The sequence below is a fragment of the Rhodnius prolixus genome, unplaced genomic scaffold, assembly GCF_049639745.1.
Source record: "Rhodnius prolixus isolate KJV_2025 unplaced genomic scaffold, Rpr scaffold_1, whole genome shotgun sequence".
NCBI classification, from domain to species: Eukaryota; Metazoa; Arthropoda; class Insecta; order Hemiptera; family Reduviidae; genus Rhodnius; species Rhodnius prolixus.
Window position 1 is genome coordinate 66,876,455 of NW_027411581.1, and position 513,814 is coordinate 67,390,268.

The following is a 513,814-nucleotide window of genomic DNA, read 5'->3' on the forward strand; positions in this document are numbered from 1 at the left end:
AAGATTTTTGGATTGCGGTCGTGTTAGACAGGTTGATGTGCAACCTCTACGTGTGTGTCTCTCTTGCCGACCACAATATTATCTAAATCTAGATATAGTTGATAACTTGCAGGAATATACATGCCGACCGCTACCTATTCTGCTTATTCACGTAATGATAGCGATAAATGGTATTGATTCTCTGGCAATATAGTACACAGGTTTGTTGTTCGTGAATGAGCCTACCGTCTGTCGAAACCAAGGTTATTCGGCCACCAGGAGTTAATCCTGGAAATATAATACTTTATTCACTTCCTATTTTCCTTTTTTGTAAAAAGATAATTGAGTATGGATGCCTAGTCTACAAGATGTCTTAAAAGAAAGTTAATCGTCGGCTGCCAAAAATATGGTTTTCTTATTTGGAACTAAGTATTTTAAGTTTTTGTTTGAATTCAGAGCAATTAAGTGAAGAACTGGCGTTTGTGAATTTATTATTAAGCAACTAGGTAGTTCTCTACAATATTGAGACCAATGTGCAACGTTTATATAAACATTACCACCTAAAGAATGAAAAACACTTCAGAAAATAAGTTAGCCATTAAAAGTGGTGGAAATGGTTTTCACCAGCTGTTTTCAGAGGTTGGTAAGCTCGGTAGTGGGAGGGGCCCAACAATGATGCAACACGAAGTGGGTAACGAACAGGCAATAGGTAAGCCAGCAAGCACAGATTAATGGATGCTTTGATCTGGGCACCCTCTATGGTGCACTCTGCAACATCTGTCCTGGATTTTCCAGTCTGTTAAACAAACATCCATCAAGCATCGCTTTGCACTGGTGATTAATGATCAGCAACTTGTTTCCATTAATCCATCATTGCTGAAACCAGTGAAGCGCTCGGGGTTGGGAGGCTGGTCAGAATTGATAAAATATATAGATGAAAATAAGGGCGCAGAGTAGTGAAAAAAAAGAAAAATATGAAAAGAAAATGCGCTGGGGGAAAAACAAGGGAAAAATAGTTAGCGCGGAAGTTTTGATTAGAAATATCAGTTTGGTTAAAGATGGAGTAGCGCGAACTAGGCTTGCCAACTCAATTTCTGATTAATCTGGTAAAGTAGAACCCCCAGGGAGGAGGAAGGGTGGAGTCTCGGCGGGGAGGTTTCCATTCTGCCAACTACAAATACTAGATCATTCATCAGCTGGCTGGCCCCTGACAATCGATATCTTGCAATCAGCAGCCTCCATCGTGATTCCAATTTTTTCCTCCCTTCATTTCTAACAAATAGAACACACTCTACAGTGCCCAGATTCTAACCGTCCAGTATACTATTTGTGCGTTCGTTCAATGTTTGCCTTTTAAGTCAACACAATCTGTTTTTAAAATTTAAAAACTGAAGCCCCACACTAGACTTAAAAGAAACAGAACTGAACAGACGCTATCGACTACTTACAAGACTCTTAGACGACAGATAAAAATTCTCTCTGGACAACAAAAGACTGATTTATACTTGAAACCCATCTGGGTATATGGAATAGAGCTGTGGGGTTCAACCAAACGCTCCAATCTCCAAAGGATTCAATCGCTACAATCTAAAATACTCCGAACTATTGTAAACGCTCCATTTTATGTCTCCAACCTGAAGTATGCACACTGACCTTTAACATTCCTTTATTGTCACACAAGTCGCTGAATACACGATACAGAAAACTTCCACTTCAACCTGCAATCTCATATAAATTCTCTAGCTCAAAATCTTTCTTCTAGAACTCTTCTCGACAACCCGGACAAGACGCCTTAAAAGACAGTGTGGCCACCGTGATCTCCTCTCCAGTGAAGAGAGTGACTAACAGTCTAATGTCAAAACATTAGACTCCAAACATTAACTCCAAAGAGTGTTACCACTGGGTAACTTCTTCACTCGTTACCTTATCATTTGTTACTCGGTTATCACTGTTACTTATAGCGCTAACGCGCTGATTGTAGCATAAATAAACGCAAAAAAAAAAAAAAATGAAGAATTCAGTTCACTACAGAAACTACAAAGCTTAAGCTGTAGTTGCGTCACTAATTGTGACCGTTAAAATACCGTTAAAAATTGTGACGACAAAGATTCGCTAGGATTCCACTCAAATAAAAACTGCCGGAGAACGAGTTTCAAGCTAAAAGTGTTCAAATAAAATCCCGTGGAAAAACGTTTTAAAATATGATTTTAAAGTTGGTTAGCCACGATTCTCTTAAACCAGCAGGCGGACAAAGCTATAATTAGAATCATATCACTGACTAAATTGGTTTAAAAAGCAAAAAAAAAAACAAAAACGGAAATGGAACAAGTAGTATTCATTCAAGCAGTTCTATTCTTTTAATATTTTAATTTTGCTTCCGTTTGCGTTTGCCTTTTGTTTTCACTTACACAACCTGAGCAGCTCCGCCCTCTGGTGTTCATTTTGCTAAGAAGATGCTTGGCGCCGACAGATCCCCTTCCCTGGGGCAAGAGAATAGTGGAATAAGTCTCTCTCTTCGCGGCAGAGTTGGGCAAAAATTTAATCAATTAAAAAACAATTGAATTAAACCGAAATTTAATTTTAATCATGATTAAAATTAAAAAATTTAATCGCCCAAAATTAGTTGATTAAAATTAAATTCACTTTTAATTTAATCGGAATTTAATCAATTAAAATTTTTAATCATAACTAAAAATTAAGATTAAAATTAAAATTAAATAATCATAATTTTAATTGATTGAATTAAATTCCAGATTTAGTTTTAATCACTTTGGACGATTAAATTTTTTAATTTAATCAAAATTTGAGAGATTAAATTTTTAAAACCAAACATTGCCAATGGTTAAACCAGAATCGGACCAATGCATCTTTTTTCCGCCTAGCTGGTGCCTCTTCTCTATCAATATTATCACCTTTCCCAAACATGGCACCTTCATTCAACCAGTCTGGTGTCTCATCTATACCATGTTGGTGACACTCAAGACTTACTTAGGACCACCTTACACTCACATTTAACCATGTTTACCACTCACTAGACTTTATACCTTCTAAAATTATAGATCTGTGCACAAAATAAATGTAGTTTGTAATTGAGAAAAACAAAGTGTATAAGAGAAACAAAATTCCATACCAATTCGTGGTTCACAGTGGGAGATATAGAACGGCCATAATTTTACAGAATTTCATGACCCAAAAAATTTTCAACCCTTTATATCTTCTACATTTATAGATTTGTGCACAAAATAACTATAGTTTATAATTGAGTAAAACAAAGTGTACAAGAGAACCGAATTCCATACCAATTCGTGGTCCACAGTGGGAGATATAGAACGGCCATAATTTTACAGAATTTCATGACCCAAAACATTTTCAACCCTTTATATCTTCTACATTTATAGATCTGTGCACAAAATAACTATAGTTTTTAATTGAGAAAAACAAAGTGTATAAGAGAAACAAATTCCATACCAATACGTGGTTCACAGTGGGAGATATAGAACGGCCATAATTTTACAGAATTTCATGACCCAAAAAATTTTCAACCCTTTATATCTTCTACATTTATAGATCTGTGCACAAAATAACTATAGTTTTTAATTCAGCAAAACAAAGTGTATAACAGAAAAAAATTCCATACCAATTCGTGTTTCACAGTGGGAGATATAGAACGGCCATAATTTTACAGAATTTCATGACCCAAATAATTTTCAACCCTTTATATCTTCTACATTTATAGATCTGTGCACAAAATAACTATAGTTTTTAATTGAGAAAAACAAAGTGTATAAGAGAAAAAAATTCCATACCAATTCGTGTTTCACAGTGGGAGATATAGAACGGCCATAATTTTACAGAATTTCATGACCCAAAAAATTTTCAACCCTTTATATCTTCTACATTTATAGATCTGTGCACAAAATAACTATAGTTTTTAATTGAGAAAAACAAAGTGTATAAGAGAAAAAAATTCCATACCAATTCGTGTTTCACAGTTGGACATATAGAACGGCCATAATTTTACAGAATTTCATGACCCAAATAATTTTCAACCCTTTATATCTTCTACATTTATAGATCTGTGCACAAAATAACTATAGTTTTTAATTGAGAAAAACAAAGTGTATAAGAGAAAAAAATTCCATACCAATTCGTGTTTCACAGTAGGAGATATAGAACGGCCATAATTTTACAGAATTTCATGACCCAAAAAATTTTCAACCCTTTATATCTTCTACATTTATAGATCTGTGCACAAAATAACTATAGTTTTTAATTGAGAAAAACAAAGTGTATAAGAGAAAAAAATTCCATACCAATACGTGGTTCACAGTGGGAGATATAGAACGGCCATAATTTTACAGAATTTCATGACCCAAATAATTTTCAACCCTTTATATCTTCTACATTTATAGATCTGTGCACAAAATAACTATAGTTTTTAATTCAGCAAAACAAAGTGTATAAGAGAAAAAAATTCCATACCAATTCGTGTTTCACAGTGGGAGATATAGAACGGCCATAATATTACAGAATTTCATGACCCAAAAAATTTTCAACCCTTTATATCTTCTACATTTATAGATCTGTGCACAAAATAACTATAGTTTTTAATTCAGCAAAACAAAGTGTATAAGAGAAAAAAATTCCATACCAATTCGTGTTTCACAGTGGGAGATATAGAACGGCCATAATTTTACAGAATTTCATGACCCAAAAAATTTTCAACCCTTTATATCTTCTACATTTATAGATCTGTGCACAAAATAACTATAGTTTTTAATTGAGAAAAACAAAGTGTATAAGAGAAAAAAATTCCATACCAATTCGTGTTTCACAGTGGGAGATATAGAACGGCCATAATTTTACAGAATTTCATGACCCAAATAATTTTCAACCCTTTATATCTTCTACATTTATAGATCTTTGCACAAAATAACTATAGTTTATAAGTGAGAAATACAAAGTGTACAAGAGAACAAAATTCCATACCAATTCGTTGTTCACAGTGGAAGATATAGAACGGCCATAATTTTACAGAATTTCATGACCCAAAAAATTTTCAACCCTTTATATCTTCTACATTTATAGATCTGTGCACAAAATAACTATAGTTTATAAGTGAGAAAAACAAAGTGTACAAGAGAACAAAATTCCATACCAATTCGTTGTTCACAGTGGGAGATATAGAATGGCCATAATTATAAAAAATTTCATGACCCAAAAAATTTTCAACCCTTTATATCTTCTACATTTATAGATCTGTGCACAAAATAACTATAGTTTTTAATTGAGAAAAACAAAGTGTACAAGAGAACAAAATTCCATACCAATACGTGGTTCGCAGAGGGAGATATAGAACTGCCATAATTTTACAGAATTTCATGACCCAAAAAATTTTCAACCCTTTATATATTCTACATTTATAGATCTGTGCACAAAATAACTATAGTTTATAAGTCAGAAAAACAAAGTGTACAAGAGAACAAAATTCCATACCAATTCGTTGTTCACAGTGGGGGATATAGAACGGTAATAATTTTACAGAATTTCATGACCCAAAAAATTTTCAACCCTTTATATCTTCTACATTTATAGATCTTTGCACAAAATAACTATAGTTTATAAGTGAGAAAAACAAAGTGTACAAGAGAACAAAATTCCATACCAATTCGTTGTTCACAGTGGGAGATATAGAACGGTAATAAGTTTACAGAATTTCATGACCCAAAACATTTTCAACCCTTTATATCTTCTACATTTATAGATCTGTGCACTAAATAACTATAGTTTTTAATTGAGAAAAACAAAGTGTATAAGAGATAAAAATTCCGTACCAATACCTGGTTCACAGTGGCAGATATAGAACAGCCATAATATTACAGAATTTCATGACCCAAAAAATTTTCAACCCTTTATATCTTCTACATTTATAGATCTGTGCACAAAATAACTATAGTTTTTAATTCAGCAAAACAAACTGTATAAGAGAACAAAATTCCATACCAATTCGTGGTTCACAGTGGGAGATATAGAACGGTAATAATTTTACAGAATTTCATGACCCAAAAAATTTTCAACCCTTTATATCTTCTACATTTATAGATCTGTGCACAAAATAACTATAGTTTTTAATTGAGAAAAACAAAGTGTATAAGAGATGAAAATTCCAAACCAATACGTGGTTCACAGTGGGAGATATAGAACGGCCATAATTTTACAGAATTTCATGACCCAAAAAATTTTCAACCCTTTATATCTTCTACATTTATAGATCTTTGCACAAAATAACTATAGTTTATAAGTGAGAAAAACAAAGTTTACAAGAAAACAAAATTCCATACCAATTCGTTGTTCACAGTGGGAGATATAGAACGGTAATAATTTTACAGAATTTCATGACCCAAAAAATTTTCAACCCTTTATATCTTCTACATTTATAGATCTATGCACAAAATAACTATAGTTTTTAATTGAGAAAAACAAAGTGTATAAGAGATGAAAATTCCATACCAATACGTGGTTCACAGTGGGAGATATAGAACGGCCATAATTTTACAGAATTTCATGACCCAAAAAATTTTCAACCATTTATATCTTCTACATTTATAGATCTGTGCACAAAATAACTATAGTTTTTAATTGAGAAAAACAAAGAGTACAAGAGAACAAAATTCCATACCAATACGTGGTTCTTAGTGAGAGATATAGAACGGCCATAATTTTACAGAATTTCATGACCCAAAAAATTTTCAACCCTTTATATCTTCTACATTTATAGATCTTTGCACAAAATAACTATAGTTTTTAATTGAGAAAAACAAAGTGTATAAGAGATGAAAATTCCATACCAATACGTGGTTCACAGTGGGAGATATAGAACGGCCATAATTTTACAGAATTTCATGACCCAAAAAATTTTCAACCATTTATATCTTCTACATTTATAGATCTGTGCACAATATAACTATAGTTTTTAATTGAGAAAAACAAAGAGTACAAGAGAAAAAAATTCCATACTAATACGTAGTTCACAGTGGGAGATATAGAACGGCCATAAGTTTACAGAATTTCATGACCCAAAAAATTTTCAACCCTTTATATCTTCTACATTTATAGATCTGTGCACAAAATAACTATAGTTTTTAATTCAGCAAAACATACTGTATAAGAGAACAAAATTCCATACCAATTCGTGGTTCACAGTGGGACATATAGAACGGCCATAATTTTACAGATATTCATGACCCAAAAAATTTTCAACCCTTTATATCTTTTACATTTATAGATCTTTGCACAAAATAACTATAGTTTATAAGTGAGAAAAACAAAGTTTACAAGAGAACAAAATTCCATACCAATTCGTTGTTCACAGTGGGAGATATAGAACGGTAATAATTTTACAGAATTTCATGACCCAAAAAATTTTCAACCCTGTATATCTTCTACATTTATAGATCTGTGCACAAAATAACTATAGTTTATAATTGAGAAAAACAAAGTGTACAAGAGATGAAAATTCCATACCAATTCGTGTTTCACAGTGGGAGATATAGAACAGCCATAATATTACAGAATTTCATGACCCAAATAATTTTCAACCCTTTATATCTTCTACATTTATAGATCTGTGCACAAAATAACTATAGTTTATAATTGAGAAAAACAAAGTGTATAAGAGATAAAAATTCCGTACCAATACGTGGTTCACAGTGGGAGATGTAGAACAGCCATAATATTACAGAATTTCATGACCCAAAAAATTTTCAACCCTTTATATCTTATACATTTATAGATCTGTGCACAAAATAACTATAGTTTATAATTGAGAAAAACAAAGTGTACAAGAGAACAAAATTCAATACCAATTCGTGGTTCACAGTGGGAGATATAGAACGGTAATAATTTTACAGAATTTCATGACCCAAAAAATTATCAACCCTGTATATCTTCTACATTTATAGATCTGTGCACAAAATAACTATAGTTTATAATTGAGAAAAACAAAGTGTACAAGAGAACAAAATTCCATACCAATTCGTGGTTCACAGTGGGAGATATAGAACGGCCATAATTTTACAGAATTTCATGACCCAAATAATTTTCAACCCTTTATATCTTCTACATTTATAGATCTGTGCACAAAATAACTATAGTTTTTAATTGAGAAAAACAAAGTGTATAAGAGATGAAAATTCCAAACCAATACGTGGTTCACAGTGGGAGATATAGAACGGCCATAATTTTACAGAATTTTATGACCCAAAAAATTTTCAACCCTTTATATCTTCTACATTTATAGATCTTTGCACAAAATAACTATAGTTTATAAGTGAGAAAAACAAAGTGTACAAGAGAACAAAATTCCATACCAATTCGTTGTTCACAGTGGGAGATATAGAACGGTCATAATTTTACAGAATTTCATGACCCAAATAATTTTCAACCCTTTATATCTTCTACATTTATAGATCTGTGCACAAAATAAGTATAGTTTTTAATTCAGCAAAACAAACTGTATAAGAGAACAAAATTCCATACCAATTCGTGGTTCACTGTGGGAGATATAGAACGGTAATAATTTTACAGAATTTCATGACCCAAAAAATTTTCAACCCTTTATATCTTCTACATTTATAGATCTTTGCACAAAATAACTATAGTTTATAAGTGAGAAAAACAAAATTTACAAGAGAACAAAATTCCATACCAATTCGTTGTTCACAGTGGGAGATATAGAACGGCCATAATTTTACAGAATTTCATGACCCAAAAAATTTTCAACCCTTTATATCTTCTACATTTATAGATCTATGCACAAAAAAACTATAGTTTTTAATTGAGAAAAACAAAGTGTATAAGAGATGAAAATTCCATACCAATACGTGGTTCACAGTGGGAGATATAGAACGGCCATAATTTTACAGAATTTCATGACCCAAATAATTTTCAACCCTTTAAATCTTCTACATTTATAGATCTGTGCACAAAATAACTATAGTTTTTAATTGAGAAATACAAAGTTCACAGTGGGAGATATAGAACGGTAATAATTTTACAGAATTTCATGACCCAAAAAATTATCAACCCTGTATATCTTCTACATTTATAGATCTGTGCACAAAATAACTATAGTTTATAATTGAGAAAAACAAAGTGTACAAGAGAACAAAATTCCATACCAATTCGTGGTTCACAGTGGGAGATATAGAACGGCCATAATTTTACAGAATTTCATGACCCAAATAATTTTCAACCCTTTATATCTTCTACATTTATAGATCTGTGCACAAAATAACTATAGTTTTTAATTGAGAAAAACAAAGTGTATAAGAGATGAAAATTCCAAACCAATACGTGGTTCACAGTGGGAGATATAGAACGGCCATAATTTTACAGAATTTCATGACCCAAAAAATTTTCAACCCTTTATATCTTCTACATTTATAGATCTTTGCACAAAATAACTATAGTTTATAAGTGAGAAAAACAAAGTGTACAAGAGAACAAAATTCCATACCAATTCGTTGTTCACAGTGGGAGATATAGAACGGTCATAATTTTACAGAATTTCATGACCCAAATAATTTTCAACCCTTTATATCTTCTACATTTATAGATCTGTGCACAAAATAAGTATAGTTTTTAATTCAGCAAAACAAACTGTATAAAATTCCATACCAATTCGTGTTTCACAGTGGGAGATATAGAACGGCCATAATTTCACAGAATTTCATGACCCAAAAAATTTTCAACCCTTTATGTCTTCTACATTTATAGATCTTTGCACAAAATAACTATAGTTTATAAGTGAGAAAAACAAAGTGTATAAGAGATGAAAATTCCATACCAATACGTGGTTCACAGTGGGAGATATAGAACGGCCATAATTTCACAGAATTTCATGACCCAAATAATTTTCAACCCTTTATGTCTTCTACATTTATAGATCTTTGCACAAAATAACTATAGTTTATAAGTGAGAAAAACAAAGTTTACAAGAGAACAAAATTCCATACAAATTCGTTGTTCACAGTGGGAGATATAGAACGGTAATAATTTTACAGAATTTCATGACCCAAAAAATTTTCAACCCTTTATATCTTCTACATTTATAGATCTGTGCACAAAATAACTATAGTTTTTAATTGAGAAAAACAAAGTGTATAACAGATGAAAATTCCATACCAATTCGTGGTTCACAGTGGGACATATAGAACGGCCATATTTTTACAGAATTTCATGACCCAAAAAATTTTCAACCCTGTATATCTTCTACATTTATAGATCTGTGCACAAAATAACTATAGTTTATAATTGAGAAAAACAAAGTGTACAAGAGAACAAAATTCCATACCAATTCGTGGTTCACAGTGGGACATATAGAACGGCCATATTTTTACAGAATTTCATGACCCAAAAAATTTTCAACCCTTTATATCTTCTACATTTATAGTTCTTTGCACAAAATAACTGTAGCTTGTAATTGAGAAAAACAAAGTGTAATTTCAAATGTAACTCTTTTTTTTTGCACTATATTGTATTTTATATGCCAGAAACAAACCGCCTTGAAGATTAGTAGTTTTTCACCGAAAGTTACTTAACTTAATATGTTATTTGTATCAAAAAAGTTGTTGACTCTTGTTACTACCATAAAACTTTTTATAAAGCAAGGAATTTCTTTGTAAATGCATCAAAGAAATCAGTACAACTTAGTTCACAGTTATTTAAAGTGCAATAAATCTTCTTACTTCAAACAAGTGCAAATGTGCTTAGCAGATTGAAAATTTACTCTACAACGTATAAATAATAAAAGTTTACTTATAGAATGCACTGGCATGCCACATATTTGTTAATTTCCTATTTTTATCCAAATAACTGGGACAAAATGATATGCTGGCTGGGATGCTGAGACTGTTCCTTCAAAACGGGACGTATGAAAGCATACTTGTTGAGCATTATTTGTGAAACTCTGCTGTAAAAATGTGAAGTAAAAACAACCAAATTCATTCTAGCAGACTTTTTTTTACTCCATCAATAATAAGCAATTTTCTGTTCACAGTATTAACACTCAAATCAGCTAGCTGAATCAGGTTACAATACCAAATTTAAGTTAATGATAAAATAACGAAGCTGCAACCAATTCACAAGACCACACTGAATTATGGGTAATGTCAGAAAAAAAATCATAACCTTTACGTATTATAACTTTCTTCAGTGTTGTTTACATCAGAAATTCCCCGTTTTTCATTATCCCTAAGGCAAAGACGAAATTTCAATTTGGTTTTTTAATTTTTAAATTATTCATTGATTTCCGATAACCATCATATTTACAATATAACATAAACATTAATATTTAATCCAGAAGAAAGAAAGATTTTCTTCAAATTTTTTGCCGAGCTTTCGATCTGGGGACCAGTATATGTTCATGGCTGTGGTACATATTTTATATAGTAAAGTTGTAATGTAAATTGATTTGATGTAAAAATTAGTTTAAAAAAAAATTATTTACCTTATGTATTGTCAATTACAATATTGTTCGTATCTGTTTTGAAATTTAACTTTATTTTCCGTCTTTTGATAAATCATTAAATCTAGTAAATCGTTTCTAGTACTTTCCTTTTTTTTGGACCAAGTCTCTAAGCCGAAAGTTTGGCAAAAATATAAAAATCAGTTACCAAAAGCAATGAACAATACTCTATATTAATTGCTAAGAAATTAAACTTACGTATGACTACGAGATTCTGGAACGGCGACCTGGTATTGAGGACAAAAGGGTGATCAAACGGCAAACTGTAGCTGTAGTAGTGCAATCAATGAATGTGTAGATGCACAAAATAGTCTATACATGAAAGAGAAACCCGATTTTAACGTTCACAAGCAAGTGGTGTAACGGGCAAAACCGCGGTCGTGAGCGTGATCGTTGTGAGCGCTTAGTGGAACGCACCCTGTGGCTACTGTAGTTTGAGTAAACGCATGATTCTGACCAACAATTACATGTTTGCAGTGTTGTCGATTACAAAAAAAAAAACTATAGTATTGCAGTTCCATCAAAGAAACAGAACTGGATTGAGTTTTGCTTCAACCAGGGCTGCCACAACAGATTCCCCGAACAAATAGTATGTACAACGTACAAGCCATGTTTAGCTAATTAATAGCTAAATGTTTAAAACACTTAAAGTTTGATAGTCACATATTCACCCCAGCCTCTAAAAAATGTTTTGTGATCGATCATTGTCCCCCTCCCAAAAGTTTAAAAATACAAATTCTCTAAATTAGGAATTAGTAGGTTAAATAATCAGCTGTTTTGTGTAATAGATTTACTTTTAATCTTGCTTTTTAATTATGTTTAGTTTTTCTTAATACAATAAGTGTTGTTTGTGGCCATTCTTAGAACAAGATTAACAATAAAGTTACCGAAGTTTATCACTGAATTAATTAACCATATAAACTAATATTTTTGTCTGGGGCGTTTGTGTTATTATAATACCTTGTAACTGTAGATAGTACGTAGTTAGCGGTTGCTATAATTATACTTAGTAGATTTATTATATGTGTTTATATAAAGTTTTGTTTGTATATATTGTGCTTAGTTTTTGGGCTTTATAGTACTTAATACTGGAAGCCCCGTTTGCTCTTTATCCACTTATATACACGGACAATCATTCTTAGAATAGAAGAGCTTTGCCACGTATATTTTATAGAATACAATTTGTATTCACATACACACACATTGTGAACTCGCGTATTTGCCTCTTGTTTTCTTCAATCGTATTAAATAATACACTTCATAATCCTCAACAGCTGTGTTACTGTATAATACTTGCAAGTTTGGGGCGACACTGTCTGCATAATAGTTTATTAAAACAAAAGACTTTAGTAGTAGTTAGTTTCTCAGGAATATAACCTCTACACATGTATTAAATCTTTTCAACTGTAAGTATTTCTCATTCAATTTTTTTTTTCAACACAGTGTTGACATTTTCATTTTTAAAAATGTGTGCCGTGCACTTGACACATGATAAGTTGACTCTATTACAAAGCAAATTTTTTGTTGTTGACGAATCTAACAAAAAATTCAACTAAAAAAGAAAGTCTAAAACTTTGAATATACACTACAGCGTCAGCAAATAATAATACAAAATCTATTTCTTGTACATAGAAATCTATTCGTAAAATTATAGAGTACCGTATCCCTTTTTTGGGAAGTAAATTTTTCGTGAAAATCCCAAATTTCAGGAAAATCTATCCAGTAAATGGCAATTCTGGTCTGGGCACTTTTTTTTACACAGATGGAAATTGAATCCTAAATTTGATACTTACGATGTTTTCGAAATTTTTGTACTAGTGGCAAGACATTACATGAATTGTTCAGAAATGACAAGTGGGAATCTAACCACACCAACACTCGATTAATCGATTTATAATCTTTTAATCGATTTTTTAATCTTTTAATCGATTTTTCTAGGAAAACATTTTCAAACACAATTTATAAATCTAATTATAGAATTAGCTTGCAATTTTTAAGGGAAATCAAAAGAGCCAATCTTAGAAAAAAAAATTATTAATTGAAAAAAGATCTTTCAAATTATTACTTTCCAATTATATTTTTTGTCCCTCTCTGGTGAAGTAGATGAGTTATCGAGAGGCTTCGAACAGCTGCATTAGTGATTAGAGAGGGGGCCGCGTAAAGAGAAAAAAGTATATAATGGTTCCCAGGTGAACCAATAGTTTTTAGCAATAATGGAAACCTAGGTTGTACCTGATTGGTTTAAAGAAGTGTGTGACGTAAAAACTAGAATTAGCCAATGGGTGTCGGTAAACCCAGCTGGTTTTATGACTTTTATTTTATATTATTTTTTATGGTTTAATTATTGTTCATGCACTTAGGTCCTGAAAAAACATGTCTAATCCACGTTCTTCTCCTTTAGATTCATTCTCAGGTATTTAATCTGGAAGATGGGCAATGCCCTCGTAACTTTGTAGATAAAAATAATTGAGACTAACATACAAAAAGAAAATCATAAATATACTTGATTCGATTAACAATTTGTTAACAGCTGATTTAAATATCTCAAGGTTAAGAGTACAGGTTAAGTATGTAGTGTTATTTTTCTAATATAAAATTTAATTTTTATAACAAAATTATTATTAAACTGAGTGACTTAGCAAAGTTTATGGGGAAAACTAAGTTTCATGAAGCTACTTGATTATAAACAAGTCTAAATTAATGAGCAGTTCTATAAAATAAGAAATTATTTCTATTTCTTCACAGCATTAAGAAACTTTTTATCATCTCCTTGCTTTAGAACGGTGCCGTCTTTGAATTCTTCAACACCAGACTTATTTATAATGAAGTTTTCCAAAATTTCTCATTACAAGTCAAATGCTTTGAAAGATGTTTGAAGGACTTAGTGAGTTTTCTGAGAATCAATGAAGTGTGTGTACATTGGAAGCGCCCAAATACTTCAAAGCCCCCCTCCCAACACTGGGGCTTGACATACTTTAATCTATATTAAGTTTATTTAATGTCGCAAGTCTGTCAGTCTGTCTGTCTGTCTGCAAGTACAAGGAGATAAAGTAGCATCTGACGGCAACCATATTTTTGGTCCAACTTCTTCCATTTAATTGAACATTCAACTTTTTCCATTTCTCTTTTGGTGTACTTCATTTTCTACTTGATTGAGCTTCTCGTTAAGGAGGCGCGATCTCACCAATCAGCTGTTTATTACATTAGAATTTATTTTTATCTCTGATTTTATCCGATTTCTAATTCTCATTGCACTCATGTTGGTTTTAAACTTTTATTTGAGAATTTTATCTAAAATAGTTCGAGCGAACGCCAGTAGAAGTGAGCGGTTATTGTTCACTTCAAAGTAACATTTCAACTCAGCTGTACGGTTCTTGTAAATTATAAAACGGAACAAGATGTGTTGCTCCAATTTTGTGATTTAAAAATCGGAAGTAGCTGTTTAGTGAATTATTTTCAATATTTTTTAAATTAGCTTCCTGAGATTAAATTTTTCAAAATTGTTGGTTTCTGGGAAAATGATTTTTAAGGGCACCCAGGGATGCTGAGGCTACAACATCTTGAAGAAAGGATAAAAGCGAAAGTGAGCATCATCAGATTGTTTGTTGTTTTCCACCACAATATGTTTTGGCCATAGATACTCCATCCTACTGGAGAGACGTTAAAATAATAAAGTTGGGTAAATATAACACGGAGTATTTCAGTCAACAGGTGTGTCCGTCTGTCTGTGAGTTTCAAGGTTCGTAAGATCGTATTAGCAGATCGATAGCACTACTCAGCTCAACACAGCAGCCCTCTCATCACCCCCGCGCACACCTTGCAAAACATACACAGTTCCAATATTTTATTGAATTTACACAAATTTTCAGACACACACAAACATGTAACAGACTGATACGCTGAGCAACGGAAACGGAAGTCGTCTCGTATATCTACTTTACCCGGTTTTTCAGAACAAAATATGATATATATAACACATCGTATATTCTGTGTAATTCGCAGTGACGTACCAAGGAGCAAGTTGTTCTTATTGGTTGAACCTCAGCGTACAATGCATCCAACATTATATTTATCCAACGAAATACTCGTACAATAAAAATTTAAAAGGTTATTTAGACCAAACACATTATTAGGTAATTTTGGTTTTCGATCGTTATTAGATGACGATTTTTGGGAATATTGAGGTGCAATCATTAAATTCACTAACAAATTTCTTTCTTCATACCAACGTTTCAGTAAATTTGATACCTTCTGTCAATACTTATGATGATGTAGCTTAACATTAAACTCCACAAATTTTTTCAATACCCTGAAGAAGGTAATAAATATTTACCGAAACATTGGTGTGGAAGAAGGAAATTTGTTTGTGAATTAAATTGGCCACACCTCAATATTATCAGGTAAGTTCCGGTACTAAGAAGTGATTTACATTTGTCATGGAGCATAAAAATATGCGTCCTAAATCGTAATTCTTTAATCTAAAAAGTTGAATTTAGATCAGATTAGATTTCATTAGGGTTATCTAGTCAACTTTTTTTTTTTGTAATTTATTTAGTAACTAGCTGTACCCGTTCACACGTTGCTGTGTTTGAACAAAAAGGCAGTTTTGATACCTCAAACATAGTTTATTAATGACCAAATGTATACAATACATCGAAATGAAAATTAACAATAAAATTAGCCCTACTTCAGAGTACAGTAGTGTCCTTGCAAGGTATCATTTCTACATAATGTGAAAAATTTAGTTAATGTTGTTGGCGATGGTGATATTGCTCTTGCACGTACATTTTCTGATGTAAAATACACACGCTGTCCATTTTCAAGATGTACAGCTAAATGAACAACCGTTGAATATCGTTCATGAATGGAAAATGATATACAGGTAATACGCCATACAGCCTCATTGCTACTTATGAAGCGTCCCAGTTGATATTGAGTGACTTCATCGTTAGATGCAGTTGTATTTTCCACTCCAAACACTGCCATATCGCTTCCTTTGTTCACATATTTGCAAATATATTTTATAGCTTTCACTGAATTGCAGTATACAGCATTTATGTGTGCGTTATACGTTTTTAGTAGTAATGGAGAATATGGTACTACCCAACGATTATCAACGTCAATAGTATTGTTGAGTACTTTTAGTTTAATGGATTTTCCACCATCTTCGGTATAATTTATTCTCGTATTAATAATTGCAAAAAACTGTTTTTCATGGTTTTCATGGTTACACTTTCAACAAATATTACTAATTAAATGTTATTTTGATATTTTTGGGATATTTGTTCGGGAGCACCTAGAACCCCAACTCTGATTTAAAAAAAAAATTGCAAAAACCTTCCCAGGGATATACCTAATAATTTCCCAAATTTTCACGGCGATTGGATGTATGGTTTTTGAATCTATCGAGTACAAACAAACAGACACACATTCATTTATAAAACTGTCCGGTAGGACAGTTGTATAATTAAAACTGTCCGGTAGGACAGTTGTATAAGGGTTGATCGTCAAAAACTGCACGAAAAAGCGTAACGTTGAAAAACACCCAACTTTGACAATTTTTTTCTTTTTTTCTACAAAAGATAAAATTCCCAAATTTTCTTTAAAATATAGGGCAAACACTCCTTTATAGCTGTAATTTTTTTGCAACAACCCAGATCTAATAGGTATCGAGAAAAAAGTTGCCAAAAATGAGCAAAAACGGCTTTTTCAAAAAATGTTCTTGTTCTTGTTCTTCTTCTTGTTGTTACCTTTTTTGTAAACAACGTAGCGCCTAAACGCTGGAACCGATTTTCATGAATGAGGTGTCATTCGATTGGGAATTTTATGTAGATGTGCCTTTTGGGGGTCTCGACGCTGTACATCGAATGGGGGAGGAGTTAGCCTCCTTAATGTAAGGCCCCCTCCAAAATTATTATTACTAATTACTCTGTAAATCTTGGCCCGATTTTGATAAAATTTGGTAGGATGTTAGGGTTAGGGCTCCCCTACGTAACATTAAAGCGGCGATCAGCTCTTACACTTGTTAAGGGGCAGTGTAGCAATCGTTTCAAATTATCGACACGTGAACCGATTTTCATGAATGAAGTGTCATTCGAATCGAAATTTTGTACAGATTTGCACTTTAAAAGTCTTGACGCCGTGCCTCATGAGGAGGGGAGTTTGCCCCACCCAAATAAGGCCCTTTCTAAAACCATATTATTACCAATATTTCTATAACGCTTAGTCCGATTTTGCTCCGAAAATTCAGCTCGAATAAGTGGTTAAAGCTCCTCTACGTTGCTGATGCTCTTGCACCTACTGAGAGGAAGTACTGCAATCGTTTAAATTATCAATGAGTGAACCGATTGAAATCAATGAATTGTCGTTCGATTAAAAAATCTTTGCCTCTTTGCCTAGAAGTACTGCAATCGCAGTTTATTTTTCTTACTCCTCTTAAAAGGAAGTACTGAAATCGCAGTTTAATTTTGCTATTTACGTACAAATACCTTCCTATGTTATTCAAAACGCTTTTTCAAAAAAAGTTGTTATTGAGGATGGTTTGGGGGACCGCAACTATAATCATTCTTTAAAAAGATCTCTCCAGAGGTAGTTACGGTTCCGACTTAACACCTTATCAGATTATAATGATAGAATTGTTTATTCCAAATTTTAAAAAAATCTGTAAAGAAGATATGTAACTTTGTAAAATAGACAAAAAGGAAAATCTATCCAAAAGGTACAAAAATCTCTTTAACAAAAACTTACAGTTTAAAATGTTAAGTATAAGGGTTGATTAAACGCCAAAAGGTACACAAATCAGCAAGCACCCAACATTTCATTAATTCTTCATTAATATTTATGTAATTTTACTGTATTAATTTTCATTAATATTTTTTAGAATTTATTAGATGTCACAGACCCTTATGCTGGCCACTTCATTTATAATATTTTTTTGTTATAATTATGATAAATCACACATACGTACATGCATGTTAAAGTAGAAAAAGACAAAGTTAGAGTAGGCTACTGTCTTGAATTCGTCTTACCGAAATATTCGTGAGCACAAATATCACACAGTTAATAACAAGTAGATTATTCAACAACAATTATTCATTTCTCAATTGTAATTTAAATTAGTCTCCCTAATTTTACTTATTAAAACTGTCCGGTAGGACAGTTGTATAAGGGTTTAGTAAAATACTGGAATAATTAGCTGTCCTAAAAATATGCATATCTTATTTACTTTATATTACATATTAAATTTTTTGATAAAAAAAAGTTTTGAATTTTTTAGCCGCATAATTTTTTTTTATAACGTTTTTCTTTTCAACCAGTAATTAATAGTTTGATTATTATAAATAACTAGATATTACAGTCAATCTACAGTGCTACTTGAACATATATTTTGTAGACGAAAATGGCCAGCATAAGGGTCTGTGACATCTAATAAATTCTAAAAAATATTAATGAAAATTAATACAGTAAAATTACATAAATATTAATGAAGAATTAATGAAATGTTGGGTGCTTGCTGATTTGTGTACCTTTTGGCGTTTAATCAACCCTTATACTTAACATTTTAAACTGTAAGTTTTTGTTAAAGAGATATATATATAGATTTACAATCTGCATACAGTTGTATAAAATGAGTAAATATGAAGACTATGATGAACTGGTGCGGGAGGAGAGCAGGAGGAGAGAAACTACCCAGCGGTAGCACTCTCTAGAGGAGAGAGGAGAATGTGAGGAGGAGAATACGAGAAGGAGAGAGGAGAGATTTAGTTCTTCAGACCTCAAGGAAGTCGCGGGGTCACTGCCGATTCAGTCGGGGAGGAGTATTAGGGATGTCAGAGAAAGCGAGAGACAGTACAAGAGGATTAGAGCTAGTCGAGAGAGTAGTATGGAATTTTTGCTATTTAGTCTTGGCGAGTTGTTCTATGAAGGGAATGTTGAGGTCGTGGTGAAGAGTAAGGTTAGTCACCGTAGAAAGGAGCGTCCAGCTACCTGAGTCGGAAAAGTTTTGACTGAAATGTCCAGTACAGTCCGATTGTTTTGTAGGTTTGGCTGAACCTCACAGCTCTAGTCCTGTAAGTCCACATAGGTTTGAGGATAGTACTCGTATATTAAGCGTTTCAGTTCAATTGGTAATTTAGAGCATTGTCCAAGAAGTCTGTAGAGCTGTTTTTTTGCACGTTTTGTCTCCAGTCAACTAGTGCAATTGCGGCTCAAAGGGTTTGTTGTGGCTTCCCAGCAGAGTTGTTTTGAATAGACTTGAAGTTCTGACAAAAGAACTCCAGGGATGTGCTTGAGGACAGGACGTTCTCAATCAATCGCATCCTTTTCCACACCATATCTCTTTCATTCCGCTAAACCTACGTAATCATTGACAGGACGTGCGATGGATTTTCTTAGCCTACAGCAGGTTACATCCGTCGCGTCCAATGCTGGTATTTTAATCCAGATATCAAGTTAGAGCTTCTCGCGTCTTTCAGCTGGGTCGTTTCGTACAATTGCGCATGGACCAACAAAAATGGACCTTAAAAATGATCGACAATTCCACACTATCGCGCGCCAAAAAAAAAACCTACCTCCAGTAACAGTGACACCCCACAATTAGACTCTGATCGCGGCCCAATGGTAAGATACTCCAAGTAAAAGTGACAATCTGAAGTGTTCTACGACTAGAATATAAACACCGTACAATACACAAACATATTTTGTGTCAGCTGCTAGATAACACTGAAAGGTTATTGTACAGGTTTTGTTGGTATATACCAGCGGTGGCGCTGGCGGGTAGAATGGGCGCGCTTCTCCCCCTACACTACACACTCACACACACACCGCACCACTCATGGTCTGAATGTGGCGGGTGTTAATCAATAAAGGAGGGAAATTTTATAGATAACGTAACAAAACAGCCGCCTTGTGGAACAGCTGAAATGTTCCAACCTGTTAACCTGCCCCGCCACATTCCCCCTTCACTGTGGAACTATGGGTAGCCAGTGTCAACTCAATCCTAAACTACTTCAACCAACAGTTTCTCTTCATATTTCTCTAGCCAAGATAATCTCTTTCTTAAAACTTTTTACTGCCTTCAAGTTCCATTTTATTTGTTTTTAGTCCCTTTGTAGCGAATTTTTATTATTTGTCTTTCTCGATTATTTATTGGGACTAGATAGATCGATCTGTCTAAGTCTTCATCTTCTTTTTTCTCTTCACCATTTTTCAAGTACTTTACACGTTCCAAACCAGACATTGCATCATGACTTGATACAAGCAACTTCGGTCTTAACGTTTTTCTTAAATTTTTAATGATCATTCCAACTGTCGGTTTTTTGCAACAATACATTTATTGTCAGCAGGAGGATGCTACAATTGAAGTAGATGATCAAAAAAGTTATATTTCTGCGACATAAATATCTAATCAATTTATTTCCTAACATCTCTTCCATTTTATCCATCGTAGCACTCATGTGACAAATTTCTGACTTACACGCATCATCAGAGGTAGATTAAATTTGATTATATAGAGATTTTGACGTCATTTATGTTTCTGTGACGCACTACTTGCTGACTGAGTGCTCCAATGTGTGTGACAGATGTTTTAAAGTAAAAACCGTTAGAGCCTTTAATGAAAAAAAAACTTTTTTTCTGCAACCATTTAGGAATGTTCTCATTACTCAATTAAAATCAACTGTGTAATGCCCAACTTCCCACACTAGTGGGGAGAAATTCCCATTAGTGTCACTTTCCTCACTAGTGAGTGGTAAAACTTTATTGTGCTTCCTTGATATAAGAAGTTTTGTTATTAACATAAATATTTTCTGTAAAACTTTAATAAGCTTATTTAACGTAACTAAATAATTAAATAACGAATATTAAAAAAAAAAAACAAAAAATTGAAAGGAATATAGAAATAAAAATAATATTTTAATAAATAATTACGATATTTTTAATTATAACAGTTACAAAGGTTATAGTGTTACCTTATAGAAATTTAAAATGGATTCTAGTGACTCCTGTGATCTCCTCGCTTCGCTCGCTCGTGCGTGCAAACCCTGCCTCGCGTGAGGAAAAGTACTACTTTCCACACTTGTTAAATAAATAACTATTACAGTAGTTATTTTGATTGTGACGTTGCAGTCAGCTGATTGGACCAAATCTGTGTATTTCTTGTTCTTCAGATCTTTATTCTCAAACACACGCAAAGAGGGGGTTGAGGGAGAGGGTCCTTTTTTCTCTTTCCGGTTTCGATGTACGTCACAACGAATATTGCCGATGAGAACCGATGACCTCACTTCCCTTATGTCAGCAGACAACCCCCCCCCCCCCAGAAAAAAAATTGATACTTTTAAACAGAGTATTAACCATTAGATTATGTTAAGGAAAATTTTTTTGATTGCTCACAGCAGATTTTTGTGTGTAGTTGATATGGTCGTGTGCTTGCTTAGTTGTTTTGAGTCTGATCAAAATAATGTTTGCTTGGTTTTTTATGCTCCATTTTGTATCTTAATTGAATTAACTGTAACGATTGTGGTGGTGATGATGAGGAGGAGGAGTTGATAATGAGCGCCGAGCGGTTGGCTGCCACACAGCGCAACTAGGGGTGGGTCGCGGCAACAGGTCGTCCATAAATAGCGGGTCCGGACAGAGAGAATAATTCAATAATGGCGTCCGTATGTGCAGCAGGCTGGCCAACCTGTGACCGCTTATATTGTGTTCAGTTGTATCACACTGCTTAGGAGACCGCCATCAGTGGCAGGGATAGTTTTGTCTCGTAATTACTCACATTTAGCCCTAGTCAACTCACGATGTTCACTTACCACACCTAATAGGGGGAAGTTACATCGATCGTGTTGAATTTTCAAAAAATTGAGTTTTCCACCAGAAGTACACACGTTTTTTCAGGTCCCTTGAGTTCGGAAAAGTGGTTTTTAAGGGTTTGTGCGATCTTGAAGTTGTACTAAGTGCATAATGTACAACTATAACTTTATTTAAACACTTCATCAAGAAAAGTTAAATTAAAGGGGCACATCTAGGCGTAGGAGTTGGCTACACTGCTTTAAGATTAAGATTAAGATTCTAATAGGGCGGCCTTTAAGGCCTACGCCACTGCGACTCCTTTGGATCTATTGTGGTTCCCCGCACTCTAGAAGCTTACCCCACCAGACCTCGTCCGTTTAATCAGACTCTTAATTCTGGAGAGTGACACTTGGTGTAAAGCTCACCATGCTTTGGGTTTTTCCTCCACGAGAAGTAACATCCTTAGCCCCAGACAAGCCCCTCACACTGACACAACATGTGCAGCGCCCGTTTCTTCCTCCTCTTCCTGACAGAACCTACAAAAGGCTGTCTCATCTGCCAGGCCCATGCGATGCATGTGTTTTCTGCAGCCTACAGTGGCCCAGTTAATAGGCCCTACAATTATCCTTATAGCCCCACGCGGCCTTGACCCGATTAAATCTGCAGTCAGCTTTGAGCGAATAGCCCTTAATGAACTCCTTCGCCTATACTGCTTTAAACTTCTAAGAGTTCCATTTTTCTGTAATTAACAGTCCTGTATCTTGTGCAAAGCTTAAATGTGTTGCAAAAATCGAATTCCTCAACTAGAAATACCTCTTTCCTCAAAAGTCGTGTGAGTGTGAGTGGCCAGTTCGTGTGTTCGTTTAAGAGGAAGCTCTGTGAAATTTGGCTCCAATATGGCCGTCCCTAACCTGGGAGTACTGTGTATGAGCTAGCAGCATATTTTAGTTTTTGTAACATGTAGCATCGATTTGGATCGATACAGGTCCTGCCATACTCTCTCAAAGTAGTAAATAACAATGTTAAATAAAAAAAAAATAACGGAAGAGAGAGAAAATAAGAGAAAAAAAGCAAATATTTTTGGAAGGTGGTTTTATAAGGCAGAGACAGACAGATGGATGGTTCGTTAAAAGGAGTGCTTTGTAGTGGCAGCACTGGTTGAATGGGGTGCCCCCTTACTCAAGTTTTTTTTTTTTTCTGGCCCAATTGAAAGGTTGGTCTGAGATTCTTGTGCAGGACCAAAGTACAAAAGAACAAAGTACAAAGGGTGATACGGGCGGCCATCTCGTACACACAACATACTGCGTCTAAAATAGCAGAATTTACCTTGTTTTTTTTTTTAAATTTAAATAGCCACTCCTACTTACCGACATGTTCTTTCACAACCAATTAGCCTTGCTTATGCTAGGCCTGCACAACATTCTCAAGAAAAAAGCTCACTGTGGCTGTGTCATGGACACGGTCGTGTGTTGTACGTGAATACGTTTACGTAAAGGGTTATATTTTTAATATAAAATATTTTTATCTATGAATTTAGGATGAAATCAAGGAAACAAATAATTACTGTGTTACAATATAACTTTATTAATTATAGGTCGGCGATACGAAAAGTACGACACAAATGGCATACAAGATACATCGAGATTTCTGGTAAACGTTAAATCAATATAGGTATTACCTAACGTTGTTGGAGAAGTTTCAATATTAGACAAATTGAACTCGCTGAGCATGAAGTCGGGCAATGAGCGGTTTTGTGAGACATCAACATTAAAGTCTCCAACTATCATAATTAGTGTAGTAAGATCAGGCTCGAAATCGGGTATAATTTTAGAGAGGTTTTTGGAATATTTTAACAACGATCATGAGTTTAATTTCTGTTAACGCTGTGCCCGGATGGATATATACACACACCCGAGTACGAATTTGTAGATGCCATTGGCCTTTTTCATTTACTAGACAGACATCACCAGCTTTTGCGTCTTTCATTTCCAAATAAATTTCCGAAATGTCAATGTTAAACTCTATTACAATCAGTGAAGCTATTGATGTTGCGATATATGGCGACTCCACCGGCTTTGCGACTTTTACCATTCGATTGTTCCTTGAGAAGCCCTTTCCAACCGTATACGATCTCAGTATTTGGTTTTGGCTTTTCGATTATTTTTGATAATATTTTTTTATTCTAATACCTTTATTTTATTCACTGTCACTATTTTACACTAATGTTTTATATACAATCGAAAGATTGTGACGACAGCTGACGATTAAAACTTAAACGAACATCGTAGCTTCTCCGAGTCAAAAGTTATACTAATTGCAAATCTAGATACGCAGCAAAATGATCTCAAAATGGCGGCGCTTCCCCCTCCACCGCGCGCGATACGTCACAGTCCTCGCTTATCGTAATGAATTCTTTGATCCTTTAGCTATCCAGTGGTCTAATTTAATTTTGGATGTAGACGATAGATTCGAAACTATAATGCCAAACTGTTTCCCCCGATTTTGTTATCATTAGGTTTTTTGGATTGCCACCATATGATCCAAATTTAAAGACGTATTCACGTCAAAAAAAAAAACCCTTCGAATTCAGTCTAAATCTTTTTCGTATTCCGCAGAAATGAAAACATGTATTTTCCGGAGGAAATAAAATTTGACTCAATTGCAAATACTTTTCTTTTTTTTTTCTTAAGAAAAGTTAAGTATAAGTAACAAGGGAAAGTATAAGGAACAAGAAAAATCTTGCAGAAGACCTGAGTAGAGATGGTGAGAAGTAATCCGATTGGACGTCGTCGGTGGCAGTATTCTATTGGTGGAGGAGAACAATAACCTATAAACAAATCGGTAACTGGTTTGGTCAAGCATTAACCCCAGCCTATCATCAATACGAACAACTTATTACGGAGAAGTTCCCCAAATAAAAATGATGTACACAATTGTTCCACTTGCAAAAACAAGACGAAAAATATCCAATAGTTTGAACGTTGTTTTACGTTTTACTGAGTGTAATCTGCTTATCTACACAATATAGCAGGCAGTGGTATATCGTCAGCTAGACAGCTCAGTAGCGCACTCGAGCGGAATCTGACAGAAATATTATTATAATAACATTGCTTTTCGTTCGGGCAAAAGTTTGTGTTTGGCTTTGGTGGAGGGGGGACTGCCGGGTAGATTTCATCCCCTTGAAACCTTACTTACTTACACGTAGACACGAACAATGTTGTCAGAGAACAAAATTTGTTTTTTTTTTTCTTATTTTATTTTATTTTTATTTGTCAGAAACAAATGGAGAACAAAAGGGGCAGTTTGTACAGACAGTTGTTTTTAATTATTTACAATTTCCCTTTTGTTCATGCGCCCATTTTGTGCATTTGTCAGCGTTTAGTTTATCTTCTTTCTTTTTTGTTTTTTTTGTTCTCACCGTCGAAACTTAATCATTTTATTGTACTAAATAATTAAATACAAAAATTCTTTTTTTTGATAGAAACAGTACAATTAGTCGATGAGAGAGGCAAGTTGTTTTTACTCTTAGTTTAATTATTAAAAAACCAGTCAGGTGTAAATCGTTCTCCAATTGTCTTCAGTAACTATTATTTCAATTAATCGATTAAAAAATTGGATTTTTTTTTGGGGGACTGAAAAGTGGATTCTGTAGGATAATTGGAAAGGTTTTGGGACAGGAGTTGGATAAAGCCCTCCTAAATAACACTACCAAGTCCATAAATCCTTAAAAATCGTGGTTATATGTATGGAGGGGTCGATATAGATGGCATTTTTTTTTTCAGCAATCTTCCTTGTACACAGATCTGGTGCGCTACCTTGGGCTCTTTATAGACAAAAGACTCACTGGGAACCCACAATACTAGACTTAAAAGACAAGCAATGACGCAAAACGTGCGAAACTGCTTTACAGACTTCTTGGACGACGCTCTCCAAATTGCCCATTGAACTCAAACGATTACTATACAGTACTATCCTCAAATTTATGTGGACTTACGGACTAGAGCTGTGGGGTTCAGCCAAACCTACAAACATACGGACAGTACAGAGACAGTTCATTCAAAACTCCTGTGACAGATAGCTGGCGCACTTTTCTATGTGACTCTTCACAACGACCTCAACATTCCCTTTATAGACCAACAAACCAAGACTAAAAATATCTAAAATTCCATACTACTTTCTCGACTAGCTCTAATTCTCTTGTACCGTCTCTCGCTTCCTCTGACATCCCTAACAATCCTACTCGCCGACTGAATCGCCAGTGGCCCCGTTGTGACTTCCTTACAGTCTGAAGAACTAAACGTCATTACTCTCCTATCTCCTCCTTAAATTCTCCTCTTCACATTCCCCTATCTCATATAGAGAGTGTTACCAATGGGTAGCTTCCCTCCTCCTGCTCTTCCCGCTCCAGTTCATCTTATTTACATCCTATTTACTTATTTTTTTTTTTTTTTTAATGATTTAAGGCGCGTCAACATCTAAGGTTATTGGCCCGGAGCTTTTTTCAGTGCACTGCCGGCCTCCGGGCAGTGTTCTCTCGTTACAGACAACACTGTTCATTACTGGACAGTGTTGTCTGTAAGAAGCTCCTAGGAAAAGGAAATCTAAGGGTCAGCAGCTGGATTCGAACCCGGGACCTCCGCGTGGGTATCCAATACGCTAACCGGCATAGCTAATCCCTTCCCTGTGATAGCTTCTCCCTTCTTTTGGCCACTCGAGCTGGGTCGACACGCTGTACCTTTGGGCTTCCATATCACAGCACCTTGCTGAGCAAGGTGAATGCCTTCTTGTTTCACAAATGATCGTCCAAAATTGGAATGATTTGAAGATCAAGGTTTCGCCATTCCCAACAAGGTTAGTTGGCTTTTTAAGCAACTGGATGAAATTCTTAATTGGTCTAAATCTAAAATGACATTTGTGGAATGTGGAAAATCCACTTTTTACCGTGATCGGGCTTAATCCAATTTGTTTCAGTGTTTTGGCAGAGATGCTTATTTCGAATAAATTTGAATTTTGACATCCGTCAAATGTTTCCTTCGTCTTATAGATTGGAACATGGGAAGTTTCTCTGGTCTTCAGGATGCGAAAAGAAGCATGGAATGGGCAGGAAAGAACCTTTCCAAAACTACTAGATCCTTCTTCGGTGGATTCGAAACTGAGGGGAGGGAGCAGAATATCCAGGTATTTAGCTGGAACTGCTGGGATTTCCCATTTTCTTACTTTTTGTTTAGGGAGTCTGGTTCTCTTAGAGCGTATTTCCAGCTTCGCCTTCTGTCTCGCCACTGTTCTCTCCTTCTTCCTGTAGCACATTACAGGAGACTTCACAGTTACTCTTCAATCAATGGAGTGAAGTAATCGTTCTGCAGTAATTTTACTGTAATTACCAAGCAAGTCTGTGAAGCTAAACACACGAATTGCACCGGCTTGAGTTCAGATTTAATAGGTTAGGCTAAAACTGTTCTTGTAACAAGAGAACCTAAAAAGAAGAAGTTTTCTGTAGCTCCAAAGAGTATTGCTTAATAAAAATTAAGTTTAGCGTCCCTTTAAGTTTACCATACCTTTAACTTGGGACATCAAACTAAATTAAATTAAAAGGACGATAGAAAGGCAGGTAAAGTGAGCAAAGTATTGCGCAGGCGCCGCTATAAACATACAATTAGTAAGCTACAACTTTTAATGAGGTTGTATGTTCCGCGCGAACGAGCGCGCGCACGTTCGTCCAACAAGTTGATGTCAATTTTACACCAAAATGAGTCTCAGATAGCATACTAAGAATATATTTTGAGACGACATTTTTAATTATTAGAAATAATATGAAACATTCACTCCACCACAAGAACTGGTAACATCTAGTTTACTTTCTTCTTAATGAAGTGTACGTGCTGATTTTCAATTTTGAGTTTTTTCACCGGAAGTTAATGTTAATGGAAAAATGCGATCCAATTAAAAAAAAAAATCACTCTTCCGGCAGCAATGCTAATATTAACAGAACTTTAAAGCGAGTTTACAAAATTCCGAAACAGGCATGCTTTCAATCTTCCTAAGCTTAGCGTATTCTTCCACCACTGCTTCAGTAGCCGTTAAACAACTCTGAACTCTCTGCTGACGTATCTAGTCACCATATTAGACAAATAAGTTTGTGCAGACATTAGCACCAGAACTCACCAAACCGTATGATGAGCACAACTCCCGACAGTCTTATATAGTTTGTATTGGCAATCCGTCCGGGGAGTTTATAGAGTAGCTACAATCTACCTATCATTCCGCCATCCAAAAGTAAATAAATACAATCTAGAATGATGGAATCATTAATCTTACATTATTTCCGATGGCCATCTTATCTTTCAAATATCTTCTTTTAACGTTTACTTTCAGATTTTTCTTTCTTTATAACTTGCTCGTAAGTGGTAGAATTGTATCATTCAGAACATTTTACCGGAAGTATCCAATTTTTGAGCCCTCTAAATACGAGGGTACATTTTCAAGCCCATAAATCCTTATAAAATCGTGGTCATATGAACTGGGGGTCGGTAAAGTTGGGGCCATCCCCCTTACAAAATTTTTGAAAACCGTTACAAATAAAAATTAAAATATCAATGCAGAGAGGTATTGTCTAAAAATATCAAGAAATGTATCTAGAAATGAAGTTCAGACAATGTGCCTACTTGTTTCACAGATCATCTTCCAAAACTGGGACGATTTTTTTCTCGGAACAATTGTTCCAGTGGGTGTCATAAGCTCGGAAACCTTATTTTTATTGTTGTTTGACACAGAAAAGATAGCACTAAAAATCGCCCGATTGTAAGAGCCACTTTATGAATCGATATTTCCATTTTTAAAAAAAATTATCGAATATGGCTGGAATGATTACAAAAAAAAAAGAAAAGCAGAGACATAGCAGGATGCTGGAGTCTTCACGACGGACTTTTAAAGAGGAGCCTTTTTATTTGCAATCTCTATGAGAGGTTAATTATGTGACGGAGGGGCTAACTGCCCGAAAGAGACCAGCAGGGTAGTGTGTACCGTCGGTTCTGGACTACTGGTACCCTGATCCATCGAGATGGTCCAGGATGCCATGAATGATATGTTAGAAGTGGATGAAAGGGAAGAGAGTCCTTTTTGTTTGCGGTGCCCACGTTTACCAAAACTTGGGTTCAGATCTTTAAAACAATGTCACTAATTTAGTTAATATGAGCTAATTATTCTAAAATTTGCAACTAATTTGCTAAAAACCAAGAATAACAACATCAACTTTAGGTCTAGTTTAATACGACGGCGCCAATATTGGACTAGCTTGTCTCCTAAGCTGTTGTTAATATCCTAGCCAATATCCTGCACTCTCTTTGATGAACTTCTTAATGAAAACCATAGCTTATATATATTGAGGGAAGCCCAAGGGAACTCTCTCAGTCGATTTGCTACTTCTGTCGGGTGCAGGTATCTCGGGAAATCGCTGCTACACTTTTTAAACAGGTATTTTTCGACATTTTTAATGACCTACATCTAAATTTCCAGAGCATTTTTCCATAATGCCCCCCAGTCAGATGGCCAAAAATATTTCTTTTCTTTGATTGGTTCGTATTGTGTCTTCCAGGAAGTATCATTGACTGAATTTATAAGCCCTTTTTATTGTAGTTATATACTAGTACTATAACTCCGGAAGGTACAGGAGAGGGAATTTTGGCATTACCCTTATTTAAGTGGATCAAATGGATTGGGGAAGTTCAAACCCTTCAAGGATAATTCCTCAACCCAATCTTCTCAGGCGTATTCCTGAACAAATTTTTCATTCATTTATTTAGTATTTAAGGCATGTTAAAATGTTCCGGCGGGGCCACCTGTCCTCCTGTCCTCTTCAACAGCAATCCTCTTCCTTGTACACAGATCTGGTGCGCTACCTTGGGCTCTTTATAGACAAAAGACTCACGTGGAAAACCCACAACACTAGACTTAAAAGACAAGCAATGACGCAAAACGTGCGAAACTGTTTTACAAACTTGTTGGACGACGCTCTAAATTGCCCATTGAACTCAAACGCTTAATATACAGTACTATCCTCAAACCTATGTGGACTTACAGGACTAGAGCTGTCTGGGGTTCAGCCAAACCTACAAACATACGGACAGTACAGGACATTTCAGTCAAAACTACTACCGACAGATAGCTGACGCTCTATTCTACGGTGACTAAAACCTCACTCTTCACCACGACCTCAACATTACCTTCATAGACCAACTTTCGCCAAGACTAAACATCAAAAATTCCATACTGCTCTCTCTACTTGCTCAAATACTCTTGTACAGTCTCTCGCCTCTTCTGACATCCTTAAAAAATCCTATTCGCCGACTGAATCGCCAGTGGCCCCGCGACTTCCTTACAGCCTGAAGAACTAAACGTCATTACTCTCCTATCTCTCCTACTCACATTCTCCTCTCTCCTATAGAGAGTGCTACCGCTGGGTAGCTTCTCTCCTCCTGCTCTTCCCGCTCCAGTCCATCTTAGTTACCTCTTATTTACTCATTGTATATATTTACATTAAATGAGTGTGAGAAAACGTGCACTTCCGGTACTAGTACTTCCTCTTAGGAGGGGAGCTAACTGCGAGAAAATAAAAAAAAATATTTTCAAATGAGTTTAGTTTTAAAAGAGGATCTTGGGAAATCTAGATTTAAAATGGAAGTTAATACGCTGGAGCTCCCACACCTCAGCCCTCAGAGTAATGATGCGTGCCGCCTCCGCGTGGCACGCTACGAACTCCCGAGGGCAACTCTCTAAAAGTTGGGCTGTTGAAGCGGCGGTGGTTGGTGCAGGCCAACTAAAGACGGCCGGGGGTTTTCCATTTTGTTAATACGCCTCTAACAGGGTCAGGTATGATTAGCTAATGTAGACTCGGCGAAAAGCGCGATGAAGTTGTGTGTGTGTGTGTGTGTGGAGGTGGGGCCCATAGTTTAGGGCGGCCGGCTCCTGGAGCTTAATTTCAATTTAACAGCTTCGGGTTTTTGCGCACAGTAAGTGTGTTAAGTTCTAATTGGAAGCAAACTCGGTAACCCGTTCAGTCGGCCCGTATGCACACCTTTTACCCTATGACTGTTTTTGCTTGCATCATTAGGGGGCTATTACTCTCACACTCGGCAACTTACATTCCCCAGATATCGATTAAATAAAATTGAAAATTTGGCCAGTCGATCTACAGTTAAAAAAAAAGTAAAGTAACATAAATTGCCTATTTTTCCAGGCGGGCTTTAGGTCCAACTACCAATTAGGTGTCGTGGACGGAGGCAACTAGCAAACATACTTTACTATAAATTTCTAATATTAACCATTAAATAAAATCCAAGTCCTAGACCGGGAATCGAACCCACTAAACCAACAATACATCTTAGCATTGCGGGTCTAGCCTAAAACCGCCAAACATACTTTACTATAAATTTCTAATATTAACCATTAAATAAAATCCAAGGCCTAGACCGGGAATCGAACCCACTAAACCAACAATACATCTTAGCTTTGCGGGTCTAGTCTATAACCGCCTAACATACTTTACTATAAATTTCTCATATTAACCATTAAATAAAAATCCAAGGCCCTAGACCGGGGGAATCGAACCCACTAAACCAACAATACATTTTAGCTTTGTTGGTCTAGTATCTTAACCGCTCAGCTACCGTGGCGCCTCAATCTACAGTTTCTTTTAAACCTTTTTTCTGAAGAAATATTTCCGGTTCTTACATTTTCATAGTACACGCAAAAAGAAATATTACAATCGTGACTAAATCGTGAAATGGAATCCCCTGTTTTTGAAGCACGAAAAGGTGGAAGACTTCTTTCTTTGGTCGAAAAATGTTGGGCTTAACGTTGAGTCTCATGTTTGGCAGACTAGAACCCGGATCAATTTGTAGAGACTACTTTTTTTTTTCTGAACTCGTGTGGGCCTTATATCGTGTGAAACTCTGTGAAATCGATACTCTGCACTATCGCAATAATTCTTGTCACGAAGTAGAGGAAGTGATCATTTTTTTAAAAAAAAATCCTTTAATTCCAGCGGGTACTTCCGCTTGAAGGATTTATGATAGCTTTAAACAGGAAGTTAGTGAACATTAATTTTATCCAAATCAATGCACAGTCGGCCATTTGTTTTGTGACAAACATCCGTGCTTATAAAATCACTTCCTGTGGCAGAGTACGTACTCCTGCGGCAGTGTGGGCTTACTGAGAGCTGAGGTGAACAGCAACAGTTGGCCGACCTGACTCTCTCCCATTCCATCCGTAAACCATAATATTGCAATCACCACCATTACCACCCACCGGAAATCGGATAAATTTCCGCTTTGGGAAATGTTTCGATAGTTTGGAACAGGACTTCCGGCTGTTCTGTGTTCAGCAGCTGGTTGGGGAACTCCATTTGGTTTTCACCCTGTAATCAATTTCGTTAGCCATTGGAGGTTTTTCTTTGTTTTGTTCACCTTCTCTTCCGTTTTACAGAACTGATTTATGTTTTGATGGTAATTTTGAGTGATTACAGCGTAGCATTAGATATACCATGCAACGGATTGTTGACCAAGTTGACATTTCCTTGAAGACGACTCCTATCTTTATTAACTGGACACCCTGCAGTTTCCCTAATCATTGAGCTTCTATTTGTCGCAGGCAAAGGTTGAATCTCTAGGTAAGCCTAGGCAAACCTTTTAGACAAAGCCAGCTAATAGCTATATATCTTTGTACAGCTAAAGACCATAAGCCAACGGTTTTGATTTGCAGAGTCTTTATCTTTTTGAGCAGCCAGGTGACCTTTCCGGCGACGTCAGCCCCAATGTTAGTGCGAGTGCTTGGAAATCCAAAAAATATGGTCATTCTCGTTTGGGGAGACCCCGAACTTGCGGGCTTAGCAGCAATGAAGAGTGTTCTTAAGATAGGTCAGAGAGGGAGTCACATTTGAACAGAATTTACATTTTCTGTTACAGAGTACGCCCAGAATCTGTATTATTGGACCTTTTTATTTTGTTTTCTACAACTTTCAAGTCTTCTTAACAGATCTATATCAATAAACAGTTGGTACTTTACATACATATCTATATTTTTTTTAATTTAAAAATTTTGTGTCAAATGTTAATATCTGCCCCACTGGTGGGGGTAGCTTTGATCACAATATAAAATAGAAAGAAATGATATTACTTTACTCTGAATCTACCTTCTATCAGTTATTTCTCTCTCACATTATTTTCTCTTTTAAACCACTGAAATCTAGTACAAAAATCAAGAATGACTCAGTTCGGGGATGTTGTACCCGAAGTGGTGATGGGTTTAGAAAGTTTGAACAAAATATTCGGTTTGTTGCGCTTCTTAATGTAGTAGGTTCGAACCACTTTCCCCCTTCTCTGCGATTAAACCCCCAAAATAAAGTCACAAACTTGCAGTAGTCGGTAGGGCGGCACATTTTAACTGGTGATGTTGAAAAGAAAATATAATATCCAACACTTTTTTTTGCAAGCAAATAGACTTTTTATAAATACTAGGGTTTAAAAATACGAATTCCAAATGTTAATATGGTGACTAACAATGCTTACACCTTGTCCACTACAATCTTCACCATACACTTCCAAAGCTGCAACAAACAATTTTACTTCCACCTTACAAAATATAACTTTCCTCAGTTCTAGACTTTACAAAACAATGAAAACGAAGGGGAAACTCGTGTCAATTATACAACAGGTCTACCACCAAAATATGGAGAAAATTACCAATCATAAATTGACATGAAATTAAAACTGTTCAAAGATGCCCGCCCCCTCTCCACTACTTTCTTTAAATTTTCTGTCCTTTTCCCACAAATTGTACCAATGATGCGGCTACCTAGGAAATCTTTGAATGATTTGCAAAGGGATCATGGAAAAGGCGGAACTGCAAGGCTAAATCAATAGATGGAGACAAAAGAAACGGTTTCCTGTTATATGAACTTAATTAGCATTTATTTTCCTGGTAAAATGTGTTTTTTTTTATAGAAATAGCAGTTTAAAACGAACCAATTTTAGGGTATGAGCATTCGCAGCAGGAGATCAAAGAAAACAATAGGAGATTCTTGGTCCAGAGAAGTGGAGGCAGGGAAACTTTAATTAGTTGAGCAGACCAGCCAGCTCAATTAGCCGGGTTGGCCGTAGTTATTTTGATGTCACCGACCACCTCCCTTCCCGGAAAGGAGGTCGCATATGCCAATAATTATTTCCAGCTAGCGGGAACGCCGCTGGATAACGAACTCTGGATCCAGGGATCAAAACAAGTTGGCTTAATGCTGCCCCAAGCGGAAACTGATTAGGACACGTGTTCTTTCAAAGCTACACCCTTTAAAGAGGAGTGGCAGGTGATCGAGTCAAATAGAACCTAGATGTAAAACATTTTCAAATTATTTTGGGGTTATAGTTTTGTTTGTACATTAACATTTTTCCCACATGAGAGGAGTTGATGAACAAGGGATCTTGTCTGTAACGAGAGAACACTGTCTGGAAGCAGGCATTACCCAGAAATATACTTCAGGTGCCAATGACTTCATAAGTTGTCACGCCTTTTACAATCTTCGAACAAAATTTTAGAAAATTTGGCGCTTAAAGCTATACAGGGCGAACCAGTAAGTATTGTCCATAGTCCTGCTGTGTGTAGTCTAAAGTGGAGTTCAATGACGTATTAGACAACTTCATATTTTCCACTGTTCTTGAGTGACGTCACTTTTAATTTTTTTTTTTCTAAAATCATTACTTTTTTTTGTCCAATAAAAATGTTATTACTCAGAAAGTTTTAGTCCGAATTCGATTCTGATGACACGGTTAGAAAGACAAGATAAATTTTCTAAAAATTGATACCATTTTGAAGCATATATTATTCTCCAAACAGCCTCAATCTTCCTCCTGGATGCTGGAAAAAATAAAAGTAATCGAAATTTTTAAGAAAACTCATTATGTGATCATTATCTCCGACCGAGGTGCTGGCACTTTTTATAAAAGTTTCCTTGTCTAATGTGGGCTTTCATGATTACTGGAAAAAAGTAATGATTTTAGAAAAAAAAAAAAAAATTAAAAGTGACGTCACTCACTCAAGAACAGTGGAAATTATGAAGTTGGCCAATACGTCATTGAACTCCACTTTAGGTGTACTACACACAGTAGGTCTATAGAAATTACTTACTGGTTCACCCTGTATACTGTGTCCTGATTTATGCGACCGTCCACAGTTGTTTGCTATCTCTGATCAGAAGTCCAAGTTTGCAGAGTCAAAAAAAAAAAAAAAATTCCCAGGTGTAGTAAAATGTAAACAAGAATATCCAATTATTATTCATAAGCTTCTAGTTTTATTTAAATTATTGTTTTTCTTTAAAACTCTGGATTTTGAGAGAAAATACAATTAATTATGTAAACTCGGTTCAAAGTTCAGCCCCCTCACCGCCAATTTTATGAACCTTGAGCGGGGGCAACACTGCGTTATAAATTTCACGCTAAATGTACAGTTTTCTACATCAATTTTAATTCTTTAATTTTTTTTTTTTTTGTTACTTTCCTTAGAATTAAGTCAGCATTGTAAGAAAATAAGGACACGATAAGCCCGCTTTGAACCCACTCTTCTCCAGTTTAAAATATTGCCAGAGGCGACGGGAAATTAGTTCTTCATAAAAGAGTGGAGGGGGGCGACATTCATTAATTAGGCCATATTTATCGTTGTTCTTCCGCCAGGGATATAATGCCCAGGCTAATCTTAATAAACTGCACGTTGTAAGAAAACACTTCCGTCCCCCCTAGTAAAACGCCATATTTTTTTCTGGTGTAAAAAATAAAATAAAAAGAGTTGTACGAATATTTATTGTACTAATGTACGATAATTTCTTTTCCTTCAAAATGTACAGGTTATTTTTGCCCACACAATACAACCATCATTATTGTTTTCTAAAAAATCGTTTCAATATTTTAGAAAATAAGTAGGCTATTCAAAAATTGGATAACATTGAACTTTGATAGTTTAAAAATTAAGAAATAAAATTGCTAAGACAAAATTGCATTTTACCGTATTTTCATTTACATATCCTAGCTGAGAACTAGGTTCGTATCTTTATTTGTAAGTTTTAAGTTAGTTATGTGTTATAGTTTTCTGCAATTGATTTAATTTAAATTGATTTTAGAAGAAAAATAGTAATTACTGAAGTATAAGAGAAAGTACGAATTCCGTGACGAGCGAATAGAGGATAAACACAGAGTACAAGGTAAATAAAGAGATAAGAGATTATTCCTTTTTTTTTAATTGGCTCGCCAAATGCAGAGTTTGTATTGGTTGAGAGGCTGTCCCATTCAACACCAATCATCCATTAGCTCTGCCGGCCCGACTCACCACTCTGCTTTTAAATACTCCGGATTATCTGCTTGTCTCAGGGAAAATGTTAATTTGTTTTCTTTAATTAGAAAGCAATTGCTACCGATTGATTGGAGCCGGTGTTGTCACGTACAAAGGCGACAATTTTCTGCAAGGTTTACCATTCCAAACTAAATTAGTTTCTGCGATTTTCTTCCTTTTTTCCTGATTTTTGAGTTGTGCTCACATAAGAACAATATATATATATTTTTTTTTTAGGGCACGTCAACATCTGAGCACTGCTGGCTATCTTACAGTGTTCCCTTGTTAAAAACAACACTGCCCTTCACCGGTCTCAGGTGAACTGTGGGAGAGAAAAATCTAAGGGGTCAAGCAGCAGGATTCGAACCCAGGATCTCTGAGTTGGAATCCCCAGTATACGCTTAACAATGAGCTGAACCCTTCCTTGTCTATTATTGTACAAAAAATTTAGTGAAGGAAGCTGGCTGTCTTAAGTTGTTACACCTGTACTATTTTCCCGTCTCCGGAAAACATTTCCGGACATTGTTCTGTATGAACTTCCGACCCTTATTGAGGCAGCAGGTCAACACATTGTCCCGTTTCTGCTTTAAAAAAGTCCTAATCTTAGATTGTCTTGCTTTCACATTGGAGTGTGTTTTATCTGCCGTACTAAAACTTATGGATCTTCGATGGTTTCCCTAAAGATTAGAGAAGAGCTCCTACATTTTTAATTTCTGGCCCTAATCCGGATGATGAAATATATTTTCTTTGCAATTATAATTGACGTGATGACTGCTATCACTTTTGAAATTTGTTTTCCAGAAGTGAAATAATCGATTACTTGATCGGACAAGAGAGGCTTTCGAACAGTAATACTCAGAACATTGGCTTTAAATGAAGGTTTTAATTAGCCCAGTGTTCCCGGGTCCCGGGTTCGAATCCAGCTGCTAGCCCTTAAATTGTTTTCTTTCCAGGAGATTCTTAAAGCTCACTGTTTGGAGATGGTCGATAAAACGAGGGAACACTGACAAAGATCAATAGTAAATAGCTCCGGGCCCAAGACCTCAGTTGTTGACGTGCCTCAAAAAAAAATTATTTTCTTTAAGTTCTCCCCCCCCCGCACCACATTTAGATTTATTTTATTTTGGCAAAACTGCAATTAACCCGAGCGAAACCACGCTTTAAATACCTACTTATCACTTTGTATTTTAATTTTTGTCTTGGTAATAATTTTTTAATATAAAGTATTATTAATTATTAATGGTGTTAGGAACATGTTCAATTTTTTAATCGATAGTGACTGAAAATGATAATTGAAATATTTTCAATTTCTGCTTTTTTGCACTAATTCAATTAGTGTGTTTAATTGGTAGGTTTTGATTTTAACATTAATTGGAGAAATAAAATAATTTAATATGATTTTATTGTTAAATTCATTTTTATTTTCTAAAAAAAAACTATAAATTTGCATTATCTTTTAAATATTATACGTATTGTAATCTAGTCAACTCTGTACACTAACCTACTTGCAGTTAACCTTCATAACTTGGTCTAACCTTTAATATTACCATACAGTATTTCAACTAGGTAGTTTCTAAAATCTTTCTAAATTAAATCAATTGCAGAAAACTATTAGGTAACTTACTTAAAAACTTGTAATGTGATCGAAGCAATTAATCAACAACAATATTACGTATCACTGCATGGGGAAAAAATAGTAAGTACAATTTGTTTCTTAATATGTATCTGTACTGCAACAATAAAAGCTCAATTTAAACTAAATTCAGCAACGTCTCTAACATTCACTGGGTAACCTCTTCGTCAAAGTTACAGAGTTTATCTTCTGAATTTATGAAACGATTTCAGAAAAAGCAAAAAAAAAACGTTAATGTTATTTACTTGAAATAAGTGTTTTTACTTCCGAAAATCACACAATGAATAACTACTCGTATTTTTATTCAGCGTGGATGAACCCAGGTTCGAAAGAAAACGGTGAGATAATATGTGGTTAAAGTAGAATCTACGTCGTGCTATAATTTACCCTAGTGCTTAGCCATCTTTTAACTCTCCGCAGTCATATCTGAAGTACATAAGGGCCTTACAATCTTGCCCTGTAAATTGAACACGGTCATTTTCCATTTAGAATCATTGTTATATCTAACATACGTAGTTTAGCGGTATGAAAAACTAAAAAAAAATACTATTCTTCATGGAGAATTAAATTGAACCATGAAAGAATTAACGTCATATGTTTTAGAAAAATAGATAGAAGAAAACGTTTATGTAAATCTATGTGTGCTTAATGAATACTCGGAAGTTCAAAGAAAAGCCTTGGAGCAATTTCCAAGGAAGTGAACAATCCAAATAGGTAAATTCCAGTTGAGGAATTTACTTCTAACTCTATTTCACTACCATATTGTAACCACCCTTAACTGAACACCATTAACATTGTGCATTCTTGTAAATTGAAAATTAGAACAAGAACATGTGAAGACCTTATTCTCATCCGGGTAGGTAAAAACAAAGACCCTTTTTTATCAGACTCCGTGAACTTTAGGACCCTCATTGCGGGTGGAACTCAACGTTAGAAATTTGGATTACACTTTCTCTAAATCTAGACGTAGCAGAAAATGGGAAAGGCCATAGTGAGGTCACTAATGATCCTGGAGGAAACTGTTAGAACAGGAAATCCTATCCGTGAGTGAAGATAAGCACCTTATCGACTATGTCAACACAGTGCACACCATGTTTACATAACCTTCCTCTAACATTTGCCCCACCGCCCCTCCAGTCCAACTGGTAGTGTTTGTTTTTATTATGTCTGCAAGTCAATATTTTCAATCAGCTGATCGATCGTCTGTAGTTACTTTGAATCGATATTTGTGCAACTTGGGCGGATGATTATTTTTACTACGAGTGCCTTTGAGAACAGTCGGAAATATTGAATTTCCTGTGATGTTTGGCATTTTTATAAGCACACTCACATACACCATTGTCTTAAATTCAGTTATTACTTCCTCTTTTATTGTAGTGGTGCAGATTTTCTAGTTTTTCACCGGAAATATAAAAAAAAAATTCAAAATAGTAATTTTTCTTCTGTTTTTCAGATTTACGTAGTAAAAACGGCATCTAAGGTTTTTCCACAAATTTGAATTTGCCTTCCACTAAGCGATCACAACGACCACTCTCACGACCGCGGTTTTGCCCGTTCCACTTGCTTGCGAGTGTTACAATCGAAAACCCAAGTGGAATGGACTACGGGGCGTTTCAACCGTTCATGTAAACATTACAAATGGCGGCCTCGAAAATAAGTCAGAAGCTTGAAGAGGTTATTTTTTTAGTTTTAAACCTGTTTATAAGCAGTTATAATAAACTATATTAATTATTGGTAAAGTTGACTTATATTAAAAGTATATATATAATTCAATTTTTTATATTACATTTTCGTGGAGTATTTATAAAATTTACGTTTAAATAATTAAAATATCTTTTGTGGCAACAGTTGGATATTTATTAATAATGCTTTAGGAAGTTCTTCATCTAGTTCCGATGAAGAGTGGAATGCAATTTTACAAAATCGCAGTAATGAAAAGCGAAAACTTAGGCCACGTATTAACTATCAAAGTGTAATTGATCGTTATTCAATGATTTAGCATGTAAAGGGGTAAGTAATTTTTCATTTTATTATTTTTTTGTCGACTTTCGAGAAACACTTTCAATTATTTACATGAGATAATTTTTTCGGTCGCCATATTTTGTTTTTTATAAATTGCGCCAAATTTCTGAACGCCCACTTTGACCCAGCTCTTAAGGTGGTGGGGCGTTGTGGTCGCCGTGTGAGCGAAAATAATGACGTTTTCGCCACGACCACAACGACCGCGGTCGTCCGTGTGGAACGGCTGAAGGTATATTTTGATCGTTGTGAGCGCTTAGTAGAACGCACCCTAAGAGTGTAGGTGACGTAAAACTGCTAATGGAAATTTATCTCTATGTAAATTCCATTAAGAAAAAAACTTTTTCTGGAAAAAGGAGGCATTTTCCTGTAATGTTCGATCGTATTTCTTAAGTATGCTGTTAAGAGCGGATAAGTAGAGAGATCAGGTAACCATGTTTCAGTTATCTGCGATTCTTCGTTTTTTGAGATATATGTTTTTTATTTCTCACAAACTAACAATCGTTAGAAACTTCTTTGGTCGAGTTCAGCCTGAACTCAAAACCAGTATATCCGGTGATAACGTAATCGGATATCTGCATGAGAATCAAGACGTAATTTTTAGAAGCTCAGCTCATGCCTAAACATATTTGTTTTTTGGAAGTTTAGTTATAAATGTTATAAACTATTACTTTCGGTTATTCTTTTTTTCTGTTCCAATGTAGATAGTTGCTGTAGTTTGCCCAGCCAAACCCAAGTTGTATACACGGTGGAAGGAAGATTTATCATTCATGATTTAGCGGAAGTGAATTGGTTCAATTAGAGGCGCCGAGTGCTACCTTTACTACTAGTTCTCTCGTTTTCACTCAGTGAGGATGTAGCACCACAGTCACCGGCCGGAAGTAATGCACTCGCTAAAAGCTACACGGCACTTCACGACTGTAGTGTCTCCAGCATTGCTCTAATCTCCCACCCGCCCCAGCTTCCACAAGGCACAGATTTCTTTTTTTTGCTGCATTTCTTTTCAGTTTCCTTTATAAAATATTCATCTACAGCTCAAATGCATTAAAGAAGTTCCAAGACATGGATACAGACGACGGGTATACAGTCTATCCAGCTGGAAAAAAGGAAGGTAAATGCTAGAAAAATAATAAAATATTTACGCCCACACTTCCGTCTGGAAATAAAATGGTGTAAAAGACTTCCGAGACAGTTTTCTTATATTAATTTCGCGAGGGGTTTTTGTTTTTCTCCAACTTTGGGCTAAATATTGAAGGACTTCAGGGTTTACTGGCTTCGCTGTACTTAACAATGCTTACTTAAGAGGGAAGCTGACTTTCATTGCTTTGTAGTCTGGAGTTGGCAGTTCATGGTAGTTCGCGTCTGTTACAGCTTCCAAGGTAAGCATTTTAAGCGGATATGTTGAAGATTTAGGGGTTAAGAAGCAAAGGAAACTGCAAGTATCTCCCAAAATATCCTGTAATCGCCATCGGATCCCACTGCATCGCTTCCATTCTAACCAGAATTCCAGAATCACAGTCCTAATCTGTAGCAGATAACATTCGACATCTTGGACTCGCATGGAATCACAGACTCAAACATTTTCTCAACCAGAGGATATGGAATGCTTTAGAAACTGTTTGAAACAAGACCGAAACTGATTCTGATCTAGAAAAGACATCCCACCATCTTCAACACATGCTGTACTTGACAAACAGACATGGATCCACTAAATAAAGATTTATTTGACTGTTACAGATGAGATGAGCTTTTTTTCTTCGCTGCAGCAGATGGTAAGCAGCGGGGTGGCGAACTTGAATCTGTCGCCCAAGCGGCTCTCACTGTCCAAGGAGAGCGGAACGCCGGCCAGCGCCGATCCTGGCAACAAGACGACGGCGTCGGCCAACAACAGTGACGGCCGATCGGCGTCAGTGCCTGGCTTCCCGCGGGTCGTACCTCCGCCGGGCACGCCTTGTCGTCGGAAAACCATCGACCAAGGGCCGCGCAGGACTGGAAGTTTCCGCGGCCCGCCTAGTCCACAGCCAAGGCAACCGTTAGTATTTTGTAGAAGGCGACTATCCTGGCCGGAAGTTGACCAGCAGGCAACATCCGGGTATGTACTTTCAACTTATATAAATTTTGTTTTCCTCTATACCCTCACTAATTCCTATTAAGATTCAGTTTACAAAATTGAGATTTCACCGGAGAAAAACATGTTTTGTGATCCCATCGCCGAAGACTGAAACTTGGTGGTTCCGCTTTGAGGCTATAGAAAAAGCGGATGTTCAGGTTTTGGCCCAAATCTGGCATTCGGTAGTGCGTCTTTTCAATGTTTTAAGATTTTCCTCGAAATGATTCCAACGATCTTTCATTAATGTTCGTATACTAATTATCCACCAATCGTAAACTCCTGTTACTTCAATTCAATACGTTTTTCCAGGAAGATATTTTTTGTTTTAAGGAGTCTTTTCCACAAGCATCCTCTAAATTGCAATTTCAAGCCTGGATACAGTTCCGCAGAAATATTAAAAGCATTGCAGAAAATTTGAAGAAACTCGCATAACCGGAACAGCCATTTTGCTGGTTTCTGGTTTTTTACTATCCGAAATTACTATTTCCGATGTTTATTTAATTAGAAGTTTATTTTACTTAAAACTTGTGGAAACAATCATCAGCTTTTTGTGGTAGGCGAGATCATAGAAGCTGTGCTTTGAGGAAATGCTTAAAGACAAACTATTGATGGCACTTTCTCTGTTTCGGCTCCTGTTTGTCCAAAGACAGTAACTAACACTAATTATCAAATTAGAACAATCCATTTTTTCTGTTTTCATGTAAATACATAATTCCAGACTGACGTACACACTAACCAATTCATGTGTACCTTAGATTAGATTAGATTAGGGTGGCCCTCAAGGCCTAGGCCACTGCGACCCCTTTGGATCTATTGTGGCTCCCCTCACTCTAAAGCTCACCCTCCAGACCTGTCCTTTTAATCAGACTCTTGATACTGGAGAGCGAATTCTCTGTGGGTAAAGCTCTGACAGGCCTTGGTTTTTTTTTTTCCTCCCCGAGAAGTAACATCCTTAGCCATACGAGCCCCTCGCCCTGACACAATGAATACGTTAAGGGAACATAAAAACTATATTTCCGGCGAATATTCTCTATTCCAGAAATTAGACGCGATTGCGATACCTTTCAAGTGAATGAAATAAGAAGGCTTTGCTAGTGCTATAAATAGTGGGGATAGATAGCCCAGTTCTTCGTTGATATTGGAGTAAATATTGCGTACAACGTCATTGTGTGAACTATAAGCAAGGAGAGGTGCGGATGGGACAGGAAGTGGAAGGACAATGGAGCGTGTCCTGGTGGAGGACCCTTTGTCACACGACCTGTAATCACCTGGAGTAACTGACTGCAAAGTACAGAGAGTGAGAGAGGTTCACTGGCTGCAGGCTATCTAACCCTGTACCCGCGCACTGTGCTGATCTCTGGCGATTATTACCCACAAGACAATTAGTTACCACGTGATGAGCTGCCATTTTGCTCCATCTTCGGCTGGTCGGAAGACCCCTCCCCTCCTACAAAGGAGACCAAAGAGAGAGACATTCAGGCGATTAATACATGGCCCTCGCCTAGGCTGGCCAATATCCACTTTACGTGCTGAACTGGTCCTCCTTCCCCTCCTCCTCCTCCTCACACCAGCTCCAGCTCCAGACACCGCAATCTTCTCAGCTTCCAACCGTCAGCACACTCTGCCAGCTAACTACAACTAAATTTTCCCTCTCTGGTGACTGTTTTCTCCATAACAATGGATATTATATTCTCTCTCCCCTGCTTTGCTGAGGGTTCACATTGCGATGGTCCAGATTTTCCAAAATTGGGTCGGAATTTGGTTTTCCGATCGGCTATACATGTTTTCAGGCCTGCGTAAAAAAAGAAAAATGCATCTTACCTAGTCTTTGACTGAATCATCATCATTGAAATATCCCCAAGACTCAGTTCACTTTTCGGAAGATTTCTTTCGAAATGACCTTCAGGCTTAAAGTGGACTTAAAACTTGGTAACTCTCTGGAACGGAAGCAGTATTGCCCAGGCGTCTTCTTGGACGTACCCCAAACATTTGACCGGGTTTTGTGGAAAATCGGGAAAGCCACTCTTCCACTTTTAGCTCATTCTAAAATTTTGCCTCTGTAAAACGTGATTAATAACTGGCAGATGGTGATGTGGTAGCAAAGTCTTATAGAGTTGTAGAATATGCAACTATTGAATTCTTGGATCTATGATAGCGAAAGAGCTAATAGATTAAAAGATTGAAGTAAAATATTAACGACTAGCCCTAAACTAAACTATGTGTGGGCAACAGCTAGAGGAGATGTTGTTAGTCCCTCAGATAATGTCCAAAGAAGGAAGCCAGGTCAGCTGTTCCTGTTCTGGCTTCCTGGACTTTGCACTTCCGCATCGTTGCGCCACTGTTTCTAAACTATCAAAATTATGGCGAATTCTCATCAAATTCCTGCCTCTTTTCGTCTCTCTTATCGTTCTTCCCAAGTCAGACTGGGTTTTTTTTCCTACCTTATCCTATTTTAATTGTAGTTGTAGGGGGCTAAGAAGCAGTCTTGCTTGTTTACTTCCGGAACTGCACTAAAGTAAACCTACATTGTAGCTATATGGCTAAGGATGTTACTTCTCGGGAGGAAAAAACCAAGGCCCGGTGAGCTTTACCCTGGAGTTGCTCTCCAGAATTAAGGATCTGATTAAAGGGTGCGTGCTCGAGGGCTAGCTCTAAAGTTGGGGAGCCACAATGGATCCTAAGGGGTCGCAGTTGCGTAGGCCTAGAATCTTAATCTTATCTTACATTTTAGCTAAGTAATGATTTATTCATCCAAGTCTCTTACTTTTATCTAACTTCCAGAGAATGTAACCTTTGATTGTTTCCAGCTCCGGACCTAGTCGCTGGAATGTCTTCATTTCTTTCTTCACGCTCCGGCAGAGTCTACCACGGTAACTCGATTAACTCCATCTCGATAATTCAAGACATTATCTGGTAAATTTCGAATAAAAATTATAACCTACCTCGCAATTAGTTCTTCGACCCCTTTTTTCCGCACCAAAAATAGGTGGATTAAAGATGGAATCGTGGGTGACTAGGTGAAGTTAGAGACAGGAGGCAGGTCGCAGGCGCCACAACGACCGTTTTAATAATGGAAGGCCAAGTCATTGTTCTATCATAAGATGAGAAGACGGCTTATCTCTATAAGAACTGCCCTCTTCAGCGCCAGCTCAGACATTAAATCTGTTGCTATTAGTCGCTGTGGGATAAACAGGGCAATTACTTAGATATTAAAGCCCAGATCGTGGGGAAGGAATTTAAGTACATAATTGCATTTCTTGGGGGGGGGGGGGCGCTCCAGTTAATTGCTTCCACTTCTTCGTGTGGTCTTTAAATTTCATTTTACGGAGTCCTTCTTTTCTCTAGTGCTTCATCCTTTGTGACCAATATCCCCCGTGTGGGGCCTGCGGTTCTCTGTCTTCTTGCACTGATTTCTTAGACATCCTGGACAGTGTCTTCCAGTGGATGTTCACAGGATCGATTTTTTGCGTGACGATAGAATGGAATTTTGGAAAATTCAGAGTTCACATTTAAATTTGGGCCCTTTTCATAAACGAACAAAATTTCCAAATATGGTTGCGTCTTTTCTATTAATCCAATACTGAAATTGATAATTTATGAAAATTAGGCAGAATTTAGGGTATTCTGAGATGAAGATGATTGGCCATCAGAAAAAATAAAAATTGGAGATCAACGCAAATGTTCTACTGATTAAAATATATTGGTTTCGTGAACGGAAATTATTCAATTAAGGATTTAAAATTTGGCGAGGAATCGGTCAAATAAAAACAGCTCAACTCGTCTTTTTGCCAAAGTTTCAACAAATATATATTGTCTTCTTCAGGGCCTGGATATTACAAATACAAAAATATAAACAATTTAGAGATTCAGTGACATAGGAAATCAGTAAAAATCAGAAATAAAAAAAAAAAATAAATAATAATAAATAAAATAAAAATAAAGAATTTATAGTATTTTACTTTATTTTATTTTTATATTACTGTTTTTTTGACGTGAATACGTCTTTAAATTTGCTATCATATGGAGGCAATCCAAAAAACCTAATGATAACAAAATCGGGGGATACAGTTTGGCATTATAGTTTCGAAATCTATCGTCTACATCCAAAATTAAGTTAGACTTAAGGATCAAAGAATTCATTACGATAAGCGAGGACTTTGACGCATCGCGCGCGGTGGAGGGGGAAGCGCCGCCATTTTGAGATCATTTTACTGCGTATCTAGATTTGCAATTAGTATAACTTTTGACTCGGAGAAGCCACGATGTTCGTTTAAGTTTTAATCGTCAGCTGTCGTCACAATCTTTCGATTGTATATAAAACATTAGTGTAAAATAGTGACAGTGAATAAAATAAAGGTATTAGAATAAAAAAATATTATCAAAAATATATAATGTCGGCCTTTACGCGTCGAAAAGCCATAACTAAATACAGAGATCGTATACGGTTGGAAAGGGCTTCTCAAGAACAATCGAATGGTAATAATAAAACACCATATGACTAAGTCAAGCTGTGCCGTCGGGAATGTAAAAGAATGAATGCGGCCGAGCGGATCAACGACGGTGTCAGTACATCTGTGCAGCTGGGCGCGGTTGAAATTATACAAGTGGATGATGAAATCGCTTCTACATCGACAACGGACTGTATAGGCATAGATTGTGTTCGATCGTTGATTATGAAGACACATTGGGCAGCAGCTAGTGCACGTTTCACTACGACGTTTTTTCAACAATCCATTCGGACTGTGTGATGTGTGTGATCGTCTATGGTTTCTGCGCTCATTGAAGCCAACAATAGAAAAACACATAGATTGTTTTCTTGATTTCATCCTAAATACATAAATACAAATATTTTATATAAAAAATATAACCCGTTACGTAAACGTATACACGAACAATACACGGCCGTGTCCATAACACAGCCACACGTTAATTTTTTTTTTTTTTTTTTTTTTTTACTGATTTTCTAAATTGTTTGTATTTTTGTATTTGTAATATCCAGTCCCTGAAGAAGACAATATATATTTGTCGAAACGATGTCAAAAAGAAGAGTTGAGCTGTTTTTATTTGGACCGATTCCTCGCCAAATTTTGAATCCTTTATTAGTTCAGATTCTATTTACATAATCTAGTCATATCTAGTTGTTGCTGGCACAATTGCACCTGCAGCTACAAAATTGCATTAAAGTTGTTTAAAAAAAAAAAAAAAAAAAAATCTAAGAAAGTTTACCGCTTTTTATTCTGCCTAAGAAAGTCAATGGCTATGACGCAATAGCGCATTTCATGTCTGGAATAGTAATAGTTTTTAAAATTGTCTTCCCCGAAGTTTACCGACTGTATACGAATGGAATCGTTAATGCAAGAACAAAAAATTCGTTATTTTTATCTATAGTATACGAGGGTCGTTTGAAAAGTCCGTGCAAAAATAAAAACTACTTAATTTTTTGGGGTAAACCTTTTTCATTTTTCAACATAGTCTCCTTTTAGGCTTATACACTTCGTCCAACGCTGCTCTAGTTTGTTGATCCCTTCCGAATAATAGGATTTGTCCAAGTCTGAAAAATAGCCATTCGTTTCTGCAATCACCTCCTCGTTTGAATAAAATCTTTTTCCCGCCAGCCATTTCTTCATATTGGGGAACAAATAGTAGTCCGAGGGAGCCAAGTCTGGAGAATAGGGGGGATGTGAAACGAGTTGGAACCCTATTTCCATTAATTTTGCGACCACAACTGCTGAGGTGTGAGCTGGTGCGTTGTCGTGATGGAAAAGAACTTTTTTGTGGGCCAATCGTGGGCGTTTTTCTTGCAGCTCGGTTTTCAAACGGTCCAATAACGATGAATAATATGCACCTGTAATAGTTTTACCCTTTTCCAGATAGTCGATGAGGATTATTCCTTGCGAATCCCAAAAGACAGTCGCCATAATCCTTCTGGCCGAAGGAACGGTCTTCGCCTTTTTTGGCGCAGATTCCCCCTTGGTAACCCATTCTTTAGATTGTTCTTTGGTCTCAGGAGTGTAGTGATGATCCATGTTTCATCCACAGTGACGAAACGACGCTTAAAGTCCTGCGGATTCTTCTGGAACAGCTGCAAACCGTCCTTACACGATTTCGTTTTTGGTCAAGCGTGAGCAATCGCGGCACCCATCTTGCGGATAGCTTTGTCATGTCCAAATGTTGATGCAAAATATTATGTACCCGTTCATTCGAGATGCCCACAGCACTAGCAATCTCACGCACCTTCACTCTTCTGTCATCCATCACCATGTCATGGATTTTATCAATGATTTCTGGAGTAGTAACCTCAACAGGGCGTCCAAAACGTTTAGCGTCACTTGTGCCCATATGGCCACTCCGAAAATTTTGAAACCACTTATAAACTGTTCTAATCGAAGGTGCAGAGTCACCATAATGTTTATCAAGCTTCTCTTTAGTCTCCTGAGGCGTTTTGCCTTTCATAAAGTAGTGTTTAATCAACACACGGAATTCTTTTTCGTCCATTTTTTGAAAATCACTCGACTTCCTCGATTCAAACGAATGCCAAACACAAAGAAATAGACCGATCTGGCTGAAACTTGGTGTGTGTTCTTCCAAGAGATGCTACTAACTAAACATAACCTCGATACGCGCCAGTGGTGCTATCTCTCTGACTTTGCACGGACTTTTCAAACGACCCTCGTATATATATAAAAAAAAAATTACAATGGTCATGACGTAATAAAAAACAAACATGGCGAAGAACAAATAAGAGGCCACGCGTATTGCTGGTACATTGTCAACAGTAATTAAGAGAGCGCGCTGTGGGTGTCCAATTTAAAGCCCCAATGTTTGGGGGGTAAATTCCTCTTACCCCCAGTGTGGTTCCCCCCCCCCCCGAGCGTAATTATTTTTTTACAATACATTAAAACCTTGTGATCCATTCCCTGAATAATGAATCGCTAGAGTATATGTGCGGAGGCTCACTCACGCATGCGCATTGAAGTGGTTCGCATTTTTTTATTTATTTTATTCCATTTTTTTGTTTTCTTTTTAATTATTTTTCCCTCACATTTTACTTGCAAATTCTTTCTTTGTAAAGATGGGTTTAACTTCCGTTTTAACCAGTTAAGCGTGGAATTTAGTTTTTTAAAAAAGAAAAACCCACTGTGTGCGGAATTAAAATCAGTATCAATGACGTGTACGATATATGACGTCGAACGCCAGGACACAAAACAACCAAAAGTTTACGTCATAATAGTCACTGCAAGCGACTTTTTCTGCAATCTCTCTGGGGGTCTTGAGATTACAGACAGAGCATTCTGTGCTCATTCAAAAAATCTTGCACCGTCTTCGCGTATGCATTGCTGTAGTTAAGTAGGGACGGAAGAGCTTTTTTTTACAAGGAAGAAAAAGAGCTTTTTGAATTCTGTGCAAAATGAAATCATGCTTGTACTGAGGTCTGAATCTCTATCTAAAAGGTAAAAAACGGGTATAGCACAAGGGTTGGGTGCTTGTATTTGTGTGCCTAAATCCTCAATGTCTAATGCGGAGACCAAAACATGTACCAACCACTTATCATTTGGCTGACTCCCACCGCAGTTCTATTGGGTAAGATAAAGGAAACATCCCACCAAAATGATATTCTTATTGTACTTTATTAAAATTTCGAGTTTTTTTCTATAGTTAATGGCAATTTTATATTTTTCACAACGAATATACACGTCGAACGCGCCGTAATAGAGATTTGCTTTGACGTGTATGCACGCTTAACTTGTTAAAGGAAAATGTAAAGCATCATTATCTGTTATTCAATTTGGAGGAAATCTGTTTTTGAGCGGAAATGCCATTTTACGCAAGGAATTATGTTTGTTTTTTTTTTTTTTTTACTTTTACGCAACTTTTACTAACAATTTTTAGAGGCGCCACGGTAGTCGAGCGGGTTAAGAGGCGAGACCCGCAATGCTAAGATGTATTGTTGGTTTAGTGGGTTCGATTCCCGGTCTTTAGACCTTGGATTTTTATTTAATGGTTAATAAAAAGAAATTTACAGTAAAGTATGTTTGCTATTTGCCTCCGTCCACGACACCTAATTTAGGTAGTTGGAGACGTTAAGCCCCGCCTGAAAAAGTAGGCGTTTACTTTACTTTACTTTTAACAATTTCTAAGTTTTAATAAACTTTCATTACAGTAAGAGACAGTCATGTGAGTGGTCGTTCAAGATTTTTTAATTTTTCTTACCCCTAACAAGAAGAAGTACAGCTATCGTGTAGATTCTTTTTCTCGCTTTGTTTTAAAAGAAAAACAAAAAAATATACATCTTTAAGTGTTTTTCCAAAACGATGAAAATTCCAAGTGGTGGAAAAAATGTACACGATTGCAAATACTCTTCTTTTGCAAGCGGAAGTGGAAGTAATTACGTAGATACGATTACATTGGCTGGTTCCACGTAGTGAGTGCAAGTGGAAATCAGTTAAGAAAAAGGGCCGGGGAAAATCAAATGGAAACATTAATAAAAATCAGAGAGAAATAAATTGAAACCGGCACGGATGTTTAAAAAAAAAAAAGAAAAAAAAAACAACATTTAGCAAAGAAATATGATTGAATTACAAGTGTGTTAACACAGTGTTGCTGTTACCAGTTTTGATCGTGCACAATTTCGTTAGCAGTGTTTACCATCCGAGTAGTTTGTGTATAGGATAACAGAGTTCGTGTTTCATGGCGAATAGGCTCCTCCCTCTCTGTCACACATACACACACGCACACCAATAGAGAAGACCGACTTTGCTACTCCCAATAGAATCTACACATACACGGAACAGGCCCGCACACTGCTACCAACCAAATTAATTCTCTTGTCAGTATTACCAACAACTGTTCTTTGATTAATGATTATTTATTCTGCACTTCGCTACCATCTTAGCTACACGGTTGTTTAAAAAGAAAAAAGTCTGTTTACTTTACAATGGAAAATGATTTTGAAGGAGTGTCGATTTTACTCGGAAAAATTGTTTATAAATTTCCTAGCAACAAAAAATCAATATCTCTTACTAATATAATTTACAAACTTTTAACCTATATTCTTTATATTTGAACTCAGAACTTTAAAAAATATTTCTTTCTTATAAATATTACACAAAATTAAAAAAGTTAAAGAATAAAATGATAACTTTAGCTAACAAATTCAACTACCTATTAGATTACATCATTTTAATGATTTCAAAACATGGTCCATTTGCACAAATCAGCTGGTACTGTGTAGTTATAAAGTATTACGAGGGGGTACCCAAAAATAACCGGAATTGCGTTGCCGCGCATGGAGCTTATGTAGTACGCATTTCTGCCGCTAGACGTGTATAGCGCAATTCCTTGCCAGTTCAGTCCTGCCTGTGTTGTCTGCCTGGCTTGTTCTGTTCATCTGCAGTGATTGTTTTTACCAGCGCTGTTTTGTTCTTTTTTTCGTTTTTTATGATGGCAAGTTTAAGTGAACAACGTGCAGCTCTGAAATTTTGTTTTCTACTCGGCAAAAATGCTGCTGAAAGTGTTTTAATGTTGAAAACAGCTTACAAAGATGACGCTATGGGAAAAACTCAAGTATACGAGTGGTTTACTCGGTTTAAAAATGGCGACATGTCGATTGATGACAAACCTCGTTCTGGACGTCCATCAACTGCCCGAATCGACGAAAATGTTGAAAAAATTCGAGAGCTGGTGTTCACAGACCGTCGACAGACAATTGATCAACTGTCAGAGAGTAGTGGGTTATCTTGGAGCTCGGTTCAGCGAATTTTAACGTAAGATTTGGGGATGAAAAGGGTTGCTGCCAAGTTTCTTCCTCGAGTTCTGACTGACAATCAAAAAGAACATCGAGTTGAAACATGTCGTGCTTTGAAACAACAGCTTGAAACTGATCCAGACTTTCTGTCAAAGGTCATTACTGGTGATGAGTCATGGTGCTATGGTTATGACCCAGAAACAAAGCAACAGTCGAGCCAATGGAAGACGTCATCTTCACCCTGACCAAAAAAATGTCGTCAAGTCAAGTCAAACATCAAAACAATGCTGATTTGCTTTTTTGATGCCAAAGGCGTAGTCCATTCAGAGTTTGTCCCGCCAGGTCAGACCGTCAATCAAACCTTGTATTTGGAAGTTTTGAAAAGATTGCGCAATAGTGTTCGCCAAAAAAGACCCGATTTGTGGCAAACAGGAGACTGGTTCTTCCACCACGACAATGCACCTGCACACACAGCCATCTCTGTTACACAGTTTTTGGCTAAAAATGGCATGGTTCCGCTGCCCCAAGCACCTTACTCGCCTGACCTGGCTCCGTGCGACTTTTTCTTATTTCCACGCATGAAAAAGGGCATGAAAGGTCACCGATTTGACAACATTGAAGAGGTCAAGAAAAAAACGAAGAAGGAGCTGTCAGCCATTTCTAAAGATGACTACAAAAAATGTTTCGAACAGTGGAAGCACCGGTGGGACAAATGTATTAGTTGTAATGGAGAGTATTTTGAAGGGGGTAAGGTTGTTCTGTAAAAAATTTGTAAATAAATAGCTTTTAAAAAATAATTCCGGTTTTTTTTGGGTACCCCCTCGTATAGTAATCAAGTTAGTTATTTATATTTAATACAATTAAAAATAATAATAATTAAAATTCGATTTATTATACGAGTACATACATTGTCAATTAAATAAGTAATTACCAAGCTCCATTCAATTTGAATGCTCGTGAAATTATCCAATTAGATATTATTCTTTTAATCGATAATTGTGTGTAGACTATCCAATCGTATTTGCGCCCTCATGTTGGAAACAAAACAGCTGTTTAAACTATTCAAAAATTAACAAAAAAAAAAAACAGCAATCGGATTTTTAGCGTTAATTATTACTCTCGAAAATCGATTTACGGAAAACTGGGACTGTTGATCAATCGATACTCTACAAATTTGAGTTATATTTATACATTTAAATTCATAATAATATTACGTAGGTTATAAAGTACGGACATTTCATTGAAATTGCTCTATAATGGCAGAGATGAGCCAAAAATTTAATTCCAATTGAATTAAAACGAAATTCAATTTTGTAGAAATCACTGATAAATGAGGAATAAAACACATTCTCTCTTTATCCGCATTCATAACCAAGTCGATTCAAAAAGATAAATAAGATGGTTACATTAAAGTAGTATTCGCCTACTTTTATAAGTGACAAGTCAATCCAAGGTTGGTTTAATGTAAGATAAAGTGAGATTAACTGTATGCATTAGACCAGTGATGGGCAAAGTACGGCCCGCGGGCCAACTCCGGCCCGCGAAAGTATTTAATCCGGCCCGCCGAGGGTCCATCGACATGGATAGTATATGGCCCGCTATAATTACGTTTTGACGGTCGAGAAGTATAAAGTAGATTCTACTTAGTAGAATAATAGATGCATAACCTATAGGTGAAGCTAAATTAGCCGCGTAGTTACACAAGTGTGTAATGCTGTAATGTTTTTATAATATTATGATTAAAAGCTTTAACACAAAATGCATTTTTCCTATAATTCTGGCCCTCCTCTAGAATTTCTTAAACTTTGTGGCCCCCCCATTAAAAAAGTTTGCCCACCACTGCATTAGGCTATAAAACAATTACTCACAAATTAACTTAGTAGTGAAGCCTTACGTGAGATCTTTCTAATCCAGGAATGTCCTACAAAAAGCGAGGTTCCATCAGAATGGAATAGCAAAGGTGAAGAAGAAGTAGCTCTAATTACTTACGTCACTAACCTGGAGATGTGGAGTAGATAGATTGACAAAATAATAGACTAATACATAAATAGGTTACAAGTAATTCGGTGAAAAATAAGTTAAATATGAGTGTAGAATGGTCCTACAAAAGTCTCGTGAGTAGTCATCATGGTTAAACGTGAATGTAAGATAGTTCTACATAAGTCTAGTGAGTCGTCAGCATGGTTAAACGTGAATGTAAGATAGTTCTATATAAGTCTAGTGAGTCGTCAACATGGTTAAATGTGAATGTAAGATAGTGCTATATAAGTCTAGTGAGTCGTCAGCATGGTTAAACGTGAATGTAAGATAGTTCTATATAAGTCTAGTGAGTCGTCAACATGGTTAAACGTTAATGTAAGATAGTTCTACATAAGTCTAGTGAGTCGTCAGCATGGTTAAACGTGAATGTAAGATAGTTCTATATAAGTCTAGTGAGTCGTCAGCATGGTTAAACGTGAATGTAAGATAGTTCTATATAAGTCTAGTGAGTCGTCAGCATGGTTAAACGTGAAAGTAAGATAGTTCTACATAAGTCTAGTGAGTCGTCAACATGGTTAAACGTGAATGTAAGATAGTTCTACATAAGTCTAGTGAGTCGTCAGCATGGTTAAACGTGAATGTAAGATAGTTCTACATAAGTCTAGTGAGTCGTCAGCATGGTTAAACGTGAATGTAAGATAGTTCTACATAAGTCTAGTGAGTCGTCAACATGGTTAAATGTGAATGTAAGATAGTTATATATAAGTCTAGAGAGTCGTCAGCATGGTTAAATGTGAATGTGGAGATTGTTCTATATAAGTATAGTGAGTCGCCATGATGGTTAAATATGAATGTAGAAACTGCATTTATGTTTACAGAAATTGCCACTAGAGTTCTCCACCAGATGGAGTATAAAGTAAGCTTACAGCCTACAGTAATGGCGGCTTACAAGTCTACAATGTGCCTATTTCTCTTTCATCTATTTCACCATTAAAAAATACAAATTATGAAGTTTTTTGATTGTGTTAGCGATAATTGCGTAAAACATGAGGTATTATTCCAAAAGAAATATTATTTATCGTATTTTTAAAGAATTTTTTTTTTCTTTCTTAATTCGAAAGTTTATCAAATACCTATGGGAGAAATGTTGGAAAAAAAATTTTAAATTCATTATTTCATAGAAATTATTACATTTGAAATATTGGCCAATCACAATGCAGTACGGTTGCAGACAGTGGGCGGGTCATGCCCACCTCTAATGTAACCACGCCCCGTCCAATGAAAACAGTTATGGGCTGTTCAAAACGTATTAACAATGGTGCTTCCAATACCTTTCACTTATTTTTTCTAAATCTTTTATTATTTTCTCATATTTTAACAATATTTTTAGAAATAATATTAATCTTACCTAAAATATTGAGAAAAAAATGCCAACAAATTATTTTTTAGAAAAATCATTCTCAATTTTCAAGAATTTTTTTTATTAAGTTAAGATCTTCGACAGTTTCACTTTACTTTCTCATGAAAAGAGTCTCTTGTGAATATTCACATGACTTTTCAAAATTACAATCCGTAAATTACTAATTACATTAGATCAGCTTCAAATGAATCCGTTTAGCAAATTCATAGTAAATTACAGGAAGAGTCTTTCTTTAAAATTGCATTTCCGGTGTGTTAATTTTCTTTCTTCTTTGAAGTTTGGTTAGGAATTTAATAAGTAAATACTTAAAGGTAGGAAAATCTTAAAATACCTAAAATAGAAGTTTAGAAAACCTTATTTAACCCCACTTAAAATAGAGAGTATAAGATGGTCCTATGTATAGATCTGGTGAGTCACCAACACCAGAAAAATGTGAGTCTAAGGTTGGATCTAACTTGCTTTCGAGAATCGTAATGCTTGTGAAGTCCAAGTCTGGAAAAAAAAAGAAAAAAAAAATCATCGAAACGTCTTTGTTTGGAGATACCCTGAAAAGTCGCCTCGCCAAAACCTGGTTTAAACCATTAGTTGAGAAGTTATTTACCTAGCTTGTGATTAACAATTATTAAATTTGAAATTCAGGTCGACTAATTCATTGTCATATGATTAAAAGTACGAGTAATTTTAAATTAAAAAAATAATCGATTAATCGATTAATTTTAATCAATTAAATTTATGATTAAATTGTACTTTTAATCAGTGCCCATCTCTGTTCAGAAGGAAGTCTACGTCTTTTTTCCCACTTATGTAAACCCTCTGATCGGATATATACGTTGAAATCGAAAAACAGTAGATTATATATCGATATGTAAATAATTAAATGAATTGATTTGAATGTCGTCATTCGGATTAAGTAAACAGATACAGCTCAATTAATTAAATAAATAAGGGGTAGCAGAGAAATAAAACTTCTATTTATTCAAGATTAAAATAAATAATAGAAAATAGAAAGAAAAGCGTCTCACATCGCCGCGCTCATTGGCTGCCGTTGATTATAATTTACTTTTTATTTAAATTAAATCAATTTTCTGATTGGCCAACCTCGGTATTGGTAACATCCAAATGTACTTATTGTACAAGTTAAGGTTATGTTGTAAGGCGGTAAAATATAGGTTATTTATGGTGGTTTAGGTTAGAGGCTACAAGTGTGTATGTTTAGCAGGTGTGTATATAGTGTAAGCACGATACAAACAGAACCCCGGACCTCATGTTATGCGCATGCGCACACATTATATTATCAGCAACACACAAACGGGCGCTCGCTCTCCCACTGCCTTCCTTATCGCATGCTTCTCACACTGTTACCAACTCACATTTGTTAACTAAAAAAAAAAAAAAAAAAAAAAAAAAAAAAACAGGTTTAACATACTCTTATTGAATTGCCTCTTTAAGGAAAAAAAAAAAATCTTCGATTACACTGAAATGGAACTACTGACAAATGCCCTCTTCTCTTTTACTAGAATTTATTTTTAAGACATATTTTTATACGTAAAAGTTGTAAATGTATAAGTACGTAGTGAGTACCTGATAATGTTTGGAGGATTTTTCCAAGAAATACCTGAATACCTAAAGTTTCAGTTTCCGGCGATTTCCCGTTTTTTGAGACATTGAGACTCAGGATACCCTAAAAGAATTATTTCCGGTGAAAACTACAATTCGAATGTTTGTCACTTCCTCTAACTTAGATGGAAGGAGGAAGTCAAAGATAAACTAAGATATCGCATACCTTAAAAAATAGTTTTCTCTTTCAAACTTTTATAGGCAATCCACAAAAGAGTAAAAAAAATTAAATATTCATTGTAGGATGTCCTTTTCTTTGTCTTGTGTTTGTGGCACATACAGGGTGCAGGAGACGGACGGTTCTTTTTTTGAAAGTTACACGGCCGTCTCTTGGAAGTTGGAAAATAGAAGGCTGATGCGCATGCAAGAAGTTGGCGGCGAGGAAAGTCCACCTCCAAGTCTACAGACTGCTGGCGTACGACCGCCTCCACGGCTTGTTCTTCATCCTAAAGAGGTTAGCAAAACTTTTCTTTTTGCTGCTGAAGCAAGTAACTTGGAATCGTATAATTGTTTTCAATACCAATTAAAAATATTTAAAACTTTCTGGATGAAATGTTTTGTTTGTGCAGATGGAACAGCTGTACGTGGAAGTGTTGTACACAATCACGAACAAAGTGGGCGCGTCCAACAACCCATACTATCAGGAAGACCTGTTCGCGTACGCACAACGGGCGTTCGGCGTCAGCCAGGAACAGCATCGACGGTGTTTGGCCATCGCCACTGAAGAGAAGGTCAGCTAAATACAATCTTAGTCTTTCCATCATTTTTCTAGCTAAACTTGCTAGTTCTGGGAGAAAGGGGTTGGGCTAAGCTTCTCTGTTTAGGTTAGATTTCTGTGTAATGTACGGTTCCGCAAACTGTCATGTGGTTTAGAACCAAGAGAATGGTAAAACAGTAAGTGAAGATACACCAGATGTCTGCTTTCTCTAAAGTCTAAGCTGGGGGGGGGGGGGAAAGAACTCGCAGACATTTGTTACAGTTTAGTGACTTCATTGTAGAAATTGATTTTAAATTGTAAGCCCCTTGAATAAATACTTACAGCGAAAGTAGCAAGGACTGTGGTGTAGATAAGTTGGCCTAAGCACGCTAAATACTAATTAGTTGTGCTTATCTGGCAGCCTTATCTCGCTAGAGCTAACAGCCACCGGGCCAGCCCTTTTTAGAAATGTTCACAGCTAAATCAGGCAAGCACTTAATTCTTCCTTTTGATGTGACTGATATTTTGCTTTCCAGTGCAAGTCTCCAGCCATCCAGATACTGGCCAAAAGGCCACTTAAAATCTGATGGTGACTCAGAAAGAGATATAAGTCCACCAAGAATGTCGCTGAAAAGAAAAAAACCAATTCGGCAATGCCAGGCGCTAGCCTTAAATCTGGCTTACTTTATAAACCTGAGGGTGTCCGGGACTTGGAAGCAAATCTCTAGGATCTCGTTTTGGGAAAAAATGTTATTTGTGACGCAAAGAACAAAAATAATAATAATTGAAGATTTTAAAAAAATGTAGTGTAATGTAATGGTTGTGGGTGAATCTGGATAAATTTGTTTTATCATCAAATAAAAGCAATCATCACACGTTTTGGGAGGTACTCTGACTGCGAAAAATGTTATTTTTGACGCTAATTCGAATCCCGCGTATGCAGTCATTCTTATTACTTGAAAAATCATAATACTTTTTTTTAATAAAATGTAATCATACGCGGGATTCGAACTGGGGATCTCCCACTTACAAAGCCACGCTCTTGACCACTAGAGCAACATCCGCCCCTCCCTAGCAAGATATTCTCACCAAAAACATTTTTTGCAGTCAGAGTACCTCCCAAAACGTGTATTTCTGGTGGAAAATTAATATTGAAAACCGTTCACGAATAGATCAAATTGTAACTTTGATCATAAATATCTCGATTAATATAGGGGTATCAAAACGGGGTTAACGTCATTTTTCTCAGTTTCTTATTTAGTTTCCATAATCATTGTCAAAAACCAGTGGGTCCTTATGGAACCCCAATCGGGTTTTTAGCCGTATCTCCGCCAAAAATGAAGTTGATGTGGAAAATTTGAAAACTAGACCAAAAAAAAAAACATATAGTTTACGTCGTGGGTTTTTTCGAAATTCCGCTTTCCTAAAAAGTTATTAGCGATTGGTGCATTTGGATCACCCTGTATATTATTTACTACATATTCTGTTTTTTGATTAGCCATTTTAATTTTGCCTACGTCACAACTTTATTCCGCCATTAAAAATTCTAACTGATCTAAAATATCAAAGATAACGTGACATCATAAAAAACTACTAGTACATACATCCAACACAGAAGCGCGTTCGTTATATGACGCAATAGTTCCCCCACCCTATTTTGATAGTAACCAATTTTTTATGTTCCTGTTTGGTTTTATTATTTTTAAGTTTTAATTAATGGTTTAATAAAAACTTTACCATTCTAACTATGGGATGGCTTTTTAAAATAGAAGTTATTTCATTAAATAGGTATAAAAAAAATAATTATTTTTATAAAGTCTTTTGTTTTCAACATTTTTTAAAAAGGATTACTTCTTTAGAAGTTATTTTACTGGAAGAGTAACCGGAAGTGAAAAACCAATTCAGTACAGTTGATTTCCGGTCATGGAATCTTCTTCCATAATTTATTAGATACTATGAAAAGTCCCTCATTATTACTAAATAATTTTAATTTTAAATTTGGCTAAAATGTTTTCCATCAGTTGAAAAGAAAACTGTGAAAATTTGACGATGCATGTTCGACGACTTCGCTGACGTAATATACGAGGGTCGTTTGAAAAGTGCGTGCAAAAATAAAAACTACTTAATTTTTTGGGGTAAACCTTTTTTATTTTTCAACATAGTCTCCTTTTAGGCTTATACACTTCGTCCAACGCTGCTCTAGTTTGTTCATCCCTTCCGAATAATAGGATTTGTCCAAGTCTGAAAAATAGCCATTCGTTTCTGCAATCACCTCCTCGTTTGAATAAAATCTTTTTCCCGCCAGCCATTTCTTCATATTGGGGAACAAATAGTAGTCCGAGGGAGCCAAGTCTGGAGAATAGGGGGGATGTGAAACGAGTTGGAACCCTATTTCCATTAATTTTGCGACCACAACTGCTGAGGTGTGAGCTGGTGCGTTGTCGGGATTGAAAAGGACTTTTTTTGTGGGCCAATCGTGGGCGTTTTTCTTGCAGCTCAGTTTTCAAACGGTCCAATAACGATGAATAATATGCACCTGTAATAGTTTTACCCTTTTCCAGATAGTCGATGAGGATTATTCCTTGCGAATCCCAAAAGACAGTCGCCATAATCTTTCCGGCCGAAGGAACGTTCTTCGCCTTTTTTTGGCGCAGATTCCCCCTTGGTAACCCATTGTTTAGATTGTTCTTTGGTCTCAGGAGTGTAGTGATGTATCCATGTTTCATCCACAGTGACGAAACGACGCTTAAAGCCCTGCGGATTCTTCTGGAAAAGCTGCAAACCATCCTTGCAACACTTCACACGATTTCGTTTTTGGTCAAGCGTGAGCAATCGCGGCACCCATCTTGCGGATAGCTTTGTCATGTCCAAATGTTGATGCAAAATATTATGTACCCGTTCATTCGAGATGCCCACCTGCACTAGCAATCACACGCACCTTCACTCTTCTGTCATCCATCACCATATCATGGATTTTATCAATGATTTCTGGAGTAGTAACCTCAACAGGGCGTCCAGAACGTTCAGCGTCACTTGTGCCCATATGGCCACTCCGAAAATTTTGAAACCACTTATAAACTGTTCTAATCGAAGGTGCAGAGTCACCATAATGTTTATCAAGCTTCTCTTTAGTCTCCTGAGGCGTTTTGCCTTTCATAAAGTAGTGTTTAATCAACACACGAAATTCTTTTTCGTCCATTTTTTGAAAATCACCCGACTTCCTCGATTCAAACGAATGCCAAACACAAAGAAATAGACCGATCTGGCTGAAACTTGGTGTGTGTTCTTCTAAGAGATGTGCTACTAACTAAATATAACCTCGATACGCGCCAGTAGTGCTATCTCTCTGACTTTGCACGCACTTTTCAAACGACCCTCGTAATTAATATTGACTTCTCTGTATAGAGTACCATTTCAACGAAATGGTTCGGTCCTGTCTCTTGTTTACTATAAAATAAAAACAGTTAAAATCTTCTGCAGTGAAAATAGCAGAAAATTGCATGACCGGAAATCAACTAAGGATACTTCCGGTTTCTCTTCCTGGAAAATAGCTTTTGTTTTTTTTTTTCTCCCAGAAAATTAGTTTTAGGGGCATTTTGAAGAGATGTAAGGATAGAGTCCCTCTCTATGTGTTACTTGACCATGTTTACGTAAGAATAAAATTTGTTTTAAACCAGTTAAGGGTGGAATTTAGTTTAAAAAAAACCACTGTGTGCGGAATTAAAATCAGGACAATGACGTGTACGATATATGACGTCGAACGCAGGGCACAAAACTACCAAAAGTTTATAACGTCAGTAATAGTCACAGCAAGCAACATTTTCTGCAATCTCTCTGAGGGCTTGAGATTACAGAGCATTCTGTGCTCATAAAAAAAAAATCTCGCACCGCTTCACGTATGCATTGCTCCTAGTTAACTAGGGGCGCCGCAAGAGCTTTTTGAATTCTGTGCAAAATGAAATCATGCTCGTTCTGTGAGGTCTGAACCTCTAACTAAAAGGTAAAAACGGGCATTTCCCAAGGGTTGGAGAGCTTCTATTCGTGTGCGTAATTCCCCCAATCTCTAATGCGGAGACCAAACATGTGTACCAACCACGTATCATTTGGCTGACTCCCACCGCAGTTCTATTGGGTAAGATAAAGGAAACATCCCACCAAAATGATATTCTTATTGTATTTTATTAAAATTTCGAGTTTTTTTATAGTTAATGGCAATTTTATATTTTGACGTGAATACGTCTTTAAATTTGCTATCATATGAAGGCAATCCAAAAAAACCTAATGATAACAAAAATCGGGGGATATTGTTTGGCATTACAGTTTCGAATCTATCTTCTACATCCAAAATTAAATTAGACCACTGGATAGCTAAAGGATCAAAGAATTCATTACGATAAGCGAGCACTGTGATGCATCGCGTGCGGTGGAGGGGAAAGCGCCGCCATTTTGAGATCATTTTGCTGCGTATCGAGATTTGCAATTAGTACAACTTTTGACTCGGAGAAGCTACGATGTTCTTTTAAGTTTTAATCGTCAGCTGTCGTCACAATCTATCGATTGTACATAAAACATTAGTGTAAAATAGTGACAGTGAATATAATAAGGTGTTAGAATAGAAAAATATTATCAAAAATATAATGTCGGCCTACACGCGTCGAAAAGCCAAAACCAAATACAGGAGATCGTATACGGTTGGAAAGGGCTTCTCAAGAACAATGGAATGGTAATAAAACACCATATGACCGAGTCCAGCTGTGCCGTCGGGAACATAAAAGAATGAATGCGGCCGAGCGGATCAACGACGGTGTCAGTACATCTGTGCAGCTGGGGCGGTTGAAATTATGCAAGTGGATGATGAAATCGCTTCTACAACGACAACGGACTGTATAGGCATAGATTGTGTTCGATCGTCGATTTGTTTCCTTGATTTCATCCTAAATACAAAAATATTTTATAAAAATTACGTAAACGTATTCACGTACAACACACGGCCACACGTTAATTTTTTCACAACGAGTATACTCGTCGAACGCAGAGATTTGGTTTGACTTGTACGAGTATACACGTCCAAACACGCTTAACTGATTAAAATTCGTAGGGTTATATAAAAAAAGGTTTACAAAATGAGAAAAATCTTCTGAAAAGATGGTATTTTTTGTTATTGCCAACAATTAACCTTATTAGCATAACTGTCACCTCTAGTTTAGGAGAGTTCCCTGGGCACAAGTAATGGGGATGGTAGAAGTAAATGGACCAGTTTTATAGAGATGGAAGTGGGACGACCACATTGTGATGCTGGGGGGGCCGCTAGTATTTAAGGCTGGGCCGGCAAGATTATGGGGATTTGCCGTCAGGTTCTTCTTCTAAAAGTGAGAGGTTTCGGCGTGGATCAGCTGTTCCTGCGCTCTGTCTAGCTACAGGCTGCCATCATGGCGGCTCTTCCTCTTTCGCAGATCTCTTTAATTTTCCATCGCCATTCGTCATCAATATTGCAGCCAGTCCTCCCCACCCATCACTGCTCACTCTGCTCTTCGGCATAAATTATTGACAGATCACTTTTTCTTCTTTCTTCTTTTTATTGGCCTTCGGGCATTTTATAAAACGAACGTTTGAAACGTGATTATTTCTAAATCTCTGGTATTTGCCGACAGATGGAACCCAGGTTCTAATTCCCAGTCTCATTGCATTACTTCTTGGAGACGGCTGTCTTTGGAACATTTTACCACAGATTACTTTACAATGAACTAGGAAAGACGTGCCACAGAAAGGCTAAACAAGTAATATTCATCCAGGCATCTTCTTTTAAACAATTGCAAGGATCCCCATTTTTTTTTGGTGGTGGAAGGAAAACATTTCTAAATCTTCTAAAATGAAAATGTACTAAACAAAAAGGTGAGGAATCATATAGAGAGCGTCCCACTAAGCGCTCACAACCATCAAAATATACCTTCAGCCGCGTTCCACATGGACGACCGCGGCCGTAATGGTCTTGGCGAAAACGTCACTAATGACGTCATTATTTTCGCTCACGCGAAGCTCACAACGCCCCACCACCTTAAGAGCTGAGTCTCTTGTGGGCGTTCAGAAATTTGGCACAATTTTTAAAAGCAAAGATGGCGACCGAAAAAATTATCTCATGTAAATGAAAGTATTATTTCATGTAAATAATAGAATGTGTTTCTCGAAAGTCTACAAAAAATAAATAAATAAATAATTACTTATCCCTTTACATGCTAAATCACTGAATAACGACCAATTACACTTTGATAGTTAATAATACGTGGCCTAAGTTTTCGCTTTTCACCATTGCGATTTTGTAAAATTGCATTCCACTCTTCATCGGAACTAGATGAAGAACTTTCTAAAGCATTATTACGTTGCATTAATAAATATCCTACTGTTGCCACAAAAGACATTTTAATTTTATTTAAACGTAAATTTTATAAATATTCCACTAAAATGCAATATAAAAATTGAATTATTTACAATAGGTATTTTTAATATAAGTCAACTTTACTCACAATTAATAAAGTTTATTATGACTGCATAGAATAGAATAGAATAGAATAGAATATATTTTATTTTGCCTGTACATATGTTTTACATACAATAGACTCGTCATAATAATCACAATAAACTAGTTATAATGAACTTTGAAATGATCCGTCAAACAATGTCTTTGTACAATTTACTTCAGTTCACTCAACTTTGAAGTGAGTAACAGTCCATCTACTTGACAAGAAGTCCTCTATTTTATAAAACATATTATTCAATAAGAAGTCTTTAATAATTTTCTGAAATTCCTTTTTCTCTGTATTTCTTATTGATTGTGGAATTTTGTTGAACATCCTGGCTGCCATCATGCCCGGCGCCTTGTCAGACCTACACAATCTCCGTCTAGGCAAATGTAAGTCATTTTTGCTTCTTAAATTGTAGGAATGTTCATCACTTCTTAAAACATTTTTCTCGTTGTTCTTTATATGCATTATATTGGCATAAATAAATAACGACGGTAATGTTAATATTCTATTCTCCTTAAATAGTGGTTTGCAGCTGTCCATTTTTCTACTATAAAACATCATCCGTAAGGCCTTTTTCTGCATTTTAAAAATGATTTATGAATATAAACGGGGTTAAAATTAAAAAACAACCTCTTCAAGCTTCTGACTTATTTTTGAGGTCGCCATTTGTAATGTTTACATGAACGGTTAAAACACCCCGTAGTCCCCATTCCACTTGGGTTTTTGATTGTAACAGTCGCAAGCAAGTGGAACGGGCAAAACCGCGGTTGTGAGCATGATCGTTGTGAACGCTTAGTGGAACGCACCCATAGTGGAGAGCTAAATTCTCCGCTTAAGGCTGGAAACATAGTGTAGCGGCGTTTCCATTCCTTATCCAACACAAATTGGTTTTGATGTAGAAGATCCTTTAGGTCCCACAGGAGGTTTATTTAAAAAAACTACACCAATAAATGCAGCAATATCCATTTTAACCTTGAAAATTGAGCGCGATGAGCGCAAAGAAATCGAACGCGTTACAACGCGTTGCTCTACTCTCTCTCTTGGTAGCGTTGGTCTATCTTCGCTTTGCTCCCCACTATACGCGGTCCCACACGGTTGGTTACCTTGTGTTTGTTTTTGCCGCTTTGCTCTTAGTTATCATCCCCGCTTTGCTCGCCGCTCCACTATGTTTCCAGCCTAAGGCCTAAAGCGAAAGGAAGATAGAGCAACGCTACCAAAAAAGAGAGTAGAGCAACGCTACCAAAAAAGAGAGTAGAGCAACGCTACCAAGAGAGGGAGTAGAGCAACGCTACCAAAAAAGAGAGTAGAGCAACGCTACCAAGGGAGGGAGTAGAGCAACGTGTTATGACATGTTTGATTTCTTCGCTCTCAATTTTCAAAGGTTAAAATGAATATTGCTGCAGTTATTGGTGTAGTTTTTTTAAATAAACCTCCTGTGGGACCAAAAGGATCTTCTACATCAAAACCGATTTGTGTTGGATGAGGAATGGGACAGGATAACATTGAAATTCGTCCTTTTCTTGATTAACATGCCTTCAACACTGGCTAGTATGTAATCAAATGTTGAAATAGACATTCGAAAATACGCATGAAACTTGCTAGGATGCTCTCGAAGTTGTTGGTACTAGTGATGGAATTCAAGTCTAGTCCTGATTATATCATGAACACTGCAGCCTCCTTCTTCTAAGCTGCAGTAAATACCAAAATTTTCATGGAAGATTTTTGTATAGAAGTAATTCCTCCATCATGTCTCGTCAAAAGGAGAAACGCGACTAAACTCGGTCACTATGTGCATGCGACTCTTTGCTCGTTGCTCGTCGCTATTTTTAAGGATACCGCTTAAATGCGTTCTCCTGGCAATTCCAGGGGAAATGTTTCAATTTATTGTATAAAGAAAATTGTTACAGGAAAATCTTGAAATCAAATTTTCTTGAAGTGGCACTTTTGGCCATCTTATTTCCTTTCCAGTTCCCGATATTGCCTGACCCATCCGATGTAAAGCGGAAACTGTATTTAAAACTTTTATCACAAACTAACGTTCGAAGTGATTAACAGGAAAGGCAATAAATCTAAATCAAAATGGTGATGATAGAGCCCCAGCCAGGTTGGGGCTATGACTATGACTTGGTGGTCTAGAGGTGGAGAAAGAGCCGGAAGTAGATGACGGCGAAGGTGGTGCTCAAGCAGCCAGGCAGTTCTCATTAGATTTGCTGCCGTCGTACCAGGAGAGCGGCTACTAAACATTCTGGTCACGGAGTTCTTCTTCTTTTAGAGCGAAGGGGGCGGGACGCGTCGTTCGCGTCCAACTCATCATTCTTGTCGCGGGGCGGCGGAAATAGCACAGTGCTGCCTTACCAAACTAACTTCTGCCCCTGCTGTATAGAGGAGGATCAAGGCTGCCAACATGTCCCAGATAATAAAGCCTAGCTCTAAAGTTCTACACACAGCTATATTTCTAGTAAATTAACCAATTTTACCCAAACTGGGACTCACTTAACACACTGAAAGGTCAATTGAGGGGTCATTTAAAAACTACACATTGTGCATTCTATTATTGTAACTGCCCGGAAATGGATGCGATTGGCCAAAAAGCTGTTTTGCCTTTTTATTTATTACGCTTCTCATTTTCATAAAATTGCCAATGGCAGCCAAAGGGCGGGAAAGTTAATAGTAGTGGGAGGAATTGTAATTACCAGTTTCCGGTTGAGATTTATGACCGGGTATTTACTACTTTTCTTTTTTTTACTGCAGCCGAATAGATCTATTGTGCTTCCCGCTGATACCCAAGGATGGAACAATCCAGCCAGTAAAGTTCCGGAAAGGGAGTGGAGAGATGGCGACTACTAACCACTACCCGGTCTTTCTTGGTGAGTTATTACTCACCTCTTCGCTCCAGTTGATCCTCACCAAGGTATCCAGAAGAGAACTTTCCAAGAGTATTCTACATACAGCGCATTTCCCCCTCTGTAACTACCTGGCTCTCTCTTCAGGGAAGTCCTTCTTTTGTGGCGTATTTTAACCAAGGGCCAGTACAGGCACAGCCACAGTAGTACCAATAGCCAGTCTTCCTTAACCTGTTAAGTGTGTTTGACGTCGTGTATGACACGTCAAACCAAATCTCTATTACGGTGCGTTCGACGTGTATACACGTTGTGAAAAATATAAAATTGCCATTAACTATAAAAACTCGAAATTTTAATAAAATACAATAAGAATATTATTTGGTGGGATGTTTCCTTTATCTTACCCCCAATAGAACTGCGGCGGGAGTCAGCCAAATGATAAGTGATTGGTACCCATGTTTGGTCTCCGCATTAGAGATTGGGGGAATTACGCACAAATAGAAGCTCTCAACCCTTGTGCAATGCCCGTTTTTACCTTTTAGATAGAGGTTCAGGACCTCAGTACGAGCATGATTTCATTTTGCACAGAATTCAAAAAGCTCTTGCGTCCTTGTTAACTAAGAGCAATGCATACGTGAAGCTGTGTACAATTTTGTAGAAACACTGACGAACTAAATACCAACTGCTCACATGTCTATGCAAGTGAGAGTGTTAGTGGTGATGATCTGGAGTTTGCTTCACCAGAGTCTGGTAAAAGTGACAACAGGTCGCCTGCCTTTTTACATTGACCATTTGTCTGTTCTGTTCACAGCCTCCCATTGTGGTGTTGAACGTGATCGTGCTGGAGGCTGAAGGACTGGAAGCCAAGGACGCTAATGGTGAGTGTCAAACAGTTTTTTCTTTGGAGCGGGGGGATGGGGTTTGGGGTCTCACTTAGCGAAGTAACCCAGGAGAACTTAGTACACGCTTCTTAAGTAGTTAATCTTTACTCGCCGACAGTTATTAGATCTGTACGTACATTCTGACTAGTTCTTGGTCGAGTCAAACACATGGCAACATTTCGCTAAATGTATTCTTACCTGACAGTAGGTTCCGAGCTGAAATCACCTCCCGGAAGTGCTGATATACTAAATTGAATTTTTCATTTTTGGGAGTTTTTCCCCCTCTCAAAACCGATTCTTTCGAATTTTACATCAAACTTGATCTGCTACTTGTTTACTTTATCTATAACTTATAAAGTTATATAACTTATCTATAACTTTAAGATATAACTATAACTTTATCTACGAGTATAACTTTTATTTCTTAACAATTTTCCCCCGGAAAAAATCGATAAAGCTGGAGAGGGAAATGGGAGTAGGTTTTCTTCTGAAGAACCAATGCAAGGTTTTGAGTTTTCCTAAAGGCCATGGGTAAATATGCTGCTGAAAATTTGAGTCCGACGAAAATTCTACCACCGGAAGTACCCCATTTCTGTGCGTATTTTTGGCTTTTCCCTAAAGATACCGCCAGAGATTTCCTTTAAACTTTTTATTATCATCGGAATCGTGTTGAGCTACAACTTTTTACTTGAGAAATTTTGCTAATATCATTGGGTTAAAGCAGAGGTCGCCAAAGTGGTCTATATAGACCCTCCGAGGGGTGTATTTAACAAAAGTAGGGGGTCAATCTGAACCAGGGGGTCGAAGGAAAAGCAACTTCGAACCCAATATAGCGGAACCTTGCAAAGGAACACCAGGCAAACCCATCCCATTAATTAAGAAGCAATACTGTAGTTACTTTACTTATTATTTAATAAATATTAAGGTATTTAAATTTCAACATTAAGATATTTTTCATAAAACTATTTGTTACACTAACAAACTTTACTATAAATTTCTCATATTAACCATTAAATAAAATCTAAGGCTTAAGACCGGGGGAATCGAACCCACTAAACCAACAATACATCTTAGCTTTGCGGGTCTAGCCTATAACCGCCTAACATACTTTACTATAAAGTTCTCATATTAACCATTAAATAAAATACAAGGCCTAGACCGGGGAATCGAACCCACTAAACCAACAACCAACATTATAATGGGACTGCTTTCATTTTGGCTTTTAAAAGAAAATTCATTTCTTTAAGTTTGTTCCAGTAAAATTTATTTAAATTTTAAATTAATAAATTTGTCGTTAATCAATTAAATAGAATATAACGGAAAAGAGTACTTTTTAACAACAATTGAATCAAACAGGAAACATTTGATAAGAACCAATGGCAAAACTCGAGACAGAATAATAATAATAATAATAATAAGGGAAGGGCCCACGCGGAGGTCCCGGGTTCGAATCCAGCAGCTGACCCTTAGATTTTCTCTTCCTAGGAGCTTCTTACAGCTCACTGTCCGGTGATGGACAGTGTTGTCTGTAACGAGAGAACACTGTCCGGAGGCCGGCAGTGCACTGGAAAAAGCTCCGGGCGCTAATGACCTCAGCTGTTGATGCGCCAAAAAAAAAAAAAAAAAAAAAAAAAAAAAAAAAAAAAAAAAAATAAGGGAAGGGATTAGCTATGCGGTTAGCGTACTTGATTCCCACGCGGAGGTCCCGGGTTTGAATCCAGCTGCTGACCCTTAGATTTTCTCTTCCTAGGAGAAGCTTCTTACAGCTCACTGTCCGGTGATGGACAGTGTTTTGTCTGTAACGAGAGAACACTGTCCGGAGGCCGGCAGTGCACTGAAAAAAAAGCTCCGGGTGCCAATTACCTGAGATGTTGAAAATTCGTCAAAATTAATGTTTTTCTATACTTTAATGCATTTACGTCAAAAAATAAACAAATTCTGCCAATTCCAGCCATTCAAATATGACAAGAAACAATTAAAATCTAAAGTTTCCGCTGCCTTTCTAAACCCTCGCAGAATAGGACATTTCAGCAATGAGAAATGATAGACGTCTTCCACAACATCAAGATTGCATAATGAGCAATTGTGCACACGTTCGGATCTACGAGTTACAGAGCAATTCAATCCCAATAATTCCCCCCTCCACACTTTCATCAAAATGGACATAAAATACCGCTTATTACTGACGAGACAGAATCATTGAACCCAGTTCTATAGAATAATCGGTTCTGATTGTGGACGAATTCAACGGAAAATACGATCTTCAAACAATTTTACTGCCGACCCATTACGTAGTAGATACGTAAGGACTCACGCGTACTTTTTATGAAATGTTTTAATCTAAAATATACTTTCTCCCTTCACAGTGGACAGGAATAGACAGGAATAGAACCCGATCCTATCGCTCATTTCCCCCCAGAGAAAACATTGATCGTCACTTTTTTCTGGAGCAAGAAGTTAGTGAGGGATTTCCTTTTTAAAGAAGAACCGGAAAACTCCTCTAACCAACTACCTTCCCTTAAGTTTATAAAATCACTTCCGATCCACCACTGCTGACTAAATATATTTCTTTGAGTAAAAAAAATAAATAAATAGAGGAAATGGCAACAGTCTGAGCATACTCAAATCACAACCTGCTTAACTTCCTACTGTTTACTTTTCCTTTCCGTTTTAGAAGTTTACGCTTTGAATTTACACCTGACAAATATTCTATCAATATCTTCGTTCAGATTAAATTACTTTCTTGTACTGTAAGAGTTTTATAAAATCCTTAAATGTTACATTAGTAATAAGGTGTCCCTGAAGACAGACATATTTCAATTTGTAATTGCCCGGGAAAAGGTAAAAAACTGGGTTTAGGAACGATGACGTTACGGATGTACGTGGAAAACAATTAGAGCGAACTCACGCGCGTACATACTCCATTCCCCCTTTCCGGTATTGACGTCATGGAAGTTTCTTAAAACTATAAACTTATACGTAAAACTCTTGCGGAAAGTACAACATTTATCCAGTGAAGTCTTATTTTCGCTCAACTGATATTTAATCCCCTACAGCAGCGTTTCCCAACCTACGGTCCGCGAGTTGCTGGTTGCCGGAACGCCATAAAATAATCCTATAATGGCAAACATTAAAAAATTAAATCATAAAAATACCAGAGAAACGTTTTTTTTTTCGATAATACATAAACATACGAGGGAAGGGATTAGCTATGCTATACTGGACTCCCACGCGGAGGTCCCACAGGTTCGAATCCAGCTGCTGACCCTTAGATTTTCTCTTCCTAGGAGCTTCTTACAGCTCACCATGTCCGGTGATGGACAGTGTTGTCTGTAACGAGAGAACACTGTCCGGAGGCCGGCAGTGCACTGGAAAAAGCTCCGCCAATAACCTTAGCTGTTGACGCGCCTTAAATCATAAAAAAAAATAAAATACATAAATATTATTTTAATTAATAATATTATACAGTAAAGTTGTTACAATGTACAGTAATAAGGTTAGTCTGTCTTAAGATATACGAGAAAATATAATTGCACATTTATCAAGGATTAAAATTGTCTTTCATGGAGTATTTTCCCAAAACCCGAAATCACAAATGATAATTCATATTTCATACCCCTTCCATAAAGAAAATTTAGGAAAAGCTACATCATTATCCAATAAAAGATAAAGAAAATTTAATAGAATTATCATGTGACAGAACTTGAATTATAACTATGTAAAGATCTGCTTAAAGAGGCTGGATTGTAATGAGTAAGCTCTATCCAAGTAACATTAAATTTAATTGGTACTTACAGGTAGTTGAATGCTTAAAAGAAATTAATTTAGGAGATTTGGGCACAAATATAATAATCGTAAAGAAGAACTTTGTAAATTAATTAATAATTTTGAAGAGAAAAATATATAAGCAATTTTTAATTATTTAAAACAAGTTTTAAAACTAAGATCTTACACTTTACAAAGTTTATAATGTGAACATGAACTTAGAACTCCTTTGTAACAGATAAATTGTATCTCTATACAAATAAAGATAATAATAGCGCAAAATAACACACTCGGAATAACAAATTTCACGAAATACAATCATTTTTACGAAGTGGTACAATTTAGCATGATGTACTAACCAAGTGGTCTAAGCGAGCCAAAAAAAAGGTTGGGAAACGCTGCCCTACACTTACGTATATACGTAAGACTGTTGTTTTGTCTCTGGGGTATAGTAGTGGAAACCCAAGTTTCATCTGTAGTCACAAACCGGCGTAAAAAAAATCTTGTTGGTTGCGCTGAAAAACGGGCCAGACTTTGTTCGGACATTTCCAATCTGGTGCGTTTTATGGTCCAATGTCAAGAGCCGCGGCAACCATCTTGAGGATAATTTTTTTTCATTCCCAATTCTTTGGTTAAAATGTTATATATCCGTTCAGATGACATCCCTACAGCTTCAGCAATCTCTCGCACTTTCAGTCGGACGATCCTCCATGACCTTTTTTTGCACTTTTGCGAAAAAAAATTGTGGGGTAGTAGCACTTTTTGGCCATCCACTACATCGGATCATCATCTAGGCTCTTCCGACCAAATTTAAACTCGCTGGTCCACTTGGCAACAGTTGAATATGAAGGAGCAGAGTCCCTACAGTGTGTTCTGAAGGTCGGCATGAATTTCCGTTGCTTTCATACCTTTCTTTACGAAGTACTTAATCACTGCTCGAATCTCAGTTTTTTTTTTTCCATTGTCACAAATCACTACGCGGGAACTGTCAACAAAGAGTCGTCACTACCATTCTCCTGCAGCAAGAGCACTGACGCGCCACGTGTTCACTCACAAAGGATGTGTGATTATTGCGCGGGAACCTCGTTGCTCTAGCACTGACATCTAGCGGTGATTCCAAGAACTTTTCAAACCACCCTCGTAAAGGATATTATAGGGTAAGAATAAATTAGATGTTTTGAGCATAGATTACCTGGCTAGAGTTAGTCCGGGTCAGTTTGATTAATAATTAATTTTAAATAGCAGGTGTATTTTGGAGTAGGTTGCCATAGTGACAGTCTCACCTGAGATTTATCAAGTGCTAAACTGTGGGTTTTTTGTTTTCATTGTTTTGAGTTTTACTAATTCAAATAATTTTGGAATGGGATGCCTTCCGCTGGTAATATGGCAGCTCATATTCGTCATCACCAATGGGGTGATTGCGCTGTCCGGCATTGTGCTTATCGCGTTTGGCACTTACTTGTTGAACTTCATTGGCATCAGAGTTACCAAACTATTGCAGTTGAACTTAAATATAGTGTTGCTGGCGTTGGGCATCTACATCCTGGCAATTGCAATACTTGGATTTGTGGGCTTCTTTAAAAAAAGTGCGCTACTGTTGATGATTTTTGGTGGATTGGTGATAATGAACTGTATAGCCACTTTCGCTATCGCTTTTACGGCCATCTCCATGAACTTGCATCCTGCAGATTATGCTGATCAGTTAGGCAGTCTGTATGATAACAAGGATGCTGACTCGTTGCGTGCTATAGATGAACTCCAAACGAATATAAGATGTTGCGGCCCGAATGGGCCGACAGAAATGAAGGAATTCACTTCGTCCTGCTGTGAAGCCGAAGTGAAGAAATGCGACCAGTCGAATGCGTACCAGGCTGCCTGCATAGAGCGTGTACAAGTGATCATCAGGTACTTTCTCATGGGCGCAACATGGGGTTCACTGATAACATGTGGTGTAAGCATTCTGTGCTTAATAAGCGCCTTTTGCATACGGGCAGACGTAAGTCGGCAGGAAATGCAAGAAAGAAGGCAGTAAGATGGTGAAGACGATGACCACGAAGAATCGCTAGTTTGTGTACATCAGTCAATTAGTACTTACTTTTGGATATCATATTCCTCTCAAAAGAGGGGAAAGCAAAATTATATTAAAAAATTAATTTGAATATTATAAAAAAAGATAATTGTTACTTCATTAATAAACAGTATTAAATAAACAAATATTGGAGTGTTTAACAAATTTTTGTGCGTATGCAATTATTAATGCGAACAAAGGTATCACAATTATAGGATCTGCTTTTGGAATCATGTTTAAACCAGTTAAGCGCGTTTGGACGTGTATTGACAGGTCAAACCAAATCTCCGTATTACGGTGCGTTCGACGTGTATACTCGTTGTGAGAAATATAAAATTTGCCATTAACTATAAAAACTCGAAATTTTAATAAAAATACAATAAGAATATCATTTTGGTGGGATAATTCCTTTATCTTACCCAATAGAACTGCAGTTGGAGTCAGCCAATTTGGTCTCCGCATTAGACATTGGGGATTTAGGCACACAAATAGAAGCTCCCAACCCTTGTGCTATACCCGTTTTTTACCTTTTAGATAGAGGTTCAGGACCTCAGTTCGAGCATGATTTCATTTTGCACAGAATTCAAAAAGCTCTTTTTCTTCCTTGTAAAAGCTCTTGTGCGTCCCTAGTTAACTATATAGGCAATGCATACGTGAAGCGGTGCAAGATTTTTGAATGAGCACAGAATGCTCTGGTAATCTCAAGCCCCCCCAGAGAGATTGCAGAAAAAGTCGCTTGCAGTGACTATTATGACGTTTTAGTGACTTTTGGTTGTTTTGCCCTGCGTTCTACGTCATATACACGTCACTGTCTGATTTTAATTCCGCACTCTATGGGAGGGTTTTTTAAAACTAAATTCTGCGCTTAACTGGTTAAGAATTGGTTTAAATTTAATAGACAAATGTCAAAAGTATACATTACTCTGTGTCATCAAGATAAAATTAATTTAGTAAAGAAGAAAAAAAAAACAAATCATCAGTTTGTATCTTCTAAAAACGTCATCAGTATTTTTTTAAGTACCTAATGCTTCAGTGAAAAAGAAAGAAAAAAACCATCAGTTTGTATCTTCTAAAAACGTCATCAGTATTTTTTTAAGTACCTAATGCTTCAGTGAAAAAGAAAGAAAAAAACCATCAGTTTGTATCTTCTAAAAACGTCATCAGTATTTTTTTAAGTACCTAATGCTTCAGTGAAAAAGAAAGAAAAAAACCATCAGTTTGTATCTTCTAAAAACGTCATCAGTATTTTTTTAAGTACCTAATGCTTCAGTAAAAAAGAAAGAAAAAACCATCAGTTTGTATCTTCTAAAAACGTCATCAGTTTTTTTTTAAGTACCTAATGCTTCAGTGAAAAAGAAAGAAAAAACCATCAGTTTGTATCTTCTAAAAACGTCATCAGTATTTTTTTAAGTACCTAATGCTTCAGTGAAAAAGAAAGAAAAAACCATCAGTTTGTATCTTCTAAAAACGTCATCAGTATTTTTTTAAGTACCTAATGCTTCAGTGAAAAAGAAAGAAAAAACCATCAGTTTGTATCTTCTAAAAACGTCATCAGTATTTTTTTAAGTACCTAATGCTTCAGTGAAAAAGAAAGAAAAAAGTCATCAGTTTGTATCTTCTAAAAACGTCATCAGTATTTTTTTAAGTACCTAATGCTTCAGTGAAAAAGAAAGAAAAAAGTCATCAGTTTGTATCTTCTAAAAACGTCATCAGTATTTTTTTAAGTACCTAATGCTTCAGTGAAAAAGAAAGAAAAAAGTCATCAGTTTGTATCTTCTAAAAACGTCATCAGTATTTTTAGGTACCTAAACCTTAGATAAAAAAAACAACACCAAATCATTAGTGCATTCCAAAAAACGAAGTCCCTTAAGTACACTTTCTTAAAATAAAAAATATTACCTATAATGTCCTAAAAAGTTGGGCCACCTCTATTCTCAAAGTTATCTTTTAGACACTAATAACAAACTACCAACTACATACATATATGGTGCTTCTACAATTCGAACTTTGTAAAAAAATACTTCAATAAATGAGAAACCTTAAAGAAATTAAGTTCAATTGTTCATTAACACTGGTCCAGTCCAAAAAAGTATACACATTTCTGTTGCCAACAAGGGTGAGGTTACTTTCAGCAAGGTTATATAGGTCGATATTGTTTGTGTTTAACAATACATACTTTGTTTAGCTGTTGTTTATTCTATTCTTTTGTTGACTTTAAAATTATTAATACAAAACATTAAATACAAGAACTTTTTATTATTTTAACAATATATAGGTATATTTTAATGGCACGAGTGTAAACAATAAAACTTTGTATGCACATAAAATAATTCTCTCGTAAATGGCCGTAATCTAATTAATCCTTGGAAAAAATGTTGGAAAAATATAAATTGTTGGGCCACCATGAGTTTAAGGAAAGCACTTTGTGAGGAAATCTCTTAAGTGAAGTGGTCACTTCCGGTGGAGGAATATTGCTCGCTAGGTTGTTGTCAACTTCCTCTGGTAGGAGCCAATCTAAATTTAAAGTTTTGGAAATAATTAAAAAAACAAAAAATAAAAGAAATGTTCGTGCGCAAACTATATTTTTTTTTTTTTTGGTATTCAAGGCACGTCACCAGAGGTTATTGGCGCCAGGAACGTTTTTTTTTTCCAGGGCACTGCCGGCTCCGAAAAGTGTCCTTTTTGTTACAGACAACACTGTCCATCACCGGGCAGTGAGCTGAGAGTAGCTCCTAGCAAGAAGAAAATCTAAAAGCCAACAGCTGGATTCGAACCTGTGATCACCGCGTTGGAATCCAGTGAATTCGGTAACCAATCCAGCTAATTCCCTTCCCTAAGTGGAATAGTCAACCTATTGACCTGCAAAGCTAAGATGTATTGTTGGTTTACTCTTTAGTGGGTTTGATTCCCAGTCTTAGGCCTTGGGTTTTATTTAATGGTTAGTATGTGAAATTTATAGTAAAGTATGTTAGGCGGTTAGAGACTAGACCCGCAAAGCTAATATGTATTGTTGGTTTAATGGGTTCGATTCCCAGTCTCTAGGCCTTGGATTTTATTTAATGGTTAATAAAAGAATTTATAGTAAAGTATGTTAGGCGGTTAAGAGACTAGACCCGCAATGCTAAGATGCATTGTTGGTTTAGTGGGTTCAATTCCCCCGGTCTCTAGGCCTTGGATTTTATTTAATGGTTAATATGAGAAATAGTAAAGTATGTTAGGCGGTTAAGAGACTAGACCCGCAATGCTAAGATGCATTGTTGGTTTAGTGGGTTCAATTCCCCCGGTCTCTAGGCCTTGGATTTTTATTTAATGGTTAATATGACAAATAGTAAAGTATGTTAGGCGGTTAAGAGACTAGACCCGCAATGCTAAGATGTATTGTTGGTTTAGTGGGTTCGATTCCCCCGGTCTCTAGGTCATGGATTTTATTTAATGGTTAATATGAGAAATAGTAAAGTATGTTAGGCGGTTAAGAGACTAGACCCGCAATGCTAAGATGCATTGTTGGTTTAGTGGGTTCAATTCCCCCGGTCTCTAGGCCTTGGATTTTTATTTAATGGTTAATATGAGAAATAGTAAAGTATGTTAGGCGGTTAAGAGACTAGACCCGCAATGCTAAGATGTATTGTTGGTTTAGTGGGTTCGATTCCCCCGGTCTCTAGGTCATGGATTTTATTTAATGGTTAATATGAGAAATAGTAAAGTATGTTAGGCGGTTAAGAGACTAGACCCGCAATGCTAAGATGTATTGTTGGTTTAGTGGGTTCGATTCCCCCGGTCTCTAGGTCATGGATTTTATTTAATGGTTAATATGAGAAATAGTAAAGTATGTTAGGCGGTTAAGAGACTAGACCCGCAATACTAAGATGTATTGTTGGTTTAGTGGGTTCAATTCCCCCGGTCTAGGCCTAAGAATGTTTGCTAGTCGCCTCCGTCCACGACACCTATTGGGTAGTTGGACGTAGAGCCCGCCTGAAAAAAATAGGCAATTACTTTACTTCACTTTTTTTACTAGTCAACCTATTGGAAAGCTATTCATTTTGATAGAACGACCGGTTGATTAACACAGCTCTTTAATCAGCAAGTGTTACGCTGAAAGTAGGTCAAGCTACAGGTTGGCTACTCACCAGATACAGGTTAGCCTAACTGTAAGAGCCTAAAAAAGAGAGAGAGAGAGAGAAAGTAAAACGGAAAACAGCAATTCTGTGGTGGTGTCGGCCATGTTTTCGATGCTGGTCTGCCGAGAGGTCTTAATCCAACAAAGGGCAACCTCCTTCCAGAAAGTGGATATATAAAGTTTAGTTGGGACGAACTCCAGTGTGTATCTAATTTCCGAAGTTGTGGCATTGCTGGTCCCAGGAGATACTCGGACATTAACTTAAACTTCTGACCGTCCCAACTTTAACAATTACTTCTTCCCGAAGTTCCTCACCCACAACGAACACAATTGTAAATTGTTTATTTTCTAAATAGAAACTTTTTTTTTACTAAAATGAATGAGGTGGTGGTAACTCTATCTTCAACGTTATTATTCAGGAAGTGCTCGTCCGTCTGAATATAAGGTGAGAACGCCAACCGTTTTGACCAACCCGACTGGGATACCCTGAGGTTATGGACGCTCTTGATAGGGGGCTCTAATGGTTCTCGAATCCTGAATCAACCACAATCCGTCTGAACCCTCATATGACCTCCTCTTACTTCTATTCTCCAGGATCTAACTCTTTTTTTTCAATTTCAATTTCTACATTTTTTTCGAAATGTTTTAATTTTCAGACATATTGAACTCTTCCTAATATCATCTAGTTTGCACATAAAAGGGAGCCTGCCCTTCCAGGAGCAAGATTTAGTGGGATGGATTAAGAGGAGGGGAAGATTGAGATGGCTAGGGCATTTAGTGAGGAAGGAAAATTCCCAGAGTTCCCGGGAAAATAATGAATGGGTACCCAGGGTGGAGGTGAGAAAAAAGAGGAAGACCGAGGATTAGGTGGCTGTGGATGATGTAGAGGAAGACATTAGAAGTCTAGGAGTAAGGACATGGAGGAGGATTGCTTTGGTGATAGAGGAGACCCAAGGTCCTTTGAGGACCGTACAGCCAGAGGGGAGAGAAAGGGAGCCTGCTTCCATCACTTCCTCTTCCTAGTAAACGTCCTTCCCGTCACGGGCAATAACTGATAGCATGAAGAAACGATGTCTAGGCCATTCATTGTAAGCTGGACGCGGTAGAAATTCTAACTCCAGATTTGAGTTTATCCTTTCTATCCGATTCCAGCCTGTTTAGGCTCGCATTGCTGCTAAGAGGGGAGGGGACTCTTCCCAATTGTGACATGATAGTTCGCCCATCAGGAAATGTGTACTCAAATAGGGTAAAATAAAGCAAGACCTAGGTTACTACTAGTTTCTATAAAATCGTGACGTCACTACTCCTCCACAACATACCGCCATTTCCAGAGAAAATCTTTTAAAACCAAGACTTGGGTACAAAGTATGTCCTAAGTTTACGTGAAACATTTTCAGGATTATCTTGGAAATATAGAAATATCAGGAAAAGATTGTTTTTCCGTGGATATTTGTCCATTGTAGTATTTTGGCAACGCAATTGAGAAGTATGTCATGTGAGGTCATGATGACGTAATGTGTGGCGTCATCACTTCCGGCACAAAAATTCGTCCCAGAATCGGCGAAATCATACTACTACTACTACTATTCCTAGATATCTTGCAATGATGATATCAAACCGGAACTGCAAGCGTACAATATTCTGGAACAGCACTTAGAGGCACGGGATAATGTTCCAAAATTAAATTATTGTAACGATTTTCGAGGAAAAAAATCGCATAAGACTGAAGAAAATACTATTTTGTAAACATCAATTTCCGGTAAAAAAAATTTTCTTCACATTTGGAAAACAGGATGTTAATATTAGCACCACGACGTGGATCTTTAGAGAGAACTCTAAGCAACCACCTATCTTCATATAAGGTTATAGATTTACACATTTACAATCAGAATGTCAAGTCTAAAGAAAATTCGTTGGCGCCATTTCCGGGGGTGGGGGAATCATAAAAAGAAAACTGGGGAAATCGCCTCAGTGGCTAATTATGTGGAAATCTCGGATCAGAATTGGGAAATCTGTTACGGTTTGGTTGCGAAACAATGTACCAAATTTAAAAGAAAACCTACAGAGTTGGTAAAAATTCACTTTTTCGGACTAAGATGATTGCTGTTCATTATTTCCAACTTAAGAAATAGGAGTCCCCAACTCAGTCCATGAACAGACAAGACAGAAGATACACCAACCCTTTAATGATGTAAAACAGTATATTGTAAACTAGCCCTGAAGATGACCTACACCCTAGGTCGAAAGCTCGGCAGAATAAATGTATCACGACTGAAATGGCGATTATTTTTTTCATCCTATTGAGACTAAGATGATGTTAACGCGGACATTTCCTATGATATAAACTTTTCCTATGATCCACCAATGATGAGAGAAATGGAAATGAGGTCAAGCATATTGATGGTACTCCAATTTAGAAATGCCTTTTTGATGGAGAAAACAGCAAACCATGGCTAGCAGTAAATGGATAATTTACCCATGTGGTAAGTGTTTGCCACGTGTGGCAAATGGGAGGTGGGGATAAGGTAATAAAATGGCGCCCATTAGTGGTAAATGTGGAGCTCCTAGTGTTCTCTCTTTCTCTCTCATATAGTGGCCAGGCTATTGAGTTGCCCAACATGGCCGACTGGTCGCAGGAGCTCTCTCGCTCAATCCTGGTACTCCTTTTTACACCGAGATTATCTGCCAAACTCAACATCCGTACTCTTTATGGTCAATTTCATCTGAATCCCAGGGATCTCTCTCTCTCTCTGACAAATCCACTATGTCAGCGACATTCTACAGTCGAATCTCTTCGTAGGATCGCAAGGCAATGCTGGAGGTGAACGCTCCCTCTTTACTTCAGTTCTCCCGTATTATACTTCGAATTTTGGAAACGTACATGTTTTGCCAGCAAAATTCCCATTAGAGGGAATCGTACTCCTGCACTTTTCTGTCCTGGAACAATGAATTTGTGTGTGTATGAGTAAACGAAATATTGGGGAAAACGTAAACATCTCCGGAAACTGGAATGGTTTCCGATTGGGGGACCCGAGAGTTGGTAACTTGGCTAAGAGAATCTCGATACTGGATGTGATGTACCGCTTTTCTTAATGGATTTTTTTCCATTTCCTTGGAACTGGATACAATTGTGTTGGCCACATTTTCCTGTTAGAAATTCTATTAAATAGCCCTTCTGATTGTGAGGGAACAGTTTGGTTTGCCTCGAATGGACCATTTTAGAAATTCACACAGTTTCCGTTTGATATAATATTCTCTGATCTCTCTAGTAGTGATGATAATGTTCCAATTACTCAATCTGTTAAATATTAATAACTAACAAACAATAGAGACTTCAATCAGAATCTATTTCCATTTTCAATTATTTAAACATTTACAGTTTGTTTAATTTCTCAAAAAGTAGAATATACAAGTATTTAAGAATATTTACACTTTTCGTAACTAACATCTTAATTTTAGATAAAAAGAAAAATTAAATACGTATAAGACAAAAATAATATACTGCTAGTATTTAATATTGTAAAATTAACACTAAGTGAATGTCCGCGGCCGCTTGGTCTAGGGGTATGATTCCTGCTTTGGGTGCAGGAGGTCCCGGGTTCAAATCCCGGAGCGGCCCGTAATTTTTTTTCTTTTTTTTAATCGTTTATTTTAAATTTTTATTTTACTGTATTAAAAAGTTTCAATTACTTTATTATTTTATTCATAATGATTTTGGGGAAAAACGTTTTAGTCGACTTTTATCGATGTATTCAGTCATTTCAGAGAACAAACTGTATTTTAAAATGAATTAAAAGAGCCATCTTTGTGAAAATCTATCGGCTATTCACGTAAAATTGAATTTTCATGAAATACTTAAAATTTTTAGCAAAAAGTAGTTACAATAGGATGAAAAAGTTATTGCCAATTTCAGTCATTATAAACTTTATTATGCCGCGAGCTTTCGACCTAGGGACTAGTGGTCAGGGGTCAACAACCCGCGGCTCTTTTATCCAAATTTTGTGGCTCTTCAGCCTGCCCAAAATACATTGTATATTTCAATTTTATTGAAACAAATGAAAATTTCATTTATTAAAGGTATTTTTTCAAAAATAATTTTAAATTGAGATTTAGTTTGAAATTGAATAGAATTATATTAAAACAAAATACGTAATTATAAAAGACTGCCGCCATTTTCATTCAAATAAAGGTTTTAGTTATTATTTATTTGTTTATTTACTTTGAAATATGTGTAAATAAATATATAAAATTGTCGATCAACCCTTTTACCAAACAGTTTTAAAACATTGAATATTATAAAATAATAATTTGTGAGTACAAATGATCTACAGAGTTTGTTTACACACTACCATCCTTGCGGCTCTTGGTAAGATTTATTAAAATTATTTAAGGAGAAAATGGCTCTCTACTTAAAATAGGCTGGCTGACCCCTGGCCTAGGTCATCTTCAGGGCTGAGGAATATGAATAAATATGTTTACAGTGTGTTAACAATTATATTATCAATTAATTATACGAGGTGTGTTCAAAAAGTAACGGGAATTTTCGTTTTTTGAAAAAAATATTTATTTATTCATCTACATTAATATTGTCGCCTTCAAAGTAGTCCCCTTCGCATACAATACACTTGTGCCAGCGCTTTTTCCAATCCTCGAAACACTTCTGAAACTCGATCTTTGTGATAGCTTTCAGCTCTTTCAGCGATTCGCTTTTAATGTCATCTATGCTTGTAAAACGACGGCCTTTTAATGTTCTCTTTATGTTTGGAAATAGAAAAAAGTCACATGGAGCCATGTCTGGCGAATATGGAGGCTGGGGCATCGTTAAAGTTTTGTTTTTGGCCAAAAATTCACGAACAAGCAATGAAGTGTGAGCAGGTGCATTATCGTGGTGCAAAATCCATGAATTGTTTTGCCACAAATCCGGGCGTTTTTTTCGGATTGCTTCACGCAAACGGCGTTGAACTTGTAGGTAGTACTCCTTATTGATTGTTTGACCTTGTGGCAAGAATTCATGATGCACTATGCCATTAAAATCGAAGAACACAGTGAGCATAACCTTCACATTCGACCGCACTTGTCGAGCCTTTTTCGGTCTTGGCGATCCAGAATGCCTCCACTGGGACGATTGAGCCTTAGTTTCGACATCATATCCGTAAACCCATGTTTCGTCTCCTGTTATAACACGTTTCAGTAGATCCGCATCGTTGTCGACTTCATTGAGTGACTCTTGAGCAACTTCCATTCTCCGCTGTTTTTGTTCGAAATTCAACAATTTTGGAACAAATTTTGCTGCCACACGTTTCATACCCAAAACATCCGAAAAAATTTCATGGCATGAGCCAATTGATATGGCAACATCATCAGCGACTTCTCTGATTGTGATTCGGCGATCGTTCATAACCATTTCTTTCACTTTTTTCACGTTTTCATCGGTTGTTGATGTGCTTGGACGTCCAGGTCGTTCGTCATCTTCAACGTTTTCGCGGCCATCTTGGAAACGCTTATACCACTCGTAAATCCTTGTTTTACTCATAGCAGACTCACCATATGCCTTTATTAACATTACACACACTTTATTACACTTTATTTCATTTTTTACGCAAAATTTAATACAAATTCTTTGATCCATTTTTTTTAACATACAAAAATCGCCAAGCTCGAAAAACACGTCTAACCTTAACGGCTGCCACTTAAGTAAACAATGAATATTACTGAAAATTTTATCGTACTTCAGGGGCATGTGTACCAACATAATTAAAAAAAAAAAAATTACAATCAGACTCTCCAAACCCGCGAAATTTAAAAATTCCCGTTACTTTTTGAACACACCTCGTATTACAATGAATAATGTATAATGTAACGAAAATTTACACAAATATTTACCTAATTTACAATGTACTGTTTCACGAGTACATCATTACAAGGTGGGTGCGTCTTCTGTATTGTCTGTTCATGGACTGAAATGTGATCGGTCTGTGTGTGTGATTGTGTTTGTTTGTAAGGAAATCAGTGTTGCCAATTGTTGACATAATAAAGTTTATAATGAAACTGAAAGTGGCATTAATTTTTATACTGTTTTACATTACGTATTAGAAGGTTGGTGCGTCTTCTATCTTCTCTGTTCATGGACTGAATATGAACGGTCTGTGCGTAATATGTGTTTGGTTGTGTGGAAGTCAGTGTTGCCAATTGCAACACTGACATAATAAATTTTTTAATGAAACTGAAAGTGGCATTAATTTTTTCATCCTATTGAAACTATGATTCAGTCACCATAAAATAAAGAACAGTAAATAAAAAGTAGTTTAGTTTATTATAAATGTTCTCTTGAATATTTTTCTACTATTTCCGGCAAAAATCCGCTACCAAATTTCATTCGTAGTATTTCCGGTCGGCCGGTTTTTTTAAATTTTGAAGTTGTGGTTATAAATTTAAACTTTATAGATGCATTTATTATTATTATTATTATTATTTTAATAATTTAAGGCGCGTCAACATCTAAGGTTATTGGCGTCCGGATCTTTTTCCAGTGCATGGCCGGCCTGCGGACAGTGTTCACAGACAACACTGTCGCATCATCGGACATGGTGAGCTGGTAAGAAGCTCCTAGGAAGAGAAAATCTAAGGGGATCAGCAGCTGGTTATTTTGTAAATATAAGATTCAGATAATTAGCGAGGACCATTACTTCCTGCTGGGCAACCGGAAGAATGATTAAAAAAAAAATTGAAGAAGGAAAGGAATGGTTGTGAGAAATCTCTGTGCAACCCCTCGCCATTGGATGGTTAAAGTTAGGACCAGTTGATAGTAGCCTAACTCTTTGTCCTGAAAGTTTTAAATAGGGAATCTCTGGAAGATAAAATAATACCAACTTTTTCCTTTCTTTTTTTTTTTTTCTGGTTGGCTTCATTTTCTCATGAACTGTTTTGGGCAGAAGATAATGCTACTGGACAGGCTCCAGGATCAAGCAAGGAGTGGGGGTAGAACAAAAAGAAAATCGCTGGCCAATCGTAATGCCTCTCAGCTAACGGCGTCTTTCTTTTTCTCATTGTTTAAGAAATAAGGCTTAACGCCCAGACAGCTGGCCGGCGGGGTGCGGGACGGAAGTACCATTTTCTGCCTGTCGCAACTTGTTTGCGCCGCGAGATTTAGTCGCCATGACAGAGAGTGCTTCTTCCTCTACCCACCCATTCTGCAAATCTTTTAAAAAATCTTCATCAACATCAACCAAGTTTCAAACCTGATTACCTGTAATACCCTCAGAGCTAGGAATATTTATTATCTAAAGTGAACAGATACTTCGTACTTTCGATTTTACGTAAAGATGCCATTTTTGTTCTTAAAAAAAAAAAAAAAGATCTCCAGATTCAGAACTCCTTCATTTTCTACTAACTGATGTTTTTGCTTGCTCTTAGTACATTAACAGGATGTATTGCGATCGTGTCAAATTTCTACCGGAAGTTTTTTGGTTTTCATGTCCCCTGAGACCACAAACAGTGTTTTATTTATTGATTTTATTTTGTTTTTCAAAGTTCAAATTTGGTACCTATATTCAGGTGGCACTACTGGACTTTGCAAAAATCATTCAAACCGGAAGTGCCCTGTTTCTGATTCGATTTTCTACTTTTTTTCTCAGGTTTTCCTCGTGAAAAGCTCCATTTAATTTTTTTGTTTTTCAAAGTTCAAATTACTAATGGACTTAAATCATTCAAGACGGAAGTGAAAGTGAGCGTTTCTGATTCGATTTTCTATTTTTTCCCCCCGGAACTTGGCACGCTTGCTGCTCATCCATCGTTCGACAACTTTTATCAGAAAACTTTTTCCCCGTGGGAATTTTAATAAGGGCACTTCTAGGCCGGAAGTGCTTGGACTTTCTTAGATATCGTTGTATTTAAGGACTTAATTATCTATTTAGAATTTGTAAAGATTTTAAATTTCAAAATTTACCCCCCCCCCCCCAAAAAAATTGGCAGACCGGAAATGCTAATAGTTTTTAGCGGTTTCATCGCTAATGCTGAGCATGTAGACGTACTAATTGTTAGCTTTAAGGAAGTCTCGCGAGTCTGCAGATAGGTCACAAAGTGGGGAACTAGATTTTCAAAAGTTCAGCAAAAGTTGGTGAAGGCTTCGCGATACTTATTGGTTATTTTCTCTGTTTGAACGAAAACAATGGGGCTGGTGTACCCGCCGCCACCGCCCCAAAGCCATAGGATTGCTTTGTACGGTGGTGACATGGGGCGGGTCAGGCTGAGCGAGCGAGAGAGGAGAGGAGAAGTCGCCCGTGGCAACCGTCAACTTTAGTTTGAAATCAATCAGAGCGGCGGAAGTGGAGACAGGTTGGTTGGCATCATTTTGTGTGCCGCGGTGCGTCTCTTTGCCCCTCCAAGATTAACTGATCTTCTCTATACTTTGAAGTACCACGGGCTCTTCAGGCAAAGTTGGACCCGCTTATCAAAGTTCTCAGGAGGGATAATCCACTCTTAACTAGGTACAGAGCGCTATTCCGGAAATGGTTACTACTAACTAATTAACGATCCAGAGTCAAATTAGTGCAGCATCCCCTCCACCCCACTTCTGAACTAGATATTTCCATAAAAGAAAATCTATCGGAAATTGCTAGCTCGACGTGTCGCAACGGTTCTTTAAAAAATAATAATAATAGCGCATTTTCGAAAGACGGAAACCGCTATGCAAAGCACGCTTGTCGATAACCCGCAATAAAGCACCAACCGCAATCGGGCAGATTTTTTCCCTTTTCAGGTTTCACCGGAAGTCTCCATTTCAAGGCCCCGCCCCTAAATAATATAATAATTACTTTTAACATATTGATCTGCGCGTGAATGTATATATCGGTTTTAAAGAAAAAGAAGGGAAAAATCTAAACCGTATTTTGATCGATTTTAGGGGGGGGGAGTGTTGTTCGATAGTAGAACATCTCTATCGATTTTTTCCTCCGAAATTTTTTTCGGGAACATACGTATAGCTATTTACTTTTTTATTTAAAAAGGAGAATTCCCTTCAACTGCTTGCTTAGGGTGCGTCCCACTAAGCGCTCACAACGATCAAAATATACCTTCAGCCGTTCCACATGGACGACCGCGGTCATAGTGGTCGTGGCGAAAACGTCACTAATGACGTCATTATTTTCGCTCAAACGGCGACCACAACGCCCCACCACCTCAAGAGCTGGGTCGAAGTCGGGAGTTCAGAAATTTGACGCAATTTATAAAAAACAAAATATGGCGACCGAAAAAATTATCTCATGTAAATGAAAGTATTATCTCATGCCAAATAATAGAATGTATTTCTCGAAAGTCTACAAAAAATAAATAAATAATTACTTATCCCTTTACATACTAAATCTCTAAATAACGACCAATTACACTTTGATAGTTAATAATACGTGGCCCAAGTTTTCGCTTTTCACCATTGCGATTTTGTAAAATTGCATTCCACTCTTCCGTCGGAACTAGATGAAGAACTTTCTAAAGCATTATTAATAAATATCCAACTGTTGCCACAAAAGACATTTTAATTTTATTTAAACGTAAATTTTATAAATACTCCACGAAAATGTAATATAAAAATTGAATTTATATACGAGTATGTATACATTTTTAATATCAGTCAACTTTACTATTAATTAATAAAGTTTATTATAACTGCATATAAACGGGGTTAAAATTAAAAAAAACAATCTCTTCAAGCTTCTGTCTTATTTTCGAGGTCGCCATTTGTAATGTTTACATGAACGGTTAAAACGCCCACAGTCCATTCCACTTGGGTTTTCGATTGTAACACTCGCAAGCAAGTGGAACGGGCAAAACCGCGGTCGTGAGCGTGATCGTTGTGAGCGCTTAGGGGGAATCGCTGAAGCTTGTGGAAACAAGCGATCAGCGCGGCTAGATTTAATCACATATTCTAGGAATCTAATTATCATCCCTTGCAACTTCCTGCTGGAGCAGAAGAAAGACGAAACCTCTTGGAGAGTCTCCTAGAGAACGGGGTGTCCAGCCGCAGAACTCTCAACCATTGTCCAGCTATTATTTATTATATTGGATAGGCTACAAAAAATATAGATGTTACGCTTAATATAATTCTGTATTCTGCTGATGCAACTGGTGTGTCTCTTTAATTCATACACAATCGATATATTGATCGTGGCCGATGATGTTGTACACGAGTGTGTATTTGTAAGATCTAATTTACTTCAGATCTTTTTGACTTAAAAACAAAAAAAAATGACTCAGCAATTTCATTTGCTAAACAGGAAATTGTTCTTCTCCAGTTAGCCAAAGAAAATATGTTTACAGTAGCAAGGCTTCTTTAGGGTTAATTGAATTCAATAAGATTTTCTTTTGTTAGTTTTGTTGTTGCAAAATGGCGGCAGGTTGTGTGTTTTTTTTTTTCTTCTGCCGCTTCTTGTTCTTCTTCTTTAGCTTAAAATAGACTCGTGTTTGTTAACAAGGAAATACTGGCAGACAATTTCCTTCCTATGGCTGTGGAATTCCACTCTAATGATCGATACTCTTGATGTACAAAAAAAAATAGTAAATAAATAATAATAATAGTAAAGAGGGGACACCCGAATCACTTGCATTATTCTCATTAAATTGTTCGTAAATGAAAAAAAATAAACCTTATAATAACCTCAAAAGTTTGTTGAATATCAGTTGCCATGGTAACGAAAAGTTTGTTAAATATCAGTTGCCATGGTAACGAAAAGTTTGTTAAATAGCAGTTGCCATGGTAACAAAAAGTTTGTTAAATATCAGTTGCCATGGTAACGAAAAGCTTGTTAAATATCAGTTGCCATGGTAACGAAAAACAAAATATACTTTGCTATTCACTTATATTTTTACAGTTGAAGTGTTTAGTCGATTAGTGTTAACAACTATACATTAACAACTGATAATACAATATTGTAACAGTAGTTACTTTCACAATACCCTATTCTAAATAGGAAATTTAATAAGTTTCATTACGTTTGGTTCGAAGTTTTGCGTATACTTAACTAATATTGATAAAATAATTGTGCATAACCTTTCAATGATATCTAAACCTGTGTACACAACTTCTGTTTTAGAATATCGTCTTGTTTGTTACTCCTCTTATGACGTAAGTTATTATTAATATTATTGTTTATTTTGCTGGTGAAATTGTTGGGTGGTTTTGTCTTTGTGTTTAGAATTGCCAAAAAAAAAATCCATTCATTTTATTTCAAATATTCGTGATAAGGGAAGTTTAGGGGTTGTTAACAATTTCCTGTACATAGTGTTTTACCCGGAAGTTCATGTGAGGTCAGCTGAACTCGCAGTGAATGGTCCGTACATATGTATGTCTTTTTCTTACGAGTATAATGGAATATCTTACAAACTAAAAGTCGCGGTCAACTCAAACTGGTTTTGTTGCTAGTTTTGGCTTCAATCCGTTCCATTGACATTCGTATTATTCAATCTGCGATCTTTCTCCCAAATAATAAGGTACGTCAGACGGATACGACCCATTTCTCCATTATACTCCCTCCGTAGTTTTGGGGTTTTTTGACATCTTTGGAGGAAGTAAAAATTCTTCTACATGTGTTCTATTTATTGATACTATTATTGTCATTCTTTCACCAACGCGGAACATATGTACTTTGCGAAGAGCCTCTGCAGTTGGGTATTGCAAGCGTGTACTAGTTCTCTTTCTAGATCTAAGGTACTTAAATTACTAATCAAGTTTATGAAGCATCCTTCAAATTTTCTCAAATCTGAACAGATTTTGTATAAAGATATTATTTGTGTAGTAAATAATGTTTCACACATGTCGTACATGCTGCCTCTAGGTTTGAATCAGTGATTCTATAAGTTCAGGTTTTGTAAGCTAATCAAACATAAAGCGGCTGATGCTTTAAGTTTTGAATGTATGGCCGAAGCGTTCATATCAAGCAGCTGAAGTGAGACATGAAGCTTGAGTTCAACTAACATTGCAAAATGAATTGATTTCATGCCAGCAAAGTTGTAGATAACAATAAGAATTGCCGAGGGCAGGCTTTCCTCTTTGCGTCATTGCGATACGATATTCTCTTGTCTCAGTTTCAGCCAAAACGATCTTACATCACAACCTAGGGCAAACAGGGAAGCCGGTTTCCTCTTCAGGAGCGATGTTGTTGGGGGATGAAAAACGAAGCGTATCTCCCCCCCTGTATGTCATGGAAGGACAGCCATTCCAATCAAAGTAATACGGATTTCCTCTAGTCTCAGCGTATGTTTCAAAGATCTCTCTTTAGTCTAAGAACCTCACAGACACTCTGGGGACCAAATTTAGTAGGTATGCAAGCGTGCAAGAATAGAAACCTAACTCTAAATACCAATCCCTGTTAGCTGTTCGTGACTTCACCGACGTCAGGAACTAAAAGAAATAGGTTGTGCATTTTGAGAGTATAGCAGCTACTTGCTGGAATAAGTACTTGAATGAATGTAAAGAGGAGTGCAAATTGATCATGCCGAGCGTATTGACTGAAGCGAGCCCAGTTTGTGCTGCTCAATGATTTAAGAAGAGTAACAACTCCCAGCGTATATTGAGGAACTGATCTTGCCTTCAGGACGGGAATGAATCAAGTGCAGAGCGTTCCATCTCTAACTATCCTTGATTATTGATTTAAGCCAATGTAAACCTTAATACGAGTAGATTGATGATATCGTTGATAGTATTACGCGTGGTACAGAGCACTGATGATAGGCAAGTTTAGACAGGCCACAATTATTAATCGCTTAAACCCAGCGGCCATGTTTTCTATATCAACACAAAACACCACACCACAATCTCATAACCTTATTGCTAGATAGGTTACATCTATTTATCCCGCCTAATAGTGTTACTAATAATGGGATAATAATTGATTGTGAAGGCATCCCTCTGCTGGGTAATAATGGTTACATTCAATTAACCCATCTTCTCTCTGTTCGTGGACAGACTAACTCTTGATTTTGGACTCTTGATAAAGTTATCCTTCGACTTACAAAGGATTTTAGTTCTACAAAGTAGCCTTCAAAACTAGTGCTCATTCTGCGTGTAACCTCTACCAAGCATTTACAACTCATTCTTACATTATATATGCACAGATCTATATCCAATCTCCACCCATTTAACTTACTCTTGACTGTAACCGAAGGTATTAAACCAATCGTGCCCAGGTTTTGGCCCCAAAAAAAAAATGCTAATGTAAAAATAAATATGACGTCAATTATTTGAGGGAAAAAAAAATAAGAAATACATATTACCAAGGTTACCAATAATGTTTGTCAAAAGTAAAGTAGAAAAATAAAAAAACAAACAGATCTTTAATTTTATTGCAGGCCTAAGAGAGGGCGTGGCGTAACATACATGGGGTAGGCGTGGTTCAATAAACAGTTCTCGCTTCTGATTGGCTGTTCAACCCGCCTACTTTTTACACTTCCATTCTTCAATTGAGATTGGCCAATACTTTATTAGTAATTATTTCAATGAAAAATAAAAGTTTAATTTTTTTTACTAATTTTCCCTCCGTAGGTATTTGATGAAGAATCAAATTATGCAATAAAACATTATCTCAATAAAAACTTGGAAAATAAAAGATTTTTCTTGCTTAATATCTTCTTTTCTGTACTAATAATGTAAGGGTAATCAGAAAATTGGAAAATAATGGTTATTTTCTTGGGAAGTAGGTAAAAGGAAATTGTGGCTCATGTTTCATGTTCACCCACTGTTCCTCGCCATTGTTTATTTGCAAAGGGCTGTTACTTAATTATTTTTAAAGATTAATAGTTTGATACCTCCTATTACTACAGTCTATGTGATAAGATAAATGGTGAGCTAGTCTTTACTGAAAAATATTTTCCAGATGAAAATGGTCACCATAAGGGTCTCTGACATCTAATAAATTGTAAACAATAACAATGAAAGTTTCGAGACCCTCCAAAAGGATCTAATATACAACATGTACAGAGCTATATACAGATAAATAATCTAATCTCCATATACTTACTTACAATGTACTTAAGCAAATAAGCCTATTTTTTCAGACGGGCTTTTACGTCCAACTATCCAATTAGGTGCCGTGGACGGAGGCGACTAGCAAACATACTTTACTATAAATTTCTTTTATTAACCATTAAATAAAATCCAAGGCTCTAGACTTTAGGAATCGAACCCACTAAAGACTAAACCAACAATACATATTTGCATTGCGGGTCTAGCCTATAATAACCGCCGAATATACTTTACTGTAAATTTCTCATATTAACCATTAAATAAAATCCAAGGCTCTAGACTTTAGGAATCGAACCCACTAAAAACTAAACCAACAATACATATTTGCATTGCGGGTCTCGTCTATAACCGCCTGACATACTTTACTATAAATTTCTCATATTAACCATTAAATAAAATCCAAGGCTCTAGACTTTAGGAATCGAACCCACTAAAGACTAAACCAACAATACATATTTGCATTGCGGGTCTAGCCTATAATAACCGCCGAATATACTTTACTGTAAATTTCTCATATTAACCATTAAATAAAATCCAAGGCCTAGACATCAGGAATCGAACCCACTAAACCAGGATGAGCAACACGCGGCACGCCAAGCATTTCTAAAATTGAATTTATTTTATCGACTTTCTCCCATCAATATATTGTTATAAAATTAATTATAATAAAATGGTAGTACATACTAAACCGAAATATTTTTTTATGGCGAGTTACTTGTCGAGGACGTTTTTAAACATGCAATACGAACGCGCCGCGTCTGCGCGATTTTTTTGTGACGAGATACATACTTGTCGGTGACTTGTTCAAACATGCAATACGGACGCGATGCGTTTCGTACGAAGTTTCGTAAATTATTAATAAGAGTTAATCTATGTGCGGCCCGCCAAAAAAAATTTAAATTTAAATTGGCCCATTGATTAAAAAGGTTGCTCACCCCTGCACTAATCCAACAATACATCTTAGCATTGCGGGTCTAGCCTAAAACCGCCTTACATACTTTACCTTAAAAATTTCTCACATTAACCATTAAATAAAATCCAAGGCCTAGACATCAGGAATCGAACCCACTAAACCAACAATACATCTTAGCATTGCAGGTCTAGCCTATAATAACCGCCTACCATACTTTACTATAAATTTCTTTTATTAACCAAAAAAACCTAGGCCTCTAGACCAGGGCATCGAACCCACTAAACCAACTATACATCTGAGCGTTGCCGGTCTAGTCTCTTAACCGCTCGGCTATCGTGGCGCCTTACTCATACCAATGTTTCTATTCACATTATGTTGTTTAAGTATTAACGGTAGCACGACAACATTATTAAGAAATACTTGGAAGGTTGCTTCATATTTATTTAAAATATTGTATATAGTATATATTATTTTATGTATTGTCTTCTATGTATATATTGTGCAGAATAATGAAAGACTGTGATTTTTTATAACATGGAATATTGCGAACTGTAGTGTGCGAAATGTAAATGATGAGAGATTTGGTGCGGGTGGTAGGATTCAGTGATCCATATTGCCTGCTCGGCGTAGTGCCCGGCTCTATGCGAGCCCGACTCAGGCGCACCTCCAGTACGGACACTTCTCAAGAAGAAGTCAGCACGCTCAAATCACCGGTCACGCTTATTGCTACCACAATTGGTCGGTATTCAATCTCTCTGTCTGTCTGTCTGTCTGTTTGTTTCTCATTCTCTCTCTAACTCTCATTTTGTCTCAGTCTCAAGTTTGTCTGTCTGTCTTCCTGACTCTCTAATTTCTCTGCCTGTAATTATTTATCAAAACATCTGTTCAAAATTATTGCTAATTTTAATAAATTCGATTTGAAACCTCCCTCATTGTGCTTCTTCTCTTTTATTTTGTAATTAACCTCCTGACCTTTTAACCTTTATTCAGCAGCCATTCTATCCAGAAACCACTGCTGTTGTTAACATCCTATTCCTTTTGTTTTTCTCTCTTTCTCTTTCTAACAATTCTCTCAAGAGGCTTTTCGGTAGCAATGGAAAATCAAGTGTGAAAGAAAAAACACTTTTAATTTTCGCCAATTAAAATTATTAATAATATCATAATGTTCGTCTTCAAATGGAATCATAGTTATTGATTCACGATATTTGCTCTGCTCTAGAACAGTTTTACTTAAAAACTTATTTCCATTCGTCTGGTTACAAGGGACAACTAAGTGTTGGGAAAAACTACTCCTAATATTTGCATTTAAGGAAGTTCTCGAGTCCCTAAGATTATGGATACTTCAACAATTTTTTGTGAAACATGTTCTTTGCAAGATCGGAAAACTCTCTTTGATGTTCTTCTCCTGGTTTCGCCAATGTCTTTAGAAGTAAACCGTGCCTGAAAAGCAATTGGCATAATTGAAAATCTGCTTGGCTCTGCAATTCTGGCATATTGATGTTTATGGCACCCCTGACCGGTTTCGGATTTCCATCCATCAGCAGAGTATAAAACTGATTAAACTGCCGCTGATTATGGATGAAAGTATGGTGGGCAATAAATTTGTGTACTACGTCGGCTAAAATCAAAGAAATAGGCACTACTTTGCTGACTTAGTGGATTCAACTCATGAATCCATCTCAACTGATGATCTGAAATATATCATCAAGATCTCCAATCTCGATTGAACCTGTCAAAACTTGCCCAAAGACTCTTCTGGTCGCAAACACTCCAACAACCCCCTAGGAAGAGATAATAGACTAAACTCTCATTGCTCTTACCATTGATTCTTCTTTTATGCTCAACTATTCTATTGATTCCTTGATGATCTATTTACTTCTTCTTTTTTTTCCCATGAGCAGGATTGGCTAAGAAAGGCCTATTAAAATGGAGTCCTCCCAGCTGTTTGTCGAACGAGAAATCATTTACCCACAGTAACAACTCCGTTAAAGGTGAAAGATCTCGCTGTTTTATAAAACAAAAAACTAAATACGTCATTAAGGGTGGACTTTCCGCCCCCTCAAATACCTGTACAACTATCAGGTCATTTTCTTTTTTTAGTTTTCTTTTGTTTTATTTGTTGCACATTTAGTGGCTGAACACTTCTTACAAGAAGTTGTTGATTCAATCCTTAAGGACGGAAAAGTAGTTTGTTAATGTTGCGACTACTTTTATATTCTTCTTATTATTATTTTATTTACTTTTATTACGTATTTTAGCAGCCATCCTTGGACGTCGAAATCATCTCGGGAACTCGTCCATCGAGAAAATTGGAATTTACATGACCCTAACCCGCTCACTTCAATAAACCGGTTACTACGGATTTAGACCACAAAAAAAAGAGGTCTCTTGAAAAAGAAGTCTGCTCTAACAGATTTCCTGCTGCCGAATTGCCTCTAGAGCGGCCGACTGTACAGTTGGCTGAACCTCCTCTACTAAGTCTTCTATTCCTCTACTAATCCCTAGACCTTTTCAAACTTTGACTATCTCTTCATCATCTTTTAAGTGCGGATGTGTTCAGGAACAGAACATGGAGTTCGCTTATATTAATACCTTCCAGTTATCTACTTTAAAAAAAAGCGCAATTCTAACTTTGTTTCCATCAGGTAGAGTCGCACTTTATTCAATTTGAATTTTCCCTACATCTCCAGAAAAATGCTTAACGAAAGCTATGGATTAGCTCTGGACTAAGGACCTCTGGCTTAAGAGCTACATGGCCTGATAAAACTTACTACGGATCTTGACTTATTGGATCTTGACCCAATCCTCAAAGTGCCGCAGAACTCGCTTTGTCCAAATCCAACTCACCAGCTCCTATCAGGCTAAATTGCTTCAGCCTGAAACATAGTTGTGCAGATGAATTCCTCTTTCCTTCTTTCCTACGGGGCATTGCAACATTTAAGTTCTATAATGTTTCCCTTATTGGTACTTGGGAGTTCCTACAGCTAACCTCTCCACTATCAGACAAGTCCCTGGGGGTATTCCTACCTAGCCACCAGCTCGTCCTCTTTTGTCTTTTGTCAAGAGCACCCACGAGCTTCACTCCCTTCTTGTTGGCGGCGATGCTATTAAGTCTTCTATCCCTGATTTGGAGCCCCCACCACGGCTTGCTAAAAACCTTGAGAGTAGCCAGATTATCAAAAACGATTCTCACTTTTTCCCTGTCACTGCTCCTACAGCGGTAACCTGGAAGATCTTGACCCACAGTAGAACTCCCAAATTTGTCCAAATCCAACTCACCAGCTCCTATAATAAGGCAAGTTTGCTTCAGCCTGAAACATGGTTGAGCAGATGAACTCCTCTTTCCGTCTATCCCTGGGGGCATTGCAACAGTTAAGTTCTATAATGCTTCCCTTATTGGTACTTGGGAGTTCCTACAAGCAAACCTCTCCACTGTCACAGGATTTCCCAGGAAATCCCAGGATTTCGGGAAGGACGTGATAGTTTCCATGGTAACAGAAAACATCCTTTAATAATCGCATCTCAGTAAGTTAGGAGGTGCAATGATCCCGTGCTTTTCGGCAAGAAGAGACTTGCAAAATGCTTCCAACAGATCCCAATTCGTGAGAGAATTACTCATTTGAAAATTACGCCATCAGATTACAGTTGCTTGAGTGCTACCAATTATATTAGACTTTGTGGTTTAAGCGGACATCTCAGCATAATGGAACGTACACCAGTTCCCCCCCCTTTCTTTTGTATTGTTGGGCGCAAAATGGCGGTGAATACGGCCATTCAGCTTACATTGTTTGGGGCTGTAAGGGCCCTTTCGTAACAATCTATAGTATCTTTACCTTGATTACGTAATAAGATTCTTGGTTAAAGCGACGTCTATCTGTGTTCCCTAAAACTATACTTCTTTTATGTGTACTTTATATTAAAAGAAATTAACCTATACTGTGGCTATAAACATCTTTAACTGATTGAAACCTACCCAATACTAACCTTTATATTTATTGAATTCATGCGTGCATGATGGTTCCATTCCAATTTATGATTAAAAAAAAACAAAAACAAACAAAAAAAAGCAAAAACAAACAAAAACAAACAAAAACAAACAAAAACAAAACAAAAAAATCATACGAATTGCATTGTGCCCCTGATCTTGGAAGTGTGCGTGTTTTTTTTTTTTTTTTGAGTGTTCGTGTTTGCCTACTTTATATATACGTATATGAGACCATCTGTTTATGTATTTTTGGCAGTGATGCCAACTGGTTCCCTGTTGCACCAAATATACCGAAACTCTGATGTAGATGTTGTGCCAGGCATGGATCCTACCACCCCCACCACCTTCAATAAATCAGCTGTTTCTATTTAACTTTTTTATTATCGTTATTACTAACTGTTTATATTTATTGTGAATTTGTTTTTTTTTTTAAATACTTTTAAATTAAAATAAATATAAATTTTTTATGTGAAATTTTATTATGATGTGCAGAGTTTGATTTTACAATTTCTATTTTTTATTGTTTTTTGTTTTATAACTATATTTATATTAACATTATTTTGTATTACTTTTATATTTCTTATTTCTATTGAATCTTTCAAAAGGCATTCATTTTGCAAGAGCATGAGAATGAGTGGTGCACATTTTTCAAGAAAGATATTTATGTATCGATCTCATTGAATTGTGTTGTTTGAGATCGATTTCAAATTGTAAATTTTACATTACTTTCAGAGATTTTGTATTAATTGGATCGATTTTTTTTTTTTTAAATTGTCAAAATATGATGATTGTTTTTAATCAGATCCGAGGCCTCTTAGTAAAGTAAAGTAATCGCCTATTTTTTTTCAGGCGGGGCTTAACGTCCAACTACCTAAATTAGGTGTCGTGGACGGAGGCGACTAGCAAACATACTTTACTCTAAATTTCTCATATTAACCATTAAATAAAATACAAGACCTAAGACCGGGGAATCGAACACAGTACCACAATACCTCTTAGCTTCGCAGGTCTCGGATCCGGGGCTCTTAAGACTTTTTAACGCTCCGGATTTATCTCAAGTTAGCGGCTTCAATACCTCACATGACTTCCTGTAGTTTCATGCTGCTTACTCAAACAATCTCTACCAATTTCAAACATTTTGAACGAAAATTAGGTTTGTAAAAACTGTTCATTATACTGAAATGTTACTCCTTGCTAAAAAAAAAAAAAAACCGGTCACAGCGTCATCATGAATCACAATAAAAGGATGCTCTGTTGCAGTTGCTGTAATTCCACTGCCGGAAATACCAAATCACTACCGGATTTGTCCCCCCTTTTTTTTTTTTTTTTTAAAGAAGTTTTCGAAAGTAGCGTCTTCGGTTGTTAAAAAAATGTTTTAAACTTGAGTTTTAAGTCCCGCTGTGATAATCCTATCTTTAGGATACTTAACTCAGTTTCCTGGAATGACGTACTTCTGAGTTTGAGATGTAATTTTTTTTTGTAATTTCCGTTTCCCCAGGAAAATAGAGGTTGCTGCCTCATAATGTACACAGTCTAATCCAAAAGATCGTAATTAGGCTAACCTACTCGATTTATTTTTCATTCAAAACTCGATTTGCCCTGTGCCAGGAACCCCACTTTATATCTACTACAGAAATTTGATTCGATAGCAATACTTCCGCTTCAATTTGTGTACAGAAAAGTTAAAAAAAAAAAAAGGAGAAGCTAATGGCTGTTTGTTTTTCCGGACGAGGAAATCTGGGAATAGCAAAATAAGCACTGGATAAATTTGTCCATTTTATAAAGCCTTGGAAAATCTAATTTCCCAACAGATATCAACAACATTTACTGGGTGGTGGAAGGAGAGAGCCGTTTCACTTAATTTCCTTTACAAATTTCATTGATCTGACAGGGGTGGGGACAGTGGAGGCTGTAGCTTCCGTTTCATATAACACATATATATGTATTGTACATAGTGGAGAGCAAGGATATCTGGTAGGTACAAGCAGGACCGCTCCTTTTACAGGATAAAGGGGTGGCCGAGTGCGTAGAGGAGAGGATGTGAACTTCAAAATGGTTATTTCAAAGTTAGAAAGCGATATGCGACTCTGGTGTGAGGAGATCTGTGGAATTATCCCCAGTCCTTCGGCAGCAGAACGTGTGTGAATTGGGGTACGATTTCCTCTCCCTCGTACAGACTTGTGGATGTGTTCCTCCAGCCAAGAGATTGGGCATCAGTGGTGGTAATATCTATGCAAATAATCCTGAACTATACACTAAACACTATCTCACACGCGAGATTTGTCCCGTCTCTCTCCCGGAGATTTGCCTGTTTTCACTGGCAATCCCTGAGACTTCTCGAAACTAAGGGACCTTTATAATCGGATTGCTTTTTAAGAAGGATTTCTGTCTATTTTATTATCTAGTTATCTATCGCTCGGTAAATCGGTAGTACTCGACAAAATTAAAAGCGGAAGAAATACGTCTAAATCTTTCTCTGCCGGATGTCGTATAATTTCATTACATAATGACGTTGTGAAAAGAGAAAAGCTGAGTCAGTTTAGAAGCCAGATAGCAGCTCCTAAATCTGCCGCAAAAAAAAAAAAATTCAGAGTGTCTGGATCTTCCATGATTCCAGGTAAATTAACTGGAGTATACGTCACTCACACGACTTCCTCATCTCGGTTCGAGCTGATATATTTTCTTTAAACTCGGAGTGTTTAAGGTACGAGGTGTAGCTATTAAATAACGCGACTGATGCTGCTACAGAATAACTATGCATGCGCCAAATCCTAACGACCTCCAACTGTGCAGCGTAAAGCCTTCTCTTTCGATTGCCGGCGTCTCACATGTTTGTAGAGAAATCTGTGTCTGACCGGGAATCGTCGTTTGTGTAAGAGTTGTTAGTTTCGTTTTGCCGAAAACATGATACTACACATGTAGTAGAGCAACGAATTGTCGTGAAATTTCACATCAAAACTTGGGTAAAACCGCTACTGAAACTTATCTTTTATTAAAAGAAGTTTATGGCGATGAATGTTTATCACAGTGCGCAAGTTTTTTGAGTGGTTCAAGCGTTTCCAAGATGGCCGAGAAGACGTCGGAGATCGGGTCGCCCTTTCACGTCCAAAACGGATTAAAATATTGATTATAATTAAGCAACAATACTACAGTGAGGAACTTGCTTAACTCCGTGAAAGAGGTAAGGAAAAAACGATTCGATCTGTAGAAGAACAAGTCACGGAGTTCTCCATCAAGACAACGCGCCGGCTGAGACACTGCATTGTCTGTCAAGACGTTTCTAGCCAAGTACAACACCCCAGTTTTAGGCCATCCGCCTTATTCGCCTGACCTGGCCGCCCCATGTGACTTTTATCTGTTCCCCCAAAGTCAAATCTGCATTAAAAGGAACACGATTTTTCGGTCCGTAGAAGTTGTGAAAGAAAAAGCGGCACGCGTCATGCAGAGGAGCTCACAGAAAAAGACTTCCAGCACTGTTTCGAACAATGGTAAATTCGCATAGAGCGTTGTAGGGATAGGGGAGGGGGTGTACATTGAAGGTGATAATAACTAAATATGTATAAATTTAAAATGAAATGTTTTACAGCAATAGTCTCGTTATTTAATAGCCACACCTCGTACTGTTTAGTTCAAATACTATTGGGTGCAGCTGTGGGCAGAGACTCGAAACATTCTAATGCTCAGTACATGCAGCCCCTCACCTTAACTCAGTGATCACCCACTCGAGCGAAGCTGTGAATAATCGTAAGATACCTTTATCCTATAATTTGGTTTACCTGGAAACCTAAACAAAGCTATCATTCCAGGGCGACCGGTCGACACACGCTAAATCTGGGTATTAAATAAACTAATTAATTTAAAATAAATACTCGCCCAGGACTTCTTTAAATGGAAGTCAAACAGATCGGAATTAATTAGTTTAGCTGAGATAACATGATAATAAGTTTAGAGCCGGCGGAGCCCACACTGTTAGGAAACTAACCTGCTACTCTGTACACTTCGTCTTAATTCCGCTGGTGAGTGGGAAAAGTACTTCGATCGTGTTCAACTTCCGAATGGAATATTGATCGAAAATATCCTCTAAGCACAATTTAAGCAATTGAACTTTCTAAAGACTTGGAATTTTTACTTAAAAAAACAAAACATAATCGCATTTCCGGTTGACTGATATTCATTTAACCACTCAGAATTTTGGTATTAGATATTTCATACTTGTACATCTTTATTTATTCAAAAATTTATCAGTAATACAAATGGAGATATTGCAGTTCAAAATTTATATTTCTCTGCTACACTAATAATCATGGTAAACTTGTAAATATTATTGTCTATTTTTTTTAGTACAAAATGCTTGATATTCGATTAAGATAATTATTTCAATTGCATCTTTTGATTGATTGATTTGAAATTGACTAAGGCTGCTCCGCAAACGGGAGCAGCAACCGCCAAATAGACCAGAATGGAGGGCTAAGGAGATGTCAGCCAGTGTTGTTATTCTATCTTGTTTCACTAAACACTAACTGGAAGAAACACTTGAGAATAAAAGAAAAATCTATGAATCAGCAACTGGATTTGAACCCAGGACCTCCCGCTTGAGAGTCTAGTACGCTAATAACTGAGCTATTCCGTTCCCCTGTATTTAGCGTTTATTATTATGATTCATACAACTACAGTACACTTACCAGTACACTTTTTCACTCTAGACACTTTATTTTAGATCGCTAGGCCAAAAGTTGCCTCAATTGTCGAGAGGGATTTTCTGAGGAAAGATGGATGATTGCGATGATATGCGAAAAGAGAGTGGAATTTGCGATTATGACGTGTTCGATTAGGTGATTAATGAAGTGAATCTGTAGAACGGAATGGATTATCATGTTGGTTTTATATAAAAAATATCGGAGGTGGTGGACGTTGGAATGCTTGGATGAACCCCAATAACTTGGAGTCCGTAAGTCCAAATTGGTTTCATGAGTAGGCTGGTAGAGCTTTCTCCAGCATTCGGTTGGGTGGGTAATCACTTAGTTATGCCTTCTATATATGTAGGTCTGTGTAGAGTCCCAAACACTTCATTGCATATCGCGAGGTAGTAATGCCCCGTTCAATAGAACTGGAGAACAGATGATGGCACAGTCTCAAAGACTTTTCCAGTAAGAAAAAGATCGTGTGTCAGTTTTTTGCTTCAGACACCCCTTCCCGGTTTTTTTTTTTTTTCAATTTTAAGGCGCGCCTACAGTGTTTTACGTTATAACAACACTATCCAATGCTAACTGTAAGAAACACTAGTGAATAAAAAAATCTTAGAATCAGCAACTTAATTTGAACCCGCGACCATCTGCATGAGAGTCAAGTACGCTAATAACTGAGCAATTCCATTCCCTTGTATTTAGCGTTTATTTATGATTCATATATTACTAAAAATAAATTCTGTAGCGATCAATAAGAATGTACGCTTTGAAATTCGGAGTTTCTGCCACAGCTGTGATTGGCTGGATGGGATTAACTATCCCAGAAATTTAAGTTCATTCAATTTTGGTAAACATTTATGTCGAAACTTTTCATTTTAGTTAGCCAAATGTAACTTTATGTGGTTAGACAGCGGAACTAGTGTGTGGTGGCGCCCAGGCAAAGGAAGTTCTGGGGGAATCCAGTAGTTGTTCCCTACCCTTTCCAGGGTCTATGATCTGGATCGTTTATCTGGCCGCGGAGGAATGTAAATAAAGTTAGAAGGCTAGCTGGTATTTATCGATTCAGAGGAAGGCAGAGTGGAGGAAGAAGAGGGAAGGGGTTGGTTGGTTCACTCACAATTTCATTACATGCCGGGGTGTACAAGTGTGAGTGTTGAGGATGCCTTCAGAACTGGGATCTTCAGACCGCTGAAAGGGGGCTAGTGAATTTAACCCACTTCTCCCAGCTATAATCTCAGTTTAACACTCTATAAATCTAATGTTCAACCGCTCACTTTCTTCTACTTCCTTTCAGAATACTATTTCCGCCTTTTTTTTCTTGACCTTCAAAACGGCAAATTTTACCAACGTTTCAGATTCACCGTATCGCATTTTATCCTCTGTGAAGACGCAAGTTAAGTTACCGTAAGCCGGAAAAGTTGTATCTCGCATAAATCCATAACTTCATGGACAGTCTACCATAATTTAGCGAACAAAAGTTTCTGGATCGGGGAAAAGCAGAAAGACCTTGGTCTTACCAACATTCTGAAGCCGTTATTAGCGATATGGCGCTTTTCTACACCATCTTGTCAAACCTAACCAAATGGCGGTTATCCTCAACATCTTCAGCCAGATTAATCTTTTGTAATAACTTTGACCTCCACTTCCGTATTGGTGTCAGTATCGAAAAATGTTGATAACAATATTGATAAGTAGGGTCACCTTACTTAGGGCCTTGGCTAGATAGATTGTGTAGATAGTGTTAGAAGGGTAGATTTCTTGTTACCTAACATCTCTCTGTTGATCTTCGTTTTGTAAAACCGTAGATCACACAGAAGTGTGTGCTCCTGACAAAACAAGCCTACTCAAGAAAGGAATCTTGCTAGGTAGAGTTCAAAGTCTTAGGAGTTTGTATGCATATTCGCACTTAAGGAGCCATTTAGATTAGATTGTTTTAGACGGGCGGTTCCATCAAAAAAGGGGAAGGAACGCAGGCAATCCAAAATGTTCATTGTTCCCCGTCCACCTCTCATCTCGTGAGAGATACTGGGGTGTGAGGTCCAATAAATCCGGCTAAAGTTTGCCGGATAGCAGTACAATAAACTAATAAAGTAGTAACAGAACACTAGGGAGCATGGCGACTCAATCGCCCCCAGTGCACTGGAATAAACCTAGAAAGTTCTGGTAAAGTTTACCAGATGCTACAATCTCCGGTAGGGAGACATTTGACCTTCCGAAGATGAAAAATCTAGTCTTAGGGCCTTTTAGTAGGACTTGACGATCTCCATATAGACATTCTAATCCAGCCTAGAGCCGGTGGGGTGGTGAAGCTTGAGGGGATAGCGCTTCTCCTCCTGAGCGTAGAAATACCCTTACCCAATCCCTTCCAGACACCAAAAAAAAAAGGAGTGCAATGTTTTTGCCTGGAAGAACCTCCACAAACTGTTCCTGGTCAGAAGGACTTGATGCACATATTTCCTCAGAACACAAAGGCCCATCTGGAGAATTCTACAGTCATCTCTTATAGCCCCGCCCAGTTTGCTGGACTTACTCATGCTGGAACTTCCTCCCTATGATGCGTTAATACGGGAATTAGCTGCCTTGAAAAAGCTGGCATCCCTCTTCACCAGTTTAGACCAAAATGCAGCCTCATTCCTCGGGACACATCTTCTTTTCTTTCCAACCTCAAATTTCTTCCACCTTTGTCTTCGCGCCTAAAATTCTTTTTAGTCTTAGAAATTCAGGAAACCAAAGATTTGTTTTCGAATATATTTCCATGCACAAAACTTCTGTAAAACAGATTAATTAATTGTTTTTAATCATTGTAAATAATAACAAAAACAAAAATTTTAAAAACAACCTAAATTTTGGAATGATTTTTTTTCCAGGTTTTAGCGATCCCTATTGCATGCTGGGCATCCAACCGGGAGCGATGGCCTCGCCTCCACCACCGTCGCCGTGTCCAACTCCTCGGGCGACCGCCTCGAGAGCACTGTCCGAAGGTGGTCTAGATACTGGTGAGCCTAAAGGTGAACACGGACACCATGATAAACTTAGGAAACATCACAGGTTTGTGATCTACTTCCATTGTTTTCCCTATTATTCTACCTGTTTCCGGTGAGCAGGATAAATTTAGGTAATGGTGTGACCACGTGATGATCAGGTTATTAAGGTTATTAAAGTCTGGTATTATCCTCTCGATACAAGTTACAATGGTGTCGCGAGGTACCATTTTAAATTAATTAAATAAACCCATATAATTATTAACATTGTTTACCTTGTTAGTTGTAAGTAGAATAGAATATATACAATTCATAGTAGAATATAATATATTATATAGTAGAATATAATATAAAATGAACTTTGTATGAGGTCTTTCGAGTGGTTAATCTGCCACTGCTATGGGAAATTAATTTTTAAATCTGAGCTATCATTTCCGGTGAGAATATCCGCTCTAACTAGCAGCGCTACCTATCAGTATTTCATAAAAGTTTTATGTATAAAATTGCTTGTAAAATGGAGTCATAGAAATGCTTTGTTTAAAAAAAAAATCTGAGTAATTTGAAAGTTGAATTCTTTGTAGACGTTTTGGAGATACATGGAGAAGATGTGTTTGATGATAGGTGAAGAATGCTGTACTGATCGTGACCGGGGGGGTAGGGACTAGGGATATGGCCAACAAAAGGGGGTTCGCTGAGCCGATGTGTAGCCCCGAGGTAGGAATGTGCGGTTGCAAGGGACGCGCGCGTGCCGTCTATACAAACCTGGAATTTAATAATGTTGTTCTGGGGGGCTAGAGCTAGCTGACTCTCTTCCTGCGTGGGGGGGGGATGCCGTCGCCCCAGAATATATGTTTCCCCCCAGCCCTTTAAATATGAACAGGCTTGTTGGCACAAATATCACAACATTGATGCTCTCTCCACTGCGTTGCTTTCAACCCTTGGGCCTTGTGTATTCAATTTGGTGGTTGGTTGGTGGCTGTTGGCGAAGAAGTCGCTTTAGACGCCCCCATATTTGCCAACACATTAGCTATTCCCCCTCTCCCGCCGAGTCTCATGACGCAAATCAGCCATGTAGTTTTATTGCTTTTCTCGTTCCCCTCGTATGAGGGAGTATTGCAATCGTAATAGATTCATGTTCTCACCAAGTATTTAGAAGATCCTTAGAATACGCAAGAGTACGTCTTGTGTCTGTCCAGTCAGGAAGTGTGTTTCCGGTGTAACTCAAAAGCGAGGGCCGTTGTCACTAGGCTTATGAAAGGACAAGCTCCTATTACCGTTAGGCATGGAGGAGCGTATCAAGAGTTATACGAGGAGCTAGAGGCCGATCCTATTCTGGGTCTGTTTTCGGATTTTATGATTCCCAAATATAACTTCAACAAGCCTTTCAAAGTCTGTATTTGAGACCGGGAGGCTTGGAGACGTGGAACCCCCAGTTGTAGGAGACTCGATGTGGTACACGGATGGCTCCCCAAGATGGAGGAGGGCGTAGGAGCGGTAGTGTACGGGGCGAAGCCGAAATGTAGCTTTTCGGTTAGCCTAGGAAAATTAGGCTACAGTTTTTCAGGCTGAGCTAGCTGCAATTAGGTCCTGTGCTACCGAGATTAAGGGGCGAGGAATTATTAATTCTAAGGTCGTAATTTTCTCGGATAGGCTGCTCTACGAGCTATTAGTTCCTACCAGTTCCAACTCAAGGCTGGTTTGAGACTGTCTGGGTGCCCTGAAGGAAATTAGTGACCAAAATAAGGTCTTTCTGGTTTTGGGTACCTGGTCATTCAGGATATATGAGAAACGAAGTGGCAGATTTATTGGCCCGGGAAGGCTCTGCGGGACACTTCGTTGGCCCGGAGCCCTGTTTTGAAGTTTCGAAGTGTGTTAAGACTGCGGCCATAATTTTGTGACAGAGACAGGCGAAGAAGTTCGCCGAGGCTGACTGCAGAATTAATCCGTCAAGGCCGCGTGGGGCTATAAGGATAATTGTAGGCTTATTAACTGGCCACTGCAGGCTCAGAAAACACATGCATCGCATGGGCCTGGCAGATGACAGCCTTTGTAGGTTCTGCCAGGAAGAAGAGGAAACTGCACTGCACGTGTTGTGTCAGTGTGAGGGGCTTGTATGGCTAAGGATGTTACTTCTCGGGGAGGAAAAAACCAAGGCCTGTGAGCTTTACCCAGAAGTCACTCTCCAGAATTAAGAGTCTGATTAAACGGACGGGTCTGGTGGGTGAGCTCTAAAGTTGGGGAGCCACAATAGATCCAAGGGGCCGCCCTAATTTAATTTATTCTATTCTAATTCAAAAGCGGAAAATCATTTCTCTTCCCTCTTTTTTTGATGAACAAGTTTATCAATGAAATAAATTTAATTGAAAACAAACAATGCATGAATGTAAACAAATCATGCAATGAGTAATGCTTAAAAATTACTCCTGTTCTGTTCTGAAGGTAATTTAATTACGTAATTACTGGATTACGGGTGTTTTCTGTACGGTCAGGCCTGCAAGTATGTTATGCGACCCCTTCACGTACTACAAAATAAATGTATCAGATTGTGTCTCGGATTCTTGAACAGCACACCTGTGGACGTAATGTACGCAGAGGCTGGCGAATTACCGCTCGCTTATAGAATAGAAGTACTGTCCGATCGATATGTCTTAAAAAAATTAGCCACGAACCGGATAATTTATAATAAAATAAGCCAATTAAATACCGAAGTCCTCACTCACAAATATTGGACAAAAAAGAAAGGCCCCATTTACACAGAAAGTTTTATTAGAATCTCTACCTTTAGAGATAAGGTATATTCTAATAATAAGTTAGATGTGTACAACTTAAAATACGAACATTTATTGAGCGAATTAAGTGTTAACACTTCCTTCGACTTGATAAAGGTACCGGAAAAGATGAGAACCGCGGCCTTCGAAGATTACATTTCTTCCCATTATCCGGGCTCATATCGTTTATTTACAGATGGGTCCAAAATCAATAATAAAGTCGGAAGTGCTGTGTATGATCCGGTTCGGAACTATTTTACGATAATTAAATTAGAAGATGAGGCGTCCATCTATACAGCGAAGCTAATTGCTATTTTAACGGCTTTAAAATATATTTATTCGTTGTCGGAGAAAAAATATACCATTATTAGTGACAGCCAGAGTGCGTTGTGTAAATTATCACATATACACAACCAGTCTGCAGGAATGAATCACATTATCGCAGAGATTGTAGAAACTATTGCCATCTTTAAAGAGAAGGGAGTCTGCATTAATTTTTTGTGGGTAAGAGGTCATTGTGGTATAAAAGAGAATGAAATTGTTGATACACTTGCAAAGGAAGCCACCAATAGTGGGGAAATGGCTAATTATAAATTACCACACACCGATATCAAGGGTATAATTGCAAAAGCAGCACTACAAAAATGGCAGACAGATTACAATAATGGTGATAAAGGTAGATTCTATAAAACTATGGCAGATCAGTTACCGAGACAACCATGGTTTAAGGGAACTGTCACTAATAAATGGGTTGTTACGACAATAAGCAGGCTGAGAGCGAACCACGCGGTGTGCGGATCGTATCTACACAGGATCAACAGAAGGTCCTCTCCTCTTTGCGTAGATTGCAATGAGGAGGAAGATTTCAAACATGTAATAATGATATGTCCACGTTATGTGGTAGAAAGGAAACGAATGTTTGACGATATATACAGGTATTTAGATGCACCATTTCGCTACGAAGATATTATATTCTCCACCAACATTTATGTGCTTAAGTCGATAGCAGAGCTAGCAATGAAATATGAATGTATTTAGAAGCTATAGCCGAATCAGAATGAATGGAACAAAATGCTTAGAGAAGGATTACGTGATTTTAATTTTGGTTAAGCGAGAAGGATGGCAGGAGCACAGAGTGCTGCTCCATCCATTAGCAGTAGTTTATGTAAATAGCGGTATATAGTAGAGGGATGAATGTGTGAAGCGAATGTATTTGTAGGTAAGAATGGAGAGTGAGTGATATTCTAGTGATAAGCACCTAGACGATGCTGGCTGTATGGCGGAAGCCAATGCCAAAAAAAAAAAACAAAAAAAAAATTACGTAATCTGGAGTAAAGGAAATTCCTGTAAGCATGCTTTGCCTGTGGGTTTGGCAAGATCTAGGACACGTCTCATTCACTGATATCCTACAACTACGTCTGGTGTCATTAGCAGCCTACCGAAAGTGCCTAATGTCACTTCCCAGTAGGGTGAGCGGAAAAGATATAGGGTACGAGAGTTATGTTTGTGATGGAAGTAAAGAAATCTTCAAGGATATGAGGTCATCTCTTACGTCTGAGGCGGTGGACATCCCCCACCGCTAATACCACAGATATGACTCTAAGTGCTGTGTTGGCGGACAGACAGATTGGCAGTTACTGGTTTGGAAGGTTTGGAACTTATCTCTTAATTTGAACCGTATAGAGGAAGTGGAGGTTATGTTGTTGCAGGTTACGTAACTTCTCAAATAACAGCTACTTTGACGTCAGAGAGGCGAATTTGTTGCCTATCGGCTTACCTTCCGCACAGTTTCTTTTATTGAAAGAGAAAAAATATATATATAAATTTTTAAGGACATCCGCTTTCCTCTTTGTTGGAAGCGTAATTCTCAAGCACGGGCAGCTTTATTAATTCAGTCCTCTCTGACCTAAGAAGTCATCCTGTCCCAGTGATGGGCATCCTGTCGGTTCATGTTTTTTTAAAAATTAGGAAACCATAGGGAACCGGTTATTAAAAATGCATGAATTACTCTGATTTTAGTTTTGAATCATGCGTCATGCCTTGCAGTGTTGCAACTGTAATTAGGGAGCCGTATAAAATTGCAACCGCGCCGTAATCTGCGCGGCAATAGTGTAGACTGCAGAGGTCTTGCAGTTAGTGCGAAAGTTCAACGGATAAAAAAAAAAATGAAATATCCCTAAGTATATTTTGTAAATATAATAGAATACATAAATAATCTTTATGTAAAACTGTAATATATTATGTATCATGTTAACCGAGCAATATTAATGCCTGTATGTCTAAGATAAATAAATAAAAAAAATAAATAAAATTTTGTAAAAATTTTAGGGATATTTCTTTTTTTTGAAGTTTCGCCGTAGTTGGTAGTATTGACTCTATACTACAGCGCACGTTGGCACGTACATGTACAGGTTAGTTTTGTTTTCGACTTATTATTTATCCAGCGCTATTTATTTATTTTTGTTTTCCTTTATTTTAAGAAGATGTAGTAGGTAAGTGATTTTTTGTGTTTTCACTCTTAAAAAAACTAGAGAATACGTTCCTAAATATAGAATAGAATAGATTTTATTTTGCCTGTACATACACTGGGCCAAAAAAGTCTGTGAACACTAACCTAAATTTTATTACTTTTATTATTATCTTATTAGAAACTTCTTTTATTTTCAAATGAAATATACTATTCGATAGACAGAAACCAGAGTTTTTCATTTTATATTCAATCTTTTATTTTTGTTCAGCAGGAATATCACAATTAAATGTTTAACAAAACAACACCCCAAACGAATGCAAAAAAAGTCTGTGAACAGCTGTATAAATATGTAAAAACATTAAGATAACAAACAGAAAAACGATTGAATAAAGTTTCAAAGTTCTCTATTGTATTGTAGAAACCACTACAGTCAGTTTTGTGAATAAATAATCTAATTAGTACATATTTAACCACTAATATGGAAGTTCCCAGACCAATTCGAGAACTTATTGTGACGTTGCGAAATGAAAGAAAAAGTATTCGAGAAATAGGGAAGATAGTTCAAAAAAACCCTTCAACGGTGCATAATATAATTAAAAAGTACGGAAATGTGATTAGTAGGCCACGCAGTGGACGGCCACCAAAACTTAATTCCTTTCATAAACGGCAAATTCTGAAGTCTGTTCGGGAAGAACCCAGGACAAGCGCTCAAAAAATCAGTCAAGAATTATCAAGTGGTTATGTGTAAGCGTAACACCACAGACAATTAGAAATAAATTACATGAATACGATTATTGCGGTCGAGTCCCGAGGAAAAAACCTTTAATCAATAAAATAAATAGTAACCGCCGATTGGATTTCGCGAAAGAATATGTTTCTAAGCTTTCTAGTTTCTGGGAAACCGTAATCTTTTCAGATGAGTCGAAATTCAATGTATGTGGGTCTGATTGACGACAAAAAGTGTGGCGAAAAAGAAATGAAGCTATGAAAATGAAAAATATGAAGCCTACTTTTAAGCATGGGGGAGGCAACATTCTGGTGTGGGGTGCATGAGTGCTAAAGGAGTGGGCAAGTTAGATCTAATTAATGGTATGATGGACCAATATGTGTATGTGGATATATTAAGACGCAATTTAAAAGAAAATTCAAAAAAATTAGGGTTGGAGGGAACGTTTGTCTTCCAACAAGACAATGACCCGAAACATACCGCACTAAAAACTCGGGAATGGCTTTTAAATAATACACTCTGGCGCCTAAACACCCCTCCACAATTGCCAGACCTTAACCCAATAGAACATTTGTGGGATGAAATCAGCCGCGAAATAAATAAACGAGGAATAAGAAACCGTGAACAACTAAAAAACGCTATTTTAGAAGAGTGGGATAAAATTCCAACATTGACGACCACAAAATTATTAGGATCGATGAAAGCTCGTTTGTTGGAAGTGATTAGGAACATAGGAGGTCCTACAAGTTTTTAAAATTTATAATTCACGTACAATGTGTAACAATGATTTATTTCTGCGAAGTGTTCACAGACTTTTTTTGCATTCGTTTGGGGTGTTGTTTTGTTAAACATTTAATTGTGATATTCCTGCTGAACAAAAATAAAAGATTGAATATAAAATGAAAAACTCTGGTTTCTCTCTATCGAGTATATTTCATTTGAAAATAAAAGAAGTTTCTAATAAGATAATAATAAAAGTAATAAAATTTAGGTTAGTGTTCACAGACTTTTTTGGCCCAGTGTATGTTTTACATATTTTATATCACTTGACTTTATGGGGAAACCGTTTTCTAAAAATTTAGAATATCATCACTGCATCTTCTACACTTCTTTAACTAAAGTTATTCACTGTAACTCAAAAACGTAACTTAAGTTTTTCGTCAATATAGTTTCTACCGGAAGTAATACGTAACTGAACTTTTTGATTTTATTTTTAGATTTGCTCAAAAAAATAACAGTCCCAGTGATTTTCATTTAACTTGGCGTTCCTCACGCTCAATTAAACATATAAAAGTCTATTTATTTCTCCCCAAAATAACATTTACCGAAGAAAATCCAACCAAGGTTACTATCAAGTACCCAAAAATTCAGTGTGGGTATGTAGCTTCCATCTTTCTAAAGTGCGGTTATAGTGTTTTCAGGTTATTGTTTCAAAAATTGCATTCATCTAAACAGCTGTTTGCAAGAGAATGAACGTTCTAAGAATAAATAGAGGAATATCGTTTACTTCAAGTTATTGCTGTCGTTCCAGATATTAGATTCGTTTGGTGCGATTTCATGAAGAACATGTCGTGTGAATAGGTTTTGAAGTAGTACTGGCTATCTATGTAGTAAATGATAATTAGTGCACGTAATGGACCCTAAGTCCTCCATTTCCACCTCAGTACACGAGTTAAAACAAGTTTATCGTAAAAGTGAGGCCAGTTGAATGACCTGCACTTGTGAGTCACACAACAAAAGGCCGAGATGTTTTTGCAAGGATGCTAGTGAATGGACCATGTTCTCTAGGGAAAGTTTAAGTGGTTTTATGTGCATTGTTTCCCCCCGAGAAGCTGGAGCCTGGAGTGGGCTCTGTCAGCATATCCAGCCCCCCTACGGCGTCCTCATAGCAACACTTGCTGGTGGACTTACCAACTTCTTAACCCGGAGGGTGCCACTTCTTAACTCACCAGGGGAGGTTGTCATCATATTCCCCTCTAACGACGTTATTGACTCAGCTCTATGTTTTTTCCATTATTTCTACTACTTCTTTTTCGAATATTATACCAAGCCAAAATACTGCTGACTGTGGCCTTTCTTGACAGGGTCTTATAGAATTTCTGGAGATACAACAAATACTTTAATCAGACCCGTCTTTCTATTATAAAAACACCACCAGAAAAACTGTTATTTAAAAAAGTCTTACGAGTTTGTAGCTGATTTTTGTTTCTTTAATTACATTTAGAAGACTTCATCGTTAATTATAATTATTGTCCAGCAATAATGGTCTCATTTATCGCATTAACCAAAAGCCTGGTCATTATCCATATCTACCGAGTTAAGTGTATGAATGTCAAAGTGACGACATGTCAATCTTTCTTCGGTCCCTGATGAAACGGAAGGGCCTCTCCTATCGTCTTGGAGAATGAATGCAAAGAGGATCTTACTTTCTTACAGCTGTAAGTAACTGCTTACCTCTTTTCCCTTACAACTCCCACGACTTGTATTAAAAACGATTCTTCCTGATTTAGGGAAATTCAAAAAACAATCATTTCCGGGTGACTTTTTGGGAAGAGAGGAAATTGAAACTATACCAAAACATCTGGCTGCAAATGTTACTCGGTCTAGAACATTATTGTGAAACTGGACATTTTAGATGGAAGCTAAGACAAAGAGGACCCTGGCCCAATAGATAATGGCAGCTCCCTTCGCTACTCGGAGGTGGTGTACTCCATCACTGTCAATGTCGTTGTTCGATTGTCTTGCTACGACCATTAGTTTTTTGGCTGTCCACTGGAAATCGTAACCATCAACAACCAATCTTATTCTACTATGTCTTTACTTCTCTTACTCCTAATCATATGATCGTAATCGTAAAAGTTTTTGAGGTCCCAGAAGTTCGAAAAAATAGTTTTCCCCGAATTTGTGTGAAAAAAAAAACAAACAAAACATGAAAATCACGGGAATATTCAAATTGTTATTTATTTGAGGAGGACAAGAGATGTAATTTCTGAATTCATTCCTTTTTTTAATATAGTTTCCGTCTGAGCTTCAAGCGGAAGGAACGGCGCGACCACAGGGACAGCATCAGCTCGGCGGTTCCGGCCAAGTTCATCCGAGCTACGTCTGTCCGTCCGCAGACTCTCAATCCTCGCTGGAACGAGAAGTTTAGATTGTAAGTTTTATTTTATTTATTTATTTTATTGCCCTAATATGTAGTCAATAATACTAATCACTCAATGTAAAATCAGATTTGTGAAAAACAGGTTCTTTTAAAATATTTTCCGTTACCATAATACCGGAATTGGCCACAGTACCTAATAGTATTTTCGATATTTACTAAAAAAAATAAAAGAGATGGGAATTTAAACATTTCCTTACTGCTCCAAAGAATCTGTTGCAATTGTACAGGTTATCTTTGTTTTTGCCAGAAATACCGTGAGATTGATAAAATGGTTTTCAAAAATTATTACATTTTTCATTCTGTTTAAAAGTAAATTTGTATCAAATAACTAAACGAAAGATCGTTAAAATTATTTTAATATTTGTTTTAGATTACACTTTAAAACACAAATAATTTGTACTGATTTATACGAATCAGCTAACAGGAATCGATTAGTGAATCGATTTTTTAGAACATTGAGTTTATATCGATAATGGTCGCTTACGATTATCATTAATTTGGAATATTATTTTGTTTCACGACAAGTGGTGTAGTATAATTTTTAATTTAAATATTTACTCAGAAAATTCGGGCACTTCCAGACGAAGGTTATGTTCGGGTATCTCTTTAAAATACCATTTCAGTGTACTTATATTGTATTTACTGAACAGGTAAATTATGTAAATTGAGGATGTCGTGCGAGTAGTTACTCCATATTTTTTTTTTTACTTTCTTTAAAGTAGTGTTACAATTGTGCCTTTAAATATTCCCTCTATTTGTATTTTATTTTCCCTAATTTGTAAACAATAATTTTGTAACCTACCTTGTTTCAGCGACATAGACGACGTATCTGCAGATATTCTTCACTTAGACATTTGGTAAGTTGTAATATTACAGTATTCATGTATTATTTTCTTGCAAGATACACTTCTTTCATTATTTATCAGATAAGAATATATTAATAGTATATACGAAATGTTTTACGTCTTGTTTTTAATGCTTGCTTCATCTTGCATTGGCCCAACGCTATTATAGCCATCTAATTAGCAGAATTTCCTGTCTAGTATTGCCTTCTGACCCTTTTCCTTTCCTTTCCTTTGAACTACCACAAAGAACCTTCGCAGTGCCAAAAGAGGAATTTAATTATTGACACAAAGACTGGGCGATTCATAATAATGGATTATACTTTGAAAAATAAACTATAAAGTTTATTTTTGAATTCTATTCATGTGGAACAGCAACAGACGCAATTAAATTAGATAACGAGTAGCAATAGAGAAAAACTTAAGATATTTGAAGTGGGTTTGAAAATGGTCATCGATTTCTCTTTAATATTAGTGTGAGTACCATCGATGTTTTATTTTTCTACGATGAACTGAACAAGTGCATTGACCTAAAAGAGGACTATACAGAAAAATAAACACATTTATTGAACTGTTAATCCTTCAAAGCCATAATTTGAGTGACCACTACTTCTCCAGAACCGTGTGAAGAATGTAAATGGTCTGACTTTAGGAACAGAAGCTTTCCATGGTTATGGGGCCGTTGAGAATAGGAGAGGACGACTTGATGACGAGTGGTGTGCGGCCACAAGACAAGAGCTCTGTCAGCAAACAGTCTTATCAAAGCCTAGTACTTCCGGTACAAACCTCTCTGTCTTACTTATCTCGCCACCACTTCCTCTTTTTGCCAGTGTTGGTGTCCAGATTACCTTCCTTATGCAGCCGCTATCACCTACTGGCAGTGATTTACAAGATTTGTGTGTGAGAGTCAGAGATTGCAATGGGCACTGCAGTAAGAAAAATTAAAAAAAAAAAAAAATTCAATCCATGATTCCAGGGACCACGATGATGAGTCGTCTGTGTTCGACGCAGTGTCCAAACTGAACGAAGTGAGAGGTGTCAAAGGACTCGGCAGGTTCTTTAAGCAGATTGCCCAGAGTGCTCGCAGCGGCTCCCAAGATGACTTCCTGGGATGTGTCAACATTCCACTGCAGGTATCTTGTTATTTCCTCCTTTTTGCAACACTTAATAACCATGTACATGTTACGGTCTAAGCAGGAAGTAGAAATTACGCCTGAAATAAAATGAAATCCTTTATTTAACTGACTTTCAACCACAAAATATTCAAAATGTCTCAACACTAGCCTTAAATTCTGCTCGGTCAGTCAGCCATCGTATCTCACAGAATATAAGGAAATTGTCAGCCTTCCAAAACTGAAATCTTTTTTAGGATGTCAATGCTAAGCTATCGACCTAAGGATTTAAGTCATGTTCAGGACTGAGGAACATGCACTCGTATTACAGAACTAGATTGCAATTTACATTTATTTTAGTGATTATAAAAATCGTTATTTATTTATTTTTTTAATGATTTAAGGCGCATCAACATCTGAGGTTATTGGCGCCCGGAGCTTTTTTCATTGCATTTTCGGCCTCCACAGTTTTTCTCTCGCTTATCCACAAAAGAAAAATAGTTACCCACAATTATTTACTGTTTGTACTTATGAACAGAAATATGTTCAATGTTATGCGTGTTCGCCTTATAGTTGATGACTGTCAAGATACTGGAGAGTTCGGGTTTTAAAATGTTCTTGTTGGTGCCACAAGACAGACAAATGGCAACACTGATCTTTCTTTCTGATATCTTCCGCTTGTTATAGTTGATTTTTTCCCCCCGCTATATTCCATTTAGATATCTTGCTTGATCAGGACCAGATCTGCAGTTTTAGCATTGTCAACCCTGGAATAACTACCTGGATTCCTACTGCCTTCATTAACGAATTATCACTTTGCGATAATTATTTCTGTTCGCAAAACAGATTGGTACGCGTTAAAGGAAGTTGAAATTTAATTATTTTATAAGTTTGTACAGGAAGTGGGCATCAGAAGTCACGCGCAGCAAACAATTATAAAGTCAACTAACTTTTTAGTAAAAATTCTTTGATTGAAGAAAATTTAATTACTTGAATCGCGATAAGAGAAAGAGCCTTGTTAATGGTTTCAACCCAAATTGAAAAAAAATAATAATAATAATGTATCTAGACCGCAATACTGATTTCCTCTACGTAGACTACGAGAAAATAAAAAGTAATTTGTTTGGAGAGGTTACACCACAAGTTATAAGCTGTATTATTGGCCTTCTGGGCAGGTTACCAGGGCAACCGCTCTTGTGATCACACAAACTTTGTTAATATTGGGCCATGTTTAAGGAGACAGTTAGCTTTACCACTAACTTGAGATTGGTTTGCCAACCTTTGGGCTAGTTATTATTGGCACTAATGAGCTTACTCGTATTATTGGTCCGAATAATAATAATAATAATTATGACAATTTTCTGCCCATGTTGAATAGGAAATCCCATCGACAGGACTGGATTGTTGGTACAAACTGGAGGCCAGGACACAGAGATCCAATATTCAGGGACGAATTCGACTGAAATTGTGGTTATCGACCAGAGAGGATAGAGGGACCTCCGAAGAAGATAACTGGGAGGATATGCGCCAACAAGTGCGACTCACCACTGTATTCGCTAATTATGAAATGTCCAGAATACAGGCGGTGGGTATATACGAGTGTATTATATTCTTAGCATTTCTTATTGTTCATTATTTTTGGTGACTGAATCATAGTTTCAATAGGATGAAAAAAATAACTGCCAGTTTCAGTCATTATAAACTTTATTATGCCGGAGCTTTCGACCTAGGGACTAGGTCACATCTTCAGGACTAATTTACAATATACTGTTTTACATCATTGGAGGGTTGGTGTGTCTTCTGTCTTGTCAGTCCATGAACAGTCTACATTATACATCCATGGTGGCCAGAGTCGATGTATATGACCTTTTGAGAAAGCACATGTATGAAACTTCCCTAAACACTACCATACAAAGTAAATGAGCATTTCCTGGCAGAAAGAAACTCGTCAATCTTGAGCTGGAACTTAACTGAGGACGCTTTCAGGCTCCGGCTATGATCACTGAAATCGTCAAAATTAATCGACATATTTCAGACTCCTGAGGCTAAACAAACAGAACTGGTGGTGGTGCCGTTATAGACCCTCTTAGTCGCGTAAACTTTCTGGACTGATTCTCGTAGAATCGCGAGGTAATTAAGGATAGCATTCCTGTTTGTACAGAGCAACGTCTGGAGTGGCGACCTGTGCCAGGCAGCTTTGACCATTCTACATCAGCACGCTATCCAAGGCGACCTCAGCGAACTGCAGGTCTCCGCCGTCAGGTGGATCGCCTATTCAGCACTGCCCGGCGTGGACCCGCTGATCCTGGCCAGACACCTGTCCAATCTGGAGCACACCTGGCCGCATGAGACGCTCACCAGACAAGAGGTAAGTCTGTTCTTATATCCATTACGTAGATCATGTAAAAAAAAAAAGAAAAAAAGACAGCTGTTACTGCGGCTTTAGAGTGGAGTGATTTTGCTGATTGCCAAGCAGTAACAGTCCCTGTAACCTCGGCCAGACTCTGTGTCAGTCATAGATCAGTAGCTCAGCTGCAAGACACATAAGAATCATTCTCCAATGGATTCCGAGACTCCGTAATATTTACGAGCAAGCGGGGACCCTAATGCCAGCAATTCCGGATTCTATTATCATGCAGCCACTCAGACGGTTCTTGTCAACCATCAGTATTTGTCTGTCACAATACAATAAAATAAACAAATTGTAATTTTATAAAAATTTAAATAAAGACACTTTATTATTTATTATTATTATTATTAGGCGTCACGATAGCCGAGCGGTTAAGAGGCTATACCCGTAAAGCTAAGATGTATTGTTGGTTTAGTCCAGCGTTTCTCAACCTTTTTTTTGGCTCGCGTACCACACTTGGTAGTACATCATGCTAAATTCTACCACTTCGTAAAAATGATTGTATTTCGTGAAATTTCTTATTCCGAGTGTTATTTTATTATTATTATCATCTTTACTTGTATAGAGATACAATTTATCTGTTACAAAGGAGTTCCAAGTTCATGTTCACTTTATAAACTTAGTAAAGTGTAAGATCTTAGTTTTAAAACTTTTTTTAAATAATTAAAAATTGCGCACATATTTTTCTCTTCAAAATTATTAATTAATTTACAAAGTTCTTCCTTAGGATTATTATATTTGTGCCCAAAATCTTCTAAATTAATTTCTTTTAAGCATAGAAAAATTAGGCAATTACTTTACTTTATTATTATTATTTTTTTATTTATTTTTTATGATTTAAGGCGCGTCAACAGCTGAGGTTATTAGCGCCCGGAGCTTTTTCCAGTGCACTGCCGGCCTCCGGACAGTGTTCTCTCGTTACAGACAACACTGTCCATCACCGGACAGTGAGCTGTAAGAAGCTCCTAGGAAGAGAAAATCTAAGGGTCAGCTGCTGGATTCGAACCCGGGACCTCCGCGTGGGAGTCCAGTATGCTAACCTCATAGCTAATCCCTTCCCTTATTTTTTTTTTTTTTTTTTTTTTTTTTTTTTTTTTGGCGCATCAACAGCTGAGGTTATTGGCGCCCGGAGCTTTTTCCAGTGCACTGCCGGCCTCCGGACAGTGTTCTCTCGTTACAGACAACACTGTCCATCACCGGACAGTGAGCTGTAAGAAGCTCCTAGGAAGAGAAAATCTAAGGGTCAGCTGCTGGATTCGAACCCGGGACCTCCGCGTGGGAGTCCAGTATGCTAACCTCATAGCTAATCCCTTCCCTTATTTTTTTTTTTTTTTTTTTTTTTTTTTTTTTTTTGGCGCATCAACAGCTGAGGTTATTAGCGCCCGGAGCTTTTTCCAGTGCACTGCCGGCCTCCGGACAGTGTTCTCTCGTTACAGACAACACTGTCCATCACCGGACCAGTGAGCTGTAAGAAGCTCCTAGGAAGAGAAAATCTAAGGGTCAGCTGCTGGATTCGAACCCGGGACCTCCGCGTGGGAGTCCAGTATGCTAACCTCATAGCTAATCCCTTCCCTCCCTTCCCTTATTATTATTATTGTTATTGTTATTATTATTATTATCATGCAAACAGCTACGAGCATTTATATTCTAAAAACACATGCTGACCATTTTCTAAAAACTACTTCTTTTTTTTTGTACACTGAGGACTTCAAAGCAGATATTTCCGGAGATTTTACGAAACTGAAAATTTAACACGCTTTCAGTAAATTTCTCCCGAGAGAGAAATTTTTATAAAAAAAGAAGATAAAAAGTCGTGTTAGTTAGTCACATCAGATTTTTTAAAACAAATTTTAATAAAGAATTCATAACATGGAATTTATTTCTATTGAGGGTGTTAAATGAAAAAGGTAACAGAAAGGGATTTTAGCTTGTTTAATTAGTGTCAAAGGTATGTAGAGGGTGGCCCTTATTCGTCGCTCTGGGTCTTGTCGAGTACGGGGAATGTGAGGTATGAGGTTGTCATGGCAACCAGTCCCTAGCGCGTGGGGGGGGCCCCAGAAAAAAGTGTGTAATAACAGGTGGAATGCAGCTAAGAAGAAGTACTAAAATACTCCTCGACGAATTCTTTAAGGGCAATTTAGTGTCATAATCGTCGTTTATTTCCTGTTTGTTAAGCAATTACGGAGCGGTCAATTAGGGCACTTAAACAAGTTCTCTTGTGCACATTCACAAGATATCTCTTAGTGGTAACTTCGTGGTTCTAACTCACAATTCAAAGAAATGAGAATTCTAATTAAACTAATCTAAACTTGATCTCCGAAAAATTGTACGTTCTTTCAATTGGGCTTATGGCAAACTGATAATTTGTATTACTTCCGTCTTTGTTTACAGGAAGGTTACTTGGCCGAATCCTTCAATAACTTCCTGGAATTCGCCCTACAGCTAATTAAGAAGCATCGTATCCTGTTTCCACATCATCACCGATCTTCCATGAACAAGCTGGAGAATCTGTTGAGGTCAGTTTTACTTGATATACTTTATTTTATTTTTTTATTTATTTCGTAGTTGTAAATAAAAAAGTTTTGTATTGAGCTATAAATTTGACTCCTTTTTTTTTTCTTGAATCATTCTAGGTGCCTTGGACTGCTGGCCAACATGAAGGCCTATTGGAAATGTTGTCCGTTCAACAAGGAGATTCGTGGCGAAATCATTACCTGTCTGAAGAAAGGCACACTAGAGTGGTAAAAATACGTTGATCAGATGTAGAAGATAGGTTTGTAGGTTTTTAGAATTGGAACTCAGCAATAGTTCAGTGATTCGACGTGCACCATCCGGTGTAGTGTGGACACTGTGCGAATTAAGCTCGAAACACTTCTATAATAAAGCTTTAAGCCGACTCGTGGCTATTTTACGGTTGCCACTAGCAACTGACATTTATCGCAAGTACTCGCTCATAATGGTAACTTGATCTCTTGTTACCTAACATCTCTCTGTTGATCTCCGTTTTGTAAAAACGGTAGATCACACAGAAGTGTGTGCTCCTGACAAAACAAGCCTACTCAAGACAGGAATCTTCCTAGGTAGAGTTCTCAAAGTCTTAAGAGTTTGTATGCATATTCGCACTTAAGGAGCCATTTAGATTAGATTGTTTTAGACGGGCGGCTCCACCAAAAAAAGGGGAAGGAACGCCGCAGGCAATACAAAATGTCCATTGTTCCCCGCCTCACCCCTAATCTCATAAGAGGTGCAGGGGGCTTTAAAACAACAAATCCGGCTAAAAGTTGCCAGATGCCGATACAATAAACTGATAAAGTAGCAACAGGACACTAGGGAGCATGGCGACTCAATCAGTCACAGTGCACTGGAATAATCCTAGAAAGTTATGGTTAAGATTATCAGATGCCACAATCTCCGGTAGGGAGATCTTAAAATCTAGTCTTAGGGCCTTTTAGTAGGACTTGGCGATCTCCACACAGACACTCTAATCCAGCCTAGAGCCCCGTGGGTGGTGAAGCTTGAGGGGATAGCGCTTCTCCTCCTGAGCGTAGAAGTAACCACCCTTACTCAATCCCTTCCAGACACCAGGAGTGTAATGTTTTTTTTTTCTATTACCTGGAAGAACCTCCACAAACTGTTCCTGGTCTGGCCCACTTGATGCACATATTTCCTGATTACACAAAGGCCCATCTGCAGTAATAGCCGCCCAGTTTGCTGGACTTACTCATGCTGGAACTTCCTCCCCATGTTGCGTTAATACTGGAATTAGCTGCCTGAAAAAGCTGGGGCATCCCACCAATGGATGCCCAAATAGAAAAAAAAAACCATTCCCTGGTTAAGCGTTTCTTCCACCCAACACACTTAACCCTCTATCGCAGAATACAATAAGTGATAGAACTGTACATCACCCAGAAATAGCACTTACAAAGAAAATCTAAGCCATAAATGCCATTAATTTATCAAATTTTCCTGTTAAAAACTGACATTGGTGACCTTGGTTTTTTTCCAGGTATGAAGAAGTGCACCGGAGTATTTCCGCGGCTAGAGGAGATCCTGACTCCAGAATTCAATCTTTAGTCAAACTAATCACCGCACTCATCGTTGATCTACAAAAAGGCATAGACCATTACAATCCCATGTTTGAAAGGTATTTTTTGTAGAAAATGTCGTCCATCAGCTCAGTGAGATTCCAATTATTTTCTTGTAAATTAAAAATGAGAATATCGTGTTTTGAGTTTGAGCGTATTTAAAGTAATAATTAATCAATAATGTTGCAAAGAAGTTGAATTATTTGGCTGAGCCATTCTTATTGCTCAGTTCGTTGTACTTTCTAGAGGTAGCAACGAACACGCCCGGAGTCTCCTGAGTCTTTCTCTCTCTGAACAAGGTTCATTCCCGTACGTCTTAGAGTACGTAAATCCAGTAATCCGTTTCACTTGCATTCTGTTTCAGCACAAATGGTGTACCCTACTTCTGCGCAACTTACAAACAATTAGAGAAACTGGTAAGCTTGAAACATTCTAATTTTCTTTTGGTTTTCCCCCAATTTTCTTGAGCTATAATAGTCTTATTTCTTAAAAAAAAAAAAAATGGCGGATGTTCCTAATTATTTGTTTAACCCTATTTACTTACTTTTCATTTTGTTTATTGTATTTAAGGAAGTTAAAATTTATTTTAATTGAGAATTTTTGTTGAATAGTGTCAGCTGTGCATTTGGTGCGGGTAGCCGCTTGCTGTTAAATTACCCTGAAATAATAAAATAACCTGTTTTGAATCCTTGTTTCAAATCCTGATTAGTTCTCTCTTTCAGTTAAACATTCAATATTCATCAATACACCAGAAGTGTAGTTTTAAAAAAAGGCTTTTTCTGTAATTTACTATGAATTTGCCAAACAGGTTCATTTGAAGCTGATCTAATGGCGTATTTAAGCTTAAATGTCAATTTGGCTTGTAATAGTTTGTAATTAATGGGTTCAGAGGGAATCTATCGCATCCTATAAACATTATTATTAAATTGATCTCTTTTTCTCGTTCTTATTATGCAATTATAAGTTACTATAAAATTCAATTATATTCGTAAATTATGGTAAGAAAAAGTCATGAGAGTGTTCATACGAGATTCTTTTCATGAGAAAGTAAAGTGAAACTGTCGAATATTGGCGAAAACTATTCGAAAACGATCTTAACTTAATAAAAAAATTTCTTGAAAATTGAGAATAATTTTTCTAAAAAATAATTTGTTAGCATTTTTTCTCAATATTCACGTAAGATTAATATTATTTCAAAAAATATTGTTAAAATATAAGGAAATAATAAAAGATTTAAAAAAAATAAATGAAAGGTATTGGAAGCACCATTGTTAATACGCTTATGACCAGCCCATGACTGGTTTCATTAGACAGGGCGTGGTTATACTAGAGGTGGGCATGACCCGCCCACAGTCTCCAACCATACTACACAGCGATTGGCCAATACTTTAAACCTAATAATTTCAATGAAATAATTAATTTAAAAATTTTTTTCCAACATTTCTCCCATAGGTATTTGATAAACTTTCGAATTATGCAAGAAAAAAAAAATTCTTTAAAATACGATAAATAATAATTATTTTTGAATAATATCTCATGTTTTACGCAATTATCGTTAACAGAAACAAAAAAACTTGACAATTTGTATTGTTTAATCGTGAAATAGATGAAAGAGAAATGGGCATATTTGAAGACTTGTAAGCCGCCATTACATTAGCTGTAAGCTAGTTTATACTCCACCCGGTGGAGAACTCTAGTGGCCATTTCTGTAAACATAAATGCAGTTTTTACATTCACATTTAACCATGTTGACGACGCACTAGACTTATGCAGCACTATCTTACATTCACATTTAACCATGTTAACGACTCACTAGACTTATATAGCACTATCTTACATTCACATTTAACCATCATGAGGACTCACTAGACTTATATAGAACTATCTTACATTCACTTAACCATGTTGACGACTCACTAGACTTATATAGCACTATCTTACATTCACATTTAACCATCATGAGGACTCACTAGACTTATATAGCACTATCTTACATTCACATTTAACCATCATGAGGACTCACTAGACTTATATAGAACTACCTTACATTCACTTAACCATGTTGACGACTCACTATACTTATGTAGCACTATCTTACATTCACATTTAACCATCATGGCGACTCACTAGACTTATATAGCACTATCTTACATTCACATTTAACCATGCTGACGACTCACTAGACTTATATAGCACTATCTTACATTCACATTTAACCATCATGAGGACTCACTAGACTTATATAGAACTATCTTACATTCACTTAACCATGTTGACGACTCACTAGACTTATATAGCACTATCTTACATTCACATTTAACCATGTTAACGACTCACTAGACTTATATAGCACTATCTTACATTCACATTTAACCATCATGAGGACTCACTAGACTTATATAGAACTATCTTACATTCACTTAACCATGTTGACGACTCACTAGACTTATATAGCACTATCTTACATTCACATTTAACCATCATGAGGACTCACTAGACTTATATAGCACTATCTTACATTCACATTTAACCATCATGAGGACTCACTAGACTTATATAGAACTACCTTACATTCACTTAACCATGTTGACGACTCACTATACTTATGTAGCACTATCTTACATTCACATTTAACCATCATGGCGACTCACTAGACTTATATAGCACTATCTTACATTCACATTTAACCATGCTGACGACTCACTAGACTTATATAGCACTATCTTACATTCACATTTAACCATCATGAGGACTCACTAGACTTATATAGAACTACCTTACATTCACTTAACCATGTTGACGACTCACTATACTTATGCAGCACTATCTTACATTCACATTTAACCATGTTAACGACTCACTAGACTTATATAGCACTATCTTACATTCACATTTAACCATCATGAGGACTCACTAGACTTATATAGAACTATCTTACATTCACTTAACCATGTTGACGACTCACTAGACTTATATAGCACTATCTTACATTCACATTTAACCATCATGAGGACTCACTAGACTTATATAGCACTATCTTTTCGAATTCAATTTTATAACAATTTTAATGAAAGAAAATGAATGAGTGAATTTACCTACCAAATGCCAGCTGACTAAGTTGAATCTCTTTAATAATTCAAAAAGTTATATTTTCTTGATAACCTACCTTTGTGGTTTCCACTTATAGAAAAAAATATAACCTTACTATTCTGTCATCTTATTTTATCTATTCCCTGCTGTTCTTTTCTATTTCAAATCCTAGTAAAAATTCTCTTCCTTTTTTTATGTGAAATGTTACTTATCTATAGTTTTAAACTAGCCCTTGTCTAGTTTTGGTAGTCCGTCCTCCCAGACCTTCTCTTTTTCAACCTTTCTTCTTTATCTTGCCCTCTCAAGTTGGCCAAGGAGTTGACCAGAAATGTGGACCTAATCGAGGTACTCAAATTGAAAAGCAAACCATTTGTCTGGAATATTTGGCACGAATATTGTTTTTCACAATTTTTCCTTTTAATTTTTTACTTGTTTTGTTATAATATTGTTTTTTTTTTTTTATTTTATTTGAAAATGAATTATGCGCTTTCAATAATTAATTTAAAAGAAAAACATTAATAATAATTTGAATAAATTAGGAAACAACGTCGCGTCCATAAACCTTGGCAAGTGTCTCTGGCTCTGAAGAAATAAATCTATCTGAAAATAATTTTTAAAAAAAGATAAAACTTATTAAAATGTTGCAATTACAATACTTATATAGTATAATTGATGCTTCCCAAGCCTGAGCGTACACCCCATAGAGAAATCGACGCGGCGTTTTTCTTTTACTTAGCTATATTAGAGAGAGCGGAAATGGGCAGAATCAACTTTAATAATTTAGACGTTGTATACTTGCGAGTGCAGTATAATAAGCGTGAATGGAAGGTGGCATCCCTGTATCACAACAATATTGCTGTCCTTCATGTTTTGATATGGAAATGTCCATTTACTTTTTATGAGGCGCCACGGTAGCCGAGCGGTTAAGAGTCGCTCAAATTTTATTTTGACTAAAGTAGTAACACTAAAATGACGGCCGAAGTCAGATTAGCGTTCCTTCAGCTGGACACATAGTTGTATGACGTATGCATTGTTGGTTTAGTGGGTTCGATTGCCGGTCTTTAGACCATGGATTTTATTTTATAATTAATGGAAGAATTTTACAGTAAAGTACTGTTTACTATTCGCCTCCGTCCACGACACCTAATTCAGGTAGTTGGACGTAAAGCCCACCTCAAAAAAATAGGCAATTACTTTTTTTTTATGATAATGCACTTGTTAAAGCGTTTACAAAAAAAAAATGTCGAATGCATCTTCCAGTCGTGTCTTAACTTTTACCGAACTGCAACGCTTGCAACAACGCCTAAGTTATTATTTCAGCGCTTCATAGATGCAGCTTTTTTGCAGCATGTTGTTTCATTTATTATAATTATATTATAGTTATTATTATTATTATTATTATAACTAGTGAGTTACAATAAAATTAATTTTGGGTGTGAGAGTGTGTTAATATTTTTGTTTTTGTTTTTTTAACCTGTTTATTTTTATTTTATTTTTTAAATGAAAAGCTCAAAAAGTGACTTCACTATTTTCCTAAAGCTCATTACATTTTTCCAAACTTTCAATAAATACCTGTTATACTTTTGCTGTTCATATTTTGTGGATTTTTATCTGTTTTCTTAATAAAATTCTTTTTTTTTTGTCTGCTTTGTTTTTTACCTTTATCACCGTTTCATCGTTATACAGTTCGTAATATATTTACATAAATTTGCACTTAAATGTGTATTTTCACATCTCTAAATTATTTATATGTTGTGGTTTGGTTTTTTATGTTCGTATTATTTTTTTTTTAAAAAAAAAAAAGTGACACAGGTCGCAATTTATGCGAGACAGTCCAAAATTTTCTACAATCCAGAATCTATAAATCTCTCACAATTTCTGCACTATACGGAGATGCGGCTTCCGAATAGGGTTATTATTTTTTTGTATTAAAAATTACTTTAACATCACTTATATTGCTGGGTATACTCCGAGATCCGTTCTAAAACACATTATTAAATGTTGAAAATCATTATTTAATAATTTACTGTACATAAATTAGCACAGGTTAACTGTTAACTAACAGGTAAATGATTAAATTTTATTTTGACTAAAGTAGTAACACTAAAATGACGGCCGAAGTCAGATTAGCGTTCCTTCAGCTGGACACATAGTTGTAGTCCGTGATTGTAGCTAGTATGACGTATGTTATTGGTTCTAAATAAAAATAATAATTTCATACCTAAAAATTAAACAGTAAAATTGTGAAAAAATTTGTGCGTATTGTAAATAATACTTATGGAAAATTATATCATCTTTATTTTGGCACAATTTAAAAATGTTAGAAGTGAAACAAAACGTAACAAATATTGTTTATGACAAAACTTGATCTCATTTTATATAGAGCAATATTATAAAAGAACACTTTTTTTAATTTTTTGCAGTAAATACTTCCGTATCAAGGCTGGTACTTTTTTTTCAGTAAAAATTTATTTTAAGAAAATGGATAGTTCGAGGGTAGAGAGAAGATCGAATAGAGTAAAGCGAGAGTAGAGGTATTTTAAAAAGATCGATTAGGTTAGAGGTATTTTTAAAAAATCGATTAGGGGATTAGATTAGTAGAGATACTTTTGGTTTTCCTAAGTGCCATTGGATACACTTAAAATTGGTGGAAATTAAATATGATGTTGCAGCAATTTAAAGTTTAAAGAAAGTCGCTTAACCAAAAAAGTAATTTACTTGAATGACTTTTTAAAATATTCATGGTCTTAAACTTCGAAAAGATTTACCACTTTAATTTCAAAATTCGTATTATTCGATACTGGCTTCTAAGATATTAGGACCTGGGCTCTAGTGAATCTTTATTGAAACCAACCAAAATTTGATAAAAAATCCAAGTTCTTAATTGGATGATTGCTACATGATGAACTGAGTTGATCTCGCGCCCGTACCAGTAATTTCCTGCTAGGGGTGAGTACAAAATGAACGTAAACAGATAAGGTTATGTTTTGAAGAAGAAAGGCCCAACTGTTTTTCTGTTTTATTTTTTTAAATCTCCATTCTTCATATGAATTCACCACTAAAATTTACATGACAGAAGAATTTTAAAACTTTATATTACTACAAAATCTTTTATTGATTTTTGTTTTCTTTTAAATATTTTTAAGGAATGTGTGCTTTTTCTGTGTGGAACCGAGTAGAGATGTGTCCTTGTTTTTTGTTTACATTTGTACTAGGGTTTGAGAAGTGGGCTTTATTATTTTAGTTTTATTTTTTTTTAGTTGGTTTTTACTTTGTGGCCGGCTGGCGAATGGTGTAGATACTAGCGAGTGTACAGGATAGATACGTATTTGACGGTCACTAGATGATGCTGTGTTGAGGAGGGCCGGACTTGTAGCAAGAGAATGTGATGGACCCTTGTTAGCATTGTTATAGCATCAGAGCTTGCTTTTACTGCTAATCTATATTAAACTGATTGAGTCTTGTCCAGGTATCCAACGACTTAGGTCCAGAGATACACACCCTATGCCAGCAGATGACCACTCCAGAACTTGGCGAAGAATCTCCGACACTCCCACCAGGGGCGGAAATGGCTACTTCTATATTTGAATTATATCTCTCTATTCAGGAATTCGCAAGGTATTATTATTTATAAGAAATAAAGAACCAGTACTGTAAATTCTGTATGAGAGTTTAATAATAATAAAAGCGTAATCAAACTATAAATTTCCAGTTTCCGGGAACACCTTCCGGATCAGAAGAGTTTAGCCGTACATCTGTATTACCAATGGTTTGAGCCGGCCGTAGACAAATGGTTAGATCTGGCCAAATTTAAGGTAAAGTTATTATCACTACTATTTAATGTTTTTTTAACTCTTTTTTTCGTTTTATGATTGTGGTTAATTAATTTTGATTTTTCTGTTTTTGTTTTTAAAAAAAGGCCATGAATCGTATAAAGAAAGCTGGCGAGTTGAACCGTTTCTGTTCAGGTGACTACATAGTCAAACATAGCACCTCGGCCGTGGACACCTCGGCTTGTTTCTATCAGATGAAAGAGTTTTGGAAACAGCTGTCTTGGCCCGATTTAGTCGGCTCTTATAACCTTCTTTATAAACTGATCGAGGTAAAAAGAAAATTGCTTTTGTAAGATGCATTGTTTTTTTAGGTAGCCTGTTTTATGAATTTTGGAGTCATCCCCAAGGAGGTGTATTGGCCTAAACATCTACTATATTATTTCCTGGTTTCTCTTCGTTTCTTTTTCAATTACCAACAGGAAGTTTTCTTCGAGAAGATTCTTATTTTGAATTTTCGCAGAAAATATCTCTTTGAGATCAGAAAAAGTAAACTTTATTTTAATAAATGATGTGCAAGTCCATTTTTGGTGAGCCGTAGAACAATTACAGTGGAGAACTTGCTCGTCCTGCTTGCATCCCAAGTCTCCTTCGTACCATCACTTATTCTGATTGATGGCTCATTTTTGGCTTATGTACTTAGGAAGAAGGAGGTTGTATTGAATTCTTTACCCTTAAAGAACTTCTTTCGTAGTTCCCAAAGAGGATACAGATTTTTTGTTCACTTTATTAGTACATTCACAACTGCAACAAACGTTGCATCAAGTAAATTTGATGAAACTGGTTAAGTTCTCATGAATGTCATGTAAGAGCAATCACCTATTGGTGGAACTCTTTCTCAGTGGATATTACACTCACATCAGTAGGTCCCTAGGCCACTTCCTCAAGTGACGAGGAGGACTCGAAGGTGAGGAGAGGAGAGTTGTACAAGAGGATTAGGATGGAGAGCTAGGAGGCTGTGAAATTTGCGGTAGCGAGACTTTCTTAGGTCAGTAGACAAAAGGGATGTGAAGGTCAGTGTGTATGGTAAGGTTAGAAATGGAGCATTCAGGATTTTAGACTGTAGTGTCTGCAGGCGTTTGGAGTTAGAGGGTTTGGTTGAGCCTCCACACTTCTGCTCCGTACGTCCATATCGGTCTTAACAGTGTCTTGTAAATTGCTGACAAACTGATTTGTGATTCAAGCCGAGTTTGGATCTGCGGTCAAGTAGTCTAGTAAGTAGCTTGTAGCGTCTGTTCACGTCTTGTCGTTTCAGTCGAGTATCTGGGTTCCACGTGAGTCTCTTGTCCAATGTACAGTCCTAAGTATCGTACTACGTCAGCTGGAGGAATCGTTTCACCGTTCAGTTGAACTGGTGGACTCGCAGATTTTCGTAATGTAGATACAAAAATAAATTGAAAATAAGAATTGATAATGGATTATATGTTGACGAATAAACTTAAGCTTTATTTCCTGATACTCATTTTAGAACAGGCCAGAACATAAAGACGTGTTGCAAATCAAGTTTGTAAACATCAGACGTACGTGATTTAAGTTCTTAAAACAAACACTTAATGCTACCCATTGCTCGGTGTTGGCTTGCTCAAGAAGCCAGCGTCAAGAATCTTCTTCCTGTATCTATCTATTGATTTCGTTGCTTTAAACAGTATTTTTTTTTAGGTAGACAGTAATTAATTTAGAAAAATTAACCAAATGAGAGACATGTAACACCTTATTTGTGGGCATTGCAGAGTGTCAGCAGCGGTGCCATATACTACAGTCAGGTTACACAGCAGAAGCTACAGGACACTGGATATTACGAGGATACTACAGCGTACAAGACTACAGATGAGGTAGGCACGAAATACTTTCATTAATTTAAGAGCGTTTCATATAGTTTGTCAATCCTGCAACAGATGGTGGCCATAAGAGGCAAAGTATTAGAGAGTTCAAAGACCACGGAAGTATTCAGCTTAATTTTATTTTTATAAAGCGCGACAGCAACTTCAGATATTTGGCCAGGAGCTTTTTTCTTTGCAGTGTTCTCTCGTTTACGGACAGCACTGCGCATCACCGGACACAGCTGAATTCGAACTCTGTATGCTACCTACAAGCTAATTCCTTCCCACTTTTATGTATTGATTTTTTTTTATTTGTAAATAACATATACGTATTTAGAAGCAATATTTAACCGCACCAAATTTCATAGATTTCTGAACATTAACTAGCGAGTTATTACGACAGTAAAATAAAAATTGAGTATAATCTCAGAGAGTGAAATTCTCAGCAGTATATCTCTACGAATATTGAACCTTGTAAAAATTCTAAAAACGGAATCTTTTCCATTGTTATATTTCTAATATTGATATTTCTCTCAATGCTAAAGTTTAGAAACATTCTTAAATTGTGCTAAATTTCCAAAAGAATAAGTCAGTTTGAGTGTGATGTGTGGTGCCTTTACAGTTATCTCCAGATCTTAATTGTAGAATTAGATTTCAGCAAATTTTCTTAGAATTTTGAAAGCTAAGATGAAGATTTTGTGAAACAAAATTTCAAGTATAATGACGTTGAAATTCTTAAATCTCCATAGACTGAATTTCTTCCATTATTGGAATATTTCTTGATATTTCTCTCAATTGTTTTTGCTTGAAAAAGTTATTTAATTGAAAATCTAGTAGAAAGAAGTTGATCATGATTCGTATAGGAAATATGTATCTCAAAAAAAAAAAAAAACGAAACTTGTCAAAAAATGCGAGACACGTTTCCGAAACCTCGACCTCATCTTGAACCGGAAGAGGAGAGATCTTAGAGATATATTTGCTCATTAAAAAAGTGAAATTCATTCCGATTTAGAATAGGATCGAGGATCAAAATCAAAGGACAGATTTCCAAGGTTTTCTTTGCTTCTAAGAATACTCCTGGAAGCGTGATGTTAAACAAGGTTTAACTTGTTCTGAATTTTGGAAAAGAGTAATTGGAAGTAATCGTGCCCGTTGGCAGTGCTTGATGTTGGAAGCCAAGATGATGTATGGAACCGAAGAAGATCTAGAACACGTTGCAGAATCGTAAGGAATGGAAACAAGAAGAATTAAGTTATTTTTATGGAAATTTATTTAAAAAATTTACTAAAAAAAAGATATGGTAGTTCTATGTACAGACTAGAGCCAATCGAAATTACCATGCGTGCTTAGCAACGCCCAAGTGGGCAGCACCCACGGTTCCCCAAGCAGGAGCAACTCCTACAGTTCTAGCGGCAACACCGACAGCTGGAACTCCTACGGCAGCTGGAGCAACAACTCCATGTACAGCTCTAGCACCCCATGCACCCCAAGCGGGGGCAGCGGCAACAGCAGCTGGTGCAACTCCTACAGTCCTGGCGGCAACACCGACAGCTGCTGGAGCGGCAGCCACTCCATGGACAGCTCCAACTCCCCATGCACCCAAGGCGGGGGCAGCGGCGACTCCTACAGTCCTGGTGGCAACACCGACAGCTGCTGGAGCGGCAGCCACTCCATGAACAGCTCTAGCTCCCCATGCACCCCAGGCGGGGGCAGCGGCGACTCCTACAGTTCTGGCAGCAACACCTACAGCCGCTGGGACGGCAGCTACGGCAGCTGGAGCGGCAGCAACTCCTACAGCTCTAGCACCCCATGCTCCTCCCCAAGCAGGGGCAGCAGCAACTCCTACAGTTCTGGCGGCAACTCCGACAGCTGCTGGGACGGCAGCTACGGCAGCTGGAGCAGCAAAAACTGGGGCAGCAGCAGCTACTGGAGCAACTCCTACAGTTCTTGAGGCGACTTGGATTGCTGGGGGAACAGTTGGAGCGACGGCAGCATAACCGACGGCAGCTGGAGCAGCAGCTACACCTACAGTTCTTGCGGCTACGCTGACAGCGGGAACAGCGGCAGCTACTGGAGCAACACCTACAGTCCTTGAAGCGATTTGGATTGCTGGGGGTACAGTTGGGGCGGCGGCTACTACTGGGGCGGCATAACCAACAGTTCTAGCGGCGACTCCTACGGCTGCTGGAACGGCAGCTACTGCGGGAGTAGCGATGCCGACAGTCCTTGAAGCGACAGCAAGAGCTGGGGCTCCGGCCAAGGCAGCACTTCTGGCGGCATAGCCGAGACCGACGGCAGCAGGAGCGGCAACTCCTACAGCGGCGGGTGCAGCGACGCCAACAGTTCTTGAAGCGACAGCAAGAGCTGGGGCTCCGGCCCAGGCAGCAGTTCTGGCGGCATAGCCCAGACCGACGGCAGCAGGAGCGGCAACTCCTACAGCGGCGGGTGCAGCGACGCCAACAGTTCTAGAAGCGACAGCGAGAGCTGGGGCTCCGGCCAAGGCGGCAGTTCTGGCGGCATAGCCCAGTCCGACGGCAGCAGGAGCGGCAACTCCTACAGCGGCTACAGCTGGAGCTGCGACACCAACAGTCCTGGAGGCGACAGCAAGTGCTGGTGCACCGGCAGCCAAAGCAGTTCCCCAGTTAGCGCCATAGGCATGAGCTCCCCAGGTGTTTACGGCATGGTGGCCAACACTGGCGCGGGCTGCTGCAAGGCATGATACTAACACCACCTGCGAACAAAGAACCAAGCCACCCATTTTTAGCTTAATTCTAGTCCATTCTGTAAGGTTCTCTTCGCGAGCAACGTGTATGCTACAGGGAAATTTTTTCAATCATCGCTTATCGATCCGGTTTCATGGGAGCACTAGTTTCCGTTCGCTGTTTTGAGCGAAGCTTCCGCTTTAGAAAAAAAAAACCTCTTATGACTTCCTCTTCCCAAAAAGTGATCAATTTTTTACGTTACTTTAAATTAAATAATACTTGAGAAGACGTTGTAGATCCCTCAGGAACCCGCTAAAATCATTCCTTAAGAAAAAGTTCTGAACCAAGGATTGAGATCTAATATGTTCTAATGATATCCCTTAGACGACACCCACATTTGAAAAAAATCACGTGCACTCTGTCGTATTTTTACTGTGGAACTAACTCTTTCATCTTGGAAGTACGGTGAGTCATTTCATGCTACTAAGTATTATTTAGGGTTAAAACTGTAAAACATACTGGAAGTGGCACTTTAGAGATTAGCTTGACTTCATCCCTCTCTATGAACTTCGCTTCTAATGATGTTTAATAAAGAAAAAAGTTGCATATAATGAAAGTAATCTAATCTATGGTTAAATTCAAACCATGCAGCTTTTAGGTTAGAAATCCGCTCAAACGATTAAGCATCATATTAATGTATTTAATTTCTACTATATAATTAAACAGATGATAGGAGCATAAAATATAATACACCTGCACTTGAGGATAGCCTAGACACCCCTCTTAACCTTCCAGAATTCACCTTAACCTAATTGTTTGTTATAAGCGATTAGAATAATAGTTACAGATGTTAATTGTGTTTAACATGTGTTAAATGATTAGAGAAAGTGATCGTATCCGTTTCTTTATTCTTCTAAGAATAAGGTTTCAGATGTCTGAAAGATGTCGATGATCGTGAAAGAATTTTTAAAAAATCACTATTAGACACTTTTAATCGTGATTCCCCTCACTAAATCCATTACACGCCAAAGTAGTTTAAAAAAAAATTGGTAATATCTGAAACCCATAAAAAGTTTATTGCTAGAGCGATAAATGTTTTTGTTTTTCTAATCTGTTCTAACTAACTCACCAATCTGAACATTGCTGCTGGACAGTAGGTCTGTGTTATCCAGTGATATGGTCTGGTCTGTGTTCTGACAGAGCTGTGGTGCCCAGTATATATATGTATGTGTATATCGGCCGTCCAGGGCGTGGCACAAGGCCAGCCTTCACAAAGTTATCCTATATAGGAAATGGTTTTTTTTTTTGTTGCCATTATGTCTGTCTGTATGTGTGTGTATGTACTTAAAGAACTAGGTAACTGTTCTCCCATGATATTTTCTGCTAATCCGAAGAGTTTGAAGAAGCGCTAGCTTCTAAAATTTGTATAGAATAAGTTTACTTGTCGTAACAATAAAGTTCTGTGGTTGCCCAGATTTTCGATTATTAAAACTTTATCGATTTTTTTTTTCCATAGACATCAAATCTTTTAGCCAATAGCATCATTCTCGCGGGTAACATCAGGTTGTTTACACAACGTAGTTCTCCTACTGCAATCAACTAAACCTCTTATTCATACTTAAATACACAATCTATTTACCTATTAAATGAGTCAGACTTCTCTTTAATTTTGCTAACAATTTGAATGTAGGCCCCTCTTGATCTTGAGGCCCTAGGCTGAAGCCTAGTTAGCCTATAGGAAAATCCAGCCCTGACACTTTCCATTCCATCTAAGCACATAGCTCGCAATGGATTCAACCAGAGCCTTGTTACACCGCCATTTTTTGTAGGAAAATAATATATATTTTCATACCGTAAAAAGGAATTCAATGTTTCGAACTGAAGGTTTACAGTTTTTTCAATTTTTAATGTTCACAATGTATGGAGGATCGGCTAAACGTTCCAATCTTCTTTACGCATTCAGACTTCACAATCAAAAAATACTTAACGCTCCATTCTATACGTATTTCTAACCTCACCATTGATAATGACCTCAGAATCCCTTTCATTAAAAGGCCTTACTAAAATTTCATTCCTCTTATCTAACCCTCTCTCTTTACAACATCTATCTTTCTTTCACATTACCAGGTAATCCTCCAAGGACATTGAAGATGGCCCCCGCGATCTACTCTCATCGTAAGAGCAGTATACGTAGTGCATCTATTCACGTTAAAGGAGTGTCACCACTAGGTTGCCTTCTCGTATTATATCACATTTGCTTGTTGCAACAACCTTTGCAGTCGCAAATTTCAATGAAAAATTATTTTTAAAAAACAAAAAACATCACTTTTAAGTGTAAAAATTTCTAGTTTCAATGAAAACATAAACTTTAGTAAGAAAAAGTTATGTGGGGTTTTTATATCAGATGATTTTTTTTTTTGTTTAAACGGAAATAAAGTGGTTAGTTCCTTTACTTTGCATAAATTAGGCTTATCGCAGTGACGTATGTTGGGAAGTTGTCACGCCATCGCACTGATTGTAATAAAAAAATAAATGAGAAGGCAAAATAAATGTTTGGAAATATTTGTACTCACTGGACAATTTCAGCTGCATCATTGAGGACTCACTTTTTCTTAAAATGCTGAAGTGATGTGGCTAAACTTGAGCTTCAAAGTTAGATCAGCCAATAGTAGAGATAAATCTTACAGCATCTAGCAAAAAATGGTAAGTGTATTGTCTTCATCAAAGTGACGAAAGAGGTTATAAAAAAAACTCACTTCATATTCAGACCCATAGAGGTAGGTTGCAGGTTATCCAAAAAAAAACCTGAAATTGTGAATTTAATGGACTGATTTTTTCGTACTTTTTAGATATTTTTTTTTTAATTCTTACTAAAAACATATTTTAAAACTTTTCTATAACGTTCCATTTCTGTTTCATTTACATTTATATAATCTGCTCTGTTAAAAAGAAATGATTATATATAATCAAATTCCAAATTTAAAGAAAATCGATAATCGATGTACCACTTTACTACATAGATTTTCAGTTTTTATCGATTTTTTTTTTCGTATATGGTTATCCAATTGTAACTTTTAAACTTTTTACTCACACGGCATAGATTGTTCAGTAAACTTTATTTAAGCAGAGTTTATAGAGTGGATTAAGGTTAAGCATGCCACACAAATAAGTTTTTTTGTTGAATCTAAATTTCCGATACTGTAGAACATCAAAAAAATGTTGAATATCAAAAGTTCGATTACACACAACGGTTTAAGTTTTTTTTTTTTGTAATTTTATAAGATCAAAAGATTTTCACTTTTTCTGGCCCAGAACTTAAGATTATCACTTTTCTTTTTGAAGCGCTTTCTTGGGAATATTGAGTTTAATGAGCAGTGATAGCTAGCCTTTTTTCATCAGTTTTATTTCATCTGTAGTGAACGCAAATATGTAGATTAATGGCAACAATCACAAGTGCCAAGTTGGTAATTATTTACGTAAATTTATGGTTAAATAAAGTTTGAAAATGTGTTTTAACATGAATGTCACGAAAATCATTGCAAAAAAAAATCTTTATAAGAAAATTAAAATTTCTTTTCACAAATAACTAGAGAAATTAGAAATGTTAACCACCAAAGTAGTTCTTTTTTTTAAAGGTCAAATTAGCAAAGACCTCAGGAGATAGATTTCACTAAAAATTCCATTCGCCCAGGTCAAGGTGTCAAGTTCAGTGCAACGCCGAATTGTATTCACAAATAATTTTGGTCTCTATTTTCTGATACGGACAATAATTAGTGACCATAACCTTCATATAATTATGTGACCCCGGTTTCTGGAGAATCTAAAAGAGGATAACAGCTTGCAACCTACCACTGGTTAATACTCTTTGAACTTGTAACAGTTATTGTATTTACTTTTTTTAACACCAGTTTAGCTGTACGTATGTATTTACTAGCAATTTGCGTCTTTTTTTAGATATCTTCTTTTTAAATTTTACTTTTAAATGCCTTCATTAAATTCTATTAAAGTAATTATGTATTTAATTAACAATTATTAAATATTATTTTAAATGAACTAGACAAATCAGTGTTGCTGTTTCAAATTTGCGTGCTCTCTCGTATTAAGTGCAACTATCTTTACAAAAAAAAAAAAATCCCTCGATAAGAAAAAGATGAAAAAATGGTTTGAACCCCCCTACCCCGACTTTTCCAAACAAATTATACATACTTTTGAGGGAAGACTACTCATAACTCGAAAGAATTTTCCTAGCAAAATGTCACACCTTGACTATTTAAAAAAAAAAAAAAAAAACTTTTGTGACTCAGACAATGACGACATTAAACTGCAACCTACCACTGGTTATACGACTTAATTGTATTACTTTTCATTTAGTAATAAAAATAAACAAAAACACTTTTCGTGTTTACTGCTCGTTGTGAGGAGTACAAGTCATTAAAGATAACCAGTACTCAGAAATAACCTTTCTTTAATCAAATAAATTCCTACTGTTTATTATAAGAACACAAATAGAACAGAGAATTACGTTAGATAATAATAATTATTCTAAAAGCGTAACTATTGCATCACAAATACTTAAAAAAAAAATAATAAAAAATTCTCAACTTTATTTGAGAAAGTCAACTTGATCAAGGTCGCACTGTCTGTTTCCTCTATATTTAAGTATTATAAACAAAATAAATTAATAAGAATTAATATTATTCTAATAGAATCTGTGGAAATTAATAGTGTGTTTGGAGCGCTTTGACAGTTTGCGGTATGTTTGCTGTGTTAGCTTTACAAACATCAAGTTGTAGGTACGTAAATGCCAAGGTTAACGAAATTCTAAACTAAATTCTAAAACGTTTGGCTACCCTTTAAGGTTATAAATATGCACAATTTTGTAACTAAAATTTTCTCATTTTTTTTTACGAAATGCAACAAAATATATGTTCATTAAACTTAGGTAAAGGTACTCACAAGACTTTTTTTTTTCTCTTTACTACCGTTTTCGAGGTTGTAATTAGACGTTTATTTACAACAGCTGATACATAATTAATTTTTTACGAAGTCAGCTGTCTATATCTATGTGCAGTACAATGGAGGTTATGTTCGTAAAAAACTTTTTTTTTTCCTTCAAATGCCCAAATCGTTGAACATCTGTTATAGATCACCCTGTATAAAGTGTATAAACATTGAGATGGCACTTTAAAACGGAAATACATCCATAGTTTTCCCAAAAGTGTATTTTAAAGAATTTTCTTGTGAAAATGATTCAAAGAAAACTTTTAGATATATGAGAAGAGGGAAATTGTTAGTTTTTTTGAAAAACTTTTTCCCTTTTTTTCTCTTGGGGGATTTCAAAATATAGTACTTCCGGTGAAAACTCGATTTAGATATCGATAAAGAAAACTCGATAAAAATTATTATTTCGAATGTTGAAGATAAAAAAAAATGGGAACGGCCAAGAATGGTACAGATTGGTACTGCTAACAAAAGTTTTGCAAAAGATAAAAATAAATATAAAATTACGGATGTAGGTAGAGAAGTAAAAGACCGTTAGAAGCATGACCAGTTGAGGGCGACCTTCCAAACTGCTAACTCAGTGACTGTAGTAGATCTCTCTGCTAACTGTATCAATGTGTTTGTGGTGTACAGCCTGCTCTTTACATTGTCCTTGTTTATTTACAAGCTGATCAGTGAGTTATTAATTTAACTGACTCATCATGTGTGGTAGCACTGACACAATAACAATAGCCTGGGCAACCTTCCAAGTTGGTCAATTTAATCTATATCCGGTTGTTAAATTTAGCATACGCTGTCTTAATAATTTTTTTTTTACTTTTACGAATTGTAAAAGGAAGTAGTGGCCAAATTTTCGAATTAGTTACGTCTGTTTGACTGATTGTCTAAATATGGGGTTTTAGGCCCTCTATCATGATAAAAAGTCTTGTTTGACCACGCACTGGACCTTCTTTAACGCCAGTAGTAAAAATAACAAGTTGTCTCTGCTGGATTAGTGTGTTTTTATTCCTCCACAGAGGGTTGGTCTAGTGGTCAAGAGCGTGGCTTTGTGTGCAGGAGATCGCCAGTTCGAATCCCGCGTATGACTAGTTTTTATTTGTTAGAAAAAAAAATTGTTTATAGTGAATTATGAGCTTCCGCCCCCGTCCATGACACCTAATTGGTAGTTGGGACGTAAAGCCCCGCCTACAAAAAATAGGCAGTTACTTTACTTTTACTTTATTCCTGCACAGTATGAAGAGAAAGTATTCTCTATTCGTGTTGATTTTCGATTTGGGAGATTTCCCCGAAAATATACTTTTAAAACCTCCCCTTAGTGTGAAAAAAGTGATTTTCACTAATTGTACTAAGTGTGTTTGTATGGTATTCAGGGTAACTTAAAAAAAACAGAATAGTGCAGAACGTTCAACGTTTTTGAAGTTCGTTTTTTTAAGTGGCAAAAGATGAAGACACAATAAGTTTAAAAATCGATCATATTATTAAATCGATTATATTATTTTTGGGGGAGGGGATTTTTAGTTAACCTAACCTAACAGACAGGTGTCTATGTTTAAATATTCCCTCTTATTCTCATACAGAAAACCTCTTTCAATGAATTCTACATCGGCCATATCATTTAGAACTTAAACTTGTTTTGCAGCTTCACTGGTTCAGTTTTAATCAGGCTTGACGTTTTTTTTATGTGCAGTTACCTAAATTAATCTGTAAATCCATTTTGTGCAGACATAAACCAGCTGTTCGTTAAATGCTCTATATTCTTCATACATCTGACATCGAAATGCTTTTTTTTTAAGGGAAATCAGATTAATTGGGCTGACGGGAAGGTTTTTACCCGTTGACCCGTTTATTTCAATTTTGTTTTTACTGTCGGCGGATCCAGTGGCTGGCGTTGGAGGTGGAGTTGTTTGTGAGTTGTCACGCTAAGTGGCTTCTGGTTGTCGCTTCGTTGCACTTACAATCGAGCCCCCATGGAGTTCACCCAGATCAAATCTTTTAATTGATACTAAGCCTACTCTCACCGAACCATAATGAAATAAAAATGGGACCATTCTGAACGCATTCTGATTCAGAAGGCCTTAGAAAGGGATATTTCCGGTAAAAAGAACTCTAGATATCTGTTCAATCGCATTAGGGGAGTGTTTCGGGTAAATCTGGGACATCTGGTCATCAAATTAATGAAGATAGTGAAGATCTTAGGACGCTTGAAGAAGTCTGGCTCAAAGGAAACAGCCAATAAAGTATAGGCGTAATCAGGAAGTGAGAGAAAAAATGATTCACGCCTGCTCTAATATAGTTTGGCGGAGAGTGTGGTAACGGCACTAGTCCTGGCGAGTTGGAGGGAAGAGTAGACGGCCTTGCCCAGAGCGCCACACACACACACACTGACCCTGAGGTGCAAAAAGAAGTTGAACTTGTGAAGGCCATAGTGTCGGACAGCCAGTCTCTCTCTCCGTGTTCACTTTTACAGCCCACTACTGTGGGAAATAGATGCGAGTAGTAGAGAAACTGGCGAGAAATCTGCAACTGCCTTCAAAATTTCTGCAATTCTCACAATTAGCCTCGACTTTCTCGACTTCCTCTTCTTTTCTCGAACGTCTATCTCGCCAATTCTCCACAAACTCCCAACATTTAGGACACTTCCTCTTGTTTACTTCATGTTGCAGTTCTTATGAGAAAGTAGTGACTGATCAGGAGCAGATTTTCAGCTTTCAGCGGAAATATCTTTTTCATTTCATTGTAGCCAACATGAACAATACTAAATTAAACAACATTTTAGATACAAATACCAATCATTTTTGCTTCGGTCTCACATTAAATGTTAATTACTGTTCATTATTTTTGGTGACTGAATCATAGTTTCAATAGGATCAAAAAAATTAATGCCAGTTTCAGTCATTATAAACTTTATTATGCCGGAGCTTTCGACCTAGTCCCTAGGTCGTCTAGGTCACTAGGTCACCTAGCTTTCGACCTAGTCCCTAGTACCTAGGTCGAAAGCTTGGCTTAATAAAGTTTATAATGACTGAAACAGGCATTAATTTTTCATCCTATTAAATGTTAATAAAAATTATGATGTAGAAACATCTATTTTAGATGTTTTTAAAATAAAAAGCTTTATTGGATAATTCGATAGTTCATGAAGTACAAATGTGGGTAAAAAATTATAAATCGGAAATAAAGTTTACATGATGGCGGATAAAATCTTTGACGATGTTATCTAGCATTGCAGATTTTCAAGATTTACTTGGATTGTGTAGATGTGCGTGGCGATGAACGATCTAGAGTACGTGCGCCGGACAATCAGCCTGATTCCGGACGAGGTGCAGATCGAGACTGTGCTGGAGGCGGTGGAGGCGGCCGCCGGTGAGACTGCAGACCGAGAGCAGTGGCGACGAGCCATTACGGCGCTCATGGATCAGGCGGTCAACCAGCTGGAGGCAGACATAATGATGGTCATCACTAGGATCGGCGTCAAGGTACCTTTCGTCCTGCCTAGAGGCTTCTCTTCTGCTTGGAAACTTGGGGGGCGTCACAAAAATTGCGGAAAGTCTTTTAGCTTTAAGATCCTACCAATAATTAGCAAAGCCTTGACGACTTTATCAGCCCTTATGCCTTAATAGGCTCAAAAACATCTTCAAAGGCACTCCTACTGTGAGTGGGTCAAACTCCTGAAGACAGGAGAATAGATATCGTCTTTTACAATATGTCAAATTACAATTGCCCATGGTGCGGTTGAGACCTAGGACACTTCCAGTCCAAAGGTAATAATGCGCAAAAACAACTGGAGACCATGAAAAAGGTTTTCCGACTAGAACTGCAAGGGGTCTGCATTATATTCTCCTCTCTTCACCGAGTGGGGTCGATTCAATCACCCAAGACCAGTGGAAATCGTATCGCTTCTTAAACCAATGGATTTTGTTAAGAGAGAAGGTTTTCCCTATTAGTACAACCACATAACGAAGACAAAACTCCGATAGTTTATTGAGTAACGATAAAGATTAGTTTGAATTTCGTAAAAATGCTAAGTTTAAGTAAAATATCGTTCACTTACCCAAAATTATCTTCGTTTTCCTTTTGCAGATGTGTTCCCAGTTGAAGAAGTCCATGTTCCACCTGGCTTGGTCGCCAGACTCTTTGCCAACTTGTGATGCAATAGCGCCACTCTTGGAATATCTGGACACGCATCTGTTGGCTTTAAACGCCGCTCTATTGCCAAAGAATTTTGAACGGGTTTTGTCAGCCGTTTGGGACGTCTGTTTATTACAGCTGGGACATCAAATGGACGGAAGTGTTGGTGACCGGATGCCTGGCTTTTATGATCGATTGTACGATGCGCTAGACTTATTGGTCGATTTTTTCCACGCTGAAGGCAAAGGATTAACACTTGAAGCGCTCAAATCGGGTGTGTTTTTTTGAATTATTATGTTTTTGGACGATGGTATGCACACGGGGAAATGAGAAGACTGTAATTTTTTGTTTGTTTGCAGAGAATTACCGGGCTGTAGAGCAGAGACTGCAATATCACAAGACGGAAACAGAACAGCTGATCACCATCTACTACACGGAGCGGCTCTTCAGGCAGTTGGCGGTGGAAAGCACCGAGTACGGGGTGCTTTCGGTCCGGGCATACTTCCACCACGACTCTCTGTGCGTGGAGGTGCTCAACGCCAGGGATGTCATCCCCTTGGACCCTAATGGTCAGTCTGGAGTAAACACTCTTACTCTAACTGCTCCAGGATGTAACTTAGAAATCTTCTTCCGGCTCCATACTTTTGAGAAATATTAAATTCTTGTCAAAATACGAGGTGTGGCTATTAAATAACTAGATTGGTGCTGCTACAGAAGAACTATGCATGCGCCAAACCTAACGACTGCGTAAAGCCTTCTCTTTCGATTCTCAGCGTGTTTGTAGAGAAATCTGTCTGACCGGAACCGTCGTTTGTGTAAGAGGTGTTAGTTTCGTTTTGCCCGAAAACATGATACTACACATGTAGTAAAGCAACGAATTGTCGTGAAATTTCACATCAAAACTTGGTAAAACCGCTACTGAAACTTGATCTTTTATTAAAAAAGAAGTTTATGTACGTGATGAATATTAATCACGTGCGCAAGTTTTCTGAGTGGTTCAAGCGTTTCCAAGATGGTCGGAGATGATGACCGCCCGTGTCGCGCCCTTCCACGTCCAAAACGGATGAAAATATCGATTATAATTGATCAACATTACTACCTCGTGAGATGCTTGCTCAATTCCGTGAAAGAGTAAGGAAAAAATAACCTGATTTGTGGAAGAACAAGTCAACAAGTACTCTATCGTATTAAGCTAGTAAACATTACACTGAAACCTAACCTTACAAGGAAGCCTTTTTGATTTACGGTTCACCCATATATCCAGAATTTATTTTACAAAATTCTGCTGGAAGAATATTTTTTAAATAAATGTTAACACATGTTTTAATATGACAATTACTTTATTTTTTCCTGTTTTTACAGGTTTCAGCGATCCATTTGTAATAGTGGAACTTCTGCCCAAGACAGTGTTCCCTCTTTGTACGGAACAAGAGACCAAAGTTCAAAAAAGAACACTTAACCCTTTGTTCGACGAGTGTTTTGAATTGTTAGTAGATATTATTCAGTAATATTATGTATTTATTCGATATATAACTTTATAGTCGTAATAGTTTCGGGGGAAGTTTAAGCACTTCAAATCAAGGGGCAAAGCGGAAACGTTGGCTCTCCCAAAACTTGACGAAACGAGGTTTTGTATCACATTTTGTTGAAAAATAATTGGAAGAACACTTTTGTTCGGCCCAAATTGGTTAATTTGATTGCACTTGATGGCGTCAACCCAAGATTCTCATACTAAAACCAGGAGAATTAGATAAAATTATATTTTATGTTAAATAACAGTCAGCTGGGTAGCTTCTACAAAAATTTCTAAGAATACAGCTGATGTTGAAATAGATTCTTGGTGAAAGAGTAAACATTTTGAAAATTGCTGGGTAATGAATTGGTTTTATTTTTTTACCTGTCGAACCACACAAGTATATTTCGGATCTTCATTCATCTTTAAGGGGTGATTCATCATTTTCAGTCAGCATCACTGACTTTCACTATGTTTCTGTTCACTCACTCAACTACTGAAGTAGATAGAAACATGATGTAAGTAAAATTCTCTTCACTAAACTGATGAATATCAACATTTAATGGAGGGGTAAACTTCGAAACCGTTCTGCCGATTTTTCTACCGCAAGTTGCTCCTTACCTTCTCCATTTATTGGAGAAGTCTGTCTTTACTAATCCTTTATAAAGAAAATAATTTATTGATTGCTGTGTTAGCTCTGTGACTCTGGACCAGTGCAAATCCGAGGCGGCCATGATCTGCTTCACTGTGATGGACCACGATGTATTGACGGCCAATGATTTTGCTGGGGAAGCGTTCCTATCACTTTCTTCCATACCCGGAATTAGCAGCCAGTCAAGTGCGGAAAACTTCCACGGACTGAAGCACGTAGAGCTGCCGTTGATGCATCAGAAAGAAAAAAGTAATTGTTTCTATTTGTTTTTCTATTCCTTCTTCATCAAGTAAGCCTTGAACTCCTACCCAAGGATTAGTATTCTACCGCGTGTAATAAATGTTATAGACCCACGTAAATCCACGGCCATCTTAAATTCATTTTGCTGATAATATTTTTGCCAGAATCCGTTTCCATGGCAACCAGTTTTCAGTTTTTTCGCTTTTTTCTCAAAAAAAAAACCTTAATTTGCCAACACCAAATTCTCATATTTAACATGTTCACCATACAAAATAATTTTCACTTTTTATTTTTCTAGATCACCCAATCTTGAAAACACTAGAAACCAGAACCTGGGATAAACTTGCACAGGATTTTGTCAAGAAACAGAAATTACGCATCGCAACGTCATAGTGGCAGAGACGAGCGCAACGTAAGAGCAGACGACGGATTGGTCGACTGTTGCGTGCTTGTTGCGCGGGCACCATCTAGTACCAAAAGAGAATGAAGTTCTGCAGTTCGGCGATTTTATTGATGAAGTATTCAGGAAAAAAGGAGAGGTGACCCCCATGGATGATGCCTGAACCAATTTGATAACTTCGGATCAAAACTTCCGCTATCTTTTGCTTTAAGAAAAGAGAGGCTGAAAATCTGTTTTTGTTTTCTAGTTTCTTCGGTTCAATTTTAGGGCTGCCCGAATTGTGGCCAACTGTACTCATGGATTTATGCTCATTGAATGGAATTGCTTGCATAATGTTTGTTCTACAATGGATTTTGAACTGACCAGTTCATTCTGAAGTCAAGGATTTGCTGCTTTGAATTTTGGCAATTTGATTACGAAATACCAATTAACAAATTGTTTTAGATTTAAGTAAAATACTCCGAGTGGCCATCTCCAGAATCAGTTTTCTTTTTTATCATCACTGTCATTATAAATAACATTTTCCTCCTCGATTCCAGAAGGAAAATACACAAATCAGGCAAACATCAATTGTTAACCAAAAACTCTACGGGTCGCATTTTCTTGTTCCAGTCCAAGTTAAATTAATTACAAACCGGTTGAAGTCTACTTTACGCGGCCCACTTTTTTTTTTTGGTAAAAAGAAAATTTCTGTAAAGTTAATTATAATTTTCAATAATTTATAATTTTAATTATAATTTGCCTTTATTAAATTTTACCTCTCAGGTACCGATGTTTCGATGAATTCTAATGATATCGATATAAAGATTCTCGAAAGCATTTTTTTGTTGACCAAATTAGAAAAACCTAAAAGCTAAACGATACCACAATTTATCGATCGTTTCCACATTTACCGTTTTGAAAAGTTAATTATAATTTTCAAAACGGTAAATGTGGGAAAAGATCGATAAATTGTGGTATCGTTTAGCTTTTAGGTTTTTCTAATTTGGTCAACAAAAAAAATGCTTTCGAATCTTTATATCGATATCATTAGAATTCATCGAAACATCGATACCTGAGAGGTAAAATTTAATAAAGGCAATTGATTTAAACTTCTCTGGTATATCTTTGAAAATAATAATAATAAATCGTGGCCAGAGATTGCATGAAAATGGTGCAATCTTGTTACACACATTCTAAATTGTGCATACCTGGATTTTTGAGCGTACCTGCAATTAATTCTTTCTTATTTGACCATTGCTCTTTAGACAGCATGAAGAAGATCGCTGTAACCATTTGGAACCAGATGTTAATATGCCTATTTCGGGAGGAAAAAAAGAGACAACGAATTTAGTTAAGACTACTGAGAGAAGAGCGCGCTCTCTGAACGCGGAAGTGTACTCACAATTTGACAATATTCTAATCTTGCTGGCAGTGGAAAGAAAGCTGATTCTCAGTTTCCTTGCAAAGCTAGCTCAGAATAAATACCTGTATTATTGTTCTTTAGCAGATTTATTTATTAATGTTATTATTTCAAGAACTTACGACTATCATTTGGGGAAAAATCGTGTTGACTTTTAAAAAAAAAAGGTATTTCCTGTACGAACAATAATAAAAAAAAGGAAGTCTATGAGACATCGCAAAACTTAATAGTGATAACTATTTCTAAGTACATCGACTCCAGCACCTTTCACAGACAGTTTCCAGCTACTGGAAGATCCAGGCTCCGCGCAACATTTCTTCAGCTTGTATCTCAATTTTTTTCTTTTTGTTGTTTTTCTTGTAAAATCAAGAGTAATTGAGAGTTAAGACGGAATCAGCCAGGCGGACATCCCACCCTAAATGGTAATTTTACATTGCTTATGTACAGTATTAAGGAGCACCTCACCAAATAATAGCAAAGATTAAAAGTGATATGAGTGAAGGCACGTAGCAGAAAGAATCACCAAGAAAAAAGGTAGAATTCCATTATTTTTTTTTTTTTTAAAAAAAGCAGGTTTCATTTTATTATTCCCACAAATATTTGTTACTGTTCATTTAACCTTAATATTTCCTCGTTAATAAGCACAAAATTTAATACGAACGATAACAAAATAATGAAGTCACGCTGAGATGATCCAAACTAAACTAACCGCGTAACATCCGCGGCTTGTGATAGTGCGATAACCAAAGGCTTTGCTCATAACAAAAATCTTAACCTAAACATAAGTATAGTGCAGTGATGTCGAACTTTTTGAACTCGGTGTGTATCAAAATTTTGAAAAATCGAAACATAATTTTCGTGGCGTGTCATCACACATCACAAAAGTAAAGAATAAAAAAACTAGAAATATTTATAATTTTTTTAAGTTAATTATTTGTTTAATGCCATTTAAAATACAAAAACCAAAATTATGAAATCAATGATTTACATTTAGAAACTTACATTAATATTATTTTTAATAACCAACTCTGGCCGTTATGAGAGACAAATATTTGAATTATGAAATTTTTTATCTTTAAAGATGCGTGTCACCAAAAATGAGCTCGCGTGTCATAGGTTCGCCATCACTGCATACTATCAACTATGAGCAATCACTGCTTCTATACATAAGCCTCTACATTTCTACGCTGTATAATTAAACACTAGAGGAATAGTGTGAAGGTTATTTAAGCCGATGTCGTAAGAAATGTGGAAGATTGAAATGCTTAGGCTCTAACAATAATAAAATAAACTGAACAAATCACCAAAAATACTGAATTCAAAGGGAAAGTAATAACTTTGATTTTGCTTGTCGTTGCATGCACATTTATTGTATCCCTGATCGGTTTTAAGCTCTCATACGTCATCAAAGGTAGAATCAGTTTGGTGTAAAGATTTTGACATCACTTACATATATTTCCGTCTCGTGCTACACACCAGCTGATTCAATTAAAATAATAATTTCAATCTCAGTACGAATGCTTCACACGTGATAAATACACATTCCTTGAACGCCATTTTCTTTGAAAAAAAAGTATACCTACCTCTGGTTTCTAATCATTCGCATTTGTTTTCCAATGTATTGTGCTCGAAGATGGTTTCCTTAGTTTCATTTTTACCTCAAACTTATAAATTAATTTTACATATAGGTTGTGTAAACCAGTTAGTCAACTTCATTAATATGTCAATGTTATGGAAAAAGCTTTTAATGGTGTTTCACAAAAAAAACTTAGCAACCCTGAAAAAAATAAATATAAAGGGACTTTCTAAAATTACAAAATCCCTTTGTATTGTACAAGTAACAGGGGGCCGCGAGGTGCGCCATAATATTCTTGTCTTAACTTAAATTACTAGATTTTTTTTTTTAAATTAAATTTGATGAAAGTGCACTATTCATACTTAAAAAACTTGAAATTGTTGTGGCCTGTATGTATACTCGAACGAAGTCCTTCAATTATCGCACTTCCTTACAACTTTCCTATGCCAAATATGTGATATATATACATTTTACAAGGCATGTTTTAAAAAATGCACTTTTCAAAGTTTATATAAATGTTTTTATACATAATCTTTATAAATATATATATATAAATACATAGTTATAAAAAAATATATATATATATATAATGTGGCATATAAATATTTAATATATATAAAAAAAGTTTTTATTGGTTTGTATATACTGTGTATAATTGAGGTTTGTATTTTCAAATTGAGGGCGTAAATAATAAATTTGAATTATATTTACTACTTTTAAGATATAATAATATTGAATGAAAAAAAAAATACTCAAAAAAGAAAACGATATTTGTAATCGATGTTTTCTGTTAACAATAATTGTAAATATAAGGAACAGAAGGGGGGGACCGGCAAATTTGAGAGGTTGCTGTCCTTCGATTCCTTGCTGGTCCAATTATTTTTTTTTTGAGTTGGGTTACTTGAACATCTTTTTCTTTTTCTAAATAACTTCAAGAAAACTTTTAATAAGAAAAATAAGAGTTTAAGATTCACTTCAAGATAAAACTATTTTTCTAATTAATATTAAACTGTACAGAGTATATTGTGTCGAGCTTAATGTTTTTAAAACAAATAAGAAAAAAAATGTAAAATCAATAATTATATACATAAATAACAAAAAAAAGAGAAGAATATTGAATGTTCAGTGTTTCATGGATGACTTGTTTTATGTGAATTTACTTCATAAAAAAAAATTACGTATATATTTCTAAACCTAACCTTCGATATTGATAATATTAACTGTTGCTATAACCTCCTTAGTAATGTCGAACTTTTAACTAAAATAGTTAACTTTAATGAATCCATTCGAGGCATTAATTTATTTACAGAATTACTCCAATACAGTTTAAAATTGATCAAGATCACATTTACAACCGAAAGCTAGTCGGTCAAGTGAAACAGATTAAAAATTAAAGGTATTTATTTCTAAAAGTACACACATTAGAAAGAGGACAAAAATGTAAAATATGAGTTGAGTGTGTCAAGTGCAATAGTTTGTCGAATCCTTACGCTGTAGGACGAAGTTTCTAAGTAATTAAATTATCACCAATTTTTAAAAAAGAAGGTGAGTCACAAAGATTATTTAATTTTTTCACCATTTCTGATTCCCACAAGGAAGGGTAGATTTTTAATTTGTAGTGTTCACCTGAGGGCGCTGGTTTTCCAGTCCACTGATTATGAAAATTTCGTTTTATAATAAATTGGTATTAAATGTGTTTGCGAAAAACATTTTCTCATAATTTAGGAGCCATCGTACGACCCGGCAAACCATAAAGCTTTACACAAAATTAGTTAATCGTAAGTACCAGCTTATTGAATCGATTTTTTAAGTTGAGGTTTCATTATTACTTGGATGTAAAGCACCGCAAAAAAGTTTTTAAGCTGTACTTTCCGTTTTCTGCAGTATTGTACTGTATTGATGAGATCGTTTTAAAGTGCCCTTGAATGAATTTCCCTGAGTATATGCTTCAGATAAAAAGTTATCGATCTATTATGCAATGAATATGTTAAAGAAAATCGATGGAGATATTTTTTTGTGAAAGTTTTTAGAAATCGATTGTGTTTATAAGCTTAGTAATGTTGAGACCTATTATAGTTCTAAATCAGATGTCAGATTTGAACCATTTCCTTTTTTTTAAGACACGCTAAACGCAAACATTAGCAGGCAGTCCGATATAGAGTACGAAAATTACATTTTAGTACTTAGGGAATCCTAAAACGAGGTTTCAGGTAAAACATAAAATCCTAAATTTATCAGAAAACAGTACATCTTTCTAAGATAAAGTAAAAATGCAGTTTTTAGTGAAAAAAAAAAACTATGGGAAACTCACTTTCTCTCTTTGAATGTATTTAGTGCCAAGCATATTGGGAATATAGTTTCCTGCCACAATACGTGCAGAATCAGATCTTGTCCTAAATGCCGAGGTCATGATCAACTCCTTCAAATCATAGGGTGGGGCCCCATGATTTCTTTTACTTTTTACACAAGTTCTGATCATTTGTTCAGTAAAAAAAGAAAAAATTTAAAAAAAATCTCGTTTTGTTTAAAACTAAATTGTTACATGTCCTGTTACGTAGCCGAATTATGTTTGCTTCTAACCAGGTAGTCTGACCAAGTAGGAGTAAAAACTGTTAGGAATAGAATGCGTTTGAAGTTTTTTACCGAATGATTGCACAAATTCAAACCCTGAAAAGCCTAGCTTATCTAGCATGACCGCAGCTTCAGTTTGCTGCAAAACTATGTGTGCTCAAATTGAACAAAATTTAACTAACTACAACTTGTTTTTTTAACAGAGACTGTAAGTTAAGTCTCTTAATCCAACTATAGTTGAAGGTTTTTCTCTGAAGTTCAAAATGCTGTCCAGTCCCCGATTCTGCTGTCGGTATTTTTTGCAGCGTCCTGGCCAGTTTTGCCTGGAGGCGTTGATTGGCCTTATGCCCTCTGTGGTCCTGTAAAAACTGTAGAAAAATTCTTGCATTCATGTCCAAAGCTGGCTTAGTTTGCCTAGGCATTTTTTATTATAAGCTCATTTTTTTTGTCAACAATTTCGCCGAAACTACTTGACAATATTTGGACAGTGTAACTGTGATTCAGATTTTCTTTTCAGTTTCACACTGGACTCCTAATTCTGCTTCATTTCTATTTACTGGATAGGATAGCTAAGAAAAAAAAAAAAAAAACTTGCTTTTTGTTTCATAGACAAGAAAAATTAATAATTATTCAACTAACAACGCTTTGTTTGTGATATATCCGCCATATTGAATGTCCTCGGCCTTTAACATTACTGTAAAATTTAAGGTTTTCCCAACAATGTCTGTTGAAATTTCATTTTACTTACCACAGATTTTCTCCCATTTTATAACATTCAGCTACCCAGCTGATTTTTCACGAACATAAACATTACCTAAGGAAAATTGTAAACTTAATAATATTTCTAAATAAATATATTTTCTAAATGTATTTATTATAATAATATACAAAATTTATAATGTATTATTAATTATAAACAAAGTATTATTATAATGTTGGATGGTTGACTGGTAACCCAACTCACCAGATACAATTGTGAATTCATAAAACTTTATTATTAAAATATAAGGTGATAACAAGTGTTTCAATTGGGCAACCTAAAATGTCGAGTTTTATATTATTAAAATATAAGGTGATAACAAGCGTTTCAATTGGGCAACCTAAAATGTCGAGTTTTAGTTTACTTGATATAGCCAAATATCAGAAATGTTTCGGCCATCTTTTATTTTAGGTTTTCTCAACATCTTACGGTTTATCAATGATTACAAATTGGTTAATGTGCAAACAAGACCACTATAACAATAAATAAATAAATGATTACAAAATCATTCTAGTTGGATTTTCGGTTACTGAATTATTCATAGATTTTGTAACTTCAAGTTAAAACCTTATATTTCAAGATTTTTTACGCAATTCTGGCTAATAAATTTTTATTTAAGGGAGTATTGCTTGCTCTAAACCAATAGAACGCCAAAACCTTATCTTGAAACCAAAACCATACCTTATAACCATAACTTACCTTATAACCAAAACGTTATCTTATAACCAATCCCTTACTTTATAACCAAACCTTACCTTATAACCATAACCTTACCTAATAACCAAAACAAGAAAGTTTCTTTTATGATTACAAGTTGCTCAGCTGAATCGATATGATCGATTTGTATGTTTTGTGCTTCGGGTAAGCTGATTGTGGCACTCGTGTCAAGAATAGCAAATATGCCTAAATCAAAATAAACTACATATATAACATATTTTATATAACTACCAATCAATAAATATTGATTATAGTTTTATTTTTTTGAAAAAAAAAGTTATATAAATAATGAATGCTTTATGAAAACCAAAATAAGAAAAATAATTCTATATTGTATTTGCAAAAAAAAAATAAATAAATAAATAACAGTTTGGGGAGGAGTGCCATCGGGTATTTTTAAGTCAATTCTTAGTGCGAATTACAGAACAGAATCTATAAAATTAATATACTGTTTGTACATGTTACTACATATGTTATAACCGTGTAAGATATTTTATCTTGAGTGTGCAACTATGCGATATATATTATTAATTTCGAGTGATACTTCTTTGTTTTTATTTATTTTTAAACAATAAAAATGTTGCATTTATGAAATGTTAAAAATGAGGTTATAATTTTGTTGACTGGTTATTTGTTTACAGTCAACATGAATGCTTCGATATCTAACTCTAACTCTCTTTCAGATCGTTGTGATTTTATTTCACTCTATCGATGGTTGTATTTTGATATTTTTATTATTGTTTTTCATTATGAAGTTTTTTCTATTAATTGTAAAAAAAAAAAAAACATTCTTTTATTATTTTCTGTTTTGTTTACGAATTCCAACTCCTATTTCTCCTTTACTGCTCTATAAAAGTTTAAAACTTTTTAAAAAAATTCAAACTTCTGAAATTAAATTCACACCGGATAAGTCACTTTCAATTAAAGTAAAAGCTCTATGTTTACAAGATTTATATACAAAATTACAGATAATTGTAGGAACCATTTACGAGAATATATGAAAAAGTGACAATCAGCTGACTTGACACTTCTGGATGACGTAAACTAAGAAATAAGCTGTTCAAATTTGGATTAATTCTGTGGCATTGAACTTATGGTAAATGAACTAGAATTTTGTTAAAAATGAAAGACCCGTTCACCTCGCCCAGTGAACAGTAAGATTAAGATTCATTATTCGATTATTTTAGTACTAATTGATTATTTAATCGATTATTTCAGTTATTATACATTCCTTAATTCTAATGAAATTAAAAATATCAGTATCACTTATTAACTAGTTAAGCGTGTTTTGACGTCAAACCAAATCTCTATTACGGTGCGTTCGACGTGTATACTCGTTGTGAAAAATATAAAATTGCCATTAACTACAAAAAAAACTCGAAATTTTAATAAAATACAATAAGAATATCATTTTGGTGGGATATTTCCATTATCTTACCCAATAGAACTGCGGTGGGAGTCAGCCAAATGATAAGTGGTCTCCGCATTAGAGAATGGGGAATTAGGCACACAAATAGAAGCTCTCAACCCTTGTGCAATGCCCGTTTTTACCTTAGATAGAGATTCAGACCTCAGTACAAGCATGATTTCATTTTGCAACAGAATTCAAAAGCTCTTGGCGTCCCTAGTTAAAACTAGTAGAGCAATGCATACGTGAAGACGGTGCAAGATTTTTGAATGAGCACAGATTGCTTTGTCTGTAATCTCAAGCCCCCCAGAGAGATTGCAGTGACTATTGATGACGTTGTAAACTTTAGGGTTGTTTTGTCCTGCGTTCAACGTGTATACACGTCATTGTCTGATTTTAATTCCGCACGCTGTAGGTTTTTTTTTTAAAAAAACTAAATTCCACCGCTTAACTGGTTAAATATCAATGCCACTTGATTTGTTAACAATTAAAACGTTATTTTATTTAATTTTTCAAATGGTAATTGCAGTCATTTTTATATGCCAGACTGCTATTAGCAGAATGCAATGGCAGGGTAGGTGGGGCTTTTAAATATTTTAATGCAGGAAATACAATAAATACAACAATTTAGAGAGTAGTATGTATTTTTTCATTTTAAATTACAAATAAATATTTACACTTATCGAATAACATTTAAATAAATAAAGCAAGTAGAGAAACTTAAAAATATATAATTTAATTTTTACATTATTTCAAAAAATAAAAATAACAAATTCTCATTTGAAAAATGCAAATAATGCATTTTACACTTAATCTCCAAATCCAAGCGAAGGATCTGAAGTTATTTTTTTTAGACCACTGGGAGAGCAGAGGTGCTGCCATCTATATCTAAAACTGGTTAGTGACCTGTCTGATCCAGGGTAGATAGTGCTGCACTCGGACGTAGACGCCAGGTACTCCGTACTGGCCACAGCCAACGCCCCACGATACGACACCAACTATCTGCCAGATGCCATTCTTCTCGCACACCATCGGACCGCCACCATCACCCTGCGGGAGGGGGGGGGGGAATAAAATGGTGATGAGTGTTCATTTTTAGCTGCAGATCATTGTGAATAAAGATATGTTTTACAATTAAGGGTAAGCTAGTCTGGAAAGTTTACCTAATGCTTTCACTTTGCTAGGAGAAAATCTACAACAACAAGAAGAAACCTTAAATCCATTTAAAACTCAAAAGCAGTTGGAAAAACAACAATCTAAATAGGTTCAAGCTGCTTTCTAGGACATGTCCAATACCAAAACGTGAAGCCAGAACTCCCTCACTCAATCAGACTTAAGATCTAAGGATGTTTTTTACTCGAAGCTCTATAAAAAGGACCTCATCTCGTACAGATATTTCGCGGGGTACTAAAACATTCATCTGACAGACTACTACTCGAGTCCTTCTCGAAACATGATTTCGGCTTTCACAGTGTTGTACTAAAAGTTGTGATTTCTTTAATTTTAGTTTCATATAACATCTGCAATTTTGATTTATCTTCCATTTAATTTGACAGTTTTAAGAGGTTACTACTTCAGTTTTGTGCTGGTAGTCTATAAAAGATGACAGTAACAGTGTAACTTTTTTAACTAAGTTAAATCTGATTTTTTTTTGTTTTTCAAACTGCAAAAAAAAATGAATTCATTAACCAATCTCTGATGATGGATACAAATGTGAAACCGGCCAGGGATTAAAAATCAAAAAAAGTTTGAAACTCTATTCATGAACATTGGATATTTAAGGAGGGTAATCTATAACGTCATGCTAATTTCACATGCCATTTTAATCAGCCTATATACTGAAGGCCCATTAACATGGTATAAATACCAAGTTAGAAGCAAAAAACCTTGAGGATTTTTGTAGTAAGAGAAAGTCGTGTGAGTATTCATTCAGATTTTTTGGCAATACAACACAGTTTTTCCTTTTAAGCCAACGGATGTGACGTAAGAGAACTATATGATATGACGTAATGGAGAGAGTTAACATGTAGGAGTTGTGTAGGTTCTGATTTTCATTTCTTTTCAAAAATAAGTAGAAATTAATAATACGTCAACAAATATTTACGAATAAAACCCAAGCAATAACTTTACCTTGCAAGCATCTTTGCCTTCCTCTCCGCCAGCGCAGATGAATCCAGGATGTAATTTGAACTCATAGCCAAGTCTGGTCTGCTGGAGTTGAGATTGACACTGATGATGCGATAATACGGGCACATCCACTTCCTGTGTGTAGACAAAACCCATGAATTTAATGCCATTTTGTAAGTTAAGTCTTAATTATTTTAATAAATAACACATGGCCGATTTTTTTTTTGCTTCACAAGTTTTTTTGAACCTTATAATTTTTTATAAATGGAGTGAATGCAAATAAGTCATATTTTGCTATCCTCTTTCTATTCACAAATAAAATAATGTAATAAACAATATACAAACTATGAAAGCAAGATTCGTATTGAATCTTTAAACTGTATAGTTTCATTAACTTTACATAACCTAACCTCACAGCCACTTAGATTTAGCAAGTTGATATGGGCTAAACTTTTATACAAAAGAATTATTGTTTGCACATTTTAAATAAGTTTTTTAAATTAAAAGAATTTCAAATAAATGTTGAAATTCGTTGTTTTTGATCAATAATTTTTAAAACATGGAAACAGTGATATTACATCAAGCAAGTAACGTATTATAACTTATCTAAGTAGTGAACATCGCGAAACGAATCACTAATTCTCTCTAAAAGTTAATACAATTAAAAAAAGGTATTTCTCAATGATAAAAATTATGCTGTGGCAACTATACACACAATAAAAGTAAAAATTACATAATTTCTGGGCTAAGTGTAAATGATATTCTTACGATTCGCAATCGAGTTCAACCTTGACATTAGCTAATCGATTTTTTTTATTTATTTTGTCGATTATATCATTTCATCAAAAAAACCTTTAATTTGATCAAGCATAACCAGAGTTGGGCAAAAATTTAAAATTAAAAAACAATTGAATTAAACCGAAATTTAATTTTAATCATGATTGAAATTAAAAAATTTAATCGCCCAAAATTAGTTGATTAAAATTAAATTCACTTTTAATTTAATCGGAATTTAATCAATTAAATTTTTTAATCATAACTAAAAATTAAGATTAAAATTAAATAATCAGAATTTTAATTGATTGCATTAAATTCAAAATTTAGTTTTAATCACTTTGGACGATTAAATTTTTTAATTTAATCAAAATTTGAGAGATTAAATTTTTAAAACCAAACATTGCCAATGGTTAAACCAGAATCGGACCAATGCATCTTTATTCCGCTTAGCTGGTGCCTCTTCTCTATCAATATTATCACCTTTTCCAAACATGGCACCTTCATTCTACCAGTCTCGTGTCTCATATATACCATGTTTACCACTCACTAGACTTACATAGGACCACCTTACACTCTCATTTAACCATGTTTACCACTTACTAGACTTAGATAGGACCACCTTACACTCACATTTACCCACGTTTACCACTCACTAGACTTATATAGGACCACCTTACACTCTCATTTAACCATGTTTACCACTTACTAGTCTTAGATAGGACCACCTTACACTCACATTTAACTATGTTTACCACTCATTAGACATAGATAGGACCACCTTACACTCACATTTCACCATGTTTACCACTCACTAGACTTTATATCTTCTAAAATTATACATCTGTGCACAAAATAACTATAGTTTTTAATTGAGAAAAACAAAGTGTATAAAAGAAAAAAATTCCATATCAATACGTGGTACACAGTGGGAGATATAGAACGGCCATAATTTTACAGAATTTCATGACCCAAAAAATTTTCAACCCTTTATATCTTCTACATTTATAGATCTGTGCACAAAATAACTATAGTTTTTAATTGAGAAAAACAAAGTGTATAAGAGAACAAAATTCCATATCAATACGTGGTACACAGTGGGAGATATAGAACGGCCATAATTTTACAGAATTTCATGACCCAAAAAATTTTCAACCCTTTATATCTGCTACATTTATAGATCTGTGCACAAAATAACTATAGTTTTTAATTGAGAAAAACAAAGTGTATAAGAGAACAAAATTCCATATCAATACGTGGTACACAGTGGGAGATATAGAACGGCCATAATTTTACAGAATTTCATGACCCAAAAAATTTTCAACCCTTTATATCTTCTACATTTATAGATCTGTGCACAAAATAACTGTAGTTTTTAATTGAGAAAAACAAAGTGTACAAGAGAAAAAATTCCATATCAATACGTGGTTCACAGTGGGAGATATAGAACGGCCACAATTTTACAGAATTTCATGACCCAAAAAATTTTCAACCCTTTATATCTGCTACATTTATAGATCTGTGCACAAAATAACTATAGTTTTTAATTGAGAAAAACAAAGTGTATAAGAGAACAAAATTCCATATCAATACGTGGTACACAGTGGGAGATATAGAACGGCCATAATTTTACAGAATTTCATGACCCAAAAAATTTTCAACCCTTTATATCTTCTACATTTATAGATCTGTGCACAAAATAACTGTAGTTTTTAATTGAGAAAAACAAAGTGTACAAGAGAAAAAATTCCATATCAATACGTGGTACACAGTGGGAGATATAGAACGGCCATAATTTTACAGAATTTCATGACCCAAAAAATTTTCAACCCTTTATATCTGCTACATTTATAGATCTGTGCACAAAATAACTATAGTTTTTAATTGAGAAAAACAAAGTGTATAAGAGAACAAAATTCCATATCAATACGTGGTACACAGTGGGAGATATAGAACGGCCATAATTTTACAGAATTTCATGACCCAAAAAATTTTCAACCCTTTATATCTTCTACATTTATAGATCTGTGCACAAAATAACTGTAGTTTTTAATTGAGAAAAACAAAGTGTACAAGAGAAAAAATTCCATATCAATACGTGGTTCACAGTGGGAGATATAGAACGGCCACAATTTTACAGAATTTCATGACCCAAAAAAATTTCTACCCTTTATATCTTCTAAACCTATAGATCTGTGCACAAAATAACTATAGTTTATAATTAAGAAAAACAAAGTGTATAAGTGAAAAAAATTCGATACCAATACGTGGTTCACAGTGGGAGATATAGAACGGCCATAATTTTACAGAATTTCATGACCCAAAAAATTTTCAACCCTTTATATCTTCTACTTTTTTAGATCTGTGCACAAAATAACTATAGTTTATAATTGAGAAAAACAAAGTGTACAAGAGAACAAAATTCCATATCAATACGTGGTACACAGTGGGAGATATAGAACGGCCATAATTTTACAGAATTTCATGACCCAAAAAATTTTCAACTCTTTATATCTGCTACATTTATAGATCTGTGCACAAAATAACTATAGTTTTTAATTGAGAAAAACAAAGTGTATAAGAGAAAAAAATTCCATACCAATACGTGGTTCACAGTGGGAGATATAGAACGGCCATAATTTTACAGAATTTCATGACCCAAAAAATTTTCAACTCTTTATATCTGCTACATTTATAGATCTGTGCACAAAATAACTATAGTTTTTAATTGAGAAAAACAAAGTGTATAAGAGAAAAAAATTCCATACCAATTCGTGTTTCACTGTGGGAGATATAGAACGGCCATAATTTTACAGAATTTCATGACCCAAAAAATTTTCAACTCTTTATATCTGCTACATTTATAGATCTGTGCACAAAATAACTATAGTTTTTAATTGAGAAAAACAAAGTGTATAAGAGAAAAAAATTCCATACCAATACGTGGTTCACAGTGGGAGATATAGAACGGCCATAATTTTACAGAATTTCATGACCCAAAAAATTTTCAACCCTTTATATCTTCTACCTTTTTAGATCTGTGCACAAAATAACTATAGTTTATAATTGAGAAAAACAAAGTGTACAAGAGAACAAAATTCCATATCAATACGTGGTACACAGTGGGAGATATAGAACGACCATAATTTTACAGAATTTCATGACCCAAAAAATTTTCAACCCTTTATATCTGCTACATTTATAGATCTGTGCACAAAATAACTATAGTTTTTAATTGAGAAAAACCAAGTGTATAAGAGAAAAAAATTCCATACCAATACGTGGTTCACAGTGGGAGATATAGAACGGTGATAATTTTACAGAATTTCATGACCCAAAAAATTTTCAACCCTTTATATCTGCTACATTTATAGATCTGTGCACAAAATAACTATAGTTTTTAATTGAGAAAAACAAAGTGTATAAGAGAAAAAAATTCCATACCAATACGTGGTTCACAGTGGGAGATATAGAACGGTCATAATTTTACAGAATTTCATGACCCAAAAAAGTTTCAACTCTTTATATCTGCTACATTTATAGATCTGTGCACAAAATAACTATAGTTTTTAATTGAGAAAAACAAAGTGTATAAGAGAAAAAAATTCCGTACCAATACGTGGTTCACCGTGGGAGATATAGAACGGTCATAATTTTACAGAATTTCATGACCCAAAAAATTTTCAACCCTTTATATCTGCTACATTTATAGATCTGTGCACAAAATAACTATAGTTTTTAATTGAGAAAAACAAAGTGTATAAGAGAAAAAAATTCCGTACCAATACGTGGTTCACAGTGGGAGATATAGAACGGTCATAATTTTACAGAATTTCATGACCCAAAAAATTTTCAACCCTTTATATCTGCTACATTTATAGATATGTGCACAAAATAACTATAGTTTTTAATTGAGAAAAACAAAGTGTATAAGAGAAAAAAATCCCATACCAATACGTGGTTTACAGTGGGAGATATAGAACGGCCATAATTTTACAGAATTTCATGACCCAAAAAATTTTCAACCCTTTATATCTTCTAAATTTATAGATCTGTGCACAAAATAACTATAGCTTGTAATTGAGAAAATCAAAGTGTACAAGAGAACAAAATTCCATATCAATACGTGGTTCACTGTGGGAGATATAGAACGGCCATAATTTTACAGAATTTCATGGCCCAAAAAATTTTCAATCCTTTATATCTGCTACATTTATAGATCTGTGCACAAAATAACTATAGTTTTTAATTGAGAAAAACAAAGTGTATAAGAGAAAAAAATTCCATACCAATACGTGGTTCACAGTGGGAGATATAGAACGGCCATAATTTTACAGAATTTCATGACCCAAAAAATTTTCAACCCTTTATATCTGCTACATTTATAGATCTGTGCACAAAATAACTATAGTTTTTAATTGAGAAAAACAAAGTGTATAAGAGAACAAAATTCCATATCAATACGTGGTACACAGTGGGAGATATAGAACGGCCATAATTTTACAGAATTTCATGACCCAAAAAATTTTCAACCCTTTATATCTTCTACATTTATAGATCTGTGCACAAAATAACTGTAGTTTTTAATTGAGAAAAACAAAGTGTACAAGAGAAAAAATTCCATATCAATACGTGGTTCACAGTGGGAGATATAGAACGGCCACAATTTTACAGAATTTCATGACCCAAAAAAATTTCTACCCTTTATATCTTCTAAACCTATAGATCTGTGCACAAAATAACTATAGTTTATAATTAAGAAAAACAAAGTGTATAAGTGAAAAAAATTCGATACCAATACGTGGTTCACAGTGGGAGATATAGAACGGCCATAATTTTACAGAATTTCATGACCCAAAAAATTTTCAACCCTTTATATCTTCTACTTTTTTAGATCTGTGCACAAAATAACTATAGTTTATAATTGAGAAAAACAAAGTGTACAAGAGAACAAAATTCCATATCAATACGTGGTACACAGTGGGAGATATAGAACGGCCATAATTTTACAGAATTTCATGACCCAAAAAATTTTCAACTCTTTATATCTGCTACATTTATAGATCTGTGCACAAAATAACTATAGTTTTTAATTGAGAAAAACAAAGTGTATAAGAGAAAAAAATTCCATACCAATACGTGGTTCACAGTGGGAGATATAGAACGGCCATAATTTTACAGAATTTCATGACCCAAAAAATTTTCAACTCTTTATATCTGCTACATTTATAGATCTGTGCACAAAATAACTATAGTTTTTAATTGAGAAAAACAAAGTGTATAAGAGAAAAAAATTCCATACCAATTCGTGTTTCACTGTGGGAGATATAGAACGGCCATAATTTTACAGAATTTCATGACCCAAAAAATTTTCAACTCTTTATATCTGCTACATTTATAGATCTGTGCACAAAATAACTATAGTTTTTAATTGAGAAAAACAAAGTGTATAAGAGAAAAAAATTCCATACCAATACGTGGTTCACAGTGGGAGATATAGAACGGCCATAATTTTACAGAATTTCATGACCCAAAAAATTTTCAACCCTTTATATCTTCTACCTTTTTAGATCTGTGCACAAAATAACTATAGTTTATAATTGAGAAAAACAAAGTGTACAAGAGAACAAAATTCCATATCAATACGTGGTACACAGTGGGAGATATAGAACGACCATAATTTTACAGAATTTCATGACCCAAAAAATTTTCAACCCTTTATATCTGCTACATTTATAGATCTGTGCACAAAATAACTATAGTTTTTAATTGAGAAAAACCAAGTGTATAAGAGAAAAAAATTCCATACCAATACGTGGTTCACAGTGGGAGATATAGAACGGTGATAATTTTACAGAATTTCATGACCCAAAAAATTTTCAACCCTTTATATCTGCTACATTTATAGATCTGTGCACAAAATAACTATAGTTTTTAATTGAGAAAAACAAAGTGTATAAGAGAAAAAAATTCCATACCAATACGTGGTTCACAGTGGGAGATATAGAACGGTCATAATTTTACAGAATTTCATGACCCAAAAAAGTTTCAACTCTTTATATCTGCTACATTTATAGATCTGTGCACAAAATAACTATAGTTTTTAATTGAGAAAAACAAAGTGTATAAGAGAAAAAAATTCCGTACCAATACGTGGTTCACCGTGGGAGATATAGAACGGTCATAATTTTACAGAATTTCATGACCCAAAAAATTTTCAACCCTTTATATCTGCTACATTTATAGATCTGTGCACAAAATAACTATAGTTTTTAATTGAGAAAAACAAAGTGTATAAGAGAAAAAAATTCCGTACCAATACGTGGTTCACAGTGGGAGATATAGAACGGTCATAATTTTACAGAATTTCATGACCCAAAAAATTTTCAACCCTTTATATCTGCTACATTTATAGATATGTGCACAAAATAACTATAGTTTTTAATTGAGAAAAACAAAGTGTATAAGAGAAAAAAATCCCATACCAATACGTGGTTTACAGTGGGAGATATAGAACGGCCATAATTTTACAGAATTTCATGACCCAAAAAATTTTCAACCCTTTATATCTTCTAAATTTATAGATCTGTGCACAAAATAACTATAGCTTGTAATTGAGAAAATCAAAGTGTACAAGAGAACAAAATTCCATATCAATACGTGGTTCACTGTGGGAGATATAGAACGGCCATAATTTTACAGAATTTCATGGCCCAAAAAATTTTCAATCCTTTATATCTGCTACATTTATAGATCTGTGCACAAAATAACTATAGTTTTTAATTGAGAAAAACAAAGTGTATAAGAGAAAAAAATTCCATACCAATACGTGGTTCACAGTGGGAGATATAGAACGGCCATAATTTTACAGAATTTCATGACCCAAAAAATTTTCAACCCTTTATATCTGCTACATTTATAGATCTGTGCACAAAATAACTATAGTTTTTAATTGAGAAAAACAAAGTGTATAAGAGAAAAAAATTCCGTACCAATACGTGGTCCACAGTGAGAGATATAGAACGGTCATAATTTTACAGAATTTCATGACCCAAAAAATTTTCAACTCTTTATATTTGCTACATTTATAGATCTGTGCACAAAATAACTATAGTTTTTAATTGAGAAAAACAAAGTGTATAAGAGAAAAAAATTCCATACCAATACGTGGTTCACAGTGGGAGATATAGAACGGCCATAATTTTACAGAATTTCATGACCCAAAAAATTTTTAACCTTTTATATCTGCTACATTTATAGATCTGTGCACAAAATAACTATAGTTTTTAATTGAGAAAAACAAAGTGTATAAGAGAAAAAAATTCCATACCAATACGTGGTTCACAGTGGGAGATATAGAACGGCCATAATTTTACAGAATTTCATGACCCAAAAAATTTTCAACCCTTTATATCTGCTACGTTTGTAGATCTGTGCACAAAATAACTATAGTTTTTAATTGAGAAAAACAAAGTGTACAAGAGAACAAAATTCCATATCAATACGTGGTTCACAGTGGGAGATATAGAACGGCCATAATTTTACAGAATTTCATGACCCAAAAAATTTTCAACCCTTTATATCTTCTACCTTTTTAGATCTGTGCACAAAATAACTATAGTTTATAATTGAGAAAAACAAAGTGTACAAGAGAACAAAATTCCATATCAATACGTGGTACACAGTGGGAGATATAGAACGACCATAATTTTACAGAATTTCATGACCCAAAAAATTTTCAACCCTTTATATCTGCTACATTTATAGATCTGTGCACAAAATAACTATAGTTTTTAATTGAGAAAAACCAAGTGTATAAGAGAAAAAAATTCCATACCAATACGTGGTTCACAGTGGGAGATATAGAACGGTGATAATTTTACAGAATTTCATGACCCAAAAAATTTTCAACCCTTTATATCTGCTACATTTATAGATCTGTGCACAAAATAACTATAGTTTTTAATTGAGAAAAACAAAGTGTATAAGAGAAAAAAATTCCATACCAATACGTGGTTCACAGTGGGAGATATAGAACGGTCATAATTTTACAGAATTTCATGACCCAAAAAAGTTTCAACTCTTTATATCTGCTACATTTATAGATCTGTGCACAAAATAACTATAGTTTTTAATTGAGAAAAACAAAGTGTATAAGAGAAAAAAATTCCGTACCAATACGTGGTTCACCGTGGGAGATATAGAACGGTCATAATTTTACAGAATTTCATGACCCAAAAAATTTTCAACCCTTTATATCTGCTACATTTATAGATCTGTGCACAAAATAACTATAGTTTTTAATTGAGAAAAACAAAGTGTATAAGAGAAAAAAATTCCGTACCAATACGTGGTTCACAGTGGGAGATATAGAACGGTCATAATTTTACAGAATTTCATGACCCAAAAAATTTTCAACCCTTTATATCTGCTACATTTATAGATATGTGCACAAAATAACTATAGTTTTTAATTGAGAAAAACAAAGTGTATAAGAGAAAAAAATCCCATACCAATACGTGGTTTACAGTGGGAGATATAGAACGGCCATAATTTTACAGAATTTCATGACCCAAAAAATTTTCAACCCTTTATATCTTCTAAATTTATAGATCTGTGCACAAAATAACTATAGCTTGTAATTGAGAAAATCAAAGTGTACAAGAGAACAAAATTCCATATCAATACGTGGTTCACTGTGGGAGATATAGAACGGCCATAATTTTACAGAATTTCATGGCCCAAAAAATTTTCAATCCTTTATATCTGCTACATTTATAGATCTGTGCACAAAATAACTATAGTTTTTAATTGAGAAAAACAAAGTGTATAAGAGAAAAAAATTCCATACCAATACGTGGTTCACAGTGGGAGATATAGAACGGCCATAATTTTACAGAATTTCATGACCCAAAAAATTTTCAACCCTTTATATCTGCTACATTTATAGATCTGTGCACAAAATAACTATAGTTTTTAATTGAGAAAAACAAAGTGTATAAGAGAAAAAAATTCCGTACCAATACGTGGTTCACAGTGAGAGATATAGAACGGTCATAATTTTACAGAATTTCATGACCCAAAAAATTTTCAACTCTTTATATTTGCTACATTTATAGATCTGTGCACAAAATAACTATAGTTTTTAATTGAGAAAAACAAAGTGTATAAGAGAAAAAAATTCCATACCAATACGTGGTTCACAGTGGGAGATATAGAACGGCCATAATTTTACAGAATTTCATGACCCAAAAAATTTTTAACCTTTTATATCTGCTACATTTATAGATCTGTGCACAAAATAACTATAGTTTTTAATTGAGAAAAACAAAGTGTATAAGAGAAAAAAATTCCATACCAATACGTGGTTCACAGTGGGAGATATAGAACGGCCATAATTTTACAGAATTTCATGACCCAAAAAATTTTCAACCCTTTATATCTGCTACGTTTGTAGATCTGTGCACAAAATAACTATAGTTTTTAATTGAGAAAAACAAAGTGTACAAGAGAACAAAATTCCATATCAATACGTGGTTCACTGTGGGAGATATAGAACGGCCATAATTTTACAGAATTTCATGACCCAAAAAATTTTCAACCCTTTATATCTGCTACATTTATAGATATGTGCACAAAATAACTATAGTTTTTAATTGAGAAAAACAAACTGTATAAGAGAAAAAAATTCCGTACCAATACGTGGTTCACAGTGGGAGATATAGAACGGCCATAATTTTACAGAATTTCATGACCTAAAAAATTTTCAACTCTTTATATTTGCTACATTTATACATCTGTGCACAAAATAACTATAGTTTTTAATTGAGAAAAACAAACTGTATAAGTGAAAAAAATTCCGTACCAATACGTGGTTCACAGTGGGAGATATAGAACGGTCATAATTTTACAGAATTTCATGACCTAAAAAATTTTCAACTCTTTATATTTGCTACATTTATACATCTGTGCACAAAATAACTATAGTTTTTAATTGAGAAAAACAAACTGTATAAGAGAAAAAAATTCCGTACCAATACGTGGTTCACAGTGGGAGATATAGAACGGTCATAATTTTACAGAATTTCATGACCTAAAAAATTTTCAACTCTTTATATTTGCTACATTTATACATCTGTGCACAAAATAACTATAGTTTTTAATTGAGAAAAACAAACTGTATAAGAGAACAAAATTCCATACCAATACGTGGTTCACAGTGGGAGATATAGAACGGCCATAATTTTACAGAATTTCATGACCCAAAAAATTTTCAACCCTTTATATCTTCTACCTTTTTAGGTCTGTGCACAAAATAACTATAGTTTATAATTGAGAAAAACAAAGTGTACAAGAGAACAAAATTCCATATCAATACGTGGTACACAGTGGGAGATATAGAACGGTCATAATTTTACAGAATTTCATGACCCAAAAAATTTTCAACTCTTTATATCTGCTACATTTATAGATCTGTGCACAAAATAACTATAGTTTTTAATTGAGAAAAACAAAGTGTATAAGAGAAAAAAATTCCATACCAATACGTGGTTCACAGTGGGAGATATAGAACGGCCATAATTTTACAGAATTTCATGACCCAAAAAATTTTCAACCCTTTATATCTTCTACCTTTTTAGATCTGTGCACAAAATAACTATAGTTTATAATTGAGAAAAACAAAGTGTACAAGAGAACAAAATTCCATATCAATACGTGGTACACAGTGGGAGATATAGAACGACCATAATTTTACAGAATTTCATGACCCAAAAAATTTTCAACCCTTTATATCTGCTACATTTATAGATCTGTGCACAAAATAACTATAGTTTTTAATTGAGAAAAACAAAGTGTATAAAAGAAAAAAATTCCATACCAATACGTGGTTCACAGTGGGAGATATAGAACGGTGATAATTTTACAGAATTTTCAACCCTTTATATCTGCTACATTTATAGATCTGTGCACAAAATAACTATAGTTTTTAATTGAGAAAAACAAAGTGTATAAGAGAAAAAAATTCCATACCAATACGTGGTTCACAGTGGGAGATATAGAACGGTCATAATTTTACAGAATTTCATGACCCAAAAAAGTTTCAACTCTTTATATCTGCTACATTTATAGATCTGTGCACAAAATAACTATAGTTTTTAATTGAGAAAAACAAAGTGTATAAAAGAAAAAAATTCCATACCAATACGTGGTTCACAGTGGGAGATATAGAACGGCCATAATTTTACAGAATTTCATGACCCAAAAAATTTTCAACCCTTTATATCTGCTACATTTATAGATCTGTGCACAAAATAACTATAGTTTTTAATTGAGAAAAACAAAGTGTATAAGAGAAAAAAATTCCGTACCAATACGTGGTTCACCGTGGGAGATATAGAACGGTCATAATTTTACAGAATTTCATGACCCAAAAAATTTTCAACCCTTTATATCTGCTACATTTATAGATCTGTGCACAAAATAACTATAGTTTTTAATTGAGAAAAACAAAGTGTATAAGAAAAAAAAAATTCCGTACCAATACGTGGTTCACAGTGGGAGATATAGAACGGTCATAATTTTACAGAATTTCATGACCCAAAAAATTTTCAACCCTTTATATCTGCTACATTTATAGATCTGTGCACAAAATAACTATAGTTTTTAATTGAGAAAAACAAAGTGTATAAGAGAAAAAAATTCCATACCAATACGTGGTTCACAGTGGGAGATATAGAACGGCCATAATTTTACAGAATTTCATGACCCAAAAAATTTTCAACCCTTTAAATCTGCTACATTTGTAGATCTGTGCACAAAATAACTATAGTTTTTAATTGAGAAAAACAAAGTGTACAAGAGAACAAAATTCCATATCAATACGTGGTTCACTGTGGGAGATATAGAACGGCCATAATTTTACAGAATTTCATGACCCAAAAAATTTTCAATCCTTTATATCTGCTACATTTATAGATCTGTGCACAAAATAACTATAGTTTTTAATTGAGAAAAACAAAGTGTATAAGAGAAAAAAATTCCGTACCAATACGTGGTTCACAGTGGGAGATATAGAACGGTCATAATTTTACAGAATTTCATGACCCAAAAAATTTTCAACCCTTTATATCTGCTACATTTATAGATATGTGCACAAAATAACTATAGTTTTTAATTGAGAAAAACAAAGTGTATAAGAGAAAAAAATTCCATACCAATACGTGGTTTACAGTGGGAGATATAGAACGGCCATAATTTTACAGAATTTCATGACCCAAAAAATTTTCAACCCTTTATATCTTCTAAATTTATAGATCTGTGCACAAAATAACTATAGCTTGTAATTGAGAAAATCAAAGTGTACAAGAGAACAAAATTCCATATCAATACGTGGTTCACTGTGGGAGATATAGAACGGCCATAATTTTACAGAATTTCATGACCCAAAAAATTTTCAATCCTTTATATCTGCTACATTTATAGATCTGTGCACAAAATAACTATAGTTTTTAATTGAGAAAAACAAAGTGTATAAGAGAAAAAAATTCCATACCAATACGTGGTTCACAGTGGGAGATATAGAACGGCCATAATTTTACAGAATTTCATGACCCAAAAAATTTTCAACCCTTTATATCTGCTACATTTATAGATCTGTGCACAAAATAACTATAGTTTTTAATTGAGAAAAACAAAGTGTATAAGAGAATAAAATTCCGTACCAATACGTGGTTCACAGTGGGAGATATAGAACGGTCATAATTTTACAGAATTTCATGACCCAAAAAATTGTCAACTCTTTATATTTGCTACATTTATAGATCTGTGCACAAAATAACTATAGTTTTTAATTGAGAAAAACAAAGTGTATAAGAGAAAAAAATTCCATACCAATACGTGGTTCACAGTGGGAGATATAGAACGGCCATAATTTTACAGAATTTCATGACCCAAAAAATTTTTAACCTTTTATATCTGCTACATTTATAGATCTGTGCACAAAATAACTATAGTTTTTAATTGAGAAAAACAAAGTGTATAAGAGAAAAAAATTCCATACCAATACGTGGTTCACAGTGGGAGATATAGAACGGCCATAATTTTACAGAATTTCATGACCCAAAAAATTTTCAACCCTTTATATCTGCTACATTTGTAGATCTGTGCACAAAATAACTATAGTTTTTAATTGAGAAAAACAAAGTGTACAAGAGAACAAAATTCCATATCAATACGTGGTTCTCTGTGGGAGATATAGAACGGCCATAATTTTACAGAATTTCATGACCCAAAAAATTTTCAATCCTTTATATCTGCTACATTTATAGATCTGTGCACAAAATAACTATAGTTTTTAATTGAGAAAAACAAAGTGTATAAGAGAAAAAAATTCCATATCAATACGTGGTTCACAGTGGGAGATATAGAACGGCCATAATTTTACAGAATTTCATGACCCAAAAAATTTTCAACCCTTTATATCTGCTACATTTATAGATCTGTGCACAAAATAACTATAGTTTATAATTGAGAAAAACAAAGTGTATAAGAGAAAAAAATTCTATACCAATACGTGGTTCACAGTGGGAGATATAGAACGGCCATAATTTTACAGAATTTCATGACCCAAAAAATTTTCAACCCTTTATATCTGCTACATTTATAGATCTGTGCACAATATAACTGTAGTTTTTAATTGAGAAAAACAAAGTGTATAAAAGAAAAAAATTCCGTACCAATACGTGGTTCACAGTGGGAGATTTAGAGCGGTCATAATTTTACAGAATTTCATGACCCAAAAAATTTTCAACCCTTTATATCTTCTACCTTTTTAGATCTGTGCACAAAATAACTATAGTTTATAATTGAGAAAAACAAAGTGTATAAAAGAAAAAAATTCCGTACCAATACGTGGTTCACAGTGGGAGATATAGAACGGCCATAATTTTACAGAATTTCATGACCCAAAAAATTTTCAACCCTTTATATCTTCTACCTTTTTAGATCGGTGCACAAAATAACTATAGTTTTTAATTGAGAAAAACAAAGTGTATAAAAGAAAAAAATTCCGTACCAATACGTGGTTCACAGTGGGAGATTTAGAACGGTCATAATTTTACAGAATTTCATGACCCAAAAAATTTTCAACCCTTTATATCTTCTACCTTTTTAGATCTGTGCACAAAATAACTATAGTTTATAATTGAGAAAAACAAAGTGTATAAGAGAAAAAAATTCCGTACCAATACGTGGTTCACAGTGGGAGATATAAAACGGCCATAATTTTACAGAATTTCATGACCCAAAAAATTTTCAACCCTTTATATCTTCTACCTTTTTAGATCTGTGCACAAAATAACTATAGTTTATAATTGAGAAAAACAAAGTGTATAAAAGAAAAAAATTCCGTACCAATACGTGGTTCACAGTGGGAGATTTAGAACGGCCATAATTTTACAGAATTTCATGACCCAAAAAATTTTCAACCCTTTATATCTTCTACCTTTTTAGATCTGTGCACAAAATAACTATAGTTTATAATTGAGAAAATCAAAGTGTACAAGAGAACAAAATTCCATATCAATACGTGGTTCACTGTGGGAGATATAGAACGGCCATAATTTTACAGAATTTCATGACCCAAAAAATTTTCAATCCTTTATATCTGCTACATTTATAGATCTGTGCACAAAATAACTATAGTTTTTAATTGAGAAAAACAAAGTGTATAAGAGAAAAAAATTCCATACCAATACGTGGTTCACAGTGGGAGATTTAGAACGGTCATAATTTTACAGAATTTCATGACCCAAAAAATTTTCAACCCTTTATATCTTCTACCTTTTTAGATCTGTGCACAAAATAACTATAGTTTATAATTGAGAAAAACAAAGTGTATAAAAGAAAAAAATTCCGTACCAATACGTGGTTCACAGTGGGAGATTTAGAACGGCCATAATTTTACAGAATTTCATGACCCAAAAAATTTTCAACCCTTTATATCTTCTACCTTTTTAGATCTGTGCACAAAATAACTATAGTTTATAATTGAGAAAAACAAAGTGTATAAGAGAAAAAAATTCCGTACCAATACGTGGTTCACAGTGGGAGATATAAAACGGCCATAATTTTACAGAATTTCATGACCCAAAAAATTTTCAACCCTTTATATCTTCTACTTTTTTAGATCTGTGCACAAAATAACTATAGTTTATAATTGAGAAAAACAATGTGTATAAAAGAAAAAAATTCCGTACCAATACGTGGTTCACAGTGGGAGATTTAGAACGGTCATAATTTTACAGAATTTCATGACCCAAAAAATTTTCAACCCTTTATATCTTCTACCTTTTTAGATCTGTGCACAAAATAACTATAGTTTATAATTGAGAAAAACAAAGTGTATAAAAGAAAAAAATTCCGTACCAATACGTGGTTCACAGTGGGAGATTTAGAACGGTCATAATTTTACAGAATTTCATGACCCAAAAAATTTGCAACCCTTTATATCAGTGGTTCTTAACCTTTTCATATACGCGGAGCACAATTATATGTATATATTTTTCTTGCGGTACACTAACATTAAATAATTTGAAATTCGGTATTTAGCAAGAACTTAAAATTAAATTCAAATTAAAAAAATGGAACAATTTTTTGTTTTCGTATCTTTTCTAAGTTTCTAAATTTCCAGACATTTAAAATTGAAATTTCGCGGAACACTTGGACCATATTCGCGGAACACCGGTTAAGAACCGCTGGTCTAGAGACTCGTGAAGAAGTCCAAGTCTACAAAAATTAACCGAAAAGTATTTATTGAAGACGCTCAGAAAAATGGCCTCGCCAAAACGTGGTTCGAACCATTGGTTGAAAAGCCATAAAAGTGGATGATTAAATTAGTTTGATTAACGATTAAATCTGAAATTTAATTGATCAAATAATTGCCATATGATTAAAATTACGATTAAATTCGTCGATTAAATTCTGATTAAAATTAAAAATAAAAATCAATTAAATTTAGAATTTAATTGTTTTTTTAATCAGTGCCCAACTCTGAGCATAACATATGTTCATGTAAATAAGTACACACCCCAATAATAATAATAATATTAGAAATTTTTGATCAAATATTATCGGTATGACCAAATGAGTGTCTTTTTTGAATTTTAAGGAAATCAGCTGATTCACCGTAAATCTTTTAAATTATTTATTGAATAATTTTCTTAATAATTTTTTTTACTTCCACTTTTATCAATCAAGATCACGAAGTATGTAGATGATACTTTTCCATTATGATAAGACGAAGTCTCTATTTTTCTCTAAATAATATCAAAATGGTTAGATCACTCACCTGCTTGAAATGCAGACTTTTTCTCCTTGTATTTGTATTTATTTATTTAATTAAAGGAACAGTACCAGAATTTAAGCTCATATTTTGGATAATAAGAAACTTGTGAACAAAATTACTGTAACTAGACCATAATAATACGATTCCGGAACTCTAACTTACTTTAAGTATATTCTGATATTTTCCATAATCACCGAAAGCATCTTTACCCCAACCGGTAGTCCAACATCTGGAACCACTAAAATCGGCATGTGGATCTGGTAGACATGCTGGCGAGATATGTGGACTAGTATTCATACTGGCTGGTCTTTCCAGTCTTAGTATGGCCAAATCATTGTACAGAGTGCCAGCATAGAATTCTGGATGTACTTGTACTTTGGCCACATCTCGTTCTTCGTACGGGAAGAATTCCACGTCATGATTCACATCCCATTCACCAAGACGTACTCTTAGCTCGTAGGCTGTGTATCTGTGAACAAGAAAAGAAAGGTAATGATGGTCAGAAAGTGCACAGTAAAGATTTGTTTAACTAATTAGGATATTTCTTATTATTTAAAATATATATATATATTTAAACGAAAACAGCCATAATACGAGTATATGAAACTAAGAAGAACTCTAAATCAGAAAAAGAATATATTAATGATATTAGTTGTTACATCTGAGCTAAGACTCCGAGAAATTTCTCCTGAGTTTGCGAAGAGACTGGAAGAATGACTACAGGAAAGAAAGTAAGAACCTACTTCCTTGTTTCATCACCCATGTAACACAAAGTGGAAAAATCACTGATCTGTGGACTTAGTCAACTAACAATTTTAAACTTGTACAGGGTAACTGAGAACAATATCTTTAAATTTGAAGGTATTAGATCACGGTTGTCCTCTACGTGACTTTACGGTGTCAAATAATTTACCTCTCATTAGGATTTTCATTTTAGAAAACTGTCAGAAATGGTATGAAGACAATCCCTAATTCTTATATAACTCCTCTAATCGAACTTACGATTTGATACAATGAGCTGCGGTAAGTACGTGCAATGCATCGATCAGCGTGCCGCCACAGACGTACACCGATTCCTGTGGATCTTTCTTGAGCACGGCCACCTGCCAGGGGTATTCTCCTGTACAGAAAAGGTTATTGATACAATAACCGGAACAAAAATGTAGCTTTGTATTTAATATATTTCTCATATGTTGTACAACATATTCCTAGTACGGAGCAGCGCATCAAGTTAACTGAATTAAATCTTTGCAAAATGTTTTATTTCTACTAACCAAATTCACTGTCTCCGTCCACATAGACGGGATTCTTGATCCTGCCATTGATACCGTGTGCGTTTCGAACTCCACACTGGCCAGAGTGTTGTTGTTGTTGTGGTCGGAACTGTTGTGGTCCAGTGCGAGCGGGTCGTCTACAGCACACTTCTCTGGCCGCACATCGTCCACTGCCTCCTCCGTAGTAAGCCTGTCTCTAAAACCACAGTCACAAAAAACCAACTGATTAGTACATAGAATTAACTTTAGCGCCTATTTTCTGCCACTCCCAAAAAAAGGAGATCTTGTCAGAAAACTCTTTTGCTGCACTTGAAATGATGACAATTCCCCTGGAGGAATTGTGCGAAATAATCTATTTAAAAAACAGGAAATTGATTCGCTATCGGAAGTGAACCTATATCTTCTTTAAACTTGGAACTTTAATTAAATATTGAACTTATATTAGCATTATACAGTACTGGTGATAAGCTGTTACTTAAACGGCATTTTACTATTAAGGCAAGCTTAGTCACACCTAGAGCTACTTTAGGAAGCAACTTCATGAGAAAATGTGTTAAATAAAAGTTCAAAACCTGGAAGGAAGTCACAGCTGGTTTTTTTCGAGACTAAAAAAGAAAAATTAACTGAACAATCGATTCAGTAAAATGGAATTTCCTGAATAGAACTATTGATTGCGAAGGAACTAGCCCACTTAAAATGGCAGTGGACAATTTCTGAAAGGTTTGCAAGGAAGAAAAGACGCCTTGCATTCTAGTCCTAGACAATGATGATCTAGTCACAACCTATCCACGATTATTTCGATTAGTCCGACGGTGTGTGTGGTTCTGAAAAGTATTTAGTTTTTATTGATTTTTTTAATTTAAGAAACGGCAATATCTGTGGTCTGCCGAACAGTGAGCTGTAAGAAAAGCTCCTAGAAAAAAAAAAAATCTAAGGGCCACCAGCTGGATTCGAACCCGGCGTACAATATAGCGTGGGAATCCAATACTCTACCACATAGCTAATCCCTTCCCTCAAAGTATAATTTAGTATTTTTACTTTCATTCACAAATCCACGTAATGAATTTAAGCAAATCCAGATTAATTCTATAGACAGAGAAATCTTTAAAGGGTAACTTTCACAATGAAACCTAGGTACCTAAACTTCACAAAGTCGTACTTTCTATTAATGCCCACTTCTGTAAAAACTTGAAGAAACCTAGAAGTTAGGTGTCGAAACCCTTACTACTTCTAGATCCTTTAGTTCAAAATGAATGTTGGTTTTGCATGCGTGAGGAAAAACAATGGAAACAGGTGTGCGTTGTGAATGGCCGGTGAAGTTATTATATACCATAAAGTACTGCCATAAATACTGATACCAAAGTTCGAGTCAAATTGTAAGGTTACAACCTACAGAGGGTTATCTGCAGTAGTTTTGTAACCAAATAAAGGTTACATACTCTTCCTGAACTGGGTTGAACTAATTTGATCTCTTTGAACTGATCAGTATTTATGTCAGGGAAGACCACCTAGAAATTACCAGCTGTGGAATTGCTGCTACGGATTAATAGTATTAAATTTTGATCACAGTTCCCAAAGGAAATCTACATTAAACTAAAACCCTTAGACAGTTCGCCGACACCAGGTTAGTACATAAGAGAGAGAATGCGGTTCTAAGACGAGTCTTTCAGATCAGTGTCCTTCAGTCTTGGGTACTTGCTTGTATTCCTCAGTTGCATGATGTCCAGATCGTGCGTGGCCAGTACTCACCGTTCTCATTGATGTATGATTAACAAAACAGATGAAACATAAAGATACATTTTTTTGCTTCAACTTTTTTTTATCAATCAATCATCAAGAAAAACCTTGTTGCTCAAAAAAATGTTAGTCAAATACTAGTTCGTTGTCTGTACCTTGTCGAGTCCCTTTTCTTTTTATTTTAAGTTACCTCCTCGGCATCTCTTTTAGTTCTGGAAGCCCTGTCCTCCGGGAAGGCTATCTTGTTCGAAGAATCCGTGGATATGTTGGATCTTGAGCCGGCCGACGATGATGATCTGTAGTAGGAGTCTTCCTCATCGTCAATATAATCATCTGAATCTCGGATATAGGAGGAGGAGGAGGAGGTATGATAGTGCGGATGAGAGAATGATGGAGGTGGTCCATGATAATGATGAGATGGTCCGTACGAAGATGATGGGTATGAGTAGTGCGGCGCGTAAGGATGAAATGTCGGCTTGTGCGCATAGTGATGGCTGGGAATCTTGTGCACATGCAGATGATGGTGACTTAAATATGGCGGAGGATGACCATAATATGGCTCTTTCAGGTGATGAATGAAGGAGCCGATTTTGTTCACCAAACCATGGTTGGGCGTGACATGCAAGTTGACCAACGGTTTCACCACTTTGTCTCCGTACTCGTCTTTGGTCACTTGGACACTTAACAATGGATTCACACTGACCAGGCCTAAGTTCACGCCGCCTGGTCCACCAACTGAACTGCCGTAAGGATTCACGGCCGGATAATGTGACCAAGGATTCAGTGGATAGCCTTGTGCGCCAGATGGTAGACCGAACGATACACCGAACGTAGGTCTCAGTTTCAGTCCAGAGTCGCCATCTTCTTCGTTAATTCCACCGCCCCCTAGGCCGGCCAGTTTCCTCTGTCAACAGAAAACACATTCACAAGTAACGGCCTCTTTTCTTTTCTATCCTTTTAATTTATAAAAACTAAATACTTAAATAATTATTGTTATATAAATAGCATTCAAACACAAACTTTAGTGTCAAGCTGATTTCGAGCACTAAAATATTCTGATTTTTGAGGCTTTCTTTGTTAACTTGTTATGTGTTTTCTGTATTCAGTAATAACATTTCTGAACATGGATCATGCACCTTACCTGTTCTTTCACTTTTGAGAGATTGGAACCACCCTTAAGTTCATTTTAGACAGAACAGAACATAACGCTATTGCAACAGTCAAACGAACTAAACCTCCTAAACGAGCAGGAGAAGTCACCGCCAATTCTGCTGACCGCACAGCATGACTTCCTGCAAGCGTATAACTTGAAAATCTGGGCGATACTAGTTAAGATTTCCACAGTTAAGATAAAGTAAGAATTGGTTACAAATCGTGGTAATCAATCATTAGTAGATTGAATCCATTTCTCCATCAACTGATTATCATACTCCAAATCTTGGCTCTTCGTTATCTGCAGCTTCCTTCCTAATCACAGCCTCCCAAGGATCACTTTTATTAATTCTTCCTCTATTAATGGAAATTAATCATCCTACAGACATTGCACCGTTAAACATCCACACCTGCACCACCAACATTCTACACAATGTTCGCAGAGTTAATCACAAAAAATTAAGTAATTTCCACTTTTCTAAATAATCAATGAGTCTGCTTTGAAAACTAATTGTTTTTTAAATTTTATTCATGAATTTAATTCAGTTAATGTTTATTTTCCTCAATTCTGACCAATTCTTGGTAATTTCCTCGAATTGGTTCATCAATTCGGATATGGGTTCACAATTATCGATTCCTCGAAGAAGGTAGTTCTACGACGTACTCGTATATAAACATTATTATTATTATTATTATTTTTAAATTACTCAAGATGGAGTATTTTCTAGAAAATTTTCATTTTAAAAATTCGTCAAGAGATCGCCAACTTTCTCTTAAAAGTTGTAAAAGAAAAGATTATAAAAATTAAAAATAAAAAAAGAAGTTAAACCAGAAAAACTTGATTTTCTCGAAATATCGTTGTCTAGTCGCACGTCCATAAATAACACGAAAACTAACAAAAACGCTAACACTTTTGACTGTAATAATTTTATAACCTTTTTAAGGCTAAAAAAAACATCGATTATATTAATCAAATCGAAGGCCACACTTGCAATATAATGATAAAACAATCTCTGAGTTATCCGGAAACGGGCAGCGTAAAAGAGAGTAAGCGTGTTTTAGCCGAATAAATTTACCATTTTGTTCTGCAGATCCCAAAATCTTTTTAATAATTTTTATTATTTAAATGTAAACAAATAAATACAAAAAAAAAATAATAATAATAAGGTGTTAGTGTATTGTGTATGGTAATATGAATACTGTGAAAGTAAGTAGAACACAAAAATTGGCCAAATATAAGGTGATCAATGAAGCGCATGCGCAGGCAAACAACAATGCACACCAAGCAGACAATAGTAATCGATTGTCTTCTTTTTTTTTGAAAACACTTACGGCTTTAATCGATTTATCAGTCGATTCAACTGCACTATCCTCAATGTCTCGTCGCCTTCTACTCTGTTTGGGTTCGTTTTCCTTCACACCATCCAGCCATATCGCCAACACAAACCAAAAAACAAAAGAGAAAGTGGCCAGTTAGTATTGTGTAATTACTTTCACTAGCCTTTTGACGGCCATTAAAATCCACAACCTTTGTACAAAAAATGGTGTTGGCTGGCGTAATTCTGTTAACCTGAACAAAGGCTACTCTAAGTGCACATTAACTAACTCACCTCCACTCCCTCTCTTTTTTTAATTGTTCTTCTTTTTTCACTGATTACACCATTCATTGTTACTCGAGTATTACATAATACCCACTTTATTAAAGAGTGCTTCTTTGTTGGTTTTTTCTGTTCTGACGGATGGTAGCCCTGTTATTGTTTTGTTGTGAAATGTCTCTACGCTGTCATTTGTCCAGTCAGTGCATCAAGTGCTTGCTCTTTCTAGCAAGCCTGCCATTCATTCAACATGAAAAGCTTTTTAGTTTTATGTTTTATGTCTGTGAATATAAGCCTTGTAATGGAGTTTTATAATGCCTCTTCTAATATTATGAAAAACAAAATTATCTACTTCAATCTTGTAGTCTTAATAGTAAATGTAAATTGTTTCCATACGACTTCTTTACGACTACGTTGGTAAAGGTTGCCTTACAGCAATGTCAGTCTGATTGATCGTGTAATTTTCCAAGACTATTGTGCATGATGAATGGAGAGTGACGTATTTCCAAGTATCGAGTTTCAATCGCGCAAATTGTTGAGGGAAGCCTATATCATTCAAAATGTTCGTCAGTCTCTAATTAGTAGACACACCAGTCTTGTCCGCTAATTCCTACTACATAATCGCTTTTCAGGTCAACCCCGATTTGCTTCACAAAGTACATTTAGCAGGGTGGAAAACGGGGTGAATCTACTCTTTGTGGTTGGCGAAAATTAACAATTCACTTATAGAAATAAATATAAGTCCAGTTTTATATCTACAGGAAATGGGAAAATCAGGGAATTAGTATCGCAACCTATATTAGCCAGGATGTCAATCCATTCTGACGTAAGAACAAGCTTCAACATCTACAGGTTTTGTTCCAGTCAAGTTTAAATAAAAATAATTCAGGTTGCCGAAGCTGCTGGACTCCAGGCCTACAATGGAAATAATAGTAATACACTTACGACTTTTTGGTCAGCATCATCTTCCAGTTGACGTTTCTGTTTGACAACGGTCATAGTTCCATTGCCGTCAGTGATCACCACTTCGTCAGGACCTAAAGCTTGTATTTCAACGTTAGCATTATTTCTAGGATCGATCAGTGTTGGTCCTCGATGATCTTCTTTACGAGCGATCTCATGCGGTGGACATTGCTCGTACGGGACACAGTAGCAGTCGGTTGTTCCACGATTTGGCTCATACGGAGGGTATTTCTCGAATGGATACTGTTGTCCTACAGGTCCGGATACTCCACCTATAAAGAAGTCAAAGTAAATTTGAAAATGTTACTTAAATCATGTTTACAAAAGTAGTAATTAGTACTGTGCCTCAATACTGTTACAAATAATACATTTAAATTCAAAAGAAATATTGCGAGTAAGGTGACTAAAAAAGCTGAACTCTTCTCAAGATGGCTTTAACAGCTTCCGAAATTCATAAAACACTTCATTCCCTGGAAATTAGCTTCATTATTGATTTCATCTATTACCGCAGCTTGTTTACAAAGGATCTTCATCCATCTTCAGAAATTGAGCATCCAGATTTTGTGTAAAGAAATTTTCTCCAACACACAAGCACTTCCGGCTGGTTTCGGATTTTCATTCATTATCAGAGGTTAATTTCTCGAGTTTTCCACCTACAAACCTTTTATTACACACTATGATTGTCGACTGCTGATAAATGGAAATCAAATTTCTCTTCCGGAAACCGGATATGTCACCTTACAGAATCGGCAGTTTTTTTTCTCACTCTCGCTAAGATTGCTATACCTGCGACTGTCCAGTATGACTTTTCTAGTATTCTTTACCCTGGCTGGACGAAAAGAAACTTTCTTTGGTTTTCCATTCGACGGAAGTCTTTATGCCCTATTTTAACTCTAGCAACAATTTATTCAACAATTATCTTCAATGAGTAAAATTTATTAGAAGATTAGGCACTTACCAAGAGCATGAGGTTGCTTAACGTTCAGCTGCTTCTTGTAGAATGGATAATGATTGTATGAGGATCCCGGACTGTAGACACCAGATTGCAAGGAGTTACCACTATCGTAGAGTCCACCACTGCCAGTATGCAATGCGGGTAACTTCTCATCGTCATGGTGATAGTGATGGTGTACATGAGTTTGCACACCGCCAGCACCCGACGGGCCGGTCACCAGTGGTCGTTTCTCCAGCAGAATACTATGATCTCGATCCGGTTCATAGACTGAGGGCGTATGCAGTGGAGGCGCTATTGGTTTATAGGGTGGTCTAGGGCGATAAGGCACTGGTCTAGGTGGGCCGTATCCACCGGAACTGCTGATCGGAGGCGGTACAGGTGGGCCGCGTACCGGCACCGCTGGAATCGGGTGTCCGACTGGCTTCAGGTGCACCGGCTGGGCGTAGATCAGATCGTGAGGCTGGACATGAGGTCTTTTCCCTTCGATCTCTTCACCTTCGCCGCACTGTAAACCGTTACAAATTATTAAAACCACATTCTACTATTTTACTAGATTCTTGTTTTGCCTCAATACTTACGCCACCCAATCCAAGATCGCAAAGCCTATCCTTGATGAAATGTCTTGCATGAGTCTCATTTGCGGAAGCGGGTGGCACTTCCGTGGAAACTCCTACTATTTTACTTTCTGCGGGCGTCTCTTCAGCCGCGTTATCTTCCCCTTCTTTCTTCTTCCAAGCCCAGTCATCTTCTGTGGCAAGTGTGCTGGACACTAGTGCCAACACGACTAGTACTATTACAGCTCTCATCTGCAAGCAAATTTAAAACTATTAGGTAGCAATATTTACTATCTATGTTGATAGTATATTGTTACAGATAGCTCTCTATTCAATCGATGGCGACGTCAAAAATTCTTCATAGTCAACAACCACTCTACTTGACACTCAACTAGCTATAATCGCTCTACATTAATTGCGAACCATGTTCACCAGAATCACCAGAGTCCCGCAAGCATTGGGCAAGTGAAAACTCTACCAGGGAAACTCCTAAAATGCGGGAGAAAGTGCTTCCGGTTTGTTGAGTGTTGTGAACAAAGATGTCTGTTATTATGTGAGAACTACAAGAAAAGGAAAGCGAGTCGCCCACGTGTTGGTCTCGCCTGCACAGTGTGTGTCTCACCATTGTGTAACAACACAAGGCTGCCAGCCTACAACTTTTACTTGGGCACACACTGCGTCAGAAAAATGGAAATTTGTGGTGTATACCCACAAGAACTTCTCTTACTACTATTACCGAAATGGTAACTCATAAATCTCGGTATATTTGGGTCATATACAGGGTGTTCATTTTAAGACGGCTCAAATGCATTTCATGCTTTAAACGGTTGATCTGAGCAAAAAATGGTAGAGGAAAAATTTGTTGCCCGTACCTCTAGTTTCAGAATATGTGACTTGATTTTAGATTCCTGCCCGCATACGCGGCTGACGCGCGACCAAAAGTGAGGGTTCGCAGTTGACCCCCATTTTCATATTCACAGTTTTAAAGAGTATAAAAAGTTATGATAGAAACAGGAAACCGCAATTCGATATCTTCAAAATTAAAGGTGCTAGGCCATTTCAAAATCTGGTATTTATTAATCATATTTCAATTTTTAACATGTTATCAAAGAGAAAGAAGAGTACGCGATATGTATTTTTATGTCTTTTTTCATCCCCTTTCTACTAAAAATATTGCCAAGGCAGTAAAGCTAGTATTTTTCTTAATATCGGGAAATAGGTCGTTTTCCGAGTGATTTTTCTAAGAAAAATCAAATATTAAGAGCTTTAGATGTTCTCAAGCACACACAAAATAGCTAAAAATTAATTTTACATCTGTTACAAACAAGAAGGTTTAATAATTATTTGGTAATTTTGGGAGAGTTGCGTTTAATTACCAAAAAAATTGGAAACCTCCTGCCACATGTGATCAATATCTTTCATGTAAAGAATCAAACTTATTTTTTAATTTATCAAATAATGCACTTTACTCAACTTTTGAAGCATGTACTGTGGCCTTCAAAGGTGCCTCCTCTGGCTCGCAAGCCAGGTTAGATTAGATTAGATTAAATTTGGGTGGCCTCAAGGCCTGCGCCACCGCGACCCCTATGGATCTATTGTGGCTCCCCGGCTTTAGAGCTCACCCTCCAGACCCGTCCGTTTAATCAGACTCTTAATTCTGGAGAGTGGCTCCTGGGTAAAGCTCTCAGGCCTTGGTTTTTCCTCCCCGAGAAGTAACATCCTTAGCCATACGAGCCACTCACACTGACACAACACGTGTAGTGCCGTTTCTTCCTCTTCCTGACAGAACCTACAAAGGCTATCATCTGCCAGGCCCATGCGATGCATGTGCTTTCTGAGCCTGCAATGGCCCGTTAATAGGCCTACAATTATCCTTATAGCCCCACGGCCTTGACGGATTAATTCTGCGGTCAGCCTCGGCGAGTAGCCTCTGATGAACTCCTTCGCCTGTCGCAGCCCAGTGGTGGCAAACCACCACTCCTGAGCCTTACTCTGCACCCATGCATTGATGGCCGCAGACTTAACACATTTCGAAACCCCAAAGCAGGGCTCCGGGCCAACGAAGTGTCCCGCAGAGCCTTCCCGGGCCAATAAATCTGCCACTTCGTTCCCCCTATGTCCTGAATGACCAGGTACCCAAACTATAAAGACCACATTCTGGTCACTAATTTCCTTCAGGGCACCCAGACAGTCCCAAACCAGCCTTGAATTGACCTGGTAGGAACTAATTGCCCGTAGAGCAGCCTGACTATCCGAGAAAATTACGACCTTAGAGTTAATAATTCTTCGCCCTTTAATCTCGGTAGCACAGAACCCGCAAGCCAGGTTAGCCAGGAGGTTATCAGTTGATCAGTTGAGAGCAGTTGCTCTCTGTATCTGAGGAGGCGCACCTTTGAAGGCGTCGTATGCGGGCAGGAATCTAAAATCAAGTCACATATTCTGAAACTAGAGGGGACGGGCAACAAATTTTGTCTCTACCATTTTTTGCTCAGATTAACCGTTTAAGCATGAAATGTATATAAAACCCTGTATATAAAACAGTAAACATAACCTTACAAAAGAAAGCCTACCCTAAACTAGCCCCGTAAATGTTGCAACCATAGGTGGAAATGCAACATTGTTGATTACAGACACCACTTCTTATCACCGGAGCTGAAAGTGACAATTAAAATCTAGGAACAGGCATGACTCGAACACAGGATTTCTGCAAGGAAGTTGGATGCATTAACTTTCAGTTGATCCCTTTCTTGGAACTCCTTCAGAGTTTTTTTTTGCCCAAAATTGAACCTAGTCAGTAGGGCAAACAGTAAAAACCCCATAAGTCGACCCCCCAGTAATTCATTTTTTTCAAAAAAAGGAATTAGAGGCACAATTAAAAATCAAGCCAGCTGAGATTGACGTGATTTTTCCACAGGAAATGAGGGATAAACACCACATTACTGTTGGGAGGTTAGTCACGCGAGACTAACCTCCCAACAGGATGTTCACTTTCTTTGACCTTGCTCTAAACCCCTTTCTCTGGGAGGAGGTCTCCAGTATTCGGAAGCTGCTCCGGTTACTTTCCCAACATAGACCGGCTAACAAGAAATAAGTCACTTCTCGCGAATTTACCGGCCAGATTAAATAAACGAACAAAAGAATCGGGCGACCCTTGAAGGATTGACACATTGATCACAGCTGATTGTGCATTGTTTATTGTTCCATTGTTTTGTAGAGATATGGTGCAAGTTCTGGTACTCAAGTAAGATATATTGGACAGGGATACCGTAACCATCTTGATGCAATGATTATAAATATAAACATGTGAAGTAATATGTGACAACACACATTGAACGTCATTAATTCAAAATCGGATGTGACAACTCACATGACTTTATTAAGGTATAAATTACGTAATTAAATTATCATTGCAATGTGGACATAAAATTGATCACAAATCCATCCACCAAGAAAATCCTTGCATTTCCAAAGTTCTGACACAATCGCAGTACATCTCCACCGTGCTACGATCACAGTGCGTCTCGTTTGCTAGTGGTAATCATACCCAACTGTTTAATCATTCAAGATATTTTACTAGAAAAAGGTTATTAATTAAATGGTAACAGTGCTGTTACTTTCACTGGTCAGCGATGTGTGCACTGAACGTGTAGGATGGATACACTGTTGGCAAGACTGACCGGTGGGTGGATCGGGGAGGGGTGGACGCTTTCACTTTCTGTGGCCGTCTGCTGGGGAGGAGGATGCATTCGGTCGGCTGCCAACTGTACCGCTTCAAATTATACGAGTCAAGGTTCTTCCGGATGAGCAGATCCGCGTTTTACAGGAACTACGCAAACGGAACGATAGGACTCGCTTCAGCGCATCACTGTCGTTCAAAGGAGACGTACGTACAGTCGCACGGTTAATACTCCCAAACTAGTCAATCACCTGTAAAAGGCCGTTAATTTGATTCTGAGTAAAAGCTGATTTGTTTTTTTTTTTTTTTTTTTTTTTTTTTTTTTTTTATGATTTAGGGCGCGTCAACATCTTAGGTTATTGGCGCCCGGAGCTTTTTTCAGTGCACTGCCGGCCTCCGGACAGTGTTCTCTCGTTACAGACAACACTGTCCATCACCGGACAGTGAGCTGTAAGAAGCTCCTAGGAAGAGAAAATCTAAGGGTCAGCTGCTGGATTCGAACCCGGGACCTCCGCGTGGGAGTCCAGTATGCTAACCTCATAGCTAATCCCTTCCCTGATTTATGGTTGGATTGCACGTTAAGTATTATCCATCCTTAGAATGCCATAGAGTAGTAGCTAAGGATTGTAAAAGTTGATTCTTACTTTTCTTAAAGGTAACTTACAAGACCATTTCATTCACAAAGACAATCGCAATTAAATTGCCCAAATCTCAATTATTACAACCAATCAGATGTTTATACTTGGTGTAAAGGTCGTCTGTGGTTTTCTCATCACGATTATCCCATTTTGCTAGTGTGAATACCTTTGCTATCCCGAACGGCTTAAACACTCAATGCAGCACACATATGTAAATCTAAATTTCACAGGAAGGTCACAAACCTGTGCCAGGAGAGATCGTAGGATTCCCTGATGGTAGGAAAGGAGAGTTTAAGTGTAATGATGCTGAAATTGCGAGTTTAAAAAGATTTCTCAAGATTTCCATGACCTACTGGAGATTTACTCCAGGGTATCATCTAAGATTTTCTTCAAATTTCGCGAACACGTCACAAACATGTAGATCAATACTTCGTTATTTGAACAATTTGTCCAGGAAATTTTTTGAAGGGGCAGAGCTGGGTTTTGGGGAGTGATGAAACAGGTTTATCTTTCAGATTTTCTGTTTCAAGAATTATGTTTCTGAAAATGTGAGTTTTAAGAAAATATTAAGAGTCCATGGAATTATCAAGAGTAATCCATTTAACAACCAATTTTTATTTTCTATAATAAATATTCTAGATGATCAACAATAGCTGGTATCAGCTGATCAATAAGTGAAACTATTTGCTCTGTTTACAATACACATATAATTACGCCTACACATATGCCTTAAGTAAAGGAAAATACGTTTACGCAATCGTGACACCCAAAAAAAAAGTCAAACAAACAAAACAGCAAACTTTCGCCAATTCTTTAAAATGTTGGAACACTACAGAACAATATTTATGGATGAAATCGTATAATTGATCACTGCCCACATGATTACGAAGTTGAAATCACCTTACTCTTTGTCAAAGAGATTTATCAATTTCTTAAAAGCTCAGAATTTTAGCAAACTGATTTAACCTTTATTAAGCGGTATAAAAAAAATATATTTTAATACGGTTTTTTCCTTCAACGTTAAATAAGATCATGATGCGTCATAAAAATGTATCATTTTTTTCATGATGAATGTAAAAAAAAACAATTTCATTTCGATGAAAATAAAAATTAACCTCCGAAAATATAATTAAAACGTCAAAAAATAATTTGTTTACAAATGTTTTTGTGTTAATGAATTAATTTTGTATTTATTTATTTTATTGTTTACTAGCTTAATCGAAGAAATAATATTTCTTGACCAAAAACAAGCATCATTTTCATTATCTAGAAAAAAAATACGTAATCTAATTCTGTAAATTTAAATAAAAAATGAGAATACTTAAAGGTTATACGAAAACAGAATACTTGAATGATGGCAGTTTCTTCACGCATATTTCATAACCTAGTAATTTCCTTTACAGATTTTTGTCGCTTTTAATACGTTGTCAGGGGTCCATTTTGTTTTCCATCGGTGAAAGTTTTGTTTTTTGTTTTTACTTCACTTAAAAAAATAATGAAATTGGAAAATCATTTTCTGATTAAACTATAAAGACCGGTTAAAACAAAATGAACGAAAATTGCCAAACTACGGCTTATTGACCGGTATTCCGAGTTCGAAACCTGCCTTGACGAAGTCAGATTACTCACTTTAATTTGAAAAAACTAAATTTATATAAGTTCGTTTTTCAAACAGCCAAATTATTAAAATATTCCACTGACTAAACTTTGAAATAAATGATTCAATAAAAAAACTAAGTAAAAGAAGATAGAGAAAGTGTTGAGAAATAATAAAACTAAAACAAACAACAAGAAGCGGAGGAAGTGGAAGTGAAAGCAAAAGTTATTGCCCAGTTGCAGCCAGCTGTGTAGTTGGTACAGTCAACTCTAGCTGCAATGACGTCTTCATCGCAATAAATGTGTGTGTATACTCAAGCCCAAGCCTATCTGCTTCTAAATCATAAATTATTGACTGATCGATTATATTGCTATCGATTTTATACCCCTATTAAGAAATTAGTAAAAAAAACTGAAGAGGTTATAGCATAACAGGTTATTAACCTGCAGCGGAGCTTAAAAGTAATAATCTTTTGAAGTGTAAAATAAATAATTTATTTCATAAAGTGGGATGGTTTAAAAAGCACTTTCTCCAGACTTCGTGAAAAGGATCTTCATAGCAAAAAGTTTCAAATAAAAGTTACTACTTCTAGGAAGTGAATTTTAAAAGTTACGCTCCGAAAATGGAGACAAGAAAAACAAATTTAAATAAAGTATAATCATTCGAAATTTCATTTAAAAAAAATGGAAAATTTATTAATCTGGCGTTTTAAAAAAAAGAAGCTTGATACGCTTGACTCGCAGATGATGAGGTAATACTTTTAAAAAAAACGTATAAGTCCGCTTATATTTAATTTTAGGCCCACTTGGGATCATTTTCAATGTTTTATTTGAGAAAAGTGAAGTAATGGAGTTTCATCAAGTGAGATACAGAATCTAAAATTATGCTATTATTTATTCTGATGCGGCCGAATTGAGGGTAGGTCTGTTTATAGTGCATCTGGCATCTGGTGAGGATATCATTCGAAATGTATTATGGGCAACAAGGTGCCCCCCCTTTACGTAGCATTGCCGACTTTGCTCTGTAGCTTAAAATGTAACTTCCTAAGAGAATAATATTAGCAATGTTACGGCAATATTGTTTTTTGTTCTTCAAAAATTTCAAAGCCCCCATTCAAGAAATCCAAAGTGTGTGTTAAGTTCATCGTCTCAATTTAGTTTTATCGCTGGTATATTGAGAAGATAGTGGGCAAAATACTGAATAACAGTTTCTAAAATTAAATTAGGAATCAAATTTTTTAGCAGAATGTGTCAGTTCACTGAACAGGTTCTATAATTTTTCGCAAATTATACATTACACGTATGACGCTGTAAGATTTTTAAAAACTAAATGCCCAAGTCAAGTGAAAAAGTTCATTTGTTAGCCAAAAATCGTCTAGCTCACTATTGCAGTATTTCCACAAGTCAGGCGGACATTCAAATAAATAACCTAGAGCCTCCTTAAAGGTTTCCTACAGTCTTGCACTACACATGGATCGCATGGTATAGACCGGATACGTGAGTGATTTTCTCAGGAAGAAGAGGATAGCTGTACTGCAGTATTTCGTTAGTGCGAAAGACTTGTATGGCTGAAATTTCAGCTGCTGGAAATCGAAACCTCTCATACTTTGGCTTCATACTTCATTTAGACTCTTAACGCCAACAGAACTGGAGTTACGTTCTAATTATTCACGTCAAAGTAGACCAGAAGACCAGGGCGGGCGCTACAAACTCGTCTTACCACCCAAAAAAATCTTTTTATTCAAACCTTGAATCTAAACTTACCACTTTCGTCTATAACTACTTACAAGAAGTGAGTATTGATGGAAATTATGCTTCCGTTTAAAAAATACTATAGGATCACTCTCACGATTTCCTGTTATCGCAATTTAAGTGCTGAACAATTGGGCACTTTGGAATTCTTCAAAAATTCGGAATTTTTATTAGACATTTCACATCATGAAATATTATTCAAGTGTTTAGAACCGTACAATATTCTGAAACGTCACTTTAGAGGGGAGCTTTACTTAACCCCCTCCCTTAGAACTGCGCGGAAATAAAGATTCCGGAAAAAAAAATGTTTCAAAAAGGTATGTAATGTCTGAACTATGATTAAAGACAATGAAATTGCTGTAATTTTAAAGGAAAAAAAATTGCCGAAGATGCTATTCACTTAAAATTTAGGAATATTTTATTAATAATGCACAACTGATAAGCCTGTACATTCACTGAAATAGCACGTTAGAAGGGGCGCTGTCCTTACGAATCAACCTACCGATATACACAAATACGAATAAATAGTAAAAAAAACAAACAGTTCTTTATTTAAAGAATCTCAGGTAAGATATCAAATTCGAAAATCTTCTGAAATCTAATTTGTTTTACTTTTAGTAAAACTTCCAAGTTCGAGGAAACACAAAAGTGTGTGATTTAAAGAGAAGTACAGATAACGAGCGGATATCGTACACAGATAAAGCAAGGCATCAGCAAGGTGAAGCTGAATTTAGAAAATTATTCCGAATTCACTTTTTGAGATATTCACTACGATAAATGACTTAAAAAAGTATAAGCACACTGTAGAGAGAGAAGAAGCACTGATACTTACTTGTTAGTGTCACTGGCACGACTGATTGTCTTCAGTTAGCTTTCTTGAGTCTATATGAACTCAGGAGAAAGTTGCGTCTTACCAAGATACCCCACCTAGGGAGGTGTTGGTCAAGGAGGGGTCTGTGCCCGGTGACAGACACTTCCCTTCAGCATAGAGCATGGTCCCCAGTAGATCCTGCTTCTTCTCAGTTCTTGAATTATTGCAACATCCGGGGATCTCCGCTTAGTTCAGTGTTTGACCTTCAGACTCCGCCAGGAGGCCAACAAACATACTCAAATTAACATTTAAGACCTTTCTGGTAATACTTCTGGAAATCACTAACATCATCATCACTACAACTGCTAACACTACCTCCCGTAATTATGTTAACTAAAATCATATCTAATATTTTGAAATAGAATCTTTCAATACTGTAATTGGAACCGAACTGGTACAGTTCGCAGTTCTTGCCAACTCAATTAAAGGAAAGGGTTTTTTGTTCGAGATGCAATAAGGTCCAGTATTTATATTTACCGATGTTAGGTTGAAGTAAATCTGTCATGCTCATTGCTAACTTTTCTGCTCAAGTTTTGAAGCAATTCGAAACCATCTTGCTCGTACATTGCTAAGTCAAGATTTCTTTACCATAGATTACACTTCACAACTAGAAAACATCTCACAGCCTAAATCTGCCATATCCATTGATTCGTCTGTGAAAAAAGTAATGAATATTAGGTATATTGTGTTCACGAATTTCCCCTTTACATTGGTTTACATTAAAAATAAAACCTAATTACTCAATTAAAAACTTTAAATTTACCCAGAAATAGATATCCGTAATTTTCTACAAATGAAATTTAAAAAAAACGAAACACTGGTTTAAAGAACTAAAACACATTTGAAATGAATTCGGGTTAATTATCTGATTTTAGTCAGAATGATTTCTTCATCCAAGTCCGGGAAAAAATTATGAGTAAATAGAGAATTAAGTCATATCCAAAGCGAAAAGTTCAGCGTATAGCCAAACTTATAAACATATAGATTTTCAATTGAAACAATTTATCTCATTTTAATTGATAAATTTAATATTGATGGCATCAGTTAATTCTTATAGATAGTTATTCTCTGTATTTACTTACAATCTGATTATTGTGCGTGTACTTACAATCAACTGGTAAGATTATATCAAAGTTAGAAATAATTTAGTTCGCAATGTACTGAAAAAAAATAGTATTTACGATGTTAATCTATGTTAGGTTTTCCCTTCTGCAGGTTTTAGATTTTGTAACCTTTCCCGATGGTTAATTACCATGAGTATTTGTCTTTCATTTGAGTAGATAACATTAATTTATTAATCTGATTCCTGCACTCAAATCCATAATATTATTCATAATAAAGAAAATTGATTCTACAATTTTGTTGTTGCAACTATTTAAGGTTAAATGCACTTTTTTATGTAAAGAATAGCTTACAGCTAGCTCTTTTCCTAATTAGACAAACACGTACCTGCTTACCTGTACCAACATATTTAAGGCATTTTTACAGAATGCTCAATACTCTGGTTGTGTGGGCTTAAAAAGTTAATATCGCAGTATACTAAGACATACTTCGTTTGTTGTACCCCTGTGCGACGTCCTAAAGAAAAGATCATCTTTAAGCGGGACGTACATTTAAAGAATCTCTTTTTCTTTTCTTTTTTTAAATTTAATAGAAAATTGCTTCACCGATTTTCTTTAAATTTAGATCAACTTATTTTATAGCATTTTTAAGGAGTATTGGTTGTTAACCTATAATTCCGAGCTTAATACCAATTTCATAAAATGGTGACTGAATCAATTTTATACTTCTTTTTTTTAAATTACTTTTCTCGAAACTTGCTCCGTCGACATTCTCTAAACTTCATCATAGATTGCATGAAATATAACTTTGAATTCAATCTTTTTTCTAAAAAAATTCTTATAGCAGTGCTGGGGGGGCAAGTTAGTGCTACGTTTCGCTCTTATTAATTCAATGTTTTGAACACTTACCTTAGTAAGAAGTAAACATGTTTCAGAAAATTGCAGTTTGAAGTTAATGTAAGATTTTAATTACTTTAAGAATAAGAGTCATAAATTTACTCATTCCTGATAACTTTTAAATATTATAGAAATGCAATTAATTTACATATTTAATAATTACTAACTGGGTACAGTGTAAACAATAGAAGAGTACAATAACTTCACAAGTTTGCAATTCGTGGGAATTTTCGTTTGCCTACGTACTTCTTATGTATTGCAGTACTTAAAATATAATTTCTAAAAGTAAAAGTGACATTATATTGCTCGTAAAAAAATAAAAGAATATTATTAGTCATGTTTGTTTCATAGAAAGATTTACTTTTACTACCTGCACCTGCAGAGAATTATGTACCTAAATGTAATTTGTCTAAGATAAATATATTAGTTTCATTTTACATGTTTTACGAACCTTGGAAGTTCTCTAGCAAGCAGACATATAGACAATAATAATTCATTGAAAAAACTTCTTTTTTTCGTTTTTGTCACATAAATTGCTGTAGATTTTCACTTCCATGAATTTGTTAAATAATACACGTAAGGATGCCTATGAAACAGTTACAAAATTTTTGCATCATTTCTGCACAGTGTTAATTCGCACCACTATGAAATCAGCGCTGCTGCCTTGACGTCACCAGATTTAGGCTTCATCGAATTGACAAAAGGTCTAAAGCATCGTCTAAATGATCTGTATTTTAGCATGCAATTTCAAACTACATGCAGTATAATACTAATCTTTATAAGTACTCCATAATTTCAGTGACTTCATCGATTTTCGATATTCAGTAACCATCAGAGATATCCGTTTAGGATACGCTGAATACGAAAGAGTGTGAATTTTCTCATAATTCAATCGAACAGATTTTTAAAACTTTTTTGGGGAAAAGAGGCTACCCCTTTTAATCTCTACAGCTTCAGGGTACATAATAGTTGATAGTTGATCTCTTACTTCCTTCGACGGTCAGTTACTTTAACCCATTCAGGTTGCCGCTTTTCTCTCCCATCTTTCTCAAACGGGCTTGGGTCTAGTCTAAGGTGCAGTTTATGGTCCAAAATGCGGGTACCTAACCTAAATGAGTGGTTGGAAGAAAACCTCGACAAAGAAGAAGAATAACAAGGGAAGAATGTAGAGGTTATCTTCAAGTATCATGAATAATAAGGGAGGGAAATTGTCTGATGCCAAAAGAATGACTAAGAATTGAGAGAGCTGACGCTCTAAATGTCCTTTTCATCTGAAGGTACATCATAAGCCGAATATACAAGTAAAATAATCCAAATTTCGTGATAATCGGGTAACCATAACTGCTTTATTGGTACTATAGATGAATGTAATTACTGGAATGGAACTTAAGAGGTTATTACATGAATTCTCCAGGGAAAATATTAAAAATAAAAGTTATATTGAACAAACAGAAACGTAATTTCTTTAGCAATCATAAAGAAAACCATATCTTACACTCTAGATATGACAATAATTTTGTATTGTAATAAATAAAACTGAGTAGTATTTCGAAATCCATTTAAACAGTAACTGGTGGAAGAGTTGAGCCGGATTTAAAGATTGACATTGAAGCAGCCCCGTTCATGTAATTGCCGGCTTTAGAGAAAGTGCTGTCAGGTTGTCACTGTTATTACCTCATCTCACATCACCACATGTTTGTAAACAAAGTGACGTTCACCCTGTTTTTTTTTTAGTGCACACAATAGAAACATCCGCTTTACCCTTTCATTAGTGATCTGATCAATTATAAAGATCGATTTTTTTTTCAGAAGTGATCCATGGCCCTTTTTGCGAGATAAACATTTTACCTGCGAAGAGGTTAAAGCTGGTTGTTATTGAATTTATTTGCTCAAAAAAAAAAAAAAAACAATTTCTGGTACAAATATGATGAGTAATTAATAAAAAATATACTTGAAGAATAAACATCGATAATCGATACTATTTTAGAAAACTCATTAAAGTAAAACAGCCAAAAACGTACGACTTTTGTTACATATGACTAATGTTTAGGTCTTCAGCTTCTTTACAGCTTCTAAAAAAAAACAAACACAAAAATCCTGCTTGTGAAACAAATATAGAGAGGTTATTTAAGTATTTTATTGAAGAAGGACGATGTGTAGCAGACTGAAAAAGCCAAGACGTTCTTGAAAGTGTGGGAAGAAAAAGAGGAAGAAGAAATAAATCAGGAAGGGAAGTTATAAGAAAAATGTTATTGACGTAACAAAACAGAGAAAAATCGCCTGGAAGTGCAGTTTTTTTAATCAATTTTTTTGTACTTATCGATTTTTTGTCAGCAATATTCAACGATTCTAGAAATCTTCATATAGTAAATTGAATTATGAGCGTTCGTATTAGATTTATTGAAACTTTTTGCCATTCACTTCATTATTACACTTATTATTTGGAATAGTAAGTGTATACTTACTAAAAAAGAATAATTTTTAATTTAAATTCCTTTTTTTATTATCATTATTAAAACAGAGAAGGTAGCACGGTTATTTAAAGTGACTAATTTGAATACATTAGATTTGTATGCCAAGGCGAGTGGCAGCACTGCTATTGTTTGCCCGACCATTACTGATGTTACTTCCGACGGCCAGCACTAATATTACCGGTCTGGTATTCCCCTAGTTTCGAAACACCGTCTTTTAGAAGAATGTTTACAACAGCAACTGTTGCACAACCTGGGGTATCCCCCTGTGTACGAGTCACCGACGATTTAGGTCGTTCCCTGTAACAACAGTTCATTATATCATAATCGCCTAAACACATGCATTACATGAATCTGTTATTACTCATTTTTTCTTTCGTACATACTTATTTCTTAAAGTATCCTAGCAGATAAATTAGATTCGATCAGTGTGCGATTACAGGTATCCCTTTTAACCCTAAACAATTTAGTTTAGATTGTATAAATTTGTTCGACAAGTCTTGTATTACGTTTGAATTTTACTACAATTTCTGATTTAAAACGGTGTACTTCGACTACTACAAGTATAGGAAGCATTGAGATCCTACCAGAGCGCTCCTTCATCAAATTTGTGCACGAATCGGGCTCTCAGATTTCAAAAGGTTGGGCACCAATGGTCGTCCAAGGAAAGGGATTAGCCCAAGTAGAAAGTGGGTTCCCACGGGGAGATTAACACCATATCTAGCTGGATTCAAATCCAGCATGTTTTTGTGGTGAATGAGAAAGGTGGCGCAACTATTCCCGAAGGCTAATCCTCCCAAGGGGGCTCTACCACCGTCCCTGCTTTACCATAACCACCACGAAACCTTTCCTCAACTCGTCAACCTGGAGACAGAACTCCAGCGGGCTGATTCACGATCACGTGGTTCACATTTCATAGAGACCTCTGTCTCCTATTTTAAGGCCTGGAATGGTCACTGGCCCAGCCAGTCATGCCCACAGCTCATGACTTACGGTTTCTCGACAGCCTCCTCCTGGTGTTAGCTTGGGCTTACTACACCATTCCAGGTGAGACGGTTTTCCTTACGGCGTCCCCTATTAGTCGCCTCTTACGACAGGCAGCAGGATACCGTGGGACTATTCTCACCCGGTCCCACACGGAGGATTCGAATCCAGCCAATAGATTTTCTCTTCCGACTCACAATCCGCTGATGGACAGCTGAGTCTATTACGATAGAACACTGCCCGAAGGCCGCCAGTGCACTGAAAATAGCTCCTAGAAAAAGTAAAATCTAAGAACCAGAAGTTGGATTCAAACACGGGGACTCCTCGTGGAAATCCCAGTATGAATTGAACTCACTATGTTTGCGCGTCTTAAAAACTAAATGCACCAACCTGTACGCGCATTACTTCCTCTTAAACGGAAGTAAAAGAAAGCGAAAACGGTAATTATTTTTTAATAGACCCACTCTTTATTCAAGAGAAAAGAACACATTGAAAACTGCATTCCCCAGTTGTGCTGCAGCCTAGATATGTGCAGCTAGAAGAGCCAAGAGAAGGTGTTGCAAAATGGTAATCTGTTATCAACAAATAACTGCAACAACAGTGCGGCCACTAAATCCGGGTGAAAGTGTGTCCGCGCAACGTTGATCACACGTCCATTGTTTCTCTTCGTCGGCACTTCCTCCTTACATGTACTGGGCAATGCCCCTGTGGGGGCGTGGCTCGGCTTCTTCCAACAGTGCTTTTTCTTATCCCAGTGAGTGGCCGAGTTCTCACAGGAAATGCTAGTGTTTACGTGCGTATGAGATAAATCGATATCCAAATCTTCGCAATCGCACAAAGATCAAATTTAATAATTCGATTAGGACTTCCAGATAACCTTGTAATCATCGTTTTTCCTTCTCCCACCCTCTTTCATCTTGACTTCACCCTGTTCCAATGATTTCCTCTGAATTTAACATTAACACTACACACACATGGATAACTGCAACATGTAAGTGCGTAACTTTAGCCTTAATGGTTTGTGGGTCAAATAATTTTAATTTAAATGATAAATAAATAGATTATTTGCCTGAAAAATAGTCTTCAATCTACTAATGAACTTTAGATTCATCTTGAAAGCTCCAGAATCAGCAAAACTTGCAGATGCAGCTTCCAACTATACCCAACATGCTGTAGTAACCAATGGAACAGGGTTCATTGATCGCCTCGTTTAACTAGATTCGAAAACTTTTATTAATAAAAATATAATTACTAAAGATATAATTATGTGCCTTAAAATATGGTATAAAAGCATTATTCGTAATTCATTTAAAAGGTATTTTATAAATAAGATAGATGCAGCAAATTCTTGATCACCAGCTTCCGTATCCTCCTCCTCCCTCAGTTTGGCTTTTCAATGAATATCTCATTCGGATCTGGTGAAACTTGGCTCATGTTAATAAGTTTCTTCCTCCACAGATCTGTAAGCGGATGAGTAACACACTTTAAACTTCCTCACAATCCAGTAGCACTTAGCCTACACTGAATATAGTTCATAAGAAGCTGAATTTAGGATTCAAGTCGTCATAAGCTTGTGAAGTACATATAGACTGAATATAGTTCTTTAAGAAGCTGAATTTAGGATTCAAGATGGCAAAAGATGTTCTCGGTTCAAAGAGAAAAGATGTCATCAATGTCCCTTAACTTCAGCAAAATAATACGAGGGGGTACCCAAAAAAAACCGGAATTATTTTTTAAAAGCTATTTATTTACAAATTTTTTACAGAACAACCTTATCCCCTTCAAAATACTCTCCATTACAACTAATACATTTGTCCCACCGGTGCGTCCACTGTTCGAAACATTTTTTGTAGCCATCTTTAGAAATGGCTGACAGCTCCTTCTTCGTTTTTTTCTTGACCTCTTCAATGTTGTCAAATCGGTGACCTTTCATGCCCTTTTTCATGCGTGGAAATAAGAAAAAGTCGCACGGAGCCAGGTCAGGCGAGTAAGGTGCGTGGAGCAGCGGAACCATGCCATTTTTAGCCAAAAACTGTGTAACAGAGATGGCTGAGTGTGCAGGTGCATTGTCGTGGTGGAAGAACCAGTCTCCTGTTTGCCACAAATCGGGTCTTTTTTGGCGAACACTATTGCGCAATCTTTTCAAAACTTCCAAATACAAGGTTTGATTGACGGTCTGACCTGGGAGGACAAACTCTGAATTGTCTACGCCTTTGGCATCAAAAAAGCAAATCAGCATTGTTTTGATGTTTGACTTGACTTGACGACATTTTTTTGGTCGGGGTGAAGATGACGACTTCCATTGGCTCGACTGTTGCTTTGTTTCTGGGTCATAACCATAGCACCATGACTCATCACCAGTAATGACCTTTGACAGAAAGTCTGGATCAGTTTCAAGCTGTTGTTTCAAAGCACGACATGTTTCAACTCGATTTTCTTTTTGATTGCCAGTCAGAACTCGAGGAACAAACTTGGCAGCAACCCTTTTCATCCCCAAATCTTCCGTTAAAATTCGCTGAACCGAGCTCCAAGATAACCCACTACTCTCTGACAGTTGATCAATTGTCTGTCGACGGTCTGTGAACACCAGCTCTCGAATTTTTTCAACATTTTCGTCGATTCGGGCAGTTGATGGACGTCCAGAACGAGGTTTGTCATCAATCGACATGTCGCCATTTTTAAACCGAGTAAACCACTCGTATACTTGAGTTTTTCCCATAGCGTCATCTTTGTAAGCTGTTTTCAACATTAAAACACTTTCAGCAGCATTTTTGCCGAGTAGAAAACAAAATTTTAGAGCTGCACGTTGTTCACTTAAACTTGCCATCATAAAAAACGAAAAAAGAACAAAACAGCGCTGGTAAAAACAATCACTGCAGATGAACAGAACAAGCCAGGCAGACAACACAGGCAGGACTGAACTGGCAAGGAATTGCGCTATACACGTCTAGCGGCAGAAATGCGTACTACATAAGCTCCATGCGCGGCAACGCAATTCCGGTTATTTTTGGGTACCCCCTCGTATTATGTATTTACTGACGCATTACTTTCGTTCAGATTTAAGATTTGGTTAAGATTTGGTCATAAGATTGTCCTCTCAGGCCTCATCCATGTTCCCTTAACTTCAGCAAGATAATATTACGTATTTAATGATGGTTTTTGGTTTATTTCGACCGTTGTTGATGGATGATTTTTTGGGGAATATCGAGGTGCGGTCATCAATAAATACAGTTTTTTGCTTTATACCATAGTTTCGGTAATTTTTTTACTACCTTCTTCAGGGTATTACAAAAAAAGTTTGTGAAGTTTTAATGTAGAGCTGTATCATCATAAAACTGTTCAATATCATAACATAACATCAACAGTTATGATGATATAGCTCTACATTAAAACTTCACAAACTTTTTTTGTAATACCCTGAAGAAGGTAGTAAAAAAATTACCGAAACTATGGTATAAAGCAAAAAACTGTATTTATTGATGGACCGCACCTCGATATTCCCTAAAAATCATTATGTATTTACTGATACATTATTTTGGTTCAGATTTAAAGGTAATTATTATTATGAATATACAGGCTTCGTGACAGTAAATTATTAAATTAAGGATTTAAGATTGGCGAGGAATCGGTCAAATAAAAAACAACAACTCGTCTTTTTTGGCCAACGTTTCGTCAAATATATTGTCTTCTGTAACTCAACCGACCCGCATAGCCACGCCCTGAAGAAGACAATATATTTGTCGAAACGTTGGCCAAAAAAATACGAGTTGTTGTTTTTATTTGGCCGATTCCTCGCCAATCTTAAATACTTAGTGTAATTATTATTATTTTGAATGTCCGCTGAATTCAAGCTATTGTTGTCCCCCAGTAACAAGGGCATTGAAGGACTGGGTAAAGCTGGATATAGAGTGGACTAAACCATTGGATAAATGTGAATCCACTTCTGTTTTTGAAGTGGCAGAACTATGCATTTAAACATGAACCCAGAATAGTGAGTCCTTCATTCTGATGACAAGCTCCAAGAGCTGAACAGCAGCGGTTCTGTTGCTGGCCAATCCGGTAGAAATTTAATTTTTTCGTGTCGCTGGGTTCGAATTTAGAATTCAAACTCTCGGTTTCTTTCAATATCCTCCAATGAATTATAATGAAAACTAAATTTGAGATTTCCAGCTACAGGAAAACTGGATGTAATGCTGCCGTGACAATGACCGTTCAATCTCCTTCACTCCCACACAGAACTGTACAGCTAATGGTTCAACACTTTCTAGTGAATCCATGGCACAAAATTCACCTTCAGTGATGCTTTTTTCTTACCAAATCTAATCACTGTACCTGAAGCTGTGATGAGTCGTAAACCTGTACAGGACGAACATCGACTTAGTACCACGAACTAACTTCCCTAAATGATTCTTCTTTGATTTGAATATTTGGTCTCACTTCTTGCAGGTTATCAATTAGGTTTGCCATGGTTCAACCTGGTTTCCAAAAATGTTTCCAAATACGAAACATTCTCTGTATATTTAAAATATAACATTTTTTTTAAATTAAAAATCATTGCAAATTACGAAAAATTAGTCGCTAATTCTAACCTATTAATTCATGAAATACACTCGCCGCTTCCATTCTTGGGGTTTCACTTTTGGGACAGATTATCGTGAAGGATATCCTGCCGCCATGTTCAGTCCATTCTTCCTCGATTCTTTCCATTAGGGTCTTCTCAACTCTGTGTATTACATTAATATTTTAGCTAATGTAAATCATTTTTTTTAACTTAATTTTAATTGTGAAAAGTTACGCTAATTTACGACAAAAATAAGTAAATAAAACGAGAAAACGGCCGTTTATAATTGTTTAATTAGAAACAGGAATTTTGCCTAAAAGTGGCCTTAAGCAGAGCTGTAGCAAACCTAATTACAACTATTCAATCCTAAATCGATTTTTGCCTATTATTTATAAGTGATCATATGAAAGCGCCTAACCCAAAAAACAGCCTTTAGTGAGATATAAAATAAATATGGAAAGACTTGTTATAGTTAATAATTGACTTCCACTAATAACTTTCTGTCACGTTATATACAACCAACTAATTTATTTTTCTACATCAGAAAATCTTTGTGACAAGGACCCTAGTGTTGTTCAGTTGAGGTTCCGAGCTGAAGGTTCAACCGAGTCGAGCTTCGACTCGAGCCTTATAGCCCTCGAAGCTGGAGCCATGAAGCACAAGTTGGAGGCTCAAAAAACCTGGAGTTGAAGGCTCTCACAAAGTGCAAGCCTTTTCTTAAATTCTTAAGGAATGACGGAGTAATCAATTAGAAATTATTGTATTCATTTATACAAAAAATATGTTCGAAAAAATCATTAGCTGCTATAACTTGATTTTATTTTAAGAAATGAATTTATTAATTAGTTCAAAATAAAATGCTTCATATGAAAAACAAAAAAAAAAAGCTCGAGCTTTTAGAGCTGAGCCTTGGAGGCTCATCGAGCTCTCTGTGAGGCTTCAGCTCGAGCTCTCTGACTAGAGCCACCCGCTGAACCCTGAGAGCTCGAGCGCTCAACGCTCGAACCTTATAGCTCACAGCTCTTGAACAAAACTACAAGGACCAGACAGACATACCTTGTAGGTTCGAGGACTGGTATTTGTTCAAATGAGGGAACGCTTCCATATGAAGGTCTAGCTTCTAATATCATAGGTAGACCATGTGTTAGCTGAAATAATAATAATAATAATTAAAAAAATTATTTGAGTTCCAATTGTATGCCTATAGGCATTAAATAATATCGTATTGAAATCTAAATAAAATAACAAGTCACTCGTTTAGATTAATTCAAAAATGGGGTCAGCAAATCTCAGCAGACCTGAATGAGAGACCATTTACACTTACACGAGGTGATCTGGCAGCCATTAGTAAATCATCCTCAGGAAATGGGATCACTTCCATCGGTTCAGCTGAAAAACAATGTTTTTTAAATTTTCGGATTTTCATTAAAACAATATTTTTTTAAAAAAATAAAGATTAGCAAATTCATTAAAAGATTTGGAAGAAGCATTTCTAATGAAATTAAGGATTTTTTTTTTTCGTTTTTATGAAGGTTATTCCTGGAACAAAGTTAAAGTTTTTCTTCATCTAAGCAATGCTTTGAATCTATTCCTCAAAAACGATTCCTATGGATCATTCTCGCGGTCCACCTCTTCATCTTCTACACTCCACTTTCCAGTTCAGCAAGTTCTTAGCTGGACCTTTCTACGAGCATGATCAAATCATCTTAACTTCTTTACTCTCTATTGGAACACATTATTTCCATTGCTCTGTTCTACATCTAACACAGATTTTCTACTTCCAATTTAAGTACTAAGAAATAGTTAACTTAAAGTAGCAATAATGTTTATTACTTACCTACATCAGAACTCTCTGTTACTCTGAAAGAAAAAAGGAAAGGTTAGTTTCATCTAGTTAGCGAACATATTTAGTTTTAGAGTAAAAAGCTTACTAACTGTGTAAGCTCTGGTTCCATATCGGCCCATACTTGAGGTGGTAGATCTTCAAACGTGACGAATTTCCTGTTCTTGGGAGAAGAGCGCATTCTGTCGATAATATTCTCTTTCGGCCAAAGTTCATCTTCATGTGGAATTTTCAACTATTAAAACCAAAAAAAGAAAAACTCATACTAATACAACTTTTACCTTCTCCTTCATTTCACCTTTCAGCTATTAAAAAAGAAAATTGCTTTCTTTGAAAAGTTTTCAAAGAAAATACAAAAAAAAAAAATTATGAGGCCCCCACATGAGAATTCGAAAACATTCGTTTTCTCCACATTTCCTGTGTATGTAAAAGATGTAAAAGTAAAGGAACTTTACGAAAGGAAAAATTACTTAAGCATATACTGTAAGTTTTTAAAAAAGTGTGAAATTTTTTAACCAAAAATTTCAAGTTGACAATGTTAATGAATCAATATATTCATCAAACTACCGGAAGTGTGCCTGTTAAGAACAGTTTTCTTCCAGGAAGCTTTAAATCTCCTTAAGGTTGAAAAGGTTTCATTTTGTTTGAAAAACATTGCTCTCCAGGGCTATGGATTTTATTTTTTGGCCCAGTCAACCCAATCATTTTATTGCAGAGAAATAAGTGAATATTATTGAGGTCCCACCTTGCGCAGTGGCAATATCGTAACCTGTGAAGGTCTCCTGAGGTGCGATTATTGCTAGTTAAAAACTTTTATCAGGTGGCAAGGTAGCCGAGCGGTTAGAGGCGAGACCTGCGAAACTAATATGCATTGTGGTACTGGGTTCGCGATTCCCGGTCTTGGGCCTTGGATTTTATTTAATGGTTAATATGAGAAATTTACAGTAAAGTATGTTTTGCTAATCGCCTCCGTCCACGACACCTAATTGGTAGTAGGACGTTAAGCACCGACTGAAAAAATAGGCAATTACTTTTACTTTATTGAGGTATAGGAACCAAAATTTTTAAGCAAATTTAATTCTATAATTTGGAGCAAAAACACACTAGATTTTTTTCCCCTGAATTGTTTTTTTTGGGGGGGGGAGATCCGAAATCACTTTTTGTATCATAAACCATTATAAAATCTGGAGCAATTCTGCTCGGAGAACCGTAAGGAGTACAGTAACTTGAAGTTCAGTGATTAAATAAAGTACTAATTACTTCTAAAGTGTCTGATTTGAGTAAGCTGGAGTATAGATAATAGCGATTGTTATGCAATAATTTAAACATGAAGTCTGCATATGCATGTATTGTAGTAGAGGCTACAACAGTATAAGTAGCGTGAGCATCTGGCAGAGACATTTTGGTGCAAGTGGTCAAGGGGTGTGACGGCGATGGTCCCGAGGGAAGAGGAGAGAATACACCCTTACTGTCCAGACTCTGACCGCCTGTGCTCCAAAGATGTTGATCTAGGGCATCAGCAACATTAAGGCGAGCACCATTTTGGCACTTGTGGAATCAGTTCCAGCTGGAAGTTGTTGTGCCTTACCCCCTCAAAAAAAACTGATCAGATGTCAGAAAAATCTTATCAGATCACTTTATGTTTACAGGAAAGGATGCTGCAAGTGTTCAAGAGAAAAGTTCTTCGACGAATTTTTGGCCCTATTAAAGAGGGGGCGCGATTTGGAGAAGAAGAAAGAATCAGGAACTACAGCATCTAAGTCCAGGAAGCAGACATCCGTAAAGGGAATTAGGCTTGGCAGGCTCAGATGAGCAGGCCATTTGGCAAGGATGTCTGATTTGGAAACAACACCCAAACGGCTTCTGCAAGAAGATGTACATTGGGTCCAGGAGAGTGGGGCAGACCTAAATTAAGATGGAATGATGGTGTAGGCGTGGATGCCAGAGACCTGCTAGGAGTGATTTGAATTGGAAGGCTGTTGCTATGGACAGGGAGGACTGGCGGAAGCGGATCGAGGAGGCCAAGGCTCCAGTAATGGGCTGTAGCGCCAATAGTAGAGAATATTAGTAGTAGTTATGTTTACAGATTAGTCTAAGATTGGAAGAATAGCTTACTCACCAGAGATTCTTGGAAGGAAACCTCTCTATCATCTAGAGCTCTGACTATCAAGATCTTTCTTCCCCAGGCGTCCTTTATTTCCCTGGATTTAGTAGCGGGTGCACGTTTTTTTCTCCTCCTATCTTTTTTCTTTGCTTCCTGTTCTCATAATATCTGATTGGTTACTCAGAAATGATGATAATAATAATAATACATAAATACAGTTTATCTTTGTGATTACTTACAGCTTCAATGGCAGAATCAACTTCAATCACTACTACTTGAGGTGGCTGGCGTTTTCTAGAAAAGCCAAGCTCTTCCTGAAATTTTCCACATAATAAAGATATTTTCTACAACTCATTTGCAATTCAAAAAAAAAAAAGAAAAGTTTATATGAACCGGAGCTTGTTAACATCTCGTTGCAGCAAGGCTGGCTACACTCTTAGACATCAGATGAGAGTGCTTGGCGTGAAACCAATTCTCATTTAAATAAACAATAGGAGAATTGAGAACGTTTAAAAAAATTTTTAAAAAATTATTAAAATATTTACCAATCTTAAAAGCAATGCTTCCTCATCGCCAATCAAATCTTCGTGAAGATCTTGTGGTGGCTGCGGTGCTGCAGTGCTTACCTCCCGTTCAATCTGCAAGACAGTGGTCCAAAGAGTGTTATTAGAACAGCTGATTGTAGCCCAACAGTAGTAGTAATAAATATTTAAAAGCTCTTTTTTTTGCCCTTTCTGACTACAATTCAGGTTTTGAAAGTGGGAACATAGCCTCCCAGGGAACTCTCTCAGATGCTGGGATTTCTCCGAGGAATTGGTGCGAGTGCTATAGGGGAACTAGCCTGGCACCAGTAAGGATGGCAAGAATAGGCTACGAATAGATAAAGCTGCTAATTTTGCTACCTTTAGTACACCAAACACATTACCATCTGAAATAGTTTTAGCAAAATAAGTATAAAGGCATACATACCTCTATGGGTCCACCATTTACGAATGACTTCAACAACATTGAATCTCTAAAACAAAAACAAAAACAAAAAAGTATATGTATATAAAGAGTGTATACGGTCGAAACTTCGGGAAATGATTCATCAGCTCAAATGCAATAAAAAATATTCTATAAAACTATGGTTTTATTAAAAACCAAAAAACTCCATAAGGTCTTGAAGCTCAATAAATGCACAACTTTTTCTGAAATTATATGACTCCTTGATTCATTAATCATTGAAAAAAATGCAGTTGAAAATTTCAACAGAAATCATCGAGAACGTTGTAAGAAACGATTTGAAGCTCTGGGTTAAGCAGATTTATAGGAAATTTAATGCTATTTCTTTTGGAATAAGCAGATTTATTCTACGATAAAGAATAGAAAAGTAACGGCCATTTTTATGATGAAAAACGCGAATATCAACGGAAAAGTTAAAAATGCAAATATCTTGAACACTATTGAGAATCGGGCAACAGTGAATAGAATATTTTTTGTTTCATTTGAGCTGCTGAATCATCTCCCGAAGTTTCGACCACTCCTCCGTATACACCCTGTTCATACATAAATAATCGTTTTGTTTCTTATACAAAATAAAGGAATGATAATGAGAAAAAAAAAAAACACGGGATAATTCCCGTAAAATAGAGGAATGTAAAGCACCTGCGGAAACTATGGGCACCACCGAACGTTCCCTTGTCTTCTTCCTGTAAAAAAACAAAAAAAAAAACGGAAATAAGTACGGAACAGATACACTAAGTGCGATATTTTTGTTGACATCACTATCTTCTTTGAACTTTACACTTCGTGCGATAAAGGTGGCGGTTAGAATTAAAATTTGTAGAGGCAATCTACAAATCTTAGTATTTTTTCTTTAAATTTGTTAAATTAACTGTATAGTACGTATTTAAACATAACGTTTATACAGTACTTTGTACACTATTTGGCATTTAATTGTCAGTACTAAACAGTATTTAGTTAGATTTTACCGTATGATTTGTTTTTAACAATAATAAAATGAGTGATCTAAATAAGATGATAAATCAATATATAAAAAGCTGACCAACAATGTCAACGTGGAACTGCTAGCCTCGCTGCAGGGCTCTTCAACCAAATTAATGCCCCTTATCTGTAATGTAAAAAAATGTTGAATATTTACTTTATAGGCAAAAGAAGAGAATATATCGATCATCGTATCGATCTAACTTACATTTTCGCACACATCCTTTACACTACGCTGATCTTTTGAGAGACTTATCAAATTATGCCCTAAAACACAATTTAAGTTTAATTATGTAAACACTGCTGTGGAAAAAAAACCAGGCAGTTCTTTCTTCTAACAATACTCACATTTCAGATGAAGAAAATTGGTTCTTAATTTTGAATTTTTTACTAAATACATAATTCTAAATGATACTAAATTTGAAATTATAACTAAATTCAACATTGTCAATTGTAAAGAGTTGATTTCGTGAACAGTGACGGAAGAAAACAAAATACATGGCGTAATCTTTAAAGAAAAGTGGACAACCAACGGAATCTGATGTTAAAAACTACACACTGCCAAAGCAATTAAATTAATTTCAAAATGTATTTAATGACAGAGCCATCAGGCTTAGACGAATACTACGGTGTTTCGTGCCAAGAGAAGTACAAGTAACAGAAATACAAAATAAAAATGTTTGCGAGTTGAAACTGTAACGTTTACCTCAAACATCGATTTCTTTTATTATTATTATTGAATCATTTTCATGAAATCGATAGTACTAATAGTTGTTTTTATAATTTTATTTATAAACTTACGAGAATAGAAGTCAATTCAACAAACTAGCTGCTCTATCATTGTTGCTTTCCACCTATCTACAAGGCGCGTCAAAATCACCACGTTTCACGTTACTTTTAGGTGCCACACTTAAGTACACTTTAGACATAAAAATTACTTGACTCAATTAAATTTCTTGACTTACTTGGCTTTTTTTCTGGTCGACTGAAAAATTAAAACAAAACCAAAAATTCTTTTACCTTAGAGATCAGAATTACCTACGTAAATTTTTATAATATTGTAGAAAAACTTACAGAATGCTGATATTGGTGCTTGAATCCGCACGAATTGGAACGGCTGAAGGTAATTCGGCTGTTTCCAATGCTTTTTCTCTTTCCTGCATCGCAGCTGGAAAATTAATAGGATTTTTGGTTGACGCAAAAGGGATATTCATGCACCGAAGACGGTGAAAGAAGATGTACAGAGACAAACATTTTCTGCCTATACCTCTGATCAGAGAGGTGTGCCTAGGCAAGTCGTTCTTCTTACGAAGTACTTACCTACCTAACCAGCTAACTGCTAACAGACTGGCTATTCAGAGGACTTTGTAAGCTTCGTCTGAATTCGCAGAATCTTCATGCTGGCGGCAAATATTCAATTGATGTTGCACGATATATTCGATATTTTTAATTTATTTCATTTTTTTACCAAATTCTGAACACATCGCCATTCACAGAACCTTATCAAATGAGCTCTCTGGAAGCCTGTTTAGCCCAGCTTCATGTCTGCAGCTTCATTACCACTGCACAAATCTACTTGTGCTACCACATGTACTTCATACTTAAAATAGCAGTCTTACTTAGTGTGAACGGTACAGTAGCCAAACTGAGAATTTCCCGTTTATCTTATAACATTCATATATCATAGAATAGAAGTGCATGGCTTATCCTGCAGTGCACTTAGATGAATCACATGCAAAATTGAACCCATCCCAGAAGTAATAAATCGAGTAACATGTAAGTTCTTTATTGTATAGGCTGAGTGTAAGTAATTTTCATTTAAAATTATAACCAAGAAAATCAATTTCAACTAACCATTACAAAACTGTTGCGCCTCTTGTGACACAAACTCAAAATATTTCTGCAATTTTAAGAATGAGTTTCTGATATCATAAATGTTCAGCATATCAATCCTTAGAAGAAAAGTACCTGGCGATGGAAGTTTATTCAGTGATTCATCCAGGAAACACCTGAACACCAAAAAGTAATTTTCATTAAATGATAACAATTTCATGAGAAGAGTAAAGGATCCAAAAATGGAAAATCGCAGCGCAGTAATATTTGATTTAAACGACATGATCGGGTTTTTCAATAAACTTTTGAAAAAAAAAAAATCTGTAAATTAGATGTGCCAAGTTGTTCAATTTTCTTATATGCCCTCGAAAATGGTTAGGATTTTACTTAAACTTGGTATTATCATGGCGCACTAGTAATTTCATATTTTTGTTTGTAATTAAACATTTCGTCAAAAAAAATTATTACTTCTGTACAATTTAGTTCTGGAGTTAGGTGAGGGCAGCATTTTTTACAATCTAAAGTGCTATTCTCTGAATTGAACAAAGCACAGTAAATACTATTTGTCTAACGTTAGAGTTAATTGTTTCTAAAATTGTGACTTTCCGAAAACTCGCTTAAACGGAAAGGTAAATCTTTGAACGATTAATTTTTCATGAGAATTTATTGCAAGGAGTAGATTCTAAGATTTCAAGCTCCCATCAAAACTTCTTTTATTGTAGTAATTGATTATTAAATGCAAATAACATTTAGATTTAAAAGTTTAGTTTGAAATAAAAAACAGTGAAAATATAGCGAGACATACGTTATGTACATGCGTATAACCCAAGATTATTTTATTTTATATATTTGTCATGCGGTATAATTTATGGTGAAAATTTTCAATAAAAAAATCTTCCATACTTTTTTTTTTTAAAGTAGACCCAAATTCTAACGATCAACAGCATATGGAGGTTATGTCGCATCTAGCAGTAAAATGTAGTAAACTTTTTTCCGCAAGCGGCACAAATTCTTCAGAATCTAGATTTAAGTGTTCAGTAAACGTTTCTAGTTGTATGTAAAATAAAATATTACACTGTAGATACTTATGATGTTCACAGGTGCAGTAGGTAATGTGACTGTTATTTAAGATGTACATACACTGGGCCAAAAAAGTCTGTGAACACTAACCTAAATTTTATTACTTTTATTATTATCTTATTAGAAACTTCTTTTATTTTCAAATGAAATATACTATTCGATAGAGAGAAACCAGAGTTTTTCATTTTATATTCAATCTTTTATTTTTGTTCAACAGGAATATCACAATTAAATGTTTAACAAAACAACACCCCAAACGAATGCAAAAAAAGTCTGTGAACAGCTGTATAAATATGTAAAAACATTAAGATAACAAACAGAAAAACGATTGAATAAAGTTTCAAAGTTCTCTATTGTATTGTAGAAACCACTACAGTCAGTTTTGTGAATAAATAATCTAATTAGTACATATTTAACCACTAATATGGAAGTTCCCAGACCAATTCGAGAACTTATTGTGACGTTGCGAAATGAAAGAAAAAGTATTCGAGAAATAGGGAAGATAGTTCAAAAAAACCCTTCAACGGTGCATAATATAATTAAAAAGTACGGAAATGTGATTAGTAGGCCACGCAGTGGACGGCCACCAAAACTTAATTCCTTTCATAAACGGCAAATTCTGAAGTCTGTTCGAGAAGAACCCAGGACAAGCGCTCAAAAAATCAGTCAAGAATTATCAAATGGTTATGTGTAAGCGTAACACCGCAGACAATTAGAAATAAATTACATGAATACGATTATTGCGGTCGAGTCCCGAGGAAAAAACCTTTAATCAATAAAATAAATCGTAACCGCCGATTGGATTTCGCGAAAGAATATGTTTCTAAGCCTTCTAGTTTCTGGGAAACCGTAATCTTTTCAGATGAGTCGAAATTCAATGTATGTGGGTCTGATTGACGACAAAAAGTGTGGCGAAAAAGAAATGAAGCTATGAAAATGAAAAATATGAAGCCTACTTTTAAGCATGGGGGAGGCAACATTCTGGTGTGGGGTGCATGAGTGCTAAAGAAGTGGGCAAGTTAGATCTAATTAATGGTATGATGGACCAATATGTGTATGTGGATATATTAAGACGCAATTTAAAAAAAAATTCAAAAAAATTAGGGTTGGAGGGAACGTTTGTCTTCCAACAAGACAATGACCCGAAACATACCGCACTAAAAACTCGGGAATGGCTTTTAAATAATACACTCTGGCGCCTAAACACCCCTCCACAATTGCCAGACCTTAACCCAATAGAACATTTGTGGGATGAAATCAGCCGCCAAATAAATAAACGAGGAATAAGAAACCGTGAACAACTAAAAAACGCTATTTTAGAAGAGTGGGATAAAATTCCAACATTGACGACCACAAAATTATTAGGATCGATGAAAGCTCGCTTGTTGGAAGTGATTAGGAACATAGGAGGTCCTACAAGTTTTTAAAATTTATAATTCACGTACAATGTGTAAGAATGATTTATTTCTGCAAAGTGTTCACAGACTTTTTTTGCATTCGTTTGGGGTGTTGTTTTGTTAAACATTTAATTGTGATATTCCTGCTGAACAAAAATAAAAGATTGAATATAAAATGAAAAACTCTGGTTTCTCTCTATCGAATAGTATATTTCATTTGAAAATAAAAGAAGTTTCTAATAAGATAATAATAAAAGTAATAAAATTTAGGTTAGTGTTCACAGACTTTTTTGGCCCAGTGTATGTATTTTTCCCGGGCATCTTGAAATTCTTTCACCCCGCACATCAAATTACATTAAAAAATATAAATAAATTTACTCACAATTCTTTTTTCATTTCAATTTCACTGATGCATTTAGTCATTTCTCTCTTTGGTCTTTCATTATGCTTCATTAACTTTTTCAATTGAACATTCATATTAATATTAGAACCCATTTTGCTGTTTTAATTTTCTGAAAGAATAATTTTTATTTTAAACTAAAAAGTGAGAACTTACTTAGGCTTTAAAAAATACAATCATACATTTCCTAAAATAGATACTGTCATTCTTTGTAAACAAAAATTATAATAGCGATCACTGACCGCCGAATGCCACCATGACGTTCGTAAGATACTATCGTGTTTAGCTTAAAACATTATTTCATTTCTTTATGTTTCCGATTTTGAGTTTTCAATTTTATGAGTTACTCTGTGTAAGTTACAGTGGTTCTGAATGCCTGAGAGTGTTTTTATACAAGTCTCTTACCAGTACGATAGTTTTCATAGGTGCAAGATTCATCAGCAAGAATTTGGTATCCCTTGAAAACTGACTGATCAATCTTGTGAAGATGTGCTTGTGAAACTCGTCTCTTTAGATTTACTCTTTCTTTTCCAGGAAATATGGATTTAAGTTCTATTTTCTTAATATTTTTATATTTCGCCCAAGATAATTGAATTAAGATTCAAAAGTTAAATTTAGTTTATCAAAAATGCAATGAATAATGATATAATTAAATTAATTAAAATTTTATTGAACCATCAGCGCTATAATATAGAATCTAAAATTTAATGCAACTTATTCTAAATTGGCGCCAAAGTCTATATTGACCCCCCTATCATAAATGTAATATTAAATTTATCTCATTCATCATAAAATTTAAACATCTTGGTTTATGTAAGAAAGAAAATGATTTTATAGATCATAAATATACCTACTTGATTGAATTTTTTTCTTGGATTTATCAACCACGCTGAGTTAAGAGCTCTCTGCAGCACTATACGAACTTCAAAAAATATCTAACTTAGTGACGCAATATGCCACGGAAATAGTGATTACAACTTTCATAATGCCACTAATTTATGGAGTACTTCAAATATAAAATTAACTTATTTTAAATGTTTACACTTTTACTTAATTATTTATCAATTTTGACCAGTCGATAAATTTTTTTTTTTAAATCTGTTCAATAAATTAATTCCATCTAAATTATATGCACGTATTGTGTATTAGTAGATATTAGAAAAAGAAATCTGTGTAGGCTACCCTTTTATAAACCGAATTAAAACAAACATTCTTTTAAAAGTTATTTAATTATATTTTCATCGCCAAATGATCTTATTTATTAATTTTAGTTAATTAATTATATATATGGTGCCATTTTTTCAATAATTGCTTCATTTTAAGTACTTTTGGGGTATTATTTTGGGTGCCTGTAATTTGTTGAAGTACTGTTCACGAAAGTGAATAAAACAATTGAAACATTTTTTCCAGAAAATTCTTTTCAGGTTAGCCATGGAGGAAGCGTAAAAGTAGGTATCTCTAAGAAGGTCCATTTCACGAAATCTTATGACAATACATTACTCCTTGGAGTAATATTAGGTATATTTTAACAACTTGCATTTGAAGAAAATCGATAAGTGTGATTGTGTTAAACGTTTTTTTGTATTCTTGTACCATCAATGAGGTAGATACCAATCGCTTGGTAAATTGATAGTTTTGGAAGGGCATTCTTCCTTCCACAGGCTCGTTATTTATGAATATGAAGTTTAGGCAAGGTTATTGAGACCAGTTGCTGCTACTGAATATTGATATAGGATTAAGTCTATTATCTTTAAACATTTTGAACAGAATCTTTGATTGGATCATATATAACATTGAAGTCGCACTTTTGTGGAAAGCGTTCGCCACCTATCTCACCCGGAAGTGCCGTAAAATAAAATCATTTGGATCGTTAAGTTACATCCGGATCTCATGGCCGAATCCTTTGAGCTTCCCGGCATGCTCGGACTTAAGGAAGTTTAAGATGTATACTTTTTCTTGCTTTTAGCACAAAGAAAGTGAAAAGAAAAAAAGAAAAAAATATTCTCCATTTATTATTCTATTTATAACAATTATCTTCAACTTATAACAAAATAATACTAAATTTTAAAATGAAATCTCATTTCAAAAAATATTTAATAAAACACCTGCAGTGCATTTTTTAGTTTCTCGTTTTCCTCATTAAAACTGTGTATTCAAATAATTTCTTGTGATAAATTTTATGAATAAATTTAAAAGCTGGTTTTTATTTTCGTGCTAAAACTTTTTATTATTTTTTAAATTTAACAATTTTTTAAAAATAGTGCCTTAAGTTCTTCATTTCATATTTTGAGAACAATATGTTACAGTTTCTGATAAAAATATTTGAATAACATTTAATAGCTAGGATTGTAATCAGTTATTTTACAGCTGGCAAGAAATATATATAAATTATTAACATATTTTTAAGTACTCAATATTAAGTCGTAAACCACAGGCTCATTTTTTTGATCAGTGGAGCAAGAAATGTACATACAGTCGACTCTCGATAAATCGAAATCCAATGGACTACAAGAAAAATTCGAATAATCGAGACTTCGAATTATCAAGAAGGGGAGAAAAATCGAATTATTAAGAGTTTTTATTATGTATATATGTACGTACATACGTATATTGAAAATACGTATGAGCTTACCTAAGTTTTAGACATGTACAGCCTCAAGTAAAATAGTAAAAATAATAAAACGACAAAAAAGAACAAAAAAAATTACATATGTATTAACATTTCAATAAATAATAATATACATACATATGTACCTAATTAAAAAAATGAAGAACAGTTTTTTGTTTCAATGTGGCTTGACTTAGTCAAGTGACTTAGAATTGTAGAAAGCGTTGATGGTGGAATATTGAAAGTTTTGGCGATATCTTTTTCTTTTCAAACCACTTTCCACGGCCGCGATAATTTTTTTTTTTGGTAAGGGAGACGTACTTCCCATCGTGACAAACGAGGAAAGAGAATCGGAAAGTTAAACTGGGCTGAAAGGAGGGAAACATTACGCAGGAAATGAACAATAAGCGGAAAATGAGAAGTAAACATTACTAGAGAAAATTCGAATTATAAAGAGGGGAAGCGGCCTCGTTCGAATTATAGAGCCTTCTCTCCCCCTGTTGTTAAGAAAAGGATTTCGAATTATCGAGCGTATCTAAATACAATGATTTTTTTCGATTTACCGAAGTTAGCAGCTGTAGAGTTTGAATTATCGAAAAATTCGAATTATCGAGAGTCGACTGTACATATGTTCTACGTTTTTAGCAATCGAGACTGATGCTGTCTTCTTCTTGATTGGAAATAAATAAAAAAAAAAACCTTCGTCTTCAGATAAGTTTTTTATTTACTTTTCTTTAAAATATGTATATTTCCATATTTCTTTCACGATTTTTCAAACAATGATTTTCATTACTGATCTTAAATGTAAAACTTAAAACATACACATTAATTTTATAAACGTAATTGAAAGTAGGCATGTTTTGAAATGCTTTATTAGTATTAATCCTAAAAAGTGGTTCTTTATCACAAACGTCACAGGAAAATTTCTAATCAAAGTCGAACAGTGATGCAACAAATATTCTTTACTCCAGGTATAGCACTGCTATAAATTACATCAATCACAAAATAGCCGTGGTTACTTTTAAATAACACTAGAAAAAGTAACAAATATGACTGGTCTGGTTAAAGACAATTTTTTAGACCAGTTCTGAGTATAGTATACACCTTATAAGGAAAGAACAGCCAAATTTAATTGATGCTGCGAAGTGGAAAGATTTTTTGTTCCCTCTTTATTACTTAATTTTATTAAGTAGGAACTGCACATATTTACAAAATATTGTTTAATGAATGAATCTTGAAACATTACCTATTGTAGAAGTATTTGAAGTCTGACCGAAGTGTACTTTATGATACAACTTTTATAACAATAACTGGAGGTTATACACCATAAACTACTTAACCTGCACGCTTGTGAAAGTAGTAACCAAAATTTATAAGAAATGGTCCCTTTCTAGCTGATAAAGACTATGCGAACTATTTAAAGACCTTGAAAGCTTTATCAGGTCTCCTGTTATTAAATGGACAACTGTCTTCTTTCTCCAGTCTCACACATCTTTGGAAGTGTGTAATGATAATTCAAATAGTGGTTCCATTTCAGATTTTGGTCAAAGATCAATCCTCTAGCTACTAAGCCTCCATTGCAACAGGGATTTTAGTCTCCTCTCCAGCACACGCTATTCCAAATCTTGAAGGTACCTGGAATTTACTGTACATACATAGCTAATCTCCAGTCTCTCCGCAGTTTCATTCGACATAATCTACGAATAATCACATGCTGGATACAAAAAAACTAGCCTCTGAAGGAAACAATGCTGTAACCTTTTTAAACACAATTCACTTACAAAATATCTGGTCAGCTTCAATTTCTACTCTCCTCAAAATATATATATATATATATATATATATATATATATATATATATATATATATATATAGATTAATTCTAAATATATTTACATAGAATCAATTATTTATATTACATAGAAAAAAGACATTAGAAATCACAGTGATTTTTTTTTTTAACATTTCATTGTTTAGGGCCATTAGATAGAAACATGTTACCTTAGCTAAAAGTAATCAGCTGTTTCAAATAATTTAAAATTGTGACGTCATTCTTGCAGAAATTTAAAAGATCGAAAAAAAAGTAGGTAACTTACGAAGGTTACGAAATACCTCAATGGGTCAAAATAAAATAAATGTTGAATAAAAAAAAAAATCAAATTCTTAATATTCATCATAATTACGACTTTATTTACTAGACCCCCATCCCTAGTTTAAAATTTTATAATATATGTACACATTCCTTTACGAATTTTCTGAAAAGCTATAATATTATAAGTAATTAAAGCTTAAAATTAATCATTAAAAAGGATTCACTAAACCCGCTTAGTATCATAAAAAAATATTTAGGATTGTTCACAAAGTTAATTCATACTGAATTAGAATTATGGTATTAACTCATTTGAATTAATTTTTCTGCTCGGTTACACTGTAATACTTAATATTCTAACCTATAATCTTCTTTAAATACCAAATTTCAAAGAAAAAAATAATTAATTATTCACTAAAATTACCACAGTTTTTAAAATTATATAGAAATGACACACTTTATTGGCAAGCTTACTTCCATCTTTACAATCTACTTGTGGTACTGTCTGACGTATGCGTTTTTTGTGAGAACGAAGTTAAGTGAAAATGTCAGAAAAGTGAAAAAATGAAAGTTGTACCTCGTGTTGTACCTCCAAACTTGCAAATTTTAAAGTACACACGAAAAATAACCTTCATGGTGGTTATATACATTTAAATTTGAATGGAGAACATCGGTGACCCAGGAAAGCTTTAGAGGTTAGGACCAAATGGCAGGCGTCTAAATGTCCAAATGGCAGTGGATAAGGAGAGTAAGTCGGTTAGATAATATTAAAAGATGAACCAGAATGTACGAAAATTTATGGCTAGAGTTCAAAAAATTTTTGTTTGTTGAATAGAGATTGATGTTAGTCATCAAGTGTGGTGTATGAAAAGGAATCAAGAGAGAAGTCAAAATTCCTCTACACTTACGTGATTATGCTACCACTGATAATGGTTGAAAATCCGAAATCAGTGAGAGATACAATAAGCCTGCTTGCTCTAAAAATGGGATAAAATCAATTATTTACTGCTCTGCGGAGAAAATTGATGCTGGATAGATACAGCTGGGTGTTCTTTTTGTCGCAAGAAGATGAAGGTCACAGGCTAAGTAGTATTAAACCTTTTTCTAATAAATATTAGGCCGTACAAAATACTGAAATGGTGCTCTAGAACGAAGTGTTACCCATTTCTCTGAACCAACTTCCTTTAAAAACAAAATACTATTGTCAAAAGACGAATATAATTGACGAATATTACTATATTGCAGGCAGGCCTTAGTCTTAACTATCAAATTAAGTGTCGTGATTGGTGGCGATTAGCAAACTATCTGCACTATAAATTTCTCATATTAACCAATTAATAAAAATCCACGCGGAGGTCCCGGGTTCGAATCCAGCTGCTGGCCCTTAGATTTTCTCTTCCTAGGAGCTTCTTACAGCTCACTGTCCGGTTATAAATACATTTTGATTAAAATATCGATTCCATTATCGAGAAAAATTCTTAACCAAATGAAAAACTCGATTCAGTAAAGTTGTTATTGCTGGGGCAAGCCAATTACGATATCTACGTTAAAATGGGTCACCATTGAAATATAAAGATGCAGTCTCCTGATTATTTCCGGATTACGAGGCCTCAAAACGGAATATTTCCGTGTATTAAACAAAATTTATAAAATTTACAACTATCGTAGTACTGCCTCAAACTAGTAGGTTTCTAAGAATGAGTTTGAGCCTAGTTTCAATAATTTGTAATACTCGACCAGAAACTCGTAATAATAACTTTGTGCACAACTTAATTTAAACTAAATATTATTTGTCCTTAACAACCCTGATTATTATTCTTTGTTTTTTTTTTGTTTAATTATTTAAAATATTTTTTTAAAAAAATAATTCATTTTGAGATTCAATTAGAATTTCAATTTTTTTTTTAAATATTAAAAACAAAAACTTAATTATAATGTTCCCCTTTAATCAGATGTGCTGCCGACAGTATTCATAAATTTAATGTAATATAAAGGTTTTTATTAAATGTATGGAATATTTAAATTTGTTCCAACCCAAAAGCTCTGGCTAGTTTGTGATTGTATTGAGCACAATGAGAGAGATATTGCCGATGGTAATTACCAATTGCTTCGCTATTATTTACAGAGAAGAAAACCATGAACATGAACTAGGTTAATTCCGCGAACATGCTCAATAGAATCACAGAAAGGTTACATTTCTTAAAAATTTTAAATACAGAACAATTTTTTTTGAGCCCAGAGATTGCACATACGCGCTAACAGTTGGAACAAAACTAACTATTATGGAAATATTTACTAGAATTATCACATGAAAATACATCGATCGATTTTTTGTTTACAACAACAAGAGATAATAGAGAGAGAGAGTGAGAGAGAGAGAGAGAGAGGGGATTACCCATTTTATATCAGCTGTTAACAATTTCCACAATCATATACTTTGTTTTTACGTATTATTATTTCACTACTACAAAATTTTGATTATTAAAAAAACAGACGTCCAAAGATATTGAAATTTTTTTATTGTTACGATTTTATTTTTAAGGTAAAATCGTATCGCATTCTATATTTACTATAAAATAAAATGTTATTTGTCACGAAAGAGATTCTTTCTTCCTAAAACCTACACTAGTTTGTGCTTCATGCATTTGTAATTCCTTGCGCAGAGACTCCTGATGGCGTAGTAAGCTTGTCACCTTAAAAGAAAAATAAATAAATAAAAACTTACAACAAATAACAACAATATAAACATTATTATTATTATTATTTTTTTTTTTTGTAAAAGATGGATTGTTCATCAGCATTATTAGAAATTCTAATTGGTCCACTTGGGTGCGTTCTTATTTTTTATTGATAAAGTAAGTGAACAATTTTTGAAAAGAATCGAATTATAAAACCAATTTAGCAAAAAAAAAAAAAACATGTAATATATTCCAGCTAAAAAATTAATTTAAGAATTTTAAAAAGCAAAATTTTAATATATAAATAGATGAAAAGTGATATTCTGAAGCAAACAGCTGTTCGGCGAATTCACGTCATCTCAAAATTTCAACTTCCGGTAGTAACAAGAATACTACAACTCTAAAGGTTGTGATTTTGTTCAAAATAGAAAGTTCTTTAGAGATTATTTCTGTGGAATGTTCTGTTTTGGTTTCTTTTTAAAACAACTATTTTTTGAATAAACTACTATTTTTAGCACAAAACAAAAAGCGAGATCTGAGTACATACGTACAATATGAACCTAACAACTACGAACATTATTCCACAAGATAAATATAAACTATCGATTCGATAGTATCGAATACATACCCATCGATATAAAGTAGTTTTAATTTTAATTATGAATAATGTTCTTATTTAGTTATCTGGCCATATTGGTATTGTATACCCAGAACTCTCTTTTTGTTTTGTAGCCCTGATGATCAATCAACTAAAAAATAGTTGGCACAAAGAGTTGGTTCCTTCAAAAATTGTCCAAAAATTTAAAAAAAATTTAAAAAAATGCATGATCTGTTTACAACTGTTGCCATTAAAAAAAGTGCCTAATTTGACTAAAATTGGAATTTAATTTGAACAGTACTAAATGGAAGGTTTTGAATCGATGTATTATACAAAAAAAATATGTGACGATTACTAAGCACTTTAGAATCAATTCCATTTATGAAGGATTATGAATGTGTTTTGCCCAGTTTAGATTCTAATTCAGGAAATATGTATATCTTAATAAGCCCTATTGTTCATTCCAGATAATAATTTTAAAATCCTGTTTCTGACAATTACGTTATTGTCTAGTGAGTTTTTTTGAAACCTTCCTACAACAGATAAACTGCGCAAGTCCAATATACTTTTATCACAAAGTTTGGTTCTTCGATTACTAATCAGTTGGAAGTTAGTTTAGATTCTGATGGAAAACAACAAACGAAAAATTGTAAGTCTCTTTAAATTCTACGAAAACAAACAATCAAAAACCAGTCAAAGTTCTGATAAAAAATAATAATAATAACCTATCATGCAATTTTAAGTAAATAAAGGTCACATTTTTTAACTAGGCTCAAGATAGAACAGTTGTATCATAGACACAGTAATTTACAACACCGCTTTCATAATTGAATGTACAAAAATGAATGTTTTTGTAGCTTGAGAGAAAATTATTTTTTAAAAAAGAACAACAATGAATACCTGTTTTATAAGAGTAACTAACGATGGTGACTGGACCTCATCCAATAAATCGGTAACTTGGTGAAGCTGTCCATTTAATAACTCTTTGAGATGAGATCTAATATCCAATTCTCTTAATCTTTTATGATATGTAGATAGTGCTGATTCTATTAAACTTACGACAAGACATTTCCGCTGAAAAATGTTGAAAAAAAAAGGAATAAATAAAATTAATTATAAAGTACTGGTTTTAATTCGAATTAAATTACGTAGCAAAGCCCGAAAAATTTAAAAGAACATTTTTTTGAAACCTTCCTACAACTAACATACTGCGCAAGTCCAATATACTTTTATTACAAAGTTTGGTTCTTCGATTAATCTGATCGATTACTAATCAGTTGGAAGTTAGTTTAGATTCTGATGTAAAACAACAAACGAAAAATTGTAAGTCTCATTAAATACTACGAAACCAAACAATCAAAAACCAATCAAACTTCTGATTACAAAAAAAAAAATAGCCTATTATGCAATTTTAAATAAATAAAGGTCACATTTTTAAAACTAATGAATTCCATGTACATATTTCAAAATATCAACATACCTCTGATGTTCTAAATACGTATAAATTGTTTCTAATAAAGTGTAGAATTGATTCCCTAAAGGATCGTGTTAAAACATTTAAAAAAACAAAGTACCTCTTCAGGTGATAGCCTGCAAAAATTCTCCTCAGTGCCGATGTCTATACCTGTTTCTGAACCCTGTATCAAAGTGTCGATAAGGTTAGATTTACTTTGTACAAAGTAAATAGAAATTAAACATTTTAAAAGTATAAAAGAAGGAGTACTATTTTATCGTTAAAAAAAAAAAGGTTATACGATTTTACATTAAAATGTGATTTAAGGTAAATAAATGAAGCAGCTACTTACGCTCATCTGAGATACAAGCATCGCCATATTTTTGTACTCTTGAATCAGCTGTTCCTGTAAATAAGAACATAGAATAAAGCAGTACTGCTGAAGTTGTTTATATGATAAGTACGAATAAATCAAGCACGAACTCTCTACTACTATTTCTTACTAAATTCAGGTTCTTATAAATTCTCTTCCAACTTAAATAATTCAAACTTAAGATGGAAGATTTGCGCGAGGAATCGGTCAAATAAAACAACTCGTCTCTTTGCCAACTTTTCGACAAATATATTGTCCTCATCAGGGCGTGGCCATACATGCGGGTTGGTTGAGTTACAGAAACTACTACAGGCAAAGAGACGAGTTGTTTTATTTGACCGATTCCTCGCGCAAATCTTCCATCTTAAAGTTTAACAATTTACGGTCACGAATCCTATATATTCTTAAATAATTCAGTCATATTTTATTCTTACTTAATTGTGCAATTAGTAACCTTACTTTAAATTAAAATTGTAAACGTAAAAGAAAGTCTAACCTAACCTAACTTCTTCGAGAACTGCCCTAAAATTATTTTTTTCTATAAAATGATTAAGTTAAGCTACTAGAAATGTAAAAAAAAAGTCATTTTACTGGAAAGGTACAATATTGTTGAGTAAAATTGCTTTCAATTAAGGAAATTTTCTTTAAATTCCATTTTTCTATTCCAAAAATAATTTCTTAACAGTACACAAGAGGAATACTTGAACAATTGGCGTTTATTTGGGCCTCAAAAGAGTATTCAGGATTAAAAACAGAGATGCGATTGGCATCTGCATTTCGGTTAAATGATCCAGAAATAATAGAATACCTGGAAGACTCGAATTAATTAAGTGCGAATGAGCAATGAAAGAAAATGCTCTAAGAAGAAGCGATACTACCATTACATGGGACCTCGCGGTCTCTGTCCAAGTGTTTTGCTGAATCGATAGAACTGGTTGAAGATGCCGGGACGTGGAGTACAGCTGCAGCGCCTTGTATAGGCCAAGATAGTTATAAGATTTACATTAAGGAGGTACGTATCTTAGAATCTGATACAACAAAGAGAATGGTTCAAGTGTTGGGGAACCTAACAGCATTAACAGAAACTAGCTAAAAGTTAAACAAATGAGAAGGTAATATAATCACAGCTGATGAATCTTGAACCATACTGGTGACCTGCCTGACTATCCTGTGGTGACTTGCTGGCTTCATTGTGGCTTCCATGTCTCACCAAGCTTTCGATGGATTTCACCTTGACACCCTCATTGTCCCAGTGCGTCACAACTCCTCCTCTCTCGTCTTCTTCCTCTTCTGATTCATTCTCCTCCTCCAACTCTTCCGACATCTCCGGTATAGAATCATCATTAACTCCCATATCATTATCTTGTGCACTCTCCGTACATGACCTATTTGATGATCTCATATCTTTCCTGAAAAAATTAGTTATTGTATTACACATAATTTTGGACTCTTCATCTTCGACTGATTCACTCATAATGGATTGAAATGTCATCATTTCAAAAGTGGATAAATAATTAACAAAACTTTTTTGAATAATAGCGAAATTTATTTAGGGTTTCATAAGGGAGTTATTTTTTGAGGGGGAAACTCAGGGTTAGAGAAAGAATCATCAGCTTCTTGATTAATGATAATAATAGTAGGCGCTAATAAGGAAGGAATAGCTCAGAGCATAGCGTACTGAATTCCCCACACTGAGATCCTGGGTTCAAACCCAGCTGCTAGCCCTTAGTTTTATCTCTTCCTAGGTGTTTCTAACTGCACAATATCCGGTGATGGATTTATATAAATTATATAGATAGGCATTTATACAGATTACTTATCAGTAAAAGTACAGGAAAAAGAATCCCCAGATATCTACAGATATCCTTACCTGGACACAGACAATGGTGATTCAATTAAATGTCCATCTTTAGAGAAAGTATAGGATTGTGGTCCAATAATGATCCGCTTGCTGGATGGTTCAGGACTCTTATCACCTTGACTTTGATACCATCGACGATTGTCTGGGCTAAGAACACTCACTTCCTTTACAGTTCTGTTCAAATTGCCAAAATTAAAAATAATACAAAAAAAAATCAACCAAATTATTACATTAAATTTGATATTATCTCAAGAACTGCAATGTGCTAGTAATAATATGTAATGAGATATTAAAAATTAAAGTTTAGAGGTTTTCAAATAGGTTCAAAATTTCCAAAATTCATATCTCTTTCTTTTTAACCGATTCCAATGATTTCTTTGCCGAATAATAGAGAATAGTATTCTCTATAAATACATAAATGGCACTTTTCTAGCACAAATACTTACAGAGATATTGAAGGTTAAAGGTTAGAGGTTTTCAAATAGGTTCAAATTTCCAAAATTCATATCTCTTTCTTTTTAACCGATTCTAATGATTTCTTTACCGAATGATAGAGAATAGTATTCTCTATAAACGACATAAATGGCACTTTTCTAGTACAAATGTTTACAGAGATATTGAAGGTTAAAGTTTAGAGGTTATCAAAGAGGTTCAAATTTCATACTTTCATATCTCTCTTTCTTTTTAACCGATTTCAATGATTTCTTTACCGAATGATAATAGTATTCTCTATAAACGACATAAATGGCACTTTTCTAGTACAAATACTTACAGAGATATTGAAGGTTAAAGTTTAGAGGTTATCAAAGAGGTTCAAATTTCATACTTTCATATCTCTCTTTCTTTTTAACCGATTTCAATGATTTCTTTACCGAATTATAGAGAATAGTATTCTCTATAAACGACATACATGGCACTTTTCTAGTACAAATACTTACGGAGATATTAAAGGTTAAAGTTTAGAGGTTTTCAAATAGGTTCAAATTTGTAACCTTCATATCTCTCTTTTTAACTGATTTCAATGATTTCTTTATCGAATTATAGAGAATAGTATTCTCTATAATCGACATAAATGGCACTTTTCTAGTACAAATACTTACAGAGATATTAAAGGTTAAATTTTAGAGGTTTTCGAATAGGTTCAAATTTTAAACCTTCATAGCTCTCTTTCTTTTTAACCGATTTCAATGATTTTTTTACCGAATTATAGAGAACAGTATTCTCTATAAATACATAAATGGCACTTTTGTAGTAAAAATACCTACAGAGATATTGAAGGTTAAAGTTTAGAGGTTTTCAAATAGGTTCAAATTTCAAACCTACATATCTCTCTTTCTTTTTAACCGACTTCAATGATTTCTTTGCCGAATGATAGAGAGTAGTATTCTCTATACACGACATACATGGCACTTTTCTAGTACAAATACTTACTGAGATATTGAAGGTTCAAATTTTTAACCTTCATATCTTTCTTTCTTTTTAACCGATTTCAAAGATTTCTTTACCGAATGATAGAGAATAGTACTCTCTATAAACGATATAAATGGCACTTTTCTAGTAAAAATACTTACAGAGATATTGAAGGTTAAAGTATAGAGGTTTTCAAATAGGTTCAAATTTCAAACCTTCATATCTCTCTTTCTTTTTAACCGATTCCAATAATTTCTTTGCCGAATGATAGCGAATAGTATTCTCTATAAACGACATACATGGCACTTTTCTAGTACAAATACTTACGGAGATATTAAAGGTTAAAGTTTAGAGGTTTTCAAATAGGTTCAAATTTGTAACCTTCATATCTCTCTTTTTAACTGAGTTCAATGATTTCTTTATCGAATTATAGAGAACAGTATTCTCTATAAATACATAAATAGCATTTTTGTAGTAAAAATACCTACAGAGATATTGAAGGTTTAAGTTTAAAGGTTTTCAAATAGGTTCAAATTTCAAACCTACATATCTCTCTTTCTTTTTAACCGATTTCAATGATTTCTTTGCCGAATGAAAGAGAATAGTATTCTCTATAAACGACATAAATGGCACTTTTCTAGTACAAATACTTACCGAGATATTGAAGGTTAAATTTTAGAGGTTTTCAAATAGGTTCAAATTTCAAACCTACATATCTCTCTTTCTTTTTAACCGATTTCAATGATTTCTTTGCCGAATGATAGAGAATAGTATTCTCTATAAACGACATAAATGGCACTTTTCTAGTACAAATACTTACCGAGATATTGAAGGTTAAAGTTTAGAGGTTTTCAAATAGGTTCAAATTTCAAACCTACATATCTCTCTTTCTTTTTAACCGATTTCAATGATTTTTTTGCCGAATGATAGAGAATAGTATTCTCTATAAACGACATAAATGGCACTTTTCTAGTACAAATACTTACCGAGATATTGAAGGTTAAAGTTTAGAGGTTTTCAAATAGGTTCAAATTTCAAACCTTCATATCTCTCTTTCTTTTTAACCGATTTCAATGATTTTTTTGCCGAATGATAGAGAATAGTATTCTCTATAAACGACATAAATGGCACTTTTCTAGTACAAATACTTACAGAGATATTAAAGGTTAAATTTTAGAGGTTTTCGAATAGGTTCAAATTTTAAACCTTCATATCTCTCTTTCTTTTTAACCGATTTCAATGATTTTTTTACCGAATTATAGAGAACAGTATTCTCTATAAATACATAAATGGCACTTTTGTAGTAAAAATACCTACAGAGATATTGAAGGTTAAAGTTTAGAGGTTTTCAAATAGGTTCAAATTTCAAACCTACATATCTCTCTTTATTTTTAACCGACTTCAATGATTTCTTTGCCGAATGATAGAGAGTAGTATTCTCTATACACGACATACATGGCACTTTTCTAGTACAAATACTTACTGAGATATTAAAGGTTCAAATTTTTAACCTTCATATCTTTCTTTCTTTTTAACCGATTTCAAAGATTTCTTTACCGAATGATAGAGAATAGTACTCTCTATAAACGATATAAATGGCACTTTTCTAGTAAAAATACTTACAGAGATATTGAAGGTTAAAGTATAGAGGTTTTCAAATAGGTTCAAATTTCAAACCTTCATATCTCTCTTTCTTTTTAACCGATTCCAATAATTTCTTTGCCGAATGATAGCGAATAGTATTCTCTATAAACGACATACATGGCACTTTTCTAGTACAAATACTTACGGAGATATTAAAGGTTAAAGTTTAGAGGTTTTCAAATAGGTTCAAATTTGTAACCTTCATATCTCTCTTTTTAACTGAGTTCAATGATTTCTTTATCGAATTATAGAGAACAGTATTCTCTATAAATACATAAATAGCATTTTTGTAGTAAAAATACCTACAGAGATATTGAAGGTTTAAGTTTAAAGGTTTTCAAATAGGTTCAAATTTCAAACCTACATATCTCTCTTTCTTTTTAACCGATTTCAATGATTTCTTTGCCGAATGAAAGAGAATAGTATTCTCTATAAACGACATAAATGGCACTTTTCTAGTACAAATACTTACCGAGATATTGAAGGTTAAATTTTAGAGGTTTTCAAATAGGTTCAAATTTCAAACCTACATATCTCTCTTTCTTTTTAACCGATTTCAATGATTTCTTTGCCGAATGATAGAGAATAGTATTCTCTATAAACGACATAAATGGCACTTTTCTAGTACAAATACTTACCGAGATATTGAAGGTTAAAGTTTAGAGGTTTTCAAATAGGTTCAAATTTCAAACCTACATATCTCTCTTTCTTTTTAACCGATTTCAATGATTTTTTTGCCGAATGATAGAGAATAGTATTCTCTATAAACGACATAAATGGCACTTTTCTAGTACAAATACTTACCGAGATATTGAAGGTTAAAGTTTAGAGGTTTTCAAATAGGTTCAAATTTCAAACCTTCATATCTCTCTTTCTTTTTAACCGATTTCAATGATTTTTTTGCCGAATGATAGAGAATAGTATTCTCTATAAACGACATAAATGGCACTTTTCTAGTACAAATACTTACAGAGATATTAAAGGTTAAATTTTAGAGGTTTTCGAATAGGTTCAAATTTTAAACCTTCATATCTCTCTTTCTTTTTAACCGATTTCAATGATTTTTTTACCGAATTATAGAGAACAGTATTCTCTATAAATACATAAATGGCACTTTTGTAGTAAAAATACCTACAGAGATATTGAAGGTTAAAGTTTAGAGGTTTTCAAATAGGTTCAAATTTCAAACCTACATATCTCTCTTTATTTTTAACCGACTTCAATGATTTCTTTACCGAATGATAGAGAATAGTACTCTCTATAAACGATATAAATGGCACTTTTCTAGTAAAAATACTTACAGAGATATTGAAGGTTAAAGTTTAGAGGTTTTCAAATAGGTTCAAATTTCCAACATTCATCTCTCTTTCTTTTTAACCGATTTCAAAGATTTCTTTACCGAATAATAGAGAATAGTACTCTCTATAAACGACATAAAGGGCACTTTTCTAGTACAAATACTTACAGAGATATTGAAGGTTAAAGTATAGAGGTTTTCAAATATGTTCAAATTTCAAACCTTCATATCTCTCTTTCTTTTTAACCGATTCCAATAATTTCTTTGCCGAATGATAGAGAATAGTATTCTCTATAAACGACATACATGGCACTTTTCTAGTACAAATACTTACGTAGATATTAAAGGTTAAAGTTTAGAGGTTTTCAAATAGGTTCAAATTTGTAACCTTCATATCTCTCTTTTTAACTGATTTCAATGATTTCTTTATCGAATTATAGAGAATAGTATTCTCTATAATCGACATAAATGGCACTTTTCTAGTACAAATACTTACAGAGATATTGAAGGTTAAATTTTAGAGGTTTTCGAATAGGTTCAAATTTTAAACCTTCATATCTCTCTTTCTTTTTAACCGATTTCAATGATTTTTTTACCGAATTATAGAGAACAGTATTCTCTATAAATACATAAATGGCACTTTTGTAGTAAAAATACCTACAGAGATATTGAAGGTTAAAGTTTAGAGGTTTTCAAATTGGTTCAAATTTCAAACCTACATATCTCTCTTTCTTTTTAACCGACTTCAATGATTTCTTTGCCGAATGATAGAGAATAGTATTCTCTATAAACGACATAAATGGCACTTTTCTAGTACAAATACTTACTGAGATACTGAAGGTTAAAATTTAGAGGTTTTCAAATAGGTTCAAATTTTTAACCTTCATATCTTTCTTTCTTTTTAACCGATTTCAATGATTTCATTATCGAATTATAGAGAATAGTATTCTCTATAAACGACATAAATGGCACTTTTCTAATACAAATACTTACAGAGATATTAAAGGTTAAATTTTAGAGGTTTTCGAATAGGTTCAAATTTTAAACCTTCATATCTCTCTTTCTTTTTAACCGATTTCAATGATTTTTTTACCAAATTATAGAGAACAGTATTCTCTATAAATACATAAATAGCATTTTTGTAGTAAAAATACCTACAGAGATATTGAAGGTTTAAGTTTAAAGGTTTTCAAATAGGTTCAAATTTCAAACCTACATATCTCTCTTTCTTTTTAACCGATTTCAATGATTTCTTTGCCGAATGATAGAGAATAGTATTCTCTATAAACGACATAAATGGCACTTTTCTAGTACAAATACTTACCGAGATATTGAAGGTTAAATTTTAGAGGTTTTAAATAGGTTCAAATTTCAAACCTACATATCTCTCTTTCTTTTTAACCGATTTCAATGATTTCTTTGCCGAATGATAGAGAGTAGTATTCTCTATAAACGACATAAATGGCACTTTTCTAGTACAAATACTTACCGAGATATTGAAGGTTAAAGTTTAGAGGTTTTCAAATAGGTTCAAATTTCAAACCTACATATCTCTCTTTCTTTTTAACCGATTTCAATGATTTTTTTGCCGAATGATAGAGAATAGGATTCTCTATAAACGACATAAATGGCACTTTTCTAGTACAAATACTTACCGAGATATTGAAGGTTAAAGTTTAGAGGTTTTTAAATAGGTTCAAATTTCAAACCTACATATCTCTCTTTCTTTTTAACCGATTTCAATGATTTTTTTGCCGAATGATAGAGAATAGTATTCTCTATAAACGACATAAATGGCACTTTTCTAGTACAAATACTTACAGAGATATTAAAGGTTAAATTTTAGAGGTTTTCGAATAGGTTCAAATTTTAAACCTTCATATCTCTCTTTCTTTTTAACCGATTTCAATGATTTTTTTACCGAATTATAGAGAACAGTATTCTCTATAAATACATAAATGGCACTTTTGTAGTAAAAATACCTACAGAGATATTGAAGGTTAAAGTTTAGAGGTTTTCAAATAGGTTCAAATTTCAAACCTACATATCTCTCTTTATTTTTAACAGACTTCAATGATTTCTTTGCCGAATGATAGAGAGTAGTATTCTCTATACACGACATACATGGCACTTTTCTAGTACAAATACTTACTGAGATATTAAAGGTTCAAATTTTTAACCTTCATATCTTTCTTTCTTTTTAACCGATTTCAATGTTTTCTTTATCGAATTATAGAGAATAGCGTTCTCTATAAACGACATAAATGGCACTTTTCTAATACAAATACTTACAGAGATATTAAAGGTTAAAGTTTAGAGGTTTTCAAATAGGTTCAAATTTCAAACCTACATATCTCTCTTTCTTTTTAACCGATTTCAAAGATTTCTTTACCGAATGATAGAGAATAGTACTCTCTATAAACGATATAAATGGCACTTTTCTAGTAAAAATACTTACAGAGATATTGAAGGTTAAAGTTTAGAGGTTTTCAAATAGGTTCAAATTTCCAACATTCATCTCTCTTTCTTTTTAACCGATTTCAAAGATTTCTTTACCGAATAATAGAGAATAGTACTCTCTATAAACGACATAAAGGGCACTTTTCTAGTACAAATACTTACAGAGATATTGAAGGTTAAAGTATAGAGGTTTTCAAATATGTTCAAATTTCAAACCTTCATATCTCTCTTTCTTTTTAACCGATTCCAATAATTTCTTTGCCGAATGATAGAGAATAGTATTCTCTATAAACGACATACATGGCACTTTTCTAGTACAAATACTTACGGAGATATTAAAGGTTAAAGTTTAGAGGTTTTCAAATAGGTTCAAATTTGTAACCTTCATATCTCTCTTTTTAACTGATTTCAATGATTTCTTTATCGAATTATAGAGAATAGTATTCTCTATAATCGACATAAATGGCACTTTTCTAGTACAAATACTTACAGAGATATTGAAGGTTAAATTTTAGAGGTTTTCGAATAGGTTCAAATTTTAAACCTTCATATCTCTCTTTCTTTTTAACCGATTTCAATGATTTTTTTACCGAATTATAGAGAACAGTATTCTCTATAAATACATAAATGGCACTTTTGTAGTAAAAATACCTACAGAGATATTGAAGGTTAAAGTTTAGAGGTTTTCAAATTGGTTCAAATTTCAAACCTACATATCTCTCTTTCTTTTTAACCGACTTCAATGATTTCTTTGCCGAATGATAGAGAATAGTATTCTCTATAAACGACATAAATGGCACTTTTCTAGTACAAATACTTACTGAGATATTGAAGGTTAAAATTTAGAGGTTTTCAAATAGGTTCAAATTTTTAACCTTCATATCTTTCTTTCTTTTTAACCGATTTCAATGATTTCATTATCGAATTATAGAGAATAGTATTCTCTATAAACGACATAAATGGCACTTTTCTAATACAAATACTTACAGAGATATTAAAGGTTAAATTTTAGAGGTTTTCGAATAGGTTCAAATTTTAAACCTTCATATCTCTCTTTCTTTTTAACCGATTTCAATGATTTTTTTACCAAATTATAGAGAACAGTATTCTCTATAAATACATAAATAGCATTTTTGTAGTAAAAATACCTACAGAGATATTGAAGGTTTAAGTTTAAAGGTTTTCAAATAGGTTCAAATTTCAAACCTACATATCTCTCTTTCTTTTTAACCGATTTCAATGATTTCTTTGCCGAATGATAGAGAATAGTATTCTCTATAAACGACATAAATGGCACTTTTCTAGTACAAATACTTACCGAGATATTGAAGGTTAAATTTTAGAGGTTTTCAAATAGGTTCAAATTTCAAACCTACATATCTCTCTTTCTTTTTAACCGATTTCAATGATTTCTTTGCCGAATGATAGAGAGTAGTATTCTCTATAAACGACATAAATGGCACTTTTCTAGTACAAATACTTACCGAGATATTGAAGGTTAAAGTTTAGAGGTTTTCAAATAGGTTCAAATTTCAAACCTACATATCTCTCTTTCTTTTTAACCGATTTCAATGATTTCTTAGCCGAATGATAGAGAATAGTATTCTCTATAAACGACATAAATGGCACTTTTCTAGTACAAATACTTACCGAGATATTGAAGGTTAAAGTTTAGAGGTTTTCAAATAGGTTCAAATTTCAAACCTTCATATCTCTCTTTCTTTTTAACCGATTTCAATGATTTTTTTGCCGAATGATAGAGAATAGGATTCTCTATAAACGACATAAATGGCACTTTTCTAGTACAAATACTTACCGAGATATTGAAGGTTAAAATTTAGAGGTTTTCAAATAGGTTCAAATTTTTAACCTTCATATCTTTCTTTCTTTTTAACCGATTTCAATGATTTCTTTATCGAATTATAGAGAATAGTATTCTCTATAAACGACATAAATGGCACTTTTCTAGTACAAATACTTACCGAGATATTGAAGGTTAAAGTTTAGAGGTTTTCAAATAGGTTCAAATTTCAAACCTACATATCTCTCTTTATTTTTAACCGACTTCAATGATTTCTTTGCCGAATGATAGAGAGTAGTATTCTCTATACACGACATACATGGCACTTTTCTAGTACAAATACTTACTGAGATATTAAAGGTTCAAATTTTTAACCTTCATATCTTTCTTTCTTTTTAACCGATTTCAATGTTTTCTTTATCGAATTATAGAGAATAGCGTTCTCTATAAACGACATAAATGGCACTTTTCTAATACAAATACTTACAGAGATATTAAAGGTTAAAGTTTAGAGGTTTTCAAATAGGTTCAAATTTCAAACCTACATATCTCTCTTTCTTTTTAACCGATTTCAAAGATTTCTTTACCGAATGATAGAGAATAGTACTCTCTATAAACGATATAAATGGCACTTTTCTAGTAAAAATACTTACAGAGATATTGAAGGTTAAAGTTTAGAGGTTTTCAAATAGGTTCAAATTTCCAACATTCATCTCTCTTTCTTTTTAACCGATTTCAAAGATTTCTTTACCGAATAATAGAGAATAGTACTCTCTATAAACGACATAAAGGGCACTTTTCTAGTACAAATACTTACAGAGATATTGAAGGTTAAAGTATAGAGGTTTTCAAATATGTTCAAATTTCAAACCTTCATATCTCTCTTTCTTTTTAACCGATTCCAATAATTTCTTTGCCGAATGATAGAGAATAGTATTCTCTATAAACGACATACATGGCACTTTTCTAGTACAAATACTTACGGAGATATTAAAGGTTAAAGTTTAGAGGTTTTCAAATAGGTTCAAATTTGTAACCTTCATATCTCTCTTTTTAACTGATTTCAATGATTTCTTTATCGAATTATAGAGAATAGTATTCTCTATAATCGACATAAATGGCACTTTTCTAGTACAAATACTTACAGAGATATTGAAGGTTAAATTTTAGAGGTTTTCGAATAGGTTCAAATTTTAAACCTTCATATCTCTCTTTCTTTTTAACCGATTTCAATGATTTTTTTACCGAATTATAGAGAACAGTATTCTCTATAAATACATAAATGGCACTTTTGTAGTAAAAATACCTACAGAGATATTGAAGGTTAAAGTTTAGAGGTTTTCAAATTGGTTCAAATTTCAAACCTACATATCTCTCTTTCTTTTTAACCGACTTCAATGATTTCTTTGCCGAATGATAGAGAATAGTATTCTCTATAAACGACATAAATGGCACTTTTCTAGTACAAATACTTACTGAGATATTGAAGGTTAAAATTTAGAGGTTTTCAAATAGGTTCAAATTTTTAACCTTCATATCTTTCTTTCTTTTTAACCGATTTCAATGATTTCATTATCGAATTATAGAGAATAGTATTCTCTATAAACGACATAAATGGCACTTTTCTAATACAAATACTTACAGAGATATTAAAGGTTAAATTTTAGAGGTTTTCGAATAGGTTCAAATTTTAAACCTTCATATCTCTCTTTCTTTTTAACCGATTTCAATGATTTTTTTACCAAATTATAGAGAACAGTATTCTCTATAAATACATAAATAGCATTTTTGTAGTAAAAATACCTACAGAGATATTGAAGGTTTAAGTTTAAAGGTTTTCAAATAGGTTCAAATTTCAAACCTACATATCTCTCTTTCTTTTTAACCGATTTCAATGATTTCTTTGCCGAATGATAGAGAATAGTATTCTCTATAAACGACATAAATGGCACTTTTCTAGTACAAATACTTACCGAGATATTGAAGGTTAAATTTTAGAGGTTTTCAAATAGGTTCAAATTTCAAACCTACATATCTCTCTTTCTTTTTAACCGATTTCAATGATTTCTTTGCCGAATGATAGAGAGTAGTATTCTCTATAAACGACATAAATGGCACTTTTCTAGTACAAATACTTACCGAGATATTGAAGGTTAAAGTTTAGAGGTTTTCAAATAGGTTCAAATTTCAAACCTACATATCTCTCTTTCTTTTTAACCGATTTCAATGATTTCTTTGCCGAATGATAGAGAATAGTATTCTCTATAAACGACATAAATGGCACTTTTCTAGTACAAATACTTACCGAGATATTGAAGGTTAAATTTTAGAGGTTTTCAAATAGGTTCAAATTTCAAACCTACATATCTCTCTTTCTTTTTAACCGATTTCAATGATTTTTTTGCCGAATGATAGAGAATAGGATTCTCTATAAACGACATAAATGGCACTTTTCTAGTACAAATACTTACCGAGATATTGAAGGTTAAAGTTTAGAGGTTTTCAAATAGGTTCAAATTTCAAACCTTCATATCTCTCTTTCTTTTTAACCGATTTCAATGATTTTTTTGCCGAATGATAGAGAATAGGATTCTCTATAAACGACATAAATGGCACTTTTCTAGTACAAATACTTACCGAGATATTGAAGGTTAAAATTTAGAGGTTTTCAAATAGGTTCAAATTTTTAACCTTCATATCTTTCTTTCTTTTTAACCGATTTCAATGATTTCTTTATCGAATTATAGAGAATAGTATTCTCTATAAACGACATAAATGGCACTTTTCTAATACAAATACTTACAGAGATATTGAAGGTTAATGTTTAGAGGTTTTCGAATAGGTTCAAATTTTAAATCTTCATATCTCTCTTTCTTTTTAACCGATTTCAATGATTTTTTTACCGAATTATAGAGAACAGTATTCTCTATAAATACATAAATGGCACTTTTCTAATACAAATACTTACAGAGATATTGAAGGTTAATGTTTAGAGGTTTTCAAATAGGTTCAAATTTCAAACCTTCATATCTCTCTTTTTAACTGATTTCAATGATTTCTTTATCGAATTATAGAGAATAGTATTCTCTATAATCGACATAAATGGCACTTTTCTAGTACAAATACTTACAGAGATATTGAAGGTTAAATTTTAGAGGTTTTCGAATAGGTTCAAATTTTAAACCTTCATATCTCTCTTTCTTTTTAACCGATTTCAATGATTTTTTTACCGAATTATAGAGAACAGTATTCTCTATAAATACATAAATGGCACTTTTGTAGTAAAAATACCTACAGAGATATTGAAGGTTAAAGTTTAGAGGTTTTCAAATTGGTTCAAATTTCAAACCTACATATCTCTCTTTCTTTTTAACCGACTTCAATGATTTCTTTGCCGAATGATAGAGAATAGTATTCTCTATAAACGACATAAATGGCACTTTTCTAGTACAAATACTTACTGAGATATTGAAGGTTAAAATTTAGAGGTTTTCAAATAGGTTCAAATTTTTAACCTTCATATCTTTCTTTCTTTTTAACCGATTTCAATGATTTCATTATCGAATTATAGAGAATAGTATTCTCTATAAACGACATAAATGGCACTTTTCTAATACAAATACTTACAGAGATATTAAAGGTTAAATTTTAGAGGTTTTCGAATAGGTTCAAATTTTAAACCTTCATATCTCTCTTTCTTTTTAACCGATTTCAATGATTTTTTTACCAAATTATAGAGAACAGTATTCTCTATAAATACATAAATAGCATTTTTGTAGTAAAAATACCTACAGAGATATTGAAGGTTTAAGTTTAAAGGTTTTCAAATAGGTTCAAATTTCAAACCTACATATCTCTCTTTCTTTTTAACCGATTTCAATGATTTCTTTGCCGAATGATAGAGAATAGTATTCTCTATAAACGACATAAATGGCACTTTTCTAGTACAAATACTTACCGAGATATTGAAGGTTAAATTTTAGAGGTTTTCAAATAGGTTCAAATTTCAAACCTACATATCTCTCTTTCTTTTTAACCGATTTCAATGATTTCTTTGCCGAATGATAGAGAGTAGTATTCTCTATAAACGACATAAATGGCACTTTTCTAGTACAAATACTTACCGAGATATTGAAGGTTAAAGTTTAGAGGTTTTCAAATAGGTTCAAATTTCAAACCTACATATCTCTCTTTCTTTTTAACCGATTTCAATGATTTCTTAGCCGAATGATAGAGAATAGTATTCTCTATAAACGACATAAATGGCACTTTTCTAGTACAAATACTTACCGAGATATTGAAGGTTAAAGTTTAGAGGTTTTCAAATAGGTTCAAATTTCAAACCTTCATATCTCTCTTTCTTTTTAACCGATTTCAATGATTTTTTTGCCGAATGATAGAGAATAGGATTCTCTATAAACGACATAAATGGCACTTTTCTAGTACAAATACTTACCGAGATATTGAAGGTTAAAATTTAGAGGTTTTCAAATAGGTTCAAATTTTTAACCTTCATATCTTTCTTTCTTTTTAACCGATTTCAATGATTTCTTTATCGAATTATAGAGAATAGTATTCTCTATAAACGACATAAATGGCACTTTTCTAGTACAAATACTTACCGAGATATTGAAGGTTAAAGTTTAGAGGTTTTCAAATAGGTTCAAATTTCAAACCTACATATCTCTCTTTATTTTTAACCGACTTCAATGATTTCTTTGCCGAATGATAGAGAGTAGTATTCTCTATACACGACATACATGGCACTTTTCTAGTACAAATACTTACTGAGATATTAAAGGTTCAAATTTTTAACCTTCATATCTTTCTTTCTTTTTAACCGATTTCAATGTTTTCTTTATCGAATTATAGAGAATAGCGTTCTCTATAAACGACATAAATGGCACTTTTCTAATACAAATACTTACAGAGATATTAAAGGTTAAAGTTTAGAGGTTTTCAAATAGGTTCAAATTTCAAACCTACATATCTCTCTTTCTTTTTAACCGATTTCAAAGATTTCTTTACCGAATGATAGAGAATAGTACTCTCTATAAACGATATAAATGGCACTTTTCTAGTAAAAATACTTACAGAGATATTGAAGGTTAAAGTTTAGAGGTTTTCAAATAGGTTCAAATTTCCAACATTCATCTCTCTTTCTTTTTAACCGATTTCAAAGATTTCTTTACCGAATAATAGAGAATAGTACTCTCTATAAACGACATAAAGGGCACTTTTCTAGTACAAATACTTACAGAGATATTGAAGGTTAAAGTATAGAGGTTTTCAAATATGTTCAAATTTCAAACCTTCATATCTCTCTTTCTTTTTAACCGATTCCAATAATTTCTTTGCCGAATGATAGAGAATAGTATTCTCTATAAACGACATACATGGCACTTTTCTAGTACAAATACTTACGGAGATATTAAAGGTTAAAGTTTAGAGGTTTTCAAATAGGTTCAAATTTGTAACCTTCATATCTCTCTTTTTAACTGATTTCAATGATTTCTTTATCGAATTATAGAGAATAGTATTCTCTATAATCGACATAAATGGCACTTTTCTAGTACAAATACTTACAGAGATATTGAAGGTTAAATTTTAGAGGTTTTCGAATAGGTTCAAATTTTAAACCTTCATATCTCTCTTTCTTTTTAACCGATTTCAATGATTTTTTTACCGAATTATAGAGAACAGTATTCTCTATAAATACATAAATGGCACTTTTGTAGTAAAAATACCTACAGAGATATTGAAGGTTAAAGTTTAGAGGTTTTCAAATTGGTTCAAATTTCAAACCTACATATCTCTCTTTCTTTTTAACCGACTTCAATGATTTCTTTGCCGAATGATAGAGAATAGTATTCTCTATAAACGACATAAATGGCACTTTTCTAGTACAAATACTTACTGAGATATTGAAGGTTAAAATTTAGAGGTTTTCAAATAGGTTCAAATTTTTAACCTTCATATCTTTCTTTCTTTTTAACCGATTTCAATGATTTCATTATCGAATTATAGAGAATAGTATTCTCTATAAACGACATAAATGGCACTTTTCTAATACAAATACTTACAGAGATATTAAAGGTTAAATTTTAGAGGTTTTCGAATAGGTTCAAATTTTAAACCTTCATATCTCTCTTTCTTTTTAACCGATTTCAATGATTTTTTTACCAAATTATAGAGAACAGTATTCTCTATAAATACATAAATAGCATTTTTGTAGTAAAAATACCTACAGAGATATTGAAGGTTTAAGTTTAAAGGTTTTCAAATAGGTTCAAATTTCAAACCTACATATCTCTCTTTCTTTTTAACCGATTTCAATGATTTCTTTGCCGAATGATAGAGAATAGTATTCTCTATAAACGACATAAATGGCACTTTTCTAGTACAAATACTTACCGAGATATTGAAGGTTAAATTTTAGAGGTTTTCAAATAGGTTCAAATTTCAAACCTACATATCTCTCTTTCTTTTTAACCGATTTCAATGATTTCTTTGCCGAATGATAGAGAGTAGTATTCTCTATAAACGACATAAATGGCACTTTTCTAGTACAAATACTTACCGAGATATTGAAGGTTAAAGTTTAGAGGTTTTCAAATAGGTTCAAATTTCAAACCTACATATCTCTCTTTCTTTTTAACCGATTTCAATGATTTCTTTGCCGAATGATAGAGAATAGTATTCTCTATAAACGACATAAATGGCACTTTTCTAGTACAAATACTTACCGAGATATTGAAGGTTAAATTTTAGAGGTTTTCAAATAGGTTCAAATTTCAAACCTACATATCTCTCTTTCTTTTTAACCGATTTCAATGATTTTTTTGCCGAATGATAGAGAATAGGATTCTCTATAAACGACATAAATGGCACTTTTCTAGTACAAATACTTACCGAGATATTGAAGGTTAAAGTTTAGAGGTTTTCAAATAGGTTCAAATTTCAAACCTTCATATCTCTCTTTCTTTTTAACCGATTTCAATGATTTTTTTGCCGAATGATAGAGAATAGGATTCTCTATAAACGACATAAATGGCACTTTTCTAGTACAAATACTTACCGAGATATTGAAGGTTAAAATTTAGAGGTTTTCAAATAGGTTCAAATTTTTAACCTTCATATCTTTCTTTCTTTTTAACCGATTTCAATGATTTCTTTATCGAATTATAGAGAATAGTATTCTCTATAAACGACATAAATGGCACTTTTCTAATACAAATACTTACAGAGATATTGAAGGTTAATGTTTAGAGGTTTTCGAATAGGTTCAAATTTTAAATCTTCATATCTCTCTTTCTTTTTAACCGATTTCAATGATTTTTTTACCGAATTATAGAGAACAGTATTCTCTATAAATACATAAATGGCACTTTTCTAATACAAATACTTACAGAGATATTGAAGGTTAATGTTTAGAGGTTTTCAAATAGGTTCAAATTTCAAACCTTCATATCTCTCTTTCTTTTTAACCGATTTCAATGATTTCTTTGCCGAATGATAGAGAGTAGTATTCTCTATAAACGACATAAATGGCACTTTTCTAGTACAAATACTTACCGAGATATTGAAGGTTAAAGTTTAGAGGTTTTCAAATAGGTTCAAATTTCAAACCTTCATATCTCTCTTTCTTTTTAACCGATTTCAATGATTTTTTTGCCGAATGATAGAGAATAGGATTCTCTATAAACGACATAAATGGCACTTTTCTAGTACAAATACTTACCGAGATATTGAAGGTTAAAATTTAGAGGTTTTCAAATAGGTTCAAATTTTTAACCTTCATATCTTTCTTTCTTTTTAACCGATTTCAATGATTTCTTTATCGAATTATAGAGAATAGTATTCTCTATAAACGACATAAATGGCACTTTTCTAATACAAATACTTACAGAGATATTGAAGGTTAATGTTTAGAGGTTTTCGAATAGGTTCAAATTTTAAATCTTCATATCTCTCTTTCTTTTTAACCGACTTCAATGATTTTTTTACCGAATTATAGAGAACAGTATTCTCTATAAATACATAAATGGCACTTTTCTAATACAAATACTTACAGAGATATTGAAGGTTAATGTTTAGAGGTTTTCAAATAGGTTCAAATTTCAAACCTTCATATCTCTCTTTCTTTTTAACCGATTTCAATGATTTCTTTGCCGAATGATAGAGAGTAGTATTCTCTATAAACGACATAAATGGCACTTTTCTAGTACAAATACTTACCGAGATATTGAAGGTTAAAGTTTAGAGGTTTTCAAATAGGTTCAAATTTCAAACCTTCATATCTCTCTTTCTTTTTAACCGATTTCAATGATTTTTTTGCCGAATGATAGAGAGTAGGATTCTCTATAAACGACATAAATGGCACTTTTCTAGTACAAATACTTACCGAGATATTGAAGGTTAAAATTTAGAGGTTTTCAAATAGGTTCAAATTTTTAACCTTCATATCTTTCTTTCTTTTTAACCGATTTCAATGATTTCTTTATCGAATTATAGAGAATAGTATTCTCTATAAACGACATAAATGGCACTTTTCTAATACAAATACTTACAGAGATATTGAAGGTTAATGTTTAGAGGTTTTCGAATAGGTTCAAATTTTAAATCTTCATATCTCTCTTTCTTTTTAACCGATTTCAATGATTTTTTTACCGAATTATAGAGAACAGTATTCTCTATAAATACATAAATGGCACTTTTGTAGTAAAAATACTTACAGAGATATTGAAGGTTAAAGTTTAGAGGTTTTCAAATAGGTTCAAATTTTAAACCTTTATATCTCTCTTTCTTTTTAACCGATTTCAATGATTTCTTTGTCGAATGATAGAGAATGGTAATCTCTATAAACCACATAAATGGCACTTTTCTAGTACAAATACTTGCAGAGATAGAGAACAGTTTACTCTATAACTGGTGTAAATGGGATTGTTCTGCGCATTATGGCTATGAAGATATAGAAGAGTAATTTTTGGTGGTTTTTGAATTCGCTAAATTTCATACTTTTATATTTGTCATCTCGGTATTGTTCCAATTTTTATGAATTCTTTACAGAATTGTAAAGTGAAGAATTGTTAAGGAAGAAGCACCAAAATATTGGGATTAAAACCCCTTACCTTACGAAAACCATTCTGTTTTTCCGGTAGATTGTTATTAATTATCAGTTTTGTCAGGGAGAAAACCTACTTTATATTACCTATATACAACATTATGGGAAGAACACCTACATTAAGAACGTAGTTGAAGAAAACTATATTACTTAATATTAACCCAGATTAGTTTTTATCTATTATTACAAACGTTTGACTACTACATAAAGTAACATTCACTTTAATCGCAGAATTAACTTAAACCGACGATTTTTATTTGAAAAATAAATAAAATTATTGTAGTACGGTGGTGTAAGCATTTGTTAAACTATTTTTGAAATATTTAGCCTCTCAATTAGTTTGATTTATTTTATAACGTTTTTCTTTTTTAACCTGTGATTAATAGTTTAATTATTATAGATTAATAGAAATTATAGTGAATCTAAAGTTAGATTCTGTGATATATAATAAATTCTAAAAAATATTAATGAAAAGTTAATACAGTAAAATAAACGTTTGGTACTTGCTGATTTTTGTACCTTTTATTGTTTAATCAAACTCTTATACTTAACTTTTTAAACTGTAAGTTCTTGTTAAGAAGATTAATGTTACAAATTTGGCCTTGCTTTACTTTGCCTTACTTTACTAGAAGACTTTGAACGTAGTCTGAATGGTCTAACTTTCTTTTTAAGAATACTTTTTCGTACTCCGAGAATTTCGAAACGGATATTTCCGATGCTAACTTAAATTTGAAAATCTACATATCACAATTCTTTTTTCTTATTTAATAAGAGAAAATAATAAAATCAAAATTATTATTAAAAGAATAATATAAATAAACTTACTTAATTTTATTAATGATATTATTTGCAATTTTTGCGAACTTAGGACTAGAACCTAGGGGACGGGCCTCTTCTGTACATCTGCCCACCTCCGCTTCGCGTAATCGTTCCATGATCTTGCCAACTATCACCGAAGGCATGGCGTGTGACGGGCCTGTGGGATGTACAATATAATAATATATTTTTATTTCAACTTTTGAAAAGAAAAATAATTACAAATTTCCATAATGGAAAATGAGAATCTACATGTTTTATGGAAAAATTTCTACAAATATTTTATTGAATTTATAATATTTACTACATAATAACTAAGGATCGATTTTTATGATGCACTAATATAAGCATGTATACTATTAAATAATGTTTGGTCAAAAATAGTTCTGTTCCATTAGACCAATTTGTTAAGTTGTCAAACTGTTGTGATTATTTGGTATATGTTTAAAAAATAATTTAAAACCTTCCTCCTACAGACAAAAGCAACCTTCTGCGTATGATAGGTTAGTTTAACGGTATGTTCTCAAACAGATCAAACGTCAGTTTTTAAAATTGGTTTGAGTTCTGATGGAATAGTTAACAAAAAAAATAACTGGTAATCAATTTTAATTCTGTTTATAATTTCATTTCAGCATGTAACTTTCTAAAGGGTTCCTTGGCAAAAATGGGGGCTTTGGATTTGTGGCAAAACAATCATTATTTAGAAGTAAGTAAAAATAAAAATAATTTAATAAATGCATACAAAATTCTATCTAATCAGTGTGGTTATTAATAATATTTACATTAAATATAATAGTTATATCCGGTTCGTCAGTAGTTTTAACCGTGAACCTTAATTTAAATATCCCCTTTGGATTTTTAAAGACCATATGTCAGGTACGGTTAAAGAACAAGAAATTCCCAAGAATAATAATAAATAATATAAAATATGATTTTAAACCGGTAAATAATTGTGCCCTGTATGGTTTGGATAACGCGATGGACTCTATTGTACATCTTTTGTTGGATTGTGAATTATTTATTACTTACAGATTGAAATATTTAACGTCAATTTCGACAAATTAGACATTCAACTAGACTGTATTAGTTTAAATAAAATGAGTCCTATTTCTATTTATTTGAAAATATGTTAAACTTTGAAAACGAAAATTGTGTCGTGGTTGGTAAATGGACATTAAATTTTGTCTCACACATATTAATAATAATTAATAAATAAAAATAAGTAAGTAAATTAGTAGAAATGCTGTTATTTATCTGTTTTTTATTATAAAGGGACTTTGTATGCATATTTACATTTAAACTAAGTCTGTAACTTTCTCTAAATTACGTTGCTCAATCTTGTTTTATTCTTCACTCAAGCGAATTTAAACTGATGAATATGTGAAATAGCAGAACTGTTGCTATAAAAAAAAAATTGTGTAATTTTTGAAGCAAATAAATAATTTGAATTTGAATTTCTGCATGCCCCCTTACAAGTCACAAGCTATTCTGAGGTTCTGATGGAACAAACCTATTATAGACTGTTAATATGGATCGAATAAATTCTTGAGAAGCCTAAAAACAGTCTGAAAATGGTTTATTTAATTATTTTTTTACTTACATAAGAAACGTTTCTAAAATTTATAAGTTCTTCTACAGCCTATTGTGTAAATTCAAATGTATAAACATACGTCAAGTTTAAATCCAAGAAAATGGGTATTGTTGAATTTTTATTTAATACGAGTATAGGAACGATACTGTTGGCGTTAAATATGGCTGTGGACTTCAGTCTCATATAATTAGTAATCATAACCAAATCTTCTTTGGCCATAGAGGTCTTTTCCAAACTAAACCCTTCAAATAACAGATATTGAAATATGCTCTAGTATGAATTAATTCTTCATAATGTTGAAAATAATAACTCTACAAGCTAATATGTTTTTTAGAAATTTGAAATATTTGTGGTCTAAAACAGAGAGATAACTTTCACTTGTAAAATGAGATTGCAATTAATCGATAATTTGTTTGCAATGTTTTAATGCAATCGATTACAAATAATAATGATTTGATGTGCTACTCTCAACTACATTAGTCTGAAGAACTGTTTATTTACTTTTAATTTTTTTTAAAAAAGATTAATTAAATATACATTATTTTGAAACTGTTCTTTTGCTTCTTACGAATTTAAGGTTTCAAAACTACTTAATTAAAACATCTGATATAATATAAATTCTCTATTGTTAGAGGTTTTTTTTATATACAAAGGAAACAACACCAAATATAAAACTAAGCAAATATTTTGGAAAATAAGCTGAAAAAGAACAAAAATTAAAAATTAGGAAAAAAAACTTCTAAAGTGAAAATCATAAAGTATAGTTTCATACAAAAATAGGAAGCCTAAGCAAAAAATTAATAAATAACAGAAATAAAAAAAAAAACATCAAAAATTAAAACTTCAAAAGCGTTTTTCTGGTCAGGCTTATTTACTGCAACGTTTCTATAACCTACATTTAAAATCACACAAATTCATATTTAGCTAATTTTGACGAAGACAATCGAAGAATATCGAAATTACCTAAATCGATAAACCAGATTTATATGTACGCCAGAAGGAAGAATACGAATTTCTGTTGAATCACTTAGCCTATCAAGTGAAGAATTTCCAGAGTAATCTTAAAGTAGGAATGGAAAACATAGACTGGTAATCGCAGCAATTTTTTAATTTATTTATTTTGTTTAAAGAAACTAGACACTTTGAGAGTGGATAACTTTATATCAATTTTTGATCAAGGTTTCGTATCCTTGTTCATGATGACTGGTGTTTGGTGTTTGATGTACGCTTCGGAAGGAAGATAATTCCACGTGAAGGTCGATCTAAGAAATGTGAGTCACATTATGTGACTACTTGGAAGAATTGTCCTCCGGGAAAGCAAGTCCTTGATTCTTAAAATTTTACTAATTCAATTAAGTGGCTAAGCTAAGCTTTAAAAAATCTCACAATGCTTATACTTTAAGATGAGATTAGACAGCTGATTTATATTTATTGTTGCAGAAAGTGATAAAAAATTGAAATTGGTAAAAGAAAAAAGTGTTTAAAAGGACAAATCAAATAAACTGTGGCATATTATATTTACGATATGATTGAACGTAATTTGTCCACAGTTAGTAACGTTATTTTAATAAAAAATAAATCCATGCAGGTGTTATATATAAAATAAAATAGGGAACGAAATAATTACAAAAACACACTCAGCTAGATCGCAAATACAACTTACATGGAATGAAATGATGACCAACTTGGGGCTCCTGTAGCAATTTGATTTTTATTTAAATAAAATCAATTAATCAATAGATTTGGAACATTTTTGATTTAGGAAAAAAAAACAAACAAACAATATATCATAAAATTGTTAAAATATGTAATAAAAAAAAAAATTCTTTAATAATTTATCCAATTAAAAAAAAAAACTAACCTGTAAGACCTCTGTATCCACTGAAACCAGACTGCAAAGTATGAACCAGAATTTTCTGATGTTTGAGAAAATCATCGATTGCAACACCTTTAAGTGTAGATGGTTGAAGAAATCTAGATGGGATTCTGTAGGGGAAAAAAGATGAAAGGAAATCATTAAAGATATTTTAAGATTTCAAATCTTGTTTTTTAAAAATATATTTATACATATAAATAATTGTAAAACTTATGTTTAATATCTCGATGTATCGATCATTTAGTTGCAATTAAGAGTTTCAGATATACAAAAAAAAGTAACGTAATAGCCTGATTTCAGCGCCTACTAGATTAGGTGTTGTGGTCAGAAGCGGAACTAGAAACGTAAACATTAAAAAGATATTCCAACTGGGATTTCCCTTTAACTAGTTCTGCACTATTTAAACCACTTATCAAGCCCTGTCCTTGCCCAATATATGTATAATTTTTGTGTGTATTCTACATTCGAAGAATATTTTAACAAGACTGTACATTTAAACAAATACATATCTTTTCTTCTGATGAACTGGACATTTCAACAGAGTAAGTTTGCTATCCTTGAATTAATAGACAGTCTTTTTTCACAAAGCCTTTACTTTCTAAATGTCAAATTTGGAATCGTGCAACTGGAGTTCTCTATTTTATTTAGACGCCTATCAACCATTATATTTATTTTGCAATAAACTATTCTCACTTTTTGAATCTCAAATTCATTGAAATATCATGGCGTTCGTTTATCATCAAATCTGTTTATCATTTTCTTAAACTCATACAATACGGGAACAATAAACCAACCTACAGCTGACATTATTTCGATAATTAATCCCATTTTTCTTAGTAATACTTTCAGGAATTTACCAAATTCCTTTTTGTTTACTATGCTTTTGAAAATAGCATTTAAAAGTATTGAAGCAAGGTTAAGCTTAAATAAGCTTCATCCACTTTCCCAAATTCAAAACCTACATAAGCAACAGATTTTTGGCATATATTGAGATGAATTTTACAAATTAGTTTACAGTTTCTTGTAAATCATCTACAGTCTTTTGTAATCCTCAAAGATTCGATTGTACATTTATACAGTTCACTCCTCGTTTAAAAGAAAAATCAGTAAACTGTTTCGAATCATCCAGCTAAAAATGCAGACTAGATCACTAATTTTTCATCCGCGTTTAGTCAGATTTATCTGCGTTGATTGTTTCAGATTTATCTGAAATTCATCTTCGGATTGTTTCATCAGGTTGGTGTTTTATAGAGTAATAATCGCTCGCAACTACTTGTCGCAACTATGAATGCCGTGTGTATATAGCATCAGCCTGAAACCTCGCAATGGAGTTAACTATAGTAAATATCTGAGTATTTTTATTAGTTTAGTGATCCAAAACTTCCAAAGAGAGAGCAGCTTCTACTTTTTTGCTTACGTGATAAAATAAAAAGTATTTTTAAGTAAGCATTACAAACCTGGATAATACATCCGGTTCTTCAGATCCACCAAATCCCAATTCCAAAAGCAATTCTTCTGGATCTGGTTTTCTGGCTTCCAACAATGATTCCATACTAGAACAGTGGCTGCCTGCATCGCTACCACCGCAAGCGCTATTCATATTGAAAGAAAAAATTGGTAAATAATCAATATTATATGTAAGCTATAAGATTATTTGAATATAATTACTTAGAAATTTGGACGGAAGGATACGTTCTTGGGCACACCAAACCAGCTGCGTTAACAAAAGAAAAAAAAATTACAATTGAAATCGAAATAAGATGTTAAAATTAGTATCACTAATACAGATCAGATAATAAGACACTTAAAAATCATAATAAAAACTGGCCTAGTACTATTTAGACTCTTAAATCTTAACAATAGATGTTTACAATCTTGATATAATTTTTCCTAAGTTTAAAACTATTTATTGTCTTTTAACTCTCTTTATTTAATTTACAACTGCCTATTGGCAACAAGTAAATCGGATTACACTATATAAATAAACATAGCTTGAAAGATTTGAATGAGGGCTATCCAACGATAACCATCATGAGTCGACTAACACAGAGGATGCTGTTGAAGTGAATTCGAAGGATGCCCTTTTCTATCATGCGATCAAGTGATCGCGAGGCCATCGACGTTCAATCTTCGGCGAGGATTTGACGGAAGAGTAGTCTGGGATAGATTGTTTATGAGTGGGTTGAAGTGTTGGGTAAAGTTTGGAATGAAATTTGGTGTAACGGGGGATTTGGCTACGTCAAGGACAAAAGGGACTTTTTAGGTCAGTGTGGATGGTGTGATTGCTTACGTAAGAAAGGAGCGTTAAGGATTGTGCGTAGGATTTTCGATTGAAGTGGGATTGGATGCGGTTGAGATTGGAACGCTTTGCCAGTACCGTACAGTTCCAAATCCATATGTCCAGATTGGGGCTAGTAGAGCTTTAAAACAAGCCCAAAATCTAGCGATGAAATAATACTTCCGGAGATAATGGAAGCTACACTTTTCTTAGTTTAAAACACGCCGTAAAATTTAAGCTTCAATATCTTGCTCCACATCATCAGATCAAAACAATAATTTAAAAAATAAATAGATGATTACCTTCCGCTCCCAATGTGAAACTTTCCACTTCTGCATCATGAGCTTCCGTTTCCGGCAATGATGAAGGGTCATCATCTCTCCTACTGGGGAAATCAAAGTGCATTTTTTTTATTTAATAAGTAATATCTTAAAAGCAATATGTTACAACTGATGGTAGGATGTTAACTCAGAGATATAAACATAGTTCCAGAAATGGGAGTAACTGTACAGATAGAATAATAGACTGCGTACATGAGATTAAGGCCAAAATTCTCTATAAACTACAGTCGAAAAACTGGTGTTAAAAGAGTGTAATTTCTTTAAGATCACAAGAGCAGTGGATAAATTAAATTCAGAATAAACTTTCTTTTTTTGGGGGGGGGGGCAGCCAGTCATTCTTAAATGTTATCAAGTCCTAAGAAGACTGCTCCAAGGCTAGGGAAATCCCAGTATAATAGAGAAGGTCTAATTGGTGATCTTGACGAAAATTGGCGTCTCTAGAAACAGGGTCTTTCTCATCTGGACGGTTATCGTAGCAATAGCAACATCACTTTGTTCTGCAAGGGATCCTATGGTCTTTTACTCTTTTCTAAGCATCACACCAGTATCTTGTTAGGTGCAGCTACCCAAAGATGGGTGTACAGCAAGCCGTAGAAGTGATGGACATTTCAAGGTGGAAATCTCACCCGTCAAAGGCCAGACGAAAAGTTCATTATCAGTTTTGCCTAAATTTACTTTCAGTTTCAATTAATTGTGGATGTTTTGACGGCTGAGAAAATGAGTGCAACGCATAGGACTGACAACGCATAGCCTGCGTAGTGGAAGAAGAGGATACGTCACGCAACGTATTGTGCCAGTGCGTAAGATTTGGGTTATTCGAAGAGGATAATCTCAAGTCTTCACTGCCAAGGAGCAAGTCACAAAACTTTCAAGTCTTAATTAAATAGAACTGGAATAAGTACTTTTAATTATTTCGTGCTTCTAAAGTCCCTTTTGTTCGGGAAGGTTTAATGCTTTCTGGCCAGGCGTAGAAATCTAATCTGGAAAAGCTTATTACTTCTTATTTTTTTTAACAAATAGTAAAGTAATTGCCTATTTTTTCAGGCGGGCTTAACGTCCAACTAACTACCAAATCAGGTGTCGTGGACGGAGGCGACTAGCAAACATACTTTACTGTAAATTTCTTTTATTAACTATTAAATAAAATCCAAGGCCTAAGACCGAGAATCGAACCCAGTACCACAATGCAGGTCTGGCCTCTAACCGCTCGGCTACCGTGGCGCCTGTTTTTAACAAAAATATTTTTGAAGAGAAGCAAATATTTTGAAGTATTTCGTACAAAAAAAAAAAAAATCTGTTATTTTTCCCAAGTTATAACATCGAAAAAAATAATGCACATAATTAAAAATAAAATAAAAATGCCAGAATCTTAGCTTAAACGGGGACCAAATCAAGTGAAAGTGTCTCATAAATAAAGTGAAATTATGGAACTACCTTACCTACCTGACTGGCTCATCTGTAGGCAAAGAGTCTACCCACTGTTGCACCGGCGATTTATTTCTAGGTGTCAACGATTCCACTGGTGTTGTCAATAGTTTTAATTCGCCACATTCACTATCCTATAAATAGTAATAATAAAAGATCACTATAAAGTTTTTTTTTTTAAAAAAAAAGAAGGAAAAAATAAACTTCAAACAGAAGAAATTATAGAGCAAGATTTGTGGCCATATTTGCAGCAGTTTCCGATCTTTATTTCTATTTTTTTTTTTTCTTTCTTTCTTTTTCTTTAAAATGTCAACCAATGAAATTTTGCAAACCCCTTCTACAATTTATTTATTTATTGTTGGAATAAGTAAGCAAAAATAGACTAAAAAGACGAACAGTCACATTCCTTTATTTTAAAAGAAAACTAATTTAAAAAACTAAGATGGTGGTATAAAAAATAAAAACTATCATTGAACTTGACAGTAAGATTTAATTTTACATGAAAGAAAACAAATTCTTTTTGTATTAGTATTCGACATGTTTATAAAAATATAAATTTATTAAAGGTCATCAGTTGAACTATTCAATTAAATAATTACTGAATAAATAATTTAAAAAATGGATGAATTCAGCAATAAATTAAAAAAAATAAATAAATGGCATTTTTTTGTCAATCATACAATTTTTTTATTTTTTACTTTAATAACCGTGAAACTTCAAAATGATGATGCGCAAAAAATAAAAATAATAAAAAATAATCATGGGACTGCCATTTATACATATCAAAGAGTTATTTAACAATTTCTTACTGATTATTTTATTACCAGTTATTTTTTCCCCATGAAGGTCACTCGTTTGCATTTAAATAGAAATGTAAATTTACTCTAATATAATGCGACTATAAAAACTTAAAGAAAATAAAAGAAAACCATGTACTTAAAAATTGATCTATTAATAATTTTTCCCCTCCAAAAATAAAGAATAACAAAATAAATACAATTGGAATAATAAATAATAAAAATAAATAAATAAAACATACTTCCGGGACTTTAAGTGATACACCTGGAATTTTTGTACAAACTCGTAATTTTGAAAGAGCTTACGAGGTCTGTAAATTAAGTAATGAGACTGATATTTTTATTTTTTTTTTATTCAAAAAGAATTACAATTCTATATTGTCACCTTCAAAATAACTTCCTTCTGAAGCCCCACACAGCGCTGGAGACGTTTCTTCCACACCTCATAGCAGTGCTCGAACTCCGATACTGGAATAGCCTTCAGCTATAGTCGGTTACAGCCGTTTGAATGTTTTCCGACTGTCCCAAAATGAGTGATTCAATAGAAAATGACCCCCTATTTTCTGGAACGTGGAACATTACTGATGACGAGTATTGGCTGTTTGAGTACGACCCAAAAAAAAAAACAAGCGCCCGAGAGCATGGAGTGGCACACTTCAAACCTTTCCAAGGCCCCCCCCCCCAAAAAAAAGCAAGGATGACGGAAGTCGAAGATTAAATGCATGCTGATTTTTGTTTTTTTCGATATCCACGGAAATCGATCGTCCACAAAGAGAGTTTCTACCTCAAGGTCAAACAGGTCAATCGAACACTTTTACCCTAGAGGTTCTTGAAAAAAAAAAAAAATTTCGAAAAAGGGGTCATTCGTGTGAGACTTGAACATCAAGAACAAGTGGGTGTTGCATCACGATAATGCTCCTTGTCACACAGCAATTTCAATAAACCAGAGTTTTTGGCCAGTAAAAACAATCCTTTGGCTCCTCCAGCCCCCTTATTCGCCTAACTTCGAGTCCTTGTGACTTTTTTTTTCTTCCCGAAGAGTTGAAAAATCACCTCAAGGGAACTCATTTTGGGACAGTCGGAAAACATTCAAACGGCTGTAACCGACCAGCTGAAGGCTATTCCAGTATCGGAGTTCGAGCACTGCTTCCACTGAGTGGAAGAAACGTTTCCAGCGCTGTATGGCTTCAGAAGGAAGTTATTTTGAAGGTGACAATATAGAATTGTAATTCTTTTAGAATAAAAAAATCAGTCTCATTACTTAATTTACAGACCACGTATCCAGATGGATTTGAATCCATCACCAAAAACATGTAAGCTTTGAACAAACTTGGAGTTTTCATTTTCGAAATATTCTGTTCACACATACAAAGCAGACGCCTTTTTCGAACTTAAATCACCTTAAGATATGCATTTCCGGTGAAATGAAAAATGAATAGTTAAAAATAGTACAATTTCGATATGAATTGTATTTCTAAATTGGGGTCATTTAGATAAAGGCAGCTAAATAGAACTCGGAACATTCCAAGTACTTCCAAGATAATACATTAATGCATTCTTACATTTAAAAAAATATATATAATAAATTTTGTAGTTTTTTATTCACTGCTAAGTAAACAGCAGGAGCCATTTTTAAGAAAAGTTTACAATACTGGAAAATGTATTTCAATAAAGTGCCATTTCCATTAAGCTTATTGGCTTCAAAATTTAAAAATTTAACTATTATTTAAGTTACACAAGTCTAAAAGTTTTCAACTAGCAACAAGCCGAGCGGTTAGAGGCGAGACCTGTGAAGCTAATATGTATTGTTAGTTTAGTGGGTTCGATTCCACGGTCTTAGGCGTGTTGGATTTTATTTAATGTTTAATAAAAGAAATTTCGCAGTAAAGTACGTTTGCTAGACGCCTCCGTCCACGACACCTAAATTGGATTAGTTAGACGTTAAGCCCGCCTGAAAAAACTAGGCAATTACATTACTACTTACTTTTACTTTATTAATACTGTCCGGTGGGACAGTTGTATAAGGGTTGATCGTCAAAAAACTGCACGAAAAAGTGTAACGTTGAAAAACACGCAACTTTGACAATTTTTTTCTCTTTTTTCTATAAAAGATAAAATTCCCAAATTTTCTTTAAATCTTACTCCAAACCCTCCTTCATAACTGTAATTTTTTTGCAACCACCCAGATCTAATAGGTTTCGAGAAAAAAGTTGCCGAAAATGAGCAAAAACCGCTTTTTCAGAAAATGTTCTTCTATTTTGTTACCTTTTTTTTGCAAAACAACGGAGCGCCTAAACAGGTGGGCCGATTTTCATGAATGAGGTGCGTCCAGATTCGGAATTTTATGTAGATGTGCCTTTTGGAGGTCTCGATGCTGTACATCGAATAGGAGAGGAGTTAGCCCCTACGAATGTAAGACCCCCTCCAAAATTATTATTATTAATAACTCTGTAAATCATAGCCCCCGATATTGATAAAGTTTGGCAGGTTAAAAGGCTTAAGGATCCCCTATGTAAACAATTAAAGCGACGTTCTGTTCTTACACCAATATTAAGGGGGAAGTATTGCAAAAAGTTTTAAATTATCACCGCGTGAAACCTAGTTTTCATGAGTCATGAATGGTCATTTATTTCGAAATTTTACATAGATATATGCATTTTAGAAGTCTTGCTGCATTATAAGGAGTGGAGTTTGCCTCAAGCAAGTAAGGCCCTCTCTGAAACTATTATTATTAATCCTTTGAGTCTGAAAAAGTATACAAGTCCTACATTAGCATTGAATTTTGAAATGGCACAAATATTTTTTCCAATTATACGCAGGAGCTCCTCCATACTTTTTATTTAATTATAATTTTTAAAAAAACCTTGACAAACTTTGCAGCCCGAATGAACCAGAATCAGCTGTTTCTAATACGATAAACTGGAAAAATCGATTAACCATAATTAGTAAATGATGTGTTACTATTAACATCAGTTACAGGAAATATCCGTAAAAGCAATTACAACCAAGAACTTATAGTGGTATCCCCTGGCGTTACTTAAGCAAAATATCAAAATTGAATTTTCGGCTATTTTTTCGTGTTTTTTTTTAAGTTATGCTGACAACAAAAAAGCACTTGTAAAAAAATCTACTTTCTTGCGTTCCAGAGGCCTTCAAAATAAATGATTTCGATGAAAATTCAACATGGAGCATCTCGTAAGATTTGCAATTCCCTTTACTTACTATAAGAAAGAGGAAGGAAAAAGAATTTATGAATTACAAACATAAAAATAAATTGCACTCAATTAAAGCGTCTTTCTAGATTGCTCACATACTTATTAATTAAAACTAATTAATTCTGAATATTTGTAAGTAGGTCAATGTAAAAACAATTAAAACGGAAAAAAAAAATTAATTCTACCCTAGGTATGAATTAGATCAAATACGAACATATTAAATAATTGTCACAACAAAAGTAAAAGCAGAATGATCAACAGTTGGCCAATAAAACAACTTGGCATAAAAAGACTGAAGGCACCAAGCCAAAATAAGGGAGAGCAACAAGTGTCAACGAATATTTTTAACTTAAAAAGAAATTAAAACTAATAATAATTTGTAAAAAATGTTATTTACCATTATTTCATCATCAATGTTCACATCATTTTCTTGGTTGTTTCCATTCTGGCGAGGCAGTCCAACAACACAAGTAACTGAGGTCTCAGCTGGTGAACTTATTCCATTATAATTTTCATTATTCTCTTTATTTTCAACAATTTCTTCCACATCTGAACTGGCCGTACCAGAACCAGCCGTACCCGATCCAGCTGATGTGAAACTTTCAAAACTAAATCTTGACGAAGCTGTCAACAATAGCTTTTGCCACTTGGTTACACGATTTCTTAATTGTTCTCTATTGATTCGTCTCAAAAGCCCTTGTACACGTTCTTGAATTTTATTCTGTTGCCCTTTAAAATAAAATAATTTATATAGATTTATTAGACAAGTTAATAATGATTAAACATTTCCATAAATAGTTTTATAAACTACCTGTATCCATACTAATTCTTCCAAATCCTTTTTGTATATGTATACATATATAAAGAAAGCATGCACAAAAAAAAGCACTAAACAAACATGCTTAACATAATGATAATTACCCTTGGGCTAAGCAGCTCAAATAAATATTTGCAAATAATTTTCTTAAATTAGCTTTTCATTTTTATAGCAAAGTTTTGTAATAGCGTAACCTAAGTTTGATAAAATATCTGATATTTCAAGATCCCATGCCAAAATTTATTTCCAGTGTGATTAAAAATAATAATCAGTAAATCAGGAAAATAAACATCAACCTTACCTACTTTATTTACATCGTTATGTGATAAGATTCTCTTTAAAAGTTTTCGTGATTATACTCGTAAATTCAAATTCACTGATCTCAAAAATTTATTTATTAACTAAATTAGCTTATGTCATTAGTATTTTTTAGAAAGTTGGAAAGGAGATACTCTTAACGTTGTGTAACGCACATCTTCAGCCTTCTTCTTAAAACCTGCTCAACTACCTGTCCGAAGTGCAGAACAGAACTGAATAAATAATGCAACTGTTTTGAATTGATAGAAAATAGTCGATAGTGATATGGTACAGAAATCGATTGTCGATTATTCTTTTCGTTCTTGACAAAATTAGAGTAGGTTGTAGTGGAGTAGGTTAGGTTAGTCCTCAATCTAGATAATGAACTTACAGCGTAGATAATGTTAGAGTTTAATTTCTTTTCCCTGCTTGTTCTAATTTGTTTAGCTTTTTCTGATGTTATCGTTGGTGACTGTGGGTGTAAAATTAGTAGAAAAGGAAAACATGAAATTAATCAGTATTGTATTCCTAGTTCCTTCTTAGATTTATTAAAGCAAACTAGAGAGAACAAAGATATGATTTTAATAGCCGGTGGTACTTACTTAATTGGTACAAATAATCCTGTCCACATACCAGATGGTGAAGGACCAGAAAGGCCAGTGAAACTTCAATCATTTTTTATGGACAAATATGAAGTGAGCAATGCTAATTTTTATGAATTCGTCCAAGAAGTTGGTTATATGACGGAAGCTGAAAAGTTTAAAGATTCTTTTGTTTTTGAATCTTTACTGAGTGAAAAAACTTTATCAACAATAACAAAAATGGTTGCAGCGGTTCCTTGGTGGCTGCCAGTTGGTGGTGCAGATTGGAAACATCCTGAAGGAAATGATTCATCAATAGAAGGTTACAAATAAAAAGAAGTAAATTAGAAGTAAATTGTTCTTGTTTTTGCAATTCTGTGTACAAAATGTCCTAAAATCGGAACCTTTTTTTCAACAACTTATTTTTTTTACACGTTAACCCATTTTTAACTTATTATAAACATTTAGATCTATCATGTATAACAATGGTGATCTCTTCATAGAAATCTTTTAAACTTTTAATTTAGAGTGATATTTCTAGAGTGTCTGTGAAGGCATGCATTTACAACAGAAAGTAGTTGCGTCTAAATATCGTCATCCAACTTCTTAGAGCTTCCCTGTTTCTCTTAATCAGAAGGAACCAACCTCAGATGTTCTGAGGAGCGTTGGTATTGGTGGTCTTCATATAGGATTACTTTAGCTTACAGCTCATACTGGGATTTTCTTGAGTATCGTGGGCAACGTTCTAGGTTTTTAGCAGCAATAGCCGCTTTCATTTTTTCCCTATCAGATTGCGGGTAAGGCCTCAAGGTTTTTGAAACTTGAAGCCCAGAATAGATAAAATAAGAGACAGTGTTCGGTGGAAAACACTAGACTTTGTAGAAAAAAAATCTTAAAATTAAAGACTTGTTATAAATTATTTAGAATGTGAGTTGTGTTAGGGTAAAACTATGTGAGTACAAGATTTTTTACCTAGTTCACCAACGGCATTTTACAATTTATTTTGCCAGGTAGAGAAAATCATCCTGTGGTACACGTTTCATGGAATGATGCTTACGAATACTGTCGATGGGCTGGTAAGAGATTACCAACTGAAGCGGAATGGGAAGTGGCTTGTCGTGGCGGGCTTCAGAGGCGACTCTTCCCGTGGGGAAACAAACTCAATCCTAATGGCACTCATAGGTACCAACTCAATTATTTGATTACATTTTTAATACTTATTTATATTTTTAAAGTTTCATCATAAATTTTTCATTTTACTCCATGATGGCGCAGGGTTTTTTCTTAAAGAACTAAATCTGCAAATTAAAATATAAAGATATAAAAATATGAAGAAGCATTAAGTCACGCCCTAAAGAGAAATTATACATCTATGAAGTTATCCAGAAGAGAATTATGAAGAACCGGTAGCATTTAATTCCAGTTCAATTTTTTTTTTTGAATTATTTTTTTTTTAATTCGTTTTCATAAAAGACTAACAGCATGACGTTCAAACAAGAAGATTGTTGCAATGTTTTAAAGATTGTTTCATTGCATGTAAATTAAGGTTTTTAAACTGTAAAATTGTAAATTTTTTTATCACTTTTAGGGCTAACATTTGGCAAGGAAAATTTCCTACAGAAAATACTTTAGAAGATGGTTACATGTCTACAGCGCCTGTGGATAGTTACCCTCCAAACAAGTTCGGTCTTTACAATATGGTAGGCAATGTATGGGAGTGGACAAATGATTGGTGGAGTATTAATCATTCAAAAGCAATTATCGATAATCCAGTAAGTGTGATTTATTTTTGTATAGATTTTTTTACTTTCTATTGCTCTTAAAGTTTTTCTATATTAGATTTTCATCGGAAATATCTATTTTTGGCTCTCTGAGTAGAAAGAAATACTGTTTTTACTTTTTGCATTTGGTCAGATGTAACAAAATCCAGGCGAATGATGTAGAGGAGTCAAAGTAATATACGTATATTGATCTTCATTTATAACCAATTCCGACTATATCTTCAGTATATCCCTTCATGTTTTTATCACTACACCAACAAGCGCAGTGAAAGTACAGGTTGGGGCAAAAGGTATGAACCGGTTTTAAAGGGATGTAAAACAAAAACAATCCACTTACAGAAATTATGTTTATATTGTTTAATTCAGTACAGAATCCTAGTTTTTTACATTAAGTTTGAAAGATGATATCACGTAGGTGACGGCCGCCAGCCGCGATGCACTCTTGAAGGCGAATTCTGAAGTTTTCAACCGCTCTTCTGCACATTTCGATGGGTATTGTTGATGGGTAAGTTCTTCCTGGGTATGTGGACGATGTTTAAAAACTTTTTCCTTTATGAACCCCCAAAGAAAAAACATCACAAATGCTCAAATCTGGTGAGTGCGCAGGCCACAGTTGGACAATGTTGGAAGAGTTTTTTGAACCTGTGCTGGAAGAATTGAGTGAAGCAACTAATCTGGGAGACATCTGGTTCCAACAGGACGGGGCTACATCCCACACTGCTAGGATTTCAATGGCGAGATTGAGGCAAGGGTTCCCCCAGCGCCTCATCTCTTTGAGGGGTGACGTGGAGTGGCCTGGGCCACTTTTTTCTTTGGGGGTACATAAAGGAAAAAGTTTTTAAACATCGTCCACATACCCAGGAAGAACTTAAGGACAGAATCAGAGAGGAAGTTACGGGAATACCCATCGAAATGTGCAGAAGAGCGGTTGAAAACTTCAGAATTCGCCTTCAAGAGTGCATCGCGGCTGACGGCCGCAATCTACGTGATATCATCTTTCAAACTTAATGTAAAAAACTAGATTCTGTACTGAATTAAACAATATAAACATAATTTCTGTAAGTTGGATTGTTTTTGTTTTACATCCCTTTAAAACCGGTTCATACCTTTTGCATTACTACAAGTGATAGACCAAATTTCATTAAATTTTTATCTCACTATAAAATGGTTAGAATAACCCTTAATTTATTATGCTCAATGTCAAAAATAACCAAAAATTTCTCCCTTAAAGGAAGGTCCGCCAAGTGGAAAAGATAGGGTCAAGAAAGGAGGATCCTATCTATGTCACAAAAGTTATTGCTACAGATACAGATGTGCAGCCCGAGGTTACAATACACCGGACAGTTCAGCCAGTAATCTTGGTTTCAGGTGTGCTAAATCTCATTTGCAATGAATTTTTGTTTTGTTTTTTTTAATTTTGCGAGTACCAATTATCTTGTAATTATCATTTTAGGTTCATTTTGCCAAAGCTAGAAAAATTGTTTTTATATAAATTAACTGAAATGTCCTTTTAAGATCTGGTAGTAATATTCTCTTAAGCGTTTTAATATAAAAACAATATTTTCGCTGGCATTTCCATAATTTTATAATAATGTTGAGTAGAAATTTAATTTTTCTAGAAAAATAATTGAAATATTAAGTTTAAAACTGCCGAATTCTCCGATACTTTCCCGGCCATCTTGTGACTTACAACTTGTTACGTCATTGTGAAAAAGAAAAAAGGAAGTAGTGAGATTAGATGAAGAGTATTGTGAAAAACCTTTTCTTTCGACTTTTGGCTTTCTAGGAGACGACTTCTTTCTTTCGTAACATAGAATATTTTTTGTTTCCTTATCTGTGGCATCTATTTCTCTTTTACTTCATCTTGCTACCATTCTGATATATTTAGGTGAGCGCATCCAGGAATTTAAGGCGTTCCATTTGCTCCTGTATACTGTTCATAATTCTCACATTTACTCCTTCCTATTTCACCAATTACGATGCATTTAGATTTCTCATTTAAACCCTTATACATTATTTAAAAAAATATTGTTGCTCTTTTTTATAGCCCTTACCATAATTATAACCTTTTTTTGGTTATATTTTTTACCCTAGACCAGGGGTCGGCAACCCACGGCTCGCGAGCCGCATGCAGCTCTTTTTGTCCAAATTGTGTGGCTCTTTAGCCTGTCCAAAATATATTGTATTGTATATTTTAATTTTATTGAAACGAATGAAAATCCCATTTATTAAAGATATTTTTTCAAAAATAATTTTAAATGTTATAGGTTCGAAATTGAATAGAATTATAAAATATTAAAATAAAGTACATGATTATTTGTTGTAAGACTGCCGCCTTTTCATTCGTTAAGTTATTATTTATTTGTTTATTTACTATGCAATATGTGAAAATAAATGTACGTATAAAACATTTAAATGTTATTGAATATCATAAAATAATAATTTGTGAATACAAATGATCTTCAGACTTCTTTACACTATCATCCTTGCGGCTCTTGGTAAGATTTATTAAAATTATTTAAGGAGAAATGGCTCTCTACTTGAAATAGGTTGCCGACCCCTGCCCTAGACCAGTGATGGCGAACCTATGACACGTGAACTCAATTTGGGTGGCACGCATTGACAGAGACAAAAAATTATTATATAATTTTAAATAATAAGTGGAGTACTTTGAAGAAATTAAGGTAATAATTGAGAATAAGTATCTTGGTAAACTTTCCTCAGATCAATTACCATAAAGAGTGGGTCATTTAATAAATCTTTTTTTTATTATTATTATTACTGTAATTGCAAATATCAAAAAATTATGAATATTTCTATATTACCATGGCAACAGAGGTTATAGGTAGGGTTTCCCAAAATGTTGACGCGTCGAGCTCAAAAGGTTCGCCATCACTGACTGCCCTAGAGACCAATGTCTGTGTTTAACGTATATTTTATTTTAACAAAGGTTTTTTTTCTCTCTGGTTTTTGAAGAAAAGCTCAGTTACAGCTTTTTATTGTATTTTATGTTTTTCTTAATTTAAGCACAACTTATGTTGAATTTAGCAAATTATTATTTAAATCTACTTATTTTCTTTAATACGTATATGATCTGTTGCATTTAGAATACATTCCAATTATTTCCTTTTTTAAACAGTGTCTTCCATTTAAATATCTAGTGTATTAGTTAATATTTAACATTTTAAAGTTTTAGTAAAATGTTTTACTAGTAAAATTTGGGTATAGAGATGTATTAGTATTGATTTTAAGTTCTTGAGTTTCTTGTGATCCTTATAATAGATAGTTATTCAGATAATGAAAAGATTTAAGACAAACAATAACTACAAAGTAAGTAATAACATTTAGAAATTATATGATTCCAAAAGAAGTATTTATTAAAAATGTTTTGCGCTGAAACTAGAACATTAAGTTCTTACATGAAGTTAAAAAAAAAAAACATTAAATGTTGGGAAAAATTAGGAGAAATAATTATTGCGAATGAAAAGGTACAGTTTTTGGTTTACTTCTAATAACACCAGGGGAACAAACAAAAAATACAGTCTAACGTGTGTAAATGTCCATGGGTGCGTTCCACTTGGCGACCACAACGACCAAAACATACTTTCAGGCGTTCCACTTGGCGACCGCGGTCGTTGTGGTCGTGGCGAAAACGTCACTAATGACGTCACTATTTTCGCCACGCGAAGCCCACAACGCCCCACCTATAGAGCTGGGTCGAAGTGGGCGTTCAGAAATATGGCGCAATTTTTGAAACAAAATATGGCGACCGAAAAAATTATCTCATGTATTATTTTATGTAAATAATAGAATGTGTTTCTCGAAAGTCTACAAAAAATAAATAAATAAATAATTACTTATCCCTTTACATACTAAATCACTGAATAACAAAATCATTTACCTGAAATAACTTTTAAATTCTTCATCTGAATAAAGATCAATTACACTGATAGCTAATAATACGTGGCCTAAGTTTTCGCTTTTTATCATTGCGATTTTATAAAATTGCATTCCACTCTTCATCGGAACTAGATAAAGAACTTTCTAAAGCATTATTAATAAATATCCAACTGTTGCCACAAAAGATATTTTAATAATTTAAACGTTCCTAGGAGCTTCTTACAGCTCACTGTCCGGTGATGGACAGTGTTGTCTGTAACGAGAGAACACTGTCCGGAGGCCGGCAGTGCACTGGAAAAAGCTCCGGGCGCTAATGACCTTCAGCTGTTGATGCGCCAAAAAAAAAAAAAAAAAAAAAAAATTAAACGTAAATTTTATAAATACTCCACGAAAATGTAATATAAAAATTTGAATTATATATATTCTTTTAATATAAGTCAACTTTACCAATAATTAATAAAGTTTATTATAACTGCTTATAAACGGGGTTAAAATTAAAAAATTACATGAACGGTTAAAACGCCCACAGTCCGTTCCACTTGGGTTTTCGATCGCAACGCTCGCAAGCAAGTGGAACGGGCAAAATCGCGGTCGTGAGCGTGGTCGTTGTGGTCGCTTAGTGGAACGCACCCCATATGTTATTAGCTTTTCATTTTATAAAACAATTGTGGTTCAGCCAACTTTACAAAACATACAAGCTGGTCCAGATTTTCCAAACTGTAACGACGATCTCAGTAACCCTTTCGTATAAAAATTTTCTCATTGCAAGAAGCAGTAAACAAATTCACTTTTTGTAAAAACATTTCACAATAGGTTATAAGTTGATTTTTTTTTTATTTACAAGATTTCTTTTTAAATCAGTTCAAATTCTACTATTTGTGGCTGTTCATACATGCGTCTATTCCCATTAAAAATGCATTTCTTCAGCTTTATTTGTATTTTTAATTAATATTTTATGTAAAATTATAAATTTTATTTTTGCATTGTTAATGTAGAGTTATTTTGCGAGATGAACTTATTTTCTGACAACTAATTAATAACGTACGAGAAAGTAACTATTTTTAAGAATATTTCTTTTACTTTTATCTGTTTAGTTCAATTCGCATTAATTACTCTGATTTAAATTCACATATATGCTAGTGTAACTAATGCAGAAGTGTCCCTCGGGCGATTTCCAACATACTAGCCTTCGGTTCGTATCACCACAATATTCCACATTAGCAAGAAAAGGATCAAAAAGCATTAACATGTTTAAAATGTTAGTAAAATGTTTTACAAGTAAAATTTGGGTACAGATAGGTATTAGTATTGTTTTTAAGTTTCTTGTGTTCCTTGTGAACACAAATATTTTATGTGCCTCTTTTGTGACTTTTTTCAAATTAAGGAGCTTAAAAGAGGTCTTCCAAAATGAATAAGTACTACAAATTTACTAAATTAGTAATATATATATATATATAATATATGAAAGTATTCTTAGATGCACACTCACAAAATTGTACTTAATGTGTGTACTTATTTTATTTCTAGCTGTGATAAAGTTAATATTTCATGTGAATATGTTGTTGCATAAATAAAAGAAATTTATTTCCATTATCTTATATTGCTTATTTTCTTCCTAGTATTTTAAATTCAGGTTTGTGTTGTCCACACTACGTGCAAGCAAATGGCAAACACTTTTTAGAGATCTTCTTGAACATGATTCTGTTTCTATAGTTACAAGAACGAGCTCGAACAAAAACTTGTGGAAGGACAAGTTTGAAGGCTGTAGAAGGGTTATTCTTGATAAATCTCTGAGAATGCCTAAGATCTTTGCACTTCGTAATAGTGTTAAACAAGAAGAAGTGGGAGATTAAAATTTCGGTTTTTAGGGCTATTTAAGGGAATAATTGGAGGAGTTGACTTTTCTTCCCCTTTTAATGTCTTACTCCGGTGTATAAAATATATACACCTAAAGTTTTCAGATCCAGAAAATGAAAAAGAGGTTTTTAAAATAAATATAGAGGCAACTAATTATAATAAAGTAGTAACATTTATTTCACCACAATGTATAAACAATGCGAGTATTCATAAATTATTTCTAAATGGTTACAATAAATACACAGAATAAAGAACTAACAATCTTATTGCAATTCTTTGTTTTTAATTTAAGAAAATAAAAACAAAAAATAAGTTTTTATTTACTCAATACAAGCAAGGAAATTTAAATAATCCTAATCTTTAAAGTTCTTGTTATTTCTAGCACTTCAAATTACAAAAAATACCTGCACTTAAAAAGGTGATTTCTAACAATTTTCTAATTGTTTTCTATTAAGTTTTCAACCCTTACTAGGGCAAAGAATACGTATTTTATTTACTTAAACATTAGTAAACACAACATTAAAAGATAAATATGAATATAAAAATTTTTAATGCCTTTCGTCGAATCCGTCAGACGTGAAATCTGACGCTCTGTACAAAAGCTTAATACAACATATAAACAGTAAACACAACAGTAATACAATTACAACTCAGTAAACAGCAGAGAATAAGATGAAAAAATAAATGCCCATTTCAGTCACATTTTATATTTTTTATTGTGCCGAGCTTTTAGGGCTATGTGTTAAATAATGTTTAATTAATACATTAATAATTTTGGTCTTTATAAGTTGGCAGCATTGTAGCGTCTGTACTGCCTAGTGCGTACACAGAAATAGCCTTAAGTGTGTGTTATACCTTGTGTAATAAAGTACAATTATAAAATAATAAAAATTATATAATTTAAAAGTGTTGTTTGTTCGTAGCAGTTGCAGCAGAAACCTCACAATTAAAATATTAACAAGTAACAAGAATTAAAATATTAACAACAGTTATGATGATATACTCGTAGCTCTACATTAAACTTCACAACTTTTTTTTAATAATACCCTGAAGAAGGTAGTAAAATTTACCGAAACGTTGGTATAAAGCAAAAAAGTTGTTCTTATTTAAGACCACACCTCGATATTGACCAAAAATCATTAAAAAGACAGGTTATGGGTCTCAGGCTGTTGTCCAACTTAAAAACTACAAAATAACATAAAGGTTAGTTGCACGTTGCTACATTAAAACCCTTAAAAATGAATCGTATCAAACGAAGTAATAGAAATTGACAAATTGAAGAAACTCGAGGACTTCCAGTGTTGGAAATTTCAAATACAATTTTATTGAAGGCCAATGGGGTTATGTGGCATTGCGTCTGGGAAGGGATTGTCACCTCCACAAGTCCACGAAGATTATAACATGTACATATTTGTTCAAACAGACGCAAAAGCCCAAAAAATTATTATCCTCACAATTGACAAAATACCTTTGACACATATAATGGCAATATCTCAAAAGATAAGTTGCAACAAGCTAAAAGAAGTGTATGAGCGAGATTCAACGCTGCAAAAATTTGATCTAATGCAAGATTTTTTTTAACTTCAAATTTAACTATAGTGTTGATATATCAACAAACATTAATTAGCATATTAGAAAACTTGGTTTTTCGTTTAAAAGCTTTGAACAATGAAATTAATGACAGCATGGTTATATCAAAAATTTTAACAAGTCTAGATAGTAAATATAGACATTTTTGGAGTGCTTGGGAAAGTACCCCGAACGAAGAAAAAACGCAGTCTAATTTGATCACAAGATTAGCAAACGAGGAAAAACGTTTTTTAAGCCCAGATGATGTGGCTATTGCATTTAAAAGCGTGATTAAAAATAAAACAAGTACAAAAGCAAATCAATCTTATTCAACATCTGTAACATGTTTTAATTGTTCTAAACCAGGACATACTCGTACATACATCCAAGTTTTGCCCCAATAAAAGACAAAGTAAATACAGTCGACTCTCGATATATCGAATTTTTCGTTAATTCAAACTCTACAGCTGTTAACTTCGGTAAATCGAAAAAATGCAGTGTATTTTTAATACGCTCGATAACTCGAACTCCTTTTCCACAATTTTGTAGAATAAAGAAAAAATTTTACAAAGTCATTTGCACGGAAATCGCAAGCGGGCCAGAGACGGTGAATTCCCTATTCTTGAGGATTCGTTAATCACGTTGATCCGACAATGTACAGGCACAAAACTTACCTGTTTTGGAGGTGCTTTCCTCAAAGCGAAAGCAAAAGACTTCGCCTAGAAATTGGAAATCACAGGATTCGTTGCAAGTGACGGATGGTTGATCATGATATTGCATTCAAAAAAGATTTGCAGAGAAAGTGCAAGTGTAGATTCAAACGTACATATTTGTCGAATGGAAAGATAATATTCGCAGCATTATAGAGAATTACGCACCTCACAATATTTTTTATACGGACGAGACCGATCTTTTCTTTAAATGTCTTCCTGACCGGACCTTAACATTTAAAGACAAGAAGTGCCATATGGAGGGAAACATAGCAAAGAAAAGAATTACCGTACTGCTTGCTGCAAATATGGATGTGGTACGGAAAAGCGAAAACCCTTAGTTGTGGGCAAAGCAAAGAACCCTAGATGCTTCAAAGGCATTACGTCTTTTCCTACTGCCTATAAATGCCAATAAAAAGACACGGGATGACGACAGAGATATTTAACGATTGGCTTTTACAATTTGATAATGAGATGCGAAAACAAAAGGGAAACATCTCTCTTTTTTTGGACAATTGTACCGTCCACAACAACTCACCGAATTTACAGAACATAAAATTAAATTTTTTCTCTCCCAACGTGACCTCAAAGCTACAACCCCTAGGATCAGGGAATAATCCAGAATTTCAAAACTCTTTACCGCAAAGAAGTTGTGAGCATTGAATTAGACCGTATAGAAAACAATGAAAACTTTTAAACACAACCCAGTTTTGACTGCATTGACGACGTTAGACAAAGCGTGGAAAAATGTGACGGACCCCAACTACGATATCCAATTGTTTTAAAAAATGTGGATTTACTTGGGAATCACAGAATTCACCGGAACTGAGAGACACATGGAACCAGCTTCCTGAAGTTTGCCATAATATAACGTTCAACGACACTTTGTGCATTTCGATGATGACTTAGCCGTATTTGGAATGTTGTCAGACGCTGAAATTTTGGCTTCTTTTAGCGAAAATGACGCCAACGACGAAGACGAAGTAGAACCAACACCATCAAGGAAGGCCAGGAAAAAATCACTTGAAACTCTCCGAAATTTTATGATGGAAAACAGAAGTTGACGACCAAGTATTCTCACCGCTGGTGACTTTGGAAAATGCTTTGGACCAGAGACGTCAAGCCACATTGAAACAAAAAAACTGTTATCTGTAAAACTGTATAAAAAAACATACATCCAAGTTTTGCCCCAATAAAAGACAAAGTAAATATTGTAAAACATGTAAAAAAATTAAAGAATAACCATTACGAGAAGAACTGGTTATTTCAGGAAAAACAAAAAACCCTGCAAAACCTAATGACATACTCCGGTATCTTTTCTGGCTAACGAAACATCTTCACAAAAACTTTTATGTGGAGTCAAATTTAATAAATTTAAAGGCTTAATTGTTTCCTAAGTGAATGCATACATGTAAACAGAAGATTAAGATATGATACATGTAAAAAGATAAAATTAAGGGGTGTGTTAAATAATGTGAAATTAACATGTACATTAATAATTTTGTCTTTATAAGTTGGCAGCATTGTAGTGTCTGTACTGCCTAGCGTGTAATCTGAGATAGCCTCAAGTGTGTGTTATACCTTGTGTAATAAAGTACAATTAAAATAAAAATTATTAAATATATAAGTGTTGTTTGTTCGTAGCAGCTGCAGCAGAAACCATACAATTAAAATCTTAACACTATGGAACATGTGAAGATTACCTAACCTAGTCTCAAGGTCGAAAAGCTCGGCACAGTAAATAAGATACAACAATATGACTGAAATTAGCATTAATTTTTTTAAACGCTACAAAAAGTAATGTAAGAAACTTACAATTTTTTTTTTTGTATTAATATAGAATACAATATAGATTTTATTTTTAATACCCATTCGATCTGGAATATTTTTTTTTTACTTATCTTCTAATTAGATTAAAACAGAAACTTGTATTGTGCGAGTTAATGTTATATTATTCAAAAGGAGGTTTAAGACGCTTAAGTTGACCTAAACTGGTTTTCACATGAAGAGAATTTTCTACAATAATTTATCAACCATTATCTTAGATGATTCAAGATGGCTTGCCAAAACTAAAGAAAAGTTACAAGGAGAAAGTATGATGATTCAAAATCTAGGTAAATCTTATTTTCTAAGATACTTTGGTTCGATTACCAGAAATAACGTTCAAGAACATGATTTCATTTCTATAAACACCGTATTTAATTCAGTATTTTCTATTTTTATTCAGATTTTTAATTTTTTACTCTACTTCAGATAAATGCAGGACATTGAGAAACTGTATAAACACGAGTTACATTTCATAAAGCCAAGAATATAAATAAAATGTGATTACTATAAGTATGTTGCATTTATTCATTCATTTTTTCCGCCATTATAAACTAAAAATCTCTTTTAAGTTGGTCTAATCTTTCAACAGAGCTAATTATTATCATACAATACACCACCTCGAAGAACTATTTATTACCAGAAATCATAAATACAACTTTTTAACCACTGAACATTCCCGAGTTAAATAACAATTGATTAAATGTTTTAAAAAAATATGCAATTTTGTTACAAGTCTGCTGTAATTCGACATTCACTCAAAAAACTCGAAGCCTGTATTCTTCCTGAAATGGAAACATAATAAAAATTTAAATTGTGCGTAATTATACACTAAAACTAGGCAGTTTTTTGTATGTTTTTAAATTTTCAGAGAGGGCAAGTTAAATCTCATTATGTATACACAATTTATTTAAAAATTGATATACATTCGAAATAGCGTATTTTGAAAAAATCATCATGCAAAAAAAAAAAATGATGGGTGCACATATGTTAAATTTTATTCTTCTATTAATTATTATAATATTAGAAAACGTATTAATATATGTACTTTAATAAGTACTTTATAATATCAGTACCCCGGAGGTACACAACACTATGTCCAATTCTAAATTTTTTACAAGAGAGCAAATGGAAAGAGTTTTTTCTTACTTATAAGCCCATGGGAGTTATTTTGCTTAAATCTTTGGTCGATTAAGTAACACATAGATGCACGTTAACAGATGGTTGGGTAATAAAAAAAAAGAAATATTGTATTAGAAAGCTTAAAAAAATTAATTTTAAAAAAATGGACTTAGTGTTGTGTACCTCCGGGGTATATTATACAATTTTTGATCCACTTAAAAATGCATTCTTTAAAATGCAACTTTCCCGTCCCATTGAAACAAAATAATGTAAACAGATCGGCCATATTATTTGCACCAACTAAAAGCAACAAATTGAAAGTGATAATAAAATTAAACAGTAAACTTACCTTATTTATGGGCTATGCTCCCTTGCTAATATTAGACACTTCTCTTTTAATACAAACACACCTAAAAATAAAAAATAAAATGCTTTTATTAAAATGGGGGGAAAACAAAATAGAAGTATAGAAAATAGTCCCAAGTTTAAAAAAAAAAATAAATATATTTATCAGATAAATAATTTTTCCCCAGAAATAAATGTAAGACAGGGATAACTATTTAATCATCATTTATACAAAAAAGAAAAACTCTGGGCGAACTTACAATATTCAGATCTATCTTTATTATTTACTAAGAAACCACAGAAATTCTATACAATCTCATGCTTGAAATGTTGCTAATTCGAAAAGTAGCCGAAACAAAATCTGCAAAACCTTACATTTGTAGGAACAGCTGTTAATGAAATGACCCATGCTTGTCCTTCGATAAAATCGGATCACTTTTAACATGTTATAATAAATAACAAAATACTTTTTACTACAAGAGCTGTCTGTTTTTATTGAGAAGAATCCAAATAGTATACTTACATTGTTCTTTTTCTTATCTTCTAACAACTTGTTATCTTCAAGTAATTGTCCTAGAAGTGAAAAAAAGATCAAAATCAATACAGTGGAACATTAATATAGTCAAAACATTGCTGTATTCAAGTACTATGGTACCCAAAAAAATCAGATTCAACCGTCAACAATTTATTTTTTTCAGCCTGGGGCGGTTTTTAAATCATCACGTCAACTTTATTATTACGTCCTAATACACTTAAGCTTTCTTACGTCACCACATTTACCAACAACAGCAATAATGTTGTGTCGGAACTTTTCCTAGCTCTCATTGGTTAGTTCGCTTTTAAAAAATGGATCATAAGCTGAGATGAAATGAAATTTTGGAGAGGCGCAACATTCTATTATTCCATTAACAATATCTAACAACATAATTCGTTGACTCAAGAGATTTACTCGTAAGAAGAATGAATATACCACAACCTACAATAATTGTTGTCACTACAGCTGACAAATTAAGAATCATTCAATTCATTATATTTAGAAAGTATCTCTACACTTTGCATTCTTTACGGAGGATTTGGAGAATAATTTTGACACCTAAATAGGGATTTTGAACATTTTATCCTACAGAAAACTTCTCTTTAAATAATAATATTATTATGGCCATGAATTTCAATAACATGAGCGAGCTCATCATAGATTTAATAACTACTCTGAAATTACTCAAAAACCCTATTTATACCAGTAATTTTTTAAGTAACTACCAAATCTTATAAAATATTCATTCGTCAGAAAGCAGAAAATAAAAATCAAAGCTTTGTGTTACTTGTAATTTTGCCTCAATAAAGCAGGTTCAATTGAGGGAAGATTCATGTTCATAATAAGACCAAAATTAAGGACAATAAGATTGAGGAGATTAAGTGCAACATAATATTGTAAAGAATAATGGTGAATAATTACAATTTCATTCCAGAAACTCACCTTAAGACAACCAAAAAAGTCAACTCCATTCCTCTATAGAATATCTTTTTCAAGACGGATTTTCTTTGTGGGCTTGCTTTATCACAATCTTTGTTGAATACACTACAATAAATAAATAAATAAATAAAATAGAAATATTTATCAGAAAAAGTTTTTTTTTAATTAACACTTTTTAATGAATGTCAGTAATTGCCTTACTTCAACATCAAATATAATCTGAGTGGTGCATGGACAAATCATCATTAGAAAAAATAAGAGAAAATAGAAAAGTAATTTCCAACAATTATTCTTGGATAAAAAAGTAATTGCTAATTTTTTTTCGCAGACTCAGGTTAACGTCTGTGACTACCCAAATTGGGGGCCACAGAATCCCCAAACTTCCAACGTAATTTTGCCTCAATAAAGCAACGCGGCCCATTTAGGAAGTCATTCATGCTCATAATAAAAACCAAAAATTAAGGCAAAATAAGATTAAGGGGATTAAGTGCAACTTAATATTCTAAAGAATAATGGTGAATAATTACAATTCCATTCCAGAAACTCACCTAAACATAACCAAAAAAGACAACAACTCCATCCCTCTGTAGTATTTTTTTGGACGTTGTTTATCACCATCTTTGTTGAATACACTAAAATAAATAAATAAAATATAATTATTTAACAGAAAAAGTTTTTTTTTTTTTTTTTAATAAACAATTATTTTACAATGACTGTCAGTAATTGCCATACTTCAACATCAAATATAATCTGAGTGGTGCATGGACAAATCATCACTAGAAGAAGTAAGAGAAATTGAAAAAAATACTTTCAACAATTTTTGGATAGCTAAAAAAAGTAATGACTAATTTTTTTTTTCACAGACTCGAGGGGGCTAACGTCTGTGATTACCCAAACTGGGGCCACAGAATCCCCAAACTTCCAACGTAATTTTGCCTCAATAAAGCAACGCGGCCCCCCAATGAGGAAGTCATTCATGCTCATAATAAAACCAAAAATTAAGGCAAAATAAGATTAGGGGGATTAAGTGCAACTTAATATTGTGTTGTCTTTGTTACTGTGCACATCGTGTGCTGTTTTAATTGATTTCTAAGTGGTTTCTAGGCTGATTTGATTCACGATTTTTGGCAGGCGTGTTTATTAAAGGATATTCTGTGCACTTGTGAAATTTAGTGAAATTCTGACGAGCAGTTTTAAAGATATTAATTAAAATTAATTTTCATATTAATAAAATTATCAGTGGACTGTAGGAACTTGGTGGTGGGGAGACAGTGGCAGTGTTTATTTGAGAAGAAGTTTTGTTTGTCTGTCTCGCTCTATTCTAAAGTTCAAGTTAGTATCATCTTTTTAGATTTGCAGCCATTTACGCACTGAAGGTATATATGTATATATACTAGCCCTGATATATATATTATCTTTTCTACTAAAATGGGCACCAACGATAGTAATGATAAATTTGAAATACTTCTTGGAGAAATTGGCCAGATAAATCAAATTTTAAATACCATTCAGCAAAGGTTTTCTGAGTTAAAAATAGAAAATCAAGGTCTCTCAACCAGTATTAGTAGTTTAAAGACTGAGATAAAATCTGATTTTAATAGTCTGAAAAATGATTTGAAAATTTTAAATGTTAAAAGTGATAAATTAAGGAAAGAAAATGTGATGTTTGAAAAAAAATTAATCTATTTGAACTCTTTAATGGTTGATTATGAACAGTTTCGTAATGGTAATAGAGTCAGATTGACCAACATTCCTTACTCTGAAAATGAAAATCTCCTCTGTATTATTAAAGCTATTGGTGAATTTATTGGTTGCTCTATTGATGAAAATGATTTGGACTTTTTCTATCGTTTAAAAAGGAAGATTTTTATGCCAAATCCGCCTATTATCTTAAAATTTGTAAGAAAAGGCAAAATAAGATTAGGGGGATTAAGTGCAACTTAATATTGCAAAGAATTATGGTGAATAATTTCAATTTCATTACAGAAACTCACCTAAAGGCAATCAAAAAAGCCAACAACTCCATCTCTCCTCTGTAGTATTTTTTTTGGACGTTGTTTATCACCATCTTTGTTGAATACACTAAAATAAATAAATAAAATATAAATATTTATCAGAAAAAGATATTTTTAATTAACATTTTATAATGACTGTCAGTAAATGCCACACTTCAACATCAAATATACGAGAGTCGTTTGAAAAGTCCGTGCAAAAATAAAAACTACTTAATTTTTTGGGGTAAACCTTTTTTATTTTTCAACATAGTCTCCTTTTTAGGCTTATACACTTCGTCCAACGCTGCTCTAGTTTGTTGATCCCTTCCGAATAATAGGATTTGTCCAAGTCAGAAAAATAACCATTCGTTTCTGCAATCACCTCCTGAAACCCCTGAAAATTTTGAAACCACTTATAAACTGTTCTAATCGAAGGTGCTAGCCATCTTGCGGATAGCTTTGTCATGTCCAAATGTTGATGCAAAATATTATGTACCCGTTCATTCGAGATGCCCACAGCACTAGCAATCTCACGCACCTTCACTCTTCTGTCATCCATCACCATATCATGGATTTTATCAATGATTTCTGGAGTAGTAACCTCAACAGGGCGTCCAGAACGTTCAGCGTCACTTCTGCCCATATGGCCACTCCGAAAATTTTGTAACCACTTATAAACTGTTCTAATCGAAGGTGCAGAGCCACCATAATGTTTATCAAGCTTCTCTTTAGTCTCCTGAGGCGTTTTGCCTTTCATAAAGTAGTGTTTAATCAACACACGAAATTCTTTTTCGTCCATTTTTTGAAAATCACTCGACTTCCTCGATTCAAACGAATGCCAAACACAAAGAAATAGACCGATCTGGCTGAAACTTGGTGTGTGTTCTTCCAAGAGATGCTACTAACTAAACATAACCTCGATACGCGCCAGTGGTGCTATCTCTCTGACTTTGCACGAACTTTTCAAACGACCCTCGTAATCTGAGTGGTGCATGGACAAATCATCATTAGAACTTCAACGTAATTTTTTCTAACAATCTATTTATATCCCCTAGATAATATATATAAACATATAAAAGATTAATATTATAAACTTATAATAAAGTAACTCAAAAACGAATAATCACAAAAAAATTTAAATGCGAAGTTCACTTAAGCATCACCAGATGATGGCACATTAAGGTTTTACTTAAAATCGATTAACCTAGAAATCTGTTTCTGTTCTTTGAAAATGGTCCCGAGGGTGAGGGTTCCTTAAAGGAACACCTACAAATAAAAAAATCTCAAGAAAACTTCAAAGAAAAAAATCGAATAATTCTTCTCTATCCCCTTATGTAAATTATTAATACATTCTGTTGTAGACTTACCTTTTCTTAAAGTACTGACTAAACAAACTCTCTTTGCCCATGATGACATCTGGTTACTTCACAGTTTCATGTCACATATCCTAGGATCTCTGAAAATATTACGAAAATAATCAACAAAAATTCTAGAACAATATAAAAAAAACATTTAAGGGGAAAAATAAATAAATCAGAACTCATAATCTTCAAAAAAAAGCATCAGCTAGGGGCGATAAAAGTCATCATTTTAGATTAAACGCAGGAAGTTATTGTTTGTAAACAGCTGATACTTACTTTTCTCAGCTTCAGGAACGGGGAATGGTTTTCCCTTTTAGCGTCTCCACATGAAAATCAAGTTATTCATCCAAAAAGCTATTGGTTTTATGATGTTTTTGTCATACACTATTTTCATTGTTACGTCTTGTGTTTCTTTTCTTCCATACTAAAACATGAAAAATTGAATTTGAAAAGTGTTGTAACGCAAAAATCGGTAGATGATTGAATATGCTGTTAATGGGTAATATGTCAGAATCCTTTTGGCTAAAATACATATTTGCATTCACTATACAAGAAAAAGTTTTTCATCATTTAAACCCATAAATTCTTTTAAACTATCAAGAATTTTAAACTTTATACACATACCTTAGAAGAATAAACCAAGGAAAATCCACTCAAGAAAGACTTCACAATCTTCTTCAACCTTTAACTAAAAGCACGAAAATAAATGAGCAAATAGAAAGATATACAAAAAAAAAACCAGGAAATAATAAAAATCAAATTAAGAACTTGATTTTTTATTCATATCAGAAGTAATTTTGGAATCATATGTTTAATCATACATATGCTTGTCAATTAGGTCATCATAATGAAATGTTCAAAAAATAAAAATAAATCTCACTGAGATTTTTAAAATAAACCCACGAAGTGAAAAAATCCATTCGGTAAACTTAAGGTAACATAAAACTTAAAATAGAAAAAAAAAAACATAAAAAAAACGCGTAATATCAAACACGATAATTAGGTTGTGTCCAAAAGAGAAGGTTACATTTTGGGGTCCAGAATCAGAGAAGGTTATATTTTGGGGGTCAGAATCAATCAGTCTAATAAAGTATAAATGAGTTTACTGTTTCTTAGAATTATTTTGAAACTTGTGCGCAAATTTTATACATTCGTTTTTGCTTTAAATGTACGTTAGATTCCACTTAACAAGACAATCATTAAGCAGTTAACTGTTTCGTCCTTGTTGGAAAATGTGTCCCATACGTAAGTCGTACAAATTAAGCGAAGGATATATTCGTCAAACCCAGTGGTATGTTTGATATGAAATTGGGTTGCAATGAAATGACTTTTTTTATATTTTTTTTGTTATTTATTTCTTGTACATTTATTCCTTTATTTATGTATATTAACAGAAATAGGAACCAAAAACAACAAAAATAAATTGACGAATATATTTTAGTTTTAACTAAAATTGCACAAAATTAACTACCGATGGTCACTACTGAAAACGCATGACGAATATACTCGACATAACACAAAATTTTACACTTTTTCCATGGAGAATATCTTCCGTCATAAACAGTTAACTGGTTAAATATGACTACGAAAGAAAATTTGTAAGAACTTCTAAAAACACTAAGAGGAAGCGCGATTATTCACCAGATTTTTTTTTTACTTAGAAGTACGAGGGTCGTTTGAAAAGTCCGTGCAAAGTCAGAGAGATAGCACACTGGCGCGTATCGAGGTTATGTTTAGTTAGTAGCATCTCTTGGAAGAACACACACCAAGTTTCAGCCAGATCGGTCTATTTCTTTGTGTTTGGCATTCGTTTGAATCGAGGAAGTCGAGTGATTTTCAAAAAATGGACGAAAAAGAATTTCGTGTGTTGATTAAACACTACTTTATGAAAGGCAAAACGCCTCAGGAGACTAAAGAGAAGCTTGATAAACATTATGGTGACTCTGCACCTTCGATTAGAACAGTTTATAAGTGGTTTCAAAATTTTCGGAGTGGCCATATGGGCACAAGTGACGCTGAACGTTCTGGACGCCCTGTTGCGGTTACTACTCCAGAAATCATTGATAAAATCCATGATATGGTGATGGATGACAGAAGAGTGAAGGTGCGTAAGATTGCTAGTGCTGTGGGCATCTCGAATGAACGGGTACATAATATTTTGCATCAACATTTGGACATGACAAAGCTATCCGCAAGATGGGTGCCGCGATTGCTCACGCTTGACCAAAAACGAAATCGTGTGAAGTGTTGCAAGGACGGTTTGCAGCTGTTCCAGAAGAATCCGCAGGACCTTAAGCGTCGTTTCGTCACTGTGGATGAAACATGGATACATCACTACACTCCTGAGACCAAAGAACAATCTAAACAATGGGTTACCAAGGGGGAATCTGCGCCAAAAAAGGCGAAGACCGTTCCTTCGGCCGGAAAGATTATGGCGACTGTCTTTTGGGATTCGCAAGGAATAATCCTCGTCGACTATCTGGAAAAGGGTAAAACTATTACAGATCAGAGTTGGGCAAAAATTTAATCAATTAAAAAACAATTGAATTAAACCGAAATTTAATTTTAATCATCATTAAAATTAAAAAATTTAATCGGCCAAAATTAGTTGATTAAAATTAAATTCACTTTTAAATTAATCGGAATTTAATCAATTAAAACTTTTAATCATAACTAAAAATTAAGATTAAAATTAAATAATCAGAATTTTAATTGATTGAATTAAATTCCAAATTTAGTTTTAATCACTTTGGACGATTAAATTTTTTAATTTAATCAAAATTTGAGAGATTAAATTTTCAAAACCAAACATTGCCAATGGTTAAACCAGAATCGGACCAATGCATCTTTATTCCGTCTAGCTGGTGCCTCTTCTCTATCAATATTATCACTTTTCCCAAACTTGGCACCTTCATTCTACCAGTCTGGTAATTCATCTATACCATGTTAGTGACTCTCAAGACTTATATAGGACCACCTTGAACTCACATTTAACCATGTTTACCACTCACTAGACTTAGATAGAACCACCTTACACTCACATTTAACTATCTTAACCACTCACTAGACTTAGATAGGACCACCTTACACTCACATTTCACCATGTTTACCACTCACTAGACTTTATATCTTCTAAATTTATAGATCTGTGCACAAAATAACTATAGTTTTTAATTGAGAAAAACAAAGTGTATAAGAGATAAAAATTCCATACCAATACGTGGTTCACAGTGGGAGATATACAACAGCCATAATTTTACAGAATTTCATGACCCAAAAAATTTTCAACCCTTTATATCTTCTACATTTATAGATCTGTGCACAAAATAACTATAGCTTGTAATTGAGAAAAACAAAGTGTACAAGAGAACAAAATTCCATAACAATACGTGGTTCACAGTGGGAGATATAGAACGGCCATAATTTTACAGAATTTCATGACCCAAAAAATTTTCAACCCTTTATATCTTCTACATTTATAGATCTGTGCACAAAATAACTATAGCTTGTAATTGAGAAAAACAAAGTGCATAAGAGAACAAAATTCCATAACAATACGTGGTTCACAGTGGGAGATATAGAACGGCCATAATTTTACAGAATTTCATGACCCAAAAAATTTTCAACCCTTTATATCTTCTACATTTATAGATCTGTGCACAAAATAACTATAGCTTGTAATTGAGAAAAACAAAGTGTATAAGAGATAAAAATTCCATACCAATACGTGGTTCACAGTGGGAGATATAGAACAGCCATAATTTTACAGAATTTCATGACCCAAAAAATTTTCAACCCTTTATATCTTCTACATTTATAGATCTGTGCACAAAATAACTATAGCTTGTAATTGAGAAAAACAAAGTGCATAAGAGAACAAAATTCCATAACAATACGTGGTTCACAGTGGGAGATATAGAACGGCCATAATTTTACAGAATTTCATGACCCAAAAAATTTTCAACCCTTTATATCTTCTACATTTATAGATCTGTGCACAAAATAACTATAGCTTGTAATTGAGAAAAACAAAGTGCATAAGAGAACAAAATTCCATAACAATACGTGGTTCACAGTGGGAGATATAGAACGGCCATAATTTTACAGAATTTCATGACCCAAAAAATTTTCAACCCTTTATATCTTCTACATTTATAGATCTGTGCACAAAATAACTATAGCTTGTAATTGAGAAAAACAAAGTGTATAAGAGATAAAAATTCCATACCAATACGTGGTTCACAGTGGGAGATATAGAACAGCCATAATTTTACAGAATTTCATGACCCAAAAAATTTTCGACCCTTTATATCTTCTACATTTATAGATCTGGGCACAAAATAACTATAGCTTGTAATTGATAAAAACAAAGTGTATAAGAGATAAAAATTCCATAACAATACGTGGTTCACAGTGGGAGATATAGAACGGCCATAATTTTACAGAATTTCATGACCCAAAAAATTTTCATCCCTTTATATCTTCTACATTTATAGATCTGTGCACAAAATAACTATAGCTTGTAATTGAGAAAAACAAAGTGTACAAGAGAACAAAATTCCATAACAATACGTGGTTCACAGTGGGAGATATAGAACGGCCATAATTTTACAGAATTTCATGACCCAAAAAATTTTCAACCCTTTATATCTTCTGCATTTATAGATCTGTGCACAAAATAACTATAGTTTTTAATTGAGAAAAACAAAGTGTATAAGAGATAAAAATTCCATACCAATACGAGGTTCACAGTGGGAGATATAGAACACCCATAATTTTACAGAATTTCATGACCCAAAAAATTTTCAACCCTTTATATCTTCTACATTTATAGATCTGTGCACAAAATAACTATAGTTTTTAATTGAGAAAAACAAAGTGTATAAGAGATAAAAATTCCATACCAATACGTGGTTCACAGTGGGAGATATAGAACAGCCATAATTTTACAGAATTTCATGACCCAAAAAATTTTCAACCCTTTATATCTTCTACATTTATAGATCTGGGCACAAAATAACTATAGCTTGTAATTGAGAAAAACAAAGTGTACAAGAGAACAAAATTCCATAACATTACGTGGTTCACAGTGGGAGATATAGAACAGCCATAATTTTACAGAATTTCATGACCCAAAAAATTTTCAACCCTTTATACCTTCTACATTTATAGATCTGTGCACAAAATAACTTTAGCATGTAATTGAGAAAAACAAAGTGTACAAGAGAACAAAATTCCATAACAATAAGTGGTTCACAGTGGGAGATATAGAGCAGCTATAATTTTACAGAATTTCATGACCCAAAAAATGTTAAACACTTTATATCTTCTACATTTATACATCTGTGCACAAAATAACTATAGTTTATAATTGAGAAAAACAAAGTGTACAAGAGAACAAAATTCCATAACATTACGTGGTTCACAGTGGGAGATATAGAACGGCTATAATTTTACAGAATTTCATGACCCAAAAAATTTTCAACTCTTTATATCTTCTACATTTATAGATCTGGGCACAACATAACTATAGTTTATAATTGAGAAAAACAAAGTGTACAAGAGAACAAAATTCCATACCAATTCGTGGTTCGCAGTGGGAGATATAGAACGGCTATAATTTTACCGTATTTTTTATGACCCAAAAAATTTTCAACCCTTTATATCTTCTACATTTATAGATCTGTGCACAAAATAACTATAGCTTGTAATTGAGAAAAACAAAGTGTACGAGAGAACAAAATTCCATAACATTACATGGTTCACAGAGGGAGATATAGAACGGCCATAATTTTACAGAATTTCATGACCCAAAAAATTTTCAACCCTTTATATCTTCTACATTTATAGATCTGTGCACAAAATAACTATAGCTTGTAATTAAGAAAAACAAAGTGTACAAGATAACAAAATTCCATAACAATACGTGGTTCACAGTGGGAGATATAGAGCGGCTATAATTTTACAGAATTTCATGACCCAAAAAATGTTCAACCCTTTATATCTTCTACATTTATAGATCTGTGCACAAAATAACTATAGTTTATAATTGAGAAAAACAAAGTGTACAAGAGAACAAAATTCCATAACAATACGTGGTTCACAGTGGGAGATATAGAACGGCCATAATTTTACAGAATTTCATGACACAAAAAATTTTCAACCCTTTATATCTTCTACATTTATAGATCTGTGCACAAAATAACTTTAGCATGTAATTGAGAAAAACAAAGTGTACAAGAGAACAAAATTCCATAACAATAAGTGGTTCACAGTGGGAGATATAGAGCAGCTATAATTTTACAGAATTTCATGACCCAAAAAATGTTAAACACTTTATATCTTCTACATTTATACATCTGTGCACAAAATAACTATAGTTTATAATTGAGAAAAACAAAGTGTACAAGAGAACAAAATTCCATAACATTACGTGGTTCACAGTGGGAGATATAGAACGGCTATAATTTTACAGAATTTCATGACCCAAAAAATTTTCAACTCTTTATATCTTCTACATTTATAGATCTGGGCACAACATAACTATAGTTTATAATTGAGAAAAACAAAGTGTACAAGAGAACAAAATTCCATACCAATTCGTGGTTCGCAGTGGGAGATATAGAACGGCTATAATTTTACCGTATTTTTTATGACCCAAAAAATTTTCAACCCTTTATATCTTCTACATTTATAGATCTGTGCACAAAATAACTATAGCTTGTAATTGAGAAAAACAAAGTGTACGAGAGAACAAAATTCCATAACATTACATGGTTCACAGAGGGAGATATAGAACGGCCATAATTTTACAGAATTTCATGACCCAAAAAATTTTCAACCCTTTATATCTTCTACATTTATAGATCTGTGCACAAAATAACTATAGCTTGTAATTAAGAAAAACAAAGTGTACAAGATAACAAAATTCCATAACAATACGTGGTTCACAGTGGGAGATATAGAGCGGCTATAATTTTACAGAATTTCATGACCCAAAAAATGTTCAACCCTTTATATCTTCTACATTTATAGATCTGTGCACAAAATAACTATAGTTTATAATTGAGAAAAACAAAGTGTACAAGAGAACAAAATTCCATAACAATACGTGGTTCACAGTGGGAGATATAGAACGGCCATAATTTTACAGAATTTCATGACACAAAAAATTTTCAACCCTTTATATCTTCTACATTTATAGATCTGTGCACAAAATAACTATAGCTTGTAATTGAGAAAAACAAAGTGTACAAGAGAACAAAATTCCATAAGAATACGTGGTTCACAGTGGGAGATATAGAGCGGCCATAATTTTACAGAATTTCATGACCCAAAAAATTTTCAACCCTTTATATCTTCTACATCTATAGATCTGTGCACAAAATAACTATAGTTTATAATTGAGAAAAACAAAGTGTACAAGAGAACAAAATTCCATAACATTACGCGGTTCACAGTGGGAGATATAGAACGGCCATAATTTTACAGAATTTCATGACCCAAAAAATTTTCAACTCTTTATATCTTCTACATTTATAGATCTGGGCACAACATAACTATAGTTTATAATTGAGAAAAACAAAGTGTACAAGAGAACAAAATTCCATACCAATTCGTGGTTCGCAGTGGGAGATATAGAACGGCTATAATTTTACCGAATTTCATGACCCAAAAAATTTTCAACCCTTTATATCTTCTACATTTATAGATTTGGGCACAAAATAACTATAGCTTGTAATTGATTAAAACAAAGTGTATAAGAGATAAAAAATCCATAACAATACGTGGTTCACAGTGGGAGATATAGAACAGCCATAATTTTACCGAATTTCATGACCCAAAAAATTTTCAACCCTTTATATCTTCTACATTTATAGATTTGGGCACAAAATAACTATAGCTTGTAATTGATAAAAACAAAGTGTATAAGAGATAAAAAATCCATAACAATACGTGGTTCACAGTGGGAGATATAGAACAGCCATAATTTTACAGAATTTCATGACCCAAAAAATTTTCAACCCTTTATATCTTCTACATTTATAGATCTGGGCACAAAATAACTATAGCTTGTAATTGAGAAAAACCAAATGTACAAGAGAACAAAATTCCATAACAATACGTGGTTCACAGTGGGAGATATAGAACGGCCATAATTTTACAGAATTTCATGACCCAAAAAATTTTCAACCCTTTATATCTTCTACATTTATAGATCTGTGCACAAAATAACTATAGCTTCTAATTGAGAAAAACAAAGTGTACAAGAGAACAAAATTCCATAACAATACGTGGTTCACAGTGGGAGATATAGAGCGGCCATAATTTTACAGAATTTCGTGACCCAAAAAATTTTCAACCCTTTATATCTTCTACATTTATAGATCTGTGCACAAAATAACTATAGTTTATAATTGAGAAAAACAAAGTGTACAAGAGAACAAAATTCCATAACATTACGTGGTTCACAGTGGGAGATATAGAACGGCCATAATTTTACAGAATTTCAGGACCCAAAAAATTTTCAACCCTTTATATCTTCTACATTTATAGATCTGGGCACAAAATAACTATAGCTTGTAATTGAGAAAAACAAAGTGTACAAGAGAACAAAATTCCATAACAATACGTGGTTCACAGTGGGAGATATAGAACGGCCATAATTTTACAGAATTTCATGACCCAAAAAATTTTCAACCCTTTATATCTTCTACATTTATAGATCTGGGCACAAAATAACTATAGCTTGTAATTGATAAAAACAAAGTGTATAAGAGATAAAAATTCCATAACAATACGTGGTTCACAGTGGGAGATATAGAACGGCCATAATTTTACAGAATTTCATGACCCAAAAAATTTTCATCCCTTTATATCTTCTACATTTATAGATCTGTGCACAAAATAACTATAGCTTGTAATTGAGAAAAACAAAGTGTACAAGAGATAAAAAATCCATAACAATACGTGGTTCACAGTGGGAGATATAGAACAGCCATAATTTTACAGAATTTCATGACCCAAAAAATTTTCAACCCTTTATATCTTCTACATTTATAGATCTGGGCACAAAATAACTATAGCTTGTAATTGAGAAAAACCAAGTGTACAAGAGAACAAAATTCCATAACAATACGTGGTTCACAGTGGGAGATATAGAACGGCCATAATTTTACAGAATTTCATGACCCAAAAAATTTTCAACCCTTTATATCTTCTACATTTATAGATCTGTGCACAAAATAACTATAGCTTGTAATTGAGAAAAACAAAGTGTACAAGAGAACAAAATTCCATAACAATACGTGGTTCACAGTGGGAGATATAGAGCGGCCATAATTTTACAGAATTTCGTGACCCAAAAAATTTTCAACCCTTTATATCTTCTACATTTATAGATCTGTGCACAAAATAACTATAGTTTATAATTGAGAAAAACAAAGTGTACAAGAGAACAAAATTCCATAACATTACGTGGTTCACAGCGGGAGATATAGAACGGCCATAATTTTACAGAATTTCATGACCCAAAAAATTTTCAACCCTTTATATCTTCTACATTTATAGATCTGGGCACAAAATAACTATAGCTTGTAATTGAGAAAAACAAAGTGTACAAGAGAACAAAATTCCATAACAATACGTGGTTCACAGTGGGAGATATAGAACGGCCATAATTTTACAGAATTTCATGACCCAAAAAATTTTCAACCCTTTATATCTTCTACATTTATAGATCTGTGCACAAAATAACTATAGCTTGTAATTGAGAAAAACAAAGTGTACAAGAGAACAAAATTCCATAACAATACGTGGTTCACAGTGGGAGATATAGAGCGGCCATAATTTTACAGAATTTCGTGACCCAAAAAATTTTCAACCCTTTATATCTTCTACATTTATAGATCTGTGCACAAAATAACTATAGTTTATAATTGAGAAAAACAAAGTGTACAAGAGAACAAAATTCCATAACATTACGTGGTTCACAGTGGGAGATATAGAACGGCCATAATTTTACAGAATTTCATGACCCAAAAAATTTTCAACTCTTTATATCTTCTACATTTATAGATCTGGGCACAACATAACTATAGTTTATAATTGAGAAAAACAAAGTGTACAAGAGAACAAAATTCCATACCAATTCGTGGTTCGCAGTGGGAGATATAGAACGGCTATAATTTTACCGTATTTTTTATGACCCAAAAAATTTTCAACCCTTTATATCTTCTACATTTATAGATCTGTGCACAAAATAACTATAGCTTGTAATTGAGAAAAACAAAGTGTACAAGAGAACAAAATTCCATAACAATACGTGGTTCACAGTGGGAGATATAGAACGGCCATAATTTTACAGAATTTCATGACCCAAAAAATTTTCAACCCTTTATATCTTCTACATTTATAGATCTGTGCACAAAATAACTATAGTTTTTAATTGAGAAAAACAAAGTGTATAAGAGATAAAAATTCCATACCAATACGTGGTTCACAGTGGGAGATATAGAACAGCCATAATTTTACAGAATTTCATGACCCAAAAAATTTTCAACCCTTTATATCTTCTACATTTATAGATCTGTGCACAAAATAACTATAGCTTGTAATTGAGAAAAACGAAGTGTACAAGAGAACAAAATTCCATAACAATACGTGGTTCACAGTGGGAGATATAGAGCGGCCATAATTTTACAGAATTTCGTGACCTAAAAAATTTTCAACCCTTTATATCTTCTACATTTATAGATCTGTGCACAAAATAACTATAGTTTATAATTGAGAAAAACAAAGTGTACAAGAGAACAAAATTCCATAACATTACGTGGTTCACAGTGGGAGATATAGAACGGCCATAATTTTACAGAATTTCATGACCCAAAAAATTTTCAACTCTTTATATCTTCTACATTTATAGATCTGGGCACAAAATAACTATAGTTTTTAATTGAGAAAAACAAAGTGTACAAGAGAACAAAATTCCATACCAATTCGTGGTTCGCATTGGGAGATATAGAACAGCCATAATTTTACAGAATTTCATGACCCAAAAAATTTTCAACTCTTTATATCTTCTACATTTATAGATCTGGGCACAACATAACTATAGTTTATAATTGAGAAAAACAAAGTGTACAAGAGAACAAAATTCCATAACAATACGTGGTTCACAGTGGGAGATATAGAACGGCCATAAATTTACAGAATTTCATGACCCAAAAAATTTTTAACTCTTTATATCTTCTACATTTATAGATCTGGGCACAAAATAACTATAGTTTTTAATTGAGAAAAACAAAGTGTACAAGAGAACAAAATTCCATACCAATTCGTGGTTCGCATTGGGAGATATAGAACAGCCATAATTTTATAGAATTTCATGACCCAAAAAATTTTCAACTCTTTATATCTTCTACATTTATAGATCTGGGCACAACATAACTATAGTTTATAATTGAGAAAAACAAAGTGTACAAGAGAACAAAATTCCATACCAATTCGTGGTTCGCAGTGGGAGATATAGAACGGCTATAATTTTACCGAATTTCATGACCCAAAAAATTTTCAACCCTTTATATCTTCTACATTTATAGATTTGGGCACAAAATAACTATAGCTTGTAATTGATAAAAACAAAGTGCATAAGAGAACAAAATTCCATAACAATACGTGGTTCACAGTGGGAGATATAGAACGGCCATAATTTTACAGAATTTCATGACCCAAAAAATTTTCAACCCTTTATATCTTCTACATTTATAGATCTGTGCACAAAATAACTATAGCTTGTAATTGAGAAAAACAAAGTGTATAAGAGATAAAAATTCCATACCAATACGTGGTTCACAGTGGGAGATATAGAACAGCCATAATTTTACAGAATTTCATGACCCAAAAAATTTTCAACCCTTTATATCTTCTACATTTATAGATCTGTGCACAAAATAACTATAGCTTGTAATTGAGAAAAACAAAGTGCATAAGAGAACAAAATTCCATAACAATACGTGGTTCACAGTGGGAGATATAGAACGGCCATAATTTTACAGAATTTCATGACCCAAAAAATTTTCAACCCTTTATATCTTCTACATTTATAGATCTGTGCACAAAATAACTATAGCTTGTAATTGAGAAAAACAAAGTGCATAAGAGAACAAAATTCCATAACAATACGTGGTTCACAGTGGGAGATATAGAACGGCCATAATTTTACAGAATTTCATGACCCAAAAAATTTTCAACCCTTTATATCTTCTACATTTATAGATCTGTGCACAAAATAACTATAGCTTGTAATTGAGAAAAACAAAGTGTATAAGAGATAAAAATTCCATACCAATACGTGGTTCACAGTGGGAGATATAGAACAGCCATAATTTTACAGAATTTCATGACCCAAAAAATTTTCGACCCTTTATATCTTCTACATTTATAGATCTGGGCACAAAATAACTATAGCTTGTAATTGATAAAAACAAAGTGTATAAGAGATAAAAATTCCATAACAATACGTGGTTCACAGTGGGAGATATAGAACGGCCATAATTTTACAGAATTTCATGACCCAAAAAATTTTCATCCCTTTATATCTTCTACATTTATAGATCTGTGCACAAAATAACTATAGCTTGTAATTGAGAAAAACAAAGTGTACAAGAGAACAAAATTCCATAACAATACGTGGTTCACAGTGGGAGATATAGAACGGCCATAATTTTACAGAATTTCATGACCCAAAAAATTTTCAACCCTTTATATCTTCTGCATTTATAGATCTGTGCACAAAATAACTATAGTTTTTAATTGAGAAAAACAAAGTGTATAAGAGATAAAAATTCCATACCAATACGAGGTTCACAGTGGGAGATATAGAACACCCATAATTTTACAGAATTTCATGACCCAAAAAATTTTCAACCCTTTATATCTTCTACATTTATAGATCTGTGCACAAAATAACTATAGTTTTTAATTGAGAAAAACAAAGTGTATAAGAGATAAAAATTCCATACCAATACGTGGTTCACAGTGGGAGATATAGAACAGCCATAATTTTACAGAATTTCATGACCCAAAAAATTTTCAACCCTTTATATCTTCTACATTTATAGATCTGGGCACAAAATAACTATAGCTTGTAATTGAGAAAAACAAAGTGTACAAGAGAACAAAATTCCATAACATTACGTGGTTCACAGTGGGAGATATAGAACAGCCATAATTTTACAGAATTTCATGACCCAAAAAATTTTCAACCCTTTATACCTTCTACATTTATAGATCTGTGCACAAAATAACTTTAGCATGTAATTGAGAAAAACAAAGTGTACAAGAGAACAAAATTCCATAACAATAAGTGGTTCACAGTGGGAGATATAGAGCAGCTATAATTTTACAGAATTTCATGACCCAAAAAATGTTAAACACTTTATATCTTCTACATTTATACATCTGTGCACAAAATAACTATAGTTTATAATTGAGAAAAACAAAGTGTACAAGAGAACAAAATTCCATAACATTACGTGGTTCACAGTGGGAGATATAGAACGGCTATAATTTTACAGAATTTCATGACCCAAAAAATTTTCAACTCTTTATATCTTCTACATTTATAGATCTGGGCACAACATAACTATAGTTTATAATTGAGAAAAACAAAGTGTACAAGAGAACAAAATTCCATACCAATTCGTGGTTCGCAGTGGGAGATATAGAACGGCTATAATTTTACCGTATTTTTTATGACCCAAAAAATTTTCAACCCTTTATATCTTCTACATTTATAGATCTGTGCACAAAATAACTATAGCTTGTAATTGAGAAAAACAAAGTGTACGAGAGAACAAAATTCCATAACATTACATGGTTCACAGAGGGAGATATAGAACGGCCATAATTTTACAGAATTTCATGACCCAAAAAATTTTCAACCCTTTATATCTTCTACATTTATAGATCTGTGCACAAAATAACTATAGCTTGTAATTAAGAAAAACAAAGTGTACAAGATAACAAAATTCCATAACAATACGTGGTTCACAGTGGGAGATATAGAGCGGCTATAATTTTACAGAATTTCATGACCCAAAAAATGTTCAACCCTTTATATCTTCTACATTTATAGATCTGTGCACAAAATAACTATAGTTTATAATTGAGAAAAACAAAGTGTACAAGAGAACAAAATTCCATAACAATACGTGGTTCACAGTGGGAGATATAGAACGGCCATAATTTTACAGAATTTCATGACACAAAAAATTTTCAACCCTTTATATCTTCTACATTTATAGATCTGTGCACAAAATAACTTTAGCATGTAATTGAGAAAAACAAAGTGTACAAGAGAACAAAATTCCATAACAATAAGTGGTTCACAGTGGGAGATATAGAGCAGCTATAATTTTACAGAATTTCATGACCCAAAAAATGTTAAACACTTTATATCTTCTACATTTATACATCTGTGCACAAAATAACTATAGTTTATAATTGAGAAAAACAAAGTGTACAAGAGAACAAAATTCCATAACATTACGTGGTTCACAGTGGGAGATATAGAACGGCTATAATTTTACAGAATTTCATGACCCAAAAAATTTTCAACTCTTTATATCTTCTACATTTATAGATCTGGGCACAACATAACTATAGTTTATAATTGAGAAAAACAAAGTGTACAAGAGAACAAAATTCCATACCAATTCGTGGTTCGCAGTGGGAGATATAGAACGGCTATAATTTTACCGTATTTTTTATGACCCAAAAAATTTTCAACCCTTTATATCTTCTACATTTATAGATCTGTGCACAAAATAACTATAGCTTGTAATTGAGAAAAACAAAGTGTACGAGAGAACAAAATTCCATAACATTACATGGTTCACAGAGGGAGATATAGAACGGCCATAATTTTACAGAATTTCATGACCCAAAAAATTTTCAACCCTTTATATCTTCTACATTTATAGATCTGTGCACAAAATAACTATAGCTTGTAATTAAGAAAAACAAAGTGTACAAGATAACAAAATTCCATAACAATACGTGGTTCACAGTGGGAGATATAGAGCGGCTATAATTTTACAGAATTTCATGACCCAAAAAATGTTCAACCCTTTATATCTTCTACATTTATAGATCTGTGCACAAAATAACTATAGTTTATAATTGAGAAAAACAAAGTGTACAAGAGAACAAAATTCCATAACAATACGTGGTTCACAGTGGGAGATATAGAACGGCCATAATTTTACAGAATTTCATGACACAAAAAATTTTCAACCCTTTATATCTTCTACATTTATAGATCTGTGCACAAAATAACTATAGCTTGTAATTGAGAAAAACAAAGTGTACAAGAGAACAAAATTCCATAAGAATACGTGGTTCACAGTGGGAGATATAGAGCGGCCATAATTTTACAGAATTTCATGACCCAAAAAATTTTCAACCCTTTATATCTTCTACATCTATAGATCTGTGCACAAAATAACTATAGTTTATAATTGAGAAAAACAAAGTGTACAAGAGAACAAAATTCCATAACATTACGCGGTTCACAGTGGGAGATATAGAACGGCCATAATTTTACAGAATTTCATGACCCAAAAAATTTTCAACTCTTTATATCTTCTACATTTATAGATCTGGGCACAACATAACTATAGTTTATAATTGAGAAAAACAAAGTGTACAAGAGAACAAAATTCCATACCAATTCGTGGTTCGCAGTGGGAGATATAGAACGGCTATAATTTTACCGAATTTCATGACCCAAAAAATTTTCAACCCTTTATATCTTCTACATTTATAGATTTGGGCACAAAATAACTATAGCTTGTAATTGATTAAAACAAAGTGTATAAGAGATAAAAAATCCATAACAATACGTGGTTCACAGTGGGAGATATAGAACAGCCATAATTTTACCGAATTTCATGACCCAAAAAATTTTCAACCCTTTATATCTTCTACATTTATAGATTTGGGCACAAAATAACTATAGCTTGTAATTGATAAAAACAAAGTGTATAAGAGATAAAAAATCCATAACAATACGTGGTTCACAGTGGGAGATATAGAACAGCCATAATTTTACAGAATTTCATGACCCAAAAAATTTTCAACCCTTTATATCTTCTACATTTATAGATCTGGGCACAAAATAACTATAGCTTGTAATTGAGAAAAACCAAATGTACAAGAGAACAAAATTCCATAACAATACGTGGTTCACAGTGGGAGATATAGAACGGCCATAATTTTACAGAATTTCATGACCCAAAAAATTTTCAACCCTTTATATCTTCTACATTTATAGATCTGTGCACAAAATAACTATAGCTTCTAATTGAGAAAAACAAAGTGTACAAGAGAACAAAATTCCATAACAATACGTGGTTCACAGTGGGAGATATAGAGCGGCCATAATTTTACAGAATTTCGTGACCCAAAAAATTTTCAACCCTTTATATCTTCTACATTTATAGATCTGTGCACAAAATAACTATAGTTTATAATTGAGAAAAACAAAGTGTACAAGAGAACAAAATTCCATAACATTACGTGGTTCACAGTGGGAGATATAGAACGGCCATAATTTTACAGAATTTCAGGACCCAAAAAATTTTCAACCCTTTATATCTTCTACATTTATAGATCTGGGCACAAAATAACTATAGCTTGTAATTGAGAAAAACAAAGTGTACAAGAGAACAAAATTCCATAACAATACGTGGTTCACAGTGGGAGATATAGAACGGCCATAATTTTACAGAATTTCATGACCCAAAAAATTTTCAACCCTTTATATCTTCTACATTTATAGATCTGGGCACAAAATAACTATAGCTTGTAATTGATAAAAACAAAGTGTATAAGAGATAAAAATTCCATAACAATACGTGGTTCACAGTGGGAGATATAGAACGGCCATAATTTTACAGAATTTCATGACCCAAAAAATTTTCATCCCTTTATATCTTCTACATTTATAGATCTGTGCACAAAATAACTATAGCTTGTAATTGAGAAAAACAAAGTGTACAAGAGATAAAAAATCCATAACAATACGTGGTTCACAGTGGGAGATATAGAACAGCCATAATTTTACAGAATTTCATGACCCAAAAAATTTTCAACCCTTTATATCTTCTACATTTATAGATCTGGGCACAAAATAACTATAGCTTGTAATTGAGAAAAACCAAGTGTACAAGAGAACAAAATTCCATAACAATACGTGGTTCACAGTGGGAGATATAGAACGGCCATAATTTTACAGAATTTCATGACCCAAAAAATTTTCAACCCTTTATATCTTCTACATTTATAGATCTGTGCACAAAATAACTATAGCTTGTAATTGAGAAAAACAAAGTGTACAAGAGAACAAAATTCCATAACAATACGTGGTTCACAGTGGGAGATATAGAGCGGCCATAATTTTACAGAATTTCGTGACCCAAAAAATTTTCAACCCTTTATATCTTCTACATTTATAGATCTGTGCACAAAATAACTATAGTTTATAATTGAGAAAAACAAAGTGTACAAGAGAACAAAATTCCATAACATTACGTGGTTCACAGCGGGAGATATAGAACGGCCATAATTTTACAGAATTTCATGACCCAAAAAATTTTCAACCCTTTATATCTTCTACATTTATAGATCTGGGCACAAAATAACTATAGCTTGTAATTGAGAAAAACAAAGTGTACAAGAGAACAAAATTCCATAACAATACGTGGTTCACAGTGGGAGATATAGAACGGCCATAATTTTACAGAATTTCATGACCCAAAAAATTTTCAACCCTTTATATCTTCTACATTTATAGATCTGTGCACAAAATAACTATAGCTTGTAATTGAGAAAAACAAAGTGTACAAGAGAACAAAATTCCATAACAATACGTGGTTCACAGTGGGAGATATAGAGCGGCCATAATTTTACAGAATTTCGTGACCCAAAAAATTTTCAACCCTTTATATCTTCTACATTTATAGATCTGTGCACAAAATAACTATAGTTTATAATTGAGAAAAACAAAGTGTACAAGAGAACAAAATTCCATAACATTACGTGGTTCACAGTGGGAGATATAGAACGGCCATAATTTTACAGAATTTCATGACCCAAAAAATTTTCAACTCTTTATATCTTCTACATTTATAGATCTGGGCACAACATAACTATAGTTTATAATTGAGAAAAACAAAGTGTACAAGAGAACAAAATTCCATACCAATTCGTGGTTCGCAGTGGGAGATATAGAACGGCTATAATTTTACCGTATTTTTTATGACCCAAAAAATTTTCAACCCTTTATATCTTCTACATTTATAGATCTGTGCACAAAATAACTATAGCTTGTAATTGAGAAAAACAAAGTGTACAAGAGAACAAAATTCCATAACAATACGTGGTTCACAGTGGGAGATATAGAACGGCCATAATTTTACAGAATTTCATGACCCAAAAAATTTTCAACCCTTTATATCTTCTACATTTATAGATCTGTGCACAAAATAACTATAGTTTTTAATTGAGAAAAACAAAGTGTATAAGAGATAAAAATTCCATACCAATACGTGGTTCACAGTGGGAGATATAGAACAGCCATAATTTTACAGAATTTCATGACCCAAAAAATTTTCAACCCTTTATATCTTCTACATTTATAGATCTGTGCACAAAATAACTATAGCTTGTAATTGAGAAAAACGAAGTGTACAAGAGAACAAAATTCCATAACAATACGTGGTTCACAGTGGGAGATATAGAGCGGCCATAATTTTACAGAATTTCGTGACCTAAAAAATTTTCAACCCTTTATATCTTCTACATTTATAGATCTGTGCACAAAATAACTATAGTTTATAATTGAGAAAAACAAAGTGTACAAGAGAACAAAATTCCATAACATTACGTGGTTCACAGTGGGAGATATAGAACGGCCATAATTTTACAGAATTTCATGACCCAAAAAATTTTCAACTCTTTATATCTTCTACATTTATAGATCTGGGCACAAAATAACTATAGTTTTTAATTGAGAAAAACAAAGTGTACAAGAGAACAAAATTCCATACCAATTCGTGGTTCGCATTGGGAGATATAGAACAGCCATAATTTTACAGAATTTCATGACCCAAAAAATTTTCAACTCTTTATATCTTCTACATTTATAGATCTGGGCACAACATAACTATAGTTTATAATTGAGAAAAACAAAGTGTACAAGAGAACAAAATTCCATAACAATACGTGGTTCACAGTGGGAGATATAGAACGGCCATAAATTTACAGAATTTCATGACCCAAAAAATTTTTAACTCTTTATATCTTCTACATTTATAGATCTGGGCACAAAATAACTATAGTTTTTAATTGAGAAAAACAAAGTGTACAAGAGAACAAAATTCCATACCAATTCGTGGTTCGCATTGGGAGATATAGAACAGCCATAATTTTATAGAATTTCATGACCCAAAAAATTTTCAACTCTTTATATCTTCTACATTTATAGATCTGGGCACAACATAACTATAGTTTATAATTGAGAAAAACAAAGTGTACAAGAGAACAAAATTCCATACCAATTCGTGGTTCGCAGTGGGAGATATAGAACGGCTATAATTTTACCGAATTTCATGACCCAAAAAATTTTCAACCCTTTATATCTTCTACATTTATAGATTTGGGCACAAAATAACTATAGCTTGTAATTGATAAAAACAAAGTGTATAAGAGATAAAAAATCCATAACAATACGTGGTTCACAGTGGGAGATATAGAACGGCCATAATTTTACAGAATTTCATGACCCAAAAAATTTTCAACCCTTTATATCTTCTACATTTATAGATCTGTGCACAAAATAACTATAGCTTGTAATTGAGAAAAACAAAGTGTACAAGAGAACAAAATTCCATAACAATACGTGGTTCACAGTGGGAGATATAGAGCGGCCATAATTTTACAGAATTTCGTGACCCAAAAAATTTTCAACCCTTTATATCTTCTACATTTATAGATCTGTGCACAAAATAACTATAGTTTATAATTGAGAAAAACAAAGTGTACAAGAGAACAAAATTCCATAACATTACGTGGTTCACAGTGGGAGATATAGAACGGCCATAATTTTACAGAATTTCATGACCCAAAAAATTTTCAACCCTTTATATCTTCTACATTTATAGATCTGGGCACAAAATAACTATAGCTTGTAATTGAGAAAAACAAAGTGTACAAGAGAACAAAATTCCATAACAATACGTGGTTCACAGTGGGAGATATAGAACGGCCATAATTTTACAGAATTTCATGACCCAAAAAATTTTCAACCCTTTATATCTTCTACATTTATAGATCTGTGCACAAAATAACTATAGCTTGTAATTGAGAAAAACAAAGTGTACAAGAGAACAAAATTCCATAACAATACGTGGTTCACAGTGGGAGATATAGAGCGGCCATAATTTTACAGAATTTCGTGACCCAAAAAATTTTCAACCCTTTATATCTTCTACATTTATAGATCTGTGCACAAAATAACTATAGTTTATAATTGAGAAAAACAAAGTGTACAAGAGAACAAAATTCCATAACATTACGTGGTTCACAGTGGGAGATATAGAACGGCCATAATTTTACAGAATTTCATGACCCAAAAAATTTTCAACTCTTTATATCTTCTACATTTATAGATCTGGGCACAACATAACTATAGTTTATAATTGAGAAAAACAAAGTGTACAAGAGAACAAAATTCCATACCAATTCGTGGTTCGCAGTGGGAGATATAGAACGGCTATAATTTTACCGTATTTTTTATGACCCAAAAAATTTTCAACCCTTTATATCTTCTACATTTATAGATCTGTGCACAAAATAACTATAGCTTGTAATTGAGAAAAACAAAGTGTACAAGAGAACAAAATTCCATAACAATACGTGGTTCACAGTGGGAGATATAGAACGGCCATAATTTTACAGAATTTCATGACCCAAAAAATTTTCAACCCTTTATATCTTCTACATTTATAGATCTGTGCACAAAATAACTATAGTTTTTAATTGAGAAAAACAAAGTGTATAAGAGATAAAAATTCCATACCAATACGTGGTTCACAGTGGGAGATATAGAACAGCCATAATTTTACAGAATTTCATGACCCAAAAAATTTTCAACCCTTTATATCTTCTACATTTATAGATCTGTGCACAAAATAACTATAGCTTGTAATTGAGAAAAACAAAGTGTACAAGAGAACAAAATTCCATAACAATACGTGGTTCACAGTGGGAGATATAGAGCGGCCATAATTTTACAGAATTTCGTGACCTAAAAAATTTTCAACCCTTTATATCTTCTACATTTATAGATCTGTGCACAAAATAACTGTAGTTTATAATTGAGAAAAACAAAGTGTACAAGAGAACAAAATTCCATAACATTACGTGGTTCACAGTGGGAGATATAGAACGGCCATAATTTTACAGAATTTCATGACCCAAAAAATTTTCAACTCTTTATATCTTCTACATTTATAGATCTGGGCACAAAATAACTATAGTTTTTAATTGAGAAAAACAAAGTGTACAAGAGAACAAAATTCCATACCAATTCGTGGTTCGCATTGGGAGATATAGAACAGCCATAATTTTACAGAATTTCATGACCCAAAAAATTTTCAACTCTTTATATCTTCTACATTTATAGATCTGGGCACAACATAACTATAGTTTATAATTGAGAAAAACAAAGTGTACAAGAGAACAAAATTCCATAACAATACGTGGTTCACAGTGGGAGATATAGAACGGCCATAAATTTACAGAATTTCATGACCCAAAAAATTTTTAACTCTTTATATCTTCTACATTTATAGATCTGGGCACAAAATAACTATAGCTTGTAATTGAGAAAAACAAAGTGTACAAGAGAACAAAATTCCATAACAATACGTGGTTCACAGTGGGAGATATAGAACGGCCATAATTTTACAGAATTTCATGACCCAAAAAATTTTCAACCCTTTATATCTTCTACATTTATAGATCTGTGCACAAAATAACTATAGTTTTTAATTGAGAAAAACAAAGTGTATAAGAGATAAAAATACCATACCAATACGTGGTTCACAGTGGGAGATATAGAACAGCCATAATTTTACAGAATTTCATGACCCAAAAAATTTTCAACCCTTTATATCTTCTACATTTATAGATCTGTGCACAAAATAACTATAGCTTGTAATTGAGAAAAACGAAGTGTACAAGAGAACAAAATTCCATAACAATACGTGGTTCACAGTGGGAGATATAGAGCGGCCATAATTTTACAGAATTTCGTGACCTAAAAAATTTTCAACCCTTTATATCTTCTACATTTATAGATCTGTGCACAAAATAACTATAGTTTATAATTGAGAAAAACAAAGTGTACAAGAGAACAAAATTCCATAACATTACGTGGTTCACAGTGGGAGATATAGAACGGCCATAATTTTACAGAATTTCATGACCCAAAAAATTTTCAACTCTTTATATCTTCTACATTTATAGATCTGGGCACAAAATAACTATAGTTTTTAATTGAGAAAAACAAAGTGTACAAGAGAACAAAATTCCATACCAATTCGTGGTTCGCATTGGGAGATATAGAACAGCCATAATTTTACAGAATTTCATGACCCAAAAAATTTTCAACTCTTTATATCTTCTACATTTATAGATCTGGGCACAACATAACTATAGTTTATAATTGAGAAAAACAAAGTGTACAAGAGAACAAAATTCCATAACAATACGTGGTTCACAGTGGGAGATATAGAACGGCCATAAATTTACAGAATTTCATGACCCAAAAAATTTTTAACTCTTTATATCTTCTACATTTATAGATCTGGGCACAAAATAACTATAGTTTTTAATTGAGAAAAACAAAGTGTACAAGAGAACAAAATTCCATACCAATTCGTGGTTCGCATTGGGAGATATAGAACAGCCATAATTTTATAGAATTTCATGACCCAAAAAATTTTCAACTCTTTATATCTTCTACATTTATAGATCTGGGCACAACATAACTATAGTTTATAATTGAGAAAAACAAAGTGTACAAGAGAACAAAATTCCATACCAATTCGTGGTTCGCAGTGGGAGATATAGAACGGCTATAATTTTACCGAATTTCATGACCCAAAAAATTTTCAACCCTTTATATCTTCTACATTTATAGATTTGGGCACAAAATAACTATAGCTTGTAATTGATAAAAACAAAGTGTATAAGAGATAAAAAATCCATAACAATACGTGGTTCACAGTGGGAGATATAGAACGGCCATAATTTTACAGAATTTCATGACCCAAAAAATTTTCAACCCTTTATATCTTCTACATTTATAGATCTGTGCACAAAATAACTATAGCTTGTAATTGAGAAAAACAAAGTGTACAAGAGAACAAAATTCCATAACAATACGTGGTTCACAGTGGGAGATATAGAGCGGCCATAATTTTACAGAATTTCGTGACCCAAAAAATTTTCAACCCTTTATATCTTCTACATTTATAGATCTGTGCACAAAATAACTATAGTTTATAATTGAGAAAAACAAAGTGTACAAGAGAACAAAATTCCATAACATTACGTGGTTCACAGTGGGAGATATAGAACGGCCATAATTTTACAGAATTTCATGACCCAAAAAATTTTCAACCCTTTATATCTTCTACATTTATAGATCTGGGCACAAAATAACTATAGCTTGTAATTGAGAAAAACAAAGTGTACAAGAGAACAAAATTCCATAACAATACGTGGTTCACAGTGGGAGATATAGAACGGCCATAATTTTACAGAATTTCATGACCCAAAAAATTTTCAACCCTTTATATCTTCTACATTTATAGATCTGTGCACAAAATAACTATAGCTTGTAATTGAGAAAAACAAAGTGTACAAGAGAACAAAATTCCATAACAATACGTGGTTCACAGTGGGAGATATAGAGCGGCCATAATTTTACAGAATTTCGTGACCCAAAAAATTTTCAACCCTTTATATCTTCTACATTTATAGATCTGTGCACAAAATAACTATAGTTTATAATTGAGAAAAACAAAGTGTACAAGAGAACAAAATTCCATAACATTACGTGGTTCACAGTGGGAGATATAGAACGGCCATAATTTTACAGAATTTCATGACCCAAAAAATTTTCAACTCTTTATATCTTCTACATTTATAGATCTGGGCACAACATAACTATAGTTTATAATTGAGAAAAACAAAGTGTACAAGAGAACAAAATTCCATACCAATTCGTGGTTCGCAGTGGGAGATATAGAACGGCTATAATTTTACCGTATTTTTTATGACCCAAAAAATTTTCAACCCTTTATATCTTCTACATTTATAGATCTGTGCACAAAATAACTATAGCTTGTAATTGAGAAAAACAAAGTTTACAAGAGAACAAAATTCCATAACAATACGTGGTTCACAGTGGGAGATATAGAACGGCCATAATTTTACAGAATTTCATGACCCAAAAAATTTTCAACCCTTTATATCTTCTACATTTATAGATCTGTGCACAAAATAACTATAGTTTTTAATTGAGAAAAACAAAGTGTATAAGAGATAAAAATTCCATACCAATACGTGGTTCACAGTGGGAGATATAGAACAGCCATAATTTTACAGAATTTCATGACCCAAAAAATTTTCAACCCTTTATATCTTCTACATTTATAGATCTGTGCACAAAATAACTATAGCTTGTAATTGAGAAAAACAAAGTGTACAAGAGAACAAAATTCCATAACAATACGTGGTTCACAGTGGGAGATATAGAGCGGCCATAATTTTACAGAATTTCGTGACCTAAAAAATTTTCAACCCTTTATATCTTCTACATTTATAGATCTGTGCACAAAATAACTATAGTTTATAATTGAGAAAAACAAAGTGTACAAGAGAACAAAATTCCATAACATTACGTGGTTCACAGTGGGAGATATAGAACGGCCATAATTTTACAGAATTTCATGACCCAAAAAATTTTCAACTCTTTATATCTTCTACATTTATAGATCTGGGCACAAAATAACTATAGTTTTTAATTGAGAAAAACAAAGTGTACAAGAGAACAAAATTCCATACCAATTCGTGGTTCGCATTGGGAGATATAGAACAGCCATAATTTTACAGAATTTCATGACCCAAAAAATTTTCAACTCTTTATATCTTCTACATTTATAGATCTGGGCACAACATAACTATAGTTTATAATTGAGAAAAACAAAGTGTACAAGAGAACAAAATTCCATAACAATACGTGGTTCACAGTGGGAGATATAGAACGGCCATAAATTTACAGAATTTCATGACCCAAAAAATTTTTAACTCTTTATATCTTCTACATTTATAGATCTGGGCACAAAATAACTATAGTTTTTAATTGAGAAAAACAAAGTGTACAAGAGAACAAAATTCCATACCAATTCGTGGTTCGCATTGGGAGATATAGAACAGCCATAATTTTATAGAATTTCATGACCCAAAAAATTTTCAACTCTTTATATCTTCTACATTTATAGATCTGGGCACAACATAACTATAGTTTATAATTGAGAAAAACAAAGTGTACAAGAGAACAAAATTCCATACCAATTCGTGGTTCGCAGTGGGAGATATAGAACGGCTATAATTTTACCGAATTTCATGACCCAAAAAATTTTCAACCCTTTATATCTTCTACATTTATAGATTTGGGCACAAAATAACTATAGCTTGTAATTGATAAAAACAAAGTGTATAAGAGATAAAAAATCCATAACAATACGTGGTTCACAGTGGGAGATATAGAACAGCCATAATTTTACCGAATTTCATGACCCAAAAAATTTTCAACCCTTTATATCTTCTACATTTATAGATTTGGGCACAAAATAACTATAGCTTGTAATTGATAAAAACAAAGTGTATAAGAGATAAAAAATCCATAACAATACGTGGTTCACAGTGGGAGATATAGAACAGCCATAATTTTACAGAATTTCATGACCCAAAAAATTTTCAACCCTTTATATCTTCTACATTTATAGATCTGGGCACAAAATAACTATAGCTTGTAATTGAGAAAAACCAAATGTACAAGAGAACAAAATTCCATAACAATACGTGGTTCACAGTGGGAGATATAGAACGGCCATAATTTTACAGAATTTCATGACCCAAAAAATTTTCAACCCTTTATATCTTCTACATTTATAGATCTGTGCACAAAATAACTATAGCTTGTAATTGAGAAAAACAAAGTGTACAAGAGAACAAAATTCCATAACAATACGTGGTTCACAGTGGGAGATATAGAGCGGCCATAATTTTACAGAATTTCGTGACCCAAAAAATTTTCAACCCTTTATATCTTCTACATTTATAGATCTGTGCACAAAATAACTATAGTTTATAATTGAGAAAAACAAAGTGTACAAGAGAACAAAATTCCATAACATTACGTGGTTCACAGTGGGAGATATAGAACGGCCATAATTTTACAGAATTTCAGGACCCAAAAAATTTTCAACCCTTTATATCTTCTACATTTATAGATCTGGGCACAAAATAACTATAGCTTGTAATTGAGAAAAACAAAGTGTACAAGAGAACAAAATTCCATAACAATACGTGGTTCACAGTGGGAGATATAGAACGGCCATAATTTTACAGAATTTCATGACCCAAAAAATTTTCAACCCTTTATATCTTCTACATTTATAGATCTGGGCACAAAATAACTATAGCTTGTAATTGATAAAAACAAAGTGTACAAGAGATAAAAATTCCATAACAATACGTGGTTCACAGTGGGAGATATAGAACGGCCATAATTTTACAGAATTTCATGACCCAAAAAATTTTCATCCCTTTATATCTTCTACATTTATAGATCTGTGCACAAAATAACTATAGCTTGTAATTGAGAAAAACAAAGTGTACAAGATATAAAAAATCCATAACAATACGTGGTTCACAGTGGGAGATATAGAACAGCCATAATTTTACAGAATTTCATGACCCAAAAAATTTTCAACCCTTTATATCTTCTACATTTATAGATCTGGGCACAAAATAACTATAGCTTGTAATTGAGAAAAACCAAGTGTACAAGAGAACAAAATTCCATAACAATACGTGGTTCACAGTGGGAGATATAGAACGGCCATAATTTTACAGAATTTCATGACCCAAAAAATTTTCAACCCTTTATATCTTCTACATTTATAGATCTGTGCACAAAATAACTATAGCTTGTAATTGAGAAAAACAAAGTGTACAAGAGAACAAAATTCCATAACAATACGTGGTTCACAGTGGGAGATATAGAGCGGCCATAATTTTACAGAATTTCGTGACCCAAAAAATTTTCAACCCTTTATATCTTCTACATTTATAGATCTGTGCACAAAATAACTATAGTTTATAATTGAGAAAAACAAAGTGTACAAGAGAACAAAATTCCATAACATTACGTGGTTCACAGTGGGAGATATAGAACGGCCATAATTTTACAGAATTTCATGACCCAAAAAATTTTCAACCCTTTATATCTTCTACATTTATAGATCTGGGCACAAAATAACTATAGCTTGTAATTGAGAAAAACAAAGTGTACAAGAGAACAAAATTCCATAACAATACGTGGTTCACAGTGGGAGATATAGAACGGCCATAATTTTACAGAATTTCATGACCCAAAAAATTTTCAACCCTTTATATCTTCTACATTTATAGATCTGTGCACAAAATAACTATAGCTTGTAATTGAGAAAAACAAAGTGTACAAGAGAACAAAATTCCATAACAATACGTGGTTCACAGTGGGAGATATAGAGCGGCCATAATTTTACAGAATTTCGTGACCCAAAAATTTTCAACCCTTTATATCTTCTACATTTATAGATCTGTGCACAAAATAACTATAGTTTATAATTGAGAAAAACAAAGTGTACAAGAGAACAAAATTCCATAACATTACGTGGTTCACAGTGGGAGATATAGAACGGCCATAATTTTACAGAATTTCATGACCCAAAAAATTTTCAACTCTTTATATCTTCTACATTTATAGATCTGGGCACAACATAACTATAGTTTATAATTGAGAAAAACAAAGTGTACAAGAGAACAAAATTCCATACCAATTCGTGGTTCGCAGTGGGAGATATAGAACGGCTATAATTTTACCGTATTTTTTATGACCCAAAAAATTTTCAACCCTTTATATCTTCTACATTTATAGATCTGTGCACAAAATAACTATAGCTTGTAATTGAGAAAAACAAAGTGTACAAGAGAACAAAATTCCATAACAATACGTGGTTCACAGTGGGAGATATAGAACGGCCATAATTTTACAGAATTTCATGACCCAAAAAATTTTCAACCCTTTATATCTTCTACATTTATAGATCTGTGCACAAAATAACTATAGTTTTTAATTGAGAAAAACAAAGTGTATAAGAGATAAAAATTCCATACCAATACGTGGTTCACAGTGGGAGATATAGAACAGCCATAATTTTACAGAATTTCATGACCCAAAAAATTTTCAACCCTTTATATCTTCTACATTTATAGATCTGTGCACAAAATAACTATAGCTTGTAATTGAGAAAAACAAAGTGTACAAGAGAACAAAATTCCATAACAATACGTGGTTCACAGTGGGAGATATAGAGCGGCCATAATTTTACAGAATTTCGTGACCCAAAAAATTTTCAACCCTTTATATCTTCTACATTTATAGATCTGTGCACAAAATAACTATAGTTTATAATTGAGAAAAACAAAGTGTACAAGAGAACAAAATTCCATAACATTACGTGGTTCACAGTGGGAGATATAGAACGGCCATAATTTTACAGAATTTCATGACCCAAAAAATTTTCAACTCTTTATATCTTCTACATTTATAGATCTGGGCACAAAATAACTATAGTTTTTAATTGAGAAAAACAAAGTGTACAAGAGAACAAAATTCCATACCAATTCGTGGTTCGCATTGGGAGATATAGAACAGCCATAATTTTACAGAATTTCATGACCCAAAAAATTTTCAACTCTTTATATCTTCTACATTTATAGATCTGGGCACAACATAACTATAGTTTATAATTGAGAAAAACAAAGTGTACAAGAGAACAAAATTCCATAACAATACGTGGTTCACAGTGGGAGATATAGAACGGCCATAAATTTACAGAATTTCATGACCCAAAAAATTTTTAACTCTTTATATCTTCTACATTTATAGATCTGGGCACAAAATAACTATAGTTTTTAATTGAGAAAAACAAAGTGTACAAGAGAACAAAATTCCATACCAATTCGTGGTTCGCATTGGGAGATATAGAACAGCCATAATTTTATAGAATTTCATGACCCAAAAAATTTTCAACCCTTTATATCTTCTACATTTATAGATCTGGGCACAACATAACTATAGTTTATAATTGAGAAAAACAAAGTGTACAAGAGAACAAAATTCCATAACATTACGTGGTTCACAGTGGGAGATATAGAACGGCCATAATTTTACAGAATTTCATGACCCAAAAAATTTTCAACCCTTTATATCTTCTACATTTATAGATCTGGGCACAACATAACTATAGTTTATAATTGAGAAAAACAAAGTGTACAAGAGAACAAAATTCCATACCAATTCGTGGTTCGCAGTGGGAGATATAGAACGGCTATATTTTTACCGAATTTCATGACCCAAAAAATTTTTCAACCCTTTATATCTTCTACATTTATAGATCTGTCCACAAAATAACTATAGTTTATAATTGAGAAAAACAAAGTGTACAAGAGAACAAAATTCCATAACAATACGTGGTTCGCAGTGGGAGATATAGAACGGCTATAATTTTACCGAATTTTATGACCCAATAAATTTTCAACTCTTTATATCTTCTACATTTATAGATCTGGGCACAACATAACTATAGTTTATAATTGAGAAAAACAAAGTGTACAAGAGAACAAAATTCCATAACAATACGTGGTTCACAGTGGGAGATATAGAACGGCCATAATTTTACAGAATTTCATGACCCAAAAAATTTTCAACTCTTTATATCTTCTACATTTATAGATCTGGGCACAAAATAACTATAGTTTTTAATTGAGAAAAACAAAGTGTACAAGAGAACAAAATTCCATACCAATTCGTGGTTCGCATTGGGAGATATAGAACAGCCATAATTTTACAGAATTTCATGACCCAAACAATTTTCAACTCTTTATATCTTCTACATTTATAGATCTGGGCACAACATAACTATAGTTTATAATTGAGAAAAACAAAGTGTACAAGAGAACAAAATTCCATAACAATACGTAATTCACAGTGGGAGATATAGAACGGCCATAATTTTACAGAATTTCATGACCCAAAAAATTTTCAACTCTTTATATCTTCTACATTTATAGATCTGGGCACAACATAACTATAGTTTATAATTGAGAAAAACAAAGTGTACAAGAGAACAAAATTCCATACCAATTCGTGGTTCGCAGTGGGAGATATAGAACGGCTATAATTTTACCGTATTTTTTATGACCCAAAAAATTTTCAACCCTTTATATCTTCTACATTTATAGATCTGTGCACAAAATAACTATAGCTTGTAATTGAGAAAAACAAAGTTTACAAGAGAACAAAATTCCATAACAATACGTGGTTCACAGTGGGAGATATAGAACGGCCATAATTTTACAGAATTTCATGACCCAAAAAATTTTCAACCCTTTATATCTTCTACATTTATAGATCTGTGCACAAAATAACTATAGTTTTTAATTGAGAAAAACAAAGTGTATAAGAGATAAAAATTCCATACCAATACGTGGTTCACAGTGGGAGATATAGAACAGCCATAATTTTACAGAATTTCATGACCCAAAAAATTTTCAACCCTTTATATCTTCTACATTTATAGATCTGTGCACAAAATAACTATAGCTTGTAATTGAGAAAAACAAAGTGTACAAGAGAACAAAATTCCATAACAATACGTGGTTCACAGTGGGAGATATAGAGCGGCCATAATTTTACAGAATTTCGTGACCTAAAAAATTTTCAACCCTTTATATCTTCTACATTTATAGATCTGTGCACAAAATAACTATAGTTTATAATTGAGAAAAACAAAGTGTACAAGAGAACAAAATTCCATAACATTACGTGGTTCACAGTGGGAGATATAGAACGGCCATAATTTTACAGAATTTCATGACCCAAAAAATTTTCAACTCTTTATATCTTCTACATTTATAGATCTGGGCACAAAATAACTATAGTTTTTAATTGAGAAAAACAAAGTGTACAAGAGAACAAAATTCCATACCAATTCGTGGTTCGCATTGGGAGATATAGAACAGCCATAATTTTACAGAATTTCATGACCCAAAAAATTTTCAACTCTTTATATCTTCTACATTTATAGATCTGGGCACAACATAACTATAGTTTATAATTGAGAAAAACAAAGTGTACAAGAGAACAAAATTCCATAACAATACGTGGTTCACAGTGGGAGATATAGAACGGCCATAAATTTACAGAATTTCATGACCCAAAAAATTTTTAACTCTTTATATCTTCTACATTTATAGATCTGGGCACAAAATAACTATAGTTTTTAATTGAGAAAAACAAAGTGTACAAGAGAACAAAATTCCATACCAATTCGTGGTTCGCATTGGGAGATATAGAACAGCCATAATTTTATAGAATTTCATGACCCAAAAAATTTTCAACTCTTTATATCTTCTACATTTATAGATCTGGGCACAACATAACTATAGTTTATAATTGAGAAAAACAAAGTGTACAAGAGAACAAAATTCCATACCAATTCGTGGTTCGCAGTGGGAGATATAGAACGGCTATAATTTTACCGAATTTCATGACCCAAAAAATTTTCAACCCTTTATATCTTCTACATTTATAGATTTGGGCACAAAATAACTATAGCTTGTAATTGATAAAAACAAAGTGTATAAGAGATAAAAAATCCATAACAATACGTGGTTCACAGTGGGAGATATAGAACAGCCATAATTTTACCGAATTTCATGACCCAAAAAATTTTCAACCCTTTATATCTTCTACATTTATAGATTTGGGCACAAAATAACTATAGCTTGTAATTGATAAAAACAAAGTGTATAAGAGATAAAAAATCCATAACAATACGTGGTTCACAGTGGGAGATATAGAACAGCCATAATTTTACAGAATTTCATGACCCAAAAAATTTTCAACCCTTTATATCTTCTACATTTATAGATCTGGGCACAAAATAACTATAGCTTGTAATTGAGAAAAACCAAATGTACAAGAGAACAAAATTCCATAACAATACGTGGTTCACAGTGGGAGATATAGAACGGCCATAATTTTACAGAATTTCATGACCCAAAAAATTTTCAACCCTTTATATCTTCTACATTTATAGATCTGTGCACAAAATAACTATAGCTTGTAATTGAGAAAAACAAAGTGTACAAGAGAACAAAATTCCATAACAATACGTGGTTCACAGTGGGAGATATAGAGCGGCCATAATTTTACAGAATTTCGTGACCCAAAAAATTTTCAACCCTTTATATCTTCTACATTTATAGATCTGTGCACAAAATAACTATAGTTTATAATTGAGAAAAACAAAGTGTACAAGAGAACAAAATTCCATAACATTACGTGGTTCACAGTGGGAGATATAGAACGGCCATAATTTTACAGAATTTCAGGACCCAAAAAATTTTCAACCCTTTATATCTTCTACATTTATAGATCTGGGCACAAAATAACTATAGCTTGTAATTGAGAAAAACAAAGTGTACAAGAGAACAAAATTCCATAACAATACGTGGTTCACAGTGGGAGATATAGAACGGCCATAATTTTACAGAATTTCATGACCCAAAAAATTTTCAACCCTTTATATCTTCTACATTTATAGATCTGGGCACAAAATAACTATAGCTTGTAATTGATAAAAACAAAGTGTACAAGAGATAAAAATTCCATAACAATACGTGGTTCACAGTGGGAGATATAGAACGGCCATAATTTTACAGAATTTCATGACCCAAAAAATTTTCATCCCTTTATATCTTCTACATTTATAGATCTGTGCACAAAATAACTATAGCTTGTAATTGAGAAAAACAAAGTGTACAAGATATAAAAAATCCATAACAATACGTGGTTCACAGTGGGAGATATAGAACAGCCATAATTTTACAGAATTTCATGACCCAAAAAATTTTCAACCCTTTATATCTTCTACATTTATAGATCTGGGCACAAAATAACTATAGCTTGTAATTGAGAAAAACCAAGTGTACAAGAGAACAAAATTCCATAACAATACGTGGTTCACAGTGGGAGATATAGAACGGCCATAATTTTACAGAATTTCATGACCCAAAAAATTTTCAACCCTTTATATCTTCTACATTTATAGATCTGTGCACAAAATAACTATAGCTTGTAATTGAGAAAAACAAAGTGTACAAGAGAACAAAATTCCATAACAATACGTGGTTCACAGTGGGAGATATAGAGCGGCCATAATTTTACAGAATTTCGTGACCCAAAAAATTTTCAACCCTTTATATCTTCTACATTTATAGATCTGTGCACAAAATAACTATAGTTTATAATTGAGAAAAACAAAGTGTACAAGAGAACAAAATTCCATAACATTACGTGGTTCACAGTGGGAGATATAGAACGGCCATAATTTTACAGAATTTCATGACCCAAAAAATTTTCAACCCTTTATATCTTCTACATTTATAGATCTGGGCACAAAATAACTATAGCTTGTAATTGAGAAAAACAAAGTGTACAAGAGAACAAAATTCCATAACAATACGTGGTTCACAGTGGGAGATATAGAACGGCCATAATTTTACAGAATTTCATGACCCAAAAAATTTTCAACCCTTTATATCTTCTACATTTATAGATCTGTGCACAAAATAACTATAGCTTGTAATTGAGAAAAACAAAGTGTACAAGAGAACAAAATTCCATAACAATACGTGGTTCACAGTGGGAGATATAGAGCGGCCATAATTTTACAGAATTTCGTGACCCAAAAATTTTCAACCCTTTATATCTTCTACATTTATAGATCTGTGCACAAAATAACTATAGTTTATAATTGAGAAAAACAAAGTGTACAAGAGAACAAAATTCCATAACATTACGTGGTTCACAGTGGGAGATATAGAACGGCCATAATTTTACAGAATTTCATGACCCAAAAAATTTTCAACTCTTTATATCTTCTACATTTATAGATCTGGGCACAACATAACTATAGTTTATAATTGAGAAAAACAAAGTGTACAAGAGAACAAAATTCCATACCAATTCGTGGTTCGCAGTGGGAGATATAGAACGGCTATAATTTTACCGTATTTTTTATGACCCAAAAAATTTTCAACCCTTTATATCTTCTACATTTATAGATCTGTGCACAAAATAACTATAGCTTGTAATTGAGAAAAACAAAGTGTACAAGAGAACAAAATTCCATAACAATACGTGGTTCACAGTGGGAGATATAGAACGGCCATAATTTTACAGAATTTCATGACCCAAAAAATTTTCAACCCTTTATATCTTCTACATTTATAGATCTGTGCACAAAATAACTATAGTTTTTAATTGAGAAAAACAAAGTGTATAAGAGATAAAAATTCCATACCAATACGTGGTTCACAGTGGGAGATATAGAACAGCCATAATTTTACAGAATTTCATGACCCAAAAAATTTTCAACCCTTTATATCTTCTACATTTATAGATCTGTGCACAAAATAACTATAGCTTGTAATTGAGAAAAACAAAGTGTACAAGAGAACAAAATTCCATAACAATACGTGGTTCACAGTGGGAGATATAGAGCGGCCATAATTTTACAGAATTTCGTGACCCAAAAAATTTTCAACCCTTTATATCTTCTACATTTATAGATCTGTGCACAAAATAACTATAGTTTATAATTGAGAAAAACAAAGTGTACAAGAGAACAAAATTCCATAACATTACGTGGTTCACAGTGGGAGATATAGAACGGCCATAATTTTACAGAATTTCATGACCCAAAAAATTTTCAACTCTTTATATCTTCTACATTTATAGATCTGGGCACAAAATAACTATAGTTTTTAATTGAGAAAAACAAAGTGTACAAGAGAACAAAATTCCATACCAATTCGTGGTTCGCATTGGGAGATATAGAACAGCCATAATTTTACAGAATTTCATGACCCAAAAAATTTTCAACTCTTTATATCTTCTACATTTATAGATCTGGGCACAACATAACTATAGTTTATAATTGAGAAAAACAAAGTGTACAAGAGAACAAAATTCCATAACAATACGTGGTTCACAGTGGGAGATATAGAACGGCCATAAATTTACAGAATTTCATGACCCAAAAAATTTTTAACTCTTTATATCTTCTACATTTATAGATCTGGGCACAAAATAACTATAGTTTTTAATTGAGAAAAACAAAGTGTACAAGAGAACAAAATTCCATACCAATTCGTGGTTCGCATTGGGAGATATAGAACAGCCATAATTTTATAGAATTTCATGACCCAAAAAATTTTCAACCCTTTATATCTTCTACATTTATAGATCTGGGCACAACATAACTATAGTTTATAATTGAGAAAAACAAAGTGTACAAGAGAACAAAATTCCATAACATTACGTGGTTCACAGTGGGAGATATAGAACGGCCATAATTTTACAGAATTTCATGACCCAAAAAATTTTCAACCCTTTATATCTTCTACATTTATAGATCTGGGCACAACATAACTATAGTTTATAATTGAGAAAAACAAAGTGTACAAGAGAACAAAATTCCATACCAATTCGTGGTTCGCAGTGGGAGATATAGAACGGCTATATTTTTACCGAATTTCATGACCCAAAAAATTTTTCAACCCTTTATATCTTCTACATTTATAGATCTGTCCACAAAATAACTATAGTTTATAATTGAGAAAAACAAAGTGTACAAGAGAACAAAATTCCATAACAATACGTGGTTCGCAGTGGGAGATATAGAACGGCTATAATTTTACCGAATTTTATGACCCAATAAATTTTCAACTCTTTATATCTTCTACATTTATAGATCTGGGCACAACATAACTATAGTTTATAATTGAGAAAAACAAAGTGTACAAGAGAACAAAATTCCATAACAATACGTGGTTCACAGTGGGAGATATAGAACGGCCATAATTTTACAGAATTTCATGACCCAAAAAATTTTCAACTCTTTATATCTTCTACATTTATAGATCTGGGCACAAAATAACTATAGTTTTTAATTGAGAAAAACAAAGTGTACAAGAGAACAAAATTCCATACCAATTCGTGGTTCGCATTGGGAGATATAGAACAGCCATAATTTTACAGAATTTCATGACCCAAACAATTTTCAACTCTTTATATCTTCTACATTTATAGATCTGGGCACAACATAACTATAGTTTATAATTGAGAAAAACAAAGTGTACAAGAGAACAAAATTCCATAACAATACGTAATTCACAGTGGGAGATATAGAACGGCCATAATTTTACAGAATTTCATGACCCAAAAAATTTTCAACTCTTTATATCTTCTACATTTATAGATCTGGGCACAAAATAACTATAGTTTTTAATTGAGAAAAACAAAGTGTACAAGAGAACAAAATTCCATACCAATTCGTGGTTCGCATTGGGAGATATAGAACAGCCATAATTTTACAGAATTTCATGACCCAAAAAATTTTCAACTTTTTATAGCATTGGTTCTTAACCTTTTCATAGACGCGGAACACAATTATATGTATATATTTTTCTCGCGGAACACTAACATTAAATAATTTGAAATTCGGTATTTAGCAAGAACTTAAAATTAAATTCAAATTAAAAAAAAAGGAACAATTCTTTGTTTTCGTATCTTTCCTAAGTTTCTAAATTTCAATACATTTAAAATTGAAATTTCGCGGAATACTTGGACCATATTCGCGGAACACCGGTTAAGAACCGCTGGTCTAGAGACTCGTGAAGAAGTCCAAGTCTACAAAAATTCACCGAAAAGTATTTATTGAGGACGCTTAGAAAAAGGGCCTCGCCAAAACGTGGTTCGAACCATTGGTTGAAAAGCCATAAAAGTGGATGATTAAATTAGTTTGATTAACGATTGAAATTGAACTAATTCGGTGATTAAAATTAAAGTTCATTTTAATTCTCAGATTTAATCATAGTTAGATTAAATTAGTTTTATTAACGATTAATTCTGAAATTTAATTGATTAAATAATTGTCATATGATTAAAATTACGATTAAATTCACCGATTAAATTCTGATTAAAATTAAAAATAAATTCAATCAATTAAAAAATTTAATCAATTAAATTTAGAATTTAATTTTTTTTTTAATCAGTGCCCAACTCTGTTACAGATGCATATTATTCATTGTTATTGGACCGTTTGAAAACCGAGCTGCAAGAAAAACGCCCACGATTGGCCCACAAAAAAGTCCTTTTCCATCACGACAACGCACCAGCTTACACCTCAGCAGTTGTGGTCGCAAAATTAATGGAAATAGGGTTCCAACTCGTTTCACATCTCCCCTATTCTCCAGACTTGGCTCCCTCGGACTACTATTTGTTCCCCAATATGAAGAAATGGCTGGCGGGAAAAAGATTTTATTCAAACGAGGAGGTGATTGCAGAAACGAATGGCTATTTTTCAGACTTGGACAAATCCTATTATTTGGAAGGGATCAACAAACTAGAGCAGCGTTGGACGAAGTGTATAAGCCTAAAAGGAGACTATGTTGAAAAATAAAAAAGGTTTACCCCAAAAAATTAAGTAGTTTTTATTTTTGCACGGACTTTTCAAACGACCCTCGTACATATTTACTTTTTATATACAACTTATAAGTTGACAATAGTTTGGTTTCAATTCACATCCTAGCAGTATAAAAAAAGAAATTTAAACCAAACTTAGTCGTTCATTTTAAATAAAATGGATAAATATTTGCTTACCTGAACATTAACTGTACGGTGGTCAAATCAATCTTATCTTTCTTTATGGTATTTCTGAAAATATATATTATGTAAATTATTACGATGGTATTAAAAGTAAGAATAAAACAAAATATATTTAACTATTAACTTCATTAAATCTATTTGAAATTCTGAAAGGAATTAGAAAAAATTATTGATTAACTCCTCCATTTTAACCTCGGCATATTCATAACAAGAGTCATTTGATCTGGGATTTCTAGCTTACAAGTCTGCCAGGTTTCAGACAGAGCAATTAATCTCTTTGCTTATTCTATTGATATTATTGCCAATAATAAAGACAATTCGGCAACTTTTGGAGATGTCTAATGCAGCCTTCATACAACACTGAAGGAGGGAATGTTGTAAATTTACAGTTGTGACATCATTACCAAAAAAAGCACAAATACATTTCATTTCAATTTTATTTATTTTTCAACTGTAAAACCTTGACGCTGACAATTACCACAATTAGACATAAAGATAGAGGTCCTGTGGCAGCGCTATGTCAAGTTTTCAATTTACTTTCCTTCCATATGCACATACCTGTACTATCAATAAGGAAACTACTAGATTAGATCTAGTATTTCCTTTCGAGCAAGGTGCGTTTATGCTGGAAGGGATGCACATTGATGTAGAGGTTTGTATGTATAATCTAATATGTGATAAATCTAATAAAAACAAAGTATTCTTACCTCCTTTAAGCCGTTTTGGATTATGAGCTTAAGTCCTGTAAAAGTAAACAAACAAAAAATTTAATTAATGTTATCATTTTGCAAAAATGCAAAAATACTTTTTTAAAATTTTCATCAGATTTTAAAATAGGAACGATTTCATTTTAATCACAAAGAAAAAGAAATCATCTGGAAAAATCTTTATTAACATCATGTTGATCAATATGGAGGAGAAAGCCTGAAGAAATTTTATGGGCTGCGATGGGAACATTTTGGTTTTTAAAGCAACTCAACACCAAGAGCATCAAATTGTTGATAACCAGTTTATATTTCCAACTTTGAAAAAGATTCTTTTGAGTCTAGTAAGAAGAGGGAGTAGTCACCAATTATTCGTAGGGTTTAATAGCTTTAATTCGAGTAAATATTCCCACTTCCTTCCTTCTTTAGTACAGGAACTTACGACGTAAAAATTAACTTACCGGGGGGAAATTGCATCCAAAAATAAGAGTATAGAGTATACAAAAGTACAATTATATAAAATTGACGAAACTATTAATTAGAAAATTGAAAAACAAGAAGTACAAATTGTGTAAAATTGTATTTACGGTTAAGCTGTACACGTTCTAAAAATTTATTACATATAAATTTATTACCTAACCGCTGATACATTATTCTGACGCTGCCTATTTCGAGATGAAAACTGCGATTGTCAGTTAAGTTCCCACACAAAATCGATTGTAGTAGTAGAAATACTGAAATTGTTATCCATTAATTAGAAGGGCTGCTATAAAGGAACTTGAAAATACGCTCGTCCAGAACGTGAAAAGAATACTTCCGAATTCTTTCCTAGCAAAGGATGTGTGATCTTTTGAATTTATTTTCATTCAGGAAAACTGACTCTCACGTGGAAACTCACATTTGAAAAACTATTTTCAATTTCTCTATTTTCAAAGTTGAAAGTTTTAACTTAATAAACCTTTGTTTGTAATCAAAACTTACACTTACCTCAATAAAATGCTGTTACTTCCTCTTCCGTATTCTCGCAAGTACACAATAACTGCCACTCCTACGCTAGAGATTGCCATCCACTGCTTTAATCTGCAAAATATGGAAGGAAAACTTGTTTCATTATTTAAATAATTTTAAACAAGTAAAACATGTAAAAATAATTTTTACTATCAGAATTTGTACAAATTTCTTCATGAAATTTTTAGGAGTCTGACCGCCCGTACAATATCATCCTTGGATAGTTGAATTTTACCAATAATGTAAAATTAGTGTTGATGTAACATCTATTTTTTTGGCAATGGTGACTTGGGGCGTAAATTGGTGTACTCTTCCTCTTAAAATGAATTAAAGCTGTAAGAAGCAATTTTTTGGCGATCGTGACAAAACTTGAAGAAAAAAAGAATTGCCATAAATACGATTTTTTTTTTTAGGACCTCTTAAATTGCACTTTCTTGGAGGGGAGGAGATTCCCTGAACTAAAATGCACTATTTTTCCAAGTACCAGAGAACAGTTGCGGAATTTAGCCTTAAAAAAAAAAAACTGCGGAATTAAAATCCAACGCAGGGCAAAACAACCAAAAATTTATGTCATAATAGTCACTGCGGTGCACTTTTTATGCAATTTCTGGGGGGCTTGAGATTACAGACAGAGCATCTGTGCACCGCTTCTTCACGTTACGCATTGCCTATAGTTAACTAGGGACGCACAAGAGCTTTTACAAGAAAGAAAAAAGAGCTTTTGAATTCTGCGCAAAATGAAATCTTGCTCGTTCTGCGTTCCTGAACCTTGTATCTAAGGTAAAAACGGGCATTACACAAGGGTTTGAGAGCTTCTATTTGTGTGCCTAATTCCCCAATCTCTAATGCGGAGACCAAACATGTACCAGCCACTTATCATTTGGCTGACAGTTCTATTGGTAAGATAAAGGAAACATCCCACTAAATAATATTCTTATTGTATTTTATTAAAATTTCGAGTTTTTATAGTTAATGGCAATTTTATATTTTTCACAACGAGTATTGCACGTCGAACGCACTGTAATAGAGATTTGGTTTGACTTGTATACACGTCAAACGCGCTGAACTGGTTACTGGATCGATCGTGCGTCTCAATTAGCTTTTTATAAAATAAAATGGAAAGCAAATTCTAAATCATTGATATATTCTTGAGCACCTACCTCTCAACGATGTTGCCATCAATTCCCTCTCAGAAAAAGAAATGAAGAATTTACTTCTGTAGTGGACCTTCACTAAACAATTGGCTGATTCGATTTCTCCTTGATACTTGAATTTTAAATTAAGTAATAACAAAACTACCTGAAAAGAAAAATGACAATAATTGAATAATTCATAAATGAATTTAAGTTTTTTTTAAAAAATCAGAGGGAGTTCAGTTTAAATCCGATCCACACTTTAATTTCAGTCTGGGGCGGTAATGTTCATCATTTAAAGGACAAAATTAAATTTAGTTTTAAAAAAAAAAGAAAGAAGTAAACAGTCTTTCTCTGCAGACTTACCAACAGAAGAAATGGTAATATTATTAGTCTTCTAAATCCATGATTTTTAAACTTGATACAACACAAAACTTGATAACTTAACATTCTTCCTTGCTTTGAGTTTGAATTTTCTCCTACAACATACCGAATAATTAAATTTTCATCAACTTATACATATATACAATATATATAGTGACAACAGATATAAATTCAGATAAAAAAAAGTCTAATCAATGTAAATTTTGATCATAAACTCTAGTCTGTTTTGAATCATCATACTTTTTACCAAAAATAACCACAATTTTTATCCACAAGACACCAAAAACTCACCTGAAAACCCACCCCCACATATCCGGGGGCACACTTTCTTCTTTTAACGTTCACAAAAGACAACTGAAAGAAAATAAAGTATTAAAGATCAAATTAACTTATTTCAACACTGGAAACCAAACTCAATACTTTACAAATTACATTTCAGACCTGTTGAGCTATCCATACATTGTTTAAGCTATCATTAGATATATCAATATTAGTTAGTATCATCATTAAAATATTGGCAAGTTTTATTTTAACCTTTTACTTTTACCACAAAAGTATGAGATTATGATGGGCTTTACTCCCCCATACTCGCAAATCAATTATGTTCTCCTAACTTAATAAAAGTATAATAAGAAAAATATACTTACGTTCACAGTTAGCATTGCTCAGTAGGATAAACTTTTTTGATGGCATCCAGAAAACAGGGAAAATATGTTTTTGGATGCGAACGGCGCCACATGTACTCAGCAAGATAGGAATCAAAATGTCCTTCACAATGTTTCCTATTTAGCTGCTTCTTAAGTGCAGCCCAAGTACCTTGGATGGATGTATGTGCTGCCAATTCTGGGAGTTTAAACTTTTGAGAATGTTCTTCAGCATGACGCTTAAACTGTTCCTCATCCAAGCAATCATAAGTCTTCCAGCATTCAGATATTATGGTTGTACCAGGCAAGATGTACGTCTTAATGATTGACAATAGGACGTCTTTGCCTCTTTTTTCCACCACTTTGAAAAATGTTCTATGTGATCTAAGCTCAATTCCGCCTATCACCCAGCTTCCATTCTTATTCTTATCCTTGTTCTTTCCTCTACCAAACTGATACTCATCTAGCTCAACAGTTTCATTTTTACCTCCAATCGTACAACTTTCTTTCACACAAATATCCATACATACTGCCCGGCAAAAACCATTCCAATCAACCACAGTAGCTTTAGCAACGTTCAAGTCATGAATAATTAAATCATTAGGTGCCTTAAAATACCAAAAATAGGCTATTAATAAAATATTAATGATAGTCAAATTACTACCTTCAAACCATGAATCTTTCCTGATGGATACAGTCACTCTATGCGGATTCTCACGTCCTTTTTTTCTACAAATCCAACCAAAACCATCAGAACCTTTCTTCTGTGCTACCAGTCTCATAAGGACACCACAATTTGGACACTTTCGATCACGAACAATCAAACCAACATCCATACACCAATTTAGAACACTTTTCGGCCCCTTTTCCTTTAATTGGTGAAAAAAATAGGTATTTAGTGTGTCCATCTTGAAGGCAAACAGAAACTTGCTAAGGTCATTTACTGCACCTGGTAAAAAAATATAAGTTTTTAATTACTTGTGCAAATTTTTCACAAATATAGAGTACATCATAAAGATTGATATGGTAACCGAAAATAATAAAGCGTCACTCACACAATTTTCCTCATTCCAACAAATTTACAAAACCTTCACGTAAGAGGAAGATAACCTAGTTAACACCAACACCATTGTAATATGTAAAATTCCCAAATTGAAAAAAATTAGTTAATCTTAATTGCCTCATTAAAAGATTATTTACCTTAGCGTTGGAAAGAAAATAGAAGTCAAATTTTCTACCCCTACCTAACTAAGAAACATCTGAGAATAGATACAAATTCCAATCGGAGTTAACTAAAAAAATAATAAAACGGCTTAAACCACTGATTTTATCCAGCAATGCTGGCCGAACCACATTTTAAACTGTTTACTTACGTGAGTTTATTTTCTACGAGTTTTTTTAAAAGAAGTCGAATTTTTAAAAAAAGTATAAATATGCCATGAATAATTTGAAGATAAAAAAGGAAAAATGATTCTAATTAAGATAATTTAAAAAAATAAATAATTCACAGTAATTGCAGTTAACCCTCAACCACCATACTGCCTAACCACAAAAGGGTAAAAATAAATATGGAGAATCAACATGGCGGTGGAATGCTATGAATTCTAAAACTCTTAAAAATGTTTTTAACTTTCAATCAGTACAAAAGTACTGAAAATAAAAAATTAAATTTAAACAAAAATATTAAAAACAGATAAAGGCAATAAAAGGTTTGAATTAGCAACTTTACTGGATACCGAGCAGTACTTACATAAGCATTTGGATTTTGAATTAAAATTGAAAAATAAGCCGACTAAAATAACTGTTGAAAAACTAAAAACTAATAAAAAAGGAAGGCACCTTTTTCCGCTTGAATTCATCAAATATTTTAGAAAAAATGCAACGGCCGAAAATCGCCACATTTCCCTCAGTGAGGTATAGAAAACACGTGGTGTAAAAGTAGTATTACGGATTTACTGTTCAGCTTTTTTTAAGGAAATCACAATTTCAGGTTGTTTAATATTTTTAAGGATGATTAAACTATTCATTTAAAATTAAATTTCGATTCCACTATAAAACAAAAAGGTTGTGGTTAATATAGAGTAAGAGGTTAGTGAAAATACTTGATACCTAAGAGAAAATAATTGAAAATATTCCAAGTTTCAGTTATTGAATGTATTTAAAATAAATTAAATTGTAAAATTTGAATAACAAACCTTCTTGAAAATGTGGTTTTGGCAAGCATATCACAAATCTCACCAACAGCTACCGTCCGCTTCAAGCATGAAAATGAGGAAGCTTCCAATACAACTGCCATATTTATACATGAAGTTAACAATAGACCACCACTCCTGGATATCAACAATAATTTTAAACAAACAGTTATTATATTTAAAGAAATTACATTCATTATAAATATGCAGCATTTTTTTTTTCAAGTAAATAAAATCATTTCCATTTTAATTTTTTTTATATATTATTATTTATACATTATTTGTAACTGATGATTAAGAATTTTTTTTTTAAACTGGATTTATTTGAATTTTTTTTTTGGTTATAATGATTTTGATTGTTTTATCTATTTATCTCCTTAACAAAAACTTACAGTTTAAAAAATTAAGTATAAGGGTTGATTATTCGCCGAAAGGTACACAAACAAAACAGCAAGCAACATAGATTTTATTCATACTTCAACTCGTAATTTCAGCCATATTGATATGTTCGAAAAAGCATGTGTCTAATGGAATTATTTTAACAATTGATATTATTCGAGTAATTTTACTGCTTTATATTTCATTAATATTGTTCAGAATTTATTAGAAGTCACGGACCCTTTATGCTGGCCAGTTTATTCACAATATTTTTTTTTGTTTTAATTCATGATAGAATGTAAATTACATCTCCATAAATACATAAATAGGCACTTTATTTCCAAATTGTTCTTCTGATTTATATTTATTATGAAAAATATTATTAAGGATAGTTTTTGGGAAGGGGTTACTAGCCGAAAAGTGACATTAATGTTTATTGTACTAGCTTGCCCCCTGCATAATATTAATAAAAATTAAATGTGTGGCTAATTATTAGAAGAAATCAGTTGAACAGAAGTGCCCCCCTTGACAGAATAAAATTTTTCGTATTATAAGAATTTCTCACAAATGGCTGCAACGATTTTATTTTTATTATTTATAATTAAAATGATTTTATTATTTATTATGCACACCCAAATAAATTTTAGCCAATAACTTTACTACCCCTACCAACTAATTTAATGAAATATACTGTTACTTTTATGTTCAACTTTAAGAATTACCTATTACTTGGAATTGTAATAATTATAAGCCTTGAATAAGGATTTAACAATTAGAATTTTAAAGTTATTTATATTACAAAACAATCTTTTGAAAAAATAATGGGTCAACTTTGCTACCTGCAAAAACAGTAACCATAGAAGATACAATTCCGACCGTTATTTAGTCTGTATTATGAAATAGAAAGGTGAGTATTGTGCTCGAGTTTCTTTATTTCATGTTTATATTTTTGTTTGTTTGTTTGTTTAAATAGTTTCATTAAATCTTGGTACATATTTAAGATAAAATAAGTCTAACGGAAATGTCATCGTACTCGATAGAGATTTCTCTGCTTGTTTTTTGTTTTTTGAAACGTCTCTAACGATTTTATTTAAAACTTTTCCTCAGGAAAATACATTTAAGTTCATTTTTCGTGAAAGTTAAGGCAGATTTCCCTCTCAAGCGTACTGTTTAGAGTACGGCGTATAGGAATACGAATTCCATACGTTACCTAAAATTCCAATTTTATTGATAGCTATTTTCTTGATAGTTTTTCTTCTTTTTAAAATTTTGGAAAATGTTTCCAATATTTTATTCAAACGTAGTAATAATAATAAGTGCATCTTACACTTATGCAGTTTTTTAAGTGAAACAAGTACATATGTTACGACAAATTTTTAGTTGAAATTTTGCTGATTTTCTCTAGTCTAAACTTTAGAATCTAAGCAATTGCAGTTTTATATCAAATTGGGTAGAACGTGCGTTAAAAGTTGATGAGTTTTCTTCAACGTATTTGAATATTAGGAACGCATGTAAAATCTTGAAGCCAATGTTTTAATATTTTTAGTCAAATTCAAGAAAGGCGATGATACTAGAAGAAGTCCTTCCCTTCATTTGACTTTTGTAGTGACAATTGTATTTATGTAGTTTTCATTTTAGTGTAATACAAATTTAATAATTAATTCAATAAAATCTAATACTACTTTTTTTATTTGCAGAATACGAGAACTCAAAGAAGTTAAATACAGCTGATAAGGACTATTTCCATATTTCCTGGGTATTGTGCAGACAGTCCGTATCCGTACCAAATTAAAAATTTTTGTAAAGAATTATTCAATGGTAGATTTGCTTACAAAATATGCTTTCCAATAGAATTTCTTGGATGTATTATTCGACTAGCAATTAAATCTACAGATAAGTTTAGGTTCATTTAACCTAAAACTTGAACTACGTCCTATTTTTCAAATAAATAATTGAATATAATTATTTTTAAATGTTACGATGTATAAACAATTGCCCCTTTTTACATTAAGGACAAGAAAAAATAGATTATCCTCTAAGTTAATTCGGATTTTATTGAGTCTTAAGTTAAATGAGCGTCTGGATCAGAAACGATAACTTTCTCTTTAAGTGGCTGAAAAAATATCGAATTAGAGCTGAAGAAGCGTTGAAAGGTGAGCGAGGCGCCACGGTAGCTGGTAGCGGTTAGAGGCGAGACCTGCAAAGCTAATATGCATTATGGTAGCACTGGGTTCGATTCCCGGTCTGCCATGGATTTTTATTTAATGGTTAATAAAAGGAATTCTACAGTTAAGCATGTTTGCTAGTCGCCTCCGTCCACGGCACCTAATTTGGTAGTTAGAAGTAAAGCAAAGAAAAGTTGGACTTATTAACCGTAGCAAAAAAGTAATTTTCATTCAAAAATTGAATCAACTACAAAATTAAATTACAAATGAAATGGAGCACACATAAAAATAAAATTGTTGTTTCATTACTTAAATAATATCATGTTTTCCAAAAGTCTATTTAGTGGAAACACGGCATCTTTTTTTATAACTGAAATTATCGGCATAAGATTGTTGCTTGATTGGCTTGTGAATTTGTGGTTCCTCTTCGAATTGATATTGCCAACCAAATTTTTTACAGTGTTGCACTGCTGCGTCTAAATCGTTGAACGTTAACTCTGACGGCGATAAGCAATCATCTCTAAAATAATATTATTATTTTAAAATAATAATTATTATTATCACTCTAAAGCCACTAAAAAAAAATTTATATATATAATAATAATAATTGTCACTTTAAAGCATGTGAGCAATTGTTAGTATGACTCTAAATTTTTGAGTTGGCGCTTTCTAATCATGGCCAGCTAGATCTAGACCAACTCCTCAACAGTAATTTGTATATAAGCAGAAAAAAAGACTGCAACATTGTTTAAAATTAAAATCTACTCGTCCTCTTAAGAGGAAATAAATTTATAACAATTTTATCTAAAACAAAGCCTCCTTTTAAAACTTTTATAAAGACTCAGAAAACCATAAAAACAGTAATTACTCACGAAGATTCCCAACCTATTAGTGGATTTTCCCACGTCTTTGAACGGTTAAATTTCAGAATCCAGGAATGAGTATTACTTGTTCCTTGTTGCATTACATGTTTTGGTCTTTTCCTAATGTAGGCAACACGATCTCTTAAATAGTCACAAGGTACTTCTGGATGTAGTGGAGTAAGGCTCTGATGAAATTCATAACAAGTCGCCATGAACAATGAATTAAAACAAAAACTGCAAACTATCGGATTTCACAAATTACAGTACTCACTTCACGTTCGCGAAGTGTAATTTCTCTACTTAGATCTATAAAATCCTCATTTTGGCATTCTAATTTTGTTGGTTCATTCTTAGAAAGAATTTCGTCCATGGTCTGCTTATCATTGTCATCACATGCTGTGCACAAATGCCTCCAGTTACTTTTTAAAACACCTAGAATAATAAAAGTTTAGTGTAAACAATCGAAGAAAACAAATTTAGAATTAAAACTCTTTCTTACAAAAATTTAAATTAATTTGTTCTTTTCTTTGAAACTTAGAATTCAAACCAAAAGATAGTATAGACTTCAAGCCAACCTTTGTTTTTAACTAGAACGTAGATTTTGAGAAATGCTTGAATTCAGAGATCCTTTAAAACTCCACTTTCATCAAAGTTCCCTGAACCAAAAAAAAGTCGGCACAAAGTGATCCATGATTGACTAATTTCAGCAGGTAGGAAATGACGTAAGAAGTATTACAAATCTACAAGATATGTATCTAAAAATGGATGAAAAAACCAAAAGAAACTTCGACTCAAATCTGATTAAAAACCCGCTTAGCGAATTCATAGCACTTTGACAAATTGTCAATTCTAGCAGCAAAATAATTTTCACGGGCTAAATTTATAAAAATATTTAAAATAAATTTAAAGACTTTTTTCAAAAGAGAAAGATTTTCTTTCAACTTACGAGTTAAATGAATGTAAGACTATAACTTATATTTGAAAGAGTTTCTTAGAAAATGCATTTAAAAGCACTTTAGAAGGAAGATGGGTACATTTTTCTACTGAATGAATGTTTCTGTAAATATACAGTCTCTTCATTTGCATAATATTCATTATAATGAAATAAGTAATAGCAATTCTTAATTCGAAGAAAATTGGCTTGGTACTAATGTTTTATTTTTTTGAGATCATTCCAAATATTTTCTTTAAATTTCGTACATACTATGTTATCTATTAAGGGCCATCGCTTTTGGTTAAAAACATTTTCCAATGTTTCAATGGGTCTTTTAGGAAATGGGGAGGGGCGTGTGTGAGCAATGAATTTTCTCTGTCATTTTTATTGAGCTTCTATTTAAGTTCAATATTTTATTTTTATTTAAGGTTTTATATAAAATTAGGCATAACATACTACTTTATTACCTTTGGTTAGAAATGTTAACTCTGTAAATACTTACATATGTACACATGTATTTTCAATCAGATTCCGAGGGAGCAGTGACGTCACACTTACTTCAGCTTACCTTAATGTAAACCACAATTAACTATTTTTTTTTTTTTTTTTCTTCACATTCGAAGATGCAAAAAATTAAATTGGAGTAAGAGAAAGCTGCGAGAGTTTTCACAGCAGATATTTTAGTTTTTTTCTTAGTATGGTGTTGACATTAAAGACTATCTTCATAATTAACGTAAACTAAGCCAAAATTAAATTCATTTTAGTTGCCAGGTAGAAACAAAACTTGATCGAAATTTTTGTTATGATTTTTTTTTTGTCAAGTGAATGGACGTAATTTTGCTTTCTAAGTTTGGCTTGATTTTATTTTAAAATATATTTATGTACAATAGATTTATACACTAAATCGATGATAATTGATTCCAGCAAGGCTATTTAATTAAAAACTAGTTATTTTAATTATTTTTAAAAAATTGGAGATTTATTTATATTATAAAAGCACTTTGTAAATGATAATAATTAGGTGTAACAACAAAAATTATTAATTTGTGATGGGAAATTTTATTTTAATTTTTTGTCGTTAAGGTTAACTTGTTTCGATCAATTGGGCTTTCACAAGTTGAGCGCTGTAGTAGTGGGGCTTTTATTTTGTCAAGTACTTGGTACCGGTATTTTATTAGTGATTATTAGTTATTAATTGAATACAGTGAAATGCTCCTACTTTATATTGGTACTAAAATATTAAGTTTTCAATATTTTCAAGTGCGTATAGTGTGAACGTGCATAAAGAATAAACAAAAGGCGGGTGGAAACAAGATACGAGAAGCATGGTTCGCCAGCGAGCCGACCATTGATTCTTAACATAAACCAGGTTACATTTATGTTCAATATAATATCTTTATTTTGCAAACTGTGCTGTTTTTTTTTTTTTTTTTTTAATCTTTTAAGTTGTAAATAATAAAGAAACCATTGACTTAATCATAAGTTATTGTACTCGTATCTGGGCGCTTCAATATAGGGCATTTAGGAAAAGGTTATAAACATTTTTTTTTCACCTCCCGTTGTCAATAAAAAAGAAAAGTAGATAAATATTATTCTATTAATTTATAAGTTAAATAATAATGTTTATAATAATTGATTACCTTGAATTATTGCCTGTGTTTTTACTTTCTTTATAAAGATATTTGCTAAAATCCGCATGGTTGATAATGCGCAAAAAAAGACGGCAGTTCTATTTTTTCTTGTTAAATAATATTATAAAAAAAATTTAAAGAGCATCTGTTTTCAGTAGTTTTTCTTAAACATATTGTTCGAAAAGAGTTAGTGAAGTTTTAAGACATGTTTACCTTGAATTAACTATTCTAAGATTATTACAATCTTCTTTTTTTTTATTTTATTGATATAATTTTTTTTTTTGTTTAAATGAAAAGAAATTTTGTCTTTCTGTAATTAGCATAAAGTAAAATAATCAAAAAGTAATGGAAATAATAAATAATAATAGCTATAACCTAGCTAAATAATTGGCGCTGTAATACTCTCTTATTGAAATCAGTGAACATTATTTTATTAAAATAAAATACTGGCAAGTAGAATAATGAGACAAAATTTAGTTCTATTATGTGTGGATGAAAGATGACATCAGGAACTGATAGAAATAGATTTGAAATTTTATTTTTTTCCCCAATTAAAATATCATTTTGATAGTGATAATAAATATATAATTTAGTGATAATTGTAAATGCTATACAGAAAGTTTAGTTATTCTGGGATATCATAAAAAGCTGTAGTATTAACTTCTCTGTATTTATAGCAATTATATATCAGATGAGAGCCGTAATGTTGGATGTTCAGAACTTAGATAACTCTGCTGATTGTCTAAAAAGATTTTTTTATGTTGGAAGACACTAATGTCTTAAGATTATAAAAGTTATATTATTGGAAATACAATTTCGCATTTTTTTTCGCAGAACGGGGAAAAAATAATAATAATACAGATTCATTAAAGGAAGAATCTAGCAACAAATATTTTTTTAAAAATTTATTTTCAGAAATTTGAAAATTAACACATGTTAGTAAGTATTTTAGAGACAGATAATAAAGGTCTTAAACATTCATTAACGTAACTGATAATTCTTCTAATCAGTCTTTTAAATTGTGTCATTCACGACAAGTGAACATTTTACTTATTTTTCTTGCTACATTATTATTTTCCCGTTTTTTTTTTTTGTTTTTTTTAAATTAATTTATTTGATACCAATCATATTTTGATTTAAACAATTGATCCAAAACCTGTTAAATCTGACACAGCGATCGGATTCCACATAGTAGTTTTAGAAGCGTTCCCGGCAATGCTGTAAAGGCATGCTCAAGAGGTTTTGTAATAGTATTTCTTCTCTTGAAATGAAATAATCTTACAGTGAAAGCCAGCATTTAATTATATATCCTCATCATAGAAAAGAAAATATTTGCTAACACCAATATAACTTCTCCGTTTCACAGATGTTTTAATAGTTTACAGAAAATATTTTTTTCTCCTTCAATTTTTGTTTTTTTCTAAATTATTAATAATAATTCAACTAACTGATATGGTTTTTATTTTTTATTTAAGTAAGGAAAAGCGTTTTTAATGGGCCACACTATTGATTTTCTCAGCGGCTTATTTTCCCGCGCTTTTACGTACTAAGTCACCCACTCCAGGCTACTTGGGGTGGGCCACATAAGGGTTCAGCACTGGTATCAACCTTAATTTATTTTTATTTTTTCTCGGAAGGGACGGCATGTTTTGTAGCAGAGATCCTTAATTTTCGTATTTTTGTTTGTTTAGTAATAGCTTCCCAAAATACAGTTTTTAAATACAGTAATAGTAGTAAATAGTAATACTAGTACGTAGTAATACATAGTATGTAGTAATATATAGTTATAGTCCGCAGTAATTTCATTGTTTTAAATATTCGAATATATCTGCCCTTATTTTCGTTCAATCACTGATTGATATATCTTTCTTTAAAATACAGTTTTGCAACAAGAAATGCATTTTTTTAATTTAATAAAAACATTGTAAACACTAACAGAATTGTTTTTATCACGATTTACATAATTCAATTTTTTATTTTTTGTTTTAAATTTTCCCAAAAACACTGCCAAGATTTTCGGTTGAACTTTGTATACTTGTTGCAATGTGTAGAATTTTCATTTAAAATACTTGACCAAGAAAATCTGATGAAAAGCACTTCTACGAGACGGGGTGTTAAGATATATCTCTCTAAAGCATCATTTTTATTTATTGTACTCATTTAACATCAATGTTGTAATAAGGAGATTCCAAAATTGAACTAAAGTTCCAAATATTGAAGACAATCGGCTGTCTTGAAGCCGATTGTACAGCTTATTCGAAAGTGTCAACTTCGATTTTATTTACAAACTAAATAAATTTTTATTTATGTACAAACTCATAAATATACATTGTTTACTGATGTAAGTTTTTCAATAAATTCTATTTAGAAGGGTTAATGGATATATTCCATCCAAAGTGATAAGAATTAAATGTGACTAAAATGTTTGTAGTTTGGAAAAAAATTGCAGTTTGATCATTCTCCTACCATTTTTTTTTTTTTTTTTTCTTGTACTCTAATAATTAAAAGAGATCTTTTTAATTGTGTTGCAGGTTGAAGGAAGATGCCCGCACAGAGCGGAGAAGATCCAGTGAGTACAGCATTACAGCTGACACTAGCGCCTGTCAAATATCGTAATAAAATTGGTGAAAATAGTTTACCATCAACTTCTAGCAATGATTTAGGTTTTGATTCTAGAATTATGTCTTCAGCGACAGAAATTTTAACAGCAAACATACAGTATACTGTCGGTGATGAAAGTTATAGTCCGGCTAGTTTATATTCAAAACTGAAAGAAAAGTATACAGTACTCAGTGCAAATAACCAGCCAGTCGTTGGTGGTAGTGGTGGTGGTACGACTAGAAATTCTACAGAAACGTCTTCCTTAACAGTTGCGTCTACTAGTACAACAAATAATAGTACTGCTACAAATAGCGAGGTAGTTTCACCAGAGGCAGACGGTAAGAAGTTGCAACAGTCAGTAATATCGTCAACCTCATCACAGCCGAATGTTAATAAAAGTACTACCGCAGCTTCCTTACCAACGCCAAAGAAAGTTTTATACCCTCCAAACTTGGTCTGCCTTGGATGGAAGGGTAGTGTACCGGTCGGAGCTGGATTTGTCAACCTAGGCAATACATGCTATCTCAATTCTGCCTTACAGGTGAATAAAACCATTTTTTTTTTAACCGTTTATGAAATATTTTTTCTGCAATCCTTAACTAATGGACTTATTATTGTACATTTGAATAAAGAAGGTTAAAAACTATCAATTGCTAGAGATTGAAAGAAATCATGCACTAAAATACGTCTTTAATTTTTTTGGTTTTCTCTTTATCAACAAAAATAATATTCTTAATTTAAATGATTGTTAAATTATGAATTATACAATACCTACAATTTTAAATATAATTTAAAATTAGCGATGCGCCGAAAAAAAAAAAAAAAAAAAAAATTAAAATTAGCATTACTTGATTTTTTTGTTGGTATTCCTGATCCAAGAGAAAGGCTTCATTTATTCCAAGCTAACTCCGGGGTATATTGACTAATTTAACTTAATAGCCGTATCTGTTTTTCTAAAAATACTCCTCTTGAAATGAAACCATATGCAGAAAACTACGGTATAACTTACTAAGAACCAGTTAACAGTAAGATTACCTACCATTGCCAGTTGTAGAAAGTGTAGTAAACTAAGAATATGTTTTTTAAAAAATCAATTTAAATATAGCTTAAAAAATTTGTAATTTGTGCCAATCTGTACGAAAAGAATACAAAATAATTATAATTTGTTACCAAACTTTTACATTTTACTAAGCTTCACATTTAAATATATTCTAACCTAGCCTAAAACTTCACCAGGTTTACCTGGAACATTATGGAGCTCTTACTATCTTCTAGTCAACCTAAATTTTGGAAAAGATTGCAGAAAAAATTAAATTTTAAATATTTAAGGGAAGTGCGTGTTTACTCTCAGTAAATACCTGTCTAAGCATTACTTTTTAAATATGTAAAATACTAAGGATAAACAAAAATCTGAGTATTTGTTTTTCTTTTAATCTTAAGTAATTTTTGATTATCACTGTTTCGACGCATTTAGTTTACATATAGTTAAAAAAGCACAAATACGAAGATGAGGAAGTTTTTTTGCTGTATAAGTTAGCTCTGTAATCGAAAGGGCATGAAATCGTTGATTGAAGTTATGCCATCTTCGAGTAAGCTTAATTTGAATAAAACAAAAAAATTTTATGAATAGTAAGGTCTTCAGATAAAATATTCAGACTTTTGTTAATTTATTGATATGCTTATAAATATTTAATTTAGCGAGAATTATACGAAAAGTATAATATAAAGTGTATCATTGTTATTATTCTTTTTTTTCAGGCATTATTACATGTACCAGCTTTTGTAAATTGGCTACAAAGCGATAATATACATATATCGCAATGTGAATCAATGAGTGAGTAATTTTATATTTAATAAATAATAATATAAAATCCAAATAATCTTATATTAGGAGTTTGAGTTCTCTTACTCTTTGTAAGAAAGTAAAAGTATTACGATTGATTCAAAATTTCAATATTAAGAGTGTAAAATAAATGTTTGGAGGCCCTTAAGTTCAAAAAAAAGTGATTTTTTAGAAATTAGTCTGTGTATATTCCGACCCAAAAGTAAACAATACAAGTAAGCTCTTAAACTTCATACTTAGTTTACGTACAACCATGGGCTTGACTGCCGTTGAAAATCCCACACTTATAATTACCATTTTATCAATCTTTTTTATTTTATTTTTTGAAATTTACACTGAAACTGTAAATAATTTTTCAAATAAAACTAAGTACACTCAGGATCACATTTTTCAATCGGTTTTCTCTGAAAAATGGGTTTTGTTTTCCTGTGAAGTTCAATTTTAGAGTAATATATCGATGTAGATTCTATCATGTATATATTATATCGATTTGAATTAAAGGAGTTGCTAAAATTTTGAGTTTAAAGAAAAATTGCGTTTCCGTAAAAGTGAGCAATTTCCATTTTTTTAAAAAACTTTTTCTTTTTAAAGAAAAACAATAGAGTTAAACTCTTTTTAACCAAGTTAATTGTGTACTTACCTAAGGACTTGACTTACTTTGTGCAAGAAACGTTATTATTGTGTAAAATATAATAACTTTGAAAGGTTTAGGATGAACAGGTTATCTTAGTAACTAACTAAGATGTCATTTCTGTAAACACTTCACATTTACAAAGTACATATTGTTACTGTGAATTAGAAGTGATTTTTAACTTCAGATTATTGTCACTTATTCATATCTGCGTGAATATTTCACACCAGATTATAATAATATGTTATTTTATTTTTTCAGACGGTATGACTCATAGTGAATGTCTTATTTGTGCAATGGTAAAAATTCTACATAACACACATAAATACACGGGGACAGCTATTAAACCATTAAATATCTATTCAAAATTAAAAGGTAATCAAATTATTTAGTTATATTATCAATTTTTTGTTTTAAATTATAAATATTAATATATTTTATCTTTTTTTTGTAGATATTTGTAAGCATTTAGTACATGGTCATCAAGAAGATGCTCATGAGTTTCTTAGGTACTTAATTGAGGGAATGGAGAGGTCTTATTTAACTATTTTTAATGGTATGAGGTAAGTCATAGAATCAAATGTAAGATTTAAATCGTTCTTTAAAGAAGTAGTTGAAATTATAGAGTAAAATGTGTTTCATATTTCTAAAAACTAGGCAGGCATCCTTGCGTGCACTAAACTAAACTAACATTTATTCATTTTGCTCAATGCCAACTTAGGATGTTTGCACAGGCAATATTATCTCATGGAGTTAATTGGGTGGCGATGGGGGGCGCACACCGAACTCTTAGGTGAAACTCATTACGAAGGTTCATCTTGCCACTCTCACAAAATGCAACAAAATAAACTTGGTCAACCCCGAGCAATCGTGGGACCAAGAAACAACTTTTTCCACCTTCCAAAATGCATAGGGAGGAGATGATGTATTATTTTAGGAGAAACAATAACTAATCATTGATGCCAAAATATCTGTACATGTATCCTAATAGTATCACATCACATTTATCAGACTATAATGAAACTGGAACAATTGAATGTTAAATAAGTCCTCATATACGTTTATTGAAATTTTAGTATGACTTAGAACAATGCTTTCTTAAAAGAGGAAGTGGCAGCAAAATTTTTAGGTTACAAAACAGACCTTAAATTTTAGTCGTATTATCTAAGAAGATAAGAAGAATAATATTATCTAGTAAGTAATAATCGAATTTCGTTGTAACTAATTTTTAATGTTTAAATTTCAGATTAGACAGTTATAGTAAAGAAACTACTCCTTTAAATCAAATTTTCGGTGGATATATGAGAACTGAAGGTTAGTTTTCTTTACTTTATTTTATTTTTTCTTTTCTTTTTTAATTTTTGGGTAGCATTCGGGAAAAACAAATTTTTTTTTTAAATCCCTTATTTGAATTTACAACTGCAACGATTTTTGCAACAAGCAAATATGGTACCTGTTAAAAAAATACGTGAAAATCACGAGTGGAGAAGGCACCCAGTGGTGTCACTCCAGTAACGTGGTTTGCTATACTGCTCTCACGATAAGAGTAGCTCACGAGGCCATCTTCTCTTCAATCTCCTTAGAGGATTACATCTGGTAATGTGGAGGAAGATAGGTGTTCTATGAGAGGGTTGTTAGGATGAGCTGCTGTAGAGGAATGAAATGATGACTATGATTTAAAATTAATTTTCTAATTTTAGTTGTAAATTTACAAATTATTACTTCCTGCAAAAAAAAAATCCTTTTTTTTTACTCATTTCCCGTTGTTTACAGTAACATGCCTGGAGTGTGGCTACGTTTCTACGACATTTCAACACTTCCAGGATCTGCTATTAGATATACGACAAGCAAATAGCATAGAAGAAGCTTTGGATACGTATTTCTCAAGAGAAAGGCTTGGCGATGGAGATCAAGCGTATAAATGTGGCCAATGTAAGCGTAGGGCGGCAGCTACCAAAAAATTCTCAATAGAAAGGCCCCCTAACGCTCTTTGTATTCAGCTCAAAAGGTAATACTTATTTTCTTAGAGGTGATGAGAATTTCTACTTAATAAAATGTTTTTACTAGAGGAGGGTATAACGTAAAGTTTTTTTGAAAACATTTAAGTAAGTAAGGTCCTATAAGGTATTTAGGATTCTATTTTGAAGAAAATAGAAGAAAAACAGGGAAGGGATTAGCTATGCGGTTAGCGTATTGGATTCCCACACGGAGGTCCCAGGTTCGAATCCAGCTGCTGATTCCCTTAGATTTTTCTCTTTCTAGAAGCTTCATACAGCTCACTGTCCGATGATGGACAGGGTTGTCTCTTGTCTGTAATGAGGGAACACTAAAAATAGCACCGGGCGTACCAATAACCTCAGATGTTGACGCGCCTTAATACATTCCATTAAAACGTTACTGTATAAAATGAAAATGTCTAAAAGTTTCATTCAAATAATTAAAATGTTTGTATAATATGATTATTTATTTATTATGATTACAGATTCAATGCAATGGGAGGTAAAAATAATAAACACATCAGCGTAAAGCAGGTTCTGGACATGACACGATTCATTCATCATTCACGACCACCAGGTGGCAGTCTCAAGTACAAACTGGTTTCAATGGTCAACCACTTAGGACAGTCGGCAAACTGTGGTCATTATACGGCTATTGGCCAGTCAGCCGCCGGTGCCTATTACCATTTTGATGACAGTATTGTAAGTAAAAGTTTTTTTTGGGGGGAAAGTACAAGATTATTAATTTTATTTAGGCTTGTCAAAGTTGGTGATAATCTTTAATAGGGCATGATGTCCTCTTTTCCTGCCATGGATTGAAATCTTTCCTTCAGGATTAGAGGTAGCCATTCTGGACTCATCTAGGATAACCTATCCACTGGCATTCTCGGGATGTTTAACTTACTAGAAATTAGAAATTTATTTGATAAAGGTAAAATACCTTTACAAATACGAATACGTTCATACAAGCTAAAGTTGTTATAATTTACATTACGATTTTATATTAGCTTTTAGTGACCGTAAAAATATTATATTAAGGATTCAAATTGGCTAGGAATCGGTCCAAATAAAAACAACAACTCGTCTTTTTGCCAACGTTTCTTCGATACGCCTTCTTCAGGGTTGGTTGAGTTACAGAAAAACTGTTGATTACGATTAAGGACCTAATGGAAAAGCACTTATTTTTACAGAAAATTCAGGAATTTTTTATTCTTTACCAAAAGAAAAAGGAAATTGCCACATTTGGGGGATTTTCAACAGTGTGTTGGAAGCTTTGTCGTGGCAGGCAAAAAAAAAAAATTCATTCAAGGTGGTTCAAAAATCGATATTTCGCTCAGTTGACAATAAGTTCGTTGTTTGGCCAATCTGAAGTTTACTACTTTACAAATCGATTTTTTTTTTTCAGTTTTATGATTATTAATCGAAACCTCCTTGAATTAAATCTTGCGCTTGCCTCATGAACATTAAGATTTATAATTAAAGAAATAAAAATGCTTTTATAAAATACTATTAATAATATGAAAAAAGTGTAGAAACAATTTAGTTTTAATAATATAATTTCTGTTCTGCTGGTTTGATTTTGGAAACTTTAATTTAAATTTAACTAATTGATTAAATCGCTGGTAGGTTACATTTAAAATTGTTATTGTTTTAATTTTGTTTACATTAATATATTGTAGGCGCCACGGTAGCCGAGCGGTTAGAGACGAGACCTGCTAAGCTAATATGTACTGTAATGGTTAATAAAAGAAATTTACAGTAAAGTAGGTTTGTTAGTCGCCTCCGTCCACTACACCTTATTGGTAGTTGGACGTTAAGCCCGCCTGAAAAAATAGGCATTACTTTAATTTAAATTAATATATTATAAAAACAATTAGTACGAACCTTTGTTTTAGGTGAGACCTGTCGCATTGCAGAATGTTTTAAATACAAACGCATACATAATTATGTACGAACTGGTAGAAACATCACGTGAAAAAACTAGCAACAATCAAGTTGTGCAAACTAATGGTGTAAATAGTATGAACGCAAAAGAACGTTTAACATCCTCTTCTTCTTCTTCTACTTCTTCTTCGTCTTCGCAGCCTCCCGTAGATAAGAATCTTTCTGATGATAAACAACAAATAGTGCAACAACGTTCGCCGAAACCAGCACTTTCTTCATCGCCAGAGAGGTATGTGAAATAGATGTTTGTTTAAAAAAAAAATTACAAGCTATTGCAAAAGAAAAAAGACCTATTAATTTTTTTTCTTAGTTTTGTAATCGAGGTGAATTTCTATTATGAATTTTCAGTGGAAATACTCTTTTTAAGGAAACTCGAGTACGAATTAAAGTGATTTTCACAAAATCGTAGAAATCAGAGCCGTTTAGATCTGATATTTTGCTAAGGTTCCTTCAATGGACGTGACAATAAGGTTTTGGTCAAAGACGATCTATCAGTACAACCACTGAATCAATTTTTTAGATATTTAAGATTTTATCGATCAAAACCCCTTAAGATTTCCTTCAAACATTTCTACTAATTGCATATTTTGTTTTGCAATAATAATTTGCTTTTTTTTTCACTTAATAAAAGTAATAAAAACTTTCGGTTCTTTCAGATCCATAAAGGTATCTACGGAAACTAATAACATACCTAAGAAAATTAATAAGAACGGTGTAAATTCTAAAGATAATAATGGCCAGAATACTGGCGGCGACACTACGGCAACGGAAGCTGAATGCAGCAGCAGCCTTGTGCCGTATCTTTCAGAGTCTAGTGAATCTGAAAGTGGCTGCGAATCAGCTCAACAAAATGCAACTAGTCCAGCATCAACTTCCGCTAGCGTTGACAATGTTAAAGGTATATTTTTGTATTATTATTATTATTATTTGATTTATTTTATATTTGTTTCAGTAATACGAGTATATACTCGTGATATCGGTATAAAATTTGAAATCACTTAGCTTTTTTGATAAAGTGACTTTTTTTTTTGTGTACTTATTGAACTATTCTCAATTTAAATACCTATTCATTTGAACTGGAACTGGAATGTTCCAAGTTTCATTAACCTCTTGCGCTATTAATTAATCATCAAAAATGTGTGCCCATCCCACTGGAAAAAAATCAAAATATGCTATCAATATAGCATTGACTGTTGGTAACGGTGTAAAACATTTTGTCCCCATAACTTCACAAGCGTTGATTTCTCCTATACCGGAAAATTCTCGAGAAATGCTATACTTTATTATTATTTGGTTCCATTTTTTCCACACCCAAACAGTTCTGGAATCTTCTTCGTCTGAAATTCTAGATCATTTTTCCAAAATGAACAAACAATATCGCTAGATGCACTACCAGTCTCCTCATCCTCGCTTATCATTTTGCTCGCTTTCTCTTTGAGAGTAGTCCAATGATATCCACTACCTTCACCCATTCCATTATCCATTTTAGGGATCTGAATAAGGATAATACTTACTAAAAAATAACAATGAAACTATTATTTGTACTGACCACAGGTTTTATTTTATTATATCGTTATAAATCTAATATGTACGACTAAATAAAAAAAAAAGACAGTTTTCGTGTAATTGCACTAATTTCACATTTAAATAACGAGTGTTTAGTTAAGAGTTAAGTACAGTATTACCAACACGAAAAAAATAATAAAATGTAGCAAGTAGTATCAGTATCTCAGAAAATTTAGTAGACGTGCGATGCCACGTTATTTTCAGTATAGGAGAAAATTATCAAAGACGTATACATTGCACGCCAAAATAGCGCAAGAGGTTAATTTTAATAAGTGTTTCATGCTGGCGCCTTCTTTCATGGCTTTCAGATTTTTTTCTGGTTATATTTGTTCTCAAAATTCACTTTTAATATTGATGTGTTGGGAAAACAATTAAAAAAAAAATATTGATATTAAAAATGAAAATAAATAGAAAGTGTACTAATGATTGCAATAGTAATAATAATGTTTTTAGAGTATTTATATACTTAACAAATCTTAGATCATATTTATTAAATGAGTAGTAATAATAAGTTCAGTAAGTTACCGTGTTAGAACGATATTAAGTTTCATGCTTTGTTTTTACCTCCAAATACTTCCTCTATATTATGGAAACGACTTCAGAAAAGTACTAATTTATAATATTGTTCCTCTGTGAAAAACCTTGGTATCACTTTTGATCAAAACCTATCCTGGAAAAACCATGTTTCCCAAATCTCTCGTCGTTCCATCCATATCCTTAAGCAGTTTAATAGTTCCCGTCACTTTTTTCCAATTAAGACTCGGCAACTTCTAGTTTCCTCTCTTGTTTTTCCTCCCATTTCGACTATGGTTGCTTAGTGTATGGCGCGGTCTTTCTGGTGGATATTGAAGCTAAGCACAAGCGCCTCCATGAACTGCTTCATAAGATTTATTTTCAGCATTTCCAGAGAGACTCTCGCATTTCGTACTGCTACGATGAGTTGAAGTGGCTTTTCTCCTGTCTATCGCCGCCAATATTTTTTGGCTTCTTTCCTTTTTCAAGTCATCCAGTCTCAAAGGCTTTCCTATTTTTTTTTTCAACTTCTTAAGTTTAAATCCTCCATCCATTCCCGTAATACTTGATCTCGCTTATCCGATCTCTATATTCCCTCTCACCGTACCTCATTCTTTGACAAGACCTTCCTAATACGTGCTACCTCTCTCTGGAACTCCTTGCCTTCATCTGTCCGCCATGCTCCTATCCTATCTATCTTTAAATCCCGTCTATTCAGTTATCTCCTTTCTATTCAGCTTCCTCCGAAATTCTAATTGTTTTAATTTATTTCCTTAATTTCTGCTGCTATTTTTATTTTCACTTTTTGTAAATACTTATTTGTTTAATTATTTTCTTTTTAATCACAGGCCAAACTATTAAGGCCTCTATTTGTTCCTGTATTTATTCTTAGGGGCGATTGTCCCAGAATAATAAATTTCTTTTCTATTTCTATTTCTAATATTCCCTATTTTTAGAAACTTCGCAAATCTTTTTGTGAATTTCTTTTTTTTTTTATAAACATTTTTCAAATTTTGGTAATAACAATAAAGTTATTAACTTAAAATACTTAATTAATTAGGTAAGAATATAGCTCGTGGAAAACCAGAAGATAGGCCAAATAAAGAAAATTGTATAGGAAAATCTATGGACAATGTAGAGAAATTGAAAATAGCAGGAAACTCTGGTTGGCGAGTCTCATCTCTTAAGAATGATGGACAAGCGAATGGATCGAATAGTACAAGTTCTACTTCCGGAAAATGGTCTGTTATTAGGTAAAGATATTACCAAGCAAAAACTGTATGCTTTTTTTTTTTTGTAATTATCGTTTGCTTTGCACCAAAAAGAAAAAAGGGAATTTTAATTACACATTATATCTCAACAAAAAAAAAAAATCATTTCTCTAATTTTTATTTTTAAGGACCCAAGAACGTGATTCATGGAAACCAGAAAATAATGTTGAAAATAAGAAAAATCTTGTTACATCAGTTTCCACGACAACGCCGGTTACTCCTACGAAAGGAGGTGGCAACACTGCAACAACTAATGGTTCACTAATGGCTAATAATACTCAAAATTCTACTAGAGAGCATGGTGAAATGATGGAATCTAATAAGAATTCTACTTCTTGTAATAGTAGCAATAATAACAACAACAACAACAATAATAATAATAATAATAATAATAATAATAATAATAGTTCATCACCATCTGCTTGTACTTCGCCGAAGAATACATTGCAATCATTACTTGATATGTCGCATCAAGGATATGGGTCGAATAATGGTTAGTATAGTTTCATTATTTAGTATATTACTTTCCCTTACTCGTAGGGCGGCTGCTACGAGTAAGGGAAAGTGTTACGATCAAGGTCAAATTTTCCATTTTGGGTTTTCACTGGGAAAAATTCGGTTTAAGGTCTCCTATATAAAAAAAAAAAGTGGTTTTTAGACAATGATCTGAATGTGTGTCTATTTATGGGTAAATTGAATACAGTGGAGTCTCGGTTATCCGTCATGACCGGGACCGGACACGTGACGGGTAGTCGAATAGACGGATAATGGAAAAAAAAAGGAAAATTTCCAGATTCTTGTGTTTAACGTGTATAAAACTTTGTATTAACTGGTATGCATATTTTATACGTTTGTACGCTTAAGCCTTAAAGGTCAGTTATCTTTCATTATTCAATTCATTCTATTGGGTATTAAAATTAATGAATACAATCTGCGACATCTAATCGGTTTTGTGGACTCTTTTTATTTAAGACAAAAGGACTCTTTAAAATTTCTGTACACTTAAAATAAATTTTTAAAAAGGTTTATTTTTAAAATAATTTTTTTTTTTTTTTAAATTTTTAAATACTGAGGAGAGTGACGGTTAATTGGAATAGACGGCACTGTATCTCAAAATTAAAGATCATAAAAAAAAATTAGAAAGTTTATATTGTAGCCCATCTTTGGATCTGTTTAACGTAGTCTCAAAATACCACCTAACATCTAAATACAACTAGATAACAGTTTTTTCTCCCATTTTGAGATTTCCCTAAAAATGGTTCTAAAAGTTTACTTCAAATTTTCAAAATTTACTAAAAACTTGTATTTGAAATATTTTTATTGGAAGAGAGAAACATTTTAATGCAAATATTTGCAAAACAAAGGGTGCTGCCCAAATAGATCGGGTTGCTAGACACACAGCGTACCAATCAGTCAATCAAGATATTAATTATTTACCAAGTATTCAATTTTTACATGAGAAATTTCTCCAGGAGAATTTGATTTAAGGAGGAAGGGATTCTTGGGGATGGATAGCTTCCCTTTTGATCATCATAATACACGGTTCGGCAGGTTATTTCTTATAAACGGGAATAAATAGGTGTAAATAGGCCTCCTTGCATTTTGATACAGTATATTTTTGGTTGTTATTGCTAAATTTTGTTTAGTTATTTTCTCCAAAATTTAGTAAAAGGAATATTTACGATTTCAACTAATTTTTGAAATTTAATTTTTCAATAGAAGTCATGTTTAGCCCCTCTCTGATAAAAATTTTCATCAGTTGTCTTGACTAAATGTTGAGGAGGTGCTTCAAATTTTGAAGTACGTGAATCTTTACTGATATCAGTGCTTTCATGCCTGCTTTCGACTTCTACTTATATTTACATACAATTTAACGGCTTCTGTGATATTACCATAAAATAAAATGATAATAATATAATATAAAATAAATTTACAATTTTCTTTCATTTTTTGTTATAAATTTGTTTTTTCTGTTTCCAGTAAATTCATGGAATGGAACCAAGAGTAAGATTAGCAAAGACATTGAGAAGGATAGACTGCAGTCAAAAAGGCATTATGACAGCTACAATGATGACCTTGATCGTGGAAAGGTATGGCGAACATATATTGTATATATATATTTTTTTTATTTAAATTGTAAGTCAGCATCTGAGTTCATCAGCTGTTAGAATATTCCCACTTTCCACGTACATTGATTGCTTTTGTGGCGGAGGATGGGGGAAAGTGTCGCGGATGTTACTATTTTTCGTTCTATCTATTGCTGCCGGAAAATACTATTAAAAAAAAGCTACATTACAAAGTTTTACTATTAAGATCATTTAGATTAGAGTACGCGGCTATTTCCCGGCCAAAGAGATAAAGCAAAACTAGTCTCTGTTTGCTGGAGAGTGTAGCTCTCGCTTGAGAGCATCTGTGATTCGGTGGAAAGCAGTTATTATAGAAAATTTTTACACATATCTTACAGATAAAGAAAAGAAGATTTCATAAAAATACAAACATGGAAAACGATGGAAACAGCCCCTGGAATCGAGTACAAGACTATCAGAATAGAAAGAATTGTTGGAACAGTCCAATGAATGGTAGTTCAAGGCAGAATTTCTATAGACAGTACACTTATGAGAAATCAAAAGGGCATGGTCACCATCATCATCCGCCCTACAGAGGAGGCGGCAATTACTATAGAGGTGGTGGAGGTGCTGGCAACAATTTCTCTTTGTCCATGATGTCGCCAAATGTAATGTATAAGTGAGTAGATTATATTACATTATTATTTATTGTATACATATTCGCCTGTAAAGGAGGAGTATTTGCAATCCCCTCAAAAAAGTTAACCATAAATTAACCTCTCATATCAACAGATAAATGTCTACAAAAAAATGAAAATAAACTAAATAGAAAATATTTAGGTTCTATTTAGCCAAATTTTCAAATTATCCTCTTCATTTTTAAATTAATATATTATTTGAAAACATTCAAGGATAATTCATTTTCTGAAAGAGGGGATTGGTTAGGCCGCCGCCATGTTAAATGCCCTATTTAGGGTGCGTTCCACTAAGCGTTCACAACGATCACACTCACGACCGCGGTTTTGCCCGTTCCATCACTTGCTTGCGAACGTCACAATCGAAAACTCAAATGGAATCGACTATGAGGCGTTTTAACCGTTCATGTAAACATTACAAATGGCGACCTCGAAAATAAGTCAGAAGCTTGAAGAGGTTGTTTTTTAATTTTAACCCCGTTTATTTGCAGTTATAATAAACTTTATTAATTATTGGTAAAGTTGACTTATATTAAAAATATATGTTATATATAATTCAATTTTTATATTGCATTTTCGTGGAGTATTTATAAAATTTACGTTTAAATAAAATTAAAATGTCTTTTATGGCAACAGTTGGATATTTATTAATGCAACGTAATAATGCTTTAGAAAGTTCTTCATCTAGTTCCGATGAAGAGTGGAATGCAATTTTACAAAATCGCAATGGTGAAAAGCGAAAACTTGGGCCACGTATTATTAACTATCAAAGTGTAATTGATCGTTATTCAGTGATTTAGCATGTAAAGGGATAAGTAATTTTTTCATTTTTTAGACTTTCGAGAAACACATTCAATTATTTACATGAGATAATACTTTCATTTACCTGATATAATTTCTTCTGTGGAACGGCTGAAGGTACATATATTTTAATCGTTGTGGGCGCTTAGTGGAACGCACCCTTAGTACTGTGCTTGGGCTCTTATCTCTTGAATAATTCATTATTTGATAAATTTAGTTTTTTTGGAGAAAATGTTTAAATCAAAAATTTTATTGAGAAAAGTTCAACAACATTCCTACCAGATTTATATTTTACTCATTTTCTAAGTTATAAGAAAAATAATTAATTTTTGTCTCCAATTTCTGCCTTTTTTTTTTTTCAGGAAACCTCATTGTACATAGCGAGTGAACAGGAATACCAACCCAAAACAAACCTATCTACCTCTTTTTTAATTTTTAGAAAAACTATATATATATAAATATATATACATACATAAATATTTATAGATATATTGTATATATATTTATATACATATTAATATGTAAACAAAATAAAAATACCCACTGACATCTTTTAGGAAAAAAAGGGGGAAATTTTGTGTTCATACGAGAATTTTGGTCCGTGTGTGTGTGCAAAAAAACAAACATGTAATTTTACATTTTTTCTTGTTAATTTGTATGAAAGACAAAAAAAAAATATTGTAATAATAATAAAATGTAAACACGAAGTAGCTAGTGAAGAATATAGTGAATCATTGGGAGATTTACAGAACGGCAACCAAGGCTGAAACCAGGTATAAAAGATTTAAAAAAAAAAAAAAAAAAAAAATGGGAAAATAAGAAATGTGGATATATATACATATATAAATAAGATTTTTTAATTTATTTATTTTTAATTTTTAGTAATTAAATATATAAATATATATAAAAATAATAAATAAACTACATAAAAATTACCATTCCATTTTTATTGTTATTGTGCCTTTAAAAAAACATAATTTGGCTACATTTTTGTGCATGTAAATATTAGTTAATCAACTGTTTTTTAAAAAAGAAAAAAACTATAGATTGGGGTAAAACGAATATTACAATTACAATGTATTTATAATTTTTTTTTTTTTTTTAAATTATTTTGGGTCACTTTTTTTTAAAAAGAAAAGGAAAATATTGATAAAGTATAAATTGAGAAATTACTGTCCGCGGAGGCCGGGCAGTGCACTAAAACAAAAAAAAAGCTCTGGGCGCAAGTGACCTCAGATGTTGACGCGCCTTAAATTAAAGAAAAATAAATAAAATAAAAAAAGTGATCAAAAAAAAAATACAAAAACAAAAAAATTTACATAAATAAGGTGTACATTTTTTTATATTAAGGAGTAATTTTTGTATACTCCTGTAATAACCTATATTTTAAATACTTGTACAAAAACAAACAAAAATTAAAATAAAATAAAAAATTGAAACAAAAACAATCAGAAAAGATTAAAACAAAAAAAAATTATTTACTTATAACCACCATAACTCCTTCCCCAAGAATTGTATGGATCTTGCAGGTTTTCGAGTCGGCGGGGTCAACATCATCAACGTACATATTTAACTGGTTGTTACTAAACCTCTAAATGTTTCTCTAACCAAATCAAATAGTAATATTGATCATATTCAAATTATCGAAATTTTTATCTTTGTATTTACCTAGTTGATTTACGTACGAGTACATTAGATGCCATCTTTGGACACAGAAGTAAACTTTTTGAACCAACAAAAACTCAGCCACATTACTGTAGTCACAGTTTTTTTTTTTTAATTTAATTTACTAGGAAAATTTGACAAAAAAGCCGATTTTTCTAGGGAAGAACTAGTTTTACGTTCCCTCTACAACCATTTTCGATGTTAATTTTTGTCACCTACATACGTACATACAGTGGAACAAGAAAGTATTCATACACTTAAGTTTTTCTTACTTTATCTACTGAACTTTTGTTTTCTAGGATGACTATTTCTTCAGCACTAAAATCGAAGATAGTAAAACAATGAATTTAATGCTCTCATTTACTTTTAGAAATATAAAGAATTGATTAAAAAGCAGAAAAATAATTTATTGTATGCAAAATATGTAAGTATTCATACACTCAGTTTTAAGGTTATAATATTTTGTAAGCAATCCCTTTGCATTTGTTATTGCTTGAAGCCTCCTTGGCATAGATTCCACCAGGATTAGTGTCTCTTGAGATGTGTGATTTCTGCCCTTGATTTCTTTAAATTGGTTATGAGCTCTTTTCTGGAAAAACATTTCAATTTTCGAATTTTCCGCTCCAAATAAGACCATAAACTTCCAATAGGGTTTATATATGGAGACTGTGGAGGGGTGACAAGTAGAACTTGTCTTAAACTTTTTAATTATAATATATACTTCAGCACTGAAATCGAAGATAGTAACAATGAATTTAATGCTCTCATTTTCTTTTAAAAACATAAGGAATTGAGTAAAAAGCAGAAAAATAATTTCCGGTCGTATGAGATAATGTAAGTTCCCTCCCTAAGTGGTTTAGATAAATAAACCCTTGCTGAAATAAGCCACAATTTTATCTTTAATCAGAAAATTTAATTCGGCTGACTTTCGCCCCCATCTCAAACAATTGATAATAAGAACTAATATTTATCTTAATACGAGCTTCCTAACATCAATTTGGACGCTAGCCTTCCTATACTCTAAATATGGACATAATAAATAAAGCTTAAATTCATAACCATCAGCTGTATGAATACTTATTTTGCATACAATAAATTATTTTTCTGCTTTTTACTCAATTCCTTATGTTTATAAAAGAAAATGAGAGCATTAAATTCACTGTTACTATCTTCGATTTCAGTGCTGAAGAAATAGTCATCCTAGAAACAAAAGTTCAGTAGATAAAGTAAGAAAACTTAGTGTATGAATACTTTTTTGACCCACTGTATGTACTATTAATTAAGTGCTGCTGAAATTCTGAAAAAGACAATTACAGTCAAAAATTGATTTTATTTATTTTTAATTTAAAGGTGCCCCAACTTAAAAATGAAGTATTAGCGCCCGAAGCTTTCTTACAATTGCAATGCCGGCGTACGGACAGTGTTTTGTCGTTACAGACAAGGACAGTTTATGTTGACCAATAAATCAGCTGACCACTTCATTAAAATAAATACAAAAAAAGAGCCTAGACTTCCTGAAAAATGTTTTGTTTTTGACTGTTCATTTATACATTCAAGTTGTAACGTTTACTAAAAAAACTTACTGCTTTTTTTTCCATATATATAATTTGTGTGAACTTAGAACAGAAATTACCGGTGAAAACATGTCCAAAATTTGATTCTAAAAACTCGAACATAAGACAAGTATTAAGTAGTTTCTTTTCAGTATAGAAAATTGATGTAATAGTTCTGTTGTTCTAGTTTGTAGCGTTTAATTGCTTCAAATTGGTTAAAAATAATTTGAGTAATTAGGTAATTTTAATTATTAAATGGAATGGTTGGAGCTTGCAGCTAGCACGATCTATCACACTTCGATTCAAACTGAATAACTCTCGATTACACTCAAGAGATGGTGACAAGTTAAATGTATTGTGGAGTGTGAACTCTCACTAGGTTTGCAGTTGAGTAACAGCTGGTGCTGATTCATATTGAATGCGCTGGGTCTGGTTCGTGAGTGTAGTGGTTGGAAATAACGTTAAGTGTAAAGGGAAGAAGTTCAGGGTGATTGCAGAAGTCGTTAGGTTATCACTAGTTTGTTACATTTATTAGGAAATCATTAGGCTTCCAGTTAACAGTAAAAACTTGTCATTATTAATTGTTTTGTGTGAAAAAATGATTTTAGAAGCCTGTGATAGCCTCTCCAAATGCAGTTTATTTTCATAAATTTTGATCAACTATTGATTTAATTATTAAAAGTTCAAAGTACCTAGAAAGTGGAACAAAAAAATAATGTCTTGGATAGGAAATTTCATAAAAAAGAATTTGTTAAATTTAGAAGCAAATCCAGAACAAGTGGTCGAAGTGAAAACCGATTTATACGATGATAGAATTATTATATCCAGGGATGAAGGTATGTTTTTTTATGGGAACAATGGGAATGCTCAAAAATTTGAAATTGTATTACACAAACCGTGTTCAGAATCACTTTCTCAAGGATACAGGTAAAGAAACTTTTTTTTTTTTTGTATCCTTCTTTAATTATATCGTTTTAATGAAGTGAAATATGCGCATATATTAATGTATATTTTCTCATAGTTTATTCAGATCTACTGAAAGAGATTCATGTGAAAAAAGGTTCAACATTTTTAGGGATAAATTACCACTGCTTTGTAATATCTCTGCTATTGTAAGTATTGAAACAAAAATATGTATTTAAAATGAAAAATATAGATACTAATGCAAAAGAAAACTTGAATACCTGCTTCCTTATTCTCAAAAATGTTTAGTTTTCCATTTATGACTTTCTATACTTGGTTCCCACTTTTTCGATATTAATTTGTTTTCTTTTATTCATAAAAAGTTTAGAAAAAGAACTGTACTAAATGAACTCAATTTTTTAAAGGCCTTATTTTATAGTTTTTGGAGAGGAGTAGGTTCTTACGATAAAGGTTAAATGAATGTGGATTGAGCTGCATGCTACTTAGCAGTGATCTTGTTACTCGCAATATCGATAGAACGATTAAAATTTTCTTTTAATTGGGCATTTTATCAGATTTGCATTCACAATGAGTGCATTTGTTTCAAATCTTGGTATATACAGAAAGGAGTGTTATTTGCTTGAACCCATCATCTCCTATTGTCGTCCACTTTGAGAACATGCTTGGAAATTGCCGTAGCGGCTCGGGTCGCCGTTCTGCATGACTAAATGCACTAATCTAACTGAAACAAGCTCTTTTGGAGTGTGGGAACAAAAGTGGGCAGGGTGAAAATTCTACGCTTTATCGTGAGAAATTGTATGAAGGTCTTCTGTTTGTGTGAAACATAGATTTTTGTGCTTGTAATTTTATCAAGAATTTTTGCAATAACTTCATAGCTTATTCCTTATACTGCAACCAAAGAAAGTAGAAGGAAATTGTTTTAATTTTTTAATTACTGAAAGTATAATAATTCTTTGTTTACATTGATTTCAGAATCTGAACATTATTCAAAAGTATTGCACCACCATTCGGGAACATCCAAAATGGAGTATATGTCATCTAGTTGTTTATTTCAATTTCATTGAATCTATTTCATTACCTAAAATTCTGAGGTAATTCAAAATTTATTTTTACTGAATGAAGTTAAGATTTGAAAGATTTTGTTTTAGTAATTATTATTTAATATTTAATGTTTTGTTAGCTATATTAATAATTCGGATGCGGATACCGGATTGTCACCATTGCAGGTAGCCGTTAAAGAAGGTAATATGCCCATGATTGTTAAATTATTACAACATGGCGCTTCATTAGGCCATTTGGACAATGATAGTAATACAGTATTTCATTATGCGGCTACTATCAATAAGGAAGTAATCTCTGTAAGTTTCTTTTTTTTTTTGGCTATTTACTTAGTTAATTATTTACTTTTATGTGACCAGTGGTTTCTTAAATAAATTTTCTACTCCATTCATAAGTTCTTTTTCCAACCATTTTGTCTCCTAGATGCCTTAACGGTACAGTTCATCTTCTTGCACGCGTACTCTTGGGTTATGCCGTCAACATCTCTCCTAGTAATCCATCCAAGAAATGTCGTTGTTACAAAAATCTAGAAAAAGATTTAGATCTCTAAGAATTTTTTTTTGCGATATAGTACTTATTTGCAGAAATGCAGAAATTTATAACTCCTATTTTAAACATTCGATTAAAGGGAATTGTAGGAAAGGGAATTAATGTGAACCCATCTATCCAGCCAATAACGTACAAACTTACTAAGTACTAATTTGCTTATATACTATTAAGGTGGATAAAATACGAGGGTCGTTTGAAAAGTCCGTGCAAAAATAAAAACTACTTAATTTTTTGGGGTAAACCATTTTTATTTTTCAACATAGTCTCCTTTTAGGCTTATACACTTCGTCCAACGCTGCTCTAGTTTGTTGATCCCTTCCGAATAATAGGATTTGTCCAAGTCTGAAAAATAGCCATTCGTTTCTGCAATCACCTCCTCGTTTGAATAAAATCTTTTTCCCGCCAGCCATTTCTTCATATTGGGGAACAAATAGTAGTCCGAGGGAGCCAAGTCTGGAGAATAGGGGGGATGTGAAACGAGTTGGAACCCTATTTCCATTAATTTTGCGACCACAACTGCTGAGGTGTGAGCTGGTGCGTTGTCGTGATGGAAAAGGACTTTTTTGTGGGCCAATCGTGGGCGTTTTTCTTGCAGCTCGGTTTTCAAACGGTCCAATAACGATGAATAATATGCACCTGTAATAGTTTTACCCTTTTCCAGATAGTCGATGAGGATTATTCCTTGCGAATCCCAAAAGACAGTCGCCATAATCTTTCCGGCCGAAGGAACGGTCTTCGCCTTTTTTGGCGCAGATTCCCCCTTGGTAACCCATTGTTTAGATTGTTCTTTGGTCTCAGGAGTGTAGTGATGTATCCATGTTTCATCCACAGTGACGAAACGACGCTTAAGGTCCTGCGGATTCTTCTGGAACAGCTGCAAACCGTCCTTGCAACACTTCACACGATTTCGTTTTTGGTCAAGCGTGAGTAATCGCGGCACCCATCTTGCGGATAGCTTTGTCATGTCCAAATGTTGATGCAAAATATTATGTACCCGTTCATTCGAGATGCCCACAGCACTAGCAATCTCACGCACCTTCACTCTTCTGTCATCCATCACCATATCATGGATTTTATCAATGATTTCTGGAGTAGTAACCTCAACAGGGCGTCCAGAACGTTCAGCGTCACTTCTGCCCATATGGCCACTCCGAAAATTTTGTAACCACTTATAAACTGTTCTAATCGAAGGTGCAGAGCCACCATAATGTTTATCAAGCTTCTCTTTAGTCTCCTGAGGCGTTTTGCCTTTCATAAAGTAGTGTTTAATCAATACACGAAATTCTTTTTCGTCCATTTTTTGAAAATCACTCGACTTCCTCGATTCAAACGAATGCCAAACACAAAGAAATAGACCGATCTGGCTGAAACTTGGTATGTGTTCTTCCAAGAGATGCTACTAACTAAAGATAACCTCGACACGCGCCAGTAGTGCTATCTCTCTGACTTTGTACGGACTTTTCAAACGACCCTCGTATGTCGCAAAAATTCCTAGTTTACGGATCAAATTGGATTGTTAATTTTTTTTTCTCATATTATTTCAAAAAATAGCCGTCACGGATTTTATTTAAATATTTACACATTAAATTATTACTTTATTTGAATAGTAATAATAATTAAAAAAGACGTGTTTTTAGGACTGCTTTGAATAAGGGGTGACAATCTGCTTCACTTTAAGGTACCATTTCTAGGAAATTTACAGTTTTACAACTTTACAGTATTAGTAAGAATGATATGTATTTCTGTGTGTTGGAAGTTTAAGGCAAAGTAAAAGAACTTTTATTATTACTCTTGAAGTACTTGAGCAGTTGTTGATAAGTTATTGGGTTCTAAAAAAAAATCTTCAGTTTTGGTAAATTTATTAATGAAAAATCTTCACGCCTACGTTTCGAACAATATTTAGTTCAACTTCACGGCTTAGAATTTAGATTAATATCTATATGAACATATTTTGTAAAAATTGCTCTAAAAAATAATATTAATAATTTTTTACTAGGTTGACTCAATCTGCAGTAAAAAGTTTTACAATATTTTCATTTAGGGCAAATTATTTACCTACAGTTTGACAATCACTCGGTTCGGCGGTACATATACTAAAATTCATTTACTAATATTATTAAATACAAGATTTCTATATAATTTTTTTTTTTTTGTTCAGACCCTTGCTAGTATTGGTGATAGTAATAATACCAAATATTTGAATCATCGTAACATCACCGGACATACTCCACTGCATGTAGCATGTTTGGCCGATAAGCCGGACTGTGTGACAGCGTTAATCGCCATGGGTGCTGATGTTAATCTAGCTGCTGGTTCTCCTTCAGGATCAACCCCGCACAATCCACTGGTAGCTCCAGCAATTATGGGCGATTTTGTGCATGATATGCATTCAAAATTACAACCACAAGTAAGTTAGCAGATTTCTTCTTATTTATTAAGTCATGTGTTCTATTTGTTGGAAGGTCTAACACAGCCCTGTGTGAATAAAAAACTTAGCTTTATTGAATGATCGATAAAAAAAATTAAACGATTTAGCAAAAGAGAAAGAAAACAATATCATAATTTGGTATGTTCAATAAATGTTCAGCATACAGGCAAGAGACAGTTTTATAATCTTAAATATTTTAAAACCCTATTAAATAAATCTGGGCCAGACCCCCACACCACACACTAACCAGCCAGTTCAACTAACGATACAAACAGATGTAATTATTAATGAAAGTATCGAAAGAAAATCGATAAAACTTATCATATATATTTATATGTATGTTCAAACCTTTATTGTCACTAGTATAAAGATAGTCAGTGTTTGAAAAAGCTGTGTGCATTAAGTTCAGTGAACCTTTTGCTTTGTTAATGTTTCTGAATAATATGAAGCGAATAGATCGTTTATTAAAGAATTCAGAGATAGCTCGTGAACATGCTAAGTTTCTTACACATCACCTTCCGACAACTATTAAACATTTACCAGCTGCACAAGCATCTGATGCAATAATTTTTGATTTACTGCCCGTAATATTTTTTTGTTTATTATTTTGCGTATATTTTTTCTAAATTAATGTTAGATTATTTTTTTTTTGTGTGTGTTCATGAACTTGGTTCAAATAATAATCCCCTAGATCTTTTCATTTCACTTTTCTCCAGTCATTCTGGTCTATTTTTGCAGCCCCTCCTTGCTGGGTATCTATCCACATCTTCATTGGACTCTCATTCCTCATTTTCTTCTTAAGACTGAATTTTATTATTGCCCTTATACTTCAGTTTTATTTAAAATTATGTTTAAAATATTTTATATGATTGCAAACACAGGAGATGAAATATGGTGGAACACCGTTGCATTGGTCATCATCGAAAGAAGTTATTGATGCACTTCTTGATAGAAACTGTGATATAAATGCAGTCAATTTTGTTTCAAGAACTGCACTACATGTTATGGTAAGTATTACTTTTTTTCTGAAATCTGTTTTATTATTATTATTATTATTATTTTAATGAATTAAGGCGCGTCAACATCTAAGGTTATTGGCGTTCGGAGCTTTTTGTTCAGTGCACTGCCGGCCTCCGGACAGTGTTCTCTCGTTACAGACAACACTCCCCATCGCCAGACAGTGAGCTGTAAGAAGCTCCTAGGAAGAGAAAATCTAAGGGTCAGCAGCTGGATTCGAACCCGGGACCTCCGCGTGGGAATCCAATACGCTAACTGCATAGCTAATCCCTTCCTTTATTATTATTATTATTATTTTTTTTTTTTTTTAATTATTTAAGGCGCGTCAACATCTAAGGTTATTGGCGCCCGGAGCTTTATTCAGTGCACTGCCGGCCTCCGGACAGTGTTCTCTCGTTACAGACAACACTGTCCATCACCGGACAGTGAGCTGTAAGAAGCTCCTAGGAAGAGAAAATCTAAGGGTCAGCAGCTGGATTCGAACCCGGGACCTCCGCGTGGGAATCCAATACGCTAACTGCATAGCTAATCCCTTCCTTTATTATTATTATTATTATTTTTTTTTTTTTTTAAATTATTTAAGGCGCGTCAACATCTAAGGTTATTGGCGCCCGGAGCTTTATTCAGTGCACTGCCGGCCTCCGGACAGTGTTCTCTCGTTACAGACAACACTGTCCATCACCGGACAGTGAGCTGTAAGAAGCTCCTAGGAAGAGAAAATCTAAGGGTCAGCTGCTGGATTCGAACCCGGGACCTCCGCGTGGGAGTCCAGCATGCTAACCTCATAGCTAATCCCTTCCCTTATTATTATTATTATTAAATATTCACTATTAGTATAAAGAGGAAATATTATATTTTTTTTTTATTGTAGCATTTTCACTGCAAATAAATGTTTAAATATTCCTTAAGTATTACAAAATCTTCAGAAATTATTATAAAATGAAAACTATAATTACAGTTGAGTTCGGAGTAAGAATTTGGCTCTGTGTTCTATCTCAAATGAGTGATCAATATTCTGAAGTTTATACAAATTGGACTATACAGAAGTGCTTAGTTCTTTGAATAAAATAAGCTGAATAAAGATTTTTTTTTTTTTTTTTTTAAATATTTAGCAAATTTTAGATACAAGTAAAAATAAATATTAATTGTATAATAACGAACTGCTAAGCTGGACAAATCCTTAATTATGACGGCGCCCATTTTAGAAAAGAAGACTGATGAAATAATGATTTTTTTTTTGTATTAGAGATGAAATCATCGGCTGTTACACAGAAGTTGCTTGAATCATTGATTAGAATTGAATGAAGAAGTTTCTCTTTGCTTTAGAATGACATTTAAAATATTTATGGTTCATATATTCCCTTCCATTATTAAGGAGAATACCTGTGTTGTTTATTGCAGAGTAACAAGTAGATCCGGGTCAGTTTCCAGGTCATTGAGTTCTCCCACTATTTCTTAAAATTCTTTTCCTTTTAACCCAACAGATATTAAAATTAATTAATTTTTAGAAAATTTAATCCCACAATGTTTGGTGTGTTTTTAGTTTATATATTATATATATATATATAGTGGCACCTCGGTTTTCGAACGACTTGTCTTTCGAACAAATCGGTATTCGACCAAGAAATTCGAGAAAATATTGTCCTGAAATTCGTACAAACATTTGGAACTCGGAACACCCGAGATGAGCCGAGTTGTTTTTATATTTACACTTTTAGATCTTATTTCTTGTTTAGATACACGTTTTTACATAAAATATAAAAATTAGGCCAGCAAAAACGGCCTAATATTTCTGGGGGCTTAGAAACGAAATAAACTGACATAGTTTACATTATTGTTTATGGGATAAATTGTTTCGGTTCTCGACCAAATTGGTTCTTGACCGCACTTCCGGAACGAATTGTGGTCGAGAACCGAGGTACCACTGTATATATAACTTCGATTATTTTTATATTTAAACGTATACTTAAATCACAAAATTTGTGTGTAATGTAAGATCTTTACAATTAGTCTTTACATTCTCCACTATGTCACATTTCGTTCTATTTGTATAGTCAGTATTTAATCGATCGAAATTATATTGTTGAAAATGTAGTTAGGTTCGGAGTGCTGGAATATATCTTCGATTTTATCTTTCATAGCTCGCATGATTATTGTATTTGGACTTTCATCTATAATCAGAGATAGACTAAATCAGTCTCGCTCCCTTAGTCAGCAAGTGTAGTACTAGACGATAACCTAAGTGAAGTCGAAATCTCTACACCGAACTGAATGTCTACGAACTAATGTTAGATAAAAGTTCGAAAACGGTCAAAAATGCAATAAACATGCGTGCTACAATTAGATAAAATCAATATTAAGTTCTGAACATTAACTGAGCGTAAATTGTGTCAAAACTTTTGAATGAAAGTAAATTTTGGGCTTAAAACTTTTTAAAGTTTTGTTTATGCGGCCCTGGTACCTAGGTTAAAAAGCTTGCCTTATGCATTTCGTCGTCGTATTTTATACATTCTCTAAGTTACTTTTTGTGTTTAAATTTTTTGGTTAATATACACGTCATATTTTTATTAATTATTTTTTAGGTATTGCGAAACAGATTAGAATGTGCAGTCGCTCTACTATCCAGGGAAGCTGATCCAAATATTTCTGATGAAGATGGCAACACTGCTTTACATTTAGCTGTAAAAGAAAGAAACCTACCCATAGTGCAAGCGTTGACTATCTTCGGCGCTAATTTAGATCTTTTGTAAGAATTTTTTTTTTGTTTATTTTATTAAATAATATTTGTTTATTCAGTTAAAAAATCTGTATTGTGAAGAGAATATTACATTGTGGGAACCATCAATAGCTTTCAGGTACGAAACCTTCCAGTACTGCCATTTTTTTACGTTCATTTTTTATTCCATCGAAAGGTTATTTATTTTATGAAACTTTATTTTTATACTATTCATAAAATATTCAACAATAACAAAAAACATTCACTACTTGGGGGAAAAACTATTAAAATAAAAAAATTATAAAATTTAAATGGAGCGCCCCCTCCTCTTTTAAAAAAAATATACCCATGAACTTAACTAAAAACGACGTATAATTTTTTTCATTATGATAATGAATGTAAATGGGTAATTAAATAATTTTATTTAGTCGTCCCCTAATTACCTTAGTCTTTTTTACAGGTTATAAACAGTTAACAATTATAAATATGTGTATTTAAATGATCCAATATATACATTTATGCATATTAAAGGTACATTTCACTTTATTGTTATCGAAATGAAATTTACAAAAAAATTAGTGCGGATATTCTTAAGAATTCTTCTTGCCGGAATTTACGTAATAATTTTATTTTTTTAATTAAGAAACTGCAATAAAAAGGTAGTTAACTTAAATGTTACTCAAGTTGACTGTAATAAATAATAATCTTGTAGAAAGCGTGACGACATAGCTCCTTAAGAACCCTATTTAAAATTAATAATCCCTGAGAAAAATTTAAACCAAACTAATTGGCCTAACACACGTTATATATATTCATGTCCAAATGAAATCATTTGGCAGCTGTTTAAAGAAATTACAGAATCCCTTTCTTGGAAAAATCAAGTTAATTCATTTTTATTTATTTTACTGAATTTGTGCAGTTTTAGGAAGATGATCTAATCTTCTCAGGGTTTGAGTGAAACAAATAATATAAAGTTATTTTTTTGAACTTTTATACTGTTTTATACTTTATCGGCAGGATAGCTTGTAAGAGATTGTCGTGTTTCTTCTGGTCTCCATTAAGTCCATAACTGTATCTTACCCGTGTGGTTCCTGGTTTTCTTCCTTTTAATTCACTTCTTTCTTTTTTTCTAAGGAACAATGCAGGAGAAACAGCAAGACATATGGCCGGCCTTGATGGGAGTGACAATGGTTCACGAATCGTATACACCTTGCACGCTGTTGGTGCCGGACGTTGTACATCTTTAATGTCCTCCTGTACACCTTATTGTGCTCCAGGCGGCAACAATGACGGCATGCCACCGCCACCTGCAAGCGGTCCAGCAACCAGATGCATCTCACAACTTCTCCAAGACTCTGTACTAGCTTGTGAAGGAGATGGCACTACTACAAGAGGTGGTCGCCTGCTGTGTCTGGACGGAGGAGGAATTCGTGGGCTAGTGTTGATCACACTGTTACTGCATTTAGAGCAAGCTGCTAATAAACCGATTGTGCATTGTTTTGATTGGATTGCCGCGACTAGCACAGGTGGAATTCTTGCCTTAGCATTGGCTGCAGGTATTTAAACGTTTTCCATTTATTTGCGTATTTCTAGTGGCTTACTTGATAGTTCTCTTATCAAATTAAAATATAAAATTGCTCTTTTTATTTCTAGCTTTACATACAATTTTTTACTGACATTTAGATTGTATGCCGATCATTTTCAAACTCTGTAACATTTTATTACAAAATTAATAACTTTAAAGAATGATCTTGGCGCTATTTAGAATTTCAACAGCATAGGATTAAAATGAAATATGCTTAAGAAAAATTACGACTCTTGTTTTGTTAATATGCTGTTATTTTAAACCATTCAACTAATATTCTGTGGAAACAGTTTTGCTTCAAATATTGGAATTTTACTTATGATATTGAAGCACCTCTAGTAGTACACAGACAACGAGGCCACTTGTTACACTTAAAGGTCACCTTTAGTTGGTATTTAAAAGGGCGGTTCCACCAAAAAGGGGGCAAGGAACGCAGGCCTTTCCAAAATGCCCATTGTTCTCCTAAAGGTCACTAAAATAGGGAAGTTTTAATGGTCCTAAATCTCGAGAAATGTCACATTCTTCTCGGAAAATGTCTCTAATAAAACTTTCAGATCTAAATGTGTGCAATGTGTTTACGAAAATTAATGAAAATCGTTGATACAGTTTTCGGAAAAATGATTTAAAAAATATATTTATTTATTAAAGAGGCAGTTTTGGAATATGGAAGAGGCAGTTATTACATTTGAACATTCTTTGAAAATTTCCTTTTATTTTTAATTATTTATTTATTTTTTCTTTCTTTAAGTAATGCTGATCACACACATTGTTCAAAAATATTACGATGAATTCTTATAATCGAAAATCTGCATGTCTACAAGTTTAAGAACTTGTAAAAATAAAATGCATAATTAATATACATTGAGAGCGTAGAAATGATAGAATTAAACAATTTTTTTTTTATTATTATATACACATATATATTTAATGCACTTATCATCAACATTACAAGAGTATTTTGTACCAATGCTAAAGCTGATGGTTGAAATGAATCGTGTTATGGTTGAAACAATGAACGATGTGGATTGAATCAATGAACGAATCAGTTCGATTGATTAACAACAGTTTACTGGCAATATCATTTTTCTTAAAGAAGAAAGGTAGTCGAGCGGTTAAGAGGCTAGACCTGCAAAGCTAAGATGTATTGTTGGTTTAGTGGGTTCGATTCCCGGTCTAGAGGCCTTGGATTTTCTTTAATGGTTAATAAAAAGAAATTAACAGTAAAATATGTTTGCTAGTCGCCTCCGTCCACGACACCTAATTGGTAGATGGACGTAAAGCCTGCCTGACAAAAAAATAGGCAATTACTTTACTTGACTTTACTTTTTTAAAGAAGAAAGACCTTTACTTAATCGGGGTAGTATGGTTGACTTTGAGTGGTATACAATTTCAGGTGTAATTGCTCTTAGATTTTCTGTTCCTAGAGGGAGACGGCTGCCTCCACAGTCCACTGATTATCAGACTACCAGAGAGTAGTGCTCCAATGACCATAGATGTTAACGCACCCTTTTTTTTTCCTCTTGAATTCATGCTTGACTTCTTACTAACGTGCTACATCTCTTTTGTTTACAGGAAAAACATTAAAAGAAGCGTTGTGTTTGTACTTCAGAATGAAAGATCAGACATTTTCCGGTTACAGGCCTTACAACAGTGAACCGTTGGAGTCAATGTTAAAAGAATCTTTGGGCACTGACACAACTATGGCGGATATTACTCATCCAAAGTTGGTTCTTTTTTTTTGATATTTATATTTTTTTTGTTTGTTTTTGGTTTTCTCTTTTATCATTCAAGCAAATGGTTCTTAAGTTTTCGTGGATAAACTATTTACTTGATATTATCATGTGGATCAAGCAGCGTAAAAATTTTGAAGTACTGCATATATATTAAGAGTACTTAATCCGGATTTTCCCTAATATGGGTTTCTGTCAGGTCCATTTCCTGTCTCCTAGTAATATATTCCACCAGTCAGCCTCTCTCAGACGTCGTCCCGTCATCTGCTGTCGATTTCTTCCTCCTATCTCTCGATTACTTTGATTTCCACTTCCTGATTTCCTCGAGCCATCTCCCGGAAACATCCCGAGCTCTTATGCTTCCTCTCTATCAGTTGTTTCCTCGACGTACTCAATTTTTTTTTTTTTTTAATTGCTAATTATTTCTTTTCGTCAGAAATTCATCGAAGGTCATTTTTAAAATGATTAATAATAAACCACGATCTGCATTTTGAGACATAAATTCATCTTTTGATTTGCGGAAATTCTAAGAAACATGATTCTCTTCTATTATTTTCATTCAACATGAAAAGACGTAAATGACATGTAACAAAGTACATGATAGACTTAACATTATGTAGTCTTGCTATAAAAAGAAATTTGTTAAAGTGATAACCCAGATCTTAAACAACCATTTATGTTGTTCCAATTTTTTAACTACTGAGCACAAGAGGCGAATTTATATACCAAATGTTTCGTGAAACATATTTGAAAAACCAATTAATTAAGCTGACGTAAAAACAAAATAGTAAAAACGTAAAAATGTAATTTATAATTTAACCATATCTTTTACAGACTTATGATTGCTGGTTGTCTGGCTGATAGAAAACCCGTAGATTTACATCTTTTTAGAAACTACGAAGGGCCAGGTGATATTTTAAACAGTTATCCTGTTCGTCAGTGTACAACGTGTCCAGAATTCGAACCGTTGCCTTCCTACAGAGAACAACTAATCTGGGAGGCTGCCAGAGCTTCTGGTGCTGCGCCTTCTTATTTTAGGTAAGGTAAAATAAAACTTATCGAATGGAGAAATCGATAATTTTATTTTGAAGTTGCGAGAAATGTGATGAAAGTTCTTATTTGTGACTGTTGGTATAAGAATTATTCTTTTTTATGGCGTAAAAACCGCATTGGATTATGAAGGGCGACTTTATATTTGTAAATTCATCAAAAAAGAATCAATTTAATATTTAGCGGTAACAAATAGACCTCATTAGTAGGGTACTTTCACTGTTCAAAATCACTTACCTACTTTGCAACCAACTTACTATGGGTGCGTTCCACTAAGCGACCACAACGACCAAAACATACCTTCAGGCGTTCCACTTGGCGACCGCGGTCGTTGTGGTCGTGGCGAAAACGTCACTAATGACGTCACTATTTTCGCTCACGCGAAGCCCACAACGCCCCACCTATAGAGCTGGATCGAAGTGGGCGTTCAGAAATATGGCGACCGAAAAAATTATCTCATGTAAATGAAAGTATTATTTCATGTAAATAATAGAATGTGTTTCTCGAAAGTCTACAAAAAATAAATAAATAAATAATTACTTATCCCTTTACATACTAAATCACTGAATAACACAAAATCATTTACCTGAAATAACTTTTAAATTCTTCATCTGAATAAAGATCAATTACACTGATAGCTAATAATACGTGGCCTAAGTTTTCGCTTTTTATCATTGCGATTTTGTAAAATTGCATTCCACTCTTTATCGGAACTAGATAAAGAACTTTCTAAAGCATTATTAATAAATATCCAACTCTTGCCACAAAAGACATTTTAATTTTATTTAAACGTAAATTTTATAAATACTACACTAAAATGTAATATAAAAAATTGAATTATATATATATACTTTTAATATAAGTCAACTTTACCAATAATTAATAAAGTTTATTATAACTACTTATAAACGGGGTTAAAATTAAAAAATAACCTCTTCAAGCTTCTAACTTATTTTCGAGGCCGCCATATGTAATGTTTACATGAACGGTTAAAATGCCCACAGTCCGTTCCACTTGGGTTTTCGATCGCAACGCTCGCAAGCAAGTGGAACGGGCAAAATCGCGGTCGTGAGCGTGGACGTTGTGGTCGCTTAGTGGAACGCACCCTATAAACTACATTTAACCTTCCTTTCAACAGTAAACAAAGAGATGAGCCACATACACTTTCTAAAGTGTCCTCGATGCCCAAAAGTGGCCCTTAATTGTATTTCTTAGAAATTATCGATCTTACATACACACACATGAAATTAGTTCACCCAGTTTAATGAAAGTCGTTGGACCCATTTTGTGGTGAAAAAAGCGATTTTGCGAATGTCAACTTTCAGTTGATACTAGGACGAAAATAAGTAAAAAGCACTTTTTCAGCTAAAAGGGACATCAAAATCGATATTTCCAATTAAAAATTATAACTTGAACATCTGCCTGATTACAGTATCTTTTCTTAGAAGTAGAATCTGAGGAAGTACAATCGTTATGCTGCAATCCATTTACTTCTATGTTGATTTTTTTCAGATCATTTGGCCGTTTTGTAGACGGAGGTCTTATCGCCAATAATCCTACACTGGACGCCATTGCGGAGATCCATGAATACAACATGGCGTTAAAAGAAGTTGGTAGAAAAAGTGAAATGGTTAAATTGAGCGTAGTAGTTTCGTTAGGAACTGGTTCCGTTCCTTTGGTGAAGGTAATTTTCTTTTAAATTAAGCAATGCTTTAATCATAATGTAGTAAATAGTTTAGATTAGGTTAGTTTACTGGAGACCTGTGCTATTCCCCAAGGCTAAAGAGGCTTATTGTACTCCACTGAAGGTTTAGTTGGTACAGCACTCTCCACTTTTCTGGGTTCAAGCTTTCAAGTTGCCAAAGATCTCATACGGCAACTTAGTGGTTGCAAACGAAGTCAAACAAGAAATTACAAGCCGTTTTTTTCTTACTCTTCAGTACATACGAGTAGTACGACAGGGACTCAACCTCACTCTATGAAGGTACTTTTTGAAACTTTCATATTTTGGTTCCCTTCTTCTATTCTGGTTTTTTACACCATTCTGACAGCCTTTAACAGTTTTCTTCTAGAGAGTATATCCAAACTCTTTCCGAAGCTGAAGAGAGACGCTTAAATGATGCTTCTTTGATTCTGAGCAAGTTATGCGGGTGACTCTATCCTGGCCAGTTTGATTTCGTTTAGCCTGATACCAGGATTCCCCGGTGAGCCGCGGGATAACTTCATCAGGGTTTTTGAGATAGTTTTTTAAAAGTCGCCTAAGCTTTTAATGCTACCTGGTTTGTTTGAAATGATTAGAGGTGAGCGTTTACTTTGTGGCCATTCTCATGTTCTCTTCAGCATTGGAAAAAAATATATCCTGGGACAGTGAGCCACATACACTGTGGCATTTTGGATTATCACCTTAGAGGTAATAAGTTGGTGGATTTAATCCACGTTCCTAAAGATCATTGGAAATGGGATTCCTCAAAACTGAACATTGGAAGAATAAGGTTTCCCTATTCATTTATCTAAGCACTTCTGCTGCTAGAATCGAAATGCAGAGGCAACCCCAAGCATCATTTCCAGTACAGAAGTTGGAGCACTTTTAAATGTTCCAGCACATGACATACTGGACAAAATCTACCATCCTAGCGAGAACTTTCTTGTTGTTCTGTTGTTCAGTATATTTCTCGGTAATTTTGGGGGGGATAACTGTCGTGGAAAACATCTAGTTAGGCCATTCTGGAACTGGCCTAACCTACTAACTAACCCACTAAGCCTTCTGCATGCTTCAGTTATGCCAAAGAGAGAGCCTGTGCATATTGAAAGTGTATTTCAAACAAATGAGTGTTACACCTCATAAAGATATTTGTCCTCCTAAACCAGAAATTCATTTTATCCAACGCATCCTTAAAGAAACTCAACCACAACGATAGCTCAACTGCTATAAGAACTCTTTACTGAAATCATTGTTTTATTGGACATGATTATAAAATTGTCTTTCTTTACTTGTTCACAAAAACACAAGTCGGACGTTATGGACATATTTTGGCCGTCCGGTTTCTGGGATACAGCAAAAGTGGTGTCAGGCGTTAAATCTATGCAAGCAGTATTGGTTGATCAGGCAACTCTGGCCGATGGACGAGTGGTTGATCGAACTAGAGCAATCTGTTCGATGCTTGGTGTGCCATATTTCAGGTAACTATTTAGTCTTAGTCATTTTTATTGTTTATTATTATTATTTTACGAGTTAATTTTTAAATCACTTACCTTTGATCATAGCAGCCTAGTACAATATGTTTAATACCTAAATTTTTACGTGTAAAAACTTAAATATTAGTAATGTTCGAGTATATTGTGGTCTATATCGACCTCGAGCTGCAAACGAATGCATCACCCAGTCTAGTATTGTTCGTGTTTGGTATTAGTCTGTTCAGTAATCCCTGAAGGTTGTTATCAACCTTTTGCCATTTATGTGTCGTCCATTCATCAAAAGTCTTTGGGATCTTGATAAATTTTCATTTATTTATGGGTATATTTACACTTATTTTTGTATATATGTATATTTTATATTTACATTTCTTTGTTTAAAGATTTTCACCTCAACTTTCCGAAGATGTTGTCATGGATGAAAAGTCTGATGTCAAATTGGTAAACATGTTATGGGAGACCAAAGCGTACATAGTGTCACAAACGCAACTAGTAAATAAACTAGCCTCACTATTAAATTGTTGACACTTTAATTAAGGTTACAACTTATAATAAATGATATTTGTGGATTAAATTATATTAAAAAAAAAAAACTAAGAAAATAACTAACTAGCATTAATTCATCATTAGTTAAAATTATTTAAAGTTAGAGAGATGAGTTTGTTTTTTCATTTAAATTTCTTGGCTCTTGTTTCTGGTGATAGGTTAATTTAAAGTGCTAGTCATTCAAATTTTATTAAAATGTAATATTCGTGTATCAGTTTTTTTTTTTTTTCTTTAAAGTTATATTTTTATGAATATATAATATTTAATACTATTGTAAATATATCGATGTTTCTTAAAAAGACGAATTAGAAAAGAGATTAATAAAATAACCTTATTAATTATAACAAAGAATGTAACCCGATAACTTGACATTCTTGGAAGTTACCAATAAATAAGCCAGGCGATTATGGGTTTCCTTTTTTGCCGCGTTCGTCTGTGAATTTTCTTTTGTTTAGAAGATAAGTTAGAATTTTATTTTAATACGTACAATTATTATAGTGTGGAGAAGAGATCGCAAGTGTGGTATAATTATGTATAGTGGGTGAAAAAAAATACTCGCAAGGTAAAGATATTTTTAAATTAAAAAAAAAATTTGAATTTTTTGATAGGAATTTAATATTTGAAAATTCAATTGCGTCGAGAAATGGTAGTGTGAGTTACTAGATTTTTTTATACTGTAAGTCAGGAGTACATTATCACCTAAAACTCTTTGTCAAAATACAAAAAAACAACTCACTTATTATAGAAATGAATCTGAATTCCATGAAAACAAAAAAAAAATCTAGTTGGTGCGCCTTCTTAATCTGAATACGCTTAAAATAGGTTACCCGGTATATCGCCTTGGACTTGAATTTTTCTTTTCTTTTTTTTTAGTTAATAAGCAAAATAAATATTTATGTGATAATAGAAATTTAAGAAGAAAATATAAGACACAAAATAATACAATTGTATTTTTGAACATAATTCGATTATAACCTATACATAAATCGAACAGTTTATACGTTAATACATCGCATGCTTTAGCCTTTCATAATACTGTTAAATAAATGTAATACCTATACCTGTCATAAATACTACTTTAGACGTAGATATCTGATATATAGCTCGCCACTTTAAAATGAACCTAAATCTAGTAGATTCGCCAACCTACAAGAATAAATTAAAATTAGATTCTCTGAGCAAAAAACTTTTGAAGGCATAAGATCTTCTTCTGCAAAAAAAAAAAAAAAAAAGAAGTCGAACTTTGAACCTTACATAGTGCAATTTGTCACGGCTTTGTTAGTACAATACTGCAGTAATTCAGAATCTGTGGATACCATCGTGTAACTAGACCTGGCCAAATTGTTCAGTTATCCTCCTAGTCAACTTTTTGAGGTATTTCAAGTATGACTTGGGAACCATCAATTCTTTATAGAAAGAATATATAGGTTTCGTGACCGTAAATTTGTTAAACTAAGGATTCAAGATTGACCGAGGAATCGGTCAAATCAAAAAACAAAAACTCATCTTTTTGCCAACGTTTCCACAAATATATTGTCTTCTTCAGGGCCTGGATATTACAAATACAAAACAATTTACAGAGTAGGTGACATAGAAAACAGTAATACAAAATTAAAAAAGTAAAATACAATAAATTCTTTATAATTATTGAATCTTAGTTTGTGTAACTCAACCACAACCAGCATAGCCCACGTAAGTTTCAATAATTATAATGAATTTATTGTATTTTACTTTTTTAATTTTGTATTACTGATTTTCAATGTTACTGACTCTGTAAATTGTTTTGTATTTGTAATATCCAGGCCCTGAAGAGGACAATATATTTGTGGAAACGTTGGCAAAAAGACGTTTTTTATTTGACCGATTCCTTGCCAATCTTGAATCCTTAGTTTCCGTATAATACATTGATGGCTCAAAAAAGTTGTAGGAGGCCGTGGTGTATGAGTGCTATACTTATATCTTTTATAATCTTTAATGGATCACTATTTCTGACAGGAAAAGGTAAATAAATACGTAATAAACATTTAGATTATACTTTAACTTACTCCGAACATACAATTAATTAATTTCATTTCCTTTTTTGTTATCGGGTAATTTTGAATGCAATAATAGAAAACAAAAAAAGCACAAAATAAAATTTTAGAAACGTATTAATAAAACATAAAAATGAATATCCGTAATTTGCCGTAATTTTTTAAATACTTTTTGGTATAGGGAAGTTGCAAATTAAACCATTTTTGTTCACTCATTTTTTACTATAATATCTCCATGCAAAATGGCGAAACTATGTGCACGGAGGTTTCAATTTTGAAAGGTTTTTTTTTACTGAGTATATTCTACAAATTTATTATAATTATAATATTAAATGCACAAAAATTATATATATTATAAAGGTTTTTTCTTTCTATCAAACTCTCATAAGACAACAAATTTATCCCGTAAAAGGTTAAAAACTAAAAATTAGTGCTCTACAAGCACCATTTACTCTTATTATACCTTCTAAATGTGGCCACCGACAAGAAATTATTAGCTGCCAGAAATAAATAAATAATTTTGCAACTTCTCTCATAAATATTATTACCTTTATTGTTACAGAAATAAGTTTGCAAAATTTTATTACAATTATATTAGAATAACACTCTACATTATAACATATACATACATATGTACATACATATAAAAGCAAACCAAACAATGGGGAACATTTTAGATCGATAGTGATGTTAACAAAAAAAGTATTTATTATATTATATCGATACTTTATATTATACGATTACCTTTTTATAAGTCTTTATGAGCTTATAAGTTTTTTTTACTAGCCTTTCCATGGATTATTTTCAAATTAATAATTTGAATTCAGTAATAATAAATAAGTTTTACATTGAAAATATTTCCCAGCTGGATATGATTCCTGATGTCACACTTGAACAAACTACGTACTTCTTGCAGGTGATCTACACTACTTGTAGTTGTACATTTCAAATAAAATTAAAAATATGTATACTTTATTTACTTATTTTCTAAAAACATAAATATTTTACACCACGAATTATATATATATATGTAAAAGTTAGCTATATATTTAAATATTACATACAATTTTGGACACATCTGTAACTGAGAAACATTTCATTGCAGCGTTGTTACTCCTTTAACGTAGTTGTGGTGAATATTCTAATGTAAATCATACATAAAACATAAATTCTAAAAACATATGTTGAAAATTTCATTTTTTCTCCTCAATTTTTTTACTTTTAATACTGAAGTATAATGCAATATTCTAAATTCAATACCTTAACTAACATTCTGAGGATATTTTCGTCGTAAGTTTGGAATTTGTCTTCTAAATTATTAAAAAAAAATAATAATAATAATAATATACACTTGAAGTTAAACAACATAGACTTTACTCGTTTGTAAAATAAATATTTGCTCGATAAAATTGACCATTGACAATAATATATACATGACATATCCAATTGTTCTTTAAAAACAATCGTACACCTATTCGACTGTATTTCCTTTATTTTATAATATATTAGTTGGCTATGTTTGCTACCTGATGTATGCAATAAATGTTACATGAAAATATAAATGAGTTTTTTTATTTAAGCAAAATCCTTTTCACTAAAAATCGAAATAATGAGCAAATTTCAACTTGACAGTTCACGTCAAACGCCCATCAACAATCGAATTCTTGTCCACGATACCTAATTGGTAGTTAGACGTTAAGACCTGCTTGAAAAAAATAATAAGCGATTGCTTTACTTTACTTTTGATTACTCATTAAGTTTTAGAAATATAGAGGACAATGAAGATGGTTGTAGAGTTTCAAGTATCCTTTTTTTCGGACGTAATATTTTTGGAGAAAGCTTAACAAGTGAGTAGATCAAACCAATTTTGATGTTGTAATTTGAGAAACACCATCACTTTCATACCTTATTAAGTTTGGAGGAAAGTGAGTATATTTGTCCTGCGGACGATCTGTATATTTAGTCAGTAGAAAAATCTTATGATTATCACCACTACCTAATTTATATTAGCCATGCATTTCACAGTGCTTTCATAGAATGTCTTTGTTACACTTAAACAATCAGAATAAGTTATACATACTTAATAATATTATAATATAATTAAATATTTAAAAACGAATCGAGTAGGCACTGTGTTTCACCAGATTTAATTTGATTGGCTGCTTGGAAGATGAGAGGATGAGCCTATGAACCGATTCGTTCTCTACAGCTTCTAGGACTCTAGAAACAAAATCTGGAGAAGTTGATTTACCTTCACTTAACTTAAACGGGAAAAACTTTTCTCCTGTAAGATTCTACAATTTTTGCTATTTTGTGTAATTGTAGTTCTGCGTAAATTTTTAAAATTTAAAACAGCTAGGGCTAAAGGTGAGCCGTTCACAAATGATCGAGAACCAAGTAGCATACGAATCTCGTTCACTCTATTTTTGTATGGTCACGCTTAATATTTGTTGTATTTTTAATGGTTTCGTTTTTAATTATAAGTAAATTAAAAGCAATGTTACCTGTTACATTTTTTTAATAATTTTATTTTGATTCACTATCTTAGTGCAACTTATAATTCATTTTAATTTGGCAACACAATTTGTACATGATGTAAGAAGAGTTTTATTCTAGCTTTTATTAAATGTTTATTTGCATCTGGGCGTTATATTACTTCTTTATATTTCGTGTTTAACACAGAAGTGTAATTTTATTATGTGTTGATTAGAATTAAAGTACAATGTAAGAATTATATTTGAAGCTTGAAAAAGGGAAAAAGAACGAATCGTTTTTACCTACCCTTGTAGTCTTTAAGCTTACCTGTTGTAACTTTAGCTTAGTTCTAATCCACAGATTAGAATTCATTGCATATTAAATTGCTATTTCGTAATATGGACAGATTGAAGATATCTTTCGCGTCAAACGGAATTGTGTACAAGTGAACGGTATTGGGTATGTGTCACTTGTTTGGTAGTCTTGAAAAGAGCCGTATTTATTCTTCTTTAGAAACTGCCTTCTTGGCTTTAAAATTAACCGGAGATGTTTGCTTCGCCTTTAGCTTAAATATCTAGTGCAGATGGAAGCCTTGACGTCGTATACTTTGCTATCGGCGGTCGTGCTTACTAGATGTCTGCCACTATTCTTGATATTAAATCAGGGAAACTGTTCAGCTATTATATGTTCAGTCCTGGCACCGATCTCAAGTGATGTGGAACCATTTCCAGTTTACCTATACACCTTATATCTATTGTATTTGTTGCCTGTACAATGGAACGAGTACAGCTGGAAACATCATCGCAATAATCCTGTGAACAGCTACTCTCTAATGATATGCTATGCTCCGCCCAAGAAATCAACTCTGTTTATATACTAAGGGCCGGACCATAACGTAGACACACTTTATGTTCACTTTTCAGAGCATTCATTGGTTGGACAATGTGTTCATTTGATACAATTATTAATTTTTTAAAATATCTTTAACGCATTCAAAAATTATAAATTTTATATAACTATTTAGGCATAAACTCAAATTACACTTTCAATAATTTCTTTTCAAATAATAACGATTACAAAATAACAGTTTTAAAAATAAATCGAAGATAGATCTAAACTTCTGGTCATATTAAGGGATTATTTGTTTATAACTTTTTATATGAATAATACAATGTAGTAATAATTTTTATACTGATTATTTATTAAATCTAGTAACAATTATTGCAAAGGATCATACAGTTTAATGTAATTTAAGTTTAGAAAGTATGGATCAAAATTTGAAGTGATGTCTCAGGGGTGGCCAACTTAAATGATCTTTTGGACAACTTTGGAAATTTATTACAAGCCAAGCGGGCAGCTTATGAACATGTATGTATACCTATTAGATTGGACCCACTACAAAAAATTTTCGCAATGTAATTATTTATAATTATTATTGTTCATACATATATGTAAATAGATTATAATTCTGAGACGATCGAAAAATATTTACTGCCTCTTCTAAATATGTATAAAAACAGAAGCAACGTAATGGAATAAAACAATATTAGCTTTATTTGTTACAAAACTTACAAATCAAAATATTGCACAAAATAAATTTTGTAAAATTAAGATGAATCTTACGGACCATAAAATTAATCAAGGCGAGCCACATGCGGTCTGCAGGTTGGCCACTCCTGCTTAGTCTGTACTGAATATCGTACGGACAGTAAGCTTTATATCATTCTTCTCTCGACTTAAATAATTTTTCCCTACTCAGCCATGAATGAAAATCATTTATTAGTTTTATCTTATACCCACAATGTAAGGAATTCAACTGTAGTTTAAGTTAAAAAAAATTTTTGCAAGTGATACTTTTTTGGTGGCCCTGAAAAGGGCCGTTGAAATGTGTAGGCGTAGATGTAATAACTTATGAGCTCTTCTCGGTCTTCTTTGGTAATAGAACCGCTTGGATGTTAGGCAATACACCTCCTTGGGCAATGGTTACACCGGACAACAGCTTGTTCAATTCTTCGTCATTCCTGATGGCCAGTTGTAAATGCCTTGGGATGATCCTGGTCTTCTTGTTATCCCTGGCAGCATTACCTGCCAACTCCAACACTTCAGCCGCTAGATATTCCATGACAGCTGCCAAGTAGACTGGGGCACCAGCACCAACTCGCTCGGCATAGTTGCCTTTACGCAGTAGACGATGAATCCTTCCTACGGGGAACTGAAGTCCAGCCCTAGACGATCTGGTTTTTGCCTTTCCTTTGGATTTTCCTCCTTTTCCGCGGCCTGACATTGTTGTGCTGTTTGTGTTGTTGACTGCTTCTACACCAAGTTGAATACTGATATTAGACGACGAAGAGCAGTCAATATATAGTCGCGGTGCTGCAAATTTATTGGTTACTTTCATTTCAGTACAATGCTTCCATCTGGTGGCGGTAAATTGCACTACTAAAGTCTCAAACATCTGCCAGTTTTTTTTAACTCTTTTTCTAACCCAAGGTGTAGTAATTTTTTTTATTTATTTTCAATTTTTATTTTCACCTTAACTATTCGTTTGGAAGGGCTCTGAGTTCGAAAAAAATTATTTTTACAGATTAGTGTCTCTGTGAGGCTTTAGTCTAAAGGAAAAGCTGCTTAAAGTTTTAATTTGCAAATTAGAAATCGGTAAATAATAAAAAAAAACATGCTTCCTAAGTTGTATAAAATAATTCTAATTTAATATTAAGGGCTACCGTCGGACCCGGAAGTAAACGTTTAGAAAACAGCCAACTAGAAGAACAACTTTAGCCACCTATTGTTTATTTTTTGTTTTTCAAAAACTACTACCATTGCCTTAAATACAATAGCGTATTAAACGCAAAGCTTAAAAATTAATATACTAATTGAACATATTGAGATCTAGGTATTATTGTAACATTTTTACCAAAACATTCACGTATGGATGCATTCATGCAAAACCTTATTAAGAGTTGCCTTGAAATCTAACATGCCGTTTTAGTACAATGTGAGTTTCATTGTTTGTAAAATAATTCAAACTGAAATTGAAAATTTTAATTGGGGGGGGGCGATGAACTTATGCTTTCATCTAAATTACAAGTCAACTTTGTACAGGTTCTGTGACTTTCAACGGTTTAATAAATTTGAGAATATACAATTTTTAACTAAACTAAAGCTTACCTCCGAATGTTGTGACATCACAACTTTTATATGTATTAGTTTTCCGCAATTTACTAGGGAAACATGAAGGGTTTATTTTTCATTTGGACCACACTTTAGGTTTTGCCCCGTGGTTTGAAACTTTACGTTTTGGCGACTAACCATTCGGTTCTTTGGCAATGCTTTTCTAAACCAATGCTATTTACTGTACAGTAGATGAACGTAAAATGTTCACTCTTTTTGGTGCAAAATGTATGTTTGAGGAAAATTATGTAGGAAATAAGCCAGTGGATACATGGTAACATTAACTTATACAATGGATTTATTTTCTATTTAATTTAGCGCTATGTATCTTTCTTTCTTGTCTAAATAATATCGATTTTATTAGTCTTCTGAAAGGTCTTTTGAGTATGGTAAAGGGAGCTTTACCATCTGTTGTCAGAAATTAAAACGTACACTCGTTCTACAACCTTCTGAGAAAAATTTTAAGTGATTTTCAAGTTGGTGGCCCTGAAAAGGGCCGTTGAAATTAGTCGCTTCTCTGCTACAACTCACATTACCTTAACCTCCAAATCCGTACAGTGTTCTACCTTGACGCTTCAAAGCGTACACGACGTCCATGGCAGTTACTGTCTTCCTCTTAGCATGTTCCGTGTATGTAACAGCGTCTCTGATCACGTTCTCCAGGAACACCTTCAACACGCCTCTTGTCTCTTCGTAAATCAAGCCTGAAATACGTTTGACTCCTCCACGGCGAGCAAGACGACGGATAGCTGGCTTGGTTATGCCCTGGATGTTATCACGAAGTACCTTCCTGTGACGCTTGGCACCTCCTTTTCCTAGTCCTTTGCCTCCTTTGCCACGGCCTGTCATGTTGTGTACTCTTTGGAGATATTAGAACTGATCAGGAACGTTGGTTGCGGACTCAATTTATACTCTCACAAGAGTGCCCCACCACTCCTTTTTTACATTGGTAGTGGCTCAGTAGGTACGACGATTATCGAACATTTACGTATACTACCGACCACTCCTTAGTTTTGCTGGATTATGGATTTTCTAAAGCATAAAATAATTTGATTCAAAACTGAAATATCTTTTTTTCCTATGCTTTTGTTTTGCCATTTTCACAGTTCATGTAAATAATGCTATTGTTAAAATGGAATTTTACATACACTATTACATACACATACTAATGATTAATAATTTTATTTCATCAATTAAGCGTTGACATTTATGCGAAGTTTGGAAAAGGTAACTAATAGATTAAATGTTATACCTATGTTGAAATTTTTTTTAAACCAAAAGTAACGGTAATTATGTAATACAAATTTTGACTATAATAATCCAGGCTAACATAATTTCAAATAAGTAGAATTATTTTCTCTGAATCACATTACAAGTGGTACTGTCAAATTTTTCTTCAGAAAAACGCTGATAACCTCGTATGGAAATGTACATATTTCTTGGTGACATGAACTTAATTTCCTCTACCAAAATAACACCAGGCAAAAAATAAGACCAAGTAATATCTTACATGTATGTATCATGTTCAGCTTATTTCCAAAAAAAAATTACATTAAAAAAAGAATTTAATCGATTTATTTTAACAATTAGTTAACTTAACCTTTCCTGTTTGTGTAAATTACTGGTAGTTACCAAAACGTGTTCATCGCTATAATAAAGGTTGTTTATTTGGAAATTAGGTTATGTTTGTTTTAAAATTATATGTTCCATAATTAACAGCATCTGACCATCTTCGATGTATTTTATGTGAATTAGAAGTTAGTTTAACTAGCTATTTTCTTCCCTTAATAATTTTATTAAGTTTTATATCAGTTTTGACTTCGGTGGTGTTGTCAGTTCATACGGTAGGGGTGTAAGCTTCCCTACAATTAAACGGCCATTTCATTTTAAACTTTTTAGAAATAAATCTATTTCACAAATGCTTAATAATTAATAATTAGTTTATTTAAAAACTTTACATATGTTCACAAAAATGAAACATTCATTCACACTTCAAGCAGCCCCCTCCGTGAGGACGCATTAGAGGAGTAGAAAGTTAGTTGCTGTAGGTTTTGATTGTATTTTGTGTTGTAAGAATCCTATCTATAAACCTTTTAATTAATATTAATTATAAAATTACTTATTACAAATATTATGATTATATAAGATCTTTGTATTAATAAAATCACATTTCTAGGAAAATTGGTTTTAGATCAGTTTTGACTTCGGTGGTGTTGTTAGTTGTTACGGGTAGGGGTAAGCTTCCCTACAATTAAACGGCCATTTCATTTTAAACTTTTTACAAATAAATCTATTTCACAAATTTTTAACAATAATTATTTATTTACAAATCTTTACAAAGAGTACAGAAAATTGAGGTTCCAAGCTTAGCGCCTGTATACGCTCATCAGATAATGTTAGTACAGACTAAAAGGGAACATCACAAATTCTTAGAAAATGTTAGAGCTTGAGTATTGTTGTACGCGAGATATGTGAGTGTTTTACCCATTTTTTTTTTTTTTAAATTGTTAGTGACTACACTTCATATGTATGTAATAAATATGAATCTTATTAGATTTTTGCTTTTGGTACAGTAGAAAAAGTAGTTTTTGTAGCAAAAATCTTCAACAGACAAATTTAATCAAAATTAACTGAACCCGTAAATTGCTAAGCTCAAAAATAATTTTAAAAAAATTAAAAATATGTTCCCTTTTAATTTGTTCTAAAATAATCTGTGTAGATAGGCGCTAAGCTTGAAACCTCAATTTCTTATTCTTTCATTTTTGCGACATATTAACTTTTGTAAATGAATAAATTATTAGGTAAATATTATAAATAAAAAAAAAATTAGGTATTAGGGAAGTCAGTAATTATTACTGTTTATAGTTAACGCTAGGAGCGCTGGACGTTACTACAGCCGCTTCTGCCAACGGCATGCCTGTTGTTCACTACAAGTAAAACAGTTGTTCAGGCCAACACACATAGCAATGTAAGTGATAGAAAATTGGTGGCCCTGAAAAGGGCCGTTAGAATTCAAATATTTTACATCTTCCTTTTTAGGCACGTTCTCCTCTGATACGGCGAGCCAACTGAATATCCTTAGGCATAATGGTCACTCGCTTGGCATGGATTGCGCACAAGTTAGTATCTTCAAAAAGTCCCACCAAGTACGCCTCGCTAGCTTCTTGCAAAGCCATTACAGCTGAACTCTGGAATCTTAAGTCGGTCTTGAAATCCTGAGCGATTTCTCTCACCAGTCTTTGAAATGGCAGTTTACGGATCAGAAGTTCGGTGCTTTTCTGATATCTTCTGATTTCTCTCAGAGCTACAGTGCCTGGCCTATAACGATGAGGCTTCTTCACTCCACCGGTCGCTGGTGCACTCTTCCTGGCTGCTTTGGTAGCCAACTGCTTCCTTGGAGCTTTGCCTCCAGTTGATTTCCTGGCTGTCTGCTTTGTACGTGCCATCTTCAGTAAACGCTGCCTGTCGGTCAAAAAGTTATCATGCATGCTTATGCTCTGGCGGTTTCTTTTATAGTCAGACAACTGCCCCCCACCATAATACTAATATCCCCCCCTATCAGACAGCTGCAACTGTTTCACCAACCTTTGAATAGAATCAACCAATAGCAGTACGTCTAAATTGTAGATTGCTCTAGCTGTACAGAGCACAAACCAAAAATAGTTAATTATTAATATAAACTTAAATTTTTGAGTATATGAAATTGTTTGAAAAAATAAAATCCGTAAAGCTATTGATCTTTTCTTAAATAAATTCAATAAACAGATAATAGAATGTAGTGGGCCGTGGACAGCGTATGTAATGGCGGCAACGGTGTTCATAATTATGTTTAAGTTTATGAGTAGGTTTTTCTTGGTTATTGTTGGTACTACATAACTTTTATTAAAACTGTGTTTTAAATGAAACACGATTTATTTATGTAAAATTACTTGAATTAATTAAAAATAACTGTGTCCCGTAAGAAGGGTGTAAATAAATTATTTGGCCTCTAAATAATTTTCAAATTTGTATAACCTATTGCTTATCGAAAACAATCTGGTTAGTGTTTAGGTTTACACTAACACATTCACTTTTAATTATAATCTGAACTTTTGAAACATATTTACTTCTCAATTTCCAGTAAGTAGTTTAAATTTAAATCAAATTGTTGGAATAATTTTCGAGAAAAGAAAAAAAAAGTAAATTTTCTATTCGATTAAGTATATCAGCCGTTGGGCTGATTTAGACCAAAAGCAAACATATTTACCAACAAATAAATCAGTCATGATGAATTCTCAAAACCAAATATCTTCACAAAAGATAGCTAGTTTTTCTTAAAGTAGTGTTAAAACATGTGTTCTGTGATCCAACTATTCACACCATTATACTAAGTTAAGTTACTGTTTTCGAGATTAAATGAATTCTACTTCTGGATGCAATTTTAAAAAAAGTTTATAAAATAGTCTTTTTCATATTTTTGTATTAAGATAAATTATTGTACAAAAACCTCTTATACAACTTCTGGTTACTACCTAATTTCTTCAGAACTTTAAAATTCTGTCAATTTTGCATTGAATTAAGTCGAAATATTTGAATCGTTTCAGATTTTCACCGGCTACATACTTTGAATATTTGATATTTCAAGCTTTTGCAAGGGATGTGTGTTATTAACGCTTACCCTTGGAAAAGCTGATATTTCTACGTAATTCTACTGGTTTCCTACCTTTTTATGTTATTTTTTAATTACTTACTATTTTTTATGCACATTAAGCATATTTTGTTGTAACTACGTGAATCAAGTTAAGATTTTTTTCCCTTAATATGTAAATATGTTCCTTTTTAATGTGTACTAAAAATAATCTGATGAGTGTATTTAGGTTCCACGTTTGAAACTTCAATTTCTGTACTCTTTTAATTTTGTGTACATATGTAAAGTTTGTAAATAACTTTTATTATTGTTATTATTATTATCTTTCATATTGTGTGCTACGGCTCACTTAGAGCGCATGGAACACAACTTTCCTTTAGGGCCGGACCATAACGTAGACAGCATTTTGTACTCACCTTTGCAGCATTCATTGGGTACTAATTTTAAAGAACTGCTAATTTATAATAATAATAAAAATAATATTTTTCTTTTTTGAGAATTTTCAAAATAAATTATTTTGCATAAAAAATATTTTTCTTTGCAACAATCAAACGTTATATTATCAGGTAAATATCTTCCATCCAACCTGTGCCTGTACTGCGCATGCTCGTAAAATTATAATTTAGTTTCAATAAATGAGCACATAGTATTTGTATACAAATTGTTTCGCGTTGTTGGTTGAATTTGGAGTATAGGAATTCTTTCTGTTAACCTGTTAAGGGTGAAATATAATTTAAAAAAAAAAAATCTACAGTATGTGGGATTAAAATCAGACAATGACGTGTATACACGTCGAACGCAGGAGGGCAAAACAACCAATAGTTTACAACGTTGTAATAGTCACTGCAAGCACTTCTTTTTGCAATCTCTAGGGGCTTGAGATTACAGAGCATTCTGTGCATTTCAAAATCTTGCACCGTCTTCACGTATGCATTGCTGTAGTTAACTAGTGACGCAAGAGCTTTGAATTCTGTGCAAAATGAAATCATGCTCGTAATGAGGTCTGAACCTCGTATCTAAGGTAAAAACGGCATTGCTGCACAATTGAAAGGTTCTATTTGTGTATCCCAATCTAGAATGCGGAGACCAAAACATGTACTAACCACTTGACATTTGGCTGACTTCCACCTCACCCCTTCGTATAAAATACTTGGGAGTTCTATTGGTAAGATAAAGGCAACATCCCACCAAATAATATTCTTATTATACTTTATTAAAATTTCGTGTTTTCATAGTTTTATAAAATTTAGTATATTTTTTCAACCAGTATACACGTACACACAACTGGTTAACCAATAAATAAATTAGGTACTGCAATAAAACAGTAACGAAGTTCTGTTAAAACATTTAAGTGATTAAATTTGGTGGCCCTGAAAAGGGCCGTTGAAATTATTTCTCCAAGCATGGAATTTACTTAGAGCTGGTGTATTTGGTGACTGCCTTTGTTCCTTCAGAAACAGCGTGTTTAGCCAATTCGCCTGGTAGCAACAATCTCACAGCAGTTTGTATTTCCCGTGAAGTGATGGTCGATCTCTTGTTGTAGTGAGATAGCCGGCTAGCTTCCGCAGCAATACGTTCGAAGATATCGTTAACAAAGCTGTTCATGATGCTCATAGCTTTGGAGGAAACACCAGTGTCAGGATGGACTTGCTTCAACACTTTGTAGATGTAAATGGCGTAGCTTTCCTTCCTCTTGCGTTTCTTCTTTTTGTCACTCTTCGAAATGTTCTTCTGGGCCTTGCCGGCCTTCTTCATTGCTTTACCAGTTGCTTTAGGTGGCATGTTGACTTGTTTGCAGTCTTGAAACTAATAAACAACTCTAGAACGCAAGCGCTTATTTATACTATTTTGTTGGTACGAAGCGAACCAATAGGCGCTCAGTATTTCACATGACTTGTATTCATTGCTTGTGTGTGTGTTCTATCCCCTCCACATTTCACCATCAGTAGTGGCTTTTGTGCGTTCATTGCCTGAAGCCAGGTGCAATTCCGTTCCCTCACATACCAAGGGGAAAGAAGATTGCCAGTTGTTAAGCTTGTTTTTTCTACCTAGCGTGTTTTCGTCAATTTACTTTTAGTTTGTTAGTTAATTTACTATAATTATTGCACTAAATCAACAAATGCTAATTATTATTGAATAAAAAAACTTGGAAAAAAATAATCTAAATTATGCATATGTATTTTTTAAAAATTTAATTTAATTCTTTATTCGAATTTTATACTCAATAAAACTATTATTTAGTTAATAGCTAAAGTTTATATTGTATCAACTAATCATGCGCACTTAAAGTATTCATTTTTCACAATTTTTTAGTTATTTATAAAATGCACATTGAATTACAAAATATTTAAATTTTGTAGGAAATCTTTTACTTCAAATATACGTATTCCATTCCCTTTAATATAATATTTCTTCGTTTTCTATTTTTACTTTTTCAGTTTTTTTGTTTTTGTATTCAGGTAAAGGTTTTTAATTCAGCATAAAGATATTTTAATTCAGGTTTTTACAGGTTATATTGACTAAAAAATTAAAAAGCTTTGAATTGTTTTAATCTTTAGAACCGGAATTAACAGCTTACTGAATAAATGTTGACGAAATCAGCTCCACCAAATTTCTTGTAAAGTTATGTAATACGCCATTTTAGGCTTATAGGTCTAAAACATTATTAATAATATAATAAACATTATATTATTAATGTTTATACAATTAAAGCTTCTTTCTATGAAAACCAAATTAAAGACGCAACTTGAGGAGAATAAGTTAAGCTTTATATTAAAATGTTATTTTAGTGAAAATTAATGTTCTAAAGTGAGAAGTAATTATGCACAAAAATTTCGAAGAAATAATAATAATAATAGAACTTATAAAATTAAAGTAATGGAAAATGTGCGAAAAAGAATAATTTCCCCTTTCTGAACTCAGAAGTAGAAACTACCCCCCCCCCTCGCTTATTTTTCTATAATAAATTTTCTATTATTTTGAATTTAAGTAATTTCCCCAGCTAGTAAATATAATTAGGCTTGGGATCTTGACGTCTTTTTTCTGTAATGTTCTACTTTTTAATTCTGTATTAAATGGTAGGTTTAAAATGTGGAAGTTTTATGTTTACAATTTTTCCCACCAAATAAGTAGGAGAGATTATCAAACAAAACAATATCTGAACTAACTAATTATGCTCAGAAATAATTTACAAGAAAAATAAAACTACAATAAATGCAATTACAAAAAATAAAAAGCTTCAAGTTGCAACTTTTAAAAAATTAACCTCTTGATTTTTATTGGGGAAAAAATCCCTGTTAAGAAAGGGGTGCGGCGCTTGTTGACGCATGCGCTGTTAACCACAAACCCCTAATAATTTCCTTCATTGATATTCGTCTACAATGAAGTTGTAAATAGTAAATAGTTTTATTTTTAAGTAATAAAATGTTTTGGATTTTGAAGAAATCTGGTTTAACAAATAGTGCAGTTTCTTTCTTCAATTCTATAAATAATAATGGTATTTCGGGCACAACTGCAGGTAAATATGTTTCCCTTCACACCCCTACAATGAATTGGATAAAGTTAAATTGCTATTCTCATTGTTTTGTTCTCTCTTTCTTTCTTCGTAAAACAATCACGAAATAGGTGGCGGATACAATAAATTATGCTGTAGTGAAGAAAAAGAAATTAAATTCAACGATAATGAAAAGAAGATGCCTGCGTATGATTTCATAACTAATCTTGTCGATATAGAGTCAGATTCCAGCAGCTGTTCAGAACTGGATGTGGAAGATGAAGTCTCACAAGATTCTGATTATGGTAATTTTTATGATTACTTTTAGAAAATTTAAACGAGGCGTAGTGTATTAAAAATATTTATCTAAAAAGTGATAGCTCTATCCGTGTTTAGTAATTTTAAAGAAACTTGTTACGAGTCTTTCTCTCTATAAAATATCAAACCAATGATCTTCCTTAAACAAAATTGTTCCCCTCTTCAGACATTTATTGCATCGTACATTAAGTTTTTCATTCATGCACATTCGAGAGTAATAATTGTTCCACATAATGCTTGATGCTGAGATTAACTGATGCTGTTTCTGAAGCGAAAAACATAAGAGGTCAGTAAATTAAGTAATGAGACTGGCATTTGATCTAGCAACACTGGAGGCGCTGGGCTTGGTGGGGCGGCAGAGGAACATGGGATCCGCCTTCAGTACGAATTTGATCTCGCTCGAGTCAATTGGTTGTGCGTAGCGATTGATTTTGTGAAACAGTTTTTTTCTATTGTGTTCTAAAAATGAATGAGATCAATTTCGAGCAACGGTGTGCTATCAGGTTTTTTTCTTCAGACTTGGGCACAGTGCAACGGAAACACTTGCTAAACTTAAGCAGGCCTAGCAGGAGATAGTGTTTTGTCAAGTGCCCAGGTTTTTGCGGTGGTTTTCAGAAGGAAGACGAGTCGATTGAAGATGAACCACGAAACGGAAGGCCTTCATCTTCAAGAACCGATGAAAATGTCAACAGAATCCGGGATCTTGTGCGTTCAGATCGTCGGTCATACAATCAGAATGATCGGGGAAGAGTTAAATTTGACTCACACCACCGTTCATCAAATTTTGACCAATGAATTGGGGATTGGAGAAAAATCTACGCAAAAATGGTTCCAAAAAACCTTTCGCAAGGTCCAGAAGAACATCAGAAAGGAAAGGTGCCTTGACTTTTTGGATTCAATTGAAAATGACCTCGTATAGTTCAGTAAATAGTACAGCTGGTCGTCCATCTTTCGTCTGAGTTCAAAACGTGCACCTTTGGAAAAAAAAAAAACTCGAATCAATCGATTACAATAATTCCATTTTAATAGAGAGGGGGCGGTTAAGAAAAAGTTAAAACACATTTACCACTTTTTTAAAAATTTATTTATGTCGCATCAACTCAGAGTTCATTGGCTCAAGGAGTATTTTTCTTTGCTCTAGCCGCTTCCGGGCAATATTTTCTCATTACGAACTATACTGTCCATCACCGGATAAGGAAGAGAGAATCTAATCTAAGCTGAATTAAAACCTATGTCTCTGCGCGGGAATTCCACTCGTTAACCTCATACACAGTTAATCGATTATTTCTTATTTTCTCATTAAATAATATTTTATATTGGGCTACCCAGACGTCGCATGGCCGAAGTAGCCGTTGACCCTGAAGGCGTAGGTTAAAAAAAAACTATTTAAAATTAATTTAAATTAAAAATCAATTTTCTAATTATTCTTAAATTTATTTTGCAGAGGAAAATTTAACTTGTAATGTGTGCGATAGACTTTTCTGCAGTCAGAATCAATTATCACAACATCAGCAAAAGAAACGACATTTTGGGTAAGAACACAGAAATATAATAATCTTTATACAAAGTTATTTCTAAAATTCTAAATGAAAAATAAATTTCGTTAAACGACTTTATTTTACAATGTTTTTAAAGTATTTATTTTATTTATTTTTTAATAAAGAAAGTTTTTGAGTGGTTAGGTTACCTTCCCTGTGTAGGCGCTGTTTACATAAAGCTTTACCGTTATCGATGTATTCAATTGTTTTATGACCATTTCTGGTGAATTTCTGGCGACATTTACATAATGTGATTACGTTTTCTTTCTTAAAAAAAAGTTTGTCATTTTTTTTTTTAAATATTTTAACTTGCATTGGTTGTTAACCTTAATATCCAGACAAACTAATTGTGCTTTAATTTAATGAAAGTATTGGAGATATAAAAAAGCAATTGTTTGAAAATTACGCTAATAATCATAATTTTTTAAAGCCAGATGGATTTAGCTCTTCAAACATTACTTAGAATCACAAATTTCAAAAATATCTAGTTAAACATTTTGAATTCAGTTATGAAAGTTTCATCACTACGTTGCTGTTATTCCTAACGAACTAATGATTTTGCTCAAGTGCGTTGTCGATTCAGAAGGACCTGAAGAATTTGGTTCAAAACACTATGGTACTTACAGATTCTGTGTGCAATTTGGAGGAAACACTAATTCAAGGAATTTTCTGACTCCTAGATAATTAACTAGCAACTAGAGGAGGACATAATCTTTCTTAGGATCCCTTCAGATTCAGGATTTTTTCGTTAAACGTGACTGGAGCGGTCGCTATTTGGATTCACCTAAAAACTAGAATAGGATCTTTTAAGGTCGCAGTACACTCCCAAGAAAAGTCTATAATGGCGGAAACCAATTAAGTGTCAGTTTTTTGCGTTTTATTGGTTTTAGGGAGGTTTTGTTTATACTCAAGCATACATTTATACCCATAACTTCACAAATCGAATTTGAAAATTTGGCCTGATTGTAATACTTTTCATTATAAACACAATTATTAGTTTATCGTGATATTTAAGTTATTTTTTTTATTTTATTCAAACTTTGTATTCATTTATTTTTAATTTCCTATTAGTTGTTCTTCATGTGATTCACTATTCTCATCGTTGATGGCACTTGAACACCACAAAGAAGAGTTTGAACACTGGTCTGGAGATGAACTACCAGTTGACCTGTCTGAAGAAAGTGAACACGAGCTCAGCTGTCTAGAACTAGAACGACTGCTTTGAAGTACTTAAATATAATCAAAATTAATACTTTCTTAATCAAAAATTACCATTGAAAACAAATGCTTCCTTCTAGAGAGGTCCTGATTCAAACAAACACACACAAAAATTAATTATAAGAATACTTTCGTGTTCTATATTAAAATATTTACCAATATTTAATAGCAATATTCGGGTAAATGTTGATTTATTAAACCTTTTAATTTAAATAAGTACAAAAAAATTTAATAGAAAAGAAGTTAATTCCAATTAATCAATTATCAATTCGATAAAATAGAAGTTAAAAAATGTTGATTTTAAATTGAAATCAAACCCTTATTTATTATGTATGAAGTAATTGAAAAAGATCTGCTTATATGAAAGTTTTTTTATTTATGTTGTTTAAAACTAAATAATAATAAGTAAACACGATTATAATATAATTAAAACTGCAGATACTTTGCTCTGACAAACCTAAATTGTCGTAAATAATTTGTAAAAATCTCTCACTATGAATTGGATAATTTCTTTTTCTTTACCAACTAAATAAAAATGACTAAAAAAATAAAAACAAAAGTTTTCCTGTGATTTTTACGAAGATAAAAAATAAATAATTAAAAAAAAAAAATTTTGCAAAGAAATTTGTAAGGTACTCTTCATTTAATGATCGATTCTAGTTATCTTCTATCGATTCTAGAATCATAGAAAAAATTCGATCTTGAAATATTTTTTTTCACGCAAAGGTTTCAATCAAAATAATTATTTTGTTTTCATTATTTGTAACTGAGCATATCGTACTCATTTTATGCCAATATCTTGAGATCGTGGTGTTTGTTTTGTAACCAAACTCTTTTTTTTTGCGTTTAATGTAATTGATTAACTTTTTTTTTTCACTCTTATCTTCAGGAGTAAATAAGTTTTTTTTTTTAAAAAAAAAAAGTGTTTAAATGGAGAGTACCTCGAATTTTACCAATAATCAAATGACAACGCATCTATTTATGTAAGAAAAATTTCTTGCTTGCTTACTACTTTTATGAATTACTTTTCCAACGATATTAAAGTGCCAATTTCAAATTTCTAAGATGTTAAGTCTGAAATTGTACCTTAAAAAAACTATATTTTTTCGAATCTAAGTATGTAGAATAGTTATTTTTAGATAGTATTTCATTGTTTTTTTTTTTCAATTTTTTTTTTTTTTTCAACAATTATTGTATTTAGATCTCTACAGGCCTACAGTATTTATATATGAATCCTTAAATAATAGATTTATTTCTTATCAAGGAAGCTGTGCTAATAACTAATCTTTACTTTACTGGAAAAAAAGCTTCAGAAATTAAATTGAAATTAGACTTTTTACTAAATACTCTTTTTTTTTAAATATCATCGCTTTGTTAAAATTGTTTACTTAAGGCTAGTGATTTATTTAAATTTATTTATTATATGTTTCCAACTATAAGTTATTCATGTTGAGTTAAATTAGAATATCATTACTTTGTTTTTAGAAAAAACCAATACGAAAGTAAGGAATTACTCTCAAAGCTATTCTTTTACAATTAACGATTTTTCTCATAAATTATTTCTTTTCGTGTACATTTTTAACAATAAATTGGGAACAAAGATGTTTCATTGAAGCTAAGATTTGATTAACTGAAAATTTAACTACGAAAAATTTATAAAATAACCCATTATTTTTTAAGAATTAGTTAAATTTTTGGGACCTCTCAAACTATCTTTTTCTCTTACCTTTATATTTATATTAAGAGCTTATCAAAACTTCAATTAAATTAGTAAATTACTGTAATTTGCTCGAATACAGGTCCTTTACCCAAGGGGCAAAAATTAATTATTGATGATATGATGAATGGATTACTCCCAACACAGCTAAGTCTAATCTCTCTTTTTGCATTCCCTAAATTATTATGAAGAATGCTCGCCAATAGTATCGTACGTCCGGGTATAATACTCTTCAATGCCAGGTAACTTAACTTAAGGCTCTCCAGGATATACTAAACAGTGCGGGGAGTAGCAGTTAGAGATAACTCAAGTCACCTCCTGGAAGCCCTAGAAAGAGCCAATAGTTTTTTGGGATAATTCCACTCCTTGGAATCCCGTGCAACTCCTTCCGGGAACACTTTCCTCCAAAAAAAAAAAAAAAAAAATCGATAAAGATATCACTAAACGTAATGAAGATGGGAAAGAAGAGTTGTCATGACCTTCAACCCTGATAACCTCATAGGCGCTCTCCAGGTAAATCGTACAGATCGGGAAGAGTTGACTGTTTAGGATACCCATTTCCTGGGGCTAGACACCTTTTCTCCTCTGCCCACCCCTTTTACACTTTTCCTGGCCAAATTCTGTCAGAGGAAGTTACGCTGTTCTTGTATAACTAACGGAACTATCTCTTGTATAATATTTACGAGATTGAAATGGATTGCTGAAATTTTGGGCTAAAGAAAATGGTATTTTGAAAAGTGCAAATTTCCTGAACAGGTTTCCCTCTTAATTTTCACAAAATTTAATAATCAGGTAAAGGCTTATAGGTTTTGCTTGATTTTTGCTCTTTCTTTTTTTAATTTTCGTTCGTTTCTTTCCCCAGGTGCACGTCAGAATATAAACATTTGAACCTTTTTACGTTAATATTCAGATATTCTGAACATCTTCAGATATTGCTTAACTCTAATTTAAGTAGAAGAAAGTTTTTAGAAAAGTACCTTGGCTTCGAGCAAATATGGTACCTTAAAAAAGAAAAAATAAGTTTTATTTTACTCGCTAAGTTGTACAATAAATGCAATTATGTGATATTATACACCATAAAAAAAAAAAAACAATATCTTGATCAAAGACAAACAAAAATGATGAAATTTATTTTATGTAAACAATAAACTGGGCCAATATTGTTTTGTTATGAATTGGCTATGATCATTGAAATTATTAAAAATAGGAATTTCACAGCTTTTATTACCTTCCTTAGCAATATTAACCAAAAAATATAAATAAAAAGTACGTGTACTTGTACCCGAAACTTAATATTGTATTCTAATCATATCACTTGGAATTATGTCATATTGACCAATAAAAAAGTAACCTACCTTCATATGTATTTTTTTTTCTTATTTTTTCATAAATCACGATATATTATTAATGAGAAAAAAAATTATATAATAAATGATTCCTACAACTTAATTACAAAATTATTATAATAAAACTGAATAACATATAAATTGACAAGAATTAAGTACTCATTCGATACACCAGTATTTTTTCGATACCAATATAATATCGAATGATTCGATACCGATGTTCTGATTGTTTTGCTGTTAATTTAAAGTTACAATACGTAAACTCAAGAATACGATTTTTTTTTTTTATTTATTAAAACTGTCCGGTAGGACAGTTGTATAAGGGTTGATCATCAAAAACTGCACGAAAAAGCGTAACGTTGAAAAACACCCAACTTTGATATATATTATATATGTTATGGGTACACACTAAGGAAACAATCAGGTAAAGGGGTACACTAATGAAAAAAGATTGGGAACCGCTCTTCTAGACGGTATGATGATACCTTTTATATATATAACAGGATGTGAACATAGTAATATACATACGTTATCATAGAAAATACTCCTCTAATGTTTTCAGCATTACAGATGTCGTAATTGGTAAGAAAGTTTATTTAAACAATTTTTACAGATATTGTTTCTAGGAATGTTCGAGTTAGATTGTTTATCAAAGACTAATCAAAACTTTGCTACTATCTGATTTTTACGAAGTCTGATAATATTAAATAAGATTTGTATTGTTAGTTTTAAAGTTTTTTCACAGTTTCCTTGTGTTGTTTACGTGACAGTAATGTTTTTGTTTAAGTTTAAAATGAGTAGATTATGAGATTGAAACGTTATGTCTTCTTGCAAACGAGTTGGTGAGGGCTCTGTTACAATATTTTAGCCTTGTAACTACATATTCCAAATTCAAAAGCTAAAGACCAGATTTCAGTATAAAAATACCACATCAATTTCTAAAAAACCATTTTTCCAGCTCGGGATTCTTCAAAAAGAAGATTCTATTACGGATGTACACTTTATAAATACGATTAATTTAATAATCTTGTTATGGAATCTTAATGATGGATATTAAAAATAATAATAGTGTGGATATTATTGAAGAATTTAATGGCTATTCCTAGAAGCTGATGCGAAAAAAAAAACATTATGCAAACGCATTTTATTTTTGAAATTTGACAGAAAGTACCTATTGTAATTTCACAGAACAGAAACTATTTGCATATTTCAGAGAATTATTTTTTATGATGTTGATTAGTTGGCCCAAGCATCTTCAAAAGAAAGCAAAATCGATTGAGATGCGTTGTAAACTGACGTATAAAAAAAAAAGCTGCTTTAACTATTGTGCCTTTTGACTCTTTATAACGATCAATCAATGTGGGAATTTTCCGATTTTTATTATTTTTTATTTTTTGTCTTCTTTCCTTTTTAAGTATTACAAACTACAAGGTTTTTGCTAAATACATGCTTCTCGATTTGCTGAAAATATAACAAGATTTTCAGAATCGATAGTGTATTAATCGGAAGGGGTAATTCAAGTTTGTTTATTTATTATATTGAACTTATTTGTGTATTATTTAATACGTAAATAATGATATTATAATTAATTTTAATTATTATTTATTTGTTGATTAATTTGGAGGATCCACGTGCTAGATCAGAATGTTGATGGTTAGACAGGCTGTGGTGACTAGTTGAAACAGCTACTGGTGGTCCACTGGTCAGTTAAGTGGACTAGTTGTTGGTTATATTGGTTTTAGGATTTAATAGGTTATGAATTAATTAAGAAAAATTAAATATAGTGATTTAGTTCACAAATGCCGCCAAAGGGAAAAGCCCCAGCGCCTAGTAAAAAGGCAGAGACGAAGAAAAAAGAAAAAGTTATAGAGGTAAAGCCGAATAAATAAGCTTAAACCAATTATTTTAACAAAACATGCAAACGTGAATAAGTAATCATTTGGAAATTTGTGTGGTTGGTTTTTTCTTTTATTTATAGGACAAAACTTTTGGGTTAAAAAATAAAAAGGGTGCGAAACAGCAGAAATTCATACAGCAAGTGGAAAAACAAGTTAAAAGTGGCGGTGTGCCTGCTAGAAAACTACCAGAAGAGCCCAAGAAAGATAAAGATGCAAAACTTAAAGAGCAAAAAGAAATGGCAATTCTTTTTAGGCCAGTACAAAAGGTTGAAAAAGGTAAAGAACATTTATAATTTAAATATTTTTTTCTTGGTTTTAACTTTCGTCATTGTACTTTTAAAAAGTAGTTAAGTTAATCAGAAAACTAAGTGTACGGATATATTTCTCTTTTTATATTTAACCTGATATTTGTTTTTTTTTTTTTATTCTCACTTAATTAGGTGCCGATCCAAAATCTGTGGTATGCGCATTCTTTAAACAAGGCCAATGTACTAAAGGTGCAAAATGTAAATTCTCTCATGACTTAACTATAGAAAGAAAATCTGAAAAGAGAAGTATTTATGTGGATATGAGAGATGATGAATTACCACCAGGGGAAGAAAAATTCAAGGAAACTATGGAGCGAACTGGTGAAGATGGGAAAAATAGACCTACCACAGATATTGTAAGTTTTTCTTTTTATTGTTTAATCTATATCACATCAATTGATAGTTTTTCTTTGTTAGTCGGTTTGTTTAAATGTCAAAAATGAAGTTAGCGCCGCAGTACAAGCAGTAAAATTATAAACATTGTAGCGAGAAAGTGTACTCGGAAATTTTTATAGACTAATCAGTCATCTTCGTAAAGTATCTCGACTCTTTAACAATGTTTTAGAAAATGCTAAATTTCCACCTGAAAATGTACAATTTAAACAGTAAAAGAAATATTTAAATGTATTAAATATGTGAATACCGATATTTATTGCAAACGACCTAATTCAAATGCTATTTTATTTTACCGTATGTTTTCTTGCTATACTTTGTGTTTGTTTAGATAACTTATTCTGTATTTATTACTTAATAACCTGTAATTTTTTTTCCTTTGTTATTGGCCTCTTGAGCTAGCAAATCAGCCATTTACCTTCTTCTTTCGAAGCTTCTTTAGTATATTGAATGTTTATAGAATTATCTTGTTGTTTGTTATGAACTCAAAGTGCTCTGTGTAAATGCTGCCAGAATAGTATTTAAATTGGCAGGTAAAGGGACATCCAGTCGCTATCACAGCCCTCCACGATCGTTCTCTTCCTTTAGTATTGTTAGCACATTCCAGAATTAGATGGTTGTGGCGTCTGCTATTATTCCAGAAGTACAGGAACACTGGTGAGATTTTTCCACCCCAATCCTTGGCTAGATGGTGCGGCGAATAATTGTGGTTAAACCTCATTCTAATGACGGTGCTAACAAACTTCCTATTGTAGTTTTTGTATCTATAAAACCAAGGTCTTTTGGGGATACTAGATTGTATGGCTGTGTAAAATTGGCCTTTTCCCGCCTTTGACAATTAGTATATCCGCTGTCATTATGGTATAGCACTCCGCTTTTGCATAATTTTTAATATCGGAGACCAACATTGAGTATGGAGATATATGATGTAGGGAGATCGCATCCTTGGCTTTACGATCCACGATTTCATTTCCTCTCAGACCTGTATGGCCCTTAATCCAGATTAAATGTACCGATTTAATTATACTTTACCTGTAATTTAATTATACTTTACAGGTATGTTTGTTATATTTTGATATTTTTATAACTCGTACTATATTTAATGTTGACCATTAACTACTTTTTGTAATTCTTTTCAGAACAATAAAATCTGTTATATGCTTAATAATTTTTTTAATGTTTTCTAAGGTATGTAGATATTTTTTGGATGCTGTGGAACATAACAATTATGGATGGTTTTGGAACTGTCCAAATGGTGAAAACTGTATCTATCGGCATGCTCTGCCTCCAGGATTTGTTCTAAAGAAGGTATGACAAACCTATTTTTTTTTTTTTCATATATATAATTATAATTTTCATGTCTTATTAGTGGTAAAATGGAAAATTTGTATTGTTCTTTATTTTTAAAAAATTTCAAAAATAATTTTGTAAGTACCTTCGAAGTGCTCTAACAGAATATGAAGCCTGAACTTCCTGTGGTGTGTGTGTCTCTCTCTCTCAAAATCGGCATTTTCAATGAACACTTGATATCGATAACTTCTTTTTTAGGACAAGAAGAAGGAGAAGAAAGATGATCTTATTTCGTTAGAAGATCTAATTGAGAAAGAGCGAGCAGCATTGGCCTCCACCAAGTTCACTAAAATCACCTTAGAGACATTTCTAGCTTGGAAAAAGAGGAAACTGAAAGAGAAAAAAGAGGCCGCCCAAAGGGAAGAAGATAAAAAGAAACAAGACTATAAGGCTGGCAAGGCGTCCGGACTGTCTGGTAGGGAGATGTTCTCCTTTAACCCAGAACTAGCGGCCGGCGACCAGATGGACGAAGGAGATGAAGCATTCAATTCTTATCAACGAGACGAAGAAGAAGAAGATAGCGCTGATAACTTATTGGTAATCATTATAATTTAATTTTTATAATTTCAAAAGAAAAAGGAGGTAATCAAATTATTATAATTTTATCTTTCGCCATTAATCGTAGCCTTAGGGGCGGAAGTTAGTTTAGTGGTTAAGAAGCGTGGATTTTTAAAAGTGGAAGTTCCACATTTTGAATCTCGCGTATTGCTACCTTTTTTTCTGCTACAAAAAAAAGGAAATGTTAATATAATAAGGTGTGATGCGTGCTTCTGGGGGTCCGTATAACCTAATTGGCAGTTGATCGTTAAGTCAAGTTGTTACTCGTACTTAATGAATTATATATTGGTTTCGTGACCGTAAATTATTAACTTAAGGATTCAAAATTGGCGAGGAATCGGTCAAATAAAAACAACAACTCGTCTTTTTGCCAACGTTTCGACAAATATTTGTCTTCTTCAGGGCCTGAATATTACAAATACAAACAATTTAGAGAATCAGTAATATAAAAATAAATAAATTATATTGAACGTCACGAACATCATACTGTCGTAACTTCAGGAAGTATTGTATTTCTAGTAAAAATGTAAAAACGAAAATCTTTATGAAAACAAAATTTTCTTTTTTTTGAAAAGATAAAGTACAACATAATATTTAAGTACCTGGAAAATAAAAATTAGAATTTAAGATTCTATTTTTTGTTTTGTAATAAAAATAAAATGAAGGTTTATTTATTATGTTATCTCTACGGATACAGTATAAAGAAATTGAATTGGAGCAGCTGGGAATAGATACATCAGATATTGATTCAACTTTGATTACGCAAGCACCGGATGATCGACTGTCACATCATATAGAGAATCTTATCAAATCTGCCGGCGCTAAAGTGGAAACACCAGGTGAGAGTATGATTTTTTTTTTTAAGAATTGTATTTCATATCTTTGTTTGTTTTTTTTTTTTTATTACCAAATCTGAAATCGGGATAGTTAATTTCGGTTGGTGACGTAGGTTTTGCAAGTCAGATCAGGACTCGGTGAGATCACTTTATTGTTTCCGTTTCTACGATAACAGGGAGCTTTTAGAGGTTGAAAAGCTTTATTAAGCTTTCAACACTGATGTTGACGTTAATCTCATTTTCTCAAAGTCACTGCTTCTTTGTATCCTGTGTTAAATATTTGTATTGAATCGTTTTAAGTTGGAACGAATCGATTCAGTTGGGATAGAGTCGTTCTTTTGTTACACATGTTTACCTCTGGCTACTGGAAGGTACATTTTTTTTTCGGCCACTGAGATTGTGAACCGTCTGTTATTGTGTTGTTTAAGAATAATGATTTATTTATTTTATTTCTTAACCAGTTAACTGTTTCAATCTTATTGGAAAATGTGTCCCCTACGTGCGTCGTACAAATTAAAGCGATGACGAAATATATTCGTCAAAGCCAGAGTATGTTTAATATGAAATTGGGTTGCAATGAAATAACTTTTATATTTTTTTCGTTATTTACTTCATGTACATTTATTTATATTAACATAAATAGGAACCAAAAAACAACAAAAATAAATTGACGAATATATTTTAATTGTAACTAAAATTGCACAAAATTAACTACCGATGGTCACTACTGAAAACGCATGACGAATATACTCGTCATAAACAGTTAACTGGTTAAAGTTCTATTAAGATCTTTTTAAATTTGATGTTAAGTGATTATTCAAACGCTAAATTGACGTACATATCTCGTTTTTGGTTAAACTAATCTTCATTATTTTGGTACTAATTATAAATATCATTTTCTAACTTTTTTTTAAAAAAAACTGTGTGATATAAAGTTTGTAACTAATTACATAGCTAATAACAAAATTTGCAAAGTAGAATAAAAAAAATAATAAAATGCACTTATTTCAATAATATTTTGAAAAAAATTTCAGACGAAAACGCCGTAGAAGCAGAAGCATCCGGTTCCGGTTCAGTTGCAGTTGCTATCAATGAAAACCTCTTTCTTGAAGAAGATTTGGAAGATCTTGATGAGGAACTTGAAGATTTGGAAATTAACGACTAATCCTAATATTGTTGTTTTATTTTCCTATATTCGATATTTATATCTGGTTGATGTTTAAAAAAAAGTGTACATATTTAATAATATCGTCTTTCCTAATTAATATCTTTTATTGTTTTTGTTTTACAAAAATCCTGGAATAATTTTTTATAAAATTAAGATCAGAATCATAAATAAAACGTAAGTGGTGCTGTGATTATTATAAATATTTGTGGAATAAAGAGAACTTGAGGCTCTGCTTTCCATTAAAAGTTTCTGTTCTTTTTTTGTTCTTTGTTCCTAGTAAGGATGGAGATGATGGGCTGGGCAGGGCTGCGGCAAGACGAAGCTTCCGTAACAAACCAAAATTAACAACTTAATTTTTAACCTCATTTGTCCGTCGCAAGAGAGACAACAAAAATCTTGCGGAGATTTTATTATTATTCTGGGAAGATCCGTTTTGAACGCAATTACTATTATTATTATTTTTACAAACAGATTTGTTTGTGTGTATCAATCGATAATTCGATTCGGTGCCACGCAACAAATAAGCAAAAAAGCGGATTTATATAAATATAAATAAAAGAAAGAGTAACAAGAGAAAGGAATCAAATATATTTAAAAATTTGTAGTCCCCTGTCTCCCTTTAAATGTAGAGGTTGGTAAAACGAAACTTGTCTCACAATAGGCTGTTCAAATGATGAACGTAATTTATTGGAAATAAATTTTTAGAAAAGTTCAGGATGGGATATTTATATAGTAAGTCTTAATCTTGTTTAGTTTACAATTGAAATTGTCTTGTTTCGTAAAAATTAGTTTTATATATCTTACATTAGTACATACAGTTTTATCTATCACTCACATACAATTACACACTTCTGGAGGAATTAAATAAATAAATTAACACACTAAAAAAAAAAAAGAAAAATACACTTTATCTACGATAGGATTCCCGATAGAACCGGCTACTTCGTTCTCTTGGAGATCTGGGAGACCTACTTCGTTCTCGTTCACGTCTATCCGACGGCCTATAGTAATAGGATTCCTCGGCTGTAGAACGTTCATACGACCGTTCATAACGACGACTGTCACGTTCAATGGATCGTTCACGTTCGTACGATCTTTCCCTTTCATAAGATCGTTCATACTCGTAGGATCTCTCTTCCACGAAGTCTGTAGTTCTTGGTGGCAGCGGCGGACCGTCATAGTAACGAGGCGGTTCATAGGGCAGTACGGTGCCACAATCATGATGATGTGAAGTTGAAGAGGATGTATAGTAATCACCACCACCACCACCTCCTCCTCCTCCAACGGATGGATATCCACCAGTATCTGATCCACGTCCACCCCGTCGATGATGATATCTACTTGGACCACGTGACGATGAGCCGCTACCTCGATGGTGCAACGGCGGACCTCCGCCACGTCCACGAAACGGTGTTGACATAAACGGTGGTACGTACGACGGTACGATATACTTTTGGAATGCCCTTTTAGCCGCTTTTCTTCTTTCGCCAGCTTCTTTTGATTTTCTCAAGATTGGATTCAATTCGATACTTTCATCTTCTGGAAATAGTTTACACAGCGCTGATCCCACCTTGGGAGGAATGTCTTGTCCATCTCTTCCAATTTTTACTGGCTTCCCTAAATTCCATGGATTGTAGAGATGAGAGGTTGCTGTGAAAGGCAATTCTTTTCTACTTATCCAGTCCACCTGTAAGAAAAAGTACTAACATTCTCAACAATTCAATAAATAAAAAACATTCGGTGCGATGATACAAATCTTTTAGTTATTAGTAATAATAGTAACAATAATGTTAATAAAGGGAAGGGATTAGCTATGCGGTTAGCGATTTGGATTCCCACGCGGAGGTCCCTGGATCGAATCCAGCTGCTGACCCTTAGATTTTCTCTTCCTAGGAGCTTCTTACAGACAACACTGTCCGGTAATGGACAGTGTTGTCTGTAACGAGAGAACCCTGTCCGGAGGCCGGCAGTGCGCTGAAAAAAGCTCCGGGCGCCAACAACCTTAGATGTTGACGCGCCTTAAATCATTAAAAAATAATAATAATGTTGATAATTTTTATCATTTTGTCAAGTTCTAAAACATTTTTCTTTAATTTCTGATTTTGGCAATCTGAAGTTTTGTTAGCATTTGCGTGTTACGCTTCTTAGTACTCAACAGAAGGCACGGGTGACTTTATGAAGAATGTTGAAATATTAATTGATAACAGGAAAGAGATTAGTACAGTGGAAATTAGGTAGTTGGATATATAGCCTGCCTAAAAAAATAGGCATTATTTTATTATTAGCTCAGAACACTAATCAACCTATTGTTAATAGATCAATCGATATTATGGCATACAAATTATTGAGAATCATTCGCAACCCACTCAGTAGTACGGATCAATCACTGCCGTCAAATCATCAACTTCTGACTTCACTTCAATATTGTTGTCAACATCGAACGGTATATTAGCAAATGATATTGACAATATTCGTTTTCCACCTCCAAGACACCTCGTAATCTTTGTAGATCCAACCTCCAAACATGGATTGGATGAGCACTGCTCTTACGTCAAGTATTAAAAAATAAAATATGCAGGCTTTTGTTTCAACTTAGTCAAATAAAAGATTGACTTCATTTCAAAAAAAAAAAAAGTTAGCTCTATCACTTATTTGTCTGAGTAATAATATAAATATTATCCAAAATAATTAAATTAATAGTATTACCTTGAAAACACCACCAAAAGCATTTTTATTGCCCCAATCGCCGGTAGATAGGCTGACCCAATTGATAGGTGGTTCATCGTAGTTGACTTCACTAGCCAGTCGTGCAAAACCAGCGAATTTTCCACTTTCTTTCACTGAAAATATTAAAAGTACATTTCTTGCTTCAGAGTAGGCATGGTTCAGTTTTGCTTCGTTCATTGGCAGCGTTGACCATACACCTTTTACTTTGGAAAGTGTCACATTTTCAGCATTGTTGCTTTTGATCATGTAAAACCTATGCAAGAAAAGAAAATTAAATAAATAGCGAATTTTGTTTTTTTGGATAGTAAAATTAAAACTTAGTAAAGATGGACTGTTTCAAGTTGAAGTTATCAGCGTACTTTTCCAGAACCAAAGTTGAAGAATTCTCCTCTTACCATTCTCTAAGAAACTTAATTCGAAATGTTGAATTTCACCAGTTTTAAGAAAACCAATTTCAAAATATTTTTGAGATAACTGCTAAGAACTTTGATGATCAAACTAAATTCTAGTTCGTTCCATCCAACAACTTTATTTTTGTTACTGCTGTTCTTGAATGTTGTAACTCGAAAGACATTCTTCAAATTCCGAACTTTTGAATCATAATTAATAATTATACTTTAGAAAGAATACTACCATGATTATTACACCTTTTAATCGAATTGACTGCCAGCAAAAGTTTTATTTACTACTGCAAAACAAAGTTTAAATAAGATCATAGGAGCCATTTCCGAGTAAATCTTAAAACACACATTAAACTATTTTTGGTAAAAAGTGGCACTTTTGGACAGCCGATTTTTTTTCTTTTAACAAACATTGAAAACATTCAACAATTCAGAGAAGTTGCACTTTTTGAGATTACAAGGTGTCATAAAATTAAACCTGCCCTAGAAAAAAAAATTAAAAACATGTGCCTGATTCAACGATGGCAATATGAAGAGAAGTTCCATATTGGATGAATTCTGGGAGAATCCAGAGGACCTTCCAGGTGTAGGAGCAGGAAATCAAACTGACTTAGGAGTGAAAGGGAGTCATTAAGGAAATAGTTATTCCAATTTGTCAACAGTAGAGCAGTACGCCATTCTTAATAACATCAATACTTACCTCGAAAACAGAAACAGATTTGCTTTGGCAGCTATCCGAGGAGATCCGATAGAACTTAAAAATATTTTTTTTGAAGAGCTACACTTAGTTTTATAACTGAATGGACCTGCCCAAACTACTCACTTTAAACAAAACTTCTTGTACATCCAAATAAAATCTTTTATATAGAATCATTCCAATTCATCTATGTATCTTTCAAGTACTTCTTTCAATTATTATTAATCTAAAGGTAAAGAGAGTAACTAATCCTTTCCTAAAAAAAGAGTTATGGCTCACCTTTAACTTTTGCCTAGTTGATACTGGTTTTGTTAAAATAAAAAATATTTTTAGTAAGTTACGAAGAGTTGCCTTCTAATAATTGTTTCATTGTAGTTTCGGTCGCATCTCTTCAACGTTCTTCACCTGTTCCATCTGTATCAATAATACCTTTAGCGTGAAAACGAACGGTAAATTATATTATGCAGTCTTTAGAGCAGGGTTCCAGCCAATGTGTAGTCAGAATTATTGGAATAGTTTCACCTCCTAATGAAGACAGTACCAAAAGATTGATTTTCGAGAGATCCGCGTAGGGACAAGAGGTGACTGGTTCATCCAGGAAAAAAGCTTTAAGTAAAGATCAAGATGTCCGACTTATAGAATACAACTAATCCCACCAACACAAACTGGATGTAAAATAGGGATTAGATGAATGTTAGTTTTTAAAAGAAACCTGTAAATCGCACCACTAAAACCTACATCAAATTGTATGTAATTCACAAACAACAAAAAGTTTCTCCATTTTTGATTCGGTTAAAGAGTTCTCTTGATGATTTGGCTTATTATTTAACACAAACTTGAAAAAAAAAATTAAAATAAATAAACAAAAAAAGTTTTGATAAAAGAACAAGATTATACCTTGCGTCCCTAAAGAGATAATTCAGCTTGGTTGCGTAATCGTACACCTTTGTGGTACCTTCTTTACCACTCCTGGATTTGCGATGTCTAGATGACCTGTCTTCTTCACGTTGCTGTTTGTGTCGTTCTTTGTTGCGTTCATGTTCCTTCATAGCACCAGATCTACGTTCATTTACTAGCTTATGGGTAGATCGCCTGCTTCCTCTATTATCACTTTTTCTACCCCATTCGCCTTCTGAGCTCGAAGTAACCTCACTACGTGTATCGTACTCTGGTTCAGATGATACTTCTGATCTTGTATCATAATCAGAAATATCAACACCTTCTCCGGCACTTGTACCGCCAGCAGAAGGTTTCCGCCCATCGGAAATAGTACATTTACTATCTCCATCGTCTAACTCGATCATATCACCATCGTTCCCTTCTTCCTGTTTATATTGATGAGTGCGTCGACGACGTTCACCTTTAATTTCATCCTCTAGATGAGAGTCATCTCCCTCTGCAATGCCCATATCCTCCAAGTCATCCATTTTCTCTTACCTGGTAAACAACCGTTAAAGTAATAAAAAAACAATTTTAAAAAATATAAGAGTCCCAATACTGAAAGATATTTTCGAAAGATTGGCACTGCGAATAACATAAACTTTCCACAATTATCGACGACTTGATGAAAACCTGTCATGATGATAGCGACGTGTTTCCAAACTAAATAATTATACAAAAAAAACTGAGGATTCAAAACATAATTCCATTACCACGATTTTTCAACTCAAAATGTCTGAATTACTAAAAAAAAAAAATCTGAAAGTATAATAGAAAATATTTTTCAATGTTTTAAATGTGATATAAGCAGAACGATACAATAGCAAGTGAAAATTTCGAAACTAATATTTACACGTAGCGAAATGTCCATTTAAAACTGATAACCAATACTGATCACAACTGGCAATTCCAGCTCATTAAAAGTTAAAGAATGCAAAAAGAAAAAAAGAAGAAGATGACTGGAGTTTAATTTCTTATTAACGCTCTGCAAAATAAAAAATAAAAAAACAAAAAACACTAAACTGTTTCACAGGCTAAGAAATATCTACAAATTAAACCACGAATAAATTTCTTCACAGAACATACATCAAACTTACAAATATTACCGTAATTACTAAATTAGTCCATATTTTTCATTTAGTCCAATATATGTGCACTGTGAAAACAAAACAAATTCGATGATACCTCCCCTCACTATAGAATATTATACGCTGTCCAAAGAAAATTTTGACTGAAATATTAAGGAACCACTCACTTGTTTCCAAGTAGAATAGTGATTGTAAAAACCTAGAAAAATTTAAAATTAATTCACAATACAGAAAAAAGGAAAATACTTGGCTCAAAGTCTAAAGTGCACAATCCGATGCACTATTCTACCGATTGATGTCAGAACTTAGAAAACATTAAGTGCACAGAACCAAACATTAGCAAAGCGTACTCATTATACCAACTTGCCCTGCCAAAATATGATAACCAGAACCAATTTTAGATTTTTATTTATATGAAAAGATATTATCACTTTATTTTAAACCTAAAAGACGTTTCGACTTTAATTTTATGGGATTTTATTATTATATATATAAAAAAAAACTGTATTAGAATAAGGGAGATTGATTAGTGAGAATTAATTTTTTCTAAGGGGTACCGCAATGCTACATTTTTTTTTTAAGGGAACGATTTTAGATCGAAACTCACTAAGAACCTTAAAAAAAACACACACAAAATTCTAATTAGCGACCAAACGATAATTCTTTTTTTAATTATCTGCAAATTATCAAAAAATCTCTGAAGAAGTTTTAAAATTACGAGCCAACCATAAGCCAACCCTTTATTGTATGATTTAATATCATCAATAATTTTACTCAATTTAAAATAATTGTATCCAAAAACGGGAGAATGTATGAATATACATTAGTATATATTTTCCTCTCAGCACATGTTTTTATTCTCCAAAAGCAGAATATTTGTAAAACTAAACATTTTTGGACTTCTATGAACTCTAGTTTTAATTGGCAAACTCCAGTTTACTGTCAGAGTTACTTCTTTCTTGATTTTGCCAGTAAAGTTTTTAAATATGACGTTTCAAGCTATTTATAACTAATTCTAAATGCTCCTTCAACTGGTAATCCGTTCATAGGGCTGAAATTACAAGTTTTTTTTGTGGGGAAAACCTTCATCTAACCCATAGAAATTCTGTAAAATACAATACAATTTTCGGAAATCTATGTTATTTCAAATATAAGTAGTTCATGTTGAAAATCAGTCGCACTTTTTTTTTCAGAACAACCAGTATTTTACATTGACCATCTTTTTCTCCTGATTTGTACCCAGTAGATCGTTTGTGCTTTTTAAACCCCTAAGAACTTACTTTTAATCAGTAAAGTATATGAGGGAACTGCGACGGCAGCTTCAGCAAGCTTGAGATGGGACGCCAATCATCTATGAAGGAAGACGTATAGTGGCGTAGCAATAAGGGAAATGAGGATTATTGTCCTGGATGTAACAAATTATTGTAGAGATATTATAAACCGTAAAAGGCGCCACGGTAGCCAAACGGTTAAGAGGCGAGACCACAATATGCATTGTGGTACTGGGTTCGATTCCCGAACTTTAGGCCTTGGATTTTATTTAAAGGTTAATAAAAGAAATTTACAGTAAAGTACATTTGTTTGATAGTCGCCTCCGTCCACGACACCTAATTGGTAGTTGGACGTAAAGCCCGCCTGAAAAAATTGGCAATTACTTTACTTACTTTTTTTATAAACCGTAAAAAAAAGGTAATAAAAATTTGTTCTAATTTAATACTAGCACATTTCCCCATGAAGCTCAGAAACCCAAAGATGCACATATTTACTTACACGTTTGTAAAATATACCAACGATATGTTAAATAAATCCCTCTAAATTAATGCTGTAAGGTTATTTATTGTCAAAGATTTTTGTTTTGAAATAGTTGAGTAATTTTCGATTACAAAAAAGTCGCGATCTCATTGACATTTCCGAAAAAAAATTTGTAATTTTTTTTTTTTAACGTTGCGAAATCCTGAGTTGACATTTTCATTACACTTTTTTTTAAAAAATCGATCAGTAAGAACTAAATTTGAAACATATAAAATATTTGACGGCCTTTTTCGTTCTTTTTCATATCTTGAGTTTTAAATCGTTGTCTAATACATACCTTTTTATCTTCATGCAGCTTTGTTAATGATTTAACTGCAAAAAAATAAAATAAAATAAAAGATGTAATCCCATTTATAAATAAGAGAACGTGTTAATGTTAGCATTTACCCACAAAGAAGTTTATTTCAAAAGAATATGTAAAAAAATCGAACAGAATTGAACTCTGATAATCGATAATGGCATCGAGTGATATTTTTCCAACCTATGTGCGAATCATCTTCGAAAAAACGAACCAAACGAGAAATCCATTCAATAAATTGATATTACCAGTTTTTAAAAATTTGGATAAAAACCTTTATAAACCTGGCCAAATCTTGAACATTCATCAAAATATATTTTTCTAAACATTGTTATGATGGTAGCACCGTATCGAAAACATTACATATTTGCCCTACTTGTGGCAAATGGTTATGTCTGACTCAAATTACTTGTAATTGTAAAATCAGTTGTCTTAATTAAACAACAACACGTATTTTTTTATTTTTATTTTATCATTTTTCATATCAAAGAAACAAAACGAAACATGTCGTTACTTTTTTTTTTTTTAGGCATTGACTGCACTCTAGTTCTTCTGCGTTTGATAGAAATGAAGGGAAACAAATCTCTTGCCAACACACCACAACAAAACACAAAATTATTAATTAAAAAAAACAAAACTCTAAAAAATTTGTATTTATTTTATTTTATTATTTTGTTCTTCTTGAAATTTATCACTAAATTGTTTTCCAATACTTTCCTAAAAAAAAATGAAAAGCTCCAAATATGGTGGACAATTTTATTTATTTAAAATTTATTCTAATCAAATTATAATTATTATTGTTTTTTTAATGAAATGTATGCAAGTGGGTGTAATATTTTTTGTTTTATTTCGTTACTTGACTAAAACTTTAAAATTTACAAAGGCTATATTTATTTTCTTATATATATATTTTTTATACTTGTTATATATATATTTTTTGTTTTTTTGTATATTATATGCAAATTCTTCTTTCTCTCTTTTTTTTTTTTTGTATTTCTCACAGTTTTGTATTTATATATAAAAGTGCTTTTGCTGGAACATTATTTATTTTTTTTTTATATTGCCCTCAATTTTATTATAATACAATGCTTGGTAAATCGATCTTATATATATATAAATATCATTTAAAAAAAAACATATCGATTTTTGTAACCCATAACATTCAATATTTTCTTTTGTAAATAAATAATTATAAAATTTAAGTTATTTTTAAGTCATCAATGCCAATTCGTTAAATTTATTTTTCCGTCTACTTTGGTGACTTTTCATTTTACTTTTCTTTGAATAATTGTACATATTTATATAAATATAATTTATATATAAAAATTTGAATTAATTTAAAGTTTTAAAAGTGGTGTTTTTCGATATAAATTCAATTAAAAAATAAAAAATACAAATTCAATTAAAAAATACAAACTTTTTTTTCCTTCTAAAATCTTATGAATATCAGTACAATCAGTCGATTATTATATGTGATTAGTTTTCATTAGTTTGTGTAAGGGGTCAATATAGGGTAAATTGTTTACGTGATTATTTTACAAAAGAATAGGTAGAAATTAGAGAAATAATAATGGTAATTAAAATGTAACTGATATAAATTAATTCTAATACATAATGTTCTATAAAAATATATAGCTGGTGTTCACAATTTAGACGTGCCGAATTTAACTAATTGTTCAGCAAGTTTCACAGCGAGATCTGCAGTACCTGGTGCTGAAGTTACTCCATAACCTCCGTGACCATAATTATGTACGATCTGCAATCGATAACAAAATGTCTACAAGGTACATTCACTTTTACCACTTTTTTTTTTGCCAAACATTTGAATCATATTTAATCCTCGCAATAAAAACACATACAGTTTGCAACCAATTCATTAAACTGAAACGTCGTAAACTTATAGGGAAGACTTAAAGGGTGCGTTCCACTAAGCGCCCACAACGATCATGCTCACGACCGCGGTTTTGCCCGTTCCACTTGCTTGCGAGTGTTACAATCGAAAACCCAAGTGGAATGGACTATGGGGCGTTTTAACCGTTCATGTAAACATTACAAATGGCAAATCTCCAAAAAGACCACACGATTACAAAAAAAAAAAAAACACTTTCTAATTTGTCTAAAATGTCAGGGGACAATTACCTTCAAACCATCCATGATATCTACGTCGATTCTAACACCGGAATCACGGTGTGGTCTTAATCCAACCATTTCCTTCAATATCTTATTACTACTGTCGGCCAATTTTGGCACCAGATTTGTACACCTTTCCCAGATTGAGGCAGCATCATGTTTACATACACGTGTGTTCCAACTTCCAAACTGTCTTGTACCACCTAAAGTCACGCCTCCTGCACTTGGAATAATATAGGTGTCACCTTCTCCATAGTAGAAATGATTCAACCAAGGGGCTTGAACCTGAGAAAATTATTATTATTATTTTCTTTAAATACTGTACAATTCTTTTTCTTTTTTCCCCAAATAATTAATAAAATATACAATTACCTTAAAAACCTGTCCTCTAATTGGTATCACTTTTCCATCGTTAAACAGTTTTTTCGCTCCTAATCCAGAACAATTCATTAACAAATCAAATTTCCCAATTTTTCTCAAATCACTCAATGAATCTACCTTCATTTTTAAAATTTTTCCTCCATTTTCTTTAAACCTGCAAATACAAAACTAGTTCACAATATTCTGTGTATTTATCATAGAACAATAGGATTCTATACATACGTTAAACTTATTGTTTCAAACTCTTTAAAAATTACAAGTTTATGAGGCTATGAAAACATTTTTGAATATAAATGTCTCCAAGGTAAACTCCAGGATTGGAAACTTTTAAGTATATCAAATTTAGGGCACTTTATGAGTAAATTCTGAAGTATGAATTTAATTTATTCAATATTAAGCAATTAACTACAGATTTTTAGTTTTTTAAAGCCAGTTTTATGGGTTTAATCTATTTTTCGAATGCTCTTCTTATACTTTTATCTGTTTCTCCCCCAAAACTGACGAGGGTGCCAGCTGCCTCGTTCAGCCAATCCTGGACGAAGCCCACCATAATATGAGAATACAATATGTTAAAACACTTACTGTGAAATAGCCCATGGTAGATAATTTCTACATTCTATCAACAATGATGCAGAGAACGAACCATATTTCCAACCTCCAGGGCACATATTCAGCTCTTCTTCAGTAACCTGACGATATACTGGCACTAAGCCTTCTAAATAATGGTTCTACAAGAAAGTTTCGAAAAAATCTGAAATTAGTTTTTTCCACTAAAATCTGAAAAATTAAATTTATTGATAGTTATTTGGCGAAACTAGTGCAGGAAGTAATTCGACAACACACGGCCACACTTGATACACAATGTATCCAAATATAACCTTTCCGATTACTGATAGGAACCAAAACTATCGATTGAATCGATTCGTCAACTGATTAATTATGATTATTTTATTAGTTTCGTAATCTTTATTCTCAAAAACTAGATAGAATACGCATAAAAGTGGTAGGTAGTATATTGTCAATTTTTTTTTTTTTTGAAGTTGAAAAAACTGAGAAATAGCAGTTCCATGAATTCTAATCCACAGATTGTTACTAGCAACCACAACAATCCGCAGAAAGGTGTCTAATGATGTCAACTATCAGTTATAAAAACCAACTCTGATTAAATTCTTTAAACACTCACAAGACTGTCCTCAAGGCATAAATTTCATAAACAAAACTCATTTAAATCATATTTATTTATACGAAGTTTACTTAAAAGCCTAGGAAACATTGCCGAGGAAGGGAACAATCTACATATGTATGAGGTTATCTATTGTTTAAAAGCAAAAACTATGTAAGAAGGGATTTCCATACGGAAACACGTGGGATCCAGCAACTGACCCTTAGATTTTCACTTGCTAGCAACTCCTTATAGCTCCTTCACTGTCCAGTAATGGTCAGTAAGGAGAGGGCATAGTCCAGAGGCCAATAAATAGCTCCGGGTGCCGATAATCTTAGATGTTGACATTTATTTAACCTTAAATTAACCAAATAAATGAATAAATAATAATAAGGTAACTTTTTCATTCTTTGCTACAGTTCCTGAAAGCTCGAACATCTTAGGTGTTTGCAGATTTAATAAGTTCGTACTTCATACATACCCTAACAAGTGACGCATCCAAAGAAGAAAACACGTAACCAGATATTTCTGAAATACCGCAGTCTTTGTTCAAATAATCCAAATAGTAATTATAAGAATCTCTTATACATTTTCTGAAATTAAAATAAATAAATAATACAATGGAATAAATTTTGGAATGAAGCATAAATTGATGCCGTTACTTGCACCCATAATACACTTATTTATTACATCACAAATGGATACAGAATCAACCAACTTCGTATTCCACTCAGGGTACAGTAATTAGTAGATGTTGAATCTCTAATTCTTTTTTGAGAGCTAGTTTTGCTTGCTAAATATTCATCAAGGAAATTCGGTAAGTTATTCTCATTGTTAAAGGTTCTCCCATTAGAGTTTATTGGAGGAGAATGGAAAATTTAAAAGTCAAAAAGAGATTCTTCTTGGGATGTGAGTGGCTATATTAGGATAACCTATGAAACTCCTAAGTGGAAAAAATGGACTCGTTTATAAAATGGGGTAACCTATGTCAATCTTACCTCCTCTCAAAACGGCAAAGTTGATCACATGTACATTGCTGCGTGGAATGGATTTCTTTTCTTGGCAGGCTTTTCCGAAGAATAACAACGCCATCCACGTTCTGCCGGACACATGTGTTTCTTAGGACAAACTTCTGTGAAGGGCCATTTGCTTTCCTATTAAGGCTTTAATCCACCCTTCGGACACAAGTGTTTTTCTTAGGACAAACCTCTGTGAAGGGCCATTGGCTTTCCTATTCAGGCTTTAATCCACCCTTCGGACACAAGTGTTTTTCTTAGGACAAACCTCTGTGAAGGGCCATTGGCTTTCCTATTCAGGCTTTAATCCACCCTTCCTGTTTGCTCCAGATAACAACAAACAGAGGGAAGGGATTAAGCTCTGAGTAGTTAGCGAAACTTCTTTCAGCACACTGCCCCGGTGATGGGACAGTTTTGTCTGTAATGAGAGAACACTGACCGAAGTCCGGTAGTGCATTGAAAAAAAGCAATTAACCCACTTTGGCAATACTCTGTTCCTAGTTGTCTCTGACAAAAATCATGGCATTCATAATAATTTAATGTTAAAAAAAAGTCAACATTAATTCTTTTAGAAAATAGACCTAATTGGAAAAACACTGTATTTCACAGAATTCTGAACGTGAGTGTAGGAATATTCATATACACAGTGAAATCTTTGAAATACATTGGCACAAATTTTCTCATTTAATCCAACAAAAAATATTGTAAGTTTAAAAACTTTAAATCAATTAATGAATTTGTTTACTGACTTAGTGATATCCATATCATTGCACACCAGAAAACTGGTTGCAGGACGAAATAATCCAGCAGCAACATGACTAGTAGTTTCTTCATTGAATAGTTCAGCAACCAGCGTATAGTTTACATTATTGCCAAATAGTTTTTGTAATTTCAATGCTGTAGTTAAACCAACCACTCCAGCTCCAAGTATACAACACTGTAATCCAATTTCTGGCATCTTGCTAGATTAAAACATATACATCATGAATAAAACAATAGCAACAATAAACAACAATCACGTTTCTAAAAATTATAAAACATTTAAATCCTATAATTATTATCATTAAACATTCATAAAATGATAATTTTGTTTTGTATAAACAATATAAATGTATAAATAGAACGAGCCAGTTGTTTATTACGTATCCTACAATGGCTGAACGAACGACAATTTTACATTCTTCAATTGTGTGAACAAGTAAATTAAATTTTTAAATTGTTCCCAATATGAACTTGGGACAGTTATGAAGACTCACATATGAAGACTTCCTCTTTTTATCTCTCTCTAGTTTTATATATGTATTTTCTTTAAATTCTGAATTTACGCTACGAATCAATTTTCACGGTAATTAATATTATATGTATCGATTTTTTTAAACGATTAGTTTCCCTCAAATTAATATTGGGATTGAGCCTACCCACGTAAAAATAAAAAGTGCCAATTTGTTGATTAAAAGATACGAAATAAGACGGTAATCTTACGAACTTCTAAATTCTAGAATTCATATTTATTTTATCGATAAGTTCCAAATTGTACGAGTATTTATTCCAATATTAGGCCAATTATTTAAAATTATCAAATAATTGGGTACGATAAACTTAACTGCTGTATATATTTAACAATTTAAAAAAAAAATGAGGACACACGTTTATGTACTGTGCCTATTTGAATACAATAGGAACCTATTTACTACGTCTGAATGCACAATTGCAATAGTTCACACCCATCTATAGACGATTTTTTTAACTATTCCCAGGTTATCTAAATTTGAAGATACAGATACATGGGGGGATATCGATCTTAGATATGGGGGGGCCCCCCAGATCTTGGACTGTTCATGCCCATAATCTGTGATATTTGGATACCTTAGAACAGTGATTCTAAACCTTACTTTTTTTTTGTCGCGTCACACTTTTAACCATTTCAAAAGTTTAATAGTTATTTATTTAACAAGTGTGGAAAGTAGTACTTTTCCTCACACGAGGCAGGGTTTGCACGTACGAGCGAGCGAAGCGAAGCGAGTGCAAGTGCAAACCCTGCCTCGTGTGAGGAAAATACTTTACACTCGAGTTAAATATTATATTTTTTTCTGCAACCATTAGGGTTATTAACTAAAAAAAAAAAAACTAAACAGGCATCACTAGAATCCATTTTAAATTTCTATAAGGTAACACTATAACCTTTTTAACTGTTATAATTTAAAATATCTAATTATTTATTAAAGTATTATTTTTATTTCTATATTCCTTTCAATTTTTATTTTATTGTTTAATGTTCGTTTTTTAATTATTTAGTTACGTTAAATAAGCTTATTAAAGTTTTACAGAAAATATTTAATAACAAAACTTCTTATATCAAGGAAGCACAATAAAGTTTTTCCACTCACCAGTGAGGAAAGTGACACTAATGGGAATTTTTCCCCACTAGTGAGGTAAAGTTGGGCCATTACACAGCTGATTTTAATTGAGTAATGAGAACATTCCTACATGGTTGCAGAAAAAAAGTATTTTACTTATCCCATAATACATTGTGTAAAATAGTTTATATTTATTTTCAATATGAAATAAAATAATATGTACTGTACAAAAAACAACAGTATATGTTTATTAAGGGATTAATTACAAGTTAATAATAAGAATACTTTTAATTAGAAATCTGAGCTTGATGTTTTTTGTGATAATTTCGTGTTTATATTTGGTGGTATAAATGATAACGTTACTCTCATATTGTCTTCTAAATTTAATATATAATTTTTATTGTCTGCATTTCTCTAAAATTTGGCGGCACACTTCAAAAACTTTAGCGCGACACGCAAAAGGGCAAAAGGTTAAGAATCACTGCCTTAGAAAATATGTTTTCCAAAATTACATTTCGAGAAATGTACGCCGCGGTGGCAGGTGTGCCGAGGGATATCTCTCTATTCTACTGTCAGCTGTTTCAAGATTGTGACTCGCGGTATTTCTGGACACATGAATTTATTAAATTTAAGGCAGGTCATTGGTGGGTGGGGGGGGGTTGGAGCATTTTTTCACAGTACACTGCCATCCTCTGGACAGTGTTTTCTCGTTGTTGTCCTTCACCGACGAGAGAAGCTCCTTGCAAGAAAGGAACCTGTAATCTCCGAGTAGGAGAGATCAATACAACAATACTGAGCTGATCGCTTCCATCCCTCCAAAAAAAAAAAAAAAAAAATATTACTCTAATCTATTATTGCACAATTTTAGACAAGTATTTATTTCTGCCTGTTAAGACAGGTCTGCCGATTGTACTTGTGATTACGCAATCAAATTTGTAGAAAAAGTAACAAATAAAGTTGGTTTCAATCACCAAAACTTTGTGGTGGTTCTTGCCCCTTACACTTTGACCGTACAATCAATACATGTTTTTTATGCAAACAAGGACATGCAATTTCGTGCAATATTTTAAAAATTAAAGAATTGACAAAAAAGAAATAATAATTCAAACTAGGTATTTGATTTTGGAATTTAAATATTAACAGAAAAAAACATTCCTACTTACATCAAAACCATCCAAGAATGAAAAGTGAATTAGTATAAAAAAAAGGAGATGAATTTATCGTAATTTTTTCATCTCTTTCTTATCATTTGATAGCACGGGTTTCTATTACTTAATGTTTTATAAAAAGAATAAGAAAATGCAAGCGATTATTTACATCGACGATAAGAAAGTTGTTTTTTTTAATAAAAGAGGAAAGGAGAAATTTTATATTAGTTTTAAACATTTGTAAACAAACAGAAGTAAAAGAATTTAAAATTTTCTCCCAATGCTAAATTGTTTATGTATTTTTAGTTGTAAAATTGCTTCCCTCCCAAAAAATATACTTATATATTTAGGTTTTCTAGATAGAGTCACTTAAATGTATCGTTAGAAGACCTAGCCAAAAAAAGGACATGCAACGTGCGTGATGCAGTCAATGAACCCAAGCCCTTTTATAATTCCTTCTCACCCAAAGTTACTGTCGCTGGGTCAAACAATGATTTTTTTTATAAATGTGTATATTATGGTGATAATTACAGGAAATGAAGGTCATGCTAGTGAAGGTATCACAAACTATGTTTTGAACCCGATAGTTTGGTAGAAAAATCGTGTAGCATGAACCAAGGATAAAACTTTATTGTCAATATTATTGCGTCAATGATAGCAGTAAATAATTAAGGTTTTATTTCTGTAGACGGATCAAGCTACGGCAAATCATCAATAATTATGATTTCTACTTCAATATTAATAACATTCACCTCCTCCACCAAACGGGCTGCTTCAGCCCCAATTGGAACGTATTCATTTAAAAAGTATCTTCAAGTTTTGTGGGGAAAAAAAAACCCTCAAATTGTAACCAATAAATTGAAGAAAAGAGAATCGTGAGGTTAATTTACCCTCAAATCGTCCAGCCCCTCTCTCTAGATCAGTGTTTCCCAACCTGTGTGGGGTCTGCGTACCATCAGTGGTCCGCAAAAACTAAAATATGGTTCCGCGAAACACGTTAACAATTTTTTAAAATAATAATATATTTAGGGAAGGGATTAGCTATGTGGTTAGCGTGGACTCCCAAGCGGAGGTCCCGAACCCAAATCCAGCTGCTGACCCTTACGATTTTCTCTTTTTTCCTTTTAGGAGCTTCTTACAGCTCACTGTCCGGTGATGGACAGTGTTGTCGGTAACGAGAGAACACTGTCCGGAGGCCGGCAGTGCACTGAAAAAAGCTCCGGGCGCCAATAACCTTGGATGTTGACGCGCTTTAAATCATTAAATAATAATAATATATTTATTTGACATGCGTCGAGCGCCTAAAAACCTAAAGTCCAGGAGTCGGACTAAAAAGCAAATGATGATATGCGCATGTAGATTTGAGCAATCTCATCAATCCCAGGATTACTACCCCATCTTGTTAAGGAAAATGCAAGCTCAAAAAGGCACATTAATATAACAAACTGAAAACATAATCATAATAGGATGAAAAATTAATGCCAGTTTCAGTCATTATAAACTTTATTCAGCCAAAGGGAATAGGTCATCTTCAGGGCTGTGCAACATATTTACAGTGTGTTATCAATTATATTGCCAATTAATTATATTACAATGAATATGTGTAATGTAACGAAAATTTACAAAAATTAGGTAAATATTTTTGTAAATTTTCGTTACATTATACGTATACATTTTAATATAATTATTGTTAACACGCTGTAAATATGTTGCACAACCCTGAAGATGACCTAGTCCGTTTGGTCGAAAGCTCGGCCATAATAAAGTTTATAATGACTGATACTGGCATTAATTTTTCATCCTATTGAAGCTATGATTCAGTCACCAGAAATAACGAACCATAATCACAAAGTTAATTGTAGTTTTATTTTTAAAATCTAAAAGTAGTTTACTCTGCTAACAATAAAAATATTAAAATGGTCCCTGGTCACAAAAAAAAAAAAAAGGTTGGGAACCATTGCTGTAGATGGATCAAGCTGCGGTAAATCATCAATAATTATGATTTCCACTTAGGTGCCACGGTGGCCGAGTGGTTAGAGGAGAGACCTGCGAAGCTGATATGTATTGTGGTACTGGGTTCGATTCCCCGCGGTCTGTAGGCCTTGGATTTTTTATTTAATGGTTAATAAAAGAAATTTATAGTAAAGTATGTTTGCTAGTCGCGACACCTAATTGGTAGTTGGACGTTAAGCACCACCTGAAAAAATGGGCGATTACTGTTTTCTTTTTTTTTTTATGATTTCGACTTCAATATTACTAACATTTACCTAATCCCCACAACGGGCTGGTTCCGCCAATTGGAATGTATTCATTTCAAAAGAATCTTAAGTTTTGGGGGAAAAAAATAAATAAAATCTCAAATTGTAACCTATAAATTGAAGAAGAGAGACTCTTGTTCTTATTAAATTATTTGCACCCCCAAATCGTCAGCCCCCCCCCCCTCTCGACAGTGTGAGTGAGTGCAATTCACCAGTGCACGGAAATACCCCCCCACTCACAGTATACATTTAGAAAAGGGTCAAGTCGAGATATTGATTCACTCTAAACTTAAACAATATAAACGTTCCAGAATGCTACACGTTTTTTAGTTTTCTTTGGTTCATATCACAATAAATGCTAACAGCCATTAAGCGCTTATTATTATTTTATTCTCAAGAATAAAGTAAATTTCCGGTATTTTTTCTCAAAATAAAAAAATTATTGATCCAAATCAATTTTAATAAATCAACTAAATCTTGAATCAGATCGAATGAACATGGTTCTACACTTACATAAAAAACTAAATACAACCTATTTACACTCCACAAAAAAAAAGTGACCAGATGATTTGAAAAGTAAATAATGTAATTAAAATTTTTGTTGAGAGAGAAAGGATCAGCTCAGTGGTTAGCGTACTGGATATTCCCATACACACACAGAGATCCCGAAAAGGAGAAGAAATAATGAAAGTTTAAACTTTTATTATTTCTTTTACTGTTTTAGATTAATGAAATGTTTTGTATATATACACACGTAGAAGGGTATTCTAGTTATCTTTAGACTTGACTGGTTTTTTTTTTAGGCTGTGGCTTAAATAAGATCTAATTGGCAGTGGCAGTTTCAAATTATCATCAATCACTTCAACAGAAACTATTAGCAACAAGATATTTTGGACGTCTTTTATTTTTGTTAATTCTGTTGGCTATTCTGCTATATATACATCAACAGAATTTTTTGCCCAAAAAATAATAATAATGAGGGTGTTATCAAAAAATAAAATAAATAAAGTGTAAAAAAAAGAGAAAAATTATTGTTTTCTAAACTACTTTTTATCATTTTTTGTTTTTAGTACGGGGTTCCACAATGCTTGACTCTTGCCTCCCAACTGGGACAATTCTATTCGGCTTGAAATAAATAAATAAAATTTAAGGAAAACAATCTTCGATAGAGTCCCAAAATATGGTTATAAGGGAAGCCGTCGGTATAGATAAAACCATACTGGATAGGGTGGACGAAAAAAGGCTGTGGTGGTTTTGGACATGTCCTTCGCATGAGCGATACGCGCCTCCCAAAGAAAAAGGCTCTCTGCTGGCAGACAAAGAAGAGGAAGGCCTTTGAATAGCTGGCTCGCGCAGGTAAAGGAACTAACGATAGCGCGAGATCTGAGCGAAAGCGACGCTCTGGATAGAGAAGGGTGGATGCTTGGCGCAAGGAATCCTGGCACTAGGGAAATACCTTGGAAGAAGAAGAAGAAGAAGAAAACCTTTCCTACATTCAAGTTTCAATTCTGGTGAACTTATTCAAGCTTTCCACCTTAGAAACTTAACCATTAACCGAGAGAAGAGAGGCTTGGAACCATGGTCTGCTGTTATCAGTCTCAATTCTCTTAAGGTATTCGGAGAGCTCATAATAGGACAAAGAAAACAGATGAGAGTGCGAATAGATTTTTAGTTCTTAAATTTGCCCAAGGCATTCTTACGAGCTAAGCAAAAATATTTAACCCTTGCAGCAGAGGATCTGAAAAGTTAGATTACTATTCACAGCTGTTTGTAGTAATATTGAAATATCTTGCGTTTAAAAATGTTCCTTGGGTAAAGATTGAATTCACTGGGGAAAAAAAACGTTGTACACGAATCTTTAAAACTTCTTAAAAAGTAAAGTTGCCTTTAATTTTGAATTTCTTTTAACTACTGAACAAATTTTTAAAAAAAAAATGTATTATTTCCTACGGTCTTCCAAAAAATCAAGTCATTACTACCTAGTTACAGGTTTAAACTTACTTTCCGCACTGATAAGCGTGTTTCCGCTTAAAAAAAAAGCCACTTTCATCACTGACGCATATCGATTTCGCGTTTAAACTTAAGATTTTATGCAAATCTTTTTACGTTCAATGCGGTAAATTTAAAAAGGCAAAACAAAAACAACAAAGAAACTTGAACGAACCTTTTTTACTGATTCTGTGTAAATTTTATCATTATTTTAACACAAATTAAGCAACTTAGGTATGTTAATAAGAGATGAATTGTTTTTATGACTTAATAAAGTTGTAATGTTTTCTCGTATTTTTTAAATTTTGTTACATTTCATAATATAACCAATTTAAACATGAGGAATACACATAATATTCTTAGTAAATTGAAACTTTATTTAATTTTTTTTTTTAACCCAAAACACGATTAAAAGCGTCATCACAACCTTTAAGTTTTTTTGCGAGATTCTATTTTTATGACTAGGGGGGGGGGTTATACTTAGAATACCCCTTGTTTCGCGAAATAATAGAAATTGATGAATTAAGCAGATTTTTTAATTTAATGAAAAATAACTAAAAAGTTATTTACAAAAAAAAAAAAAAAAAAGTCGAAGCAATAGTAGTGAAGTATTTTTTGAAATTTTGATTATGTTGGTAGTAATGTATAAAAAAGTTGGCTAACACACTGCTCCAACAGAAATCGTAAAGATAACAGTCGTGTTTATTTTTGAAAACGTCAGCAGTTATTTTTTTTTTGTTTAAATAAAAGATAATTAATTAAAATTAGCAAACTATTTAAAACTATAGTATTTCTTTGGTTAAAACACAGTTATTTTTACTTATTTATTTATTTTTTGTAATACACCCTACAATACGAATGTTAAATAATAAAATTAAAGAATATTATTTTTGTGTGTAAAACTACTTAGCTTACCGTACAGCAGTTATATCCAGGGGTCGACCAACTCTAGGCGGGCAGAGTAAGTAATATTTACAAATACAAAATAGTAAATCACAACATCACATGAGATTCACACTAAATCCTACAAATCACATTTAATTTAAGTAATACTCTTACGAATAGTTTTGCTTTGTCTAGGCCCCAATTCAATTCAAGTTTTATTTCTTAGCTTCGTCTTCTTTTTCCCAAATTAAATTAAAAATTATAAAACAAGATCATAAAATTCAGTTTTACTATATTTCACTTATTACTTTTCTTTAATTAGATCACAAAAACACCACTTTTATTACTTGCACTAAAATATAAGGACGAATTGTTTTAAATAATAAAAAATAATAATGAAATGAAAACAAATTAAAAAGTGCGATTCTGTTTTCCTAGTTCTGTTTTAAAAGAAAGAAAAATAGAACTTTTTTATAACGATATATATATATATTTTTTTTTGTATTATTATGTTTTTCTTTAAATATGTGATTTTTTTTCTTTACTTATTTAATTTTTTTTCCTCCTATCGATCATTTTTTAATATTTAAGCCAAGGATGTTGTAGGCAATCAGCCGCAGTAGCTCTACGATTCGGGTCAAAGTCCAACATTGGCCTTAAGAATGCTGCAAAATCTTTAGCATCTTGCGGTGCCCAATTATATTTATCTGTTAATACATCATACAGATCCCATGGTTTTAACCATGAAATATGCCTTAGTTCACCACGTTTATTAAAATATTGTCGTGATTGTTTGCCAGAATTGATTATCCTTTTTGGTATTTCGCCCAATAGTTCGATTATATGCGCTAAATGATCTTCATCACGTGTATAACCTTCACCACTGTGCGGTTCGAATAGGTAATCACCGGTGGCCAATTCAAAAGCCATACATGCTGTTGACCATATGTCCGCTGATGTATTGTAACCGGCTCCAATGAGCACTTCCAAAGATCTGTAACAAAGACAAAAGAACTTTTGTTAAAAAAAAGTAAAAGAAATGAAAAAAAAACCTGGCGAGTACATCATCCTCCTGACTCCGATTGACACAGATTACCGAGCAAACTCGGAATTTGTTTAGCAACATATTTTATTCAGAAAAAACAACATAAAAGGTGATAAAATCGTAAAAGTTCCAGAGATGGCACATTAGAGAGAACAACCGAATACTCCCCTCCTCTAGAAAGACTAAAGATCAATTTTCACGTAAAACGTTTCTACTAAGTGGAACTGACAAGTCCAGGGATAAGATTAGCACAGTGGACTCTGATCCAGCTGATGTCTCTTAGATTTTACTTTCCTAGGAACTTAAGGGACAGCTTACTGTCCTGGTGCTGTCTGGAACGTGAGAATACTTTCCGGAAGCGACAGTGAACTGAGAAAAAAAAGCTCCAGGTGCCCATGGCCACAGTAATAGGCTTAAATTGGAGGGAGAAAAAACCTGACGTCCTTACAAGAGTATTTAGAATACTTAGTCTTCAAGTTCTGTACGCTAGATAAAAATCGAGAAAAAACATGAAAAAAAAATTCACACGATCTTCCTGGAAGCTTGACAGTGCAGAACCGCGTCCAGAGACACGTCAGAGGAAGGATCGGAATAAAAGGGAAAAGCTACACCTCATTTGACAAACCTTTCCACTCCCTTATTTTCCTGAAAATCCCAGGAAACCTAGTCCAGGATACCTTGCACAGTTTAGAAGAAACTCCCTTCAAACTCCAGGAACATTATCAATTATTCATATGTCAAAATATCAAAATGGATACTGCAGTTACAAAAACAAAAAAACTGAACATTAGGGTGTTTCAAAAAATGTTGACTTTTAAATTTTTTAAGAGCGTCGGGCGGAAAATCAAAGTTCATTATAAAAACAAAAAAGTTTCGTTCGTATTAGAGCAAAATCGATTAATTAAAGGTCGCTACCATTGATCAAAAGATTTTTGTTTTGCTTATTTTTTTTATATAAAAATCCTTATTAAATGTTTTGTATCTTTTAAAATTATTAGCAAAACATGTAATTGTACAAAGTTTATTTAAATATAATTTGCTAAAAAGACAATGCAGTTGGAATCATTTTAATGGCCATTTTACTTTCAAAGTTATGAATAATTAAAGAAGCTGTATTTAAAAATAAAAAAAATTAGGTAAAATATACATTTTTGAAAAATTTCGATTAATTAACGTTAAAATCACTTCATTTTTCATGTGTTTCGTACAGAATTTAAAAAAAAAAAAACACAATTTAGGTTAATGAAACGTCTAAATTAGGGAGTATTTTGCATTTATTGTTAAAATTTGAAATTAATTTACTATCAATCAATCAATATCCAGAAATTAAGAAATGTATTCAGAAAAACAACATAAAAGGTAATAAAATCGTAAAAGTTCCAGAGGAGGCACATTAGAGTAAAACTCGTGTACTATAGGACGACTCTATACAATTCGCAAAGGAGAGCAGTTTAAAAAAAAGATTATTGTCAAGTAGTTTTTTTTAACGCAGAACAAGCCTAACACAAGTGCTCTAGTCCCAGAATTAAGATCTATTATCCAGGTCAAGGTTACAATTTTCTAGGTTGAGATCCATTGATCATCATTTAATGCTGTTACCTGTTGAACGAGTGGACATGAAGATAGAAAAGAGCGAGGTTTTTTTTCCAGATGTTATGCAAGAAGTTGCAAATTCTAGGGAGAATGTAGAGAGAAAGAAACAATGGCCTTGCTCAGAAGATTGCTAAGTAAAACTCGGAAGTTTCCAGATCTTCCGGGTCAGGAGGCACCGAGTAAAAGAGTGAATTAGCTAACATGGTAATACTAAGCCAGCAGCAGTACTATCACGGAGCAGTTTTTTATTACGAAGTAAGAAAACATTTGAGAATAAAGGTACTGAAAGGTCGCAGTACGCAATTACACTCTCCTCATGGGGAAAAAAGGGAGTATTATTGCACAAATAGAGGTAGTTGGCTTTGGTTTAAAAACAAATAAAAGTATCAGTAACGGAAGATACAGCTAGCTCTCAATGGGCTATGAAGGAAGTGTTTATTCACATTTTTGGTGATCGCACTCAATTCAATTAGTACGAACACAAAAAATAATACTATTAACAGAACAAATACACCATTTCCTGTTTTATAAACAAAATACAATACTATTCAAATATGAATTCGGAGGAAATTTGAACAATAAACAGTAAAATACTTACCGAGTTACAAAAAATAAAAAATGCGAATGATAGTAAACAAATTTTTAATGAGATTAGTATTTGCGTAATCGATTCAGTTCAAATATTATTTAAAGGCTATAAACAATATTATTGTCATAAGAAACAGTAAAAGCTAGAGATTAATAAGTTTCGAACTCAATTATTAGTTACGAATTCTCAGTATTAGTTTGTTTTGTTTTTTAATGCATCTAAAAAGTTATATTCATGCTTTTATTTTTATTTATAAAAAAAATCTATAAATTGTAATATATTACACTATTGCATAATAAGTTGTAATTCTCTCAGTTACACAATTGGAATAGTCTCAACAAAACACACGCAAAATATCACTTTTTTTTGCTTTTTGATAAAGGTGAATATTTTGTTTCCACATATATATTTAGAAAAAGAAAATGATCGAAAATAGGGTAATAATAACCCAAGAATGATGTACGAGCAATACAAAATATAAAATTCAAGTACGTTAAAAGCAATTAATAACAAGAGACCCCGCTTGAGATAAACATTAATAATAGCATTAGAAATACTACTCAGCTGATCAAACTACTAAAGAGATGCAGGCAACACTTTTACTACGATAAGTAATCGATTAAATGCGAGGATAATAGGGTCAATCGAATAGTACGTGAAATTATTTAAGCTTCTTAATGATTGCATATAACCTTTATTGTATACACTTACTTCGCGAAGTAATAAATGACTAAAAAAAAATGAGAAAATTTAACTAAATTAGAAAAACAGGACAAATATAGTTGCTATTATTTTGTAAGAAACAAAATATTCTTGAGATGTCGCAAAAGAACATAACCAAATACATTTTCGATAATTATAACACTAATCTATTAAAAAATTGGCTTCAAATGCATTTTTTTTTAAAAAAAAACATTGATCTGTATACAAAAAAAGCTCACTATTTACTGTTAGAAATAGCCAATTACCAACTTCACCATAATATACCTTTTCCTATTCTTATCTTCCTCAAAAACAAATGTTAACCTTATCGCAATCATAATAAAAACTTTCAGATATGTAATTAACTTGTTTACGTAATTATCACTTTTTTTTTAAATCAATGAATTTTATCTTTCTTTTATTCATGTAATATGAAAGAATTTTGGTAAAATTGCCTGATTCATTTTCAGATTATAATTGAACCAAATAATTTGAAGAGGAATAAAAGAATTTACTGTATTTCCAGAATCAGAATTGTAAATAAGGAAGATACCTTTATTTATTCAACCTAAATAAATTTATATGCAAGGAATCCATAAAGAGTAGTAAAGTAACCATTTAAGGAGAGTTATTATTTTTTATGAATTCATTTTCAAAAACACTAATTCCAATGAAAGTTATTTTATATGTTGATATTTTCGTTGTGTAGCTTTTCGATAAGAAAGAAATAAGAGTAAGATAGCAATATAATATTAATATAAACGTTGCTATAAAATTGTAGAGATTCTAATGTAAGAAGTATCCGAATACTTTTTGTTTCGTGCTTTCTATGGTGTATTAGAACTTATTAAGAAGAAAAAACTGCAATCACACCATTAACTAAGTAAACTAAGTATAAATACACACTTGTATTTTAAAACTAAGTCAAACCGGAAAGAGGTTGAGACCTAGTTTAAAATAATATTATACTCAAGAAAATTATATGTGAATTGTCTATTAAGTTTCTTGTTTTTGTATTGGTCCAAATCTTAAAAAAATGTTATTTACCTTAATCTAAACTGTTAAGTAGTTGTTTTAAAAAGGAGATAATAAAATTAAGACATGGTACTAACCTGTATTGCCTAGTTTGAATATCTTCTGTAAAATGTTTGTTCACCCAACAGGCATTACCCAGATCAGCAATTTTCACATCCATCTCACACTCCCATCTGGATGGATCGACTTCACTTCCCAGGTACTTCTTCTCCGAGGAATGCGGTGAAGATTGTGTAGTATCCTCGCCAGTGCTTAGCCTATCGTCAATCACTACATCCTCACCAGCACCACCGTCATAACTTTTCTCACTTTCCACTTTATCCTCGTTCATTACTTCGACTGCAGTTGTATCTTCACCGCATCCAGTGGGTGTTTCAGTATCTGCATTCGTAATCATCGGAGTTGGTAAACTTACATTGGCATTATCCAACGAATGAATCATACCGTTCTGATAGTCTGCATTTTCCACCTTTTCCTCTACTACCACTTCTTTTTCATTCATATTATCAGTATGGGTCGAAGTCATCATTTTCTCAGTTTCTAACTTCTTTTGCTGTTCTTCCAATTCTTCTATCTGTTGCATTTGCTTCTTCAAAAGCTCTGTGTGCCTTTTTGCCTTTCTCTTTAGCTTTTTCTTTTTATTCTTAGACATTTTTGCATTTGGTGCAACCTCTTGAAACTCTTTCGGCGCGGTGCTAATGAGTGAAACAGGAAGTTTAGATCCTGCAGAATGCAATTCAGTTGCTTCGCAAGCTAATTTCCTAATATAAGCTTCGGATACGCATAAAAGGACGTTTTCTGGTTTAATATCAGTATGAATTATTTTACACTTTGTATGCAAATAATCTAACCCTTCGAGTACTTGCCTTATGATGCACTTAACGTTTCGCACAGGTATACCTCGATAATTGCTCCTTATTATCAATTTAAGCAGGTTATGACCCAATACTTCGAACACCATACATACGTGTGTACCATTTACGCCACTTATTTTGAAATCATTTAATAGTTGTACTACTTTTTCTCGTTTTGGATCATTAGAATCTGAATCTCTGACAACCTTCAAGAGTTTAATTTCATCCAAGGCTGTCTCTGTAAAATGTGACGCACTCTTCACAACTTTTAACGCTACAAATCTTTTATCAACTAAATCCCAGCAAAGCCAAACTGTAGAGAAATGGCCCCATCCTAGTTTCCTGGCTACATGGTACCTACTCAAGAAGAGATCGCCAATTTTAACTGGATGATACCCACCTTTGCAATAATCAGACGAATCTTCTTGTTCTTCTTCATCAGAAGAATATGCTTCCTCCTCATCTTCCTCGATTGTTTCATTTGATGAAGAACTACTGGGCGGTTCCGATTTGTAATATTGTTTTTCCTTGGAAGTCGTCAAACGGTTTTCTTCTGGTTTGGGTTTCCTCTTGCCAGGTTTATGACGCTTCTTCTTCGCCTGAATGGCTAATACCCTTCGATTTGCGTCCTTATAGGTGTTCATGATTGTACTTGACAAATTTTGAAAACTAACTAACCTAACACAAAGGAAATTTACAAAGCATGGCGGCTTCTAACATAACACTTAATTTTCATCAGCTGTTATATCTAGAAAGAGGATTTAAAACTACTTAAAATAGGTGTAAAAGAGATCTTTCAATGTTAGATCTAAAAATGCAAATTTCAAAATTAATACTACTAGAAACCGAAACTTCACTTCAACCTAACACACAGCGTCCATATTTCCCCAATACGACCGATACCGCAATTACAAATCACAAACCTCGGATTTAGAAGAGCCCACATTCAAATTTATAATTAATATATACTTCATTTTTTCCTTAGCAAACTTTATAAAAATTTGATTAATCAGGATATTAGGTACAAAATTCATTTTGTTCAGTTAGAGTGTACTAAAAAATTATATAAAAAATATTTTATTTACATTCTTTCATTTCAAAGAAATTTAAAGTAGTAATTATTTATTTAAGAGTTTAGAGTAAGCATCTAAAAAATAATTTTTAAAATTAAAGTTTTTTTTCTTTAAGAATATAGCAAGGAATAGTAATCAAAAATCATATGATTGCTGTCAGGTGTTATTCTCTGGAGTAAAAGGTTTCAGACATTACTGTATGATGTTTTTATTTAGGGAGTATTTAAATTTGAAATTAAGTTGGTCCGGAGTAATGAACTGTATGGAACCGTAGCCTTAAATGGACACTTTTAGTTGGTAAGCCAATTTGTTTAAAATTTCAAGTCAATAATTCTAACTTTGTATTGAATCTTGCCCTATTTTGTGTTTTCAATTTTTAGATTTTTATTAAACGTTTATTAAGATGGTTTTACAGTTAACACAGTTAACTTGAAAGTTACGAAAATGTTATTACGTTACAGTTTTAATGGTTTAAGGATACTGTATCAGAAATTTTATTAAATTCACATTCTGTTAATAGGTTAACGTTTTTCTGTAGTTGAGGAAAATGTGATGTTAAAATTGCCTATTCTACTATTCTATTATTTACTATTTTTTTTAAAATTACTTTTTTGTTCTGAACCAGTATATTGCCTTAATGAACATATATTGATCTTTATATGAACTATTTAGTACAGTTTGCAATCTTAAGAGCATTTTAATTGTTATCTCTGGTTATGTTAGCTACCTAACATTAGTTCTATATATTTATATGTATTCCCTTAATACTCAGCTTTGTTGGTACATTATTACTGTATAATCGTTAGTAATTATAATTTCGAAACTGTTGAATATATATCTTGAATTTGGCACATATAATTTTCATTTCATCAGGAAATCCACAATCTGCGACCTACAATCACGAACCTTGATTGTTAAATATACAAGTTTTTTTTGCTTTCAAAATACATTGAAACAATGGAACTTCCAATTAAAAAAGCCATAAAAGAGGAGACAAAGAAAGAAGTCAAATTTAAAGTCGAAAACAATGATCATCTAAAGACAAAAATGATGTCTGAGAAAGGGTACTGTATGGTTTCTTTACAGTTTCGTTAAAACAGTAAAAAATTTTTTTTTTTTTTTTCTTTTCTTCGTTATAAATTAAAAATAATGTTAGTACATTAAGAATTCCCTTAACAGTCGTAAAACCAAAGTACTTTTGCTTCCCAAAGTACTGAAAGGCATAGTTCTCATTGGGAAGTTTTGGCCCTCAATCCATTCGAAGTGGATTGCAGGAAGTTTCTGACAGGAATTCTGTTAATACAAAAGAGATGATGCTGTGAAAGAACATTCAGTTGATGAATTTCCAGTTATCCTCGTCTACAGTGGGTTGTTGTACATAATTATGCTTCTAAACTACTAATTAAATACATAAGTACCTTTAAAGGATCTGCATCGAATGAAATTGAAGTGTTTCAATTAAACATGATGTCTTTGTTATTATTAGATTTCCATATTGTTATTAAATATATTTTTAATTTATTTTAAGGTACGCAACAGATTGTAATAATGCCTTGAAAAAGAACTCATCGAACAAATCAGTACCATTGTGTAATTTGAATAATTTACAACTTAGATTTCTTTGCCCTTCAGACCTCTTAGAGGTGAGTAATTGTTTTTAATATTAGATATTTATAGAAACAAATTTTAATGAGTTGTTTTAACAAGTCAAGAGGGAAAGTGTTAAAAATGAATAAAGTAATTGCCTATTTTTTCAGGCAGGCTTTACGTCCAACTACCAAATTAGGTGTCGTGGACGGAGGTGACTAGCAAACCATACTTTACTGTAAATTTCTTTTATTAGCCATTAAATAAAATCCAAGGCCTAAGACCGGGAATCCAGTACCACAATGCATATTAGCTTTACATGTCTCGCCTCTAACCATTCGGCTACCGTGGCGCCTTGTTAAAAATGAATATTAAGCCTCAATAATTTCAAAGTTATAATACTTAGTTGATTGAGTGGAGTAATCACACCCAACAACCAAATATCACGACCTTCTCTATAATCTGGACTTATTCCAAATTACCTCTTTATCTACATTCAACTCGTAACTTCATTTCTGTTAGAAAGAACTTGTCTATTAATAATCATTGGCCGTGATTTCTCAAGGCTCAAGGCTGTCTAGGAAAGGTGTCAAAGATAGTCGACAAAAGAGTGGTACAGTCAAACCTTAGCCACTTGTTGAGGAGACTTTTTTTTTTTTGGAAAGACATGTGGTACAACAGTTGAACTCAAATAAGTACTATTATTAGTGATGGATAGATAGCAAGTTGAACTCAAATGCGGTGATTCTTTACATCCTTTACAGTGTTTTTTGTAGTGAGGGAACCTTGAGAAGCGAAAGGCCAATATATAACTAGCCGATGGTTCCTAATTTTCATTCTTTTTTCATAAATTTTAAAGTAAAACTATTATTTTACAGGTTAGGGCATTGTGCCGAAATTGGTTTCCTATTGATTATCCGTACACATGGTACGAAGAAATTACATCAAATCCGAGATTTTATTCTTTAGCTGCTATTTATGAAGGCGTCATCATTGGATTAATTGTAGCGGAAATTAAACCATATAGTAAACTTAATAAAGGGGTATATAATTCATATTAATTTATTAATTTTTTTTGGTGTGTAAATTACTCATTCTTTTGTATAATATTGTAGGGTGTAACTATGGTCTAGGCGTTTATATATTTATTTTATTCTTTGCTGTCATCAGCTGTGTTATTTATTATTTTTTTTACTTTATTTTCTTGGTTTATGTTCCTTAAAGTAAAAGTATTTACGTCGGTGATAGTGGCACCCTCCGACAAGTCCCCAGATTGGCATGTTTATTCACTAAATGGTCCCCTGTATACTGGTAAAACATTTTAAAATATGTAGGCGATATAAAGGTATTTTGGTTTTTACAATGGCCTTTCTTTCAAATACTATGTAAATTCCAAAGAAAACTAGTGATGTCAAAAATTATGGAATTGTATTACTGATGGTTCAAGTTATAGTTAACAATAGCCTACATTTCAAATTTATAAACAGTAGTTAAATAAACAAATAATTGTTTTGCTGATGAGATTAATAACACAGGTCTTAGATGCAAGCATAACCTGCTAGTCTGAATATTCTCTTGTTTATACTCTTGAATTTTTATTCCTCTTTGCACAGCAAGTTTTTTTTTTATGTATTCCATTCATATTTTTAATAATAATTTGTTTATTTTTCGATGACATTCGTTTGCACTCATTTAGCTGACAATTTTAGCGAGGTTATATTAGAATTTAAATCTAACTTACTACTTTTTATTTTAAATTCGGAAGATTCAGATGTGAACTAGTGTATAATCAAAATTTTTAGTCATACTTGCCAACTTTGCTAGCTAAAAAGTTTTATAGGAAATAACGTTATGAAAGCTAGTGACTCTCGGTAGATCGTAATAATATTTAAGTAAACATTTTGGTGAAGCAAGATGTACTATGTATTGTTTGAAACCTAGATAGATGGAAACTGAGGGTGGGTTCTATTTCCCAGGATTTGCAGCCAAAAAAGAAGCTTAACGCACAAGCACTTTGCACTCTGTAGATAAGTTGTTTTTATATTCCCTTGTGGTTTTTATATGCAAGAGGTTTCACTTTGCAAAATGGTTTTTGCAACGCGTACAGGTTATCACAGACCGCTTTTTTTTTTTTTCTTGTAAAGATCCTTAGACCGTACAATGGTGGGAGTTGTTTTTTGATTATGAAAAGGCTTTGAGATCTGATTTAGTGGCATGGACATACAGTCTTAAAAGTTAGAACCGATGGTGGTGCTAGGAAGATGTATTTTCCCTTAATCGGCAGATCTTAAGTAACTAACTACTTTACCATCCCCAAAAACTTGCCCACATTACAGTATAATTACAGTTTTTATTATTATTATTATTTAATTTTTCTCTCTTACAGGACAAGAACATACTTTCATCGTGTTTTAGCAAGACATCCTCAGTTGCTTATATGTTATCACTTGGTGTTTCGGAGGATCATCGAAGGAATGGCATTGCCACATTATTATTAGACAATTTAGTTTCACATTTAACCGCGCCAGAAAATCGTGATTGCAAAGCGCTATTTTTGCATGTACTTACTACGAATAAGCCTGCTATTAGATTCTATGAGCACAGAAATTTCAGGTAATTATATTTTTTTTTTCATTGTTATTATTATTATTATTTTTCATCACAGGTTGAGCCTAAAATCGAACTTTTTTTTTTTGGTTCCAATGTTATGGAGAGGTTGAAGAACTAATTGGATTTCTAAACTCAGCTAGAACTAATTGGGACTTGTCGACGATCGTCCTAAGGGCGGGATAAGACCGTTACAAACCCAAAACTGCTTTTAAGATTTTTAGGGTCTCTTAAATAATAATCAATAATGAAGCAAAACAAAAAAAATTGATTTAAATAACTTAATTATCGATCAGCTCTTTTGCAAATGTCTTATCCTTCGATTTCATTTGCTTTGGCAAAACTCTTTTTTCATGATTTTCTTGTAATCAGATTGTTTAATTGTAAAGTTTTATCCCCTTTTTGTGGACCATATTTCAGCAGCATTATATGTATTATAGTTATGCTTACCATAATTACGAAGAGCCAAACCGGGACGCAGAGGAGGAAGAGGCTCATTTTCGTTTTGCTTTTCGCTTAATTTGTGTTTTACATATTTGAAATGCAATCAAAATTATTAAGAACTGAAAACTGTATTAATAAATGGGCGCGGAGGAACGATCGGCCGGGGTGTCGGTGTTGTTCAAGTTTGACCGGGACGCCGGGACAGGGATCTCAAACCGGGACGTATGGTAAGCCTATGTATAGTCCATGACCATTGTAAATTTCTGTGGTATCCCGTTTTTCTAATGCTTTTTTTGATTTGAGGCGCGTCAACATCTAAGGTTATTGGCGCCAGGAGCTTTTTTTTTCAGTGCACTGTACGGCCTCCGGACAGTGTTCTCTCGTTACAGACAACACTGTCCATCACCGGACAGTGTGCTGTAAGAAGCTCCACTCGGAAGAGAAAATCTTAGGGTCAGCAGCTGGATTGGAGCCCGGGACCTCCGCGTGGGAGTCCAGTACGCTAACCTGCATAGCTAATCCCTTCCCTCCAATGCTGTTGTTTTTTTTTTTTGGTTCAAGGTTAATCAGGTTAATCTGTGTTTATCAACTGAATTTACGGTCTATCTCTGTTCTCTGGATAATTAGGAATTAACCCTTATATCCGTAACTCCTGATGCCTTCTTTTTCACAATATCACCTTGTTTTAGTGCAAAGAAGACATTGAAGGCCCTCCGTTACCTTGATGAAGTTGGACTTTTTTTTTTTTTTGGATTTTCATTCCTATCGCTTTGTTTTGCAGTATTTCCATTAATATGGCTTGCGATAACAACTACTGACCGGCAATTGCCGTTTCTCACCTAAACAGTTTCATGAATTTCACGAAAATCGATTATATTATTTCTCGATAAACTAATTACGAAAGAATGTGTTATTAATTTAAATGTATTGTTTACAGGTTACACAATTTCCTTCCGTATTACTATTCCATAAATGGTACCAGTAGAGATGGTTTCACTTATGTCCTTTATTTAAACGGTGGACATCCGCCATGGGGACTTTAATATCCTTTTATTAGACTTTTATTTTTTGTATTAATTATTATTTAAAAATTGGCTGTACTAATTTAATTTAATTTTTTTGTTTGAAAGTTCTTTTTTACAGATCACACTTAATCCAGACTACCACCGATCTATTTTATTTCGTTCTTTTGAATTTTCTCTTTGATTATTTGGGCCCAATGTCATTTTTTATCTGAAAGTCATTATGTCTTGTGACTTTGTGACTTCTAACGCCTTTTCTTCTGGACATTCCACTTCTCTGGTGGGACTTTCTTTTCAAAACGGTTCGCTGCACAGTTCAGGCTAATTTTTTCCGTTTTGTTTGACTTTTTACGATTGAGTAATTTGTCTGCTAAATTATATTTCTTGATATTTATTTTTTTTTTAGAATAAATTTGTCTCAAAAAAACGTTAAATTTGGAAAAATTTTAGAGGGAAGGAACTTATTTTCTTTGTAATGGCTGCTTTAAAAATACAAGTTTTTTCTATTTCAAATCTTACCCTTTCAGTTAGGATCCAATCTCTCAGGTTGAGAAATAAAATAAGATATTCATTATTAAAGGATATGTTACTAATTAAATGTATTTTATAGGTTACACAATTTCCTTCCGTATTATTACTCCATAAAAGGTACAAGGAGAGATGGTTTCACTTATGTCCTTTATCTAAACGGTGGACATCCGCCTTGGGGACTCTAAGATCCTTTTTTCTTTTTATTAAAAAAAGGAAAATTACTATTCAAAATAAACAGTATTTGTGTTATTTTCTATTTGTTGTAATTTTTAAATTTAGTTTAGTAGTATAAAATGTTTTTCTCGTTATTCACGGGTATTTGTTTGGTTCGTAGCATTTCCGCGGATAAGAGTTTCCTTAAATGCTTTGCATACATATGATAACATCTTGATCTTTCATACATATCTACAGTTATAGCGTAAATTTTTTTGTTTTCCAATAAATAAATACTAGAAGTAAGGTCACAATTTAAGTTAGCGGATATTAATTTTGTAGCAAGCAGGTTGTGTCCACTTCCTGGTTCTCCGGTTGAAGAAGGAAGTAAGCCAAAAACAGCGGCCTGTGTAATTGAGATTGAGAAAAAAACTGGTGAAATAGTATTTGTTTAAGACCCGCGAAGCTAAGATGTATTGTGGTGTACTGGGTTCGATTCCCAGATCTTAGGCCTTGGATTTTATTTAATGGTTAATAACAAGAAATTTACAGTAGAGTATAGTTTGCTTGTCGCCACCGTCCACTGTCACCTAATAAAGGTAGTTGGACGTAAAGCCCGGCCTGAATAGTATTTGTTTAAGACCCGCGAAGCTAAGATGTATTGTGGTGTACTGGGTTCGATTCCCAGATCTTAGGCCTTGGATTTTATTTAATGGTTAATAACAAGAAATATACAGTAGAGTATAGTTTGCTTGTCGCCACCGTCCACTGTCACCTAATAAAGGTAGTTGGACGTAAAGCCCGGCCTGAATAGTATTTGTTTGTTCTAGGAAACCAATGCTGTTTCCGCTGGTGATATTTTTTGTTTTGTTTTTATTTTTTAAGATACTTAGCTTGGTGATGAGCGTTTACTGTGTCAAACCGCAGAAAACTGGGGAGTAATGTTTACCTTCATTGTTAAAAAAAAGAAAAACACCCTTCAAATATAAATAAAAAAATACGTTTAGGTGCAGTTTTAGGAGCTTTTTTTAAACTAATTTATAAAGTCTGGTATGAACTTCTACTACAAATCCATGCTCTTATTACAATGCACAATCTACAAATGGACATTATACCGGGGGGAAAAAAATAGACACGTTAGAGGAAAGCTTAAACTCCCCACTTAACCCCTGAAATGGCCCCAAGATGAATTTTCTATTCGTTTATAAAGTGAAAAACCAAAAGTTCAGAGGAAATCTGTAGTTATTTTTTGAGGAAATCTCTGGAAAATCAAGTATCCGTTCAGAGAAATGTTCGTTTCCGTTTTTTTCAAACTTAGTATTTGAGGAACCGAACATTATTCTCTGAAATTTTTGGTTTAGAGGGAAGCCTTACTTCCCATCCGTTAGATACATATTTTATTTTTTAAATATCTCAAAGGAAAAATCCATTCAGTTCCCCTTCTCCTCTTCTCTCACTCTGACTCACACATACGTAATATTCTAAAAACTACATTTTTACATGAAAACATGAATTTTCCTTTTTAAAAAAAGTGAAAAACTGCAAAACTTTCACCTTATCAGCAAACCAGAAGCCAGAAGCAAAATGTTTTGCCTACTGCCTTTTATATATGTACATTTTTTTCTTTTTAGATACGTATTTCAACAGCTGTTACTTTATTGGTTGTTAAAATCAACGATGTCATGTAACAAAAAAATGGACCGTCTCCGTTCAATAAACCTTAGAATGAGAAAAGAAAATTAAGCCAAGCGTTGCGAACATTATGTTTGAAATAATAATCATAGAAAAGAAATTATAATTTTTATGAGTTAGTTTTTAGATGTTCAGCGTAAGTTGTAGCAATATTATGAACGATCTAGGAAGTTTCTTATCATCTCTTACTGTCGTGGTTTGTAAGTTATAGAAAGCTTAGATCGGAAACGTATAATTGCGTAAAATATTCTAAGCTGATTCTAAAAAAAAAGAGTTCCAATTTACATCCTACAAGAAACTTGTATATAGCTATAGTAAAGTGAAATAACTTTTTATTATTTTGAAGCAAAAATATTAAACAATTTAAGAATCATCTTTAAGTGATGATTAAGTTCGTGGTGAGTCTGCTTGTAACAGATTTATTAGATTTATTTCTCCACCAACACTTGTCTTTTTAGAAACGTTCCAGAAGAAACAAAGACGTCCACATCTTTCCAATAGTGTATTGTTTTACTTACGATTTTGTTTAGAGATAGTGTAATTTCCGCTTAAAAATTTTACATTTTAGACTTTCTCTGAAATGAAAAAAAGTGATTTTTAGGAAAAAAAAAGACCGCGTATGTTTCTATTTGTATCTATCAACCAGAAGTAAATAGTTTTATTGCTTCTTAGTGATTTCCAAAGTAATGACCCTGGCGATTTTTATTTTTTTTAATCCAAAAATTAAAATCAACAGTAGTGTGACTCTCTTGAAAGCTGTCTTGTTCTTAGAATTCGTAAAATGTCTACTGAACTAAAGAATTATCATTTTCGTATGAAATTCATTTCATGAAAATTTCATTATTCCTAGATTGAAGTAAGCTCTACTGTTCTAAATAGATTTTTAAAGGATAATTATTCATAATACGCCCAGACACAAATATTTCTTAGTTTTGTTTTTAATGTAAGCATATTTTCGAAATATAACCATCATTCATTACTGTATACTTCCTTAATGCTATGTTCACTGATTATATAAAACACTATGGACAATATCTGTTCCGAGGAGATTTTTGCAGGTAACAATTGTACTTTTATTTTATATATTTTAATGATCAAGTTTTTTTCATTGGCAAAAAAAATTATTAAGTGAACACTTACGTATTTTTTTTTTTTTTTTTAAGAGAGATTTGTTGGAAATTTCTCCTCATTTTTATTTTATTTATCTTCCAGGTGGGTTTTTGTCTGGATTCGAACTGCTTTTGTTTGGGTTTGGCCTGGGATGAGAAGAATGGCTGTGGAGAATACGACTGCACTTGTCTCACAGTATGCCTGGGTCACTAAATAAGTTCTTCTTGGGTAAGTAATAGTTTATTAATTTATAATAATGATGAAAATTTAATTTCCTCATCGAAAAAAAGATAGAAATAGCTAAGTATTCTATTTATGTAGAACGTCCATAGTCAATCTTCGTAAGCTGATGTAAGAAATAATAAAAATCCAGTCTAATTTTACGTATCTTGCAATAAGTGTACAATTATTTTGAATTGAAAAATCTACAAAATGAGTTATCGATTATGTTTTTTTGTAAATTTCAATTAATTTCTTTTTTCCAAAATGTTTCGATTCTAATAATGTCTCTAACCAATACAACTGTATATTCTCTTCTTTCTTTTTTTTTAAACTGGCATTTAGCTCACCAATACTTGTACATGAATCTGAAAGAATGTTTTACTATTTATTTCAGAAAATAAAATTTTAAATAAACTTGACAATGTCTCGGCCTAAGAAAAAAAAAACTGGCAAAAACATAGGAAAAGATAATCGATTAGGAAGAAGAACATTTAAGGTGTAAGAACAAAAATCAAATCAAATATTTCCAAAATATGCGCTTCATTAACCTACCTCTCCCTCTTTATACCGAAAGGTTCTTTTAAAGAGTAGCAAAGTAAATGAAATTATAAAAATGTATTTTACTTAAAGAAGGATTGCTCTGTGTAATAATACGTAACCAACGCCTTCTTGAGTTTTACCACATTTGTTGTACATAATATATATAATTAAACTGAAAATTATTTTTTTAAAGAAAATAAATATTAAAATTAAAAAAAAAAACAACTAATTTTAGGAGAATTAGTTACCTAACAAACACTTAAGTATAATACAGTCATATTTATATTAAAAAATAATATATTTGAACAAAACTATGTTGTACTCGCTTCGAAACTAGTAGTTCTATTGTTAAGGTTAGGTTTGTTTTTGTTTTTTCTTAAAAGTGAAATATTATAATAAACTCATATATATTATGCCTAAGCCAAAGAGCGTGCCTATATTTTCAATCAGTTTTTACTTTACCCAATTGAAACATGTAAAATTTAAGGATGGAGAGAAGTAAGAAAGAAAAGATTAAATCACGTGCTTAATGTAAGTATTGTTTATTAAACATTAAATTCTATTTATTTGATAATCACTACGTAAACTAATGCTGTTACAGGCGTTGAATAATATTGTATTGTAAATGATATCGCGGAAGAGAAATAGTAATTCATTATTTGTGCCGAAAGTACTACTCTCTCTGCCCTTAAATTAGTTCTTACATTTATCAGTATTTACTATTTCAGTTTTTTTAAAGCATTATTTAAGTTTTTTAGGTTAATATATATTTGGCAGGCAATTTTCATTACTAAGAATTTTTTTTGTTTAGTTATAACCTTCTGAAACCTCCGCGAAAACTGCATGGGTATCTATATTTTTTTTCTGAACGACGGCTTCGTGATCCTTTAAGAGGTTGTACTGAACCCATTTTCCATCTCCTCATAGAATCTGCAATTGTCCATCTCTGTTAATAGGTATATAGGATATAGTTAAATAGGGCTTCGAAAAGAACACCACTCGTCTCTTCACTGCACGCATCCTCAGGGCTCATCCCATTAAAATTGCTTAAATAGATCAAGCCTGTCTCATTCTCTTGGAAAAGTTGAGCTTATCTTTTTCTGACTTCCTTCCTCTTTTATCTCAGCATCTGCTGGAGAAAACCCATCGAATTGGCTGTACATGGCGCGTTCTAAATTACTAAAAAAAAACCACGTTAACATCACGTAAAAGGGTTTAGGAGTGTTGCAAGATAATGCAGGTTGCAAAGGAATATATTTAAGTACCCCACGAAAGATTCTTTTATTAAAAATAAATATTTTTAAAAATTTTATTCTTATTCGATAAGTAAAACTCTTGACAGACAGTTCCTTCTATTTCTATTTAAGTAAAATTATAATGCAATTTATTTATTTTTTTTAATAAAATGTTCGTAATATTTAATTAATTTAAAAACCACAATGTCAAGATGTAACAGCTAAATTTTGGGCAGCGAGTAATGATTATTATAATATTTATTCATTTATTTCTTGGTTGAAATGAAATTGAAATTCAGTTTATATTGAAAATATCTATAATCTACTTTTTTACTTGGTGTATATTGAAATAATAATAGAAAACAACGATTATTATATTGCAATATTACGTTATTAACAACAACATACTTAAGGTTGATTTAAGGTATAACTTTTGGAGAAAAAAAGCAATTAATTATTGATTGCGCGTTTAAATTCAGTTCTTGATTCTCTTAAGCAAAAGAAATGTTGGTCTCTTTTTTAAGAGATCTGGGGACATCTTAAATGTGATTGATTGGACTAGCTCTGTTGTAAATTTAAACGAATAGACATTAAATATGGTTTCTTGATAGGTTGAAAATAGAAAATATTCTTGGGCATTTCCTTGTGTTTGATGATCTGGTTTTCCGGGGTTTTCAAGCGTTTCCTTTACTTTGATTAATGAGTTTCTTTTATTTTGAGCTCTGATAAAGGAATGCCTTTTTTTTTGCTGAACTTATTTCCTCTTTTTCAAACTGTCGAGAAGTTACTACCGAGCCCAAATTTTATTACAAAATAGTTGGAAACAAATAGAGCACGGCATGTTACAGATACCCTTGTCATTTCATACAGTCTCTGGACCCCAACCTCTGGTTTTATTCCTGCACAGTGATAGGCTTTAAGGCTGGAGACATAGTGGAGCGGCGATGATAGCGAAGAGCAAAGCGGCGAAAACAAACACTCTCTATAGATAGCGTTGCTCTATCTTCGCTTTGCTACCCACTATGCGCGGTCCCATACGGTTAACTTGTGTTTGATTTTGCCGCTTTGCTCGCCGCTCCACTATGTTTCCAGCCTAAGACTACATCTTTAATAATACAATAATACCTTTCAGCTTAAAACATCTGGGAACCAGCTAAAAGCTTTGCAAGATCTTTAGGATTCTGTTATACTTGCGACTTTTTTACTGATTCAACTCTGATTTCAAACTGATAATTGAAAATAATCCTAAGCATGCTTACAGCAGGATTTAGCACCGAGTGAGACGAGACTGCCAGTTCAAACTGGTTATTTATTGTGTCTCAAGTTGCAAATAGATTGCTTCTACGCTGATGTTTTGTCAATCTTTCAAAATGAATATTTGAAGAAACAAACTTATGTTGTCAAACTTATTACTTTTTCTAAAAGTCATTCACTCTTCTTGAATCCCTGTTTTTTTTTTGATGCTTGAAATTTTTCTAGACCAATTATTCAATCAATCTTCCGTGTTTTCCATGAAATCTTTTGACATTGGTGGCCCTTTTATTTTGCACCCTACTACGTCGATTAGCTTTAGCTTGGTTACTACGTCAATTTAAAATGTTGAAATTTCAATTTATCAGTGAAACAACAGCTGGATTCTGTTCTTCATTTCTCCAATTTTGTTTTCGAGTTCACCTGCCCAATCTAGGCTCGACAATTAACGACAATTATGGTTTAGGACAGATCTTCTGCGCTCAAATACTATTCACGGAGACTTTTTAAAAGAAGTAAAAACTGTTTCGTTAAAAGTGCAGTTTTGTTGCAATTATACTTTTAATCTCTCTTCTGCACCGTTTATTTTGACTTCAGCAGCTCTCTAATAAATTTACGAAGTAATAAACATCTTAAAAATGAAACTTTACGTATTTTAATATTTTTATATGATTTGAATCAAATCAAACTGTTCAAAAATGGCTTTAAAATTATTAAGAAACTTTTGATCAAAAATATTTCTTAACATTCCCCCCAATTATATTATAAATATACAAAAATATTAACTGCCAAATTCTCTAGCCAAATCTGTACTTACTTAGTTAACTAAATATATTATATAAATTACGTTTGATTGCCCTTAAATTATTTTTAAAACTACATTATATTAATAAAAAATTAAGGAATGACATTTTTCTTTTGTCTTTTTACCAATTTAAAATTTTTGCAAAATGTATAGAAATTTGAATGAAAAAAGAAAAGAAAAATTAATATAAAAATATTAAAGATTTTTTAAATATTTGTTTTTTAGTGTACATAATTTATAGTCGATTGGAAATTATTTATATTCTTTGTTGATTTTATTCTTTATCAATTTTTGTTTTTTACATTTGCTATTTTGGGAATGCATTTGTTTTAGAGATGTTTACTTTAAATGTTAATTTATGATGAATCTATTATTATAATATATTTATGTAAAAAAATTTTTGTGTAAAAGTCAGCGATTAGTGTCTCAAAAACACTTATATATATATAAATAATGAAATAAATCAAATTTATAGATAGATTTAATTTTATTTCCTGACTATTCTCTATAAATAACGATCATGTAAGGTCTGCATCATTTGAACACTTAACTATCGTCTATTTTAGAAGACGTACTCGTTATAGAAGCACATTAAGGTGTACGGGAACATATCGGACCCCTCTTATTTCCTGACTATTTATAACCCAATTATAGATCTTACTTTATTTTAGGTACTGCTAGATAAAATGGGGTAGGTATTTTGACTGATATTTTGATAACGAAGCCAATATTCAGTCAGCTATTAGTCACAGATCGATCTTATGATATTCAGGTATGTTGTAGGAAATTTAGATTAAAGTCAATAACGTTCATTTCAAACTTGACGTGTCCTGCACTTTCATTTGTGATGTCAGACTGAACTACAAGCAAATAACCACCCACAGTCGGTGACTCGGTCCGTTCTTTAAGTACGCCGAATCACTAGGAAACATTCTACAACTTACACGAGACACTGCTTAAAATTTTAATATTTACTGTAAATAAGAAGGAAAAGAGATATTTTTGTATTTAAAATTTGGCTGTTTTGAGAATTTCGATATGCTTTACTACTGCGACTGGCGGCATCTCCAATACTGTTGTTTCTTTCAATGCAATTGAATAATAAATACTAAATGAGCAAATTGTCATGAGTTTTAATCGGCCGGATATTAAGAAGCTGTTGTAAGATCATAAAATTGGCCCATTCACCTTCACAATGGTTACTACGAATTTGATTCTTCTAACAATCGTAGAAAAAAAAGAAGTATTCTTAATTGTATAAGTAAAATGCCTATGTGTTCTTAACGTGTCTTCAGCGAAATATAGGCAATCCACGTCCGATTTAAGGACTACAAAAGGAAGTAGAAGATATCCAAATTTAGTTGAATCTCAATCTTCTATCCATGTGTAACTGGATACATAGAAGAGCTCTATGGATATCTGTATATGACATAGAAATTTTTACACATCGTACACTACCAATTTTGGTATTATGAAGTTTTCTACGAGAAATGAAAGTTTTAATTCCGCTCAGTAGGCATTTTTCAAAGGAATACCTTATAATTAAAAAAGAAATGCTACATTTTAAATAAAAAAATTTATTATAAATTTTTTTTAATACATTTTTTCTGGCAACAAAACAGCCTTCTGATTATTTCTTGCTGAGTATATTCACAAGAATTTAAACTTCTATGGCGAAAACGTATTTGTAAAGAATGCAGCAAGTTTTCCTGCGATAATCACTCTTGCCGTCTAAAATCTGGAATAAAATCATGCAAATATACATATTGCGTTGAAATAATTTTTGTAATAATCAATTCGCAGAGCTTTTACAAGTATACCTTCTTAGCTGTCTCAGTTTTGAAATTCACACAAATCTTATCCTCAAATATAAGACTGTTTTTCAAAAGTTACCAAGAGGTTTTGCTTTATCTTAACTCCATTCCTTAAAAAAACCATCCAAATGAACTGCGTTCAATCACCTTCAAACTTCCAGTATCCATTTCCGTTTACTCACTTCCTACTTTGCAAAATTAAATGAACTTTTTTTTACATCTTCGGCTTGCCAAATCTACCTGCAACAATACAACACAAGAAAATCATCAATTATAAGAAGATGCTTTAAAATTTAATTACATTAAGCATACAATGCTTAAATATATCTCTTTAACAAAAACTTACAGTTTAAAAAGTTAAGTATAAGGGTTGATTAAACGCCAAAAGGTACACAAATCAGCAAGTACCCAACATTTCATTAATACTTCATTGATATTATTTAAGTAATTTTACTGCATTAATTTTCATTAATATTTTTTAGAATTCATTAGATGTCACAGACCCTTATGCTGGCCATTTTCATCTACAAAATATATGTTCAAGTAGCACTGTAGATTGATTGTAGTATCTATTTATCTATAATAATCAAACTATTAATCACAGGTTAAAAAAAAAAATCATAAAAAATATGAGGCTAAAAATTCAAAAACTGTTTTTAAAAAATGCTTACACCAACATACATCAATGATTTTGCTTATTTTATTTATTTATTCTTATTTTTAAACAAAAATATATAAGTTCATTCTTCGATTAATGTAATTGTTACTTTATGTAGTAGTCAAACGTTTATAATAATAGGTAATAATTAATCTGGCTTTATCCGCAAATAATATAGTTTTCTTCAATTACATTCTCAATCTAGGTATTCTTCTAGGTATATATGTAATATAAAATAAATAAAATATGCATAAATAAAATTAGGGGGACTAAATTAAATTACAATTGAGAAATGAATAATTATTGTTGCACAATCTACTTGTTATTAACTGTGTGTTATTTGTGCTCACGAATATTTCGGTAAGACGAATGCAATACTAAAATATTGTTTTAAATCCTCCGAGATTCAAATTTAATCAGTAGCCGACTCTAACTTTGTCTTTTTCTACTTTAACATGCATGAACATATATGTGACAACTTCAGAATAAAGCATATTAAAGATAAATCAGAAGAATAATTTGGAATACTCTTAAAATAAAGTACCTATTTAATAACGAAGTTATAATATACATTTTATCATAATTATAACAAAAAAATATTAATGAAAATTAATGCAGTAAAATTACTTAAATAATATCAATGAAGTATTAATGAAATGTTGGGTACTTGCTGATTTGTGTACCTTTTGGCGTTTAATCAACCCTTATACTTAACTTTTTAAACTGTAAGTTTTTGTTAAAGAGATTTTTGTACCTTTTGGATAGATTTTCCTTTTTGTCTATTTTACAAAGTTACTTATCTGCTTCACAGATTTTTTTTAAAATTTAGAATAAGCAATTCTATCATTATAACCTGATAAGGTGTTAAGTCGGAACCATAACTACCATTGGAGAGATCTTTTTAAAGAATGATTATAGTTGCCATCCTCAATAACAACTTTTTTGAGAAAGCGTTTTGAATAAAATAGGAAGGTATTTGTACGTAAATAGCAAAATTAAATTGCGATTTAAGTACTTCCTTTTAAGAGGAGTAAGAGGAGGAGAAAAATAAACTGCGATTACAGTACTTCTCCCTAAAAGGCTGAGAAGCAAAGATTTTGAATCGAACGACAATTCATTGATGTAAATCGGTTCACTCAGTGATAATTTTATCGATTGCAATACTTCCTCTTAGTAGGTGTAAGAGCATGAAGGCACTTCACACCCACGTAGAGGAGCTTTAACCACTTCTTCGTGCTAAATTTTATCAAAATCGGCATAAGCGATATAGAAATATTGGTAATAATAGTTTTAGAATGGGCCTTATTTGGGTGGGGCGAACTCCCCTCCTTATGAGGCACGGCGTCGAGACTTTTAAAGTTCAAATCTGTACAAAATTTCGATTCGATTGACACTTCATTCATGAAAATCGGTTCACTTGTCGATAATTTGAAACGATTGCTATACTTCCCCTTAACAAGTGTAAGAGCAGATCGTCGCTTTAATGTTACGTAGGGGAGCCCTGACCCTGTCATCCTACCAAATTTTATCAAAATCGGGCTAAGATTTACAGAGTAATTAGTAATAATAATTTTGGAGGGGGCTTTACATAAAGGGGGCTAACTCCTCTCCCATTCAATGTACAGCATCGAGACCCCCAAAAGGCACATCTACATAAAATTCCGAATCGAATGACACCTCATTCATGAAAATCGGTTCGCGCGTTTAGGCGCTACGCAGTTTACAAAAAAGGTAACAAGAACAAGAACAAGAACAACAACAATTTCTGAAAATGCCGTTTTTGCTCATTTTCGGCAACTTTTTTCTCGAAAACTATTAGATCTGGGTTGTTGCAAAAAAATTACAGTGATAAAGGAGGGTTTGCCCTATATTTTAAAGAAAATTTGGGAATTTTATCTTTTATAGAAAAAGAGAAAAAAATTGTCAAAGTTGGGTGTTTTTCAACGTTACGCTTTTTCGTGCAGTTTTTGACGATCAACCCTTATACAACTGTCCTACCGGACAGTTTTAATTTATACTAAATATGGAGATAAATATTGTAAACGGGCCAATCTTTCGAAACTGTTTTACACTTCAGTAAAAAAAATCAGTATATTACAGAAAACAACATATAAAATTCTTTAAAACGTTCATACAATCTGACCGTACCTTAACGATGAAAAATCCCAGAAGTGCCACTCTACTGGATTTGTTTTTGTAATTTTCTTAAATATTTTTCAATTTTATTTTAAAGATTTTTCCAAGTAAATTAAATAAATTACAGAAAGAAGGTTTTGCTGATTTCCAACTACACGACTGTTCTTCTTGAGTAATTAGTGTACTCTGTTTAAAGAGTACTGTTCAATTGGTTTTTCCGAAAAAGTTAGGGAAAAACAGTAAAATCTAGAAATTTACATATTCTTCAAACTAGCGACATCTTATACATATTTGGTGAAGAAATAGATTATTCGCTAGTTTGAAGAATATGTAAATTTCTAGATTTTACTGTTTTTCCGTAACTTTTTCGGAAAAACCAATTGAACAGAACTCTTTAAACAGAGTACACTAATTACTCAAGTAGTAACCCGTTTTTACTGATATTCACTATAATGTTTTTGTGAATATGTTAATAAATATAAAATCTGTAGCATAACACTCGGACTGGTGATTCACGTAACACTTTTTTGTTTAATTTTCAAATAAGTAGTAATAAACAGCTCATACGGATATTTTTTTAATCATTATAAAATTATTCATGCGAACGAGACAATTTCTAATCATTGCTGTTTATTTGTAAAAGTATTCATTACAACACCACATGGCTGTGTTCATTGCTCAATTAATTCAAAAACAAAGAATAACGTTAGTGACTTACATGGTGTAGAAAAGCTGGAAGTATTCATCCCATTGTTAAAAACAAAGAAGGTATTAGCTTCACGTAAAGTTTTCAGTCACAAAAAATTATTTCCGACTGTATGTTTAACGACCAGTACTCAAGCTGCATTGACGAATTGCTAACCCCAACAAAGCGTTAGACAAAACGACCATAAGTTGCAGGTTAAGTAACCTATCATGATTGAATTTTAAATTTGAGTATAATTCATTAAAGTCTATTTTTTTTTTCTTAAAAATCTGAGTTCAATAAATTGTTAAAATATATTTGAATAAGATCATTAATCAATTTGGAAATTATTCTAATAAACTAAAGTTCAGTACAAAGTCTCTACGTTAAAAGTCACAATAACCAGTTTATTTACAACAGATTATTTTTCAACTTAAAACTTTTACTGATAACTTTCAAGTACAAAGCAGCGATAAATAAAGTAGAACCTTCTAACATTAGATTAGAAAGTAAGAGCTTTCTATCTTTATCCAGTGCTTTCAATTTTCAAACCCTGTCATCTGGAAATGATTATCTGGAGTTGATATCGTGCATTTTGATTGGCTAGAATCAGCAAAAGAATAGAAGGACCAAATCAAGACCAAGAAAGATTTAAATCTCTTCGGATTCAACTCCTCTGATGCCAGGAGATTTAACGAATTAAATTGGGATTGGAACCGGAGTTGTTTAATCGTTCCTAACCCTCTGTTGCTTGTATTGAATCAGCTAATTCGTTTGTAATAAACGTTCTTCATTATGTAATATTATAACAGTTTTTTAACGGTTGAATTAAAATAATTTATGCTTTGATACTTCAGAAATAAATTTCTAATTTTATTTTATTTTAAGTAAAAATCAACATACGTTGCATACATAAATTACATACTGTACCTAACATAAAGCTTTACACTTAGTGTTAAGAAATAAACAAAATAAATAATATTATTTCATAATTATTGATAGTCTTCTAAAAAATCTTGTAACCTACGGCCCCCCTCCAAGCATCAGTATTTTGAACTTGTCAGATTTTTTTATTCTGGTGGGGATTGATTTTTACAAACTCTTAGATGATAGCCTCAAAGCAGTTAAAATATTGTATTTCAGTGTAACATCTAAGTAACTACGGTATTAATTATTTTCTTTTTAATTTGCCTTAATTTTTTGGAGCGGGACGGAATCACTATTTAAAAAAAATAGATATTTGAATCAACTCATACCACCATTGAAAAACAAAAAAACTGCACAAGGTGTGAAAATAAATATATTTGAAAACATAAACCATAATATCACAAAGCACAGCAATAAAACCAATCCTGTATGTTTAGTTTTATTTCAAATCTTTAAACATTAAACAAAATCTATACCAAACATTGGAAATTAAATTTCAAAGTCAAATGATAAATTTAAACTAATACTTTACAAAATTAAACGTAAACAATACGAAGAAGTTGTATTGAACTGTTGGGCTGTGAGGTAAAGAAAAATAATTTATTACTGACGAAGATCATCATAATACATGCCGACATAATAAAAGAGGATTTACATCCATTAGAGTTGTACGTCTTTTATTGTTAATTAGTGGGTTTCAATATAAACTATGTTTAAATGTATCAAACTTTATTTTAATTATTTCTATCACTAATTATGAAAATGCAGGTGAAAATAAGCGGCTTTTTAACCATAAATACTTAATTATATTAGAAGAGTATACGCTTCATGCCAAATTTTTCGAGTTGTATTTGGTAGAAAAACGTAAAATTACAGACCACTTAACTTATTGGATTTTTACAATTTCTTTTTCAAATTTACTCAAAAACATAATTTGAAAAAATGTTCCAGGAAAATTCTATTAAATCCTTCTGGAATTGGAGGGTACGATAAACATCCTTAAGTTGAATTGGAATCTTATAAAAGAAGGACGTGTTTGGATTGAATTGTTTCAGTGGCATTGAACTTAACTTATACAGTAACAAAATTATTAGCTAATCATTAAAATTGAAAACCCCATCAACACTACACTAAACTGAGAACCTCCAGCTCAAGGATACTACAAACATGACGTCATGCTACAAGGGATAAAATCAGCCCTAACCTGATCTAGTTGCTGTGAATGTATTTCATTGAATTTCTAAAAAATTTACTTGTACATATTTTTTAAAAAAACATTGTGCCCTAAAAATTTTGTATGTTTATTCGATTTTTTTTTTTATTTTCCTAATTTAAAATTTAATTTTGTTCACAAGCTGAGACGTCAGGCTTTCAATTTTAAAAAGCCATTAACTAATATGATTTAATTAGAAATAATATTATCCGAGTTGACGAATATGGGGCATAACCGCAATTGAGAAGGTTATGTTTATGTTTGTGTAGGTTTTGTTTTAAGGTATTGAAGTTTATAAGGGTGCATTCCACTAAGCGACCACAACGACCACGCTCAAGACCGCGGTTTTGCACGTTCCACTTGCTTGCGAACGTTACAATCGAAAACTCAAATGGAATCGACTATGGGGCGTTTTAACCGTTCATGTAAACATTACAAATGGCGAACTCGAAAATAAGTCAGAAGCTTGAAGAGGTTGTTTTTTACTATTTACCCCGTTTATATGCAGTTATAATAAACATTACTAATTATTGGTAAAGTTAACTTATATTAAAAATATATAAATAATTCAATTTTTATATTACATTTTCATGGAGTATTTATAAAATTTACATTTAAATAAAATTAAAATGTCTTTTGTGGCAACAGTAGGATATTTATTAATGCAACGTAATAATGCTTTAGAAAGTTCTTTATCTAGTTCCGATGAAGAGTGGAATGCAATTTTACAAAATCGCAATGTTGAAAAGCGAAAACTTAGGCCACGTATTATTAACTATCAAAGCGTAATTGATCGTTATTCAGTGATTTAGTATGCAAAGGGATAAGTAATTTCTCATTTTATTTTTCTTTTTAGACTTTCGAGGAACACATTCAATTATTTACATGAGATAATACTTTCATTTACAGGATATAATTTTTTCGGTCACCATCTTTGCTTTTAAAAATTGCACCAACCTTCTAAACGCCCACTAGAGACTTAGCTCTTAAGGTGAGGGGGCGTTGCGAGCTTCGCGTGAGCGAAACTAATGACGTCATTAGTGACGTTTTCGCCACGACCACAACGACCTCAGTCGCCAAGTGGAACGCCTGAAGGTATGTTTTGATTGTTGTGAGCGCTTAGTGGGACGCACCCCTAAATCATGTCTAATTGTTCAGAAATCGATGATAAGAATCTATTTTGTTCTTAAATAGAAATTACGTTTAAATAAGTAATCTGTTCCAAGATTCGAGACCAATTCTTTTTAAAAATGTTTTTACTTAATAAATTTAACGTTTAAAAAAAAAAACTAGAGTAACTAATTAGGCAGAAATAGACGTATAATTAGTGACTGGAGATGCGACTAGTTGGCTAGACAACCAGTCTAAACCTTGATACAGCCCGACACCAGTTCTTGCACTGCAAGCTTGTAGATGCCAACTATGGCCACAACAAAGTTTACTAGCTCCTAATAGTTCAGTTATTGTTTCTAGTCCTTCACAACCATCCACATCCTAGAAAAATAAGTTAATATCAATCATCAAGAAAAGTATTTACCATATCAGTATTTTTACTTGAAATATCCATTTTGAGTCCTTAAATCTGCCCCCCCCCAAAAAAAAGGGATTTTAAAAATTAAATCTGTGAGTGTGTGAGTTTGTCTGTGCGTCTTCTGCGGAATATGTGACGTCAGCATAATTAAAAAATAAAAATAATCGCATGAAGTCCAAATTTGTCATCTGGTTTTACATGTTTACCTCATATCAGACTATAAAATCGGCAACATAAAAACTGCTCACTTACTTGTTTATTGGCCAATATCAGAAGCGCAGCCTCCTTTAAATCTTTTTCTCCCACTAATTTCGCTAGCTCAACAGCGGCTTCTGGTAAGCGTTCTTTGTCGTTGGAGTCGACAACGAATACAACAGCCTAAAAAACACGCGAAATTTTTTATTTTTATTTTAGCAACAACAAATCTTCGAACTAATAATGGGGTTGTATATTGGATTTACAGAAATGTCATGAATCTTACTTGAGTATTAAGAAAATAATGCTTCCAAAGTGGTCTCAGTTTGGGCTGCCCACCAATGTCCCAGATGTTAAATCGTAGATTTTTATATTCTATGGGTTCAACATTAAAACCAATAGTTGGCGATCTACAGGACATGAACTCATTTTGTTTTAATTTGAATAATATACTAGTTTTGCCTGCACCATCCAAGCCGAGCGCCACGACGCGCATTTCTATCTTCGGACCAATGTGCACTCGATTGTCCTGGAAAATAGAATATAACAACTTAAATGTTGGAGAAAAAAAAAAGTTGGTTATATTCTTAAGATTATTATTAAGAGCACGTTCAGCGATATACCACATAGGTCAAAATTAGCAATAAAAAATCAATTTTGGTGGACCAATCAAAAAATGAGAATCAAATAATTTAAGCCAATAACAGGTTGCAGCAGATTTTTAATCTTCACGTAATACAATTAGATTATGAGCAAAATTGAACGCTCTTCAAAAAGTTTCTTAAATTAAGATGATAATCCGTCTACTAAAAACAACTTTCAAGCACATCCTTTGGATTCAGAAAGTCACTTCTCAGACTTGACCCCGACATAAGGACTGTCTAGTTTGGAAAGCAGCGATTACATTTAATGGATTCCTAATTTTATTGGGCATAGCACCAGACACCAATCTAACTCAAAGGGTCTGGCAAGCCAATCTGTTACGTCACCTCTTCCAGTCCTGTCGGCTCACTAAACTTATCAGTCTAGTCAATGGCGTTTCTTTTTTTCTAAAATGCCGAACTTAAAGCCAGATGTGTGCCGTGTTGTTAAGACTCCTGGACAGCCATTCGCTCTCAATCCTATGCAATGTGTTTTTATCATTCTAAAATCGTGTCCTACGCAGTTTTCAAGGGAGCCCCCCCTTCAGGGTAAAGTGCTCTGACACTTCATTGTCGCTGTATCTCAAATGTTTGGGCACCCAAGATAAGAGGCAGAACTAACTTTTGCTAAACAATTCACGTCTCAAGATCTCGTAACTATTTCTAAAAGGTAGCCTTGAAACAGTCCTTGATAGAGCTTGGATAGCCTGCAAGCGCCGCTTAGATTGTAGATGCAAGACTCTAGATCATCTCACGAAAAGAGAAATAATTGTTTTGCGTGAAATATTTGGTTAGCCTACCTACAGTTTAACCTTGGAAGTGACCGCGTAAATCCTGGCTGCTAATCTCCCTTTTCTTGAAGAGTTGGCCTTTAAAAAGCCTTTGATATGTCTAGAGAAGATGGGAGCTAACATCTTCAGCAGCCATGTTGTCACAATTCTACTAAATATTGAATTTATTGGTGGATAATATCCTACAATCTAATGACGTTTCTGAGCAAAGTATATCAAAACAGAGATAGCTTGACATCCTACACAATCATTCTAATACTGTTTTAGATCATTTCTTTCTCACACATTCACACACAGCCTTCAACATTTCTCTTTCCGTTCCTTGCAGAAGGCTGAAACCTCATTCTATTGTTTGAAACAATAAAGTTCATTATTTCCTAAGCATTCAAGTGCAGACTAAAAGATTCTCAGGAAGAAATATGTCCAATATTTCTTACAGAAATTAGCTCTAGCAACAATACAATTGATTTTGGCATTTGCCTAAAATGAAATTACTAACCTTAGTAAATGTTATTGGTATATCTGGATTGAATTGTTCAGGACTAAGCTGATTAAATTGATCATGTTGTTTTTCAATCGATTCCAGAGCTTTCTTCAACTGTGGTCCACAAGAAACGAGTCTGGTATCATCATGTGACAGAGAGGTTTCACAAAGAACAACCACTGACATTACCTACCAACAAATTATATGAAACAAATTATATAGTGCCTAATCTCAATTGGTACATTCTATTCATTGATCTAATTTAGTTTATTTACTCATAAATGATGATGATTATGAATATATTATAGTAAATATGTATCGTAAATATTTTGTAATAATTATTATATTAAGTAAAGGAACTGCTTGATTTTTGTAGTTTAGTTTTTAGTTCCGCAATCGATAGATATTTATCGTTCAAAATCAATAGCAACCTTGAATAAATAGATCGAGTTTTGTTTTTTTGGAAATGCCAGCAAATAATTAAACAAAGCTCAATCATTACTACATTATTATATTTTGTGGACATACCAAAGTGCTGTTTCAGGGTAGTATGGGTTAAACAAAATTTTACTTCGACGTTTGTTGAAAATATAGAGAGAAAAACTTGCGTAAGAGTTGACAATCGATTTTTTAGGTTTTGTTTGTTTAATTCAGTTTCAAAATATTGGCGATTCATTACCAAAACACAGGAAGTGGAACACCCCCCCCTAAAACAACAACAACAAGAGAAGTGCTAAGACTGCTTACTTGAGCCAACCAGGTGGAAATATCTTGCTGGGACGCCCTAAGAGTTGCTAATCTTTCTCTAGCGTGTGTCTCGACAGCAGACCTTGCTGCAGCCTCTTGTGTCTCTAATTTTGCACGTAACTCTTCAAAATGATGTTCTACACGAGATCTAGCACTCTCCAGCGTTCCACCGAGTTCTTCACCATTGCCTTCAATGCCAATGACAACCTCTTCCAATCTACGCTCAGTTTGATTCATTTGTTCAATCAGTTGATGCGTTCTTTCTATTGCTATTGAGACCATTGTTCGCAGTTTTTCCGCTTCCGCCTCTATATGCGAGTGCTGTGAAGAAGAAGAAGACAAAAATTAACAGTTCTAATATTTCAGATCATTAAAAGTCGTCATGTTCATAAAGCGGAGAAGAGACAAATTTGTAAAACTGAGGAAGAAGTGTGAAGATATTTACGCAAATAGGTGAAGTGATTTTAAATTCGCTACAAATAAAATTTAACGACAAATATTTTAATAGCTTTAGCAATAAATTCGTAACTGTATTACGCACAAAAAAGACGGTATATTCAATGTAATGCTATATTTCGCATCTGCATTCTACCGATTAATATCAAAAGAAGATAAAGGGTACTTTGCTAAAACGGGAACGAGAAGCTAATAAACCAATTTAAAATCAAATAAAACAAATATTTACTCACAGGATGATCTTTATGTCTACCATATTCTTTGCAAAGATAACACACAGTAGGCGTTCGACATTCTTCTTTTAAACAAACAAACTCTGCTGTATGCGCTGGATGTGCAGGACATCTTGGTAAATCTCTTGGTTTATCGGCCAATGGTACCCTTTTATGTGGTGCAAGCGTACGTGTTCCGTGGGTGATAATTGAACACGGTTCACATAAATGTGACCGACAGACTACACAATACAGTACAGCTGTATGACTTTCGTCTTCATCACAACGTCCAGCGTTTAACTAATTGGGAAAAAGTGTGACAATATTTTTTAAAAGTACGAACAATTTTTGTATTTTTAAAAATTAAAATTAAAAAAAATCAATTTACTTCTCCGTCATTTCTAACCACCTCCTTATCTAATATAGGCGCTTCTTTCTCAGTAAGTTCTAATTTTTCCAGTAATTCTAAAAGGGCAAAATTCTTCTTTAAGCCCCAAACTCCTGTACTACCTGAAAATTGACAGATTATTTAACCCTAAACAATGTGTGTGTACAATATTAACAAATATAACTTTTAAAAACTGAAAAAAAAAAAAACATACCAACAGGCGTTGGTTGCCTATCGAAAGGGCAAAGAATTGATCCATTTTTTAATGGAAGACGTAAAAGACAAGCATGACAGACTGTATGTCCACAATATAAAAGTCTAGGAACTCTCTCTCCTTGCACAGTAAAAACATCTTCACAAACACGACATTCTAAAACCTATGATCATTCAATACTCGAATTATTATCATTTTTTTTTTTAAATTTATAAATTAATGCAACTCAACTTACACTTACATTGTTTTTATTAGAAAATTTTGCCTTCAGCGAATACATTTCCGACAAAACTTCTTCAAGGATTAATGCACTACAGTTTACATTTTATTTTTTCAACAAATTTTCCAAAGTAAAGAGTTAAATAATGTACACAAGAGAGTAATCTCACACGATCTCTTTTTATAAATATAACCTATTCAGATGGAAACCTTAATCAAATGAACTTTAAATAATGATTTATTTATTAAACATAAATTGAAAAAATTTTAAAAGCTATTAAGGAACTTTTTTTATAACTTATTTATTTCAATAATGGACCAATGGTTTAGGGTGAAGGTGAATGTGAAATTGTTGAGGTAGCCCTCCCCCGCAATAAGTCACAGAATTTTATTCCACAGAATGCCTCATAAAAAGACGTTCATCTCACACGCTAGTCATTGCGACTACGAAAATGTTTATTCAAAAGCCTAAATGTAAATAATGTTTTCTGTTCTCGATTATTCAAAGTATTTTTTTTAAATCTTTAACTAGCAATCTCAGCCTATGCAATGCAGTGCTTTTTTTTTTTAAACTAAGACTAATAACTGAACTAAGAACTAACTGATTTGATACATATGTGCATACATAACATATGGTTTGATGATCCGGCCTATGAAGACGCTGTTTGTTAAATGTCATCCAAATAATTTTTTTTTGTGCGGTTCGCTCGCTTGATTGTGGTTTGAGAAATACTAGATTAGAGGATATTTATATTGAATACGTAACCGTCTCCTTCAGGGAATACAATTAAAAATATAGTAAACTGCTTACTTCTTTGAAGAAATTATATGTTATCTTCATTTATGTTTATTAAATAATAATAAAATGTTAGTGAATTTGAAAATTATTTGTTAAACTCAGAGATAGTAAGTATAAAAAATTAAAAAGATGTTTTTTTGTTATAGTAACACGTTCGTCGAATTTATTTATGGCTAAATTCCTATCCCCAGCTATTATAAAATAAAAATATTGACATACCGATAAATGTGTATTACCAGTTAAGCATAGAATTTAGTTTAAAAAAAAACCCTCGCAGTGTGCGGAATTAAAATCAGACAATGACGTGTATATGACGTCGAACGCAGGGCAACCAAACAACCAAAAGTTTACAACGTCATAATAGTCACTGCAAGCACTTTTTCTGCAATCTCTCTGGTGCTTAAGATTACAGACAGAGCATTCTGTGCTCATTCAGAAATCTTGCACCGCTTCATGTATGCATCGCTCTAATTAACTAGGGACGCAAGAGCTTTTACAAGGAAGAAAAGAGCTTTTTGAATTCGGTGCAAAATGAAATCATGCTCGTACTGAGAGGTCTGAACCTCTATCTAAAAGGTAAAAACGGGCATTGCAACAAGGGTTGCGAGCTTCTATTCGTGTGCGTAATTCCCCAATGTCTAATGCGGAGACCAAACATGTACCAACCACTTAACATTTGGCTGGCTCCCACCGCAGTTCTATTGGGTAAGATAAAGGAAACATCCCACCAAAATGATATTCTTATTGTATTTTATTAAAATATCGAGTTTTTTGTAGTTAATGGCAATTTTATATTTTTCACAACGAGTATACACGTCGAACGCACTTCAAGAGATTTGGTTTGACGTGTATACACATCAAACACGCTTAACTGGTTAATGTAGCCTGACTCAAGTTAGTCAAAAGGCATTGCCCCTTAAAATAAAATAAAGTATTGGGACCATATAAAAACAAAAACAAAATATGTTTAAGTATAATTAATTAAGTATAATCTACATTTAAATTAAATGGTGTTACAAAATATTGTCGCTGTAATATTGTACATATAAAAAAAGAAAATTATTCGTAACACATTATTAATTACAAACTAGTTGGAAAGTTTTTTTTTTTGCTATTAACACATCTTATTTTGTTTTCTCATTTTCAGAAAACTTTGAGAAATTTTCATCAATCAAACTATATAATCTAAGAAAAATTTCAGCCATTTTCTTTATTTTTCCACCATTTTATCTGAGACCTCCACACAGCCGGCTATTCCTCTTCATCAGGTTCCTCTTCAGACAGCAGAGGTCTCATTTCATGCTATACACTCTCTATATGATCTCTATCTTCCATTCTTCTCAAAGACACTTCACTAGTACTTACTTCTGTTTGAGTCGCTGGCAACCATTTATGCAATAATGGACTTAATAGATCATGATGAGGTATCTGATGGTTTTTTCCAGTTAGTAATGATATTGGCATGCCTACAAGTATAACTAATAAACAGCTAATGAGTCCATAATGAAATACTGATATTTTGTACAAATAGAAAACATCACCGTTGGTTGTTGAGTTGAGAGCGGCCGCCGCATTCATGCTGTAAAAAAAAAGGTACAAAAGCTAGAAAAAATTGCATAACTATTTCTTTTTTATAAGAAAATTATTTTGCAAAATAAAGTTAGAAAACTAGAACCAGAAAACAAATTTAGGGTGAACAATAAAAAGAATTCTTCCAATACTATTATTCTCAAGATACAAGTTTTTACATTCTTTACAAACTCCTCTGAATTACGAGAAGATATTCCATCTTTACTTTCATTACACAAAAAAATCATATTGCCTGGTGAGGGGGGAGGTTAAGTTTCCCTCTAAGTGCCACTATTGAACTCTGCCGTGTCATCACACCTGTACTACAATAACAACAGGAATCAATTGTGGTACTAAATTTCAAAATTTAAGGACACTTCTCCAGAAATAGGTAGGTAGTTTCCTCCATTTGCTTTTTTTTTTTTTTTTTTTTTGAGATTAATGTCCTGTATCCTAGTATACACCTGAGGGAAGGTTAAAATCATCCCTAGATTGTATTAAAAGGGCGGTTCCACCAAAAAAGGGGAAGGAACGCAGGCAATCCAAAATGGTTCCCATTGTTCCCCGCCTACCCCTCATCTGATGAGAGATACCGGGGCTTTAAAACAACAAATCCGGCTAAACGTTGCCAGATGCCAATACAATAAACTAATAAAGTAGTGAACAGGACACTAGGGAGCATGACGACTCAATCGCCTCAGTGCACTGGAATAAACCTAGAAAGTTCTGGTAAAGATTACCAGATGCTACAAACTCCGGTCGGGGAAACTTGTGACCTTCCGAAGACGAGAAATCTAGTTTTAGAATAAACGGAAGCACACCTCTACAAAGTGCCGCACAGTCTCATTGGACTCACCACAGCCAGCGCAAATTGGCGAGACTGGGTAAGGCCGCATTTGAAAAGATGGGTACTCTAAATTCGCATGTCCACTCAACCATTCTGGACCAACTGGCCGGATCCGGGACCTGCTAAAACCAACTATAACCGTTTTTGACAGACCAAGAATTTCTTTAGCCTCAGGACGGCAGTCAGCTCGGGATCTCCACCGTGTTTCCGATGTTCCTTCAAAATCCACTGCTCCACCTCTGTTTTCCATAACGTCGATAGGATACTAAAAGCATCCCTAAAGTCAAGTTTAATAAAAATTCCACAGAAGGAAGTACCTAATTTTTTTTTTAATGAATCGCTCAATTTGCGTCAAAAACAGCTCCTATTCTTTTCGTGAATTTTATATGTAAATTACATTTAACGAAGATTTATAACTTTGTTGTTTCATCTTTCTCAGCTCACCTTGTGTACACACCAGATTTTTGTATTTCAACTTGAAATTTTTAATTAAATAAGAGCAATCACCTGGATATATTGTGGATTTCAAACGCAGTTAAATTGGTACAACCATCTATTCGGGTAGGTTTAGCTGGATAATTTATTAAACCTAAAGCCGTGACCACTTGGTTTCCGATGAATATCCAACTCATCAACAGCATGCTGACCAATCCACCTCCTAGCGCTCCCTTAGGAAACAGAAACAGAACATTGTAATATTAATTAAGAGAGAGTAAATTTAGGTGATCAGCGCAACTACTGGATTAAGCTGCCTAAATTAATTAGCAAATATGGAAGAGGGTCATGTGAAGTAGGCTGTAACATAAAAGTTAAAGTTTCAAGTTACGGAAGAAAGGCGTTAATGGAAATTGAAGTAGAAAAACTGGGCCAATTTGGATAATTTAAAGATCCTCATTACGATATTCCTTCATCGTGTCCAAGACGTTTGTGTTTTTCAGAATTTTTGAACTGTCAGGTTTCTGCTACTAGCCGACAAACTGTGTTAACAATGACCCAAACTGATTTAGAATGGTTCCGTAATTTGGTCTATGAGCCGACTTAACATTTCCTTATTAATTGAACAACTGCGTACAACCGGTGGACATGAAGAAAAAGTGTATATACAAAACACTAAAGAAGAGATACAGGTAGCCGTGAAATAGCTCAAGGCATCCTTTTCTAACATCACCAGATGAATTTCTATTAGTTTATTCATTTTATTTTATAATCTATAATTATATAGTAGTATCTATATGAAAATCTGGCATCCGGTTTTCACTTTTTAGTGCAGTTTTCGTAGTACTTTTTTTATTTAAGTTACGCATTTTTTTTTTATAACAGAACACTATAAATAACATCTTTGTCCTTAGAAATCACTTACCCAATTATTGGCTCTAGGGAAAAGGATGCCTAGCGTAAATATACCAAGAGAGGCACCAGTAGTCATGCCACCGAAACTTGAGGCCATCTGTAACAACAAGATAAAATCACTGTAGAAAGCTATTGTGGTCAATGTGAAAAAAATAATGTGGAATTTGTTAGTAAGTTTTATATTTTATAGCAAAACTTTTCAATTTGTTTTATTAATTAATTAGAAGAATATTAACATTATGTTCAGTTAAAAATGGATTTGAAAAATCTAGAAATAAGTATGTGATAATAAAACAGAAACTGTCAAATTCCAGGAAATTCAAGGTAGATCGAAAAATTGCTCTTATCTGTTTTAAAAGTAAGAATAAACGGTTTTGCTTGCATTTTTTTTCTCACAATTAAGCACGACAACATCTATGGGCCTTTTGTTTTAGGCCTTTTTCATTTTAACGCAGTTCACTGGGCAGTTTTTCTTTCAATTCGGGCAGCATTAACTATCTGGCAAATTGAGGCTAGGAAGAGATTTAAATTAAGATAGAAAATTTTTGTGTTTAAAAGGGATGCAGCTGAAAAGGGAATTGTATTTAAAAAAAAAAACGAATTTTTTGAATGCAGTTTCTAGGCTGGTAACATTTTGTTATACAAAAATTTATCGATGTAAATTTACACATTGAGGACACTAAATTTAAAACAAAGATTTAATACTTGTACAATTTTAACCAAAACTTATGACGCAACTATTTGTAAAAACAATGTTTCCACTGGAAACTGATAAATCTGCACGATAATAAAAGTTTTTCTCGAAAAATAAAAAGTAAATATCACGTAGAGTGAAATACGTTAAAATCGTAAGAGGTTATAAACCCCAACCAAAGTAAATTACTTTACAATAATTTCCATTTATGAGAAAATTTAGCTATTAAACTTAATTCTAACAAAGAAAAAAACATGTAATTCACACTTACTTCCAAAATATGGCCCAAATTTTCAATCACTAATATGAAGAGCGTACAAATAATGCCGGTGACAATCACTATTAACTTCAATATCATACTGGCACTATCTTCAATAGTTTTCTGCTGCATGTATGGAACAATAAAATCCTTGAATATAGTTGCGGCTAAAGTGTTCAGGCTAGTGGACATAGTGCTGGAAAGTTTGTTTATTTATTTAAACTGTTCATTAAAAAAATGTATAAATATAATACTAATAATTTCTACTATTAGTAAAGTTGAAAATGTTGGTTAGGTTGACAGTGCTGGATAATATTTTTTTAATATTTTATGCGTCATAGCTCGCATATTTATTGTTTCCGATTTCTACTAAAAACCCAAAAATACATCGTCTCGCATTTGCTGACTGAATGAGGGAGGTTATAACCATATATGGTAGTTTTTTTTTGTACAAAATGAATCGTAAAACATCTTGTGTCAAAATAGTGAAGTGAAACTAATGAAATTTAATTTGTTTTGTAATTGTTTAATGGTACTGTTCGTTTAGTGAATGTACAATATTTTAAAACTGTTTAAAGTTGGGTCGTATTTTATTCGGGAGGCACGCGAATTGAAGCAGAAAACACTCGGAATTCTACTTATTCTGAGTAATTATTCTTGTTAAATAAAATATTGATGAATATGTGATTCTAATCATTTAACAAATAAGGCGTAAAGTTTTTTTTGTTTTTCTATAAGGTTAGCTCAGTTGTGCCTGTATTACTTTAAAAAAGTGTATTCGAGTTAAAAATTAAATTTGGTCGTTCATGTTTTGGAGAATGACTTTCTGTTCCGTAAATTTCTGTTCTTCCTACAAAAAAAAATGTACATACGTCTTTCCTTCTTTACTGTACGCAACAACGTCATTGTACTGGATACTGTCCGCATGGTGGCTGCATTTGATAATTCACGATTCGACGGATAAAATCAACGATATTACATAAGGTATGAGTAGAACTTGTTGCTAGAATGCCAAAACCACTACCTCCATTTGCACGTATATAGGTAAATAATTCTACATAGCGCTTAGCCACCTCTATCTAATAAGTGTACAATGTGTTAGCGAAGAATTTGACAAATGTGGTGAGCTAGAATTTGCAAATACAAGCCTTAGATGTGAACCACTCACACAACCTTTTCTTATTGAATTTTTTCAAGATTCTTCTCGTATATTTGCTTCAAACTTTGTGTAAGAAGAATATATTTAATGGCTCTATCTTATTAGAAATTTTTCAAAATCGAAGAACATATTATTAGTCAGTGGTCTTTCTCTTAGAAATTGGTAGTCCGCCGTTTCATGGTTAAGAACAAATGTTCCTAGATGATGATTAAAATATGTCCTAGATTCATTTGTGAGGGTGGTTTTTTTTTTGGACCTTCAAAAAAATAATTGAGAAACTCATTTCTCTAAAGTAGCACAACCGGCTTAAAAATGTTGGAACATAAAATTCTAACAATTTTTTTTTTCAAAACCATGTTCGAAACCGCTGGAAAGGTGTTACAGGTGGGTGGGGGTGGAGGGAATGAAACTCCGTTCTATCTCCTTTAGAGAATACGGAGCATTACGGAATAGTAAACGATACGGAGCCAATCTAGGGCGGTGCGAAGTCTTCTGCAAGCGTCTCTGCATAGGGAGGGGAGCACTTTTAAGCACACCACTTTAGGCTTAACTTCCTGTATGTTTTTGATACATGGTGGTCACACGCATAGAGAGAGACAGGTAACAACATTTTGTGCTGTGGGTATCTAGAAATATTGGAGGAACAACAAAAATGTACAAGATAGCATTCATTTTCATTTTGTGGAGGGTTTTTGATAATAAAGATTTTTAAAACTTGAATTACGTGCAGTAAGCTCAACAGGAGGCTTCTTACCTCGCTGATTTTTCCCAAGCCCATTTTTTCTTGACTAGATAGTAGACAAGGTCCGCAGGAATGCCGGTAATCCAAAAAAATTTTTATAAAAACTGTTAAGAATCGAACTCTTAAAAGCTGATGATGCGAACAAGATCTAGGAATATCTTTCTAATTACTATTACCAATAATTTTGGGCAAAGATGGTGAAAGGGTTAGTGTGAGATAATTAAGCAGAAGGACGGTGTAAGTTGCAATTTCAGCAAACTACTCTTTTTTTTTAATTGGTAAAAAAGTAAAATTCATGCTGTTGTAACTAAGAAACAAAAAATTAAAGTAAATCTAATTTGGTTATTTCTGATATCAATTTCCATTGTGCCCAACTTGTCTCGGTAAGTTTTTTTTTTTCCTCCTTCCTCAGGAAATAACAGCTTCAGAGAACATTAAATGATAGCCGTAGTACCAGGGATGTGTTATATACTAAATAGGTTAGGGCACTAAGTTACCTTTGCAGCTGCAGTAAAGTTGAACAGCTTTTTTGGATTGACTTCTTATTTTTGGGGCCATTTATGTTCTACAATTTATTTTTTCAATGTTTGGTTTTGTTTTACTACTTATCATTAAATAATAAAATTAAATTATTAATTATCATTAACATAATTGGAAGAAATCCGATTGTATACCTGAGCGCAGCGCTGACGATGCCCGCGAAGAAAAGTCCAGGTAATCCTTTAATTTTACCCGCAACGTCCAAGACGAAATGTGGTAATATTTGATCTGCTCTGTTTATTACCTGGGGGAAAAAAACACCTGGAATGAATACTCACAAGACTTCGCCTAAATGAAATTATTATTCATTGGCAAATGTTCACTTTTTTTTTTTAAGTATAGTCTTAAGTTGGTCTTAAGCTTTTTTAACAAGACTTTCTCCTACTGTAGTTCTCGCCTTGTTGACTTAGAGGGACACTTTAACGGACTTCTCAAATTGCTTATTTACAAAGCATATCTAAAGTTAACCGTCCACTGAGTTATTAACACTAACAATTCTACAACTATTTCACGAGATTAAAAAAAAAAAAATACCTTTGCCTTCAGAGGATCACAAGTTTGATATTCTGCATACATGATCATACCAATTGTCATGGTCAACATAGCGAATACATCAACACCAATTGTCATCAAAATAATTGACCTGCAAAAAAAAAAGGGAATAGAGCTCTTCAAATATAAAACATATCATGATCACTTATAAAATGATGTAAATCCAAGAACTGTTCCTTACCATTGAGCTTGTCGATAAGTTGGTAGCGCTATAAATCGTTGAACAACTCCAGGATTAACGGCTAGCTGTGCGGTCCATGTGAAGGATAGGCCAAATATCAAAGACCAAAAGCTTAACCTTGCTGTAGGATCTGGATCGAAACTGATATAGAAAAATTACAGATACATAACTGATTTTTTTATTTTTTTAAAATTTATTTTGTTATTTATAATCTGTATAATATACTAAACAATAAGTAAATAGGGAGAATGAAGTATAAAAGCGTGAAAGGCAGGAAGAAAGAAACTGCCCAGCGGTAGCACTTTCTACAGGATATGATTTTTAGTCCTTCAGACTGCGAGGAAGTCACGGTGCCACTGGCGATTCAGTCGGCGAGGAGGATTGTCAGAGGAGGCGAGAGACTGTACAAGAGGATTGGAGTAAGTAGAGAGAGCAGTATGGAATTTTTTATATTTAATCTTGGCGAGTTGGTGTACGAATGGGGATGTTGAGGTCGTCGTGAAGAGTGAGGTTAGTCACCGTAGAAAGGAGTGTCAGTTATCTGTCGGCAGTAGTTTTGACTGAAATGTCCTGTACAGTCCGTACGTTTGTTAGTTTGGCTGAACCTCACAGCTCTAGTCCTGTAAGTCCACATAGGTTTTGAGGATAGTACTTTATTAAGCGTTTGAGTTCAATGGGCAATTTAGAGCGTCGTCCAAGTAGTCTGTAAAGCAGTTTCGCACGTTTTGCGTCATTGCTTGTCTTTTAAGTGTATAGTATGTGGGTTCCACGTGAGTCTTTTGTCTATAAAGAGTCCAAGGTAGCGCACCAGATCTGTACAAGATAACTGATTATATTATTTAACTAATTATATTTTTATTATTGATAATAGGGTTTTATTATGTTTACATTTTCAGAGAAAATATCTGTTTCGAGATCGAACGCCTCAGATCGAAAGAATGGCTACCCTCTAATGTAGATATTTTAGAGAAATGTACGGTCCTATCTCTTAGGTGAAATTATTAATAATTAATGGAGTCTCACTTATGTGACGCTAACTCCTCTCTATAATACTGTGTCGAGACCGCAAAAAAAAGGTACCTGTACATCAAATTTCTGTGTAGAAAGGTCATCTCATGTATAAAAATAGGTTCATGCGTTTAGGGCTAGCTAGGGCTATAGGTGAGTCGAGAATTTCCCACTCTTAGTTTGTACTAGAATCGAGAATTGGATCGCACATATAGAATGCAACCAAAAAATTAGTATCTTTTCAGACCTAAATTGCAATTTACTGAGCTGCATGTCGTCAAATTGCCGAAGAAGACTAATGTCTTGGACAATACGTAATAAAGGAAAATATATCATACCAAAAAAGCCCAATTATAATAATTTTTTTGTCCTTCACCAATAAATAGTTCTTACTTAAAAAATTCAATTCTATTTCCTTCTTTGGCAGCTTGGATAACATTGTTTAAACCTCCAACTTTGTGTAAACCTATCAAAGCTATCGCAGCAGTGGCCATTAACATCAACGCTCCCTGCAGAGTGTCTGTCCAGACAACAGCTTTCAGTCCACCCTGAATAAAAAATAAAGTTTATTTTTATAAAAAGAAAGAAAAATGCAAATGAATTCAGATTGTTAAAATAGGAAAGGTTAACTTTTTACCAGCGTGGTGTAGAAGATACAGACTAAGCAAATTATTGGCGAGATCACATGCACAGGTACTCCTGAAACTGTAATTAGCAATTTCAATTAATAAATTAAAAAATTGGAATAACCAAGAATTTCAAATTTAATTTATTATATCCGGGGTAGCGCGCACTGTTTGGATATCCCTCGCAGTAACCTTCCTGCGGAAGAGAAACTTGACTGAAATCGAAATTCTTCGCCAAACTGATTTATTTACATCGATTGATGAATAAAAGATCGAAACCAGACAGGACCACTATAAATATGTGCTAGCTACAACGGATATCAGATGCAGACCTAATCACATTTTCAATAATTTCTTATTTTATTGATTCTCCAAAAAGATCTAACGGAATGTTAACGATCAAAATTCTGTACATATTATAATATTAACTGAGAAAATGGCATTTAGCGGAAGTGCGAATTTCCCAAATGTTTCTGTATTTCCAATTTTCCATGATTTTCTATTAAAACGACAACTAATAAGGTTTAATGTTTTTAAACTAGATTTAGTTAATGTAAAGATATTAGTTCTTCGTGAAAATTAATTTCAGGAGGGTATTTAGGATATGAAAGATGATCTAAAGAAAAATCAGAACTGCAAAGTGAAAAACGGACGCGAAGTGAAGTGAACGCAAAGGTTGGAAATGTTTTCAGATCATAACCTACCTTAATCCAAGGAATAATCATAAGATTAAGATAGTTACTCACCTTGGTTAAACGCTAATGCTGGGCCATATATCACAATAGGAATAAAGGTGATCTAAAAATAAAAATCATTACTGTCTTTACATAAAACTTTAATGTGTTTGTTTTGTTTTTTTTTTTTTTCAAATTATTGAACATAAAATTAGATAAAATAAAGTAAAAAAATGAATAAAATAAAATTACCAATGAAACTGTGTTCATAAATGAAGCAATCAGTCTCACAGAGTGACTGAATCTCAGTTCCAAATACTGAAATATAAATGAAAAACAAAAATTAAGCAAAACTAAAAAATTGTATTAACATTTATCAATTTATAAAAAATTCGATGCTCTTAATCGATATATAAACGATTCACAAACAATACAAGACTATACTAAAAATTTGATGTGAACACTCTCACCGTAATTTTTTAAATTAAATTTTGTTGAAACAAAGTGCTCTGAAAATACTGCTCTTGGTTAAAAGGAAATATTTTCGAAAAAAAATCTATTAGTGAAAAAGCATTTTCATTTTCATCAAATTTGGAACTTCGTTTACGTATTTAATTTTTATAAATTCTTTATAAGTCCAAATATTCATTGAAATGACATTTTCAACAAAATACCAACTATATCTCATCTACTTATTCGTATTTTCTTGAAAAAAAAAAAAAAAAATGTTTCAAATAACGAGTAGCACGACTACGTAACAAGCATGCCAAGTTAAAAAAACAAAAATATCGTACAACCTAATTTCGATAATTTTTTTCTTTTTAAAAACGCAAAATTCGCACTTCTGCTCACACCATTTCTTTTTTCGTAAGAAAATTTTAGCTTTTTTTTTTATAATTGCAGAACATTTTGAATTTTTTTTTTAGCCCGGTAGATCTTTTGAAAACTTATCTTTACGATATTTAGATGCAATATTAAAGTAGATTGTAATTTTTAAAAAATCCAAAAAACTATAAATAAACAGTTATCGATTATACTAATTTTTTTCTCTCATTAAATAAATAAATTATTGTTCGTATTAACTAAATGAAATTACCTCATATAATGAAACCAATTGTAACTTGTAAAATACTGGCAAATAAATAACTGCGGTTACAATTCCAACAATAATGTTAGTTACATTGGCTAAAAAGAATTGCGTTCCATTAGTGTATATCTCTGTGGGAACTCCAAGTAGTGTAATGGCTGAGATATAACTGAAACAATTATTATATTCACTGTGATAGATACAATTATAAAGCTTATTTTAATGTAAAATTTGTCCTTAAGGATAAAAACAATGTATATGTATGAAACTAATTGTAATTATTTATTTAGGACGCGTTTATCTGCAGACATTGGCTATTCACAGTGTATTGCATACAGTGTTCTCTCATTACAAGCAATACTGGGCATTTTTCGGACAGTGAGGTATAAGAAAAGCTTCTAAAAAGGAGATAATCTTGCTTTGTTCTCGCTAAATAAGATTACGTGGAAAAAAACAACACAATTCATGGCAAAACCTTATCGAGCACCCACTTGGGATACGATAAAAAATACTTTCATCAACTTTCAGCTACTGGGCAGATGACAAGAGGAGAATGAAAGAGCTGATGTTTGTTGGCTGTGAAACGTTTGTTATATCTTAAGGCTTGAGATGATAATGCAGAAAAAATTTCCAGACCTTTACAGAAACGAAGAGGTTACAAAGTGTTGCATAAGGCTAGGGAAGAACACCTACATTATAATCTCATCTGAATCTCTTGTTAATTATTTGAATACTTAAATAAATTTAAAAAACGATTTTAAAGCCTTGTTTAAATTTAATTTCACATTAAGTCATCAGTGGATCCATAAAAATTTATTTTGTTGAATACAATTAACTTTTATGTGAAAATTTCATTTTTTTTTCTAAGACATTTAATGTTAAAATAATAAAAAATTATTACACTGCACACCAATAGAACAAAATACACACCTTATATTAATTATTTCCACCTTAATTCTTTAAGCACAGTATTAACTCTTTGTTTGCCTTCTTTATTTTCGGTTTTTCCATTTTTTTTTAAGAAAATTATTATTTCTTAAATTTAATTGTATTTTTAATACATTTGTCTTATTTAATTTTAACTTTTTTAATTATAATTTATTCATACTGCATAATTTTTATTTAAACGTTTAAAAGTGATTATCACTTTTTAATTTTTATTACTTTTTTTTTTAGGAATAAAAGTAAAGTAACAAAATATAAAGAAATTAAAAAGACGAATTTGATAATTTGATAACTTGTTATGCTATTAAGCATATTTTATTGTCAAAAACAAAATTTTAATATAAGTTAATTGTATAATTCCAAAATAATTTTATATAGATCCACTGGCGATGAGCTAAGTGATTGAAACGTGTGGAAATTAATAAAATTAAAAGATAAAAGATAGACAAACATGGGATTAAAGCAGAATTCTATATATTTTTTTAAAAAAATTGTTCTGAAAAGCAGTAGAAAAAGAAGCAAATAGCACAAGATTCTTCGAAACCCTAACCTTTCCAGTTACATTTTATTTATTTATTTCCATAGTAACTGAAATATGGATTTAATAGGCCATCAGTGTTTTGGAGAACGTATTGTGTGAGGAAGAAGTATTAGATCTCTTTCCGTCTCAAGTCGGCCCTGATTGCCCTTCTTTCACTTAATAAGGTATAGTCAAACTTTCACTTTTTTTTTAAGTACCTTCACTTAATGATTGTTAAGATTAGAATAAGAGAAAGTTTTGTGTGTTTACGACAAGGCTGTTGTTTAGATCGTCGAGCGATTACTGAATAGTAATATTTCCGATTTTTAATCAAGAGCCTCTTAGATACAAAAATAATTTGATAAAATACAAAAGAAAAAGCGTCCGTTCCATAAATTAGACAAAAATAAAATTAATTGTTTTAGATTATTTCTAGTTTTATTTCTAATATTTACCTGGAAACCAGTGATACAGCAATTGGAATAGTTGTCATACTTTTACCTCCTAAAAGGTAAACAAATTCTGAATTCTGTTCACTTCTAAAGCAACCAAAATAAAGGCCAATCAAAGCTGATAATGTTAACATCATGATGAAAACACTGTATTCAGCCCAATCAAACATGTAATGCTGCATTTTCACTAGGTTTATACGAATGAATTTCCTGGCCTGTATAAAAAAAAAATTGAATGTTAAATAAAATCTAGGTTTCAGTTAGCAAAAAAGCATGGTGCATTGCTTTAGTTATTTATTTATTAGCAAATATTTACTCTAAATACTGCAACAAATTAATGAATCCTAGAGAATAATAATGTAAATATAGCTGAAGTATATATCAATTTTAATATTAATGTTAATTTTCAAAATAACCACTTATCAACAACAACAAAAATTCTTACCTTAAAATCGAAACTTTTAAATAGCTGAGAAAAAATTGCTTTTCGCGCTTCATTAAAAAAAAATGCTTTCTTATTTGTATTTATTCTTCACTCCATGTTAATTAACGTCTGCCGTGTATTGGTTGGGCAAGTCAATGTACTATCAGGAATTTTAGGGAAGAATTTGAAGAATTCAAGTTGGCAAAGAATCATAAGTTAATTCTAGGCCGTATTTGTAGTTTAAAACTGTAAAATAAGTAATTTAATAAAAATAAATTCATCTTTGGATTTTTTTTTTTTATTTAGATTATAAAAAAACCTGTCAAGAACGAAATACTTTCCTTATCTAATAAAATAAAGTAAAAAAAAAACAAACTAACAAACACAAATAAAAATAAAACAGAACTAAAAAGTGAACAACTCACCATCAAAGTTACTTTCAACGTGTTTTAGCGTGGTGCTACCAATGAACGTTCTATACTGAGATGTAGATTCACTTTCAGCTAAAAATTTCATTACTAAGCAAAAGAGATTATTATTATTTCTGTTAAACATAAGTATGATTGCGTGATAAATCAAGGTTTCTCTTGAAGGACGCCCAGCACTGTTAATTGCAAGTTAGTTGGATAAATATATACTTTGGGATAAATATATTTGTAGAGAAGCATTCTAGTAAAAAGAATGAATAAGGATGAAGTGAAGAGGGCAAGTCACCAAGCTCAGCACAAGAACATAGTACCGGCTACGACCAATTACTGATCGCATCGGCAGTTTTCTAGTTAGAAAACTTGAAGGACAGTAAATATAGCTGTAACCATATATAAACCTCCTCCACGTGACTAACTAGAAGTCATTAACTAAATTCAAATATTTAGAAAATTTCAACTAGTTCAGCAATAATTAAATATTTAATTGATAAAAAGTGCTGTTAACATTTTTTCCCGTACCATTCACTAGAGTATAAATTCTAGCGTCTAAGTTTTGTAATCGGCTGTTTAAGACAAAAAAAAAAACAACAGAATCAGTGCTAACCAATTTCAATAAAAGGAATCCATAAATTTTTATTAAAGAAAAGTATGTAATCACTCACAACACCTTTTTCTTATTCTAATTATTAAGAATGATAAATATTCTTCACATTTGTACGTATTAATTTCTTGCGAGGGGGGAGTTTATTTTGAAGGTTACATTGGAGGGTGAATGCCACTTATAGGCCAGCGACTACAATTATTGGCCTCATTAATATTTGAGTATTAGGGTTTTAAAAAATATATCTTAAAAACAGAATAGATATTTAGAAGTTAAAGAGCATTAAGTTTATATAAAATTGCATCAGCTGTATTCAATAAAATTTCAAAATACTTTTTTTAAAATTTAGTTATTTACAATACATGTATATAATTAAATAGGAATATATACGATAAATGGACTCTATACAGGATATTAATGATGTTTATGTTCTTCAGACTGCAAGGAAATCGCGGAGCCATCGGCGATTCAGTCGGTGAGTATTAGGGATTATTAGTCAAGAGGAGACGAGAGACAGTACAAGAGGATTAGAGCAAGTAAGAGAGAGCAGTATGGAATTTTTGGTACTTCGCCTTGGCAAGTGCCAAGAACTACCTTGCCCACCTCTAAGTTGTTAGAAATAATTATAATGAGATCCAGAAAATCAGCGACTGAAAGTGTCGCTTAATAGATTTTCATTATTTTGAGATGATTCTTTTAAAATATGACAAAGTTGTTGTCACGATTTTGTATAAACTTGTTGCATATGCAAATCTATAATTTGCGACCGTGTCACGTTTTCGTAATCGGAGTTTTTAATTGTAAATATTCGTTTTAAGGTTCTCTGAATCAGAGAAAATGGTTCTTAGAAAATCTTTTTCTTGTTCTTTTTAATGTAAGACGTGACAACAAATAGAGGGATTTAATGATAAGTGTATAAATGCATACCATTATTATTTTCCGTTTCAGATCCTTTGAAAATCCATGATAGCTGTCCTGGATGATGAACAGGATGGTCTCCAGCCTACAAGGACCACATTGCGATTTCCTCTTATATATGCCGGCAGAAAGAAGGGAGTTTCTCAGATGTGTGAATGACAGGCACTTGATAAACATAAGGGGAATATCTGCACGTTCATATTTTTGTAATACTGGGAATACCAGTGAAAATGTATGTCCAAAATACTGGAACGCACAATAAAATGTAATTGTTCAAGAAATGTATCAATTAAATGTAATAGTTTTTGTCACTTATTCTGAATATCCCAAGAGAAGGAAGGAAAACTTACGATTGTCTGGATGAAAGAGTTCGATATGGCTGCTTCAAACGATAGCAAAGTACTAATAATGTGGAATTGCAGTGAACAAACACTCATCTATAGCCAGCCAATCCTTGGTTTGTGGATTGGAGGGAGTAAAGACAGTTTTAAACAAAGATAATCTCACTAAATCGCACTCTTGTACACAGAAGTAAAGCCGGCAAATAGTAGCACGTGTGGTTCTGCCTTTGGAGAGATTACCTAATATCAATTATTTGCTCACTAATATAAACAATAAAAAAAAAAAAAAAAACAGTCAAGTTGTTGATGACTTATTTTTCTTATTCATAACCTGTTTATTGTCTATTATATTTTTGTAATTGTAGCCTTTTTTTCCTTTTAATCGATTGTTAGAGGAACTATTTATGTAAAATTCCGAGTTGGAAGGAAACGCAACAATCGGAAGTCCCATTGTGTTGTACCGTGTTTACTTTGCACACATTTATTAAGTCAGACTAATGTATTAGTTAGTCGACATACTCATGTATTTTTTTATTATATGTACATATATTCGAAATATAGTAACTTGTTTTTGAAAGAATGTAATCGAAAGCAGTACAATATATCGTAAAGACAATTTTAAAGAAAGCCTAACCCCAACAATGGCCCAGAACTGCCCTAAAAAATAATTAGAAAAAGATAAAAAGCTATTGTTTACATTATATATGGCGCCATTTTAAAGAAAAACTAGAAATGTAAACAAAAAAAAGTTAAATTTTCTTCAAACTTGCCATTTTTACACCACATTTAACCCATCATAAATACAGCCAACACTTATACACCGCCCGAGAAGAATTAATCGAAGAATCTTAATCGATTTTGCCTAAAACATTATTTCCAAAAGAAGTAATAAATCTGGGTGTTTATGTCCGTGTATTCACTGATGCGTAATCAGTTCGTAGCAGGTTATAAGCAAATCATTGCAGCTATTTGTTGACAAGGAAATTTACAAGTGAAAAACAACTTTCGTCAATCTTGTACTTCAAGTCAGGGGTGATTTCCCATCGCTAACCTAAAATTTTTGAGCTAAATGTAAATTTACAAATTTACAATGTATGTAAATGTAATTTACACTCACCAGTCTAGGTGCACAAAATATCACAACTGGATGTATCACTTTTCATTTTTTTTGAGATTTTCTTTAAAATAACTTCCAATAATTTAATTTGAAATCATGTATACCAATTGCATACATTTCAATTTGAAACTTTTATTGTGAATATTTTTGAAAGAATATTCTGATCATGGCACTAGTGGGAAATGATGGTGCCATTTTTGGGTTACGTACAAACTTACTTATTGTTAAATAAGAGTTACTTTCACACGGAGATATATACCTCGACCGATACTACCTATCTACCGAATGGAAAGTACCAAATTAGTCAATGGGGTTTCCCGTTTCCGTGATTTTATTGAAATACTTTTCCCAAGAAAATTAACTTGGGAAATTTTAAGGTTCGTTAAAAAATGTTTCTGTGCAGCGATTCGAAATTTTAAGTAAAATAATTTTCTAGAAAATTGGTTGATGTCATTTACTTAAAATTGTTTTTTTCAAATGTTGAAAGGTCCTTTTGTCAAAATCTCTCTGCAGTCGTGAACTTTCCATGTCACTTTAAGAAAAACAAATAAAAAACTTTATAATACAATAAAAAGAACGAAGGTCAATGGTAGAGAATATGGTTTAATATAAATTGGATTCAATGAGAGGGTATACGATCAACAAGATAAATAGCGAGGTCAGAACCTGACAATGATGATTATTATTTTTTGTAATTAATGTAGGGCATTGATAATTCGGATTGTTTTTATTATTATTTGGAAATTTAATTAAAATTGAAATGAATAAACAATAAATTTATAAAAGTGCCTGTTTTGGGTACTACGTAGTTCAGTTTGTAAACATATCAATTGAACGAATCTTCTTGAAAAGTCGTTCTAAGACAGAAACGTTCTTTTCCAGCTACACTTCTCAACTTTCTCGTAAAGCTGCGAAAAAATAAAATAAAAATAACTGGAACTTAATACTTAACTTACATACACATAAGTTTTTAACTTTATTTTCCTTGAAAAATTCTTTTTAGGGTAGTTTCCCTGCCTGGATAGAAAGGAATCTGAGAACAGCTATCATCGGTCCGTAATCTTGAATTTTCAAGCTTATTTTATTGTATTTTTGGCAAGGCTGGAAGCCTTATAGGGAAATACGCCTGCTGATTCCATTATATCTAAATATTATCGTTGATAAACAAAAGAAATTGCCAAAATAGGAAAAAAAATGACTTACTAAGAAGAACCCCTTTATTGTATAACCAAAATTCTATCGTATATTTCGAAAAGAGTCAAGTCATTACTGTTTTTTAAGAAGCAATATTATTTTAATTTCTCAATTGCATTTTTATGGAAATATCGGCTTTGATTTTCCGTAAGTAAATTTTTAGAAAATGGTTTGTGAACAAATTATCTCAATAATGGCAAATCGCAGGAAGCGGAAACGCTAATTTGAACTGATCGCTTCACTGAACCCGATTATAACACGGCGATAAATATCCGTAAACCGGAAGGAAGTACCTCCTTCCTGAAGATGTTCCTGAACAATTCCCTTAACTTGATCTAATTAATTAAAACTTGAAAGCGCATGCCAAAAATGTATTTGTAAGAAAATGTAAACGTTTTGTTTTAATGGAAGATTTGACAAATCACATTCTATCGGAGAGGGGGTTATTTGGATTTGCTATGAAGCACGATTTCAGTGTAATTTACAAACCTTGCTGTCTTTAAAACAATTACCATGTCTAATTGTGGTTTTTTCTAAATTTCTTTGCATAAATTCCACCACAATTGGATCTTACGACTTTTGTGAGCGCATTTTTTAGTGTTTGTATTACCTTAATGATGTCACCTAAGACTTTCTTTTTATTTTCACACATTGAACACATCTACACTAACTTTTATTTAAAACATGTTTTTTGCTTTGTTCTACAATTTACAGAAATAAAACTCCACTCTGACAACAAAAAAATCCACAGTAAAAACATTCTACATTTTTTTTTTACTTGACTTGATAACAAGAAGAACTGATAAATTGAATCTTCTGAGAATCACATCTGAATTCTTACTATACACTCTGACGACCAAACGTTTCTGTTCAGAAATCACTGGAACAAAACTATAGATTAGCACGAAATATAATGGGAATTTTTTAATTTAAAAAAAAAATAATAATTGCAAAGATAGTTTTAAATGAAGTCGAAAATTTTGCACGTTCTATGGTTTTTCTTATTGGTTTTATTCGATGTAGAATCGATTTTTTTTTCTACTAACGATGTTGGTATGTGCTTTGTTTAACTTTATTGCAAATATTTTAGACATTTTTTTTCGAAAATTTGCCATCAAAATGTGTCTATTACACAACTACATGTTTAAATTTTTATAATTTTTCTTTTTAAATATGTATATTAATGTTTTACATTTATTACCAATAATATTCGTCTAGCCCGCTTTGATTTCGAACTAGAGCGAAAGGTCTGTCCAACGGAACAAGGGAGTATTCGACTTTCGACATGCCTGACGATGGCAACACAGCTAAAGCGATAAATATTTAAAGCTTAAATTACACCTAAAAAGAATTAAAGAAAATTTGCAAATTAAATAATAAAAATAAAATAGACGATGTGACATTGTAAACATTTGATACGTTGATATAAAAAGTTACGTCAAGATTGCACCAATTAAGATTATCTCCAAAATCCCTTGAAGGAAGATAACGTAATTATGTAAGCGTAAGCTATTATTTTTTCTTCCATTTCTATACATTCGCAGAATAAATGGTTAATTAGATAACTATACAGAAGCTAATAACCATATTTACAAATAGTACACCTTACTGCGCATGAGCTATAAAAATATTTTTACCAATTAAATAGCAGCCAAAATATTATTGTTTTCCGAACTAAAACAAGTTTCAAAAATAAAAATAACTTATATTTTATTAATAATTCGTTTTTCAAAATATAATGTCGTATTCAAGTTAATTACTTTTTTTAGAAGCCAAATTAAAAAAAAAAATTAAATCGCAAAATGCAATCAGGTATCAAGTGATGTAACCTATAATAAGTGCCTGTTAAATAATTATAATGGAACGTAAGGTTATTTTTTTTTAATAATACCGAGTAATAATTATTATTTGTGGAAAATATACACACAAAAAAATAAGATTATTATTAAAAAAAAACAACTAAATAATTGCAGTATTTAACATTCCTGATTGCAAGTTGGCAATTTGTTGTAGGAAGTATTTGGCTCGTTTCTTTTTTAAATGGAAACTTTTGTTTTAAACAATTTTTTTTAAAAATTTTATTTCCTAATTTTTGAAAGTAGGCTTTATTCGAAAATTATTTTCAATTTTGTAAACCAAATTGTGATTCTTTAACCTAACCGTCTGAAGTAATTTGAATAAAAATCTAGAAGTAATCTTTTGAACAACTTTAATACTCGTATCATATCATATCGTTAATTTAGGAATTTTTAAATGACTAAGAGAAAGTTTAGTATTCTAAATAGAAGGTGGGGATGGTACTTAGGAAAATTCTGATTAAGAGGATTGGATTTAACTGTAAGTACAACGACTGTCTTCTTCTGAACTCAATTGTTTTGTCTTTGTCTGAACTCAAATATTTTCCCTTTGATATTTAATTATATCTAGAGCTCTTATATTCCAGAAAATTCCTAAACTCCAGAAAATTAATAATAGAGAAATCTTTTTATTCAATCGCATTTTCTGTTAACTAATTTCAAACTTCGTGTTCCCGTATTCTATCAATGTTTCAGTCGTAGATTACCATTATTTAGCCAACAGAGCGGTTACCTTTATGTTATAAGTTGCACACTTTCCAGAGAATATACACAAAATAGTTTTTCTTTGGATCGAGACTGTCCATAGGCACGAGTAAGTGGGGAAAAAGCCCCCTGGTTCCGAGCTTAACCCATACTCCGCCAGCTACGAGATACTCGTGGTAATTGGTTATAATGTGAAGAATTTTGAATTTGAAAAACTTCGTTTTCTTTTCTCAGTTGCGCGAATAATTGGGTAACTCTTGAAAGTATGTGCCATGCATGCCTGGTCACACTAGATATTTGTAATTAACAAAAAACGAATAAAATAATGCTTAATGTTGAAGAGTAACCATCATGCGATGATTTTCGATGGTTAAAATAATCTGCTGCAGATGGACCGAACATTTAGCTGCACAACAGATATGGTTGAGATTTGAAAGTAATGAAACTAAAGTGAATTCGAATTCTGTTATTCCATACTGAATGAATAATTTACCTCTCTAATGATAGCTGAAAAATCTGAAACCTATCTGGGCAACACTGCGTACATATCCCACCATTTTCAACAGATTAAAATTTATTTTAGTAATTTAATATTACAAAATATTCGTTTTTTCTAATGTCACTACAATCAAAACTAATGGGAAAACGATGAGATCAACAAAAACTGTGAAGATGTGAAATTAAAAATGGGGCCACACATGGAATTGATTATTTTAAAAATTAGAAAATTAAGAAATAACAACAATATTTCTAGTTTCAGAAGGCCATTGCTTGAGCAATTTCATTAAGGTGTCACACTCTCGTGTTCTGTAATTGTCAATATACCTTTTGAAAATCTTAAGCACAACTTAAGAATTTTATTACCAAATCCGTTGCTAAGGCAACGGTAGAACGCAGCTTTTCCAGAGGTGTCAAATCCAAATTAACTCTCCATAAAAGACTTTCTCATCCCCAAATTACGAAATGAAATTTTTCTTAAAAAGTGTGAATTCATAAAAAGACGATTACTTCTTTTTTTTGGACATGTTCATTATACAATACAGCGTGAAGTCACAGCATCCACTAAAATCCAATACAATCAACTATTTCCTAAAAACGTGTTGATCTTAAAATGAAAACTATTCCATGGCTCTTTTAGAAAAATTACTGAAAATTTTTAATTTACCTTTATACAGTAGCCCTTTCACCGATAAGTTGATATTTTTTTAAATTTAGGAATTTTTATTTGACATATCTTATTCATAAACATGTATTTAAACACGTATTTAAAGCATCATATATGTATGTATGTATTTAAAATGACCCTTCTCCTTAACCTAACCTCTCACTATAAAATACTCTACAGAAAATCTTTAAAAAATGCTACACAAATAAGAGTGAACGATTTATTTAGTAAAGCTGGATTTAAATTCAACTGACTTACTGCGAATTTGGGATTTGGTTGATGTATTTAATTCCAATTATGCAAGTGGTGAGGCCGTACATTATACGAGAAATATCACATTTACAGGAAAGCCAGTTTTCTCTTTTCCCACATATTTTTTTTTTCCCCAGAAGAAAATGTTCACAAATAAAACTATCACTTTGCCCAGACAATAAACTTAAAAGTATAACAGTACTTCACGTGGTAGTCCTTCTTTTAACGAAGGTTGTAAAAGAGTGTGTTAATAACAAAAAAAAAAAAATACAAAACAAATCAGTGTATCCATTTTATCTAGAGATTTATATTATAATATCAAAAAATTGAAATTAAAATATAGTAGATTTATTATTTTTTTTGTTCTCTTTCAATAAAATTTCATTAAAAAATAAACAACAATAATTATCAAACTGTACATGTTAAAAATCGATTATCGAGCTACTAATTAAGTTTCAACACTAAACTTATCACAAAGTTATCATATAAATGCTAAAAATCGATGCCCCAACTTATTCCACACTTAAATACGATACAAATAAAAAAATAGAGTGACCGGTTCAAATTCAAAATATATTCCTATTAGAATGAATTCAACGATAATTTTTTCACTTTGTTTTTTTAGTTTGTTTTCAAGTAACGGCTTAATTTTCCCTAATAATTATTTTCTTATTATTATTATTATTATTGTAGAAACAAACAAAAGAGTGGAATTACTAATAAAATTATCGCGATCTAGATTTATAGTAATAGACAGCACCCCCGGCTATGGCTAATAGAGCTGCAGCGGTTGCTCCAAGTACCTTGAAGCCGATTAGGGCTTTGAAGTGGTAGAAGAGTGTAGGGAATGTTGCCTGGAAGGATGGTCTAGTCGAGACTCTATCATAATAGGCTTCTACGCAAGGACGTCGTCCAGCGCTGTAAAATTTACGACTAAGTCCTACAACATCTAAACGATAAAGAAGTGTAGTCAAACTGACGTCTGCTGCGGTGAACTCTGGGCACACTAGCCAACTACTGGAATCTGGAAAATAAAATAATAATGATACTTATTTAGTAGTGAATAATACGACGTTTTTTTTTTAACTTCTCTTACTCTAGACGATGGCGATCGTGCAGAGTTCTAGTTATAAGCTTTCACTTGAATGTCCGCTGAGATCGGAATAATGGTTTCAACAAATTGTGCTATGTATGAGCGCGCATGATTCATTATTATGCCATGGAAATCTTAAAACGATATTTCCACTACAGGATACTGTCCTATTCGCCAATATTAGTCAATGACTAATATGTCTAAATAGTCCCTCACCGATGAAGGCCACTTCTAATTTGTTCACTTTACTCTTGGAACCAGGCTAGCAGATCACATTGGCAAAGAGATGGCGGACAAACTGGCTACATAGGTAACTGGCAAAACCTTCCCTTATCCCGGGGCTGTGATGAATGATCAGTATACGTATAAGTTCTGGGTTCACAACAAAAGTGAAACCGTTAGACAAATCCATGCCAACACTAACTGCCATCTGCTATTTTTTGGTGTATGATGAAAGGTAAGGTGTCAACACTGTATCTCCATTTCAAATATCTAAAAAGTCATAGAATTTGAGAGGAGGTATTCGAAACTTCTTTGAATAAAGACATTTCAGTCAGTTAGGAGGAATATAGGAGTTCCTATTTCTATATCTCCCCATATTCTGCAAGTGTCTTCACCAAATTCAGGAACCTCTGAGATGGCAATGCTCTGTGAGAAAACCTGCCATTAGCTTTTCAAGAACCAAAAAAATAACCAAGCTCTCCAGAACAGAGCTCTAGCAAGAGATTGGAATCGGCAGTCAAGTATAATCTCCAATGCACTATTACCCGCAAAACCTTACCCTAACATTAAAATTTTGGCCCCAGATTAAAGACTGGGATTGTTTTAAGAATGATATAAACCCCCACAAACCCGAGGCTTTCTAGGGGAACACCAGAGCTAGGGAAGCCGGTAGCTTGGGATAAACCAACTAATGCTAACTCACCCTTCCTCCCTATACTCCCACGAGGAACATGTCCCACCCTAACACTCGGAAAACCACCATGACTGTTTGGGGGAATTCACCAAGAGGAGAGAGGTAGGTTAGGATAACCCCAACCTTAACGCAGGGTCTACGCCCTCTCTTCTGTCCGAGATAGATATAAAAAAAAACACTCTGTAAAGAAGTACTTTTGGGTGAGGGGGCGTCAAAGCTATTATACTTCCAAATTTCTTTACTTATTATTGATTATACTAAGGATTCAAGATTGGCGAGGAATCGGTCAAATAAAAAACAACTCCGTCTTTTTGCCAACGTTTCGACAAATATATTGTCTTCTTCAGGGCGTGGCTATGCGGATTGGTTGAGTTACAGAAACTGTTTCTATAATAGACAATATATTTGTCGAAACGTCGGCAAAAATACGAGTTGTTGTTTTTATTTGACCGATTCCTCGCCAATTTTGAATTCTTATTTTAATAATTTACGGTTACGAAGCCTATATATTCATTAATGATTATTTCATATTTTACGAACGTTTAAACCAAGTAATTCCATCATCAGAAGATCTATTTTGTGTTTTTAATAGTTACTAGATACATAATTTAAACGTTCATTCCACATGAATTACATAAATAATAGGAAATTGTGACTGAAAACACGCATTGAATACATAATTATGATTATTACACGATTTGAACTAAAAAGTAAGTTCCACGGAGGTGCTCACACGAAATATAAACTTTGTACTACCTCCACTTTTAGAGGTACAGTGAACCACTTAAAAGAAACTTCTATTTTAGTTGGGCACAGAGGAGAGGATCGTATAACCTAAGAGGAAGTTGATAAAGTAAAGACAGATAAAATAATTGAAGTAAAAATTCACCTTTATTTTGAAACAGCTGATCTTCAACTTCTTGTAGGGTATTGTCAACTTCGTCTAACAGACGAGTATAAGCCTCTTTATCTTTAACAGTTTTATAAGTTTTGGCATGGTCTTCTGCTTTATTTAATAAAGTTTCTCTATATTGTGGCATAGCTTCAGCTAATTTTGTAAGACGTTCAGCAGTTTTCTCAAAACCAGCTGGAAAAAAAAAATAATGATAAAATTATTTTTAACTATTTATTTAATCAAAATATTTTTGCTGACATTTAAACCCTTTTTTCGCCAGACTGATTTCCCTTATTTTAAAAAAAATATGTACTGAAATGAAATCAGCCTACGAATGATATTTTGTACATCTTCTTGGATCACTCTTGAAGGAATGAATTTATTAGAAAAATGCTTGACAAATTTGCATTTACCTAAAAATGGGACTACATAGAAAAATAATAAGCATTTTCATACACAAAAAAACACAAGTTCCTAATTGCCGCTAGCAATTCAGAAGACACTTCTACCAAGCCTTCGTAGCCATTTATACTTTTTTTGCAAACTCTATTTAATCTGTGAAAATTACTCAAGCCTGAAAAGAAATTAAAGCGAAGAATATATGTATGTACATTATATGGAATAAAATTAATTTAAGGCGCGTCAACATGTGAGATCATTTGCAATTGGAGCTATATCAGGGCATTGCCGGTCTCTGGGCAGTGTTCACTCGTTACACATTATATCAAGACTATCTTCATCTTTTTGTAGATTGTTCCAGTACGCCTACCTCCTGTCCAATTGTAAAAATGGTCTTATAAATACTTATTATTACAAAAAAATAAAATATATCACAATATACCCACCTCTCATAAAAGCTCTAACCGGTGCGATGAATGGTAATTTCGGTTTACAAATGAATTCTGAATGATAAAATGCTCCCATAGTAACGGTATTAGCAGGAATTCTATCGATTAACTCTCTGAAATGATTTACTCTTTGTTTAATGGACGGTTCCTGAGGAATCAATCTTGGATGATTACCTTTAGAAAGAAAAACAAAAAACACCACTTTACATTTGTTTAAACTGTAGATTAATCTTGCAACTCAGTGTATGATATTTAAAAAAAAATGTGACTCTACTTTCTTCTTCAAAATATAATCTGTTATTAATCACATCAACGCATCTTTCAATTACCACGAATGGTGGCAAAAGATTCACTACAATCTGCTTTCAAGCATAAATTCTCAACTACAGTAACTCAAAATATGTGCGGAGGACTGGAAATTAGTCAGTCCGAAGAACCGAGATATGGGCCGCAAGACGGTTTAAGAAGTTCCAACTACAGCTCATTAACTCAAGCAGTCTGACGTGAAGTGGCTGTAGCCAGGGTATTATTTTATGCAGGAAAAATATTCTTCACTGTTTTTTTCTATTGCCTAAAGAAGCGTTTAACATTTAACAGCACAGACCTTAATCTAACTGTGCTAAAAACGTTCTGATGTTGTAGTAGCTCGTTTATCAGAAACCAAGTCACAACATACCACTCCTACAAAATTCGATCATCACAATGCTTTAAGAATAGAAAATTTCTTAGGTCTTCACAAAAAGAAGAATTTGGATATACTTTAAACTTTGTGCCTTTTGTTTAGCTAAAAATTCAAAATAGAAAATAGCCTTACAGCTTTTCAAGATCATTCTGATGTTACTAATTAACTACACTAATTTAGGCTTTTTGATCAGGCTTTCTTGATTCCTTCAATTTTTCCGTACGTGTTTATAAAGATTTAATTTCGAATTGGCACTTGATTCGATTATATGAACAAACAAAATTTAGTTCAAGGTTTTGTTGATTCCCCTGCTTACGAAATGCGTGATAAATGAATCATTCCCCTAATCATGAGGGGGAAGTTTTCGTTAAGACATTGTAAAAGACTACCTACCATTGCTGAAATTGTCCTCCAGATAGTCAATGATTCTTGCTGAATCTGGAATTACTTTCACACCATCTCTAAGTGCGGGAACTTCACCTCTAGGATTCACCTCAAGAAAAGAAGGTTGATATTGTTCACCTTTTGTAATGTCAATTGTTTGACTTTTAAATGGAATTTTTTTCTCATGCAGTGCTAGTATCACCTAGATTTTTTTTAAAAAAAATATCAAATCAAACATTTAAATTTTTTTCTAAATAATCTATAGAAATATTTCAGAATCTAAACGGTGTAAGCAGAGTTCATACCTTTTGAGCATAGAATGAATAATTATGTAAATATAATAGAAGCCCATTTCCATTTTCATTAGTTCCTTTTTGAGACATAATTACTAACACAAACCTTAATCCCTTAAATGAGTCTGAATATTCGACTGAGGAAGGTTATAAGTTGTTTTTAGTAGTATCTATTATCAATTTGACCAACATAAAATAGTTAAAGTTTTCATTTAAAAAAAAAAAATACTATACATTTATTGTTTTATTTTAATGATTGCATAAATTATGTTGAGCAAAAACCATAAACTTAATATTATTTACTAAATAGTAGGTAATAATTGACAATATATTATGTTTCATCCAGCTTTTCTGGCAAAACCTACAATGGAAACTTTATATAACGTATAAATTAGATACAATTCACACCATTTATGTAATATACTATCGAGTTGTAGTTTACTTGACTAAAAGTTGTGTAATTCTATTAAACACCCACGAATGTGAGAAAATAACTCACTATTTCATCACTTAAAAACCACTTCTTAAAAATATATTTTTAATTGAAAATTCTTCTGCTTTAAATCCAACTTTTTTAAATAGGAAAATTTGCATTACGGTAATTTTCGGAAGGGTCAGGAATAAGATGGTAAACAATATTAACTAAATTAAGTTAATTGAAACTTTTGTCCCCCCCAAAAAATTTATTTGCAGAGGTACTCCGGGAAGAGCACCTCTTGAGACTTGTCAACTTCGAGTACATTGTGCGGATTTTCAACCTGTGCCATGTCAAAGAGAATTATGTTATGTAGGTAATGTTCGGAAGGAAGGAATTAGTAATATTAGGATCGCGACAAATTCTTTATCTCAAAAAACTATGTTTTCTTAAGGAAATGTCCGTTTTGAGGTCTCCTTAGTCCGGAAAAGTGTTTTAAAGAAATTGATCCGCCTAAGTGAGCATTCCTACGAAGCTCAAGCATTATTTTTATTTTATTTTAGTGTTTCTTGAAAGTGGTTCCATTCATTTTCTTTACATTTTGAACGTTCACTGCAAACTTATAACATCTAATTGGAAGGTTTTTCCTCCATGAAATGAAGCCAAGGGCACTTTTCTCTAAAATGTACAGCTCTATTAACAATTAAGGCAATTCTGAGACGGTTAATTTAGTGTTTCAGCTTCCATTTAAAATTATTGTTTCAGTGAAATTAACCGGTTTCACTACGAAAAGTTAGGATTAAATGTTTTTAGAAATTGGGAATTTAAGAAAATTCTCCTAAGTTAATTGGAGTAACTAGTGTAATTTCATGCTAGATTGTAATTTTATTTTATATTTGTTCTTTTCATTTTTTTTTTTAAATAACCAGTACTAATTCGTTACAGGGGGAAGATGAGTTATCTGTGACCTCGAAATGTTTGCTTTACACGTTTGGTCAACACAAAGCTCCGAGATAACGGAAATATATATATATTTAATGTGATATGCATACTCACATGACATTTTCTCAAGGTTAAAAATCTTGATTTTTCACAGCTTTAGGTACCTCAGTTACATTTCTTCAAATCAATATGCGCTAGCTATAGCTATGCATAGCTAACCTAACCTAACCAAATGGTAATAATATTTAAAGTAAGTTTAATTATGCTTAATTTCTTGCTATCACTATTTATTTATTTTTTTTTTTTTTGAAAAATTAGAGCTTTACCTATTATGAACATATTTCTTTGCCATCAGTACTTTATTTTTGATTATTACTTCTTTTCAAAAACATTACCTATTCAATATTCAATAAATGGGAATGATGGCTTCTTTAAAAATATGTAGATCATCTGTACTAAATAAGCACATGATGAAAACAAATTAACTTTTTTTTTCTCTAGATCCTGTTCAAGATGAAGACCTAAATTTTTATATTTTTTGTTTTTGTTAAATTAAATGTGGAAAAAATAAAATAATTTCGTGCAAAATTAAAATTTTTAGATATGTTAACCGCAAGAGGATTATTCAATGTAAGTTTTTTCTTTAAATTAAGTCACCTAGAGCTGCCGTAAACAGTGAAATGGAAGGAAAGACCACTTTGGTTTTGTTAAGAAATCTACACTTTTATTTGGCAAGCAAAAGTAAAACGCTCAACCATTAAAAACAAAAGAAAAAATATAATTCTATAATTACAAACATTCCTAAAAGATGAAAAGTAGAGGCAATATAATGGAAATTGTAGTTAACAGGCTTTTTTAATACCTCAGACAACTATTTCAGTGTTGTTCTGTTTTTTTTTTTTTGAGAAGTAGGAAAAAAAAGGTGTACCAACATTAAAGTGTTTCTGCTGAAACCTACCCACTTTACAATAGTGATGGGCAGAACGAGTCCGTCTTTGGACTCGTTGGATTTGAATCAGTTCCAGGGTTGGAATCGATTCCAACAACTCGTTCACCGATTCCGGTCTCTGTACTTACCCTATGCATTAGTAACATTGTAAAAAATATCATTAAATGTTAGCTTTCCCAGTTAATAACAAAACTATATTTCTTTAACACACATTGAGTACTATCCCTAATTTCCAATTGCACTGATAAATATAAAATTAACAACGTAACACAAAAATTAACATAAAAATAGACTAGTCAATTATAAAAATTAAAGCAATGCTGTTTAGTCATTATCTAGCTTGACCACTGGAAGACTGGAGTTAATGTGCTTCAAGAGGATCCAAGATAGAGAAACGGAAATGGGTAGGAAATTATTCCCATAAAAAAAAATCTAACCCTTCAAGCAAAATGATAATTACTCATAAATAAAGAAATATTTATTTACTAGGACTTGTATATCAAGCTTTAAAAATATTATCTCATTATCTTACGAAAAGAAAAAGCTGTGTGCTTAATCTTTAACATAGCGCTGGACACTCTTATTCTTATCTTCATTGGGTAAGTTTAACCGTGTACATGACCGTGAGACAGTCAAAGTAACACTGAGCCAAAATTTAGTATTACCTAATTGGTTTACTTACTGCAGTATCCCTCCCACTCTATCACCAATTTCACAAACATTCATCGATTGGAAATAATTTTTAGTTAAATATTCGTTTTATTTGAATACAAAAAACATTATAACGCTTTCTTAAGATGATTTTAATTTTTAAAATTTGTTTTTGTCCATTACTCTTATAAAATACGAAGAATTTCAAATAAAATATAATATACAAACACAATGATCTAGTGTGCAGGTGGAGTCAGTCCTCGTTACCATAGCAATGGAACCGTTAAACAACTCCGGTTCCAGCTCCAGCAATTTCTATTGGCTAGATTCAGTGAACGAAAAAATGGAACGAGTCCGGTTTCAAAAGGATTTAAATCACTCCGGATTCGACTCCACCAACTCCAGTGGATTTAACCAATGAAAATGCTAGAGCTGGGCCGGAGTCGTTTAACGGTTCCGTTGTCATGGTAACTACGACTGACTCCACCTGCACACTAGATCATTCTGTGTTTGTATATTATATTTTATTTGAAATTCTTCGTATTTTATAAGAGTAATGGACAAAAACAAATTTTAAAAATTCAAATCATCTTAAGAAAGCGTTATAATGTTTTTTGTATTCCAATGAAACGAATATTTAACTAAAAAATATTTTTAATCGATGAATGTTTGTGAAATAGGTGATAGAGTGGGAGGGATACTACACTAAGTAAACCAGTTAGGTAATACTAAATTTTGGCCCAGTTTTACTTTGACCGTCTAGCTGACATGTACACGTTCAAACTTACCCAATGAAGATAAGAATAAGAGTGTCCAGCGCTATGTTAAAGATTAAGCACACAGCTTTTTCTTTTCGTAAGATAATGAGATAATATTTTTAAAGCTTGATATTCAATTCTTAGTAAATAAATATTATTTATTTATTTATTTATTTATTTATTTATTTATTTATTTATTGTATTTGTGGTCAATAAATATTATGAGAGTAATTATAATTTTGAAGGGTTAGAATTTTTATGGAATAATTTCCTACCCATTTCCGTTTCTCTACCTTGAATACTCTTGAAGTAAGTTAACTCCAGTCTTCTAGTGGTCAAGCTAGATAATGACAAAACTGCATTGCTTTAATTTATATTTGACTAGCCTATTTTTGTGTTAATATTTGTATTACGTTGTTAATTTTATATTTATCAGAGCAATTGGAAATTAGGGATAGTACTCAATGTGTGTTAAAGAAATATAGTTTTGTTATTAACTGGGAAAGCTAACATTTAATGATATAATAATATAATAAATTGCGTGACATTTGTTCTTATGTTTAATCGTTCCAAACCTTCTGCTGCCTCATTTTCATTTTTATTTGCCTAAATTTTTTGGGGCGGGGCGGAATCACTTTTTTTAAAAATAGGGATTTGAATCAACTCGTTCCACCATCGGACTCGTTCCAATGGAACGAGTCCGCTCAAATAGCCCATCACTACTTTACAATTCCTAACAATCTATCTGGATCATATTATTATTGACTTTCCTTATTTACAGACTAAACTAAAGTGACCACATTTTCATTGAGACAAAGCGGGACAAATGGGATGAAATGAGAATTACAATTTAGTGATATATATTTTATTGTATACATTCATATACTTGTACTAAAATGTATTTATTATTAATTATTGGTAACTATAAAAATATTTGTAAAAAATAATTTGAACATCATGATTTTTAATCAAATTAAATTTTTTATTTAATAAAAATTATGATTTTCTTTCACGGTCATATTTTTGATCCGAGTGAATACTCTGCAATAGATTCGTTATCATTTATTAAAATGTGAAATATTTCACATGAATTGGTCAAATTATATTTTACAATTAATATAGATTTTAAAGTTTTAATGTTCAACTGCGTTTTTTCATTTGTCCATATTTTATTGATATTAGAAAGAACAAGTTCTGTTGCATTTGTTCCTGGAAAGGAGAGCGCGAATTCTACAATTTTCAAAATATTTTGATAAGGAATATTATTCTGTTTAAAATGAAGGAATAACTCCGTCCATTTTTTGTCTCTTTCCACATTTGTAGACAACCAACATTTAATTTTTTCATCTGTAACATATCTTTTTACCAATGACACCTCATCTTATTGCTCTACCTTCGTCAATCAAATAATGAGTCAAACCGAACGTCAAATTGAAAACAACAAACCGCACTGTCTTCACTTATCTGAATTAAGCCGAGACGTAACGACAATGATCGAACACCACCGTGTAAATCTAACTCGGTACATTGCCTAATTTAGTTTACTCTGCATGCATTTTATGTGCTTTTTTTTTTAAAGTATTTTTTATTTCTTTATATTCACCATAATACTTAATAAATAATAGGTAATATATTTTTACAGCACATTTAAAATAAGAAATGCAGATATTTTCTAAAAAGCGGGACATTTTTAAAAATCGGCGGGACGCGGGACAGTCCACCAAAAAGCGGGACTGTCCCGCCAAAATCGGGACGTGTGGTCACTTTAGTCTAAACCTATTTTCAGGAAGTTATTTTTATATAAAGTTTTCAATCTGCAATGCCTACCTAAATTTGGGTAGATGATCCGTAAGGCAGTCGTTAGTTGCATTCAGACCCGGTGGCTGTCTCACCGTATACCATCAGGTCCCTTGGACCTTTTAGGTCTGGAAAGGTAGTAACTAATAACCCAGCATGCGTCATGCAGGATGTTCAAGTTACAACGGCACATTTCCGTATGATACCATCGGAAGCTACACTGTGCTAGAGCTACTATACAAACCTTGAATAAATTAACGTAGTTTTTTGTTTTTGTTTTTGGAGATGGGGCCAGCAAAGAATTAAAATTATTCTCTTTTCATTGCTTTCTTTTATGGTTTATTCAATCAACTTCAGGGCTATGAACATTAAAAGATTTCAATAGTAATCACTAATGTACAGGACAGAATTAAATGTTTTAATGTAAATGCAGCTACCTATATTATATTTCCTCTTAAATTTATACATTAATAATTAATAAATATATACATTATTGTTACTGACTGATCAGTGAGTACACCAATATTACAAGAGGAACTTAGTATTCATCAGAAAAAAAAAAAAGGTTATGAAGTTAACCTACAATAGATATGAGAAGGCAATAATCAGTAAGCTAACAAGATTGTCAAGGTTGGATACTTACTTGAGACTGTAAACTTGAAATTTCAGCTAGAAAATTTGAATGTAAAGTTACAAAATTGTAACCGTTTAATGATGAAAAAAAGTGTAAAAGGCCTAGACAATTTTGGGCTGAGCTTTTAACAATTACATTTGCGGCAGTTCTAGGTTACTTTATTTTAACAATATTTTAACTAGAACCAACGTTACTAACAATTTTTTTTTTCCTTTCTTATCGTTTTTTTTAATAGAGAAATGGTCCATTACAATTTATCCGGACGATTAAAACACCAAGAAAACACCTAGAACCGAAAGAACTGTCCTGGCAATGGGCAGTGAAACAAGATCCTGCCTTAGATTATTGTGAAAAACCTTGTCTGACTTGTCCGAAAAAGAGTTTTTTCCCACGTTTTCGAAAAGCTCATATAAGTGCCGATGTACATTCATGTAAGAAAAAGAAGAAACCGATGACTTGGTCTGATTTCTTCAGCTTCCTATTGCCGGACTCTGCAGTCGCATCCAAGCCACCGTTGAGGACTTGTCGTAAACTGTTGGCCCTAAGACACGACCTATGCTTAGATCCACAAGATTGGGCCTGCTGTGAAGTGAAATGTATGAAACAGCCAAAGGAATGGTATGGCCAAGGAGTGGTGCACGTGATCGTCTCTAATCTGCCAGAAGTACAGCCTCCTCTACTAGTAAAACCTTGTTCACCACCGGATCACATGACACCCAGATGTGTAATCGCAAAAAAAGGTATGCCAATTTCGACGAGTAAATCCTGTCAAATAGATTATATATACAAGAAACCATACAGTGATTTCTTTGGATCTTCTACAAAACCACCAACTTTGAGGAGTGACAGATTTGTGTGTCGTGTGAAATGTTTCAACGAATTTCCAAAAGTACATGATAAAAATATCAAACTTTCTTGTAGATCGTTTGCTGAATTCAAAGACGTTGAATGTCCAAAAGAATTGTTTACAAGATATAAGAATGTTTCAGTTACACCGTGCGGTGATTTAAAACCCATAGTTAGCAAAGATACTGGTGCAAAAATAGAGATAAAGAAAGGAGTCTGCGGACGGCAGACTTTGCTGAGGCCATCTGGAATTCGTAACTTCAGTACCAGACCTCCTGGGAAATATTCTACTGATGAAATCATGAAAGCCATGAATAACGCAAAACCTTACCTACAGCCGTCTAAGCCATCAGTCAATCCGGAAAACATCATGAAAAGAGGCGGTATAAGACCACAACTGAAGGAAAATACAATGCCTGAGATCAGACCACATGAAATGCCACCCAGTTTTCGTAAAGGTGGCGCACGTAAAATGCCCAAAAAACCGGAAATATTAAATCAAAGGTAAATATTTCATTTTTAATGCAAATTCTAAACCAGCGGTTCTCAAAGTATAGTTAGTAAGCACACCACTGGTGGCATAAAATCAGCGATTCAAACAATAATAATAAAAATCAGGTCCCAGAAAATGCTCACTGGACTTCGTCAAATCCGCTATTCTTAGGATAGTAAGAATGGGGACATACGAGTGCACGAATCCGTCGCCACGGACGCGCATTGCGGGCATCTCCCTTCATCAGTCAACATTTTTGTTTACAGGAATTGATGTTTTTTTTTTGTATTTTTAGGCGCGTCAACATCTAAGGTTATTGTGGAAGCCGGAGTTTTTTTTTCAGTGCACTGCCAGCCTCTGGACAGTGTTCTCACGTTACAGAAAACACTGTCCGTCCATTCCCCAGACAGTGAGCTATAAGGAGCTGCCTAGGAAGAGAAAATCCAAGGTGCCAGCAGCTGGATTTGAACCCACGATCTCCGCTATAGAATCCAGTACTCCCTGACCACTCAGCTAATCCCTTCCCTAGGAATTGGGAAACGTAAATTTATAAAAAAAAAAAAATATAGATTCAACTTACAAGATTTTCTAATACTCTCGAGATTCTAACCTTCTACAGAAAAAATTTTAATCCTAACGTAAATCAGATTGTATAACAGCGAATAGACACCTTTAACCTACCCCCATCATTCTTCAGATTGCCCTCAAACGAATTAACTAAATATATATATATATAAATATTTAATTAAAAGTTATAAATCCAGAGTGTTGTACCCACCAATCCGTTGGTTATACCCACCCTCGTACCGAAGTTCACAGAAAATTTTTGAAAAATCACAGTGGTGCTCTCAATATGATGAAGAAACCCGTGAATTATAGTAACTCATTTATTGTTCATTTATTTTACATAAAACAGGATATCGTACTGGAATTAGGTCTTTAAAGGTACTCTAAATACCCACCCCCTTACCCACCACTTAAGCACAATATTCCTGGAAAAAGTTGTGGAATAAACTTTGTACAACACAATGAGTACAAACGTGAATATAAAAATTTAAAGGAAAAAGAAAAACATTTTCCGGTAATTTCTTATAAAAGTGAAAAATCTATTCTAATAAAATGGTAGCTCCAGCCTCCACGAGGGATTGAAGCTCCAGTTTCCGGCAATCTTGAGTAGTTTAATAATTTTTCCACACACACACAAGAGGGAAAATCATTTTCTTAAAAATACCCAATTTTTTTTTTGCATACACACGGGATCACAGAACAGTGAATTTCACAGTGAATACTCGAATTAGAAAATTTGAATATTAACGCAATCTTATTCTTTGCCACCAATAGATAGATTGAGAACCGCTGCTTTACGAGGGTCCTTTGAAAAGTCCGTGCAAAAATAAAAACTACTTAATTTTTTGGGGTAAACCTTTTTTATTTTTCAACATAGTCTTCTTTTAGGCTTATACACTTCGTCCAACGCTGCTCTAGTTTGTTGATCCCTTCCGAATAATAGGATTTGTCCAAGTCTGAAAAATAGCCATTCGTTTCTGCAATCACCTCCTCGTTTGAATAAAATCTTTTTCCCGCCAGCCATTTCTTCATATTGGGGAACAAATAGTAGTCCGAGGGAGCCAAGTCTGGAGAATAGGGGGCATGTGAAACGAGTTGGAACCCTATTTCCATTAATTTTGCGACCACAACTGCTGAGATGTGAGCTGGTGCGTTGTCGTGATGGAAAAGGACTCTTTTGTGGGCCAATCGTGGGCGTTTTTCTTGCAGCTCGGTTTTCAAACGGTCCAATAACGATGAATAATATGCACCTGTAATAGTTTTACCCTTTTCCAGATAGTCGATGAGGATTATTCCTTGCGAATCCCAAAAGACAGTCGCCATAATCTTTCCGGCCGAAGGAACGGTCTTCGCCTTTTTTTTGGCGCAGATTCCCCCTTGGTAACCCATTGTTTAGATTGTTCTTTGGTCTCAGGAGTGTAGTGATGTATCCATGTTTCATCCACAGTGACGAAACGACGCTTAAAGTCCTGCGGATTCTTCTGGAACAGCTGCAAAACGTCCTTGCAACACTTCACACGATTTCGTTTTTGGTCAAGCGTGAGCAATCGCGGCACCCATCTTGCGGATAGCTTTGTCATGTCCAAATGTTGATGCAAAATATTATGTACCCGTTCATTCCCGAGATGCCCACAGCACTAGCAATCTCACGCACCTTCACTCTTCTGTCATCCATCACCATATCATGGAATTTATCAATGATTTCTGGAGTAGTAACCTCAACAGGGCGTCCAGTACGTTCAGGGTCACTTGTGCCCATATGGCCACTCCAGAAAATTTTGAAACCACTTATAAACTGTTCTAATCGAAGGTGCAGAGTCACCATAATGTTTATCAAGCTTCTCTTTAGTCTCCTGAGGCGTTTTGCCTTTCATAAAGTAGTGTTTAATCAACACACGAAATTCCTTTTCGTCCATTTTTTGAAAATCACTCTATTTCCTCGATTCAAACGAATGCCAAACACAAAGAAATAGACCGATCTGGCTGAAACTTGGTGTGTGTTCTTCCAAGAGATGCTACTAACTAAACATAACCTCGATACGCGCCAGTAGTGCTATCTCTCTGACTTTGCACGGACGTTTCAAACGACCCTCGTAAAGAGTAGAAATATAGAAAACCTTTCCTACAAATCATTCAATTCTGAAAACTTTTCAACTTTTACTCGCTCAAAAGAGGAGAACAATTTTTTTTTTTTATTTGCAAGTAGCCCGTTTTGAGTTTTTTTGAGACTCAAAAATTGTGATTTTTTTTTTTTTACAAAATTAAGTCTGCGAGTGTCCGACTGTGTGGGCATTTAAAAATTGATATTTCTCTTAGGTAGTACTATCAGAGAATGCCACAATAAACTTTTGATCAAATTCAGCCAACTTAAGGGGATCCCGACGGCTTTCTTTAATGGATTTTCCATTTTAGGTCTATTTTCTCGGATTCTCCGACTTTCTTTAAGCTTGTAAGCCATTGCATGAACTTAGATCTTCAGCTTTCTATTGGAAACCTTTTTTTCTTTTTTTAGAAAAGAATTAGATTAAGGACACTTCTTATTTTCTGTTTCCTTCAAAGGCGCCATTTTTTTTGTGAACTCTGTCTTGCCATCTCTATAAAAATTAGAAGAATCAAAATTGAAGAAAATCAGCTGGCGGAAGTTAAATTTAATGAACAGATTTTCGCGAAAAGCACTCTTGAGATATTCTTAAAACTTGGTTTATCCTACGTGTAGATCTATAAAGTTCTTGAAGTAAACTATGGTTACTATATTCCATCATGGTTTAAAGGCCCCACGGTAGCCGAGCGGGTAAAGAGGCGAGACCTGCAAAGCTAATTAATATGCATTGTGGTACTGGGTTTGATTCCCGGTCTTTAGGCCTTGGATTTTATTTAATGGTAAAATGAGAAATTGTAAAGTACGTTTACTAGTCGCCTCCGTCCACACGTTAGTTGGACGTTAAGCCCCGCCTGAAAAAATAGGCGATTACTTTACTTTTACCATTAAGGTTTGATACGGATGCTATTCACTAAAATCCAGATTGGTCTTTTTAAAAGCACTTTTAAAGAGTTTCGCTTTTAACACTATCCAGGAGTTCCTCTCAAAACACTCCAAGTCTAATTAATCGCAGAGGTATCGCCACGGATGTACGGAGTTGCGGTGGATCAATTAGATTTTGTTCAATGTAAACCTGACAGAAAAAGTATTGAATTCAATATTATTTTTTGCCCTCTTTACTAACACACCACATCTATAATCCTGATGGTTTTAAGGTTTGATAAGAAACAAATATCTGGCCTTCCAAGCGTGGATACCAAATCGTTTTCCACATCAAGCGCAGTCTTTAAAGACAAGAAGAAGAAGAAGAAGAAAGAAGAGAAAGAGAAGTATGTACCAATCTGTAGCGGCTGCCCAGGAGTACGAGAAGCGTTGAGCAATGTCAAGAAGAAGAAGGAGATCATCAAGTGTAGAAAACGGGCAAGCGGTAAATGTCCAGGACCGACCAGGCCCCACGGCCCGCTAGATCCGCCAATACTTAGCCCATACTGGAAATGTAAAACTGCAGCCGTCTCTAAATGTAACCAACCCCGTCCGGCGGTGGTTAAGAAAGAATATTATAAGATGCCCTGTAATCAAGAAAAGAAATTCCACACTTTTGCTGCTCAGTTAACGTACTGTAATGATGGTTGTTGTCCACCTCCGAACAAGGTGAAGAGGCTAACACCCTTGGAAATTCCCAGAGAATCTTGTTTTGACAAGAAATATAAAAAAAAAAAGAAGAAGCCACAAGGTATTCTATGCAAAGTGGCTAGCTTATTCGGAATTGGATGTGGTAAGAAGAAGGACTGTATGAAGTAATATTTAATTAAAAAAAAATTATTTTGCATTTTTCGGATTAATTGTTCTTTCTTTTGATTATTACAAGATTTCAGAAATTGGGCCAAGATTTAGTTTTATTCACTAGAACTCCTTTTTAGAACACATAAAAATAAACAATTTGGACCTGAACACTTAAAATTACCACTTTTTAAAGTTTTAACATACAATTTCTTACCATCTCAAAATTTTTACTTTAGGTAAAAATGATTTAAATAATTCCATTCCAATTTTGAATGTTATAAACTCAATTTAATTGCCACTAATATTTCAGTGAAGTTGCAACTCAGAAGCAGTCTCAAAAGTATATCTTAAATCAGGTGTGGTGGACATTCCATTCTTTCTGCCGCAAATCAAATAAATAATAGAAAGAAATGAAAAAAAAAAAAAAATAAGAAAATTAACAATTTCTAGTGAGAATTATAATCTTACGGCTTCTCAAATATTCATCTTGGCAATTTGTAGAGATTAACCCTGTCTTTTAGAGCTGTAATGGATATTCGTAAACATTCAGCACTTTTGTTTATGTTAGTTTTTCCACTTTCCATTTCTGATTTGTGCATTTCTCTGTTGCTGAAGTGAAGAAAAGCATCCTTGGAAACCATAATTTTTCCACTAGAAAACAAAAAAAAAATAATTGATTTCACTCAATTAATAAATGCAGCAAATTTACTTGAATAAATTTTATTAGTAAACATACGAGTATGAATATAAAAAAGGAGGTTACTGAAACACTAAATAACCTTACTTTTGTTATATGGTCTAAAAACTAAACGTTGAGAGGTTTAGAATTTAGCAAACAAAAAGTACTTTTAATTTTATATTGTAGTATACAAAATTTTACAAACGATAGAATAAGTCTTTTCAATATCGATATAAAATAAGTCTTTTCAATATCGATATAGAATAAGTCTTTTTAATATCGATAATCAAGACTGAAGGTTTTCTTGAAAGTTGTTTATCTCTGGTTCTTGTCGCTTTCTTGAATGTTCTCCTTTTATTTTTCTGTTTTCAAATCTTGAACGATATCAAACAACAGCACAAAGTGCCCCAGAAAAGCGATACTTACTACTAATTAAGAAGGCACATATAATAATCATTTTAAATTTTCAATTCCGAGTTTACACCAGAAATAATGCTGACGTTCTTTCCTTTAGGTAGCAACTCCTTGTTTTAATAAAATTATTTGGGGTAACTAAGGAGGTAACCTTCTAAAGTTATCTTACACCTGCTAACACTATCCAGAACTTATAGGGAATACGCGGCAAAAATGGCAATTACCAAACCCATTTGCCAAAACACCAGCCCACACTACCGCTCCATTAGGAAGGGGATAAATCCCTTCTAACACCTGGTAAAGTACTTAAGTCTTTAGATAAGTTACAAGAAAAACACTTTGGGAGGAAAAACATCCCACCCACTCAATACCTTCGAAGAATATTCTGCTCTTAACTCTTAGTTAACTATCCAGGACCCCCAAGGACTTCCTAGGAATGGTCAAGGATAACTCCCATGTTCCTATTCTGAGATGGCTACCTTTGTCGTTCTCTTAATACCCAAAGAGAAGAAATGTTTGACTGAGTTATAAATCAATCAAGTCTTCATCGGTCACCGTTACCCTGCTTCTAAGAGCAATTATCATTGCCTCTTCTAATAACCCAATTTACCCACCACCACACGGCCTCCAGGCCATGGATGTGGGGCAGTGTAAAATAAATGCTAGTGTACTTGTATAAGAAAGTACAGTTTCCTAAGGTACAATGTGGACAGGTAACTTGTAGGACGCTAATACCAGAAGATTCTTGCAGTCTGCACTTCTTCTGTATTACCTTAACCAATTAAATTCGGCGTCAACTTTATGGTTAAAAAAAAAAAACGAATCCCTCAAAATTAAATTTTATTTTTGCCTACTTTACAATCTATAATCGTGATGGTTTTAAGGTTTGATAAGAAACAAATATCTGGCCTTCCAAGCGTGGATACCAAATCGTTTTCCACATCAAGCGCAGTCTTTAAAGACAAGAAGAAGAAGAAAGAAGAGAAAGAGAAGTATGTACCAATCTGTAGCGGCTGTCCGGGAGTACGAGAAGCGTTGAGCAATGTCAAGAAGAAGAAGGAGATCATCAAGTGTAGAAAACGGGCAAGCGGTAAATGTCCAGGACCGACCAGGCCCCACGGCCCGCTAGATCCGCCAATACTTAGCCCATACTGGAAATGTAAAACTGCAGCCCTCTCTAAATGTAACCAACCCCGTCCGGCGGTGGTTAAAAAAGAACGAGGTTATAAGATACCTTGTGAACAAGAAAAGAAATTCCACACTTCTGCTAGCCAGTTACTGGCCGGTCTGAAAGATTGTTCACCGATTTCAAACACTGTAAAGAGAATGGCGCCCGTAGAGTCTTGGAAACAGATGCCCAGGGATCATCCTTTTGATAAGAAAGCTGCCAAAAAAGGGGAAGGATCTATCCTGTGCTTTATAGCCAGGATGTTCAGGATCGGATGTGGCAAGAAAAGGGAAAATGAGTAAACTACAGTGTTCAATAAACTATGTTTTTTTCTGTTTCTATTTTTATTCTTCAAAGAGATGAATCATGATTTGTTTATCCCGGTGGGCACTTGGAACATGGTTATCCATGTATTTTCTAATTTCAACAACTCAAGTTAATTCGTGCTAGTATCCAGTAAGAAGTGTTTCTATTGGATAACTCCTCCTTCCTCAGTTTAGTGAGTGAAATAGGTCAGTATTATTGTCACAGATACTGATCGCGCCATTAGTGCTGTTCTACGAGTAACATGCAAGCACTAAGTATTCTCCGAACCGGTTGCAAATTATTTTTCACGAACAAAATTTTCATACAAAAGTTAATTTAATTAAAATAGTTAGCTGTGGAACAATCAGCAATAATTCTTTAAAGTAAAAAACGGGTTTGGTGCAATTATTTTATAAACCGATAAATTTGTTTCCATTCTAAACTTTCCATTCAATCTGCACGGTAACCAAAAACATTAAAAGGAAGTTAAATGAAGAAAAAAAAAAAAAGAACATTTAATGAAGATGGGAAGGTTCCCGGGTTTCCTCTTAATCAGTTAACGTTAAAATGGTTTATTTGTTCGGTAATGCAACGTCAACATTAGGGGGGGAAAAAAAGTAATTATCAGTAGCGAACATTTTCGCGACATCCTCTTCCAATTTCCAAACAGCTGACTAAGAAGAACTTTTTAAAATGCACCTCAAAAATGACCCAAAACGCCATTTACCTAGAAAATTTATCCAAATAATTGCCCCAAATATGGAGTTTAGAGAAAATTTGAGAATCCGTTCGAAAGAAACGCTCTCTCACTCCCTGATTATTTCCTTTACACCTTTTTTTTTCTGTCTCAGGGGATCTCCAAACGGATACAGGTAAATCCTGAGCCGTATGAAATTGGATGTGGGGATATTTACATCCTAGACTATATAAAAGTTGATCAAATAAACCTTCAGGCTTATATTTTGTCCACGCAAAACTAAACAATCAAAAAAAGTGTTCTAAAAACACTGTCTCATTCAGGGGACCTCTTAAAATGAAAACTAGATTTCAAACATGACCACGATATTTTTTCATACAAAAGGAAAGGGAAAGTAACGCAATCACAATTCATAGCTAGTAGCATAGAAAAAATACTTGAAACTTAGAAACAGCAGAAAAACTCACCACCACATTATGTCTGAGAAACTACGTATAATTAAAGGTTTCCTTGGTCCATTCTCAACGAGCACTACATAGAATTTCCAGTGGAAAATTGCGAATTTCTCACTCTGAAGGTTTTTTCAGGTTGGAAATCGTCTATAACCTTGCCACCACTCTCTCAAGATGTAACCATTATCTCTTTAGTCCCGATAACTGAGGTGTTGACCTTGAGCAAGGTCCAAATCAGCTGCTCTAATAAACTAAACAACATTCATTATTATTCAGTTTTCGCTGGACATTACTTTGTGTACATCAGTTGAATATTGCTGAAACAAGGAATATTTTGAGTTAAGCATTAGATTTACTGATTAAAATAAGTTCAATTATTTTACAACAGTTAGTACAAATAGTAAGAATAATAGTGTACCTACTATTAGTTTTAAACTTAAGTTTTTTTGTAAAGAAAAATTGTTCGGCAAATTTTTCAAGAAAATCTATTAAAAAAAATTCAATGTTTACTTCCAATGGACCAATTTTGACCAAAACCTAATTATGGCATACTCTGTTATACTCTAGGCTAAGTACCAAATTTCGAATCTTTTGCGATTTTCTGTTTTTTTTCTTTTTAGTTACAGCTGACCAGTTTGTAAAAACTACTTTATGTACCTCAAAACGGATATACATATGTCCGGAGAGATTTCAAAATCAAAATACTGTACAATTACAAAACTTTTTCTTACTTATTACAGAAAGAGAGGGTAAAAATAGTTTTAAACAAACTAATAAAGAAAATAGTTTTCCGTTTGAAAATATTGTTTTCAGTGGCTAAACGTTACGAGTTTACTAGGGAAGTTTTGCAAATTAAAATCGAAACAAAAAACGAGACATTAAGTGGCTTGTTCTTTTCACTTAAAAAAAAGAATCCTCCTTGACTCAACTTATATATTAATAATTTTGGCAGGTCTAAGTAGTTATATGTATTTCTCACTGGATTTATTTACTAAAATTAAAAATCTGAACCTTTACAACAGGTCACTGAATAGGCAATCTGGAGCTGAGACCACTTTAAAAGCATTTTCAACAACAAGTTATAATCTTACAACAAACTGTAAAAGCCATTACAAGAACCAGAAACTGTCGTTACCATCCGGATGTGCTATTGTCAACAGTAATAAACAAATTAGCAGATCAATTCACTCTACGAACTTGACGTTGAAAGGAAATCAAAGCTGTAATGGTAACAAGTTCAATGATGAACCGGACAAGAAATTTGTCCGCAATGAATGTTTCCCTAGAGTTGATACATCAAAATGTAACAAAGGAATCTTATGCAAAATCGCCGCATTCTTTGGTATTGGTTGTGCTAAGAAGAAATCTGATGTTGGTTGTAAAAAATGTCAATAAAATAAAATGGAAATCAAGCATTTTTTTTACTTAATTTTTTTTTTCTAAGTTCATTGACCTAAAGTCCATCACCGGACAGTGTGAACTGTAAAAAAAGTTCCAAGGAAGTGATAATCTAAGGGCCTGCAGCTGAATTCGATTTAAAAATTTTCAGATCAGTTCATGATCTTTGCGGTGCATTCCAGGAACAATTCTTGAAAAACCACCATTCCTAAGTGATTCCTAATCATTTCTAGGGTTTTACTAACTTGACACTCTCAAGGTGTTTCAGGTGGTAAGAAGTACGAGGCATTAAATTCAGTTATCATGCTTATCATTATGGTACAGTTTTACACCTAATGGTGCAACAGTTATGCACTTCTTATGCAACAAGTTAGTGAAATAAAAGATGATAAATTAAATATATAAACTCAAATAAAAGAATCATAGATTTTTAATGTTATTCTGAATAATTTTTGTAATTTTTAAATTATCTATACATACAACCCACCTAGATTATCAATGTATGTTAAAACGAAATTTAAATATAAATTTCTGGTTAAAACTTGTGCAATGGCCAAATTTTCTTCAATTTCCTGTAAATAAACTGGTAATTATTCCTCTCCCATTCAATAAAGACAATGCTTTTTGGGTTGTAAGAAAAGTTGCTTTTATAATAAGTTTTTAGTTTGTTCAAGAGATTTAACTACTAAACACTTTACTCCCTAAAGATTAAGAGGACTATTTACTTCTTTAGGGATCTTAGCGTCCGAACGGGAGTATCCCAGTCCAACAACGCCAACAAAATTTTGCACTGAAACTCCCTGAACGTTCACAAAATATAGAGCCTGAAGAAGTGGTTGTTGATATGATGGTACTTCTGCTTGGGTTTAGCAGGTGAACTCTCAAGTTCTAGCACTAAACCCAATAACTCACTCTACACACCGTTAAGTCACTTATTAACCGATACAAGTCAACAATAATAGACACTTAATAGAGTTGAAAGTTGTATTGGCTTTACAATCATGTCAAACAAATCTAAAAAGGCTCTCTCACAACTCTATTGAGTGGCAGGGTGTAGATCAGGTGGCAATTTGGCAACCGGATGATCATTCACAAGTTGCAGATCGCTGGAAGGTTATTTGAAGGCTCTACAATTTTAATTTTTAATTATTGGAATTTTATTAATATTGTTTCTCCCATTTTATAATTATATTTCATAATAATAAAAGCCAGGGAAGGGATTAGCTATGCGGTTAGCGTACTGGACTCCCACGCGGAGGTCCCGGGTTCGAATCCAGATTTTCTCTTCCTAGGAGCTTCTTACAGCTCAATGTCCGGTGATGGACAGTGTTGTCTATAACGAGAGAACACTGTACGGAGGCCGGCAGTGCACTGAAAAAAGCTCCGGGCGCCAATAACCTTAGATGTTGAAGCGCCTTAAATGATTAAAATAATAATATTAATAATAATAATAATAAAAGCTAAAGCTAATGTAGGACACTAAAAAGAATGCTAAGTTTATTTATTAAGCAAACTTTAGGTCCTAAAACGGTCAATAAAGTTGTGCTTGGTAGGGAATGGTAGGCAATATGAGATGTCGGCATTGAAAAAGAAAAAATTAAAATTTTTCATTTTTAATTGAATAGATAAAAAATAAATCATGTCAAAAGCTTAGAAAGAGTAGTTTCATTTGATTGAAACATTTATTGGAGTTAAGGTTATCAATAAAATAAATAGATACTTGACTCCACTATAATCTACAAAAACAATAAATACGTACATTTAACAAACACGTCACTCTTTTCTGATCTTGCGAAACTCTTCGATGTCGAGTTCCAAAATTGTATCGTCATGTTATAATTTTAGTTCAATATACTTGGAAAATTAGGTCAGCAGAAAATTCCAACTTTAGGCTCAAATTTTTATATGGTGAAAGCAGGATATTCTGTAATATCAAGATTAGCATAATGGAGAAAAGCATACATATTTTAAAAATGAACTTGATAAAATTTACAGCATATTTCTATAGAATTCCCTTCTTATCACTTCAAATAACATTAGGGTAAGGTATTATTTTAATATTCAGTAAAGATGTAAATAACCTAAATTGTATCTAGTTACTGCTCATCTATAATAACCAAACTGCGGTTCACAGTGTTCTCAATTCAACCTCAATTTTGAAGAAGAAAACTTCCCGACAAGAAAGCTAGGCCACTACTGTATACAGAAAGACTAATCCATTAGTAAGAGCATCTCTTATCTCCTTGATCAGACTGTTGAAATCATTTTGGTGAAGAACTGTTTGCGTTAAAAAGCTTGAGTCTCTTTAAAGAGCTAAAAAGATTATGCTTGCAAAATTAAATTCAACCATTAGACGTCAACAAAAAGTATTGCCTTATCTTTGATTGTACATTTGTAGACAAAGCTACCTACTTTTTGTTTTCAAATATTTGTGCTGGACAATTGTGCCGGTTTAGGCCATTATCACTCCATCTATAACAATAGATGATAATTCTCTCAACAATAACAGAAAGAGGTTCGTTTTTTTTTTCGAAAATAATTCGGAACAGTTTGGATACCATGGAAACAATCACAACTTCAAATCATGAAGAAAAAATAAAAGGCACAATTATCCGATGATGGATACTTTGTGATGAGAGAACTATGTCGGTAAACCAAGAGTTCACACAAAAAACAGGTCTGAGAAGCCAATGACCTCAAATGCTGACCTGCCTTAAATTAAAAAAAAATAACATTAAAACAGATACTTAAGTATTATTAGAATCTTACTGTTGTTATGTTAAAACAGAAAAATAGAAATACTGCGAGTATCGCCATTCCATTTAGATCAATCAGTTTCTGTAGAAAGCTGGTTTTTCACTTCAGAATCGTTCTAGAAAGTAAACAGGCCCGGAAATTAAGATCTTACGTCTCTTTCCTCACCATATTTTCCAAGAACTTTTTTCTATTGCAGGAATATGGGCATCTTTCAACAAAATATCTTTCTCTATGGCCAAACATCTTTTCCTGAGGAAGGTCATCATAGCATATATATAATTGATAGGTCGAAGATTAGAGTAGAGAATTGTCTCACGAATGGAATGCAACTGTAACAAAGAACAGCATAACTTTATTATTCATTTCTACTAGACCATTTAATTAATAAAATGAAATACTAATTTTCTACTGATTAACTATACAAATTTAATGACACTTCTGGTTAACTATAGGGATAATTAAAGAACGAATCATTGCACTATTGCTAGCATGTAACAGATTACATAACTTTATCATGACTAAACAGTTAGTCAGTCCACTCCCCAACAGAACACTGCTGCGTATCAGTTTCAGATTAGCCTGGTTAGAAGACAGATACGTTTCTTCTCATATCCTGTTAGTTCCTGAACCTTGCAAAGAGAGAGAGACTTAACATCTAAAGAGAATACGCCTTTTTTTGGCTGCAGCGCTGGAGAAAACAGAACCCATTCTGTTCTAAACTGATCTAAAGCATCTTAACAGAAAGAAACCTTTAAAAATAAGGAATCTATGATGTTTCTCACTTTTTAAATTATTACGTAACTATTAATACTTACTTGCTTTACAAAAAACAAAAAGAAACCTACCTGTTCAATTCTAGAAGGATTCCATTGACAAGATTTTTTACTGTCACAACGAACCATGGAATTCCCCATTAAGTCAGCCTTCCTCTTTTCCTTCTATGAAAACAACAATTAGCAAGGTTTAAAACAAAACTTCTCAATCCCATGCAAGCTAAACACAGAATCTCCTAATGCAGTAGCCTATAAATGTTACCCTTACAAGATGCCTGAAAACCATCACCTTAACAGATAATTTACTGTTAACTGTACACATAATTCAGTTGATTAAAAAAAAAAAAAAAACTTATTTAACACAATCCAAAGTTGAAAAGATTTCTCTTAAAACAATGATCCAAGAATGTACAGAATCATACACTCGAATACTTACGCTTCATTGTCAACACATAATTTACAAATATCGGTAACACAGTTACGTTAATTTTTATAAAGGTATGTATACACATAATGTTTACAAAATTGTAACAAAACGTTATATCGAGTGCTCTAAAACTAACAAAGATTTTTTTCAAACTTAATTTAAATAATAAATTCACACATTAAAAAATAATTTTTGCATAAATTAACAACATTATATATGAATTTTTATTAACTGGTACAGTAAAAGTTAAAACTGTCATTCTAGTCATATCGAATCACTTTTTTTGGTTATCAGTAAAACTAAGTATCTCTATGAAAATTTTTGAAAGTCAAAGAGATTGATTTTACACACCAAATTGTTGCTTTGAAAGAAGAATGAAATATTACACTTTAAAAATGTTTAAATAATACGAAATCTAATGAAATTATCTTTAAATATAGGACAATCTTATAATAATATTCAACTCAGTACGAGACAAGTTAGGTTAGGAATTAACTTAGCTTGTAACAATTGTGGCTTTTAAAAAGTTACATTAAAAGATTGTAAATATATTTGAATTTTACTAGTGATGGATTAGTAATGTCTTGTTTTTAGTATTAAAATAATATTAGAAAGACTAATTTTTACTGACCAAAAATGTGGTTGACGCAGAGGACCATCTTTTTTTTTGTATTGAAAAGGGTAAAATGGGAGATTTTTTGAAACTTATTTTTTTTTAACAAAAAAGTATTGATTCACTTCTTAAATCTGAGAAATAGAAACAAAATTTTAAAAAAATAATTGGGACACGAAAAAAAAAAATGTTAGAGAGAACTCACGTAGTGCTGCCATCGGTGAGTAATTCTTTAAACTCCAACGCACAGATTAGTCTCCTGCCTCTATTTTGCTTGTCTTCGACTTTCTGCTAATTCCTCTAAACATTTCTTTCTCTAAACATTACACAAAACACTTGATGGTCTTCATTATTTTTTTCTTAGAATTTTCACATCCTGAATGTTTTCATGTTGACTTTTGCTGGCAATAAAGTTGAAAAGAAGCGGTCTTCTTCTCGACGTCGAAACTTTCGACAAAATCAGCTTTCACAATGATCTCAGAAAAGAAAAAAAACTCTGTCAGATCAGAGTGAAAGCCAGTTTTGTATCTGTTCTCATTTTGTGTGTGTCTAGTCGTAAACAAAACAAAAAAAATTAATTAATAAAAAATAAAAATAAAATAAATATGTACGAGAGATAGAAAAGAAAAAAAAAAAAAACTTATGTTGCCGTCTTGGCGCTAAGTGGTCCACAATCCACATGTGTTTCCCCTACCGCTCGAATAAAGATATGAAAAGGAAGGAGTTGGTAGGGTGATAGGGGGGAAGATCGGCAGCAGAGTGGGGGGTTCCATTCATGAGTCCCCACTTTTTATTCTTCTCTCTCGCACTCTGTTTCGCTCGCACAATTCTCGCTATCCTTCTCTTCTGGCTAACACTTCCATAGGAGGGTCGATGACTTCCTATGAATGCAATCCGCCGACTGACTGATGGCGAAGAGAAGTGGTCTATGGTCTGCGCTAAACAAAAACGGGCTTTCCATAAGCCATGAGGAGAGAGTTTATGAGTGGAGGGGGCAGCCAGAAATATTTTTCTTCCTATAATTTAATTAAAAATACAAAACAAAAATTTTGGGTAAAACTCATACGACATTTTATAACTACTTTTTTATACGTCACTTCCTTTCAACTCTGATTTTTTTTTTTACACATTAACATATTACTAACATTAGTTCGTACAGCTTTACAAAACTTCGAACAGTACACTAAATAACTTAGAAAGACGACTTAAATCCACCTCTCTTGTAATCGAATTTCACAGGAAAAAATGTTCTTTGAAGATATCCTGGGCCGAATTATCTAGAAACCACTAATATCGAAATTCACACGACAGAAAATTTCGTGATCTTAGAATCTCATTTCGAATTTTCAATTAACAAAAAAAAAAATTAAAAATAAAAATTGTAACTCTTTTAGAGCAATTTAACGAGATATTAACTCTTAAAAAAAGTGAACAAGCGACTGGAGTAAACTGATTACTTCCGGTTGGAGGATCTACTTTTCTGGTCCCAAGAGAGCCGGAACTTCAAATTGCTATTGCTTACGGTGTGCTGATATCGAGTGTTAAACACGCAGAAAAGTATTATTTTGATCAGTTGGATTAGTTTTTTGCAGGAAAAACTTTTGGAAAATTCCCCCCTTCCCCCGCTTGCAAAGCTGACAGTCCTGGCAAGAGCTGCCCCTAAAATGAGTTTTCTTTAAGAAAAACTTACAAATCATTATGAAGGAATCATTATATAATAATTGTAAACTTGTAAGAAGTTGTCAACTTTTGGTTCCCCCAAGAATCTTTTTTACTTAAAACTGATATTTTTCCTGGAAAAAAAAGAAAAGTTTAACAAGAAAATGACCTAGCTCTTCCGGTCCAACCAAAAATTTTTCCTAAAATACGAAACATTTTTTGAGCCACATGAAAATTAATTTTTTGAATTTACTAACATTAATTGAATCGAAAAATATTTCTCTCAATAGGTTCACCATATTTATGATTTTTTTCCCCAAAAGAATATTATTTTATTTTTAATTAAAGTACAATGGTTGTCCAATTACAACATTAGATAGTCTCCGGATATATGTTTGCACAAATTGTAATAATGAAAGTATTTAGCCGTGAATATCAACAACGCCTATTAGTATTTGACACTTCCGTTTCGTTCATTTTTTTTTTACCATAACTTGTGATAGTCAGGATGTCCTGTGGTACTTATTATAGTGTGAGAATGTGTGTAAGAGAACTAGAGAGTGAGAGAGAGGAAGGAAATCTCCCAATAAAAGGGAAGAGCAAGTGCTACTTAATGGCGATTTTCTCGAAATATAGTACAGAGTACTCCGGCAAGCAAGAAATGAGCACCACGTTTATCACTTTTGTTTAAAAACACTAATAATACAAAATATTCACGATTAAAGCATCAGATACAGAATAATCTTTTTTTTATAGTAAATGTCAGTATGTGTATCTACAATTTTCTCAAAACCAAAAGCACAGGAAGTTGAGAAAGTTTTGGATACGAGAGGGTTCTATCACTTTCCTTTTCTGGAGAAATTTTCAGGAAAAGCGTGATGATCTACCCCTTCTTTTTGTCTGGAACTTCTGGACACGACCCTTCCATTACGGGAAACTACTGGGCAAAATGAAGTGTGGACTAGCAGTGCTGCTGCTATTCGTCACGATTGTCCTGTCACTTTATACACTGTAAAATGTGGATTAAGTGTAAGGTGATGAATGGGAGATATGCTTTTGACAAAAAAAAAGAAGAGTTCTCCGAACAGTGTTCTCTCGTTCTATTAACATCACATCACCAGACTGTGAACAGCTACATCAGGCTCCTAGGGGAGATGGGGAAAAGAAGGATTCTGATACGAAATTTTCGAGTCCGGCACTTCCGCTTAGAAGACCGTTCCGAGTGTTTTCTTAGTGTTAGTAAAGGAGAAATGTGTTTTTGAAATTTAGGGTTTTAAAAAAAAAAATTATTGCGTTAACTTTTTCTGAATTGTAAAAGAAAGTCGGCATATGTTCACACCAAAAAATAAAAATAAAAGAAAATAAAAGATAACCATGTTTTTTAAATTAAAGAAAAATAATACAAAAGAAATAAAAATAATAATTTAAATGACTTATGACACTATTATTTAAGAAACCTGCTTCCTCACTGTTCGCAGCTGATAAAAACTCAAGGACGAAACCGGCGTTTTATGTTCCGTTCCATTCACAAAATCGCTGTGATGCCTCACAGTATCAATACTGTTACATTGTCAGCACCCCCCACCACTAGTTCCCAAACGGGCGGGGCCCCACTCTTCTATTTCCAATAGTATTTTTTTGCTTTGATAAATTCAAGAATTAAAAAAAACAAATTGGTGGGGGGGCTACAATAATAAATTATACGTATATATATTGACCTTTCATACGGAGGGGAATTCCGATAAAAGAAATATCACATAAATATTAAAAGTGATTATCTTGATTGTGTTACGAGAATTATTTTACAATATTATTAATATAAACAAAAAAATAGTAAATAGGCATTTTCATAAAATATTTAATTTGTTACTAAAATTCTACTCGAGACTTCTGCTCTAAAAATGGTAATATAAACAAAGTTTAGGTTATATTCTCGTGAGAATAAAAAAAAATTCATCTAATCAGCTGACTAATTTGTGACATCGAACTTTCAAGAACAATTTTCCAAAAAAAACATTTCTAGTGAATATTTTAATTTAAATAAAAAATTTTGGTACCACTGCTATAAACTTCCTGCTTTAGCAATAAGAGAAAGTCAAAAATAAATGTTCTAATTTTAGTGAAGAAGCAAGAGAATTATTATTTCAGTTTCTTTTTATACTTTTTTTTTTTTTCTAAAGCAGACTTAAAACCGAAATAGTTCTACATAGAACCCCCTGCGAAGTGGCTAAATTTAGATTCAAGGGAAACTGTCGGCTGAAGACTACAAAACAGAGTCTAGTCTGGTCTGTAAAAATACATGTTTTTAAATAAATAATTTGTTTTAAAAAAAGTCTATCTAAATAACCTTTATAAAATAACTTTTATATTAGTCTACCATTGATATTAAAAATAAATTTAATTTTTTCCTGTATTGATAAATTATGTTACTTACTTTATCTTGTATTGCAGTACGACATAAAAGTAAGAATAAAGAGTTGAATTTGCCAGTCAGCTGATTTTTTTTAACCAGGAAGGTTATTTTTTTAATTTTAATTTTTGCAATTTAGTCACAACAATGGCGGATATTTACAGATTCTCTCTTTTTTTTTTGCCTTCTTTAATTTGCCAGATTGTGATTAAAAACTATATTTATTTTCAATTTAGTAAAATTTTAAATAAATTACGAGAATTTTGCATTTAATAATCACTAAATTTAATATTATTTAAAATTAGTTCAATTTTTTTTTTTTTTAATTTTGTCTAGCCGTTTTTTATAATTAACTTTTTAAATACATTATTCCCAGTTTGTGGGTATGTGTGTGTATATGTGACCCAATTGGGGGGAGAGCCAGGAAAAAAAAAAGTGGGGAGTTAGGGAGAACGATCAATAAAATTTAGCGTTATATCCAGGGCTGCACATTCAATCAAGAAATAAAATAGATTGGAAAAAAATATAACAGAAAATAGAAAAGCAAAAAAAAAAAAAAAACTACGTTACCTTAAAAATAGCACAGACTAGGGTGGCATAACCTTAACCAAAAAAACCTTATTGAAGATGGCAACAGTTTTCTCGCGGCTTTGAAATCTATTGTAGTTGTGTGTGTGCATGTACGAGCGAATGGGAGGGAAAATATTTTTTTGCATGTTGGCTAAATTGTATCCCACACCTATACGAGAAAAAAAAAATTTCCCCATCATTAAAATAAATATCCCCGCCCTGGTACAAAAAAATTTCGAGAAAATATTTTGCCAAGAATAAGGGCGTTGTCTTGAGTAAAAGAAAGTATTAGTTAAAAAAAAAAAGAAGATAATTTCTTGAAATACAAACAGAATGCAGGGGAGGGGGAAAACAAAAAATTTTTTTTTTACCTTAAAAGATTTTGGGGTACGGTACCCTAAAGATAATTAGGTAGGTTGGACCGGATACGCCATTCAAAGTGGTAAAGCCGGACCTATGAACAAGGGGGGCACCCCACAAGGCCACTGCGCACCTCGCTTCATCAAGAGTTCCTTCTCATTTGACGCTTGTTTGTCTTATCAGTTATCACCACCTCCCCATACCTTTTTTTTTGTTACTTTTTTTTCAAAAAATTAAAAAAAAAAAAAAAATCAGGCAAAAAAAATGAATGTCTATTTCACAGCCGGCGTTAATTATTTTTGTAGATTTAAAAATAAATATTGAAAACAAAATGAATACTCCACTGGCCATAAATTCGTTGCACCACTTTCTTAGTTTACATACTTTTAACGGTGAAAAATTCAAATAACCTCTAACCTTCATTGGTTTCAGTACAAAAAATTTTAACCTTTACTCACCTCGCACAACAACATATTTAAAGTATCCATTTTTTTTTCTTTTTTGTTTTTTCTAGATGTATACACATCGAAGGGCACAAATAAACTGGACTTGGAAGAGCGCAAGATCCGTAAATTGCGTCATCAACATGGTAGGGGAAGTTGTTGTCGAGAGTGGGGCGATCGAGAAGAGAACAGTCTATTTCCTCCCCACTCCTATCCAAATAATCCTATTTAAATCTTCCAGGCATTTAATCTGTTTAGAATAAAAGAGAGCTAGTGAGTGGGGGGTGGGTGGGAGTGTTTTGTGTGTGTGGAGAGAGGAAAGAGGAGAGAAAGAGAATTACGCTCTTTAAATACGAGAGAATCCACCACAGATTATATCTATTTAAATATGACTAATTAGTTTACAAAAAGAAAGAAGCACTTATTATTATTATTTTTTTTTCATTTTCTCTGACTAATTCTAGCGAGCGGAAGTACTGTGATCGTACAGAATTCTCCATATTCTGAACTTTTCAAAGGAAACGAACAGACTGAGAACGTGACAGGAAAAGTGGTTTCTACTTTCCATGGATTTTGCCCGTAATAACTAAATGTTGGGAATCTCTCTGCCGGAAATAGCTACTCGTACTTTCTTCATTTATCTGGTACATTTTAGGCGTAACAGTTTCGAAACAGGAAATTGTTAAGGCCTTACTTTTCGTACAAAAAAAAAAAATTGATTATATTTCTGCTCTACAACATCACGTTTCCATCAAGAGTCCTTCAATTGAAGTACGTAAGCCCACAAATTCCAGCAAGTACATTTGTGTGAACAAGATAGGAGTCCGTCAGCCAGTGATGGCTTACCAAACACACACTTATTGAATGATCTCCTCCATCAACGGGTTCAGTTGTCGGAATTGGATTTTCTGGAAGAGATGGGCGCGATGTTGAACGGTAAGATGTCGGATAAGGCTTATTGTAATTACTGTTCATTATTTCTGGTGACTGAATCATAGTTACAATAGGATGAAAAATTAATGCCAGTATCAGTCATTATAAACTTTATTATGGCCGAGCTTTCGACCAAAGGGACAAAAGTCATCTTCAGGGCTGTGCAACATATGCGTGTTAACAATTATATTACCAATTAATAATATTGCAATGAATATTATTGTATATAGGAAAAATGTTGCTTTAAAAAAATGAATTGTACTTTAAAGTACCTGGCTAACCAACCCTTTACAGTAAAATAGAACCAAAATCTGTATCAGCCATTCGACGTCTCTTAGCAGCTTGGGTTTGATTTGACAACTACTTCTGTTTCTTTCTTATCTCCTACAAGGCCATTTGGTCATCTACAGTGCGCACGAAAGAGAATCCATCCAGTACAGAAAGTCATCTCAGCACCTTAGATTTAGTTTGACGACTACTTCTGGTTCTTTCTTATCTCCTACAACGAACGCCATTTGATCATTTACAGTGCGCACATAGGAGAAGCCATCCTATCCAGATGCCTGTCCAGAAAGTCATCTTAAGTGAGTTCCCAATACTGCTCTTCGACACACTACTCCGGCGCCAGCACAGAGTCGCTAAATGTTTGTCCTCTCCGGAGATATCCAGTTAGTTTTCCATACGCTTGTTCTCGACGCACCCCCTCTTGGATTCAGACGTTAACAAAAATAAAATATTAAGTATTTAAAACTTATAAATTGGCCGCTATCTCAAAGGACTATTAGACCATCTGCTGTCGCAGCATTTCTAGGGCCATTTCCTGTTTACGTCATAGAAAAATGTTTCCAATAAAAGAACTAGAGCTAACAAGTGTAAGTTTGTACCATTTTCGAGAAAAGTCTTAAGAAGGTAAGATAAGACCGTTGCCCTCAGAGGATTCATCACTTTTTTGGTAAACATTTGAAATAATAAATACGCAGGGTTGCATTAATTCCGCTAATGACGGCTGAAAAATAAAAGTAATGAAAGTCTAAATTATATTATTACAAAAAGAAAAAAGAAAACTTGGACTCTTTACTATTTTCGCAAAGAAACTGAGTCCATAGTTTTGTATGTTTTTAGCATTTTGGCAGAAGGGGGCAACCTTGATGCTCTTTTGTCTTTATCGTTCTACTCTACAAGGAAGAGCCCAGTGACGCAACAACATGGCGTCTGCTAGTTGTACTGCCGCGCGCCGCGCGTGGCCGAGGTCGGGACCGTTATCTAGAGCACGACAATGGGCTACCCCGGCACACCCTCCACCCCAAACACTACAGTCATGAAGGGTGATTTTTTTTTCTTTTATTTTTTATAAATATAAGAAGGGTGGCACCCCTTGGTGAAATTCCTCTTTTTCCCTTTTGTACACGTTATTATAAAACTGGGGGTTTTCCTTACGCCTATATTATCATATTAAAATACTCAATTGTGATGCAAAACTTCTTCTTTTTTTTGCAAGATTATTATTACTTTATTTTTTGTTGAACGTAAGGGAAGAACGATTTAAATTAGAAAAGAATGAAATTGAAAATTTAAATCGTTCTGTAAAGAAAACAACTTCCGGTCAATTGCTTTTACTTCAAATTCAAAAATTGTGTTAGAATAGAACTTCCAACTACCATAATAAGTGCTGATTGCATGATAAATATGTTATAGCTGTGGATGAAGCTTTACACTAAGCCTCCAGCTTGAAAATAGCGCTACGGTTTATTTCACGTACGGTCTGAATAGCGGAACAACCAGACGTACAATAGTAAATCAGTAGCTAAATTCGAGTAAGATTTAATTTAAGCCCGTTTTCAAGTAAATAAAAGGTTTTTCTTTCTTAACCATTCTGTTTTCCAAATCGGAGAAAAGCCTGAGGAAATTATTTCCAACTTCTTGCGCCCAGTTCGTAGCAGACTCCATTGAGTTTACAGTTGCAAAAGTGTAATTCAGGTAACCGCTCATCTGATTGTAACCTACCTTATTCATCAGCTGTACATTTTTTTTTTTTAAAGGGCGGGATGGGTTCTATGAATCCCTAACAGCTTGGTATTTGGACGTTTTACCTTTTAGAATTTCTGATAAATACAAAAAAAAAAAAAAAAATTTCAGACGTAAGAGTCGAAACAATTGAAATTAGTCTCCAACTATCTGCTTTGTACAGTTTCAAAATGTCGTCATCTTAAACGTTCGTTTTGGAAAATATCACCTCTTGATACAAACTTACCAAAGTGAAACATGAAAACGCCCAGAGAAGTTTCACAGCCTTCTTTTATTCGTTGTTTAAAGTGAACTTTGGTATTCCAACCTTTGTGGGAACTATTTTTGTTTACATTGACTGATTTAATAAATTATTTAACTTTTGCAGTTTTTCCCTAAAAAGTTTAATTTAGTTCACTATTTTTGTAAATATTTAAATCCTGGGATTCTTGCAATAATTCAAATAATCTGTTATACCAGAAATAAACTTTGAAAATCAAGGTGCTGAGGCTTTCAACCTGCTAAGATCGAAAAATTAATTATCTTTAGTTTAAGATTTGGTGCATCTATTTTGAACAATTTATTTCAAAAGATTTGATGACACCGAGTCAATTGCACAAGACATGGTATAATGATGTCAACTAGAGCTGAATGTTAAAAAATTGTCTTGTCATTTCTTACTGGCGTCTAAAAGACCCATACAATTTTCTTAACTTTTATAAACTTACTGGCCCAACTACTGGGTTCTGTGTGAAGTACGTACACAATAAAGGGTAGCATTGTAGGACTTTTTTTTTTTTTTTGGCACAGGTTTTGAGGTGATCGGTAGAAAGGCTACAGCAAAGATAAGAGGAAAGCTATGCCGAACAGAGGTATGCTCAAGATCTTACAGCTCCCAAAGCAACATGCGCGTATTCTTTGGTTCAATGGACGTCATTTTACAAAAACTAGTTTAGCCAACTAAATCTTGTGAAAAAGTCGAAGTCTTTCAAACAAAATAAGTTCAACCAACAGAAAAGTAGACTGTCCTAAGCTCTTTACAGCGTTCGATGTTCAGTTTATTCGCACAAGCATTTAAATGAACAGTGATGTAATTTCAAGAACATTTTGAAGAATAATGCAGATTTCCATACAGAGTCCGATTTATTTAAGCGAAGAAATTCTTTGGAATTAATCCAATTAAATCGAATATTTTTTTAAATTTCAGCCCGAATTTTTAGCCATAACACTGTATAAATACCTATAGCTTTCAGAATATTTTATAATTCATAACAAATCCGAAGTCTAATTCTCAGTAATAAGAAAATCTTAACTTCATTAAGGATTATTTTAGTTAAGAAATATTTTACTTACCTAAATTTTGTAAACATTCCTCACATCTCTGTAAATCTCGGTAAACTATTTTCTAAAATACAAACTGTAATGTTTACTGATTATATAATTCATGGAATTTACCTTATATTAATGTAAATAGTTGTTTACATTTCATGTAAACAGTCACAAATATTGGAGAACAAAACTACGTAACATAAACATTACTGGTTGAAGTGGCTCGACTCAAACAGTCCAGTGTTGTCAACTGAAACAGACGTAGTTTAAAATGCGCAGTTCCACCATACTATTACAAAATGTGGTCAACGATTTTTTAAATTTTTTAAAACATTTCATTTTTTGTTTAATTGAATTATTTTTTTTTATTTTCAATAAGTTTTTTTTTTTTTTTACAAAAATACATGTTTTAACGTCCCTTTAAAACGCCTTTAATGCAGGGCCTTAAAAAACCTTCTAAACTACATTCCATGAATTATATAATCACTAAGTGTTTGCACACGTGATGACTCGCATGACTTTCAATGAGCGCTACTTACGTAATTAATTAATTTTTTTTTGCCAAAGAATTCCTGCTGAAAAGATATGAATTGGCTTCAAAATTTTAAGATGTTGAAGGAGGCGCTTTTTACGTTCCAGAAAACTAGACTTCATCCAGGCGTCCTTTATCCTTAGATTCAGCACTTCCAGCTGGCAGCTGTTGAAAAGTATCCTCAGTATCAGCATTCTAGCACCCAGCACGGTTCTCGTAAGATTAGTGTAAAGATGCAATGGAGGAGGGGGGAAAACAAAGAAGATTTTAAACTTTGCCAAGGTAGACATAGAGGAATTTAACGCAAAGATGGAAGTTTAAACGGAGTTTTTTTTTTGAGAAATAACAGTAACATCTTCAAATCTTCATTGGATTGAAGACGGTGAGCTTCTGATGGATAATTAGAGAATAAATTCGGCTCTTCAGTCTGAGATGAGGCCTGGTTTGAGATGGCTTGATGACGTAGAGTGTGGGATTGGGTAAATGGCCGGCGGATCTGAAAGATGCAGGCCTAGTTCTTTTAAAGACGACAGCACACCCCCTCCAGAAAGAAATCTTTTCGTAAATTTTTATAAAAGATGAAATTTTGATTTTAATAATCAATTGGACATTAGTCACAAATTGGTAGCGAACAAAAAATAATCAGAAAGTGAATCGTTATTTTGTTTTATTAATATTTTACATTCATGTTTTATGTTTTTTTATTTTCTGTAGCATAATTAATAGAAGTTTTACTTAAAGCTAATTGGCGGCACTGGTCAACCAACTGTAAAGTAATGTATTTTTATCTAATAAGGTATGCTAAGGTGGGCACAACGGTTGTTAGCCCTGATCTCTCAGTACTGCCAACTCACCGGCCAACTATATCATGAATAAAAAAACTTTTGTTAAAAAAAAAAAAAAAAAAATAGTGTGAACAGTCGCAAAGACTTTCTTACAGGTTATTACATAAATTTTCTTTAAATTACCAATTTTTTTTTTTTTTTTGGTCAACACTGCATTTATTGTGCATTCATTTATAGTACTGTGCAATACACTTTTTTTTTTGTGGAGGGGCCATCTTCATCACTGGACAATGAAAGCAGCTGCTAGAAATACCAATCTGGGTTTCGAACCCGAGCGAATTTCATCTCCATTACCTGTGTAATATTAGCAGAAATTAAAATTGGATGATCGGCATGCCATTTCACTGAAATAATCTTGTTTTGTTAAAGTGATTTTTTTTTTTAACCCAGAACAGTTTTTTAAAAAATAATTTTACTACATAAATTGTGATTATAGAACGTCGTTTCACAGACTTCTAATTTCAAGTCCACCTTGTCACTGTTAAACAATAAATAATTTAAAAAAAAACAAATCTTTAACCTTCAAGATGTTTATTTGATTATAATTATGAAACGTTAGCAGACACTTTTAGAATTGATTTAATGTATGTATGTATGCAATAAAAGGTAAAACTGCATTACAAAAAAAAAAAGAAAAAAAAAGTGCAATAATTATTTAAATAACTATAATTGATATGTACGTTTTTCATAGTGCCAGCAATCACTTGAGGGGACTTCGTAAAGTTTTTTTTAAATGCTTTTAGAGAGATAGTGTTTTAATCCAATGTTAAATGTTCAAAGCCACTTGAGTTGACCATTTGCTAGAGGCGTACTCCAGCAAGTGTAGCGTGTGCATCATAAATGTGGCGGAAATGGTTACGAGATTATGGCGATGACGTCAAACATGGAACTTCCTTCACAGTTTTATTTCTTTGAAGAAATTTCACGATTTAATTCATGAAGAACCATTGGCGTAACTATCTATGACGAAGCACTCTCCCATTCTAGTGGCACACTCATGCCGAGAACTCCAATCTAAGATTGGCCAGTGGGTTCGCTAACCAATCCATCTTGGCAAGCCACATCTATACTTTACTTTAGTACTGGCCCCCCAATTTTTGCTTCTTGGAGTTCCTTGAATTCAAAATGACGGATTATTAGAAAATTGAGAGTGAGTTTACAAAATATCTCCAGAAGCAAACATTCTAGGGAGCTGAAACTTGAGATTCTGATTAAGGCCAACCAGTATCCCTCAACCGGAAGTTTATAAAATATAATTTTTTTTAGATTTTCTCAGAATTAGCTCCAACGATTTACTCACAACTACGTGCACACACTGTACATGTGCCAGGGAAATGCGACTAAAAGCACTCCTGGTGAGAGGAGTGGCTCCCCCGTTCAGGACAGCCAGGTTACTTAGTCCCTTACTAGAGGAGAATTAAATGTGCCACTGAAATTTGGTGTTTAAAGCGAATTTCAGTACCGGAAGTACTTCAGCAAGTTGCTGCGTCTTCCTCCACATTGCCCTTCTTCCCTAAGGTACTTGGATGGTTCGTTTCCCTTTTTTTGTTTTGTTTTAATTAAGAATTAAGGAATAAATGAGTTGTAGTTTTGCATCCAGCCATAAGGAACGCCCTGGCGCGAGATTAGCTGCTTCGCTCGGTTGCAGATTCGCCCGCTCAGTTCAAAGAACTTGCTTGCGCCGGCACAGTTTCTTGGGTGGCCCGCTCCGCCATTTCCTAATTTGTAGTCCATGCTAGCACTAATTATAAAGTAATAATTTCCTTATTTCCATATAGTAAATATATCTCAACAGATCTGAACATCTCCATTTAGATGATGCTCGCACGATGATGTGTCTAAAAATAAAACTAGAACATGAATAATAGATAGGAAGCTTTAACTTGGGATACGATCGTCACTTCCTAAAAAACTTATTAGCGGAAGTGACCATTTGTTGATTTCTCTCATCACCTGCTCCTTACCTAGTTAGGACCACCTTCATAGCCACATTTATTTGTGGGCAAACTGATATCTTGAAGGCATTGCACGCGATTGGGTACATAGATGATCTCCAGAAATGGGTATAACTCTCCACAGTGAGTAATCACTCTTAGCTTTCACTTCCGCCAAATATGCATACAGAATTATCTGCGAAAAGTGCCAAATCATATAGATTTTCCGGTAGTTCTGGATTTCATACAAAAATTATCAAAAAAAAAAAAGTTGTAGACCAACAATCGAGCGAGAATAGCAAAGTTAAAGAATATCCGGTCAGTGGTACTTCCGGTTTTGGAATATTCATCAAATACGTACCAAGAACTCGATCATACCAACTAGTGAAACAGTACAAATCATGATTTCCTATTTAGACACCTGGAATCTTACGTATGAAAAACTGTTTAATCGAACAGAATTAACCAGGACGAGAAGATGATGATGATGATGAGAGAGTTTCAGATCAGGTTATGAGAGCACGGTAGCCAGATATATGTTGGGAAAGGGGGTAGACAATGAAGAAGAAGAGTAAGGAGAGCAGTTGAGAAGCAGCACGTGTTGGCACACCTGTCTACACCCGGGAGCTGGTGTTGATTCTAGCTGGGCAGATGGTAATGCCTGTTGCTTTGCAGCAGCGTGTGCCCTGCCAACTGGGGTACACCTGCCTCCTTCTCACCCCTGATAGTCCTCCCATTGCCCACCTGGAGCTTCCTTCTCCCGGTTTACAAATCTCCAAGAGTTGTCCAAAATGAATTTGGGATTTTTGGTAAGCAGTCTGGAACAGATTTCCTGATCAATACTACGACGTGCAGTCGTTACTTATTCTATGTCAATCGATCAATGAAATTTTTATCTTTCAACTGTTTGGGAAGCCCTCCGCATTAAGAGAAGTTTACCCGTAGATATAAGACACAAAACGTAGTCTCTGTGGCTGAGGATGCCTTGAGCAGAAGTTGTTGAAGATGGAAATAATTCTGGAGGCATAAGTTTAACCGTGAACCTGATTGATTTAGACAGCAGGCAACAATACTAGCTCGATTAGCACATTCAATTGTTCATCTCCACAGAACTGGTTCAATCACAAATGTGATTCTTCCTATTTCCAACCACCCATGATTCAAACTGGCCTCTTCTCAAGCATTTTCTCATCCATTTGATCCAGAAGACTTGTACAGAAGTTGGCTGCAGCACCCTTTGCTAGGAAAACAATAGAAAGACACCCTCTTTTTGCATCCCACAGAAAGTGGTCATGAAGAGTATCGGCTTCCAACCAATGTTTTGGTTGCAGGTCTTTGTCTAGAGAGTCGTGCTTGACTCATTCACAGTAACCAGCGTTCAATTGGAATTTTTTTTTTTTAAAGGTTTCCAATAACATGTTTTTTTAAACAGCGCTGAACAAAATGGCACATTCTTGAACAATCTTGACTAACTCTTTCTCTGATTGGCTACGGTGCCAGCCAGCTATCTCTGCCGATATAATTGCCGATCGCCCAATACAGTACTCTTTCTTATCTGTGCTTGCCGTTCTTCACCGAAAAGACCATGACAAAGTTCAGTCTGATACTTCTCCACACTGGAAATGAAGAAGCAGATATTTGCAGCTTTGCAAGAATTTCCTCTTGGCGAAACAATGTTAACCACTTCTACGTGGTGGTTAATATGAGAAATTAAGAATGCTAGTCGCCTCCAAGCACGACACCTAATTTGGGATTGTTTAGACGTAAAGCCGCCCTGAGGAAATTAGACATTACTTTGCATATGAAATGTTATTTTTCTGCCAAAATGAACGGATTTTTTGTTCTTATGTTGGGTTCAGATAGACTAGTGTTTAGAGGTTGCTTATTGTGGTAGATAACTGTAATGGTGGCCTGTTGCTGCTGATGTCTTCTTGGTTGATATTTTGAAACTTGGTTATTTGTGCATCTTCTCTTAGTAACCAATTTAGGATCTTTGTATCATCTATTTATTTGTGCATCTTTCTTTTGTTTTGGTGTCAAATGCTAAGGATGTATGTCTTTCTTCCAATAATTCATGTCTTTTTAAGTACCACGTGTCTCTTTTTTTTTCTTTTTGCGAATGTTGCGACGTCAGTCCAGTATACCCGAGAATGAATCACATGATGGGAACTAATCCCCCAAGGCTTAGCCACAAAATTGTAGCTGCTACACTTTGAATTTCCCGCGATGTCCACTTTTGACATTTAGAAGTGAATTTGTAAATTTGGAATGATAAAATATTAGGAGGAACTAGAAGTACGCCAGTAATGCTCGCTGGCTGGTGTAGATTGGAAACGAGGGCCGCCGTCTCTCTCACTCAGGTTGCACGAACACCTGCCCGAGAGCTAGGAGCATTGCAGCTGCCTCATACTGCAGCTGTCTCCCACCCCGCCGGCTCATAACTGCACTTCTTCAGATTAAATGAACTTTGTTTGCAACAAGACAGAAAAACCAATGAATAATTACACCGCTAGACTTTATTATTGTCTTTGTAAGCTGTAAAAATAATTGGCCGAACTTGGGTGAAACCCAGCAATGTAGCACACCAATTAAATGTTTGCGAAATTACATTAACATGACCTACAACGTGTTTTATGATCTCTTGGTTATCTTTGGGGGACGACATCTGCTTTGAACACACCAAGATTCAAGGAGACTGCGGTCAAAGAAAGTCTTGTGAGTCGACCGCCATTATTTTCATACTTTTCTTGCTAAAAAGTCAAGGAAAGTAAGTAGTCCCTTACTTTGCTGGTTGGACATGCAAGTCCAAGTACCGATTAGGTCGTGAACAGGGGCGGAAGCTCATTAGTTTGCTATTTCTATCAAAGGAAAAGTAGCTAGCCCGGGATTCGAACCGGGGATCTCCCACTCATATATCCACACTTCATAACCATTACACCAACATCCGTGCCAACTTTATCTGTATTGGGTAAAACGAAGTGAAGCGTGCAGGAAACAGATGCCTTTTCGCTGTTCAAAAGGTTTTGCGGTTTAAGGATTTGTCCTGCAAGGCTAAGCCATAATAGCCTATAAAACAATAAAATTAGACCCATCGTCACTATACGCCCCAGCGAAACCTGGGTGCTCAGCAAAGAAAGCGAAAAGCTACTCGGGAGTTTGGGAAAGCAAAAATTAATAAGAAAGATATTTGGCCCCGAAGTCGCCGAGAATGGTGACTGGAAAAACGGAAAGAACCTTGAATTGATTGGAGAACCAGACATAGTCGCCCAAATAAAGCGGGGAAGATTGAGATGGTTGGGACACGTTGGGAGAGGATGCCTGCAGAAGAATTCGAGGACGCCCTCGACTTAGATGGCTGGAAGAAGAGTAAGAAGATGGCGCCTTAAGGCCGTAGACCGGGACGAATGGGGAAAACTGGTTGAGGAGGTCCAGGTTCTAATTTAAGGACTGTCGAACCAGATAGTGAGTGAAGTGATGCGATCGTGTCCAAAATGGTCGTAGAAAGATCCGTTTCGAGTAAAAATTACACTCTGTCAGTAGAGTTTACCTCAAAAATTGAAATTCATTTGAGAACTGCCACCATGAGCACCAGCTTTTAGGCCTAAACCTGCAAAAAGGAAGTAGCCCCCCCCTTTACAGATATGATTATTCAGTATTGGAGATTTCTTCTTCCCAAAGAGAGAGAAACCATTTCCGTTGTCTCTCACTCTAAAGTGAACATGTATAATATTTATTTTGTTCAAATAAAATTGTAAATTACGTCATCTGCCGTCATGACAGTGTGCAGGGAATTTTTTTGTTTTCATTATAAAAAAGGGTGAAGGGACATTTTGGAAAATAAAGTTGGCCAACCTTACACGGCAGTGAATGTAATCAGTTTTATTTGTTACAACTAATCACATTGAAATGTGAACGTCGTAATCATTTTCCGGAAATTATATTTTGTTATTAATAAAACAAGTTTTTCCACTATTTCATGTCCACAAATAAATGTTATTATAACATAATAGAAATATTTAGAAGATTAGAAAATAAAGACAAGGTCGTTACTGTATAGTTTTTGATAGATATTTTACAAGAGAGCTACATTCATTGCAGCCAGTGGCTAGCTGATTCATACAATGTGTTTGTAGATTCTGCGACCCGCGTACACTCACTGACTCAAGGCTTCTTCTTGTAAACGACCACATTCCTTTCCATTGACGGAATCTTTAAGAAATCTATTTTATACAGGGAAGGTTACAATATTTAAATAGGTTATTCTGCGTTTTTTTTCTTTTTTATTACTTTTTAAATGTAAACTGTCTTCTGTGGCCTTTAATAACATTACTTTTGTATTCCGTCACTATGTACGATATAAACATGACGACTACGGAAAAAAATATTGCCAAATTTACTAAAATGAAATTGTCACCGGATATAATCTATGCGACGTATTACATCACTTAGGATTGCATCATTAATATTTATTTTTTAGTCATAAATATAAAAAAAAAATTTTGTTTATTTGGAAGGAAGTTAGGAATCATGGAGATGAGTAATACACATCTGGCGTGTAGACTCGCACGACTTTTCATAATCTCTTGTTTAGTAATATATCGCTTCCTGTTTTGTATTTTTCATGCATCTTGTTTCGAAAACTTGGCTGTCTTTCCGAAGAACCTTGAGCGAGCCCAAAACATCCTCCTCATACATCGAAGTCCGTGATGTATAATCCACTACCTCCTGGTTATTTCTTTGGAGTCGGAAACCATTATTAATCGATACCCTTCACCCGATTGGTTTCATATCTACACAGACGGTTCAGCCGTAGAAGCAAGACATATTGTGGGAGCCGGAGTGTACTCTGAAGCCTTTCAAATCACAGCACCTGTGGGGAAAATATCCACTAATTATGATGGCGAGCTTGCCGGAATATCACTAGCTATTGATAAAGTGAAGCGGTGTCCTTGGTGCCGTATTGTGGTCTTTGTTGACTCGGCGTGCGGCGATTCTAGCTATAAGTTGGAGCGAGCTATGCAGAGTCGGCAGTCATAGCGAAATGCAGAGCCGCGATTGAGGCTGATTGAATGAAAGCAATAAGACTATAGCGCTACAATGGATTCCAGGGCACTGTGGGCTGCTTGGAAACGAGAGGGCCGATGAATTGGCAAAAAAGAGGTGCGCAAATGGATCAACCTGAGCAACCAATCTCCAAATGCATGCTTTTAAAAGGATAACTGCTGCCTGTCTTCGATCAGAAGTGAAGTGCAGACAAAAAGCAAAAGCGGATGGAAAACGGTGGCAAGTATTGGTCGAACCAGGTGGACGAGTTCCACCTAATCTGACAAGAAGGGACGGCATGGCCTGCTTCAGACTGCTCGCGGGTCACATGATTATTTGCAGGACCCGACCTGCACTCTGTGTGGAAGAGAGGACATGTCCTATGAACACCTTGACGTATGTCCTTCTATCGAAGGACATAAGAAATTGTATTTTATCGGACGTTGTCTACAGAAAAAAAGCATTTTTGTACTGGGAAGCCCGTCGTCGGTTGGTAGAGCTGCCGTGACTTACGGGTGGCGTACCTCCTGGTTACTACGCGAACTTAACTGCGGAAGTCTCTACACCTTGCCAAATCAAATCAAGGAAGGCATCTGTGATATCTTTCTCAACATAGTCGTTTCTATGCCAATAGTCTTTCGAAACCGGATGCATGTAGCCTTTGCACTGAGTTAAGAGTTAGTCCTCTAGTTTTGCAAAAAAAACTAAACAGACTACCTGTGTAGGCTCTACTGTACGAGTAAGTTTTAGGGATTGTACTTTGTTAGGCTGGAGAATATTTGGGCAGCAGTGGACTTGGCGATCTTGACGCAACCGGAAGTAACACTTTGCTGAACGAATTTTTCAAGACAAACAAACACATGTTCATGAAAAAAAAGGAAAAGAAAACACGTATAATTTTGAAGAAATATTCCTTGGCCATCCTAGCGGGGAGCACCGAAGCTCTGTGAAGAAATATTCCTTGGCCATCCTAGCGGGGAGCACCGAAGCTCTGTGAAGAAATATTCCTTGGCCATCCTAGCGGGGAGCACCGAAGCTCTGTGAAGAAATATTCCTTGGCCATCCTAGCGGGGAGCACCGAAGCTCTGTGAAGAAATATTCCTTGGCCATCCTAGCGGGGAGCACCGAAGCTCTGTGAAGAAATATTCCTTGGCCATCCTAGCGGGGAGCACCGAAGCTCTGTGAAGAAATATTCCTTGGCCATCCTAGCGGGGAGCACCGAAGCTCTGTGAAGAAATATTCCTTGGCCATCCTAGCGGGGAGCACCGAAGCTCTGTGAAGAAATATTCCTTGGCCATCCTAGCGGGGAGCACCGAAGCTCTGTGAAGAAATATTCCTTGGCCATCCTAGCGGGGAGCACCGAAGCTCTGTGAAGAAATATTCCTTGGCCATCCTAGCGGGGAGCACCGAAGCTCTGTGAAGAAATATTCCTTGGCCATCCTAGCGGGGAGCACCGAAGCTCTGTGAAGAAATATTCCTTGGCCATCCTAGCGGGGAGCACCGAAGCTCTGTGAAGAAATGTGAGTTAGACAGGTGAGAGACAACAGGTGTGTGTCCGACATACCAGCCCCCCCCCCCCACGCACCACACGTCACAAATTAACTGTTAACAGGCTATCATCTGAATGCAGTTCATTACGGAAGCTCTCTGCCTCTGGCTACACAAGCTACAAAAATCACACACACCGTAATCTCTTGAAGTTATTTTTTTCTTCAAACTGAGAAACTCTACTAAATCGATATTGTGTGGAGTTCGATAGTTTTTGTACACTTTAAATAAATTGTTGAAAAAACTCCTCCAGAATCCTACTAATATATTCCCAGAAAGGAAGTTTTAAAATGATGTTTCTTTAAATAATCATCTTCGATGGTTTGGCAAATCAATAAATCAAGAATAAAAGTAAATCTACTCAAGTAACATAAGTTCAAATTCGATATTTCGCTTAGTTGCCACCTTAAAGGATCTTTAGTCTAAATCGATCAATAGATCGATTCACAACTTTAATCAAAAACATTTTTTTTTCAATTTTGTATTTATAACTTTTAACTTGTACGGTTTTACAAACTGTTTACTGTCTGGAAGAATTGAATATTTTTATATTGATGTTTGAAGAAAATGAATAATAATACGAGGCGAGATTTCTTAAGCAAGTACCTTTTTCTTTCTTTTTTTGAAGTAGTCAATAATTCATGAGATAAACACTAAACTTAGACGAGTAGGTTACACGCCGAAGGTTAGGCTAGCTTAGGTTATTGAATTTAGAATATTAGATTTGTGAGCTTTAAAAGTGTAAACACTAAAAAAAAAAACAAATCAGAAATATACATATATTTTTAATTGATTTTTTACAATTAATAAATGTTAATGTGAATTATAATTACAATTACTTACAAAAATAGGCAGCGATTGTTCAACCTTGCTGTTAGATTTTAGTTATAACTAGGGTTACCATGTATTTCTTAGGCCAAACCGGGACAGTCAGGTAAAAATAAATAAATAGTTTAATTTGTTGGATTTTTTTTCATTGTTAATAAAGTATAACTTACACTTGAATATTTTGCTATTACAAATTATTAATATTATTGAGTGTCATAAAACTAAACGTATATCGTAAAAAATCACAAAAAATGTAGGTATTAAATATAAAAATATAATAAAATGCACTTACATACGAGGGGCGTTTGAAAAGTCCGTGCAAAGTCAGAGAGATAGCACTACTGGCGCGTATCGAGGTTATGTTTAGTTAGTAGCATCTCTTGGAAGAACACACACCAAGTTTCAGCCAGATCGGTCTATTTCTTTGTGTTTGGCATTCGTTTGAATCGAGGAAGTCGAGTGATTTTCAAAAAATGGACGAAAAAGAATTTCGTGTGTTGATTAAACACTACTTTATGAAAGGCAAAACGCCTCAGGAGACTAAAGAGAAGCTTGATAAACATTATGGTGACTCTGCACCTTCGATTAGAACAGTTTATAAGTGGTTTCAAAATTTTCGGAGTGGCCATATGGGCACAAGTGACGCTGAACGTTCTGGACGCCCTGTTGAGGTTACTACTTCAGAAATCATTGATAAAATACATGATATGGTGATGGATGACAGAAGAGTGAAGGTGCGTGAGATTGCTAGTGCTGTGGGCATCTCGAATGAACGGGTACATAATATTTTGCATCAACATTTGGACATGACAAAGCTATCCGCAAGATGGGTGCCGCGATTGCTCACGCTTGACCAAAAACGAAATCGTGTGAAGTGTTGCAAGGACGGTTTGCAGCTGTTCCAGAAGAATCCGCAGGACTTTAAGCGTCGTTTCGTCACTGTGGATGAAACATGGATACATCACTACACTCCTGAGACCAAAGAACAATCTAAACAATGGGTTACCAAGGGGGAATCTGCGCCAAAAAAGGCGAAGACCGTTCCTTCGGCCGGAAAGATTATGGCGACTGTCTTTTGGGATTCGCAAGGAATAATCCTCATCGACTATCTGGAAAAGGGTAAAACTATTACAGGTGCATATTATTCATCGTTATTGGACCGTTTGAAAACCGAGCTGCAAGAAAAACGCCCACGATTGGCCCACAAAAAAGTCCTTTTCCATCACGACAACGCACCAGCTCACACCTCAGCAGTTGTGGTCGCAAAATTAATGGAAATAGGGTTCCAACTCGTTTCACATCCCCCCTATTCTCCAGACTTGGCTCCCTCGGACTACTATTTGTTCCCCAATATGAAGAAATGGCTGGCGGGAAAAAGATTTTATTCAAACGAGGAGGTGATTGCAGAAACGAATGGCTATTTTTCAGACTTGGACAAATCCTATTATTCGGAAGGGATCAACAAACTAGAGCAGCGTTGGACGAAGTGTATAAGCCTAAAAGGAGACTATGTTGAAAAATAAAAAAGGTTTACCCCAAAAAATTAAGTAGTTTTTATTTTTGCACGGACTTTTCAAACGACCCTCGTATTAATAGTAGTAATATATGTGTATTATTTACTTGTACAAGAGTATTTCTCAGAAGATTGTACTTTTCTTTAGAAAGTTTTCGTCATTTCTAATTAAATCATAAAATTTACTAAATTTCAAATTTAGATCAGTTTTACAAAATAATGAGGCACCAACGTTACACTCAAGCAAACGATTTCTTTATATTTAACAAATATTATTTTTTTTTTAACCTTTAAAAACCGGGACACATTTAACAACCTGCTGGGTCGCTGGGACAAGTGCTTAAATTCGGGACAGTCCCGGCCAAACAGGGACGTATGGTAATCCTAGTTATAACTATTATTTTTTGGTTAAGTATTATGTTAGTTATAAATCAGTTTTCTGCAAATTACTTTAATTTCAGCTAGACTGTTTTTAAAAGACATCGTTTCATTATATCATCACTACGAATTAGTTCACTGAATCATGTATATTTAACCAGTGTGTAAGAAGGTTTCTCTTAGGTTACAGATCAGTGTTGCCAAAAGTTTTCTATTATTAACAAAATTATTGCTGAACCATAATTTTATATTTAAAATTAAAAAAAAAAAAAAAATTGATTAATAATGAATTTTTGAAAATCGATTAGTTTTATAATACTTTTTCTTTTTTGGGACGCATTAACTGTGTAGTTAGCTCTCAATGCATTATTATTTACTTTTCTTTTTACTTACTATTTTTTTTTTGAAAAACGGCTCCAAAAAATTTTTTTTTGTTTTCTTTTGACTGTGAATACATATTCCAA

The 513,814-nt window shown here is 33.5% G+C and overlaps 25 protein-coding genes, 6 long non-coding RNA genes, 2 other non-coding genes and 1 pseudogene across 71 annotated transcripts; 16 read left to right on the forward strand and 18 right to left on the reverse strand.

Annotated features, from left to right (window-relative positions):
* Positions 1-38,174: 38,174 nt before the first annotated feature.
* On the forward strand, positions 38,175-153,424 carry unc-13-4A (BAI1 associated protein 3). Its single transcript, XM_074112740.1, has 30 exons — positions 38,175-38,351; positions 39,742-39,962; positions 40,163-40,298; positions 41,012-41,418; positions 42,045-42,399; positions 57,462-57,633; positions 57,749-57,910; positions 68,052-68,118; positions 93,593-93,733; positions 104,533-104,713; positions 113,628-113,765; positions 114,587-114,631; positions 115,593-115,749; positions 117,107-117,313; positions 117,890-118,096; positions 120,530-120,654; positions 120,772-120,879; positions 122,145-122,282; positions 122,588-122,639; positions 125,620-125,658; positions 128,783-128,931; positions 129,026-129,128; positions 129,233-129,415; positions 130,874-130,975; positions 141,924-142,142; positions 142,747-143,068; positions 143,154-143,363; positions 144,157-144,280; positions 145,003-145,208; positions 145,498-153,424. The coding sequence occupies exons 4-30, from the start codon at positions 41,370-41,372 to the stop codon at positions 145,590-145,592; spliced, it is 4,056 nt and encodes a 1,351-aa protein (XP_073968841.1). The 5' UTR covers positions 38,175-38,351; positions 39,742-39,962; positions 40,163-40,298; positions 41,012-41,369; the 3' UTR covers positions 145,593-153,424.
* Positions 68,131-82,559, forward strand: LOC141446240 (leukocyte surface antigen CD53-like). Its single transcript, XM_074112753.1, has one exon. It carries the CDS (start codon positions 73,247-73,249, stop codon positions 73,916-73,918), a length of 672 nt encoding a protein of 223 aa, XP_073968854.1. The 5' UTR covers positions 68,131-73,246; the 3' UTR covers positions 73,919-82,559.
* TRNAP-UGG (transfer RNA proline (anticodon UGG)) lies at positions 81,619-81,690 on the forward strand. Its single transcript has one exon. It is a non-coding gene; the product is annotated as a tRNA-Pro (tRNA).
* LOC141446238 (uncharacterized) lies at positions 132,216-134,932 on the reverse strand. The gene is made up of 2 exons (XM_074112752.1): positions 134,795-134,932; positions 132,216-133,694 (listed from the first exon to the last, which is right to left on the reverse strand). Exons 1-2 carry the CDS (start codon positions 134,804-134,806, stop codon positions 132,297-132,299), a joined length of 1,410 nt encoding a protein of 469 aa, XP_073968853.1. The 5' UTR covers positions 134,807-134,932; the 3' UTR covers positions 132,216-132,296.
* Positions 153,425-154,659: 1,235 nt separating the features above from the next.
* On the reverse strand, positions 154,660-190,587 carry LOC141446236 (uncharacterized). Of its 4 annotated transcripts, none has more exons than XM_074112741.1 (12): positions 190,520-190,587; positions 190,004-190,313; positions 181,534-181,761; positions 180,959-181,460; positions 179,983-180,272; positions 178,775-178,855; positions 176,481-177,194; positions 174,554-174,749; positions 174,282-174,399; positions 173,442-173,748; positions 156,164-156,295; positions 154,660-155,083 (listed from the first exon to the last, which is right to left on the reverse strand). In XM_074112741.1, the coding sequence occupies exons 3-12, from the start codon at positions 181,759-181,761 to the stop codon at positions 154,922-154,924; spliced, it is 2,730 nt and encodes a 909-aa protein (XP_073968842.1). In that variant the 5' UTR covers positions 190,004-190,313; positions 190,520-190,587; the 3' UTR covers positions 154,660-154,921. The 4 variants fall into 4 exon arrangements, with proteins under 4 accessions (XP_073968842.1, XP_073968844.1, XP_073968843.1 ...); XM_074112743.1 differs by having other exon boundaries at positions 176,994-177,194; positions 190,520-190,586; XM_074112742.1 differs by lacking the exon at positions 178,775-178,855.
* A 2,848-nt stretch (positions 190,588-193,435) lies between these two features.
* On the reverse strand, positions 193,436-211,613 carry LOC141446237 (uncharacterized). Of its 9 annotated transcripts, XR_012453588.1 has the most exons (20): positions 211,514-211,613; positions 210,642-210,771; positions 207,804-207,958; positions 207,024-207,117; positions 206,915-206,934; positions 206,158-206,216; positions 206,011-206,076; positions 205,611-205,654; positions 204,933-204,978; positions 204,509-204,601; positions 204,203-204,277; positions 203,979-204,116; positions 201,952-202,094; positions 201,854-201,876; positions 201,341-201,405; positions 201,073-201,164; positions 200,045-200,178; positions 196,525-196,669; positions 196,333-196,437; positions 194,098-194,771 (listed from the first exon to the last, which is right to left on the reverse strand). XR_012453588.1 is itself a non-coding variant. In XM_074112748.1 (18 exons), the coding sequence occupies exons 2-18, from the start codon at positions 210,752-210,754 to the stop codon at positions 193,781-193,783; spliced, it is 1,428 nt and encodes a 475-aa protein (XP_073968849.1). In that variant the 5' UTR covers positions 210,755-210,771; positions 211,514-211,613; the 3' UTR covers positions 193,436-193,780. The 9 variants fall into 9 exon arrangements, 6 of the variants coding, with proteins under 6 accessions (XP_073968849.1, XP_073968851.1, XP_073968852.1 ...); XR_012453589.1 differs by lacking the exons at positions 194,098-194,771; positions 196,333-196,437; positions 196,525-196,669 and adding exons at positions 196,671-196,915; positions 199,788-199,930; XR_012453587.1 differs by lacking the exons at positions 194,098-194,771; positions 196,333-196,437; positions 196,525-196,669 and adding exons at positions 196,671-196,915; positions 199,788-199,967.
* Positions 202,602-202,679, forward strand: LOC141446327 (U4 spliceosomal RNA; annotated as a pseudogene).
* Positions 211,614-212,650: 1,037 nt separating the features above from the next.
* olf186-M (Ki-ras-induced actin-interacting protein-IP3R-interacting domain olf186-M) lies at positions 212,651-253,756 on the reverse strand. Of its 8 annotated transcripts, none has more exons than XR_012453591.1 (14): positions 253,206-253,379; positions 252,792-253,123; positions 248,401-248,516; positions 246,919-247,001; positions 246,007-246,052; positions 245,796-245,930; positions 244,324-244,448; positions 240,881-241,031; positions 222,329-222,493; positions 221,614-221,867; positions 220,438-220,491; positions 220,207-220,269; positions 219,533-219,706; positions 212,651-218,049 (listed from the first exon to the last, which is right to left on the reverse strand). XR_012453591.1 is itself a non-coding variant. In XM_074112760.1 (14 exons), the coding sequence occupies exons 2-14, from the start codon at positions 252,792-252,794 to the stop codon at positions 217,948-217,950; spliced, it is 1,467 nt and encodes a 488-aa protein (XP_073968861.1). In that variant the 5' UTR covers positions 252,795-253,123; positions 253,517-253,756; the 3' UTR covers positions 212,651-217,947. The 8 variants fall into 8 exon arrangements, 4 of the variants coding, with proteins under 4 accessions (XP_073968861.1, XP_073968860.1, XP_073968859.1 ...); XM_074112760.1 differs by lacking the exon at positions 253,206-253,379 and adding an exon at positions 253,517-253,756 and having other exon boundaries at positions 221,618-221,867; XM_074112759.1 differs by lacking the exon at positions 253,206-253,379 and adding an exon at positions 253,513-253,756 and having other exon boundaries at positions 221,618-221,867.
* Positions 243,089-244,203, forward strand: LOC141446249 (uncharacterized). The gene is made up of 2 exons (XR_012453603.1): positions 243,089-243,551; positions 243,642-244,203. It is a non-coding gene; the product is annotated as an uncharacterized lncRNA (long non-coding RNA).
* Positions 253,757-253,833: 77 nt separating the features above from the next.
* On the forward strand, positions 253,834-260,136 carry LOC141446244 (formylglycine-generating enzyme). The gene is made up of 4 exons (XM_074112761.1): positions 253,834-254,411; positions 255,100-255,271; positions 255,678-255,861; positions 257,102-260,136. The coding sequence occupies exons 1-4, from the start codon at positions 253,910-253,912 to the stop codon at positions 257,261-257,263; spliced, it is 1,020 nt and encodes a 339-aa protein (XP_073968862.1). The 5' UTR covers positions 253,834-253,909; the 3' UTR covers positions 257,264-260,136.
* A 1,644-nt stretch (positions 260,137-261,780) lies between these two features.
* On the reverse strand, positions 261,781-316,826 carry LOC141446245 (uncharacterized). 10 transcript variants are annotated; one of them, XR_012453601.1, is made up of 19 exons: positions 316,690-316,826; positions 316,301-316,435; positions 314,109-315,054; positions 313,753-313,815; positions 313,444-313,556; positions 313,105-313,243; positions 311,924-312,016; positions 310,940-310,974; positions 310,227-310,280; positions 272,651-272,714; positions 272,303-272,450; positions 272,033-272,121; positions 270,916-271,059; positions 270,666-270,753; positions 269,220-269,303; positions 268,675-268,776; positions 267,721-267,770; positions 267,202-267,262; positions 261,781-266,515 (listed from the first exon to the last, which is right to left on the reverse strand). XR_012453601.1 is itself a non-coding variant. In XM_074112762.1 (17 exons), exons 12-16 carry the CDS (start codon positions 272,079-272,081, stop codon positions 267,758-267,760), a joined length of 336 nt encoding a protein of 111 aa, XP_073968863.1. In that variant the 5' UTR covers positions 272,082-272,121; positions 272,303-272,450; positions 272,651-272,714; positions 310,227-310,280; positions 310,940-310,974; positions 311,924-312,016; positions 313,105-313,243; positions 313,444-313,556; positions 313,753-313,815; positions 314,109-315,054; positions 316,301-316,435; positions 316,690-316,810; the 3' UTR covers positions 267,201-267,262; positions 267,721-267,757. The 10 variants fall into 10 exon arrangements, 1 of the variants encoding a protein (XP_073968863.1); XR_012453600.1 differs by lacking the exon at positions 270,916-271,059 and having other exon boundaries at positions 314,770-315,054; positions 316,690-316,809; XR_012453599.1 differs by lacking the exon at positions 270,916-271,059 and having other exon boundaries at positions 316,690-316,809.
* LOC141446383 (small nucleolar RNA R38) lies at positions 267,356-267,431 on the reverse strand. The gene has a single exon (XR_012453679.1). It is a non-coding gene; the product is annotated as a small nucleolar RNA R38 (small nucleolar RNA).
* Positions 316,827-319,123: 2,297 nt separating the features above from the next.
* Positions 319,124-322,478, reverse strand: LOC141446247 (NADH dehydrogenase [ubiquinone] iron-sulfur protein 4, mitochondrial-like). Of its 2 annotated transcripts, none has more exons than XM_074112765.1 (4): positions 322,278-322,478; positions 319,975-320,135; positions 319,726-319,888; positions 319,124-319,360 (listed from the first exon to the last, which is right to left on the reverse strand). In XM_074112765.1, the coding sequence occupies exons 1-4, from the start codon at positions 322,333-322,335 to the stop codon at positions 319,332-319,334; spliced, it is 411 nt and encodes a 136-aa protein (XP_073968866.1). In that variant the 5' UTR covers positions 322,336-322,478; the 3' UTR covers positions 319,124-319,331. The 2 variants fall into 2 exon arrangements, with proteins under 2 accessions (XP_073968866.1, XP_073968864.1); XM_074112763.1 differs by having other exon boundaries at positions 319,713-319,888; positions 322,278-322,464.
* Positions 321,738-339,478, forward strand: LOC141446241 (uncharacterized). The gene is made up of 15 exons (XM_074112754.1): positions 321,738-322,006; positions 324,800-325,410; positions 326,628-326,703; positions 327,605-327,718; positions 327,798-327,906; positions 328,590-328,657; positions 329,117-329,351; positions 329,826-330,042; positions 331,236-331,513; positions 331,941-332,182; positions 334,424-334,616; positions 334,763-335,127; positions 336,615-336,724; positions 337,099-337,379; positions 338,559-339,478. The coding sequence occupies exons 2-15, from the start codon at positions 324,811-324,813 to the stop codon at positions 338,575-338,577; spliced, it is 2,907 nt and encodes a 968-aa protein (XP_073968855.1). The 5' UTR covers positions 321,738-322,006; positions 324,800-324,810; the 3' UTR covers positions 338,578-339,478.
* Positions 339,479-341,242: 1,764 nt separating this feature from the next.
* Positions 341,243-359,445, forward strand: iPLA2-VIA (calcium-independent phospholipase A2 VIA). Its single transcript, XM_074112755.1, has 13 exons — positions 341,243-342,341; positions 342,436-342,526; positions 343,311-343,429; positions 343,519-343,696; positions 346,105-346,353; positions 347,256-347,381; positions 349,974-350,137; positions 351,242-351,663; positions 353,265-353,415; positions 354,257-354,460; positions 355,985-356,156; positions 357,483-357,652; positions 358,048-359,445. Exons 1-13 carry the CDS (start codon positions 342,130-342,132, stop codon positions 358,187-358,189), a joined length of 2,400 nt encoding a protein of 799 aa, XP_073968856.1. The 5' UTR covers positions 341,243-342,129; the 3' UTR covers positions 358,190-359,445.
* Positions 359,446-364,565: 5,120 nt separating this feature from the next.
* Positions 364,566-365,131, reverse strand: LOC141446248 (histone H2A-like). The gene has a single exon (XM_074112766.1). The coding sequence runs from the start codon at positions 365,114-365,116 to the stop codon at positions 364,628-364,630; it is 489 nt and encodes a 162-aa protein (XP_073968867.1). The 5' UTR covers positions 365,117-365,131; the 3' UTR covers positions 364,566-364,627.
* Positions 365,132-366,366: 1,235 nt separating this feature from the next.
* On the reverse strand, positions 366,367-366,804 carry LOC141451606 (histone H4). Its single transcript, XM_074123063.1, has one exon. The coding sequence runs from the start codon at positions 366,736-366,738 to the stop codon at positions 366,427-366,429; it is 312 nt and encodes a 103-aa protein (XP_073979164.1). The 5' UTR covers positions 366,739-366,804; the 3' UTR covers positions 366,367-366,426.
* A 2,068-nt stretch (positions 366,805-368,872) lies between these two features.
* LOC141446250 (histone H3-like) lies at positions 368,873-369,392 on the reverse strand. Its single transcript, XM_074112767.1, has one exon. The coding sequence runs from the start codon at positions 369,375-369,377 to the stop codon at positions 368,925-368,927; it is 453 nt and encodes a 150-aa protein (XP_073968868.1). The 5' UTR covers positions 369,378-369,392; the 3' UTR covers positions 368,873-368,924.
* A 2,484-nt stretch (positions 369,393-371,876) lies between these two features.
* On the reverse strand, positions 371,877-372,338 carry LOC141451613 (histone H2B-like). The gene has a single exon (XM_074123077.1). The coding sequence runs from the start codon at positions 372,296-372,298 to the stop codon at positions 371,927-371,929; it is 372 nt and encodes a 123-aa protein (XP_073979178.1). The 5' UTR covers positions 372,299-372,338; the 3' UTR covers positions 371,877-371,926.
* A 1,501-nt stretch (positions 372,339-373,839) lies between these two features.
* LOC141446253 (uncharacterized) lies at positions 373,840-382,018 on the forward strand. Its single transcript, XM_074112773.1, has 4 exons — positions 373,840-374,033; positions 374,141-374,314; positions 375,772-375,859; positions 376,937-382,018. The coding sequence occupies exons 1-4, from the start codon at positions 373,940-373,942 to the stop codon at positions 377,088-377,090; spliced, it is 510 nt and encodes a 169-aa protein (XP_073968874.1). The 5' UTR covers positions 373,840-373,939; the 3' UTR covers positions 377,091-382,018.
* On the forward strand, positions 381,878-386,754 carry LOC141446252 (zinc finger CCCH domain-containing protein 15 homolog). The gene is made up of 7 exons (XM_074112771.1): positions 381,878-382,017; positions 382,125-382,320; positions 382,485-382,708; positions 383,934-384,053; positions 384,294-384,632; positions 385,351-385,492; positions 386,524-386,754. Exons 1-7 carry the CDS (start codon positions 381,946-381,948, stop codon positions 386,652-386,654), a joined length of 1,224 nt encoding a protein of 407 aa, XP_073968872.1. The 5' UTR covers positions 381,878-381,945; the 3' UTR covers positions 386,655-386,754.
* Positions 386,755-387,400: 646 nt separating this feature from the next.
* Positions 387,401-392,865, reverse strand: LOC141446251 (uncharacterized). 3 transcript variants are annotated; one of them, XM_074112770.1, is made up of 4 exons: positions 392,528-392,865; positions 391,380-391,919; positions 389,364-389,637; positions 387,401-388,344 (listed from the first exon to the last, which is right to left on the reverse strand). In XM_074112770.1, the coding sequence occupies exons 2-4, from the start codon at positions 391,907-391,909 to the stop codon at positions 387,565-387,567; spliced, it is 1,584 nt and encodes a 527-aa protein (XP_073968871.1). In that variant the 5' UTR covers positions 391,910-391,919; positions 392,528-392,865; the 3' UTR covers positions 387,401-387,564. The 3 variants fall into 3 exon arrangements, with proteins under 3 accessions (XP_073968871.1, XP_073968870.1, XP_073968869.1); XM_074112769.1 differs by having other exon boundaries at positions 392,519-392,865; XM_074112768.1 differs by having other exon boundaries at positions 392,677-392,864.
* A 2,717-nt stretch (positions 392,866-395,582) lies between these two features.
* On the reverse strand, positions 395,583-408,118 carry LOC141446257 (D-aspartate oxidase-like). Of its 2 annotated transcripts, none has more exons than XM_074112779.1 (7): positions 407,976-408,118; positions 400,058-400,270; positions 398,774-398,885; positions 397,713-397,858; positions 397,122-397,284; positions 396,759-397,034; positions 395,583-396,375 (listed from the first exon to the last, which is right to left on the reverse strand). In XM_074112779.1, exons 2-7 carry the CDS (start codon positions 400,264-400,266, stop codon positions 396,262-396,264), a joined length of 1,020 nt encoding a protein of 339 aa, XP_073968880.1. In that variant the 5' UTR covers positions 400,267-400,270; positions 407,976-408,118; the 3' UTR covers positions 395,583-396,261. The 2 variants fall into 2 exon arrangements, with proteins under 2 accessions (XP_073968880.1, XP_073968879.1); XM_074112778.1 differs by lacking the exon at positions 407,976-408,118 and adding an exon at positions 402,829-402,951.
* Positions 396,277-406,022, forward strand: LOC141446263 (uncharacterized). Its single transcript, XR_012453609.1, has 2 exons — positions 396,277-396,403; positions 405,875-406,022. It is a non-coding gene; the product is annotated as an uncharacterized lncRNA (long non-coding RNA).
* A 74-nt stretch (positions 408,119-408,192) lies between the features above and the next one.
* On the reverse strand, positions 408,193-414,683 carry LOC141446254 (SRSF protein kinase 3-like). Its single transcript, XM_074112774.1, has 2 exons — positions 412,987-414,683; positions 408,193-408,939 (listed from the first exon to the last, which is right to left on the reverse strand). Exons 1-2 carry the CDS (start codon positions 414,405-414,407, stop codon positions 408,525-408,527), a joined length of 1,836 nt encoding a protein of 611 aa, XP_073968875.1. The 5' UTR covers positions 414,408-414,683; the 3' UTR covers positions 408,193-408,524.
* On the forward strand, positions 411,880-414,578 carry LOC141446265 (uncharacterized). The gene is made up of 2 exons (XR_012453611.1): positions 411,880-412,248; positions 412,345-414,578. It is a non-coding gene; the product is annotated as an uncharacterized lncRNA (long non-coding RNA).
* A 291-nt stretch (positions 414,684-414,974) lies between the features above and the next one.
* Positions 414,975-424,210, forward strand: Naa60 (N-alpha-acetyltransferase 60). 3 transcript variants are annotated; one of them, XM_074112782.1, is made up of 8 exons: positions 414,975-415,133; positions 415,710-415,900; positions 416,365-416,479; positions 417,302-417,466; positions 418,810-419,036; positions 420,412-420,516; positions 423,880-423,930; positions 424,085-424,210. In XM_074112782.1, the coding sequence occupies exons 2-8, from the start codon at positions 415,794-415,796 to the stop codon at positions 424,197-424,199; spliced, it is 885 nt and encodes a 294-aa protein (XP_073968883.1). In that variant the 5' UTR covers positions 414,975-415,133; positions 415,710-415,793; the 3' UTR covers positions 424,200-424,210. The 3 variants fall into 3 exon arrangements, with proteins under 3 accessions (XP_073968883.1, XP_073968884.1, XP_073968885.1); XM_074112783.1 differs by lacking the exon at positions 415,710-415,900; XM_074112784.1 differs by lacking the exons at positions 420,412-420,516; positions 423,880-423,930; positions 424,085-424,210 and adding an exon at positions 421,107-421,283.
* Positions 424,211-428,684: 4,474 nt separating this feature from the next.
* On the forward strand, positions 428,685-439,485 carry LOC141446264 (uncharacterized). The gene is made up of 2 exons (XR_012453610.1): positions 428,685-428,807; positions 439,213-439,485. It is a non-coding gene; the product is annotated as an uncharacterized lncRNA (long non-coding RNA).
* Positions 429,593-433,535, reverse strand: LOC141446261 (uncharacterized). Its single transcript, XR_012453604.1, has 3 exons — positions 433,362-433,535; positions 429,856-430,089; positions 429,593-429,773 (listed from the first exon to the last, which is right to left on the reverse strand). It is a non-coding gene; the product is annotated as an uncharacterized lncRNA (long non-coding RNA).
* LOC141446256 (E3 ubiquitin-protein ligase TRIM23-like) lies at positions 434,611-441,951 on the reverse strand. Its single transcript, XM_074112777.1, has 9 exons — positions 441,369-441,951; positions 441,128-441,290; positions 440,914-441,035; positions 440,547-440,825; positions 439,858-440,178; positions 439,126-439,299; positions 437,481-437,723; positions 437,252-437,377; positions 434,611-436,962 (listed from the first exon to the last, which is right to left on the reverse strand). The coding sequence occupies exons 1-9, from the start codon at positions 441,405-441,407 to the stop codon at positions 436,771-436,773; spliced, it is 1,659 nt and encodes a 552-aa protein (XP_073968878.1). The 5' UTR covers positions 441,408-441,951; the 3' UTR covers positions 434,611-436,770.
* Positions 441,952-443,412: 1,461 nt separating this feature from the next.
* LOC141446255 (sodium-coupled monocarboxylate transporter 1-like) lies at positions 443,413-457,872 on the reverse strand. 2 transcript variants are annotated; one of them, XM_074112776.1, is made up of 16 exons: positions 457,731-457,872; positions 456,200-456,277; positions 455,796-456,020; positions 455,354-455,565; positions 453,443-453,602; positions 452,599-452,664; positions 452,419-452,470; positions 451,684-451,751; positions 451,440-451,594; positions 450,039-450,179; positions 449,840-449,948; positions 449,440-449,549; positions 446,877-447,060; positions 445,922-446,008; positions 445,069-445,229; positions 443,413-443,724 (listed from the first exon to the last, which is right to left on the reverse strand). In XM_074112776.1, exons 4-16 carry the CDS (start codon positions 455,530-455,532, stop codon positions 443,448-443,450), a joined length of 1,749 nt encoding a protein of 582 aa, XP_073968877.1. In that variant the 5' UTR covers positions 455,533-455,565; positions 455,796-456,020; positions 456,200-456,277; positions 457,731-457,872; the 3' UTR covers positions 443,413-443,447. The 2 variants fall into 2 exon arrangements, with proteins under 2 accessions (XP_073968877.1, XP_073968876.1); XM_074112775.1 differs by having other exon boundaries at positions 456,200-456,292; positions 457,731-457,870.
* Positions 445,940-458,002, forward strand: LOC141446262 (uncharacterized). 4 transcript variants are annotated; one of them, XR_012453608.1, is made up of 3 exons: positions 445,940-446,077; positions 453,724-455,083; positions 457,752-458,002. It is a non-coding gene; the product is annotated as an uncharacterized lncRNA (long non-coding RNA). The 4 variants fall into 4 exon arrangements; XR_012453606.1 differs by having other exon boundaries at positions 445,944-446,081; XR_012453607.1 differs by lacking the exon at positions 445,940-446,077 and adding an exon at positions 450,179-450,457.
* A 3,022-nt stretch (positions 458,003-461,024) lies between these two features.
* On the reverse strand, positions 461,025-471,049 carry LOC141446258 (ganglioside-induced differentiation-associated protein 1-like). 2 transcript variants are annotated; one of them, XM_074112780.1, is made up of 7 exons: positions 470,934-471,049; positions 469,475-469,632; positions 469,179-469,371; positions 468,101-468,277; positions 467,250-467,447; positions 464,358-465,375; positions 461,025-461,253 (listed from the first exon to the last, which is right to left on the reverse strand). In XM_074112780.1, exons 2-6 carry the CDS (start codon positions 469,550-469,552, stop codon positions 465,077-465,079), a joined length of 945 nt encoding a protein of 314 aa, XP_073968881.1. In that variant the 5' UTR covers positions 469,553-469,632; positions 470,934-471,049; the 3' UTR covers positions 461,025-461,253; positions 464,358-465,076. The 2 variants fall into 2 exon arrangements, with proteins under 2 accessions (XP_073968881.1, XP_073968882.1); XM_074112781.1 differs by lacking the exon at positions 470,934-471,049 and having other exon boundaries at positions 465,155-465,375.
* Positions 470,929-483,935, forward strand: LOC141448797 (uncharacterized). The gene is made up of 5 exons (XM_074117460.1): positions 470,929-471,069; positions 471,321-471,449; positions 475,844-476,958; positions 480,770-481,351; positions 483,315-483,935. Exons 2-5 carry the CDS (start codon positions 471,423-471,425, stop codon positions 483,898-483,900), a joined length of 2,310 nt encoding a protein of 769 aa, XP_073973561.1. The 5' UTR covers positions 470,929-471,069; positions 471,321-471,422; the 3' UTR covers positions 483,901-483,935.
* The last annotated feature ends 29,879 nt before the right edge of the window (positions 483,936-513,814 follow it).

Coding starts and splice junctions, on each gene's coding strand:
- LOC141446250 (XM_074112767.1), bottom strand. CDS start 369,377: ATGCATGATAACTTTTTGACCGACAGGCAGCGTTTACTGAAGATGGCA.
- LOC141446258 (XM_074112780.1), bottom strand. CDS start 469,552: ATGTCTCAAAAAGGAACTAATGAAAATGGAAATGGGCTTCTATTATAT. Junction 469,372..469,474: donor ATTCATTCTATGCTCAAAAG/GTATGAACTCTG, acceptor AAAAAAATCTAG/GTGATACTAGCACTGCATGA. Junction 468,278..469,178: donor GGAGGACAATTTCAGCAATG/GTAGGTAGTCTT, acceptor TTCTTTCTAAAG/GTAATCATCCAAGATTGATT.
- olf186-M (XM_074112757.1), bottom strand. Junction 222,494..240,880: donor AATATCATTAATAAAATTAA/GTAAGTTTATTT, acceptor CAATTTGAACAG/AACTGTAAAGGAAGTGAGTG. Junction 220,270..220,437: donor TGCTTGTATCTCAGATGAGC/GTAAGTAGCTGC, acceptor ACTTTGATACAG/GGTTCAGAAACAGGTATAGA.
- LOC141446240 (XM_074112753.1), top strand. CDS start 73,247: ATGGGATGCCTTCCGCTGGTAATATGGCAGCTCATATTCGTCATCACC.
- LOC141451606 (XM_074123063.1), bottom strand. CDS start 366,738: ATGACAGGCCGTGGCAAAGGAGGCAAAGGACTAGGAAAAGGAGGTGCC.
- LOC141446245 (XM_074112762.1), bottom strand. CDS start 272,081: ATGTCATCATGGGCAAAGAGAGTTTGTTTAGTCAGTACTTTAAGAAAA. Junction 269,304..270,665: donor GCTTTTTTGATTGCCTTTAG/GTGAGTTTCTGT, acceptor TATTTATTTTAG/TGTATTCAACAAAGATGGTG. Junction 268,777..269,219: donor TCTTTTTTGGTTATGTTTAG/GTGAGTTTCTGG, acceptor TATTTATTGTAG/TGTATTCAACAAAGATTGTG.
- LOC141446254 (XM_074112774.1), bottom strand. CDS start 414,407: ATGAACACCTATAAGGACGCAAATCGAAGGGTATTAGCCATTCAGGCG. Junction 408,940..412,986: donor ATTCAAACTAGGCAATACAG/GTTAGTACCATG, acceptor TCTTTGTTACAG/ATCTTTGGAAGTGCTCATTG.
- LOC141448797 (XM_074117460.1), top strand. CDS start 471,423: ATGTTAACCGCAAGAGGATTATTCAAT. Junction 476,959..480,769: donor CCGGAAATATTAAATCAAAG/GTAAATATTTCA, acceptor GATGGTTTTAAG/GTTTGATAAGAAACAAATAT. Junction 481,352..483,314: donor AAGAAGAAGGACTGTATGAA/GTAATATTTAAT, acceptor GATGGTTTTAAG/GTTTGATAAGAAACAAATAT.
- LOC141446237 (XM_074112746.1), bottom strand. CDS start 210,754: ATGGGTTCTAATATTAATATGAATGTTCAATTGAAAAAGTTAATGAAG. Junction 204,602..204,932: donor TAAATGGTGGACCCATAGAG/GTATGTATGCCT, acceptor ACTGTCTTGCAG/ATTGAACGGGAGGTAAGCAC. Junction 200,179..201,072: donor CCAGTCCTCGAACCTACAAG/GTATGTCTGTCT, acceptor TGTAATACACAG/AGTTGAGAAGACCCTAATGG.
- LOC141446256 (XM_074112777.1), bottom strand. CDS start 441,407: ATGTATTCGCTGAAGGCAAAATTTTCTAATAAAAACAAT. Junction 440,826..440,913: donor TGGTTAGAAATGACGGAGAA/GTAAATTGATTT, acceptor TTTCCCAATTAG/TTAAACGCTGGACGTTGTGA. Junction 440,179..440,546: donor GTAGACATAAAGATCATCCT/GTGAGTAAATAT, acceptor TCTTCTTCACAG/CACTCGCATATAGAGGCGGA.
- LOC141446247 (XM_074112763.1), bottom strand. CDS start 322,335: ATGCGGATTTTAGCAAATATCTTTATAAAGAAAGTAAAAACACAGGCA. Junction 320,136..322,277: donor AACACAGGCAATAATTCAAG/GTAATCAATTAT, acceptor TTATTATTCTAG/GTGTTTTAAAAAGTAACTGG. Junction 319,361..319,712: donor CTAATAGGTTGGGAATCTTC/GTGAGTAATTAC, acceptor ATATTATTTTAG/AGATGATTGCTTATCGCCGT.
- unc-13-4A (XM_074112740.1), top strand. CDS start 41,370: ATGGATACAGACGACGGGTATACAGTCTATCCAGCTGGAAAAAAGGAA. Junction 68,119..93,592: donor GGAAGCCAAGGACGCTAATG/GTGAGTGTCAAA, acceptor TGCGGGTGGTAG/GATTCAGTGATCCATATTGC. Junction 120,655..120,771: donor AAGCTGGAGAATCTGTTGAG/GTCAGTTTTACT, acceptor GAATCATTCTAG/GTGCCTTGGACTGCTGGCCA.
- LOC141446255 (XM_074112776.1), bottom strand. CDS start 455,532: ATGCAGCATTACATGTTTGATTGGGCTGAATACAGTGTTTTCATCATG. Junction 453,603..455,353: donor GCTGTATCACTGGTTTCCAG/GTAAATATTAGA, acceptor TAATTGTTTCAG/TTATATCTCAGCCATTACAC. Junction 451,595..451,683: donor GTATCTTCTACACCACGCTG/GTAAAAAGTTAA, acceptor TTTTTTATTCAG/GGTGGACTGAAAGCTGTTGT.
- LOC141446241 (XM_074112754.1), top strand. CDS start 324,811: ATGCCCGCACAGAGCGGAGAAGATCCAGTGAGTACAGCATTACAGCTG. Junction 330,043..331,235: donor ACCATTTTGATGACAGTATT/GTAAGTAAAAGT, acceptor CCTTTGTTTTAG/GTGAGACCTGTCGCATTGCA. Junction 332,183..334,423: donor TAGCGTTGACAATGTTAAAG/GTATATTTTTGT, acceptor TTAATTAATTAG/GTAAGAATATAGCTCGTGGA.
- LOC141446244 (XM_074112761.1), top strand. CDS start 253,910: ATGTTAGAGTTTAATTTCTTTTCCCTGCTTGTTCTAATTTGTTTAGCT. Junction 254,412..255,099: donor AAATGATTCATCAATAGAAG/GTTACAAATAAA, acceptor TTATTTTGCCAG/GTAGAGAAAATCATCCTGTG. Junction 255,272..255,677: donor AATCCTAATGGCACTCATAG/GTACCAACTCAA, acceptor TATCACTTTTAG/GGCTAACATTTGGCAAGGAA.
- LOC141446253 (XM_074112773.1), top strand. CDS start 373,940: ATGTTTTGGATTTTGAAGAAATCTGGTTTAACAAATAGTGCAGTTTCT. Junction 374,034..374,140: donor TATTTCGGGCACAACTGCAG/GTAAATATGTTT, acceptor ATCACGAAATAG/GTGGCGGATACAATAAATTA. Junction 375,860..376,936: donor CAAAAGAAACGACATTTTGG/GTAAGAACACAG, acceptor ATTTCCTATTAG/TTGTTCTTCATGTGATTCAC.
- LOC141446257 (XM_074112778.1), bottom strand. Junction 397,285..397,712: donor CTACCATGGGCTATTTCACA/GTAAGTGTTTTA, acceptor TTGTATTTGCAG/GTTTAAAGAAAATGGAGGAA. Junction 396,376..396,758: donor ATATCATGGATGGTTTGAAG/GTAATTGTCCCC, acceptor TATCGATTGCAG/ATCGTACATAATTATGGTCA.
- LOC141446248 (XM_074112766.1), bottom strand. CDS start 365,116: ATGAAAGTAACCAATAAATTTGCAGCACCGCGACTATATATTGACTGC.
- LOC141446236 (XM_074112741.1), bottom strand. CDS start 181,761: ATGAGAGCTGTAATAGTACTAGTCGTGTTGGCACTAGTGTCCAGCACA. Junction 174,400..174,553: donor GGACGGAGACAGTGAATTTG/GTTAGTAGAAAT, acceptor TTTTCTGTACAG/GAGAATACCCCTGGCAGGTG. Junction 173,749..174,281: donor GCAGCTCATTGTATCAAATC/GTAAGTTCGATT, acceptor TCTTGTTCACAG/ATACACAGCCTACGAGCTAA.
- Naa60 (XM_074112782.1), top strand. CDS start 415,794: ATGGAACTTCCAATTAAAAAAGCCATAAAAGAGGAGACAAAGAAAGAA. Junction 416,480..417,301: donor GCCCTTCAGACCTCTTAGAG/GTGAGTAATTGT, acceptor ATTATTTTACAG/GTTAGGGCATTGTGCCGAAA. Junction 420,517..423,879: donor CATCCGCCATGGGGACTTTA/ATATCCTTTTAT, acceptor TGCTATGTTCAC/TGATTATATAAAACACTATG.
- LOC141446251 (XM_074112770.1), bottom strand. CDS start 391,909: ATGGATGACTTGGAGGATATGGGCATTGCAGAGGGAGATGACTCTCAT. Junction 389,638..391,379: donor TATCTCTTTAGGGACGCAAG/GTATAATCTTGT, acceptor TTTCTTGCATAG/GTTTTACATGATCAAAAGCA. Junction 388,345..389,363: donor CTTTTGGTGGTGTTTTCAAG/GTAATACTATTA, acceptor TTTTTCTTACAG/GTGGACTGGATAAGTAGAAA.
- LOC141451613 (XM_074123077.1), bottom strand. CDS start 372,298: ATGCCACCTAAAGCAACTGGTAAAGCAATGAAGAAGGCCGGCAAGGCC.
- LOC141446252 (XM_074112771.1), top strand. CDS start 381,946: ATGCCGCCAAAGGGAAAAGCCCCAGCGCCTAGTAAAAAGGCAGAGACG. Junction 382,321..382,484: donor AGTACAAAAGGTTGAAAAAG/GTAAAGAACATT, acceptor TCACTTAATTAG/GTGCCGATCCAAAATCTGTG. Junction 384,054..384,293: donor CAGGATTTGTTCTAAAGAAG/GTATGACAAACC, acceptor CTTCTTTTTTAG/GACAAGAAGAAGGAGAAGAA.
- iPLA2-VIA (XM_074112755.1), top strand. CDS start 342,130: ATGTCTTGGATAGGAAATTTCATAAAAAAGAATTTGTTAAATTTAGAA. Junction 350,138..351,241: donor GGCGCTAATTTAGATCTTTT/GTAAGAATTTTT, acceptor TTTTTTTCTAAG/GAACAATGCAGGAGAAACAG. Junction 357,653..358,047: donor CTTGGTGTGCCATATTTCAG/GTAACTATTTAG, acceptor CTTTGTTTAAAG/ATTTTCACCTCAACTTTCCG.